At 41.0% G+C, this 477,994-nt stretch overlaps 2 protein-coding genes and 1 non-coding gene across 6 annotated transcripts; 1 reads left to right on the forward strand and 2 right to left on the reverse strand.

Moving 5' to 3' along the window:
- Positions 1–710: 710 nt before the first annotated feature.
- Positions 711–23,490, reverse strand: LOC124719775 (ankyrin repeat and protein kinase domain-containing protein 1-like). The gene is made up of 4 exons (XM_047244973.1): positions 23,423–23,490; positions 13,163–13,309; positions 11,200–11,346; positions 711–1,197 (listed from the first exon to the last, which is right to left on the reverse strand). Exons 1-4 carry the CDS (start codon positions 23,488–23,490, stop codon positions 711–713), a joined length of 849 nt encoding a protein of 282 aa, XP_047100929.1.
- A 115,735-nt stretch (positions 23,491–139,225) lies between these two features.
- Positions 139,226–139,300, reverse strand: Trnat-ugu. The gene has a single exon. It is a non-coding gene; the product is annotated as a tRNA-Thr (tRNA).
- Positions 139,301–158,912: 19,612 nt separating this feature from the next.
- On the forward strand, positions 158,913–417,640 carry LOC124720127 (zinc finger protein 99-like). Of its 4 annotated transcripts, XR_007006073.1 has the most exons (9): positions 158,913–158,970; positions 160,892–160,981; positions 201,629–201,709; positions 211,590–211,631; positions 301,129–301,221; positions 306,432–306,494; positions 317,676–317,713; positions 377,148–380,438; positions 417,536–417,640. XR_007006073.1 is itself a non-coding variant. In XM_047245423.1 (8 exons), exons 2-8 carry the CDS (start codon positions 160,910–160,912, stop codon positions 378,601–378,603), a joined length of 1,845 nt encoding a protein of 614 aa, XP_047101379.1. In that variant the 5' UTR covers positions 158,913–158,970; positions 160,892–160,909; the 3' UTR covers positions 378,604–380,918. The 4 variants fall into 4 exon arrangements, 3 of the variants coding, with proteins under 3 accessions (XP_047101379.1, XP_047101381.1, XP_047101380.1); XM_047245423.1 differs by lacking the exon at positions 417,536–417,640 and having other exon boundaries at positions 377,148–380,918; XM_047245425.1 differs by lacking the exons at positions 377,148–380,438; positions 417,536–417,640 and adding an exon at positions 331,282–331,336.
- Positions 417,641–477,994: the final 60,354 nt, after the last annotated feature.

The following is a 477,994-nucleotide window of genomic DNA, read 5'->3' on the forward strand; positions in this document are numbered from 1 at the left end:
TCTTAGGCTCTTCAATGTAAGTCGAATGTAGATAACAGGGGCACGACATGATGTAAGTGCTGCTACCAGTGTGACATTGTAATTAAACATGGAAAGTATTTGTACACACAGAGGTGTGAGATCACATTCTAACTGTATAACTTATATGACAGTAATTTGAGTATGGTGCAGCTTATGCTAGTGTAACATGGCACCACATACACTACTAGCCAATAGTTTCCAGTAATTAGATAATTTAGGGGACTTGTTCGAACAGTTAATGTTAGTAATGCTGGGTGATGCATTAGACAACTGCCGAAATTTCCGTGTTTTTGTCTTAAAGGAGGCTGGATGTTCATGTTTATAAATACATGATGCTGTGAAAAATGTCGACCACATTCTTGTAAGCTGTCTGAATATTTTATAAGCCATGAGATGAGGAACAAAAGGTTGAGAGACAGATGTGGTGTTCATTGATAATAGAGTATTTTTCAGTTGTCATTGAACTTCTACAGAAATTGCATATGAAATATTTTACAGATTGAAACCTCTCACATTACTTTTCAGATATATTCTGTTTTTGCAGTTTTTGTGGTGTTAGCAGAGTAATTAGATGCACCAAAAGATGAGGAGTACAAAGGAATGGAGAAAGGATTAAATTTTCTTGTATTCTTTATTTTAAATATTGAAAAAATGTATGTACCTAGATTTATGTCCCTTAGTACCATATATCAGTGTTGCATTAGCATCTCCACCAGCTGCTGCTTATTGTTCTGCCTGGCGAGGTCCAGGGGGGTCCTTCCCCCGTCGTCCCTGACTCCCCTGTCGGCCCCCACCTTCAGCAGCGCAGCCGCCGCTTGTGTGTGACCATTGATTGCAGCCCCGTGGAGTGGCGTCCACCCCGATTCACCCCTAGCGTTGGGGTCGGCGGAGGCTGCCAGCAGCCGCCACACCACATCTGCGTGGCCGTGGTAAGCGGCCCAGTGCAGAGGTGTGTAGTTCCAGCTGGTCCTGACGTCCACCTCTGCACCGGCTCCCACCAGACAGCTCACCGCCTTTAGGTGCCCCCTGTATGCTGCCCAGTGCAGGGCCGTCCAGCTGTCCCTGCCCCTCTCTCCTGTGTTCGCTCCTGCCGCCAGTAACGCATGCAGCTTCTCTAGCGCCCCCTCCTTAGCTGCCTCTATCAGCCTCCTTCCTTTCTCCTCTCCAGAAAGGGTCCTGCACAAAACATTGACATTCATACTCTCTACTATGAACATACACACACCAGATAAAGGAACTCACATGTGAAACTGTGAGCAGTTCTGAACACATTTCTGCCTAGCAGTAACTTACAAATCTAGAAATCACCCATGCATGCTACAGATTAATCAATGCAACACCATCAGATACATGTCAGTAGCCCATAGTCAAAATTTTCGGCAACTTACCAATAAAAACTCCTGCATTCCCTCTCGTTACTCACTCCACGGAATCACCTCCTTAGTCCTCAGAATGCTGTTGGTAACCTATCATTGACCTACACTGAAACATACTTCTAACGCTACCTTATGTGGGTAGCAATTTCTACTCAGGAAGGAAACACAGGTAACTAATAACATATGTAAGTAATGACAGAAAAACGATTCAGTCCTGTTTTTCGTAAATTTTCTGACACACCGTCTGCAGATACAGAAAATTACTGACTTGGGCATAACAAGTCCGTCGAATTACTTCAGAAATAACAATGACTCCACATCAACCCTCCCTCCTAACCACCCACCCAGTCACCCATGCACCCACCCACCCAGCCACCCATCCACCCGCACATACACACACACACACACACACACACACGCACTGTCTGTGTCTACAAGCCACCATATGGTGCATGGCAGAGGGTAACCTGTACCACTATTATACTCATTGGAAGTAACTTCATAACAGAAACTTCCTGGCACATTAAAATGGTGTGCAGGACCCAGACTCGAAATTGGGACATTTGCCTTTCGCGGGTGAGTGCTCTAGCTTGAGTAACTAAGTTGGTAGAGCACTTGCCCGCAAAAGGCAAAGGTCACGAGTTCGAATCTCGGTCCGGCACACAGTTTTAATCTACCAGGAAATTTCATTTCAGCGCACACTCTGCTGCAGAGTGAAAATGTCATTCTGGAAACATCCCCGAGGCTGTGGCTAAGCCATGTCTCCGCAGTATCCTTTCTTTCAGGAGTGCTAGTTCTGCAATGTTCACAAGAGAGCTTCTATAAAGTTTGGAAGGTAGGAGACGAGGTACTGGCAGAAGTAAAGCTGTGAGGACGGGGCGTGAGTAATGCTTGGGTAGCTCAGTTGGTAGAGCACTTGCCTGCGAAAGGCAAAGGTTCCGAGTTCAAGTCTCGGTCCAGCACACAGTTTAAATCTGCCAGGAAGTTTCATTTCAGTGCGCACTCCGCTGCAGAGTGAAAATCTCATTCTGTGAACTTCATAACACTTTTCCATTTTTTGAAACTTCTGGACACAAAATAAGCTACACACGGCAACATGCATTGTAACATTATACATCTATATTAACTGTGTGCTTTGCAAAGTGGAAATGTGTACAAACTGTGCTATATTCGAGTAAAATTTCTGTTTTAACACTCGTACAAAGTTACACTATCGTTTAGGGTAGCTTTAGACCAGCCTCAAAGAATGTACTAATTTTGCTGTATCTAATGATATGGATAAATTAAGATGTGCCAGATGGACATCAGGTGTTAGTAAGAAATAATAACAAACGGTGTAAGTTCAATACTGCATGTTTACTTTCAAATATCTAGATATGTGGATAGACCTGGAATTATTCCACTTAAGTCAATGTTGCAAGAATCTGTCTTCACAGTTGATGCAGTTTAAAGGATAATCCCAAGCCTGAGAGCTTGTAGGAAGCTGCAAAGACAACTGAAATACAAATTAGAAACCACAGAGGTAATAAAACTGTTATTTTCAGTCCAGAACAATCCAAGTAGATACAACAGCAGCCATTTGGAACAAAAGTAGAAACTGCTGCAGAGATACCCTGACTGGTCAAAAGTTGTCCTGATTAACTGTTATCTTTTCCTTCTCTGTTCCATTAGCAAACAGAGTGAGGGAAAAACGATTGTCTGTATGCCTCTGTACGGGCCCTAATTTGTCTAACCTTATCCTCATGGTGATTTATACTGGCGCCATTAGATTCCATTTGCAGTTAGCCTCGAATGTCGGTTCTCTCTATTTTATCAGTACGTCGCCTTCCCTCCAGTGATACCGGTTTTAGTTCCTGAAGCATATCTGTAATACTTGTTCACACCTACTGGTAACAAATCTAGCTGCCAGCCTCTGAATTCCTTCGATGTCTCTCTGTAATCTGACCTGGTGCGGATCTCGAACACATGACCAGTACTCAATAATGAGTCGCACGAGTGTCCTGTATGTGGTCTCCTTTACAGATGAACCGCTGTTTCCTAAAATTCTGCCATAGCTGACAATTCACCTTCCCTACTACAATGCACACATGCTCATTCAATTTCATACTGCTTTGCAGTGTCACACCTGGATATGTAATCGACATGATTGTGCAACCAGACACTGCTAATAATCTATTCTAACATTACAGGCTTGTTTCTCCTAATCATCTACATAAAACTTACATTTTTCTACATTTAGACCTAGCTGTCGTTTGTTATACCAACCAGAAATTTTCTGTAAGTGACTGAACGGTGACAGCGTGTCCTACACGACAGCATAAGCAGCAAACAGCTGCAGTTTACTGTTTACCCTGCCCACCGTAGCATTTATGTATATAAAAAATACCAGCAGTCCCATCACACTTCACTGGGGCACTCCTGACGACATCCATCTTTCCGATTCGCTGTTGAGGACAACATACTGGGCTCTGTTATTTAAGAAGCCTCTGAACCACGCCCATACAGGGGAACCTGTTCTGTATGTTTGTACCTGCCTTAATAGTCGGCAACGTGCCGTTGCGTCAAATATTTTAAGGAAATCGAGGAATATACAATCTACTTGTTGCCCTTCATCCAAGGTTCGCATGCTTTGTATAACAGTGCTGATTTGTGGACAAAAGCTTTTCCTCCTCAACGGAATTTGTTATGTTCGAGCTGAAAATATGTTCAGGGGTTCTGCAGCACTCAAATGTTAAAGATAATGGTCTGTAATTATGTGAGTCCATTCGTTTACCTTAATTATACACAGGAGTCAACTGCACTTTTTCCAGTCCCTTGGGACTTTCTGCTGGGTGAGACATTCGCGATAACTAAAAGCTAAGTAAGGTGCCAATGCTGCAGAGCAGGGCCTCCCAACCTTTTCAGCTGGCGGACCCCTTCTTCAGTCGAAAATCCATGGCGGACCCTTAGTCAGTCAAGAGCACAGTAACTTTAAATTTCAGAGCAAAACCCATGGTAACTGAAAGCTTCTTAATGCAAGTACCATGTTCCCAATGACCCCCCCTTCCCTCCCCTCCGCAGAAGTATCAATAGTCTTTGGTTTAGAGATGAATGAAAACAACTTGAAATTAACGATCCAATTTGAATTCCCACTGTATCCAGACACTTACTAGTGGATTTACTCCCTTTGTTCAACACACTATAGCCTGATTAATATGGATCGAATGTTATTGCCAACTTTCGAGTGCTATACACATGTTTCTCAAAGAAAAAAAAAATTGTGATGAATTTGATTTTCACATTTTAATTCAATAATTTTACTCACGATTTGGTGAAAGGTGGCCGTGGACCCCCTAGAAAGAGCCGGCGAACCCCTAAGAGGTCTGCGGACCACACGTTGGGAAGCCCTGGTGTGGGGTACTCCTTATTAAACCTAAGTGGATTTCCATCAGGACCAGCCGACTCATCTGCTTTAAAGTCTTTCAGTTGTTTCCCTCCACCAGTCATGCTTATTGCTATGTCCTCCATATGGGAGTCTTTGCGACGACCGCACGTTTCTTCGATTCTCCTGCATGAACGATTTCTTAAGTGCGAAATTTAAATCATCGGCTTTGTGTGCTATCTCCTATTACCACACTACATTGGTCAACGAGTGACTGGATAAAAGCCTAAGACCCTCATGGCAGTTTTACGTGGCACGAGAATTTTCAATGGTTTTTGGAAAGATCTAGTGCAAAAGTATGACGGTGGCAGCTGTTTTGTATTTCGCTCATCCAACTTTCTACAGACGGACGAATTTCTCTTTTGCAAAGAGAGTGCAACAGCATTTGCCTTCGCAGCATTTTTCGAATTTCGTTGTTGAACCATCCTCAATCCACTTACATGGCACATACTTCTCCAGAGTGTGATTTGCAATCCGTTTAAACTTTCCCCATAAATCGTCTATGTCCACTGTACTGTAACTAAATGATGTCAAATCATTGTCTAATGGGATCTAGCAACTGTGTATCTGCTATTTCTAGCAGCAATATTCTCCTAGCCTTCGTGATTGGTTTAATTTTAGTAACCAAAGTCCCTATGACGACATAATGGTTACTAACCACAGTTTCTATTTTTATACGTTGATTAGGTCAGGTTTGTTCGTAGCTAAGAGATCTAAAATATTTCTGTTGTGTGTACACTCTGTTGGACTAGCACTCTCCCATGCAATCTCTCACTCAAGCATTGTAGTATGCGAATGGATATGTTGCACCTGATAAACCTAGTTTCGCCCAAAAATACTCTCTGTTTCTTTCTTTAAAACATTATATACGCATACAGGAACTGATTTCAGTGTTTGAGTTGGAACTGAGCCTATGTCAGACCAGCACCAGAATTACAATTTCCTGTTAGCATGAGCATTTACCTTTGCCGTTTTTGTTTAATGGTTCACATTCACAGGTAACTAAGATGAATTTTTTGTTCCTGAACCATCAGCGTCTTCAGCATTTCTTTTCCTTAAAATCGTCATTTACTGTACTGGGGACTTGTCTAATTCTGTTGAAGAATTTGCCTCTGTTCGATGTGCATGTAAAATGCTCTGGTGAACAAAGCTATTTTTCCTCATCCAGTTCCATACAGCGTTCTGAGTGACAAACGTTATTATGGGTGTTCCAGACGTGGACTTTATAGAATCCTGTACAATTTCTCTCTGGCAGCGATCATGTAGGTAATTAGATCACACGAACTACCTCTAATTTATGTGGTCACCATTGGATTACTTATACTATTTCTTGGTGTAATGGGTATCCACGTAACACTGTCGAGCAGAATTTAGCTGGTGGATTATCTAGCCTTTCCTAGGGACTCCAGTGCCACGAAGAGACACTTCCATACAGAAATGTGGTGCGTTTTTGTCTTCTGCGATGTTCAGCGCCATTGGTTGAGCTCCAGAGGTACTTCTGTGTGTTGCAACATGGTGGCACTAAAGTCAGTCTTGAAGAGGTTGCCACAGCATACTGACCAACGTACTGCTGTCTGGGTTCTCTTAGCAAATGTGTTAGGCAGTGGAAGAGCTTCTGCTAAATATTTTATTTTATTAATGTCACAGGCGATCAGCTTCGAGGTATCAAAAAGTCTCGTTTAATTGTCCTTTATCGTTGCAAGCAGTGTCTTAAGTACGTTCGAATTAGCGCATCCCATGTCTCCCAGTTACGTTAAACCAATTCAAATTTAGCTTATTAATAAGATTATCTAACTCCTTGTTATTTGTAACTGTTTCTTGCATCTGATCTTCCATTCCATTCCGTGCACACCCGTTAAGTGTTCAATTGACACCTGCTTTGCCCTTTTACTTTTCTGCGAAAAGCTGACATTTGGTCTTGACTATAGTTACTTCCCACATCTACCAGGGCATATTGAAAAGCAATACCTGTGAATCTCTTACATGAAAATTCTGAATACCTTTAATAAAAAAAAAATTTACTAACACTCTACATCTTTATTCTTCAAGGCCACATATTTACTTCTGAATCCTCGCGGTGAACGCATTTTTCCCCATGAGAGACCAGTTTGTTGCTACCATCACTCTACCACAGTGGTTCCCAACCTGGGGTAATTATCCTCTGAGGGTGAAAATGATATTTTTTGAGGGGTAAAAACAAAACGATTCGATTCTGTTTCAATCATAAAACTACATTATTTTCACAGTTTTTAAGACTTTAATACCGATTATATAAGTTATCAATATTTACATTTTCAGTATTAGTACCCTTAATGCGATGGACCTTACACGGTCTTCACATTGGGCACCCACTACACACAGACACTATGTGATCAAAAGTATCCGGACACCTGGCTGGAAATGACTTACAAGTTCATGGCGCCCTCAATCGGTAATGCTGAAATTCAATACGGTGTTGGCCCACCATTAGCCTTGATGACAGCATCCACTCTCGCAGGCATACGTTCAGTCAGGTGCTTCAAGGTTTGTTGGGGAATGGCAGCCCACTCTTCAAGGAGCGCTGCACTGAGGAGAGGTATCAATGTCGGTCGGTGAGGCCTGGCACGAAGTTGGCGTTCCAAAGGTGTTCTACAGGATTCTGGGCAGGACTCTGTTCAGTCCAGTCCATTCTATTACAGCAATCCTATTGTCGTGTAACCACTCCGCCACAGGCCGTGCATTATGAACAGTGGCTCAATCGTGATAAAAAGGTACAATCGCCATCCCCGAATTACTCAACAGTGCGAAGCAAGAAGGTGCTTAAAACAACAATGTAGACCTGTGCTGTGATAGTGCTACCCAAAACAACAAGGGGTGCAATCCCTCTCCATGAAAAACACGACCTCACCATAACGCCTCCGAATTTTACTGTTGGCACTAGACACATTGGTAGATGACGTACACCTGGCATTCACCATAGCCACACTCTGCCATCGAATAGCCACATTGTTTACCGTTACTCGTCACGCCACACAAAGTTTTCCCACTGTTCAATCGTCTAATGTTTACACTCCTTACACCGAGCGAGGTGTCGTTTGACATTTACCGGTGTGATGTGTGGATTATGAGCAGCTGCTCAACCATGAAATCCAAGTTTTCTCACCTCCTGCCTAACTGTCATAGTACTTGTAGTGGATCTTGATGCATAGCATGTAAGCTTTCACGGCCGGCGTCTTCATTAATTAAGACTTCCGGGCTGAATTGCCGTGGTCCATATATAAAACTTCTCCTTCCTGACGTTTCGTTGCCGGCTGCGGGCAACATCTTCTGAGGTGAGTCGGCGACTGGCTCCTAGGCGCTGGTGGTCCCACTTATATAGAGCGCTTAGATGGCGTCACCACTCGTCACGGGCTTTCGACTTTAAAACTATCTCTGGCTAGTGCCATTTCTCTCGATTACAGGTAATCGATTGTCACTTCGTTGGTACAAAGTCGATTGCCATATCTTGTCTAATTTTAATCCTTCTTTTTTCTATTGTAATTATTTCCGTGCTTGTAGATGTCTATAGCTTCTCTATACATGGGAGTATAATAATGTGAGGTCCTAGCTATCACGTTTGTCTCACTAAATTTTATTTCGTGATCACCGTCTTTGAAAACGTGTTCCGCTACAGCTGATTTCTCAATGTGTCCCAATCTACAGTTCCTTTTGTGTTCCGTTAGGCGAGTATTAACACTCCTTTTAGTTGTTCCAATATAAACCATGCCACAGCTACACGGAATTTTATACACACCTAGGGTAGCTAAGGGGTGTCATGCATCTTTCACCTAATTTTCTTGGTAGGTCGAAAGATTGTCGCCACTTGAAACTTGGCCAAAACTTTACCAATACGGTCCGTGATGTTATGAATAAATGGAAGAAAAACTTTTCCAGCCGACGGTTGTTGTTGTCGTGTGTTTTCGGGCACTTTTCTTCTAGGGTGGAGTGCTCGATCTTTTTCCTTGACAGTATACCCATTTCTCTTGAAAGCTGTTTGCAAATGGCTTAATTCATCTTGCAAGTAAATTGGTTCACAGATGTTATTAGCTCCGCCCACTAAAGTTTTTATGACTCCTCTCTTCTGCCTAGGATGAAGATTCGAATTCTTATGTAGGTAACGATCGGTGTGTGTGTCTTTCCTATATACCTTGTGCCCTAAAGTCCCATCTGCCCGATTAATAACCAATACATCCAAAAAATTTAATTGTCCATTACTCTCTTTCTCCACAGTGGATTGTATCCTTGGATGAAACTGTTTATGTGCACCAAAAAGTCACTCAGGTCCTCTTCAGCATGATTCCATATCACAAAGGTGTCATCCACGTATCGATACCATTTCAAAGAGCTTTTTTTTTGGTCGACTGCAGCACCTGTTGTTCGAAAAATTCCATAAATAGATTAGCAATGGCAGGGCTTAGAGGGCTACCCATGGCCACCCCATCAATTTGTTCATAGAACTCGTTGTTATATTAAAAATAAGTCGAGGACAGACAATGTCGAAACAAAGCTATTATATCAGTAGGAAACATATCCGCTATGTAAGAAACAGTTTCGTCAACAGGGACCAGGGATACTGCATCGAAACTGACAAGGATGTCACTTGGACTAACTGTGATCTCCCTCAGTTTTTCGATAAAATGCATGGAATTTTTAATATGAGTGTCAGTTTTACCTATATACGGCTGCAACGAAGAAGCAAGATACCTAGCCAGCTCTTGAGTAGGAGCCACAATGGCACTTACTATCGGTCTCAATGGGACATTGGGCTTGTGTATCTTAGGTAACCCATACAGTCTAGGAGGGTAAGCTTCAGTTTTGCAAAGGTATCTTTTATCTTCTGTAGGAATGGAAGAGCTTTTTATTAATCGCTGGGTAGCACTTAACACTTTCGTTGTAGGGTCCTTTATCAGTTTTTTTAGGTGGTAGGATCCAAGAGGTCACTGATCTTTCTGTGTGATAATCCTCACTCTTCAGCACGACAGTAGCATTACCCTTATCAGCAGTAAGTACAATAATATTCCTGTCCGCATTAATCTCCCGTAACGCCTTCCTTTCTCCTAGGGATAAATTACTGCTGGATGGCTAGGCTTTACGTAATATCCTGGCTGTGTCCATCTTGATTTCATCGGCAGAATGCGGTGATAACAGGCGAATCCCTGCTTCTATATTGGCAATAATATCCTCAGTGGGAATCTGTGATGGAGTGATAGCAAAATTTCCTCCTTTCTAAAGAACAGAGACTTCCTCCTTAGATAGTTCTTTCCCAGACAAGTGGAGAACTGTATGGGAATTGTCTGTAATCAATGTTTCCGGTTTTTGTAAATGCTCAAACTTCTTCTGCCTATTAGAAGACACTTCTGCGCTAAGTTCCATAGATCTAAATGTTAATCTATCCACCTTATTCCAATCACCCAACCGCGTAGTATTGCTAATACGTAAATGAAGATTTAAGAGTTGACTACTAGTTACCGTAAGTCCTCGACGTGTTTCATGGATCCGCTCCCACAGCATCGCCAATTCCATGCGTAAATAAATAGGGTTCGGTTGCGCTGTATGGAACATTCTTCTCGTCTTCAAAAACTTCGGAACTGTCTCAGTGTCACGACAACGTAGCAAAAAAGTGTGTGAACAAAGTTGTTGAGCTTTCTTCTTACGTAGGCTCTCCAGTCGTCGTACCATAATCGACATATCCTCCCCGTAGAGGCGTCTAATCATAGCATGTAAGCTCTCACGGCCGGCGTCTTCATTAATTGAAATTTCCGGGCTGAATTGCCGTGGTCCATATATAAAACTTCTTCTCCTTCCTAAGCGCTCTATATAAGTGGGACCACCAGAGCCTGGCAGCCAGTCGCTGGCTCACCTCAGAACATGCTGCCCGCAGCCGGCAACGAAACGTCAGGAAGGGGAAGAAGTTTTATATATGGACCACGGCAATTCAGCCCGGAAGTTTTAATTAATGATCCTGATGCAGTTTGGAATTCCTGTGTGATGGGTGGGCATGTTCACAGGGTTTGCCAGGGGGCTGCTTACTACAGATGCTACTGCTTAGGGGACTGTCTACAGTGATAACACAACCGCCTGAGGTTCTCACACAGTTATATACATAATGATTCATTCATATAAACTCAGAATGTTGTAGAATGGCAATGCACTGAAACCCTGCTTTCAAACAGACGGTCTTCATGACTAATTTGTAAGGTACATGAACACCATCGAAAGCAGCATCTATGTTAAATACACCAACAAACAAGGAAATAGTTTCAAAATATTTAAATTCAATTTGTTTAATACAACATTTGACTGACAGTCCAATAAATAACAGCAGGAGTGCAGAAACTGTGCATGTGTAGCGACACAACTCACCAGAAGTGAGAGACGGACGCAGCATCAAGTGGTGGACTGTGACGGGCAACATTTGGCTGTGAAGCTGCAGCAGGAGTCCAGCTGTGGCCGCTGCTGGATTGACGGCAAGTGCCGGGAGTCGTCTCGCTCCATGTGGCTGCAGGCATGCTGCGCACAAAGGCACTGCATGGGTGGGCACGTTAACAGGGCGGGGGGGGGGGGGGCGGGGGACTGCCTACTGCAGGTGCTATTGCTGGGGGGACTCTCTACAGTGGAAACACAACCGCCTGAGGTCCTCACATACATCCTTCGTATTAAGATTTTTAATGGTCGCTAATGGTGGTAGTTATAAGAGTCGAGGGACATGAAAGGGAGGCAGTGGTTGGGAAGGGAGTGAGACAGGGTTGTGGTCTCTCCCCGATGTTATTCAATCTGTATATAGAGCAAGCAGTGAAGGAAACAAAAGAAAAATTCGGAGTAGGTATTAAAATCCATGGAGAAGAAATAAAAATTTTGAGGTTCGCCGATGACATTGTAATTCTGTCAGAGACAGCAAAGGATTTGGAAGAGCAGTTGAATGGAATGGATAGTGTCTTGAAAGGAGGGTATAAGATGAACATCAACAAAAGCAAAACGAGGATAATGGAATGTAGTCGAATTAAGTCAGGTGATACTGAGGGAATTAGTTTAGGAAATGAGACACTTACAGTATTAAAGGAATTTTGCTATTTGGGGAGAAAAATAACTGATGATGGTCTAAGTAGAGGGGATATAAAATGTAGACTGGCAATGGCAAAGTTCAAAATGGCTCTGAGCACTATGGGACTCAACTGCTGAGGTCATTAGTCCCCTAGAACTTAGAACTAGTTAAACCTAACTAACCTAAGGACATCACAAACATCCATGCCCGAGGCAGGATTCGAACCTGCGACTGTAGCGGTCTCGCGGTTCCAGACTGCAGCGCCTTTAACCGCACGGCCACTTCGGCTGGCTGCAATGGCAAGGAAAGCGTTTCTGAAGAAGAGAAATTTGTTAACATGAAGTATAGATTTAAGTGTCAGGAAGCCATTTCTGAAAGTATTTGTATTGAGTGTAACCATGTATGGAAGTGAAACATGGACGATAAATAGTTTAGACAAGAGGAGGATAGAAGCTTTTGAAATCCAATTTAGTATTGGAAGGCAGTGTGGAGGGTAAAAATCGTAGAGGGAGACCAAGAGATGAATACACTAAGCAAATTCAGACGGATGTAGGTTGCAGTAGGTACTGGGAGATGAAGAAGCTTGCACAGGATAGAGTAGCATGGAGAGCTGCATCAAACCAGTCTCAGGACTGAAGACCACAACAACAAGAACAACAATGGTCGCTACATACAAAACTATCCACAAAGTCATTTAAAGAAAATTAAAAATATTTAAATACATACAGAAACAAGACATGTCCACACCCCTCGCATTAATATTCTGTTGTTGGGCCTCCTACTTCTAATTCCGCTTACTGTTTCCTCAGAAGCTGTTTCTTCCAGAGGTGGTCGCTGCTGGACTGACAGCAAGTGCTGGGGGCCGTCTCGCCCCATGCGGTTGCTGGCATGCTGCACACAAAGGCACTGCATGGGGGGGCATGTTCAAAGGGGTTACCAAGGGACTGCTTACTGCAGGTGCTACTGCTTAGGGGACTCTCTACAGTGGTAACACAACCAACTGAGGTTCTCACACAGTTATATACACAATGATTCATTCACATAAACTCAGAATGTTGTTGAATGGCAATGCACTGAATCCCTGCTTTCAAACCCAAGCTCATCAAGACTAATTTGTAAGGTTCATGAACACCATCCTAAGCAGCATCTATGTTAAATACACCAACAAACAAGGAAATAGTTTCAAAATATTTAAATTCATTTTTTTAATATAACATTTGATTGACATTCCAATAAATAACAGCAGGAGTGCAGAAATTTTACATGTTTAGCGACATAACTCACCAGAAGCGGGAGACGGCTGCATCATCAGGAGGTGGACTGTGTCGGGCAACATTTGGCTGTGAAGCTGCAGCAGGAGTCCACCTGTGGTCGCTGCTGGGCTGACGGTAATTGCTGGGGGTCGTCCCTTCCCATGTGGCTTTTGATATCCTGCGCACAAAGGCACTGCATGGGTGGGCACATTCACAGGGGAGGGGGGGCAAGGGACTGCCTACTGCAGGTGCTACTGCTGGGGGGACTGTCTACAGTGGAAACACAACCACCTGAGGTTCTCATATACATCCTTTGTATTAAGATTTTTAATGGTCACTACATACGAAAAGTCAATTAAAGAAAATTCAAAATATTTAAACACATACACAAAACAAGCCATGTCCACACCTCTTAGGGTTAATATTCCGTTGTTGGGCAATTCCACGTAATGTTTCTTCAATATTTTTTTTTAACTGACATGATCCATACACTTATATTCACAAAGATCCATTCACTTAAGGGGACATTGTATGTCCTATGCCGCCAATGTTAAATTATCGAATTTTGTGAGCCATTGTTTTGGAAACTATTTAAAACATCAATTTACAATGTTCCATAATTATTGAATGCATTTTTCTAGATATACTGAACTAGAATTACTAGTAAAATTATATTGTGGGGCGTGTTATCTATTTTTTTCGAACACAAAACAAAACAACATGGGATATTTTCATTATTCTATTTCCATATATATTCAATCTCACATTTGCCATGCTGTCAAAATTTCATGTCTCTACCATCGGTACTTTTTTAGAAAATGGTCATTTATTGCAAAAAATGTAGTTTAGAGATATTGAGGTTTAAAACTTTTTTTATTAAAAATTCTTATATGCACTTACATTTCTGCGTCTTTTATGCTCTAGAATTGACCTGTCCCACAGTCTGCGTCTTCTTCAGTGTCACAACAGCCCAGTGCTTGCCTCCTCCTTCTCTTTCTTGCTTCTTTTGTCATTTCCTGAGCAGCTAACTCTGCTTTACATACACGAAGCTCATCCAGTTCCTGCAGTCCTTTAGCTGTATTCTGTCCAAATCTAACCCCTAACTTCTCCAGAACTTTAAGTCTTTCATAGTTCACACCATTAAAAGTTATTACAGCCTGAGACACTGCTAACTTTAGAGTCATAAGAACAACAAATACATTTTTAGGCACCTGGCACCACACAACATTATTGAAGGACTCATTCACATTCTGGGTCTTCCCATGTCAACACTTCTTTAGTAGCTCAGGATTTTCCAAATCTCTGTAAATAGGTCTGATTGCCTCCATTACTGCCAATGGAAAAGAATGTTTATGTGTAAATTCATGCAGGGTACCAAAAAACTCAGCTTGCCTGTATTTACACCAAGTATTTGGTGGCTGTGGATAGAAAGCATGACGCGGCCTGTCATCGGTGTTTTCTAGTGCTTCAGCAGAAAATGCAGGTCTCGCATATCTGTTACCCGCAAACTTACGTTTCTTGAAGTTACTTTTACGCTTAGTCATTTTATTTACTTATAAAAAGCAACGTAAGTTAACTTACTACAAAAATAGCCGGTAATCGCACCACTTTCAACGAAAACTAGTATCAGAAACAAAGGACTGATTTGTTTATTCGTAATTCCAACTTCTGAGACGTAGCAGTAGGCACAAATTAAAGCAATTCACAGCCTTCTAGACTGTGTAGTTCTCAAGATACGACTCCTCAAATATGGCAGTACATGTGTAGCCCCAAAATTTGACAGTCACACGTCAACATTCAAAATATTATTTGAAGGTCTCACAATTGTCTGATTTTTAACGTATTGTATATCAAAATGTTCTGGAAAGTCCAAAGTACGTTATGGAGTAGAAAACAGAAAACATCAAATTTCAACGAATTTCACGTACAATGTCCCCTTAAACTCAGAATGTTGTTGAGTGGCAATTCACTGAAACAAGACTAATTTGTAAGATACATGAACAGCATCGAAAGCACCATCTACGTTAAATAAACCAATAAACAAGGAAATAGTTTCAAAAACACTTAAATTCAATTGTTTAACTATGTGATGACCTCAACCCACAGGAAAAATAATTATCAAAATCTGAACTGTGAAGACATCCCAAAATCTAGTTGGAAAACCACACTCTTTGTTATACTTCTCAATTGGCCACGATCCCACTTTGTTTATGAACTGAAAACTCTAATAATCACGAGAAACTGCTCTGAAATTAACCTGATCTCACAAAATTATGTATATATTCTTTGAAACTTCAAAGACATCAAAGACAATATCTGAAAGGAATTAGAAAAAGAGACAAAATTTCGTGAATCACACACAATACTGTTAATACCCCCATGAACAGGGGGCGAGGGGGTTCACCATACATCTACCCACTTTCGAGTATAACCAGCGTCTCTTAATACTACAACTCGTAGCAATACAATATCAAAAACTTTTATTACTGGGTAAACAGTCCCTATGTGATTTGACAGCTGACATTTATAATTCCCGCTCACGTCAGGAAATGCACCAATACGGGAATAGCGGCTTTTACGTTATTGGTCAGAACGCAAGGAATTATGGCGGTCACCGTAATTTTCGCGAGAAGCCATATTTCGCGACAAAATACTCTTATTATTGTTAATTAACAATATTCAATCTGTAAGATGTACGCCTGACACTAGACTGGTGTCCTTCGACATCGTCAGCCTTTATAGTAATGTCCCGGTTGATGAAACCATAGACCTTGTAAAAGAGAATCTTCTTAAGCATAAAAAAACTAAGTGGAACCCAGATTGCGGAACTCATTGGTTTGCTTAAGGTCATTTTAAAATACAATTATTTCACATTTAACGGGAAAATGTATGTACAGCCAGATGGTTTAGCAATGGGTAGCCCCCTCGCCGGTATTCTAGCAGAGGTTTTCATCAATGCCTTGGAAACAACATTCTTCAATTCAAGTTCAGAATTACGCCACAATATCCGCTATTATGCACGTTATGTTGACGACATTTTCATCGCTTTTGATGGCACTGATCATGAGTTAGAGCAGCTCTTCAATGCTTTCAACGGTTTACATGAAAAAATTTCCTTCACAAAAGAACTTCAAAATGATAAACGTGAACTTAATTTTCTCGATTTAACAATTTCCATACAAGATAACACCTTCCATTTCAATATCTTCCGCAAAGAAACATATTCAGATAATGTCATTCCTGCTGACTCAACTCATCCAAAATCTCATAAACTGGCGTTTTTTCATTCCGCCATTCACCGAATGGTAACCACCCCTTTATCACCTGCGGATCAACTGAAGGAGTTGAATGTCATCAAAGCAATCGCTGTTAATAATGGGTACAACCAGAACATGATCGATTACCTGCTCAATAAGAAAATTTCTCAAAATTGTTCGACTTTGAGCAATAACCTCCCCACAGATACCACAGAAACTAAAAAATTTATTTCCATCCCTTTCTTGGGTAACATATCATATAGGATTAAGCGTCTTCTAAATAAAAAATATAACTGTAATGTCTCCTTCTCTACAGATAATAGTTTAAAAAGAAATCTTATACAGTCGGTAGAGATTGCCAGCGATTGGTTTTCTAATTCAGGTATTTACAAACTAACCTGTAATAACTGCCCCTCATACTATATTGGTCAAACAGGCAGAGCCGTGAAAACACGATATAAGGAACATCCATTAGGTAAAAAAGGAGCGAATATTCACAACTCTACTTTCGCTGAACACCTCTTGATAGCAGGCCATACGCCCACACAGTTAGAAGACACGGTGATCCTACACAGACAAGTCAAAGGACGGAGACTAGATCTGTGGGAAGAGTTATTTATTTTTAAACATCTAGAGCTCAAAGACGGTAATATACTGGACGATCAGTTGAACCTTGCCTGTAGACAATTCTTCGAAGGTTTGAAACCCGTACTGTTTAATATATAACATTAATGTTGATAACCTCAGTGGTCTATTTCCTCAGGAAGCTATAATGCACTTTCAAATCTATAAGCTCACTACCTTTTATGTAATGTGGTATTCTCACGATGTATGGCTGCCACTACATCGGCCCTCATGTCATTTTCTCTTATTCTAAAACCTTGGCTCCCTGAGAATGTATATTAACTGGATTGTTGACCAGGTTTCGTTATTTATGTCTTAAGAGCCATCACTGATTATTCTTAAAGTTTTGATTTATATACGATCTATGGGCTTCAGTAATATGATAATATAACTTTTATATTCTGGCTGTATATGCCACTGCATGTAACTTATGGCGTAAGCGCCACCTGCCTTTTTTATATATGTATCTACGTTAATGTTTCTAAGGCTCCTACAATGTCATAACGGGAGTATTAAATGCTTTCCTTTTATTTATTGTCACTCTATCTAAGGACGCAATTAATATGGATATTTTACATGTTGCTTCAGTACGCCAATCGGCACATAGTTCGCGACCTGAGCGCCACCTGCCCTGACTGCAGTGCTACTACGCTGGCCGATTTTACTCAGTCGCTTATGCGCTCTCCAACTTCCATGTACTTATTTTTATTTGTCTGACAAACCCTATTCTCAGGGCTATATTTTATTTGGACTAATGGACCTATGCAGATGTTTGTAAAAACGATAATGACATATCACTCCATGTTAATGTAATACTGTAAGTACCAGGAATCCTTCTCATATTTTGTAATACAAGATTCTCCTAATATATATTAAACTCTATTTTTTACTTATGTTTCATACCTTTTAATATAAATTACGATGTTCATTGTCCTCAGGCCGCCTTCTGAAGAAGATAGATTTAAATCTATCGAAACGTAGGTAAAGATTACTTTATCCTTTGCAACTGGTCGGCTGTTTTTAATCCAACTACAATAATTTTGACATGCAACGAGAATTATTTCTAGTGAGAGGAAGAATTTTATATTTACTTGTGTTTCAACAATGATTACCAGGCAACTTTTAATTCACTGATTGTAATTTTATTTTCGTTAGCAGAAAGCAAACATAAACTAAACAAAGAATTTATTTAAATAGAGTCTGTAATTCTTATACTTTTAATAGAGAAAGAAAGTTTCTAGGTCAGGGGAAAGCGTTCGGCGAAATCTCTTAACTTTTTGTTGCATTCGAAGCGTTGCGTTGTGCAGCACGATATCGGCTGGATACGAAGATGAGTGCAGGATACAGGCAGTTCCGCTGGTTAATCTTCTCCGGCGAAACGCAAATAAAGTTCCGGCACAGTTGTATCATTAGCCCCGTGGTGATTAACAAACCACAAGACGCCGGTATACGACCGTTGTTGACATGTCCTCTCTTTCAAAGTGCATGACGTAGACGTCGCTCATTTTTACACTTTATGCCCTGTACGTGACGCTGTCGTCCATAATTACACAGTTCATCACATTCATATAGTCTTAGCAACAAATACACAGTTCATAGAATTGTTATTGTGTGTGAAGCACGCAGTAAACAATGTCCACTCTGTTCTCGCGTTTCAAACTTCGACAACGTCATTAAAAGTCATTTATATTCCACAGTTAATTGAAGTCTTCACTTTCATGGCATGATAGAATGTGATGTACAACAGTTCCACCACCCAAAACCAACACCAGCAAAGTTCATTCGCATAAAAGCACAGTTCGTGTCGGCGACAACAAAGTAATGTTAGCGGCACTTTCACAGTCCGGTTTATTTGCTCTTAAAGTTCGCTGGCGATGGCATTACGTACCGCAGTGGTAAAGAGAATTAACAATCTGATAGTTCGGTATCAGAGTCGACACAATTACGTATGCTTTTCATAAAACACAGTACTATTCTCCCGCGCACGCTTCACAGACACACCATCCACCATCCCCTCTACTACACAACAACCTTTCGACTATTGATATCACTATCGCTGTCCCCTGTCTATACATCTTATATCGTTATCATAAATTACATAAATCTTTATAAATGTTATTGACTGCATTTTTCACCAATTATAATATTCCAAAAGATAACTTTACAAACTGTACCACAGGTACAAAGCAAGAAACATACTTATCCATTGGCAAACGAAATAATTCACAATTACATCTTTACATTTAAAACCCACAATAGAATGTTACATAATCACAATTAGAAATGCCCATATGAACAAAAGGAAAAAGAATAGAAATCTAAAGAAAATCACGAAAAAAATTTTATATGCGTAATTAGTAATGCCTTCACAACATTTGATTGACATTCCAATAAATAGCAGTATGCGTGCAGAACTTGTGCACATGTAGTGACACAACTCACCAGAAGCGAGAGACGGCTGCATCGTCAGGTTGCAGAGTGTGTCGAGCAACTTTTGGCGGTACAGCTGTGGCAAGAGTCTGGCCGCGGTCGCTGCGGCTCTGACGGCGAGGGTGGTGGGTGGTCCCGCCCCATATGCTGGCTCGAACGCTGCACACAGAGGCACTGCGTGGGTATGTGTGTTCCCAGGGGGGCCAGGGGGCCGTTGGGGGGGGGGGGGCGTGGTCTGCCTATAGTGGTGACAGGACCCACACACTGTCTATGACACTAGTGTGTATGCTATATGAATGACTCACCAGTGAATTAATGAGTTTGGACATTGCTCCTCCAACATTCCCCCTAGGTGGATCTTAGCACAGCTAACATCAAATTGTTGAAAATGACGCACAAACTAAAGGTAAATACAAGGGTCAACAGTATTACTGGACTGACAGAGGTGTGATACTACAGAGTTTAAATACACCGCTGCATCAATACTCATAGCCATTATTTCTGAAGTCGACACCCTTGTCTGTCAATGTTTAATAACCACACGGGGATGAATGAGGTATCATTAGAAAAAAATTTTTACACCACTTTGTGACACTGCATTCCGATTTACGTTAAACTTACCATTTTTGGGAAGTTTCACGGTAAAAATGACTTTTAACTATCATGCCAATATTACAAATACTATTTTATTTGATATAAAGTACCTATTAACTTGAAAATTTGTACATAGCGTTGACACACACAATAACTGTGGTAACAAGGGTTGCCCATTATCTATGCCTGTCGTAAAAGTTCTCTTTTATAAGCGGATATACTTTTCGAAATGACAAGCGTATTTTTCATAGTCGCCTTGACGCAAATATATGCCTGAATCTTATTCTATAGTGCACTTATGTATTACTACTACTGTATAAAGTACAGAGTGCAACTAAAATTAAAGATTACATTTACGACAAATATCGTAATATCCTATGTAAAGGATTTTGTTCAAAATTATGTGCAAGGAAATGTATATACAACGATGTATCATAAATTCTTTTTTACGAAGAAAATCGCCAAACAGTCTTGTGTTTGGACGAGTTATTTTTACACCAAGTTTCGGCATCTCAGTAACGCAGTTTTTGTCAAGGCTTTGAAGTACACCTCCAGTGACCAATTCACAATATCCAGATATTGATTGCTCCAGTATCCAAGTATCGATATGTCTGATGGTCTGTACGTGGATTGCTTAGGGTCCTGAAGATGGCATTATTGAGGTGCCGAAACTGGTTGTCTGAATAAAATAACTTCTCAAAACGTGTGACTGTTTCGAGGTTTTCCTTGGTGAATATTTGACCGACCACTGTCCCGATTATACAACGGATAGACAGAGATATAAATTCGGTTCATATGAAGGACGTTTTCTCCTCAACTGCACAATTTCCCTTATCCCAATGACTACTCTTTTTCCAAATACTGTCATTATACAAAATTATAAAAGTATGAAAGTTTTGCGCAGATTGACTAGTCTTACAGAAATTTAAAGGGCACTGACGAACCTATCTCAGACATTCAGATGTGCTTGATGCAACGCAATGGTTATCAAGCGGTGTTCAGAGAAATGATAGCTCATTTGTCAGGGACTCGTATATAAGAAGAACAGACAGTAAACTGGAGGACAACAGATTTTAAAGTCAGCAGGGAAGGTAAATCATAGAGGTTAGAGGAGTAGCAAGGTAAGGGTTCATGACGTAATGCAGCTAAACCAGTGGGATATTTAACTATCATTAAAAGCACTGTTACAGAAATTTAAATGTTTCAATAGAGCTAATTGACGTGGGCAAGAGAGAACTCTCCCTCAGTGGGTCAACTCTAACCATCATCCAGCTGCGATGTTGATTAAGTGTATGACGAAGACCGCTAAAGACAATGTGAGTATTTTAAAACCTGATACCTGATCCGAGAGTGCTGTTCCAGAAAAATAAAAAATCGATTTCATTGATGTATTCAGAGTAATTGTAGTTGGTATGAAGTAGCTCACGAGCAGTAGAATACTCAGTGTTAATGAAAAAATGACAGAGGCCCGAAAGGGCAATGGCAAAATTATAATATAATCTGGTAAATTGAGCTGTCAACTTACTGCCTATAGAGGTTGATCGATTGATGCTATGATAGGTAACTGGACAACTAATATGCAACACTGAGATGATGAAGACTATGATGGTCATAAATTGCAACAGGTATCCTATAAAATATCAAGTTCTTCAGTATGTTGCGTCTTGCAGCTCTGAAATATTGAAGAAAAATTTTTTAATTGTTTGTGCAACATTTACTAATTATTTACTGACGGACTAATTTCGAGCTTTGCCCATTTTCCAGAGAACAAAATTTGTTATGAATGAATGCATCAAATATGGATCATAAATGTATAAGTCGTGCTGTGCTCCAGATGGCAACTGCTTATGTATCTGTGTCTGGGATATACCTGATATAATCACGCTGTAGTTGCAGCTCAGATCTGCATTAAAACATCCCATAATTGTAGTTATACCCTACTGTGGCATGTTAATGTAAGAGTATAATATATATTTATCTTAATCGTTGTACCTTCGTTATCCTGGGTGATCTGATACTGGTGATAACGATGTATCATATATAGTATAGTCAGGGACGGTGTGAAAAGTTTGTAACGGCGTTGCAGGTTAGGTTGCGCTGAGAAATAATTGTCAAAAAACAAATCCACTACGTTGGGCTGCTTCCACGTTAATTAGCGCTGAAATTAGTCAATGAGGTCGTTGCTTCAGCCAATCCATGCGGCCCGCCAGAGGCGGTGTCCTAAAACCGGACATGACAGCGATACAAAAATTGGATACCGGACGATAGGATCGAACCCAGAGCCGAAGGCTGTCCAGTCTCGGGAGCGATGATCTAGGCTGCGAGAACAGCTGACACTAATTTCATCTCGTGAGGCCCTGGAATTTGCGTGCACAATGGGCTGATTGGCTATTTTCAATGGTGATTAACTCGGAAAGGGGTGCAACCTTGTCGAATTTTATCTTGACAATTATTTCTCAGGATAACCTACCATGCAACACCGTTCTAAGCTTTTTAGATTGCTTCTGACCACACTGTGTAATGGAGAATTTGTTCCTGTGGGATTTCAATGTGTGTCACACAAGTGTTATCGTATATTTAACAGATACTTATGCAAAGACTTTTATTATATGACCCCATTTAATCTCTGACATATTCAGTATACGTTGTGGTTACATTAATATCAAAGACTACATTCAATGTGAGACATAGTTTTCATTACATTAAAGGTGAAAAGTAAGTCCAAGAATTATTTAAGAGAGAGTTATTATTTTATTCGTATTTCAGTGGAATATATATATATATATATATATATATATATATATATATATATATATATATAAAAGAATTTTCAGTGATCGCTTCCTCACCGCTTATTTGGTGAGTGACTGATGCTGGCTGGAGTGCGTTTCATAAGCCGATTAAAGTGAATTTTTTTGCTGCACATGTCTCTCTGTGCCAGGGGTAAGCAGCTACACCCCACTTACAGCACCTCGTTTACTGGATGTCTTGTGTACACGACCTGAATGGAGACCATACGCTTCTCTTTGGAGCTTAATATATTTCATATGATGGACCTCAAAAGTTGTAGCAAATTACCCCTGTATTTCCCGGGGAGATGGGGGTGGGGTAATAAAATAATTGTGCTATGGTAGTAACTGGCACACTGCACAGGTGTTCTACACAAGTGGAAGCCGGTTAAGCTACACAGAAATCTACGGTGCTGTCCTGTTGTGTGACAGACGCCTGCTGTGGCTGTGTGGAAGGAACGCCAGATGACGATTACACTGACTGACACGTCGCACTTTCAACACAGTGTTTCATTGGTGTGAGACGTTGAATATTAACATCCTCCAGCACGACCATCAATACTAATGTGAGGCTGCCCACCTGTGTTGTCACCTCACGGGATGTTTGTGGAAGCTGGTTCCGCGACGTGCTGCACTGCTGACACGTGCAGAGGTCCACCTGTCATCTCTAGGCTGTCGCCTTGGCCGCTGAACGCGTTATGTGAAACTGTGATGCAGGGTTGGTGTTTTGTTAGTGATATGCTTCACTACATCTAAAAGTTGCGTCAGATCAGCATTTACGAAATGGCAGCGTGAGAAGCGGAAATTTGTGAATAAATTGCTGCCTTCCATAAAAAAACTGAAAGCTAACTGACCGTGACAATGTAAGTAGGCTGTTTAGGTTTTTATGTTGGTAACGCCACGTAGCGCTCTGACTGTGGTGTGTGCAGTCTGTGGCTGGTTGCGATTGTTGGAATATTTGCCATTGTAGTGTTGGGCAGTTGGATGTGAACAGCGCGTAGCGTTGCGCAGTTGGAGGTGAGCCGCCAGCAGTGGTGGATGTGGAGAGGGAGATGGCGGAGTTTTGAGAGCGGATGATCTGAACGTGTGTCCATCAGAGAGAGTAAATTTGTAAGACTAGATGTCATGAACTGATATATATGATGACTTTTGAACACTATTAAGGCAAATACATTGTTTCTGATCAAAAGTCATAATATATATCAGTTCATGACATCTAGTCTTACAAATTTACTCTCTCTGATGGACACACGTCCAGATCATCCGCTCTCAAAACTCTGCCATCTCTTTCCGCACATCCACCACTGCTGGCGGCTCACCTCCAACTGCCCAATGCTACGCGCTGTTCACATCCAAATTCCCAACACTAGACTGGCGAATATTCCAACCATGCCAACCAGTCACAAACTGCACACACCACAGCCAGTGACTTTCATACAGAGCGCTATGTGGCGTTACCAACATAAAAACCTATACAGCGTACTTTCATAGCCCCCATGCTCCCCACAAAAAATTTTACAAATTGTTTTGGGCAGTGGCCAATAAGCTGACCGTGACATGTACATCATGTAGAACAAGGTCTGAACACTCGCGCAGCTATGAACTGCATCCAATCTTGTCGAACCCTGCTATCAGTCGCGTGTCATAAGAGTCGTAATTTCCGAACTTCCGAATGTGTTTACAACAAGGAAGCCCCCAGGTAAGGAGGATCTGCAGAATGGATGAGTCCTAAAAGGTATTTATTTATCGTACAGTGATGTAAAAATGTCATGGGTCACTTCTAAATGCCGTGTTTCACCTCCTTTTACCCTGAATAGTGCAGCAATTCGACGTGTCATAGCATCAACAAGCCGATGGAAGTCATCTGCAGAAATACTGAGGCGTGCTGCCTCTACAGCAGTCCATAATTGCGAATTTTGTCCACTAACTGACTTCTCGGTTATGTCCCATAATATTCTATGGTATTTACGTTGGGCTACCTCGAATTGTCCAGAACGTTGTTCAAACCATCGTTGTTTGGGAATACGTACACTATGAACGGCTCAGTTGGAGTAGAGGAAACAATCAATTCCATATAAACACAGCCCACACTATTGTGAAGCCCCCACAAACTTGCAAAGTGCCTTTTTGACAAATAGGGTCCAAGGCTCCGTGTTGTCTGCGCCACACTCGAACGCTACCATCAGCTCATGCCAATTGAAATGGGCCTCATCTTCACCAGTCCACGGCTTCCCAGTCCTCTAGGATCCAACCGATACGGTCACGAGCCCAGGAGAGGCGCTGTTAGTAAAGGCACTTGTGTCGATTGTCTGCTGCCGTAGCCTGTTAACGCCAAATTTGGCTGTACTGTCCTACCGGATACGTTCGTTGTACGCCGCACATTGATTCAAAATGGCTCTGAGCACTATGGGACGCAACTGCTGTGATCATCAGTCCCCTAGAACATAGAACTACTTAAACCTAACTAACCTAAGGACATCACATACACCCATGCCCGAGGCAGGATTCGAACCTGCGACCATAGCAACAGCGCGGCTCCGGACTGGAGCGCCTAGAACCGCACGGCCGCCGCGGCCAGCGCACATTGATTCCTGTGGTGGTTTCATGCTCATCCGTTACCTGTTAGCACTCAAACTGACACTATGCAAACGCCGCTGCTCTCGGTCGATGAGTGAAGGACGTCAGCCACTGTGTTGTCCGTGGTGAGGCGCGATGCCCGAATTTTGGTATTCTCGGCGCACTCTTCATACTGTGGAACTTAGAATAATGAATAACCTAACGATTTCCGAAATGGAATGTCCCATGCGTCTAGCTCCTACTAGCATTCCGCGTTCTAGGTCTGTTGTTTCCCATGGCGCGACGGTAATCACGTGGGAAACTTTTTTCACACGGACCTCGCGAGTGCAAATGACTGGTCAGCCAATGCAATGCCATTTTATACGTCGTGTATGCGGTTCTAGCAATCTCTGTATACAGTACTGGCCATTAAAATTGCTACACCACGAAGATGATGTGCTACAGACGCGAAATTTAATCGACAGGAAGAATACGCTGTGATATGCAAATGATTAGCTTTTCAGAGCATTGACACAAGGTTGGCGCCGGTGGCGACACCTACAACGAGCTGACATGAGGAATGCTTGCAACCGATTTCTCATACACCAACAGCAGTTGACCGGCGTTGCCTGGTGAAACGTTGTTCAAAAAATGGTTCAAATGGCTCTGAGCACTATGGAACTCAACTGCTGAGGTCATTAGTCCCATAGAACTTAGAACTACTTAAACCTAACTAACCTAAGGACATCACAAACATCCATGCCCGAGGCAGGATTCGAACCTGCGACCGTAGCGGTCTTTCGGTTCCAGACTGCAGCGCCTTTAACCGCACGGCCACTTCGGCCGGCCGAAACTTTGTTGTGATGCCTCGTGTAAAGAGGAGAAATGCGTTCCATTACGTTTCCGGCTTTGATAAAGGTCGGATTGTAGCCTACCGCGATTGCGGTTTCTCGCATCGCGACATTGCTGCTCGGGTTGGTCGAGATCCAATGACTGTTAGCAGAATATGGAATCGGTGGGTTCAGGAGGGTAATACGGAACGCCGTGGTGGATCCCAATAGTCTCGTATCACTAGCAGTCGAGATGACAGGCATCTTATCCGCATCGCTGTAACGGATCGTGCAGCCACGTCTCGATCCCTGACTCAACAGGTGGCGACGTTTGCAAGACAACAACCATCTACACTAACAGTTCGATTACTTTTGCAGCAGCATCAGCTCGGAGACTATGGCTGCAGGTACCCTTGACGCTGCATCACAGACAGGAGCGCCTGCGATGGTGTACTCAATGACGAACTTGGGTGCACGAACGGCAAAACGTCATTTTTTCTGTTTACAGCATCATGATGGTCGCATCCATGTTAGGCGACATCGAGGTGAACGCACATTGGAGGCGTGTATTCGTCAGCGCCATACTGGCGTATCACCTGGCGTGATGGTATGGGCTGCCATTCGTTACACGTCTCGGTCACCTCTTGTTCGCATTGATGGCACTTTGAACAGTGGACATTACATTTCAGGTGTGTTACGACCCGTGGCTTTACCCTTCATTCGATCCCTGCAAAACTCTACATTTCAGCAGGATAATGAACGACCGCATGTTGCAGGTCCTGTACGGGCCTTTCTGGGTATAGAAAATGTTCGACTGCTGCCCTGGCCAGCACATTCTCCAGATCTCTCACCAATAGAAAACGTCTGGTCAATGGTGGCCGAGCAACTGGCTCGTCACAATACGCCGACCACTGTTCTTGATGAACAGTGGTATCGTGTTGAAGCTACATGGGCAACTGTACCTATACACGCCATTCAAGCCCTGTGTGACTCAATGCCCAGGCATATTACGGCCGTTATTACGGCCAGAGGTGGTTGTTCTGGGTACTGATTTCTCAATATCTATGTACCCAAACTGCCTGAAATTGTAATCACATGTCAGTTCTAGTATAATGTATTTGTCCAATGAATACCCGTTTATCATCTGCATTTCTTCTTGGTGTAGCAGCTTTAATGACCAGTAGTGTATGTACGTATCTGTATCTCACGACTTCTGTCACTTCAGTATATATCTGTATACATTGATCCATAGCCTTTCCCGTGCACCCTATTGAATGGCTAAATGTGTGAATGAGTTTGTTTTGGAAGTTCCACGTGAAGCCAGAGCTAACAATTATATGACCCAACTTTGCCTCCCTGACAGCACCCCTGCAGTGTAGAACAGCAGTGAAACCAGGCAGGCCAGTGCTGCACCATTATGCACCCTTATGCAGCGGTTGGCACCGCAAGTAGCTTGCCAGTTGTCCCCTCCGCCTCCCGTTAGGAGGCGACCAGTGAAAACTTCGAACAGACATGGCGCTCTTACTCATGACGTGTGAGTATAAAGTTCTGCTCGGTACAGCTCACTGTTACATCCTAGAATCAGGTACTGGTTTGAGTTATTTCAATATGCAACAGTGAGTAATCCATTTCTTTCACTTCGTTAATTCGACAGGGACTGTTCGTGATTAAATCTGCGATTTCATTAATTTAATTTTATGTAGAGAGCGTAGTTTGGTATGAAAGGTTCATCGAAATGCAACCACGTGCATCCATCGCTCGTTGCTCTAGGTCTTTCATCAGCTGGTTACTCACCAATTCATTCGAGTACTTGCTCCGGAGGTTTTACTTAAATGCTTTTAGCAAAATTACCGTAATTTTGAACCACCGAACAGTAGTTGAGACTACCATTTCGTGGCCGGTCTTTGTGGCCGAGCGGTTCTAGGAGCTGCAATCTGGAACCGCGCGACCGCTACGGTCGCAGGTTCGAATCCTGCCTCGGGCATGGATGTGTGTGATGCCCTTAGGTTAGTTAGGTTTAAGTAGTTCTAAGTTCTAGGGGACTGATGATCTCAGATGTTAAGTCCCATAGTGCTCAGAGCCACTTCCATGTCGTGACGTGGTTGGGTTGAACCCATTGGGAACTGATGAACTGAAAACACTAGCGCTTTCAGCGATCTGTTTCAGTCATGTCGTGATCCTTTTGTTTCGCATATTTCACACGAGTTGCGGCGTATTTCTGAATATTGCACGCTGTCTTGAAGGGCAGTACGTTGCTCCAGTGAGCTTATATGTAACGGTATATGGTATGTAGTACCATCTGTAGCATCCTAGCATACTTGGACACCTGAATGAGCGCGAGTAATTATTGTTGTCGTCGTCCTGTCCCATTCAACCCAGAGCCTAGCCACACTGCCGACAGCACCATTGCATCCATTATTCCTTACATTATTATCAGGGTTGACTCCACTTTAGTTGCTCAAATACCATGAGAAGTTGAGATTAAATTACCGTCTTTACTAAATTTTGTGCATATGTTAGAAGCTATATATCCCCCCCCCCCCCCCCCCCGAGATTCCATTGCTGTCTGAAATTGTTCAGTAGTAAATAAACTGTCAATTTTTATAATCATGACAAACCACTTTTCTTGATATCTGTTATTAATCTGTACTACATCTGTTTCCATATGGTCAACCCACTAGAAGTATGTAACTTGCACACTAATATTTTTGGAGAGGAAATGAGAGCATTGAGCCATAGACTAGACCATCCTTTGTCACTTTCTGCAGAGCTTGTCTTAACACAACTGTGTTATCCATTGTGGTTGTAATCAGTATGAATGTTTTCGTTGGTCTACTCCATCTTGAAATGGCAGATTATCTACAAAAGTGCAGTAGAGCGATGGAGTGACGCCAGCTGAGAGATAATACCATTTTCTTATCCCAGATGCCCCTCCCTGAGCTCTTATGTAAGCAGCCAACTGCTTCACACTGTAAATTCCACACTTATCGGTGACGGCCTTGTTAAAATCAGAGAAACTAGGCAATAAAAAAATTTGCTTGAGAATTTCATTTGTTCTATGAACATAATTAACTTTGTGTTGATATTCATAGTAAGTTCTACTTAACGCAATGAGTGTCATGAGGTCACTGTGAGTGCAGCAGGGTCATCTATCTGCTGTGACCATGGCCAGTTTTGTGGCAGTCAGTGTGTCAGACACCCCCCCCCCCCCCTACTGCTATCTTTGTGACAGTCAGTGTGTCACACACCATCCCTGCTGTCACCTTTGTCGCAGTCAGTGTGTCAGACACCCACCCTACTGCTACCTTTGTGGCAGTCAGTGTGTCAGACACCCTCCCTGCTATTAGCTTTATAACGGTCAGTGTGTCAGACATGCTCCCTGCAATCAGCTTTCTCACAGTCAGTGTGTAAGACATCCACCCTGTTGTCACCTCTGTGGCAGTCAGTGTGTCAGACCCTGTCCCCACTGCCAGCTTTGTGGCAGTCAATGTGTCAGACACCCCACCTCGCCTCCCCCTCATCTGGCGAGCCGTGAGATTTTCTGTTAAGGAGCCAGATACTATGATGTCTAATTTCAATAGTTTCTTTTTCAGACGTTTCACAATTCTGCTTGTGTTGATGTGTGTTTCTTAACATTATTGAATGTGCCATGTCCTTCTTATTATTTCTTTATCATTTCTTTCTGGGTACTGTCACTGACCTACATTCACGATTAATTATTCGCGCAACATGAGGGTTTTCTGGAGCTGTGGTGCATCAGGACCCCTTCAGACATCAAGAAACACTTACGTTAAAGCGTGTCTCAGATATTAGTAACATGGTGTAGTATGTGACAAGACCTACAGCCTGTGCAGGAGGAGGTGAGGAGGTGCCAGCCCGGCGTTTTGTTGACGTGCCTTAGCCCGTGAGGAGCCACATCATCACTTGTTAAGAAGGACTTCACTATACATAATAGTACGAAATTTCGTTTTCTGAGACTGGCGGAAACGCTGGAGCCAGAAGCTCGTTGGTATTGGCAGGAACTCCGTTGTCAGCTGGCGGAGAATCTAGTTGAGGCAGCCATATTGATTGGTCGTGTGCGGTTCGCCACGTGTAGAAACTGACGAATATTGTAAAATATTATTAGATGTTTACTAATGAAAATATAGCGGTGAGGACTAGGTAAATGGTTGCGACTCTGATGGCAATAGCCGGTTGCTATGGAACATTACATTGTAAAATGTGTCTTGATCGAACGATAATGTGACAGCCCAAGCTAAACGGCGCCACACGGAATTAATTTTGATTTAGGCGCACCAAGGACGATGATATTACTGTAGACTAGGTATGATTCGAATAATGTAATGGTGAATGACACGCGTGACTGTAAAGAAATAGCGTAGAAATAATTTATCCTTGAATGCGGTGCTGTGGCAAGACCTACAGACCATAACAAATTGTGGCATCCCTTAAAACATTTGATGTGCGCTTTGCTGATGACTAGCTCCTCACTTTCCTGCAGTGTTAACCAGACAGCGCTACAGCATCTCAGCGAGGCCACGAGCAGATGATTATCCGCTACGACCATCGTTAGAGGACACCAGGAGGCAATCCTCTAGAGAAACATTCCGAGGTGCGGCGGATTTGCAATTCTACGTCCACAATCCTCTGGTGAAAAATCAATCTGTTACAACCAGACACCAGGCCATGTAAGGTGTTAACACAAGGGGACTTCTATGAGCTGTTCACTTCAGGATTCATTTGGAAAACAGAAAATGTAGAAAACAGAAAATCACCAAACTATCCTTGAAAATTTTTTTCTGCCATGTTTCCCACATAACAGCATCAAGTGGCCCATTTGTTTCACACTGAAATTAACGCACACTTTGAACATGGAGAAAGATTTAGAAAATGACTCTGGTCCACATCTGTATTGTATTGTATGTATGTTAACCGGAGACCTAGAAACGATGGAGAGGCTCTGTCCCTGCTGCAGCCACAGTGGTCCACAACCCGACGACGACTTCCGCAGTCCACTTCACCCCTCCGCCGCCCCACACCGAACCCAGGGTTATTGCGTGGTTCGGCCCCCAGTGGACCCCCCAGGGAACGTCTCACACCAGACGAGTGTAACCCCTATGTTTGCGTGGTAGAGTAACGGTGGTGTACGCGTATGTGGAGAACTTGTTTGCGCAGCAATCGCCGACATAGTGTAACTGAGGCGGAATAAGGGGAACCAGCCCACATTCGCCGAGGCAGATGGAAAACCGCTTAACAACTATCCACAGACTGGCCGGTTCACCGGACCTCGACACAAGTCCGCTGGGCGGATTCCTGCGGGGGAACGGGCGCTCCTTCCCGCCCGGAAAGCCATGCGTCAGACCGCAGGGCCAATTGGGTGGGCTTGTCCACACCTACTCGAACTTCAAATTTCAGCGCATCAAAATTTATAAGCAGGGTAACTTGTTCTGACAAGGCCCTCTGTATAAGAAGACGTGATGTAGTGAAATTCGAGTTTTTGGCCATAACACTTGATTATTACCCCCTAACTGTTGTTGTTGTTGTGGTCTTCAGTCCTGAGACTGGTTTGATGCAGCTCTCCATGCTACTCTATCCTGTGCAAGCTTCTTCATCTCCCAGTACCTACTGCAGTCCACATCCTTCTGAATCTGCTTAGTCTATACATCTCTTGGTCTCCCTCTACGATTTTTACCCTCCACACTGCCCTCCAATGCTAAATTTGTGATCCCTTGATGCCTCAGAAAATGTCCTACCAACCGGTCCCTTCTTCTTGTCAAGTTGTGCCACAAACTCTTCGCCAGTTCTATTCAATACCTCCTCACTAGTTATGTGATCTACCCATCTGATCTTCAGCATTCTTCTCTAGCACCACATTTTGAAAGCTTCTATTCCTTTCTTGTTCAGACTATTTATCGTCCATGTTTCACTTCAATACATGGCTACACTCCATACAAATACTTTCGGAAACGACTTCCTAACACTTAAATCTATACAGGATGTTACCAAATTTCTCTTCTTCAGAAACGCTTTCCTTGCCATTGCCAGTCTAACCCCCTAACTAGTGAACCAGTGCTATGAATATGCAGATTGTGCACACAGAGTGATGCAACTCACCGCGGGCGAAAGACTGCTGTGTGACCAGGTGGTGGTGGAGTGTGTCGGGCAGCCGTGGATGGCACAGCTGTGGCAGGTGTCCTGCCGTGGTCGCTGTGGGGCTGACTGCAGGTGCCAGGGCTGGGCGCACCCACTGTGGTGGCCGGCGCACTGCAAAATGGTTCAAATGGCTCTGAACATTATGGGACTTGACATCTGAGGTCATCAGTCCCCTAGAACTTAGAACTACTTAAATCTAACTACCCTAAGGACATCACATACATCCATGCCCGAGGCAGGATTCGAATCTGCGACCGCAACGGTCGCGTGGTGCCAGACTGTAGCGCCTACAACTGCTCGGCCACAGCGGCCGGCACTGTGTGGCACTGTGTGGGTGGGTGTGTTCACACAGAGGCCAGGAGACTGATTACTGCAAGTAGTACTGATGGGGGACTGTCTACAGTGGTAACACTCTGCCTATGATAGTAATGCGTTAGGTACAACAGTTGATTTTCTGGTGAGCCAATCATTTTATATACTCCTTCTTCTGAGTTCCCCATAGATTTAGCTTACCAAACAACAGGTTGTTCGAAATAAAACAAATTACAGATACGTACTGGGGCAGTCATACTGGAGTGATACAGGAACTACTGGGCAGGACAGTTTGAATATATTATAACAACAATCAGGTAGAATTTACAATGGAACTCTTTATATCACACTGTAATCATCTAATGGTGTCTGAAGAGCTAGTAGCTCATTTGTCAGGGTCTAGCTATAAGAGGCAGAGACACTAAATATTTCAGAGAATGAAATGGCACAGAAAGGTGGCGGTCAATGGTCATCTTATTAGCAGTGGACCAGTAACTACGATAGTCTGCGTAGGGAAGGTCATAGGGTGTGTCGTAATAGAAGGAAATAGTGCAGCATACATTGGACAGCCTTTAGTAACGCCACAGACAACTTCAAGCAAACTGGATGGGCAGAGGTTTGACCATGGTACTGCAAGAAGATAATACAGTGTTTTGACTAACTGAACCAACTCTCTGTGTGGCGTAGAACGGATTGTATCGAACTACAGCACACCTGACGAGAAAGGAGAAAGAAAACTGAGGGAAAGGCTCAAGATTGTTTGGAAATGTCTGGAGCAGTTGCAAGAACTAGTCTGTTCTCTTTTTGGGTGACCAGAGATTGTGTGAGACGTAAGCAGCAGTACAGTGCTGCACATGTTGTGCTTGAGTCACATTTTTTTCTGGATGCTTTCCGTATATGCTCTGAATAAGAACTATGCTCTTCTGCTAGGAACCTAGTGTTGTTGTTGTTATGGTCTTCAGTCCAGAGACTGGTTTGCTGCAGCTCTCCATGCCACCTCATTCTGTGCAAGGTTATTCATCCCTGAGTAACTACTGCAACCTACATCCTTCTGAATCTGCTTAGTGTATTCATCTCTTGTTCTGCCTTGACCATTTTTACCCTCCACACTGCCCTCCAATACTAAATTGGTAATCTCTTGATGCCTCAGAACGTGTCCTACCAACTGATCCCTTCTTCTAGTCGTGCCACAAATTCCTCTTCTCCCCAAATTCTATTCAGTACCTCCTCATTAGTTATGTGATCTATCCATCTTATTTTCAGGATTCTTCTGTAGCATCACATTTCGAAAGCTTCTATTATCATCTTGTCTAAACTATTTTTCGTCCACGTTGCACTTCCATACATGGCTACACTCCATACAAATACTTTCAGAAAGGACTACCTGACACTTAAATATATACTCGATGATAATAAATTTCTCTTCTTCAGAAATGCTTTCCCTGCCATTTCCACTCTACATTTTATATCTTCTCTACTTCGACCATCATCAGTTATTTTGCTCCCCAAATAGCAAAACTCATCTCTTACTTTAAGTGTCTCATTTCTTAATCTAATTCCCTTAGCATCGCCTCATTTAATGCGACTACATTACATTACCCTCGTTTTGTTTTTGACGTTCCTCTTATATCTTCCTTTCAAGACACTATCCATTCTGTCCAACTGCTCTTCCAGGTACCTTGCTGTCTCTGACAGAATTACAATGTCATCAGCAAACCTCAAAGTATTTATTTTTTCTCCATGAATTTTAATTCTTACTCCGAATTTTTCTTTTGTTTCCTTCACTGCTTGCACAACCTAGTACACTTCTTAAAAGTTTTAGGTAATTCCCCTGGTACTGTTCTGGAACAAGAAACCAAGTTTGATACTGGCTTTGCAGTTGTATTGCTCATATGTACTAAAAAAGTGAAAGAGTGGTGTTCAACACACATAGTTCTAGTACCAATTTGTGAATAGCTGTTACTTCGATCGTAAGCTTTACTACAACGTAGGCGTACAGTGGTCGATAGTTGTACCACTGCAGTACCAGAAAGGCAAAGCTATGAATACGTTGCTGCTGTCCTTGCAATCCAATGCACCTGGCACTGGCAAGGGATGACACTCTCCCTCCTCATCTTTAACTTCTATTTATGCACCGTGGCAGAAGCTGAGAAGCCAAACAACTTTAAATGCCATTTTTTTCTATGTAGGTTTTTCGTGATCAATATAGTGTGCAGAATGAGAAGCAAGAAATCAGCAGTCCTTGATGCATCGTAAACATCGCTCTGTCTCGTTCTGCAACGAGCAGCACATCTTTGCGTTAACAGTGAAAATAACTCATGCTATGTTTACAGTCAATCAGACCTTTATTGAGAGCTACACATGCATTTTACCAGAAATTATACCTGCAAATAAGCATGCATCGCTAAGGTGCCAAAACAGATTACCTGTATGTAGCTGCAAAAAGATTTTTCCCTACATGATTTTGTTTATTAACTTAGCTGCTTATAAATGTGGATCACTTTAGAGATTCGATGAACCTGTTTCAAGGGGAAGAAACAGCTGAGGGACACCTGCACATGGCGCGTGTAGCTGTCAGTAAAGGAAAGTTTCAGAGTATAGAGATCATTGAGGAAACTGTCTTGGATGGGATATCACAATACCGGGTGATCAAAAAGTCAGTATAAATTTGAAAACTTAATAAACCACGGAATAATGTAGATAGAGAGGTAAAAATTGACACACATGCTTCGAATGACGTGGGGTTTTATTAGAACAAAAAAAAAACAAAGTTCACAAAATGGCCGACAGATGGCGCTGGACAGCAAAATGTCAGTGACTGCGCATGACAATCGTGTATAAAAGGAGCTGTAATGAGAGAGAGAATCAGATGCGCCAGCAGTCGCAGCATGTTGACGTTACCTGAAAAGACGCTTTTAGTGAAACTGTATTATCAGAATGGGGAATGTGCTAGTTCAGCGTTACGATCCTATGGCCATAGGAAGGGGATTCAAAAATGGCTCTGAGCACTATGGGACGTAACTTCTAAGGTCATCAGTCCCCTAGAACTTAGAACTACTTAAACCTAACGAACCTAAGGACATCACTCACATCCATGCCCGAGGCAGGATTCGAACCTGCGACCGTAGCGGTCACGCGGTTCCAGACTGAAGCGCCTAGAACCGCACGGCCACACCGGCCGGCCGAAGGGGATTCGAACGGGTAAAGTTCCGTTGACAAATGCAGCTGTAGAGGGAATGATTTCGAAGTTCGAAGCCACAGGTTGTTTAGACGATAGACCCCGTAGTGGCCGACCGAGCACAAGGCGTAATGCTGCTGAGACAGTTCAGGATGAAATGGAGACTGTAGCGGGTTCGTCTATGCACGGGGAAGTCAGCGCTCGTGCAGTCGCACGTCGCACTGGCATTCCATACACTACTGTTCGGTTGGCACTTAGGCGTACCCTCCGATGCTATCCGTACAAAATCCATCAACATTATGAACTGTTACCTGGCGATTTACTGAAGCGGAGGGCATTTGCGGTGTGGGCATTTGAAAAGATGGCGGAAGATGACGATTGGTTGAGTAACATGTTGTGGACCGACGAAGCCCATTTCACGCTCCGAGGGTCTGTCAACGCCCACAACAGCAGAATTTGGGCTACCGAAAATCCTAGAACTGTCGTGGAAACTCCATTGCACGACGACAAAGTCACGGTATGGGTTGGATTTACCACATCTACCGTTGTCGGGCCTTTTGTCTTCGAGGAGATGCGTGATTCTGGTTTCGTAACTGCTACCGTGACGGGTGTGAGGTACGCCGATGATACAGAATCGCTTCATCCCCAGCCTGGCTGATAAACACCTGCTGGAACGTATGATGTTTATGCAGGATGGCGCTCCACGCCATATTGCTAGACGTTAAAGATCTCTTGTGCCCATTGTTTTGTGATGATCGTGTGCTCAGCCGCCACTTTCGTCATGCTTGGCGCCCCAGATCCCCAGACCTCAGTCCGTCAGATTATTGGCTTTGGGGTTACCTGAAGTCCAAAGTGGATCGTGATCGGCCGACATCTCTAGGGATGGTGAAAGACGACATCCGATGCCAATGCCTCACCATAACTCGGGACATGCTTTACAGTGCTGTTCCCAACATTATTCCTCGACTACAGCTATTGTTGAGGAATGATGGTGGACATATTGAGCATTTTCTGTAAAGAACATCGTCTTTGCTTTGTCTTACTTTGTTATGCTAATTATTGCTATTCCGACCAGATGAAGCGCCGTCTGTCGGACATTTTTTGAACTTTTGTATTTTTTTGGTTGTAATAAAACCCCATGTCATTCCAAGCATGTGTGTCAATTTGTACTGCTCTATCTACATTAGTCCGTGATTCATTCAGTTTTCAAATTTATACTGACTTTTTGATCACCCGCTGTACACTTATAGGGAGATACATATACAGATTTTGGACAACAGATGAACGCCTTGTTAATGCATACCTGTTTTCTGCTGGTGGCTCTACAATCAGAGGAACCAAATCCAGCAGCTCCTGTGGGTATCTCTGCTTTGTATCTTTCCAGCTCTGCGTAAGCACCACCTGGTGGGTGTGGTCCTTTACAAACGCAGTGACAGCCTGCAGGAGTCTGGGACAGGAGAGCCTCAGTGCGAGCACACCCAGAGCTGCCGCGTTCTCCAGTGCCAGCTCTGCCACCACCTGCTGCTCGCAGGTGTCCTTCAGACCTGACAACTCGTATGTACTGGCAGCTTCCAGCAGTTGGGGGGCCATGTTGGGATGTTGGGGGGCCTGGAGGGTGTACATGTAGGACAGTAGTAGTCTCAGCACTGGACCATCCATGTTTTCAACCTTGACCTCTACCTCGTTGTTGGCGAACATTGACTTGAATACTGTGCTCCTCTTCTCCAGGACGGCCCTGTGTGCAGCCAGCCGCGTCTGCCCCGCCACTAAAGTCACCACAGCGCCGTCACCTGCGTCCAGCAGGGCACCCAGGTCCGTGGCGGTGGTCTCTGGAACTTCCTTCACGGCTGCCATGGTGGCTGATTCTGAAACACAGTGCGCTGCTCAGCCTATTGTCCTTACACAGAACCGTCAGTACTTGTACGGGACATAAACGGACATGTGTCAAGCAAAAGTTGGTCAATGCTGACCATCACAAGTGAATTATAACTATAGGGTATCCTTGCTGCCTCAAATTGATGCTGCAGGTAAACAGCTTCAAATTTTGAACAACAATCTTTAAAGAGTTCTTTTTTGTTTAAGCACAAATAGAGACCTCTTTTATTTTTATTTTTTTTCTACAAATACCAACAAGGCCAGAAAGAGCTATGGTAGTATTTTATTCAACGAGTTATCATTCTCTTTTCTCCCCTCGTTTAGGAAAACCATGCTATTTCACAACTGAAACTTGTATTACCCTGCTCTTAGCCTTTACTGCAGTATATTGCCTTGCTAGAGTTAGTGCCCACAGCTGACCGACCATCTGCGTTGACGCTAAATATTTCCTCAGGATTGTATGTGCAGTTGGACCGCAGCTTCTCCTCAACTATCTGACATATTCCAACAGGACAACAGCCACCTATACACAGAGTGATTTATCAGAGCGGGTCATAGAGAACATGTCTTCCGTTCAGCTACCACATGTGCTACATGTTTGTAACTGATGTCACACTGCCACAGTGTAACGCAGGGTACTGATAACAGAAAGGAGTGTGGCCACTGTAAATATAAAATCGCAGCAAATTATTCTCAGTCTGCAAATAGGTGAAGCATTTACAGCAACAGTGAGCAGCTGGACATAGGTATAGAAACACATGGAAAAGGATTAGATATGCTGAGGTCACAGGTATTTTACCTGAAAGTTCAAAATGGTTCAAATGGCTCTAAGCACTATGGGACTTAACAGCTGAGGTCACCAGTCCGCTAGAAGTTAGAACTACTTAAACCTAACTAACCTAAGGACATCACACACATCCATGCCCGAGGCAGGATTCGAACCTGCGACCACAGCGGTCACGCGGTTCCAGACTGAAGCGCCTAGAACCGCTCGGCCACCCCGGCCGGCTTACCTGAAAGTAAACAAGATAGAAATTTCATGTTAAATACAGTGGATAAAGTATTGGGAAAGGCATATAACGTCTAAATATATTATTGTAAATCAAAGTTCACTATTTGTGACAAAGGAGGAAAAGCAAATGTTTGATTACATGTATATGACAAGCTACTGCTACAAGATGACCGATTTGTTTTTGAAGTGGGATCACTACACATGTAAGAACCAAAGGAGAAATAGGAAGCACAATTTTCCAAGTCGAAAGAGCCTGCTATAGATAGACAAACATATTATCCTCTAGAATTAAGTGCCCAAGAATCAAAGAAAGGTTTCTGATAGCATGTGTATGTAGTGCAGCATTGCATGGCTGTGAGACCTGACTCGAGAGGCTGGGGAAATCACAACACTGAATTAGTGTAAGGTGTGGTCATACAGGTGCATACTGAAAATCAAACAGACTGATAAAGTCACAAATAATGATCACCTCAAAGAGCGCGAGAGAAGACAAGTTTATGCAACACGACTGTAAAAATGATAGGACGATTATTATTTATGTGTTGAAAAATCATGTGCACCTAAAAATAATGTGCTGTGGAAGGAGAATGCCAGAAAAACCATGTCTACAGTACTTGGGTCAAATTATAAAAGATGACTTCACTGAGGAAAGACTTGAGAACTGAAGATGTGCTGCTCGTTGTGGGGACTAAAGAGGAAAGAGAAGAAGAAGAAGAAGAAGAAGAAGAAGAAGAAGAGGAAGACAAAAAATTTATTGCAAATGGGAAACTACGTAATTGACATTGTGACATTTTACCTGTAGCAGCTCTCATTACTAAGTGTATGTGTCATATATTGTCATTTCAAAGTTTCTCAAATCTCACATCAGCATTCGTGATCTGACTGTTTCTGGCAGCTGCAGTGTTGTTTTTCGTGGGGCACACTATTTTTCGGCTTAATATTCTCATTCTTACTGGCCTTGTTAGTATTATCAGCTACTATGATTTCTGTAAAGGCGTGAATTTTACCTTTCACAACCAATACTACCTTTTATACACATTATCTTAACCACTTATTGTAAAATATATTTTTATTCTATTATATGAAGAAATTAGAAAGCGCAATTAATTTATACTGCTGTGAAAGAGTATCGTTGCCTCCAGAAATCTCAATATCACCAATCCTAAAAATTCATATTGGGGGCTCCCTCATATATGCCTGTTAAAAACAAAATCGTCTGATCCACATGAGTATAATGCTGATGTGTATCAAAAAAGTCGACAGAAATAGATATATTCTTTATTTGTACTAAATAAACATTACTTTCTTCTTTTAAAGTTTTTGTCAGTCAATTTCCAGATTGCTAAATGTGAAAATGACAACGCAATAAACTTTTACCTATCTTAGTGCCAGATCATCGGTACTGAAACACAGGTAATGGCTCTTCCACCTGTCAAGAAGTTTCTCCTTCATTATCTCACACATAGTCCATTGCAGTCTGATGCCTCATTGCGAGACAAATTCCAGTACTGCAGTAAGCAGTTCTTTGTTCTGATGTCTCAGTCAGTGGATAACTTCACAAATGATAAAAACACATCTATGTTAGCGTGAGACCGTTATCCCTTTAATGCAGTGCTACGCGTATTTACAGAGGGTTCCGCCACACACACGTTCCAGGTGAACTACTGAATTTCTGAGCCGTGAATAGCAACTGGTAAGCCGATTTTCAGCTTTGAAGTGAATGAAATACCACTTTCTTAATGGGGTTGAAGGCACTCTACTGACTTGTTTTAAGATGTTCCTATTTTGTCACAATGCATCTACGAGGTATTTTTCACATACGATTATGTTTATAATATGAGATGCTACCTCTATACCTGCAATTCTGTCAAGTTTGTTTGTACATAGACTGACATACTGAGTACTGTTATAATTCAGCAGTTCCTTTTCTTTTCTTTTTGCTGGCTTGTGGAGTGAGTACTGCTGAAATCAGTCCATTTGGAATATGCGTGTAAGCTGCAGAACATAAAATAGTAGCTAGTTGTTCGTTACTACACTATGTGATTAAAAGCAACGGGACACCTGGCTGAAAATAACTTACAAGTTTGTGGCGCCCTCCATCGGTAATGTTGGAATTCAATATGGTGTTGGCCCACCCTTAGCCTTCTTGACAGCTTCCACTCTCGCAGGCATGCTTTCAATCAGGTTCTGGGAGGTTTCTTGGGGTATGGCAGCCCATTCTTCACGGAGTGCTGCACTGAGGAGAGGTATCGATGTCGGTCGGTGAGGCCTGGTACAAAGTCGGCGTTACAAAACATCCCAAATGTGTTCTATAGGATTCAGGTCAGGATTCTGCGCAGACCAGTACATTACAGGGATGTTTTTGACGTGTAAACACTCCGCTACAGGCCGTGCATTATGAACAGGTGCTCGATCGTGCTGAAAGATGGAATCGCCATGCCCGAATTGCTCTTCAACAGTGGGAAGCCCGAAAGTGCTTAAAACATCAATGAAGGCCTGTGTTGTGACGGTGCCATGCAAAACAACAAGGGGTGCAAGCCCCCTCCATGAAAAACACGACCACACCGTAACACCACCGCCTCCAAATTTTACTGTTGGCACTAAACACGCAGGCAGATGACGTTCACTGGGTATTCGCCATACCCATACCCTGCCACATTGTGTACCGTGATTCGTCACTCCACACAACATTTTTCCACTGTTCAATCAGATCCTGATGCAGTTTCGAATTCCTGTGTGATGGTCTGGATAGATGTTTTGCCTATTACACATTACGACCCTCTTCAACTGTAGTCGGTCTCTGTTGGTCAACAGACGATGTCAGCCTGTACGCTTTTGTGCTGTTCGTATCCCTTCACGTTTCTGCTTCACTATCACAATGGAGGCAGTGGGGATAGGGATATGTAGGAGTGTGGAAATCTCGCTACAGACGTATGACACAAGTGACACCCAATCACCTGACCACGTTCGAAGCCCGCAAGTTCCGCACAGCGTCCCATTCTGCTCTCTCATGAAGTCTGATGACTATTGAGGTCACTGATACGCGATACGTGGCAGTAGGTGGCAGCACAACGCACGTAATATGAAAAATGTATGTTTTGGGTGTGTCTGGATACTTTTGATCACTCAGTGTATGTAAATGGGACAGGAGGTCCGCAGGAGGTGCCCAGGCTACAAGATTGCAAACTGGACTACTATAATTTACTAGCCTTTGCTTTCTTGTGTTCTACTTCAAGCCAAAACATATATTTTCCAATTCTGGGAGCGTAAACCAGTGGCTGAAATACTATGTGTGTTAGCGCTTCAGTCTGGAACCGCGCGACCGCTACTGTCACAGGTTCGAGTCCTGCCTCGGGCATGGATGTGTGTGGTGTTCTTAGGTTAGCTAGCTTTAAGTAGTTCTAGGGGACTGATGACCTCAGATGTTGGGTCCCATAGTGCTCAGAGCCATTTTTTGAACTATGCGTGCTAAGCAAGAAAGCATAAGGCATCGGCAAAACTTGGACACTGAGACTGTGAACCTGTCGCAGGCAGTAATCTGACGGAAACTATTGTCTACATTACTGCCTTTCAGGGCTGCCCCATACAGAGCAAATCAGAGAGAGGAATTATCGACTGACAGAAGAGTACAGCCCCGCTACATGGAGAAACTGTGAACGCAAACAAGAGGAGCAGCTCGTGCAGAGCCTCTACTCACCGCAGAGCCAGGGAGGAGTGACGTCACGAAGTAAGCTCAGCACGGTAAGCTGCCCGACAGCCGCTGGACTCTTTCCGTGTAGGCAGGGACAGCGTGCCCGCCCCTCGTGGTCTGCGGCTTATATGCCTGACGGCGGCCGCTGCGGCCACGTGACGTCACCGCGTCATGCACTTGTCTCACGTCTGACAGTATGGAGGTGGCGCGTGTAGGTTTATCATTTATCTGGAGTGTTTACTGCGAGATATGAGAGGCTCAAACCACGAGTGCGGTGCTCGATTAGGATTGTGTAATCTATGAACATTCCTAAATACGTCTGGTATTGAGAAATGCAAAATATCGGAATTGCTTTTTTTTTTTTGTTTCATAAAAAACTCGGCGCTAGGTGACTGAAAATTCTGTCGTGATCTGGATTTGAACGGGATCGAACAGTCCAACAAACTGCCTTTGGCTTCTGCCTTTGGTTCTTCATCCGACGTTTGTTTGCCAGCACAAGTGGCTGGGATAATCAACGTTTCACCCTTCATTGTTGGTGGAGGGCTCAAAGGCGTAACTTTGAGAATCCTAGCTACTCGACCTGCCAAAACGTCAGTAAAATCGTCAAACAGATGTCAGACGAAGAATCTGAAAGAGAAAATAACAACAAGTAGTAACGAAAGCCTTAATAAATTTATGTCAAGCAGTCTGTTTCATCATTTTCTGTACAATGGATATGTTTGTATCTCTGATGCTTTTTGGTCAGTACTGTTCTACTTGAGTGAGTAGTTTGCTGTGAAATTTAGAAGGCAGCACATACTTCTCATAAAAATTTACTGGGTGATCAAAAAGTCAGTATAAATTTGAAAACTGAATAAATCACGGACTAATGTAGATAGAGAAGTACAAATCGACTCAAGTGCTTGGAATGACATGGGGTTTTATTAGAACCAAAAAAATACAAAAGTTCAAAAAACGTCCGACAGCTGGTGCTTCATCTGATCAGAATAGCAATAATTAGCATAACAAAGTAAGACAAAGCAAAGATGATGTTCCTTACAGAAACTGCTCAATATGTCCACCAACATTCAACAACAGCTGCAGTCGAGGAATAATTTTGTGAACAGCACTGTAAAGTATGTCCCGAGTTATGGTGACGCACTGGCGTCGGATGTTGTCTTTCAGCATCCATAGAGATGTCGGTCGATCACAATACACTTGCGACTTCAGGTAACCCCAAAGCCAATAATCTGACGGACTGAGGTCTGCGGACGTGGGAGGCCAAGTATGACGAAAGTGGCGGCTGAGCACACGATCATCACCAAACGACGCGCGCAAGAGAGATCTTTCACGCATCTAGCAATATGGGGTGGAGCGCCATCTTGGATAAATTGTACGTTGCAGCAGGTATTTATCAACCAGGCTGGGGATGATGCGATTCCGTAACATATCGGCATACCTCTCACCTGTCACGGTAGCAGTTTTCCTGTCCAGCGCCATCTGCCGGACATTTTGTGAGCTTTATTTTTTTTTGTTCTAATAAAACCCCATGTCATTCCAAGCATGTGTGTCAATTTTTACCTCTATATCTACATTATTCCGTGGTTTATGAAGTTTTCAAATTTATACTGACTTTATGATCACCCTGTATATGATTTGACGGTATGTTCAATTATTTTACACTGTTTCCCATTAACATTACAACACCAGGAATGTCCCTCGCCTGCGCATCATGTTGAACTGAGCTCGAATGACAGCTACAGATACGGCACTCCACGTTGTTCCAACCCTGCACCAGAGATGGTCAGCTGTAGTGGCCGGCTAGCAGTCTCTGGACACCACAAGGCCAGACGTCTCCAGTGGCTGGACACGCCAGCCAGGGCAGTCGAACACCTACTATGAAAAGGTAGGTCAAGACAGAACAGGCAATATGCACTCTTGGGTTATCTTCTACATCTACATCTACATTTATACTCCGCAAGCCACCCAACGGTGTGTGGCGGTGGGCACTTTACGTGCCACTGTCATTACCTCCCTTTCCTGTTCCAGTCGCGTATGGTTCGCGGGAAGAACGACTGTCTGAAAGCCTCCGTGCGCGCTCTAATCTCTCTAATTTTACATTCGTGATCTCCTCGGGAGGTATAAGTAGGGGGAAGCAATATATTCGACACCTCATCCAGAAACGCACCCTCTCGAAACCTGGCGAGCAATCTACACCGCGATGCAGAGCGCCTCTCTTGCAGAGTCTGCCACTTGAGTTTATTAAACATCTCCGTAACGCTATCACGGTTACCAAATAACCCTGTGACGAAACGCGCGGCTCTTCTTTGGATCTTCTCTATCTCCTCCGTCAAACCGATCTGGTACGGATCCCACACTGGTGAGCAATACTCAAGTATAGGTCGAACGAGTGTTTTGTAAGTCAGCTCCTTTGTTGATGGACTACATTTTCTAAGCACTCTCCCAATGAACCTCAACCTGGTATCCGCCTTACCAACAATTAATTTTATATGATCATTCCACTTCAAATCGTTCCGCACGCATACTCCCAAATATTTTACAGAAGTAACTGCTACCAGTGTTTGTTCCGCTACCATATAATCATACAATAAAGGATCCTTCTTTCTATGTATTCGCAATACATCACATTTGTCTATGTTAAGGGACAGTTGCCACTCCCTGCACCAAGTGCCTATCCGCTGCAGATCTTCCTGCATGTCCCTACAATTTTCTAATGCTGCAACTTCTCTGTATACTATATTGTGAAAAGCAATGGTCCCATAACACTCCCCTGTGGCACGCCAGAGGTTACCTTAACGTCTGTAGACGTCTCTCCATTGATAACAACATGCTGTGTTCTGTTTGCTAAAAACTCTTCAATCCAGCCACACAGCTGGTCTGATATTCCGTAGGCTCTTACTTTGTTTATCAGGCGACAGTGCGGAACTGTATCGAACGCCTTCCGCAAGTCAAGAAAAATAGCGTCTACCTGGGAGCCTGTATCTAATATTTTCTGGGTCTCATGAACAAATAAAGCGAGTTGGGTCTCACACGATCACTGTTTCCGGAATCCATGTTGATTCCTACATAGTAGATTCTGGGTTTCCAAAAACGACATGATACTCGAGCAAAAAACATGTTCTAAAATTCTACAACAGATCGACGTCAGAGATATAGGTCTATAGTTTTGCACATCTGCTCGACGACCCTTCTTGAAGACTGGGACTACCTGTGCTCTTTTCCAATCATTTGGAACCCTCCGTTCCTCTAGAGACTTGCGGTACACGGCTGTTAGAAGGGGGGCAAGTTCTTTCGCGTACTCTGTGTAGAATCGAATTGGTATCCCGTCAGGTCCAGTGGACTTTCCTCTATTGAGTGATTCCAGTTGCTTTTCTATTCCTTGGACACTTATTTCGATGTCAGCCAGGTAATGAGCCGTGGTGGCTCCCTTTTGCCAAATCTCCTGCTGCGAGCACAAGTGTTCTTCCTCACCACAGAGAGCCCCTTCAGCTAGATGGCGTGGCCGTGTTGCCTCGAATGGCTGGGCGGTTCAGGTCAGTGGCAGTGTGGTTTGTGGCATCGAGTCGGACTAGTCTCGTCTGTGAGTGATGGGCTGAGTGGGTACCGGGTTTGGTCGCGTCGGCTGCTGGTATTTGGTAAGAGGCCTGTTCACATTACAGTTCTCCGACGTTATTACTGAGTGTGCATTACAGTAAGTGATCTTGGTCCTTTGCGTTACATGAGTGCCAAAATTTGTTTCATTTGTATGTCTAAATAATTTTCTTCTCATTTGGGGATTCAGTTTGTATGGATAGGCTAGAGTTTTGGAGACTCTGGTTCATTACGTGCTTTGGCGTTTGGATTATGGGATTATGGGATAAGAGCGATTGGGACCGGTTAAGCACGTTAGGCGGGCTAAGTCAGGAGAAGGCGATATTGATGGTGTCTCGGTTTCTTTCCTGTCCCAGTACCTTGCCACCCACTGCTGAGCACAATCGAGTGCTTGCAATGCCTGAGATGTGGTTCTAGTAATCGTTTTGTTAGTTCTTATGCTCAGCAGTAAATCTGACAGGGTGAAACATTTAAAATTGTATAAATCATTGGTGACTGCTTGTATGGAGAACTGTCGACTCCTGTGGAGGTGGCGCCTGCTAAGGAAATCCTTTCCTGATGGAACACGCCATCATAGGAGACTGTGAAAGGGACTACTCGTGGCGCAACTTTGACACTCACTTTCTGTGTTCCAGCATTAAGGCTGCTGTGAAACACGCAGAGGACACCGAATATGTTCTCTTGTATATGTTTTGACGGTATGTTCAATTATTTTACACTGTTGCCCATTAAAATTACAACACCAGGAATGTCCCTCGCCTGTGCATCATGTTGAACTGAGCTCGAATGACAGCCTGCGTGTATCGAATGCCATCATCTTCGCCGAGGCTGCTGTTTCCTGCATCACCTCATCGTGCATATAATTAAGTTACGTAACTTTGTTACGAACTTCTGTCGCATTAATTGTGATACATTTTTTTTAATTTTCCTTTTTTTAAAAGTGTTTCAATTAGCATCAGTTTAAGAGTTTCACTCTGCTGGGTTAATTTTTCACAGGGCCGTGGACGGCCGTTGCCAGGTTGTTAAATTCCCATAAACTATGTTATCTGCCTCTGGCCAAATATAAATTTTTGAAGAGCCATCGTTGGCCGTTTCTTAATCTGTCAAATTTTTTGTAAGATTTTAGCATCTGGTAATGGCTAAGTTTTCTTATTAAAGGCGCTTTTAGATGTAAATGCAATACGCTAAAGGGGCGCATTTACAAGCAGTTCTCCAAATTACCTATAATGTTCTTTGAGAACCGCAGAGACAGGCTGGACAGTGAAGGGGGAGGCCTGTTTATAGAGATAAAAAGTGCAATAGTATGGAAGGAAATTGACAGAGATCCGAAATGTGAAATAATTTGGGTGAAAGTCACGGTTAAAGCAGGCTCAGATATGGTAATTGGATGTCTCTATAGGCCCCCTGGCTCAGCAGCTGTTGTGGCTCAGCACCTGGAGGATAATTTGGAAAATATTTCGAGTAGATTTCCCCACCATGTTATAGTTATGGGTAGGGATTTTAATTTGCCGGATATAGACTGGGAGACTCAAACGTTCATAACGGGTGGCAGGGACAAAGAATCCAGTGAAATTTTTTTAAGTACTTTATCTGAAAACTACCTTGAGCAGTTAAACAGACAACCGACTCGTGGCGATAACATATTAGACCTTCTGGTGACAAACAGACCCGAACTATTTGAAACAGTTAACACAGAAGAGGGAATCAGCGATCATAAAGCGGTTACTGCATCGATGATTTCAGCCGTAAATACAAATATTAAAAAAGGTAGGAAGATTTTTCTGTTTAGCAAAAGTGACAAAACGCAGATTACAGAGTACCTGACGGCCCAACACAAAAGTTTTTTCTCAAGTACAGATAGTGTTGAGGATCAGTGGACAAAGTACAAAACCATCCTGCAATATGCGTTAGATTAGTAGGTGCCAAGCAAGATCGTAAGAGATGCAAAAGAGCCACCGTGGTACAACAACCGAGTTAGAAAGCTGCTGCGGAAGTAAAGGAAACTTCACAGTAAACATAAACATAGCCAAAGCCTTGCAGAAAAACAAAAATTACGCGAAGCGAAATGTAGTGTGAGGAGGGCTATGCGAGAGGCGTTCAATGAATTCGAAAGTAAAGTGAACTTGGCAGAAAATCCTAAGAAATTTTGGTCTGATGTCAAAGCAGTAGGTGGATCAAAACAAAAGGTCCAGACACTCTGTGACCAAAATGGTACTGAAACAGAGGATGACAGACTAAAGGCCGAAATACTAAATGTCTTTTTCCAAAGGTGTTTCACAGGGAAGACTGCACTGTAGTTCCTTCTCTGGATTGTCGCACAGATGACAAAATGGTAGATATCGAAATAGACGACAGAGGGATAGAGAAACAATTAAAATCGCTCAAAAAAGGAAAGGCCGCTGGACCTGATGGGATAGCAGTTCGATTTTACACAGAGTACGCGAAGGAACTTGCCCCCCTTCTTGCAGCGGTGTACCGTAGGTCTCTAGAAGAGCGTAGCGTTCCAAAGGATTGGAAAAGGGCACAGGTCATCCCCGTTTTCAAGAAGGGACGCCAAACAGATGTGCAGAACTATAGACCTAGAGCTCTAACGTCGATGTGTTGTAGAATTTTGGAACACGTATTATGTTAGAGTATAATGACTTTTCTGGAGACTAGAAATCTACTCTGTAGGAATCAGCATGGGTTTCGAAAAAGACGGTCGTGTGAAACCCAGCTCGCGCTATTCGTCCACGAGACTCAGCGGGCCATAGACACGGGTTCCCAGGTAGATGCCGTGTTTCTGGACTTCCGCAAGGCGTTCGATACAGTTCCCCACAGTCGTTTAATGAACAAAGTAAGAGAATATGGACTATCAGACCAATTGTGTGATTGGATTGAAGAATTCCTAGATAACAGAACGCAGCATGTCATTCTCAATGGAGAGAAGTCTTCCGAAGTAATAGTGATTTCAGGTGCGCCGCAGGAGAGTGTCGTAGGACCGTTGCTATTCACAATATACATAAATGACCTTGTACATGACATCGGAAGTTCACTGAGGCTTTTTGCAGATGATGCTATGGTGTATCGAGAGGTTGTAACAATGGAAAATTGTACTGAAATGCAGGAGGATCTGCAGCAAATTAACGCATGGTGCAGGGAATGGCAACTGAATCTCAATGTAGACAAGTGTAACGTGCTGCGAATACATAGAAAGATAGATCCCTTATCACTTAGCTACAAAATAGCAGCTCAGCAACTGGAAGCAGTTAATCCATAAATTATCTGGGAGTACGCATTAGGAGTGATTTAAAATGGAATCATATAAAGTTGATCGTCGGTAAAGCAGATGCAAGACTGAGATTCATTGGAAGAATCCTAAGGAAATGCAATCCGAAAGCAGAGGAAGTAGGTTACAGTACACTTGTTCGCCCGTTGCTTGAATATTGCTCATCGGTGTGGGATCCGTACCAGATAGGGTTGATAGAAGAGATAGAGAAGATCCAATGGTGAGCAGCGCGCTTCGTTACAGGATCATTTAGTAATCGCGAAAGCGTTACGGAGATGTTAGATAAACTCCAGTGGAAGACTCTGCAGCAGAGACGCTTAGTAGCTCGGTACGGGCTTTTGTTGAAGTTTCGAGAACATACCTTCACCGAGGTGTCAAGCAGTATATTGCTCCCTCCTACGTATATCTCGCGAAGAGACCATGTGGATAAAATCAGAGCCATTAGAGCCCACACAGAAGCATACCGACAATCCTTCTTTCCACGAACAATACGAGGCTGGAATAGAAGGGAGAACCGATAGAGATACTCAAGGTACCCTCCGCCACCCACCGTCAAGTGGTTTGCGGAGTATGGATGTAGATGTAGATGTAGATTTACACCGAAGCGCCAGAGAACCGGTATAATCATGCGTATTCAAATACGGAGGTATATAAACAGGCAGAATACAGCGCTGCGGTCGGCAATGCCTATATAAGACAACAAGTGTCTGGCCCAGTTGTTAGATCTGTTACTGCTGCTACAATGGCAGGCTGTTAAGATGTAAGTGAGTTTGAACGTGGTGTTATAGATGGCGCACAAGCAATGGGACACAGCATCTCCGAGGTAGCGATGAAGTGCAGATCTTCTCGCATGACAATCTCACGAGTGTACCATGAAGATCAGGAATCCGGTAAAACATCAAATCTCCGATATTGCTGCTGCGGAAAAAGATGCAGCAAGAACGGGACGAACGACGAGTGAAGAGAATCGCTCAACGTGACGGAAGTGTAACCCTTCCGCACATTGCTGCAGATTTCAATGCTGGGCCGTCAACAAGTGTCAGCATGCGAACCATTCAACGAAAGATAATCCATATTAGCTTTCGGAGTCGAAGGCCCTCTCATGTGCCCTTGATGACTGCATGAAACAAAGATTCACGCCTTGCCTGGCCCGTTAACACTGACACTGGATTGCTGATGACTGGAACAATGTAGCCTGGTCGGACGCCGGCCGGAATGGCCGTGCGGTTCTAGTCGCTACAGTCTGGAGCCGAGCGACCGCTACGGTCGCAGTTTCGAACCCTGCCTCGGGCATGGATGTGTGTGATGTCCTTAGGTTAGTTAAGTTTAATTAGTTCTAAGTTCTAAGCGACTGATAACCTCAGAAGTTAAGTCGCATAGTGCTCAGAGCCATTTGAACCATTTGAACCTGGATTGACGTGTACGGGTATGGATGGAGACAGCCTCGTGAATCCATGGGCCCTGCATTTCAGGAGGCGACTGTTCAAGCTGCTGGAGGCTCTGTAATGGTGTGGGGCGAGTGCAGTTGGAGTGATATGGGACCCCTGATACGTCTAGATACGAGTGTGACAGGTGACACGTACATAAGCATCCTCAATTATTTCTTGTTCAAGTTTTATTTCAATGCCCCGTGGGCTTGTTCTTAACCTTCCGTCACGCGCGGCTGTTCAAATTGATACACGTCGATATTTTCTGCAAATTATTTGTCAGCAATTGGCAGCACTGGCGCCTTGTCGCTAGTAGCTTCCCTTCTCCGAATGCTTTCGATTGTTGTGTGCTTCAGTATCAACGCGACTGTTTTCGAGATATTTGACGATTGCTCAGTTTCATACACCGCGCCCGTTCCCATTACATTTCAACAGGTAATTTCTTGGATTATCAACATATCTTAGTAAGTAGTAGAAAGCTAATTAAGAATGTAAAATGCACTTGTATTCTTTTTGGACCGTTTAGTCGTATTTATAGTCGTATTTTACCGTTGTCTGAATATCAAATAACAAATTGATACACCGCGCCCGTCCGCGTTTTTTATAGGAATTTTTATGAATTTAGGTGGGATATGCTTCATGATCTCAGGCTACAGTAAGATATAAATAACTCCTCGATCCAAATCATGTTGCAGAATTCCAAAAGACGCTATTCGAAGAGGATAATAATGAATTTCAAGAGGATTTTGAAGACGAAGTGGACACAAATAGTGATGACGTAGTTGAAGTCCAGCCGGAAGATCCAGAAACAGAGGAAGACGACAGTGAAGATGGCGACGAAGTACTTGAGGAATTACCGTGCTGGAAGAGACAAAGGGACGAAATGGAATAGAGTTCCACCATCGCAGAGAGTACGATTCAGGGCTCTCAATACTATTCAGAAGCTACCTGGACCCATAAGTGCGGCAAAAGCAGCGAGAACGCCCTTGGAGTCTGGAATTGCCTCATAGATGACGAAAGTTTACTATAGTTTTGTGTACAAATCAGTATGTCAAGAGCATCAAAGCTTGATTCCAGCGTCACAGAGATGTAAAAGAAATAGACATTACTGAATTGGAAGCTTTCATCGGTCTCTCACTTTTAGCTGGAGTAAACAAAAGTAACAGACTGAGCTTAGAGGATTTGTGGGGGAACTGATGACATCGAGAAATTTCGCCTCATAAAGTTCATAAAACGTTTCAAATTCTTTATGTGGTGTCTTAGAGTTGACAATCGTGCAACTAGCGATGAAAGGAGACGTTTAGACAAGGTAACAGCGAATCGGGAAATATTTTCTGTATTCGCGTTCAGAACTGCCATAAATCCTATTGTAAGATGGCAAGAACGATGCCCCTTACATGAAGTCATTAAAGATCACCTAACTCACGTTGAGCGAACAGTAGGGCTGAACAAAATGACTGACAAGGCACAGTGCATCTTGTAGAGGGTATAGTATGGACGTAGTGGAATAATTAATGTCGGGTGATGGTTTTAAAGTAATTCACACGACATGAAAACTTTGTGGAAACGAGTCGATTTACTGGACGCTAGTTTACCCCAGGGAAGTGGCGCGCGGCTGGGGAGCGGCGAAGGGAAGCGACAATAGGCAGCTTAGGGCGGCTCAAACTCTTGAGAAAGCGGTAACGGGGCGCGGCCTCCAGCCGCCTTAAGATGATAGACAGTGAGTAGGTGGTTGACCACATGCTGGTGTGCCGGGAACTTGTACACCTGTTGATAAATGTCCGTCGTCCCGTTTTCTGTGAAACATGCGACAAAGCCGCGCAAAGCTACTTTGGAGCGGTCAACAGAGGTCAAAATATGCGTGTTTGTGACTATAGCAACTTCACGATGAATTCACGGTCCGCAGAGCCTGAAGTAAATCAGGTGAAGAGCGACAGCATGAAATACGCCGGCCTCCGATGGGAACGTAGGACCAAGGATTTTGAAGTACTCTCCTGGGAGTCAGAATTCCGGAAAACTTTGTGTTTGTGCAGACGCTAACCTTGATGGGTGGCCTGGGGGGAGCTAAATAGAAGAAGTTGAGAGGAAGGGAAATTTTGTGGCAATTTGTTCACTTCCCAGAGCAGGCACTGGTCGGCGCTGGGAAGCGATGCATAATTAACAAGGTTTGTGCTGCAATTGGCGTAAGTGAATTTGGTGGAGCAGAAACCGAGGTGAAGAGCGGACTGGCAGAAGTCTCAGTAGTCTTCCGTTCCCAGCTTGCCTAGAGTGCGGACGTGGCGTTCTTTACTCAGCTTGCCTGAGAAAGAGTGAGCATCTCTGCAATTTAGGACTTAGCAAATGGAACGATTGAGCTTGGAGATAGAAAGTTTTGGTTCAGCTATGTACTGAGCAAGATAGCTAGGAGTGAACAGACGAGTGCAGCCTTGCAGCACCATGAGGTCGGCCGACGTCCACACAACGACGCCGCTCCGGCACACTGTAGTCGGTGATATTGCGCCCGCTCCGGCCACTGATTAATTTGCTGGATCACGTCGGCAAAGTTTCCTCGAGGGTTTCAGTGGCCGTGTATTGTAGAATTCTTCTCGCACTTCGCATTACGCCTGGGTCAGTCGATAGGAATTACTTTTGAGTTATCGCGCTTTACTCCACGCAAACGCAAGTTATTACCACTGCCTGATAGGAGAGTCTTGTAATGTGATAATTGAAGGTCGGGAGTTAAAATCAATTTGTGCTAATCGACTGCATCTGTTTTCAATCAAGTACCTGAAATCCCAAGTCACTTTCTTAATTAATTTTATGTTGAACATTTGCATCTGGTGTTCAATAGCGGAATATAACATCAATGTGCACCCCTTTTTAATTAAAAGTGATCAATTCTGAATAAATTAATGTCAACACTGCCACTGCAGTTCAAACAGGAGTTACACGGCCATATTCCTTTTTTGTGTTATCCGATATTGCGGCAGTTTTGCACTCTCTGTTGATCTGTTAGTCAATTAGTTGGGGTGAACACACGCCAAAACCAGCTAAGTGACAGGTGGGGTGTTACATTATACCCTCAGAGAAAATGTAACTGTAGATGCGAAATTGGAAGGTTTCCATTGAAGTCCCAGTTCTCGCCAAACCAAACAAATATGGATTAAGATATATGCTCTTGTGGATTGCCAGGTATTTTACCTGTATTATTTGGAAATATACGCTGGGTTGCAACCAGAAGGATTATATCACGTAAGCAGAAAACCTTCTGATGTTGTTCAAAATGGTTCAAATGACTCTGAGCACTATGAGACGAAATATCTGAGTTCATTAGTCTCCTACAACTTACAACTACTTAAACCTAACTAACCCAAGGACATCACACACATCCACGCCCGAGGCAAGATTCGAACCAGCGACCGTAGCAGTCACGCGGTTCCCGACTGAAGCGCCTAGAACCGCTCGGCCACCGCGGCCGGCTCCGATGTTGTTCTGCGACTATGTGAACCTATTTGTCAGTCAGGTCGAGATGTGACCACAGACAACTGGTTTACTAGTATTGGCTTGATAGAAGAGTTACGAAGGAAAAATCTTTCTTTTTTTGGAACTATGAAGAAAAACAAGCATGAGATTCCTCTGAAGTTTGCTACCAGTACAGGAAGGGCTGCCAACAGCTAACTTTTTGGTTTCAAGAAAGAATGTGCTCTAGTTTCCTATGTTCCTAGAAAAGGGAAGTGTGTGATCCTTGCATGATAGTTATTTAACAGATGCTGACACTGGAGATAAACTAAAGCGATCTACTGTAACATTTTATAGTAGCACCAAAGACAGAGTCAACACTACAGATAAGTTGACATCTTTGTACAATGTTGCAAGAAACGTGAGCCGTTGGCCCATGGTTACATTTTTGGCAGTGATGAATATGAGTGACATCAATGCACACGTAATCTGTTGTGATGACGATGAGAATTGAATCAGAAGAAAAGGATTCCTGAAACAAATATCTCATGCACTGGTTCTACCTCACTTGGTTCGAAGAAGTTTGAACACCACTTGAGTTCACAAGGATCTTAAACTGAGACTACAACATTGTAGGCCAACGTGAGAACATGAAGCAGAAGACGAAAGCAGAAAAGGAGAAAAAACAACTGCAAGCAAGAGAGAAAGTTGTAGTACCTGCACAGTAAAGTAAAGACTGACAAAATATTGTTGCAAAATGTGTCAAAAGCCAATCTGTTTGATGCACTTTGAACCTTTTTGTTCTGACGACATAAAATTCCTCATATCTTACCGCAGTCCAAAAGTGATGATGATACAACTGAATAAGTAATGTTACCATTGTTGTTGTACTATACTGTCACCTTTGCCCTTCTGTAAAAGTATTTGTCATTTATAATGAGTTTCAAAATGGTTCAAATGGCTCTAAGCACAATGGGACTTAGCATCTGAGGTCATCAGTTCCTTAGAACTACTTAAATCTAACTAACCGAAGGACATCACACACATCCATGCCCGAGGCAGGAATCAAGCCTGCGACCGTAGCAGCAGCACGGTTCCCGACTAAAGCTCCTAGAACCACTCGGCCATAGAGGCCGGCTTACCTGTAAGTGAACAAGATAGCAATTTAATTAGTGAAAGGTAATAAAGAAGAAAGCAAAAACAAGGCGATGTTATCATTTGTTACCACGCTCCAGCACTGACAAAAAGAAATATGAATGAATGATATTTCTATTGCTGTTGTGCTCTTATGTCTCCTTTGTGTTTCTTTAAAGATATTTTTGATTTGCTGTGTGCCCTGTTAACTAAATTTAATAAATAATCGCGTGAATAATCGATATGATCAATTTGATACACTGCACCCGATCTCGTTGGGAAAAACACCACGCCTGACAGGACTGTTAAAGACTTTTTGGGTTCAGTCTATTTTAAAATTACTAAGCGGCAACAGGCGTTGAGCATATTAAGAAAGCCTGCCTATTGTAAAATTGGATGTTTGCGATTACAGTCTTTTGTAGTAAATATTTTACCAATGATGAACTATATTTATCTAAACACCGGTCCAGTTCCTCCATGTAATTCATCCTCAGCTCCTGTGCATTATTTGAGATAATGTAATGGAAACCTCAAGGATAAGGTACTACAGTGCTGTAATACGTCGTAAACATAATACCTACTACCTACATCACCTTATATACAGAATTCAGGCGACCTTCCTCTACCTAGTTTGTGCAGTTGAGCTGAAACGCTAATCATTCGCATTTTCAAACATGTAGCACATGTCTGCCTATTTGTCATTGTTGCAAGCTTTCTTCATGGAGCTGCAGTTTTAATATTCATCACTGTTAAATTTATAGGTAAATCATCCGACCGTTCTGACGAAATATTTCCGTCAAAAGGTTAATTTGTTGTTGATGCAGAACTAATAAATCGGATTTTCTCTTTCGAATGGTCTAGAGCCAGTAATAAACAAAATGTTAGAGGGGACATGCTGTAACGTTTTCTCTTATGTATCAATTTCGTTACAAATTCAGAGACTCAATGTATGGTGTATTGGGCACATGAATTGATGATCGAAGTTTGTTCGATATAAAAAATACGTTTATTCCCACTGAATGTTGTAACATGATCTACTGAAAGTAATGTTCTTCGGCAGCTACAACGTTTCCGCACTTTTCGAGTAACTAATGGATTCTGCAGTAAAAAATATTGAGGCTCTTTTGACGTGATCCGCTCACAGAGCCAGTTTTCGAGACCGTTAAAGAATGTGCCGCACAGAACGTCCATACTATATGGACCGTAACAAACGATACTCGGAAAGGGCAATATCTGGTAAATGTGGTAGATGGAGCAAAACATCTCTTCGAAGTCCCTTCAAGGTTCCCTTGACTCGGTTTCCAAATGTTTCTACCGTTAAACAGGGCTCATATCGCTGTCCTCTATGCTGACTGAACTGTCTTATATCGTTTGAAATTGGAGCATTTCGTTTCTAGCCTTTCGTATTTGTTTTCCACATTGATTCTGGAACAAGAAGAACATTATCCGTATTTTCCTGTAGCTTACAACTATTTTACTTAGAATTTCGAACATCTTGTAGCCTTTTACATAGTCTAACTCTTTTTCTAGGTGGACAAACGTGAAGAACGTGCTTTGACTTTCCTTTGGTCTTGCTTTTGTTATGTAGTGCAACGTCACAACTGTATCGCTGGTGACTTTACTATTCCTGAATCTAACAATTGTCATCAATAGATCCTCAAATTTCTTTTCTGTTCTTCTGTATATTAGTCTGGTCTGTTATTTGAACGAATGGCTGTTAAGCTGTTTGTTCTACAGTTCAGGCACTTAACTACTCTTGCTGTTTTCGGGAGTACGTGGACGATTTTTTCAGTGTTCTTTTCGTATGTCTCCATACTCAAAGATTCTGAAAGCAACCTGAAAAGTCACTTGTAACTTCACCGAAAGATTTACAAATTTCTAAAGGAAAGTTATATATGCTTTCCACATTATTTGATCTCAAATCTTCCAAACCTCTACTTACTCCTGACGCCAATACTGGATCCCATATGTCCTCCATGTAGACCTCCATTTCTTCCGCAAACACGTCGTCGGGCCGATCCTCAACGTCATAGACACCTACAGTCTACTGTTTCATTTGATCCGCTCTCTCCTCTGTTAATGGGTCGAATCCGTCTCGGACTCTTAATGACGGCCTTGATTGGTTTTAATTTCACCAAAAACTGTGCTGATCTTTGTACACAGAAAATCACTTATTGTGAGGTCAATTTTCTTATCGATTTCTTCGCATTTTTGCAGACGCCATTTCACTTCCACGTGTCATACAAATCCTCAACGTCATAGACGTCTACAGTGTACTGTTTCATCTGATCTGCTCTCTCCTCTGTTAATGGGTCGAATCTGTCTCGGACTCTTAATGACGACCTTGATTTTAATTTCACCAAAAACTGTGCTGATATTCCTACACACAGAATCACTTAATGTGATGTGTATTTCCTTTTCGATTTCTTCGCACTTTTGCTGAGGCCATTTCACTTTCGCTTGTCTGCAATTATAGCGAATTTCTTTCCTACTAGTTATATTTCTGTATTCCCGAGTTTCGTTGAATATTTTTGTACTTCCTTTTTTCATCAGTCAATTTAGGTATTTTTCTATTACACAAAGGTTCTTCTCCTTTACCTTCCTTGTATCTGTGTTTGTCAGTCCAATTTCTGCGACAGAGCTGTTTACACATGTCCATTCGACTGAACTGATTACTGCCATATTCATTTCCTAGAACTTTGGAGAAATTAAAACGTATTCTATGATTTCTTCTGGACTAGGTGAGTTAGAGAGCTTCAATTTGCGTTACAACAGAGGTTTTAACCACAGGTAGAGAGCCAGACAATGAACCCGAGACTCTGCAGAGCAGACCGTTCACACAGCAGCAGCCAGTGTCTCGGTTCACCACAGAGGGGCGCCGTTGTCGTCACAGACCACTGCACCCCACGTCCACTGTTGGTGGGGTGAGGAAACCCCCTGAGGACCTCCTGTAACAGAGAGGAGTGTTCCAAATGTGCTGCCTGGAAACACCTCAGTGAAGAGGTTCCAGGCAGGGGCCAGAGGGCAACCTCCAAGTGCAGCCTCTGATGAGCTGTTCAGTTACAACAATCTGAGGCTGTCTGCGGTTTACCAACTGCTCCTGATCCTTCAAAGCAAGCATAAAGACAACTGATACCAGTCTGCCATGCAGTTACTTAAGTGAAGTTTACCCAACTACTTTGAAGCCCAAAATGAGCAAGAAAAGCTATAAGTGAAAATGAGGTACAATTACTTCCCCCAAAAGACATCAAAATTATTTATACACTAAAATTTCCTGGCAGATTACAACTATGTGCCGGACCTAGACTCGAACTCGAGACCTTTGCCTTTTGCGGGAAAGTGCTCTACCATCTGAGCTACCCAAGCACGACTCACGCCCTGTCCTCACTGCTTTACTTCTGCCAGTATCTCGTCTCCTACCTTCCAAACTTTACAGAAGCTCTATTAATACACTGGTGGATACGATGTGAGGAGGGATAACGATAAATTGGTTAAAAGCATTAGAGATGAATGAAGAGATTATGTGACTTCTGTTAGCAGCTCAAGAGAATGGGGGTGTACCGTAAGTGTATCACTGACCAGCCGACTCAGACAAGAGGATGACGAAACAACGACAACAGGTGGGCTATGTGACGATCGACGGTTAGCTCCACACTGAAGTGACGACGTAGGGTACAGTGACTGTGCCCCGATTACAACAGCCGGGACCGAGCGAGGTGACGTAGTGGTTAGACACTGGACTCGCATTCGGGATGACGACGGTTCAATCCCGCGTCCGGCCATCCTGATTTAGGTTTTCCGTGATTTCCCTAAATCGCTCCAGGCAAAATGCCGGGATGGTTCCTCTCAAAGGGCACGGCCGAATTCCTTCCCCGTCCTTCCCTAAACTGATGAGACCGATGACCTCGCTGTCTGGTCTCCTTCACCAAAACCAACCAACCAAACCAACCAACATCAGCCGGGGGCATCGGCTCGTGCTGGGGCTTTCTATCGTCCTACTGTCCAAACAAAACAGCAAACATCAGCAGGTAAGAAGCATAGTTAACGAACATAGGCAGTCGAATTACGCACCACCTGTGCCGTCCGACACCACCATCGCTGTGGATACGATGACCGAGCTTCGAGCCCCAGACTCGAACCTGCCGGCCTACCAGACACATACCTGCAGGGAGATGGGTTACCAGGGAGGTAGCTGACCCACTCGCAGCCTCGACACACCGAGCCTACGCGGAAGGCAGACGCCCGCTCGACACAGCAGTGGCGCAGTCCTCTGCCGCCGGGTCAGCAACAGGCCGCTTTCCAAGGGCTCCCGGCCCCTGGCGCTTGCCGCTCTCTCCGCCGCTGTGTTACGAGGAGTAGAAAGTCCACCCTGAGGGCCATCCAGCAATTATAATTACTTGCTACTGATATAAAGGCTTTGTACTCACCGTAAGGAGTCGACTGCTTCCCATGTCCTTCCACCTGCTCGCAGAGAACGCCCGGTCACTCAGCCACGATAGCCGCCACATTTGCAGACGAATTCAGACATCTCGAACATTAGAGAACTCTCACTTCACCACCCCTCACTTCAGTGACTATACGAGCAGCTGAAAACGTGACAACACTAAAACAGTTCTTGATGAGAAGTCAAAAATGATATATATCGAACACTAAACCGAATGAAATTCAATTTGAGTTCTATAGTACCTTAGTCCAGTTCGTGAAAGATCTTGTCTTTCTACCCTTAATGTTATGTTTCATGCTATTCTATAAATTCACAGGACACCATTCGTTTTTAATTCTCCGTCATACCATGTAATCGTTAAGCACTTAAGTGGTTTACGTTAAAACTGATTTCTATTATATAAATTAAGAAATTGACTATCTTACATACCGTCGTTGCCGTACAGAAACGATAATTACCTGAATACAGCTCTGAAAAAACGTTAGTTCTGTTCCGGTAAAACCGTCGCCCCTATATCTCTGTAAAGGCCTACTTTCTGGCAACAACAAAAGTCGTAACTGCCTGTGAAATGCGATCATTATTCATCAGTGGCCACATCTTCTCTAGCTATTTCTTCATTCATTTCTTCCCATAAAATATACGAGTACGAAGGAGATACATTGAAGCGCCAAAGAAAGTGATATAGGTATACGTATTCAAATACGGAGATATGTAAACAGGTTCAAAATGCTTCAAATGGCTCTGAGCACTATGGGACTTAACATCTATGGTCATCAGTCCCCTATAGACAGGCAGAAGACGGTGCTGGGGTTGGCAACGCCTGTATAAGACAACAAGTGTCTGGCGCAGTTATTAGATCGGCCACTGCTAGCAGCCGGTTATCAGGATTTAAGTGTTCGAACGTGGTGTTGAAGTCGGCGCACGAGCGATGGGACACGGCATCTCTGAGGTAGCGATGAAGTGGGGGTTTTCTTGTACGACTATTTCACGAAAGTACCGTGAATATCAGGAATCCGGTAAAACATCAAATCTCCGACATCGCTGCAGCCGGAAGAAGATCCTACAAGAACGGGACCAACGACGACTGGCACATGTGCAACCCTTCCGGAAATACGTACAGGTTTCAGCGCTGGGCCATCAACAAGTGAGAGCGTGCGAAGAACTCAACGAAACTTCATCGATATAGGTTTTCAGAGCCGAAGGCCCAGTCGTGTACCCTTGATGACAGAACGAAAAAAGCTTTACACCTCGAATCGGCCTATCATTGACATTGGACTGTTGATGACTGGAAACATGTTGCCTGGTTAGACGAGTCTCGTTTCAAATTGTATCGCATGGACGGTCGTGTATGGGAATGGAGACAACCTCATCAATCCACAGACCCTGCATGTCATCAGGGGACTGTTCAGGCTACTGGAGGATCTGTAATTATGTGTCGTGTGCGCAGTTGGAGTGATATGGGACTCCTGATACGTCTAGATACGACTCTGATAGGTGACCCATATGTAAGTATGCTGTCCGATCACCTGAATCCATTAACGTCCATTGTGCATTCCGACGGATTTGGGCAATACCAGCAGGACAATGTGACGCCCCAGATGTCCAGAATAGCTGCAGAGTGGCTCCGGTACCGTTCTTCTGACTTTAAACACTTCCGCCGACCACCAGACATGAACATTATTGAGCATATCTTGGATGCCTTGCAGCATGATGTTCAGAAGAGATCTCTGCCCCCTCGCACTCTTACGGATTTATGGATAGCCCTGGAGGATTCATGGTGTCAGTTCCCTCCAGCACTACTTCAGACATTAGCTGAGTCCATGGCAAGTCATGCTGCTGCACATGTGCATGCTCACGGGGGCCCTACATGATATTAGGGAGGTGTACCAGTTTCTTTGGCTCATCAGTGTATATTAACTTGTAATAACTGCTACTGAGACATCAACGATTTAATGCAGTTATTTGCTCAGATTGACAATACTTCATTTTCATTTTATTTTTATTAGTGTTAAAATTCTGCGTCGTACAGCTGTTACAAACACACTAACAGAAAAACCTGTTGCCAAACACTGTGTCAAATGCGAGGAGTCTGAAGTGTGCAGAAGCTGCAGTCATTTTTTTTTTTTTACACACGAAATCTGTTTATTTCTCACAAGAGAAATTTCGCAGAAAGAGGACTTCGTTCCTTGCCTGTACACATGGTGAGTCATCTGATAAAAGTAGTGTCTACCTCTCGACTTGAGGCCACATAAGTGATGTGTGTGGTTCCTGTGTCCAGAGAGCTATGCAGTTTTCTGCAGTTGTTTAAGCGCTATGTGATTTCAAATATTCTGTTCTCTGTCAGAAATAGTTTAAGTTTATTCCTTACCTCTCTAGTGATTTCAGTGGAGTGGTAGAGCGACTTATGTCCCAGTAGAGAAGACTCTCTGTCTCTTTCATGAGGAAGAGCGTCTAGTTTCTAATCGGGAAGAGCGCCTGTTATTTTACTTGTAGTTCAGTGCTCTTGCTCAATCACAGGTCTGTAACTAAGGGTTCAATGAAATTGATTTTATGCATCTGTGTGGATACTGACTTTATTGCGAGTAGATCCATATATTGCTCACAATGACGGTACCCCTGTAACGGAAAACAAAGCCATTATCACAAAAACTGATCACAGTAGTTGTTGTTTGCATTTATTACGTGATGGTGTTCAGCGTCTGTGCATTGGCTTGATAAATATTTGTACAGCTGTGTTCCATGAGTTCCCCCAACATTCATGAGCTTTTGGAAGTCACCCTATACCAGACTCTAAAATTTGTTTCCAGAATGAGATTTTCACTCTGCAGCGGAGTGTGCGCTGATATGAAACTTCCTGGCAGATTAAAACTGTGCGCCCGACCGAGACTCGGGACCTTTGCCTTTCGCGCGAAAGGCAAAGGTCCCGAGTTCGAGTCTCGGTCGGGCACACAGTTTTAATCTGCCAGGAAGTTTCATATCAGCGCACACTCCGCTGCAGAGTGAAAATCTCATTCTGGAAACATCCCCCAGGCTGTGGCTAAGCCATGTCTCCGCAATATCCTTTCTTTCAGGAGTGCTAGTTCTGCAAGGTTCGCAGGAGAGCTTCTGTAAAGTTTGGAAGGTAGGAGACGAGGTACTGGCAGAAGTAAAGCTGTGAGTACCGGGCGTGAGTCGTGCTTCGGTAGCTCAGTTGGTAGAGCACTTGCCCGCGAAAGGCAAAGGTCCCGAGTTCGAGTCTCGGTCGGGCACACAGTTTTAATCTGCCAGGAAGTTTCTAAAATTTGTGTTCAGTCCGAGGAGACACTTCAGTGCAACAATGCGAAGGCTGAAACTTCCTGGCAGATTAAAACTATGTGCCCGACCGAGACTCGAACTCGGTCGGGCACACAGTTTTAATCTGCCAGGAAGTTTCATATCAGCGCACACTCCACTGCAGAGTGAAAATCTCATTCTGGAATGCGAAGGCTGTAGAAAAACCCTGGCAAATGATATTTCGTTCATAAATATGGGCTTGCCACCTTAGTTAAACGATTTCTTTAGACGAGAAGAGGCAAGGATGTTAACGAAGGAAGGGACCACTTAGATTGCATTAACCGACCTCCCAGTTCTGATGATTCAGATGATACAGTTGCTGAAAGGTTCAGAGAAAACTTGACTTGAATTTCAAACACGTACCCGACTAATACGATAATAGTTGGTCATGAGTTTAATTTACCCTCGATATTTTGGCGAAAATACATGTTCAATTCCGGAGGTCTGCGTAAATTGTGCTAATCGCATTCTCAGAAAATTATTTCGAGCAGTTAGTTCATGAGCTTACGTGAATAGTAAATTGACCTCTTAGCAATAAATAATCCTGAGTTAATAACGAGCATCAAACCCGTTTGAGGGATTAGTGAACACAAGATTGTCGTAGAAAGACTGAATATTGTAATCCCCAAATCCTCGAAAAATAAGCGAAAAAAGTACCTATTCAAAAAAGCACATAAGATTTCACTTGACGCCTTCCTGAGGGACAATCCGCACTCATTCCAAATTAATAATATAAGTGTGGACGAGATGTGGCTTAAATTCAAAGAAATAGTGTCGGCAGCAATTGAGACATTTACACCAAATAAATTAACAAACGATGGAGCTCATCCTCCTCGGTACACAAAACGGGTTAGAAGACTGTTGCAGAAAAAAACGAAACAAACATGCCAAATTTAAACAGACGCAAAATCCCCAACATTGCCGATCTTTTACAGAAGCTCTAAATTGCGAGATGCGAGATGCTTATAATAGTTTCCAAAACGAAACTTTGTCTCGAAACCTGGCAGAAAATCCAAAGAGATTCTGGTAGTATGTGAAGTATGTTAGCGGCAAGAAACAATCAATGCCTCCTCTGCACGATAGCAATGGAGATACTATCGAAGACAGTGCAGCCAAAGCAGAGTTACTGAACACAGCCTTCCGAAATGCCTTCACACAAGAAGACGAAGTAAATATTCTAGAATTCGAATAGACAACAGCTGCCAACAAAAGTAACGCAGAAGTAAATATGCTCTGAGTACTAAAGCAACTTAAATCCCTTAATAAAAACAAGTCTTCTGCTCCAGACTGTATGCCAATTAGGTTCCTTTCGGAGTATTCTGATGCATTAGCTCCATACTTAACAATCATATGAAACCGTTCGCACGGCGAAATATCCGCTACCAAAGACTGAAAGTTGCACAGGTCCCACCCATATTCAAGAGAGGTAGTAGGAGTAATCCACTAAATTACAGGCCAATATCGTTAACGTCGATATGCAGCTGGATTTTGGAACATATATTGTGTTCGAACATTATGAATTACCTCGAAGGAAACTGTCTATTGACACACAGTCAGCATGGGTTTAGAACAAATCGTTCCTGTGAAACACAACTGGCTCTTTATTTACGTGAAGTGCTGAATGCTATTGACACGGAATTTCAGATCGATTCCGTATTTCTGGATTTCTGGAAGGCTTTTCACACTGTACCACACAAGCGACTTGTAGTGAAATTGCATGCTTATGGAATAGCGTCTCAGTTATGTGACTGGATCTGTGATTTCCTGTCAGAGAGGTCACAGTTCGTAGTAACTGACGGAAAGTCATCTAGGAAAACAAGAGTGATTTCTGGCGTTCCCCAAGGTAGTGTTATAGGGCCTTTGCTGTTCCTTATCTATATAAACGATTTGGGAGACAATCTGAGCAGCCGTCTTCGGTTGTTTGCAGATGACGATGTCGTTTATCGACTAATAAAGTCATCAAAAGACCAAAACAAACTTCAAAACGATTTAGAAAAAAATATCTAAATGATGCGAAAAGTGGCAGTTGACCCTAAATAACGACAAGTGTGAGGTCATGCACATGAGTGCTAAAAGGAACTCGTTAAACTTCGGTTACACTATAAATCAGTCTAATATAAAAGCCGTAAATTCAACTAAGTACCTAGGTATTACAATTACGAACGACTTAAATTGGAAGGAACACACAGAAAATGTTGTGGGGAAGGCTAATGAAAGACTGACTTTTATTGGCAGGACACTCAGAAAGTGTAACAGACCTACTAAGGAGACTGCCTACACTACGCTTGTCCGTCCTCTTTTAGAATACTGCTATGCGGTGTGGGATACTTACCAGGTAGGACTGACGGAATACATCGAAAAAGTTCAACGATAGGCAGCACGTTTTGTATTATCGCGAAATATGGGAGAGAGTGTCACAGAAATGATACAGTATTTGGGCTGGACATCATTAAAAGAACGGCGTTTTTCTTTGCGACGGAATCTTCTCACGAAATTCCAATCACCAACTTTCTCCTCCGAATGCGATAATATTTTGTTGACATCGACCTAGATAGGGAGGAACGATCACCACGACACTATAAGGGAATCAGAGCTCGTATGGAAAGATATAGGTGTTCATTCTTTCCGCGCGTTATACGAGATTGGAATAGTAGAGAATTGTGATGGTGGTTCATCGATGCCTCTGCCAGGCACTTGAATGTGATTTTCAGAGTATCGATGTAGATGTAGATGAAAAAACAACTGCCTCACTCTGTGCATGCCAGACAATGAATTTAAAGGTCTACTATTTCATCTCGAGTTGGTCAGAACATTTTTTCCTCTTACTTGTCACTTCTTCCGCAGCTGCAGTGATTTCTCAATGTGAGAACGACAAGTAGCGCCGTGATCGGCAGCTCGCGCTGAGCTGTGGACTCTCGCTGCAGCTGGCCGGGTGAGTCAGGCCAGAAGCGGGCAGGAAGGAGGCCTCACCTCCCCCAGTAGGGAAGGGCAGCGCCCAGCAGACACCCAGCAGACAAAGCCCTGCAGGGCTCAGCGGCCCTTCAGCGAGGCAGTGCAGGTGTGTTGCGCTGGGCGGTTGTCCAAGAGAACCGCTCACACGATGCACGCTGCACCATTCTCCACCTCCACTGTTACTCTGTCCAAGTATCACGTATTTGTGACATGCGACGACAGACTGTGCAACTGTTGCCATGCAGTATGGAACTACCACCTAAAATATAGTGTGACCATCATTAAAGTTCTAGTTTAAAAACCCAGTAGAATGAGAACCAATGCCCAAAAAGACGACAAATGTGAACAGAATATTACTGACGCTGGACAAAACACCACGAAAAAAAGGCAAATAAAAATAAAATAAAAATAGAAAGAATTAAATAAAATACGAAAATTTTACCAATCGATGGCAATGTATGTGTCTATGGTTTGAGTTGTACGTTACACCATCCTTACTGATCAGTTTGGGTCAACACACAGGTTTGGCATAAAACAGTTGTGACTCTGTTATTTAGGCAGGCCCATCCACAACGGCAAGGTTCTACCACGTCGGATGGAACAAAATCGGTTTTGGTAGTCCTGGCGCCAAAACCCGCATAAAAAACACAATGACAACATTTTAAATTGCCCTTAGGCCAAAAACCATATAATAATCAAAATGACGTTGGTTTTTAACTATGCAGGGGCAAAAACTACACAAAAGTCGTAATGACATCCATTTCTAACTGTCTTGAAACTGGCGCAAGACATATTCAGTATGCTGTCCATCGTTTACTGCCACAGGTTGAAATCAAGAAACCGTGTTCCACAGCAGATCAGTCTGTCTCACGGGTCTCGTTTGGAATGCGTTGTGGAATGTGTACGTTCAGCTAAATTTGTAAGTTGACCACTGAACCCTACAAAAGAGAGGCTCTAGAGAAATGATGGCTGACAATTCCAGCATTTCAGAAACGCCTATGCAGCAGCCGCTGCACGGGCTGTCCAATGTGTGGAGGAGAGCCATCTTGCATAAAAGTGATCTTAGCCACACATCCAGGCAGTTGAAGGGTTGGAATGACGTTGTTATACAAAAGACTGTCATAGCGTCTACCAATGACGGTAAAGGTAACGCGACCTGCAGGACTCATCGCCTCGAAAAAATACGGCCCTGCAAAAGAAGATGCCGTAAATCCACACCACCAAGTCGCCTTTGCTCAACGAGACGGTACCGGCTGATGTATGTCTGGATTTTTCGTTGCACATATTATGCAATTCTATTTACATGTTCTTGGAGATAGATACTGCGCGTCGCGTCGCGTCTCTTGTCTTTGTGTTTCAAAACACATGCCCAATGTTCGGGAAATTCCCTGTGCACTGCTTGTTTGCACACCAGTGCTCGACCTCTCCTACAGTGCTGTGGCTATCCTTCGAGAGAAGCTGGATCAGCAGCTTTCACATCTCTGTCGCACTGCCCTTCCAAAGAACATGTACTTCCGAATTTTGTAATCGTTACCCCCAGATCGTTAGCAGACGTCGGAGCAGTGCCTTTCTCCATCCCCTTGGGAGTGCTGAACTTCTGTAGGGCTACTGACACACAATCAGCATTCACTGAACAATGGCAACCTCCAAGTCCATCATGGGAGAATCACAGTTCCAGCAAAACACGTTGTTTTTATTAGTTCAATAAAGAGACCGTATGTAGGACTCTTCTTATTTGGTAGCAAAACGTAGACAGCTGGAATAGTATCTACTTCCTACCAAGAACTTGTAAGGTTGGTGTGCATTATAAACAACTGTCAAGATTATTTGTTCGAAGTTTTGAACATTCCATCCACAATGAATGATTCACAGTTTGATAAACATGATTTTCCTTTTCACCGGCACCAATATTGCTTATTCGGTCCCCTGTGGTCATCTGCAGATAAAAAGTTGCTACCATGATTCGTTAGTAACTTATTTTCTTGAACGGATTTTCCTCCAGGATAGATCGGATGCATTTTCTCCTAATGCTATGCAGTTACTGTATTGCACTTGTAAGTGATGGTAGCGAAGTTACAAAGTGGTAGCCTCATTTAAAGCACTACTTCTGCAACGTAAAATTGATGAAATTACAGTATCTGTTTGTTTTGCACGCTTTTTTGTACTAACAAAATGTTTGCACACATGGTTTTATGCTTCATCTCGAATACAAGGAAGGTCTCCCAAAACTCTGTCACTTTTAATGGACGGGTTGCAGTTGTATTTATATTTATAATGTTTACACAACGCCAGTGAGTTACATCTTTCTTGTTGGTATACACCATTACATAGTGATGGCCATTGTTATTCAATAAAGGCTTCCCTCTGATGCTCTCAGTGATCTCGGCGTTCACAACATGTAGAATACAACGCCCTACTTGTCTGTCAGAGATCAACTACACTACTGCTCTCTAAGAGGAAAGCACACACCACTGCCGTCTGTCGATAAACTGTTGTGTGGGCAGGGTTCTCAGGGTAGCACGTGACCTTTCACAGCAGTATGTTGTAAGTAGAGATGGACAGGCTGCGGTAGGCTACTTCTGAGCACCCAAGGTCCACTACCTGAAGTGTCCTGGACTCCGTTGAAAAGTCAGCGCATTCCTTCTGCGTACAAGAGTCACAAATTCCTCCACCACTGCCTCTCTCTTTGCACTCAACACGCACCCACAATGGGGGCTGAATCTCCTGCAGCCCTGACCCCTCAACTACGCAGTTTCTCAAGCTGTTTGAGGCGACCTTTATCAGTCTCAAAACATGCATGACGGCAGGTCGTTTGTCCGGTGTCCACAGGTGTGGAGAATTCCGATAAGGTGGACTCGCATTTCAACTTATCGCTCGTTGTCAGCTCATTGACATTTCTAGATAAATCTATTTTAACGTTGCACTAGAGTCTGATATCAGTCGAGGACAAGGAGTCACCTCCTTCTCTAAATAAATTATAATTTTGCCCTGAAAATGCTACGGTATACAAATTTACAAATGTGTTACTGCAGCAGTGGCAAAAATCGCAGTTGGGGAAGTGGTTGGCATTATGTTCAATCTAGCACACCATATCTTCTGAGGAGACAAGTGACAAGATCTAACCTAATAAGGCCGCGGTGTGCACGTGTCCGTGCGAACGCCTGCAGGCTGCGGGTGATGGACTCTGCCACACACAGTAAACGTCGGAAAGACGATATGTCTCTGAATCACGTCACATTGGGATGCGTTAAACATGCCATACACCGAAATAAACTGTGGTGAAACGTAGCGAGCATGTAGATTGTGGTGTCACCGCCAGACACCACACTTGCTAGGTGGTAGCCTTTAAATCGGCCGCGGTCCGTTAGTATACGTCGGACACGCGTGTCGCCACTATCAGTGATTGCAGACCGAGCGTCGCCACACGGCAGGTCTACAGAGACTTCCTAGCACTCGCCCCAGTTGTACAGCCGACTTTGCTAGCGATGGTTCACTGACAAAATACGCTCACATTTGCCGAGACGATAGTTAGCACAGCCTTCAGCTACGTCATTTGCTACGACCTAGCAAGGCGCCATTACCAGTTTATATTGAGATTGTAATTACGTATCATCAAGAACGATGTTCTCCAATTATGGATTAAAGTTAAGTATTCAAGCAACTACGTTCTTTTCTTCATAGCATAATTACTTTACCTTGTTCCAGACCTCACGCCAGTCTGCGTGAGCTTAAACGCGTGCATTTCGGCCTCCTCTAGCAACACGGTGTTGGCTCTTCTGCCAACACATCATAGATTACCCTACTAAAATCTTTAAAACGGTAATAAGTAAGAACAGTCTCGAACAGTGGAGTAGCACGTCAGCTGCAAGAATCTGAAATAAATCTTTGACGCATCAAACGCCGACGTTTGCAAATTCGCACATGCATAATATAATTATTTCCTCAGGATCTAGCTGCATGTTTTTGTGGCCATGAATCTTCTGGCTGGTTTGATGTGGGTCTCCACGAAATTATCTCCTGTGCCAACCGTATCACAGTAGCATTTGCGATCAACATCCTCAGTTATTTGTTGGAAGTATTCCAATCTCTGTCTTTACTTAATGTTTGTATCCTCTACAGCTTCTGCAGGTATTATGGACGATATTCGTCGAAGTCTTAACACATGTCCCATCATCCCGTATCTCTTTCTGTCAGTTTTTTCCACAAGTTGCACTCCTCGCCGTTCCTGCAAGAACTTGCTCGTTTCTTATCAGTCCACTCAATTTTCAGAATCCTTTTACGGCACAAAACAGATACGCTTAGATTATCTTCTTTTCCAGATTTTGCCACAATCCATGGTTCACTTCCACAGAAATTGCTTGCTCAAATGGAGGTCTATGTTTGACACAAGCAGACTTCTTTGGGGCAGTAATGGTCTCTTTGCCGGTGCCAGTCCGCTTGCTTTGTCCGTCAGTTTGCTTCTCTTTGTCTACTATGTTGCCACTCCCACCCCCTCCACCCAAATTTTGATATGAAGCTTACCGCTAATTTCAGTGCTGCTACACGTTAGTAGTTTTATATTTCTTCAGTTGTCCTTTCAACCAATAGCGTGTGCTCAGCAGACTGTTCATCCCATTCGATATGTCCTGCAATTCTTTCTCACTTTCGCTGAGGGCAGCAATGTCATTTGCGAATCTTGTCACAGCTATCCTTCCCACCTGAATTTTAATCCAACTCGTGAATCTCTCTTCTATTTCTGTCATTATGTGTATCCTGAACAATAGGACTGCACAATAAATTCCTATCTTATAAAGTTAGTTCGAGCACTTCGTTCCTGTTCTCATTTTCTCACCTTCGGTTCTTATACATACTACACTCAATTTTTCGCGTCACCGCAGTTCCCAGAACAAGTGAACATAGATGTTGACTGTGGAGATTATATTACAGACACAGTCCCTTTCACTGTTCAGAGATGTCACTAAATCCGCCCAAAGATGTAAACAACCATGCATGAGCAGTATACTACTGTACTGGGCGTCTCGAGAGGAATAGGAATAGCTTACGTGGTCGTTGCGCAAACTAACTCGAATAAAACGTTTCAGGTAACACACGTCCAGTTTTAATTTGTCACAGGAACGCGGATGGCTATAGAAATAAATTTTTATTTCATGTGATCGTACTAAATTTTCTATGGGTTTTTCGTAATTTGGTTTGTGAAGTTGTGTTGGACTGTGTGACGTGACTAAGGCTTTTTAGTGTTGTCACGCATTCTTAGTCGCTTCAGCGTATAAATTTAGAGATTGGAAAGTTGTCAATACTTGAAAAATGGTTATATATTCTGTAACTAAGGTCATTGTGTGTCAAATTGTTGTAGAAAAACGAGCAAACGTATGCGCTTGACATTTCCAACAAGGTGCGGCAAAGAGTCTCCATGTGTCGGCAGAGATTGATGGGATTTTGGCTCACAAAGTCAGTGTGGCCAGTCTTTTTAGACGCGTTGTGCAGTGTGTCTGATTTGAGTTTATGCTGTTCCGTATTTAGGTCACACTTATCTCAGTTAATTTAAGATTGTTCTGGCCGTAGGCTGCGGAAAAATTGTGCTACGAAATCGTCGTACTTGCTGAGTGTGCTAGTTATCGCGACAAGGGCGTAGATAGATGAGTGGCTAGCGTGCTGAGGAAAGGTGACGCTGGATTTGAGGAAGCAGGTGTGTTCCATATTTGGAGAAGCTTTGTGCTCATTAGAGTGACAGTCAATCACGGAAATGGGTTATTAGTGCGATTCGTGCTTTACCTGTTGCTTTACCTGGTGCACGAGACTTTGAAAGTCGTTGTGGTTGCATTCTGCTGTGTTTAGACGAACGAACGCTCGAAGGTAGTTGACCGTTTGGGATTATTTTGTGGTTGGTTTATGATGCCCATTGTAAGATAATTAAGTGTTGAGTGGTAGTGTTCGTTGAGGTTTTAGCACGCACTACTGAGGTAGTGGCGTACCGTATGTGATTTATGTATCGTTAACTTAAAGTCTGAATGGGTGTTCAATAAGAGCCAAGAATCAGAACCTGCACCGTTTTCATTGGGAGGACACAACTGTTGCTGCCCGTAAATTAGTGACATTAAACAGCGAGGAAAAGCTCGTACCATAGCAGAACCAACTGACGTAAAGCGATGATATCCCGTTGCTTGATAGGGTGACGAGTGACAATTGAAGTAGCGACTGTTAGTAGGAAGACGAAAGCCAACACGTGAAAAGGCTGAGTCTTCATCATTATTTTAAATTCAGTACAAGAGTGGTGGAGGCACGTACGGCGTTTTTTTTTTTTTTCTTTTTGTCTTTCTTCGTTTCCGATTTATGCGGGGTTTAGCTTTTGTGCCACTTGCTCACATTGAAGTTTAAAAGTGGTATTGAACTCAATTAATTGAATTAAATTACGAAAGAGTCAAACGTAAATCTGTGTCACGTTTTCCAGTTTAGTGGAAAGGACAGAATCCCCATTGAAGCAGGATTACACAAGTAGCGTAATCGAGGGAAAGATATTATTTTCGAGTTTCAGAGCATTCAAAAACGGCTATCGCAAAGATTAGTCAATTGCAGTAGAGTCATAAATAAAGAAACAAAGAAAGAAGTTTGTCATACTTATAACTGAATAACGATAAAAGTTCAGTAAATATTAGAAAACGTTTCAATCAGAATTTAATTCGTTAGATATGAAAGGAAATAACAACGCGCATAATTAAAAGTTATTTCAAGGCTTTTAAAGAGATAACCATAATAGGAGGTATAATAATATCAAGAGATCAGAGATCATCGAAGTTAATACTATCGCAGAGGTAGCTATCGCTATATCGCTGGTTTACAGCATAGAGTAAATATCTCTGGAGTGAGCATTGCGTTCTGCCCATGTTGTCAACATTAAACCAGGACTGTCACGTGTTCTCGGGACTTCACTGTGCCTGTGTGCTTTCCGCAGCGTTTGGAGTTTATAATATCAAGAGTTTTTGTTGTGTTTCACCGTTTGTTGATAGTGTAATACCGATGGTGAATTACTGTTGTTGCTACGGATGCAAAGAAAAATATGTGAAAGGAGGGATAGTAACTTTTCATGGGTACATACCATACAGCTCTAATTATAGTTATCATATTAGTAAGAGACACTGTATATGTTTAAAAATTTCGAGATGCATTATAATTAAGGCTTGATTCTGTAGACCTATTTTTCTACGATTTTATGACTATATAATAGATATTACGGCTCGTACAAAAGCTTACAAACAATCGCGTCCTCTCGTAAATTTGCTAGTGGAACAGGAAAGGGAATGGTTAGTTGGTTCAGCAAATACTATCCTCCATGCATTTATGAGTGACTTGTCAATTGTGTATATAGTTTACCCGGTCAACTATTTGTTTAATAAACTGGAAGCAAGTACGTAAAATGCGTTAAATAAATACTTCAAAGTGTCACCAATAAGAAAAATTGTGCTTTAGATTGAAAAAACGAGAAAATAAATACACAGAAATAGCAGAAAAAAAGGACGAATTAGAAGGGATATAATCGCTAATTTGTGGCAAATTGGGTGTTTTCCGGACACTTGCAAAAGTACTAGCGTACTGTCAAGTCGTTTTGCAAGACTTTCACTGCAAAAATGTACGTCAGGCTCTGTAATACTATAAAGTGCCGTATCATACCCAAAACTACCAAAAATCGAGAGCATCTGAACTATGACACCTATTGCAAACAAGCAGAATGCCCTTAAAAGTTCCGCAGCTGGTTTATTCCGGTAATCAAATGGATACTGTTAAAATGTCTGTGCAACATATATAAATAATCCACTACACGTACGAAGAGAATCCGTCTGTATTTGGGATGTAGTGACATTCTAAATGTACAGGGCGCTATACGCACAAACACGCGTCGTCCCGAGATCACGTGACCAGGCCGGCAATGTTTGTTGACAACACGAAATCTGTTCTGCGCATGTGAATGCTCACTCCAGAGATATTTACTCTATGGTTTACAGTAAAATTATATCTTAGATTACTGCGATCATAATTGTCGTGAAAAGAGACGAGTTGGTATTTAATGTTTGAGAGATTTACTACAAGTAAAATTCGTAGTGGCTACGGCAAATATTAAATACGTGTGTTGATGTGCATTGCGTTTTTCGTAGTAATTTGACGTGCCCCGCTGTAGAGCATCGTACCGATCGACAGCATTGTTTTGAGATAAATAGCCAGCTGTAGCCGTAGTTATCTCGCAATGTGAAGTTATTAAATGTCTTGAAAAAAGGAATTAGTAAATATTGTACTTGGTTACATCACATCAGGCGTGACATTAGGTGTATATAATTCCAATAACCGTTACTGTACTATTATTAGCATTCGAAGTTAATACTTATTATTGTTAGCATGGTACTGAACGACAGAATTAGAGATCGAGTTTAGATTACATTGTAAAATACTGTGGGCACAAAGTTTAGTCAGTTCGCATTGGGTATCAGAATACAAGCGCTGACGAATAATAACTTTTCACCACTTCCCACGTGGAGCAATATTACTGATGAGCACAGTAAATTGGACTGAGAGTAGTTAACATTATATGTACGTACTAGTGGCGTACGCCTGGGTTCTTCTGAAATACAGTGGTAGATGAGTTATTTGCCGGCATCCACTACAACTAATACGTAACTGACAATCCTCAATTAAAATTACACATTCTATTACTACGAGAACGATTTGTGGCTAATTGTAAGATTTGGACAGATTGGCATAACATATCACCACACCACTCTAGCCGGCCGGTGTGGCCATGCGGTTCTAGGCGCTTCAGTCTGGAACCGCGAGATCACTACGGTCGCAGGTTCGAATCCTGCCTCGGGCGTCGATGTATGTGATGTTCTTAGGTTAGTTAGGTTTAAGTAGTTCTAAGTTCTAGGGGACTGATGACCTCAGATGAAAAGTCCCATAGTGCTCAGAGCCATTTGAACCATTTTGAACACCACTCTATCTGTAGAAAGAAGTGGCACAGTACAACTGATAATAACGGATTTTTTTCAATTCTGTCTTATCATTTATAGGGGATCCCGCACCCTGTAGAAGGAGATGATGGTGAGTGATTGGAGTTATCTCGTTCACTAGTTGCAAATCACGGAACAATCCCATTAATAAGGTTTTCTGGTGAAGCTACTTACCCTCCTGACGGTATTAATGTCACTCGTAACTCACATCGGTGGTCAGATGCAAAACTTTTCGATTTGTGGAGAAACATTTTCACGAACTGTTTTCTGCCAATGTGCGGTGTGCTATGGTAGACAACCAGTTGGGAGGGGGGGGGGGGGCGGGCTGTTGTGTTACAGCGTCGTCTTACACGGGCCCCGTTATCTAAACTTTCTTGAAAACGAATTTCGAGCATTATTCGACGAGGCTGCTTTGGCTGCGAGGATCAGTGTGTTCTTCCAGCATGTCTTCGCGCCCGCACATTCTAGTCGTGTAGTGCGACATCATCTAAACCTGGCATATCCTCGATGGTGGATCGCCAGCAATCGTCACTTGCCTTGGTCACAATGGTTGCCAGACCGGACCCCTTTTGGTATTTTGCCTGTGGGTGTGGTTGAAAGGCAAAGTCTAGAGATACAAAGTGAAGACACATCACGAACTGATAGTTCTCATTATGGAAACTTTTGGCGAAGCCAAAAGAGGTACATACATGCTGTTATGACGAGAATTCTAAATTCCATTTATGTTGGAGATCAAATTTACGAATATCAATAACGAACTTAATCATTTGACGTTGCTTTACGCTTTATACGCGAAACGTGTTGGGTTCCATTACAGCAGCTGTATCCGTGTAAGCATTAAAGATTGGACACGTTGGAATGTTTTCTTATAAACTGTCTATAGGCCCACCTCCTAAAACTGTTTGCTATACCAGCTGAACATCCTGTGTAGAGTGAACGTTAATAAAACAGACAGACTGCAAAGACGGATTCCTCACAGGAACTGGAGAAGAAAATTCCAATGAACGAGCGTCCGGAAAAGCACCATTGTCACAATAGATGGCGCTGACGAAAGGAACCTCCTGCGACCACGTGCCGTGTGTTCCTTGCGTGTTGCAGATTGTGTGATTGAAGCAGTGTACTGTAAGCAGCAGAATGGTCCGGCATTCGTGTCGGGAACAGGCCGAGATGGTGCTTCCGTACGGCCAAGCAGATGGAAACGGTCGAGAGGCAGGACGGCTATACTAAAACAAGTACCTTCAAAGACACCAACCACTTGCAGCCGGTCGTCGTTAGCTTTCATCCACGATATTTCGACTGGACCACTGCCAGCCATCCTCAGTTGAGCCATCGAAGACTGACGAAGACGCCCTCCGTTCCGTAATATATAGCGTGCAGCGAGTATTCCGCGCATGCGTCAAAATCATATGGACAGACGAACCAAACCACCCGCCTGCAGCGCCCTCGCTCGTGGAACTGCAGAACTCAGCTGTCTTCGGCGTTGTCAATTGCCGCGGCCATTGGAGTACTCTGACGTCTTTGTCCGGAGCAGATCTTAGAGATGACGGGGTTCCACGAATTATCTAGCTGGTAGCCATTGTCACGGTTGATGAGATTGTCTGTCATGCGAATTTCCACTGATTCTTTTATGACAGAGTCCCAAAAGGATGTTGCTGTGGCCAAAATTGTTGTCTTGTCATACCCCATTGAGTGTCCAGTGGACATGCAATGCTCAGCAATTGCAGACTTGCTAGGTTGCAAAAGGCGAGTACAGCTTTGATGTTCAGTGCAACGATCTTCTACTGTTCAGAATATTTGTTCTATATATGACATGCTACACTGACAAAGTATTTTATAAATTCCCGCCTTATGCAATACCATATCGTCTTTCACTGATCCCAGCAGGTCGGAAATCTTCGATGGTGGACGGAAAATCACTTTCACTTCGAAACCGTGGAGTATTCTTGCAATTTTGAAGGAAACGTTGCCAACAAAGGGAAAAAAAGCTAAAGATTTAGTAGACGTGCTCTCTTCTTTCTCCACTCCTTGTTTCTTTGGCTTAATTGCAAGTGCCTTGCTAATTTGCGGGGTAGAATATCCATTCTCTTTGAAAACCCTCTTCAGATGGGCAGGCTCTTCAGGCAAACTATCTGCATCTGATACTACATCAGCTCTGTGTACAAGTGTTTTAAGTACACTCATTGTTTGCTATGGGTGATGGCAGCTGGACGAATTTAAATGCAAATCAGTATGTGTGGCCTTGCGATAAACTGAATGTCCCAGAGAGCCATCACTCTTCCGTCTAACTAGCACATCCAAGAAAGGGAGGCAACCATTTTTCTCTAATTCCATGGTAAACCGAATGTTCTCATCAATGGAGTTGAGGTGATCTAAAAACTCCATTAATTTTTCTTCTCCATGAGGCCACACTACGAAAGTGTCATCCAGGTGTCTACAAAAAACAGTTGTTTGTGGGCTGCTGATTCGAGTGCTCTCTCCTCAAAATCCTCCATAAAAAGTTTGGCCACCAAGGGAGACAAGGGGCTACCCATGGCGACGCCATCAATCTGTTCAAAATATTCTTGGTTGAACATAAAATATGTTGAGGAGAGAGCGTGGCGAAACAAAGCCGTGATTCCTACCTGGAACTTACTGCCAATCAGTGCCAAGGAGTCTGCAAGAGGTACCGTTGTAAAAAGAGACACCACGTCAAAACTAACTAAAAGATCAGAAATACTTAGGTGGAGAGCCCCCAATCTGTTGATAAAACAGGCCGAGTTACGTATGTGATGTGGACATTTGTAAGGATACAACATGTTTAGCTAAATCGTAAGTGGGGGTCCCAATATTGCTCACTATTGGCCGTAAGGGTAGTCCGTCTCCATGTACCTTCGGAAGGCCGTACAGTCTTGGAGGTACGCTGCCATGAGGTCTTAACTCCGTCACCTCTAAGACGAAGACGTCGGAGTACTCCGATGGCCGCGGCAATTGACGACGCCGAAGACAGCTGAGTTCTGCAGTTCCACCAGCGAGGGCGCTGCTGACGGGCGGTGTGGTTCGACTGTCCATATGATTTTGACGCATGCTCGGAATACTCGCTGCGCGGTATATATTACGGAACGGAAGGCGTCTTCGTCAGTCTTCGATGGCTCACCTGAGGATGGCTGGCAGTTGTCCAGTCGAAATATCGTCGATGGAAGCTAACGACGACCGGCTGCAAGCCCGAAATCTTTTTGAATATTTAGTTCGCCGGTAAAATTTTAAATTTCATGACACCAACCACATGACACAACATTTCAAGCCGTTTTTGGGCGTTTGAGTGAACTTGGGTTCTCTCAGACGGATGAGCGTTCAGCAAGGCGGCAGACTGTGGAACCAGATTCGGAGGACAAGTTTCTAGGTGATATGAGACGAATCGTAGTACAAGCTGCGGGCAAGTGGCAAGTTAACTTAGTGTAAGTCGAATTACGATTATGTGTACCCTGCACGACAAATGCTACTGTCCCAATCATCCGCCATGGTGTGGTTGCGAATTTGAACATCTGTTGCGATGTGGATACGATGCGGCTCTCTACTGTGTTCTGGAACGTTTCGTTGTCATTCCACGCACACTGTTAATTTCTGGATACATGTTCATAGGACCTTTTTCCTCCATTTCGAGGCAGGAGTGCGTCCCTGCGCTCAGTCGGTTTTATTACGGTTCAACCGGTATCTTGCGCCTTTAAGTCGGAGGCTGTTCTTGACAGAGACTGGCGACGAATCGAGTAATACCAACGCGATACCCATCATTCACTCAGTCGTTTCAGTTTTCACAGGTGAAATGGTGCAGTAAGAGGTGGGCAGCGATGTGCAGCGGGCCGTTGTCGGGACCGCCGACTGTGGTGACGTCTCTGCTCCATACGAGTCACAGGTAAGGCGAAGTTCAAAGACGTGTCTCTCACATATTGTAGTAAATCACAAAAATAGTATCTGAAGGCATATTAAATTATTTAAACACTGGAGAGCATTCTGGAAAGTACCCCTGAATTTTTTTACACAAAGTCACTTCAAGCTTTTTAAACAAAACAAACTTTTTTAACATACAACATGTTTGGTAATCATGTCTACTTCTAACACTGTCATCCTGGCGGTTGGGTTAGTCATCGGTCATCGGTCATCAGTCTCATCGGATTAGGGAAGGAAGTCGGCCGTGCCCTTTCACAGGAACCATCCCGGCATTTGGCTGGAGTGATTTAGGGAAATCACGGAAAGCGGAAATCAGGATGGCCGGACGCGGGATTGAACCGTCGTCCTCCAGGATGCGAGTCCAGTGTGCTAACCACTCACCATGGCCTCATATACATTTCACCCAACGACAGATCAGTTTGTTGATGACGTCACTGTAGGATGTTTGTGTCTGTTGACGGAGCTACCGTCTCATGCCCTCTTGCACCCCTTCAACACTATCAAAGTCAAGTCCTCCAAGGTGCTCTTAAATATTTGGAAGCAGGTGGAAATCGAATGTGGCCAAGTTGGTGCTGTCTGGAAGATGATCGATGACAGTGATCCCAAGGTTTCGGATTGTTGCTGAAGTCGCAGCGATCGTGTGTCGCCTGTGATTGCCACGCTGAAGGATAGGCTGCTCCATATGTCGACGAATTTTTCTTCTCGCAGTACGTTGCAGAGTTTATAGTGCTGCTTTTAGACATGAATTCCAAATGCTGTGTCTCACGCACGAATTATTTACGCCACACACCGCCGCGTTACTCGCAACTAATCGAAACCTTCTAGCGGCTGCAAGCTTCCACTTCTTACAGTGAAGTGCGAGAAAAATGATCGAGTGATGTGTATAATATGTAATACCTTAACCAATACTGACTCTAATATAAAAATTTCGGAGTTACTACTTTTCATCACTATTTCGTATTTTGTTGAACAATTAAGTCTTCTTATCTGTACTTGTTCTGGCAAGAGGTATGCAGTTGTGGAAGGTTTATTATCTTGTCGCACTGCAAAGACTCTCCAGACAGCGATTAATGTTATCGCTGGAGGGTCCAGATAGCGAGAGTAAATTGAAGTCAAGTAGTTGTTGACACAACGATTCTTTATCGAGTCGTCGTGTAATTCCACCATAGCGATGGAACTGCCAGGCCATAGTCCGAGGTTGGATTTGAAATGGGAGGGCTTTTCTCTCAGAACCTCTCGCAGTCACTCACTGCTATGCTCGCTTCTAGTCGGATCTTACTGTCAGCTTACTTGTTAATCGTTTTAGAGCGGTCGGTGAGTTCTATACAAGGCCATACTGAAAGTCGTGAGCAACCAGTTCGTGAAATTCCAATTCCAACAATGTAAAAACGTGACTGGGAGGTCGTAATTTGCAGACTTTACTCGACAAGTTGCCATATAGTGTATCACGTCATCGCAGACAGTACTTCCAGAATCAATATTTCGTTTCCTCAGTGCACTGAAAATGAAGTCTTTACTAAACACAGAAAATGTGCTGTTAAAATTCATCTCACACTCGTAGTGCTTATGCATATGTATGGACGCCAGTGCTGTTACGAGAAGGGTGAAGCATTTGAAGGGAGCAAACTCGAGTATCCAAGACGATGATCGTAGCCCTCGTCCTCCAACTGCCTCCACCGAACTTCAAGAACAGATTTTTCTGATTTTCTGGAAGCTGGACAAACCATGAATCCAGCCCGTTACATCCAGACCCTTTTGAAGGTCCGACTTTCATTGCGCGAAAAATGTCCTGGGAACAAGATCGTCCTCCTACAGTTTAAAGCTCTCCTCAGACTGCACGTGTCACTGAGAAGATCAGCTGATCTGGGTGGGAAACTCGTCCACATATTTCTCACGGTCCCGACTTGGCACTGCCTGTCTACCATGTTCTCGGTTCTGTTAAGAAACAGATGCGACGCCATCGCTACGAGATGGTGAATGTTGTTCAGCAATTAATATATCGGGGTTCTTCGGGAAACTGGAACGCAGTTCTGTTATAAAGAAATTTGCAAATTTGCCGAACGCAGGGAAAAATGTTTGGAAAGAAATGGAGACTGTCGAAAAATGACTATACGTCTGTCCATTAAGATGACGTACTTTTTTTGTCAAAAAAAAAAGATAAGAATTTTTAAAAAGTAATTAGTTGCAGTACGGTCTCCGTGCTTTTGTTATCACACTTTCTCATACTCCAGCATCAAATCAACGTGAGAGCTCGAAATTTAGCACGGACTTCAATGTGAGATGCTTACAATAGTTTCCATAACGAAACTTCGTCACGAAATCTGGCACGAAATCCAAAGAGATTCTGGTCATATTGAATGTGTGGTAGTGCTAAGACACAACCAAAACCTTCTCTGCACGATAGCAATGGAAATACTATGGACAACATTGCTGCTGAAGCAGAGTTACTAAACACAGCCTTTCGAAATTCGTTCACCAAAGAACATGAAATAAAAATTGCAGAATTCGAATCAAGAACAGCTGCCAACATGAGTAACTGAGAAGTAGATATCCTCAGAGCAGTGAAGCTAATTAAATCAATAAAAGCATATCTTCCGGTCCAAATTGTATTCCAATTAGGTTACTTTCAGAGTATGTTGATGCATTGGCTCCATACTTAACAATCATATACAACTGCTCGCTCGACGAATAACCCGCACCCAACGACTGGAAAGTGGCCCAAGTCACACCAGTATTCGAGAAAGGCAATAGGAGTATTCACTAAATTACAGGCTCATTAAAGTCGATATGCAGTAGGATTTTGTATTCATATTTTCTCGAGCAGTCTATTGACATACAGTCAGCACGGATTTAGAAAACACCGTTCTTGTGAAACACAACTAGCTTCTTACTCAAATGAAATGTTATGCGCTATCGACAAAGGATTCCAAATTGAGTCCATATATGTAAGTTAGCAGAAGTATTTTGACACAGTGCCTAGCAAGCGGCTTGTAATCAAACTTTGCAATTATGGTATATTGTCTCAGTTATACGACAGGATTCGTGATTTCCTGTTAGGGGTGTCACAGTACTTAGTACCTGACGGAAAGTCATCGAGTAAAATAAAACTGATTTTTGGCATTTCCCAAGGAAGTGTTATAGGCCTTCTGCTGTTCCTAATCTTTATGGACGATTCAGGAGTCAATGTGACCAGCCGTCTTAGGTCATCTACTCAAACCGAAATGTCTAAATATTTTATTATTTGAACAGTGTCAAACGAAAACTGACAGTAAAATTAACGAGCTGGCCGGAGTGGCCGTACGGTTCTAGGCGCTACAGTCTGGAACCGAGCGACTGCTACGTCGCAGGTTCGAATCCTGCCTCGGGCATGGATGTGTGTGATGTTCTTAGGTTAGCTAGGTTTAATTAGTTCTAAGTTCTAGGCGACTGATGAGCTCAGAAATTAAGTCGCATAGTGCTCAGAGCCATTTGAACCAAAATTATCGACCTTATACTAAGCGTTAGTGTTAAGAATCTTCTATAATTGCGTCAAGATGTAAAAATGTCATTTCTGTAATAAATGTTTTTTGGAAGGACAGTATATTCTGTGAAAACATTAATAATTCTACGGAAAATAAAATATTGAAATGAATGCAGTTTATAAATGTACTGACTGCAAGTCTCTAACGGTATGAGAACGTGTAATTCGTTTAAACAAATTGTAATCATAAAAGTAGGGAATCCACTATGGGTTTTCGACCGGTAGTCTTTTGCATGTGAGGAAAAGGACAGAAAACCAGAGGAAGTTGCAGTTCAGCCTTGACAGTGTAAATATCGTGGCGTGCCACGTCTGGCGATGTGAGGCTTAAACATAAAAATGCGGTGTAAAAGTGCTCAGTATTCTGTGTGGCAGTGGCTTACAGTTCCTGAAGTTGTCTCCAGTTTGTTTGGTGTTGTAAGGCAAGAATATCGGACTGGTTTTATACGACGGGGCGTGGAAATGACGATACAGCAAGTGATCATGGCTACTGCATGGGTGTGGTAGTTATAAATTAATTCCAATAGTGGAGACGTGAAGAGCCTACCCAAATATTCATTCGGCAAGCAACAACTTCAACACCGATACGACTGCAAGCAACAAGGTAAGACTTTTTTTAATAACCATATTTAGTAGTGTACCAGGATGTTGCAGTCGACCCCATAGTTTCCAAAGTTTTAATATGGTTTTCTTAAAAGTATTTCTTAGAATCATTGTATATCGATTCAAAGTTTCTTGTCCAATTTGTTAAATGTAAATTTTGTGTCAAAGGACTAATTTTGGTGTTATGACATCCTTTCAGTCTCGTATAAAAGTAAGTTCCAAGAATAATTGTTTACTTTTGTTTTGGTCGTTTTGATATGGAATTAAAATGTTCAGTTTCATGAAATTTCTTACATATAAATTTGCTTTAGCGGATATTAACTTTATATATTTATTAAAAGAAATGAAAGCAGCCGTTAAGCTGTGCAAGTGTATGTCAGTGTGCCACCATCTAGTTTCCACGAAAAAATTGTTGCCAAGAACATAAACTGAAAGGAAGTATTTAAACTGCACCTTCAGAGCAGGCCACTAAAGCAGTTTTCGTAGACTTTTTTTTTCAGTGGGTCAGTCGTAAGGCAAGGCTTCATAGCTGCAACTTGTTTGCTATGGGGATGTGGATGAGACTAGATCCAGGTGCGTCATATGAAGTGTTGTGTGCGTAATACCTTGTGAGGTGTACCAACCCTGAAAATCGGCTCCCATTATCCACACTTCGCTTTGGACCGAGTGTTAAATCATTGATAGATGTCTGGCTAATATAATATTCTCTTAACTAACGTGTATCAAAATTTTTGTTAGAGATTTGTTGTTAATACTAGTAAAAACAGCGTAACGTTGCGCAGTTTTAATGAAAATATTGTACTGGGTGAACTAAAAGCTGCGTTCTTCTTAGACGCGGCACATGAGACAACGCGGGAGGAGAGATGGTCCTTTTCTGGGAGGCAACCCCAGAGGACAGCAGTACACGCGCGTGGCGCCATAAATTTGACTGCCAAAAGGGGCATTTTTAAGTAGGCTGTTTAGGTTTCTATGTTGGTAACGCCATGTAGCGCTCTGTATGAAAATCGCTGGATGTGCTGTGTGCAGGCTGTGGCTCGTTGGCATTGTTGTAATGTCTGCTATTGTAGTGTCAGGCAGCTGGATGTTAACTGCGCATTCCGCTGGATAGGTCAGGAGTCCACTACACGCAACAAGCGGCTACACGGGTAGCAGGGGTTGTGTGCCGTGGGCTGGGCGGTTTTTTAGGTTAGATGGCCTTGGGCAAGTACAGAAAGGGCAACAGCCTCAACGGGTGCGGGGCAAAGTCAGGACATGCGGGGACCAAGCAGCAATCGGTATTGTAATTGTCAACTGTCGAAGCTGCGTTGGTAAAGTACCGAAACTTCAAGCGCTGATAGAAAGCACCGAAGCTGAAATCGTTATAGGTACAGATATCTGGCTGAAGCCAGAGATAAATTCTGCCGAAATTTTTACAAAGGTACAGACGGTATTTAGAAAGGATAGATTGCATGCAACCGGTGATGGAGTGTTCGTCGCTGTTAGTAGTAGTTTATCCTGTAGTGAAGTAGAAGTGGATAGTTCCTGTGAATTATTATGGGTGGAGGTTACACTCAACCGAGATAGGTTAATAATTGGCTCCTTTTACCGACCTCCCGACTCAGCAGCATTAGTGGCAGAACAACTGAGAGAAAATTTGGAATACATTTCACATAAATTTTCTCAGCATGTTATAGTCTTAGGTCGAGATTTTAATTTACCAAATATAGACTGGGACACTCAGATGTTTAGGACGGGTGGTAGGGACAGAGCATCGAGTGACATTATACTGAGTGCACTATCCGAAAATTACCTCGAGCAATTAAACAGAGAACCGACTAGTGAAGATAACATCTTGGACCTACTGATAACTAACAGACCCGAACTTTTAGACTCTGTATGTGCAGAGCAGGGAATCAGTGATCATAAGGCCGTTGCAGCATCCCTGAATATGGAAGTTAATAGGAATATAAAAAAAGGGAGGAAGGTTTATCTGTTTAGCAAGAGTAATAGAAGGCAGATTTCAGACTACCTAACAGATCAAAACCAAAATTTCTGTTCCGTCACTGACAATGTTGAGTGTTTATGGAAAAAGTTCAAGGCAATCGTAAAATGCGTTTTAGACAGGTACGTGCCGAGTAAAACTGTGAGGGACGGGAAAAACCCACCGTGGTACAACAACAAAGTTAGGAAACTACTGCGAAGCAAAGAGAGCTTCACTCCAAGTTTAAACGCAGCCAAAACCTCTCAGACAAACAGAAGCTAAACGATGTCAAAGTTAGCGTAAGGAGGGCTATGCGTGAAGCGTTCAGTGAATTCGAAAGTAAAATTCTATGTACCGACTTGACAGAAAATTCTAGGAAGTTCTGGTCTTACGTTAAATCAGTAAGTGGCTCGAAACAGCATATCCAGACACTCCGGGATGATGATGGCATTGAAACAGGGATGACACACATAAACCTGAAATACTAAACACCTTTTTCCAAAGCTGTTTCACAGAGGAGGACCGCACTACAGTTCCTTCTCTAAATCCTCTCACAAACGAAAAAATGTCTGACATCGAAATAAGTGTCTAAGGAATAGAAAAGCAACTGGATTCACTCAACAGAGGAAAGTCGACTGGACCTGACGGGATACCAATTGGATTCTACACAGAGTACGCAAAAAAACTTGCCACCCTTCTAACAGCCGTGTACCGCAAGTCTCTAGACGAACAGAGAGTTCCAAACAATTGGAAAAGAGCACAGGTAGTCACAGTCTTCAAGAAGGGTCGTCGAGCAGATGCGCAAAACTATAGACCTATATCTCTGACGTCGATCTGTTGTAGAATTTTAGAACATTTTTTTTTTTTTTTTGCTCGAGTATCATGTCGTTTTTGGAAACCCAGAATCTACTATGTAGGAATCAACATGGATTCCGGAAACAGCGATCGTGTGAGACCCAACGCGCTTTATTTGTTCATGAGACCGAGAAAATATTAGATACAGGCTCCCAGGTAGATGCTATTTTTCTTGACTTCCGGAAGGCGTTCGATATAGTTCCGCACTGTTGCCTGATAAACAAAGTAAGAGCCTACGGAATATCAGACCAGCTGTGTGGCTGGATTGAAGAGTTTTTAACAAACAGAACACAGCATGTTGTTATCAAGGGAGAGACGTTAAGGTAACCTCTGGCGTGCCACAGGGGAGTGTTATGGGACCATTGCTTTTCACAATATATATAAATGACCTAGTAGGTAGTGTCGGAAGTTCCATGCGGCTTTTCGCGGATGATGCTATAGTATACAGAGAAGTTGCAGCATTAGAAAATTGTAGCGAAATGCAGGAAGATCTGCAGCGGATAGGCACTTGGTGCAGGGAGTGGCAACTGTCCCTTAACATAGACAAATGTAATGTATTGCGAATACATAGAAAGAAGGATCCTTTATTGTATGATTATATGGTAGCGGAACAAACACTGGTAGCAGTTACTTCTGTAAAATATCTGGGGGTATGTATGCGGAACGATTTGAAGTGGAATGATCATATAAAATTAATTGTTGGTAAGGCGGGTACCAGGTTGAGATTCATTGGGAGAGTGCTTAGAAAATGTAGTCCATCAACAAAGGAGGTGGCTTACAAAACACTCGTTCGACCTATACTTGAGTATTGCTCATCAGTGTGGGATCCGTACCAGATCGGGTTGACGGAGGAGATAGAGAAGATCCAAAGAAGAGCGGCGCGTTTCGTCACAGGGTTATTTGGTAACTGTGATAGCGTTACGGAGATGTTTAGCAAACTCAAGTGGCAGACTCTGCAAGAGAGGCGCTCTGCATCGCGGTGGAGCTTGCTCGCCAGGTTTCGAGAGGGTGCGTTTCTGGATGAGGTATCGAATATATTGCTTCCCCCTACTTATACCTCCCGAGGAGATCACGAATGTAAAATTAGAGAGATTAGAGCGCGCACGGAGGCTTTCAGACAGTCGTTCTTCCAGCGAACCATACGCAACTGGAACAGGAAAGGGAGGTAATGACAGTGGTACGTAAAGTGCCCTCCGCCACACACCGTTGGGTGGCTTGCGGAGTATAAATGTAGATGTAGATGTAGATAGTGTTGCGCAGTTGGAGGTGAGCCGCCAGCAGTGGTGGATGTTGGGAGAGAAACGGCAGAGTTTTGAGAGCGGATGATCTGGACGTGTGTCCACCAGGGACAGTAAATTTGTAAGACTGGATGTCATGAACTGTTATATGTATTATGACTTTTGAACACTATTAAGGTAAATACATTTCTTTGTTCTCTACCAAAATCTTTCATTTGCTAACTATGCCTATCAGTAGTTAGTGCCTTCAGTAGCTTGAATCTTTTATTTAGCTGGCAGTATTGGCACTCGCTATATTGCAGAAGTTTGAGTAACGAAGATTTTTGTGAGGTAAGTGATTTGAGAGGCCAGACAAACGTGTGGTTCCTGAAGAGGGGCAGCAGCCTTTTCAGTAGTTGCAGGGGCAACAGTCCAGATGATTGTCTGATATGGCCTTGTAACACTAACCAAAACGGCCTTGCTGTGCTGGCGCTGCGAACGGCTGAAAGCGAGGTGAAACTACAGCCGTAATTTTTCCCGAGGGCATGCAGCTTTACTGTATGGTTAAATGATGATGGCGTCTTCCTGGGTAAAATATTCCGGAGGTAAAATAGTCCCCCATTCGGATCTCCGGGTGGGGACTAGTTAAGAGGACGTCATTATCAGGAGAAAGAAAACTGGCGTTCCACGGATCGGAGTGTGGAATGTCAGATCCTTTAACCGTGCAGGTAGGTTAGAATATTTAAAAAAGGAAATGTATAGGTTAAAGTTAGATATAGTGGGAATTAGTGAAGTTCGGTGGCAGGAGGAACAAGACTTTTGGTCAAGCGAATACAGGGTTATAAATACAAAATCAAACAGGGGTAATAGTACAAGTTTATATGCCAACTAGCTCGGCAGATGATGAAGAAATTGAGATAAATGTATGATAAGATAAAAGAAATTATTCAGGTAGTGAAGGGAGACGAAAATTTAATAGTCATGGCTGACTGGAATTCGAGAGTAGGAAAAGGGAGAGAAGGAAACAAAGTGGGTGAATATGGATTGGGGGAGAGAAATGAAAGAGGAAGCCGTCTGGTAGAATTTTGCACAGAGCATAACTTAATCATAGCTAACACTTGGCTCAAGAATCATAAAAGAAGGTTGTACGCATGGAAGAATCCTGGAGATACTAGAAGATATCAGATAGATTATATAATGGTAAGACAGATATTTAGGAACCAGGTTTTAAATTGTAAGACATTTCCAGGGGTAGATGTGGACTCTGACCACAATCTATTGGTTATGAACTGTAGATTAAAACTGAAGAAACAGCAAAAAGGTGGGAACTTAAGGAGATGGGACCTGGATAAACTGACTAAACCAGAGGTTGTACAGAGTTTCAGGGAGAGTATAAGTGAACAATCGACAGGAATGGGGGAAAGAAATACAGTAGAAGAAGAATGGGTAGCTCTGAGGGATGAAGTAGTGAAGGCAGCAGAGGATCAATGAGGTAAAAAGATGAGGGCTAGTAGAAATCCTTGAGTAACAGAAGAAATGCTGAATTTAATTGATGAAAGGAGAAAAAATAAATACGCAGTAAATGAAGCAGCCAAAAGGGAATACAAACGTCTCAAAAATGAGATCGACAGGAAGTGCAAAATTGCTAAGCAGGGATGGCTAGAGGACAATGTAAGGATATAGAGGCTTATCTCACTAGGGGTAAGATAGACACTGCCTACAGGAAAATTAAAGAGACCTTTGGAGAAAAGAGAGCCACTTGTATGAATATCTAGAGCTCAGAGGGAAACCCAGTTCTAAGCAAAGAAGGGAAAGCAGAAAGGTGGAAGGAGTATATAGAGGGTCTATACAAGGGCGATGTACTTGAAGACAATATTATGGAAAGGGAAGAGGATGTAGATGAAGATGAAATGGGAGATATGATACTGTGTGAAGAGTTTGACAGAGCACTGAGAGACCTGAGGCAAAACAAGGCCCCGGGAGTAGACAACATTCCATTAGAACTACTGACGGCCTTGGGAGAGCCAGTCCTGACAAAACTCTACCATCTGGTGAGCAAGATGTATGAGACAGGCGAAATACCCTCAGACTTCAAGAGGAATATAATAACTCCAATCCCAAAGAAAGCAGGTGTTGACAGATGTGAAAATTACCGAACTGTCAGTTTAACAACTCACAGCTGCAAAATACTAACGCGAATTCTTTACAGACGAATGGAAAAACTGGTAGAAGCCGACCTCGGCGAAGATCAGTCTGGATTCCGTAGAAATATTGGAACACGTGAGGCAACACTTACCCTATGGCCTATCTTAGAAGCTAGATTAAGGAAAGGCGAACCTACGTTTCTAGCATTTGTAGACTTAGAGACAGCTTTTGACAATGTTGACTGGAATACTCTCTTTAAAATTCTAAAGTTGGCAGGGGTAGAATATAGGGAGCGAAAGGCTATTTACAATTTGTACAGAAACCAGATGGCAGTTATAAGAGTCGAGGGGCATGAAAGGGAAGCAGCGGTTGGGAAGGGAGTGAGCCTGTCCCCGATGTTATTCAATCTGTATATTGAGCAAGCAGTAAAGGAAACAAAAGAAAAATTCGAACTAGGTATTTAAGTCCATGGAGAAGAAATAAAAACGTTTGGGTTCGCCGATGACATTGTAATTCTGTCAGAGACAGCAAAGGACTTGGAAGAGCAGTGGAACGGAATGGACAGTGTCTTGAAAAGAGGATATAATACGAACATCAACAAAAGCAAAACGGGGATAATGGAATGTAGTCGAATTAAGTCAGGTGATGCTGAGTGAATTACATTAGGAAATGAGACACTTAAAGTAGTAAAGGAGTTTTGCTATTTGGGGAGCAAAATAACTGATGATGGTCGAAGTAGAGAGGATATAAAATGTGGACTGGCAATGGCAAGGAAAGCGTTTCTGAAGAAGAGAAATTTGTTAACATCGAGTATAGATTTAAGTGTCAGGAAGTTTTTTCTGAAACTATTTGTATGGGGTGTAGCCATGTATGGAAGTGAAACATGGTCGATAAATAGTTCGGACAAGAAGAGAATAGAAGCTTTCGAAATGTGGTGCTACAGAAGAATACTGAAGATTACATGGGTAGATCACATAACTGACGAGGAGGTATTGAATAGAATTGGGGAGAAGAGGAGTTTGTGGTACAACTTGACTAGAAGACGGGATCGTTTGTTAGGACATGCTCTGAGGCATCAAGGGATCACCAATTTAGTACTGGAGGGCAGGACGGAGGGTAAAAATCGTAGAGGGAGACCAAGAGTTAATACACTAAGCAGATTCAGAAGGATGTAGGTTGCAGTAGGTACTGGGAGATGAAGAAGCTTGCACAGGATAGAGTAGCATGAAGAGCTGCATCAAACCAGTCTCAGGACTCAAGACAACAACAACAACAATGTGGGAAACAGCCTAAAAACCAAAAACAAATATTAATAATAGATTTATCAAAGTGTTCCTTCCATTTCATCTAAACTCCGAATAGCATTTCATATTTATCAAAGAAACTTTTCAAGTTTCATCTTGGGAACATTACGTGAATAACCAGCATAATACAAATAGAACGTGAAGTCATCGCCTGCACGCAAAAATTTATTTATTAGGAATTATCCTAGACGTGGAAATGCTGTTTATTGTAAATGGTAGTCTACGACACATGTCCACATTTCCGTGCGGTTGCTTCGCAAATTGCAGTTTAACTGAGGAAGTATAATTTTCATAGTCAGGGAAAGATCTTGTGCTCGCCCCGTATTTTCCCTCTTTGCCTTTTTTGCTCACTACTTTCGAAAAATTTGCTTCATTACTCTGAAATAGTAAGAGAATGAGATAGACAACTGTATTTGACAGATCAACGTTTATTGATGCTATTTCCAATTTCAGGTAAGGCTGGAGGCAATACTTGCAGTCCTGGGGTTTACGTTGATTGCCTGACGGAAAGTTTCTGATGTCTCACCTTAAAGAATGTATCCTCTAGTGAACGGTCACGAAATAACTTCTTTTAAGTATTATTTCATCCCACTCGCCACAACTGGGCTCGTGTGGCTAGCCAGCATCTGAATATCCCACTCTTCCGATGTAAATAATGACATTACTATGAAACTTAACCACCCAAATCTTAAAAACAGTACTTTTTGAAGTATAAGAAGATAACTGTGTCATGGTGATGCTCTTTACATAAAATATGTTGAATGTTGTATTTCGTCTGTTTTCATTTTTTTTTAAATTAAAATCGGGAAGACCAACAGGTAACGACAAGGAGAAAAGAATAGTCAAAAGGGACTGAAAAAGAGGACGATGTTCATTAAAAGGCACACCTTGTACTGCGCCGTCCTTTAGATACCTCTAACGCCAACTTTGTGCAGCGTTTTAACCGTAGGACATGTACTGTAGAAACAGCCTGTAATATGTACGTGAAAAGCAACGTCGGCTAACGTAGCTCAAGCTCGTAGTAACTGTCTTGACAAGATCCTGCCTACACTCAACGACGTAGTCTTTGTGACGAAATAATCGTCTGTACTAACACGACGTTACGTTCGCGCTATAAATTTACACTACCGCCCGCTACGACATCACTATGTACGAAAGGATTGACACAAAACACTTTTCATGGTATAGTCGCGTCGGTGATAGCTATCTGGATATTAATTACAACAACGCATCTGACTATCACTAGGTTCGAAAGATGAACTACCCCGAAATCTGGCATCAAACACCAGAAAAATACTAAATGCCGGAGTCTAGGCTCTACGCGGAGTATGAATGATACTTTTTCCCTACCAATAACAGCAACCTATATTGGAGAATACGTTCACAAGGCAAAGATATAATTTTATACTGTTTATGTCTCGTTGTCAATCAACGATAACCTCTACAATATCCTTGACTCCACTTAAGTTTTATCATAATAAACTATTTCGTTAATCTTAATCTTTCAGAATTAAATGGAATGGGTCAAATGGCTCTGAGCACTATGCGACTTAACTCCTGAGGTCATCAGTCGCCTAGAACTTAGAACTAATTAAACCTAACTAACCTAAGGACATCACACACATCCATGCCCGAGGCAGGATTCGAACCTGCGACCGTAGTGGTCACGCGGTTCCAGACTGAAGCGCCTTTAACCGCACGGCCACACCGGCCGGCATTAAATGGAGTAACTTTTCATTTATAGTTAATCACCTTTCCATATCACGCTTCCCCTGTCAACGATTAATTATCTTTCTTTTCTTTACAAGTCTTTCACGGACAATACCATACCTTTTATTTAATTTCCTTCAGCAGTGCTTTTAGCAATATTCCAGTCTTTTGCTTTATAGGCTTTTGGAGTTACTTTATTCGGAAAAGATATATTCCAGATATTAATCTGCTTTCAAAGAAACCTCTGATTATTTTTTCGTGTATAATTTGGAGATAAAGGACAAGGGGGGTACTGATTTTCTCACTTCAGAACCGTTTTCTTTACTTCCTGCAATTAAATCACTTACAGTTCCAAGTCAGCGTTTTCTTCTACGAGTGCTGGTTATCTCTTCAAAGCCCCACTAAGCGAAAATGTAATAAACAATAAAACAAAAAACCCAAATGTCACCGCCACTTCTCAGCTATGTGAAGTTCAGATAATCAGACAAAGCTCAACCACTGCAGGCGTTGGTTTCTGCTACCCACTAACATTTAAATTTCCAAACAAAGCACTCGATGATCTCTTTCAGAGAGAATTAGCGCGTTCTCTTTTAAATGGTTCTTGATTTGTCGAGTAGGGCCAAAGGGGCAAGCTATCACATTCTCAGTAAACTTCCGCAATAACAATTGTGTAGGGCGACCGTTCTCTTTAATATAGACTACACATCAAGTGCGTCCAACGAGATTTACTGAATTTACTATACTGAAAAGCTCACACAATAAATCCTAACCCAAACATCACTAAGTCATTACACCGTAGTGCCTGCTTACACCTATACGACCACAATAATACAATGCACCCTGGCTATCCCTTATTGCGTGCTTTAATCCTCAGCCACAAAAGAACTAAGCGACTTCCAGTGAACACGTCTCTTCAGACGCAGCATCAACGGAAAATCTCACAAAAATATTGAAATACTGTTTCCTACCATCGCGAGGCTATGAAACAGCGGAACGCACCGGAGCCGTGGAAAAAAATTGCTGTTTTGAACGCGCCGCAGCGCATTGTATGAAGCAGTCGCCCTCCGTTTCTGGAGGTGGCGCCGCTGTGGCAATCGCAGTTTTGGTGTCTCCCTCTGTTGGGAAAGGGGAAAGGTTGCCTGTTCACGTGCATTTAAGGGGCGCTATGAGCTCCAAGATGACTTGTCCGCCTTGAGCGTCGACGCATGTGAGGTCGCCACGTGAATCCAGTGGGCCGCGCCGTATACCGAGGGGTAGTGGCTTCGCGGCCGACACGAGAGCAACAGGAGTCAACCCACGACATCGGTCTGGCCGGCGCGAGCTGCGACGCCGTGAGACTGGAGATCGGCGCGCCTTCCTGCGTCCGTTGAAGCGGCTGGCAGCGGACGGTCCGGAAGAGCGTTTTGGGGGTGCTGCGTCAGGTCTTCTCCAGATATCGCAGTTTATTAGAAGTTAAGTGATTGGAGATATGTTGTTGTTAAATTCTACTTGTTTTCTTGGTGAGGTCACCAGGCGCTTTGTTTTGGGGTCGTCCCACCATTATTCTCCGTTTCCCCACCCGCGGGATGGTGGTTATCTATAAATTGGGGTCCCTTTTTCTCTTGTGGAGTAGGGGTGTGTTAGAGCAACTTGCGGTTCAGGTTGTTCGGTAATCTCCCTGTCAATCTGCCATACGTTAATAGCTGCCTCTGTCATGTCTGTCGGATTCGGTGTTAACGAAGTGTAACGGCCGAATTCCTGAAATATGTTTTTATCTTGCCTATCATCTTGAGAGGCAGTATATGTGTAATGTAGAGCATGTTTGGCCAACCCTGTATATTTTATGTAAGACTGCATTTCATGGGTTTGTATTTAAGTGGTCATTTTAGTAAATGAAGTTGCCACCCTTCCACCATAAGAGTTTTTTTTTTTAATCAAGTTGCACCTTTGGTGGCAAGTTAATCTTTTAATGTTAGTGTTTTGTATCATTTTCATTTCCATGCCTCCTAGTTTATGTGCTTGTGAGAGTTATTAAAGTGTTTAGTTTAAAGTAATCTGGTGTGTTGCAGATTTGCACCACTGTAGTCTTTCAGAGGTTGTTGTGAGCGGTCGTGACTACGGGCGTGTGAAAGGGGAGCGGCAAGGTTCTCAGCCCGAAAGCTCTTTCAGTCATAAATTGTTCTCTCTGCCTCTGAATAAATTGTAATCTGACATTTAGAGGGTGCTTTCTGATTATAATTTTAAATCTGTTTAAAAAAAGGGCTTTTAGGAATAAAATTTTGCATTTGTTGAAACAAATTTGATTTGTTTTCATCAGTTAGACACTGGCAACTACTTCCACGCTCACGTAGTGTGATTAAATGTGTTAATGTTCTTGATGAATCTTTTGTAAATAAAGCAAATTCTGAAAAAAAAGGGTTTTGAAAGTAAATTCACAGTTCAGCATCATTAATCACAACGAGGAGAAACTAATCTCATGTTTCAATAAATCGTAGCTTTTCCTTAGTCTACACTCCACCAAAAACAGGCGAAATAATAATTTCCTTCATAAGTCGATAATCTTCTCATAACACCTTTCTAAACGACTTAGAGCTGCTTTGAACACATTTGAGTTCTGTCCCCATAGCAGACTAGTTCACATATCGTACGTGTGAGCCCATCTCATCACCCTCTTGAGGTAATCTCTCTCGAGGCTCACTACTCGAATGACACTCGGATACTACTCGAATACTACTAAAATGCTAAAAGGACAAGCTAAGAACCGTTCTTTGCGAACAAACAAACCACTCTAATTCTTTCTTTAACAATAAATGTGTTGTCACCCTGCCGTACGCTGCGATCCAGCAATCGGCTGGGCATTGCACGCTCGCTGACTTGACCGGACACAGTTTTTCTCGACCATCAAGTCTCACATATCTACAACATTTTAACACAAAAAGCTATAAGAACAATTCATTTTTCTAGCACATAGAAATGGATAATAAGTTGAGGCGATACAAAGAAGTGATGCACCTTTTCCGGGATAAAAACGGTTTGGCGCATTACAACCTGTCACTTCCATTAAAATGGTGAATGGCCTACACAAGTGAGAAAAGATACTGTGGGGAGAGGAAACGTTAGGTGTTCTGTGTTCTTTTGCTAATTGTAGTTTGAATTTCGCACAAAGAGGGCGGCTTAGCAGCAGATAAAAACCGCATTTCAGCCAAAGGTCGCATTTACTGCATTTCAAATATATTTAAAATACATAAAAAGGTGACGATAACAAAAGATTTTTGTAAAAACCACATTGGTGTTAGAAACTTACGATTTCTACGTAAAAGCAGATGATAATAATCTTTTCCTAAAAAAACGTATGTGGAAAATAGCAAAACTTGTTTGAAGATCTGAAATATAGTCAGTGATGAATGTGAATGATGCTTTGGTGGGGAGGGGGGCGGGGGGGATAGTGGTGCATGGGGGAACTTCATTAATGAGAGTAATTATAGGAAGGGGAGGTGTTTCTTGGATGCACGTGCTTAACGAACGCGAAGCATGTTTCTTCTCAGATACTGCGATGTTTACAGGCAAGGCAGCGTTGACATTCGCAATCTCACAATGTCAGAGTAAGTAGGAAAGAATCGTGCAACCACCCGCCCTGTCCTCAGAACTGCACTCCCGGCTCGGCGCTTTGGCCTGACGCCGAAATAACTCCCATTCTCGCCGCTGAGCGGCGCTACTGGTAGCTCAATCTTACAACACCGTATAGAATTTAAAAATGGAGAAAGTGCAAATAACTGCTGAATGTAAGACAGGAAATTATAATTGATATATACATTGTTAATTGCATTTACTATTACGGAAACATATACCGTGCCTGAAGAACCAGGAAAACATCTCTACCCATTCAAATTACCAAATCCTGCGTCTATATAAAATAATTTGTACTGCAACCTGCACTGCATCGCACATAGACCTCATTCTTTAATTTTCGGAAATTTTTTGAAGGGCCAACGTGCCCCATAAATGGCAGAATCATAGCGAGGCATGGATCACATGCTTGGAATCATTAGGTGCTATTAATATTCGTCTGCAGCACGATATTTACAAAGAAACTATTAGTTACTATATTGATATTCTCGCATAATCACGTAATTAAATTTGTCAACTTTATAATGAACTAGGGAGCATTTCGTTAACGCTCGGAGTCATAGTGATGCCTCGATATTAGGCAAACTACGGCAAAGAATTCTTAAGGTTTGCAGTGAAAAATAAGGGCAGCGGTGAATTAGCGTTTCGTGTATGTTAGATCATACGCTGCTTCGTATGATGTGTAGAACACATACTAAATTATTTTTTAAAGTTGAAGTAATCTGTCTGCAGTCCAAAGAAACATTCATAAAGAATTAGTCATAAAGCCCACGTCACTCATACACTGTTCGAGCTTTCGGAACAAGATTTTTGACAAATGATAGCACACAAAGAACAGAGTATTTTGCCATATCCGCTGCGATAATCAAGCAACTACAGATTTTTTCAATGCAATAATGTAATCCTTAAGGACCATCCATATCCGGTGAAGCGAGAATTGCCGGTCAGTGTAGCCGAGCGGTTCTAGGCGCTACAGTCTGGAACCGCGCGACCGCTACGGTCGCAGGTTCGAATCCTGCCTCGGGCATGGATGTGTGTGATGTCCTTAGGTTAGTTAGGTTTAAGTAGTTCTAAGTTCTAGGGGACTGATGACCTCAGAAGTTAAGTCCCATAGTGCTCAGAGCCATTTGAAACGAGAATTGCTGTGGGTTTACTGACAATATAAGTGAAGATGTTAGGCGTTTATTCTATTCTGAGATGGGTTGTTTTATAAACTGTTGACCTGACTTGCCTTTAGTTATTGGTTTAATAACACTCTGTTTCATGATTCTGTCGCAATTTCAACTGCATTAGAATGTTAGTGAGATGAATATTTGTAAACTATGCTGTGTTTCGACAAAAGAAGCAGAGTTTAACATGGCAACAAGAGAAGTTACGTATTACTCAAAACTGGTCATAGTTCTTTGTGAATCCATCTCTCCTCAACTACCTACTTGGTATGGCTGACAACTCGAGACCTGTCCTGTGGTGTAACATCTCCAATGGCTTCTTCTTTCAGCATTTTAGCCTCATTGAGCGTATTCTCAGTCGCATTTAAAGTAGCGTGATACGGATGAATGATGATTAAACTATGTCCTTTGGTGTCAGCCAATTTGTCGACCTGGTACCATCGGGCGTTTTGCTCGTATAGCATTTCAAGCTCCATTAACTTCACCTTATATATGCTACGTTCAACTTCATCCAGTGGAACATTTCTTTGTACTTAGAACCAAATATCCGCTTTCATCCAATGCGTAGTTGTAGCTTTATCCTTGACAACAGAGTGGTATGGCGCAACGTCCATTATTATTCTCGAATTCAGAGACATATTTGGCAGCAGAACATTATTTTCACTGCCAGTGAATGTGTTTCTTGAACGTCCATTTTTATTGTGAATATTGTGTTTTCAGATATACTGCACTGTTATCATTAACACAGCACCGGCGCAAAACACTCATTCACAATACCTGACGACTATGGAACACTTCAACGCCAGAAGATATCACTTTAGAACGAGAGCTGATGAACACTGGTGCCTCTGATGCGCGACACCACTTCGTACTGTTTACCCTCGGCGTGGCAACAGGGGCGCTTTACCAGCCGAATTGCTGGTAGGGAAAGACGGCTCGCCTTAGCTGTTACCTGGGCAACGGCGTGTCGTCCCCGCCGCTGAGCCAAACGTCAAAAGTCGCAACTAATTTTAAACGCACTGCAGCCTCACCTCTTCTGATGATTACATGCATCTTCCATTTACGTAGGCAGTAAAATGTTGCGCACACTTGGACGGCGCAGTTGTCCCATCAATTATTAAACTCCACCCGTCCAAACCACGCCCGAGCAAAACCCATTACCGCACCATAATCTATAAAAACATGAAAGTCAACAAACATCGCTGCAATTGCCCCATCAATCGTTTAAAGAATGGTTCATAAAACCAATGATCATAACAAACATAGTTGATTTTACGAGGCCTACATACACTTTTGAAAAGACAGAAAAAGCACGCCGAAATGTTTTTATTTTTAAGTATCCCAGCAGAAGAACGCAAGTTGTGTGTGGTCAGAGATAAACACGAACAACCGGAAATAGTTATCTATTTCTTCACGAATCTACCCACATTTCTAACGTTAAGTTACTCTTCGCGCAATGATACCTATCGATGTGATGATCAAATACCTTTACGTAAATCAGACAACGAAACTAAATAAAATAAATCTTCCAAGGAAAATTAATTTTTGTCATCAAATCTTTTTCTTTGTATTTAACCATTTTAGTGCAGAATTTAGGAAAAGAAGCTTGAATAATCTAGTCCCTAGCAGTCTGTGTCTTCCCTAACCTCTGACAACAAACAGCACATCTGTGAAGGAGATCAAGTATGAGACGCTGCTGCGACCTACTCTTGAGTAACGCTGGAGTGTTCGGGATACACAATAGGTCGGATCAAAGGAAGACATCGAAACAATTCAGAGCACGGCTATTAGGTTTGTTATGGGTAGATTCGAGCAACACATAAGTGTTATGGAGATGCTTCGGGAACTCGAATGGGAATACCTACAGGGAATGCGACGTTCTTTTCGAGAAATACCATTGGAAAAATTTAGAGAACTGGGATTTGAAGCTGGCTGCCGAACGGTTTTACAGCCGCCAACATACATTCTAGGGGGAGGGGGGGGGGGGGGAGGAGGAGAGAGGGAGGCACGAAGAGAGACAGGAGAAATTAAGGCTCATACGGGGGCATGTAGACAGTTGTTTTCCCACTCTGTGTTTGCGAGTGGAGCAGGAAAGCAAATGACTAGCAGTGGTAGTGGGTACCCTTGGCTAATCACCTTAAGTGCCTTGCAGAGGATCTGTCTCTACGTTATTACTGTGCTATTCACAAAAAAGTGCTTGGCAGAGGGTTCAATGAACCACCTTCAAGTTGTCTCTCAACCGTTCCACTCTCCAACGGCGCGCGGAAAAAACGAGCACTTAAATTTTCTCTGCGAGTCTGATTTCTCTTATCTTATCGTGGTGATCATTTCTCCCTATGTAGGTGGGTGACAACAAAATGTTTTCGCGATCGGAGTAGAAAACTGGTGGCTGAAATTTCACGAGAAGGTCCCGCCGCAACGAAAAACGCCTTTGTTTTAATGATTGCCACTCCAATTCACGTATAATGTCTGTGGCACTATCTCCCCTACTTCGCGACAATAGAAAACGAGCTGCCCTTCTTTGTACTTTTTCGATGTCATTCGTCAGTCCCACCTGATGCGGATCCCACACCGCACGCCAATACTCCAGAATAGGGCGGACAAGTGTGGTTTAAGCTGTCTCTTTAGTAGACCAGTTGCACCTTCTAAGTGTTCTTTAGTTCGCTCTACCCACAACATTATCTATGTGATCGTTCCAATTTAGGTTATTTGTAATTGTAATCCCTAACCATTTAGTTGAATTTACAGCCATCAGATTTGTGTGACTCATCGCCTAGTCGAAATTTAGCTGATATCTTTTAGTACTCATGTGAATAACTTCGCACTTTTCTTTATTCACGGTCAATTGCCACTTTTGCCACTATACAGATATCTTATCTAAATCATTTTGCGAGTCGTTTTGATCATCTGATGACTTTACAAGACAGGTAAATTACAGCATCATCTGCAAACAGTCTAAGACGGCTACTCAGATTGTCTCCTATGTCGTTAATATAGATCAGGAACAATAGAGGGCCTATAACACTTCCTTGGGGAACGCCGGATAATTACTTCTGTCTTACTCGATGAGGGCATGCAGCTTTACTGGAGTGCTGCATCAAACCAGTCTCAAGACTGATGACCACAACAACAACAACAACTACGAACTGTGACCCCTCTGACAGGAAATCACGAATCCAGTCGTACAACTGAGGCGATATTCCGTAGGCAGGCAGTTTGGTTAGAAGACGCTTGTGAGGAACGGTGTATAAAGCCTGCTGGAAATCCACAAATATGGAATCAGTTTGACATCCCCTGTCTATAACACTCATTACTTCGTGAGTATAAGGAGTTAATTGTGTTTCACAAGACCGATATTTTCTGAATTCGTGCTATGTGTCAATAAATCGTTTCCATCGAGGTAGTCTCCCGTGACTTATAATCATATGAAATATTTTTCTCTTTCTTTTTACATAAATGTCGTTATTACGAGGTGGGCTTTTCTCAAAATTAATTGCTAATTTGGTTATTAGTTTAATATTGATTTTTTCTTTGATTTGAATTAAATTGCTTTTTGTAAGACGGTTTGTTGAATGAAAGTTAATCCTTAACAAAATCATTAATCACGTTAATAATTGTAAGACACACTGATGGTGTAAAACGTTATATATAAGTTGAAAAATAATATAAACTTTTTTAGGTTCTTGGCTCGGCTTAATATGTCTACTCAAACACGAGACCTCTAATTATTATTTGCATTTGCCCACACACACGACAGAGAATAATTTCTTACCATTTTGTTTCTTAATGCATTGTAGTCTGAGTCGTGGCTCTAGATCTCGGCTGTTAAACTAAAAATAAAAATCTTAAAGCTATGTCTTCCGTTGCAGTGGCTGTCGGCTGTTGAAAAAATGTGTATCATAACTGATGCGAGCGAACAATTCGTTTCCACTAATTTCATAAATTAAAATTGCCACGTAATGGCGGCTGTGGCTGCAATTGTTGCGCTGAAAACAACTTGAATTACTGACATTCAAAGGAAGCGGACATGAGATAAGGCTCACCTCTTACAATTAAAAGAGAATAACAGCATGGAACTGATATGTTACCTGCTTACGAGTACAATAATGCTTACACTCAACAGCACTCGCCAAGATGTCCGACTACTTGCATCGAAGACAAAAGGGAGAGAGAGTGATAACGGATTAAAGATGACAAAAGATGGTTCCTTTTCCATCTACGTGGCCCGTTATTGTCAGAGTGCGTCTTTTTTATTCTTTGCACACGAAAATGACTCACAGAATTTTATATGATAATAATAATAATACACATGAGAAAACATTACATACTGCCTGAGCAGTTAATGTTCACGTATAATCCAATATTAAACGTTTTTTTGAAATACCACTTTCAAGTTTTTGTAATAATTTTTTTAGGGACAGTACAATGCCCCCCGAAATGTTTATGACGCAAAATGTACATATTAGTTCTTTTTTGTCATTAACATTTCCTACTTTACGTCCACGGTGTCCACACTCCACAGTTTTTACGTGCTTCATTTCACGTGGGTCACATTTTATCATAATGGTTACAATTTTGTTTCGATTGATACAACAAATAACACAAATGGAGTTATTACACAAAAGGATAGCCGGGCTGGGTGGCCGAGCGGTTCTAGGCGCTACAGTCTGGAAGCGCGTGACCGCTACGGTCGCAGGTTCGAATCCTGCATCGGGCATGGATGTGTGTGATGTCCTTAGGTTAGTTAGGTTTAATTAGTTCTAAGTTCTAGGGGACTGATGACCTTAGAAGTTAAGTCCCATAGCGCTCAGAGCCATTTGAACCATTTTTGAACATAAGGATATCGTATACAATTGCTTACAATGTAGTCAGGAACTAAATCTAAATAATATACAATCAAGTTGACATTCATCATATAATATTTTAAACATTTTGTGGATTGGGTTTTTATCCCAAGGTCGTACTGTCGTTGTGACTGCTTATTTTGGCTGTTGCAGCTTATTCAGTGTTCGTTGGCACACAACTACGAGTTAGTCTGATATTTATACAGTCCCAGGACTATTAACTGTTCGCTCCCTATGCGGCGCGGCTTGAGGAAAACCCTAGGGAAAACCTAGCGACAGACTAACCCACTTTGGCTGTTGTCAATTAATTATTTATACGATGTCAGTTCACAATTTTGAATGAGCATATGTTAATGAGTACCTATTTGTGACAGTATGCAAAAGAAATGACATTATGACGGCAATAGATACACCGTAAGAGTATTTTTGTACGTACATGAGACAGTACCACAGTTTCTGTAGCTATTTGTTGCGGTGTTGCCGGTGTTCTGCGTCACGGCGTTCAGCTCATGACAGCGCCGGTAGGTGTGGTCTGCACTCTGGGTCCCTGCGGCGACGGAGAGGTCAACGTCCGCTGGGCACAGGCGTGGCTCCCGCCGGCGTGGAACGTCAGAATCAGCTGATCGACCGCGCAGCTGGCGATGCGGGTCTGTCTGCGGCCGGGCGTGACGGGGTGGGATGAGGACCGCCCCCCCCCCCCCCTGAGCCGCCCCTCCCGCGCTCGTCGATAGGATTCAGCTCAGCTACGCATCTCCGGCGTTGTACATGAAACACACCCGCATACAACGTAATATTTCCATCCCGCTGCAGACGTTGGGGCTCGCGGGAGAGGAACGTTTATTAATGCGACAGTTGTTTTGAAGCTTTCACGTTTCCGAGCGTCAAGCTAGTAGCATTGTCTTGCAGAGCAACATGACACGGATTTTTTTCCTAGAATACCATTTAGATACGACACAGTTTTCGTTATACGTCACTTTTGGTTTTGTTAAGATCACTTAATGTTTCCACTGCACTAGCAGGCACTTTTGGGCGTCCACATACGAGTTTAGCACAAAACATTCGTTACTTCTGCAGTTGTTTTTATATGGATGTTATATGGCAAGCTGGATAGAGGGACTGCAGTGGATCAGTTCGGATTTAGAAGAGGAAGAGGAACAAGAGATGCTATTGGCCTGTTAAGAACTACAGGGGAAAGATATATGAAAAATGGTAGAGAAATCTTTGCTGTTTTTATAGATTTAGAAAAGTCTTTTGACAGAGTTCAGTGTAACAAGCTGATGTATATTTTGAAGAGGAAAGGAGTAGATTGGAAAGAGAGACGACTGATACAGAACCTATATTTACACCAGAAAGTAAGGATAAGGATTGGAAATGAAATGTCAGAATGAAGCACCTTGGATGAGGTGTTAGACAAGGTTGTTGCCTTCCTCCACTGTTGTTTAACGTGTACCTTGAAGAGATTATTGCGAGAAGCTTAGATGGGAAAAGAGGAATATGTATTGGTGGAAAGAGAATAGAATTATAAGAGTTGCTGATGACATGGTATTAGTGGTAGAAAGTGAGCGGACAGTGAATAACATGCTGAAAGATCTGAATGATGCTTGTGTGGAATATGGGATGCAAATAAACAAAGCAAAAATAAAGAGTATGGTCATCAGTACAAGACGCAGACTGTCCAATATTAAAGTAAGACAATCTGCCATTAGCTAAGTAAGTGAATTTAAATATCTTGGAAGCACAATAACTGGAGACTTGAGATGTCACCAGGAGGTGAAAACTCGAATTGCCATAGCGAAGGAGGCATTCAACAGAAATAGGAGACTCTTATGTGGCAAATTAGATAAAGGACTAAGGAAAAGGCATGGCAAATGTTTTGTCTGGAGTGTGGCACTATACGGGGCAGAAACATGGACGCTGAGACGAGAGGATGAAAAAAGGGTAGAAGCATTTGAGATGTGGATGTGGAGGAGAATGGAGAGAATAAGCTGGATCTAAAGAGTGAGTAATGAAAGAGTATTGGAAAGGGTTGGTGACAGAAGATGTCTGCTGAAGGTTGTAAGAGAAAGGAAAAAGAACTGGTTGGGACATTGATTGTGAAGGGAGTGCTTGCTAGTTGATGCTTTGGAAGGACTGGTTTGTGGCAGAAGACTGAGAGGAAGAAGGAGATACAAGATGATGACGACATGAAGTAATGAGGAAATTATGCAGACCTGAAGAGGGTGGCAGAAGACCTGACAGCCTGGAGCCTTGTGCCTTTTGGTAGAACACTGATGATGATGATTCTGTAGTTGCTGTTTCTGCAACAGCCCACGCATCACATTCCAAACTCACATTGTTGTATTCAATGAAAATACAGTCTCTCCCAAAAATATTGGCTGTGGGTTCATTTGACGTTACCAGTTTACACTTATAAGAACACTCACAGTTCTTCGTGCATAATATTGGCGTTTGGCATACTCATCGCTGTTGAACGTTCAGTACTTGCACTTCACTGTCCGTAGTCACAGTTTCACTTTCACAGTTTTTCACACTGTTTAAAGTAACTGTTCGGTTAGTACACGAGCACTAACGTATTCAGTTCAGTCTAAACTGGATTTTGGTTCGTGCTGGATTTCACCAGTCTCTTTCACCAAATACATAGTTCCGATTTTCATTTACTGATATGTATCTTTCTTCAGGTTTCTGACAACAATTGTATTTTCGTCTGATCTGAGGTAAGTCCCAGGTCATGTCTACCCACACATCGCGCACTTGCCCTCCAGAGCCAGGCTCGATTTTACAAAAACTTTGCCTCTAGCGTTATTTAGTCACTTTGCAATCTAGGCCTAGTGTGCAAGTTCCTAGATTGATGTTAGATTATGACTTTCAGTTCACGATAAATTCGTGAAAAGTATCTGCCATAGCAGGTAGTATTACGTCTTAACTAGGTCTAGCGTCACTCGTGTTTATTAATTAACTGGGCCTTGCCCACAACACATGAGATACCTTAGGTGTTTTTACACACCTTACACTCATCTGTGATAGTAAATGAGATTATTTATGTTTCAGGATTGGAATACACATAAATACATGAAACAACATACATACGTTATAATATAATATGGGCTTTCACAAGCTTCATTACTACTAAAATTAAAAAATATTCACTACACACTAATGAAAAATTCTTTCATTCTTATGTGCTGTTGCATGTTTTGAATAAGATTTTCAGGCATCTTTAAATGAAATTTTCAAAGTATTCTTAAATCTAAGTATATTTATTTACTTCCAAATGGCAACTGTCTTTATATTACTGTTATTCTTAATATCTACAAGAATGAATAGCACAAGCTCTTGGTGCACCACGGTCCTTACATACTACACTGTAATTGGAACATTTTCATACTGAAAAAAAACACTATAAACTTAACCTACTATTTACAAATGTGCACATTGCGCTACTGAGCAAATTTCTTCAGGTCTTTGTATCAGTAGAGTCCTTTTATCTCTTCTGACTGGACGTCGCCTAATAAATAGCTACATCCGTGTGGTATGTCCCTGATTTTGTAGGGTCCGGCATCTTTCTTATTTATTTCGTAACTGCCTCCTTCTTGGACCACGGGACGGTGTAGTTGGCCTGACAGAACGTATCGTGAGGCACAACCTCGATGTTATAAGTGCTGTCCTCGGTAACGCCTCGTTTTTCCGTGAACACATTCTCATAATCTATAAGTAGCAGAGTCAATTCGTTTTGTTGTGCGGACGTTAAATCCTCTGACTCCATGACTTTCATGGTTACCAGCCTCCTCTTCTCTTCCCTGTTTTCAGTAATAGACTCTTTATAATATACTGGTCCAGCACCCAAGTCAGAATACAAATTCATCACCTGTAGGCCTTAAAATCCAGACTGAAAGCTACAGCAATACTTACCGTGCATTTCCCGTGTTCGCAGCAATGGCAATGTTACACGTCTACCTTCATACATAATTCTTACTTCCCAACACAAGAGGTCGATCTTTGCGACCGACCGGCGTAAAAGTTCTGTCCCCAAGATGCAAGCGACTCCTAATCCTTCAACTACTAGGAACGAGCTTCTCATTGCTTCATTTCTTACCGTAAATTTGACTTGCACCTGGTGCTTTATGATTTGGGACTGTGCACCAATTGTACCTGTCACTCGACAATTCTTCACCGGCAATATAGGTATTTTATTACTTTGACTTAAGTACTTGTAAAGGTCTACAATCGTGGCACTAGTTGACGCACCCACGTCTACTATTATTTGTATTGGTGCTCCGTACATTTCTGCTTGCAATATAGCTTGCACAACATCTTTGTCTCTTCGGTTACGTTTTTGCGGTACGTTTATCAATTCCTTTTCTATTTCTGTATCTCAGCATACAAAGATTATTACTGTCATCATTGAATGTGCCCCCACAATAACAGCTCACATCCAACAATGGAGAGCAGATTGTGGCTGTTTTTAGTTTAACAGGTGAGCAACATTGGGTTGACAGTTATCTGTCACCTCCACTATCCTCACACTGTGATTCTGGTTGTTATTTCTATGGTTAGGTTGGCTGTCCCGCCTCTCGATGGTGCATGGTTCTGGTTCTGCGGCGGTCGGTTATAATCTCCAGATGTATTTTGTGATGGACCTGATTTGGCGTTCCACTGTGGCGCTGTGTTTTGTTGCCACTGTGATGGGTTCATTATAACCACGCCACTGGTTTCGGTTATTCCGCCACTGCGGATTGCCGTTACCATTATACCAATTGGTCTTGCGTCCATCATGACGTCTTTTTCGATTTTGATGTTTATAACCATTGCCATTATACCCATTACAATTATTTGCGCCTCGATTCTGTTGCCTGTATTCCTGCCTATTCCCGTTACCATTTGGTACTGAATTGTTATTATCATTGTTGCTGCAGTTGTAAACAGCTTTCTGTTGATCACAACCTGCATGATTCCAGTTACTTTCGGTCTTCATGTCTTCAATTAACAGGTCAACAGAATCAACTATGTCCATGAACAGCTTGATATCATATTCCAGTACATTGATGAAATATTTTTTTAATCTCACTGGGCAATTTCACTTTTGTTAGTCTAATCGCATCTCGATCAGACATGAATTCGTCCCAGTACCGAGTTTTATTTGTGTATTTTTCTAAATATTTTTGTAAAGTTCCTACCTTTGGGTTGTATATTTCAGGACTACACAATTCCTTGCGTAGTCTTTCTTGAACGCTATCTGACCATAATTTTTGTAAGAATACACACTCAAATTGCTGCATAGTCAGACAATGTTCGGATATGTCTGTGGCCCCTAGTGCCGCGTCACCTTGTATAAAGGAGACCACGAATTTTATTCGTTGCCTTTCTGTCCAATTTCGGGGAAAAACGTTCCGAAAACTCTTAACGAACACTACTGGGTGAACATTTCGTTTTTCGCTATTAAAAGGCTGAAATGTTTTGTGTTTAATTATATTGCCTTCCTTGTGGTACATCAGATTACTCCTGTCCGGTTCATACTTCAAATCATGATGTGCACTACACGGTACTGCATGTTGCTCGTGCCCATAGGTCTAATTAACATCTGGTTGCGTCTGCGCATAAACGCCTTGTATACCGTTTGTGCAGTTACGATAGTCAGTACGTGGATTCTGATTAATTATCGTTCCTCCACTGTTTACATGACTGTCTAACGCAGACAGCCTCGGTGCGACAACTTGTTGCCAATTCGGCAGTTCTGCTGGCATACGTGACTTTATCTGTGTAAGTTCACCTTCTACTGCAGCAGCGCTTACATTCACATCCGCTGTCGCTTGTTCTACAGTTGATATCACATCGCTTTCTATCTTTACAGTGACTTCGCGATCCTTAAGATCTAACCACTCATTAAATTCTTTTTCCACCTTGTGAGCTTGTACTTTCAAATATTCATAAATATTTTTTCGTGTTTCTAGCTCTACGTTATCTACGCGGTTTGTTCAAGTTTGGACATTATCTTCAAGCCTATCCTGCGACATCTGCAATTTTTGCATTTCGTTAGACAAGCCTTGCACAAGATCGGATATTTTTTTACAAGCATCCCGCATCTCGGCAAGTTCACCTTGGATACTACACTCCTGGAAATTGAAATAAGAACACCGTGAATTCATTGTCCCAGGAAGGGGAAACTTTATTGACACATTCCTGGGGTCAGATACATCACATGATCACACTGACAAAACCACAGGCACATAGACACAGGCAACAGAGCATGCACAATGTCGGCACTAGTACAATGTATATCCACCTTTCGCAGCAATGCAGGCTGCTATTCTCCCATGGAGACGATCGTAGAGATGCTGGATGTAGTCCTGTGGAACGGCTTGCCATGCCATTTCCACCTGGCGCCTCAGTTGGACCAGCGTTCGTGCTGGACGTGCAGACCGCGTGAGACGACGCTTCATCCAGTCCCAAACATGCTCAATGGGGGACAGATCCGGAGATCTTGCTGGCCAGGGTAGTTGACGTACACCTTCTAGAGCACGTTGGGTGGCACGGGATACATGCGGACGTGCATTGTCCTGTTGGAACAGCAACTTCCCTTGCCGGTCTAGGAATGGTAGAACGATGGGTTCGATGACGGTTTGGATGTACCGTGCACTATTCAGTGTCCCCTCGACGATCACCAGTGGTGTACGGCCAGTGTAGGAGATCGCTCCCCACACCATGATGCCGGGTGTTGGCCCTGTGTGCCTAGGTCGTATGCAGTCCTGATTGTGGCGCTCACCTGCACGGCGCCAAACACGCATACGACCATCATTGGCACCAAGGCAGAAGCGACTCCCATCGCTGAAGACGACACGTCTCCATTCGTCCCTCCATTCACGCCTGTCGCGACACCACTGGAGGCAGGCTGCACGATGCTGGGGCGTGAGCGGAAGACGGCCTAACGGTGTGCGGGACCGTAGCCCAGCTTCATGGAGACGGTTGCGAATGGTCCTCGCCGATACCCCAGGAGCAACAGTGTCCCTAATTTGCTGGGAAGTGGCGGTGTGGTCCCCTACGGCACTGCGTAGGATCCTACGGTCTTGGCGTGCATCCGTGCGTCGCTGCGGTCCGGTCCCAGGTCGACGGACACGTGCACCTTCCGCCGACCACTGGCGACAACATCGATGTACTGTGGAGACCTCACGCCCCACGTGTTGAGCAATTCGGCGGTACGTCCACCCGGCCTCCCGCATGCCCACTATATGCCCTCGCTCAAAGTCCGTCAACTGCACATACGGTTCACGTCCACGCTGTCGCGGCATGCTACCAGTGTTAAAGACTGCGATGGAGCTCCGTATGCCACGGCAAACTGGCTGACACTGACGGCGGCGGTGCACAAATGCTGCGCAGCTAGCGCCATTCGACGGCCAACACCGCGGTTCCTGGTGTGTCCGCTGTGCCGTGCGTGTGATCATTGCTTGTACAGCCCTCTCGCAGTGTCCGGAGCAAGTATGGTGGGTCTGACACACCGGTGTCAATGTGTTCTTTTTTCCATTTCCAGGAGTGTATTTAGTCTTGCTTCAAGTCTTTGATCTCTTTCCCTCTCTTCCTGCTCACACTCATGGAGCTTTTGAGCTAGTTTTTTTTATCTCTTTCCCTACCTTCCTGCTCACACTCATGCAGCATTTGAGCTAGTTTTTTTATCTCTTTCCCTATCTCTTTCCTCGAACCTACGCAGCAATTCTGCAAGAGGATCTGCTATAGGTAAGCATACAGGGGCCCCACCAAACCTAGCACTCGATTGGCTCCCCTGCACATGCAATGGCGTTGGTGTTGTTCCATTCCCACTCTGCTGTGGAGCATCGTTTGTGCATCCACAGATCCTCGCCCCTCCCTCCCCCCCCCCCCTCTCCGGAAATCATGTTTTCCGAGGTGATGGTATGGGATTACATTTAGGATATGGTCCTCACAAAATTTTGCTCGTTCGATATGGAAGCTTTAGGTGGTCCTATCTTACCCATAGTCAATTCACTTTAACACAATGACAGATCCTAACACTAACACACACAAACGATTATCCCCTCAAAATAAACATATAAATACACAAATACATACACTTTACCTTGCACTCTACTTACTGTTTTACACCAAAAGGAATCTCATGTGCGTCTGGCTTGGATATTTCCGCACAGAACTATTTAGGACGCTTGCACGATAGGCGTTACCCTTTTTGTTTCTCTTTCGAGCAATTGCGGTTTCCCTTCTATTCTTTAACTTCCCCGGATATCCTCAGGGTGTGGTTTTGTTGTACACGTAAAAAAATCACATACGCATTAATATATTACAATGATTACGTACTTACATAATTACATTGAACACAAGAGTACACAATTTGCCAATCACACATCAGTACATTATTCGGGCCCCACGTCGAGTGCCAATCTAGCGTGATTTATGATAATATAAAATATTTTCTCTTTCTTTTTATATGAATGTCGTTATTATGTGGTGAGCTTTTCTCAAAATTAATTGCTAATTTGGTTATTAGTTTAATTTTGATTTTTTCTTTGATTTGAAATAAATTGCTTTTTTTTTAAGATGGTTTGTTCAGTGACAGTTAATCCTTAGCAAAATCATTAATCACGTTAATAATTGTAAGACACACTGATCTTGTAACACGTTGAAAAATAATATAAACTTTTTCAGGCTCTTGCCTCGGCTAAACGTTTCTGCTCAAACATGAGATCTCCGATTATTATTTGCATTTGCCGACACACGCGCGAGAGTATTTTGTTTCTTAATGCATTGTAGTCTGAGTCGTGGCTCTGGGTCCCGGCTGTTAAACTAAAAATCTTAAAGCTATGCTTCCGTTGCAGTGGCTGGCGGCTTTGGAAAAAACGTGTATTATAATTGAAGCAGGCGAACTATTCGTTTCCGCTAATTTTATAAATTAAAATTGCCACGTAATGGCGGCTGTGGCTGCAATTGTTGCTTTGAAAATAACTTGAATTACTGATACTCAAAGGAAGCGGACATGAGATAGGGCTCACCTCTTACAATTAAAAGAGAATAACAGCATGGAACTGATATACTATCTGCTTACTAGTACAATAATGCCTACACGCAGCAGCACTCGCCAAGATGTCCGACTACTTGCATCGAAGACAAAAGGGAGAAAGAGTGATAACGGATTAAAGATGACAAAAGATGGTTCCTTTTCCATCTACGTGGCCCGTTATTGTCAGAGTGCGTCTTTTTTATTCTTTGCACACGAAAATGACTCACAGAATTTTATACGATAATAATAATAATACACATGAGAGAAAATTACATACTGCCTGAGCGGTTAATGTTCACGTATAATCCAATATTAAACGTTTTTTTGAAATACCACTTTAAAGTTTTTGTAATATTTCTACTGGTGACGGTATAGTATTTGACAATGTTCGAAAACAGTATATGTTCAAGAAACCCTACTGCAAATCGACGTTAGTGATATGGGGCTGTAATTTAGCAGAGTACTCCTATTTCCCTTTTTGGGTATTGGTGTGACATGAGCAATTTTCCAGTCTTTAGGTACGAAACTTTCTATCAGCGAGCGATTGTATATAATTGTTAAATATGGAGCTATTGTATCAGCATACTCTGAAAGGAACCTGACTAGCATACAATCTGGACCGGAGGCCTTGCCTTTGTTAAGTGACTCAAGCTGCTTTTATATGTGGAAGATATCTACTTCTATGTTACTCATCTTGGCAGTTGTTCTCGATTGGAATTCTGAAATATTTACTTCGTCTTCTTTGGTGAAGGAGTTTCGGAAAACCGTGTTTAATAACTCTGCTTTAGTGTCACTGACATCAGTGACTTCACCGTTGTTATTGCGCACTTAAAGTATTGATTGCGACTTGCCACTGGTGTGCTTTGTGTGTGACCAGAATCATCTTGGGTTTTTGCCAGATTCCGAGACACAGTTTCGTCGTGCAAATTATTAAAAGCATCTCGCATTGAAGCACGCGTTATATTTCGAACTACTGCAAAACTTTGCCAATCTTGAGGATTTTGAGTTCTTTTAAATTTGGCGTGCTTTTTTCGTTGCCTCTGCAACAGCGATATGATCCGTTTGTGTACCATGGGGGATCAGTACCATCACTTATTACTTTATGTGGTATATATCTCTCAATTGCCGTCGATACTATCCCTTTGGAAGCGTTCCACATCGTTTCTACGCTTTCGTGATCAGATCGGAAGGAGTGGAGACTGTCTCTTAAAAAGGGACCGACGTAGGTTATCTGTGTTTCGCCATAAACGTCCTGAGGGAACATCATGACAGTGCTGTCAAACTTTCAATTGAAATATTCAACATGGAGAAAATGTCTATTTTTCTTTACGTAGATTATAAAAGTATGACTCATTCTCTCATATTTACAATACTAGTTCCCATTGTTTCTCGACTTGGCAGTTTGCACAATGGGCACCAGGACAATGAGAATGACTTATGTTTGACCCACTGACTGGAGCAGATAATTCAGTGAAGAACATTTGAAGTAAATGAAGATCTTGTAAACTTCATATTCTTGCTTACTACTTCAAAAGTACAAAAATCAGGGGTTCAGCAGTAAATGTAGCACTGTACAAGTTAAGAGACTTGACGCGTCATGGCTGAGCATCCACGAACCGAATGAATGATCCACTGTTGAACGATATCGATGTTTTTGGCCTTTGTCGTCGATGCGTTGCCATTCAAAACAGCGATGTTACCCTCAACATCTTTGGTCGAAACGTTGAGGTTTTTAAATCGTCTTTGCATCGTTTTCGTCCATAGCAACGGCGCCAACCGATCGCCGTGTCACCCTTAGTTCGTGGCATCACTGGATACCGCCGTATACATACTGAGGCCATGTGGTCAGCACAGCGCTCCACCGGCAGTCGTCAACTTTCCTGAACGGAACTTCACAAAGAGGTATCTTGATGAACAGTCGCAAACCTCAACCTCATATGCACTCAACGACCTACATTTGCGCCAGCATCCGATACTTGGCTCCTGAAATAAGTTTTTCATTATTTCGTTGACACTGACTCAGAAACTACAAGAGCACAGCTTCGTTATGTGTAACGAGGGCGCTTTCAGTCTGTCAGTGGCGTGTAATAATATACAGGGTGACTTTTTCCACCGTGTACAAATTCTAGGGACTGATCGATGAGAGGATACGGAACAAAAAAGGCCTAATGAAGTTATGTCTGGAAACGCATGGTTAGACCATATATTCAGTGATACTTTATCATAGAGAGTGCGGTATAATATGCACTGTACCATGCAGCCACAGTTACAGCATGCGTGATTTAGTCCTGTAGGGTGGTACTGTTCCTCATACGTCATACCCTAACGCCCTACCCTGCCATAATAACTGGTAATGTTGTTGTCGCGTCGTCACTGTACTTGGCAGGGTATGGACGCCCAAATGGAACAGATGACGTCACAGTGTCATATATGTGCGGAAAATCAGTCCGCTCCGCCAGAAAAATTCTCTGCTTGGCCTAAGTCGCAATCGCCATTCCAACGTGTGCACATTGACTTTGCGGGACCTTTTTGGAACACCCGGTGATTGATTGCGGTTGACTCATACAGCAAGTTTCCTTCTGCTGTATCCATGACCACGACAACGTCACGAAGCACAACTCAGATGTTGTCTTCGATTTTTTGCCTAGAAGGTTTACGGTGTGGCCGTGCGGTTCTAGGCACTTTAGTCTGGAACTGTGTGACCGCTACTGTCGCAAGTTCGAATCCTGGCTCGGGCATGGATGTGTGTGATGTCCTTAGGTTAGTTAGGTTTAAGTAGTTCTGAGTTCTAGGGGACTGATGACCACGGATGTTAAGTCCCATAGTGCTCAGAGCCATTTGAACCATTTTTGAACCTAGAAGGTTTACCTGAAATAATAGTGTCAGACAATGGCGCTCAGTTCACGTCAAACGAATTTGAAACATTGCTTGAACGCAATAGCATACAGCGTCTAAGTAGTGCACCGTTCCATCCACTGTCCAACGCTGAAGCGGAACATTTTGTCAGAACCTTCGAGCAGCAGATGGCCGAACTTCGCTCCGCACACACCCAGAGATCAAGCGTTGCAACTGTTTCTCGCCTCGTTCGCACCCACGAGATGGACCATCGGCGGCGGAATTGCTTGACGGGCGCCGCCATCAGACACTGCTCCACCTGCTCCACCCTCCTCAGCAGCCGATGCCGAAGGAAGGCCGCAAGAATCGGTTCGCGCCGCGTGATATTGCCTTTTACAGGGTTTTTAGCGGCAGCAGGTGGTGGGCGTGAGGCAAGATCGTCCGTCGACTTGGCGTTGCACGTATCTCCTTTCAGGTCCCGATGGCTTGCTGCGCCGCCATCTAAACCGACTTCGCCTCCGTCATATACACGATGGTCTTTCAGTCTCTCTTCTCCCAGATTCACGGGTCCAGAGGATAGCGCGGCCACAGCAGCCGCCAGAGGGATGTCATCACGACACTGCGGGACAACCCCGTGGAGACGGAGCCTCCGCCTCCTCCGCCTCCTCCCGCCCTACAGATGGAGCTGGACCCGGCCACACCGCAGCAGTCGCCGCCTTCTTCATCTGGTTCATGGCAGCAGGAGTACGAAGCGAACACTTCTGGTCGTTTCCTGGAGGACGTTTCCGCCAGAGCGCAGGCCCGATGGTGGGTACGGCCGGAAGCTTGACGTCCCTTTGCAGCCGCATTTACCGGCCTGTCGACGCGCCCACACTCCTGCATCTCCCGTCTTGGTCGCACTCCGTAGACGACGACGGTCCGCCGCTTTGGAGGGGGGGGGGGAGGGGGAGGGAGAATTTTCTGGCTTAACAACAAGCGCCAGAACTAAGACGAACGAAAAACCAGAGAAGGCGGTGAGGAAACATCGGCCAATGGTGCGCGGAATTGGACCGCACCGTGCCAGGAGCGACATCTGAAAGAAGTGAATATAGCTGCTAACCTCGGCCGCTCAGATCGCCCCAGTCTGCAATGGACATTACTGCGACGCTATCAGATTGTTGTGATCCGTATCAATTGCTTACTAGGACTTTGTGACTGTTTTCATGTCACCTCTCGCTAGGCACATTTGCTGTAATCAGAGTTAGGTATTGTCAATTTGCTTTATAGAAATGAAACTACTAGTGTTATTTGTTTGAATTGTTGTATAGCATTCCGAGAACGCTGTATCCCTTGCGCACCCTATTAGCGACGAATGGGCAAGACCCCACAAAATGTCCTACCGGTGCTAACCTATGGGTGTTCACCCTGGGGTGTAACATGCAGATCCAACCTGCAAAAATTGCAAGTTATACAAGACAAAGTATTAAGATGGACCCTAGACGTCCCCTCATTGACACCCATTTGTGAACTACACACCAATACAGTAACAGAATACCTAAATGAGACCATACTTATATTAGCGCAGCACAGGGTAGCTGCGTGGTCTGAGGCACCTTTCCACAGCCTGTGCGGCTCCACCCATCAGAGGTTTGAGTCCTCCCTCGGGTATGGGTGTGTGTGTTGTCCACAGCGTAAGTTAGTTTAAGTTAGATTTAATAGTGTGTACGCTTAAGAACTGAAGAACTTAGCAGTTTGGTCCCATAAGACCTTACCACAAATTTTCCCAATTTTTAAAATAGGCTGAACCTTTATACAACTTAGGCCTAATAAGAGCCAACACTAGATCCTTAAGAGCCCTAGGTTTAGTATACCGAGAAACGGCCACAGGCAAAGAGCACCATATCCGATAATTCAGGAACAAATGGAATGAGTAAACGATGAGTGAGCCATTTATACACAAAGCTCTATGGAAACTGTTATATTAGAATGACGCCGCAGACCCCAACAGTGTAATGCAAACAGTAATTTTCCATCCCAAACCGAAGATAGAATACTGAAAACTTACCTAATGTTAGATTTATGTTAGATTAATTCGTCTCCCCCCTTCCATCAGCTAACAATGACGATGTAAAGTAGCATAACGCACTAAGCGCCAATGACAACCAGTTCTAAAGTAATGTTAATTAACCAGCTGACTGTGCCCTGTATTGTCTCTCTTGTATTTCGGAGATATGTGACAGCCGATCAACATTTTAGGGAATTACATCTGCCAACTTTCTGTAACCCTGTCCTTGTTGTGAGCACTCAGCTACTGTTACTGTCTGCTATTGTCTGTTTATCTTTACTTTTGCTTTATTCTCCCTTGTTAGTTCCTTGGTATTCACGTTAAAACTTAGAGGAATAGATAGCCTAGACATGGAAAAACTCAACCACTATTTTTTCCCTCGTCCTTATTTTTGTAGTAGATTATAGTTTTGTTATATCATAACATTCGCATTGTTCTCCCATGTTAGTATTCGTTTGTATTCATGCTAAAATTGTAAAGAATGATAGCTCACACATGGAGCAACTCAATCATTATTGTTTCTCTTATTAGTTTTATGTTGTATCTAGGCTGGATCCTATATAGGAAGACAGCTTAGCCATGGAGCAAAGAACAGGCCCGCTGGCACAGTGGAGGGGCAATGGCAATACGGCAATATGAGAGGAGAGGAGCGGCACCCTCGCCTCCTCCCCCCCCCCCCCCCCCGCACTCCTCAGCTGCCACCAAGGCTCAGCGCAACCATCGGACTGTTGCCAGTGTGGACTCAGGCAAGATGTAGGAAGACACACACCCAGACAGTCTCTGCCCCAGCAGAAAACAATTCAAATTGTGGAGTGCCCCAACTGCAACAGCCACCACACAGCACCAAACACCCGAAACTCCCACGCTTCACCAAAGGAGGGTGATTGGGCTCCAGAGGCCCAAATAGTAACCGGCCAAGACCTCCAAAGTCCATTGTTCTTCAATCGTAATAAAGCAAAAACCACGGAGAAAAACAGCACAACACCACACATAAATACACATAGATTCTGCAAAGCAGAAAGAGCAGTCTTCACACTGCGACACAAAAAAGCATAAACTGATCTATAATACCACCACTAAATTCATTGTTCTATGCAGAATATCAGTAATTAAAATTCATCCAATGTTGGTGACGACAACATAAAAAATTCTATTATTTTCCACAGTTAATAAATAGGAATACAAATTAATATGCAGACATAATTTTATCAAAGATGATCTACATGCAGGCAGTCCTACAATAGCGATGACAGTTGAAAACATCGAATGTGTATAAAATGACTTTGGATGATTGCGTATTAAAGATGAATGAAATTGCTGTGATCGTGTAAATATCACAAATAGTGAAGTGCACACAACACTAATAGTTAAAAGCAAATATGGTAAATTGCGCAGCTGCATGTGGACCACTTCAAATAAGATACAAATCATTTAATTATATGTGAGACGATGACATCATAAAAATTAAACCCCAAACTATTTAGTGAAAACCAACAGTCCTGCACCAATAAAGTTTACTTTGGGATGACAGGGGATTATTTTCGTTAATCACATCTTAATAGCTAAAACAACAGCTGGCAAATACTAAACAAGTAGTCTGGATAAAAGTGATGAAAATTGCGCATGTATAGAGCATTGTAAATTTATAAACTCTCATCTGGACATCATGAAGAGTGCAGAAAGTTGAAATAAGCAGTTCAAATAATATGCAAAAAACTGGTGATTTCTCAAACTGGGGAACAAACAAGAATTGGGTGCAACAAGGTTTGGTCTCGGATCCGCTGCTGTTCTTAATATATATTTATGATTTGCTATTCTATATTCACGAAGATGCAAAGCTGGTACTTTTTAAAGATGACACAAGTATAGCTATCAAACCCAACAGACAAGAATTAAATGATGAAATTTTAAATGATGTTTTCAGAAAATCATTAAGTGGTTCTCTGCAAATGGGTTCTCATTAAACTTTGACAAAACACAGTATATACAGTTCTACACAATAAATGGAATGGCACCATTAATAAATATAGACTTCGATCAGAAATCGGTAGTTAAGGTAGAATATTCAAATTTCTAGATGTATGCATTGATGAGGGGTTGAACTGGGAAACACACACTGAAGATCTGGCGAAACGTTTGAGTTCTACTACTTATGCTATTAGGGTCATTGCAAATTTTGGCGATATACATCTCAGTAAATTAGCTTACCACGCCTATTTTCAACCTCTGTTTTCGTATGGCATCATATTCCGGGGAAAATCATCAAAGAGTAAAAGAGTGTTCGTTCCACAAAAGTGTGCAATGAGAATAATTGCTGGAGCTCATCCAAGATCATCCTGCAGACACTTATTTAAAGAGCTAGGGATTTTCACTGTAGCCTCGCTATATATATATTCACTTACGAAATTTGTTATTAACAATCCGAACGAATTCAAAAGTAATAGCAGTGTACATGGCTACAGCACTAGGGAAAAGGATGATCTTCACTGTTTGTTGTTGTTGTTGTGGTCTTCAGTCCTGAGACTGGTTTGATGCAGCTCTCCATGCTACCATATCCTGTGCAAGCTTCTTCATCTCCCAGTACCCACTGCAACCTACATCCTTCTGAATCTGCTTAGTGTATTCATCTCCTGGTCTCTCTCTACGATTTTTACCCTCCACGCTGCCCTCCAATGCTATATTTGTGATCCACTGATGCCTCAGAACATGTCCTACCAAGCGGTCCCTCCTTCTTGTCAAGTTGGGCCACAAACTCCTCTTCTCCCCAATTCTATTCAATACCTCCTCATTAGTTATGTGATCTACCCATCTAATCTTCAGCATTCTTCTGTAGCACCACATTTCGAAAGCTTCTATTCTCTTCCTGTCCAAACTATTTATCGTCCATGTTTCACTTCCACACATGGCTACACTCCATACAAATACTTTCAGAAACGACTTCCTGACACTTAAATCTATACTCGATGTTAACAAATTTCTCTTCTTCAGAAACGCTTTCCTTGCCATTGCCAGTCTACATTTTATATCTTCTCTACTTCGACCATCATCAGTTATTTTGCTCCCCAAATAGCAAAACTCCTTTACTACTTTAAGTGTCTCATTTCTTAATCTAATTTCCTCAGCATCACCTGACTTAATTCGACTACATTCCATTATCCTCATTTTGCTTTTGTTGATGTTCATCTTATATCCTCCTTTTAAGACACTGTCCATTCCGTTCAACTGCTCTTCCAAGTCCTTTGCTGTCTCTGACAGAATTACAATGTCACTGGCAAACCTCAAAGTTTTTATTTCTTCCCCATGGTTTTTAATACCTAGTTCGAATTTTTCTTTTGTTTCCTTTACTGCTTGCTCAATATACAGATTGAATAACATCGGGGAGAGGCTACAACCCTGTCTCACTCTCTTCCCAACCACTGCTTCCCTTTCATGCCTCTCGACTCTTATAACTGGCATCTGGTTACTGTACAAATTGTAAATAGCCTTTCGCTCCCTGTTTTTTACCCCTGTCACCTTTAGAATTTGAAAGAGAGTATTCCAGTCAACATTGTCAAAAGCTTTCTCTAAGTCTAAAAATGCTAGGAACGTAGGTTTCCCTTTCCTTAATCTTTCTTCTAAGATAAGTCGTAGGGTCAGTATTGCCTCACGTGTTCCAACATTTCTACGAAATCCAAACTGATCTTCCCCGAGGTCGGCTTCTACCAGTTTTTCCATTCGTCTGTAAAGAATTCGTGTTAGTATTTTGCAGCTGTGTCTTATTAAACTGATAGTTCGGTAATTTTCACATCTGTCAACACCTGCTTTCTTTGGGATTGGAATTATTATATTCTTCTTGAAGCCTGAGGGTATTTTGCCTGTCTCATAGATCTTGCTCACCAGATGGTAGAGTTTTGTCAGGACTGGCTCTCCCAGGGCTATCAGTAGTTCTAATGGAATGTTGTCTACTCCCGGGGCCATGTTTCGACTTAGGTCTTTGAGTCCTCTATCAAACTCTTCACGCAGTATCGTATCTCCCATTTCATCTTCATCTACATTCTCTTCCATTTCAATAGTATTGTCCTCAAGTACATCGCACTTGTACAGACCTTTCTGCTTTCCCTTCTTTGGTTAGAACTGGGTTTCCATCTGAGCTCTTGATATTCATACAAGTGGTTCTATTTTCTCCAAAGGCCTCTTTAATTTTCCTGTTGGCAGTATCTATCTTACCCCTAGTGATATAAGCCTCTACATCGTTACACTTGTCCTCTAGCCATCCCTGCTTAGCCATTTTGCACTTCCTGTCGATCTCATTTTTGAGACGTTTGTATTCCTTTTTGCCTGCTTCATTTACTGCATTTTTATATTTTCTCCTTTCATCAGTTAAATTCAATATTTCTTCTTGATCTTCACTACTCAAGGTTAAATCTAACTTTGGCTAAGAAGGAGTTAAATTATGCTGCCACGAAAGTCTTTGGTCACTTACCTAATAGCATCAAAAGTCTGACAGATAGCCATATAGCATTTAAAAGGAAATTAATAGAGTTTATGAATGGCAACTCCTTCTTTTCATTAGATGAATTTTTGGATATAGTAAGTGGATAATTTCCCCACCTCCCCCCCCCACCCCCCCCCCCACACACACACACACAAAAAATATTAAGTGTCATGTAATATTTTGTGTAATGTAATATCTTGGATAGACATCTTCTATTAACCTGACACGTTCCACATCATTACGAAGTGTCGTAGTCATGATCTATGGAACAAGTACTAATCAAATCTGATCTAATGAAAACGTAACTGTATACAAATATGCTTTGGCCATAAGAAAACTAAGGGATATGAAGTTTGAACATCTACGTTATTCAATAGCCTTGTCACTGCTTGCATATACCGGTTGTAAAGAAATTAGTTGCTACAAAATGCAAGTACTAAGATATCCATACATCAGTACTTTACAAATGTTCAAGAAATCTGCAGTGATGGAATTCACTGAGTGTAAAAGCGTTGAACAATTGGCAGTGACCTATATGAGGATAACACTTAAAAAATTCGAAAATTTTACATGAAATAAATAACTTTTAAATGAAATAATTCCCCTTTTGACTGTTGAAACATTATTTATTGCAACTGTAATTTGGACATTGTCATTTTCAAGCATAGAGGGATGTTGTAGCCCACACAATACTATAACACTGTGCGATGCTGTGTAAGAGCAGTTGCATTATGCGTTGTGAATTTATCAGTTGTTTGTTGTATCATATATGTCATAGATCTCGTGAAAGAATGGTGCAAACACTGAAGTTTAAATTTCACATAGTAGGCATGGTAACTGGGTCACAAAATCGGAAAAGATGTAAACATAGATACAGTTACCATGGCTATTACATGAAATTCAAACTTCAGTGTTTACATCATTTTTTCACTATATCTAAAACGTATATGGGTTGTGGAGCAACTGATAACCTTACAACACCTCACATGATTGCTCATACACAACAGGGGACAGCTTCACATTATCGAGTGGCCTGCAACATTGCACAATGCTTCTAAATGACAACATGTCGAAATTGCAATCGGAACAAAAGCGGAATGATTTCATTCAAAAATTTCATAAAAGCTGTGGACGCATTTATCATCAAACTTCAGAAAGAAATAAGACATTATCTAACATGCAGAAACTATGGACATTGCACTAATAAGTTTCATCACTTAGTGGAAACAGTGTTGTGTTGGCAGAAGAGCCAACACCGTGTTACTAGAGGAGGCCGAAAGGCACGCGTTTTAGCTCACACAGGCTGGCGTGAAGAGGGAAGAACTATACTGACGTGAGGTCTGGAACTTGACAAGGAATTAGAATTCAGAAAGAGGACGTAATTAGTTGGATACTTAACTTTAATCCATTAATGATGAACGTCGCTCTTGACGGTACATGAGTCACAATATTATCTGCTCAGAATACATAGTAACTGAATATGGCGCCTTGCTAGGTCGTAGCAAATGACATAGCTGAAGGCTATGCTAAACTGTCGTCTCTGCAAATGAGAGCGTACGTAGTCAGTGAACCATCGCTAGCAAAGTCGGCTGTACAACTGGATCGAGTGCTAAGGAGTCTCGCTAGACTAGACCTGCCGTGTGGCGGCGCTCGGTCTGCAATCACTGATAGTGGCGACACGCGGGTCTGACGTATACTAACGGACCGCGGCCGATTTAAAGGCTACCACCTAGCAAATGTGGTGTCTGGCGGTGACACTACAAACAGAATACACCATTAGCACGAGAGCATGTGAAATGAAAACAACCACAAGAAAGATGAAGTGAGCAATCTTGCAAGTGACCTGCATATGCTCTTCACTATTACATTGGTGAAAAGCACGCTATCTAATGAGCTGTTATGATTAGATGAACAGTAAATCTATTCAAGATAAATCATAATATATTACTGTAAAAACCACACAATGCTGTTTGCACACATGTCTATGGCATTGTGCCCCAAACCCTTACACTGCATGGAATTCAAACTGGGCAGGGAAGTTAAGAAAACATCTAAAAAGTACATCTACATCCACTCTCTACACAACACGTAAGTGTATCGGTACAGTGTGTGAAGAGTGACTTCTTAAATGGCGCTGCAAAGACTGTAATTGGTCTAACATTGTCTATGTAGGTCCTATGGAAGCGATGCGAAGGAGGTTGTTGTGTACTCCTAGATTCATTAGATAATGGTTCCTGAAAACTTGTAAGTACTGTTGAAATTGGAATGTTATTTTCACTTTTAAAATCTCTGCACCTAAGATATTGATGTTGCACAGTCACATTTGTTTCGATGTTCCTTAGGCGTACCCCTTCCTGTTTATCTACTGTATTTTCATCATTCAATACACTTTTCTTTGCGTTAAAACGTTAGAAATGTTGCTCCTGTATCTGAAAGTGACTTCCTATAAAACCTAATAAGTAGGTTTTCGCAGCGTGTGTCATTTCGGGAATTTCAGCTTATTTATGAAATGGTGCTGTGGGCAAACAACCCTGCGAACATTCATGCTACCCTCTACCTATCAAGCAACGAAACTGTATGTGAATGTGCAGAGCACGATAAGACTCATAAAAGATCCCGATTTCTATAAAAGATCGAAATACATTAATAGAGAGTATCATTTCAGCAAGAGAACGCTATGAGGATGGAGCGATCATTATCATGTAAAAGTGAAAACTAGTATACAGATATTTTTGCCTAACCATTGAGCGAAGACAGGCTTGCGATGTAGCGCACTAGATTGAACATTGTCAGAAATAGGTGTTATGATGCTCAAACTGTGGGAGTGTTGAATTTCAATGTTATTTTCGCTTTTAAAATATGAAGGGAGACATAAGGCCAGAAATCTATCGACGCATCAAGCTTGGCTGGCAAGCATTTGGGAAGAATTCAAAAGTATTCAGATCAAAAATGCCAGTAAATCTGAAGAGAACAGTATTTGATCAATGCATTCTTCCTATGGTGACGTATGGCTGCGAGACGTGGACACTGAACTCATTCACAAAAGGGAGACTTAGGACAACACAGAGAGCCGTGGAGAGATCAATGCTGGGCTATACAAGAAAGGACAGGAAAAGGGCAGATGACATCCGCTCTGTGACGAAGGTTAATGACATCTTAGAGAGAGTAGGTTCCTTGAAATTGCAGTGGGCTGGCCACGTTGCAAGAAGAAAAGACAACAGATGGACGAAGCTAGTACTGGAGTGGAGTCCGAGAGAGCACCGGAGGCCTAGAGGAAGACCACCAGACAGATGGGACAAAGACATCAAGAAGATCGCTGATAACACCTGACAGAGAACTGCCCAAGACCTACTTGGAGAAGACTTCTGAAAGGCTACCTGAATCCACAACTCGAAGAGGCCACATCATCTAATGATTGAATTGGCTGATGATGATGATGATGATGATGATATTGATGGCTCTATAGTCGCATTTATTTGTTGTGTGTCCGTCATTCAGTACACTTTCTATTAAAACGTAATAAAAGTTGCTCCTTTGTATAGCTGTCTCATAAATGTACAGGTTATGGGCCCAGTTTCGTCGCAAAATTTCAGAAAATAAGTTTATTACGTTCACTTTGTGCATCGTTCTTTGTGCATTGTGTAATTCGATGGATCGAATATCCAGATATGGAAATTTGAGAATTCGGTCTTTGTTCGATACCGATACCCATAGCAGTTGAGTTGTGTTGGACGGCCAGAGAGCAAAACCTGACCATTTGATGACCACCGCTGGAAAACTGTGGGTAAAAGACAATGCTCGTAACACGTGTTACATTTGGACTGCGATCGAGAACTCACCGCTAGAATTTTTGATATGTGCACGACTGTCCGTGAAATGTGGGAGAAATTGTGCACGATTCACGAACAAACATCCGAAGTGAACAAACTATGTTTCCAGAAAAACTTAGACGCATATCGCGAATGTTATGAACATTGCGAATCAATGTAAGGTCTTAGGCGAAGCCGTGTCGGACGTAGCGGTAATGGCCAAGATATCGGAAGCCACCCGACGATGCCATGGCCTGGCACAGTGTACCCCGAGATCGGCAAACGATTCTGAAAGTCCAACAGCGGCCCATCTTCGAAGAAAAACGGTTGAACGACGTGGCAGCGTACTGGCAGTGGCTTCATCTGACGGCTGGAAAAAAGAGCATCCAGGCACAGATACGAACCCGAATCAGGCGAATTCAAGAGCAAAATTTATTTACTGTACCTGCAGGAAGGAAGGCAATCTGTCGAGAAAAAGCCATTCCAAGATGAAGAAGAAAAATAGAAAGCAGAATAGAGGTGATGTAGTAAATGGGATCGTTGTTAGCGACGGAGGATCGCGCGAAAAAGTTCGCATGATAAAGGGATTTGCGAGAGTATGCTGAATGCTGATAGAAGCGGTGTCTGGATTACCGGCAGCTAGGGCGTCGCGACGCATTACGTTTCGGCGGGGATGGTTAAGAGAAATTTGCGAATGTCAAAACATTGAAATTTCGCTTGGAGATAATGCTAAACGCGAAGCGAAGGATACTATATAAATTAAAATAAAGAAATTCGCAAACGAGCGTTGGGAAGACGGACAAACTGATGATTTTCTGCACGCCGCGAAAGTAATAAGGTATTTGTTTTCTGTCTGTTTTTGTAGGACGTAAGCTTTTGAGGTGACCTTTGTAGATAAGTTTGTAAACACTTCTCGCAATGGATATGTCGTTGCATAGGAAGTAAAACAAGAAACGAGATGTGCAGTAATCAACATCCAACGTGTCCTGAATTTGTTGACCACGAAGATCTTCAAAACTTACTACGAAAGACTAGGTCAAATATATCGCAAAATTGGTTGCGAATTTGATGGAAACAGATCTTACCAAGGGGGATCATCATGTCTGATGTGGCGTCATTCTTTTCTCAAGCGTGTCAGTATGGAAAGTCTCGTCGCTTGACTTCTAACAAGAAAATCGAAGCGCGAAATTCAGAGATCGGTGATTTTATACACAGCGATGTATGATGGCCAATTCAGATCGTATTATTTGATGCTAGGGTTGCCACTCGTCCGGTTTTCGGTGGGATTGTCCCGGAATTGAAAGTACTGTTTAGGATCCCAGGTAGAGAGACTCTGCGCCCACTTTTACCCTGCCTTGTGCCGAATTTGTGATTCATGCAACCGACGAGAATGATGTATGAATTTCCTCCCCAACAGTGTGCATGATTCAGTGCGCGCATGTGACTCTTAAATTACGAATAATTGGGTAGTTGGTTTTGGGAGCGCCTTTGACGTCCAGTCTGAGAATTTTCGAATTAGCAAGAATCGGCGTTCGGAAAAAATATTTCGTCCTTCCTCTAATGACAAAGTTCGTCTCTTCTGAAGAAGATAATTGAAAGATATACTGCTTTCAACAAAGGCTAATTAGAAAACATATATTCTTCCCCATAGTTACCAAAAGAAAATGACTTCAGAAAAAAGTGTGTGATTTGCCCCCACAACGTTTTTTATGAAATTTGAAGTAAGAAAAGCTGTAGTGGATCACCGAAAGAAACAAAAACACATCCTGTCTCGACAGCAGTGTCGTGAAAGTAGAACAATTACAATTTCATTGGTAAAGAAATAAACGTTTGAAGAAGACACCCTGATACGGGGAATCAAATTTTGCGAAACAAGTGCTCCTCTATGGAAAATGCAATGGGTCCACATAATAACAAGATCTTTGCCGCGATTACGTGCATGAAACAACTATAACGCCGTGATGTGGAACGTGCATCATCAGTAGACACATCAACAGAGTGAACCCACTTAATATGATTTTCTGTCATGAAGTTGTCTACTGTTTCGAACAAATCTTTTCCTGTCATAACACAATTTATTTCCTGGCAAAAAAATCTACTATCATTTCACTATTTTTTTCGTCAAGAAATCGCACATATCAAATTAAATGGGCTCCTCTTTTGCTATCAACAGCTTCATCAAGCTGCAAACCAAAAGCCCTCCATCTTTTTCATTAATTTGTTTATGAAGATCTCCAAAATCGTGAATTTGACGACTAATTGTAGTGTCAGACAAAGGAATGGGCGAAAGCAGTTTTACTACGCACTTCCAAGCAAAATGGACACATTGTAGTACCACATGGTAGAATTAGTTCTTCTGCAATCGTACTGGCTTTCTTACAGTTTGCTACTCAGTACCAGTAAGCTACAGTGTATTGCTTTATTCGAGATTTTCGCCTGCTTATAAAATGACGATTTTTTTGTTCTTTTATTTGATTCAGTTTCTTAGAAAAACATTATCTTGGTTTGGCCATCTCATTATTACGAACATTTTCTAAATGACGCTTTAATTTGCTAGGTAGCATACATTCGACAGAAAGTACTTTCAAACACGGAACATGCTGTGTACTCTCTTCATTAATAACAAGAGTGCACATGAAACCAAATCTTAAGAAGCTATCGTCACATTTTCTATACCTGCATTTCCTATCTTGATTACTATTTTCATTGTTGTCCTCAGCAAGCTCTCTCGTTTTGCTTCCACTTGACACATTTAAAAACTCTTCCACAGTTTGTCGCCTTTAAAGCTTTAGTAAAATACCACAATGTAGTGGAAGGTTTTGTAGCCTGGCCATGGCTTTTTTTACCATCATAGCAGATGCAATAACTGAGTTTTTGATGTGCTTATTAAACCATTTCATTACGTGCCTTATTTTCTATAAAATTAATAACAGGACATAATTAGTTTGCATCATAGAGATAAGCTTTCAAAATGATACACTTCGCTCAAGGTGCACTGTGGTCTTGTACCATGAACCACAGCTTAAAATAAGTAGACAACTAACATATTGTGAATAAAATTTATTGAACATAAACACAGGGTTAATAAACTGAATACACATAAAAGTAACTGTTCTGTTGTAGTAAAAGAGGCGAAAAATTAATGTTAATAAACATTTAAAAGCTACTAATTAATTTAATGATTTTAAACCGATGTTTCATTTCTATATTTTTAATCTATATTGCCATATTGTTAATGTCTGTTAGAAAGTTTTGTCCATTTCTGCTTAATTGATGTTTCCATGGAAATAAAGTGGAAATCTCAGTTCATTACAGATTCCTATTGCTAGTTATGGAAATAATCTGGGAAAATTTCTTGCGAATTTTCATCAACATCATCTTCTAAAGATCATACAAGTGTTCCACTTAATCTCCCCATTCTTTGAAATTTCACAGATGGGTCACCATAATTTACAGAAACAATCTTTCCCAAAAGGTGTTATCTTGTCTTCTTTGTTTCAAATTTCACCAAAACCCAGTGGCCAGAATGTAGTGCTTCTTGTAAATCTGTGCCTACATCAAACAGAAAATCATTCAAACTCATGTCATTGCCACTATTACCACAGAAATCAGTTGGACTGGAGTCACTGTCTGAAACAATCATCTATAATTTTCTTCTCAGTTTTCGTTCTTGCGGATGTTAAAGTTACTTCGTTCAACATTGACTTCAAATTGTTGAAGAATATTGCAACACTGTGGATATTAAAACTTGTTGAATGAGCAAGGCTCTTGCTTCAGGTTTTCTTAGACTTAGTTATACCATTGTTTAACAGCTTCTTCCCTTTATTTCCCAAGATGAAGGAGTGCTTTTATTCTACAATGTATCAAAATGAAACGTCAATTTTCTTTGCTCAGTTCAAGACAGTCCATAGCGCATTTGGGATGCAGTTATGAGGTAATCAACCAACGTACTTTCTTCCTCACTTTCACTCCACCATTTTTGTAAAAACCGTAATCGGGATTTTTTTAACGTCTCTTGTAATACCAAAATCTTTTACTGCTTTTTTCTCAATGATAGTCCAGCCCTCACAACAGCTGTAGCTTCTACCAGAGCTTCCAATGAAGGTTGTAGTCCTGTTTTACCACCCTTCCCCCTTGGCATCTGTCAAAATTAACAGGCAGCTATTGTAACCAACTTTGTATGTACTTAATAATGAATTGTACATTGGGTCACGATCATGGTATAATACCACCAACTATATCAAGGTACAATTTTCCTCCAACATTCATAAATGGTTTAAATAACCTAATATAGTGAAATGATGAAACGATTCACAGTAAGGCTGTTGAGATAAATACCTATTACAATTATTAACGATTTAAGTTTAATTTTATTTGTACATGTATAGCCTGAATAATGTCGATTTAGCCACATTAGCTGCACAGTTCGAGCTGCCTTGCCACAACTTATGTGGCTCCCCTCGTCAGAGATTTGAGTCATCCCTCGGGCATAGGTGTGTGTGTTGTCATTAGCGTAAGTTAGTTTAAGTCAGATTAAGTAGTGTGTAAACCTAGGGACCGATGACCCCAGAAGTTTCGTCCCATAGGAAAAATAATAACGATTTAACCCTCGAGTAGATGTGCTTCTGTATAAGGTGCGCTAACCATAGATGAAACTGTTTCATTACTGTGATCCCATACCTATTCTTCATTATTGCTTCAGCTCACATGGTGCATTATTTCTACATATAATGTAGTGTCACATGTCCAAGTGAGTAACAATAATATAAAATAAACACGGAGTTAGGTGAGAAAAAAATTTACGATCCATAAAAGAAGATGACCCAGATTACGAACTAGCAGCACAACCCCACAATGAGGCAGTTGTCTATGAGACAATAATCGAATAGGCGGTTAGCTAGCATCTGATGCAACCGCTTAATGCTTTAATTGGGTCATTACTTTGGAGGGTAATGCCTGTCCAGAGCAACAGAATATAATAATGAAAGTTAATTTCATTATTTTTAATTACACAATGCTTCAAGTCATATTGTGTAAGTTTATTTTATCATTATATAATTAAAATAAGGTTAAACTGTGAGTTTGCTCATATATTTTTAACCTGGTAATATAAGGACAACTATTCATTACAAGAGTGCGAAGTACACTGTGCATCAGCTCGTGTTATGAAAAGCAGTGCACCTGCTCGAGGGTTAAGGAATAGTTGGCGATACTCATATCATGGCAGGAAATCTCCAATGTGAAAAAGGCTGAAGCTGGGGAGTAAAGACCAAAGATATATGTTTGGCACTAGACACAAGCCTTTTCCCTGATAATAACTTGTTCAAAACACAACAATGACCACTGGTTCTAAGTGTAACATATGATTCTTCAGCATTGTGATTATGATTTCTTGTGCAGGCTGGCCAACATTTAAAGTGTTGTTCCTCAAAGGCCAAACATAAAATTTCCACAATTGTTTCCTTTGCTATCAGCTGCAAAAGAAATCCATGGCACTCCAGGCAGCCATTTGTAGTGCACCAGAGTGCCATGGGGCACAGGATAAATATCCATCTTTTTTTATGCTCAAAAGTATCTGAATGATCTGAATTTGTCATAGTATGTTCAAAAGTATTTATCCAAAAAATTTACGTAGAGGGTAGATCTTGTAATATTTCCAGATCTAAATTATGTGAGCAAAACAACACACACATACATACATACACAATGCTCATACCATGAACATAGAGGTAAGCAGCTAAAACAACTCAGTTCAGCCATATTTACACTATCAGTCATTGCAAATCTTGTGGAGAGACAAATCAGTATGCTAACCTATTTAGCACATATTCATTCAATAATACCACAAAAAATAATGTTCAGGGGTAACTTATTTTAGGAAGGAAGCTTTCATTACTCAAACAGGCACTGCAAGAATAATATCCAGTGCTCACCCATAGTTATGTAGTAGACATCTGGTTAAGGAGTTAGGCATTTTGACTACTGCTGCACAGTTTATTTATTCCCTCATCAAGTCTGTTGTAAATCACTCACTACAGTTCAGGATATAATTATAAGACTTGCAGAAGAAATGACCTTAATTATTTCCCTCACAGTGTAACAACCAACAGTTAGTTCTACACAGGTTATTTAGGTGAGGACCTTATCAGACCAGAGATGGTTATCAGACTTCCCTCATCTAAGCTTAGCACACCATGTAAAGTCATTGGCCACCACTTGAGTGATTTTAAATTGTCACGTCTCTAAAATACCAAGGACATGTTGTGCACATACATACATTGTATTCCTCTTAACATGAACTTGAGGGTTCTTTCTGTTGAGTATGTGAGTGTCCCCAACACACAACAGATTTTACAAGGTCCTAATGTGTGGAGAGTATGTCATTTTTCACTTTTCTGTAATTGTAAACGTAATTGTTGCAGAAAATACTTGGATGACCGTAGCTATTGTGACGGAAGATAAGCAGACTTTGGAGGCATCCACTCTACTTTGAACTTCTTACCAGATGATGACCACCTGATTGAAACTATATGCAGAAAAATGAAAAAAAGAACGTTTAGGTGTTTTAGTGTGATTACATGCAGAATACAAATGTCTTTGGTGGAAGCTGTGCTGCATGAGTCTAAGATAATCTTAATACAAATGCCACCCATTCTAATGAAGGTCACAGCCAACTGGCAAAGCTCATCAAAGAAAAATGAATGCTTTTCGTAGCTCTACAGTGATAGGTGATAAGAAGTATTTAGATTATATTAATCTCTCTGCAATATATTAATACATTATTAAATTAAACTAAGATGTATATTTTAGTTCCTATAATACCTTGTGTCTACATTTTTACAAAAATTACTGCATTATCCATGCTTTCAATTCCAAAGATGTTTACATGTAATCTGTCACATCTACTGCAAAAATATATTTATAGGGGCAGACAATAATTGCAAATTCCAGAGGTTTGTAGGCTGTCCAGTAAATTCGAATAAGCATCTAAGGAACAGAAGTAGAAATTAATCTATGAAACAACAATTAATGACCACATCAGGTAGAAATCGACTTTCTCTGTAACAAAAACCTGAACCTGGATTTCCTGTCTTTTATGGGTATCGTCTTTCACTACTAGTAGCACACACTACAACAATGAGAATTTGAGAGAACCACAGATATATACACTTGGGTGGCATTATCATTAAGGCAGCTAGTCACCAAAGGAGGAAACCTTGGAGACAGTCCTGGTCATGACAGCAAATTTCATGTGTTGCTTTGTATGTACATCAACACAATCACATGACATCTTATCTGTATTAACATATGTAAGGAAGTAATTCTAAAAATATATGTTGAAACTATTTCACTGACTGGAAGATAACACTTCAATCCCTTTTGTACACAGACTAATGTGGTGGTTAGTCTACTTTTGCTCATTTTCCACTAGGGATCTATTACACACCCATGTGTCTATCAGCATTACAGCCCTACAGTGAAAATCTGGATGGTTACATTGGTTATCACATTACATTCACCATACCTGTCATAACATAAATGTGTTTAATTCTATATACGTGTAGTTACATACAATCTAGAATCATCTCCTGAATCTCACCCTCCTGTAACTGTTCTTTTAAATTCATATTGTACCTGTGATAAAAATAAAACAGACTATAATTGGTGTATTTAAGTACTCATAATTTCCAAATTTTATAAAACTTATAAATTGAACTACATGGTTGTTTCTGTGACTATTCCAACCAAGAATGGTAAGAGAAGACTGCCACATAAGAGGTAGTGGTGTTATGTATCTTTTTCCAAATTGCTCACTTTGTGAGACCTATGACAGACATACATAACATTCAAAAATTATAACTGCCTGAAAATGGGCAGGCCACTTCTCACATCAAGTAAAGAAATACGTAAAGGAGCGAGATATTCCAAGTGCAAAGATGGAGGATGCCCATCGTTATCCTTTTTCCCTTGGGCTAGACTTATCATGGATGCAATGGAGTCTAGCATCATTCATGCGTACTTGCTCAGCTGGCACAGGTATATGGACAGGGATGATTTGCTCAATCAAACATTCTCAGATAAAATAATATGTTTATGGTGTCACTGCCTCCAGAGAAACTTACAATGTGCGTGATTTGGAGGAAGTGACATAATACAGTGTAATAGAAAGGTTTGCTTTGATACAGCTAGGAGGACCAAGTCTAGGCAGACCACGTTTATGATAAAAGAAGTGACGGGCAGAGACTGGAAAAAGACTCAACCCTGACAGAATTTGCTGTTCAGTTCTGTGAGTACCGCAAGATAACACTTGCTACATTTTAAAGAAACTGAAATGGGAACTAAGAGCCAATATTAACTTTTAAATGCGCAATTTTCAAGAATTTGACAGTAACATTAAAATATGATTATTTCTGTTACCAGCAACAAATCGATTTGGGTGTGTTACAAATGTGTCAATACAGACTGTACATCTTGTGTACATTTGTGAGAATATTAAGACCCAAATAACTCACACTGCTGTTGTGTGACATACTGGTTAGCGTTGCTGGTTGGTGTATTGTGGGGCACAGTTTAAATCTAACCACAAGAAATCATTAGTTATTTGTATCTATCATCTCTAGGAATTTCTTGAAATTTCTTATATTTATTATGCCTGTACATTTTGTAATATCTTACATCTGCATAAATACAAGCATTCTGGAATGTTTATATAAGTAAATGCACTCTCAACACAAAAATTCAGTTCTTTTCTGGCTCTATGCTGGTGTTGCTAATGAAAATGCATTCATTGCTAAGTGTTGTACTTCACTGATGACATTGCTTTCGTTCTTGAACGTGAGTGTGGATACATCGTGACATTGTTTGATGGGGACTCTGGTAATTTTAAATATCAGCATTACCATAGCCCCAATTAGTCAATGAAAAGCTATCACTTAGACTATCACTTAGATGGACACAAACAGTACAAGCAGCACATCATTCCCAAGGTCGGTAATACCAATCAGTTTCAAAACAGGGTCAGGTCAGCTGCACAACAAGCATTGATTTACATGCCTACGACGATCATAAGTATTTCATGTCGTAAAAGAGAATTTTCAATCACTTATTGTTATGAGCATCGACAATGCAACCCAGAAGGTGTGTGTATATGGTAAGCCAAACCAGCCTAGGAAGAGCAGAGTAGTGCTGTTAATGAAGAATCATCCTCCACTACAGACAATGCAGCAGATGAAGTAACTATCGAACTGTATGGTCTGACCTGACAAAGGAGCAATTGTGTGTTAGCTGTTCTGCACCTATTTTTGGATGCTTTCAAATCTGAAGAAAAGTCATACCAGTTGGCACCCAGTAAAACACTACAACAAGTGGTCATGTAGATTGTCACCGCCTGAATGACAGTTAATGTGTGAGGAAGAGTGGAAGATTCTGCAAAATGGCATCGTTGAACCTTGTCCTTGATTATCTCCTGTAGTCCTTGTGAAGAAGGAGGACAGAACATGGCGTTTCTACATCGACTATTGAAGTTTGAACAAAAACTACAAAGAAAGGTATATATCAGCAATCACTCCAGCCACCTTCAAATAAACGACTGACAACTTGCTTTGACATCTGAAATGGATCATTTGCCTGCATGACATTTTCGTTTCTTCAAAGAGATTTCAAGAACATCTAAGACATCTGAAAAGTTTGTTGAAGTGTGTTTAGACTGCAAATCTCTACCTGAATCAAGTTCAGTGCTTCCATGCCACCTAAGAAATAAAGCTCTTGTGGCACGTCGTGAACAACTAAGCAAAGCACTAAGTATACGAACTGAACTGACCGGATTTGATAAATAAAACCACTACTGCATGCTGCACTACACTCCTAGGCAGGAAACAGACAACTGATTTTTGGTGTGCATGCGAATATCATCAACTGATTTTTGGTGTGTCTGTAGGGCGATTGTAGGATTTCTTCTGGGAAAGGCCACTTCCCCCACCAAGAGTGCTGCTCACAATCAGTGTGTAGACATGCACTATTTTAAATTATTAATTAATTTTTAATCAAATTTGCCTGAAATCAGAATTTTGGTCCTACCAACACTTTGTTTAGATACTCAAAAACAAGGGCAAATACTAGGATTACTATAAAACTTAGTTCTAAGACCAGTGATGTCAGTAATTCTCTCCTCAAAGTCCTTATCTTGTATGCTAATAATTTTGAATCTCTAGCAAACATCTAATGTTAACAAAGAAATTAGAATTCTTATTCACGTATACAATGTAATAAATCATTACCAGCATCCATTTTGTTTCAGAATTTAATTACACTTTTAATATACATTATAAAGCAACCTTCATTTTTATATTGCACATTAAAGTTGTCATTTAAAAGAAGCACATCACATCAAAATATATCCACATCAATACTAATGAGTAGCGCAATAAGAATTTCTCCAAATTTACTCTACACTAAATATAAACTCTTCCCTCAATCTGAAGTGAGTCTCCATGCAAGAGATATTTTATACGTTGTTGTGAACTGTTATGTATTACAAACAAATTTTCAGGATTTTAATAAAGTGCGTTGCTCATTCCTCCAGTCATATTACTGAAGTATGTCCGTTTTCACAGAATATGGCACAAAAATTAAAGAAACAGTGGTAACGCTTGCAAGGAAACAACACATTGTGGCTGCTGGCATGGTTGATATCCCATTTTTCCCTGTATTTATCCAAATAGAATTTTTGTAGCCCTATACTGCAGTTCCAAGGCTCTCAAAGACAAGGAATCAAATAAAAACGTTACATTCAGTTTCGATTGTCAGTAACAGATTTGCAGTCTGGCACAGTGTAGGAGTGATCTAACTAAGATGCGACTCGATACTATGTGATACTAACTCTTCATTTCTCGAATATGTATGGTAAGACAAACAACAACCACGATTATTCTACCAGTAGGCATAGAATGCCCTGCCTGAGCACACTGGTAGCTCGAAGATTATTCTCTGTAATGTACAATAACGTTTTACCAATGTTATGTGAAATAGAGTTTCCACAGAGCACCCTCTCCCCTCCTGTAGTGCAGAGCACTAGTGGGAGGAGATGAGGTTCTCATTGCACTGCATGAAGATTATAATTCTATAGGTATGTGGGAGGATGCAATGTGTGTCCATAGTTGAATTGTTGTGGGGTGTCCAGCAGCAGAGGAGTTATGCTGAAGTTGCTGCTATAGTAGGTAGTGATGTTCAAGAGACTGTAATGGTGAGAAAGCTGTCGGAAGATTGTCGTGATGAAATGGCTGCTGTGTCGACATAATTACGTACTACATATGAAAGGGTGAACAGCAACTGACAAATACATTCTTGGTGTCATAATCAGCGCGTATACCTTCAATGAAAAGGAAGCTGTCTATCAGTTTGATGCTCAGGTCGTCGGGTTGGAAATTGTTGGTGTCAACCTTTACCACAGTGTCAGCATTGCATGGCTGCGTTGTCATTGTCACTAGTGATGGACGGATCGTCCTGAAGCCTCCACGCCAGGTTGAAGTGGCTTATTGATAATGTTGTCGTTTATCATTGAGAAGTATATGGAAGATACATGTGTTGCGTTTTAGCACATTATATGGACCCATATAAGAAGGCTGCATATCAGGGTGGATTGTATCATTAAGGAGCATGATATGGGTGCAGTCTGTGAGCGCTTTATGGATGAAAACCTTATGGGTCCTGTAAGGTTGTGGAGGCAGAATTTTCAGATGAACAATGTGTTTGTTAACCCTCATAACGTGTGTGAGAAGTTCAGAGGTTGACACTAATGGTACCTGAAACACGAATTCGGTATCAGGAGTGAGCAATTCACAATGTAAGAGTTCAGCAACAGATGCATGGAGTTCTTTCTTGTGTATGGTGTATATGCCTATAAGCACCCGTCGCAATGATTCTTTCCAGTAACCTCCATGGCACATTAGGGCAGCCTTTAATGTGTAGTGCCACTGTTCCAACATAGCGTTGCTTTGCAGGTGGCACACAGTACTTCAGTAATGGTGGGTGCGATAGAGAGTGCATAGTGCAGGAAATAGATTAGAGTGAAACTGTCAGCCCTGGTCATTGGTAAAAGACACAAGGTATCCATAGTGAGCAATCCATGTGTCAATGAAAGTTCTGGCTGTTGACTTTGCCGACATGTTGTACTCAAGAATAGTCCCTGCACATTGTGTGATGTATTCAACAATTGATAGTATATACTGCTAAGGTTCGGATTTGGGAAGGGATCCCATCAAGTCGATGTTGACATGTTGCAAATGCCATTTTAGTATGGCAAATTGTCCAAGTGCTGTTTGTGCATGTTGTCCCACTTTCTTCCCTGACAAGGCACACATCTACATGTCCAGTCTGCAATCTCTCTTGACGTGTGTCCATACAAAACTGACAGTAACAAGTTTTGTCATTGGTCAGACGCCAGTATAAGTTGTGCAGTTGGTCGAAAACGAATTTCTTAAATTGCCAAGTACCAGGGAACGATTTCGATGTTGTGTGATGTCGCACAAGTTCTATCTTCTGTGTATGGTGGAAGGTGTTGGGAGGTGGTTTTCCATCTTCAGGTTCGTGGTTCTGTCGTTGAGTAGACCTTGTATTGGTGGTCTATCTTCCTGTTGTGCTTCTGTGAACTCATCATAATAGATATTTGCAGAGATAGCATTGATGCATGATAAGAAATCAGTGACAACATTGCCGCAATCCTTGAGGTGCTATACATTTGTCGAGAACTGTGCAATGTATGTGGTTGAAGTGTCAGAAACGGTTTGGACATAAATCTTTTGTTGTGTCAGAAACTGAATCCGCTAGGAACCGGAGGTTTGCGTAGATAATTAATGGTCTACTTCCGACATTGTCCTTTAACTGGCGAATTGCCTCAGAGACTGTAAAGAGTTCATGGTTGTAAGTTGACCATTTGTTTTGAGAGACAGTGAGTTTCCAGGGAAAGAATCTGAGCACTTGTTGGATGCCTGTCACCTCTTGCTGGAGGACTGCACTGACTGCAAAGTCGCTCACATCTGCCATTACCGATAACTGTATGTAACGGGGTGGATGCACAAAAGTTCCAATGAGAGAGAGGCAGTCTTTTAGTTTTTCAAAAGCTGTCTGCATACCAATAGCCCACTGCTGTTTCTCGTTTCTGTTGGTGTTTTTGCCTTTTAGTACCTCTGGTAGTGGGACATCTGCATGTAATAGGTAACACTGGTGGAATTTTATCATCCCCAGGAGGCAATATAAATTCATGATAGCCTTGGAAAACAGGCAGTTTATGGATGTGCTCTGTTTTTTGTGATGTTGGCGTTATCTACATGACCCATGAAGATAACATTATTTGTGGTTATCGGATTTTTTCAACCTTCATAATGACGCCATTTGTGGAAAGAATATTAAAAACTTGTTTGTGGTGAACCTCATGGTTGCCGTTACCTCACAAGAACATGAGGATATCATCCAGGAAATTGTAACAAAAGGATAGCTTGAAAATGAAACTGTCTATAAACCGTTGCCACATCTGTGCTGCATTTTTGATGCCATACAGCATAAAAAGATATTGACACAGGCCAAGTGATATAATGATTACTGTGTTTTGAATATCTTCCAACTACATCATCGTTTGATAATAAGCTCATTCGCAGTCCAGAGCACTGAATACAAATGTGTCCACGAGATAGTGAGTAATGTCCTGTATATTGCATATGAGGTAACTTAAGGGTTCTGTAGTCACCAGTAGAGTACTGTCTGTCTGTGGCGCTAGTTTGATAGGTGAATCCAACAGGTTGCCTGTGGAACTAACATTTCTGCTTTTGGTAGTTCATCAACCGCTGCTTTCACTGTTTGGGGTTTATTTGGTGGAAGCCGCTGTGGTATGTGTTTAACAAGGGGCCCCTGCATCTTAAGGATCTAGCGTACAGTGCTGTTTGTGGCGGTACATTGCGCAACAGACGCTTAAAAAAGCTCTGTGGGTGGCTGAAGATGAGGATAGGATGCAGTGAGCGTGAGGTGCATTTATGTGAGGAACACATTACTGACCTCGTTGATACGTAAAGGATGCACAGGCAGTGGCACTTCCCGCGAAGCAAGTGGAGGTGCTTCATGGGTGTTGTGTCCTGGTGGTGAAGTTATCATCAATTGCCAGAGTTAGTTGCTGGTTTTAGAGATGGTGTCATGTTGTTGTAAGCTCATTGGATGTCTTTTTTATTGCCAGTCATAGTATTTCGTTATTCTCTTGGAGATTTAGAGACCTTAACCAGGCATTGACATAGTAAAATTGGTTTTGTTGAATCTGTTTGAGTAAGGTGATGCAGTCGAGGAGGTGATGATAATGTTGAACCGTTTCAGTTGTCTGTCGCTTGTCGTTGAAGAAGGTGTGGTGATGCTATGTCGCTTCTGAGAAAGGTCTTGGTCAATAATCCCATGGAATACGTAGTCAGTGTCATGCAGGATTAGTGTGCCATTCGATAAATCCCATAGTAGTCTATAACAGTGGAGGAAATCACTTCTAAGAACAGGTTCGTTACCTGCTGCAATTTGGAAATTCATTGTAGATGTCGTTCTGAAAGCCAGACCTAAGATGTGTGTTTTGGAGCTGTAAACAGTGACTGAAGAATTGTTCACTGTGCAAAACTGCATGGTTGTTTTGCTGTAGGCTGTGGCATTTGAGGTTAGGGGTACTGCGCTAGTGTGTGAGCCTCAGTGAATTAAGCAGTATCGCTGTCCAAGTTGACCCAGGATATAGGGCTTGTCCTTTTCCATATTGATGAGGCATGCAATGAAACCTCAACACTTGGAACAATGTGACTTGAATTGTTATAGCAGGTCGGTACACCTGTAATGAATCATGCAAGTCTTTTGGGTGACCGCAGGGTGAGGGACAGTTATGCACAGTGTCACTGAACTATTCATGATACCAAAGTAGTGTGGGGTGGTGATAAGTGTGGATCAGAGTTGACAGCAGTGTGGGGGTCACTGTCTCATGTGGAACTTGTGACATGGTGGTCTGCAACAGTTGGGTGCAGTCGGGCCAGTGCAGTAGATACAGAGAGCAGTTGTTGGTGAGACTGGTGCTGCTGGCTGCGTGCAGTGGCATTGTTGTCAACTAAATCTTTACAAAATTAGAATTATATTAATACCTTCAGCTGTTGACGGGTGTTGATATATATCAATGAGGACAGGTAAAACTGTGTGCCCTGACTGGGGCTCGAACCCAGGATCTCCTGCTTACATGGCAGATACTCTACCCATCTGAGCCACCGAGGGCACAGAGGATAGCACGACTGCAGGGACTATCTCGCGCACACCTCCCATGAGACCCACATTCTCACCTTGTGTGTCCACACACTACATTCGTAGCGTCCCACCCCAACACACTCATTACTTGTGGAAGACATTCTTACCAAGTCCCGTAAGAGTTCAGGGAATATGTGTGCATCTGTACAGAAGAAGAAGGTCATGGTCGGTATTGCCAGAACAATATACTTATATGGATATGGTGTCTGTTCCAGAAGGATTAAGATAATGTCACGAATCACATCTGTGTGCTCATTGAGGATGGTGAGAAGTGTGATAAATTCAACTGTGTCATTCATGGTGTTGTGGATGGCGAGAATGATACCCACTGTGGTGAGCTATACGATGGGTTAATCTGAGATAAATGCTGGACGTTTAGGTCGGATGCCAAGAGGTGAGAGGGTATTATCAGTGGTTGGTTGAATCTATGTCAGTGGAAGAGTGTGCAGTGCTACTGCAGGTGATTGTCCTGTCACTGGTTGGTAGCATGAGCAAACAGTGTATTTGTATAAGTGGTTCTGTTGGCACCACCTCGAAATTTAGTTCATTCAATATGGTACGATTGTCATTCAGGTTAGGTGATTGTGTGTACAATTGATTGAGTGATAGAGGTTCAGAATGTACCATGAGCAAACTTATAGCGGTGTCAGACTAACATCATACACTAAGTCTGCTCTATTTATTGTTCAGCCTTGATGTTGGTTGTCAGTTCACTGCACTGGTGAGTGTGACTGTCACTTCTAATTGCAACACTTTGTTGGAAAGCCAGTTGTAGATCACTGAATGCCAGTGTTGTTGGTGAACAGTGTTGTTTGTGAACATTGCAAAGTGTGTTGCATAAGGTCTACACATCGACTGTATTGTTGTTGTGTAATATCCGTGTTGGTATGCATTTTCCATACTTCGTGATGGTCATGACACACAAATGTAGTTTGGTAGGATGTGGGAGGGGTATATCTAAGATACTACACAGTACGATATGATAATATCTCTTTATTGCAGGAATATTATATGGTAAACTGATTGTTCTACCAAAAAGCATAGAATGCACTGTCTGATCACACAGCCAGGTCAAAGGTCGTTCACTGTAAAGTAGAATCTCCTGTCAGCGATGTTAGATAACATGGAGTTATCACAGATTCAACTTAAAGGCCATATCTTTCAGTCCACCATATAGGAAATAAATTTGACACTGACTGAGGTGCACAGAATTTCCAATGACAAGAAATGAATTACAAGTCTGGAACTATGAAGAGTTAGAACATATGTAGGTCAAACAACAGTAAATCAAAACGACACCCAGTGGAAAACAAATGATTATCAATTGCTCCAGGTACTATGTAGGAGTGTCACAAGCAATACTATCATCCTGTGAACACTATGGGAAACAAATTTCGCTTACCCACATAAATTGGAAGTTCAGTATTATGATCAATAAAGGAAACTAACTGTTGTAAAGTAAATTTGGCCAATAAAACTAATTGACTACATTCAAACAATTTTACAACATGAAGGAAAAATGGAGCTCAAATCTTCCACTAGCTTAATGCCTGATTTATCTTAGGAAAACTTTAATGAATACTATAATCCAAGGGGTTTGTAAGTGTACTCGTTTCAATATAGGTACGAACTTAACAGAATTTGTATATTTTTCACATACACAGCACTTGAAATACATAATCTCTAAACCCACACATCAATATGTACTGTATTCACCGCATTATTTAGTTTATACTGACTGGCACAAAATGAAAATCAGCAGCCTATGAAGTTTATTTTTATCAGGCAATAATTTTACATGCATTATTATCACAACTATTTTTTTTTATTATCCTCATTTGGTGGAACTATTGTCATCCTGGGATCTTTATTCATTCACTAAATGACAACAGACATACTTAATGTGAAATAAATATTCTTGGTTATTTCAAAAATTAATATTTATTCATTTTATCCTACTAAACTAATTACTGAAACTATGTATACATGATGACTCTTCTGTTTAGTTTTGCTATCATGTGACGCTCAATCCCAGTGAAAATCAAATTTACATTGGAGCTCTGCCTGGACACGTAACTTGTTCACATCTGTCCACAAAGTTGTCCCATTACCATCACACAACGCTACTTTGAAATGTATGCATTATTATACACTGCTGTTAACACACTTTTTGCTTATCTGTAGAGTAGAATGGATTACATGAATAGTCGATGTATTTAGAACATTCACAATAAATGTAGCATAATTAATACCTAATGGATAATTTTTCCCCTTACATTCCCATATAACTAACATTTGAAATGATGTAGCTACTGTTGGCACTTGAAACGAAAGCACTGAAGACCATTGTAAGAAATTCCACACTACAATCAAGAGTAGCAGTACATGAGATCATAGCAAGCACTATTCTTGTTCCTGGTCATCTATTAACAATAGTTATTATTTCACATAGGCTATGCAAATCAGTACAACCCTTGTAGAACTCCAGTATATAATACTGACAGATAATGAAGTACACCATACATAGAGTTTATGACAACACCTTTATCAAGTACAACCTAATAGATATATCCATACGCAAATGTATGCTGCAAAGTTGCAGACCAAACTGCTCAGTCACAGGGAGTCTGCATTTTGCCGCTTGATGGTCAGCGATTTTGTTGCTCCCACAAGGAATTGCCCCCTCCCCCCTTCACTGGAATAAGCTAACAACTCGGAGAGGGACGTTGCCACAAGTTTTAGTTGTATGCCGTAAGATATACAGTTTGTGATCTCTGAGATGGCGCAATAAGGCGTAGCCAACACGAGGAAGCATTATCGCTGAAGGGGGCAGACAGAGTGGAAGTTTGGCAATTGCAGCTAGTGGGAATACCTCATGAAAGTGGTGTTTTTCAGTGTCGTTTGAAGTCTCACAGCTTATTTATACCCCTTCACTGATTAGATGAGCACCAGCAACAGTAAGCTGGAGATTCTCAGGGCAGAAACACTGCACATCCAGGCACACTTCGAAGGGGAAGAAGAGGGTGAAGCATTAGGCAGGGAGAGCTCAGAAGGTGATGAGGTTTCGATAACTCTGGGTCCATCATTGGGAGTCCAGACCAGTTTAAGGATGCTGAGAGAGACAGTGACCAACTTGGCACACAGCAAGATATTGAAGGTGTGAGCACTGTGGCAAAGCACTTTAAGTGGGACCGAGTGAAGAGGTTGAAGGGACACATGTGTCATGTCATCAGGAAGCATGACAAAGTGGCAATCTGCAAGATCTTCAGAGTAGAGTGGAGGGGTGGAGGTATGTGGAATTGGAAGATGTAATTTCTCACTCAGTCGACATGGGTTGACAGGGGAATTTTCAAGGAGGGAGGTTGGTACAAAACGAAATTGGCTAGGAGTCACAATGTCTCACTGTAAAGCAGCTTATCAAGTGAGTTGACTGGTTCATGCTTTATGAGCCAAGCACACACCAAAAGTATCGAGGGGATACACTAGGGCCGCCTTGAGGGTAGAGTGCGACCTCTATGAGCACATTGCATTGTGGCTGACATGCAGTTGTACTGTAATGAGTGACGTCGCATGATTTGCAATGTTCGAGGATCAAGGACGATTCAAACTGTCTGACTTAGTCTATGGTGATGGATGACGGGCATCCAAAATGAACGAACCAGGTAGATAGCAGAACACTCGCAACAGTCTCAGCCATAACGTCTAGAAGGGCAGTCACCTCCACCCGCTGTGTCACGTGGTCAATGACCGATAGGATGTAATGGTAGCCCGTTAAAAGAGGCAAGGGGCTACAAGAAGGATGTGTACATACTGGGACCAACCCTTCACCATTTCAAAGTGGCCTACAAAAGGCTGGGTGCGTCGTAATATTTTGATTCGTTCACAGGAAACATAAGTTCTTGTCCTCAACTTAGGGTCCTTCTTGATTTTCAGCTAAACAAAAAGCTTGATGATAAGGCTTGTGGTAATCATACTCCAAGATGTGCAAGAATGTGATATTGATCGAAGTTCAGGCAATGGAAAGGCTGAGGGACAAGGGAGCCTGTCCGGTTCTGTGATGTGTCAGAGAACTGGACAAGCTGCAATATGACCTTGATTTGGATGTCCTCCCGCAAGTAGTGCACAGTTTCATAAAGTGCTAAGAGATCTCTGTCGAAACCAGGCTATTTGCATCACGATTGGGTAAACTTGCGGGAAAACAAGTGTAGAGGCTGTTGGGATTCATTTACTTCCTGTTACAGTAGAGTGCCAATGGCCAGGCCCTTAATATCCACGGTAACTGAGAGTTGGGCGACTGGGAGTGGATGCATGAAGGTGACAGCTTGTGAAGGGCATCCTTGATGCTTTCAAAGGCCTGCTGTATAACTGGCATCCACATAAATTAGCCTCAGCCTCAAGTGTTCTTTCCCTTAAGCATTTGGGCGAGGGCGCCTGGAAGGAAGCTGTATGGGGTAGATGGTGGCGGTAGAAATTAACCGTTCCCAAATAACGATGAAGTTCATGTTAGTTGATAGGAGGAGGTAGGTTTTGAACTAGCTCCCTGTGCTCAGTGGTGGGTCGAATGCCCAAGGCGTTTATAATATGACTAAGGAATGTATTTCCATTTTACAAAGTTCACTCTTGTCGGTGTTTATCATGATATAATTATCATCCAGTGCACTTAGAACTTTTTCGAGGTGAGATAAATGGCTGTTTCAGTTGGGTGAGAATATTAATATACCGTCAAGGTTGGCATAGCAAAATGAGAACTTCAAGACTACACAGTCAATAAACTGCTGTCACGTATGGAATGCATTTTTGAGATCATATAGCACACAGGGGAACTCATAAAGGCCAAAAGGCATGATTATAGCCATCCTGTTGATGTCCACTGGGCACATAGGTATCTGTAGGTAACCCATTTTGCATGTAATAATTCTAGACACTGTAGCATCAGAGACATAGTGAATGACATTCTGAATGTTAGGAGTAGGGTAACTGTCTATGATAGTGTGAGTACAGAAGGTGTGATAGTCATCAAACTGTCTGACTAGCCACCTTTCTTGTGGAACAAGGTGGATCAGTGTTGTCCAGCAACTGTTGAAAGGACATACAATGTCCTTATGAGGAAATCCGTCCATTGTAGCCTTTACTCTATGGAAATGATCAGGGTTTAATCTGCCATTGCATTGACTTGTCAGGGGCCCAGGACTGTGATTACTGAGTTCACTGTTCCATTCTTAATCGTAGATATATACAAGTCCCCATGGGAATAGCACTGAGAAGGAGGGGGCAAGCAGCAGGTATCTCACTTACTTGTAATACCTTTGTGGTCACACCAGATGTGTTAGGTGAATCATGTTAGTAGTGCAAGTCTGTGGGTAGCAGTGGAAGATGAGTGAGCATCAATCGCTGGATGCTCATCTATGCCTGGATGATCGAATTTTTGCACTTCTTCAACATCGAAAAAGAATTAACTGTAACAGCAGTAATGCTGCTGGGTGTGATATATTATCTCCATAGACCAATCCATCTCCTACCTTTGACTACCACTGAGCACTTTTGACCTTGCCCAGTGCTGAAATCACTGCAGACAGCACTGTGAACACCCTCAGTGTTAACAAAACAGGCTCCCACTGATTATCCTAGGCATGGTGGATCATGTAATTGTCGTTCTGGAGTTGAATTCATGTCGCAATAATATCCACTTGGAACTGTTGTATGTCCAGAATGCGCTGAATGTAACAGATGCATTTTGAAGGTATTGCTTGATGGAAGATGGTCGAGTTGCATGATCTACTCATGGGTCGAAGCCATTGTTTCACTTTGTCAGGGCAGCAGGGTCGCAGATTCCCTTGACAGAACGTCAAGAGAGCGAGTGTGTTAACTCTTTCACGTGCTGTGAGGGCACAAAATACAAGACCTGAAGAGAATCGGGGCTGAGAAATGGTTTGCTCATGTCAGCAATATTGAACATCTAAGTGAACAGCATGGAGAGTCCCAGATTGAGTGTGTGGATTGTGAACCATAAATAGTAACACCGGAGTCATTGGCAGCTTTCAGCTCAAACTGCAGAGATATTGTTTCACTAGGGAAGGTGAAGGAGGTGAAATGCCTGCCTGGGAACCATTGTCAACATGGAAGTGGAGACTACTTTCACAGTCAAAAAAATATAGACTGTTATTTAGAAAAGCATCCTATACTGAGGAGCATGATATATTCTTGTGATAATCAAAGTAACTCATGCATCTGACATGGCCTGAACCATGTTTGTGTTTTCATAGGGCTGTCGACAGTTATCCGCAGTGTCCCCAAAACATGCATGGTACCCTCAGTAGAGTGGCTGATCATGCACGAGATCCAGCATGGTGGGTTGTTTGTTTTGTCAACACTTCATGGTGCTGCCTACAATGATGTCAGCATTGGGCAAGGTCTAAAGTACTCAGCGAAAGTTGAAGACAGGTGATGGATGGGTCGTTGGTGGTACTACGTTGCACCCAGCACCGTAACTGTTGGCGTTGTTGATACTTTGTCGATGTAGAATAAGTGCAAAAATTCGATCAGCCAGGTGAAGACGAGTATCCAGCAGTTGATGTTAAGGCACTACTGTCGTAATTTGAACTTGTGTTGGAAATTTAACTACCCAAAATGTGTCCATAAGGCCTTGACAGACATGAGATTTGGATCGATCTTTATATGGAGGCGCCTTCATAATTTAGATAGAGGTCTTATAAATGTTTATCATATAATACGTGATGTAGTTGCTCCTTGGTGCAGCATGACACGCACCACTGGTATGTTGTTTTCCCTGTCACTTGCTTTTCACTGGCTGGGGGTGTGAGGATGGCATCTGCTTGGCTGCCCAGGTGGCTGAGTATGGTGACATATTTCATATCGTCCATGGCGATAGCATTAGCAACGAAGATGATTTCCACAATAACAAACCAAAGCTGAGGGTTATCAGTTCTGAATGGCAGAAGCATGAGATGTGATGCTGCATTTTGTTCTGGATGATGTGGCAGCAGCAAGGCAGTGCAATCTGGATGTGTGTGTGTGACGGATCTTTATGTACAGTTGAGGTGGTGGCTGATGATTCAGCCAGCAGCGTAAGACACAGACCAAACAGGACATTGCACTATGCAGTCAGAAGATGATGCATGGTGAGTGAGCATGATTCCAATTTGTGCAAATGAATATATACATGGTTGGAAGATTAATCAAACTGAGCTGGTGTGAATCTTTATGTAAGAGTGCAGAAGTCACACCACAGATGGTTTTTGCAGCAAAATCAATTAGAGGATTGTTCATTGTACACTGTTGTTGAGCAGTCACATTCGTCAGCAAAACTGCAGTATGTGGAGTGACACTGTAACTTTTTATCACTTGTGAGAGACAAGGTACACTGTTCATAATCACTGTTAGTGAAGAACGTGGAATTGCATCATAATTTGCGAGGCTCACGTACAATGGGTGGAGGAAGGCCACGTTGTTGAAACAGAATAAACGAATTCACGCAATTGAACAGAACTTTGTAGTCAGGTCACCGATTGTGTAACTCCAGTATTTCATAGTAACACATAATGATGCACACTGTAGTTACAGAGTATAACAACATCTTTATTCAGCCTGATACGATGCATATATCAGTACACAACTGCACACTACAAAGTCACAGACTCAACTGCTCAATCAGAGAGAGTTTGTATCATATCTCTCACTTGTCAGCTATGTTCTTGCTCTCGTCAGCAAGTCAGTATTAGGCTACCAACTTACGCCTTATCTCCTCAGTCATAAAGTAATTAATAATTACTTTCATGTACTCTGGATATAACAGCATAGAGACACAACTGCGAAAACTTCAAGCAATACATCACAATTAAAATCGCTTATTTTATGAAGTAACAGAAGATACATGTAGAGATTATGTTATTTAAATTGTGGTAACAGTTAGTTTAGTACAGATTACTCGTTAAATACCTGTATTGGTGTGTTTTTAATGCTTACTGTTAAAGGTTTCATTTCTCTTTACGTATTTTCTAGAAAATGCTAAAAGACCACAGAGTCGAGTTGTAGTCGAATTTTTGTTTACAACTTTTTACATTATATCGTACACCAGAAGTAGTAACCCGCAGGCCCAATTCCTGCTACTCGTAAATAAGGTGTGTTAAGTGACTTCATTCTAAGTATGTAATCTGTGTTGCAGTGCTTGATAAGTATGGATGTTGCCATAGTATAGTCAAAGAGGGAGTGGTGTGTTTAGAATGTAAGTTGGAATTTCACTTGGATGACTGTAGTGCAGAACTCATAGAGGTTCTCCCACAGAACTGTAGGCTCTGCAAGAAAGACAAGAGAATCGCTGAACAGGAAGCTAAGGTTTGCATCCCTCAGGCTGAATCAGAACAGGTGAAATTTGAGCTAGATAGATTGAAGGAAAAACCAGAAGAACCTGGTAAAGGTAACAAGCAATGGGCGAAAGAGCAACAGCTCATCAAATTCTTCGTCTACATTTGAACTTACAGTAGTGAATAAATTTGGCTTGTTCCCTAAGTTAGGAGGGAACGAGCCTCATTCAACTGTAGGTCGCATTATGGTGTAGCACACTTCTGACAAAGAAACTGAGTGTAGGAAGAAGTAACTGCAGTAGTACTCCACGGAAGTGTCTTGGGACCCTTACTGTTCATGTTACATATTAAGGAACCTGCAGATAATATTAATAGCAAAATCAGGCTTTTTGCAGGTGATCACAGAATCTGTGATGAAGCACTATCTGAAAGAAGCTGCGTAAATATTCAGTCAGATGTTGATAAGAATTCAATGTGGTGCACAGATTGGAAACTTGCTCTCAGTGTTGCACTTCTTCAAAATGAAAAAAAAACCTAGTATCCTATGACTCTAATATCAATAAGTCACTGTTAGAATCGGCCACCTCATATAAGACTCTGTAGGGATATGAAATGGAATGATCACATAGGTTCAGTCGTGAGTAGAGCAGGTGGTAAACTTTGTTTCTTGGTAGAATACTGGGGAAGTGCAATCAGTCTAAAGAGGAAATTGCTTACAAATCATTTGTGTGACCGGTTCTAGTATATTGCTCAAGTGTGTGGGATCTGTGCCAGATAGGACTAATAGTGGATATTGAATGCATACAGAGAAGGGCAGTGGGAATGGGCACAGTTTTGTTTAATCTGTGGGAGAATGTCACAGACATGCTGAAGGTATGAACTGGAAGACTCTTGAGGACGGTGTTGAAGAAAGTCTATATTTAAACGATTACTCTGGGAATATACCACAACCCCCTATGTATCACTCACCTAGGGATTGTGTGAGCAGGATCTGAATCAATACTGCATGCAGAGAGGCATTCAAACAATCATTCTTCCTGTGCTCCATACATGAATGGAACAGGAGGAAACCCTAATAACTGGTACAATGAGACGTGCCCTCTGCCATGCACATGACAGTGGTTTGCGAAGTATAGATGTAGACGTAGATGTAAATGTAAAAAGAGGTGTATAGTCCAGATGGTACAGAGAAAATTACAAATAGGGTACCATTCACTAGAATCCTGAAGCCAAGTGCTGCTGTTATCCGAGTAATAGAGGACACAGGGAATTTGTGCAAAGATTTTGACAAAGAGAATCAAGTTATTACAGTAGGTGGAGCAGATAACAGTCCAGCTAAGGACAGAAATTACAGCATTACTGATGACTTGGATAAAAAAATGAGTAGCAACTACACACAAATATCTTACTTTTGTGGAAGTTCTACAACAATATGAATTTCTCTGGGCTGACACAGCTTGAGTCATGTAAATTCTGTGTTGAGCAGGCTACTGTTGATTGAAGTAGTCTGATGTGAGTGTAGTGGCTGTTGCTACAGTTGGGAGATGCAGATATACTAGAAATGGCCTACATCTGAATAGGATAGGGAAACATAGGTTGCCTAAGCTTCTTGCAGAAAATATGTGGAGGGGGATGGAGGTGGGAGGGGGGGGGGAGGGGAAGGGCGCCATCGCATAAAGAAAGATCCCGGCGGTTACTGGTGTCACAAATGCGCCGTTTTTAGGTTAGAATCGGGAAAGTAAGATTACTTTATTTCACTAGAATATTAGAAGACTAAGTGGTAAGGTAGAAGAGCTTGCCTGACTGGAGAATTAAGACAGCTCTAAAAAGACAAACATTCCATGCCTACTAAGCACCACATTATTGTGAATTAATACTGAAACCAGTTAACTTTTAATCGTACCTGTATGCAGATATCAACTGGGAAATTTTGAAACGTTTTTGAGAAAGTAGGTTTCCTTACTACACCAGCTTTCAGACAGTAGGAAGCACTTAATTGTGTATGATGACTTCACAGTACGATTTCTAAAGGGTTCTGACAGGAAAAATGATCTGGAAACCTTATTTGGACCCAACAAATTGATCCCAGTAACTAACTTCCAAGACAGAAGACAGGTGGATAGAGATGGTGGCGCCCTTATTGATAATGTTTTCTTTGGCAAAGTTAAAATCAAGAAAATACCTGTATACCCAGTAACAAAAGCCCTCTCTGACTATCATTCACATAGTACCTTCCAGTATTGAGATTCTTCAATAGAAATCAGTTACAATAATTAACAGTTCCAGAAAAAAGGTTTTTAAGAAAATTTACAACAGATGTCCTAGAATAAAATTTACAATAAACCAAAAGCTGACATAAAATTTAATCTGTTCCATGATAAATTCATATCGTTATCTGAAAACAGCATTCTGCATAAGCTAATCAAAAAGCATATTAAACAGCCATGTAAAAGACTATGGTAGCTAGAGGGATCAACCATCGTTTTTCATAACACAAGTGGTGCATGGCGCACTTTCTACACGAATAAAGAACAACTGTCTTTATGATACTGAGGTACTATGTATGAGGAAAACCACAGTATAATCTTAGTTTAATTAAACAACGATAATCTATGCTTACATAGTATGAGATAAGGTGTGTTCTATTAAACAATAGTGAAAGAAACTTTCAGTATATCACTCAGTTTCCATGGACAGGCATTGCTGAGATAGTAACGACCCATTCGAAACATTATACAGCGCAGCTGCATCAGATCCCAGCCAATCGCTTATTCAATTGCCATTTGCCTTGTAGACAATTGCTTCATTGTGGACTGTGCTGATAGTTCACAATTTAGGTCATTTTCTTGCACAGATCGTAAATTTTTTCTCGCTTAACTTGCTTTGTATTTTATATTACCGCTGCTCACTTGAACATAAGACAACACAATTTATCACTGTGTTAGTTGAGGAAATAATGAAGGAATATGTATGGCCTCACAACTGTGAAACAACAATGAAACGGCAGAAAACCATTTTATTTGTGGTTGGCGCACTTTATACACAGGTGTTTCCACTCATGGGTTAACACACTGAAACATTACATTCATTTAAGAAACATCAAGAGCAATATACATTCTGCAAGCATGCTGGAAATGAGGGGAAAATGCAAGGCATGGCACCTTCTCTTATCTGAATGCATGGCAATGATGTCTGAGCCATATCAGCTTTGAGGAACCGTTCAGAACATTCTTTGTGCCACAGAACCTTGGTCCACATTCTCCTCACTGCATTGTCCTTCAGGTTTCTGTAACCGTAAAAATTAAAATTATAAGTGAAAATAAAGTTTGAAATGAACAGTATGTATTGGTGCCACATACATTAATTTCCTCCCATTTCGCCTCCCCCCCCCCCCATACCATGAACCATGGACCTTGTCTTTGGTGGAGAGGCTTGGATGCCTCAGTGACACAGATCGCTGTACCATAGGTGCAACCACAGTGGAGGAATATCTGTTGAGAGGCCAGACAAAAGTATTGTTCCTGAAGTGGGGCAGCAGCATTTTCGGTAGTTGCAGGAGCAACAGTTTCTATGACTGACTGATCTTACCTTGTAATATCAACTAAAATAGTCTTGCTGTGCTGGTACTGGGAATGGCTGAAAGCAAGGGGAAACTATAGCTGTAATTTTTCCCAAAGGCATGCAGCTCTACTGTATCGTAAAATGAGAGTACCATCCTCTTGGGGAAAATATTCTGAAGGTAAAATAGTTCCCCATTTTGTTCACTGGGTGGGGATTACGCGGGAGGAGTCTTAAATGTCAGATCCTTTAATCAAACAAGTAGTTTAGGAAACTTAAAAAGGGGAATGGATAGGATAAAGTTAGATATAGTGAGAATTAGTGAAGTTGTGTGGCAGGAAGAACAGGACTTCTAGTCACGTGAAGACAGGATTATAAACACAAAATCAAACGGGGGTAATGCAAGAGTGGGTTTAATAATGAATAAAAAAATAAGAATGTGGAGAAGCTATTATGAACAGCATAGTGAACACGTTATTGTAGCCAAGATAGACATGAAGCCCACACCCACCACAGTAGTATAAGTTTATATGTCAACTAGCTCCGCAGATGAGTAGGAGATCAAGAAAACGTATGACTAGATAAAAGACATTATTCAGATAGTGATGGGAGACGAAAATTTAATAGTCATGGGGGACTGGAATTCGATAGTAGAAAAAGGAAGAGAATGAAACGTAGTAGGTGAACATGGATGGAGGAAAGGAATGAAAGGGGAAACCGCCTGGTAGAATTTTGCACAGAGTATAATTTAATCAACGCTAACACTTGGTTTAAGGATCATGAAAGAAGGTTGTGTACATGGAAGGAAACTGGAGACGCTGGAAGACTTCAGATTGATTATACAATGGTAAGAAAGACATTTTGGAGCCACGTTTAAAATTGTAAGACATTTCCAGGGGCAGATGTAGGCTCTGATCACAGATTGTTGGTTATGAACACCAGATTAAAACTGAAGAAACTGCAAAAAGGCAGGAAAGTAAGGAGATGGAACCTGGATAAGTTGAAAGAATCAGAAGTTGTTGAAATCTTCAGAGGGAGCATCAGGGAACGATTGACAATAACAGTGGGAAGGAATGCAGTAGAAGGAGAATGGGTTGAGAGATGAAATAGTGAAGGTAGCAGAGGATCAAGTAGGTAGAAATTCGAGGGCGAGTAGAAATCCTTGGGTAATGCAAGAGATATTGAATCTAATCGATGAAAGGAGAAAATATAAAAATTCAATAAATGAAGCAGGCAGAAGGGAATACAAACGTCTAAGAAATGAAATCGACAGGAAGTGCAAAGTGACTAAGCAGAGATGGCTAGGGGACAAATGCAAGGATGCAGAGGCATATATCACTAAGGGTAAGATAGATACTGCCTACAGAAAAATTAAAGAGACCTTTGGAGAAAAGAGAACCACCTGCATGAATATCAAGAGCTCAGATGGAAGACCAGTCCCAAACAAAGAAGAGAAAGCAGAAAGATGGAAGGGGTATATGGACAGTCTATACAAGGGAGATGTGCTTGGGGCGATGTTACAGAAATGGAAGAAGATGTAGATTAAGATGAGAAGTGACATATGATACTGCGTGAAGAATTTCACAACGCACAGAAAGACTTAAGTCGAAATAAGGCCCCAGGAGTAGATAACATTGTGTTAGAGCTAGTGATAGCGTTGGGAGAGCCAGCCATGAGAATACTCTTCCATCTGGTGAACAAGATGTATCAGGCAGGCGAAATACGCTCAGATTTCAAGAAGAATATAACAATTCAAATTCCAAAGAAAGCAGGTGCTGACATGTGTGAAAATTACCGCATTATGAGTTTAATAAGTCACAGTTGCAAAATACTAACTCGAATCCTTTACAGAATAATGGGAAAACTGGTAGAATTTGACCATGGGGAGGACCAGTTTGGACTCTGGTGGACTGTAGAAATGTGCGAGGCAATACTGAACCCTATGACTTCTCACAGAAGGTAGGTCAAGCAAAGGCAAACCTACGTGTAGAGCATTTGTAGACTTAGAGAAAGCTTTTGAGAATGTTGACTGGAATACTCTCTTTCAAATTCTAAAGGTGGTTAGGGTAAAATACAGGGAGCAAAAGGCTATTTACAAGTTGCACAGACACCAGATGGTAGTTATAAGAGTTGAGGGGCATGAAAGGGAAGCTGTAGTTGAGAAGGGAGTGAGAGAGGGTTGTAGCCTATCAAAAACGTTATTCAATCTGTTTATTGAGCAAGCAGTAAGGGAAACAAAAGAAAAATTAGGGGTAGGAATTAAAGTCAACGGAGAAGACATAAGAACTTGGAGGTTTGCTGATGACACTGTATTTTTCTAGAGATAGCAAAGAACTTGGAAGAGCAGTTGAAGAGAATGGACTGTGTCTTGAAAGGAGGATAAAACATGAACATCAACAAAAGCAAAACGAGAATAATTGAATATAATCGAATTAAATCAGGCTATGCTGAGGGAATTAGATTAGGAAATGAGACACTTAAAGTAGTAGATGAGTTTCGCTATTTGGGGAGCAAAATAACTGCTGATGGTCGAAGTAGGATGGATATAAAATGTGGACTGGCAATCATAAGAAAAGCGTTTCTGAAGAAGAGAAATGAGTTAACATCAAGTATAGATCTAAGTGTCAGGAAGTCCTTTCTGAAAGTATACGTATGGCGTGTAGCATGTATGGAAGTGAAACATGGATAATAAACAGTTTACACAAGAAGAGAATAGAAGTTTTTGAAATGTGTTGCTACAGAAGAATGCTGAATATTAGCTCAATAGATCACATTACTAATGAGGAGGTACTGAACAGAAGAAAAGATCAGTTGGCAGGACACATTCTGAGGCATCAAGGGATCAACAATTTAGTGCTGGAGGGAAGTGTGGAGGATATAAATGGTAGAAGGAACCAAGATGTGAATACAGCAAGCAGATTCAGAAGTATGTACGTCGCAGTAGTTAGTCACAGATGAAGAGTCTTGCACAGGGTAGAGTAGCATGGAGAGCTGCTTCAAACTAGTCTTTGGACTGAAGACCACAACAAAAACAACACCACGGGAGTTAATTTAGCTAGTCAAGGAATATTTTAGAGAATTGTTTTAAAAATTATATTTGAAAGGCTCCAGTCAAGTCAACAAGTTTTCTCCCCTTTCCACTTGCTGGGAGTTTTTCTTCAACTTGTAGAAGTTTTAGGTATTATTGAAAATGCCACTGTCAATGTCAGCGTCGAAATTCGTGTGGAGTTACGAGAAGACATGGTTGTTAATACTAAAGTAAACTGCTTCCCAGTATTATTGGATGTAAAACACGCGGACTTCAAGAATTAAACAAAGAAACAGGTCTATCTCGAAAATATTGCGCCGCATTTCGGTACAACTGACGCTGAAGAACGTAAAAAAACATGATTTGCTAACGTAGTCATTTAAAAGTTGTGGAGAGCACAAATTGCCTTGACAATTCTCCTTGATTTTCTTGGGTTTAGAAGAAACGGAGTTTTTAATATTCGAAAGTGTGTATAGATAAGTCGAAAAAAGTATTCAGACACATTTCTTGCTCTAGAGAGCCGATCATTAAACGCTCGATTTTGTATTTGCTGGCCTCTAAAAAGGATAGCGCTTCGAAATATATTTTTGAAGCAAATGAGTCATCAGCAACAATAATATATAGTGCCTGAACAGTTATACCCAGTAAACTTTGATGAAATAGTAAATTCAAAGTACTGTGGTAAAAACTCCACCGTCAGATATTCTACCATTACTACCTACATCAAAGTATAGGATTCCACAGTCAGGTCCAAACAGTCATAACAGCACAATACTACATGTACCTTTATGATTAAACTACTAAAACTAAAAACTCCGCCAGAACAGGCCAGGAAGGCCCAACATACTGACCAATTGCTGTGTTATCCTCAGCCCACAGGCGTCACCAGATGCGGATATGGAGGGGCATGTGGTCAGCACACCATTCCCCCAGCTGAATGTCTCGTTTCCGAGACCCGAGCCGCTACTTCTCAATCAAGTAGCTCCTCAGTTTGCCTCACAAGGGCTGAGTGCACTGGTCTTGCCAACAGTGGTTAACAGACTGGATAGTCATCCATCCAAGTGCTACCCCAGACCAACAGCACATAACTTCAGTGATTTGATGGGAACTGATGTTACCACTATCGCAAGGCTGTTGACTATGATTAAACTACACACTTCCTTTTTTTCTTGGGAGCCTATGTGACTGCCGGTTTCCGTCCATAGCAACAATATGGTTTGGAAAATCCCTTTCACTTTCAAAACCATCAGCAATTTGTAATCATTCTTCTGTCGAAGATACCTAAAATTATAGAAACCGACAGTTATATATAAATTTAAACAAACGAATAGTAAGATACATACTACATTCTGATATTTATTTCTGGTATCTGATACAGAAAGCAAAGAAATTGAGCATGGAGCAAATAGGCCTACTGTTCTGGAGGAAAAACAGTATCAAAACAGAAGCCAAAAAGACACCTTGCAAAACGAAGAAAATTACACAAACAGATTCTGATACTATTTCAAATAATCCATTAGAAATGATACATGATATTAGAAATGTCGAATTATAAGTGTTTGGTGACTATCCTACTTTCGAGCTTTTAGAGCATTGTTACAAGCAGCAAGTAAGAAAACTTAAAACATATAATCCTACAATCCATTTTGGAAGTTTCAGCAAAAGATGATGGATGCAATAATGCTTGGATATATGATGACTGACATTTCATTTCTGCTGTGGACACTCTGTCAGATGAAGTAATTGTTTATCTGATCCTATAGAAGAAGGTCATTCACAAGTACATATTTTGCAAATGTTCTGCTTAAGTAAATTGTTTGAATGAGTGGTCATTTAAAATAGCAAAATACTAACCTTTAAATATTGTCTATTCAAACGTTCAAACAGAGTTCACAGCAAATGCGAACGATGTGAAAAATCGTTAATTATAAACTAATTTGTAATTATAAACCAATTTAAGTGTAATTAGGTATTAAAAATAAATATTTCGTTTGCTCTATGTTTAAGTGTTTATTCTATTACTTGTGGCTAAAAATCGAAGGGGAATTAGAAGGCGACCTCTTGTTGAAATGGCTTGTTGCTTGTTTGTATCGTGTTTTTGAGCACTTGGTTCCACATTAGACAGGAGTTGTTGAAAACTTGTGCAAGACATATTCAGAAAGTTTTTAACCTGAGCAGAGTCCTTTGAGCTTAGTTCATTCAGATATCTTGAGAACTTAAGCATGTACGTCACACTCACCATTTCTTCACCGAATCACCTCTTTTTTCTTAATTTTTTTTAGCGCGGTTTCTCCTCAACAATAATACAACAATGATGATGTCCCCACTGGTTTTAATGCAGCACACTGCAAGCTCCCACTAGCCTGTCTCATAACGCGATTTTAATAGAAACCCTTCCAGAAGTGGATGCGGCAATTTCACGAAGTTAACTTGCCCAAGCGATTTGCAGAAGAAAGCTTGTGCAAGTATTAGTACTAATATACATGTGTATTGTGTTTAGAGTCTGCTGCTGGGTAGACTGGCGGCCTGGTGCATGTCTTTTGAGTTGACACGACCTCAGTGACTTGCATGTCAGTGAGAATAAAATGATGACGAAGACAACAAAACACCCAGTTCCTGAGCGGAGAAAATCTTTGACCCAGCCGGAAATCGAACTAGAGTCCACTCATGACATTCTGCCACGCTGACTACTCAGCTACTGTATGTCAGGTGATTCTCAGTGAGCTCAATACTAATACTATACTGTGTTCATTATAAGAACAAGCCTGATTTAAACATTACACCATGCATCCTTCTGGATTTGCTTCAATCTCATTGGATTTCTTTTCACATGAAGTGTTCATTTCACATGGTGAGGAAGCCAAGCTGTGTTCAGTACAGTAAAGTATGATTGTAAGGATAAGTTTTATATTGTGTTATATGCACATGGATTGAGCAATAACGTGGGAGAACAGCTTTAATGGCGCATTTAACTTGGGCAGCACTGCCCACCCAGCTGGTACACTTAAACTGCAGTGATGTAAGCAGTTGCTGTTCAGATGTAAAAAAAGACTAACGGAGAAAGAATATAACTTCGAATGTAACTTAAGTTTTAAAGAGAATGAAATAATACTTGATAAAATTCCAGCACTACTGCACGCTTTTTAGACGTCCATGTGGAAACCATAAATACTCTCATTCTCACCTCACACAGTGTTCTATTTACAAACTAGAGTGACGAAAATTCCTAACTTAAAATCAGTGTAATATTTTTGAGCGAGCTACGTGTGATGCAAACGCATAATGCAGGGATTTCACCATAATGTTGAATAGGAAGCCACTTAAAGTATTAAGTACAGTCAACCGTCTGGTAACCTCTTAGCTCCTTCCTTATCTAAAACCGAGAAATATATTTCCGTTCTGGAACTGTCATCTGCTACGACGATAACGAGTCAATCAACAACAGAGTCCATGAAGCCACCCAGGCTCCGCATTTTCTCCTCTACTTTTATGAACTGCCGTTCTACATTCCACCCGCGTTCGGCAGTGACTTGTGAAAAAGCTGCATGCGTTAGTTCCAGTACGTTTGACAGATTAACAATTTTGTTATTTCTCGCGATAGATCCCTTAACTTGACTCCAGATCATTTCTGTTGGGTTCATATTGTAAAGGTACAATGACAAATGTAAAAATGCAGCATTTATGTGGTTTGCTCAATGCCGTAAAAATGATTCTTTTTCATGTTTCTACACTTATCATTCTGGTTCGTGTGAGACTACATCTGTAGTATAAAACAATGGACATACTCCAAATAAAGAGTATTTAGTTTTTCATTTTTGTCCTAAAAGATTAAATTGTTATGTTTTCTTCATTGAAGCAAACCTTATTAACAATCTTTCATAATATATCGATAATTAAGACTCTATATTTGAAATGAAAATAGGTATTTCGCATGCAGTATGTAATCAGAAACAAGAAGGCGTGTATTATTCATAAGAAATGATGATGAGTTCTAGTAAGGGATGTAGGTATTTGGTACTGAACGAAAAAACTGAATAACAAAGCCGAGCCTTGCACCAGAATATCAATCTACTACGCTACTGATTCTGCTATACGTCCTTAGTGTAGCTACACGTCAACTGTACCAAATACAGTCCCTCGGAAAAATTCTTCTGTAAATGTATGAAGAACATTAAAAGCAACCTATATCTCTGCACTTTTAACCGTATGCCACACACTTGTTTCTCTACGGAGCAGGAAGCATCGTCAGCCATTTTCATACTGCCTATTAACAACGCGACAGTCAGAGCACAACAGTACAGAGTCTATGACTGTAGACGATTTTTGAAATAAAAACTACATAGCTAAAGCGTAACTGAGAAAAACGTTGATGGCTATTAATCATTAGATTATCTTAAAAGTTTCATTTAACGTAACTTAGTAATAAGATATGTAATACATAATTAGAACCTACTTACAATAGCGTAACACCACCAGTGTGCGTGTGCTAAGTCTTCTGACCAGTAATCGCATTTGTGTTCCTTTGCATCAGGTTTATTCTTATTATGAACAGAATACAGTAGTGTGTTCACTAAAACACCGGGGATAGGACTTGCAGCATTTACTTGCGCAACCAAATGGCCAGTTGACACATGATAGATGTCTCTCCGACCACCAGTTATGTGAACCTCCTTGGCAATAGACAAACAGTTGCCATCTTGAATACTACGTACGTGCATATATTGGATCCTTCAGGTAAAGTAATAAATAAGCGACAAGTGATTACAAACATCAAAGAAGGAAAGGTAGTAATTTATTTTGAAATAAAATTACTACCATAAATTCGTTACTGTTATAATTCCATAGGACTCAAGAAGTAACTTGTAAATACGTTGTCATTATGCTATCGTAACTGTTAATGACTGTATTGTAATAATTTGAAGTAACTTTGGTGGTACACTTGCAAGCGATTTTATTCCGTATCTGAACGGTTGTGGATGGATAACAGTTTGCGCATTTAATGATGAGCCGGGACATCGTGTGAATTTTGTATGTAATTGTTTTAGGTTATGTTTGTATAAACAAAACATTCTTCTCGATAAGGCTGTGAGTTTTTGAGTTGTAACAGAGAAGTAGATAATTTTTCTATCAGTATTTTGATGTGCATCACGTACGTATACCGCACATCAAATATGAAAAATACCGAGTCGACGAGTATGTAGGTCTATAGCGTTTTTCGAAGTATTTGGTAATTCGGCTGCATCCGATAAAATCTACATGTAACTTCCTGAAGTTCGTGAGAACAATAGTATATATAGTTTTTGCATTAGTTTCTCTTATCTCTAGTGAAGGTGGAAATCATTCTTCAATACTTCATGCTCTACATGAGAAGGCGCAAAATGTTCACAAAGCAGTATATTAGTGTCGTTATATTGAATAGCCCCCTCTGATATAATAATGCTCGTAAAGATACAAGAAGAGTATTTGCTGTGTTCAGGAGCTTTGTGCCTCCGTATTGTAGCGTCTGAAACACTCTTCTTGAATACTTCAGACTCAAGTTTCCACAGTCAGTTCAGATAATGTTCTTGTGGGAATGATAGCAAATGTCGTAAAAATATTTTATCTTTTGTTTGGTGCTGCTATTTAGAATGTGCGTGATGTAAATTAGTTTCATTAAGTACAGTGGAAAGGCTTTATGGAAGATGTATAAAATGTCATTAGACGAGGAATAGCTACTACTTAGATGTCATTTTCACTCGTAGCGTTGCACACCATGAGAACGTTCATCGTGCACATGCAGTTACAAGGAAGCCATTTCAATAAATTAGTTTTGTAGGAGAAAATTAACCAATTTGAAAATTTGGTTGTAATTAAAATTCATTTGTTCCGCAGTACAGTGTGTGGACTACAGTGAATAGGTAGAGATTTCATCCTGGCAGGATCGTTCAGAGACTGCTGAACATGCTGTGAGGGTAGACTTTCATTCTGTGGCTAACCTGCAAGTAAATAATGGAATAAACGAAGTACCTGTACTTAATGACATCTCAGTTCAGAGATTACGTATTAAAGTGGTCCACATATGATTTGGAAGTGCAGATTCTATTTTTTGCTTATCTACATTACTAAAAACAGGATTATAAACCTGTTAGATGTAGCATACATAAAGATATTTTTGAAATAGGTCTACAATCATTTCCGTAACAGAAGTTTGCAAGCTCATTTAAACTAATAATTATTTGTAAAATTTACATTGACTATCCTAAATCGTTTTGTATGAAAAATTTACTTTGCATATATTAGTTGTTTTGCTTGACTACATTGCTGAAGTTAAGATACATGTGGAGAACTGAATATACATCTCCCATAATTATCTCAGTATGATAGTATACCATTGACACAAAGAAAATTCAGCAAGCAATAACATATGTTTCTGCTGCATGTGATCATGATGTCATTTTGTGATAATGTATTAGCTGACTCTTCATAACCCAAGAATTGTAAATCAGTTCTTGTCATAGCACTCTGTGGCATTCGGGCATTGTTAAATTTATTTCCTATGTATTGGTGCATGTGCTATGGCTAGTCTTGGAACTAAGAAATTCTGCCTTTTAGTTGTATCTTTTAGTGACAGTGCGTATTGAATATAATCATATGTGTACTGTTCCTTGGTTGTCAGGGCCTTAGAACTGCAGCGATGGATTACAACAACATTATTTGGATAAAAGCAGAGGTAACAGACGAGATATCAACTGAGGCAGACTCTGCAGTAAGTGGTTTCCTTGTATGTCTTACCATTGTTTAGTTTCAGTGTGCACTATTCTGTGGAATTAGCACAATTTAGCCGTATGGCTGGAAGTATGGATAACACAGTGTAATAAATAATCCAGATTTTTTTTATACATAACAATGGGGGAAGTCTGTGCCTGAAATGTGTGTTGAACCTCTTGTTGAGTATAGGAAAGAGTCCAGATTAAATGTTAAATGAATTTAGAGAAATTCTGTATGAACTAGTCATTGGCTTTGGTAGTGAATTTGCTTAGAACTAAGTGTCTTCTGATCTGATTCTTTTTATCATCAGTATTCTGACTGGGTTGATGCAGCCTGCTGCAGCGGGTCAGGTTTCGAAATTTGTGCGTAAGGTTTGTTCACTCTCGCACATTGTACTGTGCACTACAAAAATTCCACATACCTCAGTACGGCGTCTGATCACCAGCCCGTTTCTCTCCATACGTCAATACTGTTCAGACGGTGTTAAAAGCAGCATTGAAGAAAAGCATCGTCAATATTTACGTTTGCAAATTCCACGTAAACCCTGGTAGCAAACTATCCTGTAATATCTTATAACAATTTTCTGGTGGAGGGCAATTTCTGCATCTCTTTAGAAAAATGTAAAAATTCTGCAACAATTTCTTTTATTTCTTTAGGTTCAAAATAAAACTTGCCATCAGCCCTTATTTAATTAACGAATAATATCACTGTCCTCGGCTCACAGTTCAGACTACCCAGTACACACACAAGGCAGCCAGGAATGTACTTAGGTCCAACCCGAATTATCACGCGATTTACAGTCATTACTCTGCTACAATATACGAGTTTCACATTTGCTCCTTTTTCAGTGGATATCTAATAAAGAAATTGCTCACCAAATATTCCATAAATGAGTATGAAACATGCCATGTGGAATTTTAAAAAGGCCAGAAGTTCACACACGGTCATTTTTCCAACAAAATAATCCAAAAACTTCCAAACTTCACAAAACTGTCCGTAAATGCAACTGCTATTATGGCCACACAACCTGGATGTAAGAAGCCATTTATTTCTTCATTTTGCACATAGTAAAAATGGAAGCATTCAACATGACCTGCACATCCGATAGCTGACTAGCGACTCCTCTGGATACTGCTTCTACCACAGCATCTCTCTCTAGCGGTGCGCAGGAACTGCTTAACTGTTATTGGCCAATCATTTTGGCTGGCCAGTCAGAAGAGTTGTTTGAGATTATTCTCACGCCAATCGTTATTCACAGATGCATTTACGTCATTCCAACATGCAAATACTAATATAAGAATAATATAATAATAAGAATATATCAGAATAAGAATACAATATAAGAATAAGAATAAATACTAATATAAGACTTAACAAAACCAAACGAAAAGGAAATTAATCTTGGAATAAATTTAGAATATGATTTTACTTTCAACTGTTGTTATGGCTGCCTCCTTACAAAAGCAAGTACACTTAGACATACGTCATCAGCAAAGTGGGCACAAACATCTTTCCCATGCTATGATTATGTAAGGCATTACATAAATTTAATCTTTAAATTTAACGTATGTCCCACATACACACTCTCATTTACTCCTACAATATTAAACACAAATAATAAATTTGTCATTTTTATATTACAAAAATGTAAAGTAGTTAAGTTTTTTAATATGAAAATCCAAATAAATTGACCTGACATTTTGTGAATTCCAGTAATGATTTCAAATGAAACTAAAAGACAAGCTGTTATTATTCCTAACTGAGTCTTAAGTGTTGGTTTGGCGTGTTTTATGTAATTCCCACTAACTCCAAAACTATAGCAGATAGAAAGCTGAGAGTTTACACACTCTTCTTTTTAATGACAAAGGGCAGTATATTGACTTTTAACTAAATTGAATAGTATTTAATATAGTTTATTTAGATTCTTAGGGGCTTGAGTATTCTGTCGCACTAACACAGGTTGCGCTTCCCACGGCTGGGCTAGTGACAGGTGTGAGTGAGTCACACTAAGATATCAGTGGCTGTATATTGCCACTGCCAACATTTCCAAAGCTACGAGCCTGTACTTCAAGTTAGCTTACTGTAATAAAATGCTACTGCGTACTGGCTCATGATGTTACACACCCCCACGAGAACCTAAAATTTCTCTTGAGTATATTTTACGGTTCTTATTGCCATAAATTTTGTTTAAGAATGATTTTGATAGCTACACTGACACAGCCAAATGAAAATTGTTCTTACTAAAATCTATGTTGAACTGAAGTCTTTCTCAAATAAACAAAATATCTAAGATTACATTAGAACATTATATACGGTTACATGAATAGTCAATGGCTAAGGGTTGATGGCATACAGTAAATTCTTATACAAAAAATTTTCAATTCTTTTCTCTCAAAATCCCATGCTACAACATTCTCTCTCAATTTAAATTTACAAAATATTCATATAAGGGAATTTTTACATAAGTTCTTGAAACAACAACCTCTTTTCTAATCAAACTTTTACGTTTTCCACATATTTAATAAGAAACAATAATTCTATTTCATCCCTTAAGTAGCGTCCAAAAACTTTACTTAAATATAATTCCGGCGCTACGTATGGTGTCCTTTCCTAAACTTTACACGGCAATGTGGGGGTCGTCTCTAAACTTAAAACTGTTATGACAACAACTTGGGGGTTTCAACTCCTTTCACGGACGAAGCCAGTGGGTACAGATCACAAACACTTACACCTGGATCACATAAGGGCTTGTCACTGGGATACAGCATCTGGCTTTGGATACAGCATCTGGCTTTGTCTCAACATCGGGTTCTCTCTCAGTACCATATCCAGTTCTGTCACCTTTTTCATACCTGCAATATACAGTACATCTAAGCGTCCATCCTTGGTGTTTACATTCTAACCTAACATACACATTTATTCCTAATAAATAATATTTCTCAAAGCTTGACTCTCAGATTCAAAAGTAAACATTTCTTCAAAGAATTATTTCAAAATTTGTTTCCAAACTTTACTGTAGTAGCATTTTCATATTAATCCTCTCATTAAAAAGTGAATTAACTGTTTCTAAAATTTTAACAGTACCCAACATCAGTACTACTACTGAAATCTTCTTTTCAAAGTATGTTTTAATCATTAAGCAAGTTATTGCCATAAATATTGCTGATTAAAAAGTCCAGAAATATTTTTCTCTAGGAATTTTCCTTCAGCAAAAATTTGTCTTCTGCATTTACTAATTAAACTCCACGGCTTCACCCAAATGAGCTATTATATGTAAAGAAAAAATACATCATTAAATATACTGAAAAATTATTTCTGCCACCATCTGCGGCTCTGAAAAACAACATAATACATTATATAAAGAATACAAATTTATTGAACACTGAAAATCATTCATGCCACCTTCTACAGTTCTGCAACATCTCCTACATATATTATATAAAAAAGAAAACAATTTTAGAAAATTACTGAATGTCACTCAATCCATATTCAGTAGCTCTGAAGCACATCTCACACACATTATACACAGAGAATACAAAACTAATGAAAAGTCCTTATAAAATTACTGAAAATTGTTCCTACCAGCTTCTGTGGCTCCTGAAATTTTTTCTCACATACGCCTATATACAGAGAACATAAATTTCCTTATAGAAAAATACTGGAACTAACTCATGCCAACTTTTGTGGCTCTGCAAATACACCTTCTACACTAGCCAACTACTGTGGCTCTTCATTATCTCGTATACAATTTTATTTACTTCTTTAGTAGGCAGTTCTCTCTTGCCTTGAATACATTCCTTACAGCAATTTCTTTCCAGGTTATAGACTTCGGAAAATTAATCACATTACTGTATTGCCTTTCAGTTCACTTTCATTCCTCTCTCTTTCTGGGTAGTATTTTAGTTTCTTACTGGAACCACTAGGTTTACCTCACTCGCTACTAAGATAGGGAAGAAGGAAAGATGATACCAAAAGTTCTGAATATTGAAGAGTGAGGTTGACAACACAAAACGAAAAGGAAATAATATTGCCAACAACTCGGGATGCCTTGTGTTTGTCAAACACCTGACAATGCAAAGAATGTCTCCACTGAGCCTTCTTAGTTACTGCTGTTTAATTGCTGCTCCATTAAGTATCTTTTCAGGTCCAGTATATGTTTGACTCCCAACCACTTGATTGGTTTTATATCAACATAGTGACTTTCTCCTGTCCCAGAATGATCTACTTCTTTCCCTTCTACATTATCATCTATGTCTTCACTGTTTACTATGGCCTTGCAATAACATATAGGCAGTTCTTTGACAATAGATCCTTTTTCTCCAACAAAAAGAATGGATACAATTTTCCCTGTATATTTTTGCCACCTCAATTTTTCCATAGTCTAACCTTCCTTTGTATTTATGTAAGAAATCAGCCCCTACAAACGTTTCAATGCTGAGTCCATTAATAAAAAATTCTGTTCAATCTGGACGCCACCTACAGTAATGGGCATCATTAACTCTTGTTTTACTACCTTTTTGCTTCCACCAGTGGCTGCTATTATTTTTAACCCACTTACTGGCATAATAGTTACTTCTTTGGTTTCAGGAAGACCATTTACAAATTCCTGTGACACTGCACACACCTCGGAACCACTGTCTATTGAACACTCAACTTTTTCATTAAAAACTATTACCTCAATTATAGGTTGTCCAACATATTCTCTTCTGATTACAGACTCAGGCTCCTATACTAAATTGTGCACTATTTCATCTGTCAAACCCTACCATTTTGTGGAAAGTACACTTAACTGGATCCCCTTTTACTTCATTAATAGTGGCAGCTTTTACTATCCTGTCCATTATAGATAAATCGAAACATCTCTCTAACTTTTCACCCTCTGTACTCACTCTTGTTTGTGCAACCCTGTCCAAGGTATTGCCAGAGTTATTTAAATCATCTCATTCTTCCTCTTCCGACTCTTCTTCCTCACTCTTGGAAACTACTTGATTCAACCTATTCACAACCTCCTCTTGTATCTCCATAGTGTTCATTCCACCGTCTGTAGGTAGCCTCTCGTTTGTTTCTCAGTGCTAATTCACCCTCACCTCCTGATCTGTATCTTCACTTTCTGTATTTAGTTCCTTCTTAATATGGTTCCTGCGATCTTTATTTGAGCTATCCCTTTTACGAAAAACTACTGAATTTACTGAATAACCAATTTGTTTTGCAATGTCATTCTCCTCTAGCCTTCTATTTTCTATTATGCTACTCCTATGCTGTTTAGTAGGTGCCTTCTTTACAAAAGGCATTGCTAGTGGGTTTAATCTGTATGGTTCCAGTCTGCAAATCATTACAGATTGCTAACAGTTTTCCTCCTGTGTGACGTCATTGCCTCTGACATTTCTGTCACCTATCGGGCTGTGCCTACCCATTACATCATCATACCAGCTGACGGCAATCGAAATGTTGTACTCTGCCACTGAATTTATTTCCAGTAGAGCCACCTCTCCCCCGATATCTGCCTCTATAACTGTTCACACGCTGTACGCCTATTCTGTTTACATTAACTTCGGCTCTGTTGTCATTTGGTCTAGTGGGAGGCCTAAAATTTCTCCTAGTATTTTCTTCCTCTTTCCAAATAATGCACAAACCGGTCAGTGTCATCTCTGGGTGCAGAAATTATCTTATTTCGCCAATACAATGGCAATTTATTTTCAATCCCCTTGATAATTTGCTCTGTTTCTACTTTGGCATTCAAATAGGACAAAGTTGTAACCCAGTTCTATACACATCTTCTTATGCTCTCTCTCTTGGGATCATATTTTTCCCCTGACCAGAATTTATTTAAAATCTCCATTTGCTTTCTCTTTCCCCAATACTTATTGAAAAAAAGCCTGTTTGAACTCCAATAAGCGGTCATATTTATCGGAGGTCAAGTTTCCCCAAATTCTTTTCTCCCATCAAATTTGAAGTAATAAATCCAATCTTCTGCTTATCACACCATACTTTTGGCAAAACCTCATCAAAATCATTCCAGAATCCTTTATGGTTAACATTTTTACTGGGATCAAATTTCAAAAATTACCAATGATGTAAATATGCAATTTCAGATGACTCCACAACACCATTAGATACCACACAACCATTACTGCTTTACTTTGGTTAGTCTGTTTCCAGGGTTACACAATTGCTCATTCGCACTCGTACTGAATTGCTGGTGTTAGTTTCTATGTTAGTAATACTACTGGTAGCTTACATACCAAACTTTGCACACACATCTTTTCCTTCTTTGATTTTATCTGCTAATACAATGTGAGTCTCCTCGCAGTGCTTTTCTACATTATGGACCTTATCATTAACTTTGTTTAATTCTGAATGTAACTGTTGCTTTGACTGTTGGTTGTCCTCAGCAACTTGCTCAATCTGTTTAGTTAGTTCACTTTTCAGTGCCACAATGGCAGTATTACATTCTTTTCTGACATGATTGTCACTTTTAACATTGTTACTGAACAAAGTCTGGTCATTTGTCCAAGAATCTCACAAATTCAAAATTTTGTCCTCCATTTTAGCTTCCATTTCTATTGTCAAGTTAGTAAACCCCTGATCAACTTCAGTATGTATCTCATTTATTTCAGAACGTAAAGAAGTTTTTATACCTGAACCCATTTTATTCATTTTGGTATCCATATCACTACCTAATTTATTCATTTTAGTATCAGTGTCATTACCCATTTTATTAATTTTGGTGTTGATATCAGCATTTAATGAAGATTTTATATCTGAACCCATCTCCTTCATATGTTTGAGAATATTTGCAAACTGGTTCCTGTTTCATTTCTTTAACAGGAACAGGTATATATTTAACATTGGATTCCTCCACACTCAATTCATTATCTACATCATAATTAGATACCCAGATAAAGCACCGTCCTCTGTTTGTGATATATCAAAACTGAAATTATCTATCATTGAATCATCTTCATAATTTGCATTACCTAAATCGATCTTCAGTTTCTCATCTACCATTTTCTGATTGTTTTCAGCCATTCTGCAAAGTTTCTTGGTAAACACACACACACACACACACACACACACACACACACACACACAACTTTAGGTAGAACACTACTTATCTTTGCCCTGGGCCAGTTGACTGCATGGCGAGATGAAACTGTGGGTCTGCCCACCAAGCTCTGCCTAGGTTGAACCAGAATACAGCCCACCTCTTCCACCACGGCTACCAACCGCTCCAGATGCTGGTCCACTGCAGTAGAAACACCGTCTCTTGTAGTTCACCAGTCGCCTACATAGTCTGCCACCTCGTTCCACTTGCTGCCGTTTCTAGATGAAAGTTCATTTCACTCGCACCTCTTGTCCTACTACAGTTCCTTTACATACCCGTGTGAACACTTCACAGGCTGACTTGACACTGCTGCTTGTATAAACTTCCTACACTTCCAAACTTTATCATTGTTTTTCCCGGCCGATAAAGCACCAGTTGCAGCGGGGTGGCTTTAGAAATTTGTACACTGTCTCTCATTGCCCTGTGCAGTACAAAAGTTCCACCTACCTAAGTACAGCATCTAATCACCAGCCTGTTTCTCTGCATATGTCAATACTGTTCAGATGGCATTAAAAGCAGTGTTAAAAAAAACTATAAGTGTGGTTTTTTTGCAAAATTCATCAAAGAATCTCTCTTACTTATGATGAAAAGTGTACCTATAGCAACAAATGCAGCCAATAGTAAGTGAAAAAAATGATTATAGTTCACGAGTAAAAAATTTTTATTTTGTTATGTTTTTGAACTTCCACTTGTATGGGTGTGAACCCTGAATCCTTCCTGGCCATGTTGACTAAGTTTTATGGATTTATTTGTAAAAGTATAGACAGTGGAAATTAAAATGTTCTGTGGTGCCTCTCCTGCTCAAAGTCAGCCTGTTTGACATTTTACCCCCCTTAAGGCAAATGTAAGTGATGTAAATAATGAGTGCCTCCATAAGAATTCTAAGAATAATTAGAGACAACTTCTGATAATTCTGATTAAAGTGAAAACACATTTCTTTGGCACTTAGCATCAGAGTAAGAAAGTGAATTTAAAATTATTTTCAGTGAATAGTAAGAATATGAAGTTCAGTTGTGGGCAATAATGATAGAACATCCTTTACAGTAGTCATTCCATATCAAATCAACACACCTATTTTACTTCACCCTCTTAGATTTTGCTGAAAGTTGGTATTCTTGTAGTGGGCACTGAGACGAAGAAAAATACCAAATTTCAATTATTTATCTCAAACTATTCCTGAAGTATGGCTGTCTAAACTTTTCAAAAACCAGCCAAAAATGTGTGAACGGACTTTTTTTAAATTGTCCTAGGAGGTGCCCTAACTGAGCTAGAGAACTGGGAAAGGTGTCATTTTGCATGCTCTTTCCAGGGATATACAAAAAAACATAGCTTCTAATTAATAACCTTTTTCAAAATACTAATTAATATTTTGATTTAATTTTAATTTTTTTTTACAAAAAGTACATAATTGAAAATTTTTAAAATATTTCCATAACTACTTCATACTATTGTAAATCACATGGCAAAATATAAATCTCGGATGATGATAGGTTCATTGTTAAAAAAAATTATTCTGGACTCTTGTTTTTCACTAATGGCCCTAGTTTGACCAAATTGACCTTTAACAAACAGGAATTTCTTTAAAATATACTGAAGGGAAAGAAAAAAAAGTATTAATAATATCAAAACATCACCTTATTAAACCAAAACTAATCAGCATACTTTATAACAGTATATTAACCGATATAACAAAAACAAGAAATTGAACATTCTACAAACTGAAATAAAGTATGAATAAGTACAAGTATTTACATAATAGTTCTGGTCCATGATGATTGAAATGGAACTATTAAACAAATTAAATATGTAATGCTTGTTTTTGAGTAACAGGTATCTGTACATAGCTAAATTTAACACAATAGGTACTAACAATAATTTTGAAACAACTTTCTATACAATATACATTAATACTAACCTGAGACAAAAATTAAGTTTTGAGTTGAAAGCAGTTTCCCAGTAAATTGCCTTGGAACTTCACATATTTCATTTTAATAAAGCTGCCTGGGTTTGGTTTACATCACTTTCATTAAGAATGTATGTTCTCCCTGTCAGAGTAAATGGATTCACTTTTGTGAGAACATCCACAACTGACACCCACAGGACATCTGCATGTGCAGGATAAGAGAATGACTTAGCTAGTCCACATGGTTGAAGAAAAGTTATTTTCACTTCATCAGGTTCTTCGTTTTTTTCTAAAATGTACCCAAGCCACCAGTTTCTGCCATGTACAGTGATGACATAGCCTGATACGTCATGTAACTTCAGTTTGTCTGGTGATGTAGTTACTTCCCTGTCCCAACTCTGCATATCACCTGAGAAGTATTTGACTATTAATTTTGATGTAGTGTTGGGAATGAAAGCGTGAAATTGCTGTGTTCCTTTGATTGTCAATGCCTCTTCAAGTCGGCTTTTTAAGAATATTTCTGAAGCAGCATAGTCTTCTTGAGTGGAACATGCAAAATCAACATTTGTGATATTATCTACTGCCCACTCAAACAGATTTCGTGCGGTTTGGATCTGATTTTGGTATGGCCTTTGCAAATTTGCACGAGCTGCCAGTCTTTACTGAACCCCCTACTCCATCGCAAGGCCCTTTCCCATGTGCTGTGGCTGAAAAGTGACACTCAACTTTTATGTTGAAGTCTTCCTCATAAAGGCAAAGGTTCAGGAAGTTTTTCTTATTTTTATACTGAGCGGCAGAACCGTCAGAATAATAGTATATCTTTTTTTGGAATCTTTTGAAATTTGTTAGATATGAAATTAGCTTCTTTTGAAATGTGTAAACCACAGTTGTATTGTGCTCCAGGCAATCAGAAACAATGACAAAGCTCATATGCTCAATTTTGTCTTCCTGTTTGTAATATATAACAAAAGGATGAATAGTAATGTGTTGTTGTCTTGTCCAGTGGAAACTCTGAGCTTCATCTTGTAGAACTATACTACAATTTTCTGAAAAATCACATATGACAACAAATTCATTTTCCATAAGGTTTTCTCTTGTGGAGTTAAGGAATGTTCGTTGTTGCTTGGCAATGAAGTCATGCCGAATCAAAGTCGACATCTTACTACAAAATAAATCTATGAATTCTTCAGAAGTTTTCTGAACAATTTCCAGATTACATCGGTCAACTGGCATCCACTGTCGGAACTGAACTTGTTCAATTAAGTTTTCATGAAAAGCGTCTTTTAAAATTTTATGTATGACAATTTCTCCTGGGCAGTATTCACAGTTTGCCATGTTGCAATCAACTGATGATGGGTTGCAAAGCATTTTTGCAATGTACTACTTATAATTGTTTAAGCTGCTTTTTGTTACTGTTTTTAGTTTGCCATTTTTCTGTCATTTATTTTATGTTTTGGTGAGTTGTGCACACACAGACAGTGTGTGTGCCATTCCGGCCAGCTAATACACAATGTTTTGGTTTCAACTCAGCAAATTTAGGGAAACCTATTTTTATGTTACGAAACTTGTCTTTAAAATGCTTGTAAGCTTCTTTAAGGTTACACAAAATAAGTCTTTGATATTTTTGTTTTATTTCCACTTGTTTCTGTAATTGTCACACAATCTTTAATACCTGGCATTGCCCTGCTAACTTCATTATTTTCATAAAATGAATGTACAGTATTGACAGTTTCTGTTGGTAAACACTTCCCTGGTTTTGGGTTTGGTTTTGGGTTTGGACCTTCCATGAATCCTTTCTCTTTCAAAATTTTTTTGGACTGCCGAACAATGTAATTAGGAGCATTAAATTCCCTCATTATTTTCAAGTAAACTTGTAAGAATCATTAGTTTTTTTTTTTGCTCTACTTATAGAATTTTTAAAGTTTCTTTTAAGATTTTCAAGAACGGATTCATCTGACGAAGTAGTTTCAGGAGCAACAAAAAGTTTAAGTGCCATTGATGAGATTTTCTTTACTTTTGATTTGGCGTAATGCCTAGATGTTAGTTTTCTCTTGTCAACTGGGGACTCACCTAGTTCTTAAAGTGTTGTGTTAAATGTTTTAACAGCTACTGAAGTTGGAGTGAAGTCAGGGTCTTGGTCTCGGATGATTATCTCTGATCCAGAAGATTCTTCTTCAACACTTTCATCACTGATGGGCTCTGGTGTATTTTTCAATTTGGTTACATCTCTCCTACATTTATGACAAATCTTGGCACCACTTGGTATTTGAGGAAATAATTTGGGCATCCATGTTGTGACATTTCTCGGTTTTTTCCTGTCTCTAATAAAATGATTTGACTTCTTCAATGGATTACAACACTGCACTCTTACAACACTGCACTTTTTACTTGGTTCCATATTTATACAAAAACCACTTATAAACTGTCCTTCAATGTATAGATTTACTTGAAAATGAACTATTAAATATAATAGATACAGACTGGTCAACACAGAGGTAACAATTGATTTTCACTAAAACCACAGTACACAATAATGCTGTAGGCACACAAAGCCTTAGAAGTTAATAATGCAGACTACATCATCTCAACAATGGCTCCAGTCTCTGAATTACTGTGCAGACATCAAGCCCTATGTATACGGTCCTCTACTGATGTACTACCTTAAAGGTAAGTTTGGTCAAACTAGGGCTGTTAGTGAAAAACAAGAGTCCGGAATAATTTTTTTTACAATGAACCCATCATCATCCCACATTTATATTTTGCCATGTGATTTACAACACTATGAAGTAGTTTTGGAAATATTTTGAAAATTTTCAATTATGTACTTTTTGTAAAAAAATTAAATCAAAATATTGATTACCATTTTGAAAAAGGTTATTAATTAGAAGCTATATTTTGTTGTCTATCACTGGAAAGAGCATGAAAAATGCTGCAAAATGACACCTTTCCCAGTTCTTTAGCTCAATTAGGGCAGCTCCTAGGGCAGTTTAAAAAAAGACTGTTCACACATTTTTGGCCAATTTGTGAAAAGTTTACATGACCATATTTCAGGAATGGTTTGAGGTAAAAATTGAAATTTGGTATTTTTCTTAGTTTCAGCACCAAGTATACCAACTTTCAGCAAAATCTATCAGGGTGAGGTAAAATTTTTATTGAAAGTGTGTTGATTTGACATGGAATGACTCAGTAGCGAACACTCAGCTTGAGTAGACAAGTGGCCACAGAAGTGCAGTATTTAAATATCAAATTTTAAATGTCAGATATCAAGTCATGTTTATTGGCCAAGATAGAAACTCTCTCTTGATGACTCTGTGGTTATGTGTTGGACTTTGCATTCAAACATTTTAGGGAACATTTCTGAGTCAGTTGTTGTATTTTCTTTTTTTCCATTTCTCTCTCTTCTGATATGTGTGAAATGCTGAGTTGCATCTCTGTTTGGAATACATCTTAAAGTGTAGGTCCTCAAACATCTGGATGAATAATTCTGTTCATAGATATGAGGAAGGCAAGGGTATACCACCTCTAAAAGGACCATGCCTGGTAAATCACAGGCTGGTGAAACCAATTTTGTATGTATAATGGATAGTAAGTTATAATAAAGCAGTGGAAACTCCAGGATGGAATAGTGACAGTATTATGAAATGCAAGTTGCTACTCACCATATAGCACAGATTCTGAGTCACAAATAGGCTCAACAAAAAGGCTGCCAGTGTTGTTTGACAGTCTTTTTGTTGTGGCTCAGCATCTCTGCTATATGAATAGTTAGGTTGATGAAATGAATAAGACCTCCCCCCTCAACCCCAACCCCCCCCCCCCACACACCTCTCTCTCTCTCTCTCTCTCTCTCTCTCTCTCTCTCTCTCTCTCTCTCTCTCTCTCTCTCTCTCTCTCTTTTCCAAGCAGAGAAAACCCCGACCCCGCTGGGAATAGAACCCCAGGTTCCTGTGATTGTGAAGCAGTGGTGCAGATCACGAGACTACAAGCTACTGACAAAGACAACTTTAATGTCATACTTTTTCTGTTATTGTAATTATGTAAAACCTTGTTTCTTTGAAACTATAGTGGATTATTTGTTACCAACTTCATGATTGAATAAACATACTGTGAACCGGTAGTCAAAATTTCCAACTCCTTTAATTGATGTGTATAAGATGATCATGGGGGGAAAACAGCATATTATTCTTACAGCATTCTTTTGAGCAAAGAGGATTTTCTTTCTTAAAGATGAGTTACTGCAGAAAGTTATTTCATATGACATTCCCCAATGAAAATAAGCCGAATGTGTTAACTTACTGATTTCTCTCGCCCCAAGATTTGTAATGATTCAAAGCACAAATGTGGTTAAACTGACTTGTTATATAAGTTAAAAAATTCGTAAATTTTGCGTTTCAAAATCTCATCAGTATGAACATGTAAAATTTTTGGAATTTCCACCCTAATTATTATTTCCCTACTGTGTGTTTGTCATTGGTTTAGTACCTCTAGATGTAAGAATCAGACCACTTTATATATGTTTGTTTTGAGAACAATTCTAGCATCACCTACACAAAGAATTGATTCTGCATGTTGTATATGAGATGGAATGTCATTTACATGTATGAGAAACAGTTGTGGACCGTACAGTGAACATTGGGGAATGTCCTAAATGATTTTTTCCCAAATCAAAAGACTCGTGCTTACATTGGTTGAATTATTTAGTATAACTTTATACATTCTTTTGGTTAGGTAAGACATTAACCATTTGTTGCCTTTACCATAAATTTATAAAACATAATTTTACAAGGAAGATATTATGATTCATACAGTGAAACTTCCTATGCAGATCACAAAAATATCAACCATTTCTATTTTATTATTGAATGATTGCAGTATTTGATGAATGAATATATGAATGAAATTTTCCATGAAGCAGCTACAGTAGAACTTCGACTTTACATTCTCTGATTTTTCGTGATTCTGCACCATAAATTCATAGGTTCTGTGAAAAACCCCTAATATCAATGCTAAAAATTCCCTGTTTTTACATTTCTTTCTAATAAAGTTTAATCGGTTCTGCGTTCTTACTCAACATCTCACTCGACTTCATCCCATTTTCTTCCTATTGATATTTGATGTGACTGAACGAGTTATAAGTGGCACAAAAGACAGATGGTTCACACTGTGGGTGGTGATGGAATTAAGGGAATATTTCAGGCTGTTTCAGAAAGGGGAGATGTGAGACAGGAAATGCTGACGTAATCCATGATTGGCGTTGCCAACACAACTTGACTTCACTGTGCAATGATGCTGTTCACTGTGCTATGATGATGGGTCAAGTACGTTCGCACTACTTTTTGCAGGAACAAATGTAGTTGTGATGCGATGGTACTGTGAAGGCGACCAGGAATGTGACTGTCAATCTGTCGATCATTATAGCACCGATTTGATGTTTATGGTTGTGTTAGTGATAGGAGAATCTCATCTGTAGCAATATGTTTGTTGCAGATTGTGCGAAATATTTGTGCCAAGGAACAACAATAATGTTATTGCTCAATGTTCAACTTGCAGCAAGTTAAGCTGTCCACATAAGTTCCTGCCTAACCACACAATCAGAAATTGCCACGTATTCAGAAATAAACAGTGAAGTATTTATGACAAGGAACAGTATAAATTTTATTACTGCTTGTTTCACCCAAATGCATTTAAGCTGCCCTTGAAGGTTTCTGCCTAACCATGCACTCTTAAATCACCACACATTTGGAAATAAACAGGCAAATATTTATTTCATCCCTCATTCTCAACCGGCTAGAAATGCTTAACGTCAAATATTGCATAACATGTATTATGATCATAACAAACATGATAACAATGCTAAATTGAAAAAAGTATTGGCATGTAGCGAGTTGCGAACTTATAACTTCGAACTCGGCTAACAATGATGTTAGCCATTACCATACAGTTTACTCATCTGAATTTAGTACTGCACATTAGTTACCATTAAATCTCTTGAAGCCTTACATTGTTGATGCTTTATGAATTGACATTTTATGATAAATGTGATGTATTTGTTGTATTGTACTTTCAATGCACCATTGCTTTGAAACAGCATACTGCACTCATACATCACACACTACAAAGGAAATGAATAATTGAAGTTCACAAAGTGGTCATTCACAAGCGTTCACAGAAGTCAATAGTCGAAAGCCCACTAGTGATAGCAGAATGTAATATGAAACAGTGTCCTCACTGCCACTGGAAATGTGTTTCTGTTGGAAACTGTATTTCTTACAGTGGTTTGCATCTGTTCCTGTCTTTGTTTCTTGTCTTTGTTGCTGTCCACACTGGCAGCAAACATTTCTCAGTGTATTTGCATTGTGTGCAGTACTTCTTCTTGTATTGTTTTTATATTATCTGCCACACCATATCTAGAGACAGAAAACTGTAATATGTGCTGCTCCATTATTAATTCTTGAAGGTCCACGAAAACAAAGTGAAAGACATTGTCATCATTCATTCTTTTTTTATTTATTTATTGTGACTTGTGACCTGCAGGTCATAACCATCGCAGTGCATTTCATTGTTGTAAAGAATAAGATTGCATTTAACAAAGAATTTCAATAATTGGTTTTAAATCTACAGTATTTTGTTGTAGGGTTTGTATTGCTACGCGGCAGTGACATACGGTAGCTAGCCTGGAACATTGTTTCCTTTGTCCTGTACTGACACTGCTTTGGAGAGATGTGTCTGTATTTCAAAAGATGTTTCCAATTGGTGTCGACATGAAATAGCTGGAAACATGCAGCGGCTCGAAGTCTACTTAACCCATTTAATCTGCCATTGGCTAGAGAAGGAAAACACCCCCCCCCCCCCCCTCGCATGTTATGATTCTGATACGTTTCATTGTACTTCACAGTTTTCGGTCTAATTGAACATGTTTATCAATTTTTGCTTTTTTTCTGGGTGAAAACAAAGGAAATATGTCCCACAAATGCGTGTTTTGATGTATAATATGTATAGCATGGTGAAAAATAGCTAGAGTACCATATACACAGATAACAGTTTCAATTTTTTGACAAGCTTTTACTTTCTGTTACACATTTGTGATTTTTTAAGGACTTATGAAATTCATTACCAAAACTTATTATATAAACATTGTATTATACGTTTAATTTTCTTTACTTATACGAATTTTATACAATATATTGATGACGATTATGATTTTTAATCATATATGCCAATTAAAAATGGTTTTGCTCATATTTTTGGGGGTTTTAATGTTTTCCGCGACTACATTTTCTTCAGTTTTGTGGTTTTTTTGTCTAGACCCCACAAGAGTGTAAAATAGGTATTTCACTGTATTTTGATATCCAAAGTGTGAGGAACAAATCACATTATTGTTGCACAAGTGAGATGCTATTCTAGAGCACCACCTTCTTGAAAGTTTTGAAAAATGGTATCAGTAGGGAAATGGATTGGTAGCTATTGACACCTCTCCTATCAGCTCTCACAATATTCAACAATAGTGTATTTCAGTCTTTCTGGGAAAATGCGCTGGGTTAGTGATGTATTACAGGTTTAAGAGGAAAAACCACTTATTATGTGGTGACAAGTTGTTTGTGTTGTGTAGGAAACACCATCAAATCCACATAAGCCTGTATTTTTGGGAGAATATATAATTTTCTTAATTTCAGAATGAGAAGTGGGTGACTCAACCATATAATTGAATTTTACGCGTGTTCCTTTTGTTGTTTCTCTTTAACTGTTTCTCCCTATATTTCATACTACATTTAAGAAATAGTTATTAAACATAATCTTGTCTAAGCAGATAATCCAAATGCATACCTCTACTACCCTAAGCACCGATAGTTTCTGTGATGTTGTGTAATGGTTACCTTTAAAACCTGAGAAGTTTTAAAACTTTTATCCACTCCGAAGGTAGCCCAAGTCTGTGTTTGCATCATAGTGCATTTGTGAACTGCGTTTATTTTCCGTGTTAGCTCAAAATTGGCCCCAATCAGTGATGTTAAACAATCAATGTATACGCTATGCTCTTTACTGACTTTGTTGAATCCCTGTATAGATCTGGTGGAGGTAGAAGTATTTTGTCTTTTGGTTCCTTGTTCGGAGCTCCTCATGACAATTTTATAAATATAATTTTGCTCATTTGCACCAGCTGTGTGTTCCATATTGCTTTATTATGTCAACTGAGATTACTGCCCTCATTTAATTTCTCAGGAAAGAAATACAAGTGCACTTAATGGCTGATGTTCATTAATTTCATGGCTATGTTGTACTCCGTTGTTATTTTCCACATACTAATGTGTCTGTAACATAGAAGCTGTGATTGATTGTCCAGTTTTGTCATTGCTTTTCTAAACCCAATATGAAATACGTGAGAATAATGTTTCAGTTTGCCAACCTTAATGTGAAAAATTGTTTCTTGGTTAAAAATGTACTTATGTTTGATGTATTGCCCTTTGTGGGACACTTAACATGTTTCTAATGACTAGGATCCACCCTGAAGTCATACGCAGGAAGGACAGCAAAGCTGTCATGTATGGCTGCCGTGATGTTTACATTGTACTCAATACATTTTCCAGCTGCATATGTCCTCAGATGTGGGAAAAAGATTGCAGTAAGAGGATGCAACATAAAGTGAATGGGCTGGATGTACTTCAGAGTTAGTTTCCCCATTGCCAAATCTTCACCATCAGCAGAATTTTTGTGTGCTTGGAAGACAATTCTTCTCTGTACAATTCATCCAAAAACAGTAGTGATTAGTTTGCCAACTATTGAGTCACTCATGTGAGTTAAATCACTAACAGAATCTGTTTTGTATCTCAGATAACTATCTGAGAAATCGACTTCACTTTTTGGCACAGGAGTTGCTGTTCGTCCATTGTTCTTTTCTGGTTTGAAAGAGGAGATACAAATCTCTTGTGTACTAACAAATCAGTCCACATAGTAATTTTGTGTTTTAAAATGGTTGAAGCAATGTTAATAACTTACTTTTCACATTTTCTTCTCCTCAGCATTCACCAAATGGGGCGCCTGTCTTGTAGGAAGCCTTATAATAATTAATTATTCATGAATAACATACAACATCTAGTTCTCGATTTCCTGTCCTCTCAAGTAATTCATTCATCATTAATTTCAGATCATCAAATACCAGATTGTGCACTGTCTGTGGTAGCTTTCTCACAACAGTCTTCATGCGTGTGATATTCACAAGAAGTTTGGCCATCTTTAAATTCGTACAGTCATTTCATAACTGTAGGGAATGAAAGTAGAGACTACTTACAACCTTTCATGAATTTCAGGTGTCTTTCCATTGACAATAAAACACCCAAAAATATTTTATGACGCGGTATACCAATTTATGTTTGAATGTTATTGTTGCTGTATTTGTCATTTAAAAAACTGTTTTGATGTAGCTCCCCTCCTTTATCCTGTGCAAGTATCTTCCTCTCTGAGTAAGCACTGCAACCTTTGTTCACATGAACCTGATCATCATAGTCATGTTTTTGTGTCCCCCTAAAATTTTTAACCCCTCTTCCACCCACCCCACACACTTCTGTCAATTTCCAAACTAACTATTCCTCATTGCCTCATGCTGTGTCCTATCAATCAGTCCCCATCTTTGGTCAAGATATGCCATAAATGTCGTCTCTTCCCAATTTAATTAAGTTTCACTTCATGAATTATGCAGTCTATCCATTGTACCTTCAGAGTTCATTCGAGGCACCACATTTCAAAAGCTTCTGTTCTCTTATTGTTTGAGCAGCTTATTATCCATGTATCATTTCCATGCAACATTACTGTCCTAGACAAATACATTCAGCAAATACTTCCTGACACACACATTTAAATTTGATGTTAACAAATGTCCATTTTTAAGAGAGGCTTTTTTTGCTATTGCAAGTTTGCATGTGGTATACTTTGACTGTAATCAGCTACTTTGCTGACCAAATAGCGAAACTCATCTATTACTTTTTGTGTCGCATATCTAAGCTAATTCCCTCAGCATCACTTGACTTAATTTAACTGCCCTTGTTTAACTCCTGTGTGTATTCATCGTAATAACATTGTTTCAAGGTACTGTCAATTCTTTTCAACTGATCTTTTTTGCACTTTGTCATTTGTGATAGAATTACAATGTCACCAGAAAATCAAGTTCTTAACTAATGTCCTTGAACCTCAGTTCTTCTATAGTCTGCCGTACTGCTAGTTCGATGTCCAGATTGAGTATTATAGAGAATAGGCTACAAAAATGTCTCATGGTCTTCAGAACTACTGTGTCCCTTTCTGGGTCTTTAATCTTAGAAGTGCAGTCTAGTTTCTGTACACATTGTAGATAAACTTTCATTCCTGACAGTGTATCTCAAATAGCTTCTGAATTTGAAAGAATATATTCTATTTTATGTTGTCAAAATCTTCCTCTGTATTTACAGGTGCTATAAATGTGGTGTAGCCTTTGTTCAATTTATTTCCTTAAGTACAGCGTTTTTTCTCGTGATTTTTATATATTTTCAAAATCCAAACTGATATTTTCCCAGATTGATTTTCAGGAGTCATTCCATCCCTGTGTAATTAAAGTTCGTGTTCTACAAATATGACTCGTTAAACACATGGTCAGAAATGCTCACATCTGTCAATATGTGACTTCTTTGGCATTGGGATTATTACATCAGTCCTGAAATGTGAAGGTATTTCACATAATATTTATCTTGCATACCAGGTGGAACAATTTTGTCATTTTCTTTTCTCCTGAAGAACTTAATAATTCTGAAGTAATATCAACTACTCCAGGTGCCATGTTTCATTCATTCATTGTTTTCTGTAGATCCCATCAAGGAGGAGAACCTTTAGGAATACAGAATGTGTGGAGGTATGCATTTCTGAACCATCAGTTGAATGAGCAGTGTTTGTAGAACACTAACTGTAATTACTTACACAAGTATGGAATGTGTTAAAGTCGACCTGAGAAAAGATAAGATTGGATTTTGAAGAAATGTATGAACATGAGAAGCAATGCTGATCCTTAGTGTATCTTACGGAATATGTTGCTCAAACGCTATACCTTATTTATAGCACATGTAAATAAAGAGAGAGTTTATGACAATGTTAAATAGAATTCACTCTTCCAAATTCTATCTAAATTAATAAGGAAGATTATACTTGAATAAAAGATTCAAGTGCATAATAGCTCTGTCAGATTCTTCATAGAGTACCACATTCTTGTCATATTTAATGTAAAAAGCTAAAACTTGTAGTTTGGAGACAGGTTGCAGACAGGCAATCTTTAAAGCAAGTCCAAAACAGGAAGAGACAGAATCTTCTACATTTTCAAAAATTTAAAGTTAGCATGTTTCATCAGAACTTAATGGAAGTTAGAAACAAGCTATGTTTATGAATTTTCACATCATGAAGTGTGCTCAAATTTTAGATCTGTTTTCTGTGCCTAGAATTTTTTTGTACCTTCTTTATCATTTAATCCTAGGGTTGTGGTGGCTTTTCTTGCCTTCAGCACATGTGTATCCTTTTCCTTCCTCTATTTAAGTTCTTTCATCATACCTATTCACACTGGCCCATAGGCCCCATCAGGAAGGAGAATGCTCAGGCATGTGGAATATGTAAAGATAATGGAAACAAGTATCATAACTCCAAATACTTTAAATTGAGTCTCGGTGACAAATTTCTGTATCTTCAGCCATTATAAAGTGGTCTCCATTCTGCCGCCAGGAGCTTGATTATCGTTCTCTTACAGATTTGGAACTGTAATAATACTATGAAAAGGAAAGTTGCCACTCACCATATAGCAGAGATGCTGAGTCTCAGGTAGGCACAACAAAAAGACTTTGACAGTTAAAGCTTTCAACCACAGGCAACTAAAACCACACTGCAATGAGCAGCAGCACTACAGCATGGTGGGAGTGATGACTTGATGGTGGTAAGGAGGAGGCTGGGGCAGGGAGGCAGTGTGATAATATAGTGGGAGTGGCAGACAGTGAAGTGCTGCAGATTAGACACAGGACGGGGGAGAAGTGGGGAGGGCAGAGTAGTGGAAAAGGAGAGAAATAAAAAGGCTGGGTGGGATGGTGGAATGACAGCTGTGTAGTGCTGGAATGAGAACAGGGAAGGGGCTGGATGAGTGAGGACAGTGATCAACCAAGGTTGAGGCCAGGTGGATTTCAGGAACATAGGATGTAATGCAGGTAAAGTTCCCACCTGCACAATTCATAAAAGCTGGTGTTGGTGGGAAGGATCAATATGTCACAGGCTGTGAGCAGTCATTGAAACAAAGGATGTCATGTTTGGCAGCATGTTCAGTAACAGGGTGGTCCACTTGTGTCTTGGCCACAGTTTGTCGGTGGCCATTCATGTGGACAGACAGTGTGTTGGTTGTTATGCCTACATAGAATGCAGCACAGTGGTTACAGCTTTGCTTGTAGATCACATGACTGGTTTCACAGGTAGCCCTGCCTTTGATGGGGTAGGTAATGTTACTGACTGGACTGGAGTGGGTGCTGGTGGTGGTGGTTGGAGGATGTATGGGACAGGTCCCACATCTAGGTCTATGGTGGGCAGGACATTTCTCATTTCAGGGCACAACGAGAGGTATTCGAAACCATGGCGAGTTACAAGGGGAATGCTCCTCTATGGCCATCCGGCCAGAGTAGCATTCCCCTTGTAATTCAGTACCACCCAGGACTGGAGTAACTGAATTACCTTCTCAACCTTCATTAGTCACTGTCCTCACCCATCCAGCCCCTTCCCTGTTCCCATTCCAGCACTACACAGCCGTCATTCCACCATCACACCCAGTCTTTTTATTTCTGTCCTTTTCTGTTACTCCCCCACTCCCCACCTTTCCCCTGCCCACTGTCTAACCTGCAGCACCATACCATCCCTCCCTTCCCCTCCCTGGCCTCTACCTCACCTCCACCCAGTCACCATTCCCATCATGCACTGGTGCTGCTGCTAGCAGTGTGGTTTTAGTTGCCTGAGATTGCAGTCATGTGTGCGAGTTGCATTTGTCTGTGTGTACGCGTGTTGTGTGTGTCTGTCTGTCTATCTGTCTGTCGTCTGTTGTTAACAAAAACCTTAATGGCTGAAAGCTTTAATTGGGAGCGTCTTTTTGTTGTGCATATTTGCAACTTATTATTTCCGCTGTATGGTGACCGCTATATGGTAAGTGGCAACTTTCCTTTTCGTAATATTGTTACATTCCATGCTAGATTTTTCACTGTTAGATTTGGAAATGTGTGGTGAACTGCCCCCTTTGCCTCCCACCACTGCATACAATCTATTACAGATAAGGTTGCTGTGGGAGATTCAGCATAGTTATCTTTGAAACAAGTAGGTCGTAGAATTCTTTTTTTTTTTACTCCATGCTAAAATATTACAGTGTGGGGCTTGTAACAAGAACTCTGAAAACTTATTTTCTGTCAGTGAACAACAGTATTGGAATGAATGATATATCTTCATTTTGAAACAGTACTTGCTCCACTGCTTTATTTGTGATAAGGCTGTTGCAATAAAATTTTATCTTTTATTGAATGGTTTTTTAAGATTCATTACAAGAATCCAACTGAAAATTCATGTAATGCCAGGTTAGCACCACATCACAGTTATTACTACATTAGCTCTTTCCTTTATTGAAACTCTCTGTAATTCTGATATTTTTCATGAAATACATCATAGCATTTGTGTTAATTATTCATTGTGTTCCATAGATCTCGAAATAAACATCCTCATTTACAAATGTGGAAAGAATCTTAGACACACATTAAGCAAGTGAAGCAGTTTTGGAAACTATATTTATAATTTCCTATCATTAATCTCCCATGCTTCTCATGAATTACGGGTGTCCACCAATGGTGGGGTGACTTTTGAGCTTCAGTATACATGTATGGGTGCCCAATTTCAGAATTAAATATCTCGAAAACTATTATTGCTAGATGAGTGCAACAAAAGTTATATTAATGTGTGGATAATTAAACTTTTCCTTTGCTAGCAGTCTGTGCAGTCCCACCATATTTGTTTTAATGTTCATGCACTGTATGATGCTGACACAAACAAACACTGAAATTTTTCATCCCATACTGCAGTGTCTCAATAGAAGTGGGTTCCAGCTTGATGTGATGGTTCCAGTAGGCAGTGTCTTTCAAAAATAGTCATAAAGAGTCAGATCAGGGGAATATGGAGGCCAGGCCTTCCTTGCAGCAGTAAACTTGCTGCAATTCAGTGCAGTGGAACTATTCCTGAAGTATTCATTGAGAAAGTGAAACACCTATTCGTTGCAATGTGGTCTGCCCTCTTATTGTGTTCATCTACCAATGCTAGCTGGTTCGTGACAAATTGTCCTAAATTGCAACATAATGTTCAGTACTGATCATCCATCTCATCAAAAGACGGCCAGTAATGCCTGTGCTGCATTCTGCAGCTCGAACAGCAACATCTACTTCTACATAGATACACCGCAAGCCACTGTATGGTGCATGGTGGAAGGTACCCTGTACAACTACTTGTCATTTCCTTTCTTGTTCCACTCACAAATAGAGCAAAGGGAAAAAAGCTGTCTATATGACTCTGTATGAGCTCTAATTTCTCGAAACATATCTTTGCAGTCCTTACATGCAGTGTATGTTGCTGGCAGTAGAATCATTCAACAGTCAGTTTCAAATGCCCGTTCTCTAAATTTTTCTCAAAACTGTTTCTCAAGAGTGATGTTGCCTTCCCTCCAGGGATTCACATTTGAGTTCCCAGAGCATCTCCGTAAGTCCTCGGAGCATCTCTGTACCACGTTGTTTGAACCTACCACTAACAAATCTACCAGCCTGCCTTTCAATTGCTTCAATGTCTTTCTTCAATCCAGCCTGGTATGGAACCAAAACACTCAAGCAGTACTCAAGAATAGGTTGAACTAGTGTCCTGTATGTGGTCTCCTTTATAGGTGAACCACTCTTTCCTAAAATTCTCCCAATCATCTGAAGTCTACCATTTGCCTTCCTTACCACAGTTGTCACATGCTCATTCTACCTCATATCGCTTAACAACGTTATGCCTAGATATTTAAATGATTCAGCACTGTCAAACAAGACACTGGTAATACTGTATCTGAACATTACAGGTTTCATCTTCATATTCATCCACATTAACTTACATGGCTAGCTGCCAATTATCATACCAACTGGAAATTTTGTCGAAGTCATCTTCTATGTTTCTTTAGTCACTCAACCTCAACACCTTACAGTATACCACAGCATCATCAGCAAACCACTGCAGATTGCTGCCCACACTGTCCGCCAAATCACGTATGTATATAGAGAACAACAGCAGTTCTATCTGATTTCACTGGGGCACTCCTGATTAAACCATCTCTGATGAACACTTGCCATCAAGGACAACATACTGGGCTCTATTGCTTAAGTCTTCAAGCCACTCACAAATCTGTGAACTTATTCCATACATCTTCGTTAACAGCCTGCAGAGGGGCACAATGCCAACTGCTTTCTGGAAATTTAGAAATGTGAATCTGCCAATTGCCCTTTATCCATAGTTCTCAGTATATCATGTGAAATAAAGGGTAAGCAGAGTTTTGCACAAGATATGTTTTCTAAAACCATGCTGATTTGTGGACATAAGCTTGTGTCTTGAGAAATTTTATTATATTCGAATTAAGAATAATTTCAAGGATTCTGCAGCAAACTGATGTTAAGGATATTGGTCTGTAATTTTGTGCATCCATTCTTTTACACTTATTTTATACTGGAATCACCTGCAGTTTTATCCAGTCACTTGGGACTTTGTGCAGGCCAAGGGATTCACTATAAATGCAAGCTAGGTAAGGGGCCAATGTCACAGGGTACTCTTTGTGAGATCAAACTGGGGTTCCATCCAGACCTGGTGATCTATTTTCTTTCAAATCTTTCGGTTGTTAGTCTATGCCAGGTATGCTTATTACTATGTCATCCATATGGTTAAATGATAGTACATTTGTACAATTCTCCTGTGTGAGTGATTTCTTGATCATGAAATCTAAAACTTTGGCTTTTGTTTTGCTATTTAACTTTGGAAGAATACTGTGATTTCACTTTACACAAATGGGAATTTTTTAGAACCCTGAAATCACCAGTTCTGTTTATTCAAGACTCCACTTATGTGTGAGTGTGCTTCATCTATGAACCAGATGCAGACATCAAATTCTTCATTATCAGTCATCATGAGAATGTATTTTGCAAAGTGAGCTGTCTGTCACATAGTTTGTACAGGTGTGGCCTCATGGCTTTGGATTTTGTTTGGAAACATATACAGGCTCTGTCTCAGTGTTTTCTGCATGCTGGAATGCCCCATGTTAGGCCAGGTGAGAGAAGAAACCTGTAAAGAGGCCAGACTAATATACAGTTCTGAAAGATGGACAACGGCCTCTACAGAAGCTGCAAGGGCAATAAACTAAATGATAGGTATCTGGCCTTATTAGCCAACATGATTGTGCTATGTTGTTGATTTGAATAGCACAAGCAAAGAAAAGCTACAGCCATTATATTTCCTGAGAATGTGCAGCTGTAATGTATGCTTTGATGACAATGGCATCCTCTTAGGTAACCCTTAAGCGGTCGCATGGGGTGTTCAGAACACCCACCATCCTTATCAATGGATTATTACATATTGGATAGGAGTATAACATCATGTTCTTCAGTACCTTTCTAGGATGGAATATGAAAGCTTTGAGTAACAATAGAATCTACAATGAGAGTGCAAGTTCCAAGAAAACACACAATAATGTGCCTTGGAATGTTGTCAGAACCCCGTGCGACTCTTTATGTTGCCATGCCACGAGAAAGTGCACAGTTGCGTTCTGTAGCAGCTGCTTGCATTTTGTCGCTCTGTGCAGTTAAAACAGCTATGGTTCGTTATGAAATAGAACAAGATAGAGTGCAGAAGCTTCTGGAAAAAGTCTTACACAAAACTTTTGAAAGAGGGGGAGAGGAACAGGAAGAAACACAGTTGTGAAGTTCTCTCTCATCATGTTGACATGGAAATGGAGGATGAAGACAACTTGGAACTGAAACTGCAAGTAAGTAGAGTGGATAATGAAAGGAAACATGATTTTTTATTGGAAGACATAAGGTTACAAAATGGATGAAAAGTTGCCCTAGTTGCAACGTAAGAACTAGAAGTGTAGACCTCATTATTCATCTCTCTGGTGTGAAAGCTATCGCAAAATCTGCGAAAACTGCTGTGGACTGTTTTCCGATATTAATTTGTATAAATGACATAATAATTAGAATGATTACATCCTGCACAAAAATTTGCATACAACACATTGCATCAAATTTCACAAGAGACCACTATGCCAAACCAACAAATGAGGAAGAAATGAAATCTCTTGTGGGTCTGTTTATACTGGCTGGGCATTACAGAGCGGGACACCAAAATCTGGAGGACTGATGGGATGAAAATGGTTTTGGAATTGCAGTATTTTGTGCAACAATGAGTTTACGGCACTTTAATATCTTGTTGCACTGTTTGAGATTCGATAATATTCGAGACAGATTACAGCATAGTGAACTTGATCACCTAGCTGCATTCAGAGAAGTGTTTGAATTATTCATGTCAATCTGTTTCAGTAATAATACTGTGTCTGAATATACGGCAGTAGATGAACAACTGGTTGCATGTAGAGGCAAAATCAGTTTTTGACAGTATATACCTAGCAAGCCTGTGAAACATGATTTGAAAATTTTCACCTTATGTGATGCAAGACATCTATGTTAGGAAACAGCCAGATGGTCCCTTTGCACTGTCCTAAGGAGATAGTAAATAGTTTTGTATGACCTATCGAAAGTACAGGACTCAATGTGACACTGGACAACTGGTTTTGTTCCATACCACTGGCTGAAGAGCTCCTGAAAAAGAAACTTACAGTAGTAGGAACACTTAGAAAGAATAAGAGGGAGCTCCCTCCAGAATTTGTTTGCACAAGAGGTCGTGAACTTAGAAGCAGCCTTTTTGGATTCAGAAAGGATATCACAATAGTTTCATATGTACCAAAGAACAGAAAAAAAAACGTTATTCTCCTTTCATCTTTGCATCATGACAGTGCCATTGGCACTAATACAGTGGAGGAAAAGAAACCAGAAATTATAACATTGTACAATGAGACCAAAACAGGTATGGACACAATAGATGAAATGTGCGTTTCGTATTCAATCTCAAGAAAAACTAGACGCTGGCCACTTGCCCTATTTTTCCAAATGATTGACATTGCTTGCACTAACACCTATGTAAGCAAATAACAACAATGAGAGGATTTCCCGAAGAACATTTTTACGTGATGTCGGAAGGTCATTAGTGAATCCCATAGCGTGCAAAAGAGCAGCCACTCACGCCCCGCCTAAACAAGTTAGACAGAAAGCTGCTAAAATGGCGAGAATTGAAGACAGCAACAATACACCACCTTCTGAACAAAGAATACTTAAGCCTAGGCACCGCACAGTTTGCCCTCGGAGTAAAGACACAAAAGTTAAATTGCACTGTGCTCAATGTTTAAAAGTTGTGTGTAAAGCACATGAGAAATGTGTGTGAAAAGTGTTACAATAACACACCCCTTGCAGCCAGTGATAGTGACTGATTTCATAAAATGTTTGTATGAGTTGACTGAACCAATGTTTAATTGTATGTATAATATCTTATACTTGTAATGCAGTATGAAGAATAACAGAAATAATTAAACAAATTATTGTAAAAAAATGGGAATTATTACTTATGTTTCAAATAACCCAATTTTATACTAAAGTATTATTAAATAAAACGATAATGTACTGGGAGATAACATTCTAAATAGGCAAAAATTTGTGAAGTAAATATATTCATGTCAGTGATATGCTGCACAACAATTTCATTATAGCTGCTTTTATTTGGGGTGTTAGCAACACCCAGCATGACTATTTATGTTACAAAAAGCTGCACAACCACATAAGGGGCAAAATATTCCAGGTGTAAGGTACACTACATTCAGGTCTCTGGAGTTGCAGTAGGGGGCTATTGATGTTGCCATTAGGTAAAAGAAATCTGTCATTCTGCATGTCAGAGGATGAAATGTTGGATCCCTTCATCACATAGACTGGTAACAGAATATAAAAACAGAAATGGATAGGCTAAAATGTGATGGAAGGATGAACAGAGCTCTAGTCAGCTGAATAAATCTAATGAACAGAAACGAGCATATCTACAGGAGTAGATGTAATACTAAGAACTGCTATGAACAGTGTATTCAGTGCCTTAGTGTATCCAAAATAGACACAGAAGTAAGAGGTACCACAGATATATGTACCGAATAGGTCCATGGATGATGAAAGAATATACATCTACACGGATATTCTACAAATCGTACTTGAGCATGGAGTATATCATCTGAGACAACCCGGAGATCCGGGAAGAACTCGGGAATTTTTTCATCTGGGGGAAAACTGGGAAAAACCCAGGAATTTTTTAGAATTCCGGGAATTTTCTGTTTTAGTTTTCAGTTAAATTTTTGTAATTTTCACTGGTAAGAGCCGATACTCCTAACAAAGGATACTACTGTATCCCGCTAGCGCAGAATAATATTGCAGCATTAAAACACGAACGAGGGAAAAAAGAAAATAAAACTTAAATTGCAAAGGAAGTGCACCGTATAAAAAACACAGTGCACGTACAAGCATCTGCCTACAGAAAAATGTGTCAAAGGCTTTAGGAAGACACTGCAATGCTTCATAACAACAAATTGCCTCTGATGGGTGTGACGTCACAACTGTTTACATTAGATTCATTTAAGCATTTACGAGCGGGCTCATGCAGACGCCCAGTTGAGTCGTGTATGAGTAATACCTTCTCCTGCCTTTGGCTACAGATATGTGGCTGTTGGCTGTGTAAGCAGCAGTAGCAGTAACCAGCCATATGGGCTACCCAGAAAAATTTCACTGGTGTGCCCAACCTGCCAGATTCACGCGTGCGCAGCAGGCCCGGATCTATTGGCAGGGGTGGGGAGGGGGGGCAGCAAACTGCGGTATCTGAACCAGGTGGCAATTTCGAGAGGAGGGGGCAAATTCATATTATTGAGGGAAAAAACCTTATTTTACAAAGCACCTAGTATCCAGCACACATCGGTCTATTGATTATTCATATGATTTTGAAGTGCACCCCTGCTAGTTTTTCGACATTTTTAAACACATTCTAAGTTGATTTCCAAATGAATTATAAATTGATTTTTGAATGTGTGCATAGTGTACGTGATGTCTCTGCCAGAGGAATCCTTGTTGCATCTAAACTTGAACTTTCCTGGAGGCAAAACGGGACGGGGCTATACGAGCTGAGCGGAATAAATCCGAACTGGGACATGCCAATTGCTGCTTGTTTATGTGGTTGACTCAGTTTGCAAATGTTCAGCATTGTTATAATTACTAGCGAAATCCATAGAATCAGACTACAAGAGTGGAAATAAACTACTAACAGGAATAACAAGCAAAAAAGATTATCTATTATCTTCTCAGTGTATCCAAGAAAATGAAATTCTGACAGAAAATTTTTGGCCAGATTGCTATACTAGACATGGCCAGTTGTTGTCCCCGGCTAGCAGCCGCTTAAGTTCCATTCTGGGAGTAGTGCGGAAAACGCATTGTATGAACACATAATAACGGCTAACCGGAGAATAATCGCTGGATAACTAAACTGATGATTGTGTCAGGGTTAGTAAAGTTAACCAGAGAATGAGGTTTGACAGTGGTAGGAATAGTTACAGAATTAGTGATGACAGGATTGTTTGTTAGAACGAGGAAGGAGAAGAAACGGGGAACATCACACAAATTATGGAAGAATATGACGATTCCAAATTTATACAAAAATTTTGTTGTACTACTTTTCGGTCTGGTGCATGAGAATCTGGAGCATATCTTTTCCTAACATAAAGCTTTTTGATTGTAGTAGGCCAAATAGGTATTTCGTAGTGGTAATTTGTGAATTATACAGGGTTATTACAAATGATTGAAGCGATTTCACAGCTCTACGATAACTTTATTGTTTGAGATATTTTCACAATGCTTTGCACACACATACAAAAACTCAAAAAGTTATTTTAGGCATTCACAAATGTTCGATATGTGCCCCTTTAGTGATTCGGCAGACATCAAGCCGATAATAAAGTTCCTCCCACACTCGGCGCAGCATGTCCCCATCAATGAGTTCGAAAGCATCGTTGATGCGAGCTCGCAGTTGTGGCACGTTTCTTGGTAGAGGAGGTTTAAACACCGAATCTTTCACATAACCCCACAGAAAGAAATCGCATGGGGTTAAGTCGGGAGAGCGTGGAGGCCATGACATGAACTGCTGATCATGATCTCCACCACGACCGATCCATCGGTTTTCCAATCTCCTGTTTAAGAAATGCTGAACACCATGATGGAAGTGCAGTGGAGCACCATCCTGTTGAAAGATGAAGTAGGCGCTGTCGGTCTCCAGTTGTGGCATGAGCTAATTTTCCAGCATGTCCAGATACAAGTGTTCTGTAATGTTTTTTTTTCGCAGAAGAAAAAGGGGCCATAAACTTTAAACCGTGAGATTGCACAAAACACGTTAACTTTTGGTGAATTGTGAATTTGCTGAACGAATGTGTGAGGATTCTCTACCGCCCAGATTCGCACATTGTGCCTGTTCACTTCACCATTAAGAAAAAATGTTACTTCATCACTGAAAACAAGTTTCGCACTGAACGCATCCTCTTCCATGAGCTGTTGCAACCATGCCGAAAATTCAAAGCGTTTGACTTTGTCATCAGGTGTCAGGGCTTGTAGCAATTGTAAACGGTAAGGCTTCTGCTTTAAACTTTTCCGTAAGATTTTCCAAACCGTCGGCTGTGGTACGTTTAGCTCCCGGCTTGCTTTATTCGTCGACTTCCGCAGGCTACACGTGAAACTTGCCCGCACGCGTTCAACCGTTTCTTCGCTCACTGCAGGCATCCAGAATCTTTAAACTGCGCATACCATCACCGAATGGAGTTAGCAGTTGGTGGATCTTTGTTGAACTTCGTCCTGAAGTGTCATTGCACTGTTATGACTGACTAATGTGAGTGCATTTCAATCACAACATACGCTTTGTCGGCTCCTGTCGCCATTTTGTCTCGCTGCGCTCTCGAGCGCTCTGGCGGCAGAAACCTGAAGTGCGGCTTCAGCCGAACAAAACTTTGAGTTTTTCTACGTATCTGTAGTGTGTTGTGACCATATGTCAATGAATGGAGCTACAGTGAATTTATGAAATCGCTTCAATCATTTGTAATAGCCCTGTATTGTCATACTATAAAAATGATCATTATTGCTGAAACAGTCTCGCATATTTGGTGTGTGTTAAAATTGCTGCAATATTAGAAAGGACTATTTTGTTTTATCCAGCACACCATGGCAAAATAGACTTAATCAGATCGAGAAACCACAACAGTCTTGGGTACTATTTGTATTAACAGCTTTTTTGATATTAGACGACGACATTTCAAGTTTTCATGTAGCAAAAGGTTTGACGAACTTTGATGAGGTAATAGTTCTTTCGCAGACGGGAAAGCATGTCGTGTAAAGCTGTAGCAAGATCAGAGAGAAAAATCGCTACGACCCAATGACTGAAGAAATGTGTACTGTCTCGAATGTCTCTTGTCTTTACTGGTTTTAGGTATCCTATATTTATTTATTTATTTTTTAAAGAGGGGCAGGATGTCAAATCGGAAGACTGGGAGCAGGAGAGGCACTACAGGACATTTTAATTTCCACTGTCCTGAAATAATTTGATGGCATCCGTTACAAAATATAAAAGTTTGAGTTCCACAGAGTGAAATACAGTGGCGTGTGGTATGAGAATGTTTGAAGAGTTGTGGCATTAAGACCAAATAACATCTCTAACATTTCCTCGAAGATATATATTTTATGAATCAGACTCTTCAAAAAGATGTGCGCTAAAAATGAACTTATTTTTGAAAATTCTTTTTTTTTTTTTTAAAAAAATATATTGATATTCTGATGCGAAGAGCAGTCTTGAGTTAAGGTTGGGGGGAGGGGGGAGGAGGGTGGGTACTCTCCACGTGACCTGTGTTTACATTTAGTGATTTTTCTGTTTCCTCTTCATTTACTGCTCTCACGTCAAATGGAAAAAAACAAGATGGATTTCTGTGGCTGGGAGTTACCAAGTGAATTAAAATACATAATTACGGAAGGCTAAAATGTGTTACTAGTTTCAGATTTTATTTTATTTCCACCTTTCTGACAGTCAAGCATTAATTGCCTTGCAGAATAATAGTTATTTTTGTCGATTTGCCAAAGAAATTTGGCTTTTATTAAGCTTTACTACTGAAGCAGTAAATTTATTTGAAACAAAGTGTTTAATTCCTCACTATTGGCTAGTTTCAACTGTTTGGTGCATTTCAAGTGCGCGTTTTCATGTTCTAGCACGTATGGAATTTATGTCCCCAAAATCACACCGAAAAGCTTAATATCGGGTCAAGGTCTAAGTCCATGGGAAGCAGGATGTACTAATGTGTGCTTTAAGGCTAACTATGCATTTTAGTATGGTTCATGAAATTCCAACACTCATGGAGTATCCTCTGATGTTTTGTTTCTTTTATGACAAAATGTAAGAAAGATCTTCTAATGTTTTACACGTACGAACATAGGGGCTTCCTATATCACCGTAGCCATGCAAGCATGGTGATGCCTCTTGTCTGGCGCTCTCTGGCAACTGCTGAAATGAATCTATTTCTAATAGGTCGCGGGGAAATATTGCGAATTGTGGTTCGAAAAGCATTATTTTCAAAGTAAATTTCCTTTTATGTAAGATGAACTATGTGCCAGAATGTATGATGGATTTCTTAAATCGCAGAGCGTTTGCTCTCATTAAAAATCAATTCTTTGATGATGAGCCATCTAGTAGAATTTCGAGCCCAGTAGATAAGAGTTTATGTTGGTATTAAAAATTTTACTGACGTATTTCTGTGATGTATCTTAAGTGTAACGTGCTAAACAAATCAACATTGTATGTGAAAGCGTAGCTTCTCTTGTAGCTTATTAATCTTGGAGACAAATATTATATGCAAAAGCTTTGCTTTTCTTGTAAAAACACTATGTATATTAACTTAAACCATTAACTTTTCCTGTTGGCGAAATTCGAGTTTATAGTTTTGTAATATGAAAATATGCAGCGTACATGTTGCTGCACATCAAAGATCTTTCCAAAACGTGTTTTTTTCCTCATGAGTTTCGTTTTCTAAAGTGCCAAGAAATTCTACGCTGCTGTATAAAACCATGTCCGTTCAAACACTGAAATTAATGGTATTGCATTTTACTATTTGAACAGCAAAATAGCTGATGCTTGAAGATGAGGCCGAGGAAGAGATGAACAAGACTAATGGGCAACTATGATAGTGACAGGTAAAGAAATTTTTAGGAAAATGCAACAGCCAAAACGAATAGTTCATTGAGGCAATTGAAGTAATTTTGGAGATTAGGATGAAAGCAAGGGGTATTTATATGGGGTGTATCGTAATTAGTGTCATAAATGCATACAGTTGAAAGTACATGGTACTAGAAGAAAAAAATCTAAGTAAAGGTAGGTCTGGAAATGAACTGTTTGTGTGATAATCATGAGCTCTGTTTAAATGTAATCAAAGTTAAGAGAATCTAACAACACTGTACAGCATTAAGAAAGGTTATTAGAAAAACTGTCGGAAGTGCAGGTGGTTTGAATAAACATAAAAGTTACACGACTACTCCTAATCAGAGGAGTTGTCCAATGCGTCATCCTTGTACCCAGATTCAAGCATGTACCCACCACTGCCATTAATTTTGATTCCTTTCAAACACAGCTGGATTACTTTGAATTTCTTGACAAGCATTGAGAAGTCTTTGCTCCAATTCTTCAACTGTGTTAACTGTAGTGTCATACATTAAATTTTTAAGTTGGTTCCAAACTCGGGAATCTATGGGGTTCAGATCCGATGAGCTTGGAGTCCACTGTACAGGTCCTCCTTGCGCAAACCATCTTCAGCCATATGGGCACATGAGATGTCTTCTCACCATAGCAGCAAAACATGCACGTGCTCCATCATGCATATAGTAAATCCTCTGGCATGGCTTTAAGGGAACATCTGCAAGCAAGCCAGCAAGATGATGCCACAGAAATTCCATCCATTAGATTTGTTTGGCAACATGTGCAACCACCACTAAGTATCCCTAACCACACATTCAGTGAGAAACATTGCAGATATGGAGACTCATGCACAGCATGTGGGTTAGAGCCTAGATGACTCCAAGCATTAGAATGTGATAATTAAACACACCATAATGAGTGAAACAGTTTTTAACTGTTAACAATGTGTTATTGTGAAATGTGTGGTTGCCTACAACTTGTTGTTGCAGGCAGTGATGGAAGGATAGTCTAGGGTCAAAGTTTGTGTCACTAAGACTGTGAAATTGTTGGAGGAGGTACGGGTATATTACAATGGATTATTCCTCAAACATGACTGTGACTCATTCCAGGAATGTGTGTGGCAAGTATCCTTGACAAGATTCATGGAGTGTGTTTGAATGTTTCCTTCACAATGTCTTCAAGCGCAGGTGTAACTTGTGTAGGCCTACATGCTTCCGCAGCATGTCCAAAGCTCCCAGTTTCTTGGAGGCATTCATGTAGCCTTGTAAACATTTGACCCTCAGGGTGCCTTTGGGCAGCATATGATCCTTGATACAAACAAGTAGATTCCTGTGCATTGGTGTTATCCCTATGGTACACAAAAGGCATATCAGCATACTCCTCATTACTGTAATGTTCTACGTAACCACCAACACTCGTACAACACAGCTGATGCTCTGCAAACTACTGACCTGAGTGGGACTATACTATACTGTTGTATCCATTTCATTTACAACTCCATGTCTCAAAAATGTAAAGAAAGACTGCGTATCGCAATCATATTGGTAGTGGTGGGTAACCCTGAAGATGCAATCATCTTGCAAATAATTTGTTTATCTGTACCCTCCATGAACCATGGACCTTGCCATTGGTGGGGAGGCCTGCATGCCTCAGCGATACAGATAGCCGTACTGTAGGTGCAACCACAACGGAGGGGTATCTGTTGAGAGGCCAGACAAATGTGTGGTTCCTGAAGAGGGGCAGCAGCCTTTTCAGTAGTTGCAGGGGCAACAGTCTGGATGATTGACTGATCTGGCCTTTGCAACATTAACCAAAACGGCCTTGCTGTCCTGGTACTGTGAATGGTTGAAAGCAAGGGGAAACTACAGCCGTAATTTTTCCCGAGGGCATGCAGCTTTACTGTATGGTTAATGATCATGGCGTCCTCTTGGGTAAAATATTCCGGTGGTAAAATAGTCCCCCATTCGGATCTCCGGGTGGGGACTACTCTGGACGACGTCGTTATCAGGAGAAAGAAAACTGGCGTCCTACGGATCGGAGTGTGGAATGTCAGATCCCTTAATCAGGCAGGTAGGTTAGAAAATTTAAAAAGGGAATTGGATAGGTTAAAGTTAGATATAGTGGGAATTAGGGATCGGTGGCAGGAGGAACAAGACTTCTGGTCAGGCGAATACAGGTTTATAAATACAAAGTCAAATAGGGGTAATGCAGGAGTAGGTTTAATAATGAATAAAAAAATAGGAATGTGGGTAACAAACAGCATAGTGAACGCATTATTGTGGTCAAGATAGACACGAAGCCCACGCTACTACAGTAGTACAAGTTTATATGCCAACTAGCTCTGCAGATGACGAAGAAGTTGAAGAAATGTATGATGAAATAAAAGAAATTATTCAGATAGTGAAGGGAGATGAAAATTTAATAGTCATGGGTGACTGGAATTCGGTAGTAGGAAAAGGGAGAGAAGGAAACGTAGTAGGTGAATATGGATTGGCGATAAGAAATGAAAGAGGAAGTCGCCTGGTAGAATTTTGTGCAGAGCATAACTTAATCATAGCTAACACTTAGTTCAAGAATCATGACAGAAGGTTGTATACATGGAAGAACCCTGGAGATACTAAAAGGTATCAGATAGACTACATAATAGTAAGACAGAGATTTAGGAACCAGGTTTTAAATTGTAAGACATTTCCTGGGGCAGATGTGGACTCTGACCACAATCTATTGGTTATGAACTGTAGATTAATACTGAAGAAACTGCAAAAAGGTGGGAATTTAAGGAGATGGGACCTGGATAAACTGAAAGAACCAGAGGTTGTACACAGTATCAGGGAGAGCGTAAGGGAACAAATGGCAGGAATGGGGGAAAGAAATACAGTAGAAGAAGAATGGGTAGCTTTGAGGGATGAAGTAGTGAAGGCAGCAGAGGATCAAGTAGGTAAAAAGATGAGGGTTAGTAGAAATCCTTGGGTAACAGAAGAAATATTGAATTTAATTGATGAAAGGAGAACATATAAAAATGCAGTAAATGAAGCAGGCAAAAAGGAATACAAATGTCTCAAAAAAGAGATCGACGGGAAGTGCAAAATGGCTAAGCAGGTATGGCTAGAGGATAAATGTAAGGATGTAGAGGCATATATCACTAGGGGTAAGATAGATACTGCCTACAGGAAAATTAAAGAGACCTTTGGAGAAAAGAAAACCACTTGTATGAATATCAAGAGCTCAGATGGAAACCCAGTTCTAAGCAAAGAAGGGAAAGCAGAAAGGTGGAAGGAGTATATAGAGGGTCTATACAAGGGCGATGTACTTGAGGACAATATTATGGAAATGGAAGAGGATGTAGATGAAGATGAAATGGGAGATATGATACTGCGTGAAGAGTTCGACAGAGCACTGAAAGACCTGAGGCAAAACAAGGCCCCGGGAGTAGACAACATTCCATTACAACTACTGACAGCCTTGGGAGAGCCAGTCCTGACAAAACTCTACCATCTGGGGAGAAAGATGTATGAGACAGGCGAAATAGCCTCAGACTTCAAGAAGAATATAATAATCCCAATCTCAAAGAAAGCAGGTGCTGACAGATGTGAAAATTACTGAAATGTCAGTTTAATAAGTCATGGCGGCAAAATACTAACGCGAATTCTTTACAGACGAATGGAAAAATTAGTAGAAGCTGACCTTGGGGAAGATCAGTTTGGATTCCATAGAAATATTGGAACACGTGGGGCAATACTGACCCTATGGCTTATCTTAGAAGCTAGAGTAAGGAAAGGCAAGCCTACGTTTCTAGCGTTTGTAGACTTAGAGAAAGCTTTTGACAACGTTGACTGGAATACTCTCTTTCAAATTCTGAAGGTGGCAGGGGTAAAATATAGGGAGCGAAAGGCTATTTAAGATTTGTATAGAAATCAAATGGCAGTTATAAGAGTCGAGGGACATGAAAGGGAAGCAGTGGTTGGGAGGGAGTTAGACAGGGTTGTAGCCTTTCCCCGATGTTCAATCTGTATATTGAGCAAGCAGTGAAGGAAACAAAAGAAAGTTCAGAGTAGGTATTAAAATCCATGGAGAAGAAATAAAAACTTTTTGAGGTTCGCCGATGACATTGTAATTCTGTCAGGGACAGCAAAGGACTTGGAAGAGCAGTTAAACGGAATGGATGGTGTGTTGAAGGGAGGATATAAGATGAACATCAACAAAAGCAAAACGAGGATAATGGAATGTAGTCGAATTAAATCGGGCGATGCTGAGGGAATTAGATTAGGAAATGAGACACTTACAGTAGTAAAGGTGGTTTGATATTTGGGAAGCAAAATAACTGATGATGGTCGAAGTAGAGAGGATATAAAATGTAGACTGGCAATGGGAAGGAAAGCGTTTCTGAAGAAGAGAAATTTGTTAACATCGAGTATTGAATTAAGTGTCAGGAAGTCATTTCTGAAAGTATTTGTATGGAGTGTAGCCATGTATGGAAGTGAAACATGGACGATAAATAGTTTGGACAGGGAGAGAATAGAAGGTTTCGAAATGTGGTGCTACAGAAGAACGCTGAAGATTAGATGGGTAGATCAGATAACTAATGAGGAGGTATTGAATAGAATAGGGGAGAAGAGTAGCTTGTGGCACAACTTGACAAGAAGAAGGGACCGGTTGGTAGGCCATGTTCTGAGGCATCAAGGGATCACCAATTTAGTATTGCAGGGCAGCGTGGAGGGTAGAAATCGTAGAGGGAGACCAAGAGATGAATACACCAAGCAGATTCAGAAGGATGTAGGTTGCAGTAGGTACTGGGAGATGAAGAAGCTTACACAGGATAGAGTAGCATGGAGAGCTGCATCAATCCAATCTCAGGACTGAAGACGACGACAACAACAACAACAACAACAACAACAACTGTACGTACTGAGACTTTTTTCATCTAGAATCATGTACTTTCAATTCTGTGCACTTCTGCCATTAATTAGGATAAATCCTGTATATATTGTCTTAAAATGATGGTAGATGGGAAACTTTAAGGAAAAAAGCACCTTACTGTTAGAGTGCACAATGAGGGGGTTGTGACATTACATTTATAAAAGGGCATTGCTGTGTACCCTAAAAACTTATTTTTTACCATCTTGGATAAACAAAAGCAGTTTATTGAGTCAGCACTTCATTATTGATCTGTTGACTGTGGTGGAGTGCCACAGTAGTTGAAGCACACCATGTCCTCAGTTGGTTACTACAGCAAGTTAGTGGGAAGTGCCTCTGGTATTGTTGACCTGCTGTAGCTTTTTTGATATATATGCTTGTTTCTCATTTATCTATGATGGAACATGAGGTTCATTTCACTTCAGCACTAGTCAGACTCTTGCCATGCTTTATAATTTACTCTAAAGCCAATTGTGCCATGTCAATATACAGTAAATGATTATGTAGCCACGTCTGTATCAGTACTTACGACAGAATTTAATTTTGCTGACAGACGATGTTTCAATATATGTTCTGCCATTTCTGTCAGTTCTACATCTTTACAGTTTCCTGAGAGACTGTAGTATTGTTATGGACGTCAATAAGTGGCATAAATAATGTAAAAACCGTAACCTAACTCCAAGTGCCAGTCCAAAGGCTGGAACATGAAACAATGAAAATTGTAAAAATCAGCTGTATTCAGCATAGAAAGAGGCATCACATTGCAACATTGCTACGATCCTCAAGTTTTGCGTATAGCAGTGAATATGTTAAGGATGCAAAATAGTCAGATCATAAAGTTACTTTGGGAGTACCACAAGAAAGGATTAAAAAGCCATTACTGTTCACATCAGAAGTTGTGTGAAGGTTTTAAGGTAAGATGCTGTTCCATATAGCTGCTGCATTATGAATCTGTAGCGACATGCTTTTAGCAAACATACTCTCATATTGTGAACAATAAAGACTATAACTCATTTGTTGAAGAAATGAAGAAATGACTACCAGAACACCTTTCTCATGGAGTATATGATCATTAAGGGAAGGACTGGTACAGAAGATAGAAGATCAAAAGAAGAATGTTGTATCATTCATAGGCAAATTCAGTATGCCAAAGAGCAACATGTTGCTTATGCCGTATACTACAAGTGCGGTTTGAAAAGTTCTCGGAACAGAATAGAAAAAAAGTACTTACATCACTGAAACTTTTTTAGTTTTCAGTGTAGTCTCCTTGTTGATTAATGCACTTAGTCCAATGATGTTAGAGTGCCTTGATCTCATCTCGAAAATTAGCTTCCTCCAGGTCTGCAAAATAGTTGTCAGCTCCAGCTATCAATTCTTTGTTTGAAGCGAATCTTTCTCCGCATACAAAATTTTCATTTTCAGAAGAGATGGAAGTCTGATGGAGCCATATTAAGCTAATATGGCAGGTGTGGCAACAATTCATACCTCAGTCTGTGTAATTTTGCCATGGTGACAGCATGCATTTGATTCATCATCAAGAGTAACAGCACCCATCTTTCAGATAATTTTTTCATTCTCGGTTCTTCAGTTAAAATGTGATATACCTTTGCACATGACATCTGGCAAGCATGAGCAGTTTCACACACTTTCAATCAGCGGTCTTCCATGACTATATTGTGCACTTCTCCTATGATTTCCGGAGTAGTGACACATCTTGGCCAACCACTGTGGGGAAATTTAAATTCATTTGTCCACTTGGCAGTAGTCGGATATGAAGGAGCAGAGTCCCCCAGTGTGTTGTGGAAATCACCGTGAATGTTCTTTGCTTTCATACATTTCTTTATGAAGTACTTAATCACTGCTCAACCTTTTTTTTTTCCCATCTTCGCAAATCACTACACGGGAACATCACTGCCACAGTTCTCTTCCAAGAGCACTGATGTGGCACGTGTTAACAGGCAACAGTCCAATGAATATCATGTGAACAACTTGTGCTAGTGCTGACCTCTCATAGTGATTCCAAGAACTTTTCAAATCACCCTCATATAATACTATTATGTATGCTGTGTAGGAAAGAAGTGAATGATTTTTTGCAAAGAATCTTGAGAATGGAGATTAAATCATATTGATATACATTAGAACACCTCATCAGAAAATTAGATTCATTAAATTTTCTTACATAAGAGATCAGAATCAGTGGATAGTGGATGATATGCATAAGAAAATACTGAGAGCTATGTAATATGTGCAGAAAGATATAAACATTTGTAACTAAGATTTTGTTTTCGCTTTCTTTTCAGATTCGTGAAGCTCAATTAGTAAACTCAGAGTCCAAGAAGAAACCAGAACTAAATTTGGGACTAGAGGAAACCGAGAACATTGTAAGCATTCATATTTTTTACATATTGCATATGGATAGAAAAACACCTCTGGCTAATTGCTGAATGTAAAGGATGTGTTACAGTAAAGTAAGCATTGTGTGTGTGTTTTCTGGAAGTAAGTGCTGTTTGTAATGTTCCAGTGTTCTTATGTAGTTCTTGCTGATGTAGTTTGTTCATTTGTGAAGAGATTCTAAACAGTCCTTATAATCATATATACAGTCGTATTTAAAACACTTCTGCTTGGTACCATTTATTTTGTATACATTTGATATTTTATCTTTTAGTAAAATTTGGTTTTTTTATCTCTCAGTGGCAATGGGAAAGTCATGGCAGAGCTAAACAAGAAGAGAAACTTCAGGGTATGTTCAGTGAGCTTTCTAATGTCTTGACTTATATGGAACACAGAATAATACATCATAAACTAGAATGATGTGACAGGAACAAGATGGTGAAACTGATAATATTCTCATTGGAATGTAATTAAACTGGTATTGGGGGATATAAAATGCAAATCCCCAGAGACTGGCACTGAACCCACTCTTGTTTATAAATGTTCTTCCAAAGCCCAAAAGATTCTTTAAACACTTAAAAGATTTAGTAATTATTCAAGCATATACATCATTGATTTGTTAAGCAATCAGCTTAGCACAAACATGAGAAAGGCCTCTTGTAACAGTGGCTGAAATGTCAAACAATTTTATAGATTGAAAGTGCACTCAGAGGCCCAGAAGAATTTTATCTTACACAGCATTCTGTAGTGTGTGTAAAAATTCTTTTGATTCTAGTATAGTGCTTCCGTCAAAAACTGCTACTTCTGCAGACAGGGATTTGTGTAATGCATTTGATCAAAATGGATTTTACCAGGAGCAAAAGGCAATTGAATGTTTAAGAGTTCATGAAAAATATACACTTCACCATTCATCTGTGACTGCTGTGGCAACTACAAGACAAGTTACCAATGTGTCATCCCTTACCTCGACACACAAATTAGAAGATATGAGAAATTCACATGCAGGACAATATTAAAGATGACAACATCCCTCCAATTTCTAAGTCAGCAAGGAATAACAATTCGTGATCACACCGATGAAGCATCAAAAATTAATCAGTTGTTACATAGAGCAGAAAATGCTACTGACTTGAAATCTTGGCTGCTGCATATGAGTGGGTTTCTCATGATGTACTGAATGAAATTGTCTCGTTATTATCCAGCAATGTACAGCAAAACATTGTGAAATATGTTAAGGAGGCATTATACTTTTCTCTTACTTTAGATGAGACTTCCAATGTATCAGTGATGGAACAACTATCCATATGTTTCAGATATGTCAATAAAAATCTTCAGGTTGAAGGAGTTTTTGTGGGCTTCAAGAAGTAGCTGCAACAAGTTCTAGGACATTGTCTGAAATCATCCAGGATGTCATAAGACATTTATCCCTTGACATAAAGTGCTGTCGTGGGTAATGTTATAATGGTGTGAGCAATGCCAGTTGACATTTAACATGATTACAAAGTAGGATTACTCGGTTGGAACCGTGAGCTATATTTGTTCATTGTTCAGCACATAATTTGAATTTGGTAGTACAACATGCGATGTAAGGTATTAGTTATGTGTAAAATTTTCTGGTGATTCTTCATGAATTAATACCATTTGTAAGACATTTGCCAAAGGTGCTAGCAGTGTTTCAATCGCTACAAGAAAAAAAATGGAGATGTTGTAAAAGAACGTTCAGACTGAACTTTGCAGCCATTCTGTCTTATGAAGTGGTGTGTCGGTACAATCAATAAAGTCATTGAAATGTAGTTATGACATTCTGTTACAATTATTGGATGATGTGTCAGAAGTAAAAAGCGAAGTTGGTGGGAATGCTAGTGGATATTTTTCAAAACTGCATTAACTCAGATTTCTTTTTCCCAGGCAATGTTAATTTCAGTTTTCGGCAGGATTGAGCAACTTCCTTCTTTTCAGAAAAAGCCATTGTCATACCAAGAAATCAAAACATTGTTTTTGTCTGGAAGTTTAGCTTCACGGGGGATATATTTTTTGAGGTGTGGAATGAAACCATTAGGAAAACAGAGAAACTTAACATTGAGTAACCATTTTGCATAGAAAAAGGAAGATGCTAAAACATTACGAGGAAGGCAGTGATCCTCATGCATATCAAACACCGGGGCAAATGTGCAGACAAATATTTTTTGAAATAATTGATGTGACTGCAGCTGTGCTAAATTGTAGATTTGACTGAACAGTTCTGGAACTTATTCCACAACTTGAGGCTTTTGCTATTGGTCAAACTGGTGCTGATCGTACCCTGCAGTTGTTTGTGGCAGATACTGATAAAGACAAGCTAACATTGTATAGGGACAAGTATCGAGATCTGTGCAGAATGAAGAAAGAGGAAGCTGCCAACTTGTTAGACATCTACAAATATTTAAGTGGAGAAAACTGTGGTCCTAAGTGTGAAATACTCGCAGAATTTGTGAAGCTTGTTTGGATGATTTTACTTATAACTATTACTTCTTGTACCTCAGAGCATTGGTGTTCAGCACTTAGATGACTGAAAACGTTTTTGCGGTCAGCAGTGATACAGAAAAGATTGAATGATTGGCCAGTTCCGCATGTTCATAAAGAAATGATTAAAAATATTGACATTACCAAATTGCAAACAAGTTAAATGATCTAAGAAGAAAAGTGTTTTATACTGAAAGTTAATATGTCATGATTGTTATTTGATACGTAAGGCAGGTTATTTTATAGCTCCATTGACAAATAAACCTTTGCGTAGTTCTTTCTCCAGTAAATTAAAACTGTGTGGTTTATAAAGACTTTTTTCATTTTAATTTGTATGAATGGATTATTTTCTGTTTGTTACGTGTTGATAGAATCGCCTCTTGCAATCACTGTGCATGTGATGTGTTTAAAGCATACAGTAGTTGATACAGAACTAACTGGCATTTTGTTTGTGAATTAAAAGTTAAAAGTAGACAAATAATTTAATGCAGAAAAATCAGTTAATGTTATGATTACATATTTTGAGAATATTTGTTACAGTAACTTATCCTTATAATCCAAACCCACAAGCACAAGAGTCCTTGTGAGCCAGGGCCTGTCACAGAGGCCTTTTTGTGGGCAGACACACGGTCAGTGGTCACTTTGGTTCCAGGGTTCCCCAGTACTCATTTCAGACTGAGTAAATGTCAGAAACATACCGTCTGTGCAGGGGTGTAACATTACGGCCTGCAATGCAGGTCAGCCTGATACTTCAGGGGGCCACAGAAAGTGAAAGATTGTTGTTATTTTATTAAGAATTATAATTAAAATATATAAAAATATAAATACAGAAATATGTATGTGATAAACAGTAAACTCAAACACATAGAAATGGTCATGGTTTCAGAGAATCAGTCAGTGCTAAATTGAACTTAGCAGAGAGTATTTAAGCAATGCTAGTCCTTTCCCTCTCTTGTACCACTCTGATTGCAGCATGTTCTTCAGACATCACAGAAGTGCAGCAAGATCAGTTATTACAAGCTAATGATAACAACGAATATGTATACCACGGTATCACAGTCAGGTAAAAAATTATCCATTCTTGATGTATCAGTGACTGTATAACACACATTTTTGTGAATGTTTAACTTTTGTCGTATCTTTATTTGGCAACACTGTCAGTTATCAAATAAAAACGAATGGTGTAATAACAGAGAGTCTACTTAGTTTGGCACAGCAAGCATCGAAGTTTGCAGTGTCACAAGTGAGTGCGATTCAAAAGTGAAAAATGATAACAGCAGTTATCAAAGCGAAATGGTAATAGTAGCAGAATTGCTGTAAATGTAATTAGGCCTGTTCATATTGCAGACTACTCAAATGATAGGCTTATTGTTAGCTAGATGTAAATGATGAAACGAAAAGGTTCTTTGTCTGACAAAATCCTTCAGCTTGAGGGAACTGGTTAAAGATTGGAGGTGGCTAACCAAATGTGTAGTGTGACAGACAACTATATGCATGTCTGAAGACATGTGTTGCACATAATTCGTGTTGTAAGAAAATTGCAGTTGACATTTGCATGTATTCATAACTAAAGAAAAGTGAGAACATGTGAAAATATGTGCTTGAGATTATTGTTAATATGACAATAACACTGGAATCCAATAGTATAGCTTTTTGGGGACAAAGGGTGAAAATAAGAAAATCAAATAGTGCAAGCATTTTAGCACCCATCAAACTTCTCGCAAAGTACAATCCGGTGTTACATGATCTAATAAATAAACCAAAACAGGCCTACACGCAAAAATACCTTAGCCCTTTAATTCAGAATGCCCTGCCCCTTGCAGCTGAAAAAGAAATTATTAACGACATTAATGCTGCCTCATTATTTTCTATTATTGCTCATGCAATATAGGACATTACAAAAAGAGATCAGCGAAGTCAGATATTTAGATTTGTTACAGTGGAAAGCCTTGTCACATGTTGATGAATGAAAGCTTTTTAAGTTTTCATCAAATAAAAGTTGAAAGTGCATTAGGAACAGGAAAGGAAATATTATGTGCAACAGATGAAAAGGGGCTTTTTAACTAAATGCTGTGGTCAGGGCTATGCCGGTTGTGCCAATATGTCAGGCATACACAAAGCTATTAGGACAAGAATTCAACAAAGACATAAGACTGCAAAATATGTGGATTGTGCAGTGCACACTTTTAAGTCAAGCACTTACCAATGCTACATGTGGAATTGAAGAAGTTAGTCCATTTTACAACACATTAGAAACATTGTTGTCTTTTCGTGAGTTGTAAATTTAAGAGATGGTAACTTTTTAAAAGCCCTTTGTTATGGTTATGTCCATTAGGCTACTTAATGCTCTGTAAAAGTAATATTGGCATCTAAGTAAAGGGAAGAAGGAGATCAGGCTGTTGTTTTGAAAAACCAATTAGAGAAGTGTGAATTCATTTTTCGGATATTGCTGCAGTCAAAGCTTTGTAATTTAGCATTTCAGATTATGCAGTCATAAAATGTAGAGCTTGATAAAGTGTGTTGTCTTGCTCAGATGCAGCTGGTAATGTATGTTGCTATGGACACAATTTTTCGGAAGCCATGTCATTGGATACATCCTTGGCAATGAAAGGGGACATTTTAATGGTCGTTTGTGTGGTGTCACTGCCAGACACCACACTTGCTAGGTGGTAGCCTTTTAAATCGGCCACGGTCTGTTAGTATACGTCGGACCCGCGTGTCGCCACTATCAGTGATTGCAGACTGAGCGCCGCCACACGGCAGGTCTAGAGAGACTTCCTAGCACTCGCCCAGTTGTACAGCCGACTTTACTAGCAATGGTTCACTGCTTACTTACGTTCTCAGTTGTCGAGAAGATAGTTTAGCATAGCCTTCAGCTACGTCATTTGCTACGACCTAGCAAGGCGCCATTATCAGTTACTATTGATATTGTGAACTATGTACCGTCAAGAGCGACGTTCATCATTAATGGATTAAAGTTAAGTATTCCACCAGCTACGTCTGTTTTTCAAAATTCTAATTTCCTTGTCCTGTTCCAGACCTCACGCCAGCCTGCGTGAGCTAAAACGCGTGCCTTTCAGCCTCCTCTAGTAACACGGTTTTGGTTCTCCTGCCAACCACAAAAGTTTGGACATCATTGTAGCCATATAAAAAAGCAAATGTGACATATGCATAATGTTAACTGTTTCTTCAAAATTATTTTCCCAAAATTTATAAATTCTGCTTCCAATGAAGGGATTCAGTTCAATAGTAATTTTTCAAAGTGAATATGAAGACGATTTATCCATTAAATTCACAGATGGAAGAAACTGTGAGAAAGGAAACAGCCCCATTGACCTCAGTATTTGATAAACAAAACTATTAGTAATATGTACAAAAACAAAGATGAGGTGACTTACCGAACGAAAGCGCTGGCAGGTCGATAGACACACAAACATACACAGTGTCTGTATGTGTGGATGGATATGTGTGTGTGTGTGTGTGTGTGTGTGTGTGTGTGTGTGTGTGTGTGTGTGTGTGTGTGTGTGTGCGTGCGCGAGTGTATACCTGTCCTTTTTCCCCCTAAGGTAAGTCATTCCGCTCCCGGGATTGGAATGACTCCTTACCCTCTCCCTTAAAACCCACATCCTTTCGTCTTTCCCTCTCCTTCCCTCTTTCCTGATGAGGCAACCGTTGGTTGCGAAAGCTAGAATTTTGTGTGTATGTTTGTGTTTGTTTGTGTGTCTATCGACCTGCCAGCGCTTTCGTTCGGTAAGTCACCTCATCTTTGTTTTTATATATATTTTTTGCCACGTGGAATGTTTCCCTCTATTATATTGAAAACTATTAGTAACATAGAATTGAATTGTAGCTTTAGCATTCCAGATTAATGCACAAAATTTTACTTGTTTTTAACTATTCCTGTTGCTGTTTCTTTAGCTGAATGCTTATTTTTAAAACTCCCACATAGCTCCCACATCCATAATATCTGAACAATCAAGTACTGATAGAATCTTGACTACAATCCATATGCTGGTGTCACAGCAACATAGTTTCTCAGTGTGGGACTTGAGAGAAATCATGGATAATATCTGAGATCAAACTATGTTGTACCAGGAGGAAAAAGCTTCACTTAATGCAGAGGATTAGGTCTAGACAAATATTAACTGGTACACTACATGCAGTACTGAATGTATTTCACATCACAAAAAAGACTAAACTATACACTATGTAAAAAAATTTAGTGAATTTTAAGCATTATTTGGAATGAAATAAATCTACTCAATTAGAGGTGATATTCAGTGCATTAATGACCAGCAGTGAGGCAAACGAAGTTAAATTGAAATCCATTGCTGCAGAATTCAGTGCATTCTTCTTACCAATTGCTAAAAAGAAGGGATAGAAAAGAAACATTAAAAACAGTAATTAGATTTACTTGACAGGCATTGGATACTTCTGCAGCAGACATTTTTTGCCTTATTACCCACAAAAGAGGTCACACAAATTAGTCCACCAAAAAAGAGTAACTCTTGTGGTCATTATAGTATTCAGCCAAAGAACTAAAATTTTGAGCTGACTTGGTAGAAAAGCCCTGTGTATCACATTTGTAATCTGTCAGTGAGTCAAGATATTAAAATAAAATACTGCCAAATTCAGAAGTAACAACCAGTTGATGAAAGTGAAGATAAGCAAGTCACTTCTAATTATAGGCTCTTCTAACCTCTTCCTAACAGCCTCAGAATATTTTGTAAAGTAGATCATAACAAAATATTGAAAAACACTTGTGGCAGTTTTGTAACAAGAGCTGAGTTTGGCTGCCATAAAGGCTTTTCTAGAAAGAATGTAGTATATGACCTTAAAACTCAGTTGTGATTGAAATTAACCAAAAAATAATCCTCTAGCAATTTTCTGTGCTTGTGCAAACCCTTTGGTTGTTGTTTTTGTTGTTGTTGTTGTTTTTTGTTGCTGTTGCTTTCATTGTTGTCTTCATCCTGAATACAGGGTTGATGCAGCTCTTCATGTCTTTGGGAAATATAACAACTATAACTTACCCATGCTTTCATTCATTCAGTGTTATCTTTAATAATATTACAAAGCTAGCTAAACCAACCATCAAGACTGTAGATTGAGCAGTCACTGAAAAGGCCACTGCACATCTTCAGGAACTATATGTTAATGTGGCTCTCAATTTCAGAAAGACATCATTTTCAGGTTTCACATGTAGGGGAACTACACTAACTAAAAGTGTAACACATGGCGAAGAAGTAACGAGTGTGGAAACTTTGATATTTTTGGTGTTCATAATGATGAGAAATTAAATTGAAAAAGGGACACATTTTGGTCGCATAAACAACATAGTTCAGCCACATGTGTACTTCAAATCATTTTAAAACTTGGGGAGAAACAAATCAGTAAGTCGATATGATTGTGATATTTTCATTCAGTAATGCCAAATGGAATAATATTGTGGGATAACTAGTCCTTAGATGATATATGGTGTTCACCCAGGATCATAGTGTAGACATCTGTTGCTATTACGCATTTTGACCACTGCTCTGCAGTATATTTATTCCCTTGTGATGTCTGTTGTAAATAATACACTGAAATTTGAAAGGAACAATGATGCACATAACTACATTTCCAGAAGATAGGACATTCACTGCTCCACATGAAGATTGTCTTTAACACAGGAATAAATATAGTGAGACAAAATCTTAAAATATCAGCAATGTAGGAAAAGCTAGATTGCTGCTTACCATAAAGATGACATGTTAAGTTGCAGACAGGCACGATTAAAAGAACTTACACAAAGGTTTTGGCCACAGCCTTCACCAGAAAAAATAGAAACACACACAATGTTCATTCATTCATACAAGCAAGCACACCTCGTGTACACATGACTGCTAATTCTGGCAACTCAGGCCAAAATGCAGCTATCTTGTGGGATGGAAGCAGCCATCTAAAGAGGGCAGGGAATTGGAAGAGATAGCACTGTGTGGCTTGTGGGGGTGGGGTAGGGGGAAGTGTGTTTGGCATTGACTAGAATGCCAACAGGTGCAGCATCAGCAAGTTATGTGCAGGAAAGTGGAGAAAACAGAACCAAAAAAAAAGAGTGGTGTGGGGAAAGGTGCTTGGGTGCATTGGCAAATGGTGGCTGGGAGATGAGAATGTGGAGGTGGTGAAGGGGAGAGGTGAAAACTGTTGGGTGTGGGGCCGGTATGTTACTGTAGATTGAGGCTGGGATACTTACGGGAGCAGAGAATGTGTTGTAAGGATAACTCCCATCTGTGCATTTCAGGAAAGCTGGTGTTGGAGGGTAGAATCCAGATGGCTTGGGTAGTGAAGCAGCCAGTGTTATGTTCAGCTGCATGTTCTGCCACAGTGTCCTACTTTGCTTTTGGTCACAGTTTGGCAGTAGTCATTCGTCGTGGAGGACAGCTGGATGGTAATCATACCAATATGAAAAGCTGTGCAGTGATTGCAGCAGAGCTGGTGAATGACAGCTGCTTTCACAGGCGATACTTGGGTCTATCACAGGGATATGGTCTTAGTTGCATGTTGTTCGAAGTGGGAGTGGCACAAGGGTGGGCTAGGGTGTAATGGAGGTTGGGGGGTGATGGAACACCACTTTAGGAGGGGTGGGAAGGATTTCAGGGTAGGTGTCCCTCCCTTATTTCAGGGCATGGTAGGTAATCAAAGCCCTGGTGAAGATGAGCTTCAGTTGTTCCAGTCCAGTGTGGTACTATGTGATGAAGTGGGCACTCATTCATGGCTGATTCTTGGGGGTGATGGGTAAATTGGGAGTGTGATGGGAAATGGCATGGGAGACCTGTTTGTGGAGTAGGTCTGGGCAATAGTGCATGTCTGTAAAAGTCTTGGGGAGACCCTCAGCATACTGGACAAGGAAATTCTTGTCACTGCAGATATGTCATCCCCATGTGGCGAGGCAGTATATTTAAATATGTCTGCTTGTGTCTGTATGTGTGGATGGATATGTGCATGTGTGCGAGTGTATACCTGTCCTTTTTTCCCCCTAAGGTAAGTCTTTCCGCTCCCGGGATTGGAATGACTCCTTACCCTCTCCCTTAAAACCCACTTCCTTTCGTCTTCCCCTCTCCTTCCCTCTTTCCTGATGAGGCAACAGTTTGTTGCGAAAGCTTGAATTTTGTGTGTATGTTTGTGTTTGTTTGTGTGTCTATCGACCTGCCAGCGCTTTTGTTCGGTAAGTCACCTCATCTTTGTTTTCATATATAATTTTTCCCACGTGGAATGTTTCCTTCCATTATATTGAAACAGTGTATATACTGCATGTGAAGTGATATTAATGAAGCTAATCACCATCATTTCTTCAAGTATGATTTTATTTCTCCATGTTTTTCTTTGTTACAGTTATGTGTTCCTGAATTTCATCCTCAGATAATTAAGGAGGAGGTGAGTCACAAATACATGTTAATGACTATTAATGCATTCTTTTCCTCAGGAATATAACTACCTCTGGTTGAGTTTTTACCGAAGTGCACAAGTAGTGCTTTGAAATTAAGAGGAAAGGAGGAGTATTCTTAGACAGAAGCAAGTTCAGCTACATGTGAAATGTTTTTTATGCAATGTAGTGAGACTTGATGGAATTCAAATTTCTATTATTTATACATTCTCAGTAAATGAGACATTGGAACTCGGGGCAGATTAGAGACAAATGTGCAGTCACAAAAAGCTGCAAAATGCAGTAGGCCCTAGTTTGATAATGGCTTACACAGCTATTTTTTACTTAGGATTATGTATGAGATGTGCTGGAGAACAATGAAACCCTGGTATTTAAAGAGTTGAACCCATGTTCAGCAATACACATTAGTCTCTGCTGAGTGTAACCTAATAGTGTGTATTTTTGGGGCAAGTCTCAGTGTTTTTAAGTATAAGTGCATATGGTGGAATTTAGTGTATTTGTAGTGGAAGGCAATAATCTTAAATCAACAGCACTCAGAATGGCATTGTTAATGAGATAAAATTTGTAGCTGAAGCCTTCTGTCGGCCACCAGACTTAGCTGCAGAAGAAGCTGATAGCTTTAGACAGAACCTTTTCCATAGCTCTGCAGTACATATGCATGCAAGTAATGCTGTAACCGTTAGAAGATAGTTTAATCATCCCATAATTGGTTGGGGAAAATCACAGTTTTAAATGTTTTATACTTGAAGATGGAGTTCCTTGGGATATTGACAGTCTAAGGAAGATGTATATGAGAAACAGAACCTACTTCACAAGAGGTACAAGACAGTGTAATCCATTTAGCCAGATGGTTACTGTAAAAGTTTGTACCAGAAGGGTAACAGAATTAACTTTCATTATCTATTATAGGAAATTCCTGCCAGAGGGCTTGTCCTGAAGCCCCAATAAATTCAATACTAAGGCTGTGAGTATCTCAAACAATAGTGTCCAGAAATTAGGGAGTGGGAGAAACTGAAATAGAAGAAACAAAATATTTTGAGTTATCTCTTGAAATGTTTCCTTATGGAGGAAATTACAGACTGTTGACTTATTAAAGTAGCCATATCACTGCTGTTTGTGACACAATAAACATTACGAGAGGTTTTGAAATTCATCTCAAATTTCTGAAGACTCAGGACTGATTAAGTCCCTGTCAAGTTCTTTATAGAATTTGTGAGTGAGTTATCTCTGATGTTGACCATAATTTACTGCAAATATCTTGAGGGAAGGTATATTCCCTGTGATTGGCAAGAATACCGATCACATCTCCACATAAAGACAGGTGTAGAACTGATCCACAGCACAACTATCGTATGTCACTGAATATTTGATTGTAGAATAATGGAACATTCTCTGATTTCAGGCATATTGACGTATCTGGAGCAAAAGAACCTCCTCTTTGGAAATCTGCATGAATTCCAAAAATATTGATCATGTGATGTTCAGCTCATGCTCGTCACACGATATCTCCAATGACTTTACAAAGTATGAGAGGCTGATTCAGTAGGTCTTGGCTTTTAAAAGACTTTAATTCAGTACGAACCCAACATCTAAAGAAAATACATTCATATGGATCATGAAGCAGTGTTTGCAATTCATCTAAAAGATCCTGACTGACAGCACACTGTAGGTTATCATGTATGAACAGTTATTTAGAGATGCTGGAGTAGTATATAGTGTGCTTCAGGAGATAATGTTTGGACCACTGCTATTCATCTTGTACACTAATGGTTTGGGAAGTTGCGTTGTTTGAAATCCCAGGCTTTTTGAGATACTGCAGTTATTCAAGAGAGATGACTGCCTGGTACAAATTCCATAAATATTCAGTCAGTTAAATCTTGGCAAAATATATACCAGGCACAGAGGCTGGAAAGTAGTGTTAACACAGAGACTGAAAAGTTGTGCAGTTTATAAGAAGTGAAGTGAAGTGAAGGTATCCTTTGACTACAAGATTTTAGTCACAGCTAGCCAGTCATGTCATACAATTACTTTAGGAGTAACCATGTTTGGAGATAAGACATGGAACCACCACATAGGCTTAGTTGTAGATCGTGATTCATGGTAAGGTATTGGGAAACTACAGTATGCATACAAATCAACTTAGCTGAATATACCAAGTGTGGTGGCACAATAGTTAGCACACTGGTCTCACATTCAGAATGAATGGTTCAAATCCCCAAACAGCCATACAGATCTGAGTTTTCCATGATTTCCCTAAATCACATATGGCAAATGCCGGGACAGGTCCTTTGAAAGGGCAAGGCTGAATTCCTTCTCTAATCTGGGCTTGTGCTCCAACTTTAATTATCTTGTTTTTGACTTATATTAAACCCTTACCTTCCACCCTTCTTTAAATAGTGCTTGAGTGTTTGAGACTTCTTTCTGTTCATACTAAATAGAGCTACTGATCTTGTACACTAAAGGACAGGGCAGATGCTCAAAGATTTGTAAAACTGGAGAAAAGGGATAAAAATTTTTCGAAAAATCTTAACAGGTGTACATAATAAGATAAATGTGTACATCTTTTGAGAACCTACAAAGAATACTTCAAGAACCATCTTTCAAGGTAGAAATTATGAAGATTCCTCTGTTCCTGCTGTATCTGTCCTCTAAAGACTGTGCAAAATCAGGCAAACGTCAGCTTCACAGAGGTGTGCAAGCAGATATTATTTCTGTAAGCCATCTGTGCTGGAACAGGAAGGAATGTGATATATGGTATAATAAAAAGCACTCTGCCACAAATGTGACAGTGATTTGCAGAATATAGATACGGCTACCTGCTAGCCATATTTCTTCTTCCTCCTCCTCCTCCTCCTCCTCCTCCTCCTCCTCCTCCGATATTAGGACCTATTACATCATCTTGCTCAGTGCCTCTATAGTTGGTTGGTTGTTTGTTTGCTCCCTCCATCTATTTCTTGGTCTGCCTGTTGATTTTTTTCCAATTGGTCAATATTGTGCACATTCTATTTTTATTCAATCTTCAGTCCTTCATTTATTTCTATATGCGTTGATCTGTTCATTTGTGTTTCTATGTCATAGTTCTTGTGTTACTTATACTCCTAATCATGTCAGATACTCTAAAGTCAGCACCTCTTATTGAAAACTTAATTCCTGGAGCTTTTATTTTTATTCCTTTCCAGCTTTTATTGCCCGTGCTTCACTGAAATGAAGTGTACATTACTAAAAATCATTGCAATTTCTTTTGTATGCAAACTAGTTTTCCAATACCTTACCATGAATCATGATATACAGCTAAGTGTGTGTTAACTATATTCAGTTAATGAAACGAGAAAATAGAAAATAGAAGCAGACAAAAGTGAATACAGTTACTTAAAAATGAGATTGATAGAAAAGTAAAACTGGCAAAGGAGTGACTGGAGGAGGTACATGTGAGGATGAGGATGTGGAAATGTACATGACTATGATTAGCACTTACAGGAGAATTGAAGAAACCCTCAGAGCAAAGAAAAGCAACTGAACAAATATCAAGAGTTCAGGTGATAAGCCAGTATTAATCAAGGAAGGGAGTGTTGAAACACTGAAAGAATATATAGATGAGCTAACTAGTGGAAAGAAATTTGTAGAAAATGTTATTGAAAGGGAAGAGGCAGTTGAAAATGGGGTGGATAATATGATGCTGCAGAAAGAATTTGACAGAGCACTGAAAGCCCTCAGGCAAAATGGGTTACCTGGAGTAGATAACATGCTATCAAAACTATTGACACCCAGTATAACCTACCATGCTGGAACTGCTCTGTATTTCTTTCAGTGTACAGGTTTTTCAAAAAACTCTGATACTATTACAGGAGATATTATGGGTTAAAACTAGAAACATAACCTACAAACATGTTCCCCTGCAGATCCGGGGGTATGAATAGGCTGGACATATTCCTTCCTGTCGTAAGTGGTGACTAAAATGAGTCTCACATGTTTCAGCCTTTATGTGATGATCCCTTGTAGGGTTTGACCTCCCTTTTTCAGAATCTTCCTGAAGAGCAAGCCAATTAGGGAAGGGCGCCTTACGTGGTGCTTCGCGTCCATCGTGCGCTAAGACCTCTTGCATCCTTCGTCGACATGGATCTGCACTTCTGCTCATTCTCCAGCTGTTGTGCCAGGTCACCCTCCTAGATGCGTTTTCCTTTCACTGTGCAGTATCACTTTCTGTGCTGATGACGATAATGGACTTCTTAGCTCCTTTCCACCTGATATCCAGCATGGTGGCCAGTCCTTTGTGGTGGGGCTGCCATATACCCTGATGGTTGTAGTCCCTTGACCACACATGGATCACTCTGATGATGCCTGTGCTGTTAACTCCCCACATATGCCAACGAGTAGATGCCCATCCCCTTGGGGCATCGGGACTCCCGACAATGGCCATCCTGACAGGTGGCCTTTGCTGTGGCTGCTTGGCGCCTGTGGGGAGGCCCCCTGATCGGAGTGTATGGCATAAGGGTGGATGCGTGATGAAACATACCACATCATCACTTGCTGGTGATGAAACACCAGCAGTCTCCAAGCATTCCAAGTCTCAGTGCAATGCAAAGAAGTACGACCCTAAATTGTTCCCCTCCCTGACCACACCATGGGAGGAACACCAGGCTAAGGATGACAGTGAACTTTATTCGCCCCAGCACCTCGCATTTATGAGAGCTGATTGGGACGCCTTTGTTTCGATGAAGCCTCAGCTTTTTGTAGAGCATTTAGAGGACAAGTTTGGGGATGTGGAGGGATTGGCCAAAATGCACTCTGGGTCAGTCTCGATCAAAACAGCATCCTCAGCCAAGTCACTGGCATTACTCGCTTGTGACAAGGTGGAGGATGTTTGTTACCATCACACCCCATAAGAGCTTAAATATAGTCCAGGGTATTATATTCCACAGGTACCTTCTTTTGCAGTCCGATGATGAGCTGCATGCCAACTTAGGGTGATGAGGAGCTCATTTCGTCCAGCGCATGCATCTGGATCCGAGGGATAATCAGCTTGCTACCGGTGCCTTCATCTTGGCCTTCGAGGGTGACACATTGCCCGCGAAGGTCAAGGTGATGGTCTACTGCTGTGATGATGTCTAGCCATATATCCATCCCCATATGTGGCGCCGTAAGTGCTGGAAGTTCATTCATATGTCTTCCAACTGTACTTCCAGCATCACATGTCGAGATTGTGGACGTCCTTTGCATCTTAATACACCATGTGCCCTGCCTCCCATCTGTGTCGACTGCAGAGAGCATCATTCCCCTTTCTTGCCAGACTGCAAGATTTTACAACAAGAAAGGAAAAGCATGGAATACAAGACCTTGGACTGACTGATCTACACTGAAGCTAAGAGGAAATCCGAACACCTCCAGCCTGTGGCTGTGACATCGTCTTACATTGCCACTATGAGAACAGTTGTAGCACCATCAGTTCTGCAAATTACAGTCGGCTGTCAGAGCCTGAAGAAGACTACACCTGCTCCTTTGATGGTGGGGGAAGGAGGGGGGTGGCAATTCCCTCACTATTGCTCCTGCACCACCTACCTTGGGTGCACTGCCCCCCAGTCATCGGGGACACCAGTCCCCACTTCTCAGCTGGAGAAGTGTAATTGTTCTTCAGCACTTCTCGCTAGGAAGGTGTCCCTTGCATCACTCCCTTCCCAGATTTGTGCTAGTGGGCAAGATGACACCTGAAGTGCCCAAAAGCAGCTGGTTGTAGGGCATCATGCTCATCCTCAGTCTCAGAGACTGAATCAGTGAAGCTCTCCCAGTCAGAGAAATCCAAAAAGACCACCACCCCAAGACCAAGGGAATTATGGTGGCACCCACACAACAGCTGCCTACAATTTCTGCTTCTGAGGATGTAATGGAGATTCTGGCATCCACTGAGGACCTAGATCTCCCTGGACCCTCAAACACAGTGGATGTTGACCGCACAGGTACTCATCCGGTGGCAGCAGGTGACCCTGAGGTGTAGACTGCCTTCCCAGTCTCATGATCACGTTATCCTCCAACGGAATTGCGATGGTTTTTTTTCCACCACTTGGCTGAGCTACAGCAACTTTTCAGCTTGACACCTACTTTCTGCATTGCCCTCTAGGAAACATGGTTCCTGGCAATGCGGGCTTCTGCCCTTCACGGCTACAGAGGATATTACAAGAACGGTAGCGAATATAATAGGGTGTCTGGTGGAGTTTGCGTTGATGTTCTAAACTCAGTCTGTAGTGAAACTGTGCCCCTTCAAACCCCTCTTGAAGCTGTGGCTGTCAGTTATTTCCTGCATCGTCCTTGTTCTATCTGCAATGTATATCTTCCTCCAGATGATGCAGTACCCCTGAATGTATTGGGAGACTTTAACACCCATAACCCCTTGTGGGGTGGCACCATGCTTACTGACTGAGGTAGAAATGTCGAAAATTTACTGTCCCAACTCGACCTCTACCTGTTAAAATACAGACCTACCCCGCACCCCCCCCCCCCCCCCCCCCCACATTCATGTGGCACATGACACCTGTTTGGCCATTGGTCTCTCGGTCTGCAGTCCTGGCCTTCATCCATCTATCCACTGTAGAGCACATGACAACCTGTGTGGTAGTGACCACTTCTCCATTTTCCTGTCACTCCCCCGGTGTCAAGCCCACGAATGCCTACCCAAACGGGCTTTAAACAGGGCAGACTGTGTAGCCCTTACCTCTGCTGTCGCTGTTGAATCTCCGCCACATGATGCCATCCACATTTTGGTTGAGTAGGTCACTACAACGATCGTTTCTGCGGCAGAAAACGCGATCCCTCGTTCTTTAGGGTGCCGCCGGTGAAAGCCAGTCTCTTGGTGGTCGCCGGAAGTCGCTGAGGCAATTAAAGAGCGTCAGCAGGCTCTGCAGTGACATAAGCGACACCCATAACTAGAGCACCTCATAACCTTTAAACAGCTCCATGCCAGTGTTCACCAGCTTATAAAAAGACGGAAACAGGAGTGTTGGGAGAGGTATGTCTTTACCATTGGGTGCCATACGTCACCTTCCCAAGTTTGGATGAAGATCAGATTTGTTTTTGGGTACCAGGCCTCAGCAAGTGTCACTGGTGTTATCATCAATGGTGTGTTATCCACTGATGCAAATGCGATTGCTGAGCCTGAGTGTTGCAAAATTACCCCCCAGCCTTTCGCACTCTCAAATGGCGGATAGAAGCGTAAGTTTTCTCATTCACTGCAAACCATAGTGAACCCTATAACACCCCATTTACAGAATGGGAGCTCTTCAGTGCCCTGACACAACTCCTGGGGCAAATGGGATCCACAGTCAGATAATTAAATATCTCTCATCTGACTGCAAGCTACATCTTCAACTGGATCTGTTGCGATGGTGTCTTTCCATCGCAATGGTGGGAGAGCACCATCATTCCAGCGCTCAAAACTGGCAAAAACCCACTTGATGTTGATAGCTATCAGCCTCACTAACATTCTTTATAAACTGCTGCAACATATGGTGTGTCAGCGGTTCGGTTGGGTCCTGAAGTCACATGACCTACTGGCTCCATGCTAGGGCGGTTTTTCCCAGGGCTGCCTACCACTGATAATCTTATGTCCCTCGAGTCTGCCATCCGAACAGCGTTTTCCGGATGCCAACACCTAGTTGCTGCCTTTTTTATTTACGAAAAGCGTATGACATGACCTGGCGACATCATATCCTTGTCACATTGAATGAGTGGGGCCTCCACAGCCCACTTCCGATTTTTATCCAAAACTTCCTGTCGCTCCGTACTTTCCATATCCAAGTTGGTGCCTGCCATAGTTCCATCTATATCCAGGAGAATGGAGTCCCACAGGGCTCTGTATTGAGTGTCACTCATTTTTAGTGGCCATTAACGACCTAGTGGCAGCTGTGGGGTCATCCATCTCACCTTCGCTGTATGCAGACAACTTCTGCATTTCGTACTGCTTCTCCAGTACTGGTTTTTGTGATTGATGAGTACAGGGAGCCATCCCCAAGGCGCAGTCATGGGCTGTAGCCCACAGCTTCCAGTTTTCAGCTGCAAAGTCGTGTGCTATGCACTTCTGTTAATGTCGTACTGTTCAACCGAAACCAGAACTTTACCTTAATGACAATCCACTCACTGTAGTGGAGACATATCGATTCTTAGGACTGGTTTTTGCCGCCCGATTGACTTGGTTACCTCACCTTTGTTGGCTTAAGCAGAAGTGCTGGGAGCATCTCAATGCCTGAGCAACACCAGCTGGGATGCAGATTGCTCTACGCTGCTGCAGCTCTACAGAGCCCTTGTTGAATCCAGCCTTGATTATGGGAGTCTGGTTTATGGTTCTGCAGCACCCTCAGCATTGTGTTTACTCGACACAGTGCACCACTGTGGTGTTGGACGAGTGACGGGAGCTTTTAGGATGAGTGCGGTGACAAGTGTCATAGTGGTGGCTGGAGTCCCTCTATTGAAGAACTACTCGCCAGTGATGTTGCACACATTCGTAATTCTCCTGCATATCTGAATTACGGTCTCCTTTTCCCACCCTTAGCGGTTCATCTCTCACATCGGCGGCCCAATTGAGAGCTTACAATTGCAGTTCACATCTGATCTCTTCTGTCTGAACTGGAGTCCTTACCTTTACCACCTATCCTCGGGGTCCATTCACGCACGCCTCCATTGTTGACAAACAGTTACAGGTTTGTGTTCACAGGTGATTATCACTTCGAAAGATCCTTAACAAACAGAATCACCACAACTTTTTCACAGAATTATCAATACTTCCTGGCACCAAAACACCAAAACAGGCAATAAAAAGATAAGTATATTTGCTCATTCATGTGGCAACTATGGGACTTTGTTCATCTTCTCATAATTGGTTTGCTCTTTGTTATATTTGTTTTAACATGGCCATGCAAAGAAAAGCTCTATTATATATGATAGCTCATCCACAGTTTTTAATCATGTGGAATGTATTTCATTCTATTTGTGTTTGTCTTCGGTACTTTTTGATTCATATTTCATGCATATGCCAGTGTATGAGCACACAACTCGGAGCCATCATCTGTGCCAGTAGATATTTATTCTGTAATATAGTGCCACTCAAGCAAAGGGTTGTGATGTGGCAAAGTGCAATATGTATTACTCAAATTGTTTGTACTTACGTTCTGTGTTTATTTGCTATGAATAGGTACGAAACCAAGTGCAGCTAAATACTGTGTATAAATTGAAAAATTTACACTCAGAATGAATTTGTCATGGATACCATGAGGCAGTGCAGTGTTAGTATATGAAACAAAGTTTTTGTTTAATAAAATTTTCTGTACCATTAACTACATTTCCATTATTTCTGCATGCACCACAAATATTCAGTTTAGTTGCACATAGCTGAGATTATATTCATGTAACACACCTGACAATGAGCTTGTAGTGGCTTGAAAGGTAGTTGATGGTGTTAGCTACACATCTATAACCTTCTACTGGTGCTTGACTAAGTTGATATGAGTTAAGTTCCAGTTTGCATGTCCACTGAACGTGTGCGCACAAATACAGCCACCTAAAAGAGACAAATTCTCAATTAAATTACAAGGTCACCACCCGTCCAAGCCCTTCCTAATATATGAGAAAAGACTGAACTGGAAATTAAAGTACTTGTTTAAAAGAAAAGTTAATCAAATTCCAACTGTAGTGAGCTAGATAAAATTGCTGAGTTTGGTATTGTTAAGTGAACTCAAAAATTGGTCAACAGCTGGTATTTATGCAGCATTTAAAAGCAAGCTAATATTATAAAGAACAGAGCCATGAAACACATTAACTTGCAAATTAAACAGTTATTTGGTGCGCTGTAAATGAAGTAATAATAATAATAATAATAATAATAATAATAATAATAATAATAATAATAATAATAATAATAATAATAATAATAAGATAAAACAACGCCACATAACAAACCTGACATCATACTCACCAATAAAAAGAAGTAATTAACACAACTAATCGAAATATCCATACCCAATACAACAAATATACAAAAGAAAACAGGAGAAAAAATTGAAAAATACATCCAACTGGCTGAGGAAGTCAAAGACATGTGGCATCAGGATAAAGTTGACATCATACCAATTATACTATCAACTACAGGAGTCATACCACACAATATCCATCAGTACATCAATGCAATACAGCTACATCCAAACATATATATACAGCTACAGAAATCTGTAATTATTGATACATGTTCAATTACCCGAAAGTTCCTAAATGCAATATAACACATACCGTACAGTTAAAAGGAAGTGACGCTTGATCAAGGTCCACGTCACTCCATTTTTAACCGGACTTGACGTCTGAGAAAGTGAAGTTAATAATAATAATAATAATAATAATAATAATGGCGTGTGATGAGGGCCTCCCGTCGGGTAGACTGCCCGACTGGTGCAAATCTTTAGATTTCACGCCACTTTGGCGGCTTGCATGTTGATGGGGATGAAATGATGATGATTAGGACAACACAACACACAGTTCCTGAGTGGAGAAAATCTCCGACCCAGCCGGGAATTGAACCTCGGCCCTTAGGATTGACAGTCTGTCGCGCTGACCACTCGGCTACTGGGGATGGACTGTAAATGAAGTAACAGGACACACAATATGAGCTTTTACTAAACACGTTTATTCCCAGATAGCCACAAAGAATTTTGGATGGAGATCCTATCAGAATGCTTAAATGGTGCCTGAACATGAAGTAAATTAATCTGCTTTGATAAATTGAACTTAGGATGCACATTTTAACTAGACATACATGAGGAAAAAAAGGAAAAGAAACAAGAAACACAACTTCATTCATCCAGTCTAGTTTGAAATGAAAAAAAAAAAGTTAAGTGGAACAAACCACCATCATTACGTCCAAGCACTAATCACAAAGAGATCTATACAGATTGAAACATCTCATTATCATAGATACCCAATGTCGAATTTGCGCACACGACATACAATGAACCAAATTTACCAGACAGCAGACTCATATTTAACCATTCTAGTTAGAAATAAAAGATGATGAGAAATGTGTAGAATCAATGAGGGAACGTGACTACGAGAATGAACAGGTTATGAATCACCATGAATTGGTACCAAGACCAGCAGGGTGGAATATCCCAGTGGTTCAAGGTACATGTGGTCCCCAATAAACAAAGGCGGTTACCAAGGGCACCCACAAAACACAAAAATGCTATAGCGCAATTAATGCACCTAGTGTTGAATCAATTGAACTAGAATAGGCAATATTTAGAGATGGCATCATGGAACAGAAGGCTTGCAGAATAAAGGACACGTGGGACATCACCAGAACAAAGCTGACTCAATAATGGGAAAGTAAAGTACAATAAATGAAAAGAAATCACACACGCGCACATGCACATGCACATGCACAGACACGGGCCCACACGCGCACGCGCGCGCACACACACACACACACACACACACACACACACACACACACACACACACACACACACACACACACACGCGCGAAGTCATAATAACCCTCACTATTCTCATATGATTAAAAGCACCCTTCCTCAGCCTAACCATATTCTGTGGAGTGCACACCACACTAGAATTTCCAAAAGAGCAAAATAAAACTCCAACCATGGATAAAATAATACACTCAAGCACTATCATCAGTAATGCATAGCAAATCCTAAAGAATTTCTTGGAATGCTTCATTTGGGCCGAAGAACTGAAGTATTCTCAACAACTTAACACATTAAGACCGCAGTTAAAGCTAGGAGCTATCTTATCACTGGTAGCATAAGGCTTAGTTAAGAGCTATGAACCATATTCACAAACATCCATCAGCAAAGTGTCACTCCACTCAGAGCATACAAAAAACAGGTTATGACTCACTGTGAATTGGAACCAAAAACCAGCAGGGTGGAATATCCCAATGGTTCACATAACATGTGGTCCCCATTTGGGTGGGGGTGGGGCCTCATTTCTGTTACTAACCTAATGCATAGAAAGGAAGTGGGGGGGGGGGGGGAGGGAGAAGAGAGATGCCTCTTTGTCCATGTAAAATATACCTGAGCTAATAAACACAAAACAAAACCAAAAAGACACATGAAAACACTCATTCCTTTGCACTCTCGCACACACAAAGTTAACTTAAAGGAAGGACTTAAGTACACATCTGGATTACACCTGACAAATAAATGGATCACAAAGTATTGACATAATGGAGCAAATCACAAGTTGCTTGCATTTAATACGGAATTTTCATCAAGTCCGCTACTCAGTCCTTCTGAGAGTGTTTATAGAAATATTCAGGCTGATCAAAGTCTGAGATTAATTAATGAACTATTATAATAATTGCAAACTTAAAACATTTTCTTTTAGAGATTTTTCGTTTGCCCTGATCATCATCTGTGAGGGTGAAAATTGTGCAGCATTGAGATTTCTAGGAACAAACAAAATTGTTTGCCTTATCAGTAATTGTTTAGTAAAAGCAGTGGATACTCTGCCTAAAGTGAAGATAATTGGCACAGCATTGCTCAAGACCTGTAACACAATACTTCACCTAAGCATTAACCAATAGAACGTTGCCTCAAGCCAAATGAGTCAGTAGTCAAGGAAATAAACAAATTAAGAGGATATTCCTGTGTAACATAAACTTATAAATAACCTTAAATTTACAGAATCTTTGTTGCAGCTCATGGTGCATGAAATGTTCTGACAGCAGAAACTTAGGTCCATTTCTTCTCAGTGGTATTTTTTTAAAAATGATTCTCAAACCAAAAATTCAAATAGAGAGCAAATAATGATTTTAGATTCAACTGGAATATAATGAGTGCTGTTATATGTCAAATATTTATTTCCTTTTGTTCTCCTACCACAAATGAAAATTCCCAAAATAGGCAACTAATGTTAGAAAAAGTCAACTGAATCTTAGCTTTATGTATGTAACCACAGGCAATAGAAATGTACACTCTTTCATACATTTATTCTTTCTTTTGAGGGTATTATATACTCAAATTGTTGATATTGCAAAAGTGCTAATTAAAAGGAAAAGTACTGTTGCATTGTAAGTGGTTAGGCTTTTCTTTTATCTTGCAAACTTAACACAATGACAACCTCACACCCAGTGTGGATATAACTAAAATATATTGTTATGTAGTCTTTCACAAAATGTGCATTGTGTATTTCTCATCTGAATGATGTCAACAGTCTACTTTTTGATAAACTGGCAGTTAGAAATATTTCATAATGGAAATCTGAAAGTTGGAACGATGACAATCTGTGATAATGTTTGGAAATGGTGACAAATTATTGATTTATGAAATAATTGCTTATGCTGTATATATTTTATTTCATTTTATTGAGTAGTGCAAGTGACTCATCGATAGTTACAAACACACTTCTCATTCATACTTCCATCACCTATATCCGTACTCTACAAACCACTGTGAAGTGTACGGCAAAGGGTACCAATTATTAGGACTTGTTGTCATTCCATTGGCACATGGAAAGGCAAGAAAATGGTTGTTTAAACTCCTTTGTGTTCACTGTAATTAGTGTAACCTTGTTTTCATGGCCCTCGCAGGAGAGAGAAGTAAGATTCATCACCTAAAGTTGATGTTTCAAACTTTGTAAATAGAATTCACAGTTTACATTCAAGTGTGTGCCAGTGTAGTTTCATGATTCACGTTGCACTCTTCCTTGAGGTCAGACAAAAATGTGACTGCCTTCGCTATACTTTTTATTCATTGAATGTCCTCTGGTGTCCCATGCACTTCAGCAACAATCTAACATGGGTTTTACAAGTGTTTTGCAAGCAATCTTCTTTTTAGACTGACTTCATTTTCCCAGTCTCACTGATGCAGATAGGAAACATATGATTAGTAGCTGTCTGCTCCTACTGTGGTCGGTAGATACCAATAGGGCATATTCCACATCTCAAATGAGCTCCTGGATAGTGGGTAGTTCTGATGTGGGTCTTCTCTTCTGAGTAGATTGCTTTTTGCCTGAGGGAACTGCCACACTTCTTCCATTGGGGCACCACATAAGTGAGGAGCATGTAGGAAGATTTTTCCCAGTCACAACATGATGAAGTGAATTACATTCATTTGGGCATCCTATCAACAAAAATAAACACCTCATACTTGTTGTTAAGGTGTATATGGATAGCTTTACAACCAGTCCTCACACTCACTTTCCATCCAGAGATTTGCTGTTCCACCACTGGCACCTATTTACTGACAGGTGAATGTGAATCAGCATCACAAAGTGCATGGTTCTCAGGTCTTCTAGTGACACCATGCTTCAGAGGTGCCGTAATCATTGCCAGAGAGATCTGATAACTGCAGAAGCTTGAAGCCTGTTGACCACATCAAATAGATCATGTAGCACTTTGCAGACATTAGGCAGTTTCCCCAGCATCTCCACAAAACTATGCAACTGACATCACCCAGTAATAACAAATAGGGACATGAAAACTTCTAAAGACTGGCTGAAGTAAGTATAGTAAATGCTTCACACAAGTAAAGTACTTGTTCCAGCTGTAAGTTACTTGGGTGATAGTTTCTACTGTGGAAGGTGACCTATTACGGCCCGAAGTTTTCTGCTTTTGTGACATTGTTCAATTTAGGAGATAGTGGCAATTATTGCATGGTGAAGCTAAACATCATACTTTCTTGTTGTTGCATAGCAGTCCCACCTATTCTCCATCTCTTGGGCGAGGACACCTTCCTGGGTGCATTTTCCACCATTCACTATGCAGTGTCACTTTCTGGGTTGTCGATCACCATGTACATCCTTGCACCTAATGTCCAGCATGGTAGTCAGTGTCTTGTGGTGGGGCCACCATGTATCCTGTTGGTTATAGCCCCCTGATAACACAGGGATTGCTTTGCTTTGCTGATGCCTGGGCTGTTAATTCCCCACATATGTCAGGGGCTACATGCCCATGCCCCTGGGGCATCAAGACTCCCGGCAATGGCCATCCTGCCAGGTGGCCTTTGCTGCGGCTGGGTGGTGGCCGAGGGGAGGAGTGTATGGCATCAGGGCGGATGACACATGATGAAGCGTAGTCCATCATCTCTTGCTGGTGGTGAAACACCAGCAGTCTCTAAGTGTTTATGAGCTCAATTCAGTGCCCAGAAGCATGACCCCAAATCGTACCCCTTCTTGGCCACACCATGAGAGGAACGGCAGGCTAAGGATGGCAGCAGATTTTATTCGGCCCGGTACCTTGTATTCTCGAGAGTTTGAGAGCTGATGGGGAATCTTTCATGACAATGAAGCCTCAGTTTTTTGTTGAGCGTTTAGAGGACGAGTTTGGGGAGGTGGAGGGCTTGTCCAAAATTAGTCTTGCTCAGTTTGATCAAAACAGTGTCCTCTGCCTAATCATGGGCATTACTCGCTTGTGACAAGCTGGGGTATGTTTCTGTAACCATCATGCCCTGTAAGTCCATCATGCCCTGTGGTCCATGGTATCGTATTTCACAGGGACCTTTTTTTGCAGTTTGACGATGAGCTGCACGCTAGTCTAGAATGACTAGGTGTACATTTCATCTGGCATGTCCAGTGGGGTCTGATGGATAGTAAAATTGCCACTAGTGCCTTCCATCTTGGCCTCTGAGGGTGATACATTGCCCGAGAAGGTCAAGGTGATGGTCTAGCACTGTGATGTAAAGCCCTATATCCCTCCCCTGATGCGGTGCTTTAAGTGCTGGAAATTCAGCCGTGTGTCTTTCTGCTGTACTTCCAGCATCACATGTCGAGATTGTGGACGCCCATCACATCCCAATACTCCATGTACTCCACCTCCTATCTGTGTCAACTGTGGAGAGCACCATTTGCCTTGCTCGCCAGACTGCAGGATTATCCAGAAAGAAAGGAAAATCATGGAGTACAAGACCCTGGACCGACTGACCTACACTGAGTCTAAGAGAAAATTTGAACGCCTGCATCCTTTGCCTTTGACATCATCTTAAGCCACCGCTATAACAGTTCTGGCTCCATCAGCTCTGCCAACCCCAGTCACCTCTCAGAGCCGGAAGACTACACCTGCCCCATTGATGGTGTGGGGGGGGGGGGGGGGGCATTTCCCTCCCTGTTGCTCGTGCACCACTTACTTCGGGAGCAACTCCCCCCGCAACCATTGGGGACATCTATCTCCACTTCTAAGCCAGAGAAGCGTAAGTCTTCTTCAGCTACTCTCGCTAGGAAGGGTCCCTTGGATCACTCCCTTCCCAGGTTTCTGCTTGTGAGAAAGTTGACACCCGCCAATGGCTGAAGAGCCCAAAAGCAACAGGTCGTAGGGCTTCACGCTAATCCTCAGTCCTGGAAACTGAGCCACTGAAGTCCTTCCAGCCAGGGAAACCCAAGGAGCAGCGAGAGAAATCCAGAAAGAAAACCCCTAAGACCGAGGAAATTGTGGTGGCACCCACACCACCACTACCTACAAGCTCTGTGTCTGAGGATGGGGGTGGAGATTCTGACGTCCACCAAGGACCTAGGTCTCGCCAGGCACAATGGTTATAGACTGCTCAGGCACTAAGTCGGTAGCAGCAGGTGACTCAGAGGTGTAAACTACCACATTGGATGTTCCATGCCTTCTCAGTCTCATGATGACCTCATCCTACAGTGGAATTGTGGAAGTTTTTTCCACTGCCTGGATGAGCTACAGCAAATGTTACGCTTTACACCTGCTGTCTGCATTGCCCTCCAGGAAATCCGGTTCCTGGCAATGTGGACCCCTGCCCTCCGCAGCTATAAGGGATATTACAGGAACCATAGTGACTATAATCGAGTGTCAGGTGGAGTTCGCATTTTTGTCCCAAATTCAGTCCATGGTGAACTAAACCTGCGCCCCTTCAAACCACTCTGGAAGCTGTAGCTGTCACAATGACGTCACAGGAAATAACTGTCTGCAATGTATTCCTCCGGATGGTGCAGCACCCCTGAATGTATTAGCTGCACTGATTGATCAACTCCCTAAACCTTTCCTACTTTTGGTAGATTTTAACACCCATAACTCCTTGTGGGGTGGCACTGTGCTTACTGGCTGAGACTAACAAGTCGAAACCTTACTGTCTCAGTTCAACCTCTGCCTCTTAAATACTGGGGCTGTCATACATTTCAGTGTGGCTCATGGCAGTTAATCAGCCATTGATTTATCACTTTGCAACCCAGGACATATCCCATCTATCCACTGGAGATCACATGACGATCTGTGTGGTAGTGACGACTTCTCCATCTTCCTGTCACTGCCACAGCACCAGGCCCATGGCCATCTGCTCAGATGCGCTTTAAACAAGGCGGACTGTGAAACTTTCACCTCTGCTGCCACCATTGAATTTCCACCACATGGTAACATAGATGTGATGTTTGAGAAGGTGACTACAACAATTGTTTCTGTGGCAGAAAACGTGACCCCTCGCACTTTAGGGTGCCAGAGGCATAAAGTAGTCCCTTGGTGGTCGCCGTTAGTCGCTGAAGCAATTAAGGAGCATCGGCAAGCTCTACAGTGGCGTAAGCCGCACCCTTCCCTGGAGTGTCTCATTGCCTTTAAATGGCTCCGTGCCTGCATTCGCCAACTTATCAAATGACAGAAGCGGTAGTGTTGATAGAGATATGTCTCGACCAAGGGGTGCCATACGTCACCTACCCTAGTCTGAGTGAAGATTAAATGTCTTATCGGGTACCAGACCACAACAGGTGTTTTTGGTGTTAGCATAAATGTCTTGCTATCTACCGATGCAAACGTGATTGCCGAGCACTTTGCTGAGCACTTTACTGTAGCCCTTGCATCGGGGAATTACCCCGCAGCCTTTTGCACTCTCGGATGGCGTGTGGAAGGGAGCGTCCTCTCATTCACCACACACCACAGTGAATCCTTTAACGCCCAATCTACAGAGTGGGGGCTCCTCAGTGCCCTTGCACATCACCCCGACACAGCTCCTAGGCCTGATCGGATCCACAGCCAGATGATTAAATGTCTCATTTGATTACAATTGACAGTTCCCTGTCATCTTCAACCGGATCTGGTGCGATGGCGTCTTTCCATCGCAATGGTGGTGCTCAAACCCAGTAAAAAACCGTTTGATGTGGAGAGCTACCGGTCCATCAGACTCACCAAGGTTGTTTGTAAGCTGCTGGAACGTATGGTATGTCGGCGGTTGGGTTGGGTCCTGGAGTCACGTGGCCTACTGACTCCATGTCAGGGCGGCTTCCTCCAGGGTTGTTCTACCACTGATAATCTTGTGTCGCTAGAGTCTGCCATCCAAACAGCCTTTTCTGGATGTCAACACCTGGTTGCTGTCTTTTTGATTTACGAAAAGCATATGACATGACCTGGCGAAATCATATCCTTGCCACATTGAATGAATGGGAGCTCCATGGCCCGCTCCAGATTTTTATCCAAAGCTTCCTGTCGCTCCATATTTTCCGTGTCCAAGTTGATGCCTCTCATAGTTCCATCCATATCCAGGAGAATGAAGTCCCACAAGGATCTGTATTGAGTCTCCCTCTATTTTTAGGGCCCATTAACCGTCTAGCAGCAGCTGTCGGGCGCTCCATCTCACCTTCTCTGTGTGCGGACGACTTCTGTATTTCGTACTGGTGCTCAAGTATTGGTATTGTGGAGCGTCACCTACAGGGAGCCATCCACAAGGCGCAGTTATGGGCTGTAGCCCACAGCTTCCAGTTTTCAGCCACAGTCGTGTGTCATGCCCTTCTGTCGGTGTTGTACTATTCATCCGGACCTAGAACTTTACCTTCATGATGATCCACTCACTGTTGTGGAGACATATTGATTCTTAGGACTGGTTTTCGACGCCCGATTGGCTTGGCTTCCTCATCTTCGTCAGCTTAAGCAAAAGTGCTGGCAGCATCTCAATGCCCTCCATTGCCTGAGCAACACCAATTGGGGTGCAGGTTGTTCTACGCTCCTGCGGCTCTACAGGGCCCCTTTTCCAATCCTGAATTGACTATGGGAGTGTGGTTTATGGTTCGGCAGTGCCCTCAACATTGCGTTTACTTGACCCTGTGCACCATTGTGGGGTTCGACTAGCGATAGCAGATTTTAGGACGAGTCCAGTGACCAGCGGTCTGGTTGAGGCTGGGGTCCCTCCATTGCAAATCATACGTGCACAACTGCTCGCAAGTTGCGTAGCACACATTCATAGTTCTCCTGAGCATCTGAATTACCATCTCCATTTTCCTGCCAGTGGCAGTCCATCTCCCGCATCGACAATATAGGTTGGGGCTAATGATTGCGGTTTGCATGCAGTCCCTTCTCTCTGAACTGGACTCCTTCCCTTTACCACTTCTACTTGCGGTCCGTTTACGTACGCATCCATGGTGTACGCCATGGCCGCAGCCTCATCTGGACCTTTCACATGGCCCTAAGGACTCCGTTAACCCTGCAGCTCTCCACTGTCACTTCTCTCGATTCTTGACGTGTTCCACGCTCTGAAGTGGTTTACACTGACAGCTCGATGGCTAATGGTGGCGTTGGCTTTGCCTACGTTCACGGTGGCCATATTGAACAGCATTCCTCACCTGATGGCTACCGTGTATTCACTGCAGAGCTGGTGGCTATTTCTCGTGCACTTCAGTATCTCCATTAATGCCCTGGGGAGTCTTTTCTTTTATGTACTGACTGCTTGAGCAGCCTGGAAACTGTCGACCAGTGCTACCCTTGTCATCCTTTCATAGTGTTCATCCAGGAGTCCATCTATCCCCTGGAATGGCCCATTCGTTCAGTGTTGTTTGTCTGGACCCCTGGTCATGTCAGAATCCCAGGAAACGAACTTGCTGACAGGCTGGCCATACAGGCTACACGGAAACCACTTCTGGAGATGGGCATCCCCACAACTGACCTGTGTTTGTTATTACGCTGCAAGGTTTTTCAGCTTTGAAAGGCGGAATGGCAAAATGTCAGTAGGCAAAACAAACTGTGAGCCATTGAGGGGACCATGAATGGGTGGAAGTCCTCTATGAGAGCCTCTCGCAGGGACTCCGTGGTTCTCTGCTGGCTCTGCATTGGCCATGCCTGGGCAACCCACGGCTACCTCCTGTGCCGTGAAGACCCACCTCAGTGTCAGTGAGGCGCCTGGTTAATAGTGGCCCATATTCTGGTGCACTGTCCCACTTTGAGTGCCCAGTGACGAAATCTTGGGTTACCGGACTTGTTGTCACTCATTTTATCTGACAATGCCTCATTGGCTGATTTAGTTTTACGTTATATTCGTGAGGGTGGGTTTTATCTTTTGATCTAAGTTTTAGTTTCCCTCCACCCTAGTGCTTTCAGGGTGGAGGTTTTAACGTGTTGCAGAGTGGCTGGCTTTTCCTTTTTATTTTCGTGGTCGGCCAGTCACTGTCATCTGCTTCCTTGTTTTATTCTCTTCTGTTTCTTGCATCTCTCTGTTGTTTTCTTGTCCTCTTTTGTTCCTTTTAGTGTTTATTGCTTTCCTTTGTTTCGTGGTCTTTCCTTTCTTTCGGTTTTGTGTTATATGTCTCATCTGTTGTATTCTTACACTTGTGGCATTGTTTTATTATGAACAAGGGACCGATGACCTCGTAGTTTGGTCCCTTTCCCCTTCTTTTAAACAAACCAACTAACCAACCAGATTCATACTTAATACAAATGTGTAACAACTTAAGCAAGGAAGACTTCTCCTTGTAATAACTGCCAAACTATGTTTGTCCGCCAACATTACATTGCTATAACAGAAAAAAATATCTCATTCTGATATTTTTGAGACTTCATTGTGATATTATTGTTTGAACAGCTATTGCAGTAGTTACAGCCCTTAGTGGAGTGCTAGCTTTTGTTACTGCAGCAGATCATTAGGAGACAGCATTTTCATCTGTGGTTTGACACAGAATTGACTTATTTTATATTTCCTCTTTGCTCTTCAGTTTAAACTCATTACTTTATGCTGGTTCCGGTGGAGGTTCGAGTCCTTCCTCAGGCATGGGTGTGTGTGTTTCTCCTTAGGATAATTTAGGTTAAGTAGTGTGTAAGCTTAGGGACTGATGACCTTAGCAGTTAAGTCCCATAGGATTTCACCCACATTTGAATATTACTTTATGCACATTTATCAGGCACAGTTCCATGTTCATTAACTTCTAGAGTATATGTTCAACATCTTTAGTATGGATAGGTACTGTGATTGATGTGCTTAGATGCAAGCTGAGCTGGTGACTGTTCATTCTTAGTTCCAGGCAGTGTTGGCTTTGGTCACCCACCTTGAAGCTGCTGCCAATGGCCATCACTGTGAGATCTGAGGAATTTCCAGCACATTATACATGTACCTGAATGGTTCACTAATGCCCTCATCCTGGGTCAGGTGGAAGGTCATTCCAAGGTGTGCCAGGCAGTCAATGACTTTTTGAGGAGCCCATCGGAGGTCCTCCCCAGTCCATCTGACTGTCAGGTATTGGGTGCGGTCTGTGGCTGAAGAAGTTCACTGAGCCAAATGCAGTTGCTCGCCCTGTTCCAGAAGAAGCTGTTTGGCTCTCAAAGTCTAGTTATTCACAGCACTTGGAGTGACACAGCTATGTCAATTTACAACTACAATACTGGTTATTGCTAGGTCTACCTTCTTGTGTTTGCCCTGCACTCTGTTAATTGAGGCCCTTTCTGTAGTTTCCCTGAGACCCTCTAATCTAAATAACCACCCAGTCCCCTCCACACAGCCCCCATACTGGTAGTTGGGGCTCCAAAATTAGGTGTGTAATGTGGCTGCCTAGGGATACGGCTACCAAGTAGGGTAAGGAATCCAGTGTGCATTCTGGGAGGAATCATTCCAGAGCTGGAAAGAGTGCTTCCAGATGCCATGAACACAGGGCGCAGCCAACTGCAGGTGTTGGCTCATGTCAGTACTAATGATGCTTGTTGCTTCAGATCAGAAGGTATTCTGTCTTGTTTCATGTGGCTAGCTTAAGTGGCAAAAACTGCCAGTCTTGCTTGCGAAATTATGGTGGATCTCACCATCTGTAGCATTGTTGACGGAACTGACTGTTGTCATTTGGTACAGAACTGACTGTTGTCATTTGGTACAGAACTGACTGTTGTCATTTGGTACAGAACTGAGTGGAGGATGTGAACAAGAAGCTCGGACTGTTCTGTGACCAGGTATGCTACAGATTCCTCGACTTGCACCATTGGTTGATGGGTTTTCAGATTCCACTTAATAGGTAAAGGGTTGAATCTTAATAAGTATAGGATTCAATCTTAATAGGTAAATGATTCAAAACACACACACACACACACACACACACACACACACACACACACACACACACACACACACACACACAAAGCAGCTTCACCGGTATGGGGGCAGTGTGGAGGGGACTGGGTGGTTATTTAAATTAGAGGGTCTCAGGGAAACTACAGAAAGGGCCTCAATTAACAGAGTGCAGAGCAAACACAAGAAGGTAGACCTACCAATAACCAGTATTGTAGTTGTAAATTGACATAGCTGTGTCACTCCAAGTGCTAATAGAAAGCACTGAAGCTCATATCGTTACAGGTATGGGAAACTAACTAAAGCAAGACATAAAGTCAGCCGAAATTTTTACAAAGCACCTAACCATGTTCAGAATGGATTGATTAAATACAGTTTGTGATGGAGTGTTTATTGCTGTCAGTAGTATTTACCTCGTAGAGAAATTGAAGTAGATAGTTCCTTTGCTTGACAACCAGAATAAATTAATAATTGGTTCCTTTCACGAAACCCCTGACTTGCATCATACAGTTGCTGAACAGCTTAAAAGAAAACTTGAGTCTTATTTCAAATAGGTACCCCACTCATAAAGTTATAGTTGATGATGACTTCAATCTACCCTCAATATGTTGGCAAAAATACATGTTTAAGGCTGGCAGCAGGCACAAAATGTAAACAGAAATGGTAGTGAATGCTTTCTCAGAAAATTATTTTGAACAGTGAGTTCAGCAGTCAACTTAATACACTCCTGGAAATTGAAATAAGAACACCGTGAATTCATTGTCCCAGGAAGGGGAAACTTTATTGACACATTCCTGGGGTCAGATATATCACATGATCACACTGACAGAACCACAGGCACATAGACACAGGCAACAGAGCATGCACAATGTCGGCACTAGTACAGTGTATATCCACCTTTCGCAGCAATGCAGGCTGCTATTCTCCCATGGAGACGATCGTAGAGATGCTGGATGTAGTCCTGTGGAACGGCTTGCCATGCCATTTCCACCTGGCGCCTCAGGTGGACCAGCGTTCGTGCTGGACGTGCAGACCGCGTGAGACGACGCTTCATCCAGTCCCAAACATGCTCAATGGGGGACAGATCCGGAGATCTTGCTGGCCAGGGTAGTTGACTTATACCTTCTAGAGCACGTTGGGTGGCACGGGATACATGCGGACGTGCATTGTCCTGTTGGAACAGCAAGTTCCCTTGCCGGTCTAGGAATGGTAGAACGATGGGTTCGATGACGGTTTGGATGTACCATGCACTATTCAGTGTCCCCTCGACGATCACCAGTGGTGTACGGCCAGTGTAGGAGATCGCTCCCCACATCATGATGCCGGGTGTTGGCCCTGTGTGCCTCGGTCGTATGCAGTCCTGATTGTGGCGCTCACCTGCACAGCGCTAAACACGCATACGACCATCATTGGCACCAAGGCAGAAGCGACTCTCATCGCTGAAGACGACACGTCTCCATTCGTCCCTCCATTCACGCCTGTCGCGACACCACTGGAGGCGGGCTGCACGATGTTGGGGCATGAGCGGAAGACGGCCTAATGGTGTGCGGGACCGTAGCCCAGCTTCATGGAGACGGTTGCGAATGGTCCTTGCCGATACCCCAGGAGTAACAGTGTCCCTAATTTGCTGGGAAGTGGCGGTGCGGTCCCCTACAGCACTGCATAGGATCCTATGGTCTTGGCGTGCATCCGTGCGTCGCTGCGGTCTGGTCCCAGGTTGACGGGCACGTGCACCTTACGCCGACCACTGGCGACAACATCGATGTACTGTGGAGACCTCACGCCCCACGTGTTGAGCAATTCGGCGGTACGTCCACCCGGCCTCCCGCATGCCCACTATACGCCCTCGCTCAAAGTCCGTCAACTGCACATACGGTTCACGTCCACGCTGTCGCGGCATGCTACCAGTGTTAAAGACTGCGATGGAGCTCCGTATGCCACGGCAAACTGGCAGACACTGACGGCGGCGGTGCACAAATGCTGCGCAGCTAGCGCCATTCGACGGCCAACACCGCGGTTCCTGGTGTGTCCGCTGTGCCGTGCGTGTGATCATTGCTTGTACAGCCCTCTCGCAGTGTCCGGAGCAAGTATGGTGGGTCTGACACACCGGTGTCAATGTGTTCTTTTTTCCATTTCCAGGAGTGTATTTAAATGGCTGCTATTTCTTAGGAACAAATAATCCAGAGCAAATAGGGGGTATCATGATGGATACAGGGATTAGTGACCACACAGTTATAGCAAGCCCGAATACCATAACATCTGAAAACACTAAAAATAAATGCAAAGTACATATATTTAAAAAAGCAGATAAAATTACACTTGATGCTTTTCTAAGAGACAGTCTCCACTGCTGATCAGACTACTTAAGCATAAACCAGATGTGTTTTGTATTCAGAGAAATAACATTAACGGCAGTTGGGAGATATATACCAAATAAACTGAACTTCAAAGAAAGAATTGAATCTTAATAGGTAAAGGATTCAATCTTAATAGGTAAATGGTTCAAAACACACACACACACACACACACACACACACACACACACACACACACACACACACCACACACGCACACACACGAAGCAGCTTCACCGGTATGGGGGCTGTGTGACTGTGTGTTATAACAAAACCCTTTCTCAGAATCTGGCAAAAAACTCGGAGATTCTGGTTGTATGTAAGGTGCACCAGCAGCAAGATATGATAAATACCTTCACTATACAATAACAATGGTGATGTTACTGATGGCAGTGCTGCTGAAGCAGAGTTACTAAACAGTCTTACGAAATTCATTCACCAGACATGATAAAGTAAATATTCCATAATTCGAACCAATGACTGTCAACATGAGTAACTTAGAAGTAGATATTCTCAGTCTAGTGAAGCAGCTTAAATCACATAATAAAGACAAGGCCTCTTCCAGGTTGTATGTCAGTCAGGTTCCTTTCATAGTATGCTGATACAATAGCTCCATATTTAGCAATCATATACAACCGTTCACTCACCAAAAGATCCACATCTAATGACTGGAAAGCTACACAAGTCACATAAATGCACAAGAAAGAAAATAGGAGTAATCCCCTGAATTACAGACTCGTATAACAGACATCAATTTACAATTTGCAGTACGATTTTGTAACATATATCATGTTCAAACATTATGAATTACCCCAATGGAAATGATTTATTGACAGTCAATGGAGATTCAGAAAAGATCATTCTTGTGAGACACAACTATGTCTTTAATCTCATGAATTAATGAGTGCTATTGACAGAGGATGTCAAATTGGTTCTATATTTGTAGTTTTCTAGAAGGCTTTTGACACTGTTCTTCCCAAGCGACATATAATGAAATTGCATGCTTATGGACTATTGCCTCAGTTGTGTGGCTGGATTTGTGAGTTCCTGTCAGAAACGTCAAAGGTTGTAGTAATTGACGGAAAGTCATCAAGTAATAAAGAAGTAATATCTGGCATTCCACAAGAAAGAACTGCAGGCCTCCTGCTGCTTCTGACCTACATAAAGGAGACAATCTGAGCAGCCCTCATGAGTTGTTTTGAGATTATGCTTTCATTTACCATTTTGTAAAGTAATAAAATTATCAGAACTAATTGCAAAGTGAAATAGAAATGATATCTGTATGGTGCAAAAGTGGAAATTGACACTAAACAATGAAAAGTGTGAAGTCATCCACATTAGTATTAAATGAAAGTCACAAAATTTCTGGTACATAATAAATCCACAAATCTGAAGGCTGTAAATCAACTAAATACTTAGGCATTACAATGATGCACAACTTAAATTGGAACGATCACATAAATAAGACAGTGATTTATTGGCAGAACACTTAGAAAGTGCAACATGTCTACTAAAAAGACTGCTGACACCACACTTGTCTACCCTATCTTGGAATGTTGCTATGTATTGTGGGATCTGCATCAGATGGGACTGGAGGTGGACATCCACTGGCTTAAGGAATAATGATCTTCATAATAAAATAAATCAGAGCTTGAACAGGAAGTTTAAGTGCTCACATTTCCCATGTGCCATTCAAGAGAGGACCCATAGAGAAATAGCCTGAAGGTAGTTCAGTGAACCCTCTGCATGGTATTTAATTACAAACTACAGCATAATCTTGCAGAGGTAGATTTACACAGTTATTGAAGAAATCAACCTTAGACAAGCAGAAAGAGCTGCAGTACACCACCCTCAACTCATCCTGGCCTTGTAATCTTATCTGCTTATAAGGCTCCACCACAGGACTTGTTGTTGTTAGAAATGCAATGTCAAATATGTCCACCTATGAACCCTGACACAGTGACACCATTCCAGAAATCCAGCAAAATCTCCAGTCCCTCCTCAAATCCCAGAACCTTTCTCTTGTGTCTGTCACTCTGCTCACTCTCGCCATTCCTGTGCTCCTACCTTCTAAATGCTTCCTAAAGTCCATAAATCCAACTACCCAAGACATCCCCATTGTAAGTGCTTACTGTGCTTCCATAGGGAGAATCTCTGCCCTTATGGACCAATACGTTTATTCTATTACTTGTAACCTACATTGCCATATAGACACCAACCATTATCCCCAAAACTCTCGACAGATGCTGTTCTTTTACTGCCAAGCATTCACTGTGAATGCTGTATCCTATACACTAACATCCCCAATGCCCATGGCCTTGCTGCTATGGAACACTACCTTTCCAACTGTCTTGACTCCAATAATACAGCCTCCTTCCTGGTCACCATGACCAACTATGTCCTTACCCACAAATTAATTCTCCTTTGGAGGCAACACCTACAAACAAATATATGGTACCACAATTGGTGTCTTTGTGGTACCATCCCATGCCAAACTATTAATCAGACATTTGAAGGAATCCTCCCAACTACCCAGAATCCCACATCCCACATCCCTCACCTAAATCAGATTCATTGACGGTATCTTTATGATATGGACTGAGGGTGAGACGCCCTATCCACATCCCTCCAAAACCTCAATAGCTTCTTGCTCATTCATTTCATGTGATCTTCCTCAACCCATCAAGCCTTTTTTCTGTATGTTGACGTCTACATAAAGGATGGCTACATCAGTACCACCATCCTCCTCCTCCTCCTCCTCCTCCTCCTCCTCCTCCTTCCCCCAACCGCCAACGAACCTCTACTATTTTTCATATGAAGTAGTCCCTGCCGTACATTGTAGCCACCAGTGGTTGTCGCATCGGCAGTGACTGACAGTTCCTCTCCAAATATACCAAGGGTCTCACTGACCTTTGCTGGGTTAAAGTTGTGTGAATCAAAGTTGGTGGGAAAACTAAGTCCTGTACCTGACATACATTTATTATTCATCCTCCAAAATAATGAATTACAAGTTAAATGACTATCAAATGAAACAAGACTCACAATTAATTTGGTTTATTCCATTAAACCATTGAAGAAAACATTTGACAAGCTATAATATTATTCTAGTAAAATCTAGGTAAATGTGAACAGGGGGGTGGGATCAGTTTCTAATAATCATGTCTATGAAGCAGTTGCAATCACAAAGTCATACTACAATTGTAGTGATATTAGTAAAAAAGACAGGTAGTACTAAAGAAGAGAACCATGTGGCCACCTGTTAAACTAACATTGCCACATCCAATAAACCATGCCGACCCTGCGTCTCTGTGGGACAACAGGCACAAGTGAAAGAAAGAAAATGAAAGTACTAAAGAAGAGAATGTGCTGAACCTATGGTCAGAGCTGAGACCATGTTAGTCATTGAATCTGAAAGCAAGTATTTACAGCAAAGCTCAAAGTTATAAATTTTATAAAATGGCTGTAATGTCCCTGTCAGTTATCTCTTGGTTGTGTGTCGATTTCACCATAGTAAATTGTAGGTGGAGACTGAATTAGCTGCAGAATCAGTCACTGGTGGCACATCAAAGTCCCTTGATGCATTTGCTCTGGTGGTGTCACAACCTGGCTCTCAGAGATCAAGATGAAGCAGAGTAAGCTCCCTATGAAAAAGTAATTTTGCATTGAATGCTCACTAAAAGGAAAACTCGCATTTTCGCTCTTCATTTGGACTGGCCGAGTTATGGATCTTCTGAGCACAGAAATGTTCATTAGGAAATGCTGCTACTCTTCCCTGGGCTATTCTCTGGACAATTAACCATCTTCCATTCATCCACAGTCTCATAAAAATGCCTTCTTTCATTCTGCTATTCACCGAGCTTATTCAACTCCACTTTCAAAAGAAAAATTCAACGACGAAATCAATTTACTCAAAACGATAGCAGTTAATAGCGAGTATAAACCTAGAATAGTAGATGACATAAAAAAAGCTACTAAGTTACTACTTTCGGCACTTCTATCATTATATCCAACCCAAAAAACATTTCTCTATTCCTTTCATGGGGCCCATCTTCTATCAGTTCCAACGCCTTCTTCATCATAAATGCAACTGCAATGTTGGATTTTCTACCAATAATAATTGGAAAAAGAAAACTTCATAATTTAAAATCGATTCACTCCCCTTTAGAAAGTTCTGTCGTCTATAAGATTGTCTGGGATACCTGCTCTTCTTACTACAGAGGGCAAACAGGACGTGACTTTACAACCAGATATAAAGAACACATTTAAAAAAAAATTGCACTAGCCCCCAAAATTTATCTTTTGCCGACCATCTTCTGATTACAGCTCACGCGCCTAAAGCTATTTGCGATATCAACATTTTGGACACTCTGAAAAAGGGCGTAAATTAGATATTCTGGAAGAATTAGAGATTTTTAAACATCTTTCTCGAAACGAGTCTCATTCTCAATTAACAGCTGTAGTTGTGCAGTAACAATTTCTTCAATGGTATAAAGCCTTAACTTGACATTTAATTTCGAGTCTCCTTGTGCAGTTTACCGAAATGTTTTTTTTTTCTTTATCTACGTTTACGCATAATTTTTCATTTATTAAATGGTTTATTGGATGTATTTCATGTTATTTCGCTTTGTACAAGCTGTGTCATTCAGAACTTCCTGTATTGTTTATAATGACGTTTTTATGCCTCACACTGTACTTCTGATGCAGACAAAATTTTACTTTATCTGTCGCTGTTAAACAAAATATTGCTTTTTACATTATGCACTGAACAATATTCATTATAATTTTCGTCTGTCTACACTTGAATGTTAAGTAGCTAAGTTGTGCCTGCTGCTACTAGATGGCACTTTCGATGCACTGTCATATTCACCTGCCCACACTTGTAATGCGGGCGCCTCAGTCCGTTGCAACCTGTGGCTGCACAGGTGCAAGCAGCCCATAGTGGCTCACCCTCATGCATTCTTTTTTTTTTTTTTTTTTTTTTTTTATACATTTTGTGGCTAAAGCCCTTCTGGCCTGTTGATGATTTTATGTGTGACATGTAAGTACTGCCTCTGTCTCTTATTGTTAGTCAGTACTTACACTTTTTATATAAAAATGTCTTTGTAACTATGTTATAGGCCATTTTAATTGTTTTAATTCTGCTGAAGGTACTCCTAGAAGTGTTGAAACCTGGTCAATAAGACTAAAATTAATAGTGACCCAGGGCTCATTTGTTTCAATTTTAATTTAGAAATGGTCACTGAACAAAACAGCCATCTCTCTCTCTCTCTCTCTCTCTCTCTCTCTCTCTCTCTCTCTGGCCAGTGGAATGTGTTCTTGTCAGCACTGTCCAGTTTCTCTGTCTGATGTCTAGTTTATTCATATTAGTCAGTCCTGGCAGTTATTATTTTGTGTAAACATTTGGTTTTTGTGAAGTTAATGTTGACTTTAGTCTTGTGCCGTCAAAGCATCCGAAAAGTGTGGGTCCGCACTCTCTTTTTGAGATAGCATTTTCCAGAAATACAGCTTTCTACATTTTATGCACAATAGTGCCATCTTGGACTTCATAACAAATAGTGTCCCTTCTGATTTCCCTTCTTGGTTGAAAAAAATGGTCACAGCTAGAGGTCTTGTACCACAGTAGATCTTTCCTGAGTTTTTTTGGCAGTGCTTCAATTCTCGAGCAGCGGCACAACACAAGGGACTATCTGGTGGCCTGCAACTCATTAACTTGCATGCCCCCAGCATTTCCTTCCAAGAACCATTCCAAGGGTGGTGGCCAATGTGACTCCATGGCACTGTCACCTCATCCCAATGTGCTTTTAACGTTCTCTCTTTTATGTAAGGCAGGCATATTCGAATAAAAAAATTAAATTTTGTGTAATGTACAGTAGTCAGCTACCAAGAATCACAAGTACACTTTCGTATATCACATTTCTTCATGTTGAGTAAATATTTGATTGGATATGTCTTTGCATCACGATTTTACTTGTGTTTCCAAAAACACAGTTGTGTAAAATCAACCTTTCCTTTTGGTTTTTAAATGTATGCTGATGCCATTGTGCTTAAAACTTGCTCTAGGACAAATACATCAAAGAAATTTTGGGGCCTACATGGCATTGGGATTACGTGCTCGGTTGAGACACTATTTAGGGTATGAAGATTGCTGAGGTAACATGTTATGTTACTATTTATTCCTACTTAAGCTATGAAGCCATCACACATTCATTCATTCATCTACTTTGGTGGTGAAAATTGAACTTAACCATGACAGGTCCATTATTGTGCCAGCTTATTCATCTATGCTTTTTCAAAGTTGGCTTTACAGATAATCCTGAGTTAATATACACTCGCATCAAAAGACTATAAACAATATGAAATTATATTATTAGCTTAATCACGCATCACTGGAAATGTGGCATCCCATCTATCATTCCACTTCCTTTGCTTCTCATCATAGTAAACTGGAGATTGCAAATCTGCAAAAAAAACATCACAAGCATAATTGGTTCCCAACACATACAGAAATTTTCTGTCTCTGTTGACTTCATTTCCTATGTCAAATTACAAATTACCTTACCTCTTTTCATTATTACATGTTCTTGTCATCCCCATTGTACTATTATTCATGGTTTGTGTGTCTGTTTTTAGTGGTAGATCCAAAGATTATATATATTCCTTCCTTCAACATCAGTCATAAACTTTACCCTCTCTTCGTTTTTTAAATGACGTGGTTGTGGTTCATTATTTAGCTACACTGAAGTGCCAAAGAAACTGGTATAGGCATGTGTATTCAAATACAGAGATATGTAAACAGGCAGAATATGGGTTTGCAGTCGGCAATGCCTATATAAGACAACAATTATCTGGCACAGTTGTTAGATGGGTTACTGCTGCTACTATGGCAGATTACTGAGATATATGTCTGACCCATACTCCCACTACCACCTATTTCAGTCCCTGCATGCTCTCACAGGCAGAAAATTATTCCCCATGACGACTGTACTACCCCTCCCCTTTGCCCCTTAAATGCTCCCCCCTGCGGGTTCGGGGATCAGAATAGGCCCGCGGTATTCCTGCCTGTCGTAAGAGGCGACTAAAAGGAGTCTCACATGTTTCGGCCTTATGTGATGATCCCCTCTCGGGTTTGACCTCCATCTTTCTAAATTATTCCGAAGAGCGAGCCAATTGGGGAAGGGCGCCTTACATGGTGCACTGTATCCGTCGTGCAATTAGACCTTTAGCCGTCTTTCTCGTCGTTGCAATGGTGTCCCGCTCGTTTTCAATCTCTTGGGCGATTACCACGCTGCACTCTGCAGTGTTTCTTTTAACTGCGACGACGACCTTGGCCATTTTTGCACCTAAGATCCAGCACGGTAGCCAGCCCGTTGTGGTGGGGCCGCCATGTACCCTCTTGGTTGTAGCCCCCTGACAACACAGGGATCACTCTACTGATGCCTGCGCCGTTAACTCCCCACGTATGCCAAGGAGTAGATGCCCATGTCCTTGGGGCATCAGGACTCCCGGCAATGGCCGTTCTGCCAGGTGGCTATTGCTGCGGCTGGATGGCGCCCGTGGGGAGGGCCCTTGGTCGGAGTAGGTGGCATCAGGGCGGATGACCCGCAATGAAGCGTGGTACATCATCTCTCGCTGGCGGCCAGCCGCCAGCAGTCTCTAAGCGTTCTCGGGCTCAATTTAATGCTGAAAAGTACAATCCGAAAACGTTCCCCTCTCTGGCCACGCCGTGGGAGGAACGTAAATCTCAGGATGGCAGTAGCACTTATTCGCCCCGATTCTTAGTTTGTACGAGAGCTGATGGGGAGTCTTTTCTCTCCACAAAGCCTCAGTTCTTCGTCGAGCATTTAGAGGACAAGTTTGAGGAGGTGGAGGGCTTGTCAAAAATGCGCTCTGGATCGGTCCTGATCCAAACGGCATCCTCTGCCCAGTCACGACGGTTACTTGCTTGTGACAAGTTGGGGGATGTTGCTGTTACGATCACACCGCATAAGAGTTTAAATATGGTCCAGGGAGTTATTTACCATAAGGACCTTCTTTTGCAGTCTGATGACGAGCTGCGCGCCAACTTAGAGCGCAGAGGTGTACATTTCGTCCGGCGCGTTCATCGGGGTCCGAAGGAAAATCAGATAGCTACCGGTGCCTTCATCTTGGCCTTAGAGGGTGATACGTTACCGGAATAGGTCAAGGTGATGGTCTACCGATGTGACGTCAGGCCCTATATTCCTCCCCCGATGCAGTGCTTCAAGTGCTGGAAGTTTGGCCATATGTCTTCCTGCTGCACTTCCAGCCTCACATGTCGAGATTGCGGACGCCTGTCTCATCCCGATACTCCATGTGCCCCGCCTCCCATCTGTGTCAACTGCGGGGAGCACCATTCACCTTGCTCGCCAGACTGCAGAATCTTCCAGAAAGAACGCAAAATCATGGAATATAAGACCCTGGACCGACTGACTTATACTGAGGCCAAACGGAAATACAACCGATTACATCCCGTGCAAATGACGTCATCCTACGCCGCCGCTACAACACCTGTGCTCGCCCCATCAGTTTCACGACTTCTGACCGGATCGCTGAGTGGTACAACTCCTCCTGCCCCCTTGCCAGTGGGGGGCTCTACCCACCGGGTTGCTCCTGCGCCACCTCCCTCAGGGGCAACACCATCCCCCCCATCAGGGACGTCCGTCCCTGCTTCTAAGCCGGAGAAGTGTCCAACTTCTTCGGCTTCTCACGCTCGCAAGGGATCCCTCGGGTCCCTCCCTTCCCAGGTTTCCACCAGTGGGAAGGCTGACCAGCGACAGTGGCGTAAGTGCCCGCAATCAGCTGGTCGACGGGCTTCACGATCCTCCTCAGTCCCGGAGACTGAATCAGTGAAGCCCTCCCAACCAGTTAAACCCAAGGAGCAGCGTGAGAAATCAAAGAAGAAGAGCTCTAAGCCCAAGGAACTCGTGGTGGCAGCCACCCCACCGCCACCTTCCAGCTCTGCGTCTGAGGACGCGGTGGAGATCCTGGCGTCCGCTGAGGACCTAGATCTCGCCGGTCCTTCAGACGCCATGGATAGCACTAGCACAGGTGCTCAATCGGAGGCAGCAGGTGACCCAGCGGCGTAATCTGCCTTCCCCGTCCCGTCACGCCTTTCTCCACCATGGACAATACCATCCTCCAGTGGAACTGCAGCGGTTTCTTCCACCATCTAGCTGAGCTCCGCCAGCTTATCAGCCTTCATCCTTTCCTTTGCATTGCTCTGCAGGAAACTTGGTTTCCGGCAATGCGAACCCCCGCCCTCTGTGGCTATAGGGGTTATTATAAGAACCGGGCAGCTTATGAAAGGGTGTCTGGTGGCGTCTGCATATATGTCCTTCACACTCTGCACAGCGAGTCTATCCCTCTCCAGACGCCTTTAGAGGCTGTCGCTGTACGCGTGTGGACGCCACAGGCTATTACCGTCTGCAGTCTTTACCTTCCACCGGATGGTGATGTCTCGCAGCATGTCCTGGCTGCACTGGTCGCCCAATTGCCGCCACCTTTCTTGCTATTGGGCGACTTCAACGCCCATAACCCTCTGTGGGGTGGGTCAGTGGCCACAGGTCGAGGCGCCATCGTTGAGCATTTCTTGTCGCAGCTCGATCTCTCGCTGTTAAATGATGGTGCCTTCACACACTTCAGTGTGGCGCATGGCACCTACTCCGCCATTGACCTTTCCATCTGTAGCCATAGCCTCTTACCGTCTGTCCAATGGAGTGTGCATGTCGACCTGTGTGGTAGTGACCACTTTCCGCTCTTTTTGTCACTACCACAGCGTCACTCTTCTGGGCGCCCTAGCAGATGGGCTGTGAATAAGGCTGACTGGGATTTGTTCTCCTCCACTGCCGCTTTTGAGCCTCTCTCTACTGATGACATTGATGCGGTGGTTCAATCGGTCACCACCGCCATCGTTACTGCCGCCGCGTCTGCCATTCCCCTTTCTTCTGGGTCCCCTCGGCGGAAGGCTGTGCGTTGTGGTCCCCTGAGATCGCTGAAGCGATTAAAGATCGCCGGCGGGCGCTCCAGCGTCACAAGCGACATCCCTCCTTAGCCCACCTTATCGCCTTCAAATGGCTGCGTGCGCGGGCCCGCCTCCTCATCCGCCAAGGCAAGAAGGAGTGCTGGGAGCGGTATGTGTCCACCATTGGCCTCCATGTCACTCCCTCGCAGGTCTGGGCCAAGATTCGACGCGTCTACGTCTATCGGACCCCTGCCAGCGTCCCTGCGCTCTCACTGAATGGGGCCGTTTGTACTGACTCCGACGTCATTGCAAATCGCTTAGCAGAGCATTTTGCTATGAGTTCCGCTTCTGCGAATTACCCCCAGGCCTTCCGCTCCATTAAAGAGCGGATGGAACGTCGGAGCCCTTCTTTTCGCACCGACCACCCGGAATCTTACAATGCTCCATTCAGTGAGTGGGAATTTCGCAGTGCCCTAGCTGCTTGCCCTGATACCGCTCCTGGGCCAGATGGCATCCACTGTCAGATGCTGAAGCACCTTTCAGTGGCCTGCCAGCGGCGCCTTCTCGATCTTTACAACTGTCTTTGGGTCGAGGGGGAGTTTCCGTCGCAATGGCGGGAAGGCATTGTCATCCCCGTTTTGAAACCTGGAAAGACCCCTCTGGAGGTGGACAGCTACCGTCCCATTAACCTCACCAACGTTCTTTGCAAGTTGCTTGAACGGATGGTGAGCCGGCACTTGCACTGGGTACTGGAGTCTCGGGGCCTTCTGGCTCCGTCTCAGGGTGGGTTCCATAGAGGCCGCTCCGCCACCGACAATCTGGTGAGCCTGGAGTCGGCCATCCGTACTGCTTTTGCCCGCCGTCAGCACCTGGTCGCTGTCTTTTTCGACATGCGGAAGGCGTACGATACGACATGGCGTCATCACATTCTTTCTACGCTTCATGGATGGGGCCTTCGGGGTCCTCTGCCGATTTTTATCCGTAATTTTCTGTCGTGTCGTACCTTCCGCGTGCAAGTCGCGGCCTCGTATAGTTCCTCCCACGTCCAGGAGAACGGTGTGCCACAGGGCTCTGTTTTAAGTGTCTGTCTGTTTTTAATAGCCATTAACGGGCTTGCTGCAGCCGTGGGAAATTCTGTCTCCGCTTCCCTGTATGCTGACGACTTCTGCCTTTATTACAGCTCTACTGGCATTGCAGCTGTTGAACGTCAGCTACAGGGCGCTATCTGTAAGGTGCAGTCTTGGGCTGTAGCGCATGGGTTTCAGTTTTCGGCAGCCAAGACCCGCGTTATGCATTTCTGCTGGCGCCGAACAGTCCATCCTGAGCCGCGGCTTTATCTTGCCGACGAACTCCTTGCTGTGGTGCAGACCCACAGGTTTTTGGGGGTGGTTTTCGATGCCCGGTTGACTTGGCTGCCTCATATCCGGCAGCTTAAACAGACGTGTTGGCGGCATCTAAACGCTCTGAGATGCTTGAGCCACACCCGCTGGGGCGCCGACTGCTCTACCCTGTTGTGGCTCTACCAGGCGTTAATCCAGTCCCGTCTGGATTATGGGAGCCTGGCTTATGGCTCAGCATCCCCATCTGCGTTACGGGTGCTGGACCCAATTCTCCACAGCGGGATACGCCTTGCCACTGCTGCTTTCCGCACCAGCCCTGTGGACAGCGTACTAGTGGAGGCAGGTGTACCTCCACTGCGGTTCCGACGCCAACGTTTGCTGGCCGCTTATGCTGCCCATGTTCTAAGCTCGCCCGGGCATCCAAACTATCGTCTCCTGTTCCTGCGGTCGGTCGTCCGTATGCCAGAACGTCGGCCCCGGTCTGGTTGTACAATAGCGGTCCGCGTCAAAGAGCTTCTCTCTGGGCTCCAGGGTTTCACTGTTCCACCTCCTTTCCGGGCTACTTTGCATACACCCCCATGGTGTGTTCGTCGCCCTAGCCTTCGGCTCGACTTGGCACAGGGCCCTAAGGACTCAGTCCCTCCAGAGGCCTTCCGCCGCCGCTTTTATTCCATCCTGGCCACGTATCAGGGCTCTGGTGTTGTTTACACTGACGGTTCGATGGTTGCTGGTCATGTCGGATATGCGCTCACTCTAGGGGACCATTCCGAACAACGTTCCTTGCCGGATGGCTGCAGCGTTTACACTGCTGAACTGGTCGCCATCTTTCGTGCCCTAGAGTATATCCGCTCCTGCTCAGGTGAGTCCTTCGTTATGTGTAGCGATTCCCTGAGCAGTTTACGAGCTCTCGACCAGTGTTTCCCTCGTTCTCGTCTGGTGATGGCTATCCACGAGTCTCTGCATACTCTCGCCTGTTGCGGCCGCTCTGTGGTCTTTGTGTGGACCCCCGGTCATGTCGGTATCCCGGGTAACGAACATGTTGACCGCCTGGCGAAAGAGGCCACCAGTAAGCCATCTCTGGATGTTGGCCTCCCAGAGACTGATTTGCGGGCAGTCTTCCGCCGCAAAATCTTGGCGCTATGGGACGATGAATGGCGCGAACTGACAATGCGCAATAAACTCCGTGCTGTCAAGGAGACGACGGCTGTGTGGCGGTCATCCCTGCGAGCCACTCGCAGGGACTCAGTAGTTCTTTGCCGGCTCCGCATTGGCCACTCCCGGCTGACGCACAGTTATTTACTGCGCCGGGAGGACCCTCCTCTATGTCGCTGTGGGGCAGCTTTGACAGTGGCCCACATTTTGCTGGCCTGCCCCCTTTTAGCTGTGGTCAGGCAGACATTTGCGCTGCCTGATACACTCCCTGCCCTTTTAACAGACGACTCCACTATGGTTGATTTAGTTTTACGTTTTATTCGGGCAGGGGGATTTTATCATTTACTCTGAGTGTTTCTGTTTTATTTTATTGTTTTGTGTTGATTCTGGCCTTTGGCCTATGGTTTTACACTGATTTTTTAATGTGTTTCTAAGTGGTTGGCCTTTCCTTTTTTATGTCTATGGTCGGCCAACCACCGTCACACTCTGTGTGGTTTTAGTTTGTTTTGTCTTGTCTTTGTCTCAGTATCTCTTGTTCTGTATCGTCTGTGATCTCTTCTGTTCCTCGTTTTTATTCTATGTGGGTGTTCTTTGTATTTGGAACAAGGGACCGATGACCGTAGCAGTCTGGTCCCTTTAATCCCCCAAACCAACCAACCAACCTTAAATGCTCCTCTTTTTCTCGTTGCCCCCACTACCAGCTGCAGATTGATGCTCATGTTGAACATAGTCACTCTGCAGTTGGGCCATAGGACTAGAGCCAGTGGTCTTGTGTGTGTGTGTGGGGGGGGGGGCGGGGGGGAGAGAGAGAGAGAGAGAGAGAGAGAGAGAGAGAGAGAGAGAGAGAGAGAGAGAGAGAGAGAGAGAGGGGGGGGGGGGGGGGTTGCTGGTTTCAGTGTGTGTGTGTGTTTACTATTTCTGAAGGAGGACTTACTGCCTGAAAGCTTAGTTGATTAGCAGTCTTATTATTGTGCCTGTCTGTGACTCAACATGACCCCTTTGTGATGAGTAGCCATCTGTCCTTTTCGTAGTATTGTACTTATTCAATCCCAAATTTTCACTGTTTAGTTTTTCTAGTGAGTTATTTAAATGATCATTCCAGCTTGTCACTTTGTTTCAGTCCATATGCTAACATTATCTTCTAAATCAGATTTTCTTGGCCCTTCTTGAGGAATCCTTCTGGCTGACTTCGTGTCAGTTGTAACAAGCAAAAGAACTTTTTTGTGTTGCTTCTTTTATCATTTGTTAGTGTCCTTTGTCACATGGTTCTGCAGTTGGCATATTCTTGGTCCCTTTGCTTATCAGTATTAGCTTTCAAGGACATTGCAGAATGTTTATTTTGTTACCAATGATTGCTATACAGCTTAAGTTTTGTTTATCATTTCTACATTATTTTTATAGCTTCACATTTCCTCAGTCCTGTTGTTGTTGTTGTTGTTGTTGTTGTTGTGGTTTCAGTCCTGAGACTGGTTTGATGCAGCTCTCCATGCTACTCTATCCTGTGCAAGCTTTTTCATCTCCCAGTACCTACTGCAACCTACATCCTTCTGAATCTGCTTAGTGTATTCATCTCTTGGTCTCCCTCTACGATTTTTACCCTCCACGCTGCCCTCCAATACTAAATTGGTGATCCCTTGATGCCTCAGAACATGTCCTACCAACCGATCCCTTCTTCTGGTCAAGTTGTGCCACAAACTTCTTTTCTCCCCAATCCTATTCAATACTTCCTCATTAGTTATGTGATCTACCCATCTAATCTTCAGCATTCTTCTGTAGCACCACATTTCGAAAGCTTCTATTCTCTTCTTGTCCAAACTATTTATCGTCCATGTTTCACTTCCACACATGGCTACACTCCATACGAATACTTTCAGAAATGACTTCCTGACACTTAAATCAATACTGGATGTTAACAAACTTCTCTTCTTCAGAAACGCTTCCCTTGCCATTGCCATCCTACATTTTATATCCTCTCTACTTCGACCATCATCAGTTATTTTGCTACCCAAATAGCAAAACTCCTTTACTACTTTAAGTGCCTCATTTCCTAATCTAATTCCTTCAGCATCACCTGACTTAATTAGACTACATTCCATTATCCTTGTTTTGCTTTTGTTGATGTTCATCTTATATCCTCCTTTCAAGACACTGTCCATTCCATTCAACTGCTCTTCCAAGTCCTTTGCTGTCTCTGACAGAATTACAATGTCATCGGCGAACCTCAAAGTTTTTATTTCTTCTCCATGAATTTTAATACCTACCCCGAATTTTTCTTTTGTTTCCTTTACTGCTTGCTCAATATACAGATTGAACAACATCGGGGAGAGGCTACAACCCTGTCTTACTCCCTTCCCAACCACTGCTTCCCTTTCATGTCCCTCGACTCTTATAACTGCCATCTGGTTTCTGTACAAATTGTAAATAGCCGTTCGCTCCCTGTATTTTACCCCTGCCACCTTCAGAATTTGAAAGAGAGTATTCCAGTCAACATTGTCAAAAGCTTTCTCTAAGTCTACAAATGCTAGAAACGTAGGTTTGCCTTTCCTTAATCTTTCTTCTAAGATAAGTCGTAAGGTCAGTATTGCCTCACGTGTTCCAGTGTTTCTACGGAATGCAAACTGATCTTCCCCGAGGTTGGCTTCTACTAGTTTTTCCATTCGTCTGTAAAGAATTCGTGTTAGTATTTTGCAGCTGTGACTTATTAAACTGATAGTTCGGTAATTTTCACATCTGTCAACACCTGCTTTCTTTGGGATTGGAATTATTATATTCTTCTTGAAGTCTGAGGGTATTTCGCCTGTTTCATACATCTTGCTCACCAGATGGTAGAGTTTTGTCAGGACTGGCTCTCCCACGGCCGTTAGTAGTTCCAATGGAATATTGTCTACTCCGGGGGCCTTGTTTCGACTCAGGTTTTTCAGTGCTCTGTCAAATTCTTCACGCAGTATCGTATCTCCCATTTCATCTTCATCTACATCCTCTTCCATTTCCATAATATTGTCCTCAAGTACATCGCCCTTGTATAGACCCTCTATATACTCCTTCCACCTTTCTGCTTTCCCTTCTTTGCTTAGAACTGGGTTTCCATCTGAGCTCTTGATATTCATACAAGTCATTCTCTTATCTCCAAAGGTCTCTTTAATTTTCCTGTAGGTGGTATCTATCTTACCCCTAGTGAGATAGGCCTCTACATCCTTACATTTGTCCTCTAGCCATCCCTGCTTAGCCATTTTGCACTTCCTGTCGATCTCATTTTTGAGACGTTTGTATTCCTTTTTGCCTGTTTCACTTACTGCATTTTTATATTTTCTCCTTTCATCAATTAAATTCAATATTTCTTCTGTTACCCAAGGATTTCTACTAGCCCTCGTCTTTTTACCTACTTGATTCTCTGCTGCCTTCACTACTTCATCCCTCAAAGCTACCCATTCTTCTTCTACTGTATTTATTTCCCCCATTCCTGTCAATTGCTCCCTTATGCTCTCCCTGAATCTCTGTACAACCTCTGGTTCTTTCAGTTTATCCAGGTCCCATCTCTTTAAATTCCCACCTTTTTGCAGTTTCTTCAGTTTTAATCTACAGGTCATAACCAATAGATTGTGGTCAGAGTCCACATCTGCCCCTGGAAATGTCTTACAATTTAAAACCTGGTTCCTAAATCTCTGTCTTACTATTATGTAGTCTATGTGATACCTTTTAGTTTCTCCAGGGTTCTTCCATGTATACAACCTTCTTTCATGATTCTTAAACCAAGTGTTAGTTATGATTATGTTGTGCTCTGTGCAAAATTCTACCAGGCGGCTTCCTCTTTCATTTGTGTCCCCCAATCCATATTCACCTACTATGTTTCCTTCTCTCCCTTTTCCTACACTCGAATTCCAGTCACCAATGACTATTAAATTTTCGTCTCCCTTGACAATCTGGATAATTTCTTTTATTTCATCATACATTTCTTCAATTTCTTCGTCATCTGCAGAGCTAGTTGGCATATAAACTTGTACTACTGTAGTAGGTGTGGGCTTTGTATCTATCTTGGCCACAATAATGCGTTCACTATGCTGTTTGTAGTAGCTTACCTGCATTCCTATTTTCCTATTCATTATTAAACCTACTCCTGCATTACCCCTATTTGATTTTGTGTTTATAACCCTGTAGTCACCTGACCAGAAGTCTTGTTCCTCCTGCCACCGAACTTCACTAATTCCCACTATATCTAACTTCAACCTATCCATTTCCCTTTTTAAATTTTCTAACCTACCTGCCCGATTAAGGGATCTGACATTCCACGCTCCGATCCGTAGAACGCCAGTTTTCTTTCTCCTGATAACGACATCCTCTTGAGTAGTCCCCGCCCGGAGATCCGAATGGGAGACTATTTTACCTCCGGAATATTTTACCCAAGAGGACGCCATCATCATGTAATCATACAGTAAAGCTGCATGCCCTCGGGAAAAATTACGGCTGTAGTTTCCCCTTGCTTTCAGCCGTTCGCAGTACCAGCATAGCAAGGCCGTTTTGGTTATTGTTACAAGGCCAGATCAGTCAATCATCCAGACTGTTGCCCTTGCAACTACTGAAAGGGCTGCTGCCCCTGTTCAGGAACCACACGTTTGTCTGGCCTCTCAACAGATACCCCTCCGTTGTGGTTGCACCTACGGTACGGCTATCTGTATTGCTGAGGCATGCAAGCCTCCCCACCAACGGCAAGGTCCATGGTTCATGGGGGGGGGGAGGGGGGGGGAGTCCTCAGTCCTAATGAATATAATTTTCATCTCAGTTGCACAGTGCAAAATGTGCTATCCTTTGGGGCACATAATTTTTGAAAGTTCTTCCTATCCTATTACTAAATTTATCAAATTTTTTGTATGCATTTACTATTTGTCACACATTGAAAATATTATTTTTGATGGTGCCTTACCTTGATGTGTTGTATATGTCTTTTCATCAACTACTGATGCACCTCCACCGGGTTACATCCCTCCAGGCTCAGTTACAGTCCATAAATCAGAATCTGTTAGAATCATTTTCATCCAGCATGACCAGGAAGTTCAGTTCACTCCATTTAGTTTCTCAATGCTCTCTCTACCCTTCATATGTGTATACTTCAATAATTCCCTTGCTGCTGTTTAGAATATTCATTTTCTTCTGCATGAGATTCAGTAACACAGTTAAGTATCAGTTGATGTTTTCCGAACATGTCACACAAAAGCAGTCAGTTGATATTGGCCAATGTTTCATCTTTGTCATAGTTTTATATCGACTAATTGATACTAACATAGTATTAATTTTCTTACTAGCACTCCTGGGAACCTAATTATTGTTAGAGTAGAATAAAACTGTCAAATTACACACAAAATTATTGATGGAAAAAATGCATAGTCCATCAAGACAGAGAAAACTAATCTTTTTAACACAACGTACTTTGATTTTCTTTCTAAACAGTGTCAAAGATAATCCAGTCACATGAGGGAAACAGAATATTTAAAAGTAGCTCTTCTCCACTCATTTAACTCTTAACTACTAGTAATATACTTTTTTGATGGGGATACTTTCACTATGATATAACAATTATTTTTTTCTGGAACATATTGAAGATAAATGTGGAGAAGTTGAAACATTGGGAATAATGCACAGTAGATATCCTCTGCTGCCCAACCTTCAGCTTTTCAGTCATACCAGTGGCCATTACTCAAGACCTTGAATATGGTCGAAGGAATAATCTTCCACCAAACCCTTTTGCTCCAAGCAGATTAGGAGCTATGGGGTAATCTTCAGTGATATTGCATACATTTCGTCTGATGTGTCCAAAAAAAAAAAAAAAAAAAAAAAATCCCAAGGATAATAGAACAGATATAGCCATCTTATCCTTTGAAGGAAATGGCCTCTCAAAAAAAACCTTCATGGTGTACAAGTCTGAAGTGAAATTTTACATCCCACCGCCTGTTAGGTGCTTCTGACGCTTGCATTTCAGCTATATGTCATCCCATTGCACAGCAGACCCAAAATGTGGCAAATGTGCACAATCACTCGACGAAGATAGTCCCTGTGAGTAGTCATCTGTGTCTGTCAGTTGTACAGAACATGGTCTTCCACATTCACCTATTTGCTTAATCTTCAAAATAGAAAAGAAGTTACTTTAAATGTTCGAAATGTTCACCGTTGGTGGCTTTACACATAACAGAATGACGAGCAGTCACCTCAACTACGTCAGTCAGTGTCACAGTGGAGATTGGTGCACATGTCGCTCAATCTCATGGCAAAGTTCCTCCAGCGTGCATGGCTTACGTCAATAGACATTACCTTTCACAGTTCCCCGCAAGTAAAAGTCCATAAGTGTTAGATCTGGCGACAGTGGAGGGAACTCAATGGGCCATCTTCGTCCAATCTGATGACCCAGAAAATTCTCATCCAGGAAAGCTCATGCAGCTGGGTGATTGTGTGGTGGCGCCCTGTCCTGTTGGTAGAAGACTGCTTCATTAGCTCCATAAAGTGCACGTATACCTGACAAAATTGATGTGTGTAACATTTCCAGATACATTTCTCTAGTGACAGCTGCATCAAAGAAAAGGAGTCCTACTAAACTCCTAGATGATAGTCCACGCCATTCATGAACCCATTGTAGGTTGACCACATTAACCAAATAAACATACTGATTTTCCGGTGCCCAGTACACACTGTTATGCCTATTCACGTCACTCCATACAACCTTCGTCACAAATTGTTCGTCACCAGTTACAATTTGCTGATACCATTTTCAGAATTGCATTCGGCGATCAGGATTGTCGTCATTAATAGCGTGCAGTAATCATGGAATGTAAACTTTTCACTTCGCAGCTTTCAGAATTCTCCATACACTTACACTTCTAACCCCCACATTGCATAGCAGAGTTCTGTGGAGAATTAACAAACGTTTCCAACATGAGAGGCGACGAAGCAGGACTTGTAGTTGTACGCTGTCTTCCTGGTCTTCCTTTGTGATTAATACGAATCGTTCCATGCAATTCAAACTTGTCAGTGAAGCATTTAATTGTTAGGCAGGTTGGCTGTTCTGTTTCAAACTCCCACCGCCACTGATATTGCACTTCAGTGGCATAATCAAACTTGAAAAACTACTTCACAATATATTTTTGTTGCTCGAATGTCAAGCGTGCTCCAGCCATCTTGTTTTCTCAATACCGAAATGAAAGTACTAACATCTGTTGAGCCAAAGACCATACTACAACACACTCATAACTCAAATCAAACGACAATATCGATATCTCTATAGAGCTTGACAAAGAGTGTATACATTTTTCTGGCGGATACTCTATAAATACCTACATCATGTTGAAATTATGACCAATTACGCAAATTTCACAGCCATCACTCCCACTACCTCAGTATTTTAGGAACCATTTCTCCCATTGCCCTCCTCTCTTGTGTTGCCCATGGAACCATATTCAGAAACCACTTCTCTTTTGGGAACCCTCTCCCTGGAAATGCACAGATCAGAGGCATAATGCCAGCCATTGGCTCAAGGAACTGCTGGCTGTGGATCCCATGGCCACCTGTTACTCATCCATCTTCACAGTGATAGGCAGTGATCCTGGGATGTGAGCAAATCTTCTGGTTCCTTCACGTCTATTCTGGAACTGGAAACACACACACACACACACACACACACACACACACACACACACACACACACACACACACGTGCGCGGACAGTGAGTGGATTCCCATTTACACATCAGAAGCAGTAGTGATATGCAAGTGTAAATGATCTGAGCAATCATCATTTGCAATGTTTGCATATCTCCAAGTAGGGCGCTTTTCGCCCTTTCTACCACTTGGAGATTTAGTGCATGCATACCTATGTGCAGGAGCACCAATTTGTCTGGTAGGGATCTTCTGCTTTACCAGCTTGTTATCGTGATCTGTCTCTCCTCACTGATGATACTCCTACCCACTTCAGTGCTGTCCATGACACTTTCTCAGCTGTTCATCTAATGATATCTTTCACCATTCTTGTGGCTCCAGTGCATTGGTCAGTAAATGACGATTTTTGTGACAGTAATGAATTTCTGGTGATCCTGTCACTTCTTTTCCACCGCCAGCTGTTTCGAAGAGCCAACTGGTTGCTGTATACTTTTGTTACTTCTGTCCCCTCTCTGGCAGATGGCATTGATGAGTTTGTGCAAGACATCTTTGACATGATCATCCGTGCCACTAGAACTGCCATTTCCCTTTCTACATGTCCCCTCCTACACCAGTTGGTGCCATGGTAGACCAAAGACATTGCAATAGGTGTTCCAAATCACCAAAGAAGCCTGCAACATCTCTAGCAATATCCTTTGCAGACCAAGCTAATCACTTTTAAGTCACTTTGTGCTTTTAAGTCACTTTGTGCTAAGGCTTGCTATCTAATTAAATACAGTAAGAACGAATGCTGGGAGTGCTAAGCCTCATCTCTGGGACTGTATGTTTCTTCATACCATGTGTGGGCCAAGCTGTATAGTTTTCTAGATTACCAGTGGTCAACAGCTGTTCCTGATCTTGTCCTTAAGGGTGTTCTATCTACCATTGCATCAGTTCTTGCTAAACACTGTGCAACACTTCATGACAGCATCTCTATCCTCTTATTATTTGGCTACCTCTGTACTGCAGAAACAAGAAGCTGAAGATGTATCTTTGTGTTTCAGCCTGCCCCCCCCCCCCCCCCTTCGTCAAAGACATATCATACACTGAAAAGTGAAAGAAACTGGTACACCTGCCTCACATCGTGTAGGGCCCCGTGAGAGTGCGGAAGTGCCACAACATGACATGGGCTGGACTGGACTAATGTCTGAAGTAGTGCTGGAGGGAATTGACACCATGAACCCTGTAGGGTCGCCCATAAATCCGTAAGAGTAAAAGAGGGAGGAGATCTCTTCTGAACAGCATGTTGCAAGACATACCAGATATACTAAATAATGTTCATGTCTGCAGAGTGTAGTGTCCAGTGGATGTGTTTAAACTCAGAAGAGTGCTCCAGGAGCCACTCTGTAAGAATTATGAATTTGTGGGGTGTTGCATTGTCCTGCTGGAATTGCTCAAGTCTGTCAGTGCACAATGGACTAGAATGGATGCAGGTGATCACACAGGATGCTTATGTACATGTCATCCGTCAGAGTCGTATCTAGACATATCAGGGGTCTCATATCACTCCACCTGCCCCACACCATTACAGGACTCCCACCAGCTTGAGCAGTGCCCTGCTGACATGCTGAGTCCATGGATGCATGAGGTTGTTTCCACACCAATACACATTCATCCGCTGAATACAGTTTGAAACAAGACTTGTCCCACCACACATTTCCAGTCATCAACAGTCCAATGTTGGTGTTGATGGGCCCAGGTCAGGTGTAAACATCTGTGTCGTGGAGTCATCAAGGGTACACAAGTGTGCTTCTGTGCTGAAAGCCCATATCGATGATGTTTCATTAAACGGTTCACACACTGACACATGTTGACAGCCCAGCATTGAAATCTACAGCAATTTGTGGAAGAGTTGCACGTCTGTCGTGTTGAAAGTTTTTCTTCAGTGTCGTTGTTCCCATTCCTGCAGGATCTTTTACTGGCCACAGCGATGTAGGAGATTTGATGTTTTACTGGCTTCCTGATGTTCATGGTAAACATGTGAATGGTTGTATGGGAAAATCCCCACTTCATCACTACCTCAGAGGTGCTGTGTCTCACCACTCGTACATCAACTATAACACCACATTCGAACTCGCACAAATCTTGATAACCTCCCATTGTAGCAACAGTAGCTGATCTAACAACTGCACCAGATACTTGTTGCCTTATACAGGATGATCCATTGATAGTGACTGGGCCAAATATCTCACGAAATAAGCATCAAACGAATAAACTACAAGGAACGAAACTCGTCTAGCTTGAAGGGGGAAACCAGATGGCACTATGGTTGGCCCGCTAGATGGTGCAGCCATAAGTCAAACGGATATCAACGGCGGTTTTTTTTAAAAATAGGAACCCCCATTTTTTATTACATATTCGTGTAGTATGTAAAGTAATATGAATGTTTTAGTTGGACCACTTTTTTCGCTTTGTGATAGATGGCGCTGTAATAGTCACAAACGCTGGTATCACGTAACATTCCGCCAGTGCGGACGGTATTTGCTTCGTGATACATTACCTGTGTGAAAATGAACGGTTTGCCAATTGCGGAAAAGATCGATATCGTGTTGATATATGGCTATTGTGATCAAAATGCCCAATGGGAGTGTGGTATGTATGCTGCTAGGTATCCTGGACGACATCATCCAAGTGTCCGGACCGTTCGCCGGATAGTTACGTTATTTAAGGAAACAGGAAGTGTTCTGCCACATGTGAAACGTCAACCACGACGTGCAACAAATGATGATGCCCAAATAGGTGTTATAGCTGCTGTTGCCGCTAATGCGCACATCAGTAGCAGACAAATTGCGCGAGAAGCGGGAATCTCAAAAACTTCAGTGTTGAGAATGTACATCAACATCGGTTGCACCCGTACCATATTTCTATGCACCAGGAATTGCATGGCGACGACTTTGAACTTCGTGTACAGTTCTACCACTGGGCACAAGAGAAATTACGGGACGATGCAGATTTTTTGCACACGCTCTGTTTAGTGACGAAGCGTCATTCACCAACAGCGTTAACGTAAACCGACGTAATATGCACTATTGGGCAATGGAAAATCCACGATGACTGTGACAAGTGGAACATCAGCGACCTTGGCGGGTTAATGTATGGTGCGGCATTATAGGAGGAAGGATAATTGGCCCCCATTTCATCGATGGCAATCTGTATGGTGCAATGTATGCTGATTTCCTACGTAATGTTCTACTGACGTTACTACAACATGTTTCACTGCTTGACAGAATGGCGATGTACTTCCAACATGATGGATGTCCGGCACATAGCTCGCGTGTGGTTGAAGCGGTATTGAATAGCATATTTCATGACAGGTGGATTGGTCGTCGAAGCACCCATACCATGGTCTGCACGTTTACCAGACCTGACGTCCTCTGATTTCTTTCTGTGAGGAAAGTTGAAGTATATTTGCTATCGTGATCCACCGACAATGCCTGACAACATGCGTCAGCACATTGTCAATGCATGTGTGAACATTATGGAAGGCGAACTACTCGCTGTTGAGAGGAATGTCGTTACACGTATTGCCAAATGCATTTTAGGTTGACGGACATCATTTTGATCATTTATTGCATTGATGTGGTATTTACAGGTAATCACGCTGTAACAGCATGTGTTCTCAGAAATGAAAAGTTCACAAAGGTACATGTATCACATTGGAACAACCGAAATAAAATGTTGAAACGTACCTACGTTTTGTATCTTAATTTAAAAAACCTACCTGTTACCAACTGTTTGTCTAAAATTGAGCCATATGTTCGTGACTATTACAGCGCCATCTATCACAAAACGAAAAAGTGGTCCAACTAAAACATTCATATTTCTTTACATACTACACGAATATGTAATAAAAATGGGGGTTCCTATTTTAAAAAACGCAGTTGATATCCGTTTGACCTATGGCAGCGCCTTGCGGGCCAACCATAGCACCATCTGGTTTCCCCCTTCAAGCTAGACAAGTTTCGTTCTTTGTAGTTTTTCCGTTTGACGCTTATTTCGTGAGATATTTGGCCTGGTCATGATCAATGGACCACCCTGTATAGTCTTGGCGGCAGATGTGCCATATTCCGCCTGTTTACAGATCTCTGTATTTGAATTCACTTGCCTATACCAATTCCTTTGGCGCTTCGGTGTATAAACAATCTTTCACTGACTGGGAACTGCTTCAGGCTCTTGCCTTCTCCCGATACAACCTGAGACGCTGATTCAATTCATAATTAGATTATCCAACACCTGTATGTTTGTCAAAGGCTACATCTACTCATGGTCTTAAAACGTATTTGTCTTGAAGATGTGTTCCCTTCACAATAGTGAGATACTTCATAATCCAAGTGCTTAAGAGAGGCAGAAACCCAACTTCTCGTGGCAACTACCGACTGATAGTGCTCATCAACATGCTCGGAAATTTGCTTGAAAGAATGGTTTGCCCACACATTATACTGGGTTCTCGAGTCTGGACGTTTTGTTCCCCTTTCAGTGTTGTTTCTGGGAGGGCCGATCCATGACCAACCATCTGGGCCAGTTCGAAAGAGCAATCCGAAATCCGTCTTTTTGACCTACATATGACATTACTTGGCGCCATCGTATTTTACTTATCCTCCATGACAGGCTTTTAAGGCTCCCTGTCGATTTTTATTCATCGATGTTTATTCCACAGTTAGTTCTGGGTTTAAGTTTGTACTTATCTCAGTTTTCCATGGGGCAGAGAGAGTGGTGTCCAGCAGGGTTTGCGCTAACTGTCACACTCTTCGTTGCCTCAAAAGGCTAGTGACCTCTTCTGTATCATTGTTCGCTTTTGCACTGTTTGTTAACGACTTTTGTATTTGATACAGCTGCCACTGAGTATCTTCAACTGAACATCATCTCCAAGGCGCCATTCAAAGGGCCTCCATATACGTAATTTCTCACGGTTTCAATTTCTGTCCTACAGAAGTGCAAGTCATTTATTTCTGTCGTTGTACCGTGGTCCATTTACCTAGAACCCTGACAGGTAGCCAGCACTTGGAAGTTGTTGCGCAGTCCCATTTTTTGGATCTCTATTTTCATAAAAAGCCCCTTCTCATCAGCTAAAGACTAGGTGCGTGGAAATAACGTAATACTGTGTGTCCTGGCCCACACCTCTTGTGATGTGGATCATGCTACTCTTCCCTATATTTACCAGCCCCTGGTCTCATGCTGAATGGACTATGGTTGCCAGATTTGTAGATTGGTTGTGCCTTCGGTTTCAAAATAGTTACACCCAATCCATCATCAAGGAGTGACTTTGGCTACTGGCATCTTCCCATAGATACTTTCCCTGCAGGAACTGGTATCTGACCTCTTCAGTTCTGATGGTACCAACTCTTGGTCTCATATGCAATCACCATTCAACAGTTCCCTAAACATCCAACATATCCTATTCTTTTTTGTATAGAAAGGTCATCAACATCCTAATACCTGCTCTGAGATGAGATTACCAGTTGGAAGGGCCCCCCAGTCCTCTGCCAGGATCTCTGCCTCTCCTGGAATGTGCTTAAAATTTTTCTCCCCTCCCCTCCCCACCCCATTTGTTGGTGGCCAAGCTGTGAATACAAATTAGGACAGATCTATTTCAAGGTCCTAAAGTCTGTCACCACCATGGCATTACAGTGTCTTCTGTTCAGTTTTTCAAGAGTTTCAGGGTACTGCCATCTTTTATACTGGCGACTCTAAAACCATGTATAACATGGGATATGCTTTTACATCCCATCAGTCAAGAACAGTATTCATTATTAGAAATATGTAGTGTTTTTAGAGTGGAGTTGATGGCCGTTAACAGAGCCCTCCTTGATAGGAGCATGGGAATAGCTGTTATGGACGCTATAATAATAGTAAAATAGCCAGAGGTATTTTTGTGGCCGCTATTTTTAATGACGTGTTCCGAAAATATCATCATCAGATTCAATTAAGGGAACAGACACCATACAATGTACTGAGTCAAGTTAATTCAGTCTGATGACGATATTTTCGAAACATGTCATTAAAAAGAGTAGTCTCAACAATACCTGTGGCTATTTTACTGTTATTAGAGCGTCCATAATAGCTATTCCCATACTTGTATCTAATATAGATATGGCCGCACGCCTCATTCACGATTTTACATTGCAAATGAAAGCGCTACCTTGACCACATTTCAATATGTAGTGACTGAATGAGCTGTTTTCAGGCCATTTACCAGTGTTGCTTTTGTTACTGTGTGATCTCTGCTAATAATGGCATTTTCACTGGAGTCAGTCACACTGACTGCTCAGCTATCTTTCGTTGAGCCTCAAGTCAAATAGGTATCCCAAGGAATGGACTGGCCAAGCAATTAGCTGGATGAGCTATTACTCATGTCCCCATTCGCTTTGCTGACCCCATGTGCTGATTTGTGGGTACAAATAAGACCTCTGCTCACTGGGAGATGAAATGACATTTTGTTGTCTGTTGCCCCCTCTGATAAACTCTGTGCTATCAAGGAGACTGCTGCTGTGTGGTGCTTTTCCTTCTTTTCTCCCAGAAGAAATCCGCTGTCAAATGTCGCCTCACATTGGTCACACCATGCTAACCCATAGTTTTATGTCACATAGCAAACCATCCCCACATTGTAGTAGTGGAGGTTTACAGACAGTAGCTCATATCTTGGTGGAAGGTCCCCTTCTTCTGGTCCTCCACGCAAAGCCTCTAATATTGATGGATGATTCAAAGATAGTTGAACTGTTTCTCCATTTTTTCCTATGAAGGTGGTTTTATTTTCAGGTAAACGATATTAAGCTGCTATCAAGACAGTGGCGTGACATTTTGGCTTGGAACAGCTTCCAATGGTGGGCCTGGGATTCCCTTGATCCTATCACCTTGACCAGATCACCCTTTCATCCCTCTCTTACTCTGTTTTAATTGCTTTTAGACGTGGTTTTTCTTCTTTCCTGCAGCACTGTTTCTTGTTTCAGAGGTATCACTCTGTTGAGTAGTGGATGCCTTTAATGAAATGACTGCATTGGAGCTGGGGGTGATGGTTGTGGGTGGGACGATTCCTGTAGCATGCAGAGCCCTGGCGAAACTCACCTCCTGCCTTACCTATTTTCCTCTTGTTCTTATTGTGGATTACATTTTTAGTCTTTTCACTGTTACAGCTATGAATATACTGACTAGAAGAGATTCTTTGCTCTGGAACTGTATTTGCCCTTTATTGGGCTGGCAGGGATCAGATGTGTGGTAAGGATTTTCTCATGACTGACTGAGACTTGGGAGACTGCTTGTTCACTCTGAGCTATGTACTGACCAAGTCATACACTTCACCATAAACACTTTCTCAGCTCTGGCCTCAATATTGCCTCCAGTACCGTGGTCTTACCACTCCTATATACTTTCATTGTCAGAACACTTACTTCATGGGTACATTACTGATTCCAGATAAACTACTCCTGGATGGAGAGGCTGATGACCTTGCTGGTTAGTCTCTTAATTCCCAACTAGTCTTGGGATGAAAAATCACTCTTACTGGCAGATGACGTGACATAATTTGGCCAATGGCATTAGCATGCAGAAGTCAACAGGAAATCAATGCGTTAAGTATTCAATGGCTATTTTTTTGTAAAAGGCAATGCGATAGTGTCTTCTTTTGTCGGACATTCTGGAGATAAAATAGCTTCTTGGCTTGATCTATGGGCCAAGCTACTAGAGAAGTATCAACCCAGGAGAAGTACACTAAGTTGACGGAAGTCACGGAATACCTTCTGCTTCACTCCAGCATTGCCTAGCAACTCAATGTGACATGGACTCAGCAAGTTATTGGAACTGCAGAAATATTGAGCCATGCTGTCTGTACAGCCATACATAGTTGCAAAAGTGTCGCCAGTGCAAGATTTTGTGCACGGATTGAGCTCTCAGTTATGACCCATAAATGTTTGATGGAATTCATGTGAGGGGACCTATGCGGCCAATTAATTCTCTTGAATTGTCCGTAGTATTCTTCAAACCAGTCACAAACAATTGTGGTCTGATGACATGGCATATTGTCATCCATAAAAATACCATCATTGTTTTTGGACGTGAAGTCTGTGAATGACTGTAAGTGGTCTCCAAGTAGCCAAGCATAACCATTTCCAGTTAATGATCGGTTCAGTTGGACCAGAAAACCCAGTCCATTTCGTGTAAACACAGCCCACAGCATTATAGAGCCACCACCAGCTTGAAAAGTGCCTTGTGGAAACTTCCATGGCTTCATGGGGTCTGCACCACACTTGAACACTACCATCAGCTCTTACCAACAGGAACTGGAAATCACCTGACCACACTATGGTTTTTCATTCGTCTAGAGTCCAACTGATACGCTCAGGAAAGGTGCTCCAGACGATGTCATACTGTTAGCAGAGGCAGTTGTGTCACCATATGCTGCAATATCCCATTAACACACAATTCTGCTACATTGTCGTAACGGATATGTTCATCGTGTGTTCCACACAGATATCTATGGGTTTTTCATGCAGTGTTGCTTGTCTGTTCTGACAACTCTATGAAAACGCCATTGCTCTTGGTCGTTAAGTGAAGGCTGCTGACCACTGCATTGTCTGTAATGAGAGGTAATGCCTAAAACGTGGCATTCTTGACACGCTCTGGACAGTGTGGATCTCAGAATATTAAATTCCCCAACGGTTTCCAAAATGGAATGCACTATGTGTATAGCTCCAACTATCATTCAATGTTCAAAGTCTGTCAGTTCTCATTGTGCAGCCATAATCATGTCAGACACATTTTTACACGAAGCACCTGAGTACAGATGACAGTTCTGCTAATGCACTTCCTTTTATACCTTGTGTACATTATACTGCTGCTGTCTGCGTATGTGCATACCACTGTCCTATAACTTTTGTGACCTCAGTGTAAAGGATTGCTTACTGTGACTTGGAACGTTCTGACTTTGCTTCAACCAGGAAAGCTGGAAAAATGCAAGATGGAAATGGAGGTCAATAAAATGGATGAGATAGATTTAGGTGAAGTTTGATGATAAGGACAGGGTGAAAGGAGCAAAGATGTTAAAATTTATTACTCAAGGAGAAGAGCAAAAAGTATCGACTGTGTTGGCATTATAGAATGAAATGAGGTAGCAGGTTGCGTACAACGAGTAACTTATGAGAAGATAGACTCACCGTTGTCATAAATAAAATCATACTGAAAGATCTGTTAATAGTCCATGTGTATACGCCAGCACCCTCTTATCAAGAAAACGTAATAGAATAGATGTTCTGAAGCTCTACAGGAGGAAGAGAGCTGCAAGTTTGTAATGGAAGGTTGGAATTTTGTGATAGGAGAAGTCACTGAAGAAAGTATTGTTTGAAAATATGAACTGTGTAGTCGAATTGAGAGATGATAAATGTTTATTCATTTTTTTCGTGTACATTGATATCACCAGGAGAAAGAACTGTGTATCAACCATATCATACTTTGGTGGATAACAGATAAAGGAATACAGTGGAAAAACTTTTAACAGGTACTGGGAACTGGTGATCAGTTTTTAATCTTGATTCAGATGAGTTAAACATTGAAAAAGTGAAGAAAGCATACAAAGTGAGGACATGTAAGCCTGAAAGCATAAGAGGAGTGAAAACACTGCAGCAGAAAATAGGCCAAACTGTAAAATGAAATACCTGTTGTCATTGTTGTTTTTCATCCTCCACAATCATAAATACAGGAGTTGTATAGGTGAAATAGAGAGTATTGTGAAATAACCACAGAAATCAATTTAGGATCTACTATTAATGTATCCGTTTGGACAGTTTGGTGAAATTTTTTGAACTTTAGGTGAAGAGAACTGGCTAATAGCACCATGACCTCTCTTCTTTTTATTTCGCCCCCTCTCTTACCCCACGACTTCACCACTTTGGTGAGTTAATGCTTGGCTATTACAGGGCCCCTATCATTCAGCACCTCTTCCCTTTGCGTGCTGCATGTCTATCCTCCCGTTGTCATTTTTCCCGTCACTTTGGGAACATGTCATGGGTACTTTCAGGAATATGCTGTGAAGTTTCAGTACCTTATCATCAGAACAGATCCTCATATTTTCCCTCTTTCTTTATTCTCCACTACAGTGTTTGATGTCTCTATCCATTTCTTCTTCCTCCCTGTGTGCTGCTAAAGGTCGGTCCATGAATTTGATGCATAACAGGTGACTAGGTAATGCATATGTCCTAGCCATGGATCGACAGGTAGGGTTCACATATACCCCAGTACAGGTGAAACCCAGGGAGGGGTGACTGCCTGAGCTATCACCTTCCAAAATGGAAATTTGGTCCCTCTGTCTGGAGTTTGAGGGATGTGACCTGAGATATGAACGATCACCTAAGGTAGGTGAGCAGGTGACTTCCCTCTGAAGGCACTCCCCCAGTCAGAACGAGTGTGCCATCAGACACACTGGAGACACTGGCAATCCTGCTTTTTTTTCCACTGTGAACCAATCACAATCATCTGTCTGCACCTATTATACATAAATGGAATGCAGCTAAAGATTTGGCAACCCTGCCAGCTGCACCTTGATTCCTCATGGTGTCACATATAAAAGGAGATCAGTCTTTTGCTTCAGTTAATCCATTCATTATTCATAAAGGTGTTGATACAGTTGCTGTCTTGCTTCTGGAGAACACTTGTAATTTTCAAGCCCAGCGACTAGTTACAGTTTCGCTCCCATTGTACACTAAGCTCCTTACATGGTGTTATTTACACTTGACTGCTAGATAGTCTGACCGAGAGGGTAGTCAAACATCATCTCTCTGACAAGGATGTCACTGCAGTCCATCGGGTAGTAGAAAACGTTGATGTGAACTTAGTGTCTACATGCACTCTTTTTCTCATATTTGATCAAGTAATAATTCCATCGAATATCAAGGTAGGCTATTAAGTCATCATGGTCCAACCATATATTCCAAACCCAATGCGTTGCTAGTAGTGTCAACATTGTAGCTACACGCAGGTTGTGTCAAAACACAGCTGTATAGGTGACTTGTGGTAGGGATGCTCATGAGGGCAATTGCCTGCCCCCTCCTCCCCACTACATGAATTGCAGTGGTGACCGTGCCCACTCATCCCATGAGTGTCCCATGTATCTCGATAAGTGGGCCATTCAGGAAATCTGGGTGAAGGAAAAATACCCCACACTGTCACTCGCAAGTTGTTGGCAACTCAAAAGCCTTGCATTTTATCATCTGGCACTTACAGTACCGTTCTTGCAGTGCTTTGCTCCACGAAGGACATGGCCATCCAGACTTGCGGCCTCCAATTCAGTACTGCAGTTGTGAAATCGCCCTACTCTTCCCATCTCCTTCACCTACAACTGCACAACAAGCCACCAAATCTCCTCCAGCGAAGAAATCACATGCAGGCACAACTAGCAGCCTACAAAGGACAAAACAAACAATCCTGCAACGACTTTTTATGTCCTTCCCCCAACAAGCATCTACCAACTGTACAGGCTCTTAAAAAAATCGAACGAAGGCTAGCAGTCTTCTTCTTCCCTGAGACGGAGATCCTCCTCAATGGTGTCACCACATGATAGCCTCACCCGGCTGACCTCCATTTCAGTAGTGTTCACTGCCTGCTGCTTTACTTTCCTGGAGTCCATAGTCCAACCCAGGGGGATGCCAGCACCTCCATAGATTTTGTAGAACAGAATCCTCCAGCCTCTGCGCCCTGTAGCAGTGAGTCTTCAAAGGCTGGCATTCAGGAGCTGCTAAGATGACTGCCCATTGTTTGTTGCCTCCTCTCCATTCCCTGTTACGACTCTTGTACTATGGAATGTTCGTGACATTAGATTCAATGTGGAAGAATTACAGCTGCTCTTGGAATGCAGCATCCAGTTGTTTTCTGCCTCCAGGAAACGAAATTATGTTTTCATGAGTGCTTTGACCTTCCGGTGTGCTTTGACTTTTCCCTGAGGATGGCATTCCATGTCAGTGGAGTCACACCGGTAATTCAGGATGATGACCATAACCAAACCATCTCATTGAACGCCTTGATGCAAGCTGTTGCAGTCCTCACTTTCCTTCCTCGTTTAACCTTTCCTCTTTGTAACGTTTACATACCGTCATTATTGACTGTCACGGGGGTAGACTTACTCCAGCTTATAGTTCAGCTTCAACCATTTTTGCTGCTCGATGATGTAATGACCTCTATCCCCTTTGGGGCTCTTTCAGACCCTGCCCAAGAGATTCCCTCTTTGCTGAACCTATCAGTCAATTCAACCTCATATGTCTTAAAACTGCAGCATTCACATTCCTTTCAGACTCCACACACACACCTATTCCCATTTGGACCTCTCGTTCTGCACTACCAACGTTGCCTGTCATCTTGAGCGGTCCATTCCCTCTGCCTTGTACTAGAGCAACCATTTCCCATTTACTGACTCCTGCCACACCTGCATGTAAACCCATTTGACAGCTTTCTAAGGGCGACTGGAGGCACCTCCATGAGGACCTATGATGAACAGCATTTCCCCAGTTGCGATGACCAATTAGACTACCTTATGACCATTATCCTTAACTGCTGCAAATTATTCCATACTTGGCACCACTACTCAACTGCACCATGTCCCAGTTTCTAGTGGACTGAGTCATGCCATGCTGTGATATGTGTGCAGACACATTCTCTCCACATTTTTAACCATCATCCTATGATAGAAAACTGTTACTCATTATAAACAGTTGCATGTGCAATGTTGTCACTTTCTTTGGGATAGCAAAAAAAGCTAGCCGGATTTCCTTTACTAGTTCTTTTAACAGTTTCACTCCCTCTTCTATTGAGTGGGCAACCTCCATTGGCTCTCTGGTACTAAGATTCATTCCCTGATTTCTACCCTGACCATATTAGATGATGTCATTGTGGAACCTATTGCTACCTCCAACACCTCGGGCAGCTATTTTGCAGAGGTCTTGAGCTCCACTCACTGTCACCCAGCCTTCCTCCCTTGGAAACAAGTGGAGGTGGCTCATGTGATACCCATCTGCTCTTTACTTTGGGGGAGTTGACCATGCTCTCACCTCATATCCGTCTCCCACCCCAGGGCCGAACGATGTTCACATTCATATGTTGCAGCAGCCTTCTCTTGTGGGCAAGCACTTTCTCATATGTATGTACAATCGCATTTGGACTATGTTACATTTCCCAACTGCTGGCATGAAGCCACTGTCATACCCATATCTAAACCCAGTAAGCACAAACACATTCCTTTTAGCTAGTACTCCATTTCTCTCACCAGCTGTGTTTGTGAAGTGATGATTCATAATTGGTTGGTATGACAGCTCGAGTCTTGCAATCTACTAACCGCTGCACAATGTGAATTTTGTGCGCGCCTTTCCGCAGTTGACCATCTTGTCACTTTGTAAAACCATGTCATGAACGGTTTTCTGCGGAAATGCCAGACTGTAGCTGTTTATTTTATTATATTTGGAGGATGCCTGCAACGGCTGCTGGAGGACTGGTATCTTCTGTACACTATTCATGTGGGGCTTCTGAGTCTGCCTGCCCCATTTCCTTCGTGAATTTTTGAGACAGACTTTTCAAGGTACATGTGGGTTTGGCCATGCCAGACACCTTTATACAGGAGAAGGGGCCTCAAGGCTCCATCCTGAGCATTGTCCTCTTTGCTATAGTCATTAACCATATTATGGATTGTCTCCTAGAAGGCATTTCAAGCTCCCTTTTCATTGACAACTTAGAAATTTATTGCAGTTCTCCATGGACTTGTCTCCCTGAGCAATGTCTTCAGTGAAGTCTTGATTGTCATTACTCATCGAGCATCGACAATGGCTTTTGCTTTTCCACTGACAAAACTGTTTGTATGAATTTCTTGCAGTGCAATGGGTTTCATCCACTGTCTTTATAACTTTGGCCAGTTACTCTTCCATTCGTTGAGACTACGAAATTCCTGTGACTCATGCTTAATGGGAAACTTACTTGGTCCTCCCACATGTCTCACTTGACTGCACACTGTACCCAGTCCCTCGATGTCCTACACTATGTGTGGTATCAGGTGTGCATTCGTCATTGACACTGTCTAGTTTCGGTTTTGACTGAGAGAACACTGCTCGATTTTTACAGCAGAGCTCTTTTTCTATAAGGTCGCTGTCCAGGGACACAGGCTTTTTAATTGTGTCATATAATCCAATTCTCTTAGTGCCCCTCAGGGCCTCTGTGTGCTATACACAACCCATCCCTTAGTGCAGTGGGTCCAAGAAAGCTTCACTTGCTCGCTGTTGAGAGGGCCACCATAATTTTCATGTGGGCTCCTAGTCATGTCAGTCTGACAGAGAATGAGACTGCTGATGGTGCTGCCAAGACTGCAGTCCTTGTACGTCAGCCTGCTATCTCTTCCATTCCTTCAGATGATCTCCATGCTGCCGTCTGTCAACAGTTGGTGTCACTTTGCATCATCACTGGTCTTCTCTTCACGGGAACAAGCTCTGGGAAATTAAACCTCTCCCTGTGCCTTGCTGACCTCGTCTTGGCTGTCTCATCATGAGATGACTTTAGCTAGGTTGTGTATTGGGCACTGTCATTTTAGCCACTGCAGTTTGTTACATGGTGAGTTCCCACCACTTTGTCCTCATTGTCATCAACGTTTGATGATGCACCATTTTCTGACCCAATGATTTCCTTTTTTTTTTTAAATGCTTATGTTCCAGTATGTGTTTGCAGTCTGAGTTATCGGCATTTTCAACAAATGATGTGTGTGCTGTCGATCATGTTTTACTTTGTATCCATCATAGCAGTATGGTGCAGGACATGTAATCTTTGGTTAGGGACCTGTCCTGTGTATAGCGTAATTTTTGGATCTTTTTCCAAGGGGAAGTCCTTGTTTTTAGCTCTTTCCTTCTGTTGACTGGGCTTACCATATAATCGCTTTTATCTTTTTGCTTATTGGTATTCTAAGATGATGACATGGGCGCTCATGACCTCAGTTGTTTTTTGTCCTAAAACAAAACAAAGTTTCGTTTTGGCATCTGAAATGAGTCCACCTTTTTTTTGGAATATGGCTTACTTGGATTGTTTCTGTTCTTAGAAAACATGCATCTAAATGGAGGGCATCAGGTAACCCTTCTGAAGTAAAGTTGTGGTCCATGTAAATCTTGTGTCCTTGAGGCAATGATCTGACGGGTCTCATTGTCATTTTCCCACCAATATTGAGGTGATCATAGCCCTCTATGATGATATCACCTTTTCCTTCAGACACAAAGAAGTCCAAAGGCAACCCACGTGGAGAGGTACAAACTAAGTTCTGGAGAGCTGCATGGATTCAGTTTACTTATCACACAGTCCCTCATTTTTGTTGTGTCCAGAAACGGTATCATCTTTGTCAAAGCAGGGTAAGGAGCACTATAATGCTAACAGATATGACCCCAAGTCATTCCCTTCCCTGGCTACACCATGCAAGGAACATTGGGCTCAGGATCATGGACAGCAGTATTCTCCTCGATACTTAGTTTTTACAATGTCTTATGGGGAATCCTTTTTAACAATGAAGCCTCAGTTTTTCGTTGAGCACTTGGAAGACAAGTTTCGGGAAGGGTCAGGAATATCAAAACTGAGGAATGCATCAGTCTTGATCCAAACAGCATCCCCTGCCCAGTTACGTGCATTGCCCATCTGTGGCAAGCTGGGTGATGTCCCCATCTCCATCACCCGCCATAAGATCTTAGATATGGTCCAAGGCATTATGTTCCATAGATATCTCCTCCTCCAGTCCAGCATGTGTAAAGGTACCTAAGGACAACAGGGCTACTAACGGTGCCTTCATCTTGGTCTTTGAAGGTGATTTGCTGCCTGAAAACGTCAAGGTGGTGATATACTGGTGTGACGTTAAACCTTATGTTCCTCCCCCTATGCAGTGCTTCAAGTTTTGGAAAATATGGGCACATGTCCTCCCTTTGTAATGCCAGCCCCACATGTTGGGACTGCAGATGATGTTCACACACTAACATTCCTTGTGCCCCTCCTCCCATTTGTATCAGTCCGGAAACACCATTCCCCCCTGTTCACTGAACTGCACAGTCTTTCAGAAAAAGAGGAAAATAATGGAATATAAGACTCTGGACAGGTTGACCAATAGAGGCAAAATGGAAATATGACCACCTAAACTGTGCACATGATCTCATATGCGGTAGCTATGATGATGTCGCCCTCTCTGGTTATGGTAACCCCAACAGCTGTACCTCCAACAGTGGCCCCTAAAGGGCCATTGGACTTCTCCTGTCCCCTTATTGGTTGGGGGCATTCCTCATCTTGTTGTTCCCCTAACATTTCGTTCAGGAGCAACGCCATCTCTGCCATTGGGGACATTGATCCACACTGCTTGGCTGAACAAGCAGCAGCCTTCCCTGGCTCCTCTGGCCAAGAAGGGATCTCTCGGGACTTTGCTTTCCAAGGCTTCTGCTGCGGTGAAACCGGACACCAGCCAGTTGCTGAAGGAGCCGCACACTGCTGGTCATAGGTCTTCGTGGTCATCATCAGTTCCCAAGACAAACTCGGCGAAGCCCTCCCAGCCAGAGAAACTGAAAGAAAAGTGGTAGGACAGAACGATGAAGCCTAAAAAGAAGAACGAGATCCCAGTGTCTCCAACACCACCACTTCTGGTAGGCTCCAATTCTGAGGATGTGATGGAGATCCTAGTGTCTCCCAACGAACTCGATCTCCCTGCAACCTCACAACTAAAGGCACAGAGACCACAAGCCCTCAGCAGGTGGCAGAACGTGCCCCTGAGGCCTAAACAGCCTGCTTGGTGACTTTACGCATTTCCAGACCACTTGCTTTTCCCCCCATCTGGCTGAGTTATGGCTACTTTTAAACATTGTACCTGCTTTTTGCGTTGCTCTTTAGGAAACTGGTTTCCAGCAATGTGGACCCCGTCCTTCGTGGTGACTGGGGGTGTTACAAAAATCGTGCTGACCATAAGAGGATGTCAGGTGGAATCTGTATCTATGTCCTTACCTTGTCTATAGCGCACCTGTGACCCTTCAAACACCTTTAGAAGCTGTGGCTGCCAGTGTGAGGGCAACACAGAAAATTACCACCTGCAACATGTATTGGCCTCACTAATTTCCCAACCCCCATTTTTTCTACTTCTGAGTGACTTTAACACCCATAACCCTTGTGGGCCAGAATCAAAATTACTGGCCTTGTTAAAGATGTCGAGAATCTACTGACTCAACTAGACCTTTGCCTCATAAATACAGATACCTCCTCTCATTTCAGTGTTTTTGGCACATACTCAGCCATTGATCTCACCATCAGCAGTCCTTCTACTGACTATCCACTGGAGAGCTCACAATTACTTGTGTTGTAGTGACCACTTTCCACTCTTCTTGTTCTCCCCCAGCATCAGTTCTCTTGATGCTTGCCCAGATGGGCTCTTAGCAACACACACTGGGGCATTTGCACCTCCGATACTGCCATTGGATCTCTGTTGCATAGCAACATTGATGCGGTGATGCAGAGCATTATCACTACCATTGTTGCTACAGTTGCATTGGCCATCCCTTTTTCCTCAGGTGCCCCTGGTGGAAGACAGTGTCTTGGTGGTCGCTGGAAATTGCAGATGCCATTAGAGACTGTAAGCGGGTCCTCCAACATCATATGTGGCACCCGTCCCTGGAGCGCCTCGTTGACTTGAAACAGCATTGCGCCCAGGTCCGTCAACTCATCAGATGATGGAAGCATGAGTGTTGGGAACACAAACCTCTCCTTCCCACGTTTTGGCTAAGCTCAGACACCTGCAGGTATACCTGGCATTTCCACAAATGGAGCTGTATACACTGACCCAGATGCAACTGCAGAGCATCTTGCTGAGCATTGTGCTCGCACCTTTCTGTCTCCTAAAACAATGGGTGGAATGCCAACACAAATCTTTTGGTTCACGCCACCCTGCACTATATAATGTTCCCTTTAGTTAGTGGGAATTTCTCAGATCCCTGGGCGATTGTCCTGATGCATCCTCTGGACCAGACTGTATCTGCCCCAAATGATTAATCATATGTCAGTGGATTACCAGCGCCACCTCCGTGCCAAGTTCAAATGAATCTGGAGTGATGACGAATTCCCGTGGCAGTGGCGAGAAAATATCGTCGTTCCAGTCCTACAACCTATTAAGAGCCATCTCGATGTGGATAGCTATAGTCCTATGAGCCTTACCAATGTTCTGTGCAAACTGCTCGAATGGATAATGAGCCATTAGTTCTGTTGGCTCCTTGAGTCTTGGGGGCTTTTAGCTGTATCCCTAGGCGGTTTTCAGTGAGGTTGCTGCACCAGTGACAACTTGGTGTACCTGGAGTCTGCCATCAGAATGGCCTTTTCCCACAGCCAGCACCTTATTGCCGTTTTTTCTGACCTGACCAAAGCATGTGACACCACGTGGTGCCACCACATCCTCAGTACATTGCACGAGTGGGGTCTCAGGGCCCAGCTCCCGATTTTTATGCGTAAGTTTTTTCACTTTACACCTTCAGACTTAGTTGGTGCTTCACACAGTTTGCATCATATCAAAGAGAATGGGGCCTCACAGGGATCTGTACCGAGTGTCCCACTCTTTTTAGTGGCCATTAATGGTCTTGCCACGGTAGTCGGGTCCTCCGTATCACCTTTCTTTATATGCTGACGACTTTTGTGTTAACTTTTGCTCCTCTTCTGTTGAAGTGGTGAACATTGACTGACAAAAGGCCCTCACTCATGACTTTCAATTTTCAGCCACCAAGACCTGTCATTTACTTCTGTTGTCGTCGTACTGTCTACCCACATCTGGAACTTAACCTCGATGACCAGCTACTTAATATAGTGGAGACTTTCCGATTTTTAGGACTGGTTTTCGATACCAGATTAATCTTGGCGTCTCCATCTTTGTCTGCTTAAGGAAAAGTGCTGACAGCATCTCAATGTTCTTCAATGCCTGAGCTACACCGACTTGGGTGCAGATTGCCCTACACTGCTGCAGCTGTAAAAAGCCCTTGTGCAGTCCGGTCTTGACCATGGGAGCCTGGCATATGGTTCAGTATTGCCCTCAATATTGCGGCTGCAGGACCCTATACACCAGTGTGGAGCTCGACTTGCAACAGGGGCTTTCCAAACAAGTCCAGTGATCAGCCTCCTTGTGGTAGCTGGGGCTCCTGCATTGTGGATAAGGCAGTAACAACTGCTTACACATCACACCACCAACATTCGTAGTTCACCTCAACATCCAAATTACTGTCTCCTATTCCCTAACAGGACAACCCATCTCCCACAACAGGAGCCCAGTTTGCCAATTCCAATTGCAGTCCAGGTCCTGTCTCTCCTCCCAGAACTCAAGAACTCGAGTCTTCCCTTCTTTCACCTTCCGTTTGAGTCGACTCACGTACACCTCCATGGTCCATGCCTTTGGCCACAACTTTGTCTGGACGTATCATGAGCACCAAATACTCATTTCGTCCTGATGCCATCCACTGCCAACTTTTCTCCATTCTCAGCTAGTTTCAGGGCTCAGAAATAGTCTACACTGATGGCTCAGTTGTCGATGGTCGTGTTGCCTTAGCTTACGCTCGTGCTGGACATACTGAACGGTTCTTCTTGCTGGATGGCTGCAGTGTCTTCACTGCAGAGTTGGTGGCCATCTATCGTGTCTTTAGCATATCTGCTCCTGCACAGGTGAGTCCTCCCTTATTTGTAGTGACTCCATAAGCAGCCTACAAGCTCTTGACCAGTGCTTTGCTCACCATCTTTTGGTGGTGACTATTTAGGAGTCTGTCTATGCCCCTGAAAACATTGGACGTTCAGTGACCCTCATCTGAACCACAAGACATGTCGGGATTCAGGGAAATGAATTTGCTGACAGGCTGGCCAAACAGGCTATGGTAGAGGTTTGCATACAGGAGACTGCTCTCCAGTTAGTTTAAACCATGAAGTTTTTAGGGTCTGGAATAATGAATGGCACATCCTCAATACACCATATAAACTACATGTTACCAAAGAGACAACGAATGTGTAGAGATCATCCAAGTGAGTCACTTACAGGGAGTCTATAGTCCTTTCTCCAGCTCCACATCAGCCATGCTTGTATGACTTAGTCACCTCCTGTGTCACGAGGATTCACTTGACTGTGGTCCACATCTTGTTGGAGTGCTGCATTTTAGCTGCCCTGAGGCAGACTTTTAACCTTCCCGCACACTGCCTATGGTGTTAGAAGACAATGCATCAGTGTCTGATCTAGTTGTACATTTTCTTTGAGAGGTAGGTTTTTATTACTCAATCTAATGTCGTGTGTCTGACCTTATCTCCAAGGCCTTAACCCTCCCTCTTTTTTTATTCTTCCTCGCACTTTGCTGTTTATTCACCTTGATGTTCGTCTTTCCCCTATTTGTGTTTCTCTAGCCTCATGTTTTCCTGCTGAAGATTTTAGTGTGTTGGAGAGTGGCTGGTTAATCCTCTTTTATTGTTGCGATCAGCCATTTCAGGCCACCTGCTATATTTTAATGCCTTCCACCGCTTTTTCCGTTTAGTGCACGTTTTCCACTTTCGGTTTGCTTCACACGATTTTTCTTTCAGTGTGGTTTCCAGTTTGCTGTACGCCTTTTTACTTTCTCTGACTCCTTTTGGGTATGGTTTTAACCTGAGACCTGTTTGCGTGAGGAAAAAGAGACTGATGACCCTGTAGTTTGGTTCCTTTACTCTCCAAACCAACCAACCAACCAATGAAAAAATATTCCGATTTCTTGTGATTTAGTTTTTAGATAGTTTCCTTTAAAAACAAGTCTAACTTGAGGAAATAAACTCAAACATGGATTCAGGTATGTTTTGCGAAATTTTATATGGTTTCATTTCTTTCCCTTACCACAGGGATGCATCAAATTGTAGAGCAAATTGTAGACGCCAGGGAGGCTTACTTCTCGTCATGTAGTTCAGTTTTAAAACAATTGAATCATTGTCCTTTTCAGATTCACTTGACATTTCTTGTCCGCTGCTATTCACAGGTGCAGTAAATGTCACATCAACATTGTCTTCACTTGACCATCCTTCTACATTGGACATATCACCATCAATGTCCAGACGTGCTTCCAGCTCTTGTAGTATTTCTTCTGGTGATACTGAATGAAAATAACGCAAGTATTACCACCGTAGAATCGAATTTTTAATAAAAATAATTCATAAAGTTACACACGCTTCAAGAATAACTGCAGCCACAGAGTCCCGTTGTGTCATACACAACTGGCAGATATTATTTCAAACATCATATCTAACAAAACTTTGGTATATTCCAAACATGATTAAATCAAGATGTAGGTAATAGACATAAAAAATGAAACTATAACATTGATACTTACATGACTTCATTTTTATGCTCTAATCTGTTTGCACATGTCAGGAAAATAGTTTACCGGTCAGCCAACGTAAATGAAAACACTATGAAACCAGTTAACGCCACCCCTGACATCTAGTGGTGAAAGCACAAAGTTGCCATTTTCTCAGTGTCTGCACATTGCTGCTGTTAAATCCTGCTTAGTCAAATACAGGGTGTCAAGGAAACCTGCTTTCTCAAATCGCTATACAACATTCAAACAACTCGTATCAATGAGTTTTATTATAAAATGAAAAAAATGCGGTACTTAACTTTGTGTTACAGAGATGTGTTTCAAGCAAAGGGGACAGACGAAATAAGAAACATCTTCAGTATAACAATCCCCAAGTTGGTGTTACATAGATTTTACTGGCAAAGTAACTAGTGTCAATGCTGCTATAGAACTCGCTAATCTTGAAGGTACTCTTCAATTGGTCATGACTAGTCGGGGGTGTCGCACATATTCTCCTCACATAGGGGCCGTTGCTTTCATATTGTCGTCCTGGAGAGGGGTCGGGCAGCGTTCAATTGGCTGACATCTTCTCACAGCTCTCTCTGCTTTGTCATTCCCGACTGGTATGGTGGCGCTTGACCTTACATCATAACATTCCTCCCCACCAAAAGTGACAGACCATTGTCACATAAGAGGTGTGACAATGGGAAGGGAGGCAGGAGCATGGACTCTGCAATGGACTGGAACTGTGGCTTCAGGGGGTGTCAGACTTCCAGTCGTATGCTGCCATTCTGCACTCTGGTGGAAACATTCCCCTGGAAAACGCCCAGAAGGGTATGCGTCCACCTCCTGAGGCACATAAGATGTGGAAGGCATCGGCTGCTGTAGGATGGGAGGATCCAGCTCCATCAGTAGGACAATAGGAGGCACGAAGCGATACTTGCAGCTTTCCTTTGGTTGCCGTACACTGAGGAGGGTGGAGCAGGTGGAGCAGTGTCCGATGGCGGCAGCTGTGAAGCAATTCCACCACTGATGGTCCATCTCATGGACACGAACGATAGGAGGTGAGGAACAGTGGCAATTCTTGAGCCCTGTTGTGTGTGGTGTGGAGTTTATCCATCTGCTTGAATGTTCTGATAAAACGACCCACTTCGCCATTTGACTGTGGATGGAATGGTGCACTAGTTAGATGCTGTATGCCATTGCATTCACAGAATGTTTCACATTCATTTGACGTGAACTGAGGGCTGTTGTCCAGCACCATGACTTCAGGCGAACCTTCGAAAGAGAAAGTAGAGAACAACATGTGAATTGTGCCATGTGACATTGTCGAGTTCATTGGCAGCAAAAGGAAACGTGCAATAAAAGTCTAACACAATCAACAAGGGAGTGTTACAAAAAGGTCCCGCAAAATCTATGTGCACTGTGCACACATTGCCATGGTGATTTTGAGCAGAGCATTTTTGTGGCAGAGCGGACTGATTTTCCACACACGTGTGACCCTGTGACTTCATGTGCTGTATTTGGGTGTCCATACCCTGCCAATGGTTTGCCATAAAGTTATTGCCAATGCATGAAATCCTCAGCAGTGTTAATGATGTTTATTTCCTAAGTTCAATTTATATGGAGAAATGGCACTGTAGCAAGCCTGGCTTCGCCTGATGCTCATGGTGTTCAGAACACCTAAGTTCCAAATGTTTCTGTGATCAATATCATCTAAGGGAATTCATCAAATCTTCCTGAAGAATGAACATATGAATACAGTATAAGAATTTATATAGGAATTGGTATGAGAACAAAATATCAGAAAAAATATAGTAACCCCTCAATATACCACACACACACACACACACACACACGCGCGTAATAAATGTATGACCCTTATTGTGAAATCCAGTTGTAATTTTACAATTAATATAACCCCTGTACATCCCATTATTTGACAAGAAACATTCATATGGCAACCTTCTACACGCTTAGATAAATGAAAACAATAAAAATAAAATAAATAGAAACAATAACTGGGTTTCAAACATAGGCTGCAAAATTAAGGAAGTACCTCCAAAATACGCCATAAATTGTGACACTCCTTTTTGCAGAAATGGTGAAGTATATGTGGATAAGCGGAGGCACATCTGCTTATTTTGACTCCTCTTCCACTGAGCAAAGCTCCTAGGAAATTGGGTGATGGCACTTTTTGTTCTCATCTCATAAGCTTTGAATAGCAATATACTGGGTGGTCCATTGATAGTGACCGGGCCAAATATCTCACGAAATAAGCATCAAACGAAAAAACTACAAAGACCAAAACTCGTCTAGCTTGAAGGGGGAAACCAGATGTCACTATGGTTGGCGCGCTAGATGGCGCTGCCATAGGGCAAATGGATTTCAACTGCGTATTTTTAAATAGTAACCCCCATTATTATTACATATTCGTGTAGTATGTAAAGAAATATGAATGTTTTAGTTGAACCACTTATTTCGCTTTGTGATAGATGCCGCAGTAATAGTCACAAAAGTGTAAGTGCGTGGTATCACGTAACATTCTGCCAGTGCGGAGGGTTTTTGCTTTGTGATACATTACCCGTGTGAAAATGGACCGTTTACTAACTACGGAAAAGGTCGATATCGTGTTGATGTATGGCTATTGTGATCAAAATGCCCAACGGGCGTGTGCCATGTATGCTGCTCGGTATCCTGGACGACATCATCCAAGTGTCCGGACTGTTCGCCGAATAGTTACGTTATTTAAGGAAACAGGAAGTGTTCAGCCACATGTGAAATGTCAACCATGACCTATAAGAAATGATGATGCCCAAGTAGGTGTTCTACCTGCTGTCACGGCTAATCCGCACATCAGTAGCAGACAAATTGTGCGAGAATCGGGAATCTCAAAAACATCGATTGCACCAGTTCCCAATTTCTATACACCAGGAATTGCATGGCGACGTCTTGAACGTCGAGCACAGTTCTGCTACTGGGCACAAGAGAAATTATGGGCCAATGACAGATTTTTTGCACACGTTCTATTTAGCAACGAAGCGTCATTCACCAACAGCGGTAACGTAAACTGGCATAAATGCACTATTGGGCAACGGAAAATCCACGACGGACGCAACAAGTGGAACATCAGCGACCTTGGCGTATTAATGTATGGTGTGGCATTATGGGAGGACGGATATTTGGCCCCCATTTTATCGATGGCAATCCAACTGGTGCAATGTATACTGATTTCCTACATAATATTCTACCTATGTTACTACAAGATGTTTCATTGCATGACAGAATGGTGATGTACTTCCAACATGATGGATGTCCGGCACATAGCTTGCGTGCGGTTGAAGCAGTATTGAATAGCATATTTCATGACAGGTGGATTGGTCCATCGAGGCACCATTCAGTGGCCCGCATGTTCACCGGATCTGACGCCCCCAGATTTTCTTCTGTGGGGAACGTTGAACGATATTTGTTACCGTGATCCACTGACAACTCCTGACAACATGCGTCAGTGCATTGTCAATGCATGTGCGAATATTATGGAGGGCGAACTACTCGCTGTTGAGAGGAATGTCGTTACACATATTGCCAAATGCGTTGAGGTTGACGGACATCATTTTGAGCATTTAGAATTAATGTGGTATTTACAGGTAAACACGCTGTAACAGCACGCATTCTCAGAAATAAGTGCAAAAAGGTACATTTATCACATTGGAAAAACCAAAATAAAATGTTCAAACATACCTACTTTCTGTATTTTCATTTAAAAAATCTACCTGTTACCAACTGTTCATCTAAAATTGAGCCATATGTTTGTGACTATTACAGCGCCATCTACCACAAAGCGAAAAATGTGATCCAACTAAAACATATTTCTTTATGTACTACACAAATATGTAATAAAAAATGGGAGTTCCTATTTTTAAAAACGCAGTTGATATCCGTTTGACCTAAGGCAGTACCATCTAGCAGGCCAACCATAGCACCATCTGGTTTCCCCCTTCAAGCTAGACTAGTTTCCTTCTTTGTAGTGTTTTCGTTTGACATTTATTTCGTGAGATATTTGAACGGGTCACGATCAATGGACCACCCTTTATTACCCAAGGCTCTGCTGTAAGCCTGTGCTGATGAGGATAACTGGATGACATATGGGAAGTGAGACATGGGGTACGCTATGCCCACCCAAATCCACCCCATGATTGTCCTGTAAAGTCCATAATGCAGGCTTCTCTGTTCTTGTAGTGCTTTCAATGAGTAGAACTTCTGGTAAGGTACTGCGTGTGATGGGCACACAAAATGCAATCCTTGATGGTGTTGGTGCTGATGTTATTTATGCTGGACCAATATGTACAATGGCATACTAGTTGTTCATACTAGTTATTGCACAATGGCGTTTCTATAATAAATACACAACATTGATTCTGTGGGCCAGAGGCACAATCCCATTATCACATTCATCTGCTGAAGAGAGTAGTAGGATGCATTTGTCATATCTGCTACCTGCTCTGACAATGGTAGGCCTTTGAGAGCTGCTGAAGGCTGATCATCATGACAGCAGATCTCCGTACTTAATAATAAAGTTTATCGTTCCAGATGATCTGCTGTTTATTGGGTGGTATAATGATTAGGCGCAAAAAATGCCACTGAGAAGCAGACATGTTCAAACTTAAATTTATGAGAGACCATAACTGCTTCACTTCCTTTAAATAATGTCTTATCAGAGAGACAAGACGTTTCTTTTCTGCAGCCAGAAAAATATCAGATTTATGCCTAGCTGACTAGTTTATTTATATATGAAGCCTTCACGGGTTGTCAGCCGAGTAGCATCGTCGTCTCGTAGCAATGTTTCGATGGAATGCGTCTCAATCATCTTCAGACGAAGTGTCTGCTTATCACTCTCTCTCTCTTCGCACTTGAATTCCTCTTCTTGAGGATGTTAAGGGGGAGTTTGTTGTCGTTAGACATTTACTCCACTGACTTTGGGAATAACTGGGACGGTTGTGCGTATTTGGGTTCATGTGAATTGCCTGTCGGAGACAGGCGGTTGGTCACGTGAATTGACAAGTATGCATCGGCTAGGGGCCATTACTTAACTGGCCCTGTCGACGCCTGGTACTGTCAGTCGGCGACTGACAGAGCGGATATTTAATGATGATGAAGATGATGGTGATGGGTGCCGGACACAGTGAGGAAAGGAGTCTTCTAGGTCCTTCTGGCGTCTGGGTATCTCTTCTTGTCCTTCTTCTTCTTCTTGTTGTGGTGATTGTCTGCTTGTGACACTTTAGGATGTGTCACATCCTCCCAGTCGGCGTCTTCAGCGGTCCTCGCCCCTTGTTCCTGGCTTGCGTAGTCTTCTTGTTGCTCTTGTTGTTCTATTGAAACGAAGAGAGCTTCCCACTGGACAGGCGTGAGAGGAGGGCGGGCGTTGTAGGACCTGAGAGTGTCCAAGTGAATGGACACTACCTTCTGCAACTACGTCTTTGAGAGGGGGCAAGGAGCCTCCTCCATGATGGTTTGGGTTGCCATGGTCTCAGCCACGACAATCGTCTGTGCGGCTGCGTCTTGTTTTTCCACCCTCGTGGCTTCCTGTATTACTACAGGTTCCACGGGGGCGGCAGTCTGCGTGTCGGCGTCCTTCTTCTGTGCTGGGAGGGGCTGGCTGGCCAGTGCATCACGGAGACTGTGCACCAGCAGCCGAGCCTCGGCCAGCTCGGCTTGGAGTGTTGCCCTCTCTTCCGCCATTGCGGCTTTGAGGGCAGCAATTTCTTCGTCGGCGGCGGCGCGGACCCTGGCGCACGCCTCACTGACCGCGTCCGGTGGTACAGCCGCGTCATCAGCCACCACAGATCCGCTAAAGGCGGGGGGTGGCGAGGACGCAACGGCCTCGGCTGTGTCCGCCTTCTTAGTGATCTTGTGTCTCCGCCCGACTTTGTCATCGCGACTCCAGCTCTTGATGTAGCTGCAGCCGCGGTAATTCGCCGCATGAGGGCCGCCACAATTGGCGCAGCAGCGTGTGGCGTCTTTCTTGGCGCAGTGGCGCGAATCGTGTGCTTGCGCACAACGAAAACACGCCACTGCATTGCGGCAGTACTTGGCAACATGGCCAAGTTTTTGGCAGCGGTAACACTGCTCCTTCCGCTCCGCCGTCTTCGTGCGCTTCCCGTCTTCTGATGCGCCGAGCACGAGGCCCAGCAATTGCAGCAGGGCAGCAGCTTTGCCTCCCTTTCCGCCACGTCCGTACATGCTGGAGAGCTAGCGCTTACGTGCAGCGATTAGCTCAACTCCGCAGCCTGAGCGGGAATGTCTGCTTATCATCGGTTACGGGCTTATATCTCTGCTGGACCGCTCTCCGCTTGCCGCGCCCAGCCAATCACGCGCCCGCAGAATCGCCAGATGCGCCTGGATCGGCCGGTGTGGGGGGAGGGGTGGGGGACACGTGCGCGGCTTTCGAGTCCCGGCGTCCGTCTCTGTCTGCTCCGTCCGCAGCCCTTGGTGGAACGGAACGTTCTTCTCTGATTTTCCTGATTGCGGGCTCCCAGACTGTGCTGAGATGGTAGCCACTGTTGCGGTTGATTAGGGTGTCGTGTAACCATATTTCTATGGACTCTTTGATTTCTGAGTCCCAAAATCCGTTTGTACTGCATATTTTCTGTGTGTCCTCGAAATCGAAGGTGTGCTTCTCGTCAATACTATGTTCCGCCACAGCAGATTTCTTGGTCTGACCCAAGCGTACATGCCTAATGTGTTCACTGTGGCACTGTGAGATGCAATGCTGCGTCTGTCCTATATATTGCATCCGATCTTGTACACACCTGGTGCCGTCAGACCAAGTGGATCCTTGGTTGAACTGTGAAGGTCTTTGATTTTCCTGCTGTGTGGAAAACGGTCTTCACTTTATGTTTCTTTAGAATTTTCGCGATCTTGGACTTCTGAGGACCCGCGTGTGGCAAGAACGCACAGCCCAATGCTTCGTCTTCATCTGGTCTCTCTTCTCTCTTCTTGTGGTCAGTCATCAGAGCTCTCCTTATTTGTCTCTACTGTATCCATTTTTCTTGAAGGTGCCCTTTAGGTGTTGCAATTCTCCTGGCAAACTTCCCTTATCGCAGATGGACCTGGCCCTGTGCACTAAGATGTTGAGTACAGCATTGCGTTGCACGGGGTGGTGGCAGCTATTGGCGTTAAGACAGAGGTCCGTGTGTGTGTTTTTTTTATATACACTGCGTGTCCCAGCGTACTGTCCATGTCTCTTGTGATCAGGATATCCAGAAAGGGTAAGCTTCTGTTCTCTTCTATCTCCATGGTAAATTTGATATTTCCATGTATGCTGTTGAGGTGTTGATGGAACTCTCGCAGTTGGTGCCTGCCATGTGAGCAAACTCAAAAGGTATCGTCAATGTACCTGTAGAAGGCTTTTGGTTTCCCACCACACTTGAAATAGGTGGTGGTTAGAACATGGCGAAAGAGCTTGATAATATCCTCCTCAAAGTGTTCTTCGAGTAAAGCCAGGGAGTCTTCTATTGGTACTCGTGTGAATAAGGATGTCACATCGAAGCTGACTAGTAGGTCTTCATTTTCCAGCCGCATTCCCTGTAGTACTTTCACAAACTTAGCCGAGTTTTTTACATGGTGTCGACCGTAACCCACCAAGGGTTTTAGCATCTGTGATAAATGCTTAGCAATACCATATGTCGGCGAGTTAATAGCTGGAGGCTATTGCAGTTCCAAAATAAGATCTTCCATAAGCCTATTTGCAACTGCCTCTAGATCAGAAGTTATTTTCATCAACATACCCAGCACAGAAATGAATTATTTGCGAATAATGAATGAAGTAGTCAACATTATCAGATGCCATGAGTTCCACGAGTACCTGTTCAGCACTTTTTGTGACTAATCATATCACGCAATAAACAGCAAGGCATCTTGAGCGATTGGCGTTATATAGTACTTACCAGAACAAGATTGTTTTTCATTCTACGGGCCAGAATGTCAATGAAAATGGATTCTCATGGCCTAAGACTGTCAAGACGAGACATTCAATGGGTTGACACAGATCTGCAGTGTTTTATGCTATGATTACTACAATATAAAGCTTTTGTCAGTGGAAATTACTGTTCATTATTCTGTAGCAGTTTCAGCTTTAATGATTGGTTTTCCTGGTAGTGTGTTCATGAAAAACACTTGAATTTAACATCAAAAAAATCTATGAACACAACATACATTGAATAATGCTATGATATACTTGTCAAGCAAGAAAATAAGGCCTCGACTTATTGATGCTGCACAGATGTTGCCATATACTTGCTTGTATGTGTAACTTCTGCATTATGACCAAATATTTGCAGCATTACCAAATATTTGCCTTTTAATGAAGTTATCAACAATTCCCCTTACAAATTTTGTGTTTCATAACTGTTACACCAGTCAGTGTCGCAAGAGATGCATTGATGCTGTGTTGCTGTACTCCCAATTGCAGCTACGATATGGTGTCCTTTGACTACTATTGCATTCTGCTACTGTCAAAAGATTGAGAATGACCTTTTGTATAAAAAAAAATTGCTTCTGTTTCTGTGGAATGGTGACCTTTAGTACTTTACAAGATGTGCAGCAGCCATATTCCTGTATGATTATTAAAATTCCTTTATCAGTTCGTATATGTTTTAACTGAACATGGTTTTTCCACTTGAAATGTTTACTTTTTACTCTTACTCTGATGTAAACGTACCGCCCTTTCATTCTAGATTTCAAAACTTTTCCATATACCTCAGTGAGCCATTTTATCATGGTTATTGTCTTTTCCCCAAAGATTTCCTCACATCCTTTAACATTTGTGCAGGGCAAAAAACAATTAATGCTGAATATCAAATAATTATATTACCAGATTAAGTGGTGTTAATAATATTTCGTATGCTGACTTTAAACTTTCATCATATCATCATAATACACCACTTAGCTGCATTACATCAGTAGCAAGTTATTGTTGTCCTTTAACAGGATTTGTGATCATGATCATGCAACTGACAGATTTTAAGCAGTTGAAGTTTCGTTTTGTCTCAAAAACATGTTACTTTGTACAGTTGACTATAGGTTTGGCAGCAGTGTTTGAATAGTGATTCCCTTAGCTTTTGTAATTATTTGTAGCCAGGTAAAAATATGGACAAAAGTCCAAACTCGACATAGAATTCTGTAGTAAGTGTCAATAATTTTAAAACGTCAGGGATTCAATACATAAAATGGAACAATGTAGTATTTATCTTGCTTGTGGGGTGATTTGTATCTGTAAACAGTTTCTCTATCGCTCTCCACAGTGATGTGATTCATTAACAGAATAGCAAAGCTCTCGCTCACAGTAATGTTTGCTAACTCGTTTGTCTAGCTTTGAAAGAATATCTATCTCTCTCTCTCTCTCTCTCTCTCTCTCTCTCTCTCTCTCTCTCTCTCTCTCTCTCTCTCCCCCTCCCCCTCCCACCCTCCCCCTCTCTCCCTCTCCCTCTCTCAATACCATTCAAGCAATGAGGGAACCTACTTCTAGAGTATTGGGACCCTACCGATAAAGTAACACATGGCAACACTTGTTTGGAACAGCCTCAAAGCAAAAATGCATTACACAATATTCAACATTGGTATCACTTATTTAAGAATGGCATCAAAATAGAGTGGAATAGGATGCTAACTATTTTCATCAACAAGAAAATTTCAGTTGAGATTATGCAGCCACAAAATGGAATCTTTCTTTACACAAGTGATTTTACTCTATTGTTAGAACATCATTTATTATTAGTAACAAAACCAAACAGCTTTTTCATAATTAGGTTTCACATTATGACACACAACTCTTGGAGTCTAGAAATAAGCTCCTAGCACAGTTTACATTATTAAGGTCAATGAGTGCCGTGGAATACATGAAGATTAAATTTCACACACTTATTAGATGGCAGTAAAGGAGATAATGATTCACACACTTTTACAAATCTAACAAAACAGTTCATGTCCTGGACATGACGACGTGTTAAGCTGTGGTGTTGATGGCATTCACCAATGTTGTACAAGTGAGGTTCAGCATACAAATTTCTCTAATATGATTCTTTATTACATCCACAAACACTGTAGAAGATAGCTAAACCATTTCACACTGCAGTAAGCTAGTTTTGCATCCATCTGAGGCTTATTTTTGGTAAGATTTCAGATAATTTAGCCTCGCTTCCACTTCAAAGGTGTTGAACATCTAAAGGCTAGCAACTGAGTGATAGCCACTCCTATCTTTACACATTCACTGTGTGTCCACGTGTGTTTTGCATACTAACCATCTCCTACACACAGAGCAGCATTCCTTCAGATTTACCTTCCCTAACAGTACATTTCTGCCTATTGATTCCTATACATGAGTCTGTAATAGACCAATATTTTCATACAAGTATCACACCCAAAAATATTCATTACTACAAACAGTGAAACAGTATATACATTAATACAGTAATAGCGATCATGATGGCATGAAGTGTGGGTGTTCCAAACTGTGCAAAAATTAAATTACTGAGTTTTCCACCTGCTGCGTACAACTAGATAAGTTGTTCTGTTGTGTATATTATAACAGTCTTATTCGTAAGTCTTCACTAAGGCATCATCCATCACAAATATTAGTTTGTGTGTCCATATCACAATTGTATTATCTTCTTACGTGGTATGCTCAGAGAAACTGATACTTGTTCATTTATTTGTACTGACCAGACAGTTTATATTTGAGTATATCTCGTTTACCATGTCTTCATGGTGAAAAACATGGAGTGCTTCACAAGTTCCCATCTTGATAGTTAGTTGTCTAGCTGTAGTATGTGGAGCATTCACCATGTGACCTGTTTAGTAGTTCTGCTGGGCTCTTCACATTGATGGCGCTTCTGTGCTATGTGCTGAAAAATGGTGAGGGTTTCTGAGTTTGCCTCCTGCAGTATGTACTCATGCACCAGACATTTTTATATCCTTTGGACAGTTTATGGAATGTTGTTGCTGGAATGTGGTGGATGCTTTAAATTTTACAGAACGTCTGCAACTCAGCTGGCCACATTTGAAGCTGAAACACGTACTTACATAAAGGTTGAGTAGCCCGCATCTCGTGGTCGTGCGGTAGCGTTCTTGCTTCCCACGCCCGGGTTCCCGGGTTCGATTCCCGGCGGGGTCAGGGATTTTCTCTACCTCGTGATGGCTGGGTGTTGTGTGCTGTCCTTAGGTTAGTTAGGTTTAAGTAGTTCTAAGTTCTAGGGGACTGATGACCGTATATGTTAAGTCCCATAGTGCTCAGAGCCATTTGAACCATTTGAAAGGTTGAGTAATAAATATGTTCCCTGTTGTCCTGACTGAAACGTGCTGCTGATATCTTGATGACAGATGCAAAGTCCATTATCCATTATGACCATCCACATATGACCCTTGAATGTCATATGAAGTCCTTATGTAGCCACCACTGTGGTTCTTATGGAGCTGGCCAGGAATAGAACTACTGGAAAGGCGCTGGCTGTGATGTCACGCACATCTAACAGTGCTTCATCATTTTTATGATATTGTTATTTGTGTCACGCCACTATGTGTAATGGCATAATAGATGTTTCATTCTGGTTGTCCCAAAATGGTTTTTTCTTTAATTAAGGCAGGAGATCCAGTCAGAGAACTTGAGGGACAACCACACTATCACTAACATCTGCCATTGGCAGGAAAAGGAGTCCTTTGTGTACCCACAGTTGGTCGAGGATGGAGAGAAGTTCTTTTTCTAGTCTTTTGAGTTGAAGTATTGGTGGCCTGCCATGGACATGTATTGTTGTGAGGATTTTTTCGAGAAAGGCATCTCTTGTTGTCACATCTGCCAAGTGCTCTGTTGTAAATGAGAGGTCTTTGAGAGCTGTTGGATGCTGGTCATCTTATTGGCAACAGATTAGCAGCATGGAAGTGCATCTTGATCGACATAGTAGTTCCTGGAATGAAAAATAATCTTGTGTTGATAAGTACATCAAAATTGGGCCCACTGCTTAAGATGCTGCGCTTTCTGTTGAGTGATGACGAACAGGAACAAAAATTGCCTTAATGGTATGTGTTTGGTAATCAGGTTAAAATTAGTGTTGAATAGGTACCCAATGACCTTCTGAACACCTATGTCAAGCACTTCCATCCTGATTTGTGAATAATTCGTTTGTGCACTGGTCAAATGGTGTGTTGATGACCATGGTCTATGCCTGCTGATCTAGAGGCTTCTGACAAATCTATTTTAGAACAACCATAACCTCCAGGTAAAAGTGAAAGTAGATGTTCCACTTTGGACAATGAGCATGTGTCAGCTGTGGCTTGAGCTTTCAATGTAACCTTGAAATCACCAGAAATTTGATGAGAGCCACCTTGTTTATGAACCATAACCATCAGGGAAGCCCAATGACATGATGACACTGTTTGCAACACATTTCAGGCGCTTAGGCAAGTTTTGCCTTGCTTGGTTTCTAATAGCATATGGGATTTTGGTTATGTCCACAATAATTGGTGACTGGTGTTGACTCTAAGTGGAATGTGAGCTGACAATCCCTTTTCACGTCCTAATTATTGTTGAAACAGGTTGGTAAATGAACAGAAATTACTGATTTGATGTGGCAGTACAAATTCATTGATGACATGAGTATAGTCGATGATTGTGAGCAAGAACGTGTTTAGAGATCATGCTGGATAATATGGAACAGTTTTGTTTTCGACTGCTGTGAATCCGAAATGTATGGTGACCAATTTGTGTCACTTGGCCAAACCATTCGCTTTTAAAGTAAAAGGAGTTTGGCCAAACTCAATTAATGGCGTGGAACAATCCAGTAGTTGAGGAGAGCCCAGTGATGTTTACATTTGGGCTGATAGGAATGTTGCTGTGGCCACTGAACAAAGCTGGAACTGAATTGTCTTCTTGACAGTCCCTCGGTGTATCCACAAGGCCCTGTCTTTGATAGTGCTAATGGTATCCACTTTTGGGGCCAATAATGCTCTTGTACTGCTGCAGAAGGTTGCAAAGTGGACTATTTTCCCCAAGTCGTGCAGATTGCTTGGTGGTGGAGACAGACTCCGTGGTAATGTTTTTTAAACCTGTGACATTTGACAAAACCCTGGTGAGCTGTTGCTAGCATCACCATCTGTGGCCTGGAGCCCCAGCCTGCAAGCCTTTTGTGCTATTTGATAGGTATACACCATGGGTAGTACCTCTTTTAAACTGGGGTGATATAACTTCAGTACATCAACTCTTAACCTGCTGGTCAGTGTGTCTTGTGCTAGTCTGTCTTGAATGCGCACATTGGCATATGATTTACAGCAGTCATCTGCTGTGTACTGAAATTTACAACGCCAGCTGATACCTTGGAGTCAAGTAGTATATTGCAATTAAATCTGACCTGCTTGACTGGTGTAGTTAAGAAAGCTCAGTTGTTCAGATACCTCATGCTTTTGTTGGTCATAGTAACTGCTCAACTTGGCTAACAGCTCATTGAATCTTTGAAGTTCAGTGCTGGAGGTTCCTGTTTGCAGGAAGGGTTCTCTGATGAGCTGGTATCCTTATGGCTGACAGCATGCCTCGAGTTAATCACAGCATTGGTCCACATCATTGATGTTGCTTGCTGCTAGGTGAAATAGTGGTGATGTGGATGTGTTGTGGCTGATAGTTGTTGCTTTCTCACGAGGTATAGTAGCTGTTGGTGGTGTTGCTCATGTTGGCTCACCTGCTGGTCTTATACCCCCACTGCCGCTGCTACCCTTGTTGTTTTTTCTGAAGTTCTAGATATCTGAGAATAGCTTGCCATGATTTAATTCCTATGCTATTGCTATTACGATTTACATTTGAAGTGCATTAACCGTCTTTCAAGAGTTCTGTATTCGTGGCAAAAAGTAACGTGAGTAAAATTAAATTAGGTTTATTAAGAGATATCATTTTTCTGACTGAACAAAATGCGTAATAGAGGGCTTCTTATCTGAAACTGAATTGGCTACCGATTTAGAGCCAAGCAGGCAAATAAAAATTTTATGATCATAGGATTCATACATTATCTAGAATGTTGAAAATCTATGGTGACCAAGGTTCATATGGAGAGATGGAGGCTGACATCAGAGCAGATTAGGTGTGGAGCATGTTGGCCTGGCAGTGTCAACACCAGACAAGTCAGAGCTCTATAGTGTGTTAGTGAATCAGGATATTTACTTGTATGGCAACTGTGGAGTCCACAGTGAGCAAGATGATTCTTGGGCATAGTGTAGTGAACTTTTGGAACACTGTGAAATGCCAGTGCTTAGGCTTGCAGCTGCTTATATCAGGCATTGTTGATTACCCTCAGGGCCGAGTAGCATGTCTGTTGACGTATTGCCAAATTTACTGGCATCTGTGTGCAGCGGTATGGTACATACAAAGAACTATCACACAGGCCTGTAATCCTGTAAGATATGGTTGGTTTCATTCACTTTGTTAAACCCCATATACTCCGCTTCCAGATGTAGGTGACAAGAGGCGGTAATCAGCTAAGAAAAGCTGTTAAAACTCTGGCAGCACTTCATAAACATCTAGACTGCACCATAACAGGAAATAACTGAAAGTATGAAATGTCATTTTACTGTATAGGATTTGTTTACTTGGAATAAATGTTTTAAAAAATATATGTTGTATATTCTCAGAACAGCCAAATTAGAAAACTCCTTTCAGATCCATACTCCAATGTTACCCAAATCTCTAGTAGACTGTAAAAGAATTTCTGTCTGAAGTTTAAGCTTTAATCTCAAATAAAAGATGACACTAGAAGTCCATAGTTCATCTAACTCACGATGTCACTAAATACTGATTCAGTCAGTATATAAACTGTTTTAATTTGATTTTGTGTACAATTTGTTGGTATGTCAACAAAATATACCAAAAACATGCCCATTTTCAACCGCCCATGGTCTTTTCTACTGATTAGAATGCATTTTGGCAACATTTTCATAAAATCATTGAAGTCACAGCATAAAATCTTTACACACTGATGACTCAATTGTGAATTCCCGAGTGCGGCTTGTGCAATACACCACCTTGTTCCACAGAAACATGTATTTCCCTGCTTAACTGATTATAGTGATGGACAGTGAGTTTTCTACTTGTTCTCAGATATTGAAGAAAATCTCTCTGATTGACTAATAACGCTTATTAAACATAATTTATTAAATTGCCAAAATATTTGTTCCAAATAAACTTCTAATAATCATTTCTTTACATCTCTTATGAACAAGCATAAGGACTTTGCGTCTCCAATACAATTTGAAATATGCTATCCCGGCTGAGACACAAAGTTGGAATATGCTCACTGTTTTTTATTTACTTAAATTTGGCATATTTCGTGACAGTACCTTTTCCATTAGATGTATACAAGGCGATATTAGTCTTGTCTTCAGTTGTCTAATGGAAGTATGATTCCACATTGGATCTTTGTCGGCTGCAGAAATGACCTGGTTCAGTGTGTTTGGCTCATTTTTGGTGCTTCAAATACCATTTCTTTGAATGTAGTTTCTTCTTATAGTTTATATAAAAAAAATATTAACATAATTCAAAATTATTTATGATGGCGACCTTCACATTGTTCTAACGTCAACACACACCAAGAGTTAACTGCCGACTGACTATAGTCAAAGACGACTCCAGCGTCAAAGACATTTTACACTACACACAAGCTTTCACTTGTAATCAGTCTCTTTGCTATTCTTCGATACATTTACTAATAGTAATCAATATGCTTTCACTCTCAAAAATATAAGTAAATTAACATATAATAAGGCAAATTATAATAAAAATTCTGACAAAAAAAATATAAGAAAACATTCACAATTTGGAATCGACAAATCCAGTAGAAAATACCACATCTACCAGATCTATTACAACTGCTCCCCAGGGCTTTTGTTGTTATGAACACATACAACAAAATCCCGACCACACTCAGTAATGGATCTGTATTACACAATTAGCACATTAATGATGCAGTCTGATAACCTCTTCCAAATTTGTACTCTTTAAATCTGTGGACTTGTTACTGGCTGTTGTTGCAATGGTACTTCCCCATCAATCTCATACACAAAAAATTCGAGTAAAGAAATTATTTGACATGACAAATATACATGGTATAAAACATACATGAGAGATACTCTAACACACAGCATACAGATTGAAAATAATAGAAAGGTAAAACTCATTTCCTAGAATAAGATTTAATTTTTTTTTATTAATGTTAATTTCATTATGCTTACATATTGTACAGTAAAAATGTTACTGGACATATATAGTGTAGTGTTTTTTTCTATATTTGCCTTTATATATATATTTTTAACTTCTGATTTTTTAATTTTTATATTTTTTTTATTAGTCATGATTTTTTTATAATTTTTTGCGTATGATTTTCTTTTTAAACTTTTTTTAATCATGTTGTTTTATTTTGTATTTTTTTTGCTTATAATTTTCTTCTTTTAGTACAGCTAAAGATACATCAGTATTATCTAAATTTTTTGCAATTATTTATGTACACTTGCCTCTCTACTACAATATTACCACAAGTCACATTCTTGTGAAGAGTACTTTCGCTCCCCACAACATCAGTATAAAGAACAATAAATTGCTTTGACAGGAATGGGGGAAATAAATACAGTAGAAGAAGAATGGGTAGCTTTGAGGGATGAAGTAGTGAAGGCAGCAGAGGATCAAGTAGGTAAAAAGACGAGGGCTAGTAGAAATCCTTGGGTAACAGAAGAAACATTGAATTTAACTGATGAAAGGAGAAAATATAAAAATGCAGTAAGTGAAGCAGGCAAAAAGGAATACAAACCTCTCAAAAATGAGATCGACAGGACGTGCAAAATGGCAAGCAGGGATGGCTAGAGGACAAATGTAAGGATGTAGAGGCCTATATCACTAGGGGTAAGATAGATACCGCCTACAGGAAAATGAAAGAGAATTAGAGAGACCTTTGGAGATAAGAGAACGACTTCTATGAATATCAAGAGCTCAGATGGAAACCCAGTTAATTCACAAACTGCAAATTTACGTTTCTCTAATTTCAATGTCATCCCCCCTTTTCTAAGTTTTCACAAACTGACTTCAAAATCGAAAAATGTTCCTCCCAATTTTGCCGTGTAACCAAAATGTCATCTACATAAATTATCAATTTAGATGCAAGTTCTTGCCCCAGTACATGATCCAAAGCTCTTATAAATTCGGAAACGGAAGAATTTAACCCAAATGGCACAACACAATATTGGTAACTCTTACCATTGTACAAGAAAGCAGTATATTTCCTAGAATTAACCGAACGTGGTACCTGATTAAAACCCGAAGTTAGATCCAAACTTGACATATATTTTATATCTGTAAATTTATAGAGTAACTCGTCAATATTTTCGGGATGGTCTGTCTGTCTGAACAAAATTTTGTTTAAGGGTCTAGAGTCCAAAACCAATCTTACTCCACCATCTTTTTTTCGAAACTACTACTAGATGATTATTACATGCACTGATACTCCTTTCTATTATATTACATCCTTCCATCTTTTTCAGCTCTTACTCAACAGCAGATCTTTTTGATATTGCAATACTGTATGGTTTTATGAAAAATGGTTCATGAGGTTTTACCTGAAGCTCACACTGATAACCCTTTACCCTACCAGGTATGTCACTGAAAACATCACTGTATTCCCACAGCAGATTTTCTAACTGTTGTTTTTGCTCCCCAGATAAATTTTGTGTTTCTGAAATTTTCAAATTTACAAAATTCCCAAATTCAACTTCATCAGTATCAAATCTATGAATTTCAATATTCTCCAATCTATTTTCTTTTAGTAAATTAATACTGTCAAAATTTCCATTACTCTGATCACCAAGTGTGTACACAAAATTTGTCTGAATGTATTCCCTTTCACTAGTTTCTATCAAAAGTTTTTTCCCAACCGAATCAAATGCTGTATTTACTTTTACTATCCAATTCATACCCAAAAGAAAATCCTCATTAAATTCCTGGATTACAAAACATCCATGTGTGAACAACTTGCCTTCAATTAAAAATGTCACTAAAACCTGGCTTTGTACCAATTTACTGCTCTTCCCAGTAGCACCTTTTATCTTTACCCCAACAACTGGCATTTCAACATAATCTTTCCCTGCTTTCAATTTCTTGCTTAACCTTTCAAATATTCCTGAGATCTCACTTCCTGTATCAATTAAACATTTACCAATCCATGACCCAATTTGAACTTTTATATAAGGACTGCAAAATTGATCACTTTTCTCAGAACCTGTATCCTCATGTAATAAATCACTTTCAATTTCCCCAAACCTATACTTATCAGAATCATATGGTATACCATTATATTTATTATTTGTCACAGTTATAAAATTTGCACAAGATACAAAATTGTCATTAGTACTCTCTATTATCTCAAATAGCCAAGAATTTTCATCCAAATCACATTGTATACTATTGAAGTACTTATCCTTCAGCTTTTCAAAAATAAAATATCTCATCTTTTTCCACCACTCAGGACATACAGTTTCACATACATTAATAAGCATGTTTCTAAAGTTCTTGTCAAAAGAAATAGTTTCACTGTTCAGCCATAGATTCATAAGAAATGTGTGTGTGTCATTAGTATCTGTAAAAGTTACACTTAGGCTAGAAGTTATACATGTGTCATTATTTGTGTAGTCAGATTCTTTACCAACAACATCAAAATTCACACTTTCACATACACCCAGTTTGTGAGCCTTATTCATCCTGGTAACATCCCTGGGAATTTCTATAATATTCTCACTATTTAATCCATTTTCAACCATGTGTATACCCAACTCCCTATTTAAACTAATGAAACACCTTTCCTCAACATTATCATCAATATCATTACCATCATTATCAACTTCATCATCAACGTCATTATCATTATACATATTCAGGTCATACACATTCATATTATCCCTCAAAATATAATTTCCCCCTCTCTAAAGTTACCAGATCCCTTTCACCAATATTTTCATTCTCACAGTATGCATTCTTTCTTTCATTCACACACATCTCTGAACTACTACAAATTACATCATCTGACAAAGTGTTGTTCTTTTCTGCCCAAGTGTAAAACTCTGTCAAATTAAATGAATCACAATTACTTTTATCTACTGTATGTTCTTGTGTACTGAAAATTTTATATTTATCAATATCATTATTTTCCTCTTGAAATTTTTTCAATAAGTAACAACTAATAACCTCATGTGATAGCTTAGGTTTGGAACTGTCATGTTTGGGTTTATGATAGTCACATCCATTGGTCCTTTCTTCATGCTCACCTTCTGCCTCAACCTTGCGGACCTTCAAGGGGGCGTCTACTCGTTTTTTATTTCCTCAATTACAACTTGTTCCTGCTTGAACTGCTGATTATGGATCTGCCAATGCCTCTGATCAGCATTTCTGTTCCCATTCCTATGCCAAACATTACCTGATTGTTGGTAGTTTCTATTGTACTGATCTCTAGCAAAATTTCTGTGATTTTGATCCCTAAAGTGTTCTCTATTTTGTTGATTATTTCCGCGAAAATGTTGTTCTTGTTTTGGATAAAAATTATGGTCCTTCTTTTGAAAATTGTTATATCCCCCTGAATTTTGACTGACACCATGATAATTGTTTTGTTCCCTTTTTTGAAATTTATCATTTCCCCAATTTTGATCATTACCTTTCTGAGTAAACCCACTGTGTGTTCTTGTTGTTGCCCTATCCAATTTTTCAATATAATTGAGAAACTGCTCAACATTACTATCAGGACAATGAACTAAACTCAACTGCATTGCTGATGGCAATCTTCTCGTTATGGTATCAATTTTGGTCAAGTCATCCAAAGGTTTTGTTAAATGAATAAGTTTTTGAAGTTCACTTTTGCAAAATTGTTTCATGCTCCCATCTGATTCTCTATAGCTTCTCCCATTCAAAAATTCACTTTTGATTCTAGTTTAAGATCATCCCAAATATTTTCCAGATATTTTGATTCAAATTCTGAAAAGGTCATCCCCACAGTTACAAACTGGTTTGCCCAAGTCAAAGCTTCCCCTTCCAAGAATTTTTTCACAAATATAATTTTCATATCATCTGGTGAGTGAGGTAAAAAACAATCCTTACAATACTGTATAAAATCAACGGGATGTAAGGGTCCATCTAACGAAAAGTGCTTCACTGGAATATTAGATACAAGATTGCATTTGTTGACATTGTGATTTTTGCTTTGAAATTCAGTGTCAAAACTTTCAAATTTTTCGCTAAGTTCTTTGACAGGTTTTTGTTTTCTAAATCATTGCACTCTACTTTTTTTTCTAAAGTAACCAAACGATTGTCAGTTTCTTGTTCTACATTTTTAACCAAAACTTTTGTATTCTCATCCAAATTTTTAATTTCCCCTTTTGTCTCATTAAAATCAATTAAATTTCTTTCCCTATCTACCAGTAACTCATTTTTTACAGTATTAATTTCACCGCTCAATTTAGCATCAATTTCATTTACTTTTGCTTCCACAGATTCAATTTTTTCCTCAACACTGCCAACTCTGTTCGAAAGATCACCCACTTGGGTATTAACTGCTTGGACTTGCAACAAAATGTTATCAATTTTTTCATCCCAGTAAGTCTTATTGTCATCAACTGATTGTTTAATTTCTTTCGTGAAATTTACAAGAAAACTTTTTAAATCAAATTGATCGGTTCTTTCTGTTTCATTTGACCTGTCCTGATTTTCGAAGTGTATTAAATTACTACTTTCTACTTTAGGCACAATACTCTCAAAAATCTCATAAGTCATTGTGAAAAAAAAAATTATACACAACAATACAAAACAAGATAAAAATATTGTTTTAACAAAATACGAGGGTTTCGTGACTTATCTGGAACACTCTTGTACTGTTGCAAATCCACGTTTTCCATCCATGTGATTATTGACCAAATTCTTGAAGTATTTTCTTCTGTCGAAAATTATATTTTTTGCCGAAACATTTCTTCTCCAAAACTTTTACTTCCCGATGAACACAAATACTGTAACACACATTCTGAAAAAACTGGCATGAACACACACAAATTTTCTTCCTCATAGCACTTGAAGATCTCGTGAACACAAAATCCTGGCTACAGTCCCCAGTTGAAATATACTATCCCGGCTGAGACACAAAGTTGGAATATGCTCACTATTTTTTATTTACTTAAATTTGGCATATTTCGTGACAGTACCTTTTCCGTTAGATGTATACAAGGCGATATTAGTCTTGGCTTCAGTTGGCTAATGGAAGTATGATTCCACATTGGATCTTTGTCGGCCGCAGAAATGACCTGGTTCAGTGTGTTTGGCTCATTTTTGGTGCTTCAAATACCATTTCTTTGAATGTAGTTTCTTCTTATAGTTTATATAAAAAAAATATTAACATAATTCAAAATTATTTATGATGGCGACCTTCACATTGTTCTACCGTCAACACACACCAAGAGTTAACTGCCGACTAACTATAGTCAAAGACGACTCCAGCGTCAAAGACATTTTACACAACACACAAGCTTCCACTTGTAATCAGTCTCTTTGCTATTCTTCGATACATTTACTAATAGTAATCAATATGCTTTCACTCTCAAAAATATAAGTAAATTAACATATAATAAGGCAAATTATAATAAAAATTCTGACAAAAAAAATATAAGAAAACATTCACAATTTGGTATCGACAAATCCAGTAGAAAATACCACATCTCCCAGAGCCATTACAAGTTACTGACAATTTTCATATTTATTCCACTGAATCAGAGTGTATGACTCTCTCTACTATTCCAGGACATGCTCGCTAAATTCAAGATTCATTCTTCACATACACTTCTGATTCGTTCCGACCACACTTTCAGGACTGTGAAAACTACTGACTTGAAATTTATGTGGTGAATTCATACTTACATATTATTGCATATTACAAATGTTCATTAATATTGGACTATGTAAATGAATAAAAGTGGAATCACTGTCTAGTGTAAGATTCAGCTCCATGCTATATGTGCACAAACTGCATCTTGCCAGGTGATCTGTTGCCTGTTGCATAGTGTGGGAACCAGCCACCTACGCCCCTCTCCATGTAACATCTGCAGAGGCTCAGTTCTGCCATCAGTCCTAAACTACACATTGCTGTGCCATGCATGGTGTGGTAGTGAAACTGCTCCTGTTGACTTTTTTGATGGCCATAGATGGAAACGATACTATAAAACACAAAGCTGACAAATTGTGGATGCATGAACAGGATTCAGCAACCAATGCTTGGCTGGAAGGATGGTGCTGCAGCGCCAAAGGGCATAGCTACCAAGTCGTGTACATAACAGTCAGAGGATTAACGATGCAAAATTATCTAATGTAAAAGTAACACGTCTGAAAACAGTAGCTTAAATATGAATATAAAAGTGTGTATCACTGATCAATTGCTAGCATAAGAAAATAATAGTTTTGCACACTATTTTAAAAAAATTCTAAAATCTAGGAATATAATAGTTATGGTTTGATTGGACCTACATGAAGCTGATGGCTTTAGTGTGTGAAAGAAATTTGACAAGAACTGTTACTTTGCATAAAATATTGGTGAAGATATTTGGTTCATTGCATGATTAATATTGGTGGACAAGAAGATGAACAAGTAGCAGAAATTGCCAGAGATTCACAAGAAAGCCTGTTGTTGTCAAGGAACTGAAGAGTGCAGTTGAGTCTGCATAAGTTGATCACTGATGATTGCAGTGGACTGCGTGTGGTAGCTTTATACACCTACGTCAACTACTAATGTAATGTAGTTTTGTAAGCATCTTTGTAGCAATGTCTCACTGTTGTCACAGCTCTGTAGACAGCTACTGTTCGTGCATGCAGTTGTTTGCACTCAGCACTTGAAAGCTGGAAACAGCACTGCGTTTCAGCTGTAGAAGACTTCAGTGGGCTGGACATTTGACATGCATACCTGAAGCCATTCAGACAAAAGCTGTAAGGACAAGGAGGCCCCAGGAAATGCACCTAGTTTATGGATCCCAGAAGTTATGGTTGAATTAAGTCTTTCTTTAAAGATTACTGACTGAAACATAGCTAATAGTGTTGCTAGAGGCAGGATGTGAGGCCAGTGTCTATTCCAGGTCTGTTAATTATATGAAATGTGTTACATAAGAGAGAGCCCTGTTGGAATCTTACGGGAAAGGCCATTGTGTTGTGTGGCACTGGAATAACCTCATATGTATATGTGGTAGTAGAATAGCTGGCCAGCAAACTGGTTTAGTTGTCTCTCCTCAATAATACAGAATTATAATCATTGATGATTAGAATCATGATTGTATTCGTAAGAACATATTCAGTGTCATGTGATATATGTACAGGAGTGTACAATATATTATAATTGAGATTATATTTTCATTTTTCAGTGTCTTGAAGATCCATTAGTAATCTCAGGGTCCCTTGGTTCTATCAAGGAGCCTCCAGAATTAAATTTGGAAGCAGAAGAAAGTGAGAATTTTGTGAGTATTGACTTTGCAGATGAATTGCATGTGGTGTAAAATTATATCATTGGCAAATTTTGGAATGTAAATGGTGCATTAGTTAAGGAAGCATAGATTAGCTGCTAGTAATTTTCCTGTAGTCTTGCATTATTATACTATGGTTATGTTCAGTTATTTGCAGACTGTTTACTGACTGTCCAGAGTAGAACTGTAACAGTTCTTGTAGCAATATGTGTAATATCTTTAGTAACCCTTCTTATTAGGAGTCATTTTGTGTAATACATATATTTGATAGATGCTGTAAATTCACATTTAATACAAGTCCATATTCTTATAAATTATGTAGGCTGATAAAAACTCTGTCCTACAATAACTTTCATTAATATATTACAGGAATACATTTAGCTGTCTTGTACTTTTAATGAATAATTTATATTTCTGAGTTTATGCCAAAATTCCAAGTAAAGGAAAGTTATTAAATGTGATAGTAGTTAAACATACTCTTGATGTACATTTAAAAGGAGTGTGTATGTCAGCCTCTAGCCACACTGTTACCATAACCAATTGTTACTTATCACCATGTCGGTATGCCCATGCCTTTGCCCAGACTTTGAATTTACTTACCTAGGCACTTAAAAGTGGATGTAAACTGTAATGTTGACTCCAAATCTAGGGTAATTTTTTACCTTAATCAATAAATTGCATTAATTAACGAAGCAGTAGGTGACAGAAAACGTTCTAAGGTCTGACTGAGAGTTTGTAGTCTGCCATTTAGCCGCATACACTGTGAGAACACATTGTAGTCTACGTTCATTTTCACTTACCTTAACAATGAGGTAAAATTTAATTTTTCCCCAGGCTGAGCTCTGTATATCAAAATATTTCCATTTTGTGTGTTGTGCTGTCTTGGTGCATACACGTTGGAAAATTCACACTGGAATCACATCGTTAAGAGTGGGGTAATGTTTCCAATGCGTTATTATCCCAGTTCAAATCCTTTAAAAAATATGTATTGAATGTTCCACAAACTATTAACTGAGTTCCTTCTCTATCAGGTAGCTCAACAGCAATTGTTACTTTCTCATAAAAAGTTTGGAGTGGGAGATCCATAGGCTGTTAAGATTATAAAATAAATTTTTCAATAACAGTCAACAAAAAAGATGCTTCTAGGCTCTGATGTATATCAAAATCTTGTTTCTAAATTTTTCTCTTCTTATTTACTTTTTACATGTATGGCAGTGCCTTTATTTCATAATGAATGTATGTGAAAATGGTTCTAGCCAACAACTGAGTACATTATTCTTGCACTGAAAACATAACGAAATACAAGTTACCTATGAAATGTAATTCAAAAGAGTGACAGCATTAGCAGGAGTAGATTATGAAGTGTGATGTTTAAAGCTTTCCCGGCATACTGATTGTTCCATAAAAACACGGGAGAACTGCCGGATATCAGTAACTTCCTGCCACGATATTTCGGCGCAGAGTCTTCTGGCCATCTTCAGGTGAATGCCACTGTAGTGGTACTGGCGAGTACACGCTGAGCTCCGCAATTTCAAGCCTTCTGAGGTGACACTGCGCATGCACTGCTCAGCGTGCGTGTTCATAACGGCTCCGTGAGCTGCGCCTCGCGCCCTCCACTGTGAAAACCTGGTGTATCGGTGTCAGGTCGATTTCCATCTTTATGCAGATAACTACGTCGACTACGGAGTTTCTCTACAACAGGATTCCAAGCAGAGTTGAGCTGATAACCGCTATCTCGATTGATGAGAGTCTCGTTGTCAGACAATATTTTTATGGAACAATCAGTACGCCGGGAAAGCTTTAAACATCACATCAAGCAACTCTACGGGGAGGAAGTGATGGAATGTATTTGAAGATTCGACAAGTTATGTGAAAGAGGAGCGAGGCTGCTGAGCTCATTGATATTCTTATTAAGGTGCAGAGACAAGGGCATTATTCCAACGTTTGCCAAAATTGTGCATTTCGTAAATACCACTGCTGCAAATAACATCAAACGTAAAGCAAGCATGGCTTTGGTGGGAGAAAGGATTCGTTTTACTCAGCGTGAATTGGATTCTGTATCGAAGGACATGTTCCACATACATTTGGAATTGGCAGCAAGACTATCTTCTCTGTCGTGGACTGGGTGGATGGTGTGACATGGGCTAAAGCAAACTGGAACCACGATAAAGCTGTGACGAGGCAAACTGCCAAGATTGACAGACTTTCTAAACAGATGCAGCAGGAAGTTCCAACTCGACGATCTGTTGTTAATTTGACAGAGAAAACTTTAGATGACGCGAGTGTGTCTGTGCTAGCAAAAGGACTGAATTTTGCTCCCACACCTGTTTCACCGCCACTAGTGGATTTCATCAGTGCCATCGAAGAAGCGGTACGCCGTCTTGATACAGATGAAGCGGAGTAAGTTCGTCGAGAGTCTTGCCATGTATTGACCAAGGGTGCACCAATGAAGAATAACATCTCGCCCATGGAGAGGATAGCCCTCCGTAACTTACGAGCAGATGTGGATACAGTAGTCTTAAAATCTGACAAAGGAAACGCTACTGTCCTCATACCAAGGATGACTATATTAATAAGATCAATGTTTTATTATGTGATTCAACGTATCACAAAATCGATAAGGATCCCACGAGCCGAGTAGTGCGAAAAACAGCAGAAGTTTTATCAAATAGTTCTCTACCGAAGGAGGTCATCAAGAGACTGAAACCAAACAGTTCAGTTCCACCTAGGCTGCATGAACTGCCTAAGATCCACAAGGAAAATGTGCCATTACGTCCAATTGTGAGTAACATTGGAGCAGCCACCTACGACCTAGCAAAATTCTTGGCATCTTTGCTCAAACCAATGATAGGCAAGTGTGCACATCACATAAAGAATTCTGGTGATTTTATCAGTCGACTTCAGTCACTACAACTGCAAAGTAGTGACTTATTCTCTCCTCTACATATTTTATATTTAACAACGAATTTTACGAACAATCTGATGGTGTCGCCATGGGGAGCCCTTTGTCTCCCCTGGTGGCTAATCTTTTTATGGAGGATTTTGAGGAGAGAGCACTCGATTCTGCCACTTTTAAACCGACAGTATTTTGGCGGTACGTTGACGACACTTTTATAGTGTGGCCTCATGGTCTGGACCATCTCCAAGAATTTTTACATCACATGAACTCCATACATGGAAACATAAAGTTTACCTTGGAGATAGAGAGAGATGGTTGTCTGTCATTTTTAGACGTCTTGGTGCGACGGAAGAGTGACGGCACACTTGGTCACTCGGTGTACAGAAAGCCCACTCATACAGACCTGTATCTACAAGCTACTAGTTGCCACCATCCAGCACAAACAATGGGCGTTCTCAAAACCTTGGTCCACCATGCCCATACTATCTCTGACGCCGACAGTCTTCAAACGGAACTGGAACACCTGCAAAAAGTATTTTTGAACAATGGCTTTTCACCTAGGCAAGTGAACAGAGTGATGAAGACCTACAAACGACGGAACAAGGAAGAGGAAGAGGCCTTCAGGTCGACTGTTTATCTACCATTTATTGGGAATATTTCTTCACAGATAGGTAGAATATTGAGAAAGTATCAAGTGAGAGTCATCTTTCGCCCTCCTTCCAAAATTTCATCACTAGTGGGATCCGTTAAAGACGACCTGGGCCTGCGTAAACCAGGTGTTTACAAAATTCCGTATGAATGCGGCAAATCATATATAGGGCAAACAACACGAACTGTGCGGGAACGCATTGTGGAACACCAATGGCATACTCACCTTCTCCAACCCACCAAGTCCGCAATCGCCGAACATTGTATTTCCACAGACCATTCCATGAATTACGACGACACAAAAATTTTGGCCCATACATCAAACTTTTGGAGCTCGATTATCAATGAATCTGTGGAAATAAGATTGTCTGACAACGAGACTCTCATCAATCGAGATAGCGGTTATCAGCTGAACTCTGCTTGGAATCCTGTTATAGAGAAACTTCGTAGTCGATGTAGTTATCTGCATAAAGATGGAAATCGACCTGACACCGATACACCAGGCTTTCACAGTAGAGGGCGCGAGGCGCAGCTCACGGAGCCGTTATGAACGCGCACGCTGAGCAGCGCATGGGCAGTGTCACCTCAGAAGGCTTTAAATAGCCGAGCTCAGTGCATACTCGCCAGTACTACTACAGTGGCATTCACCTGAAGATGGCCAGAAGACTCTGCGCCGAAATATCGTGGCAGGAAGTTACTGATATCCGGCAGTTCTCCCGTATTTTTATGGAACAGATTATGAAGTGGCTTATGTTACATTATTTAAACCATGTATGGTATTGAGACTAATGTTATTGAACCCTTTCCACTCCTGTGGCAAGTGGTGCTCAACATTGCGAGTTTTGTTTTCTACTCCATTGCTGAGTCTCATTTGACACAATTTTTCAAAGCTTCTGTCTCAAATCTCACTGTACTAGACATCCTGAGATGCATAGGAGTTCTGTGTAGTGAACCCTGTATTAGCTTGAACTGTAGCAGCTGTGTTGAGAGAAAGGTTGCTATTATTATGTTCAAGTTAGCTGGTGCAAAATGGCTAGCTCTTCTCACACAGTTCTTTCTGAGGAAGAGACAGTGGAACATTTAGAGGAATGTCCAAGTGAACACAAGAGTGACAATCATTTTTCTGATGACAGTGATTCATTTGTAAACAATTCAAGTGAAATGACAATGGAAACAGTCCACCCAGAACAGCTTGAAAAAGTAGCACACAATGGAAGGGTTTGTATTGTGATGCTTATGTAAATATATTGTTATTAAAGCACTCTTTTTTGTTTTAATGTATGCCCTGATTGTTGGCCACACTAGTTTCAGAAAGAGACTCATGCAGTCCATGTGGCGATGATTTAAATAAGAGTGCATGGAGATGCCCTGTGTCTGCATTTAAGAGTACTTAGGGTTACTGTGAAACACTTGGCTAGACAACAGCAATGTGTGGTTCTGTTGGTAACTTTGTCTCTGCAATAGTTGAGATGCACCTTCAAGCTTTTGTTTATATTACAGCTCCGACTTTCTGTCTATAATGAAAATATGAGACAGAAGTAATGTAACAGTGAAATTGTCTTTTTCTCTGTGTAGTATTTACAAACATAGCTTACGATACTGTGTTCTTAATTCATTATATTTTCATTTTGCCATTAATGCTTTTCAATTTATGCAGGTCTTAACCTCTGCAAATGATTCTCTTGATGTATGTGACCCACTGAGTGTAACAGATGATGAGGTAAGCTACATATTACTGTTATCTACATAAATTAAAGGTATAATCTTATTTTTTTGCTCTGTGCTACCACTTAATTCTTTACATAGTGAATAAAATTGTATTGAGGACACATGTATTGACAGCAACAATATAGGATAATTTGAAACCATGGAAGTACAAATATTCATGTGTTGTGCATGCAAACACAACTTATAAAGACCCAAAAAGTCTTCATGAGCTATGACATAACCATTTTGTTATGATTGTGAATAAATAACTGTGTAAACATTTGTAAAATATCAGTTAAATTTGTAATTTTTGTTTGAGTTCGCATTGAATGTATCAAAGCGAAGCAAATTATTGCTGAGAAAGTTGTATATTTCAGATACAAGGATTCAGAACTACCCATTTGCTTGTCAGCACAATAATGGGTTCCACAGTAAATGTGTATTGAATATTCCGTAGGAAAGAGATGGAATACAGGATAGCAAGATTTACTTTAGGAGACTATTGCTGGTGCTGTCTCAGATGTACACATACATCTGTATGTTTTAAAATTTAAAAATCTGTGAAAATCCTGTAGCTTATGAAAACCCTGTGTAGGTTGATGACAGAAGTGGCTTTAGTTTCCCTCCACTTCTTCAATTCCAGAACAATGGAACTAGGATGCTTTTACAATCGTGGTAGAGCTTACTTTGGTAGAATATTAATAGTACTATATTATGCATCAGTAAGAAGCTCTTGGAATGTACACGGTAAAGTAGTGCCCATGTTTGGAAAATAAACAAAAATCTTCACTTACTGTTGTATTTAGCAAGAAGATGAGAAAATGGAGGAAAATAATACATCAAGTTATTAGAATCTAGTGGAAAAGAGATAGAGTAATAGTTAACTAAACACCACTCTCATTCCTGTACATAAAAGATATCTATGATAAGTTTCTTATGATGGCTATCTTGGCAGCAGCTGTATATAACCTGCAGTAGTTTAAAAGAAAAATGCCTTTAGCATGCTGCATATTAATTTTTTGTGCACCCAAAAAAGATGATTAATGTACAGCACACAAAGGGCAGTTCACTTTTAAGCTACTGCAAAGTAATCTATGTTTATAAACTTAGGAAAACAAATCCAGTCCCAATAAGGTGAAACTCTGGGTCCATGACGTAATACTTTTTTGGATATTTTCTCTATGTTTCGTATGTAGGCTAGTATTATTTCAATAAGAAACACTTCATCTAATGCAGTTTCTTTACCGCTGCTTGTGGAATGGAAGTAAACATTCAACAGCAAAAAATTGTATATTGAAAAATCGTACTGACATTCTATTGTGGAAAGAACTTTCTGCTGACTTGAGCACTTCAACAACTCAGTTAATTCTGATAACCATTAACTCAGATGATGCAAAGAAAATACAAACTGTGGGACTACTACAGTTACACTTCACTGGTGGCATCTGCATACAAGGATGCCAGGTCATATCACTAACACTAACGACTGGGACACAAGTTCCACTGCTACTGCAGTGTTGATGAGACGCAATAGTTACTGAAGTGGTAGTACTTTGATGTTGAACCGTGCTCTTCCTCTGCATTTGGGTCTCTAGGAGAGTGTAATCATGTTTCGCTTTGTAACAAATGTTTCTAGTAATTCAGATGACAACATTTTGTGTGTGTTATATAATGTGTTCTTTTATGTTTTTAATAAAAATGGTTGACAACAATGTTGATTTACATCAGAGGAAATCTGTCATACTGATAACCTATAAAACAAAAATGGGAATATATGAGTCATTTCGTTCACTTTAGCTTTTCTGAGTTTAGCTTCATTGAGGAACTCGGAGAAGTTTGTGATAACCAGTGGGTTCGAAAATTAAGAAATGTTTTCTTCCACATACAGTGAGAACAGAAAAGATTCCTCTCTACTTTTGATATACTGTCCATTATTAAGATAGCTAGCAGCAGTATTTCTGCACAGTAAAGTTTTACAAAGGTAAAAAAAAATAAGCTTTTAGGGACAGCTTCTCAGACTTATAATATGTTAAACATCATTTCATTTTATGAGATGTAGTGTCATGAATATAGCACCACATATTTTTTATGGTGAAAACTAAAACACTGGTATGAAGTTACTAAGTTTGGCTAATTTTCCTAAGATGTTAATGAAATGCTTTGCATAATGAGCTACCTACTAAACTGTACTTATGTTGTGAAGAGTTTTTCTGCATTTTTGTCGTTTCCCAATTCCTTAGGAACAACACAGTAGCTGCAGTTGATGCAAAGGTAGCGTGATTAATAGAACGCGTATTGTAACTTTAGAAAAAAAGTGTGTGTGTGTGTGTGTGTGTGTGTGTGTGTGTGTGTGTGTGTGTGTGTGTGTGTGTGTGTGTGTCAATATATTACCCAGGCTGGAGAATTCAGCTTGTGAAATAGATCCAGTAGCAAAGGGCTTTATGGGAAATATTGCAGTGCAGTATACAACCTTCCTCCATGGTATCAGGATGCTTGAAAGGAAGAGACTCGTATTACTGTGGGGAAACTATGGATGAATGTGAGGGGAACTAGCAGTCAGTGTACAATACATGATTCAGTCCCTTCAAACACTTAAGTTGTCTGCCTCCTAGTAGTCCAGATGGGATACATTTGTTGGAATTAATTTATTTAGTGATATCTCTTAAAGAACCATATCAATGTATTTTTTGTCAAATTGTCACCATTTAACAAATTGAGGCATTAAGTCATAGTCTCCATTTTTGCCATATTTTATTGATCTCAGAAATCTAGAAATCCTTTGTTGCATTTATTTTTTATAGTTTGGAACAATCTGCACATCAGTGTTAGTATCAGGCCATTTCTCTGGCTAGTCAGTCACCTATATGACTATCCTCTCTAAGAATTGATGATTTCCCTGTGGCACTTAAGGTAACCCTTGACAAATATGCATGCACTGGAAGTTCACAATGGGACTGTTAGGTGTATCAGTTAGTTTTTCAATACTTTATTGTTCTTTGTATTGAATTTTTCTTCAGTAACATATTTTTGTTGCAGGAATGGAATGATATCTTATTTCCTATTATGACTGACTTGATTTACCAAACATAGTCATCTTGGGGAACCTCTCTCTCTTCTTCCTCATTCCATTTGATTTCCTCATCATTCATTACAGAAATAAAACTAATAAAAGATAGAAATCATTTGCTAATCTTCATGTAAGATAGTGTTGCCAAATGTAGCTGACAGTCACTGGATCTTCAGTGTTTGATGTATCATATGATGTAAACTACCTGTACATGAGTTTTGCATCTCAAAATGTTTACAAAGCTGGAAATAGGCAGGCTCCAGACAGGAAGTTACAACTTGACATTTTAATAATTTATGCAGGAAGAGTGATGTAGCTTCCAAAATATGAAATGAAGCTTAAACAGACTGATGAAAGAAGCAATTATGTAACAATGGTACTTACTCAAACAGAAGCAGATATTGAAGAAAAAGAAGATGAAAGTTTCAAGTGTAATAGGACCATGACAGAAATAAAAACATTTGTAAATTTCTTTGAGAATGTATTACACAGCCCAGTCACATCAATGCGATTATCACCTGCCTTCAATATCAGCACTAACCACTCACAGATGGCAGATGATGGCACAAGCAGTGCAGAGTGTATAAAATATTTTGGGAGGACACGGAAGAAACTCCAGTCATTGTAATGCAAAAACAGAGTGATTTATCTGACATACAAAAGGGCATGATCATTGGCTTTCAGGCCAAGGGTTGAAGCATTTCTGAAATTGCTATGTTTGGAAACTGTTCACACACCACCATTGCTAAAGTATGCAGTGCATGGCTACATGATGCTACCCAAAACCAATGCTGTGACAACTGTGATGCACCATGGGCTATAGATGACAGGAGTGAATGATGTCTGCAGAGATGTGAATGAGCCAGTAGGCTTGCAACTATTAAGAAATTGTGTACTGTGGTGAACAGAGGGACTACCAATATTGTGTCCTCAATGACAATTCACCAAATGTTGCTGTGTATGGGCCTCCACAGCAGGTGTCTGATTCATGCAGCTGTGCTGACAGCTATCATCAGCAATGAAGGCTGGAATTTCCCACACTAGTACCAGAGCTGATGTTCACTGAGTGGCGATAGATGCCCTTATCAGATGAATCACATTTTGTTCTCTGTTGGACGAATGGCCATTGGCATGTACAGCAACAAAATATCAGAAAGTAAACACCCTGCAACAATTGGAGCGTTACGGTCTGGGGAATGTTTTCATGGCATCCCCTGGGTTCTCATCATCCTGAAAGGTGCAGTGGATCAACACAAGTATGCAGCTGTTGTTAGTGCAGTTTATTTTTGCTTGGCATGAAGGCATGTGCCAACAAGACAATGCAACATGTCGCATGGCTCTCAGTATACATTCATTGTTCAAAGAGCGGCAATAAGAGTTTACCAAACCACCCCTCCCACCCACCCCCCAGATTTAATCCTGATTGAGAATCAGTGGTACCAACTGGACCAGGCTGTTCACTCCTCGGATCCTCAACCTAGAAACCTAGTGCACCTGGCCATGGCATTGGAGTTGACATGGCTCCACATCCCTCTCAGTACCTCACAGAAACTCATTGACCTTCTTCCTGCATGTCTCATACAACTCCACAATCAAAAGCTAATTATTCAGGCTTTTAACTGGCGGTCACAATATGACTGGACAGTGTATAAGAAAATGCAGTGAAATTATGACTAATTTAATAATTCAAACCAATAGATCTATGAAGAACTCAAAACAGAAACTTGTAATGAATACACACAACTTGCAGTCAGCTGGAATGGTATACAGGATGTAACTAACAACACAGAGGTAGTTCTACAAACATTCCAAGATTTCTTTAAATTTTAGAGTGGTTCAGACATCCCACTCAAAATAATAGTGTTCTGGCAGTAACACCAGATGAAGTGTAATGTGACAAAATTCAGAGTCAGTGATATTTAATAAACTATTGTGAAGTGGATTCCTTTTAACGAAATGGTACAGACTTTCTCATGTTCCTAGGTAAAAATCTGATGATGGTACCCGCTGACTGACATTAGGTCGGTGAATAAATATTAATCTTGAGTTTTTCATGAAGTTCAATGGTCACGATCTATTTTCTGTCTAAATGTCATTTCACAGTGGGGATTAATAGAATGTCACATTATGAGACAACTCACAGTAGAGGTATGTTCACAGTAAATGAAACATCAACTACATCTCATGTGGCACTACAAAGACTAAATGTTTAATTTTCTATTAGAGGGCCCTTCATATTTATCAAAATTTGCAATATAGTTTTAACATGAAGGGACAAGAGGTGGTAGTTGAAATTAATTGCTGGAGCATATCTCACAATTGGTATGCTTGACAATAATAATAAGAGCATTTCTACTTACTGCTGGAAACCTGGAGGAATAGCTAAAGTGTCATAGAAGCTTTCCTAAATGTCAATATCTCTTTGCTCCAGAATATATAACAACAGCAAGAGCAATAATGCTTCCAAAATTGTTCATATTGCCCTTTTGCTTTGTTCTTGGCTTTCGTTTTCTTGCTAATTGCTTGGTAACAAGGACAAACATTTTTTATCCTTGAATGGAATATTTTAACTATTGAAGCAATTTTATTAAGTCAAAATTTTACCAAATGACTATTTATGTTCTTAATTATTCCCTGTGTAGGGTGTTACTTCACCCATGTATTGTAAAACCTAAAGTTAATGCAACCTTCACAGTATCCCACAAAAATTAAGCTAACATCAAAATAAAAATTAAATACACACCCAAGCACAAAAATCTACCATGATAACAAGAACATGTTGATAACAGGTTACTCGTAATTTTAGCAGACAATATCACTGCCCTTTCCATGTTGAATCTTCCCTCATTGACTTTAGTATTCTGTTCCATTGATGGGTCATTCGTAATGTATGCAGAATATTTTGGTGTTATGCAATCTACAGTGTCAATTGGGCTTTAAGGTTTAATAACAGATATTCTAAATGTAATGGCATTGACCTTGAGATAAGACAAGAGAAAGAGGTGCCAAGAATTGTAGAAAATTCAGGACCTACATAGAATTGCTAAGCGAGCTGGAGCCTTCTAATCAATCATTTCTAAACCAGACTGGCAGAGCAAAAGAAAATAGAAAGAAGGAAAGCTGAAGTTTTAAACTTTACATTTATAAGACAGGTGTTCAATAGGTAATGCAACACTGTATTTCTTAAAGCAGGTTGGTTTTATTCAGGATTCCAGTAGACCATATTATTCCACACTCTTTTGGCTACAAAATCCTATTTTTCAATGTAACCTCTGTTCAATGGGACGGCCTTGCATCACCTCGCTGGAAGGGCCTGTATGCCTGCATGATACCACTCCACTGGTTGACAGTGCTAACAGCTTGCTGCAACAGTAATCTCCCCATCACCCACTTACTGCATTTGATAGAGTGCATCCTTCACTGAGTCAAATAGATGGAAGTCAGAAACTGTGGGAACTGAGTTGTAGGGTGGATGAGGTAGAATAATTCTATGAAGTTTTGGAAGCTTCTCTAGTTGCCTCACCCAATGACTTGACATGTTTTTCTTCACCGCCAGGTCTCTGTAGACATTCTGCAAGCACCAATGAATGTTCACGATGCTCTGGTTTCCTGCAAAAAGTGCCTCAATGACAGCTCTTAATCCACTTCCATTACAGACGCCATTTTGAAGGTTACATATAGTGCTGTCATCTGTCAGAACTTCATGAAATGAAAGAGGCTGAAGCAGGAATATTTCACAATGTCCCACAACAAATTTTGCAGATTTTCTACTGAAATTGGCTGAGAAAAAACTTGTTGCATTAAGTATTTAATGTGCCTTGTAAAATCACTCAGGCAGAAGGATCACATGGATCACTCAAACATGCTACCATTTCATTTTGGTGTGATGACTCTCAGCATGCTCCAAATGTTGAAAAAAGTTAGAGAACACAAATGTGTAAGAAAAGCAGCCATATAACATTCAAATGCTGTAATAATAGTGTACTGGTTGACACAGTTATGTAAATTAAATATCTAAGCTTAATATTACAGAGCAGTATGAAATGAAATGGAATGGGCACATAAAGTAGGTTGTAGGGAAGGCGAATGGTCAACTTTGATTTATTCTAGGTACGTGTTGCTCATCCTTATAGGAGTCTGCACACAGATCACTTGTGTTACCCAGAACTAAGTACTGCTAGAATGTTTTGGATCCCCACTAGGTTGGATCAAAGGATTGCATCGCAGCACTTAAGAAGTGTGCAGCTAGATCTAATGCCAGTAGGTTCTTTCAATGCACAATCATAATGGAAATCTTATGTTGACTCAAATAGGAATCCTTGAAGGGGAGAAGATACACTTTTCATGAAACACTGTTGACAAAGTGTAGAGAATTAGCCTTTGCACTAGACTGCAGAATGACTCTACAGACACCAGCATACAACTTCAGTGAAGACAGCGAACAGAAAGTTAAAGAAGTTATCGCTTGTAAGGAAATATATAGAGATTTGTTTTTGTCTTGCTCCATTTGCAAGTGAAACAGAGAAGAGAGTGACAAACATTAGTACAAAGGCATTTTTCCACTTCAGGGGGTGAAATGTGTGTTGATTAAGGTAGATGGATCAAGAAAGTTATTTGCTGCAGTCAAAAGAAAAGAATGGAAGGTGGGTATATAATATTGTAAACTTTTCAGGAATAAAATGTATGCATACACCTGAATGCTACAATGCATGGAAAAATCTAGGTGAGGCTTTGATTTGGCAGTAGAAGTTGAATGGGTGGTGGTGGTGGTGGTTATTTTTGTGAGTTAGGACCTTTGAATTAGCTACATCTTTATATAAACCAACCATTTATTATGCTCTCCAGCTTTATATAAACCAACCATTTATTATGCTCTGAGGTCTCTAGTGTCACCTGGAAACTACAGAATTAAAATTTCTACTGGAGCTTCTTAGGGTTTGCTGAAGATTTTCTGCATCTGTTTGCTGAAGATTTTCTGCACCAGTTTGCTGAAGATTTTCTGCATCTGTTGAACTGTATATTTTCCCTACATTTCACTATTTTATTTTGTCACCAATGCCCCTGAGAGCTACAACACCAAGAAGAATCGCTTCTCGGCTTTTGGCAAGATCAATGTGTAGTATTTTGGCCCTTAAAAGGGCCTTTTTTTTGAGAACTGCTTCAATCGTTATACACTGTACAGTCGCCCACAATGCGACAATCTTCCAAAGAAGGTGACCCACTGGCCTTAACCCATAAATGAAGATTGGAATCAGAATTTATCTTAACACGTCTACGACAAGTCAAAGACAAACTCCCATGTGGCATAATGTAGGAACCCTCACCAGAGATAATAATCTCTGATATAGGTATAGTACGGTAGGCCAAAATTTCACGGGTCTCAAAGGATTCCAAACCAGCTCTCCCTGCACTGTTACCGTACTATACCTATATCAGAGATTATTATCTCTGGTGAGGGTTCCTACATTATGCCACATGGGAGTTTGTCTTTGACTTGTCGTAGACGTGTTAAGATAAATTCTGATTCCAATCTTCATTTATGGGTTAAGGCCAGTGGGTCACCTTCTTTGGAAGATTGTCGCATTGTGGGCGACTGTACAGTGTATAACCATTGAAGCAGTTCTCAAAAAAAAGGCCCTTTTAAGGGCCAAAATACTACACATTGATCTTGCCAAAAGCCGAGAAGCGATTCTTCTTGGTGTTGTAGCTCTCAGGGGCACCCTGGGATGCTCTCTGGGTAACTCTCTGGGTGCTCAATATATGGCTGCACAGTAGAGCGCGTGACCTTGAGCGTGCGAGAGAGAGCGCTGTGGAGTGTGTGAGAGAGAGGAGCCGCGATGATTCCTTGTGTGTAATGTTTCCTGCTTACTCAGGATAAATATATACATTAGAATATGTATTGCCCGTGGATATAGCATAGGAGCAGTGAGTGTAAACATGTAACAAGCCACAAAAAATTAAAATAATGCTTCAGATTTGCTGCATTCTGGAAAACTACTAGCTTAGAAACATATCTATGTCGTCCTTCCCTGGTTTCACATTGCTGCATGTCTTTGCTAAAAGTGTGAAGTAAGAAAGTGTCTTTCCATGTGAAACATGTATTAAAGTGCTCAAGGCTGTGGTCAGGAGTGTCAACACCATTGTGTTCAAACTGAAAATTATTCCAATATGTTGGCCATAATTATGGGTTTCTGAATTCTCATTTGAATGAGAGTACTCATAATTGTATTGTGTTTGTGACATGTAAATCTGTGTAAATCAATGGTGATTTGAATGTGGTACTGGTTCAGTGAGTTAATCACGTATGTGTACTACTCCTTAAATTGTCATGGGTGATGCTTAAACTTAATGGAGCATATTATTGACACATACACTCCTGGAAATTGAAATAAGAACACCGTGAATTCATTGTCCCAGGAAGGGGAAACTTTATTGACACATTTCTGGGGTCAGATACATCACATGATCACAATGACAGAACCACAGGCACATAGACACAGGCAACAGAGCATGCACAATGTCGGCACTAGTACAGTGTATATCCACCTTTCGCAGCAATGCAGGCTGCTATTCTCCCATGGAGACGATCGTAGAGATGCTGGATGTAGTCCTGTGGAACGGCTTGCCATGCCATTTCCACCTGGCGCCTCAGTTGGACCAGCGTTCGTGCTGGACGTGCAGACCGCGTGAGACGACGCTTCATCCAGTCCCAAACATGCTCAATGGGGGACAGATCCGGAGATCTTGCTGGCCAGGGTAGTTGACTTACACCTTCTAGAGCACGTTGGGTGGCACGGGATACATGCGGACGTGCATTGTCCTGTTGGAACAGCAAGTTCCCTTGCCGGTCTAGGAATGGTAGAACGATGGGTTCGATGACGGTTTGGATGTACCATGCACTATTCAGTGTCCCCTCGACAATCACCAGTGGTGTACGGCCAGTGTAGGAGATCGTTCCCCACACCATGATGCCGGGTGTTGGCCCTGTGTGCCTCGGTCGCATGCAGTCCTGATTGTGGCGCTCACCTGCACGGCGCCAAACACGCATACGACCATCATTGGCACCAAGGCAGAAGCGACTCTCATCGCTGAAGACGACACGTCTCCATTCGTCCCTCCATTCAATCCTGTCGCGACACCACTGGAGGCGGGCTGCACGATGTTGGGGTGTGAGCGGAAGACGGCCTAACGGTGTGCGGGACCGTAGCCCAGCTTCATGGAGACGTTGCGAATGGTCCTCGCCGATACCCCAGGAGCAACAGTGTCCCTAATTTGCTGGGAAGTGGCGGTGCGGTCCCCTACGGCACTGCGTAAGATCCTACGGTCTTGGCGTGCATCCGTGCGTCGCTGCAGTCCGGTCCCAGGTCGACGGGCACGTGCACCTTCCGCCGACCACTGGCAACAACATCGATGTACTGTGGAGACCTCACGCCCCACGTGTTGAGCAATTCGGCGGTACGTCCACCCGGCCTCCCGCATGCCCACTATACGCCCTCGCTCAAAGTCCGTCAACTGCACATACGGTTCACGTCCAAGCTGTCGCGGCATGCTACCAGTGTTAAAGACTGCGATGGAGCTCCGTATGCCACGGCAAACTGGCTGACACTGACGGCGGCGGTGCACAAATGCTGCGCAGCTAGCGCCATTCGACAGCCAACACCGCGGTTCCTGGTGTGTCCGCTGTGCCGTGCGTGTGATCATTGCTTGTACAGCCCTCTCGCAGTGTCCGGAGCAAGTATGGTGGGTCTGACACACCGGTGTCAATGTGTTCTTTTTTCCATTTCCAGGAGTGTACATGAAATTCATCTCCAAGCATATCTGAATGTACAAGTGTCTCATACACAGTGAGAACTCATTTGCCTCTGTGGATGCACTGAGTCATTTACTTTTTCTCACTCATTGACTTTTTTTGCATGTATCTGTAATGAAGTACTCATTAGAAATATTCTCTGCATCTGCTGTTGTCTTTTTACCATACACTATAAGTATTTTTTTTTTTTATATATTATCAATAGGGAATATACCAGAAGTATCAGTTTTGCCTGAATAGTAGTAGTTAGTTGTTGGTATTTTCTACTGCTTTACCTTTTTTAATTCATTCCCTAATAATGTGATGAAATATTTCAGGAGGCAGCTTCAAAAAGATGTGCACGAGACAGTCCACGGTAACGTTTTTATTATTCATTGAATTATTTTTTAGAAGTTACGGTTCTTATAATCTCATTGGGGAACTACATGCAACATACTGATTACTTGCTTACTTTGTTGTTCTATTGATAGCGAGACATCTTGTAAGGCCATATGTATGCATAATACATGTAAGTGTGGTTTTGACTCTTTATGTGCACCAGGGGAGAATATCAATAGTTCTATGCCATTTGCTTCTTAGGTAAGTCGGCAGTAAAATAAAATTAATGACATAACAAAATGTGAAATCTGCATCATTAGTTGTCTGATGAATGACATTGGGATTCTTTTTAGCATGGAACACAGATGAAATCAATTGTATGACGTTTTGATTGCTTCTGTTTTTCTTCTTTGAAATTTTAAGCAACATTTTTGTAGAATGCAGTAACCAAATCTTTCCTTGTAACTAATTGGCAAACTTTTAGTCAGTGAATAACATAATTTTAAAAAATTAACAGTTCATACAGAAGTTTCAGAGTAAGATTTACACTACTGGCCATTAAAATTGCTACACCAAGAAGAAATGCAGATGATAAACGGGTATCCATTGGACAAATATATTATACTAGAACTGACATGTGATTACATTTTCATGCAATTTGGGTGCATAGATCCTGAGAAATCAGTACCCACAACAACCACCTCCGGTCGTAATAACAACCTTGATATGCTCGGGCATTGAGTCAAACAGAGCTTGGATGGCATGTACAGGTACAATACCACAGTTCATCAAGAGTAGTGACTGGCGTATTGTGACGAGCCAGTTGCTCAGACATCATTGACCAGACGTATTCAATTGGTGAGAGACTGGGAGAATGTGCTGGCCAGGGCAGCAGTTGAACATTTTCTGTATCCAGAAAGGCCCGTACAGGACCTGCAACATGCGGCCGTGCATTATCCTGCTGAAATGTAGGGTTTCGCAGGGATCGAATGAAGGGTAGAGCCACGGGTCGTAACACATCTGAAATGTAATGTCCACTGTTCAAAGTGCTGTCACTGTGAACAAGAGGTGACCGAGATGTGTAACCAATGGCACCCTCTACCATCACGCCGGGTGATACGCCAGTATGGCGATGACGAATACACACTTTCATTGTGCGTTCACCGCGATGATGCCAAATGTGGATGCGACCATCATAATGCTGTAAACAGAACCTGGATTCATCTGAAAAAATGATGTTTTGCCATTCATGCACCCAGGTTCGTCATTGAGTACACCATCATAGCCGCTCCTGTCTGTGATGCAGTGTCAATGGTAACCACAGCCATGGTCTCAGAGCTGCGAACATTGTCGAACTGTTCATGCAGATGGTTGTTGTCTTGCAAATGTCTCCACCTGTTGACTCAGGGGTCGAGACATGGCTGCACGATCCATTACAGCCATGTGGATAAGATGCGTGTCATCTCGACTGCTAGTTATACGAGGCCATTGGAATCCAGCATGGCATTCCGTATTACCCTCCTGAACCCTCCGATTCCATATTCTGTTAACAGTCATTGGATCTCGACCAACGCGAGCAGCAATGTCGCGATACGTTAAACTGCAATCGCGATAGGCTACAGTCAGATCTTTATCAAAGCCAGAAACATGATAGTACGCATTTCTCCTCCTTACATGAGGCATCACAACAACATTTCACCAGGCAACACCGGTCAACTGCTGTTTGTGTATGAGAAATTGGTTGGAAACTTTTTCCACATGTCAGCACATTGTAGGTGTCGCCATCGGCGCCAACCTTGTGTGAATGCTCTGAAAAGCTAATCATTTGCATATCACAGCATCTTCTTCCTGTCGATTAAATGTCGTGTCTGTAGCACGTCACCTTGGTGTAGCAGTTTTAATGGCCAGTAGTGTAATTCACTTGAGTCATTTACACAAATGATATAAAGTTGTAGTAGCTGCCTATTGATTTGGAGGTGAATGCACTATTAAGAGATATCCATGTCCTTCATATACAACATAAAAGTTGCAAAATAGAATTGCAGGCATGGTCCAAGATGGCTGCCGAGTGAGATCACAGGTGTTTTCTTCATCCACTAAAAGAACTTATTTAAGAGGAAATAGTGTGAAATTTAGATTTTCTTTGTTCTGTATACTTGCTGTAGTGTCTATTCTAGTCACACATCTGAATATTAGTTTCCCAGCAGTAATTGTTCTTGAAAAAACTTGTTCTTTAGCTGAAGCCCTGATAATCGCAACGTAACCTGAAATTTTGTGTGACAAACACAAAACATTCTATTCAAGTTTTCTTGATAGTGCAAAATTATTTAAAAAAGATAGCTACTAGTCTCATCAGCTTCTATTGTTGCAACAAAAGTGTAATTAAATGTTTCTAAATTGTTTTTAACTAACATATTTCGTATTGTTTACTAGTTATATAGACGCTATCTAGGCCAAAATTTTCCAAATTATAAATGCTTAAAAACCTGAACAAACACGTCTGATAACGTAAATTCTCTAAAAGCAAAGTAATTACAAATTCATTCTTCTGTCATTGAATCTGTAAATAGGTATAAAAAAAAACCGCCACCGCACGTAAGACCTTTGTGTTGTTTTTTGTTTACACTCAGACAATCTTGCATCCTTGACAAATTTAAAACATTCTTTAAACTTAATTATTCTTTCGAAACTCACCATTCGTGAGAAATGTGGTAAGTGTTATAGGGTAGTGAGTAGAGGGATTTGCTGCAATCTTGTAGGAAATATTTTCAATGGGCACTGGGAGGGGGGGGGGGGGTGCAGTGGGGATTGGGAGAACAGAAGAGGCTCTCTCCTGGAACTGCAGAGTATGCAGTAGGAACATTTTGATTGGGGAACAGGAAAGGAAAATCTGTGCCCTTAGGGCACATTAGGAGGAAGCAAGGAAGGAACTGATCAGGATCAAGGGAGATACGTGAGAAGAGGTTGGTTGGGAACTAGCAGCTGGTAAGAGGATAGGAAGAAAGAAGATGCGATCTGACAGTTTTATCATCAATGCCAAAAATGAGTATCTACCATTGTGAGAGGTAAGTGGAGAAGAGCCTCAGGTAGCACGAGGACCAGGAAATGTGCAGCACACGTCAACTGAGACCAAGAAGCCTAGGAATGTACAAAGTGTTATGAAGAAGGAAGTGCTGCTGCTAGATAGTAACCATGGGCGAGGTGTAGGCTCTCAATTACAGGAAAGTTTAGAGGCAGCATACCAGGCCACCAGTATCTTCGAGCCAAATGTAGGGATAAGTCATGTGATAGAGGACCTAGGGTCTTTATGTATGGACTTTACAAAAGAGGACCATGTAGTGATATTGGATTGCGTGGGAAACAGTTTGGACAAGGATGGGGCATATGACATAGGACAAGATAGCTTCCCTGACACATGGCACCAACGTAAACTGTGTTGAGCTGTTGCAGTGTCATGATCGACCACACCTTGATGTAGATGTGAGCCGAATCAATGTGGAGTTAGGGATGGCTCTGAGGACAGTGAACTTTGCTCATGTTTTTCTAGTGCCTGTCGGGACTATCAACAAATGGAGTTTCACTATGCATGGCCTACATGTAAACAGGACTGTGAAGGGAAGATTGGTACAGTTGATTCATGAAAGTATAGGGGGTGGATCTCTGGCCACACATGGTCAAATACCTGTTGTCATAGGTAGGAAAAGTAGGTCTTTTTTAGGATAAATCTAGACAACAGGTTTCCCTGCCTAAAGAGTATCTCCAGCAGTTTAAAAAAAATACTGAAACAGTCACTCACAAGGCAGATTTTAACACTTCAAATATCACACATACCAGATGTCACAAAGAAAAACAAACCATTGGAAAGGTTAACATGGGGCATTTCACAGACTTAACAATCCTCCATCAAAACATGCAATCATTAAAGAATAAAATAAAACGATTAGAAGTTGAGCTCCAATCTGTGAACTGCACAGTAGTTTATATTACTGATCACTGGTGTAGAGACACAGAAATCAAACATGTAGTATTATCATTGTATGAAAGGGCAAACTCTTACTGCAGAAATACTTCAAGGGGTGGAGGATCACGCATTTATATCAGAAAAGGAACACAGTTAAAATCAAGACATGACTTCAGTACAGTAAATGAAGACAAACACTTTCAAATATCAGCTCTTGAATTAACAGGACTTGATATCACCAGGGAATTAATCATTTTGTGTGTGTATAGATCTCCCAGCAGTAGTGTGGATACTTTTTTCAATAAATTAATAGAAGTTCTAGATAAAATCTTAAGTACAAAGGTCAACACAATTCTGTGTTGACAGCAGCACTAATATCTTAAATGAATCCAGCAGCACCTTCATAAACATCCTTCAAAGTAGTGGCATGTCTCTATTGGTCAATAGTGCAACAAGGGTTACTGCAATTACTGCATCATAATTGACCATGTGGCCACAAATATGGACAGGGAAAAATGTGATGTAGCTGTAAAAGATCTTGACTATCAGACCATCACTGTCAAATAAAAACACTAAAATCAGGCATTGAGTCATGCCCTATATTACAAGCCTACAAATGACATCTATCAGAAATCAAAATAAGATTTTTTTCAAAAGAACTAGAAAAACAAAGCTGGGATAAAGTGTATAACGAAACCAATGTGAATGCGAAATTCTCCACATTGTTTAAATTGAACTTTGAAAAAGCATTTCCAAAAGTATGCTTGTTTGTATCAACATCTCACAAAAACAGATGGATAACAGCAGGTATTAGGAAGTCCTCCCAAGCTCTTAATCACCTCTGTTCCATGAAAAAGATTTGCAATCATCCAGAATTCTTAAATTTCCATAACAGATACAAAAAGATCTGTAGGAAGGTGCTGATTGCTCCAAAAAAGTCAATGACAAAAAATATATAATGCAGAGAATAAAAGCAAAGCAGTCTGGGATGTTATAAAAAAGGAAACGGGGAGAGGCAAACAATCGCAGAATAACATACTGCTAAGGGAGATGAGGTAACAAATGATCCACAACACTTAGCAAATGAGCATTTTTCAAGTATTGCAGAGAAGTTACAGCAAAAATTACCCCAAACAAATATAACACCTGTTGCACCAAATACAATGATGTTACTTCCAACCACAGAGAATGAAGTCAATAAAACTGTTCAAAAACTAAAAAATAAAAAGTCAGTAGGCTTAGATGAAGTACCAATGTGTGTACTGAAACAATGTGTAGGGATTATACAAGGCCCCTTAACAAATATAATAAATGAATCCTTCACATCAGGGACATTTCCAGAGCAGTTAAAACAGGCAAGAGTTGTACCTTTGCTTAAGAAAGGTAATGCAGAAGACAGAAAATTATCAGCCCATTTCCCTGCTGACAGCATTCTCAAAAATAATAGAAGCAATTATGAAAGACAGGTTAATGAATTACCTGAATAAATACAATCTTTTAAGCGAATCACATTTTGGTTTCCGAAGTGGCAAAAATACGGAGTGAACCATAGTAGAATTCACAAAAGTTGTACTAGGTGCTGTTGAAAAAGACGAGTATGTCACAGGCATATTTTTGGATCTTTCTAAGGCCTTTGATACAGTTGACAACAAGATTCTATTAAATAAATAAGAAGCATTAGGAATACGAGGGGGTAGCTAAGGACTGGTTTCGATCATACCTAGCAGATAGGGTACAAAGAGTAGAGATAACATATACTTCAAATAGTTTCAAACATTTATTAAACACTTATCAGAACCAAAATACATTAATATAGAGGCTGCACAAGGTAGTATATTAGGACCAAGATATATCAATGACTTTCCCACTAGTGCTACTCATGGTGGAAAAATTCTCTTCGCTGATGACAGCAATATTATAGTCGCTGAGAAAACAAGAGAACTCCTTGCTGAGAAAGCAAATAAAACTCTCATGTAAGTTTATGATTGGTCAATAAGCAATAAAGTGACACTGAATATAAAGAAAACTAATGCCATGACTTTCAGTTTGACGAGGAAACATGTTCGTGTTAAATTAAATGTAGATGGCACCTCTGTAGACTGTGTTACGAATGCAAAATTTCTAGGAATGAATATTGATTCTCAGTTGAAGTGGTATGAACACACAAAGGTACTTGCAAACAGAATGTCATCAGCATGTTATGCCCTTAGAATCCTATCATCAGTGTGTAACATGCAGTGTCTTTTAGTTACATATATTATTCATATGTACACTCAGGTCTTAGCTACAGCATTCTTTTTTGGGGAACAAATGCACAAAACATGAACACAGTTTTCAAACTCCAGAAAAGAGCCATAAGAATAATAACCAAAAATACTAGTCGAGCTCATTGTAAAGATCCGTTCAAAACACTGGGGATTTTAACTGCTCCATGTGAATACATTTACCAGTCAGTTATACACATCAAAAATAACATTGGTAATTACTGCACAAACAGCTCTGCCCATGACTATGCAACAAGAGGTAGACTCAACTTACATTTACCAAGAAAAAATAAACATAAAACTCAAAAATAGCATTTTTGATGCCAGAGTGGCTGATTTGGTTTTATGCTTTACCTGTGAAACTGGTTTTCACTCTTCCCTACAACATAGAGCACATTAGCCTTGTCAGCTGCATGAGAGATTAGAAAAGTGCCCCATCACTTGCTCGGAAACATAGTGCCATAGCTGCCCTCACTCGATGGTCCATCCTGGCTCCACCCCTTCCCACCTTTTAAATTCTTGTTATTCTTTTACATCTACTGATGGCTGACAGACTTGTCATTATTGATTTCTTGCCTGAGATTTTATCTTGTCCTTGTAGCTAGTTTTCATGTGGTAATGGAGGGTCTGGAAGCACTAGTTGGGTGCAGAGAGTGTCTCTCCAGTCACATATGTCCCAGGGGCCACCAGCTGCTTTCTGGAGAGGGGGAACTCTCACACGTTCATCCCTTCCCTCACTTCTGCTTGCTTCTCTTTCTTGGTTTTTTTGATTAACAGATGCAAATGAGTCCTTTGGGATTTGTCTTTTGTGTTCTTCCTCTCTTGGGACTATTCCTGGCTTGACACAGAAAGGATTAATGGACTAATGAATTTGTAGTTTGGTCCCTTTAACTCCATATATCCATCCTTTTCTGATAATATTACAAACCAGACTGTTACTTGAATCGTCAATCCTAACTTTTTCACAATAATGTAGTTTTCGTGAGAGTATTTCTCCAGAACAGGAATACTTTGTCGAATTTTGTTGTTTTAACATTCTGTTACTTCACTTTCTGATCATAGTAGTGTTTGTCTCTTTACATTCTACAACATTTTTAAGCCCTAGTTGCTATATGTCTGCAACACATTACGTTTTCTCTTATGTGTTTGTTCAGTCAACGAGCAAAGTCCAAACATGCGATCGTGATCAAGACAAATGTCAGCAGCTCCATCCAGTACCACACTAGTGTTATTTTAATCACAATGTGAGGGACATGAGTTATGATCAAATGCACCCTTAACATAGAACTTATCAACAATATTGCTTGTCAGTATTTGGAGATTTATTGCAGTTCAGAATCAGCTGAAGCACAATTTAGTTCCAGTGGCCTCAGGTCACATGGTATGTTTGTTCTTACTCTCACTCTTCAAAGTCTTGTTTGCCACACAGGTCCTTCCTGCAAATATTTTTTATGAATATGTTCTAGAATGCCATTGGAAATGAAAGTGGATGTCATTGGGCTATTATGTTGAGGATGAGTTGTGCTATCTTTCATAGATAGATGTTATCTATTCTCTCTTCTAGCCTCTAGATATGATTATTTGTTCAAGGGACCTGTCATAAATTAAGCTGAAGAAAATGACTAAATCACTTGTAAATTTTTTTGTAGATCTGATGACAGTCTAACAGACATTGGGTCTTATTTTGGCAATTACAGTTTATTTTCAACAGATATAACATGTTGTTGTGGTCGTCAGTCCAAAGACTGGTTTGATGCAAATCTCCATGCTACTCTGTCCTGTGCAAGTATCTTCATCTCAGTGATTACTGCATCCTTCATCATTCTGAATCTGCTTGCTGTATTCATCTCTTGCTCTCCCTCTATGATTTTTACCCCCCACACTTTCCTCTGATACTTAATTGGTAATCCCATGATGCCTCAGAATGTGCCCTACTAACCGATCCCTTTTTGTAGTCAGGTTGTACCACAAATTCTCTTCTCCCCAATTCTATTCAGTACCACCTCATTAGTTATGTGATCTACCCATCCAATCTTCAGCATTCCTCTGTAGCACTGCATTTCAAAAGCTTCTATTCTCTTCTTGTCTAAGCTGTTTATTGTCCATGTTTCACTCCCATATATGGCTATTGTTGAGAACCGCTTTTCTTGCGATTGCCAGTCTACATTTTGTATCCTCTCTTCTTTGACCATCATCAGTAATTTTGCTTCCCAAATAGAAAAACTCATCAACTATTTTAAGTGTCCCATTTCCTGATCTAATTCCCTCATCACCTGATTTATTTCGACTACATTCCATTAGCCTCATTTTACTTTTGTTGATGTTAATCTCATATCCTCCTTTCAAAACACTGTCCATTCCAGTCAACTGCTCTTCTAAATACTTTGCTGTCTCTGACAGAATTACAATGTCATCGGCAGACCTAAAAGTTTTTATTTCTTCTCCATGAGTTTTAATTCCTAATCAAAATTTTTCTTTTGTTTCCTTTAACTGTTTGCTCAATATACAGGTTTAATTACACTGGAGATAGGCTACAACACCGTCTCAGTCCCTTCTTAACCACTGTTTCCCTTTCATGCTCCTCGACTCTCGTAACTGCCATCTGGTTTCTGTACAGATAATACATAGCCTTTCTCTCCTTGTATTTTACTCTTGCCACCTTTAAATTATGAAAGGGAGTATTCCAGTCAACATTGTCAAAAGCTATCTCTAAGTCTACAAATGCTATAAATGTAGGTTTGCCCTTCTTTAATACCTCGTACTGGTATAATAATAACATTGCTGAATTTTTCTTCAGAAAGGCATTTGAAGATGGAATTCCTACATTTTAACTTTCACGTCACTGTTGATTTTGTAGTACCACATTTTATTTTAATGAATGTTTGACTAAAATTTGGCTCTCAAAATCTGAGATCAGATACCAAAAAAAGGTCTGTTGTAATAGAAGGAAATTGATATCTCCTGCATTTTGTCCAGTTGTGTTCTTGATATTTATATGTGTCCCCCTTAGTATGCTTAATACTTGAGTTTCTCCAGTGGTAAATGATCTAAATTAATGGGTGCTCTGAAATGAAATGATCTGCATTGATAATAGTGTTTGCTGTTTTACAAAAAATAGCAAATGAATTCCCTATCACCTAGTTCACTCACTAAAAAGTGCAATTAACTGTTGCTGTATTTTGTCGTTAGTTTGATTTCAATTGTAAAACAGTAATTGCTTTAAAATTGTTCTTAACCATGGTAATCTATTTTAGAGAAGTATGATTTCTTCATCTTTTGCATAACCCCCCACTCTAGGCCCATCTTTTTTACCTCTCTCACTATCAACACTAGATTCAGATGGCTGCTTTCCCTGCTCCTCCCTGTCCCAATAAATCAGAACTGTGTGTTTACAAAAAAATGAACCTATAAGTGCTACTAGAATTCTGGCATGCAAGTGCATTCTGCTGCAAAAGTTGAACTGAGTTGAGTAAGGGTTCAGTTCAACTGTAACTTCATGCAAGTTGTACCAGTACCCTTAGAACTCCCTAGTAAAATGTTTAAAATAATCTTCTATAGAGTATCTGAAAATCCTCAAACTCACAAATGAGTAATAAACTGCGTTCTCCTTGTAGATCTGAATATGAAATCCTAGTTAAAAATGAACTGTTTGAAAACAAATTGCTGTTTTTCTCTCCTTTGGCCTTTGTATTCCAAGAAACGACAGTGTTTTAGCCAGTCACATACTTTCTTTCACAGTTACGCCTACCCATTCGTAGAGATTACAGTCATTTTGAATGTCCCTCATTTATACAAAAAGTAGAGAATAATAACTGATTAGAGTTTACATACCTATTCATATTTCATACTAAAATATTGGATTTACAGAAATTGCCACATGTACAAGACAGTCGAAGTAACAAGAACATACTTTGTTCAATAATATCGATGATTTTTCTTTTGCTCATGGAAGAGCAAATGTAGTTGTGGATCTTTTAATTTTAGAAATTAAGAACAAGGATTTTTGGTACTAAAAGAAATGCAAAGTATAGAAGTAGTGATATCGTGTCTTTGTTGTGATCTTCACGCTTTCCCTGTGTTGACTCATCTCCTATGCAATATTTTTGTGTTCTCATCTGTTTCCTTCCATTCTTAACATTTTTCAGTTCCATTGTATCTGGGTGTTTTGTTTCAATTATCCTACATAGACCCTTGAAAACAAGAAGGAATGTCTTTATTTTGTAGTTTCCTGCTGCTGATTATCTGTGGTTTATGACCACTTTAAGGCCTTCTACCTTATACAGCATGCAGTGCATAAGTTTGTCATACTGTGCTTTCTAGGAACTAGCTATTTCTATGAGTGGATGTTCCATTTTTTCTATCTAGGCCTTCCATGTTTCTCTCCCAGCTGGAAAATTCATCAGAATTCTTCTGATCAAGGTATCTGCCTCTCTCTTGAGTAATGTCTATACTAGGGTGTAGCGAGGTGGCGCTGTGGTTAGACACTGGACTCGCATTCGGGAGGACAACGGTTCAATCCCGCGTCCGGCCATCCTGATTTAGGTTTTCCGTAATTTCCCTAAATCACTCCAGGCAAATGCTGGGATGGTTCCTCTGAAAGGGCACAGCCGACTTCCTTCCCCATTCTTCCCTAATTCGATGAGACCGATGACCTCGCTGTCTGGTCTGCTTCCCCAAACAACCAACCAACCATACTAGGATGTGCCCTATAGATTCAACATAAAATGATGTTAATGACATCTTCAAATGTATACAACAGTTGACTCAACACACTTGTGTCTGATGTAGCAATATGCCTAGCACAAATTGTTTAATTCTTTCATAACCTACCGTGCATAGTTGGAGGAAAGTCAGTAGCGTGGAATTAATAGTATTTCCCAATTGTGATTCAGCATGGGTTCTGTATGTACCTTACTCATAAATTGCCTTCTATGATTGCTTTTGATGCACTTGAAAGTGCAAATGATAATGAAATAAATCTTCACAATTCTTTCAGCTACTTCACTGCCAATAACTTTCTTAATTGTGCACAGACATAGATTTATTTTTATTAGTTGTTGGTCTCATTTTTGGTTCTCTAAACTTCTTATTAAGTGTTGCAGCTCATGAATTATTAGGTTTTGTTTACATGCTATGAATTTTAACTCATAACTCAATTCCTGAAATGGTACTGTCCATGACTCAAATTGTGTATCAATAGAAATTGTAGGACACTGCGGTAAGATGCTAAAATTGATTTCCGTCAACCCAGATAGACTAGACCTATGTTAGGTAACACTACTGCCAACACTCTTTTTCCTGTTGCCACATACTTCTGCTTTTTGTTTATTGGGATTCTGCATCTGTAGTTGATAATTTTTATTTTGTGTTCTTCATTCTCTTTCTCCACTAAGTAGTTGCATTCCTAGGCTGTATTCACAAGCATTGAAGGCTAAATTAAAGGTAGTGTTCAAATCTGGATGTGATTAATTCAGCTTACTCAGGTTCTAACCATACTTCTGTTCTACCACTTGCAGTATTAGGCTTTAATGCAGTGGACCTCACAAATTGCTTCTGTGTGATTTCTTTGGAAATATTTTGTAACATGTTGACTAAAGTAAGAGGAAGTGGTTAAAAGTGTATTTGAATTTTAAACTGATATTATTAAAAATTATCATGTTTCACTTAACTCCCATCATTCATTCCATCTTAATTTAGTTTTTGCTCCAGTTTCAGTGTAAGATGTATTAATTTCCTTGACAAATTTCATTAGCTTGAATTACTTATGAGTGCAGTGTAACCACCCACATAAATTATTTATAGATGGCATTAGTACTCCTACATTAGTTTATTGCTCTAGGATTGGCTATGTAAATTTCATCACAGCTTTTACTTACTTTCATCAGTACTATTGTTTTTGTGGTTTTTAGTCCACTGACTGATTTTATGCAGCACTACATGTTACTGTATTGTGTGCAAGCAGTCTTCACCTCTGAACAACTAGTGCAACCTACATGCTGGTTACTGTATCCATCTCATGGTCACCCTCTACACTGACCTGTGGTACTAAATCGGTGACCTTGATGTCTCAGAATTTGCCCTATTAACCTATCGTTTGTTTTCTCTCTTTTCTAGATATTTCTTTTTTTTCTAGAAACCTCTGCAACTGGAAATTTTGATTTTTAATTCAAGTTGGACTAAGGCAAGAAATATTAAATCTCATGAAATCTCACGCACCTCCAAAACCCTTAGAGGAGGGAGATGGGTTACAATTGTGCCAGGGGACAAAAATATCCTGTTGGTGGATCCAGTATTAATGGCATTCACAGTTTTCCATATTATTCCAGTAAGAGAGAGACCCAAACAACTGTACTTAATTATTCATTAGGTATACATTTAACATCTTTATCTGTCAGTCCATGTTTCTACATAATAATCATGTGGTCAGATACATTCAACATCATCTCATCAATAACTACTCCTTTAGTCATAATTAATTTGTTATTTCACATATTTATAATTATTAAGTTATTGGTTTAAAACTCTCATTACTACTCCTTAGCACAAAACTAGCAGTTCTACAGGTACTCTGTTTCATTTCACCTTGTCAGTGTTTTCTGTGTTATTCTGATCGCACAAGGGAACCTCTCCATTGCACCCCCCCCTCAGATTTAGTCAGTTGCCACAGAGCATAGGCCTTGAAAAACTGAACACAGATCAATTGAGAAAACAGGAAGAAGTTGTGTGGAACTATGAAAAAAATAAGCAAAATATATAAACTGAGTAGTCAATGCGCAAGATAGGCAACATCAAGGATACTATAAGCCCAGGAGTGCCGTGGTCCCATGGTTAGCGTGTGCAGCTGCGGAATGAGAGGTCCTTGGTTCAAATCTTCCCTCGAGTGAGAAGTTTACTTTTTTTATTTTCTCAAAGTTATGATCTATCCGTTCGTTCATTGACGTCTCTGTTCACCGAAATCAGTTTAGTGTCTGTGTTTTGTGACCGCACCACAAAACCATGCGATTAGTAACTGAAAGGACGTGCCTCTCCAATGGGAACCGAAAACATTTGATCGCAAGGTCATAGGTCCACCGATTCCTGCACAGGAAAACAGGTCTGATACATTCTGTACGACACTGGTGACGCCATGTGCGTCACATAACAGGAATATGTTGTTGGCCCACCTAACTTGTACACTTGGTGAATGGGTAAAAAGATTCTTCTACCTTGCCCGATTTAGGTTTTCTTGTGAATATGATAATCACTCCCAAAAAGTGATGCAAACACAAGAGTTTTTCACATAAACTACAACAAATGAATGCAACAGTTTCACAGTCGCATAGTTTTCCCTGTGCTCTGTCAAAACATATGTTTTTAACATTTTCGAATTTTTCCTTTTAGGTGTAGCGTCCCCATACTACGGCGCAGTTACCTCGCATTGGACTGACAGACGGACAGATAATAATTGTCTGAAAATAAAAAAATGAAACTTATCACTCGAGGGAAGACTTGATCCAAGGATCTCTCATTCCGCAGCAGCTCTCGCTAACCACGCGACCACGGCACTCCTGAGCACATAGTTGCCTTGATGTTGCCTATCTTGCGCATGGACTACTCAGTTTGTATATTTTGCTTATTTTTTTCGTAGTTCCACACAACTTCTTCCTGTTTTTCCGATTGATGTGTGTTCAGTTTTTCAAGGCCTATCCACTGTGCCAACTTGTTACTAAATCTGAGGGGAGTGCGATGGGGAGGTTCCCTTGTCAGTGTTCTTTTTCTTATCCCTAAACTTGTTCCAAGTGTCAAATCATGAAGAAAGTAGCTGCGAAGGCTTTCCCGGCGTAATAATTGATAATATTCTTCTCAGGTATGCAGCCGGATCATAACGTCTTCATGACACAATATTTCCGCGGTCCATCTGGCTGCCATCTTCAGGTGAGAGTGCTGGTGCATGAACTCGCCGGAACTGACTTCCTAGCGCAAGCTGCGGCCCCTATATAGGCCAGCAGAAGACCCACAACGCGTGCGCGAGGAGGTGCCGCCAGTGGTGGAAATAGGCGAAATCGAGATATCGCTGTCAAAAATTAAAAAACTTTTTATTCCGACAATCGAAACACAGACCGTTGTTTTTTGATGTCAGATAACACCGGGTCCCGGTGTTATCTGACATCAAAAAACAACGGTTTGTGTTTCGATCGTTGGAATAAAAAGTTTTTTAATTTTTGACAGCGATATCTCGATTTCGCCTATTTCCACCACTGGCGGCACCTCCTCGCGCACGCGTTGTGGGTCTTCTGCTGGCCTATATAGGGGCCGCAGCTTGCGCTAGGAAGTCAGTTCCGGCGAGTTCGTGCACCAGCACTCTCACCTGAAGATGGCGGCCAGATGGACCGCGGAAATATTGTGTCATGAAGACGTTATGATCCGGCTGCATACCCGAGAAGAATATTATCATGGAGAAAGTATTTCAAACAGTCATATAAGAAGTGTATGGTCCTTACCATGCCAAGGAGTGCTTACTTCTGAAATTCTGTCAACTAATGTTATGAATCCTCTCCATGTAATTCCACTAAAGACAACTGACTTCCTTGATTTTAAAGATAATGCTGAAACACTGTTGTGAATACATGTGTGTAAGATCTCCAAATGCAGTATGATCAAACTGTCTAATACTTATCCATGTCATAGCTATTGAAATTTCTTACTCTGAAAGAGAAGGGTGCAAAAGTGATAATATATTTAAAAAAGGAAAGACCACAGCAAATTTATGCCATGCCATATGTCGTCAAAGGGCCAGTCATGTTAATCAGTTGCAAAGAAGACAGTTTGATGATGTGCCATTTCTTCCTGAACAGCACAAGGAGTTGTATAGTAAACATTGCAATTGATCCCAAGACTGGAGTTGTGTAACAAATACAAGTCAAGAGTGTGAGATTTTTTCTTTCTTTTACATTTTTCACATGGTAAAAAGATTAAAGTAGAGATAGTGTTTCTTGACTTCAGTTCAACTATATCAGATATTGCTGCTATATTTCAGTGCTTATAATATCATAAATAAAATACAGTGCATCTGTATTAATAACATTTTGGACAGAAACTTTCATATTGGATTTTAAAATGCGTCATTTTCCTGGAATGGCACTTTGAAAATTCTTAATAAGTTATTTTATTTCTAATTGTCTCATTACTTTTTGTAGTGGTGATGTGGACAACATAACTGTTGCATCATAATACTTTCTCAATGTTTGGTTACAAATTAGTTCTGTTCTAAAAGAAATACATTGGTTTTTGATTTGTGTGACACATCATGTAAAGCACTTTCCACTTGCACTCTTTGATTATCCACATAAATTATACATGTTTTTTTTTTTTCTTTAAATACATGCTACATGACTCAGTGAAGATAATCCACAATATTTCATGTCAGATAATCCCCAACCACAAGTTCTATGTTATGTCTCGGACTACATTAAAATACGAGGAGTGTTCAATATTTATGTAACAGTTTTTTTTCTGAAAGCAGGTTGGTTTTATTCTGGATTGTAATACACCATATATTTCTCTGCTCTTTTGGCTACAAAATCCTGTTTTTCAACATGATCTCCATTCAATCCAATGGTCTTATGCCACGTTATTGGGAGAGTCTGTGTGCCCACATGGTAACACTCTACAGGTTGATGTCAGAGCCAACATCCTTCTGCATCAATAACCTCATTGTCATTCATGTTCTGCTTCCAGCAGGGTGCATCCTTCAGTAGGCCAAACACATGGAACTCTGAAGGTGCGAGATCCAGTCTGTAGGATGTATGAGGGAGAATGGTCCACTGAAGTTTTGTGAGCTTCTCTCAGGTGCACAGACTTATGTGAGGCCTTGAATTGTCATGGAAAATTCCAAGTTTGTTTGTCTTTTTTGGAAGACAAACATATTGAATTCATTTCTTCAATTTCCTGAGAGTAGCACAATCCTCTTCAGAGTTGATCACTGCACCATGAAGGGAGATATCAAACAGAATAACCCCTTCACAGTCCTAGAAGATCCTCAACATGACTTAACAGCTGAGCAGCTGAGGGTGAAGCTTTTTTTTTTTTTTTTTTTTTTTTTTTTCCCAGGGGAGAGATGATGTGATGGCACTCCATGGATTGCAGCTTTGTTTCCAGTTCAAAGTAATGACCCAGTGTTTCATTGCCTGTGATGTTGTTTGACAAACAGTTGTCACAAGCAGCCTCATAATGCACAAGCAATTCCACGCAGATGGTCCTTCATTGCTCATTATGGTCTTCTGTTAGGCAGCGAGGAACACAATGAGCACACATCTTTGGTGGACAAATATCTCAGAGCTGCCAACAGTAATGTCCAGTTGTGCAGTGCGGTGTTTGACTGTAATTCACTGATTACCTTGAATGAGTGAGTCTGTCCACATGTTCCAACATTGCAGGAGTCATAGCTATGTACAGCTTGCTGACACATGGAAGATCAGACAGGTTTCAGTGACCTTGTTGGGATGATGACAAATACCTCAGCCAACAACTCTCCGTGTTCTATTCACTGGCAGGTCTCTGTAGACATACTCTAGCTGCTTGTGGATATCTGTGCAATGTTGTGGGTTTGCACCAAAATAAAGTCAGTTTTGACACCCTCATGAAACTGAAGGGGCTGAAGTGGGAATATTCCTTAGATGTACCACAACAAATTCTGCATTTTTAAACCAAAATTGGCTAAGAAAAGTGTGTGTTGCATTACCGATTTTATCCTGTTCACATCATCTCACAATCTTCCTCAAAAATCGCAATCATCATCATTGTCCATGTAAAATGTCAACAAGTTATGATAATTAAATGGTTCAAATGTCTCTAAGCACTATGGGACTTAACATCTGAGGTCATCAATCCCCTAGACTTAAAACTACTTAAACCTAACGAACCTAAGGACAACACACACATCCATGCCTGCAGCAGGATTCGAACCTGCAACCATAGCACCAGCGCAGTTCCGGACTTAAATGTCTAGAACCACTCGGCCACAGTTGCTGGCTCATGATAATCATTTCATTTTTTAACAATTACTACTTCATAATAATCCTCAATACTTGGACTGACGGTTCCCTCTCATATACCATGAACATTGTGAATACACTAATTTTCAATATAATCGTAACTGATAAACATTTTTAACATCATAACTGGTACAATTTCTCAACATGACAGATGCAAACATTATTTCTCAAAAGATTTTTAGTAACTTTACATGGCTTCAGTTCACACACAACTTTCCTAATCTTAAAGTGCTTAACAGTCACATCAAGGCTGAAATGGGGTAGTTAGGACAAGCTGTTCTGTATAACATTATTCCATCCTGATCTGTCATTAATACAAAATTTAACACCCTCTTATTTTGGTCCATAACTGTAATCATTAATCGTAGACTGTAGAAACAACAGACCTAACTTCCTATTAAATGATTTTACTGTAATTGTAATCTTGTGAAAACACAGTAATATTTAATGTTGTTCAAAAAAGTAACAAAAACCTTGTTCATCCCTTCCAAAATAAATCATAATGAAAGTTATGTCAACTGATTTACAAACATAATGTTTAAGTAAGCACAAAATGTGGTTTCATTTTCTAAATGACAGTTAATTTCACAAGATAAGCAAAATATGTATCCATATCTTAGGATATGTCCAGTCACAGTAAAATTATAATAATTTCATTTCATTACCACAACCTCTTGCCAAAGAGAAGAGAGGAATGATGGAAAGGTATTACTGTAACAGATGAACAGAAAACATGAAGAATAATGTACTTGGAGAACAAAAATGGAACATAGTGCCGCACAACTCAGGGCTGCATTCGCAAACACACGAGATGCAAAGTGAGAATGTTAGCCTGTGCGTTTGTGTAGTAAAATCCTTGACATGTTAATGGAATTGCCAAGTAACTACCAAATAAACACAGAATAGTTTGTATCTTACTACGGAACACAGCATTGTCATCATATCACCAACTCATATTAATGAAACATAATTCATAAGTGAAGTAAGTATAATACAAACTATTTCTTAGGAAAAGGCATAACATCAAGTCATCAATCAATCCTAGTACAATATCAGTAGTAAATCCATCAAATAATTATCAAGTAGTCATAACACAGCATAAATAATAGCATAATATAGACTGAAGTATCAAATGATTATCATGTCATCATAGCAAAGCATAATCCATACACACAATGCAACATAGCAAGATCAAACAGTTCATTACCAAAAGTGAAATGAGGAAAGTGTGTTTCAATTCTTCCTTATAGGTAGATTTTTTAATACATCAGTGTTGTGTTTCTATCACACACAAATTTATATGTTTATAAATGAACATCATTTACTACATTACCACAGATCTTTTTCCAGCTAATTTTGAACTGGTTTCAAAATCCATTTAGGTATTTCTCCTGCCAGTCAGGTTGAAGTGGTTTACAAAAGTCAGATAATTTTTGCCAAACTAAATTTGTACAGGCAATTGATTTAGAATAACTTTTTGCCCTAAGTACTAAAAACTTATCTACTGCTGACAACTCTGATACACATTTTCATTTTTCTGAGACAAAAATTCATCATTCAGAAAAAGAAAATATTTTATATCTTCTTCAGCATCTGATACTTTACCCTCATTAGCCACTACAGAATCATTTTATAATCAACTGTTTTCTCGTTTTTACTAACTACATAAGACACATTAAAGTTTTCAGATTTTTGATACTGTTAGTTTCTGTTCCCAAACTGAAGTCGAGCTCAGGCTCCCTGTTTTGCCTACATTTCTGATTTTGTAATGGACAATCTCAACATTAATATCACCTTTATTTTGGTCTATTATCAATATATTTGCTTCAGAATTTGCACTTATATCTTTTCCCTCTCAACTAACCTTTACGGTTTTTAAATTTTTTGTATCAATATTAACACCAATTTCTTGTTTACTGGATTTTGCTACATGGTCTGAAAATCATTACAGACCTTGCATTAATTACAACTGATTGTTCAGAGCAGGTTGTTAACTTGTTCATTACTTTTGGAAAATTCATGTTTAATGGTTATCATTCCATAATCATGTTTGATAATTTTCTTCAGATTCAAAGTAAATGGAAAAAATACGTAGAAGTACTGCTCTATTAAAAGTTTTATAATTGTACACATCTGCTTGTATCACAGTTATTTAATCCTCACATTGGTGTTAAGTCTCTAGTCCCTGTTGTTAAATGTATACATTTTTCAGTCTTCAACGTAATCATTCATATATTTCACTTTTATTATTTCCCCTACCATTTTCATTTTGTTAGTACATACTATCATTTATTCTACCTTGGCTGACTCCTGCAAGGTTTAAATATACTTGTATTTTACCAAGTCAGTATTAATTATCTACAAATGTTATTTTAAGTAACATTCCTAACAAGTACCTTCTGTTATTTAAAGTGTTAATAGAGTAGAAATTCCTGTGCATTTTAAACTGACAGTATTACAAACGATTATGTTTCAGTTAACTTCTGCTCATTGCACCTTGATCTTATTGTTGGCAGAGTTTCAGTTGAAGCTGTATGATATATGAGTTTACAAAATTTTTTTCTAGGCTTTAGGAAGGACTGTATATGTATGCCATCATTTTTCGACACTCTTAATGCATTTCTTCTCACTGAACTACTAAACATCACAAGGTCAAACTTAATAACTTTACAAGTGCATATGTGATGTAATAACTTTTTTTACTGCCAAGGTACTACATTATAAAGTTATTTCAGTATTTTCATGTTGACATTTTAAGAGAAAAATTTTCGCTTAACTCATATTTAATTTACCATTTCTAATTCTTTCAATAATTAAGAATAATAGTAATAATAATAATAATAATAATAATAATAATAATAATAATGATAATAATGATAATAATAATAAAATTGGAAAACCACACTTAATATCCAAACAAATTCAAATAATATCACATCACAGCCAATACAGATTAAGCGTGGAATATACCAAGGAGACTCATTAAGTCCTTTCTGGTTCTGTCTTGCTCTGAACCCACTATCCAACATGCTAAATAATACAAATTATGGATACAATATTACGGGAACATACCCACACAAAATCACACATTTGCTATACATGGATGATCTAAAACTACTGGCAGCAACAAATCAACAACTCAACCAATTACTAAAGATAACAGAAGTATTCAGCAATGATATAAGTATGGCTTTTGGAACAGGCAAATGTAAGAAAAATAGCATAGTCAAGGGAAAACATACTAAACAAGAAGATTACATATTGGTTAACCACAGCGACTGCATAGAAGCGATGGAAAAAACGGATGCCTATAAATATCTAGGATACAGACAAAAAATAGGAATAGATAATACAAATATCAAAGAAGAACTAAAAGAAAAATATAGACAAAGACTAACAAAAATACTGAAAACAGAATTGACAGCAAGAAACAAGACAAAAGCTATAAATACCTATGCCATGCCAATATTGACCTACTCATTTGGAGTAGTGAAATGGAGTAACACAGACCTAGAAGCACTCAATACACTAACACGATCACAATGCCACAAATATAGAATACATCACATACATTCAGCAACAGAAAGATTCACATTAAGCAGAAAGGAAGGAGGAAGGGGATTTATCGACATAAAAAACCTACATTATGGACAGGTAGACAATTTAAGAAAATTCTTTATAGAACGAGCAGAAACTAGCAAAATACATAAGGCAATCACTCATATAAATACATCGGCTACACCACTGCAATTTCATAACCACTTCTACAACCCTTTAGATCACATAACATCAACAGACATGAAGAAAGTAAATTGGAAAATGAAAACACTACATGGCAAGCACCCGTATCATCTAACACAGCCACACATCGATCAAGACGCATCCAACACATGGCTAAGAAAAGGCAATATATACAGTGAGACAGAAGGATTCATGATTGCAATACAGGATCAAACAATAAACACCAGGTATTACAGCAAGCATATTATTAAAGATCCCAATACCACAACGGATAAATGCAGACTTTGTAAACAACAAATAGAAACAGTAGATCACATCACAAGCGGATGTACAATACTAGCAAATACAGAATACCCCAGAAGACATGACAATGTCGCAAAAATAATACATCAACAGCTTGCCTTACAACATAAACTTTTAAAACAACGCATTCCTACATACAAGTATACACCACAAAATGTACTGGAGAATGATGAATACAAATTATACTGGAACAGAACCATTATAACAGATAAAACAACGCCACATAACAAACCTGACATCATACTCACCAATAAAAAGAAAAAATTAACACAACTAATCGAAATATCCATACCCAATACAACAAATATACAAAAGAAAACAGGAGAAAAAATTGAAAAATACATCCAACTGGCTGAGGAAATCAAAGACATGTGGCATCAGGATAAAGTTGACATCATACCAATTATACTATCAACTACAGGAGTCATACCACACAATATCCACCAGTACATCAATGCAATACAGCTACATCCAAACATATATATACAGCTACAGAAATCCGTAATTATTGATACATGTTCAATTACCCAAAAGTTCCTAAATGCAATATAACACATACCGTACAGTTAAAAGTAAGTGACGCTTGATCAAGGTCCGCGTCACTCCATTTTTAACCGGACTTAATGTCTGAGAAAGTGAAGATAATAATAATAATACATGTTCAATTACCCGAAAGTTCCTAAACGCAATGTATCATATACCGTACAGTTGAAAGGAAGTCACGCTTGATCAAGGTCCGCGTCACTTTCCATTTCGAACCAGACCTAAGGTCTGAGAAAGGAAAGAAGATAATAATAATAATAAAAAATCCCGTGGAGGCCCAGGGAACGAATAGGCTTCCGGTATGTTCTGCCAGTCGTAAAAGGCGACGAAAAGAACAAACCACTAATAGGGCTGACCCCCCTTTTAGTGTGAATAGTTGGTTCAGGAGAGAACTAAAGAAGCCTTGGACAAGCGCCGTCATGGTCGGGGACGACGCTTGAACCTTATGCCCTCCCACAATGCTAACAACACTGCTAGCCAACTGGAAAATAATTTAAATCCAAATAGAGGTGTTTTGCAGGATATGCTTCCTGCAACCACCCTAGAAGGAAAACAAAGACAGAGGATGAGATGGTCAGATGAAGTTAATCGACACCTCATGTTCTGTTATTACCAAGCAACAAACCTAGGAACCAACACAACTTGATACAGATCACAAGTATATACAACATTTATTACCAGATTACCCAGAATTAAAACTTTTGTCAGAACAGCGACTAGCTGATCAGATCCGTGTAATAATCAAAAATAACAGGATACCCCAGTCAGAATTGAAACACATCAAACAACAAGTACAACAAATACTGGAACAAAATAATGTGCAATCAAAAGAAGAAGAAAATACAGTAATGGACTCAAACATCTCAGAGCAAACAAACAAAGAACAACACGCATCAATTGAACAATCGGAGGAAAACGAAATCATAAGACAGCCACCAGAACAAGCACAAATAGAACACAAAGTGACGCACATGTTAGATATAGAAGAAAAATTTGAGCTGTCATATATAGAATACAAAGACACAAATACAGACGTTAGACCATTCTTGCATAGACCGCCAAATAACCCACAAGTCGAAACAACAATAAAAACTATCAACACAATCATACACAACAAAATAAATGAAAACACAACTATGGATGAGTTACAACTACTGGTTTATATAGGAGCACTCACTACACTAAATATACACACTAGGCAGAGATCAGAACCAACCAACACACAGAAGAAACCCACAAAACCAGAATGGCAACACAGGCTACAGATCAGAATAGAAAAACTGAGAAAAGACTTCAGACAGCTAACACAATTTATAAGAAATGAAATGTCAGAAAATAACGAAAAAGGTTTGGTAAAATCTCACAACAAGAAGCGATAGAGCAATTAGATGAAAAGAAGCAGAAATTACAAGCATTGGCCAAACGACGTAGAAGATACAAAAAAAAGTGAAAATAGAGGGAAACAAAACCAAACATTCAACACAAACCAAAAGAAATTTTATCAGACAATAGATAACACACACATTAAAATAGACAATCCACCAAACATAACAGACATGGAACACTTCTGGAGCAACATATGGTCAAACCCGGTACAACATAACAGGCATGCACGGTGGATACAAGATACCACAAATGCCTGAAGTGATAATTTTGCAACATGAAGTCACCCAAGCAATTAATTCTACGCACAATTAGGAAAGCCCCTGGAAAAGATAAAATAGCAAATTTCTGGCTAAAGAAATCACCTCAACACACTCACATCTAACTAAATTATTTAGCAGTTACATTGCAGACCCATACACATTCCCTGGTACACTTACACAAGGAATAATTTGTCTGAAACCTAAAGATCAAGCAGACACAGCAAACCCAGCTAAATATCGCCCCATAACATGCCTACCAACAATATACAAAATATTAACTTCAGTCGTTACACAGAAGTTAATGACACATGCAACACAGAACAAAATTATAAATGAAGAACAAAAAGGCTGTTGCAAAGGAGCACGAGGATGTAAAGAGCAACTGATAATAGATGCAGAGGTGACATATCAAGCTAAAACTAAACAAAGGTAGCTACACTACGCATACATGATTACCAAAAAGCTTTTGATAGTGTACCCCACTTACGGTTACTACAAATATTGGAAATATACAAAGTAGATCCTAAATTGATACAGTTCCTAAACATAGTAATGAAAAATTGGAAAACCACACTTAATATCCAAACAAATTCAAATAGTATCACATCACAGCCAATACATATTAAGCGTGGAATATACCAAGGAAATTCATTACGTCCTTTCTGGTTCTACCTTGCTCTGAACCCACTATCCAACATGCTAAATAATACAAATTATGGATACAATATTACTGGAACATACCCACACAATATCACACATTTGCTGTACATGGATGATCTAAAACTACTGGCAGCAACAAATCAACAACTCAACCAATTACTAAAGTTAACAGAAGTATTCAAGCATATTCAAGGGAAAACACACTAAACAAGAAGATTACTTATTGGATAACCACAGCGATTGCATAGAAGCGATGGAAAAAACAGATGCCTATAAATATCTAGGATACAGACATAAAATAGGAATAGATAATACAAATATTAAAGAAGAACTAAAAGAAAAATATAGACAAAGACTAACAAAAATACTGATAACAGAATTGACAGCAAGAAACAAGACAAAAGCTATAAATACTTATGCTATACCAATATTGACCTACTCATTTGGAGTAGTGAAATGGAGTAACACAGACCTAGAAGCACTCAGTACACTTACACGATCACAATGCCACAAATATAGAATACATCACATACATTCAGCAACAGAAAGATTCACATTAAGCAGAAAGGAAGGAGGAAGGGGATTTATCGACATAAAAAACCTACATTATGGACAGGTAGACAATTTAAGAAAATTCTTTATAGAACGAGCAGAAACTAGCAAAATACACAAAGCAATCACTCATATAAATACATTGGCTACACCATTGCAATTTCATAACCACTTCTACAACCCTTTAGATCACATAACATCAACAGATACGAAGAAAGTAAATTGGAAAAAGAAAACGCTACATGGCAACCACCCGTATCATCTAACACAGCCACACATCGATCAAGACGCATCCAACACATGGCTAAGAAAAGGCAATATATACAGTGGGACAGAAGGATTCATGATTGCAATACAGGATCAAACAATAAACACCAGATATTACAGCAAGCATATTATTAAAGATCCCAATACCACAACAGATAAATGCAGACTTTCCAAACAACAAATAGATACAGAAGATCACATCACAAGCAGATGTACAATACTAGCAAATACAGAATACCCCAGAAGACATGACAATGTAGCAAAAAATAATAAACCAACAACTTGCCATACAACATTAACTAATAAAACAACACGTTCCCACATACAAGTATGCACCACAAAATGTACTGGAGAATGATGAATACAAATTATACTGGAACAGAACCATTATAACAGATGAAAGAACACTACATAACAAACCTGGCATCATACTCACCAATAAAAAGAAAAAATTAACACAACTAATCGAAATATCCATACCCAATACAACAAATATACAAAAGAAAACCGGAGAAAAAATTGAAAAATACATCCAACTGGCTGAGGAAGTCAAAGACATTTGGCATCAGGATAATGTTGACATCATACCAATTATACTATCAACTACAGGAGTCATACCACCCAATATCCACCAGTACATCAGTGCAATACAGCTCATCCAAATGTATATATACAGCTACAGAAATCTGTAATTATTGAGACATGTTAAATTACCCAAAAGTTCCTAAATGCAATGTCACACATACTGTACAGTTAAAAGAATGTCATGCTTGGTCAAGGTCCGCGTCACTTTCCATTTTTAACCAGACATAACGTCTGAGACAGGAAAGAGTAATAATAATAGTAATAGTAATAATAGTAATAGTAATAACAACAGTAATAACCCATGTAGCTAGTTACACATTAGTCATTAAATATGTTTAGTACTTATGAAATAACATCATGTATATGTAAATAATTTTTATGTATTTTCTGTATCAAAATATACAGAAACGACATTTAAATAATATCCAAGTAATAAATAGGGATTTATAAAATACTGTTGTATGAGAAATTCTACATTTACATGCATACTACAGAAGCCACCATATGGTGTATAGCAGAGAGTACCATGTACCACTGTTAGTCGTTTCCTTTCCTGTTGTACTCGCTGATGGAATTAGGGGAAAATGATCGCCTGTATTCCTCCATATGAGCCCGAATTTCTCTTATCAGTTAGCTGCAGATGCCTGTTCTCTAAATTTCCACCAAATTTTTTTGTGAAAGAAAGTTGTCTTCCCTCTGTGGATTCCCTTTTTGAGTTAACAAAGCATGTTTGTAACACTTGCATAGTTATTGAGCCTCCCCATAAACTGAATTTACCCATTTGCCGTCCATACTACCATCCTTACATGCTACACCCATTTCATGTCGCTTTGTAACATTATGCCCAGATATTTAAACTGTGACTTCGTCAAGCAGCACACCACTAATAGCATATTTGAGCTTCACATGGTTGTTCCTTTATTCATCTGCATTACCTCACATTTTTTTCTGCATTTTGAGGTAGTTGCCATTCATCATGCTAAACAGAAATTCTACTTAGTTTATCCAGTAACCTTCTAAAGTCACTCAATGATGATGCTTTCCCTTACATTACAGCATCATCAGCACTAATCGTTGATTGCTGCTCACTCTATCAATCACATCATATATGTATATAGGAAACAAAATCAATCCTATCACACTCTGCTAGGGTGGTCCTGATGACACTTCTCTCTCTGATGAACACTCACTGTCAATAACAAGATACTGGGTTCTATTACATGAGAAGGCTTTGAGCCACTCACGTGTTTGGGAACTCATTCTGTATTCTTGGACCTTTGTTCACAGTCTACAGTAGGGGACCATGCTGAATGTTTTTTGGAAATACATTAGTGTGGAATCTGCCCACATCCTTCATGCATGGTTCGTAGCATATCAAGTGAGAAAAGGGCAAGGTGAGTTCCACATGAGCGATGCTTTCCAAATCCATGCTGATTTATGGAAACATGCTTTCCCTTCTCGAGAAAATTTATTGTGCTGGAACATTGAATACAGCCAAGAATTCTGCAGCAAACTGACATTAAGCATGTGGGTCTATAATTTTATTGGTCTTTTGTTTTACCCTTCTCGTATACATGTGTTACCTGCACGTTTTTCCTGTTACTTGGTACTTCGTGTTGGGTGAGTGCTCAGTGACAATTACAAGCTAAGAATGCTGAAAAGTACTCTCTGCCAAAACCAAATTGAGATTCCGCCCAGACCTAGCAATTTGCTTGTTCTAAACATTTTCAGTTGCTTCTCCATGCCAGGGATGCCTATTTGTATGTCCTTCATATGAGAGTCTGTGTGACAGTCAAACAATGGTAAATTGGTAATAACTTTTAAATGCAAAATTTAAGACTTCATCTTTCATTTTGCTGTCTTATATTGGGACCCCACACTGGTTTATGAGTAACTGAATAGAAGTCTTGTATCCAGGTGGTGATTTTATGTAGGATCAGAATTTTCTCAGGTTGTCCACAAGATTTTTTGCTAAGGTATGGTGGTGGAAGCCATTGTATGGTTAAAGCATCGATCTGTTTATAGATTATTTTTCACAATGTATGTTAACATGGAAACAGATATGAATTACTAATAATGCTAACACAAAAAATGCATATGTACAGGCTCTACATAAATTTGTACACACTTTTCTAACCTGCTAGTGTAAAATTGATTTTAGTCATCCTGTACGGCAGCTGTAGCTTTCTTCCAGGAAAGATAACTTCCCCCATCCTGAGTGCTGCTAGCTTTTCAGTTTACAGGCAGACTATACCTCCGCAGCATTTTCTGTCTAGTTCTCTCATTCTCTCATGTTAGTAGACAAAATAAGTTCACTGAGGTCATGTTCATATAGTGGAGTTATTTTCAGCATATTGAGTATTCATTTGCAGATGTTGAATGAGCTATTATGTACAAAAGCTCCACAGTTGTAGCTGTTAACGGCATACTACACTGAAGTGCCTCCACAAGTGTAACATGCTGTTGATATGCATTCAGCAATGTTGATTTTACTCTCTCCACTATCAGTGGCTGGAATACTTTTCGAAGATTAAGGGTGTCATATGCATCATACCAGGGTCATTACTCACAACATCTGAAGAGACCCAGAGCTTTAAATTGGCTCCCTCTGCAGCAATATTTAATCATGCTCAGTCCTATTCAATCATACATATTCACACTCACCTTGGAGGATATATTGTAGACAAGTGATAAGTGGCTTCTCTCAATGCAGCCCACTCTATAAGTGGCAATAATACCTGAATGCAATCGATTTATGCTGTTTACCAATAAAACAGTTAATGGTGAGAAAAGTGCAGTAATTTTCTGCTCATGTGTCAATGTACCACCAAGTGACTACAAACATTTACATGGCTTTACAATATGCTGTCAACAACATACAGCATCAAGCTGCCACATTTAACAATCCAATCCCTTTTGCATCAGTACTACATAGGTCACTGACAACATCACACTTACAAATTAAGTGCTTTTCTACCATTGTTTATAGGAACTTATTTGCCATAAAATCTCACACAACAACTCAAATCAGTATTCAGTAAACAGGAAATAACTCATATTATGTCTGTTTACATATGAGAGCAGGACAGAAAATCCTGGGAAATACAATGTCTGTAAACTGAAAAAACAAGTAGCACATGTGGTGGAGGAAATCGCATTTCTCACGTTACAACAACTGCCACACAGGTGACTAGGAACACATTCCCCCTATAGCAGTGTAGCAATGTGCACAGAGGTTTATGTAGAATCTGTCCATGTGTTTTTCTTTCATTTGTATTATTAGCAGCTCGTATCTGTATTTGAGATAGTGTTAACACACTCTGTGTGAAACACACAACACTGGCCATGATTTCTAGTATGTTGTTCTTGATACCCCCCACTGCCACTGTACAAAAATTTATGTCTGCATGAACATTTTCCCCCAGCTGAAAATAAGTGTGTCCTTACAAATTAAAGGAGGATCATTACTATCACATGACAGTAACTGTGTATAGTATATCATTGTGTTTGTGGGTGATTTTACAATTTTTGTTTGTACAAATGTCTTGAATAACTTAAGGAGCAACAATGTTTACAAAGGTAGTGTCTTGTGTGGTGTCACCGCCAGACACCACACTTGCTAGGTGATAGCTTAAATCGGCCGCGGTCCATTTAGTACATGTCGGACCCGCGTGTCGCCACTGTGTGATCGCAGACCTAGCACCACCACAAGGCAGGTCTCGAGATACGGACGAGCACTCGCCCCAGTTGTACGGACGACATTGCTAGCGACAATACGGACGAAGCCTTCCTCTCATTTGCCGAGAGACAGTTAGAATAGCCTTCTGCTAAGTCCATGGCTATGACCTAGCAAGGCGCCAATTGTAACAGTGCATGTATCTTACGAGTCTCATTTGTATAGTCAAGAGAGATGTATCACAAGGAGTGATTAAAAGTTAAGTATATTCCAAAGCTACGTATTTTCTTTATAGCAGTCATAACGTATCCTGTTCCAGACTTGACACCAGTCGGCATGTGAGTACGCGTGCCTTTCGGCTCCCTTCTCAGTGTGGCGTAACTAGCTTGTTACGCCACAACATCTTGATGGTGCTAACTTACCATTATTGAGTATGGTCGATATGAATAATTACAAAGAAATATTTTCATTGAGTTGGGGGGGGAGTCAGGAAGTGTGTCACATGTGGTGTGGTGGCCACATGACTGGTGGCAGTAGGCCACAAAGGATGCATTTGCACTTGTGTGCAGAGAATGGCCACACAACAGTGGTGCAGCTGTGTATGGCATTTTCTGAGTATGTTTTGCCCCACAAGTGGTTTATAAACTGTGACACACTCTCCCTCAGGTACTGATTAGGAGATAAGACGGGGTGTTTATGTAATACGAAGGAGTTTGGTCGCAGAAGAGTTTTTTTTAAAATATTGGTCGTAGTGCTTAAAACTAATGGAATGAATCTAACAGTGAGTATTATTTGAACCAATTCTAAAAGCCAACTAAACTATGAACTGTTTCCAGGCTAATCCCAGTAATCATTAAAATTGCCTATATTTTCCCCTTTCTTTTTTCAGCTATTTCTTCACATAATCTATCAATTGGTAATGTTGTCCAAGATATGCACTTGCATGTAATTCCTTGCAGAATAACTGGGCCCAAGTATAACAACAGTTAGGCTACAGCTGTGTTTTATGCCCTAGGTATAAGGTTGCTGATGTAGATGGTATTAGTCCAGCAGAGAAGGGTTCACACTGAACATAACCAACCAAACTTTGCTCTTTCTTACACTGGTAGTGGAGACCCACATGAATGAACATATGACTAACTATAAAATTCTAAAGAAAAGCCCATGCCTTACTGGTTGTTGTTATTACTCACCTGTGTGATGTATTGGCAACACAGTAGGTCTGGGGGATGAGTGTGTGGTCATAACTGACAAAGGTAACAATTGATGGCTTATGCATAGAGTACAGTAGACTTACTGCCAAGAATAAATATGGGTGCCTGAAATCCAGACATAACTCAGGACCATGGATGTTGGTGAATTCTGCCAGTATAAGGGCTATCTGACAGTCTGAACCATCTGTCCAAGTAGCTAAACTCGAACACAAATAATTCTGTATTCGAATATAGCATTGCAAATCAGTAAGCATTATGGTGTAATGTTTTTCCAGTCTGTGCTGACAGCCAAGAAATTGTGGATCTGCCAGGTAATGCAGTTCTATCTGATTTCCCATGCAGCAGAAAAACTATGCAGCCTATTGCATTCAAATTCACAAGTGTTACAAGTAATTGCTAGATTGACATGTACAATAAGACCGCTGTGAAGCCTGATTATTTACACATGTGCAGCAGTGTAATAATAAGAGAGATCCCATAATGGGAAATGTCATCTATAGTGGTGCCATAATGTGACCAGTGATTCAGTATTAGTTAAGACATGCATTTATAAGTTGGAAGCATCAGGATAGGGCTAATTTGGTGCTGTAGCCCTAACTCACAGTGTATTTGCATGAATTTGAGCTGCATGGGTGTTGTAAATAAGAATCAATATAGCTTACTTTATTTGCGATGCAGTTGTGAGGTTGTATATGTCCTCATGTGTTAAAGGTAAATCTTGATCAATAACATCTTATCTTGATCAATGACATCTTTGCACTTTTAATATTGTTTGAATCCAGAGGCAACTGTCTGAATTGGGATTTGGAGGGCTGGATGTGGAATGGCAGAAATCCACATGGTAGTTAGCAGTAATGCAGCAGACTTAGTTTTGAGAGTAGGCACACAGAAGGATGACAATGATATGTTCACTTACCTAGAAGACTATGGTTTACAGTAGTAGCATTGAGTTGTTAATGCAGATTGTCTGTCCTGATGGAAAAGGCATAGATAATTACCTATGCACATTGGTAGGTGCAGTGACAGCTGGCTATTACTAGGCAAATGATAACGCAGACTTGTGGTCATCCATTGATCAGTCCTCTGATGATTTTACTGACAGTGTTTGTAGTTGGCACATTGTCAGCTTGAAACTGCTGTAAAGTTCTGGCACACAGATTTTCCTGGTGAGTATTGGCTGAGAACCAGGAATTGGTGTACATAATCTGAGACACTGACAGGGCAGGGTTCAATTTTCTGCACTGCTGATGGGTGTGAAAGGAAATGGAATATGAAGCCAGCATCTGTAATGTAATTTTGCTGAAGACTTATGCTGACCAGTTTGTTGCTATGCTTAGGCCAAGGAAAATTATTTAGTTTAAATAGTTAGTTCTGGGAAAACTTTATAGAGAAAATAAAGCATTTTTAATGGTATTGCGGTAGGTGGTTCCTGTCCAAACCCTAGCTTTCTGGTCAATCCATATATTGGGTATTGTGCATATGTAAGATTGGCAATTCGGGACCAGACTGGAAATGGGGATTCAAGTGGATTACAGATGTAATAGATTGACTGGCAGTTTTTTTTTTTTTTTTTTTTTTTTTTTTTTTTTGCTGTTTGGACATGGGTTGATACTAGACAAAGCATCAGCACTCTTTTACTGTAAACTGGGAGCAATGACGAGTGTTGATGAGAAGAAAAATGCAACAAATGAAACACACATCAAAATGTTTCAATCTCAGAGTTGATACTGAGGTTTCAGTCTCTTTAGCACAAGGTAGCCTGGTCATTTGTTTGATGAGGCATAAAAGGAAAGATATCACACCCAACAGCAAGACCAGGGTGACTTATCAACACCATGGCACATGGGAGGAGATGGGGGGCCTTGGCACCAGCATGGTAGGTAGGTAATAATGGTAACAAGAAATGTGGGTGCAACATGGTACAAGGGAACTCTGCTCCCAAACGCCTCGAAGGGATCAGGGCTGTGTCTGTGTGAACACTTAGCATGTGGTCCAGAGTGAATAGAAGTGTAAGTCTAATACATAAAATTAAGATGATGGCATAATGACATTGGTGTAATTGCATCATGGAGGGTGAAGCTTTGACAATACTGGCCACACATGCTGGAAAAACATCAGAAAAATCATGAAAACTAAGAACCTAAGGCCAAACCCAGCAGATAAGCAGTTGTTAGCATCTGGCTTAGACAGTTAATGGAGACCATTGAGTTCCAGTATGTTGGACAGCGAGAAATTATGGAAAAGTTTAAACTAACTATAAAATGTGCTGTGGATAAGTGTGTACTGGGTAAATGGATCAAGGATGAAAAAGATCTACTGGTGTTTAATAATAAAATGCAGAAAATAATTAGGGGCAGAGATTGTTGCACTGTTGTTTTTTAAAAAAAGGATGCACTAATATCAACAGGGAAAAGTTAATAGAAACTGCTGCATGTAGAAGACTGAGTATGAAGCAGAAAACTACTTTCACTGTCACACCTTCGCAAATGATATTTCCAAGTACCCACAAAATTCTGGTGCTATGCGAAATCACTACATCAGTCAGAGGCTTCTGTCCAATCACCTGAAGTTTTAAATGTGCCATTTAAGAAATCATTCACACTGGATTACTGTGCAAACATACCTTTGTTTGACTGTTGCACAGACTCCCACTTGAAGTAGAAGTAGGCATCCCTGCCTTAAAAAAGAAACTGGAAGAGTTGATAACAAGTAAGTCCACAGATCCAGATGGAATACCACTACAGTTTTATGGAGAGTATGCTGTGGCATTGGCCCCTTACTTAACTTGCATTTGTAGCTAATCTCATGTCCAACGAAAGTCCCAATCAACTGAAAAAAAAGTGCAGGCCACTCCTGTAAATGGACCCACATAATTAAAGGCTAATACCCTTAACATATTCTGAGTTTGAGTACAATGAATTTTCTTAAAGCAGTAAAGCTTCTGTCCATAAATCAGCACAAATGTAGACAGCATTGTTCATGTAAAACTCAACTTGTCCTTTTCTTGAATAACATTCATTGAATCAGGGATGAAGAACAATAGGCTGATTTCATATTCCTAGATTTCCTAGGACAACAGGCTGATTCTGTACAGCTGCATTTTCAGAAACCATTTGACACTATGCCCCATTACAGACCATTAACAAAGGTATGAGGGTACAAAGTAGTTTCTGAGGTATGGGAGTAGCTTGAAGGCTTCTTAAGTAATGTAACTCATTATATTATCCTCATGTTGTCTAGAGTGCTTTGGGGAATTGGGATTATTCTCTACATACATAAATGATCTGACAGACAGGGTGAGCAGCAATCTGCAGCAACTGTTTACTGATGATGGTGTGGTATATGGTAAGGTACGGTCATTGACTAAATGTAGGAGAATACAAGATTACTTACACGTAATTTCTAGTGTGTCACTTGACACAGTCATGTTGATGAAATACCAAGACATAGGGCTGCAAAGCTGTCTGTAATTTTACAAGCTTTAAGGAAGGGAAATGATCGATTTTAGGGAGATGTAGCTCATTTTAAACAAATTGGGGAAAATCTAGGAAAAATGAGGGAATTTTAGGAATAAACTCTCAATAATGTAAGAAAACAATGGTGCATGATGGAACGGGGTATTTTTAATCATTTTTCCAAACAAAAAGTGCAAAATGAGCTCCAGTTGCACAACGTCCTACAAACAACTTGTGTTTTTGACTCATCTGACTCTATATTCATGATGCTATATGAAGACCAACATCAGAATTAACTGAAGTGCTTCATTTATTCGCGTGTTTATTAAGACAATAAGAGAGTCTGAAGGTCTTTTTGCTCTCACCTGACAGATTTTGGCTGGCATGCATGTGTGCGCATGGACGCGCACGCGTGCACACACGCACACGCACAAGCACACGCGCGCGCACACACACACACACACACACACACACACACACACACACACACACACACACACAGAGAGAGAGAGAGAGAGAGAGAGAGAGAGAGAGAGAGAGAGAGAGAGAGAGAGAGAGAGAGAGAGAGAGTGTTATTTTGGGTACAAAAACATGAGGTAAAAATAAACAATATGTGAATGTGAACTCTCAAATTAAAACTGAAGAAGAATATTCTGTGCGTAAAATGAAACACATTCCCATATTAATGTGAATGGAAGCTGCCTCAACTCCTTCTGTTGTCAGATTTTGTAAGCAGTTTGAAGCATGTGTGGCTGCAATGCAGTTACTGTGAGAACTAGAGAGAGATCAGATGGGAAGACATGGTTTTGATAATAACTGGTTATCATCATGTCACTTCTAGTCCTTAAATTTAAGCATTTTTATCCAATTTTTCTCTTCATAACAGTTATTTTTAATTCCTAATTAAAAAACGAAAAAGTTATTTAATTGCATTTATCAAGAAACATGTGAGAAAAAGTTGGCGATATCTACCTTTCTGAGAATCATGATAAAATCTTCGAAAGTGGTGAAACTAAGACCTCGAAAGAAATCTTCCCATTTTCTACCAGTGTGTATGAGGGACAAAGATATAGAACAATGGTTAATCAATATCTTGTTAATAAAGCATTTACTCACAGACTGCAAATTATAAATTGTGATGACAACATACACTTCCTTGAAACAATTTTAAAAATAGTAAAAGATTATCTACAAAGTCATCTTGGACTCTAGGTCAGGGTTATCCTCTTTTGTGACTGCAAAATGCAGATAAGTAAAAGAACTATGGAATTTAGGTTTCAAACACAAAATGGTTCAAATGGCTCTGAGCACTGTGAGACTCAACTGCTGAGGTCATAAGTCCCCTAGAACTTAGAACTACTTAAACCTAACTAACCTAAGGACATCACACACATCCATGCCCGAGGCAGGATTCGAACCTGTGACCGTAGCAGTCGCGCAGCTCCAGACTGAGCGCCTATTTTCAAACACAGAACTATAGGATAATAAACGAGAGATTCGACTAAATTCTGTAAAAGAGGAAAAGAGAGAATGTGAAAAAGTCTGATTTTGAAGCCGATCCATGGCTCAGGCTAGACATTAAACAGAATTACTTGTCTACAACTGACAATTGATTGAGCCACATCATACACTGAACTACCAGAAAAATATGAGTGTTAAAAATACTGATCAAAAATTCTTCATATGGTCTGTAAAATCTGCTTTCATTCCTGTAAAACATGATCCATAAAGGGTTAGTTAGAGCAAAAATGTATGTGCTGATATTGATAAAAAACTTGAAAATTCTGAGTCTTCAGTTGTACATGCCATTCCAAAAATTTTGAAAAAAATTTCCCATCAAGGTTTGTTTATTTGAAGAGAAATGTCAACAACAGCAACCACCAAAGAAGTCACCCCGAAGGGGTAAGAATGGAGATTAGTCTTCAGACTGCATCCAAGCACATTCACCAAATATAACAAAATGCAAAAAAGAAAAACATGTAAATTTACTACATTTTAAAGAGGAGGAGAACCCCCCCACTCTTGTTGGATGAAAAATCTATCATCTCTTGTTTCAACTCGATTGACACAACATAAAGAACCAAAATTTGTGACATGGGTCTGCTACAACAAGGAAAAATTCTATGATCTCACAGAAAATTGCTTAGTGAACAAACCACTAAGTGTTAATTGTCAGGAAGAGACATATACATAGATTTTAAAAATTATCAGCATACAATAAGGTTCCATTCATTATTTATGCCTATTTTGGGAGTTTGCTTTTGAAGGCCAACCAAACCTAGAAACCTTGTGTGTGATGAAAACACAAACCAAGTGGCATTTTTAATACATGAAGTATACCAACGTACTCTCAAAGACCCAGTTGTGTACAGAAGAGCAAAATATCCTAAAAAATTCGTCAAATGTACAAAATGAGGTTGAAGAAATTGGTAGAATTTATTCTGAAATTGAACAAATGAGACCATTAGCGTCTCAAGAACAGTTAAGACACTATTATCTGAAAGACATTCATTGTATGGATTTTCTTATTCGTGTAAAAACAGAAAAGTTTGTCACCATGGCCTTCTAACTGGAAAATGTGTAGTTCCACCGAGTAGCTAGTGTAGCTTAAAATCTTGACTCCTTTCAATTTTTTCTCCTCTTGATCAATAACCTTATGCATATACATTTTAAGACCACAAACTTTTTCCATTGCATTCATCTCTGATCTCGTTTAAAACTTTCTTGTTTACTTGTGGAATGTTGTTGATATTTTCTGTTAAGTAGTCAATTGTATCAAAATGATCAATCACTGACTTTATGTTTTCATAGAAGTCTGTATGCTGTACATGCTGCTGTCTGTTTCTTGATAATGAGGTTTAATTTTTTTCTCAATATTTTGGTTTAATGACATTCTAGTGGAACTCATACATATGTTGTATAGATAGCTTTTTGAAGATGGTTTTGGTCTTATTCATGTGGATGGACAACGAATTTTCGTTACTAATTGTTCTTCCTTTGAAATCTGGCTTTGCTACAAGTTTTTCACACTTGTCCACATTTGAGATCAATTTTATGTCCACTCTGTATTTTGTGTTCTGTCATGTTCCTCAACATAGAGTTGTTCATCTTGGAGAAATCGTTTCTCAGATCCATTTTTTGCTTTGGTCCACATTCATGTGTTCATCTCTGTGTATTTTTTCAGCCAGTCAGACTGGTTAAATTGTAAAACTCTGTATTTTGTTATCTTCATCCCTAGAGACAGATGGTTTTTAAGAATTCTGTGTTTGACCACATAGTTATGTTTGCTACTCAAAGTAGTCAACAACTTGCTTTCTTTGGTCTGAGGCACAATTTTATTTTCAGGAGCAAGTGGTAAATCTTCATGTAAATAATGCAATTCCTTCAAATGTTCTAAGTCTACCTCAAGCATATATCCCATAGAAGATTTGACTGCAATTTGTCATATTTTACACCAAAAGATTGCAGGTGGGTTATCCGATTCAAAGCCACCGTATGGCAAAGATTGGCACATGTCTCACACCAGAGACTGTTTGCATCAAAATATGCTAGATAGTTTGATTTCTTTTTTTTCTGTCATAATTCTTCAAATTCTTGTTATTTTCTTCCACATGCCTCCTACAACATTGAGATATGCTGCCTCTAATGATTTTTTTCGATCAGAATCATTCTATGTTCATGTATTAATTGAAATGGTTGTTCAGTCATTTTTAAAACTTCATCCCAACATAAATCCGGTGCAGTATAGTACCAAGATGGATCCAACTAGTAGGGTTTCATGCACATTTTTCTAAAATTATCAAAGACGTCTGCCAACAACAAAACATCACTTAAGAGATATAGGTAGCCAGTATGATTGTTGACAAGTTTTTTCCAGATAATTTTTGCATGTTTGTAGTCTTCATCTCTTTCTTCACAGTCATGCAGTTCATTGTAAAATTCTTCCTTTGGGCCAAACTGTGTTCCTTCAAATTTCTTCCAACTGCCCATGTAATTGTAGGGATAGATACCCCTTCTAATTGTTAGACTGACTAGATTTTCTTGAAAAATTTTACAATGTTTGTCATTTTTTCTTTTTCCAGTTTTGATGAAACTTAGTTGAGGCAAGAGGCCATAAACCTAAATGCATCAATAAATTTCATTTTTAGATTTTCTGTCTTCTTGCCAAAACTAAAGCATCTGTCTTCATTGTTCATAAAAAGTAAAATTTTTTGTAAAAAGTAAAATATGTATGCTTAGTCTGAAAAATATGGAACCATGAAGGATGTGTTAAACACTAAATTTACTCAATTTAGGTCATTAAAAAGGTGTTGGCCTCCCACAACAAGAGAAGACACATCTTGGAAAATAAAATAAATGCACTACCATATGGACATTATGTGATGCAAAATTAAATTTAAATTATTGAATGCAGTCCACAGATAGTTGTCTGTTACTTGTAATACTTATAAACATTTCATCACTGTCTAGGTCAAATAGATAATTCAGTCATCAGTTCACTGACTTGTGAATGTAGATACGTGGCCATGCAGTAACATATGGCTAGAAAGAATGAAAGAGCAAATTTTTCATCCGTAGTGCACACATTTATATTTTTAAAAAATCATAAAATAATTTTCTGTGTACTAACATAATTATTCTGTGGATCATCAAAGCATAGCCAGTTGACACAAACTTTGAGAGCCTTCCTTTTTGAAAATGTTCTCAACAAGTGTACATAAAGATAGGTGGTTTTCTGTAACTCATGTTCATAAAAATTTCCTTTCACTTCTTCACTGTACAAGGCTGTTAACTTGTATGCAACTGGGCTAGATACAATAACACTTCCAACTGTGAAAATTTCGGTTGGCCAGTTGGCTGTGTACCTTTTTCAAAAATTCCCATAAGTTTGCTGATTGTAGCCTTATCACCCACTCTGTACTTGCATGTAGCATCTTCAGAGTCTGTTACATAAACTGTCTTCAGCAAGTCCTTCTCATTTTCTTTTTTCACATCTTTTATCCTCATCTTTATTGTCTAATGTTTTATGTTGTACTCATCAACCAGTTGAACTCATTTATAATTGCCTTTGAAGAGCAAACCACTTCCATATCTTTTCTTTCAATGTTCTGTTAAATCTTTTGAGAATAGACGCTTTCATACCTGTAAAAGTTGAGTAACAGTTGATGTGATGTTTCTTCATCAGTTCTTGAAATTCTTTGTTGTAGAGTTCTGTACTACTATCTGTTCATAGATTTCTTGGACATTTTAGGTACAGAAGTATTTCAAGAGAGAGTCATATTTGTATATATTTTGTCTTTAACTGGCATAGCCCATGCAAATTTTGAAAATCCGTTCATAACATTTTATTTTCAATAAAAGTGGGAACTTTTTCTTATTTTTCTCTTTGACTTTTCTGCACATTTTCCTAAATTCTTATTATTTTCTTGTTCCAAACTTTTAGAGTAAACATTCAGATGACCGATTTTGCCCCAGTTCAACCATCCTGGATTAAAAATATAGTTATCAATCATAAAACTGGTTTTTTTCACATCCTCTTTGTTGTATGCTTGCACATTGAATGGAATTTGGTTATAGTTTATCATGTTTCTATTCTCACTTTTTCTTGAGAGTTCTTACCTTTGGTTACTATACTTTTTTCGTTTAATTAGCAGTTTTTATAGTAATAAATGAACTGCTTATTTCAGTTGAGTGACAAGTCATCAGTCCTAAAAAAAAAAATGTTGATTGGACCTGTAGCAGCAGTTACAAAAATGTATCACTGGTTGCTTTCTATAGCCATTTTCGGCTCCACATGTCACATGAAAAAAATAAACTGTACTGTGGTGGAAAAACAATAGTGATTCCTGTCAGCTAATAACCGTTGAAAAAATTGGAAAACTTTATTTATACATACAAGTCTAACATAAATGTAAAAGCAGATGAATGCATAGTCCGTATCAAGAAATGGACATAAAAGATTGTATTGTAAGTGTTGTAGCATTTGCTGACCAAACTATTCCTGTCAATGAAAAAACCATCACTAATGACCTTTCAGATATTGTACCATTTGAGTTAATAAATGTTAATTTTAAGCCAAAAGTTGACTTTGCAATAACTTATGAGCCACATCATACTTTATTTGTTCCAATCCATGACAAGATTTAGGATTTAGAAGTAGCCATAACTGATGAAAATGATGAGTCAAAAGCTACCGGTTCTATTCATTCCCTGTGAATGAGAAGACAAAATGACCTAAATATTCATAACAAAGATATGGACATTAACATCCATGTTTGTGATGGTTGGGTTCATTGCAGTCATGCCCAGTTTTACATTACTTAGAGTTGTTCAGACCATTGGGGCAAGATAGGGGTTTAGAGTCACAAGAACATATCTGCGGTATGTGTGTTTTCAAATGAAGACACAAGAAATTTTCCAACAGTAGAAACACTATCACTGCTACCATCAAATTCACTTTACTAATAATCATGATACCTCATGTCTCTTACAGTGGATTTACATTCATTCAGTAGTTTCCCAGCTTTAACATTAAGACAGTGGTGGGCCAGATATGTCAATATGGCCAGTTTTTTAGATATGTCATTATGACCCTCCAAGATTATCCAACGTATGATGGAAAATCAAATAAAAACTTGGTTCATAACTATGTGGCAAAGCTATTCAACTTCATGATCATAAAGAAAGGAAATAATAATTTGTCTATAATGGAACACCCCTTTACTTCTTCAACAGTTTTGTTGCATTTTACTTCATCTCTTGCCAATGAGTTATGTATGAAAGGCCATATACTCAACAATGGAAAATAAAATGTTCGAAAAATGCAGTGCTTCATTGACAAGGACATGATTGGCGGATTTTTTTTAAAAGATTCCAATATCTTTCTTTGAAGAACAAACCATAGAAATTGCAGGACTGGGAAGCAGAAAAATTCCAAAGTAGGTGTCACAAATTGCTATAATTCTGCAGAGTTTGACATGACATATTTCATGTTCATTGTGTTTCAGACAAATTGTAAAAATAACTAATTGGTTGGTTCTTCATTATTTGATCATGGCAGGCTACAGAATGTCTACCTGAAGAATGGAGGAAATGCGGTTCTTTGTCAAGAAACTTGGGCACTTAGATCCATTAAACAACTCTCTGAAGGCTTACTGTATTTTCACTGAGTTTCATAGCAAATATATGGAATGATACACTTTTTTACTTAATCATGTGTGGCAACAAAAATTTCACATACGGTGCACAACAGATAATATTGACTGAAAATTTTAAAAAATGTATGCAATATAATGGACACAGTTCAGATAACTTTTATCAAACATCATTTTTCTTGTATTTCAACACTTACAAAAACAGGTTTAGACCTGCGATCTGTTAATTTTGTGTGCCTACCTATTAGTAGATTTTTTCCCCTATGTACTTCTGCCCAACAGATACACGTCACTTTAACATTTTGTTCATTTTTCCCGTATATTCGATAACAAATGTAGCATCTACACTTTTTAAGCTTGTCCCTAGTTGTCAGATATGCATCAAACAACCAGCCTCTTCAATTTCTTGACACTTAATATATTTTTTTGTTGTTTTGTTTGCAACTAACATCATTATTTTTCGTAGATGATTATAGTTTAATTGTGTTTATCATTCGAAACTTGTTTTAATTGTTTCTTCTTATATTCATGTATAACAGGTTTTCCACTTACACAAAGCACTTTGTTATTGGTAAGATACCTATTTTTTGATAGTTTTGACACATTCTTGCATTTGTGTAGGTATTTGTTGTTCATAGATCTGTGTGAATGATAGTCAGCAAGTGACTTAAAAAGGTGTTCAAAATTATTTTGCCAGACAGATATTTGAAACTAATTAATGGTTCAATTTTCAATTTTTGAATGCACAAGGATTAACCTGTGATGCAAAGGGATGAAGCAACATAAGAATAAAATATTTCACCACACTGGGTTCTTGACATAGATTCGGAGTTTTTTTTCTTCAGTTTTTTACCTATCGGTTTTTCTTTGCCATCATGCTCTTGGCAAAATCTGAGGCTTGTCAATACATCATTAGCTTGTCACATAGTGGTTTCACACTTGCAGACCATTCAAAGGTTACTTCTTTCTTCAGTAGCTTTTTAAAGAGATATTCACAGTACCATTATCTTTTTCAAGACAACAGTAGTTGTTTTCCATCCCTAGAAGACTGTAGCTTATTTGCATTAATAGGAGCAGGGAACTTGCCTGCTGCTTCTGTAAGCCACAGATCCAGCTTAAACCTAATATCATGGTCGAAATACTGAACTTGTGATGTCTTAAAGGAACATTTATCCTACTTAAAACTCAGATGGGCACTTTGCAACCTGCCTAATAAATTTCTTAACCTCTCAGTGTGCTTTTCGATGGTTTAAGAGAACACTAAAGTAACATCTAAATAGACCAATCCGGAAGTGGATTTCAACTGTCATAAGAACAAATCGGCACATCTTTGAAATGTGAAGGGTACATTCAATGTACCAAAAGGCATCCATAAAAACTCACATTATCCAGACAATATCCCAAAAGCTGTCTTTCAGCAGTCCTGAGGGTTATCAGAATCTGTTGGTATCCTGATTTTGTTTCTAAGGTAGTGAAAGAATTGCAGTTTCCCACTCAGCCCAGCATTTCACGAGTTCATGGCAAGGGGTAAGTGTAAGGGGTGGTAACCTCATTTGCTGCACTCATGTCTACACATAGGCAATAGATCTTTGCTCCATTGATTGTTTTTTCTCGGTACAGCTATGATTGGAAGTGACCATGTACTGACATATGGTTGGATAATTCCTGCACTGAGATGTTGCTGGAGTGTTTCTTCCACAACAGACTCCGAGTAGTGTAGATTTCTTTATAGTTTCTACACTATTGGCCTGGCATTCCCAGTAGGAATGTCACAGTAAAGGTGGTCATTAGCAGATAAGTATTAGCAGCCAAGTATTGCCTTTCCTCAAATAACCATGAATGCTTCTCCAGAAATGGATACAACAGACTCCACTTGATGCCAGTGACATGTGAAAACTTACTTTGCAACTGCTAAGAAGTGGTGAAACTCGGTATACCTCTCTGACAATGGCTTCTTACTGCTTCTGCTCTCAGTTCTTTCTTCAGAAAGGGGTTGCTCATTCTCAGTTATTTTCTGTGTGCTGGCCATTACTGTTCTACACAGTATTGTACTCCAAAATGATCCAACCATATATTCCAGAATGAGATTTTCACTCTGCAGCGGAGTGTTACTGATATGAAATTTTCTGGAAGATTAAATCTGTGAACTTTGCAGGAGAGCATCTGTAAAGTTTGGAAGGTAGGAGACGAGGTACTGGCGGAAGTAAAGCTGTGAGGATGGGGCATGAGTCATACGTGGTAGAGCACTTGTGCGCGAAATGCTAAGGTTCTGAGTTTGAGTCTCGGTCTGGCACACATTGTTAATCCGCCAGGAAGTTTTAAACGTATATTGATGGTTGTCCTTTTCCCCACAGTTTCTGCCTCATACAAGCTCCACCTTAGATGCAAATGCAGTCTATCAATAATGTCATTTTGGTTGATTGGGTCATGATAAAGACAGTACCTGTAGGTTCTTGAAATTTGGAGATCAACAAGAGAAAAGCAACTGGAATTCCTCAACAGAGGAAAGTCCACTGGACTTGATGGGGTACCAGTTCGATTCTGCACAGAGTACGCGAAAGAACTTGCCCCCCATCTAACAGCCATGTACCGCAGGTCTCTATAGGAACAGAAGGTTCCAAATGATTGGAAAAGAGCACAGGTAGTCCCAGTCTTCAAGAAGGGTCGTCGAGCAGATGCGCAAAACTATAGACCTACATATCTGACGTCGATCTGTTGTAGAATCTTAGAACATGTTTTTTGCTCGAGTATCATGTCGTTTTTGGAAACCCAGAATCTACTCTGTAGGGATCATCATGGATTCCGGAAACAGCGATCGTGTGAGACCCAACTCGCTTTATTTGTTCATGAGACCCAGAAAATATTAGATACAGGCTCCCGGGTAGATGCTATTTTCCTTGACTGCCGGAAGGCGTTCGATACAGTTCCGCACTGTCTCCTGATAAACAAAGTAAGTGCCTACGGAATATCAGACCAGCTGTGTGGCTGGATTGAGGAGTTTTTAGTAAACAGAACACAGCATGTTGTTATCAATGGAGAGACATCTACAGACGTTAAAGTAACCTCTGGCGTGCCACAGGGGAGTGTTATGGGACCATTGCTTCTCACAATATATATAAATGACCTAGTAGATAGTGTCGGAAGTTCCGTGCGGCTGTAGTATACAGAGAAGTTGCAGCATTAGAAAATTGTAGCGAAATGCAGGAAGATCTGCGAAAGATAGGCACTTGGTGCAGGGAGTGGCAACTGACCCTTAACATAGACAAATGTAATGTATTGCGAATACATAGAATGAAGGATCCTTTATTGTATGATTATATGATAGCGGAACAAACCTTGGTAGCAGTTACTTCCGTAAAATATCTGGGAGTATGTGTGCGGAACGATTTGAAGTGGAATGATCATATAAAATTAATTGTTGGTAAGGCGGGTACCAGGTTGAGATTCATTGGGAGAGTCCTTAGAAAATGTAGTCCATCAACAAAGGAGGTGGCTTACAAAACACTCGTTCGACCTATACTTGAGTATTGCTCATCAGTGTGGGATCCGTACCAGACCAGGTTGACGGAGGAGATAGAGAAGATCCAAAGAAGAGTGGCGCGTTTCATCGCAGGGTTATTTGGTGACCGTGATAGCGTTACGGAGATGTTTAGCAAACTCAAGTGGCAGACTCTGCAAGAGAGGTGCTCTGCATTGCGGTGGAGCTTGCTCGCCAGGTTTCGAGAGGGTGCATTTCTGGATGAGGTTCAAAATGGCTCTGAGCACTATGGGACTCAACTGCTGTGGTCATCAGTCCCCTATAACTTAGAACTACTTAAACCTAACTAACCTAAGGACATCACACACACCCATCCCTGAGGCAGGATTCGGACCTGTGACCGTAGCAGCAGCGCGGCTCCGGACTGGAGTGCCTAGAACCGCATGGCCACCGCAGTTGGCTCTGTATGAGGTATCGAATATATTGCTTCCCCCTACTTATACCTCCCGAGGAGATCACGAATGTAAAATTATAGAGATTCGAGCGCGCACAGAGGCTTTCAGACAGTCATTCTTCCCGCGAACCATACGCGACTGGAACAGAAAAGAGAGGTAATGACAGTGGCACGTAAAGTGCCCTCCGCCACACACCGTTGGGTGGCTTGCGGAGTTTAAATGTAGATGTAGATGTAGAACCTTTCCAGTACTGCCATTGATAGTAATAGATGTTTGGCTCTTAGAGCATAATATGTGATTTAGCCAGAATTTGCAAAATAGAGCTTTTTTCTGTGGTCGTCTCTCACATTTTTGTGACAAAACGATGAGTTGCCACACTGAATCGAACATTATGCGAGTTATCACATCCTGATAACATAGAAAGTCATGTCACCAAAATCATATTTTTCTTCAAATCAAAATCACATATGGTATTGTCACCTCTACCTTAAATGAGCAATTCCTACAAGCTTTATTACTTCAGCGCCCAAAGCACCAATACAAAAGTGGGGCGATTTTAGTGGCCTCTTGTTGCCAGGGAAAAGAAAAACTAAATGTATCGGAGTGCCTCTTTCCTTGAAAATTCGAGCTGGAGTTCCCGTAATCTCTTCCGTCACAATCACCCTTGCCACCTCCTCTACATCTCGGTAATTTAAGGGCTTCAGTGCTGTTAGTGAGGGTGGAATTGAGTATACTGCCAGCCCCCCCCCCTTAATTTTCCTGATTAAATCGCCCATTCCTCCTGTTATAGGTTCAGTGAACACACTGAGTACAACACTGTTCCAAATAGGGTTGGCAACAAGTCGCTCTTCTTCCTTGTGTAACAATGCAAAACAGACTCCCTCTTGAAGTGAAGATTTGTTAGCCGTTATGACTTCTTCACCAAATGTTTTTTATTCCAGTCTTTGATCGGAATATCAATTCTTTTGACGATGACTGGTTTCAGACAGTAATGACCATCCTCAGATCTACAGTATACAAATACATACACCTTGTGAGCAGTGTATTTCAACACAATACAGCATCACATATCACAATATACTATCACACAACCAGGGAAATGTACAGACAAAATACGGTAAAACGTACCTTTTCTACACCATGTCCTAAAGTGATAAGGCCATAATGGCTTCGTCAAAACAAATAAATATACTCAGCACAGCATCGTCGCACAGATCTAAAATAAGGTGTAGAATAGACCACATCGTCCACAGAGTCATTTTTTCAACTGGCTACTGAAGTACAGTAGCTACCAGAAATATGTTTGCCTACATCCTACATAGATGTCGCTACTGTGGGTTTAGATGTAGCCACCATTTACGTAAGAAATGTAATGTGATAAAAATACATTAGGTCAAATACGTGTAGCAGACTTTTAAATATTGATAGTTATTATAGAAACAAATTGTGATACAGTAAAAGATGAATACAGTTACCCATATAAAATTATTAAAAGGAAATATATAAAAATAGTAGGTCTGTCACTTTTATGGTGAATTTACAGTCAAAAATTAATATACATAATAAATTGCCTGTAGCAACCTATAAAGTACCTATGAAAGATAAAATTTCTAAATGACAGCTGAAGAAAAGACAGATCAATGATCAGTGCCCTCTGTGGGGTCGGTCGCCAGGACGTTATGTAGGCACACGCCGATCATAAGAACTTAACCACCAGAGGGCTTTACATACATCGTGATATTTCTCCCACAGAAAACGTTTACACTACATATTAACAGTCAATAAACAAAATTATCTAGTCTGGCCATACAATCCATGAATAGGTATGACTTAATCAGTTACAGGATTAGAGCGACGAATGTATGGAAGTAAAGCAAATGCATATTGTTTTCTACACAAATCATCAAGCAAGGCTAGGTATAAATACATGAGGCATTTTTTGGTTATCGTAGTATGTTATCGAACAAAGCAAAGTAGGCGTTGGGCACAAAATCGCTTTGTCCATTGAGTACCCTAGTGGACTCATGCTTTTTGGCCTTGTAAATCTCCAGCTCTCCCAGAAAGTTCAGGGAGCATTTGCAGGCACATAACAAAACGGCATCGGGAATCCATTTGTCAGAAACCGGTGACACTGTAGGCAATATTGAGAGCTGTATGCATATTCTACACAGGGCAGAGGAAGGTCGCGCTCTCGACTTACCCTCCTATGGCATCTATCCTATCTTTCCACTAAATGTCCCATGCCTCATAAAATATTTTGGAGATTTCGTCCAGTCTCAATCTGAAAGTAATTTAAGTGTGACAACTTTCCTGGAGGGAGGTAAATTCAGGAACTTAGTACAAATACTATGGCAATTTCTTGTAAAATTTTGACAGCTGAAGTGCCTATACCCTGTATGCTATCTGATATCTTTCTCTGGTGGTGCCTCGGAGTTCATCAGAGGACTTCAAACTATCATCCAGCATAAAAATTACCCATGTGCATTCCACATATACTCCTCTTACGTTTCCAGTAACTTAGTGTGTCATTCATTATGCATCCTATCATAGGATTAGCTACAGACAAAATTTATGACACTGAGCGCACTGCTGTTCAACTTATACTTACTCAGAAACATTGTCACACACTCTGTCTGTCTCATTTGCAACATATACAATCTGTGTTTTGTCATTTTTATTTCTGGGAACAATCCATTTTAGTTCCTTACAAAAGTAATGGAGAGCAGTTTGCCTCTTGAGCGGAATTTCTTGAATTTTTAGCAATGTATGGATACTAAACAGTTGGCTCGCAGATTGTTGTATGGATTCCTTGATGTTTTGTTGCACAACCTGTATGAGATGATTTATATTGCCTGCTTCCTCTCCTGTTTCGGTCACATCCACTGTGATATTTGTTAATTTGGTTTGTAATTCTGTTTTTCTAACCAGTTGTTTAATGTAATTGTTTCTCTTAAATTTGAATATTTTTACTCACTTTAAAGGTCTTTCATTCTTTCTTGTTTTTCTGTTCTTGAGACCTCCAGCATTCTAACTCATCTGGCCATTAGCCCCTCCTTAACCGAGTTTATGTCACATTTAAAATTGTATTTTACCCTTTCTGTTACATATTTTATCTCTGTGATGAATGTTTCTTGGGGGTTCTACGCAAATCTTTACGATCATCTCAGACAGACACAGTATGCTTTACAGCTTGATATTTGGCAGCCCTCCAAACTTTATTTTTCTGTCATTTAGCTTTTCAAATGCTTCTTTCCACCTTTTATTAAGTTTGTGAACATTCTTTCAGCTCTAGTTTCCATGAAGTTATGCATTATGACTGATTCCATATTGCCTAAACTGTCCAATCCCTGATCTATAAATTCCAAATTAATCTCTGCCTCTGCTCTAAAGTCAGTAATGCCTTCTAGGTTATATACATATTTTTAGTCTTCAATACTTCTATGTCAACATTGTATGCACTAATTTCCAGAAAGATTGTAAAAGTCTCCCTTTTTTATTTCTCAATACATGGACCTCCATCTGAAGGATGAAAACATTTCTTGCACCTCTCGCAAATGGCAAATTGGAACATTTACATTTGCCATTTTGCTACACTGTTTGCCATGTTCTAGTGTAGTGAAACAACTGTAAATTCTAAGGGTAGTTGCTGCAACCTTCTTTGTTGTTTTGTTGTACCTTTTCATGTTTTCAGCTACCTGAATGTTCCTATCTTTGAAAACTACATTTTTGTTCATAAAACTGTGTGTCAGATCCCAGTAAGCCAGTTATAACAATCTGTTTCATTTTTATATGTACTTTGACCTTAAATTGGCACATATCAACCTTGGTAATCCAACAGTTGGAATGAAGGCTAACAAAGGGAAATCATGCATACCAGCTTATTGTTCCAAAAATGGATACCCTACCACCTAGTTCACTCAACAGTAATGATTTGAAGTTGACCATTGGCTTACTATCTGCTCAACTTAATTTGCATCGTAAAACAATATTAGCTTTAATTAATCGTTGTAAATATTGGTTGCTTGTGTTATGAAAATTTGATTTCTTAACCTCTTGTACCTCATTGCTCTCTGGACACGTCTCACTTTTCTCGCACCAAACACTAGATACTCGTGGCTGTTTACATATCCCTGACAAAGCAAATATTAATTTTCGGCATGCACAAAAAAAAATTAAAAAAATAAAAATAAAAAATAAATGAGACTGATGACCTGAGCTGTTAAGTCCCATAGTGCTCAGAGCCAAAACATAAATGAATAACAGTTACTCATGTTTGGGTCTACATGCATATCCTGCCACCAGAGATGAGCCATCAGTGAGTACACGTCCAACTATGGGTTCATGTTATCAATATCAGAGCACTTACAACTACTTCAGAAGGTGTCTCACCCATTTCTCACTCAACATTGTTTGGTCTGTTGATCGCCATAACATATCACTATAATTTTGGAGTATCTTGAGAATGGTCCTGTGATTGGATTATTCTGTAATTTGCTGAAACTCCTTTTATTTTACAATATGGAATACATGCATATTTATTGTCTTTTAAGCGGGAGTGAGCACAAAAATATCGTCTTCCAACCAACATTTAATTGCATTAACCAATGCTTCATTTTCAAATTTGAATACCTATTTCTGCAGATAACTGTCATTTCTTACAGTGCATTTTTGTAGGTGCTGGATCATGTGGATTACAAATATTTAACCAAAACACTTGTTAATGAGCATTTTTTTTCACTTGGCAATATCAGGGCACAGTCTCAGCTTGACAGAGCTAGATTTGATCAGGCATTCTGAACTCTGTTGAGTGGACTCTCCTACTCGTGGAAATAATGTAGTTCTCAATTCTTCATTTAAATATACTCCCATTGGAAGGTATTTAACAATTAAAAGTAATGTCTCTTATCAGTGTTAGCATAATGTTGGATGCTTTTGACAGTATCTATTCAATAATGAAGAACTGTTGTTGTTGTTGTTGTTGTTTGATGCAGTTCTCCATGCTAGTCTATTTATGCAACCTGCTTTACCTTTGCATAACTACAACAGCCCTCATCCATTTCAACCTGATTATTGTATTCAAGCTCCAGTCTCCCTTGACAATTTTTACATTCTGTACGAAATTGACAGTTCATTGATGCATCGGAATGTGTCCTATTAGCTGATCCCTTCTTTTACTCATGTAGTGACATAAATAATTATTTTTTCCAATTCAATTCACTTCCTCTTCTTTTTTATTTGATCTTCCAATCTAATCTTTAGCATTCTCATGTAGCATCACAGTCCGAAGCTTCTGTTCGGGTACACGCCAGACAAATACCTTCAGGAAGGATTTCCTTAGACTTAAATGTTGTTATTGCTATCATCATCATCATCATCATCATCATCATCATCATCATCATACTTAAGACTGCATCTGAATTTGGATGTCACATGTTTATTCAATTTTTCTTATTTCCTTCTTTATTTTTTCTTTCCAAAATCTGGTCTTTTTTTTTTTTCTCCCCAAAATCTCTCCACTCATTGACTGTGTTCCCATTTTCTTTGTTCTGTCCATATTTGTTCTGTCCATATTTTCCTGTTTTCTTCTTTTCTTTTCTTTTGCTTTAGAATTCTTGTCCACAATTTTGTTTCTCAATTTCCCTTTTATGTATAAATGTACTATTGATTCATACTTGTTTTAGAGCTTCATTTGTTTTATTCATGCCAATTTGTTTTTTTAATTGAACTGTGACTACATCAGAAATACACTTAGTGAATCTGTTGTTAATTCCAAGCATGTGTCTGTAGAATGTTAAACCATCATTTTTTACCATGTTGGTGGCCCTGTTTGTGTATTCATACAATTCTTTGGTTTGTCTCTTCATCCATATACCATCATTGAGTATGGCTCAAAAAACTTTTTCTGAGGTTTCTATTTTTTTTTTTTTTTTTTTTTTTCCCTGCTGCTGTAATGCTTGATACTCCAACTGTGGCTGTTTCTTATCGGTAGAGTGCTTCTGGTAGTACAGCTGTATTGTAGTGCCCTGAACTTGGTGTGTCTTGATATTTTTCTCTTATTTTAGTGTGTCCATGTGAATTTGTATGCTTCCTGAAGGTTTGCTGTTCTTTCTATGTTGGATTCCTTAATTTAACCTACATTTTGTATATTTTCCCTTAGATACTTGATTTTGTGTTTTCTTGTATGGTATATGTAGATCTGTTTTGGTGGACACTTCATGTAAGTGCTATAATGCTTCTTGCCTGTTGTTGCTGAATTTTGGCAGGTCATCTGCAAATGTGTAGCATTTTGTCACTGTTTTCTTTACAAATGTTATCCCTAACTGAATCCTTTTTGCTTTTTATCCTATTGTTGGACAGTGTTGCCCAAGAATATGTTCAAGAAAAGTGGTGAGAATCCATCTCCTACCCTGATACCTGTGTGTTTCTCAAATGGTTCTGAAGTTACCCCATCAGTTTCATTTTGGATGTTGGGCCTGTTAGTTATTTTTATGGGAGTGCCCTAGTTATTCTGTTTTAGTGTGACAAATAGCTTGCCTGTCTATGGAGTTGTAGGCCTTCGTAAAATCCACAAATGTGAGTACAGCATTGTTTGCCTGGCTGATCTTCAGGAGTGTTCGCAAGATCCAAATCTATTGAGTACATGATCTTCCTTTCCAGAAACGTGCTTGGTATTCATTTGTTATTATATGACCTTGCTGTTCTAGTCTCATGAGTAATGCCTTGAGAGAATTCTGTTAGTGACTACTAATAATGAGATGACTCTGTAATTATTTAGGTCTTGTCTTGTTGCTTTTTTGCTGCAGTGTGTGGGTTAATGCATATTTCCATTCCTGTGGAACTATAGCCCCCTCTGCATCTGTGATAGTGGGACGTTTAGAACCTGTATTTGGTATCATTTTCGTGATGTTTAATTAATTTTTTAGGCTTTTCACAGTTGACCAGTTTATCAAAATATTTTTTTCAGAATTTTCCAGTCTTTGTTTTTAGAGATCAATCTGATCTTTTGAAACATATGTTTGGGGTCTGATAACTTTTTATATTTTTTCTGATTATTCTGTAGATATTTCTCTTGAAATTTTCGTCAATTTCATTTATTTTACGTTTGATGTATGCTTTTTTCACTCTTCTGATATCTTTTGAGAATTATTTTGTACTTAGTGGAAATGCTGCCATGCTTCAGTAGTTTTATTGCTGCTAAACTTCTTCCACGCCAAGATTGTTTGTTCAATTCAGTAGTTTTATTGCTGCTAAACTTCTTCCACGCCAAGATTGTTTGTTCAATGGCCTAATCACAAGTTGATTTCTACCATCTATCTTAGCATTTTCTGCGAGTTTGACCTCTCAATGTGAGATCTGTCCAATTTGCTGTAGCATTTTCATTAATTTCATGCATAATTTTGCCTTTGCTTACCTCCAAATATTCCAGATAAAATCTTATAAATTTTTGTTTGTCTCTGTTTCCAGGAAATGACCTAATTTTTAGTAAATGATGGCTGGACTCCAAGAAAACTTTGCATATTCTCGCATTCAAAATTTCCCTTGTGTTTTTGTTTGTTATGGCTATGTGATCTATTTGGAATGTTCATCAAATGTTCTTGGGTGTTTCCATGTTGTGAATCTCTGTCGTGGCTTTTGAAATTGTGTTGACATAAATTTTAACTTAAAATTTTGACAATAATATATGAGATGTTACCCATTTTTGTTCCTACATTTTTTGTGCTGTGTGTGGGCCTGTTATTTGCTTGTACCTTCTTCCTACTACTAGTTGTGAATTGAAGTCTCTTAATATAATTTTAATTTGTCTTTGTGGTATTTTGTTTATTTCCTCCATGTCTTCTCGAAAATTCTCGATTACTTGTAATCTATTTCTTTGGTAATTCTTGGTGCATGTGTGTTAATGATTGTGTATGCCCTGCTTCCTGATTTGAATGTTATTGTGAAGATCCTTTCTGATTTTGAACAGAAATATTATATTTTGTCTATGACTGATTTGTGTGCTTCAAAATCTGTACCAAACCTTGTGTTCCCCTTCTGATGGCAGTTTTCCCCTGTATATCCTGCAGTTTTCTGTGTTGAAGTGGTTTTTGTCTGTGAAATGCATCTCTTCTATTGTGAGGATGTTGATGTGAAATTTTTGTAGTGTACAGGTAAGCTGTTTAGGTTTGCCTAATTTGAGCAGTGAATTTGTGTTGAGTGTGCCAGTAAAGTCTGTGAAGAGGATTTGTCTAGCTCTCACTCTCCTTTTCATAATATTTCTTGTCCCCCAAAATCTAATGAGCAGGAAATCCCACTACATTTTCTTGAACCTGCAATAGTGGATATCTTTCCTATTGTTCCATAATGATTCTTTTCAAGTTACAGATGGAAGTGATGATCTGTGCTAGAGATTACATTTGTTAAGGACTGGACTGTGAGAACAAGACATACTTGTATACAGTTTCACCAACTTGATGAACAGACAATGAGCACTTGCTGTTGGATATCAAAATAGATGCTAAGGGACTTAGGTCCATGTTAGTATTTGAGCCACATTATTTATTTTGTGTCCTTATAACCATCTATATATGAGAGGCTTTCACCTATCTGACACCTGGAGAGGTGCCTGATGGGGAAGTAACCATCTCACATGACTACCATGTTAACAAATTTCTCTTGTTCAGAAATATTTATCTTGCCGTTACCTGTCAGCATTTTGTATCTTCCCTAATTTTCTTCAGGTTCTGTCAGAGCTTTCTATAGATGGTGTCTATGTTTCCCTTACTCATGCAAATTCTCTAACCTTACATTTGCGCTCTAGCCTTTCCTGCTTAGATATTTTGGACGTTCTGGCAGTCTCATTTTTCAGACTCCTGTATTGATTTGCCTTCTTCATTTGCTGCATTTTTGTATTTTCTTGTTAGGTAAATAAAATTAAAGATCTTTTGCGGTATCCAGAGATTTCTCTTAAACCTTGCCCTTTTATCTGTTGATCACGTGCTGCCATCAGTATTTCATCTCTCAAAGCTACCAATTCATTTTCTTTTGTGATCCTTTCCTGTCAATCATTGCCTAATACTTCGTGTGAAACATGCAGCATCCTCTGGTTCTTCCAATTTATCTGCATCTTATTTCCTAAATTTCGTACCATTTTGCTATTTCCTAGGTTTTAACTTACAGTTCATAACCAATAAATAGTGGTCAAAGTCTATATCTTGTCCGGTAAATGTCATACAGTTTGAAATCTGGCTTTAAAATCTCTTCTGTACCATTCCATAATCATTATAAAAACTTCTAGTGCCCACAGGTCTCTTCCATGTACACAGTCCCTTTACATGATTCTTAACTGAAGTGATAGCCATGATTAAATTATGATCTGTGCATAATTCTTTTTAGGTGGCTTTCTCTTTTATTCCTTTTTTATCCCTTTCTCCCAGTCAGCGTTCTCCTACAATTTTTCCTTCTGTACTTTTCCCACTGCCAGATTCCAGTCTCCCATCGTAATTAATTTCTCATCTTCTTTAAATATCTGTATATCTGTTAACTCATCATACATTCTTTCAATCTGTTCATCATCTGTAGAGCTAGTTGATGTACAACTTTCACTACTGTGGTGAGTGTTTGCTTCATGTCTGTCTTCACTATAATAATGTGTTATCTGCATTCCTATTTTCGGATTCATTTTTACATCTACCCCTTTGTCACCCCTGTTTGACGTTTTGTTTACAACTGTGTACTTACATGACAATAATTCCTGTTCTTCCTGCCACCACACTTCACTATCTTCCACTATGTTTACCTTCAACCTTTTGATTTTGTTTTTTAAATCTTCTAATTCATGTACCTGATGAGGGAATCATGCACTGACCCTAGGATGCCAGTCTTGTTTTCCTTGATGACAACATTGTCCTGAATAGTCTCACCAAGAGATCCTAATGGAGGACTATTTTACCTCCAGAATATTTTGCCAAGGAGGATTATTTAACTGTATAGAAGAGTTGCATGCACTGTGTAGAAATTACAGCTGTTAGTACCCCTTGATTTCAGCCATTTGCAGTATCAGCACAGCAAGGCTGTGTTGTCTAACATTACTAGACCATATTGGCCAACCATCCAGACTGTTGCCCTCACAACTACTGAAAAGGCCTCTCTATGAACACACATTTGTCTGGCCCCTCCACATTTTACATCCTTTCATTAATGGCTCTTTTGCATTGCGTTACAAACTTTTCAAGTGACAGGGGTAAGAAATCTGCATTTTGGATCACAGTCAACTGTCACATGAAATGGCTTTTTTTTGGCAGTTTTGCCTTTATACACCCATCATTTTCTTTTTCATTCATGTAAGGTTTTCCAGAATTTTGACATGCCTCCCTAAAACTTTTTGACCAAACAGCTTTTTTCGTCTTTCTTTATTCTTAATAGCAGTAGCTCCACCAAATATATTAATTAAACCATACTAACTACACATTTCACTGAAGTACAAAGTTAGGGAGAACTGTAGTTCCACAGAACTATATTAAAACCCTGAAAATATTTAAAACAACTTAAGCCTAGTATAAGTTTTGTTTCCTAACCTACCTTTCATGACCTATGTCTGATGAGTGAGTCTTGCAGTTTACCTTTATGTTGCTAATGTTTGAATGACTTATGTTGATTGTGTAGTGTATGATCCACTGTTTCAAAGCATTCAGTCCCCATTATATTCACTGCTTAAGTCCAAATTGCATAGTAGCTTGGGATAGTTTCACTGTGGCACTGGAAAGAGTGGGAATATATAACAGCAGTAGGAAATTGTAAAGAAAAGGAAGAATTGTAAGCACATTTAACATTTCCTGAGAAAAAGTGCATAATTTGAGTACTGACATCCAGTTGGTGGAAATTCATTAATGTTGAACTTCTCTCTGCATGACTCATATGTTTTATGACATTGTGATAACTCTTAACCATTTATTTTTTAGTATTAATACACTGGTCTGCATCATTTTTGAGGGAAAGCTTTTTAAGGTACTTCTTAATATTTCATGCATGTTGAATTCAGAAATGTAACTCATTTTGTTCATTCAGTTCTAGTTTTGGTGCTATTCCTCTTTTTAAAATATGACATCAAAGAAACTTTTTTAATGTAGTATATATGCTGATAATAGTTTGGAAACAGTCTTGCATTTGGGTGAAGTCTAAATTATGTACGTAAGATCATACGTTAATGTCATTTTATGGAGGATAGGCTATCTTCAAGGACTTTTGAATGTGTTTTGCATCTGAAATGTCTCTCATGGGGCGCCAACAATAATCCACAAGCATGTTCACATCACAGCGATACAGGTATCTCACCTCATTCACTTTCATATCTCTCTGAAATTGCTCACCGAGCTTCTTGCTATAATTTCCACAGTTGGAAGTAATCTAAATGTGAATTGAGCACCATTTTTATTGACGTACAAGCACAAAGAACCTGGAAGTTTTACAGGAGTTCCTTGACAGCATTTTCATACTCTGGACTCCTATAGCTGCCAAGAAAGACTTTTATTATTGATTTCAGTGCTAACCAGGCATTCCTCTCTGTATCCTCCAGACTATCATTGAATTATGTATCCTTCATCAGAGATCTGTGATCAGAGAATCATCAAATCTACCTGCATTAAGTGTGGCCTCACTGACATGTGGAACTTCTGTTTTAAGAAAGTAAATGTCCTTTCTTTTTTCACTACAAAACAGATTTAATGTGCAGTGGTGGAAGTAGAATTTTCTGTGCATCCATGAGAGCTTGTGATTTATTATTGTGGAAACATGCTGCCAGGATAGGTTTTGCTCCCCAGGTCTGTGGTATATAGTGCTTCTCTGCCCGACTGTCCCATAGTCACAGGAAACATGCATATTTGGTGTAGCCACGTTGTAGACCCAGTAGTATGTCCACAGTGCCTAACAAATAGTGTTAATGCGTACTTGTGTACATATTTAAAAAAAATTACATGTTAAGCTCAGAAACATACCTTTATGTCTCTAAAAATCTTCCATTTGTGGTGTTATATTTGAGAGGTGTTAAAAACGTTCAATATTACTGTAGGTTTCACCGATTTGTACTGAATGACCCACTGGAACAGAAGCAATTATGCTACAAATGAGTAGTATAACTTTCAGACTTCTACGTAACGAACCTATGAAAAGTCACCATTCAGTAGAGGTATTTGTTATACCAAAGCTTCTATGAAACCACACCAATGTCATGACAGTGAACCAGGAAAGCTTCTTCAGCCTTTCTGAAAAACCGTCAGAGTTCTTCTTCACAGTTACAGTACCAATAGAAGGTTGTTTCAGGAGCTGACAATCTGTTTTCTTGAGAATGTGATCCTAGTAACTGGATAGATTCTTTGGATAAGTACAAATCCCATGTCAAATCATTCACTTCACCTTGGGTTAGGGATTTTAGTTGGCATGAATCTTAGGGGGCTTGATATGTGTCACCAGTAAACCCAATATCCTCTTCATGCATATCATCATTTGGCCAGAAAAATCGCTTTTGTTGTCAGGGGTGTTGGAATCGGAATTCCTGGTCCATGAGCCACTGGCCTTATGGCAAACTGAACATCTTGATATTTATGCTCACTTTGTTTCTTTTGGTTTATACCAAGAAGTAAAGGTAGATTGATTCATTAAATAAATTCAGATAGGATACTTCTAATTAATTTAAAAAGCATGCTAGAGAGACCTATTAAGTTCATGAGAATAAGTCATTAACTTACTTCTAAATTTGTACATGCAGTAATATCAGTTGGTAGTATGATCTGTTTCCTCTCTCCAAATCATAGGTACACCCAAATCGATACATTTTCACTGCTTTTTGATCCAGTGCCACAAACTTTCAACACACATTTTGCAGCATACATGTGGTGCAAAGAGGTTATCCTCATCACCAATTTTAACTCCAAAGTATGCATGCCACTTTTGTCTCACAAAAGGATCAATTTTGAACTTCCTGTGTGGGATGATGACTTTACCACAAATGTAGCATTATATTGCTACATTTGGATGATTCTTGCGCATTCGATTCATTTTGTGACGATGCTGCTGTCACCTGCAGAGCTCAAGTCATACTAGCCTAGAGGTCTCTACAAGTTAGAGTACTATCAGCTCAACCCCCCCCCCCCCCCCCTCTCTCTCTCTCTCTCTCTCTCTCTCTCTCTCTCTCTCTCTCTCTCTCTCTCTTTCTCTCGAGTTGGCACATCCATCTCTGTATACACCACTGTGAGCTATTATTGTATCTCATTTTATGGTAAACAAAACACAGATAATAGAAGTTTCTTTTCATCTTTTTAACTACCTTTATTTGAATATCTTATATTAAATGGAGCTCTGTGACATGGAAATAATTCTGTTTTCTCATAATAAACTTACAAATTTCAAACACTTGAGTGGCTTACATACCTAGCAGGTTACTAGTTAGATATTGAGATAGCGATGAAATGTGACCTGATTGAGCAAAGTGCGTTACATTTTTCAATTCAGCGTGAACTAAATATAAAAGATTACCTAAAAGCTGATAACATAAAAAAAACAACTTTGAAATACAGACCAGTGTTATATCAATTTTCTATGTTTATGCCACAGTGTCCTGAATATGAGGCTGGTTGAAAGGGTATACAGATGTTACTGCCCCTCTTACACAGCTGCAGCCACTGAGGGATCAGATGAGAACATTTGTATCTGGCACAGGGTCAGGAACATTCATCTTATCTTTCCCTTGTGGCCAAACTCTGCTTTATTGCTAATTAACCCCAAGCTATCTCCTCTTGTAGCTGTATCTCTGTGTTCTTAGGCCTCAAGACAGAATCATCAGGATTATCTGTCAGTGGACCACCACAATCTTCAGAGCATCAGTGGCTGAGAGACCCAGAAGAAGGATATTTTTCTTTAGGTCTTATGGCTCTACCCCTGCTCTGTGACCATCTGAACAAGCAAGAGTTATATGCTGTTCTGACAAGAGCTGTTGTATTTCCTCTTTTCACACCAGTTGGAAATTGTCATAGGAAGCACACAGCATGTGTAAAAACTTCTGCAACAAGTATAAGACAGCAGCCCAATCCACAATGTCTACCAGGATGTGTGCAAGCTTGTACACTTTCCAGGAGACCCACATTCCCAACAGTTGGGAATGTGGGTCTCATAGGAAGTGTGCAAGGGATAAGTCCCTGCAGTTGGGCCATTCACCTGTGTCCTCAGTGGCTCAGATAGATAGAGCATCTGCCATGTAAGCAGGAGATCCCAGGTTCGAGTCCCGGTCGGGGCACACATTTCAGGTGTCCCCATCGAGGTATATCAACAACACCGGTCGGCAGCTGAGGGTTTCCATTGAGAGAGAGAGAGAGAGAGCGAGCGAGCGCATCCTGCCATAGATGAAACAGTTTCATCTCATAAACATTGAATGTATAAACATCCTCTTACATGCATCCTGGAAATATTTACCTATTATAATTTGTGATTGTTGACTAATTAATTTTTTCGTTTCAGGTCGACGAAAGTGGCAAGTGAGGCTGGTAGTTTTGTATTTGATGAAACATATCAGAGAACAACAGGTGATAAGCTGGACATTACTACAGAGAAATCAGCACATTTCGTCAGTAGTGGAACTGCAGTACAAGTGTTTCTGTCTAAGGAGGACACTGCATTATGTAGTAGAAAAACTAGCAACTTAAAAGAAAGTGAAATTAATCAATTTATGTGTAGTTCATGCAATCAAACTTTTTTGTCAAAATTTAGTCTCATAATGCATGTGTTCATTCATATTGATGGTGTGCAGCCACCTTCTCATGTCTGTACAGCGTGTGGTGAAGTATTTGAAACACGTGATAGCTTGAGCAAACATTCTGTTGTGCAAAGAAGCATTAGTCACGTAGAAAGTCATCAACGTAGCACAGTTTCTAATGAATATGATAGTTTCATGTGCTGTGAGGTGGTAAGTAGTGGCAATAAATTACAGAAATGTGGTACTTCCAGTAAACCTATCAATAAAACAGATGGTCACATACCATACACTTTTGATATTTGTGAGGAATCATCTAGTCAGCCTGGACATCTCAAGAGCACTTCAGTAATAAGTACTGGTAAAAGACCACACAAATGTGAGATTTGTGGTAAATGTTTTTGCGATTCCAGCAGTCTCAACAAGCATTCCTTAATACATGGTGCGGATAGACCACATAAATGTGACGTTTGTGGGATAGCATTTACTCGAGTTGGTCATCTCACGGAGCATTCACGAATACATACTGGGGAGAGACCACACGTATGTGTGGTTTGTGGGAAATCCTTTGCTGTGATGGGCAATTTCAATAAGCATATCTTACTACATACTGGCGAAAAACCACATAAATGTGTCATTTGTGGTATGTCATTTACTCATTCTAGCAATCTCAAAGTTCATTCGCTCATACATACTGACAAAAGGCCACACAAATGTGAGTTTTGTGATAAATCGTTTACTACACCTGGCAGGCTCAAGGTGCACGTTATTATGCATACTGGTATGGGATCACACAAATGTGACGTTTGTGGAAAGTGCTTTACTCAGTTTGGTAGCCTCGAGGCGCATAGAGTGAAACACACTGGCCAGAGACGACACATGTGTGACGTTTGTGGCAAATCATTTGCTAGCCGTGGGAATCTCAATGTACATGCATTAATTCACAATGGCGTAAAACGATACAAATGTGACGTCTGTGGGAAATCCTTTTATCGGTCTGGTGGTCTGAAGGCGCATGTATTAGTGCATACTGGCGAGAGACCGTATAAATGTGATTCCTGTGGGAAAGCGTTTACTGAGTCTGGTAATTTGAAGAGACATGTATTGATACATACAGGCGAGCGACCTTTCAAATGTGATGTTTGTGGAAAAGCATTTACTCAGTCTGGTAGTCTCAAGGCCCATGCAGTAACACATATTGATCATAAAACAAATATCCAGTAATGTGAGGTATAATTAGGAGTTATTGTTAAGCCTAGGAGACCGATTCAAGAGGAAATAAATTTCACAAAAATATTTGACCATCTTAATATAAGATGGCGAAAGCAATAAATGGAAGACAGCTGCAGTGATACGTTTCTTACAGGTTAAGCTAGGCCTGTATGTCAGCAGACATATGAGAATAGCTAAAGAAGTGTGATGTTGAGAGCAAATGCTCTGTTATGGCTGTTAATGTATTTTGGAAAGTATTTCTGCACTTTCTTACAGGATGAGATATCAGATGGTTGTCAAGTATATTTTACTGGAGGTGTCTAAAAACCAAAGACAAATGTATGGGGGATTAAATTTTCATAGATGTATATGTATATTTTTGCATGTGGAGATGTAAATTGGCCTTTTTTTTTTTATTCAGAATTATCAAGAAGTGACATGTTTAAACTGATTGAAAACAGCCCTCTTAACCGTGTACTATTTAACTTGTTTGATGTATGTCTAGTGGAAAAACTCTTAGCATATGTTGTCAGTTATGTTTAAGACATGGACTCCCTGTATTTTTCCGGTAGTGTTCACAATGCAAATGTATATTATATAATATTCTGAAAATTTGTGGTAATTCAAATATGTTATGAACTTGAATCCTTTTTGAGTATCTGCTTACACCGTTTAAACTTCATGTTTTATCAGTCTGCAGATAAGCACTGTTTTTAGAGACACCTTTACGCATGTGTACTTACGACAATTTAAACTAATTCTTGTTTCATCATTTGTTACTCAAGGCTGTTTTTATAACTTCAATATCTTGAAATAGTATTAACTGGTGGGATTTTTATGCCATGTTATGTTAATGAATTGTGATTCTTGTCTATTACTCTTCCTTAGGAATGCTACAATTAGTTCCGCAATTTTGCTTTTTAATAAAGTAAAACAAATTTACAATTTCACTAAAGACACCTTTAGTAACTTTTGTAAAAGTAACATGAAGTGCTAAATTTATTATCCATTGCTAGCTGTAAAATAGCTTTTTGTCAGATGACTGACTACTGGATGTTACTTTATTTTCTTATCAGGAAAAGAATAACAAACGAAATGTCTCCTGCTTGCTAGGTATTCTTCTTTATGTTGATAAGGAATAGTCATTTTACTTCAGCAGCCTCTTTGGTTACTGCAGACAGGTTTGCTGCATGCTGAGCTAAATGGTGCATCATTGCCACAGCTAATGCTATGCAATCTGTCTGCCCTGCCCTGTGTTGAATAATTGGGAGTGCTTTCTTTAATGCCACCTTCTGTCCCTCAACGATTTGTTATCACCAAGAGAAACAGTATTGTAGTTGAAAAATTAGTTTCTGGCCATCCAGGTTGTGTACAAATTAACTGATGCTACTAATCCAAGATCTGAAAGGGCTTTTCAATTAATAGTTTCGTATTCATATTAGTAACCCATTCTAGTGATCATGTGTCAGTACACATCAGGAATTCAGTGCTGCATGTATTTTGACCTTCACCAAGTGGATATTTTCAAATCACATGTAGTCTGTTTCTTTCTGTGCATGTGAAAATTGAGCAATACAGTTTTCCTTTATGGTATTTTTGTTCTCGAAAGCATACTGATATTTTGTATGTTGAATGAAATGTGCTGATTGTCTGCTTTGTTGTTCTTACATATTTTTGTTTGTTTGGAACCACACTAAACAGTTCTGAACTTCATTGTTGCATGACATGGAAGATGTGGAAGTTTCATGAACGGTTTTCTGCTACCTTGATTAACTGCTTAATCACTGGAGGATGGAAGATGGCCTATCTATAATAAGCACATAATATGTGATTTATGTTACATTTTTGTAAGTATGTAATAAGTATGTAAGTAGTGCATCTGCAGAAAAGCTCATATCCTGTTGGGATATTTGGCAATGCATTTCTTAAATTTCTGGTAGCTTATTGTCCAACAGCAATGGCCAACATAGATCTGTTACACAATTGCTTATATTTCATAACTTTAGTGTAACTTCCGAAATCACCCATATATAATTTGAAATTTTACTCCTTTCCAATGTTTATTCATGAACAATAATTTACCCAAAGTCAGGTATGGACCTAAATAATTTACAGAAATCTATGAAAACCATAACTTTGTTGTGCAATTGTGAAATAAAATCTGCAAAGGCGATGGAAGTCCAGGTGTATATATATATTTGTTGATGGATGCAGTATACACCAAATATTCATTTTTGTGTATATCACTTCAAATTTCCAGTCTGAATTTGTCAACGCAGTTACCTTCTATCAGAAATAACATGACATGGTGTTCCCTTTTGACTGTTGTGTGACAATGGTGAGACATCAAATGCATAATAAATTAGATGAAAATGATTTTCTTTCCCATCAGATTTGCGACCAAACCATTCCTTCATCCTAAGAAAATCGCTCTTTTGCAGAATTTTCGGATCTCTTGCTGAAACATATGACTGCTGCTGTAGAAAGTTTAACATTGTTCCTTTCAGAATCGGTGGCTGAGTTAGTGTTAACATGTATGTCAAACAATTATTCTGTTCCTAATTTTATCTCCAGAGTCTCTTCTTCTGCGAACTAGTGATGATGAAGGCTTTGAGGTCCCATTCCTGATGAACAGTGTGATGTAAAGGAAAGTTCAACGCAGCTAAATGAAATCGCGACTGACAAAGTACTTGATCAAAACTTAGCAGGCTTTACAGTGAATATCTAATAAGATATAAAATCTACTATGTGCTTTAATGGATAACATTACACAGGTACCTGAGATGTGACATGACTATATTTGCCATTAGCATTTAGGGAATGGCAAGGTGGCCTGAGATAAGTAAATATCACTCAAGGAAAACTCATCGTCTGTGCTTAAACTAATACAAATCTGTGGAGCAGTTAACTCATCAGTAGCAGTCAGATGGTTGGTCTCCACTTTCTAGGTACTCAGTGGTTGACTTCTCATTGTGTGTGAACACTTTTTGTCTATTTCATTTGGTATTTCTTGTACAGTGTAGCACTGCATTTATACAAAACTATATAACACACTTCAGATAGCCCAAAAAATAAACTGAAGAACTTCAGCCATTTTCAGATCAAACAGTAATGTAATAAATAGAGCTCAGGAGTACCTACTGTCTATGTTGTGAGTGCTGATGATTTCTCTGTTTTAAGTGACCACTTACATTGCATAAATTTATCATTGTGGTACATCCTCCACATCTGTACCATGCCTCACTGAAAGCTGGCTACACATGAGGGTGGATCTAAGCTTCTGGTAATTTTCTCAAAGCCAAAATTTTGCTGGTCACAGCCACAATGCCATTCCAATCAATGTGTCCATGTAAAGTGTCTACTCACTCAGACAGTGCCTAACTGACCCCTGAAAGCTGTGAAGTTGGGAAATTGAATATGTTTACTTCTGCACACTTCCATTTTTGTTCCTACCGAAATTTATGGTGAATGTTCAAGGTAACTACACCGCTTATAAAACTTTCTGAATCGAACATTACAAAATATAATTTCCAGAATTATTTGAAGAACATGAAATCTGTTTGAGAAGTAATATTTTTGTTAAAAATGCACACAACTTTGATAAGATACAAGTGTTTTTATTAACAACTTGTATTGCACCCAAACGTGGGAACAGAAAGAAATTGAATTATACATTTTCATTTCAAAGTATTTGTCTCTTGTAGGATATTTGTTTGATATCCAGCAATGACTCTTAGAAAAAATTATTTCTCAGTTTCATCCTTTGTAAAAATTTATTGTAGTCATAAATGAGTCTGATGCTTGCTTCTGCTAATAGTCCTCATCTGATTTTTTTCCTTTCCAATTTTATAATTAGAATTGTACTACCATGTTGAAGAGTTTTTGTGAAGGAAGTTGTTGCTCATAACAAATGATGTGAAGTTTTTTTACCAGTAGTTAGAAAGGACCAGAACTTGATAGTCATAAAGGAAGAGAAAAGACTTTGCTGCAGTCAGTACCTCTTTTGGCTGATTCTATTTCTCTATCCTCTTCTTGTCTACTTGCAGCATAACTTCCACTGAGTTTTTCACACCTGTCAGAGTTTCAGTATTAGATAAGGAAAGAGCCATAATTTCTGAAAATAAGAACCAGTCATTATTATTAAATTTCTTATTTTTACTGTGGCATTACTGATTTCCAGATCAATGTTCCTAGTGTTCCAATAATGCATCAGTTGATCAACCAACAGGAAATAAAGATAAATTGCTTCTGACAGTGGGAGTCAATCTCCATCATACATCGAATCTAGAAAAATGCATTGTTGTGTAGAGTCCATCTCCTACTGTGATAACTGAAGTTCATCCCAGAAAGAGCATATTTTGAATGAAAAATCTACTGTATTGTTCACACAGCATGACTTATAATGCCAGTATATATTGATATGAAGTCCTCTGGACTGCCACCAGATACTTATAAAATATTTGGTAATCATTGTGCTGTTTCAGCAAGGATAGATAATGTTCAAGAAATCAAATAGTAAAGTAGACCTCATCAGGCAACTTCATTTTTACCATTCACATAAATCTTTTCTAGGTTCATCCATGTTTTTATAAATCTTTTGAAAAGCATCATTTTTGGACAAGTAATTGTATAGCTCAGAAAAATGATGCAGAAATGCATTCCTGTGGAATTGACTGGCCAACTATGTCCCATTTTTCTGAGTGTGTGGAAGCCCCAGTTGACTGTCACCTGTTGACCTGCACACATTGAGCAGTCTTATGGCTTGCTCTTTAATACATGGCACGTCTCCTTTGTCTTTATGCACCACAGGTGCAGGAAAAGTTCTTTGTAACCAAGTATTTCTGATTATATGCACAGCCAATAAAATTTTATTGGAAGAGGCAAATGAAACAAAACAATGCTTTAAAAACTGGGCTTGAGAGAGTTGCAGGAAACATTAGCTATACAGATCATTCAGTAAAGAGAATCAAGAAGAAGGGGGGAAAATAGGTTCATGTATGTCCCAAGGCTTCACTGCTTCAGAAGTACAAGGAAGGAACAGAAGAAACTTCCATTTTCAGATGTTATTGCCAAACAGGAGATAGGCACATAGTTTTCACATCAAACATTTATTTTACCCTGTCATTATTGTAGTAACCAATGTTCATTGTGCTATATTTTTAACCCCTCTTTTTTATGGAATTCCCTTCTTGCAGCACGCGGTAAACCTTATTTTGCTTTGGTTGAGCCTATGTATATGTGATTATTTCTCTCTCTCTCTCTCTCTCTCTCTCTCTCTCTCTCTCTCTCTCTCTCTCTCTCTCTCTCTCTCTCTCTCTCTTTGTAACTCAAGAAAGATATTACAGATTTTGAACATCTGCATTCCTTAAATTATTTGGTGCAATGAAATAACCTGTTAATATGAGTGTTTGAAAACTTGTTCACTGTGGCACACAAGATATGCAAGAGATATATGTATATATATCTGTCGTAGGCTTCAGCTGTTAAAATACATCTCACCTGCCATCTGTTGGTCTTTCACTGCTGTTGTCATTTCCGTTACTGTACTGTCTGTGCAACTATGATCCAACTTATTTTTTGTGCATCTACCATAATTCGAAAGTTGTGGCTCAAAGAACAAACTCAAAAATGTCATGGTGGTAATGGAGGTACAACAAATTATGCATCTGAAAGAATCTGTCCTAGTCAGGACACACATTTTGCCACATGGAGTGGCTGCGCAGTTTGAGGCACCATGTCACAGACTGTGTGGCCCCTCCCACCAGAGGTTCGAGTCCTCCCTTGGGCATGGGTGTGTATGTTGTTCTTAGCATAAGTTAGTTTAATTAGTGTGTAAGTCTAGGGACCTAGAAGTTTGGTCCCTGAGTAATTCACACACTTTTAAACATTTTGATTTGAAATAATCAAAAACAAACTGCCAGGTCGGGATGAAATCTCAGTTTGGTTCTACAGAGTACTCTATGACACTGGCCCCTTACTTAGCTTCCATATATCAAGAATTTTTCACCCAGTACAAAGTCCCAACGAACTGGAAAAAAGTGCAGTAGACTCCAATATATAAAAAGTACAAAAGAACAGACTGCAAAATTATAGGCCAATATCCTTAAAGTTATGTAGCTCTAAAATTCTTTAATATATTCTGAGTTTGAGTATAATAAATTGTCTAGAGACAGAAAAGCTTCTGTCCACAAATCAGCTCAGATCTAGAAAACATCCCCTGTCCAAAACTTATTTGGCCATTTTCTCATATGGTATCTCATTTGATATCCTGTGAACCGAGATTACCAGAAATCGTATGACACAGTGCCCCAAAATAGACTGTTAACGACATTCTGAGCATGCAGATTAATTTCCCACATAAGTGAGTGGCTTGAAGACTTCTTGAGCAATAGAACACAGTATGTCATCCTTGACCAGCAAATATTCATCAGAGATGAGGGTATCATCAGGAAAGCCAAAAGCACATCAGTGAATAATCTGATGGAGAGGATGAGCAGCAGATGTGGCTGGTAGCTGATTATGCTGTGATATACGAAAAATGTCATTGTTGTGGCACTGTACGAAGCTACAAGATGGCCTGCACAAAACTTTTAGTTGGTTTTGAATGGCAGCTTGCTCTGAATGGAGATAAATGCATCTAGGTGTAACGTTGCAAATCAATATGAAATGGAGTGAGCACGTAACGATGGCAGCAGGGATGACAAATTTTAGGAAAGTGCAGCTCATCTATAAAGGGCACTCCATGGGGACCACATTCTTGAGTATTGCTTGAGTCGCAAGGAAACCCACCAGGTCAGATTAAAGAAAAACATCACAGCAATTTAAAAGCATGCTGCTATATTTGTTAGTGGTAGGTTTGATCAACAGATGAGTATTGCAGAGATGATTCATGAACTAAAATTAGAATACCTGGCGGGAAAACGACGTACATATGTGAAACACTATTGAGAAAAACTCTAAACCGGTATATGAAGTTGTCTGCAGAACGATTCTACTCCACAGGGTCATTTCATGTAAGGACCACATAGATAAGAGATATTAGTCTCACATGTACGTTTGTAGACAGTCGTTTTTCCCTTGTTCTTTTTCCAAATAGAACGGGAAAGGAAAAGACTGGTACTTGTGCAAGGTGCTCTCCGCCATGTACCACGTGACTGCTTACGAAATATGTATGTAGATGTGATAAAACTATTTTTTTATTTATAGAAGCAGCCCATAGTCATCTTTCGTTGCTTGTTGTATCATCACAGAATTCCTAAATTTTATTAGCATTACCACACTTCCCCACTGTTAGGTAAACAGCCATGGCTGTCTTTAATATTGAGATCTAAGGACTCTCAGTAACTGTCAACGCCTGTGATTGCTGGGAACCGTCTTACGCCCCAATGCAGCACTAATCATTGTCAGTTGTTAAGGTTAAATTGTATCTTCGTCGTGTGTGTGTCTCGTTATTCTCATATTTTTTTCTGAAGCTTTGAAAAGAAGTACCACTGACGACCAGGTTATCACTATCACTTCCAAAAACTTCTGCAGCAACTATCAACATACCAATGGCGTTTCTGCCCCTGTCCTTGTTTCTACTAACAACTTTAGAGAGACCATTAGTGTAAGCAGTGCCAATTATTTTAATTAATGTAACTATTGTTCTTGCTGCAGCTGTGGCTATTGCTGTTACTGATCTTTGGTGTATGATGATGGATGAGGTTTTACTACTGTACCAGTATCCATTGTTTCGCTGGCTTATGTTGAATATGTTTTTCTTGCTCCATAATGACGAGCTTTCCGTGTCTAATCTGCATTAATTTGGATTTCTGTACAAGCTGTAGTGTGTAAGGGTTTGGTGGCGAAACTACTACTTGTTATAGGTGATTAATTCATATTCTTCTTATTCTTTGAACTGATTTCGAAAAGCTTCATCTAAAACTTTTATATCAATTACAATTGTCTTCTTTTCATTGTTGCTTTTTACATACACGTAAGTTTCCGGTGGTGAAGAGCTCTGAAGAAGAGCGCCCTTATGACAGCTTGAGAGGGGTGGGGGTGGGGGGGGGGCTAGTCGTGGAGGTACAGAGTGTGTTCAATATTTTGGAAAATGAATGGCAACTTGTAAGTCGTTGTTTTTGTTGTTATTGTTATTGGTGTTGTCATAGTATTCAGTTCAAAGACTCAATTGATGCATCTTTTCAAGCTGCTCTGTCTGTGCAACTCTTTTTGTCTTTGAATAACTGCTGTAACTTTCATCCCTCTGGATCTACTTTCTGATTCATTTCTTAGTCTCTCTCTGCAATTTTTAATCCTCACATTTCTCTCCAATACTAAATTTGTAATCCCTTGATGTCTCAGAATGTGTTCTATCAATCGAATCTCTCTGGGCCAGCCGTAGTGGCCATGCGGTTCTAAGCGCTACAGTCTGGAGCTGAGCGGACGCTACGGTCGCCCCCAGGGTAAGAATAGGCCCGAGGTATTCCTGCCTGTCGTAAGAGGCGACTAAAAGGAGTTTCAACCGTTTCGGCCTTCCATGTAATGGTCCCCCTTGGAGTTTGACCTCCATTTTTCAAAATTCTACAGAAGTACGAGCCTTTTGGGGAAGGACACCTTACGTGGTGTATCACTGGTCCTCCGCACACTAAGACCTTGGCACTCAGCATTGTAACGGCGCTGTAACCATACCCATTATTCATCAAATTGGGTCTAAACGCCTGATGGGTTCTAAAAGTTACGCCCATAGTGCGTCCCCATCTGCACCTACGATCATGATGGACTTTCCATGGCACCCGAAATCCAGCACGGTAGCCAGCCCGTTGTGGTGGGGTCGTCATGTACCCTCTAGGTTGTAGCCCCCTGACAACACAGGGATCGTACTGCTGATACCTGAGCTGCACCCTCCCCACGTCGGCCAAGGAGTAGATGCCCGTCTCCTTGGGGCATCAGGACTCCTGGCAATGGTCATCCTGCCAGGTGGCCCTTGCTGAGGCTGGGTGGCGCCCGTGGGGAGAGCCCCTGGTGGAGTGGGTGGTATCGGGGCGGACGTTTCACAGATGAAACATCAACATGTTTCAGGTCGCTCTGTGGCAGAGTCTTTCAAAAAGAAAAGTACTGTCTCTGGTTCTGGTTCTCCTGCCCTTTCCCCCTTGGCCACTCCCTGGGAGGAAGGACAGGCCCGCCGGCTTGGGCCGAAGTACTTCCCCCGCTATTTGGTCTATTCTCGGACCGATGGGGGATGTTCGCCACCTCCAAGCCCATGTTCTTTGTTCAGCACATTGAGGACATCTTTGGGGAAATCGAGGCTCTCAGCAAAATGCGTTCAGGGTCCGTTCTTATAAAGACCACCTCCGCCCCACAGTCGGCGGCGCTCCAGGCGTGCGACCGACTAGGTGACATCCCAGTGTCCATTGTCCCGCATCTGGCACTGAATAGGACGCAGGGGGTTATTTTTCATCGGGACCTCCTGCTGCAATCTGATGAGGAGCTCAGGGCCAACCTGGAGCGCCGAGGCGTGCATTTCGTCCGGCAAGTCTAGCGCGGCCCCAAAGACTGTCGCATCGACACTGGGGCCTTTATCCTCGCCTTCGAGGGGGACGTTCTCCCAGAGGAGGTAAAGGTGATGTGCTACCGGTGCAACGTGCGACCTTACATCCCACCTCCTATGCGCTGTTTTCGGTGTTTGCGCTTTGGGCACATGTCGTCACAGTGTGAGGCTGAGCCCCTTTGTGGCGATTGTGGACGTCCTCTTCGTGAGGAACATACATGCACCCCACCACCTCGGTGCATTAATTGTCCTGGCATCCACTCGCCTAGATCCTTAGACTGCCCCGCGTATCAGAAGGAGAAGAAGATTCAAGAACTCAATACTTTGGATCGTCTCTCTTATTCTGAGGCCAGAAAGAAGTATGACCGCCTCCATCCCGTGACGTTGACCACTTCGTTTGCCTCAGTCATGTCCACTCCTTCCACGATATCCTCACCCCTATCCTGTCCCCCCTCCCCCTCCTCCCTCCATCTGGGGTCTAGGCCTCCACCTCCCAAATCCCTGCCTTCCAAATCCTCCTCCCCCGCGGCCCCTGCCCCCTCTGCCCCAGGGGCCACCTTTCCTCCTCCTCCTCCTCCCCCCCCCCCGCCGCCTGAGAAGCGATCCTCTTCTCAGACATCCATCGGGGAAATGTTCCGGACCCCAGCTTCCGAGGTCCGGCGTTCCAACAGGGACCCCGCGCGTGAGGACCTTCTTCGGGTCCAGCCCACCACCCCTGTGCCTCCTCGGACTTCCAAGAAGGCTTCTAAGAAGAAGTCTCTATCCCCCTCTCCACCCCGGCGCGTTTTGTCTGACGCTCCATCCGTGAGTCGCTGCTCCCGGCCGTCCTCAGTTTCGCCGGGACACTCTGCTGCCAGGCGCTCAGCTGGCCTCTCGTCGGCAAATGATGCTGCCCCTCCTATACAACCCGGGACATCGGCTCCAGCTGGTGACGACTCGATGAAACAGGATCCGCCTCCCGCCGGTTGTAGCGTTGTTCCCTCGAAACCTGGCCCTCCGCAGCCGTCGAGGTGACCAGCTCTTCCCCCGTCTCGTTCCCCCTCTTTTTTGACTAGCGATGGCCTTGTTACATTGGAACATAAGAGGTATTCGATCTAATCGGGAGGAATTACAACTGCTCCTCCGCCTGCACTGTCCGCTCGTCCTTGGTCTACAGGAAACCAAGTTGCGCCCGACTGACCGTATTGCCTTTACCCACTATACCTCGGAGCGGTATGACCTCACCTTTGTGGACGGTATCCCAGCTCATGGTGGGGTCATGTTGCTCGTTCGGGACGATGTCTATTACTGTCCCACCCCATTGACCACCCCACTCCAAGCAATAGCTGACCGTATTACTCTTTTTGCTTTTACTGTTTCAGTTTGTACCATCTACACTCCATCGTCATCTGCAGTTAGTCGGGCTGACATGATGCACCTGATTGTTCAGCTTCCTCCGCCGTTTTTATTGTTTGGCGACTTCAATGCCCATCATCCCCTTTGGGGCTCTCCAGCATCCTGTCAAAGAGGCTCACTCTTGGCGGATGTCTTCACCCATCTCAATCTTGTCAGCCTCAATACTGGCACCCCGACTTTCCTCTCGGACTCTACTCATACCTACTCCCACTTGGACCTCTCGATCTGTTCTACCACTCTTGCCCATCGGTTCGAGTGGTACGTCCTTTCTGACACCTATTCGAGCGACCACTTCCCTGTGTCATTCGTCTCCTGCACCACACCCCATCCTCACGTCCTTCGAGCTGGAACATACCGAAAGCTGACTGGGGACTTTACTCCTCCCTGGCGACCTTTCCGGACCACGATTTTCTCAGTTGTGACAGTCAGGTCGAATACCTCACGGCTGTTATCATCAATGCTGCTGAACGTTCCATTCCTCATACTACCTCTTCACGTCGTGTTTCCATCCCCTGGTGGAATGAGGCTTGTAGAGACGCTATCCGTGCTCGACGACATGCTTTACGCACCTTTCGCCGCCATCCTACGTTGGCGAATTGTATTGGATACAAACGACTCTGAGCGCAATGCCGTAGAGTCATCAAAGACAGCAAAAAAGCTTGTTGGGCCTCTTTCACCAGCTCCTTTAATAGTTTTACTCCCTCTTCTGTCGTTTGGGGTGGCCTGCGCCGGCTGTCGGGCATTAAGGCCCACTCCTCGGTACCTGGCCTGAGCTCAGGTAATGAGGTCCTTGTTGATCCTGTGGCTGTCTCCAACGCCTTCGGCCGGTTTTTCGCAGAGGTTTCAACCCCCGCCCATTACCACCCTGCATTCCCTCCCAGGAAAGAGGCAGAAGAGGCTGGGCGACCTTCCTTCCACTCGCTGAATCTGGAAACTTATAATGCCCCCTTTACTACGCGGGAACTAGAACGTGCGCTTGCACTGTCCCGGTCCTCTGCTCCGGGGCCAGATGCCATTCACGTTCAGATGCTGGCACACCTTTCTCCGGCGGGCAAAAGCTTCCTTTTTCGTACCTACAATCGCAGAAGGTCAGGTCCCCATGCGTTGGCGTGACGCTGTCGTTGTTCCTATACCCAAACCCGGGAAGGATAGACACCTTCCTTCTAGTTACCGCCCCATTTCTCTTACAAGCTGTGTCTGTAAGGTGATGGAGCGCATGGTTAATGCTTGGTTAGTCGGGATTCTTGAATCTTGACGGCTACTTACCAATGCCCAATGCGGCTTTCGTCGCTGCCGCTCCGCTGTTGACCACCTTGTGACCTTGTCGACATTAATCATGAACAACTTTTTGCGCAGGCGCCAAACGGTAGCCGTGTTCTTCGATTTGGAGAAGGCTTATGATACCTGTTGGAGAGGAGGTGGGGCCTACGCGGTCGCCTGCCCCTTTTTATTGATTCCTTTTTAACGGATCGAAAGTTTAGGGTACATGTGGGTTCCGTATTGTCCGACGTCTTCCTCCAGGAGAACGGAGTGCCTCAGGGCTCCGTCTTGAGCGTAGCCCTTTTTGCCATCGCGATCAATCCAATTATGGATTGCATTCCACCTAACGTCTCAGGCTCTCTCTTTGTCGATGACTTCGCGATCTACTGCAGTGCCCAGAGAACATGCCTCCTGGAGTGCTGCCTTCAGCGTTGTCTAGACAGCCTATACTCATGGAGTGTGGCAAATGGCTTCCGGTTCTCTGAAGAGAAGACAGTTTGTATCAACTTTTGGCGATATAAAGCGTTCCTTCCGCCATCCTTACATCTCGGTCCCGTTGTTCTCCCATTCGTGGAAACAACCAAGTTTCTAGGGCGCACATTGGACAGGAAACTTTGTTGGTCTCCGCATGTCTCTTATTTGGCGGCCCGTTGTACACGTTCCTTTAATGTCCTCAGAGTTCTTAGTGGTTCATCTTGGGGAGCGGATCGCACTGTCCTGCTTCACTTGTATCGGTCCATAGTCCGATCGAAGCTGGATTATGGGAGCTTTGTCTACTCGTCTTCTCGGCCTTCCCTCTTACGCCGTCTCAACTCCATCCACCATCGGGGGTTACGTCTTGCGACCGGAGCCTTCTACACTAGTCCTGTCGAGAGTCTTTATGCTGAAGCTGCCGAATTACCATTGACTACTGGCGCGACGTACTGCTGTGTCGGTATGCCTGCTGGCTGTTGTCAATGCCCGACCACCCCTCGTATCAGTCCTTCTTCGCCGATTCTCTCGACCGTCAGTACGGGTTGTATGTGTCTGCCCTGCTGCCCCCTGGAGTCCGCTTCCGTCGCCTGCTTCGACAATTGGATTTTGCCCTCCCTACCACCTTCAGAGAGGGTGAGAGCCAGACACCACCTTGGCTCCAGGCTCCGGTTCATATTTATCTGGACCTCAGCTCACTCCCCGGCTGCAGTGTATTGCTCATGGTTTGTCGAACTTGGTGCTCGACTTGCCGGTCACACCTTTATTTACACCGATGGCTCCAAAACTGACGATGGTGTTGGCTGTGCCTTTGTCGTCGGGGCCGCCACCTTTAAATACCGGCTCCTCGACCAATGTTCCAGCTTTATGGCCGAGCTTTTTGCTCTCCATCAGGCCGTTCAGTATGCCTGCCGCCACCGCAATTCATCGTATGTACTCTGCTCTGATTCCCTCAGTGCTCTTCAGAGCCTTGGAGCTCCCTATCCGGTCCATCCCTTCGTGCAACGGATCCAGCAGTCCCTCCATTCTTTCGCTGATAATGGTTCTTCTGTCAGGTTTCTGTGGGTTCCCGGACATGTAGGAGTGCCTGGGAATGAGGCTGCATATGCTGCAGCCAAGGCTGCAGTCCTCCTGCCTCGGCCAGCCTCCCATTGTGTCCCGTCATCTGACGTTAGTGGGGTTGTTTGTAAGAGGCTTGTGTCGTTGTGGTGGGATGCTTGGTCATCCCTCCAAGGAAACAAGCTCCGGGCAGTAAAACCGCTCCCAACTGCTTGGACAACCTCCTCCGGACCATCTCGGCGAGAAGAGGTCCTTCTGACCAGGTTGCGGATTGGGCATTGCCGGTTTAGCCTCCGCTACCTGCTCTCCGGTGACCCAGCCCCGCAGTGCCCTTGTGGTCAAGCGTTAATAGTGCGCCATGTTTTATTGTCGTGTCCCCGCTTTCGTCAATCTCGTGTTGTCCTGTCCCTGCCATCTACTTTACCGGATATTTTAGCTGATGACGCTCGAGCAGCTGCTCGTGTCCTGCGTTTTATAACTTTGACTGGCTTGTCCAAAGACATCTAACCTTTTTACTTATTTTATCTGCATCTTTGTACGGACTTTCTGGTGTCCCCCATCCCCTTGAGTTTTACTAGATTCCATGTGCTCTAACACTTGTGACTGGGCGCTAATGACCTCCGTAGTTGAGCGCCCTTAAACCCCACCTAAAAAAAAAAAAAAAGCTATGGTCGCAGGTTCTAATCCTGCCTTGGGCATGGATGTGTGTGCTGTCCTTAGTTCTAAGTTCTAGGCGACTGATGACCTCAGAAGTTAAGTCACATAGTGCTCAGAGCCATTAGAACCATTTTTTTTTATCCTCTCTGGTTGTCAATGTGTGCCAGAAATTTCTTTTCTCCCCAGTTCTATTCAGTACTTCCTCATTAGTTACGTGATCTACCCATCTAATCTTCAGCATATGTCTGTAGAACTACTCTTCTTGTCTGAACTGCTTATTTTCCATGTTTCACTTCGATACATGGCTACAATACGTGCAAGTATTTTCACAAAGCCTTCCTAAAACTTAAACCTAAATTTGATAACAAATTTCTCGTTTTCAGAAATGCTTTTCTTGCAATTGCCGTTCTATACATTATATCCTCTCTACTTCTGCCAGCATCAGTTATTTCGCAGCCAAATGGCAAAACTCGTCTAATAATTTAAGTGTCTCGTTTCCTACTCTAGTTCCTTCAGCGTCACCTGATTTAATTTGACTACATTCCATTTTCCTTGTTTTGCTTTTGTTGACATGCGTCCCATATTCTCGTTTCAAGAGACTGTGCATTTCGTTCAATTGCTCTTTCCAGGCCTTTGCTGACTCTGACAGAAAAACAATATCACTGGGAAACCTCAAAGTTTTTATTGCTTTTTCCCTGGCCTTTAATTCCCACTTCAAATTTTTCTTTTGTTTCCTTTACTGTTTGCTCAATGTACCGATTGAATAACATTGGGGACAGACTACAATCCTCTCTCACTCCATTCTCAAACACTGCTTCCCTTTCATGCCCCCCCCCCCCCCAACTCTTATATTTTCTCTCTGGTTTCTGTACAAGTCGTATTTTACTCCTGTGACCTTCAGAATTTGAGAGAGAGTGTTCTAGTCAACATTGTCAAAACCCTTCGCTAAGCCTACATATGCTATAAACGTAAGTTTGCCTTTACTTAACCTGTCTTCTAAGATAAGTCATAGGGTCAGTATTGCCTTGTGAATTCCTACATTTGTCCTTAATCCAGACTGATCTTCCCAGAGGTCAACATGTACCAGTTATTATATTCTTCTTGAATTCTATGGGTATTTCATCCATCTCGTGTATCGTGAGCACCACATGGAAGATATTAGTTTGGCTGGCTCACCCAAGGCTATCAAGAGTTCTGATGGAATGTCATCTACTCCAGGGGCAAGGTTTCGACTTAGGTGCCTCAGTGCTCTGTCAGATCCTTCTTGCAGTATCATATCGCCCATCTCATCTTTATATATGTCCTTCTCCAGTTCTACAATACTGGTTTACAGTTCGTGTCCCCTTTATAGATCCCCTATATACTCTTCCATATTTCAGCTTTCCCATCTGTGCTTAGAACTGGTTTTCCATCTGAGCTCTTAGAAAGAAAAACAGCTGAGTACACTGCTTTTCCTTTCCCTGGGAGCTAGGAGGGAGGGGGTGTGCAGTCCCCCCTTCTCCACTGGGTATGGGTGCAGTAGTCTCTGAGGTCTTCATTGGCACTCCATGTGGAGGTGGTATCACTATGCACACGTTCTTTGACTTGGTTCACAATCTAATGAACTCGCAACTGCCACATGCCACTAATCAAGGAGTACCTCAAACACACATTAAACTAAAAAAAAAATGTTTGAACTATTACAGAATACGAGAATCTTACACAAAAAATTACATGTCCTCGTCAATTAAATACCACAGATATTTTTGTAAAATTAGTTGTTGCTCATTTGTGGACGACAAGAGTAAGAATAGTTGACATTCCTAATGCATGGGGGAAGTTTGCCAAGTTGAATTTAGCCAAATTTTGTACTTTCACAAAAGAGCATTTCGTTTTCTGTATGTGCGTTTTCTCTCTTCATAATTTCAATGGATGTATTCCAGCCAACACTGTCAAACGCATTATGTAAATCTACAACTGTTATTAATGTTGGTTTGCCTTTTTTTTACCCTGTCTTCTGAGGTAAGTTCCTACATTTCGCCAGGAACTAAACTGAACTTCCCCTATATCAGTTTCTAGCAGTTTTTCCCATTCTTTTGTAAATAATTCATGTAAGTGTTTTGTAGCATACCTTATTAAACAGACTTCAGTAATATTCATACCTGTCAGCACCAGTCTTCTTTGGAATCGGAATTATTACATTCATTATGAATGTCTCATAATTATATCTTGTATACCAGGTGGAACAGTTTTTTCGCAATTGACTCTTTGAAGCTTTTGAATAAATCTGAGGCAATGTCATCTACTACGGGGGACTTGTTTAGACTTAGGTCTTTAAATGCTCTGACAAATTCTTCTCAGAGTGTCATATCTTACATCTCATCTTTATCTATTTCATCTTTCCTTTCTATAACATTACCTACAACTTTGTCTCCTTTATGTAGCCCTTCTATATGGCCCATACACCTTTCATATTTGCCTTCTTAGCTTTCACTGCTTTTCCTTCTGAACTCTCGAAATTCACAGAGTTGCTTCTCATTTCTCCAAAGTTTTCTTTAAATTTTCTGTGAGCACCATCCACGTTTCCATAGCTGAGCATCTTTCTACATTCCTATATCTCTCTACAAGCCACCCTGATGAGCCATTTTGCATTTTCTGTCAATATTGTCTGTACTCCCTTCCACCTTTCATCTCTGCCTTCTTTCCTTTCACTGGCTTGCCTTCTGAACTCTTGAAATTTATAGAGTTGCTTCTCACTTCTCGAAAGTTCTCTGTAATTTTCCTATAAGCATCATCCACTTTTCCCTAGCTGCGCTTCTTTCTACATTTCTGTATTTGCCTACTAGCCATCCTGCTGAGCCATTTTGCATTTCCTGTTACTCTCGTTTTTCAGGCATCTGTACTCGCTTCCATCTGCTTCATTTTCTGCATTGCTATATTTTCTCCTTTCATCAGTTCAGTATCTCTTGTGAACCTCCAAGTCAGCTGAGTGCATTAATGTGCCATGTCCTGGACGTGGGGAAACAAGCACAACTGGGGGTCGAATCACCTTTACAGATTAAGGATGAGGGCTAGTGAACCATCGTCCATGGATGTGGATTTAAGTGATTTTCTACATCCCAAAAGGCGAATGACAGGCTGTTACTTATGTACCACCGTAGATACATTCTGCACAAACATTTAGCAAATGTTCTCACAGTTGCACATAGTATATACTCTAGATATTAAGCAGAAAAATGTCTTGAGTTATCCAAGGACTTTTTCTATGCCATTTTACTTACTTGATTCCTGTTGCCTTCACTGTTTCATCTCTTATAGCTATGCTTTCGTCTTTTATTGTATTCCTTTCCTCTATTCCAATCCAATGTTGCCTTCCTCTGAAATTCTGAATAACATGAGGTTCCTTCGTTTCGTCTAAGTCATGTCACCTTTAATTCCTACATTTTTACAATTTCGTTAGCTTCAGTCTGCGGATCATAACCAGTAAACACTGACCAGAGTCCATATCTTGCACTGGCAAAGCCTTCCAGTTTAAAGCCAGGTTTCAAAGTCTCTGCCTTATCGTTATATAATCAGTCTGAATCCTTCCAGCGTCTCCACATCCCATCCACTTGCACAATCACTTCTGTGTGATTCTTAATCAAAGTGTTAGTAGTGATTAAATTGTGCTGTAAGCAAAATTCTACCAAGCGGTTTCATCTTGCAATACTTTCTCCCAACCCATTTCCTCCTATTTTTCGTTCTCTTCATTTTCCTACTATCGAATTCCAGTAACCTATTGCAATTAAACTTTTGCTAGATAGCATATAAACTTATACTACTGTATTGACTGTTAGCTGTGGGTCTCTCTTGGCTGTGATAATGCGTTTACTGTGTGTCTTTCTAATCATGCTTGATTGTAGTCAAGACAGATTGACTTCTGCTCAGCGTGAAAGTAAATCCAATGACATTCATCTAAATACAGAAGAATATATTACGTAATCTTCACAATAGGTTTATTGTTATGATGAACACAGTATAGTAGTGGTACAAGGTACCCTCCGCCATGCATCACGTGGTAGCTTGCAGAGTACGTATCTAGATACAGACTGTGGAACGCTTTCCAGTCAGCATAGACCAGTAATGAAACTGACATCCTAGAGCTGTATTGTCAGCACTATCCAATGGAATTATTGAGAAAATGTGGTGAAGTAATGCTTAACAGTAAACTGCTCACACCTTGTAGCAAAGAGTTCCAATGGGGAAATTCTCTACAATAAAAAAGGGCACTGTTGCTGAAAGTGAAAACTTTTATATTTCCATTTACAATGTTTCTCTGTGCTACTTTCTTCCATTGTAAGTTCATATTTCTTACATATTTTCAAAATACATCTGGGGTACTATTGATTACTTCTCAATCCACTGCAGAAAAACAATAAATGATAAGTTTGTGTTTTACATTAATACGTCGGTTCAGCTGCCTATCTACAATGTAAGAGAGACTACAATTTATCGGTTTAGAAGGTCAGGCCTAAATCACCAGAATTATTGTACAAGAACCTCTAAAAATGATCAGTATAAAACATAAATATAAGCAATAAAAATATAATAATGTGCTTACTTCCGTTGTTTGATATATTTCTTAAGAAGATACGGCACATCAGCGTCTACAGATAAAATACACTATAATGGAGTGGCATATGTTGTCCAAGAGTACTGACAGCATCACAATAACAGCTGTATGCATGCATGGCGTGTGTCCCTTCCCGAAACGCACATCCCACAGACAAAAACAGAACTCGAAGATTGCATACTATGGTGTAAACTTTTCATTTTTAATAGCGAGTTTGCGAACTGTTAAAATTAAAATGTATATTTAGATCAAAACCTAGCGTTAAAATAACACAGAAGGGAATATTGCTACAAAATACATGACATGTATTCGCATTTTCGAATATGGACAACCATCAGCTGTATAATAGGATGACGCCAATGAAAATTTGTACTAGGCTGGGACTAGAACCCGAATTTCCCGCCTATTGCGAGCAGTCGCCCTACCATCACGCAATCCAAGCATGACTCATGGCTAGATCCAAACTTCCATATGTCGTCGACCATGCATCAACAACCTGCACTTGTACATTCATTATGCATATTCGTCTACAGGAAAGATATTCACTGCATTGCCTGTTTCTCTGGACATGCTTGCATGTCCAAAGGAACTCTGCATCGTACTTCTAAAAACACAGGCACTGCGGAACTGTATTGCTATACAAGGTTGTATGAAATAATTAAAGTTGCTGTCTATTTCGCTACGTAACAGTATAACTCAGTTACTAATATTGGAGTAATTTTACGTTACTGATAAATTATATTCAGTTAGTAACTGATTAACATGTAATTTTCATACAAAATCATTCATTCATTGTGTGGAGCTGAGAGGATCGTCAAGGTATTTGAGTGTTTTAGATGTGTAAACTGTCTTGTTTAGTAAAATACAGTATAAGTGAGGGTAATACATTGACGATCTCTTGCACATTGATTTCGTGAAATCAATAATTATGACAGATGGAAAAGTAACTTTGTTCCATTGTTAACTTAGACATCACTTTAAAGACATCTAAAGATAGTAATCGTTACCTATCAGCAACACTTAAGTCGACTAACATATCATACCTCTCCAGAGTGCAATTGGCCCATCACTTTTATAGTGACACACTCAACACACTTTACTGACTTGCGATCAAACAAACAACTCAAGAAATATTTCCAGCTTCTTCTCGTCTTTCTAATGCTGTAGTTAATGATTTGTGAAATACAAATGGAATACTCCTTTGGCAAAAATGTCATGGTTCCGCTAGGTGCAAAGTAACACAACTGTCTGGCTTATAGCCCAGAGAAACCTCTCACCACTACATAAAATCTGAAAACAAATACCTAAGTACCATGGTATACAATTAGTGTTCCCAAGTCAAAATTGATATAATCATTCATAAGCTTTGGCTTCAGACTATCTTTAAAATGGCATAATTATACGTTGAAATGCTACTCATTAACATTTAGCTTAAAATTAATTTCAAGTACAAATAATGTATATTTTGTGATAATATGCTCCAATGCTCGCTGCAAATAGCTATTTGTAACCTCTGAATGTTGACTGGGAAACCTAAAAGTTGCAATCAAAACTCTTAAAAATATTTTAACCTTGCCAAATTACTGGTTGGCAAAAATCTGTCATCAGTCTTATCTTACTAGACAACCTAAATCATATTAATAACTGAATACTCTGTACAGAATAGTTAATGAAATGTTCCACTAGTATACAATGTTCCACTAATATTTTGGTCATGCTTATTAATTACACTCTCTTATAGAAGCATTTGCAGCAGACTCAATTTCAAAACTTCATCTTACATACATATACGATAATATTAACCAATCTCTGAATTATTTTCAACAAGAAAAGTTTAAATACGGTAAAAATCTATTTATTTTAGTCAAACAATGGGGAAAACCCATGTTTCTGTGTCCTTTCCTTGTTATCACAAATTTTACATTTGTGTACAAATATTATGGACTGTTCAAAACGCTTTAACGAATGCACTGCCCATACAAAGTGAAATTATATAAATAATCAGTTGGTTGACACTTTAAATAATTAATCATGAAATCTTGACAAATGTGTAATGTAGACTACCTCATTGCAACAAACTTTGGGAAGGAACATTATCCATCAGTCTCAAGACGAAATATGTCAATGAAAAAAGATCAGTAACCGATTAATATGATTGAAGGCATGTAATTACAGTAGTTGCGGTAATGGTGGTGTTCACCATGTATCCACTTGAGTGTAAAAACATTCATGTTCCATTTAATAAGATTATGCTGAGACATAAGTTAATCTCTTCATGGCGATGGCAGACATGCGTACTGACAGCTCTTGGATTGAGGATGAGGCAGACATGTGGCTTCTACTTGTCTCTAGTATTGTGCTTTCAATTTGGTATAGCAGATACCTTTTCTCAGGTAACTGAAGACCGTCGTTTCACATGAAAGGGAAAAAAAAGTGTGCTAGCATTTCTTCGAATCACCCACTACTCAGGTTATTAAAGTTATTTTAAATTACTATACAAAATTAAGTGTTGTCTGCAGATGTATTCGCCTGCATAGGTACATAATAGTGGAATGACAATATGACAACTAATAACATATGCGAAAATTGTCATAAACCTGACAATAAGACGATATAATGACGGTACCCAGACCACTACATGAAAATTTGGGCTTACCAGTGAGAGATCACACTGGTTTATTACAATCGAAAAGTACAATGTCTCATCATGCATATAATCATGTAACTTTTCTCGTTCTAGGTGTATTTGTGCCTCTGTCCATTAAACAGAAATAATGTTGTGGCAAGCAAGAGATGTTGGACATAACTTCCTTCTAATAAATGGTAGTGAACAGATAAGTCTTCCTGTCTGCCACTGGATCACATTGTGCAAATTTAAACTCATACCTCGGAGGCAATTACTAGACATCATCTGGTAGTTGCTGCTGTTTACTGCTAGCAAGTAGCAACTCCAACTTTCCAGTAGAAATCAGTAGCAACGACCTGAGAAAGAAAAACAACTGACAGAGAAAAATTTGCAACACCAAGCGATAAGTAATGTAGAGTAGTGAAATCTCGGGAATACATTCGTCTAGGTAACACATTCAGCTGATTGACACTGCAAGATCACAGGTTAAAGTAAGTGTCAGATAAGTTACTGCAGATGTAAAACACTACACACTAATAGCCAGTGTCACTGCCAGAACGTTGTATGCAAGGATACAGAAGTGTATGCATTGTGTTGTACAGGTACCAGATGTCGGTTTTTGGGATGGAGTTCCATGCCTGTTACATATGGTTGGTCAATATTTGGATAGTAAAGGCTGTCCAATGGTGACCCATATGTGCTCGATTGGAGACATATGGTGATCAAGCAGGCCGACACAACACGTCGACACTCTGTAGAGCATGTTTGGTTACAACAGGTATATATGGGCGAGCGTTTTCATGTTGGAAAACATCCCCTGAAGTGCTGTTCGTGAATGGCATCACAGTAAATCGAATCATCAGATGGACGCACATCTATCAACTTTCGTTTATGTCGCACAACTCCGTTCTGGTGTTGCGACCAGTTTTCCATCAGTGTAATTGTCTTGAAGGTATACTATGCAATTTACATAGTCTGATGAGGTGGCAGACCTGACAACCTTGTATTCAACAGATTTATTTGGATAGGCTCAAGAGTAACATTCTGTGCCAAAATGTTGGATAAATAAAGGAAAGTATTGTGAATGTAAAGAAGAGGCACCAGCACACACTAGAAGCTTATATATATTTTAAAGAATTGGACCAAAATGCAATCTAATCCCAGCAGTTCTGTGTGCTGTGATAGTGGATGTTTTGAAATAGGCAGTGAGCCATTCACATGTACCTGTTAAGTATGAAGATATTGGTTTGACAATGATATCAATCATCTCTCACAGCTCAGTTGATAGTGGTTGAAAATGAAGTTGAATCCTTCAGTATAAAAGTTCAAAATGTGCTATTAGGCTGCAAAAATTTCTGTATCATGACTAAGATGCAGTGAAAGAATGAAAGAATATCTTGAATTTTTCCTAAAAAGAGAAATTCAGTATTTCACACCTTATGGTATAAATTTTCAAATAAATGAACAGCCAATCATGTGAAGGGTGCGATTTTTTTTTTTTTTGCAATAAAAATACAGCCATGTTAATGTCTTGAAAGCATGTTAACATTTGTGAAAACTGTAATAGCTGGATGTGTGACATAGATAACTAAATATTAGAGTATAAGTAGAATATTATGTGAACAGTAAGTGATTTGAACATCTGAGAAATGATATTCACAGATATGTAACAGTGATTGCTCACTGCTTTTATTATAACACTAAGTCATCCCAAAACGTTAAATTATAATGCCTATGCAATTACAAGCCTAACCATTTGGAAGCAATGCAGTCGATACCTAAGTATAGCTGTGAGATGGACAGTTCATCCACAGCCGAAAAGGGCAGTTTCGTTTCCTACTTACAATGTTGGTGAAAACTAGTGCTAATCACTATGAGTCTGAAATGTTAGAAGAGCTCGCTGTTTGCCAAAACTGAAAGGAACAAGAGTAATTATTAGAAAACATTATGATCACCATCCCACTGGGACAGTTCCACAAAATAACTAATTACTTATGCCAGCAGTGGTATGCATAATTAATAAAGATATGGTTGCTTCTGATTACGTAACTGCAGTCAACAGCTTATGGTCTTGTAGTTAGTGTTACTGACTTCTGATCATGAGGCTGTGAGCTCAGTTTCTGGCTGGGCTGAGGATTTTATTTGCTTGAGACTGGATTTGTGTCCTTGTCATCATCTCTTCATGACTGATGCACAAGTAGCCAAAGTAATGTTAAATCAAAAGACATGCACCAAGTGGCTGAACATCCCAGCCAGCAGCCAGTAGGCAAGTGGCATAAATCAGCCAAGCGTCCTATGATTTCCCCAGCTGCACAGGTTCCATCACTGTCACATCCCTTTTCATCAAGAGCTACATGGAAACGATTATGAAACTCGTGTGACCTTCTGTGCATGGACATTAAGTGTGGCTTCATCACGACACAAGGTTTGTGATACATCTGGAATACCCTGTCTTACCTACCAATGCCAGGAAAACCGCCGAAACAAGCACTATTGGTCTGTCAGCAATCCCTGTTGGTTTTGATGGGTGGAACATCAGCATCCATGTAGTGTAAACATATGGTGTGACATAGTGAACGATCAGCTCATAGACAGAAAACAGAACATGCACAAGCATTGCAGTCTCCTAACAGACCATCTTCTATGCATGCTAGAAGACGTTCCTCAGCAGACTAAGAGGTACCTGTGGTGCCAATATGATGGCTGTGCAGCCCATAGTGTTCGAAGCACTACAGTATGTCTACACAAATTGTTTCCAAATCGTTGGATTGGACGCAAAGGATCTGTACCTTGGCTGGCCCATTCCGCAGATTTTAAGCTTGTAGGCTTTTTTTCTGTAGGGAAAGCTGAACTATGTTGTATATAAGGACATTCCAACTACACCTTATGATATGCAACAATGTATTTCTCCAGCCGGTTCATACATTGCTGAAATGCTAGCAAGTGTGCAGCAGTGGTTCCATGCCATACAAGAACCGCTTATTGCTGCGGCCAGTGATCATTTTGAATGCAACGTTGTTCTTTAGTGTGTGCTATTGCAGGTATTGTATAAGTGTCAGTGTGGTTCAGAATGGTTCAAATGGCTCGGAGCAGTATGGGACTTAACATCTATGGTCATCAGTCTCCTAGAACTTAGAACTACTTAAACCTAACTAACCTAAGGACATCACACACATCCATGCCCGAGGCAGGATTCGAACTTGCGACCGTAGTAGTCGCGCGGCTCCGGACTGAGCGCCTAGAACCGCTAGACCATCGCGGCCGGCTAGTGTCAGTGTGGATACGTTTCAAAATATGACATTCAACATAACTGGTGTACGCACTTTTGTTGTTCTTTAGTGTGTGCTACCACAGGTATTGCACAAGTGTTGGTGTGTGAACTGTGGTGTCACCGCCAGACACCACACTTGCTAGGTGGCAGCTTTAAATCGGCCGCGGTCCATTAGCACATGTCGGACCCGCGTGTCGCCACTGTCAGTGATGGCAGACCGAGCGCCACCACACGGTAGGTCTCGAGAGACATACTAGCACTCGCCCCAGTTGTACGGACGACTTTGCTAGCGACTACACGGACGAAGCATCGCTCATTAGCCGAGCAGCTAGTTAGCATAGCCTTCAGCTAAGTCAATGGCTACGACCTAGCAAGGCGCCATTAGCATTACATTGCATTTATCTAGAGAGAGTCTCACTTGTATCATCAAGAACGCTGTATACAAATGATGGATTAAAGTTAAGTATTCCAGCAGCTACGTACTTTTCTTTATAGCATTCATTACGTATCCTGTTTCAGACCTAACGCCCGCCTGCGGGAGTTAGCGCGTGCATCTTGGCCGCCTCTTTCATTTAGTGTGCGTAGTGTTGGCAAGTCTGCCGACACTGCATGAAGTTTCTCAAAATATGATGTCTCGGAAACGACTTGCACTAGAATTTTGCAACGAACGCAGCTGACAGTCTAATTTACCCTAATTTTAGTTTGTTAATGTAAATAGGCATTGTTCCATTTAAGAAAGTGTATGTTTGCACAAAAAGTACATTTTCTGAGTATTATTACAGTCTGTTGGTTGTGTAACAATACGAGCCCCTTGCAACTGTGAAAACTACGCAAATAGCACTTTACACTTCCACAACATTTGCAGCACAAATTTTACATTATTCACCCTGTATAGACAATCATGCTTGTACTGATTCGTGTCTTTTATCGTACAATGTATCAGTTTCATTTTAAGTGCTTATAAAATACACTTATGTACCGCCATATACTAAATAAGTACATAAATTTATAATACTTCCTTACCATCTCAGACACTTACAACACATTCACTTGCATCACATCTGTCACAACTTAAGTCCTAGTACTGCATAGGTCCACCTTATTTTATAACTCTTGCTTATTACAGCACTGGTGTCACCATATTCACTTTACTACTCCAAACATTCATTAGCCTTTCTCAGAACAATTTTAACTTCCTCCCTTCCCGTGACTGACCAGTAATTGCAGAGATATACACAGCCCTTCCAGCTATAACACCACATCTGTTCCACACCAAATAAAGTCTCAAACCCTTCCTCTTACTAGCTACCTGCAGTACCACCATCTTCTCAAAATTGGAAATTTGTGGCAACCACGAATGGGACCAAACTGATGAGGTCATCAGTCCCTAGGTTTACACACTACTTAATCGAACTTTAAGTAACTTACGCTGAGGACAATATACACATACACCCATGCCCGAGGGAGGACTCGAATCTCCAACGAGGGGAGCTGCGCAAACCGTGGCAAGATGTCCTAGACTGCGTGGCTACCTCACGGCGCCCATCTTCTCATTGCAGCATTCAGTTGCTCATACCTCTCCCACACGTATCCTTCTTAAATAATATTCCGTCCTGCACCTTCTAAATACAGATTCATTACCTATAATTACTAGACGCTCTCAACATCATCATCATCATGTCAGAAAATTTGACTTTATCAACGTCACCACTGAACAAAAGCATAAAAGGTCACTTTTTTGAAACCGCGCCGTTCTCCACCATTACGACGAAGACGTGTAAAATTTGGTCGAAGGTGTCTCGACCCTTCCTCTGTAATGTTCTAAAAGCGTGGTGCCCTGTGATGTCACCTTCAAGCTCGGTGACGCTTCAAAACAGCAATGTGTCGACATATGCAATGAAAGTCCTGAGCTCTGAAGTTCATGTGAGGTGTGCAGTGGATTATAAATTTCACATTAGCACCAAATTTCACCACAATTCTGCCAAACGCCGACGCGGACGTGTCACACTATGGGAAGGTAGTCACCTCCTCCACCCGCTTACTCACATCTCACCCCTTCACTTGATGCCTCTGAGATGGAAGTCATACTAGCGATGCCTGGCTTTGAAGTCATGTTGTTTTGTTATGGATGACAGAGGAAAAGATATCACACACACATACGCTCAGATTCGACACGAAAAGGCCTCAGCAAGTGGCATACATGGTGTCAATGAAAGTACCACTTCCCTTGCGCCGTTCATTTTCAAAATTTCACGGTCGAAAATGACAGTTTACAATGTGATGTGCAATACAGCGAGGTTCTTGACAACCTTCTACACTGCCGATACCCTATGTCCAACATAAGTAATTTTTAGCTGTCTTGAACATGTACATTGGTATTTTTGTGTACAATTACTTATTTCCTTGTGGTATAATTAGGGCTATTTATTAATATGTGCGCTTGTAAATCAGATATTAGTTGATGACTATACATCCGGGAGACAATAAATAACCTCCAGAGGTTGGTGATGGAAATTGGAGCGGATTATATTTGAAAGTTTAGTTCAACAGTGCGAAGATTTTCCGTTGCAGGTTCCAAAGATCTCTCTAATTTCCTCAGGTTTTCGGTGTTACTGCCAAGTCCACCTTCATCCATTTCAGTTCCTTTTGCCACTGTATTTTTGTGACATATTTTTCTTACAGTTTTGAATGATGCTTTAAATCTTTATTGCCCTGGCTGTCGGTCCTGTCATCCAGCTCTCTGTTAGGGTTTTTAATAGGAAACAATATGTCATGTGCTACAAACACTGTGCATTTTAAATGGTTCAAATGGCTCTGAGCACTATGGGACTCAACTTCTGAGGTCATCAGTCCCCTACAACTTAGAACTACTTAAATCTAACTAACCTAAGGACATCACACACATCCATGCCCAAAGCAGGATTCGAACCAGCGACCGTAGCAGTCGCGCGGTTCCAGACTGTAGGGCCTAGAACCGCTCGACCACCCCGGATGGCTGTGCAATTTGCGCTCATTAGTGTAACTAGCACTTTTCTAGTTCTGTGTAGTTATCTCATTTCAATCAGATATTCAGAAGACTCCCCATGTTTTAACACTGAATAAATTTTCTCTCTCCTGGACTGCTGATCTTAGTGGTCCTGTTGATAGATCATTGCCAGAACGAACCTAACTTGAACTTGATGGAATCGAACAAATCATCTCACCTAGCAGTGAAGATTCTGTTGGTAATGAGACCTCCTTAGAGGGGAGGAAGGATGATATCACCTTATGATACTGTCTCTTCTCATGTAGAACTATGCGTACAGGCAGTTGCCCTCACATCTTCAGCAAAGAGCTACAGATTACTGCTCACCCTGTCTGTTCTCTATGTATTAGAATATAAAAGAGTTGTCCTGTCACTCTTCCTGGGCCACGCCTGACAATATCCCTATTTCTGATGACGGTTCAATCCCGCGTCTGGCCATCCTGATGTAGGTTTTCCGTGATTTCCCTAAATCACTCCAGGCAAATGCCCGGATGGTTCCACTGAAAGGGCACGGCCGACTTCCTTCCCCATCCTTCCCTAATCCGATGAGACCGATGACCACGCTGTCTGGTCTCCTTCCCCAAACAAACCAACCAACCAACCTATTTCTGATGAACTCTCGGCATCAAGGAGAACATTGTGAATTATATTATAATACATGAGAAGTCTTTGAGTCATTCACGTATCTGTGAACCTAAACAGTATGCTCCATCCTTCATTAACAGTCTGCAGCGAGGCACTGTGTCACACACTTTCCGGAAATTTAGGGATACGGAATCTGCCTGTTGCCCTTCATCCATGGTTCATAGGATTCATGTGAAAAAATAGCAAGATGCGTTTCACACGAGTGATCCTTTCCAAGTCCGTGTTGATGTATGGACAGAAGCTTTTCCCTTTCACTGTATTCGAACTCGGAATATGTTCAAGAATTCTGCAGCAAAACAAAGTTAAGGATTGCAATCTGTAATTTTGCGGGATTCTTATTTTACCCTTATTATGTACAGGAGTCACCTGCGCATTTTTCAGTCGCTTGGGACTTCATGTTGGACGAGAGTTTCGCGATAATGCAAAATAATAAGAGGTCATGGCATAAATCGTTTCGTGGAAAAAATTGTCCAAAATAAGTAGCAGCGAAGAAGATTATTTCATTTTGGTTCACTGGCAGTGCTAACGCTGATTCTCAACATTGATGATGATCGAAAAGTACTTATGTTGTTGAGCCAGATTAATAAGTAGACTTTATCAGCATTGTAAACAAATTTAGTGGGCAGATTTGGCTATAATATTGTGAGTTATTTCAATAACACAGTGAGATATTTATAGCATTAAGAAATAGTTACAGGATTCTTCCTCAGGTATTTGTCATACAAGGATTTTGTTATACACTAATTATAACACGGTTAAAATAACACAACATTGTTCTCTGAATTTATATCACACATGAGCTGGTATTGCCTAGTAAATGCTAAACGGATTAAACTATGTTTGTTACAAATTCCCAAGGCCTAGATTATGGTGGTGTCATATGACAAACGTGTTTCGTTGTGAATTGGGTATCATACATCTCTTTCGCTCAGTATATGATGTGTACTCTAACTTAGCATGAAACCCTTTCCAGATACGTATCACCTAGTTCACTCCTGTCATTAAGAAATCTAATATTGTGACCGTTGACTGGATCCAGTTTTTTTTTTTTTTTCACTAAGTGAAGTCTCCAGCCTAATCGTAAATTAACAATGAAAAATTGCTGAAATACGTCTCACACAGTACTTTTTGACGTATTTGATCGCTATCCAAAATAGCAAAGGGTGTTTCTTCAGCCCCGCTGTTTCGTGCCCTCCTGTGGCGTTACCATGAACTGTGGGGAGAAAAGGAAGGACGGGAGGAAAGATGTTACAACATTGACACGTACAAGAATGTAACTGCATAGGGCCGCTATAAGACCCTTCCAGTTTGCCAACAACCTCCGTGCGACCCGAGAACCTTTGTTGTTCACTTTAAAGAGACATGGCCCCTTCGACTAAAACTAAACAAAGCTCCTGAATCCGATGGAATTCTTGTCAGCTTCTTTACAGAATTTGCCATGAAGTTACCTTCGATATTAAACATAAGATACTAAACATCCCTCAAACATAAAAAAATGTGCCTCTTGTTTGAAAGAAATTACATGTCACCCCATGTACAAGAATGGTAGCAGACGTGATATACAAAACTACCATTAAATCTCATTTATTCCGTATTCTTCCTTCATGATATTAATCCTAGAACCATCATAATGTATTGCATTTTACAATGATTTCTGTAATCGATTTTTACGTCTTGAACATTTTGATAAATTCTGATGAGCTGTGAAGTGTCAGAAGATCAGTAGCGTTTTCAGATGGTTAAATGTAAAATAAAATTTGCTTACGTTCATACAACTGTGAATACTTTAAGTAGCTGTTCTTTTAAATGAAACTTCCTTTAATCAATCTGCACAATTGTCTATACTTATGCATGTATCAATGACCTCTAGGATAGCTCTGTATCCTATAAGTACTGACTGAACCATCCACTGCAGTTTTGACTCATATTATTTTTACATTGTCATGACTTGTTACAGTGCAGCAGAGTAAGAGGTATATCCTATTAATATTTTTTCTGTCTCCAGAATGACATTTACACTCGGCAGTGGAATATACGCTGACATGAAATTTCGTGGCAGATTAAAACTTTGTGCCAGACCGAGACTTGTATTTGGGAACTTTGCATATCACGGGCAAGTGCTGTACCATCTGAGCTACACGAGCACGATTCACGACCCATCCTCACTGCTTTAATTCCGCCAGTACCTCATCTCATATCTTCCAAACTTCACAGAAGTTCCGGCACACAGTTTTAATTTGCCAGGAAGTTTCATATCAGCACACACCCCACTGCAGAGTGAAAATTTCATTCTGGAAACATCCCCCAGGCTGTGGCGAAACCATGTCTCTGCAATATGCTTTCTTCCAGGAGTGCTCGTTCTGCAAGGTATGCAGGAGAGCTTGTGTGAAGTTTGGAAGGTAGGAGACAGACTGCTAGCGGAATTAAAGCTGTGAAGATGGGTCGCGAATCGTGCTTGAGTAGCTCTGCTGGTAGGGCACTTGCTCGCGGAGAGCAAAGGACTTGAGTACGAGTCTCGGTCCGGTACACAGTTTTAATCTGCCAGGAAGTTTCAAATCGGCGTACACTCCACTGCAGAGTGAAAATTTCATTCTGCAAACATCCCCCAGGCTGTGGCTAAGCCATGTCTCTGCAATATCATTTCTTCCAGGAGTGCTAGTTCTGCAAGGTACACTCCTGGAAATGGAAAAAAGAACACATTGACACCGGTGTGTCAGACCCACCATACTTGCTCCGGACACTGCGAGAGGGCTCTACAAGCAATGATCACACGCACGGCACAGCGGACACACCAGGAACCGCGGTGTTGGCCGTCGAATGGCGCTAGCTGCGCAGCATTTGTGCACCGCCGCCGTCAGTGTCAGCCAGTTTGCCGTGGCATACGGAGCTCCATCGCAGTCTTTAACACTGGTAGCATGCCGCGACAGCGTGGACGTGAACCGTATGTGCAGTTGACGGACTTTGAGCGAGGGCGTATAGTGGGCATGCGGGAGGCCGGATGGACGTACCGCCGAATTGCTCAACACGTGGGGCGTGAGGTCTCCACAGTACATCGATGTTGTCGCCAGTGGTCGGCGGAAGGTGCACGTGCCCGTCGACCTGGGACCGGACCGCAGCGACGCACAGATGCACGCCAAGACCGTAGGATCCTACGCAGTGCTGTAGGGGACCGCACCGCCACTTCCCAGCAAATTAGGGACACTGTTGCTCCTGGGGTATCGGCGAGGACCATTCGCAACCGTCTCCATGAAGCTGGGCTACGGTCCCGCACACCGTTAGGCCGTCTTCCGCTCACGCCCCAACATCGTGTAGCCCGCCTCCAGTGGTGTCGCGACAGGCGTGAATGGAGGGACGAATGGAGACGTGTCGTCGTCAGCGATGAGAGTCGCTTCTGCCTTGGTGCCAATGATGGTCGTATGTGTGTTTGGCGCCATGCAGGTGAGCGCCACAATCAGGACTGCATACGACCGAGGCACACAGGGCCAACACCCGGCATCATGGTGTGGGGAGCGATCTCCTACACTGGCCGTACACCACTTGTGATCGTCGAGGGGACACTGAATAGTGCACGGTACATCCAAACCGTCATCGAACCCATCGTTCTACCATTCCTAGACCGGCAAGGGAACTTGCTGTTCCAACAGGACAATGCACGTCCGCATGTATCCCGTGCCACCCAACGTGCTCTAGAAGGTGTAAGTCAACTACCCTGGCCAGCAAGATCTCCGGATCTGTCCCTAATTGAGCATGTTTGGGACTGGATGAAGCGTCGTCTCACGCGGTCTGCACGTCCAGCACGAACGCTGGTCCAACTGAGGTGCCAGGTGGAAATGGCATGGCAAGCCGTTCCACAGGACTACATCCAGCATCTCTACGATCGTCTCCATGGGAGAATAGCAGCCTGCATTGCTGCGAAAGGTGGATATAGACTGTACTAGTGCCGACATTGTGCATGCTCTGTTGCCTGTGTCTATGTGCCTGTGGTTCTGTCAGTGTGATCATGTGATGTATCTGACCCCAGGAATGTGTCAATAAAGTTTCCCCTTCCTGGGACAATGAATTCACGGTGTTCTTATTTCAATTTCCAGGAGTGTATGTAGGAGAGCTTCTGTGATGTTTGGAAGGTATGAGACGAGATATGGGAGGAATTAAGGTTACGGGACCTGTCGTGAGTCGTGCTTGCGTAGCTCAGAAAGTAGTGCACGTGCCCGCAAACGGCAAAGGTCCCGAGGTCGAGACTCGGTGCGGCACACAGTTTCAATCTGCCAAGAACTTTCATTTTTTTTCTTTGTTTTTAATCTCTTATTGTAGTAGATATATACATTTTTTATTCCTTTATAGATTCCGAAGCTGGTCGTCGAATAGCCAAAACGAGTAAGCATATTCAAAGAACTTTGAGATCAAAACAATTAAAAAAGAATTATGAACATTAATGTTAAGAACAAAACAGAACACCTTGAACGACTAAACGTAGAACGTTCACGTCCACAGGACAGGTACATAAGTCTTTTCTGCAGGAATGATTAGCATCTGAACAATGACAGTCCACAGGTCCAAGATCAACATCGATATTATGCCCCCAACACCACCCACTGGTAAAATGTACCTTTGGCTCACGTAGTTGCTATAAAACGAAGGTAATCGATCTGTATGACATGAGCAGACATGCAGGATACATTGATATGTATCCATGAATGCACCATCAAATCACTGAGCTTGAAAGATGGCTCATTATTGGCATGAGAGAATGTGTTGTATCCATCTGGGAAATTGCTGCTTCTGTGGGACGACGTGTTTCAGCAATTCAATGGGTGTGCACAGTGTGGTCAACGGAAGGCCATACGGCACAAGAAGATGCTTTAGGTCAGACCACCCAGACCACGCCTAAAGAAGATCGACATCTCATCTTTATGGCATTACAGGACAGATCTGCTCCCTCCTCAGCTCTGGTGCAACCGTGGAACACATCATACACTATCAAGAACGACAGTCCGTCGCCGTTTCTTATGGCATGGGCTATGTGCACACCGTGCACTTCTCCACCTAGCTTTGACGAATGTGCAAAAACATGCTAGACAGCAATGGTGTATTTAATGACGTCACTCTGAACAGGAATGGCATCAGATAATGTTTGTTTGAAACTGATGGCCGCATTTTGGTTGGCGACTAATACAGAGACTGATATTATGTGCCTGCATTTGCACAAGACTCACAGCACCAACTCAAGGACTTATGGTGTGGGGTGCTATTGTGTACAACCAAAATCACAGCTGGTGCTTGTTCAGGGTACTGTGACCAGTGTGACCTACTTGAGTGACATCCTGTGACCTGTAGCTATACCCTTTTTGCGCAACATCCCAGAACCATTTTTCCACAAGACAATGCATGACCACATGTTGATGCACAAACATGTGCCTTGTTGGTGTCACAGAAAGTCCTTTTACCTTGGGCCGTCGGATCATTAGACTTGTCGCCAATATAAAATATGTAGGATATGGTGAAATGACAGGTGCAGCACTGTGACCCAGTGCCAACAATCATATGCAAACTTTCGAGCCAGGTGAATGCAACATGGAGGTTTATACCACAGGATGAAATCACGCATGATGCAAGTTATGGGGACCCCTGGCAGACCCTGTATCTGCTAGGTGACAAGACACATACTGAACTGAGGTGACTGAAATGCTAACCATTTCTTCAAAACATACTAATGTGCATGTACTGTGGAGATGAACACCCTATTCGAGCCAGACACAGTGTTCCGTTTTTTTTTCGACCATGAGTGTGTATTGATATTACTACCCATCTTAATTATTTTTCACGGTATGGGCATTTCATTGCCACCTGGCAGGGTAGCCAAGAGCACTAATGTGCTGTTTCCTGGACTCAGGTAGGCGCACCAGCCCCAGATAGAATCCGGCTGGCGGATTACTGACGAGGGCTGGTATGCCAGCCAGCCTGGATGTGGCTTTTAGACGATTTTCCAAATCCTGCTAGGTGAATACTGTGCTGGTCCCCACGTTCCACCTCAGTTACACGTCTCACAGACATTTGAACATGTTTGCACTATTTCATGGCTTACACTACACGCACACAGCTGGGGTACACTACTTACGTCCCAGGAGGGTTTGGATGGCAGCACGAAGGACATCTAGCCACCCTCTGCAAGTAACACTGCCAAATCCATAACAACAATGGCCGACCCCGCGATAGCGCAGGACAAGGCCCAAAGAAAGAAAGGGCATTTGATTTCCCTTATTTTCACTAACATCATTCGTGTTGCTCTTTTTACTCTATGGCAACAGTCCATAAACCATAAGTCCTAAAATGGCACAGGAAGTTATAACAAAATTTCATTAAACGCCCATATATCGGTGAAAAAATGCTACTTGCTTGCCAAAACGATGTCATCATACTCTATACTCTGACATTAGTTTATGAAAATGAATTATTACTGTCACTACTAATTAACTCATTAATGTTGTTTTCACTGTTAACAACACTTCCATATGTGACAATATCATCACCAGCATTTTCATTAACTGAACTCATCTTGCCTGACTGGCAATAGCAGTTACTTATAAAACATCCTTTAATAAGCTTGTAAGTATAACTTACGTTAATCACTGCAAAAATCATTCGCCATTTCTACTAACCTGGCTACACCCCCGGTAGTTGCCAGTAGTCTGCCTACTGCTACTGTCCACAGTCAAAGTCACGCACGCTGTCTGCCAAGAGCCGCCATTGCCACCAAGCTGTCACAGCGTCACGGCGATTTGATTTGTCAGCTGGATCACCATTAGCCGACGGTAACACTCCTCTGCTGTCGCCAATCTCAAAGCTGTCTGCACCATCCAATGATCACGTTGTCTTCATTTCCCCAGCTTCACTTGTAGTTTTCACACCATCACCAGATTAACAATGTGTCAATAAACATTCATTCGCACAGTTCCTACTCTTCTGGCCATTAAAATTGCTACACGACGAATATGAGGTGCTACAGACGCGAAATTTAACCGGCAGGAAGAAGATGTTGTGATATGCAAATGATTAGCTTTTCCGAGCATTCACACAAGGTTGGCGCCAGTGGTGACACCTACAACATGCTGACATGGGGAAAGTTTCCAACCGATTTCTCATACACAAACAGCAGTTGATAGGCGTTGCCTGGTGAAACGTTGTTGTGATGCCTCGCGTAAGGAGGAGAAATGCGTACCATCACGTTTCTGACTTTGAGAAAGGTCGGATTGTAGCATTGCGGTTTATCGTATCGCGACATTGCTGCTCGCGTTGGTCGAGATCCAATGATTGTTGGCAGAATATGGAATTGGTGGGGTCAGCAGGGTAGTACGGAACACCATGCTCGATCCCAACGGCCTCGTATCACTAGCAGTCGAGATGACAGGCATCTTATCCGCATGGCCATAACAGATCGTGCAGCCACGTCTCGATCCCTGAGTCAACAGATGGGGACGTTTACAAGACGACAACCATCTGCACGAACAGTTCGATGACGTTTGCAGCACCATAGACTATCAGCTCGGAGACCATGTGACCCTTGACGCTGCATCACAGACAAGAGCGCCTGCTATGGTGTGTTCACCGACGAGCCTGAGTGCACCAATGGCAAAACGTCATTTTTTCGGATGAATCCAGGTTCAGTTTACAGCATCATGATGGTCGCATCCATGTTTGGCGACATCATGGTGAACGCACATTGGAAGTGTGTATTCGTCATCACCATACTGGCGTATCACCTGGCGTGATGGTATGGGGTGCCATTGGTTACATGTTTCGGTCACCTCTTGTTCACATTGACGGCACTTTCAGCAGTGGACGTTACAACCTGTGCCTCTACCCTGGCTCGATCCCTGCGAAAGCCTACATTTCAGCAGGATAATGCACGGCCACATGTTGCAGGTCTTGTACAGGCCTTTCTGTATACAGAAAATGTTCGACTGCTGTCCTGGCCAGTACATTCTTCAGATCTCTTACCAATTGAAAATGTCTGGTCATTGGTGGCCAAGCAACTGTCTCGTCACAATACAACAGTCACTACCCTTGATGAACTGGGGTATTGTGTTGAAGCTGCATGGGCAGCTGTACCTGTACACGCCAACCAAGCTCTGTTTGACTCAATGCCCAGGTGTATCAAGACCGTTATTAAGGCCAGAGGTGGTTGTTCTGGGTACTGATTTCTCAGGATCTATGCACCCAAATTGCATGTAAATGTAATCAAATGTCATTTCTAGTATAATATATTTGTCCAATGAATACCCATTTATCATCTGCATTTCTTCTTGGTGCAGCAGTTTTAATGGCCAGTAGTGCAGTAATAGTGAATATTCCATATCAGCCCACAATAAATATCCTCCATTAATGTTTGCTGTCTATTACTGACATCAACGTATGTCACATTCAAAGATATTCAATGTCAGTGTTCATAACAACATAACCCTTAGTACCAGTCCAAGTTCAAAGTTTCTCCTAATGTTCAATGTTCAACATAATCAACTCTGCCTCTTGTTTTATTAGTCATTCGAAACGATTCCTACTATAGCAACTACGAATTCTTCAATGGCAATTTACAAAGTTCACATGTAGTACTTATTATACAAAATGTTTCCTGCCATACTAATAATTTACGGTTCACAGGCTATATTCAAATTCAAAGACAATATTCACTGCTCAAATACTTCTTGCAATATTAATTACATATTGTTCAATGGCTAATTTAAAAATGCACTCATAAAATCCACTGTCCAAAATGTTTCCTGTTACACTAATTCAGTTTATTTACGGTTTCCAAATTTCACGCATAATGTTCACTATCCAAATATGTTCTGTCACATTAATCATTCACAGTCGGTTGGCTGTTGTTCCCTAGAAATGGATGCCAAGTGTAGCAGTATTTTGTGTTTCTGACTGGTCAGTTTAAGCATTCAATGATTGTCAATATTATATAAAATTGTAATTAAAATGTCAGCTTGATTTTGGGATTGCTGAAATTATGTTAGGAAGTTGTCAATGTGGATAATATCGACAGTCTAGTTGGAGGCATATATATAAACATTTTGACAGTTAATATTGTTGAAGAAAGTTATGTGTTTTCTGAAAAGGCTCATAGTTTGAAACACTACATTCTCTGTATATTCCGGTATGAAATGGACCCTAATCATATCTCTATTGCCACACTCCATGCACACCTGTCATTTTAAGGAATAGGAATTAATACTGATTTTAAACCTTTGCTGGCATATGACAGTGAAATGATGTGACAGACAGTATTAATGATAAGCTCACACTCTTTGCGGATTATGTAGTCCTCTATAAAGTTGTACTATTTTTAAAATATTAACAAATATCCAGTCAGAATGTGATAACATATCAAAGTTGTGCAGAGATTGGCAACTTGTTTAAATGTACAAAAATTTAAATCTGTTAACTTCAAAAAATTCAAAAAGCAGTGTCCTATGATACAATAGGAATACGTTTTTCTAGGAATTGGTCAACTAACAGTAATACCTGAGTGCAACAAATTTATAGGAATATGAAATGAATTGGTTACAAAGGCTCAGTTATAGGTAAAGCACATGGCAGATATCCACTCACTGACAGGACACATACAAATGCAGTCAGTCTGCAATGAAGAGTTGTTATAAAAGTTCAGTATCTTAAATTGTTCTGAAGTTTAGTGTATACACATAAAATAGGATCAATGTAAGACATTGTACAGAGGACCTGTTTGAATAGTCATAGGATTAATGTTGTTGCTTTGCGAATCCTCAGCTGCTATTAATACTGTAGGAATGACTTTAGTTAGCATAAACTCTTACAACTGAATAAAAGCAATATTTCTTGTGCCAGACTTGTTTCACTTCAGTTCATTAAGTCATCATCAGTGACTTACTTGAAAGACACTCACATTTACATTTCTATGCATCACTTTCAACTTAAATATTTTGCTACTGTACAAGTAAGTTGCAGAGTCCTGACCTAGGCACATTTTGTTCAATATACATTTTATTATTTACTTTGAGTTAATATTTATCTACAGATGAAGTTGCTGAATTGGTGGTGAATTTGTACTTTTGTGTGTAGCACTGAACACCATTTTCAGCACAATATATATATATATATATATATATGTGTGTGTGTGTGTGTGTGTGTGTGTGTGTGTGTGTGTATACCTTTCTCAATGTGATAGTTTCCTTGTATTAAGATGATACCTTTGTTTCTATTATTTATTAATGTCTTACTCTATACATGTACCTGGATATATTGTTTAACATGTTCTGCAAATGTACAGTGATTAACATCAACCTTGCAACATCTAATACATTCTTTTATATTTGTCTTAAAATTCATGTTTGTCATTTCAACACATATTGAACTGCACCTTCATCCACCTCCAGCAGAGAACCACTTGCCCACACCTTCCGGAAACAACACTCCATTACACTTACTGCCAGAAACAACTGTTGCACACTTAATGGTGGAGTAAAGAACAGCAAAAACGAAGAAGATGCAGCAGAATTACCACTCAGCACAAGATTTCAAGTGAGTGCCAAGCTACTTTAGGGTTGTTGGGGGGGGGGGGGAGTTGCCACATTATGTTTTTTTCTTTCCTTTTTTCTGTCTGTGTTATTTGTTGTACGCCTGTGGTAGTGGTAAGCAACAATGTCCACCTGTGAGAAAGTGACAGTGCAAGAGGCCATCTGTCTCTTGCTTGATAATGTTGATCAACTAAAGTCAAGAAAATTGGGTTATGTAAGAAAATAGTGAAGTTTCAAAAAGATAATGAAGCTTTGCTGACAGAAAGAATTCTCACAAAGGACGAAAGAGGGAACAGACAACTTCTAGCATGTCTCTGCCAGTAATAAGGCAGGTACTGCCTCATTGGTAGTCCCATTTTTGGGCAGGTGTGGGAAGATGTTTTTGTCATTTTTGATAGTTTACATACAGCTGCAACGTTAGGGATACTAGAGGAATGAGCAGTTTTTAAGCTTGACTCGCTTAAAATTAACAGGGGATGCTAGAACATGTAGAGTGCAATGAAAATTTTAGAGATGCTCAGTCCTTTGCATGATTTCAAGAGTGGTTAGTAGAACGTTACAGAAGATTGCTTCTAGATATTATTGTGAGCAATTTAATGGTATACCACAAAACAAGGAGAATTGGTTGCAGGTTTTGTTGACCATATCAAAAACTGAATATTAATACGAATGGATTAACAGATTATAATCGTGCTGATTAGACCACTCTGGAGAAAGCAGAACAATGGGTGCTTGAAACTTAACTGTCAAAGTTGCAGACAGGTGGGACACCCCATTCTTAAATGTCTGCATGCATATATGGAAGATGAAATCAGGGTGTTCGTCATCAGAACGTACTTGATGCCACTAATCTGAACCTACAGCACAGTAGACTAAGTTGTATAGGTGGTAAAAGTAGTCACTTGCTTGGTTCAGCGTTGTTTGGTTTCTGAGTGGTAAGAAGATATTCCCAGGTGTGTGTGGAACTTCTGCCTAGCGTAGGCATAAGGTACAATACCAGTCTTGAGCTGGACTTGCTAGTTAAACACCGTGAAAAAGCCTACAAAAGTGCATAGTGTAGCTGGATGGCATATTGTTTCATCTTGGTTTTACTGCTGAAAGAACTGAACATCACGACAAACACCCAGGATACAGCATAAGGAAATCAAACGGTGTATAAAGTCTCTTACATTCGACTCATGAGCCTCAATACTTAAAGTTACAGGAAGGCAGGAATATAGAAGTTGATCTGCCAATTAATACTTGTGTGTTGTAGAATTCCCACCGGAGATTGGAGAACTGGATCAGACACATGCCTATCAGTTTAAAACATGCACCAGTCACTTTCCAAAGCTTGTTAGAGATGGTATTATGAGATCTGGAACGAAAACAATACATGGTCTATCTGAATGATATCATTGTTTCCTCCAAGGATATCCAAGAGCACCTCTACGAGAGGTGTTTGAACTGTTATGTTTAGCTCACCTGAGCCTGAATTTAGAAGATCGCCACTTCACGTTCTACTGGACGAAAATATACTCATCAGTACAATGGTGGGTTCTTTGCTTCGCTCCAGGAAGAGACCAAGTGGATACTATACACACAAAATATTAGTTCACTTTATTGTAGCAAAGATAAGAAGAAGTACGAGTACTTAACTATGTAGTACAATCAGTTTACATAGGAATGACATAAGTATTTTCAGCTGTCTCTGAACAATAATGTATCACTTGATACAGGTCTCTCATTCAGACTACATTTAACAATAACTTTCAAGTAGATTCGTGCTTAAATACAGTACAGACAGATGGACTGCTAGGAGATGGTGCTGTCGTCTTAGTCGATGCTCAGGAACAGGGCTGAGCGGTATTGTGCTCGACTGTAAGTAGAAGGGCTGTTGTGGCGGCGTAGCGAAACATGTCTGTGCACGGCTATGCCAGTCCCGCTCATTCGTCAAGTGCAGCTTGCAGCGGCTATCTTCTCTTCTGGTTGTGTTGTGAGGTACCAAGCTTGCTTCGGCAGCTCACCCTTCAGGTGACACCACACTGATTGTGAGTATTACAGGATTTCCACTATTTAGGCCACATTATTGGGCAAGACAGTGTATGAACCGACCCATGCCAACCACAGTAAAGGCGTTACAGTCATATCTTTGGATCACTAGTAGTTACAGACGATACATTTCAAAATTTGCAGCGGTAGCAAAACTACTGAAGTACACTATGTGATGAAAAGTATCTGAACACACCAAAAAAACATACGTTTCTCATATTAGGTGCATTCTGTTGCCGCTTACGGCCAGGTACTCCATATCAGCGACCTTAGTAGCCATTAGACATTGTGAGAGAGCAGAAAGGGGCGCTCTGTGGAACCCACGGACTTCGAACGTGGTTAGCTGATAGGGTGTGTCTACTGTCATACGTCTGCACGTGACATTTCCACACTCCTAAACATCCCTATGTCCACGGTTTCCAATGTGATAGTGAAGTGGAAACGTGGAGGGGCATGTACAGCAAAAAAGTATACAGGCCGACCTTGTCTGTTGGCTGACAGACTGCCGATGGTTGAAGAGGGATGTAATGTGTAATAGGCAGACATCTACCCAGACCATCACACAGGAATTCCAATCTACATCAGGAGCCGCTGTGGCCGAGCAGTCCGGAACAGCGCTGCTGCTACGGTCGGACGTCCAAATCCTGTCTTCGGCATGAATGTATGTGATGTCCTTACGTTAGTTAGGTTTAAGCAGTTCTAAGTCTAAGGGACTGATGACCTCAGATGTTAAGTCCAATAGTGCTCAGAGCCATTTGTACCATTTTGCTCATAAGCCACACGTCATACCGGTAAAGGCCAAACGACGCCTCGCTTGGTGTAACGAGCATAAACATTGAATGAATGAACAGTGGAAAAACGTTTTGTGAAGTGACAAATCATGGTACACAATGTAGCGATCTGACGGCAGGGTGTGGGTATAGCGAATGCCTGGTGAACATCATCTGCCTGCGTGTGTAGTGCCAGTAGTAAAACTCGGGGGCGGTGGTGTTATGGTGTAGTCATGTTTTTCATGGAGGGGGCTTCCAGCTGGCCGGAGTGGCCGAGTGGTTTTAGGCGCTTCAGTCCGGAACCGCGCGACCGCTACGGTCGCAGGTTCTAATCCTGCCTTGGGCATGGATGTGTGTGATGTCCTTAGGTTTGTTAGGATAAAGTAGTCCTAAGTTCTAGGGGACTGATGACTTCAGAAGTTAAGTCCCATAGTGCTTAGAGCCATTTTGAGGGGGCTTGCACCCCTTTTTGTTTTGGTTGGCACTATCACAGCACAGGTCTACATTGATGTCTTAAGCATCTTCTTGCTTCCCACTTTTGAAGAGCAAATTGGGGATGGCGATTGCATCTTTCAACACATTTGAGCACTTGTTCATAATGCACGGCCTATGGCGGAGTGGTTACACGACAATAACATCCCTGTAATGGACTGGCCTGCATACAGTCCTGGCCTAAATCATACTGAACACCTTTGGGATGTTTTGGAACGGCAACTTCGTGCCAGGCTTCACCGACCGACATCGATATCTCTCCTTAGTGCAGCACTCCATGAAGAATGGGCTGTCATTCCCCAAGAAACCTTCCAGCGCCTGATTGAACGTATGCCTGCAAGAGTGTAAGCTGTCATTAAGTCTAAGGCTGGGTCAACACCGTACTGAATTCCAGAATTACCGATGGAGGGCGCCACGAACTTGTAAGTCATTTTCAGCCAGGTGTCCGGATACTTTTGATCACATAGTGTATTTGCAAAATAAGGAAATATACTTTCATTTGACTCCAGATTTCTGGGTGGTATTTGCGCAGTTAAAAGAATAATTTACCAGCGGTCCCACCCTTACTTTTTCTGACTATCAGAAACTGTTTACACAATGTTATGACTCAAGCAACACTGCCCTAGGCTGTGTTTTAAGCCGAGATATAGATGATGAAAACAACCAACAGCATGTGCTTCTAGACAGCTCTATAATCTCAAGGAAAGCTATTCAACTGCTAGAAAAGAAATGCTTGCATTAATTTTTGGCATCATTTATTTCCGCCCCAATCTTTATGGACAACATTTTAAGTTGTTAACAGACTAGACAGCGTCAAAATGACCTCTGAGATTAAACGATCCGACCGATCGTTTGACCCATGGGCTTTACAGCCAAGCCAATTTGATTTTGAGGTTGTATATCATCCAGAGAAATCTCACAGGGATGCAGATGTATTGAATTGCAAAGCATATGCCGTAGAATGTATTAGAGCCAACGTGGAAGACTGGCACAGGGGCCAGGCCGCTGTCCCGATTTCTCAGCAGTTGATGAGGCAAATATACAATGCAGCTTTGATAATGAAGGCCTGTACAAGCCAACATGTTGAATCTGATGGATAGTCATGCCTGAAAGCTTTCTAAACGAATTATTGATACAGACTGACGAGTCCATATTAGCAGACACTGGATGAAGCACAACTGCATGCAGCATTGTGGAAAATTTCTGGTGGCCAAAAGTAAACAAGATTTGGAGCGTTATGTAAAGAACTGCACTCTTTGCACTCAAAGAGCTGAGATGAGTAGTCATTAAATCCCATTACAAAGGTGAATAGACCATTCCGAATGATTGGACTGGGTATCCTAGACCCCATCACACAAATCCCAACAGGGAATCGATATGTATTAACTATAATCTTTCTCATATTACTTGGCCATGATCACTATACCAAATCAACAGTCGGACACAGTGATGCATGCTATGGTTAATCGATACTTGTTGAAATTTGGAACATCAATGACTGACCAAAGCACTAATTTTATGGTAACTATTACGCATAAAAAAGTTACGAACTAATGCATCACACCTGTAGCTGAACAGCAGAATTGAAAGACTTCAAGGGGCAGTGGGCAAAATGTTAATTTACTATGTAAATACTAGCCATGATAATTGTGAATCCTTCCTACCATTCATCAAGCCCATGTATAGCTCGAAAATCCACGAAGACAAAGGCCTATACTCTTTCGACATCATTTCCAGCAAAAAACAAAAAAACAAAAGACTTCTCCTTTAGAATTATATTAACCTATCCGATCAGGAGATGTAGTCTGAACGTAAAACTATCTGAGAGCAGGCTGCAAAGATGAATACAAAGACTCTAGAAAGACAGGAAGGCACCCAAAACAAAAGGGTGAAATGATGTATCTATCACGTTGGGCAATGGGTAGTGTTATCTAACCCTTACGTGTCATAAGGAATAACGAAAAGATGTGTGTGATGTCCTTAGGTTAGTTAGGTTTAAGTAGTTCAAAGTTTTATGGGACTGATGACCTCAGAAGTTAAGTCCCATAGTGCTCAGAGCCATTTGAACCATTTGAATAACGAAAACGCTCATTTCGCGTTGCCAATGACTTTATCAGGTACTCGACATGACGTCGCCAGTTGATGCCAGATTACAACTCCTGACCTGAAATACTGTGGTGTATGTAGGAAGAGTTCGTCCATTTCAGTGCGAGTTGGAAGCACTGCCTAAATTACCGGCAGTTCCTTCTGATGGGAAAGGGAAGTGGTTGGAGAAAATTAGAGAAAGAACTAGGCCATGTTTCTTATTAAGGACATTTATGAGTACGCATTATAGTTATGTTTGTGTTTATGTTTATGTTGCAGGATACATTTGGTTTACGAACAGGTTAAAAAGAATTTTCAGCGGAAATTTTACAACTTAGTAGAACCCTCGTATGTCTAATTTAATGTAAAAGGGAAACAGCGATTTATTATTTTGAAGTAGTTGGGCAGACTTGTAATAACAAGTAAATTAACAGAAAATGAGAATGTGTGAGTGTATATCTAAAACATTTTAGCGTGTCCCTTAAGTATTAAAGTTTCTTTATAATTTATGATTTCTGGATCAGTTCAGTCCTTCAAAATGAAGATGGGTTTGAGGAAATACTACTCTCCGCCACGGAAATACTGGAGTGCCAAGGTGGGAAATTCACTGACTGTCTCACAAAACGAAAACACGCAATCCCTGTCATGCCAGTACACTACTGAGTTCCACTCTCAGATGCCTGAAACTGACTGGCCCAGAAAGTTTTTACAAAGTTAAACTGAATTCCTTAAAAAAAAGGGTTTTCTGAGTACCAGAACCAGTAGTTGATACGAACAATGTCATTTCGGTGGTGTGCTGCGAAAAGAGCTGGAGGTATAGGACTGCTGATAAATGATACACAATGTGACATCTCAGCAGCTACTTTCTGGTTACCTGCCACTATACCCAGTACCACACTCAACAGCGATTACTTTCCAGACATACTCTTTGACATCTTATCCAAGGAAAAAATCTACTTGAATAGTATGCTAGATTCGACCCTTCTCTCTTCCCTGCACCGGATGCTAGCAGCACAAAATTGTCACGTGACAATGGAACACCTGCTTGATCATGTGAAAAAAATCTCAGAGTGGACACTACCACTGACTCGTCACCATAGGAACTAGCACATCAGCTACCTACCTAATTGGGATAGCAATCAGTGTATGTCCATTCACCTCAGATATAGAGTCACCCAAATCTCACCCTAACTTTCGTTGAACCTGTGGGTCCATAGTAGTCATGTTGATACCACTGAAGAAGTGACTCAGCCAAAGTAAGCAAAGTTAAACTGTGAGAAAGGGGATAAAAAGGTGGTCCTAGAAACAAAGCCTGAGCATCACAAGTGTGGGAGTGTTTTTGTCGTAGTATGAAAAGGGGAGAAGGACAAGCAAAGGGGAAAACTGCATGGAAATGGTGACAGAAAAGTCATTATCTCTTTTGAACCCTTCCACAGCCTCAGTAATGGGCGCGCCAGTTAAGCCCTGAGGTCCAGTCCATAGTTATCGGCATACATTGGCCATACTCTGACGTATAGTCCATCCTAGTCCTCGCTTTATTTATGATGCAACTATGTGTGCCATCCCCAGACTGTGAAGCAGTAACTGCCACCTGACTGCCTGAGCCCGGGGCTTGGAGATGACATAGTCCTCTGTAGCTGCTGGGGTCTGCTCTACAGCGTTTCTTTATACAACGGACGTATAGTCCATTGGAATGGTTTCAGTTCTCCATATTCCTGTTAAGAGTGCGTAAATTCTTCTTGCGAGGTTATCTCATCCTGTCTTTAACATTTCTGCAGTTGTGCCATACTCTCCAGGTGCCTCACTTTTGATGGGTTGGATTACATATCTCACATTTTTCGTAAAATCGGTGTGAGAGCCTGGGATCGATAGAGTCCTACAGGTTTCGAAAAATGCAGTTTTTCCAGTATCACGCAGTTTCCTTTCAGCTTGGAATGTTCGTTATAGGTTACTCTAGTATTTCCCGAATATCTTTTACACCCTTAGGATTTTTCTTGCAAGCAGTGTTAGTGGGAGCATGGGCATTTACCAAGCATATGCTTCGTTGCTTGATTTCACTGTGATGACTAAGAGTCTTTCACATGGGGATGTAGTATCCTCTGGAAGGCGTTTACAAATATTTTGATTTAATTTGTCATTTTCTGTGATAGTCCTATTACTGTTACCATCATCTTCCATGTATATCTATTACTGTCTGAATAAGTACCAGCGTTGAATAATTGCCCCTTTCATCAGTCCATGTAACCCTCATCTTCTATTACACCGAACTTGTTGCTTAATGTAATGGAAAATTCATAACTCTCATTAAATAAATTTTCAAACTCTACATTTGTAAATTCCTCTCTGGAGGCAGATTCTTTCTGGCCTTGTACGCACTAGGTCACAAAACTCACTTATAAAATCTTCATGTCAGATAGTACATAACAGACAAAAAGTTGTGTTGTCAGTTACATTTGGCAGCACTATCTTCCACTAACACTTAACACATAATTCCAATCTTCTATTAGATTTCAGACAATAAGGGAGGGGCACGCCCTCACAGTTGATTCCAAGGTAAAGCATGATAGTTGTAGAACGAATTATGACATCACAGCGCAGTGTAAACAGAAAACTGTATTGCTGAAGGAGTAATTCGATACAAAATAAAATAAAATTTTGAAAAACTGGTTAATACACTGAACAGTTCGTGATATAGTGACCCATACTTCTGTAGGATTGTGCTCCTTTCAGTAGGATAAAAGAAATTGAGTTGATTAGCTGGAAAAGAGACTAGGTATCTATGTATCTACACCATTGAGAAGTTTGTCAAAAAAAGAGAAAACTATAAACAATTTAAAAAAAAGAAAGCATGTGCTAATTTTCAAGGTGAATCCAATTTTAAAGACTGTGATGCAAAAAAAAGACCATTGCATAATTAATGAGAAAGCTGCATGAATAAAATATCTGTCTGCAGCTCGTGGTCGTGCAGTAGCGTTCTCGCTTCCCACGCCCGAGTGCCCGGGTTCGATTCCCGGCGGGGTCAGGGACTTTCTCTGCCTCGTGATGACTGGGTGTTGTGTGAAGTCCTTAGGTTAGTTAGGTTTAAGTAGTTCTAAGTTCTAGGGGACTGTTGACCATAGATGTTAAGTCCCATAGTGATCAGAGCCATTTGAACCATTTGAATAAAATATCTCATTTAGTTAACATGATAGTTTGAGACTGAATAAGAAAACAATATGTTTAACACAGACTTTAGTCAATAAATTGTGGAGATAAACTCTGATTCTAATAAATGTAGCCATTCGGAAGTAGATTAAGACAACTAACCTCTTTGAAGAGCCTTGATGACTACTTGTGACTACTTTCATCCATAACTGCAAGTAATTCTCACACTCATCCACTCATTTCCCCCACTAACGTTAGTCACCACTTGTCCAGCAACCTGAAAGCATAAACAAAGATACCACACTGCACAGCTGCTGGATCTAGGTACCAAGTTATATGAACCACTATGGCAACAGGTTTTCAATTTAATAATAATTTCAATTTAGGAACAGTCACAGATAGATGAAAGAAACAGGGAGAAGAAACGAAAAACAAGAAAGCAGATTACCATGGTTGGCTGACCATGAGAATAAAAAAGGAGAATGTAGCTACTCTGTAGTACATTAAAACCTCCACCCTAAAAGCCCTAGGTTGAACGACATAGAGGGACAAATGAGATGCACTAAAACTCAGATCAAATGATAAAACACACCCTCACAAATAAAACGTAAAACTAAAGCTGCTGTTGAGTCTTTGTCGCCCAACACCGAAGGTAGGGGGCTGGGAAAGTTAAGAGCCCGCCGCAGAGCGGCTAAAAGTGGGCAGTCCAGCAAGAAATGAACGATTGTCATTTGGGAGCCACGGTAACAGTGAGGTGGGTCCTTGCGATGGAGGAGGTAACCATGTGTGAGCCACATATGGCCAATGCTGAGCCGACAAAGGACAACTGATTCCCTGTGAGAAGCCTGCAGGGAAGACTTCCACACATTCACAGCCTCCTTAATGAAATGCATTTTGTTGGGCATGCTGTTATGGCACTCCACCTCCCAAAGCCGAAAAACCTAGCGGCGTAAGGCAGAACGCAGGTCACTTTCAGAGATGCCTTTCTCCAGTAGTGGTTTCCGTGTAGCCTGGTTGGCCAGCCTGTCGGCAAGTTCGTTGCCTGGGATTCCGACATGTTCTGGGGTCCACGCAAACACCACTGAAGGACTGGACCATTCAAGGGCAGAGATGGAACCCTGGATGTTTCCTACCAAAGGATGCCGAGGGTAGCACTGGTCGATAGCTTGTAAACTGCTCAGCGAGTCTGAACAGAGAAGAATCGTCTCACCAGAACAGGAAGGGATGTACTGAAGTGCACAAGATATGACCACAAGCTCTGCAGTGACTACACTGCAGCCAGCGGGCGACGAATGCTGTTAAATATGGCTTCTGTGGACATAGGCGAAGCCAACATTAACGTCAGCCATTGAGCCATCGGCATAAACAACTTCAGCGCATTAGAACACGTCAAGAATCGAGAGGAAGTGACAGTGAAGATGGATGGGTTAATAGAGTCCTTAGGGCCATGTAAAGGGTCCAGATGCAGCTTCGACCAAGGAGCACACCATGGAGGTGTACGTGGATGGACCTCACATAGAGGTGGTAAAGGGAAGGACTCCAGTTCCGAGAGAAGGGATCGCATGCAAACCACAATTGTCAGCGCTGACCTGGGCCACCAATGCAGGAGATGAACTGCCACAGGTGGGAAAAGGAGATGGTAATTCGGATGCTCAGGAGAACTACAAATGTGCGCAACATAGCTGGTGAGCAGTTGAGCACGTTGTATCTGCAATAGAGGGACTTCGGCCTCCTCCAGGACACTGGTCACCGGACTTGTTCTAAAAGCTCTCATCACTAGGCGAACGCCACAGTGGTGCACTGGATCAAGTAAACACAACGGTGATGGCGCCTCCGAACTGTAAACCAGACTCCCATAGTCAAGGTAGGATTGAACAAGGACTCTGTAGAGCTGCAGCAGCGTAGGGCGATCTGCTCCCCAGTTGGTGTTGCTCAGGCAGGGGAGAGCATTGAGATGCTGTCAGCACTCCCTCTTAAGCTGACGAAGGTGAGGTAGCCAAGTCAATTGGGCCTCGAAAACGCGTCCTAAGAATCGATATGTCTCCACTACACTGTCTGGATCATCACTAAGATAAAGTTCAGGTTCCAGATGAACAGTACAACGCTGACAGATATGCATTACACATGACTTCGTGGCTGAAAATTGGAAGCTGTGGGCTAGAGCCCATGACTGCGCCTTGTGAATGGCTCCCTGTAGGCGCCGCTCAGCAACACCAGTACTGGCGGAGCAGTACAAAATGCAGATATCACCCACATATAGAGAAGGGGAGACTGACAGTCCTACAGCTGCTGCTAGGCCGTTAATGGCCACTAAAAAATATACACTCGATACAGAGCCCTGTGGAATGCCATTCTCCTGAATACTGGGGGAACTTTGGGAGGCAGCAACTTGAACCTGGAAAGTACAGAGCGACAGGAAGTTTCGGATAAAAATTGAGAGGGGGCCCCAGAGACTCCACTCATACGATGTGGCATGGATATGATGCCGCCAGGTCGTGTCGTATGATTTACGTAAGTCAAAAAAGATGACAACCAAGTTTTGGCGTCTGGAAAAGGCTGTTTAGATGGCAGACTCGAGGGACACAAGATTATCAGTGGTAGAGCGACCCTGGCGTAAGCCACCCTGAGATGGAGCCAACTGCCGACACACCATGCGCTCCAGCAGCTTACAGAGAATGTTGGTGAGGCTGTTGGGCCGATAGCTATCCACATCAAGCGGCTTTTTACCAGGTTTTAGCACCAGAATGATAGTGCTATCCCACTATTGCGATGGAAAGACGCCATCGCACCAGATCCAGTTGAAGATGACGAGCAGATATCACTTGTAGTCAGATGAGAGATGTTTAATCATATGACTGTGGATCTAATCTGGCCCAACATCCATGTGGGGCAATGTGCAAGGGCACTGAGGAACTCCCACTCTGTAAATGGGGCGTTATAGGGTTCACTGTGGTGTGTAGTGAACGAGAGGACTTTCCTGTCCATCCACCGTTTGAGGGTGCAAAAGGCTGTGGGGTAGTTCTCCAACACAGAGGCTCTAGCATAGTTCTCAGCAAAGTGCTCGGTAATCGCGTTTGCGTCGGTAGCGAGCACGCCACTGACATTAACGCCAGGGACACCTGTTGGGGTCTGGTACCCAAAAAGACGTCTGATCTTCTTCCAGACTTGGGAATGTGATGTATGGCACCCAATGGTCGACAAGTACCTCTCCCAACACTCCTGTTTCCGTCGTTTTATAAGCAGGCAATCGTGGGCACAGAGCCGCTTAAAGGCTATTAGGTGATCTACGGAAGGCTGCCGCTTATGTCGCTTTACAGCCCACTGACGCTCCTTAATTGTCTCAGCGACTTCCAGCGACCACCAAGGAACTGTCTTTCACAGGGGGCACCCTAGAGAACGAGTTTTCAGCTGCAGAAATTATCGTTGTAGTGACCTGCTCAATCGCAACATCGATGGCAGCACGTGGGGGAGATTCAACGGTGACAGCAGAGGTGAAGGCTACCCAGTCTGCCTTGTTTAAAGCCCATTGGGATAGGCGTCCATGGGCATGACGCTAAGGGAGTGACAGGAAGACGGGGAAGTGGTCACTACTACACAGGTCGACATGTGCTCTCCAGTGGATAGATGGGAGAAGTCTTGGGCTGCAAATTCATAAATCAATGGCCGAGTAACTACCATGAGCCACACTGAAATGTGTGTTGGCCCCAGGATTTAAGAGGCAGAGGTCGAGTTGGGACAGTAAATTTTCGACATCACTGCCATGGCCAGTAAGCAAACCCACAAGCGGTTATGGGTGTTAAAATCTCCCAAAAGTAGGAAAGGTTTAGGGAACTGATCAATCAGTGCAGACAATGCATTCATGGGTACCGCACCTTCTGGAGGGAGATATACACTCCTGGAAATGGAAAAAAGAACACATTGACACCGGTGTGTCAGACCCACCATACTTGCTCCGGACACTGCGAGAGGGCTCTACAAGCAATGATCACACGCACGGCACAGCGGACACACCAGGAACCGCGGTGTTGGCCGTCGAATGGCGCTAGCTGCGCAGCATTTGTGCACCACTGCCGTCAGTGTCAGCCAGTTTGCCGTGGCATACGGAGCTCCATCGCAGTCTTTAACACTGGTAGCATGCCGCGACAGCGTGGACGTGAACCGTATGTGCAGTTGACGGACTTTGAGCGAGGGCATATAGTGGGCATGCGGGAGGCCGGGTGGACGTACCGCCGAATCGCTGAACACGTGGGGCGTGAGGTCTCCACAGTACATCGATGTTGTCGCCAGTGGTCGGCGGAAGGTGCACGTGCCCGTCGACCTGGGACCAGACCGCAGCGACGCACGGATGCACGCCAAGACCGTAGGATCCTACGCAGTGCCGTAGGGGACCGCACAGCCACTTCCCAGCAAATTAGGGACACTGTTGCTCCTGGGGTATCGGCAAGGACCATTCGCAACCGTCTCCATGAAGCTGGGCTACGGTCCCGCACACCGTTAGGCCGTCTTCCGCTCACGCCCCAACATCGTGCAGCCCGCCTCCAGTGGTGTCGCGACAGGCGTGAATGGAGGGACGAATGGAGACGTGTCGTCTTCAGCGATGAGAGTCGCTTCTGCCTTGGTGCCAATGATGGTCGTATGCGTGTTTGGCGCCGTGCAGGTGAGCGCCACAATCAGGACTGCATACGACCGAGGCACACAGGGCCAACACCCGGCATCATGGTGTGGGGAGCGAACTCCTACACTGGCTGTACACCACAGGTGATCGTCGAGGGGACACTGAATAGTGCACGGTACATCCAAACCGTCATCGAACCCATCGTTCTACCATTCCTAGACCGGCAAGGGAACTTGCTGTTCCAACAGGACAATGCACGTCCGCATGTATCCCGTGCCACCCAACGTGCTCTAGAAGGTGTAAGTCAACTACCCTGGCCAGCAAGATCTCCGGATCTGTCCCCCATTGAGCATGTTTGGGACTGGATGAAGCGTCGTCTCACGCGATCTGCACGTCCAGCACGAACGCTGGTCCAAATGAGGCGCCAGGTGGAAATGGCATGGCAAGCCGTTCCACAGGACTACATCCAGCATCTCTACAATTGTCTCCATGGGAGAATAGCAGCCTGCATTGCTGCGAAAGGTGGATATACACTGTACTAGTGCCAACATTGTGCATGCTCTGTTGCCTGTGTCTATGTGCCTGTGGTTCTGTCAGTGTGATCATGTGATGTATCTGACCCCAGCAATGTGTCAATAAAGTTTCCCCTTCCTGGGACAATGAATTCACGGTGTTCTTATTTCAATTTCCAGGAGTGTATGTTGCAGATGGTTATATCCTGCTTCGTCCATATCCTGACAGACCCAGCTTAAAGAGGAGTTTGAAGGGGCACAGGTTTACTACATACTGAGTTCAGGTCATAAACACAAACTCCACCCGACACTCTGTTATATTCGGTACAGTTCTTGTAATATCCCCTATAGCTGTGAAGGGCAGGGGTCCACAATGCCGGAAACCAGGTTTCCTGGAGGGCAATGCAGAAAGCAGGTGTAAAGCTTAACAGTTGCCGTAGCTCAGCGAGGTAGTGGAAGAAACCGCCGCAATTCCACTGTAGGATGACATAATCATGAGACTGGGAAGGCATGAAACAGTGAGGCAGTCTACACCTCAGGGTCAGCTGCTGCCACTGGCTTATTTCCTAAACAGGCTATATCCATTGTGTCTGCGGGTCTGGTGAGACCTAGGTCCTCAGCAAACACCAGAATCTTCACCTCATCCTCAGATGCAGAGCTTTTAGGCAATGGTGGCGTCGGTGTCACCACAATTCCCTTGGTCTTGGGGCTCTTCTGTCTGGATTCCTCTTGCTGATCCTTGGGTTTCTCTGGCTGAGAGGGGTTCACTGACTCAGTCTGCGGGACTGAGGATGATCACGAAGCCCTACAACCAGCTGCTTTTAGACACTTCAGCCACTGCTGGGTGCCATCTTTCCCCTATCAGAATCCAGGGAAGGGAGTGACCCTTCATAGCGAGAGGAGCCAAAGAAGACTTATGCATCTCTGGCTGAGAAGTGGAGACTGGTGTCCACGATTGTTGGGGGGACGATACTACTGAGGTAGGTGCTGTGGGAGCAACATGGAGGGAAGTGCCCCTCACCATCAAGGGAACAGGTGTAGTCTTCCGCCTCTGAGAGCCAACTGGAACTCATGGAACTGATGGGCTACAACTGTTCTCATAGCGGCAGCGTAAGAGGAGGTCATAGCCACAGGATCTAGGCACTCAAATTTCCACTTGGCCTCAGTTTAGGTCAGTCGGTCCAGGGTTTTGTATTCCATGATTTTTCTTTCTCACTGTAAAATCCTGCACTCTGTTGAACAAGGGGAATGATGCTCTCTGCAGCTGACATAGATGGGAGGTGGGGCACATGGAGTATTGGGATGGGATGGAAGTCCACAATCTTGACATGTGATCTTGGAAGTACAGTGGGAAGACATATGGCCAAACTTCCAGCACTTAAAGCAGCACTTTGTGGGAGGGATATATGGTTTGACATCACAGCAGTAGACGATGACCTTGACCTTCTCAGGCAATGTGTCACCCTCAAAGGCCAAGATGAAGGCACCAGTGGCAACATGATTATCCCTTGGACCCCGATGGACGAAATGAACTCCTCGTCACTCTTAAGTTGGCGCGCAGCTCGTTGTCAGACTGCAAAAGAAGGTCCCTGTGGAATATAATATCCTGGACCATATTTAAGCTCATATGAGGCGTGATGGTAATGGAAACATTCCCCAGCTTGTCACAACTGAGTAATGCCCGTGACTGGGCAGAGGATGCCGTTTTTATCAATACTGACCCTGCCTGCATTTTGGACAAGCCCTCCACCTCCCCGAACTTATCCTCTAAATGCTCTACAAAAACGGAGGCTTCATTGAGACAAAGGAATCCCTATCAGCTCCCACACATATGAGGTACTGGGGCAAATAAGGTTTGCTGCCATCCTTAGCCTGGTGTTCCTCCCATGGTGTGGCCAGGGAGGGGTACGATTTGGGATCATACTCCCTTGAATTGCACTGAGACTTGGAATGCTTAGAGACTGCTGGTGTTTGATCACCACCAAGTAATGATGTAGCATGCTTCATCGCATGTCATCTGCCCTGATGTCACCCACTCTGACCAGGGGCCCTCCCCACAGGCGCCAACCAGCAGCAGGGAAGTCCACCTGGCAAGATGGCCACTGCCAGGAGCCCAGATACCCAAGGGTGACAGGCATCTACTCCTTGGAATACATGGGGAGTTAACAGTGCAGGCATCATCAGAGCGATCCCTGTGTAGTCAGGGGACTACAACAACAGGGTACATGGCGGTCCCACAACAACAGATTGGCTTTTGTGCTGGATATGAGGTGCAAAGAATTCCAAGGTCATCGTCGGCGCCGAAAATGACACTGCATAGTGGGTGGAGGAAAACACACCCCGGAAGGTGTCCTCGCCCTAGAGATGGAGTATGAGCGGGACTGAAATGCCACAGTGAGAAAGTGGGCTAAAGATCTCATTGCACGATGGACACGATGCACCATATAAGGCGCCCTTCTGCAATTGGCTCACTCTTCGGGAAAATTTAGAAAAATGGAGGTCAAACCCTACAGGGGATCATCACATAAAGGTGTGAGACTTCTTTTAGTCATCTCTTACAACAGGCAGGAATACCTTGGCCCTATTCTAACCTCCAGTCCCACAGGGGGGGGGGGGGGGGGTACATTTCAGCTAGTAATAGCGAATACTCTGTTTAAGACTCACAAGAGGAATAGGTATACCTGGAACAGGCCAGATGATATGGGAAGATTTCAGTTAGATTACATCATGGTCTGACAGATATTACGAAATCAGATTTTGGATTGTAAAGTGTACTGAGGAGGAGAAGGCTGTAGATACAGCAATGAAGAATAGTCCAGTAGGCAGCACAGTTGAAGAGGAATGGACATGTCTAAACTGGCAACCACAGAACCTGGAAAGAGAAACATAGGAACAAAGAAGGTAACTGCAAAGAAACCATGAGTAACAGAACAAATATTTCAGTTGATCGATGAAAAAAAAATGGTTCAGATGGCTCTAAGCACTATGGGACTTAACATCTGAGGTCATCAGTTCCCTAGACATAGAACTACTTAAACCTAACTAACCTAAGGACATCATACACATCCATACCCGAGGCAGGATTCGAATCTGCGACAGTAGCAGCAGCGCGGTTCCGGAATGAAGCGCCTAGAACCGCTCGGCCACCACAGCCGGCTGATGAAAGAAAGAAGTACGAAAATATTCAGGGAAAGTCAGGAATACAGTCGCTTAGGAATGAAATAAATATGAAGTGTAGGGAAGCTAAGACGAAATGGCTGCATGAAAAATGTGAAGCAATCAAAAAAGAAAAGGCTGTCGGAATGACTGACTCAGCATATAGAAAAGTCAAAATAATCTTCGGTGAAATTAAAAAGTTACCTAGCACCGTGGCAGAAAGACGAGAGAGGTCATCAATCAAACTTTCTTCTTTCACAGTTGGTGAAGTCGACGGTACAATCTGAAAATCTCCTCCCATAGCAGTGTAGTAAAAATTGTTAGGGCTTCCAAGGCCACTTGTTGATAGCTGCGTGTTGGCTCCTGTCTCGAGTTCTTCGTCTGAAGTTAGTTTGACTATTTTTCTGATGTTTTGCCAGCACGAATATCTGTCATTGTCAAAGCTTTACCCTCTATTGCTGGTAGTGGACTGGAGTCGAACACGCGGCTGCAGATTATATGTACATGGCACGCCGATGTCCAAGGGCTTTTCTGTGGTCATTTCAGGTGCAGCTCTTCTCTTGCTAACTGCAACAGTCGTTTGTTGGAGCTCGGGAATCCAGGATCCATTCACCTTGAGGCATGATTCTTTCTTGTTGACGCTGTTCTCATGTTTGAGTATATCTATAGCTTCTCTGAACAAGCAGATGTGATAGTTCTTCTCTACAGCCAGAACTTCCGTGTTTGCAAATTTTACTACATGGCCGGCCTCACACAGTGCGTGATCTGCCATGACCGATTTCTCAACCTGCCCCAACCAGCAATGCGCTTTATATTCTGTGATCCTGGTGCTGATTGATCATACAATCATTCCAACATAAACTTTTTCGCATGTAATGCTGTGCAGCATATTCACGACATTGCAAGTGGGTTGCTTTTCTCCTTTGCCGATCTGACACACTCTTTCATCTTCTTTGCCGGTTTATAAATATTCTTTACGGCGTGTTTGAGCAATACAGGTCGATTCTGTCCGTCACTCTGGGAATTTATGGCAGGAAGGCCGTACCCGATATTTCTTTCTACCATTTGTCACTTCGGCAATGTTTTACTCTGTTACATTTCTCATATAACTGGTGGAGTGCCCATCAGTTCTCGAACGGTTTCCACGTGTTGCATTGGCATCTGAGGTGCTGCGGCTCAAATATTCGTCTTACTCACGTTGTGAGCATATTAATCATACTTCTTTTCTAGCTCAGTTGGTAATTTTTTGCAGGTATTGGTCTGTGTGTGCAGGTTTTCAATACATCCTCTGTCCCAGATTTCCACTATCCTTGATGATCAGTACATCTAGATAGCGTAACTGTTTGTCCTTTCCTAGTTCCATGCTAAATTTTATGTTTAAATGGAGACTGTTCAAATGTATTATGAAGTCACCGAGCTGTCCGTCACCATGGTTCCAGGCAACGAAGGTATAATCGACGTATCTGTACCACACTTTAGGCTTACAAGACACCACGTCCAGTGCCTGTTCTTCGAAATGTTCCATGAGGCCGTTGGCCACCAATGGACTAAGAGGACTACACATGGTGACGCCTTCCCTCTGTTCACAGAAGTCGCCATCCCACACTAAATAAGTCAGGGCGAGACATGTATGAAAGAGCTTGGTGATGTCTTGTGGGAAAACGGAACCAATGTGCTCCAGAGAGTCCCTCTTACTTCAGTGGTGGTTAACCCCTTTATGGAACATTTGGAACGCAGGCACTGGACTTTGCACTCTGTAAACATAAGGTGTGGTACAGATACGTCGCTGATACGTTCGCTGTGTGGAGCCGCAGTGAGGAACAACTTGGTGGGTGAATTCCTGAGACACCAGAACAGCCTCCACGTCAACATAGAATTGAGCGTGGAAGTAGAAAAGGAAAACAGCTACACTTTCTAGATATGCTGGTCACAAGGTATGGTGAAAATCTGGAACACAGCTTGTATCGAAAACCGACACACACGGAGCGACACCTGCACAAACTGTCAAATCATCACCTGAGCTAGATAGGAGGCATGACTAACACGCTCGTAAGGTGAGCAAGACGAATATGTGAGACACAGCACCGCAGACGCGAGATGCAACACCTGGAAAGTGGTCTGAGGAGCAATGGGTACTCCATCTGTTATAAAAGGAGTGTAACACAGGCAAACACTCGTCAAAGCGACGCATCGGAAAAAGAAATTTTGGGAATGGACTTTCTGCCACACATTCCCAGAGTGATAGACAGAATTGGCCTATAATGCGCAAACATGGCATAAAAACTATTTGTAAACAAAAAAAAATCAAAATATGTCCCAGACTGGCAAAGGAGGAAAGGGACCCACTTGCAATGTCGGGAATATACTGCATACCACGCACATGCGGAACTTATGTTGGAATGATTGAACGATCAATCAACACCAGGATCACGCAACATAAGCGGCACTGCACGTTGGGGCAGGTGGAGAAATCGGCCGTGGCGAAGCACACGCTGTGTGAGGCCAGCGACATAGTAAAATTCGCCGAGACGGAAGTTCTGGCTGCAGAGAAGAGCTATCGTATCAGCTTTTTTTAAAAGCTACAGAAATGCACTAACATGAGAATAGCTTCAACAAGAAAGAAGAATGCCTCAAGGTGAAAGGATCATGGATTCCCGAGCTGCAGCGAACGACCGTTGCAGGCAGCAAGGGGAGAACCGCAATGGAAATGATCACAGAAGAGCCCTTGGATGTTGGCGTGCCACGTACATATAATCTTGAACGAGATTTTTTTCACTCTGCAGCGGAGTGTGCGCTGATATGAAACTTCCTGGCAGACTAAAACTGTGTGCCGGACTGAGACTCAAACTCGGGACCTTTGCCTTTCGCAGGCAAGTGCTCTACCAACTGAGCTGCCCAAGCACGACTCACGCCCCGTCCTCACAGCTTTACTTTTTCCAGTACCTCGTCTCCTACCTTCCAAACTTTACAGAAGCTCTCCTGCGAACCTTGCAGAACTAGCACTCCTGAAAGAAAAGATATTGCGGAGATAGTTCTGGAAGGTTCGCATGAGAGCTTCTGTAAAGTTTGGAAGATAGGAGACGAGGTACTGGAAAAGGTAAAGCTGTGAGGACGGGGCGTGAGTCGTGCTTGGGTAGCTCAGTTGGTAGAGCACTTGCCCGCGAAAGGCAAAGGTCCCGAGTTCCAGTCTCGGTCCGACACACAGTTTTAATCTGCCAGGAAGTTTCATATCAGCGCACACTCTGCTGCAGAGTGAAAATCTCATTCTAGCTTTACTTCTGCCAGTACCTCGCCTCCTACCTTCCAAACTTAACAGAAGCTCTCCTGCGAACCTTGCAGAACTAGCACTCCTGAAAGAAAGGATATTGCGGAGACATGGCTTAGCCACAGCAATTAAGGGTGAAGCTTTGACAATGCCAGACACTCGTACTGGCAAAATGTTAGAATAGCCATCAAACAAACGTCGGCCGAAGAACCCAAGACGAAACCCAGCCATGAAAGCCAAAGAATTTTGTAAGTACAAGATCTGTCGCCACATAGTGACACAAGTTGAACAGAACCATTTTTGTTGATTTAAAAGATGAGGAGGAGATGAAAGCACTCTTTCAGTTCAAGGAAATTCAGAGAGATATTAAACATCGCAATGGGAAGCGTTGGTGCATTGTTGGAGTGAATGCCACGAGACAGTGGTTCAATGAACAGTACTCGATTTTAAGAAACATTAATGAGCAAAGAAAACAGGCACAAAGGATAACAACAATTTCACGAATTAACTGACATTCACTGCCGCAATCACGGTGTGCCAGTATCACTTTCAATGAATGTGGACTCAGTGGTAACAGTAGGACTAAATTATCACGTTCATGCAGGAGGATGAAATACAAAATCATTTCATCTCAGTTCAAACATGTATACTGTTTCCGGACAGATGACATAGTCTCCATCACAAAATTTTGATTGATCAGTTCCGCGAAGGGTTGCACAGATCCTGATGCGCAGATTGGAAAATTAACTTTATTTGCGCACACTTGCGCTAAGAAGCAGCCCGACTAAGTCATCGTTGTGCCGAAGTGTAAAACTCGTGAGGAACATAAAGAGACATTTATGCACGAATTCTGGGCGAAGGAAAACAGGAACGTGTCAAATTAGACATTTTAATGGCGGAACCTTACGGTGACTCACAATTTCGAAATCCGTTCAGTGAAATGGTTATTAGTAATCGATTTTTGGACAATCTTTTGAGGCCAAGGAACTGATAGGGATCTGCCAAACGAAACTGCCAATGCAGTTAGCATGTTGTGGTATGGACAATACAAACGCAGTCTTGTTGTTGCTTAGTGAACTTGGTTACGATTGGGAAACAACGGTCGGGTAAGCAGTGCAGTTTGTGCAAATGCACTATGATCCATCACAACATGGGGTACCGGAAGGGAACTGGCGTGAAAGGAACCTACTCCGCAAAAACAGTAACAAGTGGAACAGAAATCTTTAGTGCAATTCGTGGGCGCAAGCATATCAAATAGACGATAGACAAAATCACATACGACGTGATAATGAACGAGGAGAGGGTACAGAAATTGTTGAAGATTGAGGTCCAGATCCACGAAGGAATCTATAAATAAATGAAAAAGGAAGGAACACGAGGAAAACTGATTAAGGACCGAGATTTCACCTCAAAAATGGACTTCAGCTGTCAGGAGTCATACTTGTCGATTTTGAAGAGTTAAAGAGGAAATTGTAAGAATGTTGTAACGTACCAGCTCAAATTTGCACGAAAAATCTATGAAAATTTTTCAGTTAAAGTGTCACTACCAATTTTTCAAATATTGTTAAATATGTCAATGTTTTCTAGTGATATTAAATTCCTTTCACAATCTGTTAAAAGTAGGTGGAGTAACTGATATTGTTTAAGGGAAGCAAAAGCATAATAACGAATGGTTTTTAAAATTATAATGACTGTGACACTCACGGTTTATTTGAATATATATAATACTTTTGATAAAGCAAATAAGAAAGTTGGGAATCCACTCAGGGTTTTCAAGCCGTAGTTCTACAGATGACCTTGGTGCCAAGCGGCGTGGAAAAGATGGAACGAAACCAAAAGACAGAAGTCACAGGCAAGGGAACCTGATGTGTGTATAGAGCTGTGTCACATACGGCCACGTCAAAATTTTGTGAGTGCTAAAACTGTACACGATCAAGTGAAAGTTGGTATGGAGGTGGTATTTTTGACATAAGGTCGTCTCCAGAAAATGCGGTTTTTGGAAAGCAAGAATATCCAACGTTGATGTAAGACGGAATTTTGAGCTGATGCAGCTTCTAGGAAAATGACTACCACAAAGATTTTGGTAGTAATAAATTCATTCTATCTTACTGGAGACGTGAAGAGCCTAGCCAGTTATCAACCTGGAGTCTTCAGCTACAGCACCAGATAAACAAGGCAAGACTTTTTATTAAATCTAAATAGTTAGAAGTGTAACGAAGGCTACAGTCATAAATCTTATATCTTATTACTGAACAGTTTCAGTTAGTTAAAAGTGTTTATTAAAGTCATTATCCTAAAGTTACAAACTAAATCCTAAATTCCTTATCACTATCCATTTAAATAATTTTGAATAATCTAAACAGTCAAAATATCGTATGAAATATTGTAAGAAGCATGACAATGAAAATCGTCATAACTGTTTTTAGCTGGAAAATACAGCTTTATATTTGTTGGTGTGGACATAACATTATCTGTTCGCATTGGGAATCCACTTAATGCTTCAAATTTTGAGATTACTTTCACTTGATCTTCTGTTACCCAATTTTCAAACTATGTAAGTGTTAATTTTCATGATGGTAGCCACTGAGCTATGTCAGAATCTCGCAGCTTGCATCCATCTAAATTCCAAAGAGAACATTTAAAATTTTCTCAACAAATTCATTTCAGAAACAGTTAACCAACATCTAAGCTGGCTGCCATTAATCTTTGCAGAATTAGTATACACTCCTGGAAATGGAAAAAAGAACACATTGACACCGGTGTGTCAGACCCACCATACTTGCTCCGGACACTGCGAGAGGGCTGTACAAGCAATGATCACACGCACGGCACAGCGGACACACCAGGAACCGCGGTGTTGGCCGTCGAATGGCGCTAGCTGCGCAGCATTTGTGCACCGCCGCCGTCAGTGTCAGCCAGTTTGCCGTGGCATACGCAGCTCCATCGCAGTCTTTAACACTGGTAGCATGCCGCGACAGCGTGGACGTGAACCGTATGTGCAGTTGACGGACTTTGAGCGAGGGCGTATAGTGGGCATGCGGGACGCCGGGTGGACGTACCGCCGAATTGCTCAACACGTGGGGCGTGAGGTCTCCACAGTACATCGATGTTGTCGCCTGTGGTCGGCGGAAGGTGCACGTGCCCGTCGACCTGGGACCGGACCGCAGCGACGCACGGATGCACGCCAAGACCATAGGACCCTACGCAGTGCCGTAGGGGACCGCACCGCCACTTCCCAGCAAATTAGGGACACTGTTGCTCCTGGGGTATCGGCGAGGACCATTCGCAACCGTCTCCATGAAGCTGGGCTACGGTCTCGCACACCGTTAGGCCGTCTTCCGCTCACGCCCCAACATCGTGCAGCCCGCCTCCAGTGGTGTCGCGACAGGCGTGAATGGAGGGACGAATGGAGACGTGTCGTCTTCAGCGATGAGAGTCGCTTCTGCCTTGGTGCCAATGATGGTCGTATGCGTGTTTGGCGCCGTGCAGGTGAGCGCCACAATCAGGACTGCTTACGATCGAGGCACACAGGGCCAACACCCGGCATCATGGTGTGGGGAGCAATCACCTACACTGGCCGTACACCACTGGTGATCGTCGAGGGACACTGAATAGTGCACGGTACATCCAAACCGTCATCGAACCCATCGTTCTACCATTCCTAGACCGGCAAGGGAACTTGCTGTTCCAACAGGACAATGCACGTCCGCATGTATCCCGTGCCACCCAACGTGCTCTAGAAGGTGTAAGTCAACTACCCTGGCCAGCAAGATCTCCGGATCTGTTCCCCATTGAGCATGTTTGGGACTGGATGAAGCGTCGTCTCACGCGGTCTGCACATCCAGCACGAATGCTGGTCCAACTGAGGCGCCAGGTGGAAATGGCATGGCAAGCCGTTCCACAGGACTACATCCAGCATCTCTACGATTGTCTCCATGGGAGAATAGCAGCCTGCATTGCTGCGAAAGGTGGATATACACTGTACTAGTGCCGACATTGTGCATGCTCTGTTGCCTGTGTCTATGTGCCTGCGGTTCTGTCAGTGTGATCATGTGATGTATCTGACCCCAGGAATGTGTCAATAAAGTTTCCCCTTCCTGGGACAATGAATTCACGGTGTTCTTATTTCAATTTCCAGGAGTGTATTTTTAGAGTGTTTGTCATGTGGTATGATTATACCAGTCTACGATCCGTTCGCTACTGCGGTGAGAATAAAACTATAAGGTAGGCAGTGAAATGTTTATTCAGTGTGATATCCTTTATTGAGTGTCGAAATTTTTGCAGACTGAGTACTGTTACCTTCGTCGTGCTTCGGAGAGTGACCTAAGATTAAAATAGTTGCCCAAAATTAACAATATTTTATTGGGTTACACATGGTCGATTCTGCAACTGAATATTGTAGAACCACCACAATAGCAACAAGTATATAGTGTAGATTAAATGCCAATGCTCTACTGAGCGAAAATAAGGTCCTCGTCTTTTGGGAATGGAGAGAGAGAGAGAGAGAGACAGACAGACAGACAGAGAGAGAGAGAGAGAAGAGTGGCAAGTAAGACTATTTTCTGTGATGATACGCGAGGCAGCAGTTGGGTTATGTGCTGTCTGGCTGTAAAACGATACAGCAGCTCGTTTTCTTGTAGCTCCATAGATGTCAAAGCATGTAATAACATTATTCTGTACCATATTAAATATCAAAACAATAGCGAAAAATCGTTAGTCTCTTAACTAAAAGAAATACTTTCCCCACTACTGAAGCATTAGAAAGTTACATTGCATGCGATTCTTATACTTCAATTAAAAATGAATTGTTCACATTGCAGTTGGTGGATTCGGTTACAGGATGTCACTAAGTTCGACAACAGAATGGAGGATTTTGCATATCCAATATTTGATTAGACATTAGGGGAAGTAAATGTATCGTGCCATTGAGATACAGGAAGTCAAGTCTCGGTATTTGATAAGGACACATATGACATGCGTGACAAGAATAAGAAATGGCCTATGTTAGAATGCAAGGGAGGAGATTGTGGGATTCAATACAGGGAAAATGTACAGAAGTAAGGAAGCAACCCGGAAACGAGTTCATATGCCTGTCGCATATCTTAATTATAATAAACCTGTCTCTAAACGTGATTCATGGAACAGACTTTCTCAGGTTCTACAAGGTAGTCTTGTCCTTGAAACAGAGGTATGCACTAATGTAATCTGACAGGAAATAATTTAGATTAAATTTCGAGAATAATTAGAATGATTTGTGAAAGGAAAATTTTGAAATGCTAGGTATCATTTTAACTAATGAGGGAACACATTACTACAAAATGCAGGAATTCGGATAAAGGAAATAGGCAAAATTGAAATAGAGACAGAAGGCAGGGAGACTACTTATGCAGGCTGTTCGTCACTCCAAAGCAAAGGCACTAAATTAGTGGGAACACAGGATGAAAATTTAAGAGTGTAATAAGAAGAGAGTGAACCACCTGTGTCAGCTGAAGTGCAAAAAAAGGGGAGCGACCACGGAAGTGGTCACAGAAAACAATGAATTAGTGGATGAAGGGTCCGATAAGAATTTTGACGAATGGGAAGACGTTTGTTTGGTCTAGCGAGTCAGGGGACGACGATATCAATTATAAGTACTTAGGTTGCAATACACTAGCTGCGCCTGGAAAAAACGTTTACATTGTTTCTCCTCACAAGAAAGGTATGGTGTGGGATTCCGACTTACGGAAGATAACAGCACTCCAGTAGATATGAGAATCAATGCATAAACAGAGAGCCTAAATTAAACAAAGAAAGGATCGTGTCATGGAACCAAGAGGTCTGGCGCTTCTGTTAGTGAAAACAGCGCAAAATACAATATAAGTGATAAGTAGCGATGACAAGGACGACCCATGGGGCACGTGGTTCAACATTGACGATGGGAATAGTCATTAGGTATTGGATGTACATAAAGGTTAAGTTAGGCTACGAGTAATTAATTAAGTAGGGGAAGATATTTTGTGCACTGGAAGTGCGATAGGAGAATTTGTGAACATTGAAAAATAGGGATGTGGACTTGTGTTTATGTGCAGAAAGTGAATAGCTGCTTTGATGTGATGAGACAACATAAGAAGCCAGAAAGTATTTTGTGCGCTGGGAGTGCAGTAAGAGAGATCACGAGATGTGGATCATTGGTATTTGGACAGGTAGGCGTACGCAGAAAATAAATAACTATTTGATATGAGATTCCAGAAAATAACTGAAGAGCGCAATGTGATTAGAACAGTTTCCGAACAATGAAGGGTTGCAGAAAACAAGGAGGATGTAATGAAAAAAAAACGACTTATCAGCCTTTTTTCTATATATACTGTGGGTCATACTGAGTCAAGATGTTTATTGATGAGCATGCCATGGAAATGGAGACTTCAAGGACACGAAAATCTAAAGGTAGACAATACGTTTCCCACCTCAAGAAATTCGTTTATAGCTGTGGGCGAGTGTGAGAAGAAGAGAGCAATAATGGCGTGGACGACTTTCTGGTGAAGTTTAAGCCGATGAGACAGTATTGAAAGAATTTTAGTAATTACGGCACTGGGCGAGAAGTCGGGTGTATTTACTCCATAAGGGGGCCTTGCGTGTTGTTATTGATATGTAAAACCAGTTGGATGATGCACAGGGCGATTATTACTGGCAGAGATATAGGACTGGAGGTTTGTTGCCAAAGGTGAGAGAGTGCTGTTTGCAGGGAATGTGAAGACTGTCTGGTATGACACCATTTATTAAACCATTTTATAGCAATCATACCGCCAACGAAGGTTAAGTATTGGTGAGAGTAAGAATAGAGTTAATGTGGAAACCAATGCAGATATGGCCAGGAAGTAAGTGTAAAAAGTTTTTGAAATTTTAATGAGTGGATTTACTAAAATTTATGCTTTGTGAAATTATTAAATGTATGTTTTGTTCTTCGTTAGTGAATGATCCGAAACCGCCTTGTGAAAACATTTTTTGATTAAAAAGGAGAGGAAAAGAGAGGTGAAGACCTACCATGAAACTCAGGGAGTATAATCACTTACATTACCATCACAGTAGTTGATTGTAGGACTTGATAATAACTGTGGGAAAGTGTCTTTAACAATACAACTACACGCCATTCACCACCAATTGCATGTTTACTAACTGTGACTATACCTGCTAATGAACGAGTTCTTTTTCAGTGGACATCATAAATATTGATTTTGCTTTTAAATTTTATTTTATTTTATGATCTGGTCGACGAGACAGAATATGTAATAAAATTTTTCCAGGCATGGAACCCTAGTCATATATGTATATAATATACATAAATTCATAAAACGTTTAATAGGCAGAGGGTCCCCAGTACTTGAGTTTCATTTGAAGGCCTGAGAGCCTCAGTTCCGATTATACTGTAAATTTTTTAGGCCACAGAGCCGTCATTTGAACTGTGTTACTAAAAAGTTATTCAGAATTAAAAGTTTTGTGAGGCCACATAAGCCAGAACCATGCTGTAAATACTTTTTGTAAACTGGTAGACAGTTCATAGGGCATATAGCGGCAGTAACTTGAGAGTTTTATCACCGAAGTACTTCTTCATTATTAGATTTTAGCAGTTTTAAGGTCACCAAGTCGTAATAAGTACTGTTGGGCTATAATGTCGAATATAATATTGTCTTTTCTCATATACTTATTCAAATGTAAAGTTCATTGTAGGCCACAGAGCTGTCAGCACCACTGTTGCATAATTTCTCGTTAGGATTACCTTTTATGGTGTAGGCATGGTCGTCCTGTGCAATGGTTTCCTGTAACATTTCTGTACTGTAATCTAATGTTCAGTGCTACAACCATTCAATGACAATTACAATGTGAAAGTTGTGACAACTAAAAACTGATTTGAGGATGTCACCCGCTGTAGCTGACCATATGAGGACATCTGGCCTTGACTGAGGACAGGAAGGCCCCCCCCCCCCTACGCGGTCCTGGGTGAGCACACAACCGCTGTCAGAAGCTGTGGCTTCCAACAGGCGAAACCAATTTTCTGTCATCGCCAAGCAAGTAATCAGGTACAAGGGCAACAACAACAATCTGTTTTTCTCTGTTCCAAGGAAAAGACTCTCAACAAGACCTTGAGTATGACAAAAATATTTTACATCATGCTGACCCACTTATTGCTAATGTTGGCTCCAGTACCCTGCAGATAGTGAGACGAGACAACAAAGTCATTTAACCTGTGCCAACATAATGAACTAACACATAGACTTTAAGTTGACATGACGCATGAACGAATGTGAGTGGAAGTCTATCCCAAGAAATTTCTATGAACATTTAGGCATCACAATGTCATGCAACAAATGTGGTTATCACAACACTTTCAAAGAACAACGAACTCCCTTTATGTACTGGCATCATGAGTCGTGCCAGGCAGATACAAGCAGTACACTGCTGTTAACATCGAAATCATTTTACTGTATGTTTGTGAGAGAATGATCATTCTTATGTGACACTCGCCCCACCACTTGTAAGTCATGAAGACTTCTGAGATTTTTCATGTAAGCTACTGAACACTGGTCAGACCTTTGAGCTAGTTGCTACACACTGTGAGACAGGTGGAGATAGATTTATTACCATAAAGAACAGACTATGGACATAAGTTCTATGCTAGTGAGCACATTGACTCTAATCAATGCTCATTATGTGCACAAGTAACAAACTTTGGAAAATGATTCACACTGCATATCCATAAGAAGATTTGGCTGGAACTATGAACATTTTATAATTGTATACTCGTCATAAGTGTCAGATGTTGTACGGAAAATATTCATATGATGAACAGTGTTGTAGTGCAGAACAGTGATGTGACTTTTGCTTTGCATTTTCTGTCGTTCTGTCATGTACATTTCATGGCCAATTCGTATCACAGACTGGCTTTATAATCATTGTAAAGAACTAGCTTGTGCACCAACATACATTACTATCTCAGTTTTAAAGCATCCCATCATCAATGCAGTATATTACTTACAGTGAATGTTCTATTTTCATGTTTACTGCACTATTCAGGTAATATTTTGTCATACCTCATTAGCAGTGCCATAATTTCTTAGTTTTAAATCATTGTTTTTGAGTAGCTATAATCATTTATTCCCATTTTTCTTGATACTGCTTTTGAATATCATAAATACTCATTTACTGATGTCTATGTCAAATTATTCACACAGCAGCCTAAGTGTTGCTGATGAACAATTATTGAGAGTACTTCCAGGTATAATTATTAATACCCATCAATGAAATTTTTATTTGTGCCATGTTTGATTGATGTGTATTTTCTGATTTGTACTTATATACAACCATACAGCAATACAAGCATCATAAGAAAAATTTTACTTATATTTTAACTGTTTTGAAAATGTGTTCTGAAATTGTTTATTATTATCTTTATCTATGGATTACTATTCATCTGATTCCAATCTGTTATATTTCTGTTTAGCTGTATGACACTACGTACTTCTGATTTGATATAACATGGTGCATGTTTTCCAGACAAGTCAGAATTTACATATATTCTGTAACAGACAATGGTTTAGATTTAGTGATTGAGATAGAGGTCATTTATTGAAAATTGAATTGAGTATGCATAAACACTAATAACAGGCCATCTCTGTGAATGTGTGTGTGTGTGTGTGTGTGTGTGTGTGTGTGTGTGTGTGTGTGTGTGTGTGTGAGTGAGTGTGGTTGCGTGTGCGTGTGTGTGAAACTCTAATGGCTCTGCCATCAAACAAGGACATTATAGAAACAATGGGTTATGAACGTGCAATATAGTAGTAGCTGGTGTTCCTTTCTTACAATGTGTTCCCTGAAATAAAGTTCCCATTACACCCATATGTATGACTAGGTGAGATGGTCTGCAGATGAAAATACTTGAGGAACGTTTGGACGTCTCACTTGACACCATGTTGAATTATCAACCATGGCAAATCTCTTGTCAGATCATGAGTGTGCAAAACAAAAACAAAACTAGTACCCAAACATGTCTCTAATGAAATTTTGCAACAGGCGAATCCTAGGACAATTTCATCTGCAACCATTTTATTTAGTGAGGAAGGTGTGATGTTATATTTCTATTTTTTTTCTCTGAAACTGTCTGCTAACATTTTTCAGAGGATGATATGCAAATTCCCTTCTTCAAGTAGTCATCCAAATACACTGCTTTATAATGACAGATGTTTATCAGTATCGGCAGGGGCTGTTTTCATTTCACCTTTTTTCTTCCCTTCCGTTCTCTCTGTAGTATGGTGGAGGCTTCCAGAAGCTGAGAGCAAAACCAGTTAGCGAAAGATGAAGTCTCACTTAAGAGAACATTGCAGAGATGTAAACTTGTTCAAAAGTATAGTGGGGTTCAGGATTCAGCCAGAATGACAACAGTGGATGACGTGGATGTGCTCTGAGTTAGTTTCTGATTTTTCGGCAAGGATGAAGAGAAATCTGTTTCTTTGACTTTGTTTACAAAAGAATCTAACGCAATTTGTAATGTCTTTATAACACTTCGAGTATTGGCTTTGGATGAACACAGAGTGTGTCCAATCCAATTCTCTAAATTGGAAACACAAGTAATTAATGATGTCGTTTGAGGTGATTTCTCCCATTCTCCCTTCAATTTGCTGTAAAGTTTGTAAATGTTCAATTTGATATTTTTTCTCAAAGTGAGCACGTAACCATAGAATGAATTTAGACATTCTTCTGGATCGTCAAATAAATTAATTATCTTTACAAGTAAACTTACAATTTCTATTACATCTATCGTTATTCCGTCAGTATCGTCGTTGTCGCTTCTCACAGTTATTGACTTTGGCTTTTTTATTTGACTTACTTCTTTATGTTCTTCCGTATCGGAGTTTTTTCGTTTACGTCCAGAGTCTATGTCTTTTCCAGGTGTAGTCGGTCTTCTGTCGTCTTCGTCTGAATAATCAGATGAATCAGATGAGATGTCCTTTTTGGACATATTAAAAAATGAATCTATGTCCTTTTGCGATGGCGTGAAATAATGAAATGGATATCTGCCAGTCGTAATAATAGATCTGAAAGTAGAATTAAAATTTTATAAGTCACACTGTGTACCTTGATTTACGGATTTTATTAAATCTTTAGTGAAAATACTTTCGATTCTTTCAGCAAACGTTGCTTTCAAACATATTCTACAAAATAAAATATCGCTCATCTGTAATAAAGTTTCAAAGTAATGAGCCTTGGATGTACATAGTATTTCTTGTGTTGTAAATCCGTAATGGTCCTGTGTCGGTTGTTCAGTCAAATATAATACATTACATGGTCTATTTACAAAATGATTATTGGTTAGTATACGTAATTTACCTTCGTCGTGAGTATTAACAATAACATTCAAATAACAATCTGTACATAAAACATTGTATAAAACTGGCTTTCTCATATGTTCATAGTGTCTGAGACAATAATTATGTGATTGGTTAAGTGATATTAATTTATAATTAACATTGACAATCTTAATCCTATATCGTAACTTACGCATCGTATCAAATCTTGTCCATGTTATCAAATCTCTATCTTTTAGAGAACAAATACGCATAAAGTGATCATATCTCCTAAACGCTACAGCACTCCAATTAAAATGTCTCTCAAATTCTTGAATATGAGTAAATAGTTTGTATGTCGTGTTTGGCACTGCTTTCATTACTGCGTTATCATATAAACAGCTTGGCCAACCCAAACCTATGAGAACTATTGTCTGTCCTCCATAGAGTAAGTCTTTAGTTGACACAGGTACCTTCTCATCGATACATGCTGCCCAATCTGCACAACGTTGGACAAATTGATCATCATATTCTCGGCTTCGAATGAGTGATTCTTCATTCTCACCTTCACTGTCACTTTCAAAAACTAAGTGTCGAATCGTACTGCTATTAATATTGCGTCTCGGAGGAAACGATTCATTACTCAATAAAGAGACACTGTTGGAAGAACTCTCGTTGGAGTCGGACGAACTCATTGTATTGCTCCGAGTTAACGCAAATTAATTAAAATAATATTATAAATACCTTTCTTCTTTGAAAGCCACGATTTTACGGACTGTTTCACTGTTCAGACCTATGACTGTAGTAGCACTTGTTCATCAGGTACTGCCTGAAACGTACTCAACCGAGACAACGCTACTACTTATATACCCGACTCACATCTTATTAGCATTGCAAAACAATTCAAGGTTAGCCGCTTTCTCACCAACTGATTACTTGCCAACGACCCCCAGCCACCCGCCGACCCTCGGCCGTGACGTCACGGCCGCCACATAGGGCTACTTTGTGCCCCAACCTCTGCATGATGGGTAATACCTGAGTCACTTCCTCCAAAAAACACAGCATTCTGGAAGGAGGTCCTTTATGGACAGACAGAAAGTTTCTACACAGATGTTGCTTCTGCTACTCTGCATGGGAAATGCCACTGAGTACACAACTTCTGTTGGTTTACTATCTCCTTCTCAAGATTTCACTCGCTTTTGATGTGGGGTCTATATGCTGAGTTTTTCATTAGTCAGTTTCAGCATTATGCCATGGAATGGGACACGTCTCCTAGGTCCCTTTGCACGCCTATGAGAGATTGGCTTAAAGTAGGAGACTGTTTGATTCAGTTGGATATTTTTCATTTATCAGAACTTTCAATCTCTGCACTGAATAAGCAACAAGTTTCCACTCTGGCGGAAAGATAGCAAAGCTACACAGCGTTCACTTAGTTCGTTACTTCATGTTAGGCTTTGGCAGAGCAAACACTTCACTTTAGGCTTTTGCAGAGTAAGGACTTCATGTTAAGCTTTTGCAGAATTTAGGAAGAGGTAGAGAGTTCTAAAGAGAAGACTGATGAGACGAGTCTTGCTGCCAGTAGAAGGAGCACTAAACAGAAAGAGTGGACTGAAGTAATATACTCCAGCCGTTGATGCCACCATCTTCTTTATTTACTCCCCACGTGTTTGGTAAAGTTGGGCCACTGTCACACCCACCAATGCCACTCAGACGCAAAGTTTATTCAATCCCTTCAAGAGCCAAGTATGCAGTTTTAAAGTCATGCAGTCAACTGATTGTTCCCAGTGTGCATTTTGCCAGTCTTATGGTGTTCACTCCTATCTCTCTGTGTGCTTCCTTCATTTAACAACTTACACAGTCACTGTCCACGACTGCAAATTATTAATGTAGCTGTACTTCATCTACTGTTTCAAGGTTATGCTTCATAGTTGTACTCCCTTGCCTAGCTGTCACTGATTCTTCTTCAGTGAGTAATTTTCATGTCTAAAAGGAATAAATCTAATTGTTATAGTGACCATTTGTTTCCATTCACAGCTATAAGATCCCTCTTCCCATTAATATACCTATGTGGGTGAAGTAGAACCAATTTGTATCATGCTCATTTGGGCCATCACTATTAATTTTCATTGTACAACACTTTTTAAATTATTTTGCATTATCATTAGGTGTGATTACTCCCTCTGCTGGTCACCAGGGTTCGGTACTGTGCATCATAGATCATAGGGGTATGCTGCAATGATAGCTGACCCTCAACAGTATACAAGCTTATCATTTACATGTCACATTATAGAAAGAAGGGTCATAAAAAATAAAACTACATTTTAATATTTACACTTCTTATTTTGGTGCCCTAATACATGTATGGCGAAGAACTAACAGACATAATGTACTAAAATGGCTTGAATAATGCTGTACATAGGATAATATGAAGATCATAGCATTTTAAGGTACGCAGAATTAGTCAATTTTCAAGTACACAAATAAGAATAAAGCGAAGTGGCAAGATAGGGTTGTGATGTATAAAAAATTACGTTGCTAATATGTTGTTAAAATGTTAAAGAACCATTCATGACTATAGTGCAACTGTTCATTAGTACTGAAGGAGGGTTATGTGACTGATGCATACAAATCTCTATCTCTTCCAGAACGTCCAATTGATGCTCTTTAGCTTCAACACCTAGGCTATTCATTCCTCTGTCAATCAGAAGCATGGAATTCCCTTCTTGTAACAGGTGACAGCCTAGGGCAGTATTATTTTTGTATGTATGTTCCCTGAATCTGGCAGCCAAATTTATACTTGTCTGTCTCCTATAAATACAGTCACAAAATTCACATCTAGTTCTATAATCCCGAGACTTTTGGTACCTGTCTTATCTCTCCCTCCATGGAATTATGCCAAAGCAAACCGAGATTTTTATATACAAATAAGTGTTCTGAGGGCCCAAAAAGCAAATGGAGGCGTAATTAGCCTTTTCATTTGCTACTGTAGGCTGACAATTTTGTTTGCTATAAACTTTATTCCATAAATCACATAATTTTTTCAGAGTAACCATTAGCTAATCCAAGGTGCACGATTGTATCTTTTTCTATGTTAGTATTCTCACAACTTAGGTCCAGGTTAGCTAGTCTGGTGAACACTGACAGGAAATAGGCATTTTTATGTGCAAGTGGGTGACATGAATCATCACTAATCATAATGTCAGAAGTTACAGGTTTGCAAAAAATATGGATAAGTTTTAACCCTCCTCTTGTAATTTTTAAAGCAACAAAATTGAGGTAACTGTCTTTCTCTAAACTGAATTTTGCTGTGTACTTGTTTCAAAGCATGCACATTTTTCATATCCTGATCACTTCCATGATATAGAATGGAGACCTAAACATTTTCTCTATTAATTTTTCTCATCAGCTGAAATGCCCAAGTTTGTTAAAGAGATGAAATTTCCTAGAAAAACCTTCCACTGTACAGAAAACTAAATATTAATGAAATTTACGAACTAGTTGAGGTCATATGCCATACCTTGGCCTTTAATTCTTTCATTTTCAATAATACACTCCTGGAAATGGAAAAAAGAACACATTGACACCGGTGTGTCAGACCCACCATACTTGCTCCGGACACTGCGAGAGGGCTGTACAAGCAATGATCACACGCACGGCACAGCGGACACACCAGGAACCGCGGTGTTGGCCGTCGAATGGCGCTAGCTGCGCAGCATTTGTGCACCGCTGCCGTGAGTGTCAGCCAGTTTGCCGTGGCATACGGAGCTCCATCGCAGTCTTTAACACTGGTAGCATGCCGCGACAGCGTGGACGTGAACCGTATGTGCAGTTGACGGACTTTGAGCGAGGGCGTATAGTGGGCATGCGGGAGGCCGGATGGACGTACCGCCGAATTGCTCAACACGTGGGGCGTGAGGTCTCCACAGTACATCGAGGTTGTCGCCAGTGATCGGCGGAAGGTGCACGTGCCCGTCGACCTGGGACCGGACCGCAGCGACGCACGGATGCACGCCAAGACCGTAGGATCCTACGCAGTGCCGTAGGGGACCGCACCGCCACTTCCCAGCAAATTAGGGACACTGTTGCTCCTGGGGTATCGGCGAGGACCATTCGCAACCGTCTCCATGAAGCTGGGCTACGGTCCCGCACACCGTTAGGCCGTCTTCCGCTCACGCCCCAACATCGTGCAGCCCGCCTCCAGTGGTGTCGCGACAGGCGTGAATGGAGGGACGAATGGAGACGTGTCGTCTTCAGCGATGAGAGTCGCTTCTGCCTTGGTGCCAATGATGGTCGTATGCGTGTTTTGCGCCGTGCAGGTGAGCGCCACAATCAGGACTGCATACGACCGAGGCACACAGGGCCAACACCCGGCATCATGGTGTGGAGAGCGATCTCCTACACTGGCCGTACACCACTGGTGATCGTCGAGGGGACACTGAATAGTGCACGGTACATCCAAACCGTCATCGAACCCATCGTTCTACCATTCCTAGACCGGCAAGGGAACTTGCTGTTCCAACAGGACAATGCACGTCTGCATGTATCCCGTGCCACCCAACGTGCTCTAGAAGGTGTAAGTCAACTACCCTGGCCAGCAAGATCTCCGGATCTGTCCCCCATTGAGCATGTTTGGGACTGGATGAAGCGTTGTCTCACGCGGTCTGCACGTCCAGCACGAACGCTGGTCCAACTGAGGCGCCAGGTGGAAATGGCATGGCAAGCCGTTCCACAGGACTACATCCAGCATCTCTACGATCGTCTCCATGGGAGAATAGCAGTCTGCATTGCTGCGGAAGGTGGATATAGACTGTACCAGTGCCGACATTGTGCATGCTCTGTTGCCTGTGTCTATGTGCCTGTGGTTCTGTCAGTGTGATCATGTGATGTATCTGACCCCAGGAATGTGTCAATAAAGTTTCCCCTTCCTGGGACAATGAATTCACGGTGTTCTTATTTCAATTTCCAGGAGTGTATGATCTATCACAAAAAATATTAGCGTTCCATACGATGTAGTCTTTTGAGTATCCTTTCATAAATGACCTTGAGAATAGTTTCTTTGCAAATAATGAATCAATTAATAATTTCATTGCCATCCAACACAGATACATAGATGACATTTTCATTTTCTATCATACAAGTGATCAGGATATAAAATATGTTGTGCATACTCTTATCGCAGTACACACAAAAATTCAGATTACAGTTGAGTTAGCAAAAGATTTCCTTAATTTTCTCGATTTAAAAATTATAAGGGAAGGGTAAAGGCTTATCTCACACATTTTTCACGAAACTACAACGTCTGACATTATAATTAGAGAAAACTTATCTCACTCACTTGTTCATGGATGTATCTATTTTCACATAAAGCTGGTATCTGTACAGATATCATTGGTGATCTTGCAGCTTTAGAAGAATGAAATTGTAATGAAATCTACACCTTTAGCTGCTTACAGGCGTTAATAAATATCAACAGGGACAGTTGAAAAGTGTGTACCCTGACGAGGACTAGAACCCAAGATACCTGCTTACATGGCAGACGCTCTATCTGGCTGAGCCACCGAGGACACAAACGATAGTACAACTGCAGGGACTTATCTCTGACACGGTCTCCGTGAGACCCACACTTTCCAACTTTCTGTCCACACACTACATTTGTCCCTGCAGTCGCACTATCAGAGATACTCATCTGTCCCCATTGATATTTATCAACGACTGTAAGCAGATAAAAGTCTAGATTTCTTTATAATTTCATGTATCTATTTTCTGTCAATGTTTAACAGACTAGCTAAGTTCCACCGAAGTTGTGAGAATATGAACAGAGAAACAGATACAATCGTGCAAATTTGATTAGCTATACTCTGGAAAATTTGTGTGTGACTTATCAGAGACAGTTTTTAGCAGATAAGAAAACCTGAACCTGCACTAGAAAACGAAAGGGCTAAATTGCCTCCATTTCTTTTTTGGGCTCATATTGTGAAAAAATTGCACACACCTTAATAAAGGCTTAGATGCAAATAGGCTTCTGCTTCCAAAAATCCTCTGGTCGCTTTTGCATAATTCCATGGATGGGGGCGACAGGCAAGTAGCGATGTCTGAAGTGTATAAGAGTGGATGTGGATCTTGTGATTGTATTTAATTGGCTGACCAGAAGGGATATTGTTACCAGATCCAGGGAACACACATACAAAATAACACAGCCTTTTGCTGACAATTGTTACAAGAAGGGCATTCCACGACTCTGACTGACAAAGAAATGAACATCACTCATGTTTCACCTAGAGTGTGAATTGGACATTTTGGAAGAGATTCCACGACTCTGACTGACAAAGGAATGAACATCACTCATGTTTCACCTAGAGTGTGAATTGGACATTTTGGAAGAGATTCCACGACTCTGACTGACAAAGGAATGAACATCACTCATGTTTCACCTAGAGTGTGAATTGGACATTTTGGAAGAGAGAGAGATTTATATGCACCAGTCACAGAGCCCATTTGCAATACTAAACGAACAGTTGCACTGCAATCACCTATGGTTTTTTGCTATTTTTAACAACATATTGGCTACGTAATGTTTGATACACCATGGCCCCTATCTAGCCAACTTCATTTCACCTTTTCTTTTATTTTAAAATTTACTAGGTATGGATATCTTATGTACACTGTAAAATGTACACTTTTATTCTACAGATTTTAATATATCATGTCTGTCAATCTATGCATTGTGCACATATTAAGGCATAAAAATAAGAGGTGTAAATATTAAACTGTGGTTTGATTTATTTCATGCCATTTCTTGTTATAAAGTCGCATGCAAATTATTACCTTTGTACACTGAAGAACCAATGAAACTAGTACACCTGCCTAATACTGTGCAGAGCACACAGAAGTGCCACAACACGATGTGGCAGGGACTCAATTAATGTCTGAAGTAGTGCTGGACTGAATTGACACCATGAACCTTGCAGGGCTGTCCATAAATCCGTAAGAGTATGAGGGGTTGGAGTTCTCTTCTGAACAGCATGTTGCAAGGCTCTCCAGATATGCTCAATAATGTTCATGTCTGGGGAGTTTGGTGGCCAGCAGAAGTGTTTAAACTCAGATGAGTGTTCCTGGAGCCACTCTATAGCAATTCTGGATGTGTGGGGTGTTGCATTGTCCTGCTGGAATTGCCCAAGTCCGTCGGAATGTACAATCGACACGAATGGATGCAAGTGATCACACAGGATGCTTATGCACGTGTCTCCTGTCAGAGTCATATCTAGACACATCATGGGTCCCATATCACTCCAACTGCATGCGCTCCACACCATTACTGAGCCTCCACCAGCTTTAACAGTCCCCTGCTGACATGCAGGGCCCAAGGATCTATGAGATTGTCTCTATAGCCATACAGGTCCATCTGCTCGATACAATTTGAAGTGATACTCGTCCAACCAGGCAACATGTTTCAAGTCATCAACAGTCCAATGTTGGCATTGAGGGGTCCTTGTGAGATGTGCAGTCATCAAGGATACACGTGTAGTTGTTCCCGTTCACGCAGGACCTTTTTCTGGCTGCAGAGATCTCAGAGATTTGATGTTTTACTGGGTTACTGATACTCATGTCACACTAGTGAAATGGTCATATGGGACAATCCCCACTTGATTGTTACCTCAGAGATGCTGTGTCCATTACTCGTTTGCCAACTATAGCACCATGTTCAAACTTAAATCTTGATCACCTCTCATTATCGTGGCAGTAACCAATCTAACAATTGCACCAGACACTTTTGTTTTGTATAAGCATTGCTGACCACAGCGCAGTATTCTACCTGTTTACATAGCTCTGTATTTGCCTATACCAATTTCTTTGGCGTTTCAGTGTATATGTCTATATATGTTTTAAAAAAGCAAATTTAATTATTTTACTTATGTAAAATAAAATGGTTCCTGTTTGCATGTTTGTTGTATTGGCGCTCTTAACACTAGAATTACTGGACTTTGCCATACATCTAATAGTACCATGTGGATCATTCTTGACCCACAGTTGGAAACTCTTTTATTTGTATCTGGGTGGCGTTTTCAGTGTTGGCCATGATGACAATATGTTCATGAAAACTCTGAAGTATAATGAAGGGATAATTTGGTGTCTGTCAAGCATAAACCTTCTGCATTAAACTTTTTTATTTTAAATTTTGAAGAAGAAATTCCGCAATCCTTCATCAATCATCTGTAACAATATTTTTCTTCATAAAAAGATTCAAATAGGGCCAAATAAACTGTTTACGTAAGTACTGATAGTCTTTTTACTTTTACAGATGAATAAGGGAAGTACCGAGTAATTGTGAAACATTCCAAAACACAGCAGGCGACTAAAATGTTATGCAAGTTTTCTTGCTTATTGCAATCAACAAAGTAAAACATAAGAACAAAGAACTTCAGCCTATAATTATAAGTATTTGCAAATATTTAGAAATAAAGATTTGACATAATTGTCACAGCTGGGCTGGGCCCACAGTTCAGACAGTCGACAAGTTTTTTTTTTCACTTGGCAGATTTTGCACACATACTTGCATTTGAAGCACAAGTTTTATGTTTTATTCCCCTTTTGTTATTTGCAGGAAATCTGAATGTGACAGTGCCTTCAGTTTACATATCGGCCAGTGCCAGTATCGAGTGCCTGCACGTGGAGATTGGCTCCTCTCTGCAAAATGTAGAGGGCAGTAAACTCATCCGCTACTCTGAGGATAAAGTCTCAGCATGAAATCTTCTTAGATTTAAGTAACTTAAAAGATGTGTGAACGTTGATCACAGCAAGATCAAGAACATTGTATGACTTACACAGGCCACTGGTTGTTGCAAGCTCAGACACTCTAGTGTCTAGCCATTTGGTCGACTATATCGACTCGACCATTAGTTTCACTATAAAACTTTATGGTCAGTATTCTCATTCACCTGATATCTGGCATGCACGTTACTCAGAGTAACGACTTTTTTCTTCCTCTCCCCTTGGTATACCGAGAGGGGATTGTCGCCAGACTTGTAGAAGTGTGCTGCATACCATCTCCACTTCTTACTGCAGACTTGTTCCTTTTTGTTTCAGCTTATCCGCCAGTTCACAGAGGTGAGTAAGTTGTCAGTCGTCATATGACCGCAGAGGAATAGCTGTGTAGGCTTCAAAGTGACATGGTCACTAAGACCATTGCTTGGATAATGAATTTCACGTTTGGCGTGGTAAGGGAATCCATTACTGATATTGTGCTTGTCATCATCACACAAAACCCAGTATTTTATCCCATACACATCAGATTTACTGGGAATGTACTGTATGAATGAACACCTGCTCCTGCAACGATGCAGTTGTTCTTTGACAGTTATGTTCTCATCTGGCTTGTGGTAGGCAATGCAATTGGCAATGAATAGATTCCATATTTTCAAAGCAGGGCAAAGTTTATCATATCAGTTTCCTTATGTTGTCTTCATGACCACATAGAATCACACCAAAGATGACTGCATATTTCTGCAAATCTGTTCCTTGGCACAGTATTTTGAAAGAATGGAGGTTCCCACTTCTGCCCCATAAGTCTTTGTAAGAAATAGCACAAGTACAATATGCTCCACGACCACAGAGTAATCCAGTGAAAGACTCCAGTTCTTCCACGCTTATTACTGCTAACTGTTCTATGAGCCTTTTCTTCAGTGTACTTTATCACTTTCAGGATCGGGTGGCTGACATATAGCAGACATATTGTTTGGCATGTCTCGTCCGCCCAGTATCTTCCGCAACATTCAGAGTGCTGAGCCTACCTGTTTTGTCCACTTGGTGCCACTGGAACTCTCCACTTCCTCCCAGGGAGTGGATGCCACACATTGCTTCCTCTTCCTCTTCCATGATGAACTGCCTCACCATATCAGGTACCCAATGTTCTGTGACCATGTCCGCCTCTCACCACTCCATCAACTGCACTGACCGCTGCACCTTTGTCGTCTTGTGAGTCATCCAGAACACCTGGATCATCGTCACTTTCAGCTGCAAATTGAACTGCATGTCAAAATTCTTTGTAACTGGTGAGAGATAGGGAATGATGCAAAAGATTGGACATGATGCTGTTTGACTTAACGCCTTTACATTAAATGACCAGTGATGTTGCGTTCGTGTTTTGAATAAAGATTTATGTATTTCATATATTTTTCACCTAATTTGGGAAACCACTTTTCGAAATAATTGATTCAGAACGTTTTATAATAAGTGCTGCAGTGAACTTGATCTCTCTACATAACTTTCTTTTAGAGTAAAAAACGAAACTGTGTAAATGGGGAGAGAATGCCTTTTCTCGATGGGAGTAATTGATGCATATTCTATTTTTAAACTTCAAGGTTTCAGGGCTCACTTAGCTATTGTCTGGTTGAGCAGATATTTTACATGAGCTTTTTTGTTGATTGAAACAGGATCAGGGATGCAACCACCAAGATTTTAGCTTTCAGATAATTAACTACCGTCAGATCTCTTGTGAAGCTAGTTTTAGTGATGCACGATACTCATAGCTGTGGAGTGCATACCATAATGAAAACAAATGTATGGAGGCAAACAACACGATGTGGCTATATAAAAATTGAGAAGTCATCAGTACTCACAAAATACACAACACAGTTCTTGCTGTCAGGGCTATTACTTTACTTGCTACTGTTTTGTCTGAAAAGAAGTTATACAGAAAAGTATTTTTCTGTCTACCTGAAGTATGTTACACGCTTTCATATAAATGCACTGTCAGAAATACAAAAGATAACCAGACAGGTAAGAACCATTTACAGGATTATACAGCAGGGAAAGAAATGAAGATCAAGTTGGTGAGGGGTTAAACAGTTTACTTCTGCTTACGAGTTGTCATGCTTTGTGGCTCCTCAGGTGCTTCTGATGAGATTAAGCAGTTCCCGGCCACCTGGGTGACGAGTAGTCACACCACCTCTCAGACATCTGTGTGATGTTGACCAATTTAAACATACAGCAGCTTTTCTGCCCCACACCTCAGTAGCTTTTCATAGTTCTGGCAGCTACATAGTTTTCCGTTGCTTTATTTTTTGTGATCTCGTTTTACTGTCTTTCACATTGTTTCATGTCTTACCATTCATCAGGATTGGCATAACAATGCGTTTATCATCAGCTACTCTACTGGGAAAGAGACTGTAAAGATATGAAGGGTGACAGTGAGAATGATTTATTCAATGTCAACGTAAGTAATAATTAGTCTACAAATTCTGAAAGGAACACTATTAAGCACTTTTTGTCAGTAAGTGTAACATTACAGTCTTATAGCTTAACTAGGAAATATAATAGGTAGTTCATTCCACAACAAGGGACAGTTGAATGCTTGGAATGAAACCGCATTTAGAGAGAAATTTGATTATAGTTGGCTTCATCATGCATTTGATGATTCTTCTTTGGGATGCAAGTGTCGACCAAGGAATGTCATCCTTCATGTTACACTCCTGGAAATTGAAATAAGAACACCATGAATTCATTGTCCCAGGAAGGGGAAACTTTATTGACACATTCCTGGGGTCAGATACATCACATGATCACACTGACAGAACCACAGGCACATAGACACAGGCAACAGAGCATGCACAATGTCGGCACTAGTACAGTCTATATCCACCTTTCGCAGCAATGCAGGCTGCTATTCTCCCATGGAGACGATCGTAGAGATGCTGGATGTAGTCCTGTGGAACGGCTTGCCATGCCATTTCCACCTGGCGCCTCAGTTGGACCAGCGTTCGTGCTGGACGTGCAGACCGCGTGAGACGACGCTTCATCCAGTCCCAAACATGCTCAATGGGGGACAGATCCGGAGATCTTGCTGGCCAGGGTAGTTGACTTACACCTTCTAGAGCACGTTGGGTGGCACGGGATACATGCGGACGTGCATTGTCCTGTTGGAAGTGCAAGTTCCCTTGCCGGTCTAGGAATGGTAGAACGATGGGTTCGATGACGGTTTGGATGTACCGTGCACTATTCAGTGTCCCCTCGACGATCACCAGTGGTGTACGGCCAGTGTGGGAGATCGCTCCCCACACCATGATGCCGGGTGTTGGCCCTGTGTGCCTCGGTCGTATGCAGTCCTGATTGTGGCGCTCACCTGCACGGCGCCAAACACGCATACGACCATAATTGGCACCAAGGCAGAAGCGACTCTCATCGCTGAAGACAACACATCTCCATTTGTCCCTCCATTCATGCCTGTCGCGACACCACTGGAGGCGGGCTGCACGATGTTGGGGCGTGAGCGGAAGACGGCCTAACGGTGTGTAGGACCGTAGCCCAGCTTCATGGAGACGGTTGCGAATGGTATTCGCCGATACCCCAGGAGCAACAGTGTCCCTAATTTGCTGGGAAGTGGCGGTGCGGTCCCCTATGGCACTGCGTAGGATCCTACGGTCTTGGCGAGCATCCGTGCGTCGCTGCGGTCCGGTCCCAGGTCGACGGGCACGTGCACCTGCACTGCAATGGAGCTCCGTATGCCACGGCAAACTGGCTGACACTCACGGCGGCGGTGCACAAATGCTGCGCAGCTAGCGCCATTCGACGGCCAACACCGCGGTTCCTGGTGTGTCCGCTGTGCCGTGCATGTGATCATTGCTTGTACAGCCCTCTCGCAGTGTCCGGAGCAAGTATGGTGGGTCTGACACACCTGTGTCAATGTGTTCTTTTTTCCATTTCCAGGAGTGTATTATTGACAGAATGTACTGTTCTAACAAATAAACAGATTGGAGGTTTGAAGTGCTTTGATGTCTATTTCAGATGCGAAAACAGAAAAACAGCAAATGTGTCTGGTACACAAAAATAATAAATGTTTATCTGTTTAAGATATTGAAGTAGACAAATATCATCATACACCTTGATTTACATTGCCTTGAATATTTGACTGTACAACTGCACACAAACTGTAGTTTTCACACGTTGCTATAAACTATTTAGGCCCATAAACAACTTGTCTTTTGTGGCTGTCTGTGTATGAAACGCACTGGAAGGACAAATATTTCGTAATTTTACATCTGATTTCTAAAGTTACATAAAGTAAAAGAAATATTATGAAGTGTGGGACACAGAATAATATCGTCCATTTACAATAGCCAAAAAGGTATCAGACATTTTAGAAACAGATTTCCAAATACCCTAACAGGATTAAAGCTATTCTGCAAATGTACTAGTTACATGCTTAAACATATAAACAGACTGCAGAGTGTAGATGGCCATGTCTATTCTAAAACCACTCTGAAGAGTGGTTGGCAGCATTCAGTTCAGTGACTGGTGGTGGTGGTGACAGGCTGGTAGGTCTCAGTGACTTAAAGATGACAGAGAAATATTAACTACAGATACATGTCACTTCATTAGCAATGTGTGACAGAAAGGCCCTCCTCTGGTGATCCTCGCTGGTGAAGGCTCACAGGCACCTGTTTCTGCCCTTTAGAGGAGCTGCTTGCAAAAGGCACCCTGAAACACTGATGTCAGTCTGTGTGACAACCGGACCAACAGTGAACAATGGCCTTGGCATGAGTGGTATACACACTATGTGTTGGCTGTGTTCTGCAGTGGTGGATGCCTGCACTGTAGTGCCTAAGGTGATTCAGGCTTGGCTTGCATCCACCATAAGACCATGAGAAGACTGTCATGCATGGGACATAACAACTGTTCTCTGACAGGAGAGGGACTGGGGCAGGGCAGATGGCAGGTAAATGGCACTGTGGCACCTAATCCTGCGAGGAGACTCAGTACTGGTAGCAGCTGTCAGTGCCCAGTCATCTCATGATCTGTCCCAGACCTGGGATCAGGTGGCCTGCGAATAAATCAGTTTCAATATGCCACGTATTTCTGAGGCTGTGTACCACATTTTTTGCACTAGAACCCTACACCCAGTCACAATTCACAACAATATTATTGCCCTGGTGTGATGACACTGTCCTGCCCACTATGGCTATGTTCACTGTGCAGTGCAGTTTCCCACTGAGTGTGGGTAGCCCATCTTGCAAACTTCGTGCATACATTTTGTTCTGGCCATGCATTGCCACACTGCACTTATCAGCCAGCAGTTGCTACTGCAATAATTCACAGTGGCTTCTTCCAGATTACTCCAAGTGCTACTGAAACTAGGTAGTGCCACAGATAAGACCTGGCCCACGAGGCCTTGCTTAAGGTCAGTTCTCCACTGCGAATATGTCCATTTTATACTAGGCTTTCAGCTTCAGACACTATGCATTTACTATATTAAAATTATACAACTGCTTTCTATCTTCTTCAACTTTCCAAATTCAGTCTCCATCTCTTGCTCAGCGAATCCAGTCCACAAACCAGATTTTGGAACAGGTTATCATCACAAATAAATAAAATGTGTGCAGAGCAAAATCAAAATAACTATGGCTCTAAGAGTGTGACACTCAGTTTCACAGTTACTCACTGTCTACCATATTGATATTGTTCAACATACTGCAATAATTTTTCCTCAGTCACCCACCCCTCCTGTGCAGCTATCAACCAACTTACAAGTAACCCCTCGAGTTTGAGGTAACAAATGGCCAATAATATTTACATTTGACACCCCATACATTTTCTGCCATGCTACTACAATATTGGCTGCTAATGGCAACAGGGGGTGGAACTGGAGGCATCCAATGGTAAGCACAGCATGTGGCTGCAGAGTGTATTTGAACTACTTAGTTGATGACTAACTTACAACAGTGCTACAGCGATAGTGATGTTGATACAAAGTACAGCAATAACCATAAATAAACCAAACACTGCATTATTATCTACTACAGTTGCTGAAGTTGACATTTCATCATAGAGGAACCCAAGGAATTTCACAGAGTGCGAAAGAAATGGCTGGTGAAATTTAGCATAGGTGCAGAATGAGCCAGTGGAAAGTGTGAAGTCGTATACTCTAGACAGTGCAGACAATGTGCATGAGGAGTACATTGACGATAATATGCGCTTAACAAGTGAAAGTGATATTGAAACAGGTGTCAAGCCATGCAGTTCATCATTCTTATGAGACAGAGAGCCACAAATCCTGTCTCCAGTGAAATGTAGCAAAGGACAATCATCGTACAAAAGACATATACTAAACATAATAACGATCATGGAAGATCATCTGCAGCATAGGAAAAACAATTAATAATTATGAACAGATTTCGAGTATGTTTTCAGCAATGTGACCATATAGCGCATAAGAAAAACTATGGTCATTCAAGGGAGGACAAGGTGTACTCATTACAAGAACTGGTTTCTGTGCATTTCACGGATGCTCAGTACAATTTACAGGATGTATGTCACACACATTACATTCTGCATGACATCAATGATTTCGAGGCAGGTAATAGATGGTTTCATAACTTCAAACAGTGCTACAGAATTGGATGACGTAAGGTAACGGAATTTCAAACAAGGTATCAGCTTGGCTATTTACAGCAAACAGCAGAAATGGTCTGGAAATTTGTAGGTGAGATAAACAGACTGATTCAATCATTCAGTACGGAATTTATTTTTAACTCTAACCAAAACGGATTTGAAGAGGAAATGCAGGTGAAAGTAATCCTGGAAATCACAGGTACCAAGAGAGTTGTATCAACATCAACTAACATCAATAGCTTAATGCATTCATATACAATTATGCTAATCATTAATGTGGATGGTAAATTGGCTGGAAGGTTATTTATATCGATGTGAGAAATTGGATATGCTCTGCCCCCAACAATTCTTTCTTGTTTGTGTGATCTTGAAAAGGCGGCAGGGAACAATTAGCATGTGAAAATCACAACTATGGTATAAGCACTGATTTTGGTTAACAGCTGGTCAAAATAACTTTCCTTTGCCTGATTCTTGCTCTGCATATAAAAACCATGATCCCTTACAGCAAAATATACCTCCTAAAAAGTTTTTAACATTGTAGTTAATAGCACCTAGAAGCACTGGAGAAATTTGGCCTCTGGACAATTGTTTTTTCTGTGCCTGTAAAACATATTGCTATAGGTATATAGGCCACCTTCAATGGCGACAATCTAGTAGGGGTGTGTACTTTTCAGTTATACGCAGTCACCACAAAAGATGAATACATGCCGAATTCATGTGGTGGGAGTCCATGCAATAGTTAAGCATTCTCCTAATCATCTGATGAACTGACTCCTCATTCTATTGAGGATGGAGTGAATAATTACTTAACTATTTAACTTTTAATAACCAACACAGTTCCCACATTTGGCCTGACAGGAATGTAGTTATCTGGTCCACTACTATTGTCTCTGGCACTTCAAACTTTGGTACCCATATATTAACCTATGTCTGCATGACTGTGACTGCCTGTTGGTTTGGCATTGGCATCATCTCAGTATAATGAGAAAAATTAACTAAGATGGTTAGCACAAAACAATTTCCTGCTGAAGTCTGACCGAATGGTCCTAACACATTCACCCCAAATAAAACTAAATGGTTCCACAGCTTCCAACAACCTCTGCAATAAGATTTGTTTCTGACCCAAATCCGAACATTGTAGACACTGCACACAATGCCTCATGTAGTGATTGACATTTTTCCTTCCTCTCCATCAGTACTTCTCTGCCACCCTCTGATTCGTCACTCTGCATCATCCATGGCCAGATGTAACGTGATCATGCATTTCTCTCAGTACCTCTTCCCTAACTTCACTGGTACAACCACTCATGGTCCTTATTTCATCTCCCTATACAATAGCCCATCACGTTCGCTGACCTACTGCTGCTGCTTACCATACTGCTTACTCTCTCTGTCAGTGCTCTGTGCTGTTCGGCACTTCACCAAGTCTTGACCTGTAATGATACTACATATCTGCTTATAGCATCTGTATTAACTCCTTTGTTTATAGATTACTTCATACTCAAATTCACTGAGTTTTAATGCCCATCTCATCAGTCTACTGGAGAGATCCTTCAAACATAGCAACCAATTCAAAGCAGCATGGTCAATTACTGTCTTCAACTTCCTTCCACACAGATAACACTGGAATTATTGTACTCTGAATAGCTGGCTAAGCATCTCTCTCTCCATTGTAGAATAATTCCTCTCAGCTACATTCAAATGTCTTGACACAGAGGAAATAGGATGTCCTCTCTATTGTCCTCATGGCTCAAGAAAAATCTGGGAACACTATCATTGGGCTCGACAATATTATTTCTCTTAACTTGGCAAATACTTTCAGACACTCCTCAACTGTGTAAACTTGACCCTTTCTTTAATAACTGTATAAGTGGACATCCTAAATTTGTAAAGCCTTTCACGAATTCTCCATAATAATTTGTCAGGCCCAGAAAAGACTCTTTCCTCGTTACTTATACTGTGAAATCTTGCACCACTCTTATCAATCTTGGATTAGTAGTCATGCCTTCCTTAATAATTACATGGCCCAAGAAATTTATGTTTTCAAATGCAAAATGATGTTTTTCAGTATTTAGAATTAAATGAGCCACATATTATCTCTTGAAGACTTCCCTTAAACTCTGCCTATGCTCCTGAATATCCCTTTAGAAAACAATTACATCATCCAGACATACTAATCACTCATGAGACTTCAGTCCTTTCAATACTCAGTGCAACAAATGCTGTAATGTTGCTGGTGCATTGTTTAAACCAAAAGGCATTCTTCTATACTGACAAAGTTCTCAAGGCGCTGAAAACGCAGTCTTAATTCTATACTTTGGAGTCACACCTAACTCTTTACAAATTCATTGTTACAAAGTACTGAACTTGCCCAACGTTATTAACCATCTCTGTCATGTCTGGAATTGGGTAAGTATCTGTTTATGTCTTACAGTTCAAATGATGGTAGTCGCAACACAATCAATACTACCTCAAACCATCTGTAGACTTCTTTGGTACAATTACAATTCTAACTCCTCTTCCTGCTCCCCCCCCCCACCCCCCTCCACACACACACAAACACACACAGGGCTACTACTTTCCTGCATTATGCCACTGACTAACTGTTGACTGATGAACTCTTCCAAAATAGGCTGCAGAGACCATGGTATTCTGTATGGGCTCTGATACATTGGCACTTCATTCTCTATTGGAATCATGTGTTGAATCACAGCTGTAGGCAATGATCGTTGTGAAAAGAACAAGTCCTCAAATTCTAACAACAGTTCCTCCATGTGTGTCCCCTATCTTGCCCTTAAATGTTTCACCTTTCAAGAAATGCAGTCTTAGTGGCATCCTTTGTCATTTCATAGCTTAGATCTCATGTGCAGCATCTTCCTGCTCTGGAATTTCCAACATTGTCACCAGTGTTTCCTTTAGCAACTTCTTCAGCTCAAAAATTATATCCATTGACGGTTATTGTCTTGCCACCATCCCTTTCCTCTACATGTACAATACTTTGTCTTACTAAACTACATGCTGCATCCAAAACCTCACTATCCTCCACTCACTCCCCTAAATGCAACATACCAACTGGTAAGTCAAGCTCCACATTAACCCACATCAATTTTCCGATGGCTCCAGACAAACAGCCATGTGAATTAAGCCTTTATGTTCTTGTGTACAGTTTAAATGGATTATCTTATACAACTGATGCTCCTCGCAACACATCAAACTTGATATCTTCCATAATTGTAATGTTCTCTCACTAAACTCCACGATACATCATCAAAGATTAATTGTGGCATGATACTGATACAAAAATCTAACACTCGGATCAAGCTATATCCCTCATTTACATGAGACACTCCTTCTACACATTGCTGAAGTCAGTTGCCTCTGCTTCACATAAGATGGCGCCTCTGCACGTAGAGGTGAAGCATTAGGGAGGCGTCGAGGGGATGAGGTCTGCCCATCCATGGTGGCAGGGAGTGGGAAAACGAAGTCCATGTTGACGCACTGCATTGATGCGGACAACAATCATGTTCATTTGTTTCGGTACATCGTATTATATGTTCAAATCTATGAGGGAATAATACATTTTAAAACGATTTCGATCATTCGTCTAGATGAGACAAATATTACTTGTGAGTCTTAAGGCTGTTTCCACTGCTCCACAGCACTTGTCTGTGTGATGTCGGATTGCGAGAACAGCTGATACAGCTTTGTGAAGACGCCAAGAACAACTTTTCTCAAAACGACGATTGTCTAACGATAAGATCATCGAAATTATTTGCAATAATTGTCATTTATTACGATTTGAACTGTATTGTAAGTAAAAATGTAATAAATAACAAAATAAACTTAAAACTCAAACCAAAAACATTATAGTTGTTTGACAGCTTTTCCACTCCTTATAATTTTTTAAACGTGTATAATGCGCCTATGTGGTTTTGTTTCACTGCTGTTCAATGTAAATCACCAGTATGTTATCATATATTTCGGTATCAACAGGTGTTATGAGTTTAAACTAACTCTTTCGACATTGGAGTGGGAAAACGCATTTATGATCTATTGGACACGCTAACAATTAACCATCTTTTGTCAATAAGTCAACAGAATGCTGACCGATAACGTCGAAAACCACCGATATCTCGACAGGTAACCCTCCATTTCCTTTTGACACATTTTCCAATTCGTGCCATGAAAATAACTGGGGTTGACGTATCAAAATACTGGGGTTTTTGATGAATTTATGCAGCCACATTCTCGCAAGTAATACAACAGGCTGGGAAAAGCCTAACTTCTCCTTGGGAAATGTGTTGAACATTATAGTCTGAATACTTCACAGGCTACATATTCCTAATCAACAAAAGCTAGGAAGTTCTCATGTACAGTGTATGCACTTGACATGTTGACAAAAACGTTTTTGAACCATGTGTCATTAAAACCAAGAAAGATCATTACTTTGTTTCAAAGTATACATCATAATAGCATCTGCTATCTGAGTCCATGTCTGAACCATCTGATTGTAAATTTAGGATGTTACGTTTACGGGTTTAATCCAGCTTCACCTCCCTGTGAACGTCATATTTGGGAAACTTTTCAGAGTGACACACACAGTGTACCTGCACTGATGGGGGATGCTGTCTATTGCTTCATACACAAGCCTTTCAGTGTCTGTTATCTTGAATTTTTTTTTCTCCACATAGCTTGTAATCGGTGCGGAAATTAATTCTGTCGGATTATACTGACACTAATGTATGGATAGCCGGCCGCGGTGGTCTAGCGGTTCAGGCGCTCAGTCCGGAACCGCGGGACTGCTACGGTCGCAGGTTCGAATCCTGCCTCGGGCATGGATGTGTGTGATGTCCTTAGGTTAGTTAGGTTTCAGTAGTTCTAAGTCCTAGGGGACTGATGACCACAGATGTTAAGTCCCATAGTGCTCAGAGCCATTTGAATCATTTTAATGTATGGATAAACGTAAAACTGTGTGACCACATTCAGAAGCAAGAAAGTCAAGTTTGTACATTCTGTCAGGTGACTTTTATAAATTAACGAGCTGCACGAGTTCAGCACAGGGCTGGCTGATATCGTCCAGAATATTATTTTTCAGTCAGAGCACAGTGGCTTTCCTGGTGCTCGTACCTGGTCATTTCTCTGTAACAGTTTAATGATAATTGGCACAGTAATCACAATGACCGACTTTGAAGCCAGTATGGCAAGAATTGTTCAGTGAATCACGACTTGAAAGTTACAGCGTTGATTTCCGAAACTTTAAAACCGCCAGTACCATCAATCATTTCGCAGCAGGTATTCATGGAATGATTCTGATTCACCCACGTTTCATCAAGACAATACACTGCAGAACTACCTTCTCCACTAGTTTCATGCATCGTTATAACGGATATGCTTCATGCTGCTTCTATGTCACTTCTTTCAATTAAAAATTCTGTTCTTAATATGTTTGAAACCAACGTATTTTAATTTTTTTTTTTACATTAATGAAGCGCTACCTTTGAAGTCAATTTGCTCAGGTATAATTGAAACACGTTTTTCTTCTGTTGGGTATTCCCTTTTTATATACATTTCAAGCACGGAGCACAATAAAACATCTTTGTCAAAACCATCCATCTGTGTTACAGGTTTCTTGCGATTTCAATCACTTTCAGGTGTCACGAAAACAAATTTTCCTGAGGTATCTACAACTTTGACACTTCTGTTTACCATTCTGTGTTCAGTTCCCTCGCCGACCAGTGCTTCTGCAGCTCATTCTTGAGTCTTCAAAATGTAAAAAATCGATGTATATCTTTTAGATTCACATCTGAAGAAGTTATAAATCACGGACGTAAACCACTTCGACTGCCTGTGAATCATCTACATCTATATAATTACTCTGTAATTCACAATTAAATACCTGGCAGAACGTTCATAGAACCACCTTCAAGCTATTTGTCTGCTGTGTTCGTCTCGAACAGGGTGCAGGAAACATGAACGCTTTTAACTTTGCTTGCGAGCTCTAATTTTTCTAATTTTATTATGGTGAATATTCCTCCCTATGTAGGTGGGCACAAACAAAGTATTTTTACACTCTGAGGAGAAAGTTGGCGACTGAAATTTCATGAGAAAATCCTGACATAACGAAAAATTCCTTTTTTTTATGACTGCCGCCCCAATTTGCGTATTATATCTGTGGCAGTCTCTCCCCTATTTCGCGAAAATACAGAACTAGCTGCCTTCTCTGAACTTTTTCGATCAATTCTACCTGCCGTGGATCCCAGAACTGACAGCAATACTCCAGAAGAGGGCGGAAAAACATAGTGTAAGTAGTCTCTTTAGTAGACCCATTGCATTTTCTAAGCGTTCTACTATTAAACTGCGGTCTTTGGTTTGTTTCCCACACAACTTTATCGATGTGATAGTTGTATTTTAAGTTATTCGTAATTGAAATCCCTAAGTATTTCGTTGAATTTACAGCCAACTTGCACTCGGTGTGCGTACTGGGTGGAGTCACTCCAGACATGGAATGGGTCCTCCCAGACGCCATGAAGAGCACCGGGTGCAGCCAACTACAGGTGGTGGCTCACGTTGGTATCAAGGTGTATGTCACTTTGTATCGGAAGAGATTCTCTTTGGTTTCGAGCAGCTAACAGAAGTGGGAAAGGCTGACAGTTTTGCTTGCAAGATAAAAGCAGAGCTGTCCACTTGCAACATAGTCAACAGGACTGATTGTTGACCTCTGGTACAGAGCCAAATGCAGGGTCTGAATCAGAGGCTCAGACAGTTCTGCGACCATGTAGGTTGCAGATTCCTCGACTTGCGCCACAGGGTCGTTGGGTCTCAGGTTCCGCTGCGTAGGTCAGAAGTTCATTACACACAAGAAGTGGCTACATGGGTAGCAGAGGCTGTGTGACCTGGACTGGGCGGTTAGAGGGTTATAAGGTCTCGGGAAAACGCAAAAAGGTCTTCAGTCACAAAGAGTGCAGACCAAGTACAGGAAGAATGTAGATACAGGAGCCATTGGTATAACAGTTGAAAACTGTCGTAGCTGTGTTGGGAAAGTACCAGAGCTCCAAGCGCCAGTAGAAAGCACTGATGCTCAAATCGTCATAGGCACTGAAGCCAGAGATAAGTTCAGCCGAAATTTTTGCGAAGAACCTAATTGTGTTCCGAAAGGATAGGCTAAACGCAGTTGAAGGTAGCGTGTTTGTTGTTGTTAGAAATAATTTATCTTGTCGCAAAATTGAAGTATATAGTACCTGTGAGTTAATATAGGCAGATCATTGTTGGCAACTGGAATAAAATAATAATTGGATTCTTTTACCAACCTCCCAATTCAGATGACACAATTGCTGAGAGGTTCAAAGAAAACCTGAGTTCTATTTTAAATACGTACACGAGTCATACAGTTATAGTAGGTGTTGACTTTAATTTACCCTTGATATGTCGGCGAAAATACATATTTAATTCCGCAAGTATGCATAAAACATCATCCGAAATTGTGCTAAACGCATTCTCTGAAAATTATTTCGAGCATTTAATTAATGAACAAATGCAAATAGTAAACGGTTGTGAAAACACACTTGATCTCTTAGCAACTAATACTCCTGAGTTAATAACGAGCATCAAAATGAATACAGCGATTAGTGAACACAGGGTTGACGTAGCGAGACTGAATATTGCAACCCCCAAATCCTACAAATATAAACGAAAAATATATCTATTCAAAGAAGCAGATACAAATTCACTTGACGCCTTACTGAGAGACCATCTCCACTCCTCCCAAACATTATAAGTGTAGACCAGATGTCCGTTGAATTCAAAGAAATAGTATCGGCAGCAATTGAGAGATTTATACCAAATAAATTAACAACGACGGAGGTGATCCTCCTTGGAACACAAAATGGGTACGAACACTGTTGCAGAGACAATGAAAAAAACATGCCAAATTTAAACAAACGCAAAATCTCCAAGATTGGCGATCTTTTACAGAAGCTCGAAATTTAGCGCGAACTTCAATGCGAGATGCTTGGGTTTTCCAGAAACCTGGGGGAAAATCCAAAGAGATTGTGGTCATATGTGACGTATGCTGGCGGAAAGACACAATCAATGCCTTCTCTGCACGATTGCAATGGAGGTACTATCGAAGACAATGCTGCTAAAGCAGAGTTACTAAACACAGCCTTCCAAAATGCCTTCACAAAAGAAGACGAAGTAAATATTCCAGAATTTGAATCAAGGACAGCTGTCAACGTGAGTAACGTAGAAGTATATATCCTTGCAGGAGTAACTAAAATTACTTAATTAAAACAAGTCTTCTGGTCCAGAATGTATACCAATTAGGTTCCCTTCGGATTATGCTGATTTAAAAGCTTCACACCTAACAGTCACATACAACAATTTACTCGACGAAAGATCCATACACAAAGCCTGGAAAGTTGCACAGGTCATACCAATATTCAAGAAAGGTAGTAGAAGTAATCCACTACATTACAGGCCCATATAATTAACGTCGACATGCAGCAGGATTTTTGAACATATATTGTGTTAGAACATTATGAAATACCTCCAAGAAAGCGGTCTACTTACACACTCAACATCATTCTTGTGAAACACAACTGGATCTTTACTTGCACTAACTGCTGAGTGCTATTCACAAGGGATTTCAAATTGATTCCGTATTTCTGGAAGGCATTTTACACTGTACCACACAACCGGTCTGTACTGAGATTGCGTGCTTATGGAATATCATCTCAGTTGTGTGACTGCATTCGTGATTTCCTGCCAGAAAGGTCACAGTTTGTAGTAACTGACAAAAGTCATCGAGATAGAAGTGACTTCTGGCGCTCCCCAAGATAGTGTTATAGGCCCTTTGGTGTTCCTTACCGATGTAAATGATTTGGGTACAATCTGTGCAGCCATGTTAGGTTGTTTGCAGATGATGCTGTCGTTTATCAACTAGTAAAGTCATCAGAAGATCAAAACAAATTGCAAAACTATTTAGAAAAGATATCTGTATGGTGCGAAAATTGGCAGTCTACCCTAACAACGAAAAATGTGAGGTCATCCACATGAGTGTTAAAAGGGATCTGTTAAACTTTAGTTACATAATAAATCAGTCAAATTTACGGGCCGTAAATTGAATTAAATACCTAGGAATTATAGTTACCTGTAACTTAAATTGGAAGGAACACACAGAAAATGTAGTGGCGAAAACTAACCAAAGACTGCGTTTTATTGGCAGGACACTTAGAAAACGTAACAGATCTACTAAGGAGAGTGCCCACACTATAATTGTCCATCCTCTTTTAGAATACTGCTGCACAGTGTCGGGTCCTTACCAGATAGGACTGATGGAGTACATCGAAAAAAGAAGGCAATACGTTTTGTATTATCGCGAAATAAGCGAGACAGTGTCACTGAAATTATATAGGATTTGGAATGGACATCATTAAAACAAAGGAGTTTTTTGTTGTGGAGGACTCTATTTCACGAAATTCCAATCACCAACCTTCTCCCCCGAATGTGAAAATATTTTGTTGACGTTGAACTTCATAGGGAGAAACGATCACCATGATAAAATAAAGGGAATCAGACCACATACGGAAAGATATAGGTATTTGTTCTTTCCGCACACTATACGAGATTGGAAGAAAAGAGAATTGTTAAGGTGGTTCAATGAACCACCTGCTACGCACTTAAATGTGATTTTCAGAGTATCCATGTAGATGTACAACCCTTAGGATAGTGTTTTTTATTCTGTAAAGCGAATTTAGTGGATTTCTTTCATACTCGTGGATGATTTCAGACTTTTCATTATTTAGTGTCTATTGCTACTTTTTTCACCACACAGATATCTTGGCTAAGTCGTTTCCTAATTTTTTAAAATCTCTGATGAGTTTATAAGACGGTAAATAATAGCATCATCTGCAAACAGTGTAAGATGGCTTCTCAGATTGTCTCCTAAATCGTTTATTAGAGCAGACAGAGAGGAGCGCCTGTAACACTTCCTTGCAAACGCCAGATATCACGTTTAGCACTTCTGTTTTACTCCATGATTTTCCATCGATTATTACATACAGTGATCTTTCTGACAGGAAACCACAAAACCAGTTGTACGACTACGACTCCATAGGCATACAATTTAATTCAGGTTACATGTGAGGAACTTCATGTTTATTGCAGTCACATACATTTTCATTTGGAGATCACACTAAAACGTTTCCAGATACACATTCAAAGCTATACTGCTACAAGAAAGTAACATGAACATCTGAGTGAATAATTCGGTCGCTCTGTGAGTGAAACAGCACTGTCGCAAAATACGACAACAGTGTAGCATGTGGGAGAGAGATTCTCACAATGCAGTTTGTAACTCACAGCTATCTGCTCGGAAAGAGAATGAATCTTATTGGCTACTAGCAGTAGGGGATGCACAGAATGGCTGAAAATAGGGCCGCCTTCCTACATGATGTGAGTTATAGTTGAAAATTCACCATTTGAAAATTCACCATTATCAACCCCAGTGGCCATTTATCATTATCACCCACCCACACAAGACGGTGGATTTCGTTCTCTCTTACCCACAGTACCTCTCGAGATCACACATATGTGCATCTCTGTGCCCACTCATTACTCTCTGTTACACCCACTATGGTACATTCCGCCCCACTTTCATATTCACAGCCATTGGTTTTACTGTACCCTCCTTTTGGCAGGTATGGGATTCCAATGTAAGTTCAGTGGGTGCTTGTTACCACTCTCACCAAACTGCTGCTAGTTCAGTCCACCCCTTATATTATGTGGCTGGCGGAACTGCCTTTGCACAAGCCCCATCTGCCCACAATTAAAACATCTTATATTTGTTGTACACATCTCAACAACCTCTTGCGCCTATCATAGCTGCAGTCTACTCCAAGATTCCTAGGCAGTCCAGTTTGTACCATCCCAGACATTTCTGGTGCAGTACTCTCACAAAACCATGAGCTGCCCTTTGCTCAGCTTCCTTGTTTGCCTTCTCACTTCCAGTTCTATCAAAACAATTTCCTATGGCTTCATTATGCGCCCTGGAAATATCACTCCATTGTTTGCAGAGAAATGGTACACTATTTTGCTTCCTATACCTCTGTACCAATCCCTGCCTGAGTTACTCGAAAGTTTCTATCATGTCCAGTGCTTCTGGGCACCACAGAAATGATTCTGCTTCGCCTGACAGGTGCACTGTTGTTATTAACAACAACTGCTTGTGCTATCAGCTGAATACATGGTTTCCTCAACAAATGGCAACACACCCCCAGACAACCTACTGGAAAAGGAAAGAACAAGGATCACTACAGCTGTAGTGACTCCTAGACTCTGTGATTTCAACAACCCGCACTTGTCATCCCCCTCTGCTAGCTTATAACTCATGAATGTTTTCTCTGTCCTTAATTGCACCAGCTAATTAACTAACGATTGTTTAGATTCCTCACCAGTGAATGTTGTGTTTCCGATTTCGCCATTGCATCATCCTTGCGCACTTTTACTGACACAGCCGCACCAACAGTAACACAGATAGAATACTCCTCAGCTACCCAGATTACTACACTCATTTATTTCGTCTAGAGCCTGCAAGATGAGTGATTGGTATCGACAGTGCACGTAGGCAGATGGTGATGTGACCAAACGTGGCTTATCGCACTCCATGTCCAGTCACTACTATTCATGTTCTCTCGCAGCTGAACAAAAGTGTTGACAATCTGTTGGTCTTATTTGTACATATTGATTTATTTAAAGTTGCTATCTGCCACGTATGAGCTCGAAAAATTGTAGAGAGCTAATTAGTATCCAGTATACTAAACTATCAAAGTTATTTGTAGTAGCTTCACAATGCAAATGAAAACTCGTTTCACAAATCATCGAACATTCCCATCTTTTGTTTCCATTGTTAAATATTAGCCGTATTAATTAGTTCTACTGTGAGTGACAGAACAATTTTTCAATAGCCTTGCCACAGTGGTAACACCCATTTCTGTCAGATCAACGAAGTTGAGCACTGTCATGTCAGACTTGGATGGTTGACCCTCCAAGTCCAACAAGTATCGTTGGCAAGTGGGGTGCACTCAGCCCTTGTGAGGCCAACTGAGGAGCTATTTGATTGAGTAGTAGTGGTTGTGGTCATGAATGCTGACAAAAGCTGGATATTAACTGTTATAATCCGAAGAAAGAACTCACAATATGATGACAGTTAGATGCCATGCCCCCTCACTACATTCTTGAGAGTGTTGTACTTACTCTAAAGGGAAAATATCATTCATATGACTGTCAGAATCTGATTTAGTCTTCTTCAGCACTGCCTGAACCATCACTGCTCTCTTCAAGATGTGTAAGTACATTCTTCCACACCTTCAGTTTTGGGTTCCACTCTGATGACAGTGATGTTCACAATTTTCGTCGATCTTTCCCTTGTCACTTGACTGCCAGTTGCTACAAGGAGATTTTCCAACTCAAAGATGTTGAATTTTTTATTGTTGGCGACAACATAATTTCTCATTTGCACCCATATCCCGTAAAATGCATTGAATAAGAATACTGAGGAGGAAGCTGAAGAACTTCATACGCCATCCCATTTAACAGTTATGTATGTTGGAAATTGTGGTTTCCTTTGTGTCACAATTTCGAGCACTTCATCCTTCCTTTAATCTCCTCTGAAATCCAATATTCGACGTATCAGCCAAAGTGTAATATTGTTTTTTGCTGTCAAAGTTGGTGTCTTACCATAAGCCCGCAATGATATGGGCATTACCCATAACAATCAATGTGGACTTCTAAGATTTGTTATAAGCAATTTCTTCAATTATTTTTGAAAAATTACACCGTTAATATCGTCATTGTAATCACATGTCTTTTTTTGAACGAAACATTAATAGGTAGTTTAGCACAAAATTTTCCAATGTACCTGCATGTAAAATAATAAGTTCCCATCGTTTTTGAACAGTAACTCTCATAGGCCTTCAGGCAATCCATCACACCAGCCTCCATGTAATGAGTGGCTGGCATTAATCCAGGTTTCATCTATCCCACTATATTTTCGAAAACACACCCATTATCCCCTGCAGAAATATGCACTACCAAGCAACAATCTATGTCCTTTCCATTAATATTTTGTGTCCATAAGAGACAGAATGATTGAATCCTGTATTTTTCAGCACTGTACACAATGAAAATTTGCTTCCTTTAAAAAGATAGTTTTTCTGAAGTGACGTGATTGATTTAGATAGAGTGGGATATTCTGTTCTCTTATAATTGACGAAATCGCCTTTCTCAAAATTGTCTAAAGCTTCCATTTGTTTCTTTCTTGGGTGCTTCTTTTGTGGTGTGCGCGCTTGTGCCACTCTCATCAAAATCTATACTGTACAGTTCTCTATCATTACAACAGTGTTCTTGTTTATTTTCAATGCTGTTGTAGTCCTCTTAACAACCTGACCAACAGGAAATAGGGACTCACCTTTTTCCTGTCCTTTTCTTAAGTATTCCTCACTGAACACAGAAATCCACAAGCCTGGTTGTACAGAACTCTTCAAAAATGGCTCTG

The sequence above is a fragment of the Schistocerca piceifrons genome, chromosome 11, assembly GCF_021461385.2.
Source record: "Schistocerca piceifrons isolate TAMUIC-IGC-003096 chromosome 11, iqSchPice1.1, whole genome shotgun sequence".
NCBI lineage: Eukaryota > Metazoa > Arthropoda > Insecta > Orthoptera > Acrididae > Schistocerca > Schistocerca piceifrons.

Excerpts from the sequence above, each read along its gene's own strand:
- LOC124719775 (XM_047244973.1), bottom strand. The coding sequence starts at position 23,490 with ATGACAGGTGGACCTCTGCACGTGTCAGCAGTGCAGCACGTCGCGGAA. Across the intron at positions 13,310-23,422 it reads CCAGCTTCCACAAACATCCC|GATATCAAAAGCCACATGGG; the intron begins GTGAGGTGACAA and ends CTTTGTGCGCAG. Across the intron at positions 1,198-11,199 it reads GCGTCCGTCTCTCACTTCTG|GACCCTTTCTGGAGAGGAGA; the intron begins GTGAGTTGTGTC and ends TGTTTTGTGCAG.
- LOC124720127 (XM_047245423.1), top strand. The coding sequence starts at position 160,910 with ATGGATTACAACAACATTATTTGGATAAAAGCAGAGGTAACAGACGAG. Across the intron at positions 211,632-301,128 it reads CTCAGATAATTAAGGAGGAG|TGTCTTGAAGATCCATTAGT; the intron begins GTGAGTCACAAA and ends TTCATTTTTCAG. Across the intron at positions 317,714-377,147 it reads TGTGCACGAGACAGTCCACG|GTCGACGAAAGTGGCAAGTG; the intron begins GTAACGTTTTTA and ends TTTTCGTTTCAG.